The following is a 573,700-nucleotide window of genomic DNA, read 5'->3' on the forward strand; positions in this document are numbered from 1 at the left end:
TCTATAGATTCAGTGCAATTCCTATCAAGATTTCAGTGACATATTTCACAGAACCAGAACAAATATTCCAAAAATTTGTATGGAACCACAAAAGGCTCCACATAGCAACAATGATCCTGAAAAAGAACAAAGTTGGAGGACTCACACTACCTAATATCAAACTATACTGCAAGGCCATCGTTATTAAAACAGCTTGGTACTGTCATAAAAAGAGACACATAGATCAGTGGAACAGAATAAGAGAGCCCAGAAATAAACCCACACCTTTATAGTCAATTAATATTCAACAGAAGAAGCAAGAACATACAATGGACTAAAGATAGTTTATTCAATAAATGGTGTTAGGAAAATTGGACAGATACATGCAGAAAAACGAAACTATACAACCTTCTTACAACACACACAAGAATATATTCAAAATGTATCAAAGACTTAAATGTTAGACCCGAAACCATAAAAATCCTAGAAGAAAGCAGGCAGCAAAATCTGAGACGTTGCTCATAGAAATTGTTTTCTGATATGTCTTCCCAGGCAAGGGAAACAAAAGAAAAAATAAACAAATGGGACTACAAAAAACTCAAAGGGTTTTGCACAGCAAAGGAAATCATCAGCAACAACAACAAAAATACAATTTACAGAATGGGACGACATATTTGCCAATACACCTGATAAGGGATTAATATCCAAAATTTATAAAATGGTTGACTTAATTTTTAATGTAATTTCCATAACCGTTTGCCTTTTCTCCAAGTTTGATTCTTCTGGGCATTTCATTCATATTTGTAAGCTCATGTAGAATATGTTACAGAAAAAAATTATGACAGTATTTGTCTCTTTGGACAGTTCTGAGAAATTACTGTTTGAAGGAAAACAAAGGTAGCCTAGCAGCTTTTAATGATGATAGTGTATGCTGTGCCTTTTGAATAGTAAGAAGTTTTCTCTAATATGAAGGATCAAATGGGATTTTGCCTCTGAACCAAATCTTAGGTCCTAAACAAAAGTCCCATTAATCTACATCAAATGCCTTAGACTATACTCCCTTTTTGTTGAGTATGTGTGCGTGTCTTGCAGGAAGGAGTATGGAGGGGAAGCAAACTAGTAATCTAGTAATGTTTTCAGTTGTTCAGTAATTTAGCAACAAGAACATATTAACAACTGTATTTCTTGGGAATGGCTGTCTTCTACATCACAGCATATTTAAGAGGGAACTTCTCAACCTCATTTGTGGCCTTGAACTATATTTGTCTTGCCTTATGAATTTCCCTGAGTCATATCTTTTATTTATTCATCTAGCAAATATTTATTGAGCACCTACTCCCTGACAGAGGGGTCCCCAGTCATTTCATACAGTAAGAGGGTCTCAGTAATAGGCAGTTTTACTGTTTCTCATTCAATTTCTGCTTTTGGTTCTCTTGCGGGGAGGAACATCTTAGGAAAAATGTGGTCTTAATTTATGGAGAAGGGTTTGGAGTCTAGTAGTTCTTCTGGATTCTTCAACAATTCTCTTATTTTCTTTTTTTATAAGGTCATTTGGGGTTACTCTGTTCCCTCTGTTTATGGCTACATGACCTGGTCCAGGCCTCATCACTGTATCTTGAGACCATGGCAACATCCTCCTAGCTTGGTTTCCTGCCTTCAGTTTTTGCTCTGCTTCCATATTACTGAAAATAGTTAGACTGCCCTCTTCATAATCCTTCAACTATCACAGCCATGCTTAAAAATCTACTATAGCACTTCCGGGGACCTGGCCTTGGCTATCCTGAGTAATATGATAATACTTTACTAGGACTGTGAATGCCTAAGGCTTATGGAGTCCTTACTGTTGCTAGACACTACTGTACATGCTTTATATACATTGCTTTTTAGTTTTCCAGATGTCCTTATGAAGGGTCGGTACAGTGATCAACCCCATTTTTCCACATGAGGAAATAGAGGCACAGAGAGGTTAAGGAACTTGCCCAAGGAAAACCAGCTTGTAAGTGAAGCCGTTCTGGTCTTAGCATCTCTGTTCTTTACCACTTCCCCATGCTGACTCCAAACCCCTTTCCTAGCACGTTCTCTTCCCTTCACTTTGGCCAGCCTACTCTTTGTCTCCCTTCCACTTATTAACAGGCTCAGATCAAGTCTTACCTCCTCCAACAAACCTTCTTCAGTTTGTACATATCTTTTTCTTGTTTGAACTCTTTCTATGCTGAGCAGTATGGCAACTCAGTTTAAGACTGGGTGTGTCCTGATTGTTTCATGTGTTAATTAAAACTCTCTCCAACTGGTCAGAAGCACTTTGAGGGCTGATTCAAAGGCCTAGACCTCCGTTACTACAGTGCAGCACCAAGCCCACAAGTAGTACTTAATGTTACCTATTCGTGATCTTGGGGAAACTGAGGCACTTTTCTTCTCTTAAAGTACGCTTCTTCCCTCCCTTCTTCTTATCCTTTCTTATATTTATGGAAGTCCAGTTTTAATAGAGCAAGTAGTATAATAATTTCACCTGGAATTAACTTATTTTAACAGATTAATCCCACAGATAAGCCTTGGTTTAAAGCCTATTAAATTAGGTGGTAAGCAAGAATTACCTAACTCGTTTATGTACCTGCCCTCTCTACAGTATATACTGTAGCACAGAGCAGAGATTTTAATAAACCTTATCAGTGAGTAGTAAATCACTAAACTGGGCCTGTACTGGTATTTCAGTTTTTCAGAGTAATGGTTTGCTTATTTAACAAATATATCTGCTCTTTTCCCATGGGATGGTTAGAAAATTTGTTGAGGGAAAAGCAATAAAATGTGCTTACATTTCCTCTTTGGTTTTCTAGGCTAATCGTTGGTGAACTTTATTTAACACTCTTGGTATACTAAGAGTCTCTATGGAGCAGAGCAGCTTTCACTTAACTTGGCAAATCATTACAAGAGAAAACAGAAGGGTCAGCATGAGCATGCTCTCCTAATTAGTTGGTAATTGATGTACAATAGACTGGTGGGACTTTACAATATAAATTTTAGGAATGCTGTCTAATATATCTTTACATCTTTATGAGGTGGTTCAGAGCTGTGTATTCTTAATAACATTTTATCAGGAGTGCCCAAGTGGTGGGGAACAAGAATGAGGCTTCATGGCCAGAAATCCAGGGAACTGAGTGGTACAGAAAGGAATACGATATATTTTAATCTCTCAGGGTATAAATACAATTCCATTTAATGCAGGGATGAAGTGAAATGAGTAATGCTGGTGATTCCATACTTTGTGGCCAACATTCCTGAATGCTGACTAAGGTTGGAAGAGTGTTGGTGTGAAAGTTATATTCTTTGTGGGATAAACAACTTCTATGCAATGGGATATTGCATGATTCATGGGGATCTTCTTTAATCTGGATTTGATGTGACCTATTTATTGGCTGGGACAAAGTAACTCACTTTGGAATGGAGTCACAAAAATAGTCTTTATATGACCTCCTCCTACTTTTAAATTTGATCTCCTAAAATTTTATCAACCAGTTATAAAATCGTCAGTCTTACTGTAACTTGCTTTCTCTGTAACCATTGCTGTTTTATGCTGTCATTTACCCCATGTGGCCTCTTCCTCATTGTTTGTCCAGTTTTATGTCCTCCTCCAGCTTTTCTCCCCATCTCCACCAGATTAATCTTGGGTGAACTTGGTTTCCATTAGGGGTACATCACTATCTATAGCACACTGTCCCAGATGCATGTGACCAGGCCCGTTGAATCAGCCTTATCTGGCTTAGTTGGTTTGAGGTGGAGCCTATGAATTTGCATTTTTTTGTAAAACTTTCCTGGTAACACTAATGTGCAGCCAGGTTTGGAGCCATCGCTGAATTCAGGCTGATTAAACCAGCCCTCTAAGCTCTGTTTCCTCCCCTCTGATTTCCCTTTCCCCTCTTATAGGCAGTCCTGACTTTTCTTCATTTTCCTCCATCTATACCATGCCTCCTCCTTTCTGTTCCCCTGTCTACATCCTACCATCTCTTTCTCATTCATGTGCTCATTCTTCATGTTTTAATTTATTGCCTTCCAAAGTGTGTTACTTAGGATGCTGGTCTTGAGAGAATCCATAAGAGAACAAAAGCATCCTATACAAATATATTTTGCACACTATTTGCTCCTCTGGGAGGTTTATTATATGTATTTGCAGTGTTTTAAAAGGCATGCAGTGATTTTGGACAGAAAATATGTGGTACTCAAAATGCCATCCACCCAGATCTTTATTTAAGCAGTAAACACATTTAAAAAAAACATTGTGCAGTCACTAAAAAGCGGTATTTAAAAATGAAAACCAGTGCACAAGTAGTTGGCACATCTGGTAGTCAGAAAGTTGTACGGTTTGTTTTCAGGGAATGACAAGCCAGGGAACATTCATACTTGGCCAGTTGGAAACTTTTTCTATCTGTGGTGACACGTAGTTTTTAAAAAAATTGACTTCAGACTCAAAGTAGATAGAACATTGCAAATGGGTAGAGAATTAAATAAAATTATTTACTATCTTGTTTTATGCAGGGAATTGTGAAGAACTGTTTTATTTTGAGAAGGTGAATGGACAATAATAATAACAAGCACAACAGTAGCTTCTAATACATTGAGTACCTACTATGTGCTAGACAATGTGCAGATGAGAAGACACAGACATGGAGATAGGCACACAAATGGTTAGGTAATGTGCCCAAGTAACACAACTAGCAGGGTGCAGGGTGGATCCCAGGCAGGCTGGCAAGACCATACTTCAAATACTGCATGATTCTGAGTAGCCTGGAGGTACTCATTCTGTCTAGAATTATGAAAAAATTAGATGGTTGCATTGAGCACAGTGGCCCTAGGTCAAACTGTTGTTTGCCTCGACCTTTGAGACAAATGATGCCAATTTCCAGAACATTCTCACAACTGTGTCACAAACATTACCTATTTCCAAGAAATTTGCCATTTAGCCTAAGGCTTTCAGGATGCCATATATGACACTTGCCAGAAGCTGTCACTCCTCGATGGTTAGCTAGAGTTCAAGTTGACCAGTGTATTTGGGAATGGGAGGTAATGTAGTAAAAATGAAGGAGACGCTGGGAAGTTAGCAGTACTGTGGAAATGTGTCAAAGGATTGACTTAGTTGGAATTTGTTTTTGAAAAATGGTGTCGCCTTTTAAAAAAGAAAACCAGGAGGGATTTGGTGGAAATAACTTGTCAGTATTTAATATTCATGTATATAACTATCTTTATTTTCATACATTCAATTCTATTTAACTTCATTGACAGACTTCAATTGTTTGTGTTCTGTTTAGACCCTGGGCTAGGTGCTGAGGAGGTAGAGATTCCTTAAACAAGGTCTTTACCTTTAAAGAGCAGTAAAGTATAAAAGGGGGCAGGGTGACAGGCTGTAAACATTTCAGTTCCCAGGTTTTGTGGCAGATGTGTTATGAGAGACTGCAGGGAAATGAAAAGAAGAATTGGCCTACCTTCCCAGCTGTCAGTGGGAGTGGAGGGAGTCAGACAGGATGTGACCTCTGACTTGAGATCTTGAACATGTTGAGGTGCACACTAGGTAGACAACTTAGGGTAAGGGCTTTCTAGGCAGAGAAGATCATGAAAAAGACAAGGGTTAGACATTTCTCAGCTATCGTATTGGTACTTCTCTATTGCAAGGTGTGCATATTTTCACAGCAGAATATCTCTGAAATCCCAACAGCATGCAGTAATTTAACTGACAGCACAGTGCATGTTCTTACTGATACATAAAATAATGGTATGTCTTATAATATATGGCACCTTAGATTTGATGAAAGAATGTATTAATATGTTTTGCCACCAAGTAGTATTTCTTGGGTGTGGTGTTCTAGAAGCTAATATGTCTTTGTTTTAAAGGTAGATATTAATATCTTTTTACTGAGGTGGAAGCAGGCATGAAATTAGTGAGCTGCTTAGATAAATATATGACATTAAATTTGACAGACTGCTGACATCTGATGTTGCTTTATTTTTAATCCTCACCCAAGGATATGTCCATTGATCTTAGAGAGAGGGGAAGGGAGTGGGGGTGGGGAGAGAGAGAAAGAGAGAGAGGGAGAGAGAGAAAGAGAGGGAGAAATCGATGTGAGAGAGAAACATCTATCAGTTGCCTCCCATATGCTCCCCAACCAGGGATGGAACACTCAGTTTAGGTATGTGCCCTGATTGGGGGTCACACGTTTTGGTGTATGGGACAACATTCCAACCAATTGAGCCACCCAGCCAGAGCTGATGTTGCTTTTAGTAGCTGTGGCTGGTAGGGATGGGACCTGGGGAGAGAGTTCAAGGGTCTTTTATACCAGACTAGGCTATGAACCATTACATTGCCTTTTTTCCGCCGAGGAAAAAGATTTTAAAAGCAAATGGCATATAGTTTGTTGGAATTTGTAAAGATACTAAGTTTATGGTTATTGCATAAAAATGTATCCACCACTCTTGATAATGACATGAAACCCTGGTGGTATGGTGCTAGAGTTATGAAAACTGACTGTCTATAACTGATCTTTCAAGGCACAAGAAGAAGCATCAGATATAAGCTGCAGTACAAGAGGTAGAGGGGAGATTCTGGCTTGTGTATCTTTAAAAAAATTAGACGAATTTTCTCTCAGAGCTGATGATCTTGTAAAGCATCCACAGAACAAATGAAGCATCCAGTACCTAAACTTAAGCAACCAGGTGCCATGAAAATATACCCTGGTGGAATCTGTTTCTGCTCTGTCCATAAATCCTTGTGTGACCTTGGACAAGTCAGTTACCGCTTGGATTTTAGTTTTTCAGAGGGCTGGACTATATAGCAGGTTTGCTGCCAGCTAATGCTGTGGCTCTCCTGGAATTTCATTGATGAGAGCATAGCGATTGCTCTAAGGTCTTGTTTATTCTTCAGTTTTGTGGGTTCTTGGGAGAGAATATTACAGAAGATGACAGTTGTTCGTTTGGGCTATTGATTTAATTTCCGAGAACACAAACTAGGAAATTATACTTCCTAGAACCAAAAAAAGTTACAGGGATGCTTTCCCACCTACTTTGATCCCAAATATATCAATGAGAAAGATGGGAACTTTAGTGAGAAAAATTGAGAGCCTAATATGTTACAAACTGAGATCATACTTATTTTTGTTCATTTGAAATGGGAACGGAGTGACCAGGTAGTTCGCAAAAAAAAGTTTGAAAGAGTACATCCATGTAAAAAGAATATCTAGAATGATCCAACCATTATTATTTCTTTGTAAGTGAGTCATGAAGGTGTTTTCCTTTCTCCCCTTTGCTTTTTACTTTTACCTAACACACAGATTATTGTGTGTTCCTTTTTCTTTCCCTTTTGGTTATGTACCAAATTTTACTACATTTGAAGATTGTTACTAGTGAAATGAAAGATCTATGTCTAATTAGAAATGAGTGTTTCACAAAAAATAAAAGAAATTAAAAAAAAAAGAAATGAGTGTTTTGTTTATGACTCTCTCATCTTGATTTAAAAAAAAATTGGGTATGTGACAGTGTATTGAGATGAAGAGGAGAAATCAAGAATAGAGAGACACAGCCAGATAATATCCTTTTAAAGAGGCTTTTTGGAAGGCCAGAATTGGAATAAAGTAAAACAGTTAAACAAGTTTGTCTGTTTTTTTTCCCCCCAGCGGCATCAACTCTCCTTGCTGGGTGATTCAAGATATTAGCTACTCTAGAAAAAACTTAGTTTGCTATAAGTAATCTCATCTACTTACCTTTAGGTAAGGAGATGATAAAGTATGATTCTTAATATAACTGGGCACTTCTACAGAAAAGGAGCAAAATATGAGCACATTTTATATAAGTGGTCACTATAGAGGAGTTTCTATTGTAGCATTATTGCTTTTTCATTGCAATCGGAGGAAGCTTTTTGGTGTCACCAATGCCAGAAAAGAAAAGAAAAAAAAGATCCAAGGACTGTCTTTAAAGATGGGTCCTGATAAAACATGTACACATGTGTGTATTTATTGATTTCTGATGTAAGGGACATGAAAGCTAACTTGATTCATTTGTTTTTAGGGGCTCTTGGCTTTGGGCCTCAGTGCAAGTCCATTGGAAAAGGCAGCTGCAACAATCTAGTGGTCACCAGCAGCCCCATGATGGTTCAGCGACTGGGACCCATTTCACCTCCAGCAAGCCAGGTCTCTACAGCATGCAACCAGATCAGTCCTAGCTTTCAGAGGGCAATGAATGCAGCCAACCTGAATATACCTCCTTCAGATACCAGGTCTCAAGTTACTTTTTTTCCCCCTTCTTATGGTATAATCACACCCCATGAGTGTTTTCCCTTCCCTTTCTGAATGAACACACACACACACACACACACACACACACACACACACACACACTCGCTTAAGCTACTCTTTTAATTGGAGCTCTTTTAGGGGAATGTGTATAAAAATTATGTGCCATAATATCATCTTAATTGGGAAGATTGGTTTAAGCAATTTAATACCTGTTGTCTTGTGGTGTAAGTGAAATTAATGCCCAGCATGGGATTTTGGGGCTTCACTGAAGTCCACTATGTAAATTTATCAATTCCTGGTGAAGCAGGTCATGTGTCATGGCCTAGAAAGTTGAGATGTTCCATGTGCATCTGTCTTACGTGTTCATCTTTCAGTGTATACTTGCGGTGTCTCCAGGCTGCCTTACAACTGTTTTGTCTGTCCATCTACTCCCTTATCCACCCATCCACCCAAGTACCTATTAAGTACCTTATGTGTGCATAATACAATAAAGTTTAGGGAGATAGTAGAGAAAAAATGAAGATTGAAATAATGACTTTCAAGACTTTATGATGTGTCTGGGAAGATGTACTTCCATGTATGCATTACGTAACATTTCAACACAGTGTCTGATTAGGTGCCAGAATAAGTAGATATAATAAATGATGTTTATCTCTCCATGGGAGAGAATTGAATAGGGAACGGGAAACCACCCCCTCAGACAAATATATCTCTTAAGGTTGATATTAGAGGGGGCATAAAAACAAAATACTGTGCAATGTATAAGCTCCATTTCTATGTTTGAAATGAATTATTTCATCTTCTAGAAGTTGCCTTCTTAAAGGAACTCAATCCAAAGATATTGTCTCTTAGTCCTAGCTCTCTTTAGCTGTGATTTTGCAAAGGAATTTGACTCTTCAGACCTCTGCTTACTTCTCTTGGCAGTGGCAGGGGCAGGGGCAGGGTGGGGTCGGGGTGGGGCTGGAAATCTACTGTGATTCCTTTTAGGTCTGGGACCCTGTTTCTCCATCTTCCTTCTTTTTCTTCTGTTCCTTCCCCAACCCCGCTTCTTGTATCTCTGCTCTATCCTCCTAGCTGCTATTTGAGACACTGAAATCATAGCTCCTGGATCATTGTTCACACCAACTTTTTTATGGTATGGAAACTGGTTTTTCACCTGAGATTTTTTTGTGATGGGAAGCTGCTGCTGTCATTTCCCCATTGATGGTTATGCCTTGAGGGACTCCTCAGACTTGCTGAGTGTTGCATGTAAAATTAACTGTACTGGAGGTGTAGGTGTCATTGGGGAGCCTTTGGCTTCCTGTCAGTGGCAAGTCCAGCCCATGCCTTGAAGGCAGAGAGTCATAATTAATGGAGAAACTGATGGTAGGTAGGCAGTGCACAAGCTGCTACAGCCATGCACCTTAATGCAGTCTCTTTCATGGTTTGACCAGGGAAGGGTTATTATCTCAGTGTTTTCTGGCATATTTGATTCTTTATCATAATTTTATATCCTTAAAATTACATCTTAAAGATGCATTGAATATGTTTTTGGCTAGGTATTCTGTGAGTCATCCTATTCAAATCATTTTGTTTCAGGATAGGCAAAGAAACAGGAGTTGGAAAGTGTCTTGGTGAAGTATGAAACTTAGTTTTAGCAATTTGGAAAGGTCACATTTATTTGTGACTTTTGGTTTGTGTGTTTTATCAGAGGAGAGAAAGGATAGGAGGCATTTGCTTTCTAGAAATAAAGATGGAGAGAGAATCAGCTTTATGTTTTATCCATAGTGGGTGGGAGGTTAGTGTTGGGGAGAAGGGGCGTGAACTGTGCAATCTGAATGGTGGCCACCCTATGGAAAGCTGTGAATTTTATTGCCCCCCCCCCAATTATCTGTGTAATTCTTACTCATTGTAGAAGATGTGGAAAATATGAAAAAGCACAAGGCAGTAAATGATAGTAATCCTGAATCTGACTACCCACAGGCAACCATGGGTGAAATTTTGATATGCATCCTTCCAGTCATATGCATATACATATGTCATAAGCAGAGGTTTTCCTTTGGACCAAATTGATCTAATAATCTACATAGTGTTATAATTACTTTGTTCAGTTAATATAAACACTTTCTTTTGTAATGAAAATCTTCAGCATCATACAATGGCTTCTTCCTACCCAAGATTCCATTTTATTTAAAAGTATGTAAATAAAACCATAATTTTTATCAGTCTTTTATTACTGGGCATTTAGTTTTATTTTATTTTAACATTATAAGTAATACTTTATTGAATCCTATAAATACTTTTTGCATATTTCTGGTTATTAGAATAAATTCTTAGAAGTAAAATTTGCTGGAAATTACAGTTTTGAGGCTTTGCTATGCATTATTAAAACTGCTAAACTGCACTGCAGAAATGACCCATTTATAAACTCGCCAACAGTCTGAGAGTTCCTATTTTCTTATCAAATACTAGGAATTTACTATTTTTATTACTTTTGCCAATGTGATGTGAAAAACGGTATTTTAAAAAATTGTATCTCTTAATTATTGATAACATTGAGTAGTTTTTATAGATTAACTGACTGTTATTTCTTTTATTGACCTTATTTGATTTTTTTTTTTTCTGGAGTGCTTATCTTGGAAAAAGTACTCTTTAGCTTTGTTGGGTTATGTTTAACCCAATGATGAGAATCATGCTCTAATGCTGTATATTTGCCTTTATTACTTGCCCAACCATTTCTGACTAGCTCCACTTAATGAGAAATATAAACTATACCTTATCTTCCTAAAGATCCAGAAGCCATTCCATTATTGATTTAGACATTGCAAAACCTTTGTAATACAGACATTGTTGTATGTATTTTCCCTAAAGTGACAAGATAGGTGCTGATATAACCTCATACAGTCACTCACATACAAATCTGCCAAAAGTTGGGCAGTAGAAAAGGCTGGATGCTACTTGCATGAATTTTGTATATGTTTAGTTTTTCTAGTGCTTTCACATCTATTGTGATTCTACATTTTATGATTGAGTATTTATAAACTGCCTGCAAGTATTACCCCTGTTTTATAGATGATGGACCCAAGACACCAAGTGTAAGGGCTTTGCCCAGTGTTGCTTAGCTTGTCAGTTACAAAGTTCAACCATCAATCTAATAATGTCATTCCAGATCCAAAAAGGCACCGCATTGTTCCCTTTTAAACCAGAAATTATTGAGGTGATTTCTAGGAATGATATTTCCTAGGGCTTCCTTTTGGGTTGGACTGTGTCCACAAAAGTTCAGAAGAGGCCAAAGGGGCTGAGAATGGAGTCTGGGATCTCTGTAAGTTCTGGTTTTATAAGGCTATCCTGTTTTTAGATGCAGTGTTAATTCTTCAGGGGATTTGTCCAGAAACATAGACAAGAACTTCCATGTAGAGTAGAGTGTGTGTGTATACACACACACACACACACACACACACACAAATATATGTGTGTGTGTGTATATATAATTCTTCTCTCTCTCTCTTTCTCTCTCACACACACATACACACCAGTTTGAGGAATTACATATGATACACAAATTAGTATTTCTTTTGAGGTTGGCTGTGAACCAAGCAATTCACCTTGGCCCTCACTCCTTTTATGTCCTTAGGAGAGTTACTGAACTCATGCCTGACTAGTCACTCTAACGTGTTTCACTGGTAGTTTCTGAGTTTTTCATATTGGTTTTATTTTGTTTGAGCTATATCGCTTTCCTTTCACATATAGTTCCAAATTAACTAGTCACCAGAAATAATACCCTAAGGGTCAGACGAACATATGGGAATGGAGATGGCTCTCAATAAGGTGATAGAACCACAGCCTGTTGTCACTTTCTTTCTCATAGGCCTGGTGTGCATAGCAGCAGCGGTTACAGGAGAGAGTCCTTTGGAAGCTTTCATAGTTATTCAACATATTGTTGCAGAAAGAGAACATAAAAAAGTGGATTCTGTGACTTTAAGCCTGTTGTGCCAGGTCTTTTAATCAAGCAGAGCCTTATGGACCACATGTGGGATATGATGTGAGGGAAAACACAGAAGATGCACGTGATATAGCTAGGTGACTCCCTGTCCAATGCTGCTTCATTTGTGCTTCTGTAAGAAATTTGGTCCTTAAGTAGAAGTTATTTTAAAAATCCAGGTTTTTTACCTCACAGGCTGTATCAAGTGAAATAAAAAGTGTATAGGGAAAATGCTTTGTAAGCTATAAGAGATGGTTAGCTATTATTATATTGATTATTCACTCTCTTAGTCAACAATTTTTTGAAAACTTACTATGTATCTAACACTCTGGTGGGTACTGGGGGAGATAAAAATGATCCCTTCTGTGGACAGGCTTTGAATTTTGTTGAAGAAAATTTTATTGAGGAAATTAGCTTTGTTTAAGGTGAAGTACAGGCAATATGTAACGTCTTTGGAAAGAGGACTCTTACTGAGAGCTGGGGGAGGTTTTGTGGATTAGAAGTTAGAAAGATAAAAGATCTGGGTAATTGCACAGGAAGGATGAGGGCCACTAGGCAAAGGCCATGTGTTGGAAGTTTTGTTCTTATTACATGTTTGAGACAGAAAAGAGAGTTCTCTATGTATGTTATTGCCTTACTGAATAGAATATAGACTTTGCCTTCTGAAAAATATATGACAACTGTCTTAGAAAACTAATGTTTGAGAAGTTAACATGCCTGCATGCGGTTATGCTCAGATTTAAACAAATAAACATATCTCAATATAGGCTGCCCTCAAACCTTAAGTAACATAATTACATATACAAAGTACTTACGGGTAGATAAAATACTTTCTGCCTGCTACTCACTGTTTAAAAATCTGAAATACTCCAGAGTTACAGTGACCAGGCAAATGCACCATTTGAGAACGTTCTAAAAGACTTTCTGAACCTCAGGGTGTAAAGCAAAGTCAGTTGTCTTTGCCTCATATACAACACAACTACTGATTTGGCTTGGGTCAGAAAGTAATTCCTGGATCTTCGTGGGGAAGAGACCAAAAGGTTCTTGACATTCAATCACCAGGAACCTTCATCTGAGCTCTGCAGGGAGAGCTGCATGCTGCGGGTGTGCTGGGAAAATAATTGAAGTGTCCATAGGGAATTAAAAAACAGATGGTTCAGAAACCACTTTGGGGCTCGCAAAAGGACTTCAGCTTGAATATAACGATTTAGACCAAGTAAAAAATCTGTGTCAAGGGCAACTGGATGTAAATTCCTGCTGTGTTTGTCATTGGTAAACATTACTTCACCTGATGGAAACATCATATCCGTAATGGTATTATCTATCACCTTATACTGTGCATTTTGGAGCTGACATATTTTCTGGCTAATATCTCATGCTTGTAGGAAACAGTGCTCCTGGCTTCCATTTTGTAAAAAGGGCCAAGAACAGATGGGATGAGAATTCTCTTTTCCCTCAGTTCCTTTGCAACAGGTTGCTGTTTAGCAGCTGGAAGTAGTATATGGGTTCATTCTGGGAAGACAGACATATATTTTGTTTTGATTAATTTTTTGTCAGAATAAAAATTTCTGCAAAAAGCCAATGCAGGTACATATAAATAAACCAGATTTTTCTGATAGACCCCATGTCTGGGTTGAGAAATACAGTAAATTATGTCTAGCCTTTGTGACAAAATTTTCTATCCAAGGGACAAAGCTTTTCTCTTCAGTGATTTGTAAGGCAACAATGTTATAGTAAAGCAAAATGAATTTTAAAGTGGCCAGAGTGCCTTATAAGCCATTTTGATATGAAGGTAAATATTGTGACACGAGGCATGTTTTGAAAAAGGGTAAGAAGAACAGGAGAGGAATTACTGCAAAGTGAAAAATTTATTATTAGGTATCCTGGATGACCTTTTGACTTGGAGGATTTACTTTTTTTTCAAACCAAGCATGGGTTTATGTTTTACCTCACCACATTGATTTTACTCAAAGACTGGGACTCTGTTTAGACTTATATTCCCTGCAGTGCCTATTTGTAGTGTGTTGCACACAGTGGGTACTTAATAAATACTTGCTATTTGTTTTGTCATGCCAGGCTTCAATGATTATTCTCAGGTCTCTAATTTTTCCCCTACATTAAAAAAAGTTTAAAAATAAAGCAAGGACTGTTTATTATCATTAAAGTATTAAGATTATTTATAACAATAGATCTTTTGTTTTATTAGTCCAGTGAGCATTAGCCTTTACTGTTCTTGGTAAAATGCTATTTACCTGGAACTAAAAGCCTTGGTGTTATCTTAGCCAAAGAATGTGTGTTTAACCGACAATGTAATTAGGGGAAATACTTAAGGGATTGTCAATGCAATGTTCTTTTAGCTCTTAAGCAATCTATATCCTGCTAAAATGTTTGCCTTTTTTTTTTTCCTCCCTCCTTTCTGGCTGCTGTTCCAGGTCCCTTATTTCACGTGAGTCTTTGGGATCCACAACTTTGAGTCCGACAGAAAGTCAGTCGGCTTTGAACGTGAAACAAGAGTGGTCTCACCGCTACAGGGCTCTCCCTTCACTCTCCTCCAACCACAGCTCTCAGAATGGCATTGATCTAGGGGACCTCCTTAGCCTTACTCCTGGGGCAGCCATGTCCAGCAGTAGTGTCTCTAACTCATTGCCATCCTACCTTTTTGGTATGGAAAATAGCCACTCTCCTTACTCTAGTCCCCGACACTCTTCAGCCAGGTCTCACTCAGCGCGCTCCAAGAAGAGAGCCCTCTCCTTGTCTCCGTTGTCGGATGGCATTGGGATAGACTTCAATACCATTATTCGCACCTCTCCGACGTCCTTGGTCGCCTACATCAATGGGTCCAGGGCTTCCCCGGCCAACATGTCCCCGCAGCCAGAGGTCTATGGGCATTTCCTGGGAGTGCGCGGTAGCTGCATCCCCCAGCCATGTTCGGTGCCAAGCGGCCAGAAGGGCGTACGGGTGGCCAGCGGTGGCCTGGCGCTCCCGGCCTATGGGGAGGACAGCTCGCTAGAGTATGAGCGCATGCAGCAGCTGGAGCACGGCGGCCTCCAGCCCGGCGTGGTCAACAACATGGTGGTGCAGCACGGCCTGCCAGGCTCCGACGGCCAGGGCCAGCCGGCCAGCCTGCTGAAGACGGAGCGCCTGGATGATTTCCCCAGCGCGGCTCTGGATCTAGCCCCCGCACCTCCTCTGCTGCCTCTGCCACCACCGCCCCAAGGCCCCCCACCCCCCTACCATGCCCATCCGCACCTGCACCACCAAGAGCTGGTCCCCCACGCCCAGACGCTGGCCCTGTCCCAGACCACCCTGGAGGAGGATGGGGAGATGGACGATGTTGGGGGCAAGCACTGCTGTCGCTGGATCGACTGCAGCGCCTTGTATGACCAGCAGGAGGAACTTGTGCGGCACATCGAAAAGGTTCACATAGACCAGCGCAAAGGGGAAGACTTCACTTGCTTCTGGGCAGGGTGCCCTCGAAGGTACAAGCCATTCAACGCCCGCTATAAACTGCTGATCCACATGAGAGTCCACTCCGGAGAGAAGCCCAACAAGTGTACGGTGAGTTTTCCAAGGCCCACGGGAGTTCATTGAAAGTGCATGTGTTTTTCCAAAGTTGGCCCACAAGTCCAGGGGACATTTTCTCCTTTTACGGAATTTTGATGACATGTGGGGGCCTAGGTATCCATGAGATTTGACTGGTCTTCAGTCAGAGGAGGGGGCAAGTTTCTTTAATCATTAGCTGCTGGATATCCCTTCACTTCTTGATTCTCTTCTGCAAATGTAAATGATCCACTGTGTCAGGGGAGATCGATCTGCCATGGTGTCCAAAATCTTGGAGAACAGATGCTTGCCAGGCATCAGCTTAAAGTTGCTGAAATATAGAGGAACACACACTGCACCACCAGCAAGCTTTATGTCTTTTCCAAAGCAAATATGCAGTGATTTTTCTTTCTCTCTAATAACCAGGCTGGTATTGGGGTTGGGGACGGGGTGGTTTGGATATTTGGAAAGGGACTCACACTTAGCCACTTGGCTAGTAAAAATGTGTTGTATGTACCCTCTTGCTTGCCTGCACACTGCACACTCGAGGGTTGTGAGACTAGTTAATGACTTATAGCCAGCATAAAATGCCCAGAGGATAACACAGGGGCAGAATCTCCAGGATCTCACTGAATTTTGAGGAGACAGAGTTTTGTGGAAAGGTATAGGAGAAAGAACCAAGAGAGGAGTGACCCTTCAGTGTTGAAGGAAGTGGGCATGGTGTCTCTTTTTCCTCTGCCTCCCCCCCTTTCACAACATCGGTCCTGGAACTATCTCTCTTTCTTGGCAAAATTGACTATTTTTAATTATATGACTCTTAAATTATTTCACAATCTTTTCACACCTAACAGAAACCCTCAGTGTTTATAAGCAGGACATGACCCTTGGGATCACAGGGCAGCTTTGCACAATCTCACACAGCTCACTTAACTCTTGGGGGAAAAAAAAGAGCATGCGTTTTATAATATACTAGTTTAGATGGACAGGATTATTTCCTTTAGAGTTAAAATCTGAGAATTGTAGGTACTCCCTGGGTGTTGAATATGCTACAAGTCACTAAGTGTGCGAATGTATAAATCATTTTGAAAAGGAACTTACTTAGACTGGGGCCCCCCCGGACAGAATTTCTTCTTTCTAGAGGATGTCTTGATGATAAAGATCTGGAACATGTTTATGTTTGGTTATAGATTGGCCAAGTTGTCTGATTCATGTAAAAGCAAACCAAATCAATGATAGCTGTAATGCAAGTATTAAAGCACTTTTCACCATCCATTCGGTATTTTTGAAACAGTTTTAAGAGTTTCTGGCTGAATGAAATTGCATTTCTTGTCCTTACATTATGCCCCATGTTGTGATTTTTCTGAAGGAAAACCTGAAGATGATACATTGTGAGAATGCCAGGTTATATGAGTGAAAAGAATAATTACATTCCAGGCAGCAAAACCTTTTTCTGTCAGTAGGGTTCTGCATTAAAAATGCCAGAAAGAGACAAGCAATTGAAGGCAATTCCATTTACTCTGTTTGGAACACACAGGCCTATTGCAGGCAGGAAAGACATTTAGTCTCTGAGTGAAAACAGTCCAACCTTTTAGTTATGACTAATCCTGGCTGAAAATAGTTTGGTGGATTTGGCTCTACTGAAAAAAAAAAAAAAAAAGAAACACAAAGGCTTAAATTATACAAAAAAATATTTTTTGCATTGCAAAATTAATTTTATGCAATAGGATTTACCCATTTTCTTACTGTTCTTAGAGTTTGCAAAGGCATATAACAAGTTGACTTTTGCTAAAGTGCATGACTATTAAAAATAGAAATACTTAGTGAAAGAATAAGCTGAGAGGTGAATGTTGGCAGGCCTCTACATAGTTTTTCATTGTATGGTTCAGGATAGGTATGGGAGGTGATTTTTTTCTCCTTTAGTCTGCCCACTCCCCATTTCTAAATGGAATCTTTATGAAAATCAGATTGTTAGATTTAATTCCATATCAAATTTAGAACCATAAAGCATTTACTTACACATGTTATAGTGAAAATGCATTTATACAAAACAGGGTTTCTAAGGAGCTGACTAATGCTGTAGTCCTAGTCTTGGGACTATGTATTTTTAGCAGGAAGACATCCATTTTCATATAACACATGCATATCATGAACATTATATATGAAAACTTACATTGCTACATGTCATTTGCTTAATTTGTAGGGCTATAGCTAACTGGTAATAAATAATTTTACTGTGAAAGCTTTAGGAGTCTTCTCAAGTTGCTATCTATTGATAGAAGACATTGTGTTTAATGTAAATGCACATCTGAAAAAGATGGATTTTTCTGCCTTTTGTAAAGCCAATCTTTATATTCCTAGATTCCAGACTCAAAGAATTGTTAAAACTGAAATGTTTCATCTCCTACTGCTTTTAAATCTGATGGTAGTTGATTTGAAGCTCAAGATACTTGCCAAGTAAAATGACCACATTCCTCTTTTGGAGACATGAAGTGATCTTTGGGTTTTTGTGGCTGTGTCACATGCTGCAAACACTTGGAGCACTTTAAATTGTAAGACGCAGTCCAGTTTTGTTTTACGTATGTTTAACTGCTATTCGTTTTCTATGGACTGTAGTTAAAATTAGTCATCATTTTCATTCACTTAGTTTATTGACCCAAGAAAGATGTGATGACCCAATTGTGTTTGGTGACCATGGCTACAAGCAGCACAATGAGTTTCTGGGAGTTGTGGTAGAAGAAGGGTGTGTGAAGGGGCTACTTAACGACAGCCTGCTTACAGTAAGAAGCTACCACTGGTGTTCTCCCTTGACGCCAAATTCCATTTCATGCATGGGAGAATGCATCCAACTGTAACTTCTCAGCCTTACCCTGCACTCTGGGATTCAGATCACTTAAGATTTTGGGTGGCAGAACTGGGGTAAAATTGTTAATGTATTATTTGGTTAACTTACTGGAAGAAGAGAATTGTTTCTTTTCTCTTTCCCACTCAAACAACTTCATCCTTCTGTAGATCTCATTTTTATTGCTTCTGTGGAAAGCCAAACCAGGTGCTCTCTTTCCAGGTCTTGCTTTGATTACAGAGATATTCCTAAACAATGGCAAAGGCCTTGAGAAGTAAAGTCCTCATCAGGCAGACAGGCAGACCTCAAATCGGTAACTAAGATACGGCAATATTATAGTAAAAATATCTGAGTCCATTCACTGCTGTCTACTAACTAAAGTTTTTTCTAGGCCCAAAATCATTCTATTTATACCTTTCTGAATTCAGACAACCCCCCACATTGATGAGTCTTGGAATTAAGAAAACTTTTGAGCATTTCTGTATATAATTGTGTGGAATTCTGTTACGTTTTTCTGAGATGATAAAGTTTCAAATTTCCAAGTCATAACAAGTCTTGGAGTCTCTGAAATTTTTCCCTCAGCCCCTGTTTCATGTTCCCAAAAGTGTAACCCCAAACTATAGATGTATACTAACCATCCCTAACTATATCCATAGTAATGGTTCCAACAGAGCATATGCTGATGAATGTTTTTACTGGAGGTCTTTTTGCTGTTAAGGTGAAGAGTTTGCAATGCCCGGGTAGCATTTACAGGAAGGTGTGTTCTGAATGAGCTGAAGCTTGTTCAGTCTGCCAGTACGTCTCATGAGAAAGACTATCTGATCGGAGCAGAGTAAGCAGAGGGACAGGATCCTGTTGCCAGGATCAGGAACACTGATGGCTTCCTTCGTATGCAACAGAAAGCAGTTGTGCTGGGAGGTTTGAGAGTGTTAATAAGGGAATTAGAGGGAATGTGGGTCGCCACTTAAATTTTGCTTATTTTTCCTGGATGAATTTTATCCAATAGCAAAAAGGAATTTTGCAAAACTTTTACCCACCCACAGATTTTCACGAAAATGTCACTGACCAAAGACAGCTTTGAATTTTGTATGAATTGACTCATTTCTCCACAGGCATTTTGCCTGGCAAAATCCCGAGTATTTGCTTTGGCTTGAATACTGGGCAGTTTGCTTTTTAAGTAACATTGGATTATGAGTACAAGAAAATAAATACAGTGCTAGGGCCATGTCCCCATTCCTCTTTAATGGCCTGATTTATGGGTTCATGTGCTAGCATTAGCCATGAAAGACATTTCTTGAGGAAAAGTAAATTCAGTATAAACTGTAGAAGAAGATTTTTTCCACATCCTTGATTTTGTTATTTTGATAAGACTTGACATTGATGTGTTGACCACAATAATATGACCCAAAGAGACGTTAGGGAAATATCATCTAAGCATAAATATTAGTTACCACTCCACAACCTTCATTTTGGTACAGTTAATAAATTCTCATATATTCCAGTATTGATGAGGGTATGGAGAATGGGAAATGCTTTAATACTGGTGGTAAGAGTACATTGGTGTAACCACTTTGGGAAAAAAAATTGGGAATATCTAGTAAAGATGAAGATGAGTATATCCAACAAAACCATGTCCAAGTGGCTACGCTACCTAGAGAAGCTCTTGCATATGGTAGCAGGGAGACACACAAAAAGTTACTTATTGCACCTCTTGCTTTTAAAAAATGAAATAACCTAAGTGTCTATAGGCAAGGTAAATCAATCAACTGTGGTTTATTTCTAATGAAGTAATATAAGGGAGTTTAAAATGAATGGACTAGATATAAATCCCTACATATATAGATAATGTGGGTAAATCTCAAAAAACAATGTTGATGTAAAATTAAATGCAAAAGAATGTACACACTCTAATACAATTTATGTACCTTTAAACACACACTAAGCAGTATTATATAGTTGTTGTACATACATAATTGCTTGCTTAAACAATAAAATTGTGTGGTCAGGATAATCAGTAACTTTAGGATATTGGATATTCCTAGAGCAGTGATTTTCAACCAGGGTGCTGTAAGAATTTTAATTTTATATTATTTTGTTTTATTTTTTACTTCTTTATTGACTTTATTGGGGTGACATTGGTTAATAAAATTATATAAATTTCAGGTGTATAATTCTATACTACATGTAAATGATGATGGGAGAATTTTTATAACATGCAATACCTGACTAGTCAAGGGCACTGACCTATTTCCATTTGATTGTCAGATAAAAAAATGACAACAGCCAACACAATAGCCGTCCAGTGTAAATGAATCAAAATTACAAGGGGGAGACTCAAAAATCCAAGAATTTATTTATAAAAAATTGAGTATTTATTCTTACATGTTTAAACTTGTCACCTTCAAAGTACTCTCCATCTGTTGCAATACACCTACTGAGATGTTTTTTTCCACTGCTCAAAACAATTTTTGAAGTAGTTGATTTTGATGCCTTTGAGTGCTTCTGCCATTTTTTGTTTCACCTCTTCTACCTGGGCAAAATGTTTCCCTTTGAGGACTTTTTTCCATCAGGGGGAACAAAAAGGAAGTAGCCTGGGGCAAAATTGGGTGAATAGGGAGGGTGGGGCATGAGGGTCATGCCAATTTTAGTCAAAAACTGGTGAACAATTGTGGACAGGTGTACTTATAAATCACCCATCATGAAATGGGCAAACATATTGCAAAAGTCTTCAGAAAAATTCACTGAAGCCAAACACAGCCTCTCGCAACAACGCCAGGTGGTACACTGATACAAATGGGTTCCTAGAACACTCACCTAGTGGGGGAAGCCTTTACTACAAGGGGCCTGCCCTCCAGAAGATAATTCCAGTTTTTTTGGGGTCTCTCCCTCTTATACCTATTTTTTGTCAGATTGCAAAAAAAAAAAAAAAAAAAAAAGTAAAGTATTTTTTAGTGTACCATAGAATTTTAGTAATTAGTTTATGTGTGCCATGAAATGAAAAAAGGTTGAAAATCATTGTTCTAGAGAGCAGAGAAATAGGAAGAAGTGGGATATGGGAATTTTGCTTTATCTATTTGTTCCCCCAAAGTGGGAGAACTGAAACAAATACAGCAAACTATTATTTTTGTTTTAGCTTGCAGGTAGTAACATAGGTGTCACAGGTAATTTATAATATTTTCTGTGCTTTGCAGCTAGTGTTGAAATATTTCATCACTATAAGCATATATTTTTGTTTTAACATATGAGAAAAATCAATGAGCCTAACACTCTAACTCCCTTCCACATATACCATTTTTTCAGTAGAGGGGAACAAAGCCTAGAGAAATTAAGTGAATTTTCTTTTTCTTTAATATTTGATATATTTTTATTGAACTTATTGGGATGACAGTGACTAATAAAATTATATAGGTTTCAGCTATACAATTCCACAGTACATCATCTGTAATTGTATTGTGTGTTTACCACCACAAATTAACTCTCCTTCCACCAGCATTTATCCCCTCTTTACCCTGTTCCACTTCGCCCCACATCCCTTCCCTCTGGCAGTCACCATCTCTTTGTGTCTAGGTGTCTTTTTTTTCCTTTGCTTAATCCCTTCATCCTTCTCACCAAGCCTCCAACCCTCTCCCCTCTGACAGCTGTCAGTCTGTTCTCTATATCTATGACTTTGTTTCTATTTTGTTTGTTAGTTTATTTTATTCACATTGAATACTGCTTGCCTGCCTGCAAAGTGTCCTCTGAGAAATCAGCTGATAGTCCTATAGGCACCCCCCTGTAGGCAATTCTCCACCTCTCTCTTGCTGCCCTCAGGACTCTGTCTTTATCTTTCACCTTTGGCATCTCAATCACTATGCATCCTGGCGCGGTCCCCTCTGGGTCCAGCTCGCCTGGGACCCTCCATGCTTCCCAGACCTGTATATCCATCTCCTTTGCAAAATTTGGGAAGTTTTCCTCATTTTTTTCAATTCTTGCTTCCTTATTCTGCACTGTTTGACTTTTTCTCTTCCTTATGTTCCAAATCATTGACTTGAACCCTGGTTTCCTTCCCTTCGCCATTGACTTTGTGTGTATTTTCCTTCATTTCATTTAGCATAGCCTTCACTTCTTCTCTTATGCATTTGCTATACTGAGGCATATCTGTCAAGCCTGTGAGCATCTTTATCACCAGTGTTTTGAATTCTGCATCTGTTAGGTTGGCTCTCTCCTTGTCGCTTAATTCTCCCACTGGAACCTTGATCCATTCCCTCTTTTGGGCCATACGTCTCTGTCCTTTATTTTTAAGTATATTTTATTGACTATATTATTACAATAGTTCCAATTTTTTCCCCTTTGATCCCCTCCGCCAAGCACCCTTCCCCCAACAATGCCCCCCCCAAGCCCATGCCCATGGGTCATACATACAAGCTCTCTTGCCTCACCCTTTCATATATTATTCTTCTTCTTTTTAAAAATAATTAATTAATTAATTACTTTAACTATAAAAAAGAACAATCCCTCCCTCTCAGACTTAAGACCCTTTATAGTCCTATAAAGGACAACGGGCGAAGGTCTCGAGCTCTTCTAGCTGCTTCAAGCTGGACATGGTCGTCGTCCTACGTACCCTTGGGTCCAGAAATCCCTAATAAGAGTGGAGGTGTGGAGGGTAGGGTGGCCTTTCCACATGGGGAAGGATCGTGCAGACTCCAGGTCGGTTGGCTGTCCCCAGACAACGGCATGCTTGATTTAACAGGCTGGCATCCTTGTTGTATTCTGGAAGCAACAGATTTGGCAACAGGGTTAAAAGAGATCATTCAATCCATAACCACTGGATGACAAAAGACAGGTATTAATTTTTCAATGTCCCGCATTAGGGAAAAGAAGGGCTTCTTTGGAGGAAGGTGTGCCAGGCACATCTCACCTGTCCAAAACCCTTTTGCCCATTATTCTTAGTTTGGGCTGAGGGAAATATTTTAGGTTTCCCCACTCTCAGACCTCTGGGCTCTTTCTGTCCAAGCCATTAGGACAGAAAAGAGAAACCAGTTTTAAAGTGAAGCCTACAGACCACCCCATACTTCACCAACCCAGCCACTTAGTTCAGCCAAACCATTGAGTCTCAGGAGGCAGTGCTGCAGAGAGGATTAAGTGAGGCCTATATGTACAGACAATCACTCAGGTAATGAGATCGTAGGCTTATGCCCTTTGAAAACAGGAAACACATGTTAATTTATGTAACATAACCAACATACAAGTCTCTAAATCTGTAGGACTGTCTTATGGGAAAGACATCCAGTTGCAAGGCATTTGACATTCTTCTTGCCTGTAAACTAAACATCTTTGATAATACCACAGGCATAGTTTAACTTTCAAATGAAAACAAATTTTAAATGAAAAGAAACTTTAAAGATGGTTAGCTGCACTACTTTATAGTCTACCACTGAGCATTGTGATTTTCCTTGAATGACGATTTTTCTCCCTAAGATTACCCTCCTTGTCATTAAAGGGACTGCATTAAGTCCATTTTTAATTGATCCTGTTCATTTGCATAAACACAACAAGAGCAGCAAATGATCACTTATGATCTTTAGTTCTGCTTTGCTGGAACTTATGCAAGGAACATTTAGGGTGACCTTCAATCTGCCTTTCAGTGCACAGAAGCTGAGCCACATACCTGCCATTCAGCCTTGCCTGTAAACACCTGTCTTTTCCAAGTCCTTCTGATTTTCCAATGTGCCTTAAGGTCCTTTCTAGCCATCTTTCAGGAAAACAACCTTCATTCCTTCCCTGGGAAGATTGCCATGGACTGCACATCCAACCAAGGTACCAGGCCTTTTATCTTGTGGGCTTTTATTATCCTTGAAAGTCAATCCAAGTTCCTCAGGGCTTTTTGGTAACAACTAGAGCCCAAGCATGTCTCCTTTAGGCATGACATTCCAGTCAAAGTCTTTGTCAAAAAAAACCAAACAAACCTCTATTAACAACTGGTCTTATTAGTTTTATGCAAAGAAACTTATGTCATTACTTACTTGTTTAGAATGCCAAACTCTGGAGTGATTGGATAGGGAGAAAAATATACAGTGTGAACGAAAATTCTTGTCCTTCTAATATTCACTGAACTTGCATTTCTATTCTTTATATTTTTATTTTTTCCCCTACTAAATTTTTTTTTTGTTTTTCTGTTACAGTTGTCCCACTTTTTTTCCCCTCTTGCTTCCCTGCACCCTGCCCCCCCTTCTCCCACTTTCAGTCCCCACCCAGTTGTCCATGTCCATGGGTCACTTATACATGTTCTTTGACTAGACTCCTCCCCTTCTTAACCCCTTCTCTCCCTCCCATCTCCCCCTTTGTTACTGTTAGTTTGTTCCTTGTTTACATAGCTCTGGTTCAATTTTGCTCATTTGTTTGTATTGTTCATTAGTTTCCTGTAATAGGTGATAGAATAAGGTATTTTTCTTTCGTTGTCTGGCTTATTTCTCTAAGCATAATTCTCTCTAGTTTCATCCCTGTTGTTGCAAATGGTAGGAGTTCCTTCTTTCAGTACTTATTCATTGTCATTTTCCCCCTTCGTACTCGTGTTCCTCTCTGTCTCTGTTTCTTCATCTTCTTAAAGCAGACCGTTCAGCATCTCTTGCAATGCTGGTTTGGTGGAGATGTATTCTTTTAGCCTTCTTTTGTCTTGTAAACCCCTTATTTCACCTTCCATTTTGAATGAGGGTCTTGCTGTGTACAGTATTCTTGATTGTAGGCCTTTGTTTTTCATTGCTTGGAATATTTTTTGCCATTCCCTTCTGGCTTGTAGTGTTTCTGCTGAGAAATCTGTTGATAGCCTTATTGGAGCTCCCTTGTATGTTATTAGTTGTTCCTCTCTTGCTTTTAGGATTCTCTCTTTGTCTTTGAATGTTGCCATTTTAATTATGATGTCTTGAAGTAGGCCTGTTAGGGTTCATCTTCATTGGGACCCTTTGTGCTTCCAGGACTTGCGTGACTCTTTCTCTCCTCATGTTAGGGAAGTTTTCTGTCATTAGTTTTTCAAAGAGGTTTTCTATCCCTTGCTCTTCTTCTTCTCCTTCTGGAATTCCTATGATACAGATATTATTACGTTTCATGTTATCCTGCAGCTGTCTTAGGGCCTCTTCAGTCTTGTTCAGTCTTTTTTCATTTTGTTGCACTGTCTGGGAGTTTTCGTCTACATTGTCCCCCAGCTCGCTGATCTGATCTTCTGCTTCCTCTAGCCTGCTTTTAATTCCTTCTATTGTGTTCTTCAATTCAGAGATTGTATTCTTCATTTCCTCCTGGCTCTTATTGATAGCTTCTATATCCTTTTTCATGCTCGTGTAATTCTCTTTGAGTTCCTTGTAGTTTTTCTGGAGTTCCTTGTAGTTCCCCTGGAGTTCTTTGCAGTTTCTGCTGAGCTCATTGAGCTTCTCCATAATCCATGTTTTGAATTCCATATCTGATAGTTTGCTCCCCTCTATTTCATTTAGCATTCTTTCTGGGGATTCTACCTTTACTTTCAATGGGGGGTTGTTTCTCTGTCTCCCCATTTTTGTGACTCCTATTGTTTGTTGGCGCTTCTTAGAATGATCTGCACTTCCTGGATCTGCCCCTGGTGACGTCAGATCCTGTACCAGTCTGGGCCTAGGCAGCCTGTTGGAGACTTCCAGGGATCTACTGCCTTTGTCTGGCTTCTTTAGTTGTTAATCTGTTCAATCTGTGATTAGCCATCAGGCTTAAGGACTGTGGGTGTGGCAGCTTAATTCCTGTAGGCAGGGCTTTTGCTTCCCCTCAGGCCCATGCCACTTGGTGTGGGGGGGAATGGTCTGCCTGCAGCACTGGGGATGAGTCAGCACTGGGACCTGGTCGGCTGCCTCCCCAGTTCTCCCCTCAAAGCCACCGCACCAAACTCTCCCCAAGCGTCTCTCGTCCTCTCTGCCTTCCCTCCGCTTGAGCCCAGGGTAAGTGGGGGCCAAAATATTTTTGTATGTGATCCACTTAAGAGCTCTTTTCCTCCCACTGTTTCTCTCTGGCTAGCAAGAAACCCTGTGGCTTTTTGCTTTTCACAGCTGGATACTATTTTACTTTCCACTCTGTTGCTGTAGGCTGGGAAGCTCAGCTGGGGGTTTAGACCCTGCCCTTCTCAGGGGGAACCCCCGGCTGCTGAGCTGTTTCTCAGTCCCTTCAGCTGCACCCGTGTGAGCCCAGCCAGCCCTTCCGCGTCTCCGCACTCCCTACCGGTCACGTGATGTAGTGCCCTTTTCTGTCTCTCTGTGGTTATGAGACTTCTCTCCACTAAGTGTTCGGTTGGTTATTCCAGATGATTTCTCCAAAATTAAGTTGTAAATCCAGACTAGTTCTGGGAGGAGGTTAGTGTAGCTTCCACTTACTCTTCCGCCATCTTGTTTCTCTTTCTCTTCTCTTGTCTCTTCATCTTGACAGGCTCCTGTGTTTGTTTGCCTGCGCGTCCCAGGTGGAGCTGTTGCTCCTGTTATGTTGTAAGGGGCGGAGCCTTAGGGATTCGTCAGTACAGGCGACCTATTTCACCACACTGTGGCACTGTATGTGGGGGAGGGGTCCGAGGGAACAGTACTGCCTGCCCAGCACTTGCCTTTTTTCCAGGCACCTCTCCAACTTCTGCACCGGACTGGCGCCCCTCTAGGTGCTGCCCTGTCCAGCATTCCCAGAATGGGTGGGTCTGCAGACGTTCTAGCACCGTGGGGGCCCTTTAAACAAGCAGACTCTCCTTAGACCTGCAGTTTCTCTACCCCGACCTCCACTGGTCTGCACAGTCAGAAGCAATGAGGCTTGATTTTCTCCGGTGCTGGGACCATGAGTTGCTAGGTCCGGTGAAGAGCTGGAACACTCCCCAGGTGTCCCTCCTGACTTTCTAAATTGTGTGACTGCGCTTTCTGCGGGCCTGCCACTGCTGCCGCTGCTGCCACCACCACACCTTGTCCTCTCCGCCCTGGCTCCGCCCCTCCTACATGTCTGGATGAGTGTTTCTTCTTTATATCTTTGTTTGCTGGACTTCCATGCAGTTTGATTTTCTGGAACTTCTGGTTGTTTCTAGTTTTGAGGTAGTTGTATTCCTTCTTAGTTGGAGGGGGGGGACGCAGCGTGTCTGTCTACGCCTCCATCTTGGCAGGAGGTCTGTCGTTTCATTTTGTTGATGTTTCCTATGTCATGCAAAAACTTTTTAGTTTGATGTAGTTTCATTTGTTTATTTTTTCTTTTGTTTCTCTTGACTGAGGAGATGTATTAGAAAAAAACTGCTACGAGGGAGATCCGAGATTTTATTCGCTATGTTTTCTTCTAGGAATTTTATGGTTTTGAGTCTCCATGTAATTCTTAAATACATTTTGAGTTTATTCTTTTGTCTGGTGTAAGAAGGTGGTCTAGTTTCATTTTTTTGCATGCATCTGTCCAATTTTCCTACCACCATATATTGAATAGACTATTTTTACCCTATTGTGTGTTTTTGCCCCCTTTAGGTTTCTCTGTATACAGTATTACATCATCTACAAATAATAACAGTTTTACTTCTTCCATTCCCATCTGAATGCCTTTTTAACATTTTTTTTTTTGGAGGGGGGGGTCTGGCTGCTGTGTCTAGTACTTTCAGTCCTAGGACTATGTTGAATAAGAGTGGTAGAATTAGACATCCTATCTTGTTCCCAAACTGAATGGAAACACTTGTAGTTTTTGCTCCTTGAGTGTGATGTTGGTTGTGGGCTTGTCATGTATGACCTTCATTTTGTTGAGGTATGTTCCCTCTTTTCCCATTTTGCTGAGAGCTTTTATCATAAACAGTTCCTGGATTTTATCAAATGCTTTTTCTGTATCTGTTGCTATGATCATGTACCAACGTTGCATCCCTGTAATAAATCCCACTTGATTATGATATATGATCTTTCTAATGCATTGCTGGATCCATTTTGCTAATATTTTGTTGAGGATTTTAGTATTCATCTTCATCAAGGATATTGGACTATAAAAATTCTTTTCTTTGTAGTGTCTTTATCTGGTTTTAGAATTAGGATAATACTGGCCATGTAAAATGAGCTTGGGAGTCTTCCCTCCTCTTGAATTTTTTTTGGAAAAATTTGAGAAGGAGGAGTATTAATTAGTTCTTCTTTGAAGATCTCGTAAAATATACCTTTGAAATTATTTGGTCCAGGATTTTTGTTTGTTGGGAGTTTTTGATTACTGCTTTAATTTCACTAATTGTAACCTGTCTATTCAGATTTTCTGGTTCTTCCTGATTCAGTTTTGGAATATATTATGTTTCTAGGAATTTATCCATTTTGCCCAGATTGTCCAATTTGTTGACATATAGTTCATAATATTTTCTTACAATATTTTGTATTTCTTTGGTGTCAGTAGTTACTTCTTATATCTCATTTCTGATTTTATTTATGTCTTCTCTCTTTCTTTCTTGAAGAGTCTGGTTAAAGATTTGTCAATCTTGTTTAACTTTTCAGAGTACCAGCTCTTGGTCTCATTGATCTTTTGTATGTTTTTAGATTTTATTTTACTTATTTCTGCTTCCTTCTACCTACTTTGGGCTTTGTTTTTTATTCTTTTCCAGGTTCCTTTAAGTGTAAAGTTTGATTGTTTATTTGAGATTTTCATGTTTCTTGAGGTAGGTCTGGGTCTGTGATGCTATGAATTTCCCTATTATGATTGCCTTTTCTGTGTCTCACAGATATTGGGTTGTTGTATTTTCATTTTAATTTGTTTGATGGTGTCTTTTGATTTTTTTCCTTGATCTCATTGTTAACCTAGTCATTGTTTAGTAACATATATAGCCTCCATGTCTTTGTATGTTACTTCAGGTTTTTTATTTCCTTGTGATTTCTAGTTTCATAGCATTAAGGTCAGAGAAATTGCTTATTATGATTTCAGTCTTCTTAAATGTATTGAGACTTGCTTTGTGTCCTAACATGTAGTCTACCCTAGGAAATGTTCCATGTGCACTTGAGAAGAATGCATATTTTTCTGCTTTGGGATGAAATGCTCTGAAGATATCAATTAAATTCATCTGATCTAGTGTGTCATTTAAGGCTGTTATTACCTTGTTGATTTTCTGTATGGAACATCTATCCATTGATGTCAATGGGGTGTTAAAATATCCTACTATGACTGCATTATGTCAATCTCTCCCTTTATGCCCATCAAGATTTGTCTTATATATTTAGGTCTTCCTATGTTTGTGTGTAAATGTTTACAAGGGTTATATTCTCCTGTTGCATTGCTTGATTTATCATGTAGTATTCTTCTTAGTCTCTTACTATGACCTTTGTTTTAAAGTCTATTTTGTCAGATACAAGTATTGCTACACCAGCTTTTTAAAAATTTCCATTTGCATGAAATATCTTTTTCTATCCCTTTACTTTTTAGTCTGTGTTTATCTTTTGTTCTGCAGTGGGTCTCTCTCTTGTAGAGAGCATATATATGGGTCTTGTTTTCTTATCCATGTGTTTTGTTGGCAGCATCGAAGCCATTTACATTTGTAGTGATTATTGATAGGTATGTATTTATTGCCATTTTATTTTTTTAATTATGTTCCTCTGTTATCCTCTTCTCTTCCCCCTCCCTGCATCCCTTCTCCTTCCCTTGTCCTTTCTCCTCCCCTTTCTCCTTCTCTTCCTACTCACAGGTCATTTCACATGTCTTGTAATACTGGTTTGGTGATAACAGAGTTTTTTTTAGCTTCTCTTGTCTGGGAAGCTCTTTATTTTTCCTTTAATTTTAAATGATAGCCTTACTGGATAAATGAGTCTTGGTTATAGGTCCTTGCTTTTCACTATTTTGAATATGTCATGCCACTCCCTTCTGACCTGAAATATTTCTGTTGAGAAATCAGCTGACACTCTTATAGGAACTTCCTTGTAGATAACTGTCTTTCTCTTGAGGCTTTTAAGTTCTTTTTTTGTCTTCAACCCTTGCCATTTTAATTATGATATGACTTCACCTTGTTTGGGACTCTGTGTTTTCTGGACTTGTTCATTTTTTTCCCCTCATCAGGTTAGGAAGTTTTTGGTCATTATTTCTTTAGATAGGTTCTCAATCCCTTACTCTCTCTCCTCTCCTACTGGTACCCCATATGATATGGATATTGTTACACTTCATGCTTTCCCAGAGGTCCCTTAAACTATCTTCATTCTTTTTCATTCATTTTTTTTTTTTCTGCTCTGACTGGATGTTTTTTTCTATCTTGTCTTGCAAATCTCTGTTTCAGTCCTCTGCTTCATTCAACCTAGCCTTTATTCCTTCTAGAGTATTCTTCAATTCAGATGTTGTGTTCTTCATTTCTGACTGGTTCCTTTCTTATGGTTTCTCTGTGCTTTATCATGCTGTTGTAGCTGAGTATCCTTATAATCATTTTCTTAAATTCCATATCTGATAAATCGCTTGCTTTCATTTCATTTAGTTCTTCTTCTGGACATTTCTTCTGTTCTTTCATTTGGAGCCTGTTTCTTTTTCTCCCCATTTTGGCTTCTTTTTCGTGTTTGTTTCTATATATTAGATATATCTGCTATGACTACCAGTCTTTGTGGGGTGGCCTTATGTAGTAGTGTCCTGTGGGACCCAGCGGCATGCAGTCTCCTTGATCACCTGAGTCGGGTGCTCTAGGAACATTCTTTTTGTTTGTTAGTTGAGTCTTGATTGCTATTGGCCCATTTGTGGGATCAACCCTCAGGATGGTTGACTATGTGGCTCAACCTTAATCTCAGTATGCGAGCTACTATGCAGGTGCTGACCACATGAAGTGATTTTCTACTTAGCAGGGTCTGGTGCCTGCTGAGATCTCCCTGTGAATGTGCTGTTCGTGAAGCTTATTGGATCCTTCGTTGATGTTGACTGAAGCTGGCCACTGGGTGCATTGGTTCTGGGCCTCTTGGGAGGGACCCTGGTGCAGACCAGTGTCATATGCTATCTGTTCCTGGCTCTCAGCAACCTGTTTAGAACTATAAATGATCTGCAATTTGTGGCTGCTTCTGCTGGGCATGAGTGCACATAGGAAGGACCAAGCTGTGCACCAAGGCTGGCTTTTCCAACATAAGATTAGAGGGCAGTTCAGCAAAATTCCTAAGGCACCCTGAGATTTGCCTCTTTCTGCCTCCTTCTGCTGGCTGCCTGTTAGTCTCAGACAGTGAAAGAGCCTCTGGCAAAATCACGAGGATAGGGATAGGGATTTCCAGTCAGGCTTTAGGGAAGGTGGTGGGTGTGGTCCCTGACCCAAGGTCACATGACTCAGCCTGTGCTGGATTTTGCTTTCACTTTGGCAGGATGGAGCCAGTAGGAGTTGGGTGGGTCAGGCCTTTGGTGCCTGGAGGTTGTGTCTTCTGGGAGCTGGGAAGTTTGTTCTGTCATATCTTTAATGAGGGGGAAGTGCCAGTCTGGTTCATGGGGAAGTGGGAGGACTGGCACCCATTCCAAAGCCAGACAACTTAGTCACTGATACCCTCTGAGCCTGCCCAGATCTCTACACCCTGGCTAAGGCAGCTAACTTTTCAGCAGGACCCAAGCTCTGCAGAGAGGGGAAAGAGGAAGTCTAGATGGTAGGGCTGTTGCTTTCCCCATGCTGATGCCACGTTGGGAATGCTTCACTCAAGAAAGATGGCATCTATTGTATAAGCAAATGGCTCAGCACAGGGATCTTGGTAGCTGTTCCACAACTTCTTCCCTAGAGCCACAAATCCCAGACTGTCCTCCTATGGCACTAGCCTGTTCCTCCCTGCCTCTGCCAGAGACCATGGTGGGTGGCTATAGACAAAAATTTCTGTGTTGGTCCTTTAAGAGGGTGCTTGTGTCTGCTGCAGACTTTGTCTCTCTGGTAGAGAGAAATTCTGCTGCTTTTCACAGCTGGATGTTATGCGGGCACTGCTTCCTGGCTCTGGTCTGGTCTGGGGAGCTCAGCTTGGGGATTAGGCCCCATATTTCTCAGATGGAGATATCCCTCTGTGACCTCAGCCACCACGTGTGAGAGTCGAGCCGCAGCCCTTTTTGTGTCTCCATCTTTCCTGTCAGCTTGATGTACCTTCTTCTGTAAATCCTTGGTTTTAAGACTCCTTTTCATCTAGTCTTCAGTTGGTTATTCAAGATGATTTTTCTTTAATTTATTTGTAATTCCAGTTTGGTCCTAGGAGAAAGTGAGTGTAGCTTCTACCCACACTGCTACTATCTTGAAATCCCGAAGTGAATTTTCTAAGACTGGAAAGGTGTTTGGCTGTTGCCTGCTTAGTGCCTCCAGGACAGCGGTCCTTGAATAACATTGGAATCCTAAGAACGTTTTATAAAGTGTGTACTCGTGGGTCCCACCTCCAGCATTTATAATGTAATTGGTCTGGAGTGCCACTTGCCAGGTGATTCTTATGGGCAGCCAAGGGTGAGAACCAGTGCTCTGAAAGCTTCCAAATGTGCTGACATTGAACTCTAGATAAATTAAGGCCTACCATATCATTTCAGTTAAGGTGTAGGGAGGCAGTATTTAGGAGAAAGTACATCTTCATTATCATTTATGACCTTACAATGATTAGGGTAATTTCATGTTCACTTGGAATAAAATTCAGGGATAAGAGGAAGGAAGATGACAGAGTGACTGTGGTAGAGGCAGAAGGTTTTTCAACTGAGTGTCCGTTTCATATTCAGAGTACACTTTCTTTGCAATTAATATCAGTTAAAAGTTGGGATGAGACTGTGCTGAGCAACACATCATCATACCTGCTTGCCTCCCTGAGTTAAAAGTGGAGCTGACTCATCTGTCACATTGTTCCCATTTTTAAAGGTAAGACAGAGTGTTCTCCCTTCCAAATACAATGCATCCATTCTGCTCTTAATATAAAATGATGTTCAAAATATTTTTGCTACTATGGATATTTCTGAAGAATTAGTTTTACCGGAATATTTAGTTCTCTTTTTTTTTTTATCAAATCTTCCAGATGTGATTAAATAAATAAATTTATCATTAATATCCTCTTTGTCTCTTGAGGCTGAAACACCACCAGTGAAACATCTGGTAAAGATCAGAGAGTTTAGCTTCCAAATCATATCCCTAAGGCACCAGTCTGTCAAATATTTAATGTAAACGCAATAATTTAAAAAAATACAACTGAATTGCAAGATATTTTTCCCAACAATTTTACATAAGAGATACCAACATATTTATTTGTGTATATGCATGTTCAGCATACTATAGACATATGAATGTCACCATAAATTACAAACCTTTTACAGGTAAAGCAAAACCACAGATATTCTCATCAAAAGGGGCATTAACAATAGTCTGTAAGGCATCTGTCAAATAGGATTTCACATCCCAAAACACAGTTTAGAAACCTTCCATTTGGTAGTAGTTTAATTTTATTTTTCTTTAGAAGACATTTAATCCACATTACCTGGGGAACTGGCCTGTCATGAACTTTGTCCTGAAAAATAAACTCGTAGCAGATTTTAAGGCAAATCGTGGTTTATGTTTCTTTGCCTTGTGATTCTAGGATTAATGAAAAACAATAGATAATGAAAGAAACCCTAAGAGGTTAAATATTTGAGACTTTATCCTCATTAAGCAAAATCGTTAACTACATGATGGTTAATGTTCCTTTAGTTTGTATTTGTGTTGTGGTTGTTTTCTAATTTCCATGCCCTGAAATAATGTTTTTAAAATTAGAAAGAATATGTAAATCTTTTCATAAATGACCTGATTAAGGGAATATATTCCAAACCTTTTGAGATTTATTCCTATATAGATTTTAAAATATATTTTTCTTAGTTCATTCAGAGTGCACCAGTGTGGAAAATTAGTTTGGCAATTTGTTAGAAACACCTTTTGTGACCTTTGGAATATTGCTTGATTACCCGTATTTTGAGTGGTTGTGCTGACATCTTTTAGTTCAGAGAGAATTTGAGTGTGCAGAGTGAAACACCAAACACATTTATTTTCCCCCCAAAAAGGTAGTCTGAGTCTCTTTAATCTTGCAGAAGTGTTTTCTTCAAGCTCTGGGTAGAATAATGTGGAAAAGAGATGTTAATCTTTTTCCAGGCATATATATTAGTTTCTACTTTAATTACTGACTCGGGGCTTCTATACTACCATGAAGACAATGGATGTTGCCACCCTGGGCAGTGGATGTGTGACTTGCAAATCCATACACTGTGCATGGGCAGACAGGTTTGATTTTTTTATCTATTTGAACTCTGGGCAACCTTTATCCAGAGGGGAAATAGATTGATTTAATAGATGTCATCACTTATGCAAGAGGTTGGTGTAGATAGGAATTTGGTGAGAAAGTGGAATGAAACCTGTGTGTTCTTATTTTGCAGTATTTATTTTTATTTTCTTGGGTCATATATACTGTACTTGAGTAGGAAGAATGACTAATCCTTTTGAGGGAGAATTTTGAGGAACTAAACAAAAATTTGAAAGTTGTTGAGAAATTAGAAAATGAGATGACATGGTTCTAGGCAGGCAGAGGCAATCTGCTCCAAACTTAGGGTGACCATATAATTTTTTATTCAAATAAGGACCCTTGAGAGTAAAAGGGGCTTATTTCACTGAATATCAGTGTGAGCCAGGAGTGTCATAGGAAAACCAGAATGTATAGTTGTCCTACACAAGTAGTATTTGAACTGATGTGCACCCAATCAATGCATGTTCATTCATTCATTTGATCAATGAGTACATGACACATTCCATGCCCTGTCCTAGAAGGGCAGACCTAAATAAATGGGGCATTCCTTTGAGGGACTGGAAATCTTCTAGGGATGACAGCTGTGTAAATAGTTATTTACACAGTAGTGAAACAAGGGCTGTAATATGGGATCTGTACAAATTATTTTAATGGGAAAACAGGAGAAGAAAGTTTGAGCTATGTTTGTAGAGTCTGGGCAGGATTCTTAGAGGAGGCGACTGCATCTTGAAACAATAGAGTAATTCTTACAGAAAAAGGGAATGAAGCCATTCAAATGGAGGCACTACACTATGGGCTAGCATAAGGGGTGTGAAAGAGCACAGGGAAACAAAAGAACATCCAAGTAGTCTGATGATCCCAGACTAGGCAAAAGTGGGCAGTGAGGCTGAAAATTTACTTTAGACGAATCACAGAGGACCTTTACTATCAAATAGGAATAAATGTTTTTTAAATTAGAAAGAATCACACACTAGTTACTACAAATGCAAATCCAATTAACACACAAATTTCAAGAGGTAGCATCACTGGGTGTGCTTTAGTGCATGTGAAATGGCACCTCGATTTCCCCCAAACCATGTCTATTGTCTCTTAAAGTTTATAGTTTAATTCTTCATTAAAATGTATCTCTTGGCAGCTGTCATATAACACAGATTTTTTTGTGTGTGCCAAGTGGTCAGCCAGGAAAACACGTAAATGGAAGCAAGAATTAGAACATATTCCTTGGTGGGCTTTAAAGATTAAAAGCCTGGGGAAGACTAGAGCCCAAAGCTGTTTGATCAATTATGTCAAATGATTAAAATGTGGGTGGAGGCTACATACATTATCCTGTATGAGTAGCCTTCCATTAGTTTAATATTTTTTTAATAATCTGTAAAGAGAGTGAAGTATTGTTAAACAAAGGTTTGGACTGGCACTTACTATGCTGAGCCTGTCAGCCCCTTTTCAAGGCCCCTTCCCCCACTTTCCACTGCTAAGATTTACTTAGGAATTTTTTCTTCTCAGACTGAATTAATAGAGAATAGAGTTAAATGTTTGAGATGGATAGAGAAGTGCAAATTGAGTCCATTCTCATCAGTGGCGCCCATTTCCGGTGATTCAATCTGTCTAGGCTAGAGAAGGCACAGTGAGAGACTTTTTTTGTTGTTGCTTGAGCATTCTGCTCTAGAAGCACTTGCCTCATCTGGGCTTTGAGCCTCCCAAGGTCAGGCCATTTGCCTGTGTGACCAAAGACCACAGCCTGGAGTCAACCTCAGTGGACTTAGGTGCTCAGAGTGTTCCAGATAGGACATTTGATTGGTATTGCTCTTAAAATTTACAGTGAAACATTTCAGGCTTGTCTCTCTAGAATGATTTCTTTCCTGTATTTTAGAATGGTTATTTGAAAGTGCTTCATTTTTTAAATTGGCATATGGATATTGGGTCTGGTAAGCCCATCCTTTGGTGATAAATGTTGCTGCTACTTAACCCTCTTCTGTCACTCTCCTCATTCCCAGTCACAATTTCTAGTGTGAAAAGATCACATAAATGGTGCTTTGTTAGCCAAGAGATGGGGGACCCCACCTTAGACAACAGTCTGAAGTAGAAATTCATCTTACATTGCATTTGTAGTAACTCCTACTATCCCTCAGAATTACCATGCTGCCTCAGGGACCCTTGCTTCATTCCTTATTTTTCTCTCCATCTATTCAAGTCTTGCTTTTGGGAAAGAGCTTCAGCAGAGAAAAATTCATACATATAAAACGGTGAATGATGGAGAAAAGATTCAGTGCTCATGCCCTCCCAGGAGTAGCTACGTTTTTACTAGGAAGGAAGTATTAAACTTCTCCCTTAGAATGAAAATTCCTTCAGGGGAATGGGAGGGAAAGAAAATAACTTACAAATTCTGAGCTACTGGATTACTTTAATCCTTGCTATAGCCCTCAGAGCAAAGTAATTTGTGGAATTTGAGATTCATACAGTTCTTTCTGCTGCATAATTAAAAATCATTATTTACTTTTGAGTCCTCCCACAGTTCTGGCGCAGTGATTAGGTTAACTTTTAGTAGACCCCAAATATATATCCATATCTTTCTGTCCATTTATGTACCTATCTCATCTTTTTATCTACCTACTTACTTACCGACCTACCTACCTACCTACATGTATATGGCTATATATGTATATATCTGTCAATCACTAACTCTAAGTGTACACACATACTTGGAGTTAGTGATGGAGATACAACGAGGTTTATTATTCTGTTGTTTCTGTTTCTGTGACTATTTGAAATTTTCTAATAATAGTAAAAAGTTAAAAGTACATAAAACAAATTTTAACTTATATGAAAGAAAAAGACAGTTTGTTCCCTCCAGCACATCTGAAAATGATACCCAGACATTTCTTAAGGTAACCTGTGTTCTGCTGATCTGAAAGAAAATTATTTTTTTTTCCATTGCTCTTGCAGATCTCTAAAATCACTCTGCTTAAGAATGAGATGAGAGATACTCTTAGGCAATAACATAATATCTGAAAAGACAAATGATAACTAGGAAGCATTTTTGCAAATATTAAGGTAATCCAACTTCTTATTCACGTTCTGTCTTTCTTCTTGTAATCATATAGTAACTCAGGATCCTTCAATCTAAATGTCTCCACAACCTGAGTCTAGGGAAAAAAAACAGAAGTTGAGGATTGTACCGAAGTTTTTAGGAGCTGGTCTAAAAGCTGCACACTTCACTTCTTCTGGCATCCCAGCCTCCAGAACTCAGTCACATGACCCCAGCTAATTGCAAGGGAACATGGGAAACGTGGTCTTTTTGTGTGTGTAGGAGGACTTAAGCACACTATTGTTTCTGTCCCAAGGATCTAGAAGTGCCCTTCCTACTTCACCCCTGACTTACCCTGATTCTCTGCAACCCCTTGAAAAGAAGAAGAAACGCGTGGTGACCCTGTCTCATCAAAGTGGTTTTGTTACTTTTTTCTTATCAGTCTTGGCTCCTATGACTTGCATTTCAATTTACTAAATCTTTCCCAGCCCAACCATTTTTTAAAATTTACTCTCCAAGGATTCCATTGACATACAGTCACCACTGCTGGGAAAACTCTTGTTATCTCAAGTGAATTACTCAGTTTCTTCTCACCTTGTCCGAATTACATGACCTTGGTGCATAATTCCCCACTGCTCATCATCCTTCTAAGTCATGAGGATGTGTGATGTCACCGTATCCCGGAGGCACTGACTCTTGAGGGAGATCTGCTTATTTTCAAGGGCAGGGTCATAATGAATCACTGAGAGATCCACCACTGTGTGCAGAAATTTGGTGTGAAGGGCTATTTTACTCAGACCCTGAAAAACAATATTCCCCATCTGTTCATAGAGTAGCTTATTTGATATACACAGTGCAGTCATAAATGTTCTTCTATTCTCTGAATGCTTGCTTTTGGTCATGAACTGGCACACACTCAAGGAAAAAATGACAATGTGCCTCTATGGACACTTTTGGTCCATTTCCATAAATATATTCAAACAAAATGAAATTGCCTAGCTCTTTATAATATGTCCTTTGGTGTGTTTAAGCTTGCAAAATTACCCCCAAGGATGACAAATTGTAAACATCATGCAATACCACAGTCCTGGTTCAAGGCCTGTTTCAGTGTTCTGCCGACACTCACCCTTCCTAGAAATGTTTAAAGTGTTTTAGGAAAATGAAGCTAGGCAAACAAGCTTATCGGGAGCGACAATGAAAAAAAAATAATTGATTCTAATTATGAAGCGTCACATATATAGAAACAAAGCTGCTTTTGTGTAGTGGAAAATCTACCTGTTCTCTGAAACACATAGAGTGCTTTCCAGTGGCTTTAGGTAATCAGGCTGACAAACTTTCAGGGCCTTGACCTTTTGGCCCATCTCAAGTGATTCAGCTGCACTTGTCGAAACTTGTTGAAGGTGTTGGTGGGAGGTATACTGGGATACAAGCTGTTATAAAGGTGTAACAATGAGACAGGATCCTTTTTTTCCCCCCTGAAAGTCCCAAACTGCATCAGAAATCCAGGTGGCTAGTGTTCAAGTTCTTGAGGCAAGGATTGAGTTTATGGTAATTATCTCTAGTTGTCTCTGTAGCAGATATTTCTCTCAACTTCCCAGCACATTGACCCACCTTTGGTGAGGGCTCCAGCTACTCAGGCTATCTGGGTCAGCCTGCTCCTGCTCCATTGTGTACCTGGGAAAGGCTGGCTTTCTTTTGTTCTCCTGGTTTTGTGCTATGTTTGTGGACTGGGGCTTTCATGATGGAACTAGTAAAGAAGGAGCAGTATAATCTGAACAAATAATGGAGAAATCACTAATTGCTTACTTTATTGAGGTAGTAAATCAAAATGAACAACCGTGTTACTGTCATTTTTCTTGAATTCAGAACTTTAGAAAAAATGAATTTTACTAGACCACAGGGTCAAGAACATAGATTTTAGTAGATCAATGGGTAATTTAGTTCAAAATTAAGAGTACATATTGACCATTTGGAGTGTCATAAAAGCATTTTTAGTTGCTTGATTGTAATAAGCCAGCAATCTTTGAAGGAAATGTGCAATCAGTGAGTAATGAGTTTGGCAAAAAATATAAATAAATAGAAACCCATTCTGTTCTGACTGAATGATGCTGCTGAGTGTCTTGACAGGCTCCTGTTGCACTTGTGAAATAGCTATGCCTGGGAGTGAAATTTTGAAGTTGGATTCTCAGCCAAAATTAGAATAGGCTTGATTGAGGGTGTCTGCAGTGAGGGACAATTTAAAATTCTTAAGTACAGAATTCATGCATTTCAAAAAAAAATTATACTGACCATCTCTAATTCACTTAATTTTGTTTCTCCACTCATTTTTACTGAGATATTATGTAAAATTCAAAACAATAATGTAAAATTATCTTAACATTGAAAGAAATTATAAGGTTATTTGTATAACTGTCTCACTTAAAGATCTTTTAGATATTTAAATATTTGGTTTATATTTACTTTTTGCTGTTGTTGTTGTTGTTGCAAAAAGCTTTATTGTTTGCATTTGGTCCACTGCATGGGAGAAGGCTCCAGGGTGGTCAAAGGGATGTCTATAGTTGTTTCAGGGAGAAGCTCAGGCAAAAGGCAAATGCCAGGGAAATACAGAGGGGCCCCTCAAAGGCCTCTGGGCTCCAAAGGCTTCCTTCCTAGTCATGCTTGAAGGTGAGCCTTTCGAAGAGACACTCACCCATCCCAGCCTGGGGGCCGGCCAGCTGGTGGATGTTAGTCAGGTGGTCGCCCATCTTGATGATCTTCACCTCCTCATCCAGGAAATGGTTCTCCAGGAAGTCACAGAGGTAAGGGTCTGTGTGGGCAGAACCCAGGGCATGAAGATCCAAAAGGGCCTGGTTCAGGTTCTTCTCCAAGGCCAAGGTGGCTTCCATGGTGTCCTGGGTTTTACCCCACTCATCTTGGGGAGGCTTCACCATGTCCTGGAAGAGAATGTGGCTACCACGCTGGTTTTGCAGCTTTAAGAGACGTTCGGTGCCCTTGTGCTTCTCGGCCAAGTCTCGGAAAAAGTGGCTCACACCCTGCAGAGCCACATCATCCCGGTCGAAAAAGAAGCCCAGAGAGAGGTAGGTGTAGGAGGCCCGCAGCTGCAGGTTGGCCAGGCAGTTTACGGCGGCTTCCACCTTGGTGGAATAATTCTGATGAACTTGGGAGCTCATGGTCGTTCTGCAATGAAGATTTAAGGCCAAAGAAATGGTGTTGGCTGGTCTCGGGGGCTGAGGATTGCTGAGGTGGTTCCAAAGGTGGTGACTATGAAAGATGTTGGAGGATACTTGGAAAGAAAGCGTGACCCTAGGTCTGTTCAGTCCAAACCCTGTTGAAGCAAGAGACAGATCCCAGGACCACAGAGGGTACTGTGCTATATTTACATTTTAATGCCAAGTCGTTCATCTGATTATAGATGTGCATGCTCTGTGTGGTCTCTAAAAGTGACCCTCCAGTGCAAAACAGAAAGAAAGATCTCTGGTGACTATCTCTACTTCGCTAATACAACTAATTATTGGACAACTGTTTCATGGCAATCTCTTTTTCAGGCCATGGGGATTTAGCAGTGAATAGATCAGGCTCAGTACTTTCTGTCCTTTTGGAGCTTACACTCTAGAAGGGAGATAGTAAATAGCGTGGGTACCTTTGGGATAGGGAGAAAATTTCAGGCAGAGAGAACAGCAAGCGCAGTGGTCTTGAGGCAGAAGTGTAGGCCTGGCATGTGTTAGAAATATTGAGAAGGCCAGGGTGGCTGGAGTACAGTGAAAGAGGAGGAGAGAGAAGAGAAAGTCAGGAAAAAAATGGGGGCTTGACATTTTTTAGAACCTTGTCAGAAAAGGATGGTTTTGAGAAGATGAGTAATAGCATCTGATTTATGTTTTAATACAATCAGTGAATGCTCCTTGGAGAGTATATTGAAGCAGAACATGGACTAGAAGCAGGAGGCCCAAACCTCCATGAATGGGATTATTGCAGTAGCCTCTCTGGTCTTCCTGCTTTTGTCCAGCAGTGGAAGTTGGGATAAACAGGTGGATTATAGCTATATAAACATAGATAGACCTGACAGGATTTCCCAGTGGATTGGATATGGAGTGTGAGAGGCAAGTGTCAGGGGTGATCCCAGGGTTTGGCTTGCATATCTGGAAGGATTCCCATAGCCTTTGACTGAGATGGAGGTAATTGTGGAAGGTTTGGGGAGGAAGCACACAGTTTTGTTTTAGATTTGTTAAGTTTCAGGAGCCTGTGATTGAGTCCCAAATGGTGAGTCTGGAGATCAGAAAAGTCTAAACTGATATGTAATAATTTTGGGGATCACCTGTGTATAGATGATGGTGTTTATGTTTATGAGATTGGCTGGCCTGATTTAAAGTGAAATGAGAAGTAGAGTCATGAAAAGACATGTGTCTTTGCTCTTGGATTCCATGAGGGTGGGTGAAAGAAGAGTGAGTAGTAAGAAGAGCAAGCTGCTCTTCACCCAGTACCTTGTATCTCCTTTGCCCTGCTTAGGGTGTTGTCCTGACCCCACCTCCAATTCATTTATGTAGAATTTCAAGGGACCATTGAAGATTTTAAAAAATAGGTTTGAAACGGTTGTTCCAAGTTGGCCTGCCATTGGCATACCTGTATTTTTGTCTCCAGACCAGAAGATAAGCAGACAGAAAACAAGGAAGACAGGCTCCAAGTTAATAAAGATGTTTCTATCATCATGGTTTTATGCTCTTGACATTGAGGGGATGTTAATGGTATGATATATATGCCTTAGTTCATATAGAACTTAATATTGTAAAAAGAAAAATAACATTGTCAGTTCTACCATTGGGGTGACATTGAGGTATCAAGGGATCCAGGAACAGACTGGATGAATTCTTGGTCATTGTGTGTTAAAAGGATTCAGAAAGCAGTGGGTAGTCCACCCCCACCCTGTTTTTAACATCGAGATGCTGAGGTTCTGTCTTTTAATAAATTAATTTATCAGTGAGTTTGATGGTATCATATGTACTGGAATTTATCTTCTCAATTGCTTGGCTGACTTCTCTTTAGAGACCCTACTCCAAAAATGTCTCTGTAGTGTTGATAAGGAGCAATGTGAAATGGCTGCTCATTGGAGGCTCTTAGGGTTGTCCTCAGATTGGTGTTCTGAATGTGTAAGGTGAGGGAAACGCTCGGGGGCTCTGTTCTTGGTCACTGAAGCTCAGTGAGTCTGTGGGAATAATTTTAATTTTAAGATCACACAATTACAATTATATTTCTTTTTTACTGAAAAAAGTGCTTAATGAAAAACCTTTTTTGTTTCATGCATTGGGTTTGTTTACTGTGGATCGTGATAGCTAGAGAACAGAACCTTACATTTTAGCTTTTGGAAAATTTTATGATGTTCATGTTTGTGGTAATAAAACTTCTTTGGCTCCAGAGAACCTATTTTATTTTATTGAAGTGTTATGGCATAGCTACATCCAGAGAAAGGATAGGGATTTTTTCCTCTTTATATTTATTTTTTCCTTCTGTTATTTCCCACCTCCTCCCATCTTTCTAGCACCTGCTCATTCCGTTTTTTTTTTTTTTTCTTTCTATGAAAAGCTATTGAGGGTGACTGCAAAGAGAAAATGGAGGTTTTAACAGTAATATTTAATATATAAGTCCATATCTTATGTGTTTATATCTACTTGGGGGGTTTGTCTCATATTTTCTAGCAAGGTGAACTGTTTTACTACTTAGGGCAAGGTTTCACAACCTCACACTACTGACATTTTGGACCAGATTATTTTTTGTTGATAAGGGGTTCACCTGGGCATTGTAGGATGTTTAGCTGCATTGGAGGCCTCTATCCAGTAGATGCCAGTAGCACCGCTTCTACCCCCTGTAGTGACAAAACTGTTTCCAGGCATTGCTATATTATCTCCTGGGGGGGCAACATTGCCCCTGGTTGAGAGCCATTGCATCAGGGGACCCTGAATTTATCAGCCTTATTCATGTAGATACAGGGCAGTTATTTTGAGATTACAGCCAGTGCCTGAAATACGAATACTTCGCTTAAAACAAAAACAAAAAAACTTCACTTAGCATTGGCAACTTAGGAGACCTCTCCTTCTTCCCTGGCCTCACCAAGGACCCTGGCCATGACCTCTGCAACTTCTGATGACTAGTTGATGAACAAATAATCCTTATATGTCTAAGAATACAGTAGGAAAGGATGTAAGTTGTTCAAAGTATCCAGGTGTCACTGAGATTTTCTTTTCTTATGGAAATACTGATATAAATGGAGGATTTGTTTCCTGTCTTATAAAGAATGGTTGTATCTAGAATTTATCCTTATCTGATGAGGGAGCATCTAGAGTAGAAATCATGTGTATTCTAAGCCAGAATGCTAGCCTGAGATGACAATAATTGCTACCAATATTCAACTTCTTATCAATTATTTATAGTGAAACTATAGTGCTGAAAATACACAGAAATATAGAAGTCCAAAATTTCAGATTCATAGTGTTTGTCCTTGGGATGCTCTGCTTCTTGATTCTGGAAGTGAAGCCCATTTCACTCTTCCATTTAGAGTAAGTCATCAAAAGGGTGCACTTTTAGTGCTCAAGATGGCACTAAACACAATGACACATTAACAGGAAAGGGAGTTCCCTTTCCATCATAACCTTGAGATCTGCAGCTGTGTCAAGCCAACAGTACTTCAGTTTTACCACATATGTGTACTGTTTTTCAGTGCTCCTGAGATTACTCTTTTTTTTTAAATGAGCTGATTATAATAGAAGCAGTTTTAAAAACACAGACTTGTGGGTCTTCATCAGGAAAACCATAGGTACAATTATCAGTAGTTACAGGTATTATCCTAGAAGAATAATTTCCAAACTATAAGACACTAATTGTTTAGCTAACCTGTTCCACCCAGGGAACTTTCTGAGCCAAGATTGGGTTTGGCGATATTTTATATAGAAATATTAGTGGCATTGATAATAGCATTGACAAATGAAAGTGGCCTTTATGTTTTATACAGAATAATGAGAAGTCTACTATGTTCAGAACAGAAGACAGTCAAGTAGGAATAACTGTCTTTGGACACTTCCTTTAGGACCCCAAGAGTAAAAGAGTTTTCGTAGTTTGAGATAGACTGTAGGGAAGTTGAACTCTACCCAAGATAATAACATCTTCCATTTGTTAAGTAAAGTTTACAAAGCACTGACTCATGTATAATCTCATTGGAGTTTCACAGTAATCTTTTGAGGTAGAAAAATTGCTTACAGTTTTTATTTCCAGTTTAAAATGAGGGAACTGCTCACATGCCTTTATCTAAGGTTATATAGCTATAAATACTGGTTTGTAAACCAGGACCCAAGTCTGTTGGACTCCTGGAAAGAACATTTTTTCCATTCCATGACAGCTCTTCATGAGTCATGTTTACTCCATTCCACACTCTGCTGTTTTCCAAGGCCCTCAATCCTAATTCCTTCCTGCACAACTCTTTTCATTTGCAGGTCCCATGTACAACTAGAGGGTCCCTGCAGGACCATTATGCACATAGACCATGTAGAATTTCATCCAATGGGCAGTTTCTACCTGGGTTAGTTAAAATTATACAGCGATAGAGTTGGTGACTAAAATGACTCTCTGTGCCTGGGAACTTTACAAGAATCAGTTTATCCCCCTCCACCTCAATATTATACCACTTAAAACATTATATAACTCAATAATATTACTTGTAAAAAATGGCCTCTCAAGTTCTGCTAAATTGAAAGAAAAATGCACCACTGGTTTTATTTCTTTGATTAAAGAATGACCCTGGTATCTGACACCAAATCATTTCATCTTGTTTAAGATGATATAATTTTGTCCTTTTGTATTTGGTTATTCTGGAAAAAGCACATTTTTGCTTAATACAAAACTACATATCTCTGAACCATGTTATCAAGGAGCAATAGAAATGAGCTTGTTTTTTTACCATTTGTTTTTCCTAATTAGGTGTCTTTTATCCTACTTGGTTTTATATGCTTCCTCTTTAAAAAAACCTACTAATACACTCATTCCTATTTTCCAAAAGTTATTTGTCCTTTTGTCATAACTGATAGATTTTGTGGGACCAGAATGCAAGTAAGAAGACAAAAGTTTAGTGATGAGTATAGTATGTGGTTTAACAGCTTAGACATGGCATGGTGTGAGACCAGTTAAGATAGAAGGAAAATGACCTGCTAGTGTAAACCTTGTACCTTTGCACTCCTTCACTTGTTCTGCTTTCTGTTGTTAAGAACTTTGATTTCTATTACCAATATGTAACAGAAAGAAAACTAAGGAAGAATAAGAATACCACAACGTTTTCTTTTTATAACATTTTACACTTTTTCAAAACAATCTTCTATGGTATGGGTTATTTTATTGTTGCAAAATCTAATATGGAAGGGAGAATGGACAATCTTACTATTTTTATTTTACAGGCTAGGAAACTGAGGCTCAGAGATTTTTCTGTGAGAGAATTGCCAAGTTAATCAATTCTATTACAGATTTTTAAATATTATGCTGTGAATGTTATTATTGCCAGGAATAATTTTAGGAATTTGAAGGTAAAAACACATTTTAAGCAATATAAATATTTTGTGGAAGGAGGTGATATATAAATAAAGTGCAAACAACCTTTAAAAATATATAACTGTAAACATATTTCTGTTCATACTTGATATGTAACTTACCATGTTCTACAAAACAGAAACCAGTAGAAATTTACTTGGCAGGGGCTTAGAGAGCCAGGCATTAGCTTGGAGCAGGACTTTATTGTGGGTTGAATTGTGTGTCCCCCAAAATAATATGTTGATGTCATCACCCTCAGTACTCAAAATGTGACCTTATTTAGAATAGAGTCTTCATAGAGGTAATAAAGTTAAAATGAGGTCATTAGGGTGAGCCCTAATCCAATATGACTGGTGTCCTCACAAAAACGGAAAAGTTGGACACAAAGATGGCCATAAACAAAAGAAGATGGGAAGAGACAGAGACACAGAGACTAGAGTGATGCTTCTATGAGCCAAAGATTGCCAGTGAACCACCGGAAAGCCAGGGGAGAGTATGGATCCTTACTCACAGCCCTCAGAAGAAACCAACCCTTCTGACACCTTGATTTTGGACTTCTAGCCTCCAGAACTATGAGACAAGAAATTCATTTATAGTCTGTGGTAACTTGTTACAGCAGCCCTATGAAACTAATACAGACTTCCCTTTGTACCAGCCTTCAACAGGCTGCTGCAGGTGTGCCACTGTCACTGCCTCTATTCCTTCTTGCTGAGTTGTAAGCCATGCAGCCAGATACTGAATTTTATCTTGAAAGCAGTAAGGAGTCACCTGAATATATTAAGAAGGGGAAGAAATGCTCAAACCTGTGCTTTAAGTGCTCGCTTTGGCTGCACTGTGGAGAATGGGTTTGGGAAGTATGGTAGGGGCAAGACCACATTTTATATCAGTCCATTTGAGAGATGATGAGGGCACAACCTAAGGTGAGGAAGCACGAAATCAATCATTCTCCTTAAGTTTCCAAGATGTTAATCAGTACAGACTTGTGCACAAACTCTTTCTTAGCCTGTGGGCCAGTGCAGGATGGACTGGATGTCTCTTGGTGACACGTTCTGGGCTGCCATGCATCAGAACTCCAAATATACTTGCAGTGCATGTTATCTGAAGTCCACCTCATCGTAATTTTGGAATTACCACACTCTGGTCTTGATACAGGCATCCCATACTTTGAGGTTTGAGACCTAGCCTGGAGTGATAAATGATTAAGTTTCTGGGGAAACTAAATTATGAGTCTCTCCAGAGAAGTGTCTGTTCAGGTCCTTTGCCCATTTTTTGATTGGATTGTTTGTCCCCCTTGTGTTGAGTTATATGAGTTCTTTATATATTTTGGAAATCAAACCCTTGTCCGAGGTATCATTGGCATATATTATCCCATACAGTTGGTTCACTTTTCATTTTGCTGATGTTTTCTTTAGCTGTGCAGAAGCTTTTTAATTTGATGTAGTCCCATTCGTCTATTCTTTCCTGTATTTCCCTTGTCCTAGAGGATGTATTGGTGAAAATATTGCTACGTGGGAGATCTGAAATTTTCCTCCCTATGTTTCCCTTTAGGACTTTAATAGTGTCACGGCTTATATTTAAGTCTTCTATCCATCTTCAGTTTATTCTGGTGTATGGTGTAAGTTGGTGGTCTAGTTTCATTATTTTGCATATCCCTGTCCAGATCTCCCAACACCATTTATCAAAGAGGCTATTTTTACTCAATTTTATATTCCTTCCCCCATTGTCAAATATTAATTGACCATGGAGACATGGGTTTATTTCTGGGCTTTCATTCTATTCCATTGATCTATGTGTCTGTTTTTAATGCCAGTACCAGACTGTTTTGATTAGAGCAGCCTTGTAATATAGTTTGATAACAGGTATTGTGATCCCTCCTACTTTGTTCTTCTTCCTCAAAATTGCTGAGGCTATTTGGGGTCATTTATGGCTCCATATAAATTTTTGAAATATTTGTTCCATATCTGTGAAATGAAGGCCCATAGAAATGAAAGGATGCTCAACATCACTAGCCATTGGAGAGATGCAAATTAAAACCACAATGAGAAACCACTTCACACTGGTCATAGTGGCCATCGTTAACAAATCAACAAGTAGTAAGTGTTGGCGAGGATGCAGAGAAAAGGAAACCCTCATGCATTGTTGGTGGGAATGCAGACTGGTGCAGCCACTCTGGCAAACAGTATGGACTCTCCTCAAAAAACTAAAAATGGAACTGCCTTTTCATCCATTGGTCCCTGCTGGGATTATACCCTAAGAATCCTGAAACACCAATTCAAAAGAACCTATGTACCTCATTGTTCATAGCAGCACTATTTACAATAGCCAAGTGTTGGAAACAGCCTAAGTGCCCATCAGTAAAGTAGTGGATCAAAAAACTGTGGTACATTTACACAATGGAGTACTATGCAGCAGAGAGAATGCAGGAATTCCTTCACTTCGCAACAACATGGATGAAACCGGAGAGTATTATGCTATTATGCTAAGTGGAATAAGCCAGGCCATGAAAGACAAATATATGATCTCACCTAATACAGGAACCTAATGAACAAAATAAAGGAACGAGCAAAATAGAACAAGAGGCATGGAAATAAGGAACAAACTGACAGCAACCAGAGGGGAGTAGGAAGGCAAATAATGGGGAAAAAGGGGGAAGGGCCTAATCAAGGAACAAGTATAAAGGACCCATGGACATGAATAACTGGATGGGGTTTGACTCTGGGATTGGGAGAGTGGGCAGGGCAGGGGACAGCAATGGGGGAAAATTGGGACAACTGTAATTGAACAACAATAAATTAAAATAAATGAGCAACAATTAATTATGAGTCTTTATATTTGAATCAAGATTCCTGGAATTTTACGTCTCAATTCTGATCATGGTTTTTTCTATTAAGAGAAAGCAAAAAGGTGAAGAATTATGATGGTATAGCAAGTGATAAAACAATATTTCAATAAATTAGAATTTAGATTGTTTAAAGCTGTCTCCATAGTTTTAAGGCACAGTTGTACTATGTACAGTGGGAAGAAAGAAATGCTGCCGAGGCCTTAGTTCACTTCCAATTAATCTCTCAGGGTAATTTGTTTACTGGATTCTGCTGCCAAACCTATGAGTTGCTTTCTTCAGGGTTGAGGGTTAGTTGATGAAGTGATTTATTATGTTTCAGTTACATAGCATATCGATCTTGCTCATGGAAAATGTTAACTGTGTCCCTTCTCTATCATTCATCTTCCACTTCCCTCATTCATTATTTCCATTCCCCATCAGTAATTCTTGTATCACAGAGGAACACCTCATTAGGAATATTCCAAGGTTAGTGAATGACATGGCTCTGTGTGTTGCTACAGGATTTTTAAAAGGCATTCATTATGCAGCACTGCAAGAGGGAATTAACATTTAAGTAAGAAAGTGTTACAAAGTCTTGAAAGTGGATCCTTTCTTAGCTTCTTGAGGAATCACACTCTGGGATACAGAAGTTTGTTTTTATTGAATATTTTCATACTTCTTAATACACCAGCTCTTCCTTCTTTAATCATCTAGTGTCCTGCTCTGTAGAACGATCTGTGGGCTCCTCAGTGTGACACTGACACTGTTTTTAAAAAGTTATGAACTATTTCTGACATACATAAAACAATAAGAATAATATAACAAATACTCAAGTAGGCCAATGATTCAGAATAGAGCTTAGAAATGACCCACAAATAAATGGAAACTTATATTTCAGAATTCTGTGGGTTTTTTCCTTAGCTGAGTTGTGGGCCTTCCTGCTACTTTGGGGAATGGGCAAACCTGGTACCATTGGGTTCTTGGAACATGATCCCAATAAGTTCTCTGAATTGATTAGAATCAGGTTATAACAAGGAGATATTTTTGACATTGAGCAGTGTGGCTCAGTTGGTAGGAGTGTTGTCCTGTAAACTGAAAGGTCACGGGTTAGATTTCCACTGGACACATACCTAGGTTGGGGGTTCAGTCCCTGGTTTGGGTGTGTATGGGAGGCAACCCATCAGTGTTTCTTTCTCACATCGATGTTTCTCTTCCTCCCTCTCTCTTTCAAATCAGTAAGCATTGTCCTCAGGTGAGGATAAAAAATAAAAATTAAAAATATATAAAAAATTAAAAAATATTATTCTGGCAAAATATTTTGGTCAGTGTGTGTCTCTGACATCTTGCATTGAATAACCTAACTCACGATGTCTCCAGTCAAAAATTCCCAAAAAGGAAGGAAGATAGTAGAGGTGGTCATAGGAGATGCCGCCTTCCTCAATCTGTCTTCTCACTGAAGGGTACACACATGTGACCTCTAAGATAAAGTGACAAAAAACATCAAGCGAGCACACCTTCTGTCTGCAGGTGATCCCTGAAGCCCAGGGTTTCATTTAGGCCCATGTTTGTCTCTATTCTTTCTTACAGTGTAGATGACCTGTTATTGTTCTAGATCTTCATTAAAGCAGAAGATCACACATACATTTTTACTCTCAATCCTCGAAGAATCTTTTCCTTTTGTTTCTTAATTTACAGTAGAGGTAACCTTAATTCCAAGTGGTTTTGGATAGCAGGGAATTTTTTTTTTTAGAGAGAGAATATTTTCTTAGACTTGTAACATCATAAACTGGAAGCCCAGTTACATGATCAAGTTTAGGTATATGTATTGCATACAATTTACAATTTTTTACAAATAGAAAATCAGTAATACCGTACACTGAATCTATGCTGATTCAAGTTGAGGAATCTTAAGCATAAACAAGTTTGACAAAGTCCTTTAGAGGTAATTTCTTTGGGGTTTACTGCAACACCTTTTGTTATTTCGTTTGTCATGTAAATTCCAGTAAGTCTCTCTGAAATCTAAAGGAGGATGCCTCTGCCCCAGCAGGTTGGAGATGTACTGCTCTCTCTGCCTGTAGGTCCATCTTGCAAACAGAACCCTCCCCAAGGAGTGAGGAGTGACTTCATTTTAGCTTATTCCACCCTTGCCATTAGTTTAGAGGCTGTTTTACCCCCACCTCGTCTCTCCCTCTCCCCCGCTCCAGCCTTGTTTAGAAAACTAGATCACACCTCAAATTAACTCCGAAACTCAGGGAGGTAGTCTTCCGTACAAATAACCTCAGTAAAGATATTTTACTGCAGTTTTTAATTTAGTCCTTTAGCCATTACTTAGATTTAAGTAAGTACTCTGCCTCCTCACCTTCTAATCCCACCTTGTGAAAATTATAAATGGTAACCAAATTGAAGAAAGGGTCATTGAGAACTTCGAGTTCTGGAGTTATTCACAGGATGAATGCATTACTTCTGTTTTTGGTACAAGTTAACAATACAAATGACCTTGCAGTTGAAACTATTCCTCACTAGGTATAGGAATGATTCAGTCTATGTATAACACAACTGATAGGAAAAAAAAGAAACTAATATTCATATGTACCTTAGTCTAAATGGAGTCCATTAACCGCAAATTGTCTGGTTATTTTAGCACTATTGTAGAAACATAGATTTTAAGTCACTTTTGGTGATTCAGGAAAGTTTTTAAGAATTATCTGTTTAATCCTTTGGTGAACAAACTTATCTTTGTTCTTTTTCTTTCAAAATATATGTCTAATTTTGCTTTGCATCTGGGTGTATTCCTGTTATGACAGAATTCGTAGCGGGGATTTTTTTTTTTTTTTTTTCTTGTTCTGTTTACTGGGTATAGAGAAAATAGAGCAAAAAGCAAAGAACCTAGATTTGGGGGTAAATCCAGCTGGATTTGATTCCTTGCAGTGTCACTTCCTGACTCTGGAATCCAGGAAACTACTTAACTCCCGTAAGCCTTAGTTTCTTAGCCTGCAAAGAAGGAAGATAATAATACTTATAAAGTTGTTGGCAGGGTGAAGAGACATAATGAAGAACAACAATGCCAAGTAATCAGTAGGCACTCACTTCTTAAGTGTTAGTTCCTTTTTCTCCTAGTGTGAACAGATTGAGGTTCAGCTCAGTTTAGCTGAAGTGTAGATGGATTCCTTCAAAGTGAAGCAAACTTATAGCTAACTCATGTTTGCCATTCATTCCCTCTGAGAGAAATCAGTGAAGTGAAATGTTATATTCAAGAGGACAGAATTGCTGACAAAGGAGAGAGCAGAACCTATAGATCCCTTTTCTCAAACCCAGACCTTTTCCCTTACAGCATAGCTTGATCCTTGGTTCAGTAAGCCTTACCCTCAAATTATATAAAATTTAGCAGCCGCCTAAACAAATCTCCTATTCTAGCCAGCAAAGAGATACGAGCTAATATGATCTCTATCTACTTGGGCATCCTATTTTTATAACGATGTGTTAAGACAAAGTTATACTATGTATAATTTGTATGCCCATGGTTATCATGAAACTAATATCTCTCCTGAAATTAAGAGGTGTTCAGAATTTGGATGCCTTTTTGGTGAAGTATGAGATGGCACCCAGTTATGAAGTTTATGACCAGGGAGTGGCTTGTCTAAAAAGTGTGTGCACTTAAAATTGAATAGATGTTCCAGATTTCACCTCCAGAGGCAATTTTACTGATTTGCATTAGCTATGAGAGTGCCAGTTTCTCCCACACTTCACCAACACAGTATATCAGCAAACTTTATTATATGCTAATCTTGCAGGTAAAAAATGTTTGTCTTTTTAAGAATTCAGTAACCCGTTTTGACTTTCTCCCTTTTTCCTCAGCCCCTCCATCCTTCCTGTCATGGTCTCTCTCCATCTCTTTCCATTTATTATCTGATGTTTTTGGTTGAGATTTTATATGACTTCAAGTCCTTTATTGGAAATCATCAACTGAAAAGAAGATCTAGAAGGACCCAAATTTAAGACATTTGCAGGAAACTTAATTCAAAGAGGATGAGAAAAGCAGTGAATCATTCCCCCAAATTGATTAATTGTAAAATATTGATTCAACATATGGTTGACCTAAAATTCCTAGGTTTTTGGAGTGGAAATTTAGGTGAGGCCTTAAGGGTATTGAAGAATTGATGATGAGGCCTTCTGGTCAACTTATTCTATTGTGACCAATGAATATATCTTTGACCTCAAATGACCTCAAATTCAACTGGAAGGTGTTTAGTGACACCGAGTCCAGCACATCCACTACAATCTAGAAAACTTGTAGATGTCCAAATTAACTTTACTGCGGGGTTAGGAAATGAGCTAAAAATGCCTTCTGTAAGCTTCCTCAAGACTAATATCCAGGCTCTTGATTATTTACACTTCCTCACAGTATCACGGGAGGACAAGCTCATAATAAGCATTTGCTCATGTCAGTTTGTAATGTGCTAAAAAACTGAGTGACTTTGGATTCAGAGTCAAAATGCTGGGGGCTTTTTTTTTCCTTTGGTGCATGTAGGCCACTCTGGTGTTCCAACTTTGACTGGAAAGCTCCTACCAGGTCTGCAAAGGGAACACTGAAGTTGGTCCTTCTCTGCCTTCCACATGCCTTTGTTCTCCCTTCCTGAGCACTTTGCAAGAGCTGTTCATACTCATTGAAAACATTAGGATCAAGGTGATTGACTTTTTGGTATATTTTCAGTAGGAACATGTATTCATTGTTTGAACTTTTTTTTTTTAAGGCAGCATAGTATAAGGATAAAGAACATGACTCTGAGCCAAATGGCCTGAGTTTAAATTGTGTCTCTGTCACTTAACATGTTACTTACACATTCTGTTGCTAAGTTTTCTCATCTGTAAATGAGAGTAGTTAAAATATGCATGCATACATACATATGTGGGTGAGCATGTATGTGTAGCTTAATGAAATGCCTGATTTATAAGTGATCTGTATGCTTATTATTAAGTACCATTTTTTAAAACTTCAGACACTAAGGATAAGTGGAAAAATCCTTACTATGCATAACTCTTGCAAACATTTTACTCATTAACTTTACTCACAATAACTCTGTGATATTATCATACTCTGCTTATGTGTGGAAACTAAGACACAGAGAGCTTAAATAAGGAACTTACCTAAGCTGGCATTTGAAGTCAGACTGCAGTTGTAACCACTGCTGTGCATGAAACATACAATCTAGTGATGCTAGCATGGGGGCAGTAGTAATAGTGGGAGTTCCAGCAATAGCAGTAACAGGAGTAATACCAGCCAAGTGGTCACATCGTGTGCCAGGTGCCATGCCCACCACTTCACGTGCCTTACGATGGAGGTGCTATTGGAATACCTGCAAATGAAGAACCTGAGGAGCACAGCTGCTGTGGTGGCTGCCATGTGACCAGGCCGTAAACTGAGCCCTAACTTGCTTCCAGTGTCATTAGCCTTAATCCCACCCTGAGTGCCTCCAGTGGGACTCCATGCCTGGACCAGGTGGCCTGGTGTATCAGGTAGGACAGCAGTGTGGTTCATGACTTGGAAGCTTGCCTTTTTCCTTCCACCCCTAGCCCTCTCTCATCTGATTCTGCTTGGGAAGCCTTTTTTTTTTTTTTTTAAGTCCCAAAGAAGGTTCAAATACAAATTCTCCTGTGACATACCACAGGAGCTGTAATCAAGTCTTTGTTTTTGTTTTCAAACGTGAGTCAGTATTCAGACCCTCAATACGAATGAATTCAGGGGATTTTCTTAAACTCAAATCAAATACCGAATAAGAAAAAACCATTTTTTTGGATATTTTGGGAGTTATAGCTAAGAAGCTAACACTAAAAGGTCTATTGTTTTCTAGAAGATGATGAGGTTTCTGGTCTTTGTAGAAGGCAAGAGATAGTGCAAGTCATCTATACCGCAGCTATGCCTAATACGTATTTCTGGGATAAGCACTTTGCTGCAGATGGGATAGGAATGGGAAACACACACCACTGAAGTCCCTCAGAGCCCAGACAAGACCGCTGTAACTGACGCAGGACAGAAGGGACTAAACAAGGAGCAGTTCTTGGATGTAGCACCCTTATGCCAAGGACATGGTACAGAGAAAGATGGCACCACTTTGTCTGAATAAAAACAAGTAGTACTCCTCTTTTTGACCACATGCAAGTGTGGATTTCCCCCTCTTTACTATGCCATTAATGAAGACACCTGAAAGTTTTAAATTTTTTATGTGTTTAATATTTTTATTTTATATTGCATTATATTAATGTTCTTCCTCAATTCCCCAGTAATTTTGAAATAGTAATCTATTTTCCTCTTCTTTTTGTTCATATGTTGCTTGAATTTTAAAAGCCATATATGTACAGTTTTATATTATCTTTAATATTACATAAATATATTCCTACAAATGTATATGTATGTGTATATACATACATTTGTTTTTCTTAAACGTTTTGGGAAGGGAAAAATAATTATTCACTATTCAAGATTAGGCTTCTCAGACATTTTCACTTTTGAGATAAATGATTAAACTAAGTTATTTCATAGGTGATATTTGTCCCCTTTATATAATAGAGTGATAGAGCCCCATAGAACCTGAGCTTAAAGGGCCACACCGCAGTTGTGACAGACATGAGTACTAGCTCAGATCAGAATACTTGGGACTAGTCCATTAAAAAAAAAAAAAAGAAAGTAAAGCAAACATTTACATCTTATTTAAAGGAAGTTCTCTGGAGAGCCTTTCTACCAGCTTTGTTTTAACATGAACACTTGGATATAGATGTTTCTGTCAAAATTAAGTCATTGGCAACTCCATCTGAAGAGCTGTCTATTCCATTTTCTTTCTTAGGGATGAAGGCAGGCCTTGTAGGGTGAGGCTCTTTGGATTGGCAGGCCGCCATGTAGGATTTGGCTGTGAAGTACTGGAGCTCTTTGCCCATGGTTTTAAAACATAGGACTTTATAAATATTAGGAAATTTTATCATTTTTCTTGGTATCATAGTAGAAGTCACTGCACTTTACAAGGAACAGGACACTAGATTGTAAAATTTTTGAGGGAACGGACAAAGTGTCATTTATCTCCTTCCTCCCTGGCATCAGAAACACACCTTGTATATAGTTGGTGCTCAATAAATATTCATTGAAATGGATTCAATATAAAGTGGTAACTAGTTTTAAAAAATAAAAAGATAATTGTGAACTTTTACTTAAATTCTCCTTTCAAATTTGACTTAAGGGGCAGACACCAGATCACTTTAGGACACACTTAGAATAGGGAAAATAGGGTGGATTGTACTTCTCTTCTGTTGACCTTTATTTGTCTTTCATTTCAGTGGGTACAAATCAAGTGAAAACCTCATTTTTTCTTACCTTCATCTCCCCTTTAATTAATTAATTGATTAACTAAATAATTATGTATTAAGCATATGTTTTATACAAAGAATTGTGTTAGGCTATGGGAATGCAGTGATAAGTAAAATCTAGTACTTGATCCTGAAAGGAGGCAGATCAATAAATTAAATTAATTCTTGCAAGTGCCCTAATAAGAGGATTTACCTACATGGTACCAACTTCTCTTCTTCTATCTTCTTTATTCTTTCTCTCTTTGAGAAATAGAATTCTTGTAGGAGGTATGGGGGTAGAAGGCAAATTCAGATCTACCATGTTGTCATCAATCATTGCCTAGCTAGTTAGCTGTCTTTCATTGTGGCATGCAATGAGAGTTTATTAGTGAGTACAATGTGGAGTTTTAAGTTCAAGCAATCTTAAGTTCATTGGGACAATTACATGGCTGTAATTAACTGTAATGCAAAATGAACAATAGTAAATGGGATAAGCAGGGATGGATAAATCTCTTGACACAAAGCAGAAGGGACTGGATGTGTTTAGGATCCAGAGAGAACAATTCTTTGTGTGTAGAGGGGAAGGGAAGAAGGAAGAAGGGAAGAAGAAATATTTCCAAATAAGCATATTTACACATTAGATGCTCAATGAGTATTTATCTCACATATATGAATCTTATGTTTTTGTACTTTTTCCTTGAATATCCTATTGTTTTCTAACTTTTAATGTGGCTGTCAATACAACTGTATTTTTAGCTCTGTGAGGAGAGAGTCCACATCCTGTATTTTTTCTTCTTCATAGCAGGGGGTTTTCAAACTGTTTCTCAGGCACTAAAGGGTATTTTTACCAGAGGAGATAGGGTTTAGATCTGTTTGGAAATTGCTGATTGTTTTCCTGTTTTGTTTATAAGGATATCATTTCAGAATCCATTTTCCTTTTCCTCTTTCATCTGGAAACTTTTTTTTCATATTCAGTCAGTAGTGTTTCTATACAGTTTTGGCTATGCATATATTCAAGGCTCTCCTTCAAAATAAAATACATGTTTTGTCAGCATAAGTAGAAAAGGAATAATATATGTTTACCCATGACCTAAATAAGTGATGAAAAAAATAATTCATACATTTTTACAGCTATTCTACCTCTGGACTCAGTCTGACCATAGTAAACCTAATATTTATTGCTATTACCTATTAGCAATATTTTAGGTTTTCTCTTCCGTGTCTCCACTAAACCTGGGTTATTGGCTACAAGCAAATACAATTATTTCTTTTTTTCTTTGAAACTTTGCCATCTCTTTAGAGTCAGAGCAGATCAATTAAACAATTACAAGTTAAGTGCCAAGTGTACACAGAACACTATATTAGGAGCATATAGCAGCCACGGAGGTGAGGAGAGGAGAGTCCCTGGCTTCCAGGGGCTCCTGATCCAGCATGTCTGTAAATCAGCTTGACTGTCAAGAACGCTGCAACTGAATGATAGCACAGTTTCAGGAGTTAGGGGAAAAAAGAAAAATCTACAGAGGTATCCAAGTTCATGAATTTCTTGGGTTAGTGACATTGTTCCATGATGCCTACAAGCCCCACCATACACAGTGCTAGGCAGATACTAGTGCATTCTCAGACTATTTAAAAAATATTACAGGCAAGTGGTAAAACTGAAGTACTCTACAAAAGGGTATACAATGGAAAGCAGGTCTATTTCTTAACGTATTCTGTCATCTTCCTTCTTTAGAGAACCCACTTTTCACCATTTCCTGCGTCTGATTGTTAAAGATTTGCTTCTGGAAGATCCTTTAAAAATTTTTTTTTGAATTCAACTCAGTGTAATAAACAATCTGCAGATGTGCTAGGTGCTGTGTTAGGTACTGGGAATAATAATATTAGGATTCTGATCTCTTAAGAGTTTCCAGTATCGTATACATTGTGATATAACTTGGCATGTATCATGTTCAATGATAGAGATATGGGATAAGTGTTCGGATAACTCAGAGGAGGGAATGAATGACTCATTACCTTAGGGTGGGGTTGGCAGTTTCATAGAAGTCATGATCCTTCAACTGGGACTTGGGGATGAGGATTCACTAGGCTGAGATAGAGGCAAGTAAGTCCTTGGCCAAAAGAACCATGTGTTCAAAGAAATAGAAGACTGAAAATGCATGTTGACTCCATTCGTAAGTTTAGACTGTAGGATATGTGCAGTGGCAGGTATATCCGGAGGTTGAGGCCAGATTTTCAGGGACATTGAATTTCTATTCTTTTGAAGTTTGGATATCTTGCCCTGTAAGGGTGAAGGGAAGTGGTTGAAGGACTCTTAAGTATGGTAGTGATATGAGGCATATATCTCTTTAGAAGGATATTTTTGTGGTCCTCTGAAGGATGGACCACAAAAATATCACAGAAGATAAAGTGTAAGGGTGGGGACCAGTTATAATTATAACTCTGGCTATTGCCTGGACAGGATGAAGAGAGAGCTGAGAGATATTACAGAGGGAGAAATGGCAGGCTCTGATGACAGGAAGGTGTCAGGCATGCCCCTATATCAGGCTTTGTGCATCTGCTAAGGGGCGTTCGTGGATGAGTTACCCATAGTCTTTGTCTTTCTCAGGATGCAGAGTAAGAAATGGGAACACTGAGAAAGCATCAACATTTAAACAGTGGGTGAATAACAGGTTACCAGTAATGGAAGGAACGCGAGTGATTATAAAGGCTGAATGAGAAACAACAGTCTGGAGTAGTACAATGGTGGGAATTTGAGGGGGGAGAAAGTGTTCCTTAGTATCTGACCACTGCTACTGAGAGGTGAGGTAGAGTGAAGATTGAGAGTTTTCACAGTTAGAACTTGTCAGTATTGACTTCTGAGGGAGAATATAACTTACTTTCTAAGTAAAGAGAAGTCATAGTATAGAGGGCCTTGAAGGGACAAGAGATGAGCTGACTGACTCCATTGGCTAGGAAGGGGGCATCGTGGAAAGAACCAGAGCTGGGGTACCATCCCTCCTCCTCATGTCATCTGCTCAGTGAATTTGCCCTGGGAAACCGGTAAGTGGGAGGCCAAATGCGGGAGCTGGAGGAGAGAAAGTTGGTTGTCCAGAGTGTGAAAGATGTTGGTCAAGGCAGGGAGTGTGCAGGTTCAGCAGAGCCACCCTGGGGTGTTCGCTCCTGGCGGTGAGCCTGGGACGCACCTGTCTTGTTTCTGCTGAGTATCTGATATTAGGTATAAACCCAAATGAGATCCTTTTCTCTGGGCTTCTAAAATATATTTCCCCAAAAGTTTCATATCATTTTGCTTGTAAAATTTGATAGTCATTTTTCATCACAGATGGGACCAACCCTGTCTGCACCTTTCTGACCTGCATTCGTGAATGAAAAAAGCTTCTTTGAAAAGAGCACATTGCCAGATATTATAGAACGTTCTGTGCGTAGATTGAGATGTACAGATTAATGGCCACAGTCCTGATGTGGTGTTCTGGAAATGGTGTCAATCTGGATGAGGGGGAAGCCAGGGAGATTGTTAGGTCAGCAGAACCCGGAGCTGGAAGCACAGCTTTGGTGTATGGCATGCTTCTGTTGTTTGTAACTTTCTGTAATGTGTGATAACAAAGAGCAGTGTGTGGTAACAAAGAACACTCTGTTACCACGAGTTATTTTAACCACCAGCCTTCAGTTGCTCAGCCTTTTTTCCCCTTCTTCCTCACAGCTCTGTTTCTGGCTTCATGTCTTTGTCACCCACTTCCACCTCCTCCCCAGCTGCTCCTCTTCAACTCCTTGTGTGAAGTCCTTCCCTGTGGCTGTTTCTCCTCCATCACAGAGGGCTTTGGCTTTATGGCATTATCAATTTGCCATTATTTCCCCCTCACTTGCACATGCATCTCTGCCAAGGTTCTTCAAATTTCGAGAACCCCCAAATAAAGAATATTCCAGGGCCTCTCTCAGTTTAAGGGAAATCTGGAAATTGGGGGTATGTCTGTATGTGTAAGAGAGAGGCAGGGGTGGGGGAAGGATATTATACATTTCTGGTGTCAAATCAATTCACTGTCTAAGTTGGAAGATAAATAAGAAGTTTTGAGGGTTTTATCATTGTTTTTCCTCTTTCCAGAGGGCTTTTTGCTGTCTTTTTAGTGATACTACTAAGCCAAAAGTCACAAAATAAGCTGTATTAAACTGGACCTGGAAAAGTCACTGTGTTTTGTTCTTAAAAACCTGGCCTCAAACTCTGAATGGTAACTGAGCCCTGAATGACTCAATCTGATCTTGTAGACAGAGGTGGGGAATCAGAATGGACCATGATATAAATGGCAATGAACCCAGAAAGGTCAAACAGGCAGTTTCTTTCTCTAGAGGCGGTTTTAACATGTATTGCCTTTTAGTCTGGCATGAAGTAGCAAGTGCTATCAGAAATTGTTGATTAAGCAAATGGTCCATAAGGCAAGGTATATGGTAAGCTTTACTGATTGTCTTGCATAAATATCAAAGTAGAGAGTAATTTTTATAGCTTCCCCTGCACTTTGTTTGGCTTTCTGTATAGAACACATCCGAAATATTTTCCTCAAACCTTATTATGTACATCTTCAGTGGTATAAATTATATCAAGAAGGAATATAAAAGATAATACAAAGATTTCAATTTAAAAATCCCTGAGGATTGGCCATGTGACCTTTTGAAAGTCAATTAATGTCTCCATTTCTCAGTTTCTTTACCTGTAGAATGGGGAAGTTGACCTTAACTTGAATGTCTTATTCATTTCAAATATGCATTAATAATAGGACAAATTCAGGGTTGGAAACTGGATTTCAATCCCATGTGTGTCTGGTAGCAGTTACCAAGGGAAGCATGATAAGGATTATTTACCACTGCCAGGCTCAGTTGGAAAGAGTAGGGCATTGATTAGTGATGTCTGCCGTGACTACAGTAATGAGGGTTGGTGGCATATGCTTTGTGTTTTTGCCATTCCTGCTCTAACCCCACTTGAGGGACCACAGAGCAATTGTGTTTTCATTCTACACACACACACACACACACACACACACGCACCAGTTGAACCAGATCATTGATGAAACCACAGATAAAGGTTCTGTCCCTTTTCCAAATGACGTGGCTTAAATTTTGTTCCCTAATTCTTATATCTTAAAACCAAGGAGAAGGGAGAAAAGGGTGTATTGATGACTCATTTTAAACACATCACCACCTCAAACTCTTCTAAACACTTGGTCACTTCAAGAGAATAAGGTAATAAATTATAGTCAGTTACCACCTATTATAGCATATCATTAAGTCTTAAAACTTGACCCTTTTATGATCACAGACATAGGAACAAAATTGTGTAGAGAAATATATATGTGGAATTAAATAACCACCATCTTAAGTCTGTTTCAAAAGTGAATGCTGATTTTTTAATAATTACTCTAGGATGTTTGACAAAAGTATGTTTTAAAAATATCCAAGTGAAGAGTGGAGAGCTACAAAACTGTTTTTAGACTGCTAGGTGGAGATAGGTGATATTAATCAGATCTCAGGCTTCATGTTGACCTATGGCCTCTCGGGGCACTGATCAAAGTTTCGAAAATCCTTCTGATGCAGAGTTATTCATCAGAGTTCTCAGCACATAATTATGGACTGTCAGAAGATTTCAGTTTTGTGTAATAAATGAGTAGCGTACCCGCAGCTTGCTGAGGTGTGTTAGCTTAATAACCTCCTAAGATAGGTGGTTTTTATTCCTCAAGACCTGAGCAAACTCACTTATATTTTGCCTACCCCATCTCAGATGAAGTTGAAAAGTTTAGGACTTAGATTTCCTTAAAGTTTATTTCCAAGAAGAAGAAACATAGCTTCTCATTTTATCCTCTTTTTTCTTGGTTCTATCTTCTTTTGAATTGGAAGCATGACAGATTTTGTTTATATGCCTGAATCTTGGTAAGGATGTATGAGTTTTTCCCTTACCACATTATGGTTATATACAGTAAGATGTTAGTAAATTGGTGCTGATAAGCATTGCCACGTTTAAATTGCTGCCTGCATGATACCTTTACTAGGTGATGCAATTATTTACCTTGGTTTTGACAAGATGTCAACTGTGATACGCACATAGCACAAGACACTGTATTAGAAATCTTTCTAGAGGAAACTACATATGTGTCTGGAGCTCCTGTTCTGATGTAATCTTTTGTCTTTAGAAGTTTATTTGTATTTATATTATTAGCTGATTATGCACACAAATTGGCATTTAAGAAGCGTGAATCATTCTATTTAGAGATCATAATTATAAATGAATTTCTAGGAATATTTTGCCTTCATTTTCAAGTTCGAGAGTATAAAGAAATGGAGGGCAGTTTATCATAAATTGTTTATGGATAATGGTGGTAGAGATGCTTGTTTATAATAGCTTAAAAGGGAAATAGTGTTGGCTAATTTTCTGTAGAATTGTATTGCACACCTACTGTGTGCGGTTTCACTGTTGAGAATACAGAAATACATCAGGTACAGAACCTGCTAATGAGGAGTTAATAGTCTAGGTGAGGAAGTAATTTTAGTCATTTTAGGGTAGTTGCTATCATGGATCCCCAAATCTTAATAGCTTATTTTATTTATTTCCAATCAAAGTTTATTTCTAACTAGTTGGAGGCTTCCCAGGTGTTCATCCAGGGACCCACGCTCTATCTACTTTGGCTCTATTATTCTGGAGATCTAGAGTGTTCCCTCCATTTAGTCAGCTATGGAGGAAAGGAAAGGGGATACATGGGAGGTCTGAAAATGGGTAAGTTCCTTTTGTTCACATCCCATTGGCTAGAACTAAAGTACATGCCCAAATGTAGGCTCGAGGAAAGCTGGAAAATGTAGTCTGATTTACTAAAACAGCTAATAGCTTCTGTCATCCTATGGGCAGCAGAGGAGGAAGGGTTGAATGTGGTGAGTATAGGATGTGGAAGCCTGGGAGAGAGGAACTAGATGTTTACACGTATTTTTAAAAGAAATCAAGTGAATCATTTTTGTACCAGTTGTGCCTGGCTGTCATGTTCCAACATAACATGGTAATCATCAGCAACATCTTAGACTTCAGCGCATTGAATATGGAGTTCATTGTGTAACCCAAGAACAGCTAAGGGATCCATGATGTCCAGTCATTATCGGAGTGTACTGTAACATTGTGACCAAGAGCCAGCTAGGCAAGTCTGGAAAATGCTCTGTAGAGTGGAAACCCTGACAATGAAAATCCAGTTTCCCTGTGTAGCTATGAGTGCAAAAGGAGTGCGATGGCAAACACAGCCACCTCAAATGCTGTGTTCTTAAGAAGTGATAGGGTGAAGGGCATATGATGTCACATAAACAAGATCCAACAGAAGGCCTGCTTTTAGATATTGCTACTGACCAGCCTTGCGCTAGCTAGTTGCCTCCTCACTTTACCTTTGTGAGCCTTGATATCTGTAATGCATCTGTAATGTCCTTAACTACACTTCTCCCATTGGCAACTGTGTGAGATTTTGGCTTTCAGCCAACTGTAGAATATGTCCTAGTCAAGACCAGGCTTAGAATCAGAGATCAAGATTAATAATATTTTAGTGTAAGATTTGAAGTAATATTCCAAAAAGATCCATGGTGGTCAAAATATCAAAATTTTACATAGAATCAGTATTATAGTTCTTCTTTTTTTTTTTCTCAGCTCCAGTATGGCTAAGCATAACATTGTTCATTATCTTGTCTTTATTTAAAATTTTGATATTTTGTTCATAGCGGATTTTTTTATATTGTTGATTGCTGAAAATTTTGCATCAAAATGCCTCAGTTTAGCTTTCTCTGAACCCTGATTTACTTGGTTTGGCATCCCTGCTGCCTAGTACATCACCTGAATATGGTAGATGCTCAAGAAATGCTTATGAATGCAAGAATGGTAGAAAGTAAAGGGGTAAACTAACAGGTGAGGCATCTTGGAATTGGAAGCAAAGATGGCTTTAGAATTGTGGTGCACTCTCCAACTGAATCATGAGGCCAGATTTCATAGTGGCCCAGTACACTCAGTGTCCTTAGGTCTTCCAAGCAGGCAGAATCCTGCATGGATACTTTTACAAAACAACATTTTTCAAATGGATTCTTGTTTGTAATCTTAAATGGTTGTGCCTATTTTCCCTTTTTTTGAAGGAGAGTATCATAGTGTCCTCTCTTTTATCAACAAGTATCTGTCAAATACCTACCTATTTTTCTTTTCTTTCTGTTTTTTAAAGGCATTTTTTATCATTGAATTTCTCTTGTATGATGGGTACTTTTACTGATTACAGTAACCTTTTTAAAAAAAATATTTTATTTATTGAGAGAGAGGTGAAAGGAGGGAGAAAGAGAGGGAGAGAAATATCGATGTCTGAGAGAAACATTGATCGGTTGCCTCTCTCACACACCCCCATGTAGGGACCTGGCCTGCAACCCAGGCATGTGCCCTGACTGGAAATTGAACCAGCAACATTTTTGTCTTCAGGTTGGCACTCAATCCACTGAGCCATACCAGCTAGGGGATAGTAATCTTTTGAGGTAGTGTTTTGTTTGTTTGTTTTTATTTATCTTTCAAAGGTGGAGGTGGAGGCTGATCTGGTTTTGAGTGGTAAAGCTAGGATTTCAATCCAGGTCTTCTGCCTCCATAGCCTGTGCTCTTCTCAGCACTGAGGACATACTTGGGGGTAAAAGCATTTCCCTGGCTGTTCCCCAAAGGCAGGGGAATAGGCTGAGGACTTTGAAAATGTCCTGACCTCTTCTGATTGGAGAAACTTTCTTGGAAAGAATGAAAAAATCCCATCAGTGGAACAATTTGTTCCAGGTTTGCAGAAGCTTCCAAACTGTGCAGCTTCCCTTTTTAACTTTCTTCACTATGGTTTGTAGGTAAGGCAGAAGTGTAGGAAGGCAGCATAGCTTTCAGAGCAAGTACAGGTCAGGCATCCAGGCAGTCTTTTTCCTAGTCTGGCTTTCACCAGGATTTTAAGCAAGTCAAACTCTGGGCTTCAATCTTTTCTTCTGTGAAGAGGGAGTAATTTCAGTATCTATCACTTTGTTGATAATTGTTGAAAAATATAAAGAAAATAGTATTTGCAAATTATAAATATCATTTATGCATAATTTAGGTGTTTAGAATTTGTTCTAAAAGCAGTATGACCCTATTTTGGGAGATCAAAGGCGGTGGGCAGAGACATTAGCTAAAACCAAACTAGGATGGAATGTGGTGCCAGGAAACCACTTTTAATATGAACTGTCTTGTTTGCATTAAACTTTTACATTTGAAGAATTTGAGTATTACAAAGACTTGGTTCAATTTAACAATATCCTAAAGAAGGGAGGATAGATTTTCAGTCTGAATTCTATTTTTTTTTTTTTTTTAACTAAAGAAAGCTTAATCATTTTATGGGGTGGGGGTAGGAATGGAGGCATTTCAAAGCACAGATTTTTTTGTGTGCAGGACTATTAATGCCCTCTCTTAGCGCTAACGTAGCTAAACACACTTCTCAGTACCCTCAATGAAAGTGCAGCCTGGAGGCAAGAACTTTCTTGCCAAACTGGAAACTAGAGCAGATTTTTAAAAGTTATTGTAGAAACCTCCAGAACAAAGGGGATAAATGGAAAATGCTGGCTTGTTCTTAACCATAGGAATGGCAGCACCACAATAATAATGGTTTCTATACTGCATTCCCCCAGCCTGGCTGAAAAGGATCTCCTGGTTTCCTTTTGTGGTCATAAGATGGGGCTGTTGATGGGACAGCTAGGTGTGTGTCAGGCACTTGTGGCAGGGATCTTTGGTTCTGCTTGAGCTATTGTTGAGGTTGTATAGATCTCCAGAGAGCCCTGGGGTCATACAAGGAGAATTACAGTTATAGAATCATAAGATTTGGAATGGAACTCAAATTGTCCACATCAATGGTTGCCAGACTGGGCTCTACTGAATCCAAGAGTTTCATAGAAGATGGGGCTGGGAAGGTGGGAGCAGGGATCTGTAGAAGCTGCTGGTTGGAGAGGGGTCATCCAGGTAGGGCCAGCGTGCTCCATATCCCCACGTTAGCCAGAGCCCCTCTGCTTTTATGTGCTTTACAATTTGAGTTTGGCATGAGATTATATTTGCAAAAAGGATTGCATTGATAAGAGTAATTCTAAGATGAATGATTTGGTGTAACTGTGTCTCAGTCCAGGAATTTCCTTTATAGTATCCTAGACCTGAGGTAATTCCTTCTCAGTTTACCCAGCTCCAGTAATGGGGAACTGTATTTTCAGGGCCCATTGAAGAGACCAGAATAATACAGTCATTTTAACAGAGATAATTCAATGTAAAGAATTATCATTCTTAATAATTCCAAAATAGTTATTGGAAAAACAAAAAGGTGAAAAGGGGATGAAGCACGTTCAGGAAACATTTGTCACCCCTTGAGAACCGAGGGAAGAGGTTGGAATTATTAAAACTTATAAGCTCAGAGAAGGGTCCTGTGGAGCTGGGAACCAAATCTCCAAGGAGAAAACTGTGCCAATGAGGAGAGATCTGGGAGTGTTTGGGAAACCACAAACTGGGATCAGTTGCTGCTGCCAAGATGAAGGACTTTTCTGGGGTGATGTTGACAAGAGAAAAGCATGGAAGGAGCCAGCCCTTATCCTTCTTCCAGCTTTCCTTGAGCACTCCCTATTGGTAGAGGTTAACAGGGAACCCTCTGGAACTGCCTGGCAAAGGAGAAATGTGGTTGCAGATTCCCAGCTCTACCATCGCAAAGCACAACACAGAAGGGTGGTTTTGAAGCTGAAGCGGAATAAGAGTAATAACCAACATAGTAAACCACCCTTTCCCAAGGTATCCTGGCATAGTGTTGAATCAGCTTTGAGTGAGAAACAAAACAGCAGACAAGAAAACTAAAACTCTTTACCTTTGGCAGGGAATTTATCTTTCCTTCCTAAGTTACCTTTTATTTAGGCCAAAAATACCCACTCCCTTCACCCTGCCTCAAGGACATCATATTGTATGGACATTTTACTTGTCATCCTTTGGACACCATCCACTTTACTGTGTCTCTTAAATATGGTTCTCAATGTGTCATTACCTATTGAAAATCTTAAGAATGTGCATGTTTTTATCTTAGTAATTCTACTTAATATGAATTTTTTACAGTCTGCATAGAAGTGTAGCTATAGGGGTATTAATTTTAGGGTTGCTGATAATTAAGAAAAGCTTAGAAAAATCTAAATATTCAAAAATAGGTGATTGGTTATGTCGTGGAGTATTCAGCAGGTATTATACATGATGATGAAGAAGAAAATTTGACAATATGGAAAGAAAATTACATATTTTTAGCTAAAAAAGGGCAGGTTATAAAATGGTATATGCAGCATCATTACATTTTTGTATTACATACATACATCCTCATTAAAAAGAAAAGTATCGGAAAGATATGTACTAAATGTCCAATATATGATTAGTGATTTTTGAGGTAGAGATATAATGGACAGTTTTAATTTTCTTTTTTTAAATGTATTTGTATGTAAAGTATATTTTACAATTAAAATGTATTTTTGTTTGTCTTAAGGCAAAAATTAATTTGGTGCTCAGAATGGAGTATAACACTATAAATATGTTTTGACTAGTGCATAGTATAATGGAGTTACAATTTCTATTCATCTGAAAAGTATTGTTCTTTTAAGACAGCCCAAGATTGCATTCTTTTTTGCAATTATGTCACCTTTTCTCACATGGGATCTTGGTTCTTATGGGATAGTAGATGGAACCTACTAATTAACCTTTCCCACTCTCTACAGATTTAAAATTATTTTTAATCAACGCTGTTGGGTTTTAATTTATATTCAGTAGAATATACTCATTTTAAGTATAAAGTTCCATGAAATTTGACTAATGTACACACCTGTGAAACCACCACTTTGCTCAGTACATAGAATATTTCCATCACCCCACATAGTACCCTTGTGTCATTTTGTAGCCAGTCCCTCTGCAAGCTCTGGGATGAGGCAGCTGCTTCTTTGCTTTCTGTTATTATAGATTATATTTGCCTTCCTGAGGATTTTACGTAAATGGAGTCATCCACTGAACACAATGGGTTCTTAGCTTTTTTGTGCAGTATCATCTTCTTGAGATTCATCTGTTGCTGCATTTTTGAGCAGTTTATTCCTTTCTGTTGCTGAGTAGCATTTCATGTGTGCGAATATACACTTCTCTAACCATACACCTGTTTATGGGTATTGCTGTTGTTTCCAGTGTGGGATTATTACGAATAAAGTTTCTGTGAACATCCTAAGATGTATTTTTAAAACATATATCTGGAACTATATTAAATATATTTTATTTAGTTTAGTTCCATCATGTCAGCTCATTTCAGCCTCTTAAAAGCTCAGTTCTATCATCCAATGTTTTGTCAACCTTTGCCTGGGTCCCAACTACTTATTTGATGAATATGCCTAATACAGATTCATTATAAAATTGCATTAGTGGAAAGATGGTTGGAACAGAGTCAGGAAATTATATACATCCCCCTGACTATGTAACAGGAACTTCTTAAATAAGGTTTCTATATCTGGATAATCAAGAAGATTGCAGTAGACGATCCTCAGATTGGCTTCAGCTCTAGAATTTTATGGTTCATTGGAAATGCCTGATGACAATATGGCGGCAGAATCTCATTTGCCAAGATCATGGTTGTTTCATAGATGACACATGTGGCTGAGACCAGGTGAGCAAAATGTAACTAGGTCCTATGCTGATGACTTAAACTAATGCCATCTAAGAAGAGATCTTGGTACAGATATCCTCATGGTGATGGTGTTTCCAAATCATTGGAATAGGGAAAACAAATCTCATATGATCTGATAAGGGATCAAGTTATAAAATATAGAGCCATAAGAGATAAATCCAATAGGGTAGAACCTCCATATATGACAAAGGAGGAAATGAGTATTGAGATTAACAACTGAAGAGAGAGAAGAACAGTGATGAAAATATGGCTGGATCTCTCTAGGTTGCTGGATTTGATAACATCTGTCCTCTAGAAAGCATTATCAGGAGGAGTAGATGAGGGTGTTTAAAGGTAAAGGTATATAATGACAAAAAAACTTAAAAAACAAGTGTTCCAAAAAGAGAACTAATTCCAGGGCTTTCTGTGACATAGCCCAGGTGATGAGAACGCCAGTCATGGCTTAGGTGGGGCAATGTTTCAACCTGAAACTAAATCATGGTTTGGGGACCCACATTGAAATGACTCTGCTCCTTTGGAGTCTTGTAGTTCAGGACATTGATCATCCTCAGCCTGGGGAAACTTGACACTAAATTAGGAAGAAGACTCTTAACTCCTTGGGTTGGGGAGGAAGGAGGAACCAGCCATCTGGAAGAGAAATGGAGACATAGAAATGCCACTGACTTTGCCAGTGACTATTTTGGATTCTGTGTTTTAAGCAGGGGTTTGTGTACATACACACATGAGATGTACACAGATCAATCACTGGGCACTTCCTATTTGTTAGATGCTGTTCCATAAACTTTGCATGCTTAAAATTCCCAGTCATTCTGTAATGTAAATGCTCATATTATTCCCATACCAGAGATTAAGAAATTGAGGTAGAGAGAAGTGAAGTCATTGGTAGAGCAAGGGTCTGTCTCCAGGACTTACACTTCGTTTTTTTTTTTTTTTTATTATTATTTTTTATATAATATAATGTCAGGGAGAAATAAAGGTAAGGAAGCAAAGCCAGGAATAGGGATAGGGAGAGAGGGTGTTGGTGAGGTCTATTATTTTATTTTATTTTTTAAATAATATATTTATTTGTTTATTTTATTTTTAGAGTGAGGGGAAAGGAGAAAGAGAGGGAGAGAAACATCACTGTGTGGTTGCCTCTCACTCGCGCCCCCAACTGGGGACCTGAGGTGCAACCGAGTCATGTGCCCTGACTGGGAATCAAACCAGCGACACTTGGCTCGCAGGCCGATGCTCAATCCACTGAGCCACAGCAGCCAGGGCTTCCAGGACTTACACTTTGGACGACTATGTTATGCTTCCATGTATCTGGTCAGGGTTGGGAAAGTGCTCTGTTCCCCAGTAGGGGCCATTCTTTGTTTCTGCTTTATGGCTCTGCATTGTATTTCCTAGTCAGGTTTGTTTATGTTTTCACACCCTGATAATCTGTTTATCAGCTCTTTAAGCCTAGGAGCAGAGATGTAGGTTCCTTTTACAAGGGAGTCCTAAAGTGTGTTAGCCATGCATGTTTTAGAATGACTTCGGTGTTTATTAAAAATACTGGGCTCTGTCCAAGATCTTCTGAATCTAAAATTTGGTAGGTGTGACGTGGTCATCGGAAGATGTAACAAACCCCCAGGTGATTTGGGTGTATGCTGAGGTTTGAGAACTATTGTTTTAAGCATCCTATACTTACATGAGTGTTTGTTACCCATCAATGCTCTTGTGCAAACCCAACTGTGTGATCATTCTTGTACGTCATTACAAATGTATCTGTCTCCACTAACTATAGAAGTCAGGTGGCAGGTTTTAGAGGAACAGGTGTGCAACACAAATGTAGTGGCTGCAAGGTTAGAAAGCTGGTTTCCAATTTGAGATTGGCAGCCGTTTAAAAAGAGAGAGAGAGATACTTAAGGGACCAATATTTTTTTTAAAAAAAGCAATCAACCCAAGTGAAAAAGGATCATAAATACATGCATCATGCTTTATGGCTAAAGCATATGCTTTTATTTAAGAGTTATTTTATTACTAATTTGGGCTTTCAGTTCTATATGGGGCTATATGCGAACTATAAAGTGATGAGTGGGGCTTTTTAAGGCTGCTTATGTGTGTCACAAGGTTTTCTTTTTGAATTTACTTTTATAGAAGAAAGAAACTAAACAATCACAACAGCAGCTCAATAATGTAACAAAAAACACAGTCTTGTTTAGAAAGTCAATTCTCTGTCATGTGCAGAAATCTCTATAATAAGCAGGATGTCATTAAAAAAAGTTTATGCTTGGCTAGACTTCTCAATAAATTGTAAAGAGAAAAAAATGTCATGTTTTACTTACAGTGAATGCATTTCATACATAAGAACTACATCTTGATAGCTCAATAATGGCTATTTAAAATGTCCCTGGAAGTTTTATAGAGAACTGCCTCAACACCAAATTAACTCATTATTGCCCAAATGCTATTAATGGATTGAAGACACTTTTGACTCCATTGTCATGGAAGAATGGAGCTTCCATGAAAGTGTACCCACTCACCACATGGGAACATTGTCTCTTGGTCCTCGTGTGTTTGTCAGCTAAAGACTTCATAGCTTAGCCCTTTTCACAGTAGTCCAAACCTTGCAATGATTTTGAATAGTGCAGAGTGCCCATCCTTGAGGGGTTTCAGTTGCATGTGAGCCCATGCTCAGAAAATGGGCAAGCCTAAATATTATCAAGGTGGACTCTTAAGAAAGAAGACAAGCAGCCTGAAAGCAGTGCAGGAGGAAAGAACCACTGAGAGAGGAAATAAAGGATGAGAGGACTATTTCCATGATTAGAGAAGGCATCCCTGCACAGATGACGTGCAGCAGGTACATATGTATTGAGCTCCATCCTTGATGTTGCACAGAGCTGTTCACTTCGTCGTCTGGCCAAGGTGCTGTTACCAAGGCAAGTGTATGCTACCTATTGCTTTTCCTCTTTGGGTGTGTTTCTTGGTAATGTGTTGTTTATCTCTTGCTTTGTGATGGATGTGTTCTTGTGGCTTTCATGAAACTCTCAGGGTAACTTAAAAAAGATATATTAATAAAGCACCATATGGACCCATGGACATGGACAACAGGGTGGGAATTGACTGTGGGAGTGGTGGGGTGGGCAGGGCCAGGGAGAGCAATGGGGGAAAAATTGGGACAACTGTAATTGAACAACAATAACATTACAAATATTTTAAAAGGGGGGAAAAAAGTACTTTAACATTCTATAACCACCTTAGTAATTTTTCTCCCAAAGAATGAAGATACCAAATTAGAAATAGTGGGTTCCAAGGAGTATGGCAAAGAGAAGACTGAATTTTATCTTTTTCCCTCTGGTTCTAGCAGTTTTAGGAACAAATATGTAGTATTATGATCTCCTAAAATGTAACAGTATTGGCAGCTGTCACTTCAGCTTTTGCATAGTAATCTGTTCTTTAACACTTTGCAGATACCCATGTACTCCTTTTAAAAGTCAAAATGTGAGATCCATGATATGAAAGCAAACACTGGTGGAGACTTCAGGTTATGGATGAACTAGGAACAGCTTATTTCATTCAAACGCTGATTCTAGTTCAGCTCTAGCATGTTCCACTGGCAAAACTATAGTATTAACACGTTGTGTACCAGGGAATTTAAATGCCTTTCAGAAACGAGGAGAATTCTCGCCACCTGTACACAATGTGTTAAGTTTGGCTTAAAGACAGTTAACTGATACTACTTTCAATTTCTGTAGGATCATTTCTGGATTGTTTAAGGGTTTCCTCTGTACCTTGAATAAGAAAAAGAGAAAAACTGCGAGGTTTTGATTAAGGACATCTACTTGTAACTTTATTTCCTTATTCACATTAGTCCAGTGGTTACATAACAGAAATCTGCTGTGAATATTTCCTATGGCATTTTACCTTTGAAATGTATCCCTAGGCATTTGAAGCCCATGCCTCCCAATGATGCATTGTCTCCTTATTTAAATTCAAGGAATGCAATGTGACAGTTCCTAATTCCTGAGTGGGAGCTTTTGGTGTATTAGCAAGCTTTGAAATTGAAAGGCCTTACAGATCTCTTTGCATAATGTTGGTCAAAGGATCATAAGCCAGTTTTAAAGGAAGAAAAAGATCACAGTGGTGAAAGGAAAAAATAATGACAAAGATAGCTGTTCCCTGTGAGTGTACGTGGTCATATCTCTGAGGGACAAAATGCAGATATATAAAGCAAGGGGTTAACCTTGCCACCATGTTGTGAAGCTCTTTTCTCTCTTAGCAGGGCTTCTCTGGCTCACTCACAAAAGAACTCTAAAGAGCGTCCTAATAAATAATTGGAGACTCACTGGCACCAGATTAATCAATTGACTACTTAATTATTTAAATACTTGACTGCTGATTACTTGTTTTGGGGTATAAGAATTTGAAAGGGGGAGCATACTCTTCACCCTGCCTGTGTGACAGAGAGGTATATGGTGTTTACACATATACAGAGTTACACCACCACCTACCACCTCCTTTGGGCTCTTTTTTGATCCCAAAGGGTTTAGAGAGACAGTAGTTGTGTCTGCAGGCATAGTCTTAAATATCTGAGAGATCTCATTTAACAAACAAAATGTCCCAGGAAATAGTTTTTGTCAAATTTCTCTTTATTCTTCCCTGGTGCAAATCTGAACGTAATCCGAAATCATTACCATTAAATCATTATGCGCAAGACAGGAATTTAGCACAAAATGGGTTATGTAGAATTTTGTTATAAGTAAGGGGTTTGCTAACTGAAGACTCTGAAGCACTTTTCTGTAAAACTGTCTCAACTATGAAATCTCAATTTTAACAGAGATAGTGAGGACAGAATTAAGATTCAATATGTAAATTATATGTACAGTACTCCCCCTTATCCATGGGAATATATTCCAAGACCCCCAGTGGATACCTGAAACTGCAGATAGTAATAAATTCTATCTCTATATATTTTCCTGTACATACATATTTATGATAAAGTTTAATTTATAAATTAGGCACCGTAAGAGATTAATAACAGTAATTATAAAACAGAACAGTCATAACAATACAGGATGGGGCAGAAGTAGGTTTACAGTTGTTCATGTGGAAAATAATACAATAATCAATAAATAACAAGAATAAACTCTGTGTTTCCTGTACTCACAACTATAAGCCTACTTTTGCTCTAACCTGTATACTCTAATAAAAGCTATGTGAATGTGGTCTCTTAAAATATCTTACTGTACAGTAAGTGTAGTGGGCACATGATGGACAAAAAGATGCTTTATGTCCCAGACGGGAGGGAGGTAGATAATGCAAGATTTTACCACACTACTCAGAAGACATGCAATTTAAAAATTATGAATTTTTTATTTCTGGAATTTTCTATTTAATATTTTCGGACCACAGTTGACTGAGGATAACTAAAAACGCAGAAAGTGAAACTGCATATAAGGGGGCACTGTTGTATATGCACAATACAACATGTGTATTTTGTGTGTGTGTTTGTGTGTATATACATGTGTATATATAGCATTTTGAGTCAGACAGAATCATTTGGTTCAGAATGCAAACTGGACCAAATGCATTATAGATGAAATGGCTTTGTGCCTTGGTACCACGTTCCTGGGTCTCCTCCTGGATCCAACACTTATGTCATAGACAGCTAGATCATGTCCAGAGCTTCTCTTCCTGTCACCCACAGACTTCCTCTCCCAGGTGGCAATTTTCAGAGTTACACTTCAAGCTGGAGAAGGCAGAGTGTCCTTGGGGTTGTTTTTCTTTTAAAATTCACTATGGTATTTTAGAACAGCTCCCAAATCTTTCATAAAAGAGCTTTGGCAAAATAGCAACACAGCTGTAAAAGGCTCTTGACTAAATTTAATGGCTTAATTTCTCTGTAAGCATGCACTGTAGACCAAAAATCATCCTCTACACACACTCTCATTTCAAGGTACTTTCTGCCTCAATCTGGAGGGAGGTATGCAGTTGAAAACTAACATTTTAAGGTTCTGGGGGAAATAGACTAGTATTTAAAGATAGGTTTAAAAGAAACTAGGTTTTTTAGATCATAAATATCTGTGAAAGGCGCTGTTGACTGTTACAAACTAAAAGATGGAGCCCTTAGTGTGCTTGTAGGCCCATGTACATTTAAATCTATTAGTGATTTTTGTATGTAAATATCTTATCTCTAATCCTGCTCTCTCCTGAGCAAAGCAACTGCAAAGTTTATGAGCCTGGGGTTTGGAATGGTTAAGGAGCCAATCCAAAAGCTTAGCTACCAGCTGGGCAGCCTCTCCAGTGGTTTTAGGCCCAGAGGCTTAAGGGGACCCAAAGGAGTAACCTACAATCTCAAAATCTGGAAGACAAGGTAGCCAATTAATTCCACAATCATAAAGTTTTAGAGTTGGCTGGTATCTTAGAAATCGACTCTGCTCAGCAAGTTCCTACATAGTCAGCAGGGCAGTTTTATTGAGCCTTGTCCAAGGCCCTCAAGGCCTCATAAAAATACGAGTTTTATAGCATTTCTGCTAATCCCAGCATTTATTGAAACTAACTCTATTGTCTGGACATGAAAAAGTCACTTACTTTTCTGGGTCTTATTTGTCCCCGAATGAGACAAGGGGGTTGGATTATAGGTGATTTATAAATCCCTTATTTGTCTGATATTCTTCAATAAACCACCCGATCTGGAGTTATTGGTCAGGTCGGCACAGAGAAGTCGAATAGACATATTAAACACACACACATAAACACAGATACACAAACACACACACATACACAGAGCAACAATCCCCCAAACCTGTAGTCAAGAAGGAAAAAACTCCCTTGATGGCACTCTCTTTCGATGCTTCCACTGTGTGACTAACCTGTCTCCCGTGTTATAATGGAAGCAGTGGTAGGAACAGGTAGACTAACTGACTTTGCAATTAATGACAGATGGAAATGTCTGGAATTCTTGCCCTTCGAGTGCCAGTATTTTCTCTAATATTTGTTCTTTCTGATTATACAGACTATACTTGGTCATTGTAAACAAATTAGAAAATACAGAAAAATATGAAGGAGGGAAAATAGTAAATACACTACTTAAATGCTTAATATTTTTTTGGGGAAACCATATTAGTCTTTTCTCTTTGTGTATGCGTGTGTGGTTTCTTCTGCTTTCCCCATTCTAACTTGGAAGTTGTAAATGCTGTTTTTAATATCTATCAGCAATGGAATCTAAAAAGCAAGCTAAGCATACAAGAACAGAGACAGAATTATGGATTCAGAGAGCATGTAGACGGTTGCCAGATGGGAGGGGGATCTTGGGGAATGAGTGAAGAGGTGAGGGGATTAAAAAGTACAAATTGATAGTTACAGAATAGCCATGGGGATGTAAAGTACAGTAAAGGAAATGGAGCAGCCAAAGAACTTATACTCATGACCCATGGACATGAACAATGGTGTGGGGCTTGCCTGAGGGAGTGGGAGGTGGTGTGTGGAGGGGTGCAAAAGAGGATATATTGAGACAATTGTAATAGCACAATCAATAAAATATAATTTAAAAATAAATCCTGTTTTTAGGTTAAGATTAATTTTATAGTTAAATAGCATACAACTTTTTATCCAGTTATCAAAATCATGAATGAAATACACTGTTGATTTTCCACTTACACAAGATAAGAAATACAGTATCTTTCAACAACTTTCCTGCATTAGAACTTTAGGTTTAGATTATTATGATGGTTTAAAAATTATTACATTTTGCTTTTTAACTCCAAAACAATTTTAAGAATTTGTCTCAATTTTTGTAAGCTTATAAATGACATTTAATTTTAATTAGAACGTTTAGTTTCTGAAATCATACTTAGTTCTCAGCCCTTCATACTCCTATTTCTCTGTTTTTGAGCTCTTGATTTTGAATCCTTTCTCTACCAGTTGGAGGTTTTTTGATCATCTTTTCAGGAAGGATATACACACACAGTGTAATACTTTCTGACTTCATGTACTCAGATTTGGTATTCTCTTTACCCAAGAGTGATGCTTCCAGTGGATATCGAACACTTGTATTTTAATATTTTTCTTTCAGAGCTCAGTGGTTTTATTTTTATTTCTAATTATTACTATTGTAGAGAAGTTTGGACTGAATCTCTTTTATGTTGGTAACCTTTTTGTTTCCCTTGCTTTTGTTTTCTTTGAAATGAAACGTTATTAATTTGTTTTCTTTCCTAGAATCCAGTCTACTATCACCTGTCTTAATTGTGCTTTCAAATTTGCCAGTCTGTTTTTTCACCCTATACCGTCCTCAGAAGTTTCCTTTTCATGACGGTTTGTTCTAGTTTCATACATAAAGTATCTACTTGAATCTTGTTGAAAAGACAAACTGGAAATTCTCAAAAATATTCTCCTGGTTTTTGAAGTAAATCCACTTGATAGGAATGTTTCTACTCTGATCCCTTGTGGCTATTTCCTTCTCTTGACAATATCTTTTTGTAGCATTTTTTTACAGCATCTTTTCCTGTGTTGTATGCTCTTTCTCTTTCACTTCTCTAAAGGAGCTTCTCTGTTTATACGAAAGTAAATGTTAAGACAGCACATCAGGCAAGGTCCAGCCAGGAGACAAACCTCAACAGTAATTTAAAGAGGGACAATTTAACCTAAAGTATTATTAACCAGTCAACCCTGGCTGGTTTGGCTCAGTGGATTGAGCATCGGCCTGCGAGCTAAGTGTCGCTGGTTCGATCTTCCAGTCAGGGCACATCAGAGAAGGAAAACTCTGACTCCAAAAAACCTCCGCTGCCTTGCGGCATACCTCTTCAGGGGAAAGGCTAAGGGAGTAAACCCCGACAGAAAATCCGGAGCCGGAGTCCCTAAGGCGGTTTGACGTTGTAGTCAACACCGGCAACTCCTGCAGCGCACCTGAAGCCAAGCTGTATTGACTCCGTCTTTCCCTTGGACCCTTCAGCTGCGAAGAGAGTGGGGGTCTGCTGCATGGGCAACAGCAGACCCTCCATATCACCCTGCCCAGGCTCTGTAGCTTCAGCTCCACTGGAGAGGACACTCCAGCGTCATCGCAAGATGTCGATTCAACACGGGAGGAGACAGATACCGTGTCACTCCTGAGTCGGACTGCACAACCATTCTCGGCGGTGCAGATAGACTCTTAAGAAGCTACACCATCGTCTCTCGAGACGGACGGCTGCCGGCTGGCTGATTAACCAGTCAAAAGTATTAAGTACTACAATAGATGAAAGAGGATCCTAAGGAATGGCAGGTGTGTGGAGCAATTGCTGCTTCTGTGGCTGAGGGGAACTGTGCAAGGAAGGAACTAAGAATTTAGAGGAGGGATCTTCTCTTGCCCAACCAAGGCTGAGAATTAGGCCTCAGTGGAAAGGGTGTGTATGGTGGGCAAGTCCACTGGGATGCTGGCCAACTAGAGCTGTTCCATGTGAAGCCCCCACTAGAGCACCAGCTAGCTGTTAAACAGGAGGTCATCCATCTTGGTGTCGATGATGTACTGAAGACATTGGAAAGTAAGTTTTGTTTTGTTTCTTCAGTAATGCAGTAGAAGCAAGGAAAAAAACACACCAGAACTAGGAAGAGAGATTCCTTCTTCCACTCTGCCTTGCACTGGCCCTCCAGCTTTTTCTATTGACAAAGTCTAATGCACTAGCTGACAAAGAAGTGTGTACAGGGTCTAGCTCTAGTATCACAAAGCAAAGCAAAGTAGGGTAGATTTTGGAGTCGACGGTTGATAACTGGCACAAATGGGCTCTCTGAGGCTCAGAAGAAAGAAGGCAGGAATTGTTTTGTATTGCCTGGTCAGAAATCTAGCAGCCTGGAACAGCAGAGAGAGGGCTAGAGCCGTAGCACTGGTGGCAAGTAGCTTTAGCTCTGTGCTGCTTAGTTTCCTTTTCAGTCTTGCTTGACAGCCAAGAGGTGGCTGGGACAGTGCACTTGCTCTGCAGGTGGTGCAGACATCAGCATCAAGGACAGGCTGGGAGTGTGCACTCCAGAGAGGTTCCCACTCAGGGAGCCTCCCAGGAGCCTGGATGCTTCTAGAAACCCTGCTGGGGTTTAGATAGCTTCCCAACTGCCCCACAGTAATGGGTGGTAATGAGCTGCTGCTGAAGCCTCTTCCATACTCTGTCAGAGCTTTGCATCTGTGATCAACCTTCCATACAGACAAGTACCATTTGCTCTTTTATTAAATAGAAATGACTTGAGATTTCTGACGTACAATATGAATGTTACCCTTTTTAAATTTTTAAATTAAATTTATTGGGGGTGACATTGGTTAATAAAATTATGTAGGTTTCAAGTACATTTCTGTGTATTGCATTGAGTGCCCACCACCCAAAGCCAAATCATCTTCCATCACCATGTATTTGGCCACCTTTACCCTTTACTGCCCCCCACTTCTTCCCTCTGGTAAACACATACTTTTGTCTGTGTCTTAGGAGTTTCTGTTTTATATCTCACCTATGAGTGAAATCATACGGTTCTTAGCTTTTTCTGACTGACTTATTTGGCTTAGCATAATATTCTCAAGGTCCATCCATATTGTCACAAATGGCAGTATTTCATCTTTTTTTTTATGGCTGAGTGGTATTCCATTGTATGTATGTACCACGACTTCTTCATCCCATTGTCTGTTGAAGGACACTGCTTGTTTTCCTGCCTTGATCACTGTGAATAATGCTGCAGTGAATGTAGGGATTTATTATATATCTTTGCGAATAAATGTTTTAAAATTTAGAGGTTGATAGCCAGAAGACACTACATTTCTTAAAAGATGTAACTTCTATCTATCTATCTATCTCCCTCCCTCTATATCTCCATCTCTCTCTACTCTTTGGGTCATTTTAATGAAATTATGAAAAGAGGCAGAGTTACATATACACCAAAAAGTCTCATATTTTTAAATGTGCCACAAATTTGCTTACCTATATTTGTTTTAACCTTATATTAAATAAGTCTATTCTTCTTAGGCTGTATTTCCATGTCCTATCAAATTGAATTGAGAACAATGTAACGCCATCTCAGGGCTAAAAATATACTGCATGCTCTTAATTTTTTTATGAGTATCATCTATACATACAGTGTTGCTAAACTCTAGCACTTTAAACAGTCCTCTTCACCTGAAATATTCTATGCTTGTCAGTTTAGTTAATTAATATCACATTGATTTGTGGATTTAGAAGCATTTGGGTTTTGCTACTTAATTTTTTCTGGCATGCAGGAACTTTCATAAGGTTAACACAGAGTTCTATTTTAGTAAGCATGTTAACTAATTGGTAGAACATGACATTTGTATTACTTAATATATTAAGGCAGAAGAGTTGGGAATTTGTATATAACGACTAAATTTGGTATTAAATTTTGAAAGCCACAGAAAAGTTCTCACTTCAGCTACTGCATAGTATTGGTATGAAAAGATTCAAAAGAAAATATGAAGGGCTTTATATAGCATGTGAAAATAAAACAAATATTATGGTATTTAAAAAAATAAGTCATTACACTTGTTCTTTGTTAAGTGTCTCTCTGTACTCCTTTTTCTGTCTGGGTTATGTTGCTGGTCCAGCTGGGCTCTGTGGAGGTGTGGTTCTGAGTCGGAGGAAACCTGAGAAGGGACCCAGAGGTGCCTTTGTACCTGGGAAGGGTTGTTTGCAAACTTCCCAGGCTGAAGGTGTTCTGGGAAAAAAGCCCCAAAAAACTAACTTCAGACCTACAGAAGAAAAAATAGCCAACTCTGTACTCTGGACGGGAATGGGATTATACATCACCCTTTTGTAATTTCCAGAATCAAACTTTTTTTCATTTCTAAAAAATTAGGAACAGTGCCAGATTTTATCTTCAGGTATCTCTGCTCTGCTCCCAGTCACATCTGAAAATACTCACAGCTTCCTGGAAGATTAGAACCCTTTTGCACCAAGACACTGGGACCCAGTTAACATGTCTACATGCTCTCCTACTATTTTTTCCTTCTGAATAAGTCTTTAGTTCCACAATTTGAAGTCCATCTCTCTGTGGGAGAAAATGCAAATTACATGATTTTCTGTCTGACATTGCTTAATTTTATTCATCTTCCATGAGTGGAGGGTTTGGAATTGAGTACTGTTAGGAAATGGATGATGTATATGGGGATGCAGATCTTCATAATTTGTATTATAAATCCAGTAGATATATTTTCTGAACTGAAAATTAGTAGTGCAGAAAATATGACAGTCAAGGAAAACCTTAAACTAATGTGTAAATTTTAAGTAAGTAATATGTCTGTGCTTTGCTGTATAAAAGCTTTATATTTTTGATAGTAACATTCTTCATTCACTTCTATTATTTATGAATTTTTGCCTTATTTAAAAAGTTCTTTTTCATCCTAATCTTTTAAAAAATCTCAGGTGTTTTATTCTGATACTTTTATAATTGCCCCACTTTTATCTCTTTACTCTTTGTAGAATTTATTTTTATGTATAGTACAAGGTACAAATCTAGTTTTTTATTTCAATAAATGTCAGTTTTTTGGACATCATTAAATAAAATCTATACTTTTCCTACTGAGATAGTATGCTGCTTTTAGCATAAACTGTAGTCTACTTTTTGCCTTATTCTGTTACTTGGATTTCTCTTCTGTGTCGGTGGTCCATTTGACAATTACTGAGTCTACATTTCAGAGTTTACAAAAAATGTCTTAGAACTTTAAAATATGTTTTGACATCTGGACGCTATGTTTTTCATTATTAGTCTTCTTCAAGTTTCATTTATCTTACAGATATCTTTTTACTTTTAATGATACTCAGAATCAATGATAGGTTTCATTAAAAAATCTTCCGATTTTTTTAGAGTTGTATTCAATTCACAGGCAAATACTGAATCTTACTATTCAGTTTCTGATATTTTCCCTGTTGGTTCCTGTCTTCCTTTATATCCTGCAGGAAAGTTTTATGATTTTCTTCACTTGTGTAGTTCACTTTGACTATCGGTGGGTTTATTTATGGACACTGGATGACCTTATGTCTGACCAACCTATTGAACTCTTATTTGCTTTAATAATTCTTTTTTTAGTACATTTTATTGATTATGTTGTTAGTTGTCCCAATTTCTTTTCCCCTTTCTCCTCTCTGCCCAGTACCCATCCCCTTCTAGCAAACCCCCCCCCCCTTAGTTCATCTCCATGGGTCCTGCATATAAGTTCTTTGGCTCCACTCTTTCCTATATTATTCTTAACTTCCCCCTGTCTATTTTGCACCAACCAATTATGCTTCTTAATTCCTGCACCATTTCCCCATTTCTCCTCCTCCCCCCTAGCTGATAACCCTCCAAATGATCCCCATACCTATGATTCTGTTCCTATTCTGGTTTGCTTAGTTGGATTTTGTTTTTATTTTTTAGATTCAGTTGTTGATAGTTGTGAGTTTGTTGTCATTTTAGTATTCATAGTTTTGATCTTTTTCTTAAATAAGTCCCTTTGACATTTCATATAATAAGGGCTTGGTGATGATGAACTTTTTTAGTTTTACCTTGTCTGGGAAGCACTTTATCTGCCCTTCCATTCTAAATGACAGCTTTGCTAGATAGACTAATCCTGGTTGTAGGTCCTTGCTTTTCATCACATTGAATACTTGCCAGTCCCTTCTTGCCTGCAAAGTTTCTTTTGAGAAACCAGCTGATAGTCTTATAGGCAACCCTTTGTAGGTAACTGTCTTCTTTTCTCTTGCTGCTTTTAAGATTCTCTCTATATCTTTAAGCTTTGGCATTTTAATTATGATATGTCTTGGTGTGGTCCTTTTTGAATCTAGCTTATTTGAAACTCTCTGTGCTTCATGGACTTGTATGTTTATTTCCTTCGCCAAATTTGGTGAGTTTTCCTTCATTATTTTTTCACATAAGTTTTCAATTTCTTGCTCTTCCTCTTCTTCTTCTGGACCCCTATGATTCAGATGTTGGCACGTTTAAAGTTGTCCCAGAGGTTTCTAAGCGTCTTCTCATTTTTTTCAATTCTTGTTTCCTCTTTCTATACTGGTTGACTGATTTTTTCTTCCTTATGTTCCAAATCATTGATTTGAACCCCAGTATCCTTCCCTTCACCATTGGTTTTGTGTGGACTTTCCTTTGTTTCACTTAGCATAGCCTTCACTTCTTCCCTTATGCATTTGCCATACTTAAGGATATCTGTCAAGCCTGTGAGCATCTTTATCACCAGTGTTTTGAACTCTATGTCTGTTAGATTGGCTATTTCCTCGTCGCTTAGTTCTGCCACTGGAACCTTGATCTGTTCCCTCTTTTGGGCCATACTTCTCTGTCTCCTCGTTGTGACAGGCTTCTGTGTTTGTTTGCCTCTGTGTCTTAGGTAGAGCTGTCGCACCTGATACGTTTAAGGGGTGGAGCCTTAGGTATTCATCAGTGCGGTGGGGCCTGTTTTACCAGGTTGTAGTACTGACTGTATGTGGGGGAGGGGTCTGAGAGGGAACAATATCACTTGCTCAGCACTTGCCCCTTTTCCAGGCACTTCTCCCACTTCCGTGTGGGACTGGCACCTCTTTAGCTGTTGCCTTGGCTGTCGTTCCCAGAGTGGGTGGGTCTGCAAACATTCTAGGACTGTGGGGGCCCTTTAAAAAAGTGGACTCTGCTGAGAGATTGGCATTTTTTTTCTCACCCCCACTGGTTTTCACAGCCAGAAGCAATGAGACTTTATTTTCTCTGACACTAGAACTGTGAGTTGTGCAGTCTGGTCTGGTACTGGTAGCACTTCCCAGGTGTCCCTCCCTACTTTTTTTTTTTTAAATTAATTATTTATTTGTTTGTTTACTTATTTATTTATTTTTAGAGAGAGAGGAAAGGAGAAAGAAGGAGAGAAACATCACTGTGTAGTTGCGTCTCACTCGTGCCCCCAACTGAGGACCTGACGTGCAACCTAGTCATGTGCCCTGACTGGGAATCAAACCAGCGACACTTGGTTCACAGGCCGACACTCTATCCACTGAGCCACAGCAGCCAGGGGGTCCCCCCTACTTTTTAAAGGGTGTGGCTATGCTTTCCGCTGACCTGCCGCTGTTGCCTCCACTGCCACACTGCTTCCTCTCTGCCCCTCCTACCTTTCTGGATGAGTATTTCTTCTTTATATTTTTGTTTGTTGGACTTCCGTGCAGCTTGATTTTCTGGATTCTCTTGTTTTGGGATAGTTGTATTCCTCTTAGTTGTGGAAAGAGACACAGCATGTCTATGTAGGCCTCCATCTTGACTGAAAGTCCTGCTTTGATATTTATTTATAGATGATTTTCCTAGATTTTTCTAAGCATTCTTTTGTATTATTTACACCTTATTTGTTTTCTTGTTTAATTGCCTTATTTAGGACCATTGATAATGTGATTGAGTTCTTAGTGGTGAGGAGATAGCAAACGTGTTTGTCTTGCTTCTGAATTTAGTTACTATGTTTCTAATACAACATTTTTATAATTATTTTTTTTAAATCATGAATTGGGGTTGAATTTTACCAAAAGTTTTTTAAACCTCTATTGAGACAATCATCTGGTTGGGTTTCTGATTCTGTTAATGTACTGAATTATGTAAATAGATTTCCTGATGTTTAATCATCATTCATTCCTGGATAAAACAATTTGTGGTGGTAGGATTTGATTTTCAAAAATAATATGTTTTCTTGCACCAACTCTTCACCCTTCCTATCAGTGTAATTTGTTACATACCTCTAAAAGTTTCTTTCACACTGTCTGAGTTATCCATTGTATTACATGTTTTATAGAAGTTAGAACTTAACTAAATGGGGAATAAAAAAGTGTAAGTAAGAAGTAAGAAAGGACAAGTTTCATATATCTTGTTTCTGGGAATGTTGTGAAATGTGCAAATTATATCCCTAGATGGACCTAAGATAGTGTTGGCTCAGAAATAGTTTTTTCCTTTGTGTATTATTCTTGGCAGAAATGGAACTCAGTTTATTAATCATCAGTATTTAATCTGGTGAGATAAGGAACCAAGTGATGTAAATAAGTTTATTTCAAGTGCTTAGTCAACAAAACAGTAATAAGAATTTGTGTCTTGTGAGTGCTTAGATGTCAAATCTTGCTAAAAGAGCATCCTGATCCTATCCTCAAGATATTGAAGCCAGTGATGAATTCAATCTAACTAAGACTAGTAAATCGTAGACCCAGATCTACTATAGATTAGGTGACTCAGTACCCCCTTGCCCCAACAATGACCTTGCAGAGAAAGGGCAAGGTCTTTTCTGTGGATAAATATTGTTAACTCACTCTCTCTATATTTTTTAAATAAAATGTTCAGCACAAATTAAGTGATAAAACATATGAAAAAACAAGTGACTGTGACTGTTGCCCAAGAGAGGAAATAAACAACAGGAGTAGACACAGAGATGCCCTGTTTTGGAATTATCAATTAGGATTTTTAATGATCATGCTAAGTATATATCTAGTGAAAAAAATGGATAGCATTCAGGAACAGATGTGGAATTTCAGCAGAGAGATGAGAGTCTTAAAAAAAAATAGGGACAGGGGAATCTGGAAAGTCAGAGATATCAGTAAAGAAAGACTATTGAATAAGGTTGTGATTTGTGAACCCAGACAGTATCTATTTGCTTTCTGCAATGCTTTTGTGTCCCTTGTTGTGTATGTGTGGTTCATAGTTGTTAATTTTGGAAACAAAAAAACAGAAACAAAGAGGAAAAGCAAAGGCCTACAGTCAGTTCCTAGGCTGGAGAAATCAGTGGCTCAATATGCTAGGCTCATAGCTAAAAAACCTGCATTCACTTCCCTTTCTTTTTCCTTTTCCTTTTCCTTTTTCCAGGGAATTAGGCTTGCGCTCCAGGTTACATTTGTGATTCTGTACAATCCTCACATCAGGTGATATTCTTTGTCTTCTTTTTTCTTAGCTTTACTTGTAGAAATCACTCATTTGAAAGGGAAGAAGCACCAGGAAAAAACTGTCTGAGTTTCAAAGTCCAGTACAGAAATAAACACCTATGGGTATTTTTAGAATATTATATTTTCTTTACCGTTAAACTTTTTTTTTACATGTAAAGGAGATCAAGGTTCATAGCAAGGGGCATGTGCTTTTTGCATAAGCACATTATCAAGGCACCTTTTATGAAGTTTTCTCAGTGAAGACCATTTATTCTTAGAGAATTAACAGTATTGTCATGTTTTTGGTAAAAGTGTCAAAGGGTCTTTGTGGTATCATTGAAAAAGTTGAGTAAACTATTTTTTTTTTCAAGCTGCATTCTTCTGTTCCCTAGGAAGTAAGTTTAACCTTTTCCCCCCCTCTTTTTTTACTTCATTTTCAATTTTCTTTCATTTGAAGAAGAGTGAACTGTTTTATACAAAATGTGACTTCACATTGTGTCTTTCGGTCAAGGACAAATAATGATTTTGAAACATAACCCAAATACCTGCTGAACTTCAGGCTTTTCCGAGAAATAAAAAAAGTGCCTCTCTTTATTGATCTGTGAGTATCCATTAGGGAATTGTTCTTTGTCACCTATTCCTGTGCTTTCCTGTTCAGCTCTTTAGAATAAAGGTGTTATTACATCTTTATTAGATATTTTTCTTGGGGATGGACTCAGCCAGTGAAAAATCGAGTTTGAAATTAGGAAGGACCAGCTCCAAAATGTTTAGGGCCCAGTGAAAAATGAAAAATTTCAAGGGCCCCTGGATAAAAAGTTGCTAAGAATTTTAAGATAGTGACAGAAGAGCATTAAGCCAACTCTGGAGCCTTTCTAAGGTGGGAGCTCTGTGTGACTACATCGCTTGCATGACCAGGAGGTCCTGAAATTAGGAAGATCTCAGTTCCTTAGGTCATCCTCGATCTTTCATAAGGCTGCTCATTCCGATGTTTTAGAATCATGTTCTTGAATGAGGTGCAATTTAGGAGCCTAGTGGTCATGAGGGTCGCATGGCCAGGAGAGGAAGTTGCTAGTGTGCACTGCACAGTTCTTGGGGGCACTGTTCTTAGTCACGATAGATTTAGATGATTGTGGCTTTTTTTTTTCCCCTGGCACATGGCACAAAAGTGTCTTGAGGAATAAGAGTGGCTTTTTCTAATACCCAAACATGCTACTTAGACAAGAGTAACTGCTTCTGCCAGCTCCATTTTCCCTAACCATTGATCTTTTCTCTTTCCCTTATAGATCTAATTTCTTCTTGTGACTGTAAGTGCCCCCTTGATCTCACAGTGTGTGTGTATCTGTGTCTGTCTGTCTTTTTTTTCTTCTTTCTCTCTCTCCTCCTGTTTTCTTCCTTTTATTCTTTTCTGTCTTCTCTTTCCAGTCTTTACTTTGCTCCCAAAGTCTTACTCCATAGATAGTCTCCTGAGAAACTGGCATTCAAATCTCAGGTTGAATTTCGTTCAGTTTGTCTCATCTTCCAGGGGGTATTCCATTTTAAATCTTCAGTTCTAAATGGGAAAAGAGAGACCTGAACAACTTAAAGGAAACCCTGTAAGTAGATGGTACCTATCTCAGCCATCCTTAAAACTAGTAGCTTAAAAAGGAGTCCTGTATTTGAAGCAGCATCCATAGGGAGTTTATACTATGACAGTGAAATAACAATAAAATCCCCAGGAGGATTGTCTGATTCCCTGGCCTTTACAGCTAGTCTGCAAATACAGGTTTGCGAAACTAGAAGGGATCTTAAGGATAAATCAGAAATTCTACTTTGCAGGGCCGCATGCTATTAGAATTGCTATTGTGAACTGCATCGGTAGCCATTCCAGTGCTCTGGGTTGCCCTACTGATTCTGTCTAGCAGGGTCCAAAGAATCAGGGCCGAACCCGGGGCTACTTGGTAAAATAACAACAGGGCTGGACGTAGATGAGGTATGGAACTAAACTGGACATACTGTTAATTGCACACAATCATCCTATTAACCCTTTACCATTCTCATTATCTTCTTGACAAAGGGGGAAGGAGGGTTTCACTGTCCGTTTGTCCATCCTGCAGTATAAATGTCTTTCCTTCCTCAGTGCTGTAATTTCATCTTCATTTTAACCCAATTTTACCTGTAAAAGAAATGTCAGGAAGAGGAGTCCTGTTATGAAAGCCAGACCATTTGTAGGGCTTCTTTATACCCCTTCTCCCAACAACAAAATTCCAAGTTGACTATTGTTTAAAACCTATCCATGCTTGAAACTGAGTGGGCTTGCTGTTGTCGATCCATAGAAAATGAAAGCCTGCGTGCATTCTGCCTCAGATCTCATCATCGAGGCCCGTCAGTGAAAGTGAGAGCACCGCCATTCCTTGTTTCTTGAGCAGGCCTCTAAATATGCCACATTGAGGCAACAAGTTTGCTTAGAAAACCAAATTGAACCTTCGTAGGAAGACCTTGCAAGTTCTTCTAATAAGATTTAACACAACACGTTCTCTATCCTGTAATTACATATTTTAAATTTGCCTGTATCTCAAGATTATATGCCCCTGCGAGGCAGCTATTCTGTCTTAACCATCTCGGAACCCCCATTCGTTGCCTGGCCCTGATTTTGGCATTTGAAGGAGCTCAGTATGGAGCCTGTTGTTGATGCTGAGCGACATACGAAAACAGGATCAGGAACAGGGAGGCAGAGGCACCCTTGATTTAGTTTTACCTGGAACTTGGAGTAATCTGAGGCCAAATTCTGCTTAGTCAGACTTGACACTTGTAGCTACAGTTCTCAGAATAGCCCAGGAAAGAGAAAACAGAGGCTCTTGCCAAGTCTATTGATGTCAGAATGACAATGCCATATGCTAAGAAGCAGAAAGCCTCATTTGCACTGTTCATTCTTGGTCCAGGACATAGACGTAATTGAAGGGAGAAACATGAAGCGTATCTATCATCAACTTTTTTCCCTCTTCCCCACCAGACCAGAAAGAGAGGAAAATCGAATTTTAAAAATCATGGTAGCATCACAATGATTTTTAAAAAGCCCTAGATATCAATGTTAGGCTGACTGTTATTAAATCCCAGTAAAGTTAATTAGTAGCTCCTGTGGGAAAAGCCTTGAGAGCTCATTATCTGGGCTAATATTTTCATTTTTAAAAAATGCATTTTTCTAAGTGCAAGTGTATCAAGGAGCAAGATGTTGAAAACTGCTGGCTTTTCATATGATTTGTTGAAGAACACACATACACATATTACACACAAATTGTTAAAATTCACTCTGGTTTCAAAATGTCCTAGTTTAGCTAGCCATAATGTACTATTTTTTTAAGCCTAGAAACAGTATAGATGGGTAATAGAAGTAACTAAATAAGCCAAGGTCCAGGAACAATGATTATTAGATCTTCTAATCCTGAATTGCCATGGAGGCAGCTTTGTCACTGATGTGACCTGTCACCTGAGCCCACCCAAGTTCCTGATCAGGCCTGGCTGTGTTTTCCTCTTTCTCCCATAGATGGCCATTTCTGCACCTGCAAACCCACAGGCCCCAACTGTTGCATTCACTCCGGAGCACATCCTCATGTGACTGTTACCCACGTGTTTATTGCCAACCCTTAAATTCAGGTGGTTCCTCAAAGCATGGGAAAATGTTTATTTGTTCTGTGCCTTTGGAAGCTTGTTAATGTGGAGCTCCTGTGGTGTGTGGGGACATCTGTTGAGCACGCTGCAGGCACTAGTCTATTCTGAAATCAAGCAGTGACCATGAAAGGGAGGTCTCTGCCCTCATGGAGCGGTGTTCTGCTGGTCAGTGTAGTCAGAGTCCCTGCTCTGACACCAGGGAGCTCTTTGAGTAAGAGATTTACCCTCTCTGAACCATAGGGTCTTCATCTCCTAAAAGAAAGTGAGACCTTTGGGAGGCTTTGAGCTCAACTCAAACATTTTCTCTATTCGTCTTTCTCATTCAAATAGCAAGAATCTCATCACTGTGAAAAAGACCTAAGCATGGCTAGGAACCATGCACTTTGAAGGATCCTGTAGAGTAACTTGACTTTCTGCATTGACCTTAAAGTAAGTACTTGGAGGCTTCTGTTTGATAAACAGAGCAGCACAAAACAATATCAAAGATTGAAGCAAATTACCTTAAGTACCTTTAGTAAGCCTGCTTATCTTTACCTGAGGAATAAGCACAACCAGTTACATGTTGACAGTCTGCCTGTGCCATAAAGAAAGACAGAGGCTTAAATGCACCATTGAAATCTAAGCTATTTATAGTTGGTAGTGGTGTCATTAATCAGGTGGGCTTTGGGGATATATTCCTTCCTTTTCTTTGGGCTTCAGAGCCAGTTGACACCCAGAATTGTTTTTTTCTTTCTGAAGAAAGGAAATGACTGGGTACTGAGTCCAGCTCTTCTCTTGTCTTATAGGAATTCTTTTTTAGCCTTGAGCACTAGTCAGATATTTATCCACTATAACAAAACAGAGACTGTGTGCCTGTTACTGGCTTAGCACTGGGAACACAGTGCTGAACAAGACAAGGAGAAGAAGCCTGCTCTCATGAAGCTTACATTGTAAAAAGGAGAGGTAGGCAATTAAGTAAGTGAATAAATAAATAGTTTTAGAGAATCTGAAAGTGCTGTTGAGAGAATAAAACATGGTGGTAGCCTAGAAGTGCCTGGGCATGGGAGAGGAGCTGTTTCAGTTTGGATGACCAAAGGGATTTGTCTGAGGAAGTGTTCAGTGAGCTGAATCTGGGTAATATGAAGAAGCCAGACATAATTGCTTGTTCCTGCATGGCCTCTCCTATTAATAATAGTTATAAAATTAAACATTAATGTAAAATGGGGTAGCCATAGAGAATCACAGTTTGGTGGTTCTTCAATAAATTAAACATAGAATTACCATATAACTCAGCAGTTATAGCCCTAGGTATATAGTCAAAATAAATGAAAACAGATGTTCAAACAAAAACTTGTGCATGAATGTTCATAGCAGTACTATTTACCATAGCAAAAAGGTGGAGAACCCCCAGATGTCTTATCAGTGGATGAATGAATAAATAAAATGCATTATATTCATACAATGGAATATTAGTCAGTCTTCAAAAGGAATGCAATACTGATAGATACTACAACATGGACGAATCTTGAAAACATTATGCTAAGTGAAAGAAGCCAGACACAAAAGGCCATATATTATATAACCCAACTTATATGACATGTCCTGAATAGGTAAATCCACAGGGACAGAGAGTAGTGGATGACTAGGGGGAAGTAGGGAATGGGGAATGACTGCTAATGGCCGTCATGTTTCCTTTCAGGGTAATGGAAATATTCTGGAACTAGATAGTGGTAATGGTTGCACAACACTATGAATATACTTAATATGAATGAATTATACACTTTGAAATGGTTACAGTGATATGTATATTTTACCACAATTAAAAAAATTAAGCCTGTGTGATATTGACACCAGTCCATATGGAGAGACATTTACATACACTTGGAAAATATCCTGTAAAGTAATTGTAGACTGTCTGGCTTAGCCATTTATTTCAGGGAGGAAAAAGTTTTTTTGGTATTTATTTAGGCCCACACCTACTGAAAGGAGGCTTTCAGGGACTTATCAGAAGAGAATTGAACACAAATACAGGCATGCAAATATGCAGGTATGTATGTCTCTCCAATGTTTAAAGCTCTAAACTGTTTAGAAGTGAACAGGATTTGTTTTATACTCAGGGCCTACCCTGGTGCATTCTAATCTCAAATTGTTTTTAGTATGTGAGGAACATTCTCACCTAAGAGCTTGTTGACTGTCCCTGGGGTCTTACTAAAAAGAGAAGGCTGTGGGAATGAGGAGTGAGTAGAGGTGGTGATAGTTCTTATCAACAATACCAACCCTGGAATTAAAACATGTGGAGAGGGTTTGGACAGATCTTCCAAGACTAAGGTGAAGCTATGTCTGTAGATACATGTAGCACGGGGCGGGGGGGGTGGGGTGGGTGGGGCAAGAACACTGGCTGGGCATTCAGAGGACCTGGTTTTCCTCTTGGCTTTGCCTGCCACTAACCTGCCTTGTGCCCCTAGGATGTCACTTCAATTCATGCATGAATGTATTATCTATAAATATTAGCACCTGAAGTAAATATAAACAGGCCTAGCATCTGAAGTAAATATAAACAGGGGAAAAGAAACAGCTTTGATCAAACTTTAAAATTTTAATCATAGCAGTAGCCCCTTATTTCTTCTTTGAGTTTGATATATCATCCACGTGACATTTCGTAGAATTGGAGAAATTGGTGAAAATTTGGTAAACCAGAAAAAATATTGATGATATCTAAAGAGTTGTCAAACCTCTGGTAAAAGTGATTGCTATGTTCTTCTTTAAAAAATTATTTCTCAAGTAATATTAATTTAGTGTCTCAAGTCATTACAGCCCCATTCTTTCTTTGAGTGACAGGAAGCTGTTAGCTAGACCTTTTTTTTTCCCCTACCAATTCCTCTGATCTACATAGTTGTTAGGAGGTGGAGGTATATTTAGATATACTTTTGAAGAGGTAGATTTTTATATATTTAGGATTAGGCATAAAGCACTCCACTAGACTGGCTTAGAAAACGTCGGGACTCTCACCATTTCTAACAATCCAGCATGACCTGTATTGATTTGTCTACCAAACCACTTGTCAGGGGCAGCTCCCACCCCCACCTCCACCCCATGCACCTTTCCTTTTTCTTCTTCTGCTTTTCCTACCACACTCAATATTAGAAATAAGCAATTCTGTCTCTTGTTTAAATGATGTTTGAATTCCCCCATAAACATGCAAGAGAAGGGAAGCACAGTCTGTTCTGTTTGTTCGAGGCCCATTGTCTGTTTCCGTTTTGACCCAGTTTCTTTTGGGACTGGGAATAGAGGGAAAATTTAGGCATCATAGATTATCAATGTATGCTTTCAGGCAGTTGTCTGTAACATGTGCCTGAATAGTAATTACTTGCCTAGGATCCTATATTCACCAGAGTTATTTGTTCTCAAGCAGAAGGAAAAATAAATCTTTGTAGTTTATTGTGAAACTTTCAGCTTCCCCTAACTACAAGGACCCCAACGGCAGGTTTAGAGTTTCATCTGCAGGTGTGAAGGCTTACTCTCTTTATCCCTTCTTACATGGAGGCCTATCTCTCTAATGGGGGTGGGGTGGGGTGGGTTAGAACTTAGCTGGGCTAATAAAAGTGGTGCCAGTGACTTTCAGTGGACTCTGGTATTTGAAGATTTTTAAAAAGTCACCACTATAAGATTTGAATTCTGTAAAAAAGGTATGGAAACAATAGACTCCCAACTTGCATAGCTTCTTCTATATACAGACATATACTCTGTGATCTTAAGACATTCTTTAGAGGATTCTGATGCAGAAAGTTTATTCCTATGTGTGCATACACATGTAAATTGGGAGATATGTTTGTAAGAGAATGAGCGGAAGAATCAGAATATTAATGGCTCCACACACAGCATGCCTGCCAGCCTCCCTGGGTTGTGGGCGTTGGTGATAGTCACAGTCTCTAATAGCAGGCTTGACATGCACACTCACCAGCTGGAATGGATGCCAACTACCTAGCTGAAGGAGGGTCCTGGACAGCCCATTTTGTGCCAGGCTTTTATTCTTTAGCAATCATACTGTGGGAGAGAGGGTAGGAGGAATCCTGCAGGAGGAGTTCAGGTGGCCCAGCTAGTAGGAGCGGGAACTTAGGTATCAGGGCTGTGATTATGTACTAATCATTATGGATGCCTTTGACTATTTCAACAACCAGTACATGAGCTGCAGCTCTGAAAATATCTCATTTCCTACACTTCTAAAGTAGTGCCTATTAATATGTAGATGGTGGTTGTTATTGTCAGATGTTTACTGGCTAGTATGCTTGTGTGATTATTTGCTCATACATCCTCAGTGTTCATCTGAATTGCTACCTGGTTAGAACCCAGTCATTTGTCCTCAATAATTTCTATGCCTAAGGTACTCAGTACAGTTAGAGGTCTGCTGACTACATCAGGAACCTAAAACTATTCTGAGTCCTGGCCTGCTCTGAACTTATCTTCCCACTTGTTGGTGACTATGTGAAAGAAGGCAGTGAAGGTACTAGCACTCCAGAGATGTTTTGTTTTGTTTTAGGAGGACTATGTTGCCTATTTTCAGAAAATACTGGAAGTAACAAAAATGTCGTTGTTAGGATGTTTGTATAGGGGTCCGAAGAGGTGTATAGGCTAAGCATGGTTGCTTGATGGATGGTTGGAAGGACGGCATTTGAGAAAGGTGAAAATTATTGAGGAAGTTTGCAGCTAGGACATCGGATAGCCACTGAGAAGACTTAACTGTTGGTGGAGACACTATCATCTTTCGATTCTGGTCTTACATGGGATTTTCATGTGCTCTAGAAGAGATACTTCTGTCTTCATTAGGTCATTACCTTGAGAGCAATTTAATGCAATTTAAAAATAAGCACACAGTTGAATACCATAATGTAGTTAAGCAAGCTGTTTCTGACTGTGCAAGCTAAATTTTTTTCTATTTATGAGAGTGGCTTATATTAAATTATGCACATACTGAGCCATGGCATGACTATATGATAGCCCCATATAATATCAGCAGTTAGGGTGGACTGTTTAAGTAGATCCACAGGGAAATAAGTTTTCAGCAGCATCTCTACGGTGCATGAACCACCTCACAGCTTGATTTATGCTTTCACATCTTCTACTAAATGTGTTTTCTTCCCTTGATCCTCACGCACAACATTCTGAATTTAAAAATCCTGTTTGTTTTCCATGGTTCAGCTTAAATGCTACATTATGTTTAACTCTAACATGCCTTTATGATAGAGTTCGCTAGAGAGAGTAGGGTTTGGTGCTCGTGTTACCACTCATTGAACCCTTCTTCAGGTTTGGCTGAATTCGGTATGAACAAATAGAACCACAGTAAATGAAAGTATTAGTTTTATTCAGGGTTCCTGATCATAGGTTAGATTGGAGAACACATGGGCCTTTCACCTCACTGCCTGAATCTAGAGTCTTATCCAGGCTTCCACCTAGAGACCACTGGGAAAGGTTGGAACTAGAGAGCATAGACCTTCCTGGGACTTTCAGATGGCAGCTGATTGTGGATCATGTAACCAATTTCTTGGCTAACTGGGTCCAGTGGATGTGTCAAGAGTTTCCTTAGTATTACAGCATTCCCTCACTTATCACAGGTATTACATTCTAGACCCCCCCCACAAAGTAGGAACCTTACATTTATTCTACACTCTTAAACTCACGTAACTTTAACAACATACATATTACAGTACTACAAAATCCTGCGATATAGCGAAAAATCAGCAATAAATAATTAAATATAATATTTTTAAAAATCCCGAAATACAGTGAGGCTGCGATAAGTGAACCGCAATATAGAGAGGGACTACTGTAGTCCTTTTCTTTCCCTATGGAAATGGGAGGAGGACCAGGAGCCTTACATGAAAAAGAGCTCTACTAAGAAAGGTCTTGGAAATCCCTTCTTGGATGGGATTTAGTTTTAGTAATATGAGATGATCAGAACTGGCATATAAGACTTTAAAAGTAATATTTACATATTAAAAATATATTTTTAAAAAATATAGACTTAAGAATTAAAGCAGTTTAAAGGATTTCCCAATACAACTACCCATTTTAAAGTCAACACTCCTCTCTAACTTTCCCATTAGAGATTATTGGGCCTTTGAACACCTGCCAAGTCAGCCTATTATATTATCACAATGAGCTAAAATATCATCTATAGCTTTATCCCTAATTTTTCCCTTGGAGATAACTATATTAAGTATTGTCTCTCTTCCAAAGGATAACCTTTCATTTATTTATTATTTATTTATTTATTTAATTTTTAAAACAATTTCATTCATTTATTTATTTAGTTAGTTTTTATTTATTTATTTTTAGAGAGAGGGGAAAGGAGAAAGAGAGGGAGAGAAACATCACTGTGTGGTTGCCTCTCACGCGCCCCAAACTGGGGACCTGACGTGCAATCAGTCATGTGCCCTGACTGGGAATTGAAGCAGCGACACTTGGCTGGCAGGCCGACACTCAGTCCACTGATCCACAGCAGCCAGGGCTAACCTTTCATTTATTTCAAGAAAAATTGCCATGTCCTCCCACCCACACTTGGCAAGTGAACATATCCAGTTCATTCACTCATTTATCATACAATAAAATTTAGAGTTCCTGAATTAGCCTCTAAATATATTTTAGTAAATGTATATTCCTAAAGAAAAATGCATCACTGGAACAGAAAGGGGATATTCCAGTGTAGAAAAGGTTCATTACCTTTCTAATCACAGAAATTATAAGCACATTAAATGCAACTAATTTTATTAGCCCTTTTTTATTTTTTAATATTCTATTTATTTGAGAGAGAGGGGAAAGAGAGAGAGAGAAAAATCGATGTGAGAGAGAAACACTGATATGGTTGCCTCTTGAATGCAACCCAGTTGGTGACTGAACCCACAACCCAGGCATGTGCCCTGACAGAGACCTTTCGTTTTGTGGGTTATGCCCCACTAACCACCCCACACTCATTCAGGGTACCTTATTAGCTTTATTGTTGACTTTGTTCCATCTCTGAAACATGTTTCACTTCCTGTTGATGAAATAATAGTATTTTCCTATGCTGCTGTGTAGGTGTCCCCTAGCCTTTACTTAGGTAGTTGTGTTTTTGGACCAAGTAAATGTTACATCTTATAGAACTAACCCATCTCTCATGCCTGCCAAACCTCTCTGGGTTCATACTATGTCACTCAATATATTTGTTACCTTTTTCAGCACTGACCTCTAAATATTTTATGGGGATGCCCTTACTGTTTCTGTCTTCACCCAAATTTATATGAAAATGTTGAGCTGGACAGGCCAATGGTAGAGTTCTGGTAGAAACCTCTCGAGATAGAGGTCAACTTTGAGAATGGTTTAGTTTTAATTGTTACATACCCTGCCCCCATAACTTACAAGACTATCATAAGAGACCTTGTAAAGTGCATTGTTGGAGTCTGCATTTTGGTGTAATCAAAAGGAAAAATGAGCTTGGGCAGATATGGCCAATTCTGAGTAACATTTTGCTGCCTTCTAGTGATTGCAGGTTTTTTTCCCCTGGCTTCTCATGAACAATTCCTTTAATAAACTAGTTTTGATTTTTCTCAAGATCTTCCAAGGTGACCTCTATACAATTTTTAAAATTGACCTTCGTTTCCAATTTGAAACATGAGTGACATTTGCCAGTCCCCCAGCTTTTGGCACATCTTCCATTTTCCACTATTACTCAAAGATTTCTGACAGAGCTGGAGCATTAGCGGTCCCTATTGCAAGGACTCATAATATCTAGGCTGTGATCTGGGGGCTATGTTTAATTTCACCTTAAGCCCGTTGTCTGATTTTTTTCCAGGCTTTGTCTGTTGGGACTAGAACTTCTTTTTTTTCCAACTTGTTACACTGCATGTACAAAATAAAAAATGTTTTTTTATAGCAAAAAAAAGTCCAGAATACTTCATCTTCATTAAACTTTCTAGTTAGTTAAATACACAAGGCCCAGTGTGTGTGTTGGGTTCTTTCATTTGCAAGTGGGCTTCTTCAAGTAATAAAAGCTTATTTTAAGGATACAGGTAGCAACAATAGCAAAAATGGCCCCTTGGAATTGGAAAATTGAATCGAGAAATGTCAGGCAGTTGGAACTGGCATATCTATGACAATGCTAGGGATTGTCTGTCTGGCCTTTGCTGTAGCACCAGTAATTCAATGTAATCCAAAGCCAAGAACAGGCTCAACTCCTTTTTCTTCCCCTCTCTCCCCTCCCCTCCCTTCCCCACTCCTTTCCTTGTTTTATTTTTTCTCCTGTCCCTAGAATTGACCTCAGGCTTCGTTTATTTTTTTTTCTTTCACCTTCTTTCTTTACCTTGTCTTTTATTCCTGCACTACCAAACAATTTAGTAACTCATTTCTCGACCTCAGAATTTACAGTTACCCATATTTTTGATGCCAGTCAAAACTTTGCCTCCACGTGGCATTTTGTGATTTACTTCTTACCCATTCTTTTGTTGAGAGGGAACTTTAAGATGGTGTCTTGAATAATTTAAGAATGGATCTTCCCAAATACATTGAGAAATTAAATAATCTGTGTTGTTTGTCCTGAATAGTCCTCAGGTTTTGTTTTTTCTTTCAAACAGAGATGAGACATTTACTAATGTCTCTAATCAATTTGACAGTACTGTTAGCAATCACTGTGTCACTCATGCCCACAGTCTCTTATTGAGGAAACTGCTCACCTTCTAGACCATCATCTCCTGCTCCATTGGACCCTGGCTCAAACCTGACTGACTGGGGGACCAACGTGCATCTGACCCAAAGATAGCCAGTTTATGGACTGGCCAGCAAAACACTCTTTTCACCCAGGGGTGAAATGGGCCAGTTGGATTCTTGCTCTCTTAAGGATCTGAACCAAAGTATGGGACTAAGGCCAGGTAAACATGAGCAGAAGATAAAAACCCAGAGAGAGACCATGAGAGACCAGAGAGAGACTAGGTGCTGTTTTCCTAAGGGGAAGGGGCAAAGATTATTGAATGCTCCCCACAGTCTGTGGGCATATCTATATAATTATATACATAAATGCTTCATGCCTGTTTCCTAGAACTTGGTTCTCCATCTAAGGGATGGAGAGTGGGAGGTTTTGCAGGAGGAGTTAGAGTCCCACACTGTTTCAAAGACTATTTTGTTGTAGGAGCACCATTCTCTTGTTGAGTAGATCTTTTCTTCACCTTCCTTCTGCTGGGCATCTCCAGGTCTTCCAACTTCTCAGGGATCTATTTGAAGGGTGTGTGATAGTTTCCTCTTCTGTTCTGGCTCCTCTTGGTGATGTTTGTTGACTTTGCCTCTTGGCCCTTACCTGTGTTCTTTAAAGTATCTAGTGTGCTGCTTCCCAATGTTGGTGACATCAGCTGGCTAGGTTGTGCTACTCCTGCAGTGGCTGTAACTGTGAGCCCTGTCAGAGAATTCCAGAGTTAAAGTGGTGAAGATAAACTTTATTGAATAACTGTTGCAATAGAGGAAAGGGACTCCGGTATAGAGCAGGGCTCAATTTACAAGGGCAGGTGGTAATTCATAGCCAAGGAGCAGGTCAAGGGGGTTGGTGGATGGGAAATTACTAAGAAGAGACATCAAGGGTGGTGAAGTTGTTGCTAAAATGACTTAGTAGTATTCTTGTTACAACTGGACTAGAGAAGCCAAAGGCGGGACCCAAAGATGAGGCCTAGTTGAAAAGAGGGCTCAGGCAGCCTGTGTAAATTTGGTGAGTTTGTGTCAGCCCCCAACGCACCAAATTCATACTGTTTCTGGAATCACAGATGAATTGAGACCTCATCTTGTTCTTGCTATAAATGAGATTCTCTTCTCCATTTTGTGTTCCTTGGTTATACTCATATTTCCCCAAAGTGCTACTGTGCCAGCTCCAAAAGCTCAAACACGGTAAGAAAACATGCTTCTCCATTTCTTCAGGCTTCATTCACAAGTCCACGACTGCTGGAACTTGTGGGGTGAGAAGGTTTACCTGTGAGCAATCTGAGTAATAGAGAAAATAGTATACTCAAAACCACACCTTCCTAGCCCTCCAATAACCGAGGCATTGTTTGGGACCACACTTGTGGGCCTGGCCATTTCTTCCCTTAGGATCTTATGTGCCAGCCCCTCCCCAGCCCCACTTGCAGACAAACCCGGTGCAGCCGTCAGCCTGTCAGGAGCCTCAGGCCAGTCACACCAACTGCTACCTGGGAGTCTAGTCAAGGCTCAAGCCAGAGCTGCTCCCCACTCTCTCTCCACCATCCTTAACACTTGGGAAAAAAAGAAAATACATCAAAAACTCAAGGCACCTAACCTGACTCCGCCTTGAAACTTAAAAAAAAAAAAGTGCATTTTCTTCTAAATATTCTGTAGTTTATACTTAAAAAAAACTTAATTCTGACAGAACCACTTCAGGCTTCTTTCCAAAAAGCGAATTTTCACTGAAAGTGATTGGAGAGAAAGGCACAAATGGGTGTTAAAAAAAAAATTAAAATGTAAGAGTTAAACTGGGACGTTGAGGGGCGCTGTGGGGAGAGAAGGGGGCTGGAGGATTACAAGTGCGAGGAGAACCACAGCTCAGTGCATTGTGGCTCCAAAAGTTGGGGAGAAAAGCCATTTTTGGTTCTCAGTAAAATAATAGCCATTTCTTTTGATATTTCCAAAATTGCCACTCTCTGGGTTTGTACTGCTTTTTCACTGCACCTTTTTTCTTTTCAAGAAAAGTGCTAATGATTTGGCACATAGCTGTATTCTTATAAATATGTGCACTTTCAAGTCTTAAGCTCAACATAATTTCTTTTAGAAAAGCATTTTTCAGGAGCACGGTATTAATCCAGGAAAGGAAAGCTCTTGCTGCTTTTATTGTCACTAAATCACACATTGTTTTTCGCAGAATACTGCCATTTGTTTGTATTTCCCTGCAGTTTTTGTTTTGAGGAGTTTTGTTCTGTTCTAGTGGCAGCTGAAGTGATTTTGAGTGTTTGCAGCATGCTGTTAATTAACCAAGTGTTTTCAACCTGGAACTTTAAACACCTGGGCTGGTGTAAATTGTTCTGAATCAGAGTGGAAATCTCTGGAATGGTGGATGTTGAAGATTTGGGGTAAAAGAGACAATAGATGGTGAGAGGCTTTATGTTCTGTTCATTTTTTTTTTAGGCAAAATAAAAACGGATGAGTAAGTTTCAGGCTCTTTAGCAGAGTCTGTTCTCAGCAGCAGGCACGCTCACGTACTCATTGGCTAACCAGCAGCGGCTCCCAGCATCTGCCTGAATGCAGATAGCGTGGGTTTAGCCTCTGTTTGACCCTGTTCCCATTTCACTCCTCTATTCTGCCTGTGCTTGGGCCTGATCATTTAAAAAATTTGGATAGCTGCAAGTGAAGAGTCAAGATTGGTTATGGGAAGTACTCAGGTGTGAGGTGAGGTTTGGTGCCCAAATTCTTCCACTTATCCTTTCCTCCCTCTGGGGTGTTCTGACCAAAAAAGCATGTATGCTAAGAACCATATTCAAATAAAAGATGAAGCACCGTTTTATTAATGATTGAGCAGGCGCCTGATGATCTCACACAGACACCCGTACAAGAAGGGGGCTCTGGTAAGGCTGGAATGCATCAAAAGAGCTATGGAGTAGACCCAAGGTAATTCCACACAGGCTAAGGTGTAAGAGCTAAAATGGATTGAGGAGAATAGTTCATTTGTCCATCGCAGGGTCTCTAAAAAGCAGCACTAACGACATGTTGAGTTAGGTAATTCTTAGTTATGGGGACTGTCTTGTGTGTTGTAGGATTTGGCTGTCTCTTCTTACTAGATTTCAGTAGCAAACTTCCCCCACCTTTGTTTTAACAATCAAAAACGTGTGTAGGCATTGTCAAACACCCCCTGGGGTCAGGGTGGTGGCAAAATTGTCCCCCATTGAAAACTAGTGGCCTATGGGAAGCAGATCCCAACTGGTCTGGGTTTCCCATTGTTTGTTATGTTATGAAGCACATGCTTAATGAATCGTAGACTTACAAGGAGGGTCTAGAATAAGATTTTAAAAATTAAGTGCAGAATATGATTGAAGCTCTTTCAAACATTGGTTTCCAAATGTTACATGTTAGATGTAGCTGGTAAGCTTTAAAAAATCCTGATGCCCTAGCCACACCCCAGTGTTAACTAAATCAGAATCTCTGGGAGAACTAGGTTATCAGGTTTTGTTTTTTGTTGTTGTTTTTGTTTTTAAAGCTTCCCAGGGTTTCTCATGTGCCGCCAAGTTTGAGAACCGGTGCTTTAAAGTACAGTCACTAGTAAGACTTGGCCAGATTGTCTGACTTGCAGATATCCTATGTAATAAACACCTCCTTGCTGTTATTTATTCCACACAAGTGACTGCCAGTAGTTCTCAAACTTCAGAATGCGTAGAATCACATGCATCTAGAGGGCTAAATGTTGAGGAAGATATGTTTCCGATTTGTTAGATCTGAGGTTGGGCCCTATGTTTTACATCTCTAGGAAGCTCCCAAGTGATGCTGATGCTGCTTGACCAGGAACCACCTCCGAGGACCACTGCTGATGGCCATCACTTCAGCCCTCTTATCTGAGGAGCAGTAGCCCAGCTGTCCCAAAGTGAACAGCATCATCCCATGATAGACATACATAGGACTAGCTACCAAACATCCCTATTCCCTCACCTCATTGAAATAAACATCAGGGGCTAACTTATAAATCTAACAGCCATGTTCAAACAATGAATTAATTTTTGACAGAAAACCTTTGGAGTTAGGAGACTATATTCAATGTAGCAGTGGTTGTTTTTTCTTTGTTTTGTTTGTTTTGTTTTTTCTTTTCTTAACCTGTGAGATGCAGGTCTCCATTATTTAAAACATGATTGCTTAGCTCTGGCTGGTGTGACTCAATGGATTGAGTGCCGGCCTGTGAACCAAAGGGTCACTGGTTCAATTCCAGTCAGGGCACATGCATGGGTTGCTGGCCGGGTCCCCAGTTGAGGGCACGCGTGAATCAGCCACACATCGATGTTTCTTTCCCTTTCTTTCTCCCTCCCTTTCCCTCTCTCTAAATAAATAAGTAATCTTTTTTAAAAATTAAAAAGTTATGACAGCCCTAAAATTCTAAGATCCTGACTCAATAGTAAGTAACATTTGTAAATACATATTAAAAAAAAAGATTGCTTTGGAAGTTTCAAAGTCTCTGAAGACCAAGTATGGCTAACATGTCCCTGTTTATATCTCTTGTTAAAATGACTATCCATCCAGAAATGAAGGTGTTAATTGGTATGTATTTGGTCAGTTAAGTACCAGGGCTATGCAGGGGGCTTTTCTGTAGGATGACCAGAGGATGTCATTGAATTAAATTAGAGGCCTCATTTGTTGCCCACTGCTTGTGTGACATCCTTTGATGCAGGGCTGCCCGCTCTTTTCTTGCCTCTTGACACTCAGATTTTCCCACTTTGAGATGGACTGGCCCAGTGTCTGGTATTTGCTCACTGGTTTTGCAGAGTCAACTTCCCGCAGACATTTCTACAACCTTAGCAGAAGCTGTTTGGACAGGTTCAGGAAGAAAACACACATGTCTTAGTAAGTATAGTGGGAGTGAGCACTGGAGTGGGAAGCCAGAACTGGACTCCAATTCAGACTTTTACACTAACTAGTAGAGTGACCTTGGACAAGTTACTCTACTTATCCTGCCTTCATCATTCTGGTCTGGAAACTGAGGAAGTTTAACCAAGAAGTCTGTCTGTTAGCCCCACTCCAGTGCTTCTATCCTGTGACTTTGTGTAATTGCATATTCTGTAAGCTAAAGACCTGTGGGAGAAGAGCTGCTTCAGTTATGCACGTGCTTCCTCTCCATAGTCAGTGACTCAGGGTACTGAGTTTGGGTGAGGAAAAGACAGGTGTTTGGACACTAATAGAGAATGTCTGGTGGCTTCTCTGTTTTGCACCTCAGTAGCTAAATAATACTGTATTGGGCAGATAAGAAATTATTTTTCAATCAAACCATCAAATTCTAGACCTCACAACCAATTTTAACATAAGCGAAAATACCTTACTGAATGAGTATGTTGGACCCTCTCTAAAGGATAAATAGGTGTTCTATTAAAGTCTGTATTAAGCACGTAGAGCACCCCAGGTGTGAAAGGGTCCTTTAAGATGTTCCTTCGTAGGTTCCAGCACTGGGAAGATAAGTCCCTATTAGCTCTGTCTATAAAACCCAGTGGAGGTTGGGGCAGTGGAAAAAACTGCCAGATTTTTACCACTCAAGGGGCCTGCACAGACTTAGAACATATGCAAACCCACCCATTCTGGGTTTCACTACCAGGACAGTAGCTAGAACGGCACGAGTCGCATATGGGAAATGGGTGAAATCACTGGAAATGGGGCGAATAATGGACTAACCTCCAGAAGCCAGTCAGTGACATTGTTCCCTCTATGAACCCTCCCCACCACATACAGAGCCACAAAGGCGTAAAGTAGGTTTCCCTGCCCTGGCAATTACCTGAGGTTCTGCCCCACACAATTTATAGGTGCCTTTTCTACATAGGCCCCACTACTAAGACAGGGAGTAAAAGCAGCTCTACCTAATACACAGAAATGCACACAGGGAGGCTGTCAAATTGAGGAGATAAAGAAATACAGCTCAAATGAAAGAACAGAACAAAACCCTGGGGGAAAAAAAACAGATGAAAAGGAGGTAGCCAACCTATCAGGTGCAGAGTTCAAAACACTGGTGATAAGGATGCTCAGGGAACTCATAGAGTATGGCAAAAAAAAAAAAAAAGGTTTGCACAAAGTGAAATAAAAAAATATATACATGGAACCAACAGTGAAGGGAAGGAAGCTGGGATTCAAATAATTTTTTTTGGAACAAAAGGAAGAAATAAACATTCAATCAGAACAAAAAGAAGACACAAGAATTCATAAAAGTTTAGAATAGGCTTAGGAATCTCTAAGACATCCCCCAAAAAGCCAACATCCAAATCATAGGGATGCCAGAAGGAGAAGAGGAAAAGAAAGAAATTGAAAACTTATTTGAGAAAATAATGAAAGAAAACTTCCCTAATTTGGCAGAGGAAATAGACGTACAAGTCCAGGAAGCACAGAGAGTGCCAAACCAGTTGGACCCAAAGAGGACCACACCAAGACACACCATAATTAAAATGCCAAAGGTTAAAGAAAAAGAGAGAATCTTTAAAGCAGTAAGAGAAAAGAAGAGAGTTAACTACAAAGGAGTTCCCATAAGACTATCAGCTGATTTCTCAAAAGAAACTTCGTGGCCAAGAAGGGACTGGCAAGAAGTACTCAAAGTGATGAAAAGCAAAGACCTACAACCTAGATTACTCTATCCAGCAAAGCTATCATTTGGAATGGAAGGGCAGATAAAGTGCTTCCCAAACAAGGTAAAGCAAAAGGAGTTCATCATCACCAAGCCCTTATTATATGAAATGTTAAAGGGACTTATTTAAGAAAAAGATCAAAATTATGAATATTAAAAAGACAACAGCCGAATCTGGAAAAAAACAAAAAACTAAGCAAACAACTATAGCAGGAACTATAACAGAATCCTAGGTATGGAGATCATTTGGAGAATTATCAGCTCCGAGGGGGAAGGGGGAGAAATGGGAAAATGGTGCAGGGATCAAAAATCATAACTGGGACAGGTAGTGGATTTCCGGCCAAGATGGAGGCCTAGACTCACACGCTCCATCTCCCTCCACAACTAAGAAGGAATACAGCTACCACAAAACCAGAAATAACCAGAAGTTCCAGAAAATAAAGCTACATGGAAGTCCAGCATATGAAGTTATAAAGAAGTGGTGCTTGTCCAGATGGGTATGAGGGGCGAAGCTGGGGCGGAGAGATCAAGCTGTGCTGGTGGCGGCAGCTGCAGCGACAGCTGCGGGACAGCAGTAAGCACAGACACCCATATTTATGGGGAGGTGAGAAACACCTGGGGAGCACCCCAGCTTCAGACCAAACCTGTCAGCTCTGGATTCTAGCCAGGGAAGGCAGACCCTCCATTGCCTTGGACTGTGAGGGCTGGAGGGGGTAGGGATGGAGGAGGAGGATCCAAGTCTCTCAGGGGAGAGTGAATAGCAGGAATACATCTTGGACCCCACCCCCACAGAAAATGCCACAGTGTGGTGAGAAGGGTCACCCGGTAGTGGTGAGTGCACGGGGCTCCACCCCCTGTAGCATAGGAGGTGTGACAGCCCCACCCAGGAAGCAAAGGTAAACATGAACTGTAAGGATGGCACAGATCATGATAGAGATCCCAGTGATGCAGCTGACCAGCCAGCAAATATCTAATCTAATGGATCAGCAGATAGGAAATCTTTCTGAGGCACAGTTTAGAGTTTTGGTTATATGAATGCTTACAGACCTAACAGCAGATCTTAAGACAGGGAGGGAATGAAGGCTAGTCCTGATGAAATGAATGAAAATGCATACGAAAGTAGTGGTGAGGGAAAGAAAACCAGGGATCAAATCAACAAATAGAAACATAGGGAAGGAAAAAATAGTCAACCAGTGCAGAAAGAGGAAATGAAAAGTGAGGAAAATGAGGAGAGGCTTAGAAACCTGTGGGACAGCTATAAGTGGGCCAACATCCGAATCATAGGGCTGCCAGAAGGTGAAGAAGAAGAACTAGAAATTGAAAAATTATGTGAAAAAACAATGAAGCATAACTTCCCTAACTTGGGGAAGGAGATGGACTTACAGGTCCAGGAAACACAGAGTTCCAAAAAAAAAAAACTGGACCCAGGGAGAACCACACCAAGACACATTATAATCGAAATGTCAAAAATTAAGGATAAAGAGAGAATCTTAAAAGCAGCAAGAGAGAATAAGAGAATTATGTACAAGGGGTCCTGATAAGACTACCAGCCGATTTTTGCAAAGAAACTCTGCAGGCAAGAAGGGACTGGCAAGAAATATTCGAAGTAATGAAAAGCAAAAACCTACAACCACGATTACTCTATCCAGCAAAGCTGTCATTCAGAATAGAAGGGCAGAGAAAGTGCTTCCAGGAGAAAGTAAAACTGAAGGAGTTTGATCAGATCCAAACCACTGTTATATGAAATATTAAAGGGAGTTGTTTAGGAGAAAGAGGATCAAAACTGTATCACAACAACCAACAACAGAAGCTAAGGAATCGAAACAAAGGCAAACTAAGTAGGCAACGAGAGTGGGAAAAGAATTATAGTATGGGGAACATTTTGAGGGGAGGTCAGCAGGGAGGGGGAGGAAGGGAAAGGGAGGGAGATGGTACAGGAATTAAGAAGCATAGTAGGAGGGAGTGGAGTAGACAGGAAGATGTTGAGAAAAACTATATGCACAACCAGTGGGCATGGGGTGGGGGCAAGTGGAGGGAGGGCGTCACTGGGTGGAGGGGAACAAAGGGAAAAGAAATTGGGACAACTGTGACAGCATAATCAATAAAGCATATTTAAAAAAAAGAATCATAATTGGTAGGAACAAAATAGACGGGGGTGTTAAGAATAGCATAGAAGATGGAGAAGCCAAAGAACTTACATGCATGATTGTGGACATGAACTAAATGGGGGGATTTCTGGAGGGAGGGTGGGTGCCAGGCAGAGGGAGGCAAAGGGGAAAAAATTGTGACAACCATAATAACATAATCAACAAAATATACCTAAAAGAGATGTTCCTTTTTAAAAATTCCCGAAAAGTCAGGATGAGGGCAAAGTCTAGTGACCAAGCTTGTTATATCAGTTTTCTCTGACCACCCCCCATCTTTGTAAGAGATCGATGACTCCTAATGTTGTGGCAGGCTCAACAGATTTACCCTAAACTCACAGTGAGAGAACGCATGGGGTTGTCAGGGACTTGGGCAGCTGTGTAAATTAGACTGCCTCATAAATCAGTGGAGGAGGAGAGCAGGTGATCAGAGCTGTGAGGGAGTCCACAGTGTCATCTTCCTGATGTCTCTGGAGACAGGATACCTGTAAGCATAGTGTTTAATGCATATAATGATTGGGTCCATGCCTTTAAGATATCGGGATTAAGAAAGCTGTACAAATGTCAACTTTGAAGAAGAAGAAAGAACAAATGAGAATTACAGAATTGGATACATATGGGCAAACTATGTCACAAGGCAAAGAGGTGGTCATCTCTATAACATACTATCACTGTGGTTTTATAGAATGGATTTTTGAGCCCACTCCTAGAATAAAAATATTAAAGGGACATGCCCAGGAAATTCCTTTTCCTTTTAATCAGGATAAAGTGCCCCATTGAGACCTCAGAAAGCATATTGGATTTCACCTTTAATCTCCCAGATGTCAGTCTCTTTACAAGTGGTCATTCTCTGAAAGGTACAAGTCAGGAGTGGTTTGGCATTGAGTTCCAGAATGGCCTTTATCATCTTAATGACAATTTTTCCAATTTAGTTAACAGTTTATTCAGTTGTAAAACGACAGTGATTCATGTAATTACAGGTTTCTCTCTGTGTCAACAGAGAGGATATTTGGAGCTTGGTAAAGAGTTGGACAACTTTTCTGCCGCACTTCAAAAGAAGTAATCAATCATGGGATGTTATTTTTAGAATGTCAGAACTGGAATATGGCCGACTACTAATCATCCTCAAATAAAATTCTTGATTAATTACAAAATAAATTATCCAAGAGTGACAAAATTTACTTGGATCTCATTGAAGTTTTTATTAGGTTACCTCCTCTATGCCAGGTGAACAGAAAAAGGGAAAAGATGTTCTCCTTCATTAATGCTCCACTTGAAGCAAACGCACAAAGACAAAAAGCTACAGAGCTCACAAAGACAGATGGGAGATCTTGTAAAAGTTTCATGCAGAGAGTGATTTTTTTGCCCTTCCTGGATTTTGTGTCTTCCCTGAATGTGGGTGGCTGAAAGGTGTGTATAAAATATTCCTGAACACTAAAGTGAAATTTTTTTCACAGCTGTCATAATAATAGTTCATTAAATAAAAACTATTTAAAAAAACTGCTTTAACACTTCATGAGCATAAATGAATCACAGCAACTCTTGAAGAGATATACTACAAGTTAATTAAGCTACCATAAGGGCAGGATAAAAATCTGAAATTTGAAATTCAGAAAAATTCCAGCTATGAGTCCTTTGTCAAGGTTGTCACCTGTTTTCTGCTCCAGAGAAGTTTATTGTTTATCACTTACTGCTTGGGTCATAGGTTAAGATAATGCCTAGCCCTATGGAAGTTCTGCCAGGATCCACTGTTATTCTCATTCTTTGTGTGTGTGTGTGTGTGTGTGTCTGTCTGTCTCTCTGCAACACTCAACATAGTACCTAGCTTATGGGATATTTGCAATTGATATATTTATTAAACATGTGTATAATATTTATTAAATACCAGGTACTTCTTCAGATAAAAAGTCAATTCATTTAATCCTCATGTAATCCTATCAGATAGACACTCTTATCCAATTTTACAAATGAGAAAACTGAGGCTTAGAGAGGTTAGTTACTTGTCCAATATCACAAAACTAAGAAATGACAGAACTGGGATTTAAATCCTAGGCCATGTGGTTTTGGAGTCTGTGACCTATACACCTGTGCTATGTTGCTTCTCTCAATAAGTATTTGTTGAAGTAAAAATAACAGACTTGTCTATGAAGAGTTTATAAAGTAAATTTACATTTCAATTCATTTGGTTCTCAAGGCAGCCAATAAGGAAGACATAGCTTACTCCTATTTTAGCATGGAAAAAACTGATTCTCGAACAGGTGAATGATTTTCCCAAAGTCACCCGTCTAATAAGTTATGGGGACTAGTGGTTGGAGCCTGGGGCCCCCTAGCTTCAGCTCTGGCCTTTTTCCTGCCTTAGCTGTATTGTGTTAACTCTGCTATGAATAAGAATCCACTGCAGTCTGCCCCTTTTATTTACAGCCCCCTCTACTGTTTTTTATTTCTCTTCAAGTCAGGTACATCAGGAGTTAGGATGGTTCATTGCCTCAAGGTGGGTTCCTCCAAATATCAGCTTTTCTGCAGTTCCTTCTGGTATACTACCCACAGTTTTTCTCCCATTCCATTTCCACAAGCAACCTACAATCATATATTATAGTGGGTATGGATTTGGGAAGTCAAAGTTAAGTAAAAAATTTTCAGGTAATGCTCAGTTTACTGGGTACCTGTTTACTATTTGGGCCTAATACTTAAGGTTGCATGTCTTTAGCCCCTTCCTGTTTTCCATCATAGCACCTTGGAGTCTCAGGAAACAAACTGCTTTCTTGTTTCAGTCCTATACCCTCTCCTTTTGGCTATTGACAGAAACTGTAATGAATTTGGGCTGAGTTCTCTACTTCTTTCCCAATAGGAGTCTTACATTTGATCCAAGTTGTCAAACATTTCTCCAAAACCTAATCTTTATTTATACATTTATTTATTTATATTCCATGTTGTTTCACAGAAGTTGAGGTAAATTAAAGGAAACATAAAATAGTAAAATACAAGTAGAAAGTAAAAAATAAAGATCTGAGAAGATAGAAATTAGAATTGGGCAAGGCCTGAGGATAGAGATTTGATTTCTTGTTCTTAGCCAGAAAAAACAAACAAAAAACAAAATGTGAAATGCAGTCAGTTTTGGAATTCTTATTGATGATGAGGAAAAAAGGCTGTACCTCTGAAGGAACCTCACTTGAAATTCCTTTCTGATGGTAATTCCCTGTGAAAAACATTGTAGGCACTGTGGTTATAAAGATGACCTTGAATCTTTCAATTTAGCAGGCAAGTCAGGTAAACTAAAACCTAGGGAATAAAATAAATGCAGCTCAGGGACAAATCAGTGTGGCAGTATCTAGGAAAGAAAGACTGATTTTGACAGGGATCTGGGAAGGTGACAAGAGATTCTACGTGATTGAGCCTTGAAGGAAGCATTTCATTTTGATTGGAGAACAATAAAGAGAAGGGTATTCCAGCCCTATGGAATGGAATGAGCCATGGTCAAAGTTACAGGCTTGCCTCTGGGGATGGAACAGGGGGACAGTCCTTCGGATCAGGTATGTGAAAACTGATGTGGAAGGCAAGGCAGGACAGGAGGCATGAGAGACTATGCCTTTTAGGAAGTAGGATGATTTCTGAGGAGGGGCCATGTCCTGACCTTGCTTGGGGAAGCCCTTCTGGCACCGAGGTGAAGTATGCGTGTGTCACAGAAGCGAGGGGCTGAGTGAGGGGCCAGTTAGGGTTCTGTCGCAATAACAAAGAGAAGTAACCAGGCTCCAACTAGGCCAGTGGCAGTGGAAATGAAAAGTAGAAAATGGAGAATCTGTGGAAGCTAAAGTTTAAAAAAAAATGGCCAGATATAGGGGTTTCAGTAGGAGACAGGTAGAAAGTGAAACAAGGAGGGAGTTGGAAGGTAGGTTTGGGATATGCTGAGTTTATCCAACATGCAGGGATCTGATTAGACCCTCTGGAGTCTTTTCTGGTTTCACTACAGTGTAACACACTGGTCAAGAACTTCTACTTTAGTTGACTAGACTTGGTTTTGGATCATGGCTCACTAGCTGTGTGTTTTGCCATAAGCAATCCAAGCCTTCATTTTTCTATCTGTAAAATGGGGATAACATCTACCTACATCCAGAGCCTCAATATTCTGGCTTACCTAGCAATAATTGTACTCACAGCAGTGTGTGCCATCTCACTGCTGCCAGAAAATCTGAAATATTGAAGATGCTCCCCTCTCCCCCAACATTTGTGCTTTAGCCCTACTCCCCACTCAGCAAAGAGGAGGGGCACTGTTAACATATCGGGTGACATTCAGTTTCTGAAGACAAGATCCCACACTCTGGGGCACGAGGAACTGCACTGCTAAACTCTTAGACCAAGAAGTGTTCCGGTTGAAGTTAAAGTGCCTCTAAAGGCAGAAAGAGAGACACTTTTGAAAAAGTAAGTGCCAGCAATTCTAGTGTCGCTTGGCTTCCCCAACTATTTCTTGAAGAATTGTAAATGTGACAGTCTGCAAAAGTGACAAGTGGGAGAAATTGTGATGTGGCCTTTTGTGAATCCCTAAGGGCAGCTAACACTAGGAAAAGGTCTCCAAAGGGTCAGTGAATTGTTATCACATTCCTAATTACAAGGTGTGTGGGCTGAGCTTATTGGGGAATTCTCTCTAATTATCATATCTCTGCTCTGAATATGCTCACAGGTTTCTTATAATTCACAGAAGAGTGGAAAATATATTGGGAGCTCATCTTTAATTGGAAATATAATAATTAGATTGTGGAATCTTCCTCTTAATTATAGAGCCAGATTTCTCTCAGTATTTAATTCATTTTTAGATGATTGTATGCCCTGACAGAATTAACAAAGTTTCTGGAGATCTGTTACAATTTTTTTAAAAACTCTGTGTCTTAATCTGAACCCAGAAATGTAGGGACTACCCATGTTCCAGTTTTCTTGAATCCTTTCCTGTGTTGTTGGAGAATTGAGTCCTTATATTTGTCATGCAGATAAATGGAATGTTATTTTATCTGAAATAACTGGTATTCACTTTTGAAGTTGCTTAAGTAGTATGTTCAAGAATTTGATAGTTGCCAGACACAGCATCATCCTTTGATTTAGACAAAAGGGGCCCCTGTGCTAGTCCCTGTACTTGAACTTGAAGGTGCATAGGAGTTGCCTAGAGATTTTGATTGAATAGGTCCAGGGTAGGGTCTGGGATTCTCCATTTCTATTAAGCTCCTGGGTACTTTCCACACTCCTGTCAATAGAGTACACTTGGAGGGGCACAGGTCTGGATGGTTCCACTCTTGGCCCATCTCCATCTTCTCCCTTTCCTGTGGGACAAAAAGTCCATAGGTTCAAGGGGAATGTGCCTACCCACAGCCTTCACCCCCTTTTTCTAGACCTAATTGTAGGTACTTGGGGGTCCTAGAATTCCCTGCCCAAATGGCCTAGTGTCTTCTCTTAAGGTCTTCTTCCCAGGTCCATTCACCCAATATGGGTACAAGGATGGTTAAGGGAGAGCTGTCGTGGTTACCTGTTCAAGGCTCCCTGTGGTATATTGATAGAACTGTGGTGGAAAGAGGGGGGCAGGTCAGGTCTGGGTAGCTCTCCTGGCACTGTTTCATTCTAGCACAGAGCCATGAGGAGTTCAAGAATTCACCCTGGATTACAGCCTCCGGTTCACTGAGGAACTCAAAAGGAGAATGTGATTGTCAGCAGGGACTGGTGGCAATTGCCTGTCTTGAATTGAGGGGAGGGCAGCTGAGCAGAACCTCACAGCATATAATATATGGGCTTCCCTTTGTACTCTTGCCTTGTCCTTTAAATGTTAGGGTAGATCTAACTGGAAAATGCCTTACAACCTCAACAGAGTGAGATCATTTATCCTGTCTTCACTTGATATTTTGCATAATTTATTTTTCTTGATACACTTTAGAAATACTCAAATTTGTTAGACTGCTATATGGCATATAGTTCTACACCTTTATTTTGTTTTATGGGGCATTCTGCCATCTTTAAATATGTTTATCAACTGAAAAATATTTTTAAACATAAGATTTTTAAAAATTATAAAAGAATATAAAATTTAAAAAAGTACCCTGTGAGGAAGAAGATAAGATGAAATGCTTTTTTACATTTTATAATTTTGGTAGTTTCAGTAGAAGTTCATTCTTGGTGATTAGATTACTGAGGACCAAAGTTCCCAGCTGGATGCAGACTTTAGTGCTGACGCCAAGTGAAAGGAGTGAAGGGTCTTCTGCTGAACTCTGCACCTCTTCCTCTGCTTTAAGTATTCATCTGCACTTTCGAAACCTCCTTCTGTATGCAAGGAATATCTGTGTCCTAGGATCCTCATGCCCAGCATAGAAGGCCGTCTTAGCAGGACTCAGGGCACTTAAGATCTGAGACTTAGGATGGAGATGTCCCTAGGTATTCCAGCTCCTCATTGCTCCTGTGGTGCCTCTGTCTGACCTCTTGGACACCCCACCCTTTCTGCCAAGGTAGAGAGGATCTGCTGGGTTCTTTGGATTTTGCTGAGCTTAACCTACTATCTGTCTAAATTTTATGTGTCTGCCAGGCCTTTCCTGGCTAGCCAGAGTATAGGCTTTCTGCCACCTGTATATTGGCATGAAAATGAGGATTTAAAAGAATGATTTTAAACCTTTATTGTATCACCAAAGAGGAAGGGACTGGAATCATTGAAGCAATTTCTAACTTATCTCTCAGTAAATTGCTTGGTTGTTTTCTCATCACCTTTATACCGCTAGGGTCATTTCTTGCTTTCGCATTTATGAGCAGTTTCTATTTTTATTTCATTTTTCCCTTTTTCTTCTTTCTTTCAATCTTTTTTTTTTAACTTACAAATTGAAGTTACATAATGTAAAATCAACTGTTCAGTGGCATGCAGTACATTTGCCTATTCTGAACATTTCATATAAATGGAATAATATAATTGGTGATTTTTGTATCTGGCTTCTTTTACTTAACATGTCTTTGATGTTTATCCAAATTTAGCATGTATCTGTACTTCATTCATTTTTATGGCTGAATAATACTCCATTGTATATATATACTACATTTTGTTTATTCGTCCATCTGTGGATATTTGGGTTGTTTCCCCCTTTTGGTTTTGTGACTCACGCTGCTATGAAGACATGTGTACATGCTTTCGGTTTTTTCTTGTGTGTGTATACTTAGGAGTGGAATTGCTGGGTCATATAGTCATTCTGTATTTAACTTTTTGAGGGATATTTTCCACAACAGCTGCACTATTTTAGAATACATGAGTGTTCCAGCTTTCCCACATCCTTGCCGACACTTGTAATTTTCCATTTCGATTATAGCTATCCTGGTGGGTGTTGAAATAGAATCTCATTGTGGTTTTGATTTGCGTTTCCCTAATGACAAATGATGTTGAACATCTTTATGAGCAGTTTCTTGATGAGTCAGTGCATGATGGATCCTATGATGTCAGTGACTAAGGTACGTGTTGTAATGGAATAGTTGAATGAAACAGCTCAGCATTTCTTTTCTTATCCTAGTTTTCTGTATGCACTGTGAACTTCTTCTGAGTGTCAGCTATGTGAACTCTCACTGTTAGGCCATCAAGAATGGTAGGGAGCAACCATTTTAGTCCAGTGGGAAGAAAAAAAAATCTATTGGTTATTTCTAATTTCAAATCCTGAGAGGCAAATAACGTTATAGTTGACTAGATGAAAATTTTCCAAAGATCCAACAGGTTTACAGTTAGTTTTTAAGGTACTGAGGGAGGGTACCAGTGAGGTTTAAGTTTTAGGTTTATTTTTGGAAAATTAACTGATTTTTATTTTAAGATTGAGTGGTGGTAATTACTTTCAGAATCAAATAATCTTTCTTCTTTCTATAAAATATGCTTCCTTCTTCATTGTGTTATAGTGATAGGTCTTCTCACTCTAGTACTCCACTAGGAAGCAGATAAAATTAGTCTTAATACCAGAATGTGTAAGATTTTCTCATTTTTGTTCTACAATATTTAGGTAAAAGAGTAAGAGAAAAGAGAGTCCAGCCTAGTCTTAGCAACATGTTACCTTTATTACCTTCTTTGCTGTGAATGTACATATTTACTTTTTCCTATGCCATATATTTTATTTTAATGATATTTTATTGATTATTCCAGTTGTCCCAATTTTTCCCCCTTAGCCCCCTCCACTCAGCACCCCCCATTCCTTCAGGCCATCTCCCCATCATTGTTCATGTCCATAGGTCTTGTGTATAAGTTCTTTGGCTGGTCCATTTCCTACACTGTACTTTACATCCCCATGGCTGTTCTGTAACTGCCTATTTGTGCTTCTTAATCCCCTCACCTCTTCACCCATTCCCCAATACCCCCTTCCCATCTTGCAACCATCAAAATCCTTTACATATCCATCTCTGTCTCTGTTCTTCTTGTTTGTTTAGTTTGTTTTTTTAGATTCAATTGTTGATAGATATGTATTTATTGCCATTTTATTGTTCATAGTTTTGATCTTCCTTTTGACTCGCTCATTAGCTGTAAATCCACATAAAATAGTGTGCATTTCCATTTTCCATTTGTATGTGTCAACATTATTAAAATGTTACTTGATTCAAAAGCAGGCAAAAGTAATCTTTGGTGTTAGGATTCAGGAAAGAGGTTTTTGTTGGGGGAGAAATGGCTGAAATTAGGCATGAGGGGGCTCCTGGAGGGTTGTTATATTCCTTCCTGATGTGGGTTACATGGGTATGACACTATTTAAATTCAGGGAACTGTACCCTTATGATTTATACTCTTTCTGTATTTATGTTTTACTTTTGTACATATTTTACTGAAGAATAAGAAGAAAGAAAAGCCCTGCTTCTTCTTCAGTACCCTATATGTTCTTGATTTTAATACAAAGGCTGCATGATTTGAGTAAATGGAAAAATCTTTAGTCCTGATACAGGAAGAAGGAAGGAAAGGAACTGATTTTTTATTGAATATTTCCCATACAGTCAAGCTTTATGTTACAGAATGCATTATCTCATTTGAGTTTCACAGCAATCCTGTGAAATGTTACCCCTACCTTGCAGACAGAGAAACTGAAGCCCAGGAAATTTTTAAAATGTAAGGAGGCTCATATTGCTCTATATAATGAAGTCAGGAACTGGCCGGGAAGCTGTCTAGTTTCAAAGTTCTCTACAGTACATGGAGTCTTTTTTACCTAGTCAATGTTTGATTACTATTTATTCAATGGAAGAAAAGTGCTTCACTGCTGCTCTAGTGGATCTGGTTTGTGCTGGTTTGAAGAAGCATATAAGTTTGCAGATGGAACCCTGGAAACAGAACTGACAGGACTCCCACCCTCTGGGTTCCTCCTTCCTCTCAGCACTGAGCTGGCCTTCCGTTGGACGAGGCTGAGGAATCTTAAGAGCTACTGACAGATTGACGGCCTGTTAGCTGGAGATTGCCTCTCCTGCGAGCATTGTGCCAGGGCTGTTCTCATTTAGAGCCTGGTGTCTGAATGCTTCGTCCTCCTGAAAACTGGCAGGAATAATGGACTGTTGGGGAGGCTGGATTGAACAGGATCCTAGTGAGCTGTCAAATGTAATTGTTGAAATGGTTTCAATATGAACTTATCAGACTGTTTAGGAACAGAGAACAAGCACAGTACATGCTATTTATGGCATTCACACTCTTGCAGCTAGAAACAAAATATAGCATGTCCCTGGCTCAGATTTAAATTAGAATATTCCAGCATGTACAGATTAACTTAACAATAGATTTGAAAGACAAGTAAGAACACCAAATTCCAATTCTCGAATATAGGAGTGGGGTGGTAGGGTGGGAGAGAAAGAGAGAGAAGGAGAGGGAGAGGGAGGGAGAAAGAGAGGGAGAGAGCAAGAGGTATAGATTGATAGATATTGGATATATATTTATATAATATTTATTCATATTATAATTTTACAGTGCAATTTGAAAATGTTACAGTTGTCAAATGAACCAAATGAACTGGGTTTTCTTTACAACTGTGGGAATGAGAAAAGCATTCTAGTGTTATCTATTCGATTGTGAACTATTTTGGAAAAACTGCTGTAGACAACTACTGAATTAAACCATTTTCTTGGTGCTTAAAGACCTGTTTGTATAGATCTTTGAGAGCTTCTGAAATCATTTTAGCAACTCTGAAAGGACTAAGGGTTGTTCAATTAAATGGATGTATCCTTTAGCCAGGTGACTAAAATTTTACCCTATGACACTATTTACTGCCCTACAGTGGAACCAATGACAGTGTGGCGACAGAGCGTGTGTTTATATGTGAAGGGCTGGCTTGCTTTTGTTGCTGAGAGAAAGATGGAGCAGGGTTGAGATCTGAAGGAGCCTCACCGGGACCCCTGCTCCTCCCCTGCAGGCCCCAGGGGCTGTGACACACTAAGGTGTGTCCTCAGCACTTGAGAACCCATGGAATTTGGAGTCAGACCCAACTTTGAATCCCATCCCCTCTTTTACCAACAGTGTGATTTTTAATCTTCCTCTGTTTTTTCTCTCCTATCATCTGTAAGAGAGTGACAAGACCTGTCTCAAAGGAATATTGTGAGAATTAAATTAGATAATATTTACAGTGCCTTATCAATAAATGTTAATTCTGTTGCTCATCTCCCCCCACTCAGTAATTTGAATGGATGAGATAATATTGGTGAAAGTGTGTTTAACTCATATTTAAAAATGTAGTTTAGTAAGTAACCTTAAAGAAAATATGTATTAAAATAATTCTAATTGGGGGGGCTATTAGGTTTGAAAGTATATTAGTTATTACAAAATGATTTTGATTTTATTGTATTATATTACTTGAGCCACATTGCATAGACAGAATTTTTCCTATTTGTGTGTTATTTATATAAAATACATATGTATACTATATATAAGATATATAGTACATATAGTATATAATACTTTTGGGGGGGTCACTTTAAATGTTTTTTGGAAAATATAAGGTATTGAAAAAAACTTGAAGTACATAGATTTTTATACTTATTTTGAACTTTCATGCTTAAATGCATATTAATAAAACTGACTACAATCATTCTTCATGTTAACAGAAAAGCATTATTATTCAGGTACAAAATGATTAATTATGTATTTGCTGTCTAAAAATTAATGGACCTGTGTTTATGGGGCTTGATAATTGAGACTGTTCTGTAGCAAATCTATTGACTTATTGTTTCTCAGTAAATACTAAATGAGTAAGCCATCTCTTTCCAACTAAAATAGAAATATCCTAGCTCCAGGGATGTTGAGGGCCTCTTGGTAAAAAGTACTAGTGCCTTTATAATCTTGAGGTTGGAAGGAAACCTTTATAGGCTGTCCCAGGCAATTGGGCTGTTATAACAATATGCCAGAGACAGGGTAGCTCATAAGCAAAAGAGATTCATTTTTCACTGTTCTGGAGGCTAAGAAGACCAAGGTCAAGGTTTGGTATCTTGTGAGAGCCTAATTCTTGCTTTGTTAATAGCGATCTTCTTCTTGTATCTTCACAAGGGCAGAAGGGACAAGGGTGCTCTCTGGGGTCATCCATGAAAGGGCTCCACCCACATGACCTAATCACTTCCCAAGGGCCTACCTTCAAATACTAGCATACTGGGGATTAGGTTTCAAATAATAACCTGTTTTCAAAAATTATTTTTACCATTTTATTCTTTTAAAAATTTTTTAAATGTTTTGTTGTTTATGCTGTTAGAGTCGTCCCAGTTTTCCCCTTTCTCCCCTTTCCACCCAGCCTATTCCTCACTTCCATATAGTGAATCCCCACACCATTGTCCATGTCCGTGGGCCCTTCGTATTTGTTCTTTGACTAATCCCTTCACATTCTTTCAGTCAGTCCCCACCTTCCTCCTCCCCTTTCATAGCTATCAGTCTGTTCCATGATTCTATGCCTCTGGTTCTATTTTGCTTATTAATCTCTTTTCTCTATTGATTATTCTAAAATAGAGCTTTCATTTACAATACTCCCCATGAACAAGAATTATAATTCATATACTCTCAGTATATTTCTCACCTATGAATTCTTAGGGATCTTTATTTCCTTTTGGGCTGATGATAAGACCTCCCATGAACTACCCAATCTTCTTAAAATGTTTAGTAATTATGTGATATTCATGATTAATTTTATGTTTTAATCTAAAACATGGGCCAAAATATTGTAGAGATGCTAATATCTAATAACTAGAGACTCCATTGGCCATCCGTTGATTAATCAGTTAATCTCTTTTAGCAGATGTTTGTTGAGTGTTCTCTATTGCTCATCACTCTCCTTAAGTGCTAGGAACCCAGTGCTCACAGGGCAGGTATGGCCACTGCCCTACGGAACTGACCAGATAGTACAGAAGATGGACAAAGAATCACAGGACTAAATTTGTGATAAGCAAGACAGAGCAGTCTAATCAGAAAAGTTGAGGAAGGCTGTCTGGCAGTTGAGCTGAAATATGAAGGAAGAATAAAGTAATCTTGCCTGTAAACTCAAAAGTTCCAGCCTCCATTTTTGCCCATTTGAGTCTGTACAGTTTCAGCAGCAGTTACAAGCAGGCCTCACCACGTGCACTCCCTGTGTGGTGGGAGGCAGCCTACCTGTCATTGAGTTCCCCACCAACTAATCTTTGTGAAAAATGCGAGAAATGGAGAAACAGAGTTTCCTGGGCTTCATTTAGTTCTACCCTAATCAGATTTAGACTGTGGCCACATGAAGCCATCCCATCTGTGTCTGCTAGCTTTGTGGTTCTAAAAACAAATGGGGCTGATTCCAGAATTAGTTTGCTCCTACAAGGATGGGGGGAAAAGGAAAGAAAAAGAAGGAAAGAAAGAAAGAAAATGAAAATTAATTAATTCTATCTATACAGTCATTAGTGTGACCTTCAGTTTTATTCTTGATGTGATGACAACCACATTTGCAGCTTGTACAGCCATTATACTAATTAGAATGGAAATAGCACTTTTGATAAACCTCCTCATTCAGAAAGTTTCTTTAATGTCATTTTACAATCTCAGTCTGAACACCTACAAACAGGCTGGGAATTGCATGGATTTGACTGGATAAGAGAGAGGGGCGTCTTTCTGGCTCTCACTATCATCACTTGGGGAAAAACTTTCACTGAATAAGCCATGCTATGAAACCATGCTTCTCAAACCATGTGTGGAGGAGGACTAGTGCTTTTTCTTTTTACATTTTAAGCCATTTTAAATGAAGCATGGATCTTCTATCCATGACTACATTTACCACATGTGTTTGACAACACTGGACCTGGTCTGTACCCCATTCCACGAGAACTGAATCTACAGATGACAGCAATGCCAACTCACTAGATGGCCTTCTAAACAGTATAAATTTCTGTACCTGTCTCTTTGAGGGTTAAGTAACAGATACTTTGTGATTCAGCACTAGTAGTCCTAAAGTTAAAGGCTTCTATCTCCTTGAGATAGGCAGGAGGTAGGAGCACATCCAGAGCTGAGAATACTTTCTGACCTCTAAACTCTTTTGAGCTAAACTCTGTGTCATCATCTCCTTTCTCCTTATCCCTTGTATTGTATAAAACCTAAAGTTTAAGCTCAGGATCCTACATGGCTTTTCAGAGGCAGTACTACCTGTATGGTCCACATAGTCCAGCATGTCTTTTAATTTAAAGAGGATTTGGGAGGAGCTCTGAGACTTGCAGGTGATACTTCACCCCGAGTCCTAGTTTTCCGGGTCTTTCTGTGTTTAGGAAGAAATGCAAACATGTCCTTGGTGACACCATTTTAAAGTATGATGGCCAACTTAGCAGATTCATTCTAGATTTTGCTTCTAGAATCTCTTTGGAAAGCAATGGAAAATAGCAGAATGGAGTTAGGTTTAGATACAGTGTTCTGGAGAGTTGCAATGTCCAATTCTGTGTTTAGAACTGCACTGAACATAAGCTATGTGAGAACTTGTTCTTGACCACCAGGAATTTAGAATCTGAAATAATGTGGACAGCTTAAACTACATATACTGAGTAAGGGTGGGGCACTGATGGAAGAGGGTGGTGGAAGGAGACTTAGGGTGGTGAACACACAATACAACATACAGATGGTATATCATACAATGGTACATCTGAAACCTGTATAATTTTACTAATCAATGTTGCCTGATAAATTCAATAAAAAATGTTTTAGTACATTTAAAAAATATTTGGTAACTGGAGTTCAATATATATATATTGTTTCCTTTATAACTCGATATAATTTATCTCCAAGTTCATTGAGGTATGCATAATATATCTTTTTAAAGAGAGAATTAAAGGTGTTTTGCAGCTATATTGCTCCAAACAAGATACAGGGAGCATTTTTATCACCCTCAAAGGTTTCCTTGTGTATCTTTGTGCTCCATTCTTCTCTCAGCCTGTGATTTCATGCAACCACTGATCTGGATTTTGTCACTGTAGAGTAGTTTACATTTTCTAGAATCTTAGATAAACGGTATCTTGCATTATGTACTCTTTAGTGTCTGGCTTCTTTCACTACCCTAATTATCTTAAGATTCATCCGTGCTGTGTGTATCAGTAGTTCATTCCTTTACAATGCTCAGTCGTATTTCATTCTATGAGCACAGCACATTTTGTTTATCCACTTCCCTGTTGGATTGTTACCAGTTATTAACTATTGGGAATAAAACAACCATGAACATTTGTGTGTAGTTCTCAGCATGGACATAGTTTAACTTTTTCAGAAATTAGCACAGGGCATTTTTGCTAAATTCAGCCACCAAGCAATGCATGCACATTTATATGTTGGAAAGTTTAATTTTTCTACATAAATGGTAGAATCCTGTTGTGGGGGAGTGTAAGGATTTTTGTCAAAATGCGTGCTGTGGGACGTGGGTCAGTTGCTCAGCCTCTCTAAGGCCTCCATTTACGCATCTTTGAAATGGGGGTGACATTTTAGAAGGGTGCTGCAAGAATTAAACAAGAAATGTCATCTAATGGTCTTAGCACAAGGCCTGGGCATGGCAAGTCTGCAGACGTTAAGTTGTCGTCATCTTTGTTGTTTTTAAGAAGGTGTCTTAAGTAAATCCTCTGAGTAGTGCCGAAACTACATTGGAGACAAAACAACAACAGCAAAAAAAAAAAAAAAAAAAAAAAAAAAGAAGAGCAATCAAACTGCTGTTCAACATGTTTTGTTTGTGTTTGTATATGTTCTGGCTGAGCACTACACCAAAATCACTGCCGTGTGTAGCTGTGTTGCTCCAGATAAACTGAAAAGATTCAAGAGATGCTTTGTGAATGACCCAAGTGAAGCCCAGCTGTTAGTGCTTAGTTCAGGAGAAAGTACAGACAGCTTGGCAACTGCTTCCGCAGCTCGTTTCTGATAGAGAACCAGAGCTGTCTACAGCTGGGTAGACCCTCGGGTGTATTTTTAGGAACGTGGAGATAGCCTCTTGATGGCAAATGCAATGCTAAATTATATTAATTAAAAATGTGTTTCTAACTGTGTTAAATTGTTAACAGGAAATAGGACTAGGGCAGGGTGGATGGTTGCATTTGCAAAGCACACACACTCACACACACACACACACACAAAAGATTACCCAGGCTTGAAGTTGCCTTGAATTAGGCAGATTTGAAGCTACAGATGGCTATAGCCGCTGTAGTCTGTGAAGTTCTGATGCAGGATAAAATCTTGTCTCCACCTGTTTGACCAGAAGAGGTTTTACAACGAACAGAGAGAAATTTTTTATCCAGCTGCATCAAAACCACACATAAAATGTTATAAATCATTTAAAAAGTGAATATGAATTAGTAATTTGGGTTTGTTCTTTGATACTCCGCATTATCTAATTTGAACCAGGCTTCAAACTTGATCTTTATTCCTAACATATTATACTGGAGGATATATATTCTAGTATAACAAAGTATGGTGTGTATATACTATATATAATCCAGTAAAATGCTTAGGTGACAAGTTCAGAGACTTGCATGTCCTTTCAACGACTTGCTCAAGAATTGCAGGTGCTCAGTTCCTGTTATTCTTGAATAAGCTCTGCATCCGACATGCCTTTTACAATCTCTAAAATACACTACTCTCTGAGCTCACAGGACTCTCTGAACTGTTCTATTTTCGGTGCTGCCAGCAGGTGGAAGTTGATTTGTGGTGAGTGTTACTGCAGCTGTGATCAGAAGATGTGTGACTGGTATCATTTGCTTATATCAGGGTGACAGCAAGAGAGAATTTAAAATAAGCCCACCTTGTGCGCTGCTGCTAATTATTTGTTTTGTTCAGTGCTCAGCACTAATTCTCGTAATATCAGACATTTATAATCTGGCACCACGCAAATGACTGGGGAGATGTCTAAAAAGCATCTCATAGACGGAAGCGCAAGCTTATTGGAAAAGTTACTAGGTTTCAAATTAAAACCAAGGTGAGAGGCCTGGTAGCAGAATTCATGTTGCTAAATAAGTATTTGGTGTGTGACTCTTCCTAAAGGTCTTAGGCTGCACATAAAACCAACCTGATTGGTTTCAAGGGTGAAAAACACAGTCCCAAAGACTTAAAAAAAACATTAGATTTCTCTAATACTAAACAAAATGGTTGTTGAAAGTTCCCTCAAATCAACCAGGTGTGTGAGTGTGATATATGTATAAATAGACAATGGCATTGAGAGAGGCCTTGATAATGCAAATCCTTGCAAGGGAGAGCACACAACCCTCTTTTATGCTGGGCTTAGAAACAAGCAAACAGATTTCGCCCATCTGTTACCCTTCCTCTGTCACCCCACCCTGGCCGCAAAAGCCCCCAGTGGAACACCTCTGACACACAGGTCATTCCTGACGTAGCATCTTTGCACTGGCTGCTCCCTATACCAGGAACTTCCTTTTTCCATTATCTACTGACTCTCACCTCCTCGAGGCTTTGCTCAAATATGACCCTCTCCCGGAGATCTACTCTTACCACCTTTTTCAAAATGGCAGCCTCCACCTTTCCCTGATCCCCACTCTGCTGATTCTCCTCACCCTGATCTAATTTTTCATTTCTTCCATAGCACTTACCAACTTCCAGCATGCTGTGGAATATACTTATTTATTACTTTTGTGTTATGTCTCCTGCTTATTGTTAGCCTTTCCTCTCCAGGCCCCTCCCTGAGCACAGAGATCCTTCCTGTATTGTTCACTGATCGATCCAAGTGGCACATAACAGGCACTCCGTAAATACTTGTTAAGTGAATGCATTTATGGTGTGAGCACTGATAAAAATATATACTGGTAGTAAGGTTGCAAGCACAGAGGCTGTCTGATGTAATCCAAGGCATTCCCATGCAGGGTCATTCCTACCTCTGTCTCTAGATGAGTGATATTAGGCAAGCAACTGAACTTTGTGGACCATCATTACTTCCTCCTATTCCCTGACGATGCTTGTGAGGGACAAAGAAGTCACAACTATGAAAACACTGTTTAAACATCCTATATAAACTTTGATCCCTTGTTGCTGACTTTAATGTTTCAAAGAGCCAAGGTTATGTTTTCACCTAATTCTGAATCTCCATACTTCATAATGCATTAGATGACTTGAACTAGCATTTATCAATTGCTAGCTAAAGGACACTGCTAGGTGTTTCACTCAGGTCACCTCGGTTGGTTCTCCTGACCACAACGTGACGTAACTGCTATTACCTCACTCTCATAAGAATGTGAGACCCAGAGGGCTACACACAGCATGTAGGGCAGCTGGAAATTGACCTTCAGCCTGTGTCATTCAAAGATTCTTCATGCTGGTTCCTCTTTATTTTCTAGTCATGGAAAATTGGTCTCATTAGCTTGCCACCATTTACATTCTGTCCCTCTATCACAGCCGTTCCCAAGGGGCATGTATCAGCATCGCTGGGGGAAGTCTTTTCCAAGTGTGTATTCCTGTATCCCATGGGATTGACTCATTGCCGTAACTCTTACCAAGGGGACTATCAGAACCCAAAATTTAGGTTAAAGATAATTTGAGAGCTATTGCACTTAGATTTGAAAACTTTTCTTTAAATCTCCTATGTCAAATTTTCCGTTCTCTAAGCCTCCAAATCCCAGTCAAGAGCCCAGTTACAGCTCAGCTAAGAACTTGTGAGGCCCTCTATGTTGTAGTCTGTTTTACAGGTTTAATTTAATTCAAAGATGATAAACTATAACTTGGAAAGAACATCCATGTTCCTTTAATTCACGATTAACGACCAGTATAAGGTATTCATCTTATTTCCTTCCTTAGCTACTTTTCTTTTGGTTGTGGGTTCACCCTGGGCTGCCAGAACCAACCCTTGTGTATCCCAGGAGGGAGGGTGAAGAAGCACAACCTAGAATTTACCTCTAACCCAAATCCTAATTTTCCCATTTTATATTCAACACCTCTCCTATCAAGTTATGACAGAGGCCACTAGCAAGTGGCCAAGTTTATTTCAGTTTCGTCGGTTTCTCCCTCCCTTCCTCCTTCCTTCTTTGCCTTCCTACCCACCTGGCAAGTATACACTCAAAAATTGTGATTGCTTCATAGGAAGAGTTTTGCTTCTCTTTTAATCCACATGTTCAAAAATCATGTGTTCATGAAGATACAGACAGCACTGGGATTGAAACTGTCTTTTAATACTAGAAGTGGATTCCCTGGGGGTGTGTCTGGGCCTGGGAACAGGGCCTGTCCTCTTAGTTGGTGGAGGAGTAACTGTGTTAAAAAAGATGCTACTTTCAGTCAGTTTGGTCAGAACATCTCACAGTCTCACTGCTCATGTTCCAATTGCATATTGAACCAATTGGCCTTCACAGTCACACAGTTTCTGCAGAATTTTTTTCATCAGTCTTAGAACTATTGATGAAAGGACACCACTTCAGGATCGTGTATTTTGAGGAAAGAATATTCCTTCTGCACCTGCGCAGACTTCTTCACTGACTCACTCTGAGAGTTTTGTCTTTGCTTATGACACTTCCCCTACTGGGGATCCCCATAAACTTCAGATCTGTGTATGTAAGTCCTAGCCACCTGCCAAAGCCTTTTTCTGATCGTCGCTACTCTGGGAATACTTTGAGGACCACCTCTGCCCAAGGAAATTTCTCCCTTCTCCAAATGCTTGTCTGTGCTCTGTTTCTATGCCCCAGATTAACATTTATATATTGCCTTGTATTATGTGTGTGTATAAGTGTGTGTGTGTGTGTTTGTGTGTATGTCTACAAATAGATTGCCAACTTCTTGAAGGTAGGGACAGTGTATTTCCTATCAATCTCAAGGCATCTAGCACCCAAATTACATCATCTATGTCCTGCTATTTCCTGCTGCAGAGTGAAGATTGGTCAAGGAGTAGTTAAACAACTCTTTGAACTGGCTCTAGTTACTTCCCTAAAACTAAACCAGCATCTTTCTTCATCGTTCCAGGCAAACATCTAGCTGCTATACAGAGACAAGCTGAAGGCCAGCCCCTAATAAGAACTGGTCTTTCAAACATCTGCATGGTGGTACGGTGGGAAGAAACTGGAATGACTTAGTTGTTTCTGAAAGAGGGAAGGTTTTTAGAGAAGAATAAAGGCCAAGCTGCCTTTTTCAGAAGCACTCAGGACCAGATGACAGGCACATGAGGGCCAACTGAGTGGTTGTTCCTCAGCATTGAAAGCATCTGCAGTGTGATTGTTCAGCCTGTGGATCAAGTGTCAGAAAATCTCCTGGGCTTCATTGCCCAAGAGCAAGACTTCAGCAGTTCCTTTTGCTACTTAAGTGTTTGTGTTCACTTTAGTTATCATCTGATCATATGCCATCTGGTAATGGGATTGTAGTGGCTTTGCACAACAATGCAGTCCTCAGAGGGCTGAGAAAACATGACAGAAATGGTGAGTGGCAGAGTCCTTAGATGTCTCATTTAATGCTGGGTGATTGAGTGCATCCATGTGGAGGAGTTTTTTCAAGTCAGCATCAGAGCAGAGCAATTGCAGGAAAACATCAGAGCCTTCCTCGAATGAGATGGGTTGGGTGGGCAAAGGCAGTTATTGCAAACAAGATCAGAAATCTCAAGGCAGAGGAGTTGCATTGTTCTCCAGTGTTGGGGAACCGAACTGGCACTTCACATAGAAGCTTCTAAAGTGCCCCCTTGGCATTTCTGGCCTAATGTATTGTGCTGAGCTCATTCGGTCCCTTTGTTCTGTTTAAGAATATATAATTCTTCTTTATTTAGTGTGAAGTGGAAATGAGAAAATAAAAGGGTCACAGAACTCAAGGTCCCACTGTGGAAAGAAAACAAGACAGTTTGGCCAGGAGCTCTTTTTCAGAAGCAGTGGAAATTGTAGAAGCTTCTGATTCTTCCTGACTTCATGGTTGAATCCATATAAACTAGCTTCAGATGTGTGAGGCTCTTTATGGGATGACAGTGCTGTGTGGCCACTGACTTTCTGAGTGAGGGGTTGTTGGTGTCAGCCAGTTATTCACTTCACTCAATTCACTTTGAGTGTAATGAGTGCCAAGTGGAAAATATGGCATATCTTTGAATTAGCATTTGGTGTCTTAACCATAGAAGAAATGTTATGTGTAGGAAGGTTGTAATCCAACCATGCATTTAATAGCCTAATGCAAAACAATCTTTGAATTTGATAGGCGTGCGTAATTAGGACAGAAGTTATCAACTGCACAGTTTTTACCAAATTCCTACTTATCGGGGCCAGTTTGGTTATGCCAGTCTTTGTTATTGTTGTTGAACTTCGTAAATAGGAAAGTGTAACTTCGTTTTAGGGGTGGGGAGGTTGAAGAGATAATTTTTAGCTCTACAAAGATGAAATTTTTGGATAGAATATCATAGCATTTCTAGGGTAGACATGTATAGTTCAGTGCATACTGCAAATGAGAGTTTCCTTTGTGTTTTTTAGACTATAAGTATTTCGTGGTTAACATCTTGTTAACATAGCTTAATGGGACAATTACATTATCTTGCTTTTGTATGAGTTTTCAGAAAGGCAGTATGATGGAAAAAAGATTGACTAGAAGGTCATTATCTTTACCTGGAATATTTGCCTCCAATTCTACCTTTTACCCCCTCCAAAAACCTCTTTAATCACATGCCTACAAACACACACTTACATGGCATCATAGACCAACTCTAATTTATCCTTTAGGTTTCCCCTCAGTTATCACTTCAAGGGAACCTTTGCCTAATTTCCAGGTTAGGTCCGAATCCCCACCATGGGCTCTCCTCATTGGACACTGTGTTTCTCTCTGTAGTTTTACCCCACTTGTAATTAAATAATTGATTTTATAATTAATTGTTTATTATTTGTTGTCTCCATTAGAATGAAAGTTCCATGAGGAAGAGGTCTATATTTGTGTTCTCTAGTACATAGTGACCACTTCTAAGTGGGAAAGCATTTGGGGAGTTTTTGTGGAAGGAATGAAGAACAAGTGAGTGAATGATTGAATTGTCCCAGCACTGCCAGGATTCAGCCCTGTGACATTGGGTCAGTCATCCAAGTCTCTCCCAGTCTCAGTGTGTATATCTGTCCTTTGTAGACCCTGGACCAGAATTTCTGTATTAGTTTTCAGTGTGTCCTAAGAAACTATCACAGACTGGATGGCTTTAAAAAACAAAATTACTCTCTCACCGTTTTGTAGGCTAGATGTCTGAAATCAAGGCATTATTAGGGTCATGCTCACTCTGATGGTTCTAGGGAAAAATGCTTTCTTGTTTTTTCCTAACTTTTAATGGTTCCTGGCAGTTCTTGGCATTCCTTGGTTTGTACCTACATCACTTCAATTTCTGCCTCCTTTTTCACATGCCCTTCTTCCCTTTCTGTCTGTGTTTTTCCTCTTCTTATAAGGACACCAGTCATATTGGATTTAGGGCCCACTGTACTCCAGTATGACCTCCTCTTAAGTAATTACAGCCATAAAGATACTATTTCTAAATAAGGTCACGTTCTGAAGTTCCTGGTGGACTTGAATTTTGGGGAGACACTATTCAATCTAGTCCAGTTCCTTAATCCTCCTCTTAGTTTTCTGATTCTGTGACCTAGCTTCCACAATTTCATTCTTCCATATTTATAGCTTGACTCTTCTCATGCCAGTCTTAGAAACATTGCTGGTTCAGTTAAGGTCACATGCAGGTGTTCATGTTGCCACTGGCAGGGCATATAGCAAAGTCTACTCACTAGGAGAAAATGTCAAAACTGAATGGAGGTCTTCTTGATTCTTGCAACCCATGTCAATTTGCTCCTCAGATATGTCTTTCATGGCCCTTGGTGTTTTCAGTACCGCAGTGAGCACATGTGGTACATTTGCATGAAGAAGCAAAAGGTATGTTCTATGGGATTTTGGCTCCCATCATTCCTTTACTGGGCATCCTGTGCTGAGTAAACCTGACCAACTATAAGCTGAGGCCCTGGCCTCTCCAAATTCCTGACAGTGCCTACCTGGACTTCTGTTCATTTGCCATGCCTTGCCCCGTTATACCTGAGTCTTCTAGGTTTGCATTACCTACCTGGACTGCCTGTGACTGTATTAATTCTTGGGGTAGTTCTGGTCTCAGGATCTCTTATCCTAATTCAAGACTTTTCATTTGCCATCATGAGATCAAGCACTAATAAGAAAAATGAAGGAAAAGGTAATCTAATACTTTATACCCACAAAAAACAAGCTATGAATAGTATAGCTCTTGAGCCTACCTCAAGATAGGGAAGCCAAGTGAACAGTTATTGACGACCTGCTATGTGCCAGGCCCTGTATACAGATTATATGTTTTAGTCATATAGAAACAATGAATCTCTAAGGACAGAAAATGGATTAGATCATGAAAAAATGTACTTTGAATTATAATGTAATTGTTACTGCTTCCTTGGGTGTTGGAAATAAAAGTCACAATTATCATCAAAAGAGAAAACATACAAGGAAGAAATAAAGTCTGCTTTGGAATTGGTTTTTAAATTTGTGGGCTATCTTAAAGACTGTCACTTGGAGTCTATACTGACTTATCCTATAAGAAGTGTGTGCAGTTGTGTTCAGATAGTGGGGGATGTGGGACATCATGAACCACCAAAGGACCCACAATAGTTTACAGGCATCATCACATTTGCTCCAAACTTTCACAGAGAACTGAAGATTCCCAAAGGACAGTCACATTTCTGCTCTGTTGCTATGTGAGAAATCAGGAAGAGGGAGAGGTGAAGTTCCAACATGTGAGCAAGTATTGGAAGAAGACAAGTTCAAGAGAAATGGAGGCTGGAGTCCACCAGGTCCCCACATTTCCTGACAGCTCATAAGAGCTATACTATCATGCATCACTTAACGATGGGGATATATTCTGAGAAATGCATCCTTGTGATTTTGTCATTTTGCAAACAGTAAAGAGCATATTTACACAAACCTAGATGGCATAGGTACTACACACCTAGACTATATGGTATCTCACCATTGTATATGTGGTCTGTTGTTGACCAAAACATCATTATGTGGTGCGTGACTGTAGTGGTAGTAGTAGTAAGGAAGAATATTTTACACAATAGTTTAAAAAACATGAATCTCAATGTCCTCAGAAATTGTATATCTAAATAGAAGCATTAAGAAAGGTTTGTATGTTTAATTTCTTTAGAGAATTATTGGAGGGTAGTTAGCAGTGGTCATTAACCTCTTTTATTTTCTGCCCATGACACAGGAGAGAGAATAAATACAATCACTACTAAAAAGTATTTAGTTTGTCTAGAATTTTAGCTCTTGGCATTGGTCTCCATGATGTGCACTGGCTACTTTTGTCTACATTTCTCTTAATAATTATTAGTAATTCATTAAATTTTTTTTATTCATGAAGCAGTTCTCAATAGTCCTACCTGCCAGGCATTGTGATGACTGCTGCAGAAAGATCAGAGCTGGGGAAACACTTAGAAGGTTTACAGCCTAATGAATAGGTATGAGCAGGTGATAGGGACAGTGGTTTGGCGCCTGTACTTATGAAATTGCTTTGAATGACACATATAAAGGTTAGAAGAGGTTTTGTTGTACATTATTTTTTTTTTTTTTTTTTTTTTTGCATTTTCCCCATGATGTTTGTTTTACAGACAGGCTTTCTACAAGTGGAAGAAAAAAAAATTCAGTGCCTCTAGTAGTTCCTTCTTTCCTGTCACCCTTCCGACTTCTGCTGCCAAAAGTTATCATTTTTAATGAGAATTCTCAACCATAATAATCTGACTTTTGAAAGCAGAGCTGGAAAGAGAGACCAATATCTTGGCATGTGTGTCAAAACAAAAATAAAATGTTAAGAGCAGATATGCCCAGCTTCCTTCCTGTTAGTACTTAGAGTTTTATGAAAGTCATAGCAAACAAAAATGAAGTATGGGCACAAAGTATCTGGCCCATCCAAACCAAACTCAGCAGATGACAGCAATTTATCTAAAATTATTAGAAAATAATGATTATATGGCAACTCCCTCCTACTTGGTAAAGTTGGCTGGACCAGAGAGAGCAGGCCATGAGTAATTGAACAGGTTATTGACCAGGTAGATGGTCTTTAGCCTCCTTCTCTGCTTGGGCAGCTTCATGATCTAGACCCTTTGTGAGTGGGTTGCCTCTCATACCTGTGAATCAGGGAGAGCATTGCTCCCTGAGGCCTTGCTCTGGGATAAAGACACTCATAGGCCACCGGATGTCACATGCTTCTCACAGAGACATGTTACAATATTTTCCTTGTATATGGGCCTTGCTTCTGTTTTTATCTGCTGTTTGATCTGAACTCCTTGATGACAGAAACCTGCTCCTTACTCAGGCCCTTTCCTCCCCAGGGCCAGGCAGAGTGCATCTTAAAAACCATGTTCTCTAGAATGATCAATCAATAGTTTCTTGCTCTCTTTTCTGGCTCTGGGAACACATTTCACAAACTTCTGTTTCAGCACTTTGTATGCATGGAACTGGTATATATTTCAGGACCCCTCTCTTACCATGGGATTTGAAAACATGGTTTTTCAAAGCCTGAGGATTCTACATGTGTGGGGAAGAAATGTGAGCAGGTGGTAAACCATCTGGGCACCCCCTATACACATTTACCTAGCTGAGTAGCTCCACTTTTACCTGTTTCATATCTGGGGATTTCCTCTGGAAAAAAGTTCTATTTTAAATACATACATACATACCAATGCATCACTACTCCCAGGAATATTTTCCTGATGGTAAGAAAATAGTTTCTTGATTAAGCTAGTGGGTTAACAAGTCAGAGTTTGGTCTGAAAAATAGGACCCACTGTAGGAATTTTAAGCATAAAGGGATTTCATGCAGGAAATTTTTTCCTATAGAACTTTTGGACAGGTTGGTAGAGGAAGGGTCAAGGAGAACTGGTTTGGCTTTCCAAAGATTAGGAGGCTACAGAAATCGAAACAAATGGTTTCAGACGTCTATGACACCAAGGCAGGTAATTTGCAGGAGAAAGTCTAGAAGCTGAGGCAAATTTCATGTCTGTTCTTGCACATGGCTCTGTTTGCCATTCCTAGAGAAGAATAATGGCTTTCCTCTCCTGCTTTCCAGATTGCTCACAGATGCCCTCAGTGGTAGACTTTAGGCTGGAGCCCTGCAGGTAGGATCCTTGAGAAATGGGGTATTCCCTGGGCTTCTTTAAGGTCAGGAATGCTTATTGTGGGCCAGACAACATCCTGAGGGTTTTCCATGTATGAAATAAGTTAAAATTTGAAATTGTGTTATAAGGTGGATTGTTATTATCCTCTCATTTTACAACTGAGGACATTGAAGAACAAAAATTGGCCAAAATTACCTGTCTAGAAGGGGCAAAGCTGGGATCAAGACCCCAGGCAGTCTGGGATCCGAGTCTGTGCTCTTGACCTCAATAGCAGTGGTTCTCAGTTGGGAGCTATGCTAAGGGACAGGGTTCAAGTTTGGAGGTATTTTTGATTGCTACAATTTGGGGGGAAGTTGCTACCGGAATCTAGTGGGGAGAGACCAGGGATGCTGCTGAACATTATGCAATGCACAGGACAGCCCTCTACAACAAAGAATTCCTTATCCAAAATATCAGCAGTGTTGTACACGCTACTGAGAAGGTTGGCAGATGAAAACTTGGGTGCAGAAGAGATTTCTCACATTCTTTGGTGTCTACCACTTGGCAGCCTCCTTTGTATCCCATGCCCTGGGCCAAGGCAGCCAGACCCCTTTCCTATACCATTCCCCCAGCTCTCCCAGGGACAAGGGACAGGGGACTGCCTATCCATTTGCAGTGAATTCAGGTGGACCTGGCTGAAGTCAGAGGGTAGGAGGCTCCACTTGAACCTGAGACTGCCAGATTCCTTAGTATTCTGCCCACACCTTTAGCGGTACCTGAAATGTTTTTCAGATGTAACACTTTGTCTCTTCCTTTGCTTCCTTGCTCTGACCAGAAATGCCATTCTTCTTCCAAATACAACACAGACCTTGGGGAGTGTTAAAACAAACTATGACTCTAGCTATAGCCCCAGCAAACCACCCGGCATCAGTGTATTGCCAACCCCCTGCCCACAAATGCCCTGCCCAAAGTTAGTTCCACTTTTGCGCCATGCTGGAAAGCTCCATCAACAACTGCAAAACCCAGGGCCTGGGCCATGGGCTGCACCTTGCTGGCCAGCAAGGACACCACCCATCTTCTTGAGCGGCAGCTGGCACCTGTCACACGTGTCCTAGTGGTGTCTCTATTGGAACTGAGGAGTGATTTGTGCCAGCTGGCTTGTCAGCTGTCACAATAAGCAATGAGCATGAGCCACCTTGCATCTGCGGCACAGCTGAGGGGCTGTCTTTGCACATGGGCTGTGTGAGGGAGGTGGGCAGCTTTCTCATGCTCCATATGAGCAATTTCCATTCTGTTGTTTTCTCTGACACATGGTGTTCTGGAACAGCTCTGGAAGGAGAGAGGGGGAGAAAGACTCAGTGTTTTAACTTAGATTCTATGATATTCTATATATTCATCCTTTTGGGAATAACAAAGACATATCATGTATATCACAGAATGCTAACCTAACCCATCAAGAACTCTGATGCTACAACGGAAAGAACACTTTGAATTATGACTTTACTGGGTCAAGTGCATGACCATGATTGAATCACCTCACTTCTCATCACCATTTCCTCACCTATAAAATGTAGAGGTGGGAATATTTTCACCTCTAAAGTTTCTTCCAACTCCAAGTTTCACTGACTTTAGAGTTCAGTTCATAGACCAAGGTTAGAAGCTTCTGGATCCCCAGCCTATTGCTCTTCTGACTGTGTCACATAATCCATGTAAGCAAACGTGGAACACATACTCTAAGAATTGCCCACAGTCTAGATGGAGAGATGAACATGAAGTCCCCTGAGAGTCACCGCAGGCCGTGGAAATCAGTCCTTTGCCATGTTAAAAAAAGATGTCAAGTTAAGGATAAAGGAGTGCCTGAAGGTAGAGTAACCCACACAGAATCCTGCAGACCCCAACTCTTTTATCCAGGGAAGTTTAGTTGTAGGGAGCTGGGTTTTGAACATACAATGGGAGTATTTTTAACAGACAGCTTCTATCTGCCTCTTCACCAAGGAATAGAATGAGGTCAGGGAAAGTCACTCACCACAGCATTCAGAATCAGTGTTCATGCTGGAGGCTGATGGTAACTTCTGAGCCAAGCTGAAATTCTAGACTTGTACTCATGAAGCAGTTCAGGACAACCAAACAAATAACGTTGCAGGGCCTTCTGTGAACCAAGCACCACACTTTGTGATGGACTTCAGGAAATGATCTTTAGGAATCTTGTAGCATACCTTTTTGATCTGTGTAGAAACTAGGCCAAGCCCTCTCTCAGCCACTCTTGGTACTGTTATAGTCAACAAACTTTGCAGAGACTAGGAAGGTTTGTTAGAATTACGTTTAGATAGAGAAAATCTAAGAAACTAGAATTAAGGGTTTTCTTTGGGCAGTGGGAACTTAAGTGCAGAGGAAGCGGGATATGCAGCCCGGGTGTGCAAGAGAGAAGCGCACCTGATAGAAGACTGCACTTTGGTCCGATAGACTAGGCCACCATATAGGGCTGAGTGACATCCCTGGGGAAACTGGAGATAGGCAGTAGCCTTAGAATGTCTGTGAATGACTCATCAACAAATCAACTAACAACAAATGCTGGTGAGGATGTGGAGAAACAGGAACCCTACTGCACTGTTGGTGGGAATGCAGACTGGTGCAGCCACTATGGAAAGCAGTATGGAGTTTCCTCAAATAAAATTAAAAATGGAACTGCCTTATGACCCAGTGATTCCACTTCTGGATCTATATCTGAAGAAACCCAAGCCACTAATTTGAAAAAAATATATACACCCCTATGTTTATTGCAGCACTATTCACAATAGCCAAGATATGGAAACAACCCAGGTACCCATTAATAGATGACTGTATAAAAAAAGTGGTGGTACATATAAACAGTGGATTATTACTTGGCCATAAAAAGAACAAACTCTTAACCATTTTTAATTGCATGCATGAATGGACCTGGAATGTATAATGCTAAGAGAAATAAGTCAGATGGAGAAAGATAAATACCATATGATTTCACTTATATGTGGAATCTAAATAGCAAAATAAACAAAGAAAATAAAAAATAGACTCATAAATACAGAGAACAGACAGATGGTTGCCAGAGGGGAGGTTAAGAACTGCAAACAGGTAGTTCTTAACTACAAAGTAATCCCAGAGATTAAAAGTGCAGCATAGGGAATATAATCAATGATATTGTAATAACTGTGTATGATGCCAGGTGGGTACTTGAAATATTGGGGGGACCACTTTGTAAAGTATATGACTGTCTAATCTCTGTGCTGTACACCTGAAACTAATACAAAGTAATATTGAATGAAAACTTTAATTGAAAAATAAAATAAAAGAATATCTGTGATTACTACCCAAGTATTGATCCCTACAAACCATGAGTACATACACACTTTTTCAATTATATTCTTGGATATACTTTTTCTAAAGCTTAGATGTATGTTATTTTTCTTTCATGTCTTTCTTATATATGTATGTGTGTGCGTGTATGCATGTAAGGATTTATATATATCATCAACTTTTTTATAGAATCTTAAACTATCACTAGTCATTTTATTAATTTTTTTAAGGATAAATTGTGGATGAATTCCCATTGAAATTCGTTAGCACCATATTGCTTCTTTAACTGACATCTTAGCCTGGATGGATACATCTCTTAGCTGTGGCAGAGAACAGAGGACGACATCCAAGGGGCAGAGTGCAGCTGGCATCAGGGTGAGGGAGGCATTCTTGAATGAGGAAGAGAGAAGGGGACGCAGAGAACTTTGGTTTTTACCTCTTGTTAGCCTTTGGGGTCGAGGGCATCAGACCAGCTAAAGCTGAGATCTTAGCTGTTTTGCTGTCCAATCAGAAGGAAGACAGCTAAGGCTACTGCTACTGCTCACCCTAATCTTGGATGCTTCCTCTTTCAGGGCCCCTGGGGCAGGGCAGTACCCACCAGGCTCAAGCAGGACTGAATCAAGCAGGGCTGAACCCCAGCATTTGTGGATATGGTTGGTGTCTGGATGTGCACTTGGTTCCCTGAGCTTTTCTCCCAGTAGTCTTTCCCCCTACGTAGATGAGTCAAATTCCTGGTCTCGAGGCTTTTTACCCATAAACAGAATCTGCAAGTAAGGCCCAGGAATTCCTTGAGCTACCAATGTATCATCATTTCATTTTGACCAAGAACAGAGTACCTTAATTACATTGGGACTTGGCTATAACCTTGCCTCTTCCTCAGGCAGCTCTGATCCATGAAGACTTTATGAAACATCTTGTCACCCCGCATTATTTCTCTGGGTTAAGTAGCACCATTAGGGATTTTTGATAGACCTTCTGTCTGTTCCGTCATTCCTACCTTTAACCTTTACCATTACTGAAATCTAATCACAAACTCTTACCCCAAATCTTGGGCTTTAACAGGAAAAACATGGGTTTTATAACTAGCCAGCCTAGGTTTTAAATCTAAGCTCTATCGCTTTCCTGCTAAATAAATGTGTGCCAGCCATTTAAGCGCTTTAAGCCTCAGTGTTTTCATGTACAGCTAGAGATGATGATTCTGAATCCATAGGATTGGTCTGAGTATTTGAGGCATATAAAGTGCCGGGCATTTGGTAGTCAAGTTACAGGCCTTAGTTCCCATCCTTTTCCACCCACCCCACACCCACAGTTCATTCTAGGTCATCTGGTGTTCCTCATCTCAGTAATATGCTCCAGGCATGACTTGAATTAAATGACACATTTTTAATAATCTGGCCTACAGCTAAGTTATATTCTCATCGACTGGTTTTTGCCCTTTGCTCTATTTTCAAAATTTCCATATGGATGTTTAATGTGATTTAGAAATACTCCGGTTTTCTTCAATAATATGACTAACTTTAGTTAAAACCAATGCTCAAAATAATCCATAAAAGGCATCTTCCTGCTGTTTACCTGTCAGGAAGTGTGTCAAAAGAGAATATACTTCAAAGGGCCTAACACTGTAGATTCAGACAGAAGAACATGCATTCTCCCAAATTATTTTGGCAGCTTTCGTGGAAAGTCTGTTGAAAGCAGTGAAGAGAGGAGGGTGGCTCACATGTTTTCTTCCCATAATAGCTGCAAATCGAGAAGTGAAGCAGCAGGTAGGAAGGACCTGTGTGGGTCTGTAAAGATGTTATGTCCATGTGCAAACACACATGACTTTAATCTTTGTATTGTCTCACATTTCCGCTTATCCTAAAGCACTTCAGACCACAGTAGTACTATACTAATTCAACAAATGGCTAACAGATGACTAAAGAGAATAAAAACCCACAGAGCCTCAAATAAAAGCTTTGCCTGACATAGGTATATTCTTTCTCTTCTGGAAAAGCAGCTCATACAGCTCTATTTCAGTGTCTTTGGTGCAGTAGTATTTTCTTTTATATGGCTGTACCATTGTGAATCCAGCCATTCTATTCTTGGAAGATGTTTAGGTTATTTTCTGAGTTTTTTGCTATTACAGTATTTGACTGAGAAATCATAATAACAACTAACATTTATGCAATACTCAATACTTGCTGGCCCAAGTCCTTTACCTCTGTAATTAATTTATCCTTTCAACAAGTCTATGAGATAGAAACTATTCTTAGCCCTACTTCATTGATGAACAAACTGAGGACTAGCAATCCAAGGGGCCCAAGATTACACATAGAAAATGGCAGAATCAAGAGTTGAACTCAATGCAGTTTAGCTCCTGAGACCATGCTCTTACTACACTAACTACACTACTCAGTCTCCTGTTAGTATTTTGTGTGTATGAGTATGTGTGTTTTTGTAGATGTATGCGATAGATCGATAGATATGTAGATAAGATAGATAGATAAATAGATAGATAGATAGATAGAGATACAGATATAAATATGTATGGTAGGACACAGGACATAGCAGTAGCTTAGCAGTGGACTCATTGGGATTGTTATATAAAAAATAAATGAAATTTTGATAAGTATTGCCAAATTATCTGTCCCACTCTTACCCCCCCCAAGTGGAATGCACCAGTTTATTCTTTTATAAGACATATTTGCAGTGCTAGGTGCCATAGAGAATACCAAATACAGGAATGACACAAAAATGTGTGAAGGTAGGAGCTGAAGTTTGAATATTTCTGATGACTGCTCAGACTAGACCAGAGATTTCACCACCGGGGGCATTGTGATTCAGGGGTTAAATCATTGTCTGTAAATTGAAGAGCTGTGAATTTTAATTCTACTTTTGACTTTGTTGTGATTCTTTGCAAAGGTTTCTCTGTTTTATTCATTCAGTTGCATTTTAAATTTATGTCATCACAGATAGAATACATTGTAGAGCTTGGACTCAAATCTAAGTGTATTTAAAAATCCATATTCTGAGTTTGTGTATTGGTATTTCACAGGTTGTTGCAAGGATTAAGTGGGTTAACATATAAGAATCACACAGTATCTGCTCTGTAAATGTTGGTTGCCATCTCTTTCAGTGTTCTCGAAAGCATTTAGCTAATCAACAGTGCCCATCTTTCCAATATTCCCCCTAATCCCAGAGACCTTCACAATGGACAGCTGTTTCTGGATATGCTGAAGGCATGCTCCATGACACTGAACTTCCCTAAACTGTATTTTCTAGTAGCCCAACATTCTCAGTCTCTTTTAAACTATTCCAAGTTGCATTCACACAATAGTATCTGGCTGGATCATCTTTTAATCCTTTATCTTTTGGATGACTTTGTTACTAGTAGTTAACTCATTCTTCAACCTTGTCTCCAAAGACACTTTGGTATCTGTGCAGAAATTTGGATAATTCATATATTAAAGTCCTCCCACTGTCCCATCACTTCCATCCAGTCTAGTATTTTTTTTACTTGAAATAGCCTTGCTCTGTTGACCTATCAGATGTCAACAAGTCTTTTTCTTGTTTACCACCCTTGGTCTGGTCTTCAATCAATCAAATAATAAAAAGGTTTTTTTTGCTCATTTTTTTTATCCATTCCCTCATTCCTCCAAAAGAACTAATAATTCCCTTTTAAACCTGTAACATATATTTACTTGTTCATGTCTATTACTTAATAAACTCTTAAGTTTCAGAAGGACAAGAACTGTGATTTCTCCTTGTTTCTATTTTCAGCACTGTGCCTGCCATTGAGTAGGTCGTCCACATAGGTTGTTGACCTTAGCCTCTATTTTGGTGCATTGATGTGCAATAGTAATGGTCGTTATAGGGTGTTCTAACGAAGAATCCCATTTTAGACTTACCAAATAATTTTAACAAATCTTAAATCTTTTAAAATAATATGTGATATGAGCACTAAAAAGAATTTTAGAAGGTTGTTAGAACAGTTTTATTCCCAGAATAAGCTTCTAAATCTTGGATGATGATTTTCTCTAGACAGCTTACTGTGACCCAGATTATTGCTCAGGGGATTTTATGTTATATGTAGTCTCCAGCACACTGGAGCACTTGATTTGGAACTGGCAATGGAGCCTCCTGTAGTAACACTTTGAGTTAATTTGGTATTTGGGTTTGCAGAATGGTGATGAAGAGACTCAGAGACACTTATCACATTGATGTTAGAAGACCTGATTGGGAGCTCAGAAGTTTCAACTTGATTGTCATTGCAAATTCTTCAGTGTGTATTTATAGCATGTGATTGTATAAGATTGAAGGGCAATGGAGGTAGAATATTCTTCACATTTTCTTTTGTAGTTTGATAGCAGTGACTAAATTTTGGGTTTGCATTGCTTCTTTACTTCTCTCCCTCTTCTATCTCCCTCTTCTCTCTCCTTCCACTTCCTCCCTTCCTTTCTCCTTTTCTTTTTAAACATATCAATGCATAAAAGTATGTGCTAAGGTAGATTCTATTATACTTTCTGAAGCCTCAGTGGTTTAATTGCTTTTGGTACAATGGAGATTACCACACAAAGGTAATACGAAATCTGTCTGGGAAAGGTTTAAGCCATTGTTAATATAATAAGAACGGTTAGCGTGACATAAGTGTAACCTGGCAGCCGAGGAGAGTGGACTGGAATGCACATGTGTGAACAATGATGACTTCACTGTACTAGTCAGTGGGGGCAGTAGACACTGTTGAGTGAGCATGTTTAGTATGTGGCCATAGCATTCAAAATGACTGAGTGAGTAGAGCAATGAACCTGCATCATATTTTGCTTTAAGCTTGGACATTCCTCCATGGAAGCTATTCAGATGATTCAGAAGTCTCCAACTATGGGCAACCGGTGACTGGCAGCTTCATCACAACAATGCACTGGCTCATGTATCACATCTCATGCAGTTTTTTTGTGAAACATCAAATCACCCAGGCGACTCAACCCCCCTACAGCCCATATTTGGTGCTGTACAACTTCTGGCTTTTCTTAAAACTAAAGTCACCTATGAAAGGGAAGAGATTTCAGACCATCAATGAGATATAGGAAAATATGACAGGGCAGCTGATGGTGAGGGGGAGAACTGTATGAGGTCCCAAGCTGCCTACTTTTATGGGGACTGAGGCATCATTGTTTCTTTTATCTCGTACCTTCTTCAATAAATGTGTCTATTTTTCAAGCACATGGCTGGATTCTTTCTGGACAGACGTCATGTATATTAGTTAGGAGTGCTTTCATGTGCAAGTAACACCAAATCATACCACAGTCGCTTAAACAAAGGAGCTATTTTTCTCACAAAACCAGACATTTCCAGAGGAAGGCGAAGTACTAGCTTTGGTTCCATGACACAGCAATATCAGAGCCCATGTCTTTGTGGTTCTCTTGGCTTTTTGCTCTGAATAGCATGATCACCACTGAAGCTCTAACCACCACATTCATATTGAAGGGAGGAAGAAAAGAAATGCTCACACTGGTTATGTCTTCCCTTTTTATCAAGAAAGCAAAAATTTCCCTCAAACTTTCTCTGTCTCCCAGCAGACATCTATACAGGCCTCATTTTCCAGAACTGGGTCAGACGGCCATCCCTCATTGCAAGAAGGGCTGGGAAGAGTATTTGATTTTCTAACCAGTGTAGTATGAGGCCACAAAGGAGAATGAGTTAAAATGAGTGTGGGATTACGGGTCAACAGTGTCTGCCACAGCTAACAAAAAATTATCAATCTAACACAGATCATACCAGAGTACAAAGGGATAACTGGTGAGGCATTAAGATAGTTTCAGAGATGAGAAAATTGAATATTATTCAGGGCCCAGCACAACATTGGGGCAAGATACTGCATGCGGGAGTAAAGTCTAATCAATAAGTGCATTAGTTTTCTATTGCTGCTGTTACATTTACCACAGACTTAGTGGCTTCAAACAATACAAATGTATTATCTTACATTCCTGGAGATTAGAAGTCCAAAATGAGCCTTCTTGGAATTATTGAGTGAAAATCAGCAGGGCTGCTTTCTTCTGGAGGCCCTGAAGGCAAATCTGTTTCCTTGCCTTTTTCAGCTGGTAGAGGCCACCTGCATTGCTTGGCTTGTGATGCCGTCTTTGTATTATTCTAGCCCCTTGCTTTTATTGCCCTACCTCCTGCCCCTGGATTCTCCTGCCTTCCTCTTACAAGGACTCTTATGACTGCGTTCGGCCTGTGCAGAGAATCCAGGATAGTCTTTCCATCTCAAGACTTTTAATGTAATCAATCTGCCAACTCCCTTTTACCATGTAATATAAAGTATCACACATGCTGGGACTAGGACACGGACATTGCTATTAGGATTATTATTCAGCCTTCCACAGAGGGCCTGGAAAGAATCAGCCAAGAAAGATGTCTATGGGAGAATAATAATATGTTTATCCACCAAAGAATAAAGGCCACCGTGGGGAGAATGATGTTCCATTCAAATGGCATGGCTGCATTACATAGATGATCCTTACTTTTCTGTGTTTGGTTTGTTGAAAGCTAGTATCCGAGAAACTCATCATTTTAAATTCCTTTGCATGGAATATTCATAAGTGGCTGGTCTGAAGTCTGACTGCTTATTTGGATGCCGGAAGCTATTTAAAAATATAAAAACTTAAAAGAATGCCTGATTTGAACTTTCTTGGGAATTTTTTTTTTCTTTTTAAAGAAAATGAAAAGCTAGCATACATGTTTATAGACAGAGCATCACATGGGAGAGACCAAAAAGGAACACTTACATTAATATATTTTAGTTCTACACACAACTTGTATTATTGCTTATTATTGTGTTATATAATAAATCCCAGCTTTAATCAGTCAGCTGAATTTACCGTTTTCTGGAAATTTATAAGAATTATAATAACATCTCTATTAAGATACACATTTGGTGTTTTCTTTCTTGGATAAACTTTAGTTTTTGGCAGATAGATATCATTTACAGCCTTAAAAAGTTGTGAATAAAAGCACGATTCATTGCCAAAAGGCTTTTTGGTTTGTTTGTTTTAAATAGTAGAAGAATAGTTATTTTTTGTTTCTTAAGTCTGTGCATTTACTGCATGATCCATTCATTGCTTCATCAGACGTAATTGGATAATGTGCAATGTGCTGCCACTGCAACCAGCATGAAGAATACAGACATGAAGGGTTTAATTAAAGAGCCTGTATGAAGGACTCATGGACATGGACAGCGGGGAGGGATATGATTGCGGGAGAGGGGGTGGGCTGGGTGGGGGAGAGAAATTGGGGGAAAAGGGGACAACTGTAATTGAAAAACCAAAATAAAAAAAAAAAAAAAAAGAATACAGACATGAGTATAGCTAAATTGCAAGCTCTTTGAGGGTAGCAACAAGGGCTACTCCTGATAACTTCAGTCTCTAGCATGGTCATGACATAACATTAAAACATAGGAAATGTTGGTTGGATTGAATTGGAAATGTAGCCCCTGTCTCAGGCAAGCGAGGAGGGACATATAAATAGATAAGTTGAAATACACCTTTGTGAAAGCACAGAAGAAAATATCCATGAAAATTTACAGGGAAGGCTCCACTAAGAAGCTGGCACTTGCTAGCATTTGAAAGTATAGGAATTGGCTAAGTTGAGAATGGAGGAGCACATGCCAGGCATAGGGAGCTGCAGGAGCACAGCTCAAGTATGTGCTTGGGGATCTGATAACACTAGAATGCAGGTGAGTTGAGGGTATGGGGTAAAGAGGGAAGATGGTGGGAGATGAGGCTGCAAAGGTAGTTGGAGGCCTAATAGGGAAGAGCCTGTAGTTTTCCTTGGTAGGAAGTTGGATTTTATCCTGTAGGGTACAGGAAGCCACTAGAGGTTTTCAGGTAAAGGACTAAGTAAGCCCTCTTTCTTTCTTATTAAACTTTTTGAAATTGTGAAATGTATTTTATGTACCAGAGAGTGGATATAACATATGTGTATATTTTAAATGAAAATGATAAAATAACACTGATGAATCAGACACCCAATTTAAGAGACATTATTATCAGTCTCTTAGACTCTCCTTGTGTCTCTTACACCCTCTCTCCCCATCAGGGGAAAATACCACTTTTAATATTATAATAATATTCTTGTTTTTCTTTGAGGTTTCACCACGTGTCTATACCTCTAAAAGTACATTGTTTGGTTTCACCTGCTTTTGAAGTATATATAATAGAATCATACTGAAGGCATTTTTGTTATGATTTTCTTTATTGCTCCTCATTGTTTTCCAGATTTATCCATGTTGATCTGTGTATTTACAGATGATCTGTGTATTTACAGATCATTTATTTTTATAGCTATGTAATAGTTACTAAGTAATTATACCAAATTTAATTATCCATTTTATAATCATGGATATTTGGGTTATTTCAGGTTTATTATTATTATGAATAGTGCTATTTTAATTATTCTTATACTTGTTTACTGGAGGCATGTGCTTGAAAGTTTCCGTAGGAGAGAAATCATAGGGTCATGTTGTGTGTGCATGTTCAATTTTTTAATTGACTTTTTAATCTTTGCCCCTTGGTTGGATATAAAATATTCTCTAACTAGAATTTTAATTTCCATTTTTCTACATGCTGATAAAGCCAGGGACTGATTATCTTTTCATATGTACATTTGCTGTTTGTATTTCTCTTTCTGTGAACTACAAGTCTTTCTATTTTAAAGAGGCTTGTCTTTCATTTTTTCTTAATATTTGTGGGAATCCTCCATTTATTCTGGATTCTATCCTTTGGTGGTACCTTCTTTTAGTTTATGACCTGGAATTTTATTCACTTTAGCATATTTGATGAGCATTCTTAATTTTAACTTTTTTTTTCTTTATGGTTTGTGTTTTTTATATTTTATCTAAGGTACCTTTCCTACTTATGATCTTCAGAATATTATCCCTTTCTTTTTTCTTGAATGTGTTAACCGGCCATCTTTAACTTTCAAGTTCCTGATTTGAAAAATTTTTTAATGGTATGGTTTAAAATCTTCTTTTTTCTTTTCCTCTGGATAATTAGTTGTTCTACCGGCCTTTAAAAATAATCTATACTTTCCCCACAGATCAGCAATGGCACCTCTGTCATAGATCAGATTTCCATATATGAATCTGTTTATGGGATCTCTACTCTTTTCATTCGGTCTGTTTTTCTATCTCCATGATGAAATATTAAATTACATAATGACTGTCTTGTTATTTGATAGAGGAAGTCCTCCAGCCTAGTTCTTTAAGCCTGTCTTGGCCTTTCTTGGCTCTTTGTTTTTCAATATATACTTTAGAATAAGCTCATCAAAGTCCCTGAAAAATCTTATTGAGATTTGATTAAAATCTTACTGAATGTGTAGCTCAGTTATAGGATTATTGCCATGCTTACAGCAGTGAGTCTTCCTATCCATATATGTGCGTTGTATCTTTATTTCAATAAAGTTTTATACATTTTTATCTAAAAATCTCACATAGCTCTTGTTAGTCCCTCCCCATGGAATGTTATATATTTTTGTTGTTACTTTCATAAATTATAACTTTAAAAAGTTTACATTTTAAATTCTTGGTTGCTGGTGCACAGGAGTGCAGCCTTTCTAGAAAAGCAGTCTTATCAGAGAGTCTAGAAGAACAAGCATTCTCTCTTACTGCTAGTAAGGATGCAAAGTGATTCAAACCTCCATGATGGGCAATTTCATGATATCTAGGTACAGTTTATTTACCCTTTGACCGAACAATCCCAGTTCTAAAAATGTACCTTTATGAAACACCGCTACAAATATAAAGCAACAGAAATGTAGTTATTTATTGTAGTATTCTTTGTAATGGCAAGAAAGCAGAAACATGAATGTTCAATTATAGAGACTAATTCAATGACCATGAAGCTAAAAATCCAGAGGGATATTTCTATAATATGGTGTGATATCCATGATGATTATTAAGTGAAAAATAGGGGGAAAATGTATAAAAGAGCGTGCATCATATGCCACCTTTTCTTTTTTAAGAACAGAAATAAGTTTATGCTGTGTCTTCTCTGCTGCTTAACTCAAACATTAAAGTTCTATTTTTATTCATTATATCTTTTATTTTTAGAAATAGTTTTTATTTTTCAAAACTTCTGGTCAAGTTTTAAAATTTCTTGTTTCTTTGTCATACATTAATATTTCTCATTATTTCTTAAAACGCTCAAATCATACTTATAGACCTGATATTTCCATACTTGTTTAGCTGATAATCTTCTCAGGTCTTGTTCTACAGTGTGTAATTTTTTCTGGCTATTTCTGTTGTCATTCAGTGGCAAATTTTTACTATGAGCTTACGTTCTTTAGAATGTTATCTTTTGGAATTCTTTGAGGCCTATGTTGAAAACGCATTCTTGGCAGGGAGTGTTTACCCTTGCTGCTTCCAAAAGTTTAGAAATTCTTAACTCTATATCACTTTAAGCTAAAATATTATCCTTGGGATGTTTTGGACCATACAAGTAGCATGAATTCAGGATCCAAATTCAAGTTTTATAGTTAGGATTTCTTAAGGCAGCTTCCCTGCCCCTTTACCAAGAGGCAAGATATCTTTGCCTGTTGTCTCACTCCATAGGTCAGGTTTATTTACATATTTTTTCCTCAGTTCATTTGCTGGCTGTGTTGTCATGAATGGGTCTCTCTCTGAATGCAAATTCAAATCTGGATTCCTGATTTGTCTCATCCTCACCCGTAGAAGCCAAGATCTAGGGTGCCTGCATTAGGAGAATAGCCCCATTTCGTTTTTACTCTTGATTCCTGGGTGTTTTTTAATTTGTTTGTGTGTTTCTGGTTTCTAAAATGTTGATTTACTCTATTGATAAGTGTTATGATTAAAAAAGATATCCTTTAAAAAACTTAACATTTTTAGATGGGCTGCATCAAAAGTGACATTTTTGAACATCAGATTTGCTGTATGGCTGAGGAAGAAAATAGGGAATCAGTTTTGATTTTTAGGACGATAACATAGATGGAAGTGTTGAGCATAGGTAGACATCAGGGAGCGGCTAGAGGCAAATGGACAGTTTTTGGTCCTGATCATTTATTCACACAATAATAAACAAATCCTGTGTAAATACCTAGATCTCATTATACAGGCAAAACATGTAAAACAACTCAAAATGAAGATATGTAATACTCATTAGTTATGGAAATAGTTGTTCACCCCTTGTGGTATTTTAAACTAGGTTTGTGAGTCAGAGTATATTTTCAGTCTGACCTTAAGGAAAAGATGTACTTGCCAAATCTTTGAGTGAGAAAAATGAATCCCAAATCGAGGTGTAGGTGTCAAAATTGCAGTCTCTCCTGCCAGCATTACTTATTTGCCAAACATTTTTCAACACAGAGGGCACCTGAGCACATGCCAAGCCATGGATTGTGCTGTGAAATGGCAGTTGAAGCAGCTTTTTTTTTCTCAATGGTATAGGGTGAAAAAAAAAGAGAGGGAGAGAGAGATAATGAGAAACAACTTGCCACATTCGTTTAACTGTTCCAGCAGGTGCTTCTCTAGAATATATTTCTCAAAGTATGGTCCAGACCATGTACCTCGTCAGAAATGCAAATTCTCAGGTCTGACCTAAGACCTTTTCAATCATAAACTCAGGGGGTTTGTGGGAGGAGTGTCCTGAAATCTATCTGAGAAGCCTTCTGGATGATTCTGTTGCGTGTTAGAGTTTGAAAACTGCTGTTCCTGAGAAGGCTGGGTTGAAACAGTTCAGAAGAGATAAGTCAGGATTTCTATCATCAAAATACTTTTAAAATGTGGCAAAGTAAGTTATTTATAACAGAAAAAAATGGAAGCAATCTAAATGTCTAGTAATAGGAGACTAGTGAAATAAATTATGGGGTAGCCATTTGATGAAGTTATGCAGTCATCAGAGTTATTTAAGAATATTTAATAGTGAGGAAAGGGCTTATAAATAGAGTGTTTAAATGCATGTTTGTATACACTCAAACATACATGCTTTGATGGCATATATAGAAATGCAGCAGGATCCCAGGGAACTTCATACTTGTGCTTGGAAAAACATGAAAATAATGTTCATTCTTCATGGAAAGTGAGATTATGGGATATATTTACATATGCCTGTAATATACATATACTAATTTCATAAAATACTCATAACAAGAAAATAAACTTTTTAAAAAATTGTAGGTAGAATTGCACTGAATTGCAGTTTTCAGAAGAATAAAGTCTACACCTGCCTTAGTGCCTTTCTGCAGAACATTTGGAGGGAAAGCAGTGTGAAGATCCTGGTGTGGCAGATGGTATAAAGCCTCGGCAGAGGAGGTGCATTGTCTGTGGGTTTCACTCTGGGGATATTTTCAGGCCAGTTCATGACACTGTTGACTGGCCATAAATCTTGTAAGTTTGAGAGCTGGAGTGAGAACACAGGAAATGCAAAATCCTTCTTCCCCATGATCCTGTAGCCCCCCAAATCCTCAACATCTGGCTCACGTGTGGAGCCAGGAAAGATGCGATTTACACTGGCAGCCAGCCTTGCAGCCAGCCTTGCAGCCAGCCTTAACCGGTTGGCTCCGTGTCACACAGGGAAAACACGCTGCAAGGATTTGCTGAGGATCTGATTCCCAAGTGGCAACTCTTCATACACATCAAACTAAACTAAAGACAATTTTGTTTGGCACTTCCTAGGGAATAAAAGTGTCTGACCTTATCAGAATTGGTTAAGGTAGAGATTACTGGATATCACATTGTCTGGTCTTTTATTTTTTATCAGCTGAATTAAACCTGGAGTAATATTTAGAGACTGGGGGATACATTTACAAAGACAAATCAATCCACAGTTAACTTTTTCTTACTTTTATTATGACAATTTGTAAAAAATGTCGAAGAATAGAAAAAATAGTTACCATGAATATGCCCATCACCAAACTTTTAATACTGTTTACTCCTTAATAATAAAAAATATCCATTCTTATCGAATCCGCATTAATACTCTTACCAACACTATCTCATAAATGAGTATCTCTCTCGTCACTTTGAGAGGGGTTTGCCTCAGGGCCTGTATACATTCATCGTTTACCCGGAAGGGAAGAGAGCAATGCAGTTTCCTTGAACACTTTTCAGCAGAACCTTTAACAAGGAAAAGTATTTCTTTGTAGCCCCTTTTCTTAACAAAACAACTGGAATCAAAATACACAGATGACTAGTTTTCACTAACCCTTTTTCTTTTGTTCGCACTTCTATGTTTTGACTAGCTGGCAACAAAACTGGCTTTTCCCCCACCCCCAAATTACTTTTGGAAAACATGGTTTTTCCACTGAGTATTAGTCTAGGCACCATATAAGATTAAAGTGAATGCCACTCTTCTTGTCCCCATTCTAACATCATTAGTTGTGGCTGTGACATGAACAGACAAAACTGCCCTAAAGCAAGGTTTTCAATGGGGAGTCCTTTTCTCTCATTGACTTTACACTATCAAATCTGACTTCAGGTCCTCTGAAAGTAATTGGCCATAGAATACAATAAAATGTTACTTAAAAATTAACCCCTTAAAGTAATGACAAACTATCTAAAATAACATATTGTCAACTTCCAAGTTGAGCCACAATTAAAACAAAAAAATACATATATAATGAAATTAAAACAAAAATAAAAGTATCAATAATTCCATTTATCAACATGTGAAATACGGCAGATAAAGATATGGTAAGTGTAGTCAACAGACTCCAGGATATGTATAAATTTCCTAAGTGTTCCCAGCATATTAAACTTTCAAATGAAATTATAACTTCAGCTGTTACATCAAGGTTTTTAAATTACCTGATTCACTTTGTTTTACTTCTGCCATTCCTTGCAGTTATGAGCAGAGGTAAATCTAACCTTCCTGCAGATTTGAGCCCAGTGACATCTGCTGAAACTCTTGCATCTTCATTAAAGAGGCTTGCAGGAAGGTGAAAGTAAAAAGGAATGGAGGCATGATGTCAGAATGGCTACTGATGTACCAACTGGTACACTGATCTCCAAGGCATCTCAATAAAATGCCTTCCAATGTTAAAAGCTGATACAACTTCCTTTTGCAAGATGTCTGACATGGCACTCCTTCTCCATACAAGTGGTTCCAAGAGCTGTGTGCTTCTGCTGATATGCCGGGAGCTACTTCTGCTTGAGAACTAGTTGGGGTAAAGATACTTTGAAACTCTTCTGGAGTTCCATGTCCTAATCTTCTATATCAATAAACATCAGTCTGGGTCTCTTTGAATAAACTTTCAAATTTCGATATTCCACACTTCAAAGAATCCCTTCTATTTGTTAGGTCTGTTTTTCAGATTTTTGAGCATGCTTACTGTCCAGGATGAACCTCTATTTTTTCTTTTAACATATGGGGAGTAAATTCATTTCTGTCCTTTAATTTGTATAAAATTTAACATTTTTTAAATATTGAAACATGTCAATAGTGTGGGTATTTGAAAATTAATTTTGACTTTTTGGCTGGACACTTTCAGATTAGTTACATCCTTGGTTGTCTGGGAATAAACTATCCCTTTGCTCTTCTGTGTAGTAGAAAGCAATGGTTATTTTAGATAGAGCCTTTTAAGAAGCTCAGGCTTAGGCATTCGTCAGGGTGGCAGGAAATTCATACTGAACCTACAGAACCAAAATATTATAAATTTCTGTTTGGCAGAATCTTCTCTTTTGCCACACTGTCTTGGGTGTGAATTTGTTTCTCATTGACTGATCAACTCCACTGAGTGCTTCTCATGAATCAGGGACTCTGCCAAGTGCCGATCAACCTTTGGTGAATACAACAGTTGTGTCATTGCCATCTGGAATTTAAGCCTTGTTGGTATCACTTATTGCTAATTGACCGATAGAATGTTTATTAATATCTGTCTTCATCCTGAAGGATTTTAGTACCTTGTGGATGTAACATTCCCTCCCTCTTGCTCTTAGAGAGTGGTGGCTTTTCCATAATTAACTGAATGATCAAAAACTACACACAAAGGTAGTCTCCTTAAGGCCCTTTCAATGCTATACACCTGGCTTTGGTTGACACAAGACATGTTTGAAAATTGACTTCATAGTAGAATTATTACATGGTTTCATGATTCACATTGTGACAGTATTCAGGTTTTTTAGATTGAAATATTTATTGAGATAAATGTAGATTCACATGCATTTGTAAGAAATAATATAGAAATGTACTCGTGTGTGTATGAAGTTTTTTATACAGATATAACAGCTGGGAAGGTTCTTGTATTCACTACCACAGTGAAGATATTTCCAACACCAGAAGGATGTCTCCAGTTTCCTCTTCATAACCATACCCACTTGCCTCCCATGCCCTGCATTTCTGCCTCTTCTGGTAACCATTAATCTGTCCTCTATTTCTAAATTTTTTTCTGTTGAAAATTTTACATAAGTGGAATCATACAGTATGTAACTTCTTTGGAGTGGCTTTTCAACACAGCATAATTTACTGGAAATTCATACAAGTTGTTGAATGTATCAATATTTCTTTTTATTTCTGACTAATATTGCGTGCTATGTTTTTTATGCCACAGTATTTCAAATTTTGTTTAACCCTTTACCTGAGGAAGGACACCTGTGCTGATCCAGTTTTGGGCTATTACAAATAAAACTGCAATGAACATTTGTGCATCGGTTTTTGTATGGACATAGTTTTTATTGTTTGGATAGATATCCAATACTACATTTACTGGGCCATATGATAATTTTATGTTTAGTTTTATAAGAAACTACCAACTATTTTCCATAGTGGCAGTACCATTTTACATTTCCACCAGCAATGTACAATTGATCAACTTTTTCCACATACTTGCCAGCATTTGGTATTGTCAGTATTTTTAAGTTTTCACCTTTCTTAATAAGTGTGTAGTGATATTTTATTATGGTTTTAATTGGCATATCCCTGATGGCTAATGATGTGGGAATCTTTCCATGTGCTTTGCCACCTTTATATTCTCTTTTACGAAATGTCTGTACACATCTTTTACACTTTCTAATTGGTTTGTTTTATTATGCTTACGTTTTGAGAGTTTTTCCAAAATATATAATCTATATACAAGTCTTTTGTTGGCTGTGTGCTTTGCATATATCGTCTGCCAGTCTGGAGCTTATCTTTTTATCCTCTTCTGATGGTCTTTTACAGAACAAAAGTTTTTCATTTTGATGAGGACAAATTTATTAAGTTTTTTAAAACAGATTATGCTTTTGTCAAATCTAGGAAATCTTTGCCTAATTTAGATACCAAAGATTTTTTCCTATTCCTAAAAAAGTTTTATATGTTACACTTAAGTCTATGATCCATCTTGAGTTAATTTTGTATAAGTTATGAGGTTTATGTTGAGATCCTCTTTTTGTCTGTGGATGCTCATTTCTCTGTGGTGTTCCAACACCGTTTATTGGAAAGGCTGTCCTTCCTTAACTGAATTGCTTTTGTACTTTTTGTCAAATATCAGTTGAACATATTTCTGTAGGCCAATTTCTGGGTTCTCTCGTCCATATCATTGATAGATATATTTTTCTTTCCCTTCATCAGTATCACACAGTCTTGATTACTATAGCTGTACAATAAACCTTAATGTCAGATAGAGTGATTCTTTCAACTTTATAATTCTTTGTTATGACCGTTTTAGCTTTTATAGGGCTTGTGTCTGTCCTATAAATTTTGAGTGAATTATGGAAACCTCACTTTTATTTAAGTCCCTTTACCTTCCCCACATTTAAATATTGTTTTGATTGTCAGATGGTGTTAGAATTTTTGTTTCAGCTATCAAATGTGATTTATAAAACTCATGAAGAAATGATAATTTGTTATATGTAGCAATATTTCTACTTTTTCTGTTGCATCTTCTTCTTTCCTGATGCCCCATTATTCCTTCTTTTATTAATCTCTTTCTGTTTGAAGAACTTTCTTTAGGTCTGCTATCATCAAAATCTTTGTTTTTCTTGATCTGAGAATGTTTTCAGTTCAGCTTGAAACTACTTTGTTCTGGCCTGTTATGGTTGGTTACACATGAAAAATCCACTGTTATTGGAATTCTTCCCATGTAAGTAGTATATCCTTTCTCCCTGCCTCCTTTCAAGATCTTTAGTTTTCAAAATTTTAACTGTATCTGCCATGTCTTAGTGCAGCTTCTTCTGGGTTCATCCTCTTTAAATTCATGAAGTTTCTTAAATTTGTGGATTTGTATCTTTTGCCAAATTAGTGGAGTTTTTAGCCATTATTTTTTCATAAACTATTTCAACCCCATTTTCTTATTTCTTTCCTTCTGAAACTCTGATGATAGGAACCTATAATTTTCATTTGATTCTTTTTCAGAGCTTCTGTTTCTTTTCTGAAATTTTCTATTTCTTCTTTTTTTTTTTCAAAAAAAATTGTTGTTGGCCGTGGAAGCATTTTTATGACAGATGCTTTACAATCCCTTTCAGATAATTCCAACATCTAATTTGTCATATTCATTTTGGTATTGGCATTAGTTGTCTTTTTTTTCTTCCAACTTGTGATGTGTATACACACACACACACACACACACACACATATATGTATGTATTTTATGTATTTTTAGTTCTTGGGTGATGGGGATTTTTGAGTATATCCTGTATGTTTGGTCTATTATGTTTTGAAAACCTGGGTTCTATTTAAGTCTTTTATTTTAACAGACAGTCAGTCCCCTGTTTAGGTTTAGCCATGCCTACTTTAGTGGGCTGTGGTTCCAATGGCAGTGTTAATCTCCAGAGCTGTTCTGGTTGGCTCAGTTTATCTTGTGCCCCTGGGCTTCCACTGGTCCTTGCTGGTACAGAAGGGCTTCACCACTGGATGTCTTTCAGTGGGGAGGTGGGTTTTGCCTATCAGTGTCCCAAGGTTGGAAAGGCGTATGTCAGTCTCATGGACACAAAGAATTCCCAGATTGGGGCACTTGTTTTATCTGGATCCCTCTTGCTGGTTCTACTTGCCTGCCCTGTGTATCCAGTTGAAAGTTGTATGATCATTTTCTTAAAAGATTTCTATTTTTTGTCCTTGTAGTGCTTGTATCACAATTCTTTATGCATTTTGGGGCCTCATTTCATCCTTCCGTATTGGGGCAAAAGTTCCATTGAAGTCAGTGTTATATTGGAATGAGTAAACGGCATTAGGCCTGTAGGACTTTACCCAGATAATAATCTTCTTACTCAGTTCCCTGTGCTTTTGATTGTCTGTGTGTTATTGAATCTCGTCCTGTTTACTACCCCCACCACCTTCCATCTCTTCTGTTCTCCCCTCTCAGGCCACAGTGTGGCTGGAGTGAGGAATAGAGCCTATCCACTTGGATGGCCTCATGTAAGCAAGTAACAAACTGACCAGTTATCACATTATTGAACATTGGCTTTGATCTCAAGACTTACTTGTTATTTCATTGGGAGACCAGTGTGGTGCCTCAAAATACAGATCATTCTGAGGAGTAGCTTATGTTAATTGGGAACTCAATGGTACATATGGCACTGGGGAAGATCAGATGGTGGGATTAGTAGTGATATATTCCTAATTATACATAGTTTCCAGTAAATCTGCTTGAGAGATCAGAATGAGGGGGGTGCAATTATGTGAATAGTTATTATTACACAAGGAAGTTTCAGTCTGTATTCAAGTTTGATTCATAGTAATTATCAAAGCCCCCAAGCAAAGTATCTGAAGCAGCATCCACAGGCTCCATTTCCCAGTCTTCATGAACTCCTCAGATGCTGAACTAGCACATTTAGCTCTGCTGTGCTCATATGAAGTATTAGCAAAGACAGAGAGTCTCTTGTCAGGTAAAGCATAAGCCTTCAACATAGAAATGCAAAACACTGCTGCTCACTGGACCCAGTGGTTCCAAGGTATTGAAAATATGTTTAGCTGTTTTAAGTTTTTATAAATTATTCTATAAGTAGAGAAGACTTTATTTTCCCTCACGGGAATCATTCTTGACAGTCATCTCTTAATTGTTTTAAATTAACATGACTGATTTATTTCTCTTTTATTCCTCTACAAATGAGTTTGTAATTGATGTGTGTAGAAAAAATTATGCAGTTTATAGTTTAATAACATTATAAAGTTTTAATTTAAATTGGGAATGGCAGAAACTAGAAGGAAACACTAAGGCGTAATTTTTATATAACTAGACTGTTGCATCATTCTCATTCAGCTTTGTACATAATACCTCTAATATAGATGATCCCTGCTTCTGTGGAGTGTTGCATATCAGTAAACTCTGTGATTTTCAGAGTAATTTTAGTAATTTCTTACAGGAAATTAAATCTTGCCTTTTTTGCTAATTTTTTTTATTACTTGAAAAATCTCTTACCATTACTAGGTGACACGTTTTATTAAAAAAATAAGTGAACCTAGCCCTGGCCGAGTGGCTCAGTTGGTTGGAATGTCGTCCTGTACTCCAAAGGGTTGTGGGTTCGATTCCGGGTCAGGGCATGTACCGGGGTTGTAGGTTCAGTCCCCAGTCAGGGTGTGTACAGGAGGCAACTGATCAATGTTTCTTTCTTTCTCTTTTCCTCTCTCTCTCTCTCTAAAATTAATAAACATATCCTTGGGTGAGGATTTTTTTTTTTTTTTAAGTAAATGTGGTAGTAGCTGGTGTATAGCCACACAATCTGCGGTAGAAGATGATAGTCTAGGGAAAAACACACATCTGTCTTCTGGCTCCAAATATCCATGGGCCAGGAATTGGTGCCTTGTTATTAATGATCCCTAAAATTGTGAACTTTCCTTTCTGACAGAAGAATTATGTCTAATTTTGACTGAAATGGTGAAGGAGAGTTTTTGTGAATTAAGTTCTATGTGTAGGGAATGTACCAAGGGCAAAAAGAATGATGTTTACTGGCTGAGTCTCAGTCATGGCCCTACCCTTTAATTTTTGACTCTTAATTTTTTCTAATTCAGAAAAATTTGGATTTCGTATTATTCCTGTGGGTAATTAGGAACCAATGACCCTATGGTGACTTGGGCCTTGATTGTCCTACCTTCTTTCTGTCTAGCTGCCTACAGGCTCCTATAGATGACAGGGAGAATAAAGGAAGTTAAGATGCAAACCAATTTCCTTTCTGTTTCTGAGTAAAGTCTTGGTGAAGAAAAGAGTTTGAAATTATCCATGGCTAAATATGTCACTGGATACATATTATCTTTGCTAGGCATTGCCCTTCTGACTGACCAGAAACTGAAAGAACCTTATATATTTATTAGTTTGTGCTTATTTAGATATTAAATTTATGGAACATCTTTTCTTGCATTCATAAAGGGCCCCACTTTATCAACAAGAGAAAAAAAACTTTGTTTTCCTTCATGGGTCACTTGTTAAAAAGAAATGCAGTCAGACTTATAAACATTGTAATATGTAGCAAAACATTTGATCTTTACAAGTCGGAATGACTGGAGCTGTAACAAGCTGTGTGGTACCAGTTAAGTACGACTTTCCTAGCTTAGGGGTCTAGGGGAGAGCTGGACTCTCCCTGCCCAAGGCTCCCTGGATAGGAGATGTGTTTAATATGAAGGAGGAAAAAAAGAGACAAAAGGAGGTAGTAGAGTCAGATATCTGATTTCTTTTTAATTTATGCAGCTGTGTAGGAAAAGAAAAAATGAAGTAAAGGTACGCCATGCTGGTAGAGGAAGGGCAAATCATGGGAAAGAGTACATTTTAGAATGTCATTGTTCTTTTCTGTTCTCTGCATTAGCAAGTAAAAACAATAGCACTACATGGAAAAAACAAAGGAATTAAAATGTGCCATTCTGTAAAGACATAATAAAATCAAACAGGCTGATCCAGGACTTCTTTTATAAGTTTAAGCAATTACTTGGCAGGTGGATAAGATGAAAGCTGTTCTATGATTCCCTCTGTCGCCCTGTGGCAGATATGCAGAGCTCAGAGCCTACCAGAGCTCTCCAGAAACTTTTGAGATATCTATCAGGGTTTTGAATGTTCTTTTGTGAAATAAATGTGCCAGCAAGTAGCTAGACATACACCTAGGAAGGTTACAGTCTTCTGCATATGCCTGGTCAGGTGATATGATAGAAGACATTTCATGACAAGTATTAGCTATATGTGATGCTTGTATAGCCCCAGAGAGGCAGAAACCATACCACAGTCCCAAGTAATTCTGAATTTTTGGGTTGGACCTAGGTTTGTCGTAAACCATGGGTGGCATGTTCTTATATGGAGTCCCTTGTTTGAAACTTTTAAAAAGCATGAATATGCTCACATAAGCATGAATGTGCCCGCATCCATCCCTCTGTCCATGCGCCAGTTCACTCAACCAGCCATCCCTGGGCTTTGAATTCTTTATTTGTTCAGAGAGTTAGGGAAATGCACCAACTTTATTAAATCATCGAGGAACTGCAGACTGTCTTGAATAGTGTTGTGCCACCTCTGTTGCAGTGCTGTGTTAATGACCCCCCCCCCAAAAGTGTTCCACATAATGTTAGAATTAACTGTCAATAAGAAACACTTTCAAAACACCAGGTAAGGTTAGTTTCTACATAATTCCTGGTTTCCAGAGTAATCAACATTCTGGGAAACTGACAACATGATAAGCCATCTGACTCCAAACCAGCCCTAAAATGGACAGATAACTCTTCATGTATCTTGGGGAGCAGAGCTGCACCCAGGCAAACATGACAAAAGTCACCTGGCATCATTCTGCTTCGTCTCAGCCATTTGAAGGTGAGCCTGGGCAAAAGAGCAAGTCTTAGGGAGTTTGACTTGTTAAATCTTTGCCCCTCCTTTTCATTTCATTTTACCTCTGGAATTCAATTCTATGCTTGCTTCTCCTTCCTCCTTCTAGTTAACTAACCAGTGCCATTCTTTTCGTTTGCCCCTTTCCCGTTCCCTAACAAGTGACTCTGACACCAGCTTTTAGGCTCCTTGACTGACGGATGTTCACTAAGCATTGATTTCCATGTGTCCCCTCCTACTACTATTTTAATCTTTTCCTTTCAAGTGTGGATGAAAATTAAGGCCTGAAGGACACTGGGAAGAGGCTTCTTTCCAGAATAATTCCACAGTAATTTCATACTCCCTGTTGAAGATCCCAAAGGTTGATTTGACTTACTACTCTATAGGTTTAACCTGTGTCCCCCATTCCACCTCTGCAACTAGGCTACTTCTCACCCTCCCCCAACCCATACACTCTCCAAATGCCTGCTCAGCCCCCGCTTGAGGTCTTCTCCTCATTAGAGGTGAACTTTCTCCTTTATTCCCTCCCGTAACCAATTCAAGGCCTCCTCAGTCCTAACTTCCTTGTGACCCTTCTGATCTCATATCATCTCCGTTCTCTCAACTTCCACTGCTTTAATCTTAACCTCGCCAAATCCTTACCATTTAATCATTCTTTCCATGTTTTATATGATCTGACTTTGTCTCCCCAACAACATTGTAAGCTGTTTGAAGATAGGAAAGAGGTTTTCTTTTTTAAGGTCACTCAAGTGGTGGCACAGCTGTGCCTGGTAGCAGACCCTCCCTGGATACTAACTGATTGCAACGCAAACTCCAGGCTGCGAGACCCAGTTAATGCCTCCAAAGAGCCTGTATTGATGAGGATGAGTAACCGTAATGTTAATTTGGCCCCATCTCCCTAATCTCTCTGGAGACTAGAGAGAAATAAGGAAAGTTGGTTTTAAGAAGTAATGAAGAGAGAAATTCTTGGACCCCACTTGAAATTCAAAAGGTTTAGGATCAGTAACACGATTATATCTCACTCATCAGAATCAATTTTGATCCCTTTAAAGCATGAACATTTCTAATGTAAAATAGCCTTCAGCTGGGCAACCTTTAATAAGATACACCTGGAACAGTAATTTTCCTATCTTTTATATCTCCATTTCTTGAAGTATTCCTTTTTTCTGCATCATTTAAGTACTTTCTTTGTGTGGCCATATCTACTCATTGTAATTTTTCATATTCATCTTTCCTACCAAATTGTAAATTCCCTGAGAGTAATGAGCATGCTTTTCTATTGTACATTTTTCCTAACACTGCTGCTGCTCTTTCTGTGAAGGCAGAAATATTCAGAGTAGGGAGGCTTTGGGTGACACTAACTTTGCCAATTTTTTATTCAATATGCCAGCAAGTTAAGTGTTCAAATTGCATTTCTCAACCTAGGGACCAGCAATAGGTGCCTAGAGCTAATTATATTGTATCCATGGGGCAAGATAGAGAGAGGATGAGGGCAGAGGTAGTGGAAGGGGTTTGGATAAAGGAAAACAAGGGTATATTGCATAATTTTTCATCCTGTCGATAGTTATTGAATGCCTACTCTGTGTCAGGACCTCTGCTAGTAACTGGGAATACTACAAATATAACCAATATACACAAGATCTCTGCCCCTGTGGATCATGCTGCCCCATGAGAAAGATTAATAATTTAGAATTAGTTACTTAAAATGTGTTGAGTCCCAAAATAAAAGTAACAGTGCTTTGAGGGTATTTACTGAGGAGAGGGGCTTCTACCCAGGAGTTTCACTGAGAGATTCAAGATTAAGCTGGCCTGAAATTAATCTGAAATGCTCTCAGTAAGAAACACCATTTTCACGTCAGGAAGAATTTTCCAACACCAAGAACCAATGGTATATTTATAGCCTCCTTTACGTCAACTTGTCAAGCAGCATCTTTAACACAGCCTGCTCCCTAGAAGCATCTCACGCTTGTTGCAGGCTGTGGTGGCACTGAAGCCAGACATTCTGTTGTCTCCATTTCAGCATAGCAGGGGATTCTGGGAGTTAGTCTGCCAGTAGCATGCTGTTAGCACAAGTGTCCCAAGTGAGCCAAAAGACAATAGCAGTTCTGATTCCCTGGAGTCACCTTTACTGGATGGAACATTCTCCTCCATACAGCATCAGCCTGGGGGAATGCAATAGCCCAGACCTTTGGACTCCCAGTAACTCCACCCCGTGGAGCTTGCACCCTGCTGAGGAGTCAGCTACTTGGGTCAGGGTACAGAGGTCTGGGCTGACTCAGGAGGTGTCACTGACTGAGTGGTATGGCTTTGGGGCACAGGCTATTCCCCCGACTTTTCCACAAACCTGACTAGCACCTTCTCACAGGAGCTTCCCTAGCCCCTCTCTCCAGGCTCCTGGCAGTCCCACACTCCTGATTCCTAGTGGCTCCACCCTGCTGTGGGGTGGGCAGAATTTGGACAGACTGAGTTGGGTGGCTCTGGGGCAGGAACCACTCATCCCACCTTCCCCCAAGCCTGACCAGCACCTCCCTACAATGGGATATTCACTAGCCACACCATCCCGACTCCTGGTGGCCTAGACCTGTCGAGATCGTGCTCTTGGCAGAATCTGGGACAGACTAAGTTATGAGGCTCTATGACAAGAGCCATTTTTCCTTGTATGCCTGACTAGTGCAGAGCCCTCCTTTCACATGGCCAAATCTTGATCTGTTTGGGCCTGATAAATCCTGCTGGCCTTACTCTGACGACTCCCTGAGACCTCCCTCCCACCACAAAGGTGTGTGAGCACCCAGCAGGTGGCAGCTAGACTTGGTGTACCCTGGGACGTTTGCTGAGTGTCCTCAGACCCAGCAATAGCACCAAGTTTGAACCTGTATCCGTCTAGTAAACACCACTCACACCTACCTGGTGACTCACTGAGAACCTTCCTCATGTAACTTCAGTACTGCTAGAGGCTGTTTCAGTGACTGAGCCTATAGGCAGCTAGAAGGCTGAGGCAGGCAGAAGTGGGTTTGGGGGTACCTTAGGAACTTAGCTGACATGCCCCCAGCCTAATGGTGGTAGAAGTGAGCATTGGTGCAAGGTCTGGTCCTTTGTACACATACCCACGCCCAACAGAGGCATCATAACCTATGGATCACTTTATAGCTCAAAACAGGTTGCCCAGGGCCAGTCACAGGCTGTGTCTGACATTGTTCTACAAGAGAATCCCTTCCAAGATGCCCCAGGGGTAAGTTTCAGACAACATCAGAGCAGGATCCAGTAAGCTTCACAAACGGCATATCCAAAGGGAGATCTCAGCAGGCACCAGAACCTGCTGAGGTGACTTCCACTTCATGTGGTCACCACCTGTATATCAGCTCATTCATTGTGGTCAGTATTGATCCTCACAATCAGCCAGCCTGAAGGTTGACCTGTGCATGAATGGGCCAATAACAATCAAGACTCAATTACAACAGGAAGGCCCACATAACCCACACAAGGGACATTCCTGGAGCACTCAGCTCAGGTGATCTAGAATACTGAGCCACTGGGTCCCCCACGATGCCTACAACATAAGGCCACCCTACCAAGACTAGGAATCATAGCAGATCTAGCTAACACATAGAAACAAACAAAAAGAGGCAGCAAAAATGGAGAGATAAAGAAATATGCCCCAAATGAAATAACAGGAGAAATCTCCACAAAAAGAGCTAAATGAAATGGAAGCAAACCATTTATTATATATAGAGTTCAAAGCAATGGTTTTAAGGATATTCAAGGAACTTAGTGAGAACTATAACAGCATGAAAAAGAACATAGAAGCTGTAAAAAAAAGACCCAGTCAGAAGTGAAGAATGCAACATCTGAAATGAAGAACACACTAGAAGGAATAAACAGTAGGTTCGATGAAGCAGAGGGTCAAATCAGTGATTTGGAAGATAAGGTAGCAGAAAACACAGAATCAGAGAAGCTAAAAGGAAAAAGAATTTTTTAAAAAATGAGGAGAGACTGTTGGGACAACATGAAGCATAACAATATCCACATCATAGGGTAGCCAGAAGGATGAGCAAAAGAGCAAGTGATCAAGAACCTATTTGAAGAAATAATGACTGAAAACTTCCCTAACCTGATGAAGGAGAAAGACACACTAAGTCCAGAAAGCACAGAGAGTCCCCAACAAGGTGAACCCAAAGAGGACCACACCAAGCCACATCATAATTAAAATGGCAAAGGTTAAAGACAAAGAGGAAATCTTAAAAGCAGCAAGAGAAAGACAGTTAGTTACCTATAAAAGCGCTCCCATAAGACTGTCAGCTCATCTCTCAAGAGAAATATTTCAGGTCAGAAGGGATTAGTAGGAGATACTTAAAGTGATAAAAAGCAAGGACCTGCAACCAAGACTATTCTATCCAGCAAGGCTATCTTTTAAAATTGAAGGAGAAATAAAGAACTTGACATGCAAGAAAAAGTTACAGGAGTTTGTTACCACTAAACCAGTAATAAAAGAAATGTAAATGGTCTTCTTTAAGAAGAAGAAGAGGAGAGCCCAGAGGAACATAGTTAAAAGAATTAAATGGTAAGACATCGTCGTCGGCAGCCGTCCGTCTCGAGAGACGATGGTGTAGCTTCTTAAGAGTCTATCTGCATCGCCGAGAATGGCTGTGCAGTCCAACTCGGGAGTGACACGGTATCTGTCTCCTCCCGTGTTGAATCGACATCTTGTGATGACGCTGGAGTGTCCTCTCCAGTGAAGCTGAAGCTACAGAGCCTGGGAAGGGTGATATGGAGGGTCTGCTGTTGCCCATGCAGCAGACCCCCCCTCTCTTCGCAGCTGAAGGGTCCAAGGGAAAGACGGAGTCAATACAGCTTGGCTTCAGGTGCGCCGCAGGAGTTGCCGGTGTTGACTACAACGTCGAACCGCCTTAGGGACTCCGGCTCCGGATTTTCTGTCGGGGTTTACTCCCTTAGCCTTTCCCCTGAAGAGGTATGCCGCAAGGCAGCGGAGGTTTTTTGGAGTCAGAGTTTTCCTTCTCTGATGTGCCCTGACTGGAAGATCGAACCAGCGACACTTAGCTCGCAGGCCGACGCTCAATCCACTGAGCCAAACCAGCCAGGGGAAATGGTAAGACATTTATATCTATTAATAATCACTTTAAATGTAAATGGCTTAAATGCTCCAATCAAAAACATAGGATAGCTGAACAGATAAGAAAAGAAGGCCCATATATACACATACTGTCTACAAGAGACCCACGTCAGAACAAGAGATACACACAGACTAAAAGTAAAATGATGGAAAAAGATACGTCATGCAAATGGAAAGGGAAAAAAAGCTGGGGTAGCAATATTTATATCTGATGAGACTTTAAAACAAAGGCTATAGTAAGAGACTAAGAAGGACACTACATAATGATAAGGGAAGCAATTCAACAAGAGTGTATAATCCTTGCAAACATTTATGCACCCAACATAGGAGCACCTAAATATACAAAGCAAATCTTGATAGACATAAAGGGAGATATTGAAAGTAATACACTCATTGTAGGGGTATTTAACATCCCAAAGACATCAATGCATAGATCTTCTAGACAAAAAATATCAACAAGGAAATAGCTGCCTTAAATGACACACTGGATCAGATGGATGTAATATCTTTAGAACATTCACCCCAAAGCAGCAAAATATACATTCTTTTCAAGTGCACATGGAACATTTTCTAGGCTAGACCATATGTTAGGACACAAAATCTCAATAAATTTAATAAGACCAAAATTATATCACGCATCTTCTCTGACCATAATTCTATGAAACTAGAACTCAATCAAAAGAAAAAAAATTAAAAACATATACAGACATGGAGGCTAAATAACATGTTACTGAACAATGGGTCAACAATGAGATCAAGAAAGAAATCAAAAGATAGCTACAAACAAATGAAAATGAGAAAACAATAACCCAAAATCAATGGGACATGGTGAAAGCATCCCTAAGAGGGAAATCATAGAATTGCAGGCCAGACTCAAGAAACAATAAAATCTCAAATAAACAATCAAACTTTACACTTAAAGGAGCTTGAAAAAGAACAGAGCCCAAAATGAGTACAAGAAAAGAAATAGTAAAGATCAGAGAAGAAATAAACAAAATAGAATTTTAAAAAATACAAACAAAACAGTACAAAGGATCAGTGAAAACAGAGCTGGTTTTCTGAAAATATAAACAAGATTGACAAACCTCTAACCAGACTAATTAAAAAGAGAGGACCCAAATAAGTAAAACCAGCAGTGAATGAGGGGAAGTAATAACTGACAACAAAGAAATAAAAAGAATTTTAAGAAAAGATTATGAACAATAATATGCCAACAAATTGGACAATGTGGAAAAAATGGATAAATTTCCTGAAACATACAATCTTGCAAAACTGAATCAGGAAGAATAAGCTAATCTGAATAGACATGTTACAACTGGTGAAATTAAGGCAGTAATCAAATAACTCCCAACATACAAAAGTCTTTAACTGGGTGTCTTCACAGGTGAATTTTACCCAACATTCATTGAAGAATCAACACCTCTCTTCCTCGAACTATTCCAAAAAATTCAAGAAGAGGGACAATTTCCAAGTTCATTTTATGAGGCCAGCTTTATCCCAATTCCAAAACCAGATAAAGACACTACAAAGAAAGAAAATTATAGGCCAATATCCCTGATGAATATAGATGCTAAAATCCTCAACAAAATGTTAGCAAACCACATTCAGCAATACACTAAAAAGATCATACAGAATGATCAAGTGGGATTTATTCCGGGACTGCAAGATTGGTACAGTATCCTCAAATCAATGTGCTACACCACATAAATAGAATGAAATAGAAGAATCACATGATCATATCAATAGATGCAGAAAAATCACTTGATAAAATAATTCTCCATTTATGATAAAACATCTCAGCAAAATGGGAGTAGAGGGAACATATCTCAATGTTATAAAGGCCATATATGATATACTCACCCACAGCCAACATCATACTCAATGGGCAAAAATTAAAAGTGTTTCCCTTAAGATCAGAAACAAGACAGGGATGTCCACACTCACCATTTTTATTCAACATAGTACTGGAAGTCCTAGCCACAGCAGTCAGACAAGAAGAAGAAATAAAGGGAATCAAAATTAGGAAGCAAGAAGTAATACTGTCATTATTTGCAGATGACATGCATAATATTCTATATAGAGAAGCCTATAAATATTCCACCAAAACAACTAATAGAACTGAGAAATGAATTTAGTAAAGTAGCAGGATACAAAATGAATATGCAGAAATCAGTTGCATTTTATACACTAATAGTGAACTGTCAGAAAGGAAAGCTACGAATACAATCCCCTTTACAATTGCATAAAAAATAAAATACATAGATACAGATTTAACCAATGATGTAAAAGACCTATACTTAGAAAATTATAAGACACTGAAGAAAGAAATTGAGGAAGATACAAATAAGTGGAAGCATATACTATTTTCATGGATAGGAAGATTTAACATCATTAAAATAGCCATACTATCAAAGCAATTTATAAATTCAATGCAATTCTTATTAAGACACCAATCATATATTTCACAGAAATAGAACGAATATTCCAAAAACTTATGTGGAGCCTCAAAAGACTCAGAATAGCCACAGCAGTCTTCAGAAAGAAGAACAACCTATCAGAATGGCCATCATCAATAAATCAACAAACAATAAGTGTTGGTGAGAATGTGGAAAAAAGGGAACCTTTGTACACTGTTGGTGGGAATGCAGATTGGTGCAGCCACTGTGGAAAGCAGTATGGAGAGTCCTAAATAAATTAAAAATGGAACATCCTTATGATACTGTAATTCCATTTTAGGAATATAGCGGAAGAGACCTGAAACACTGATTCTAAAGAATATATGCATCCCTATGTTCATTGCAGCATTATTTACAATAGCCAAAATGTGGAAGCAGCTCAAGTGCCCCTCTGTAGATGAGTGGATAAAAAAGCTGTGGTACAGTTACACAATAGAACACTACTCGGCCATAAAAAAGAATGAAATCTGTTCTTTTGCAATAGTATAGATGGGCATGAAAAGTATTATGCTAAGTGAAATAACCAAGTCAGAGGTTCACTTATATGTGGGATCTAATTAAAAAAAATAAACTAACAAACAAAATAGAAATAGACTCACAGATACAGAGAAAAGGCTGACAGCTGCAGAGGCAAGTTGGGGGCCAGGGTGAAAAAGGAGAAGGGTTTAAGCAAAAAACAAGTAAACAGAAAAAACCCTCATAGACACAGACAATAGTATGGTGATTACCAGAGAGAAAAAGAGCATGGCAGAGGTAGAAAAGGGTAATGGAAGGAGACTTGACTTGGTGTGGTAAACACACAATACAGTGTACCGTTATACACCTGAAACCTGTATCATTTTGTTAACCAGTGTCACCCCAATATATTCAATAAAAACTTAAAAGTAACAATTTTCCCAAGTGAGCCAAAAGAAAATAGCAGTTCTGAATCTCTGCAGTCCTGAGGTATTTCTCTGGCCAGACATTGGAACTGGATGTTAGTTACTGATTGAAAGGCTTAATTCTATGATCTCATTTGTATTTCTTGAATGGTGATAATGACATGTAATTTTTTAGACTTAATACACCTCCTAAGGTAGATTGTTAGAATTTTTGTTGAATAGTGCATCAGGTCTAACCCACAAGAGCACAGTGATGTTTAATGTCATTGGGATGCTACATGTTACACAAATGTGTGCATGAAAAAGAGTTAAGATGTATTATGCTGCAGAAGAATGACATTATTCACAAATGAAACCTCGAACAAAATATTAAAATGAAGAGAAGATGAACAAAAAGCAAGCCTTGGTTATGCAGCTAACTGTACTTAGAGTCCAGCCAAACAACCATTGACTAGCTTGAATTAGCTCCCAGAAGCAATCACAGCTATTTGATTGTGTGCACAATTCCATATAGAAAAGCTCAGGGTAAGAAATAATATCATGCTCTTTATGAAGAATCACAGTAACCCATAGCCCATTGGCTAGCCTGATCCCAGTTTTCTCTGTGCAGATAAAGGAACTATATTCATGCAGCATTGCTTTAGCCACTTCAGATTTGTTGTTCAGAGGAAGGCGGCTTCTTTGGGCTTCCCTCTATGGGTATCTGAAACCTGGATCCAGCATAATTGCTTTTCAGTGGGCTAGCATTCTAAATCATGATCCATGTGAGTTCTGGAATTGAGGGACTAACTCTTTCAACTGAGTTGGAACAGTTTTGCTAAGGAGGTGACATTTGATCTGTATCTTTGAGGATATGCATGCAGGTTAGGCCCAGAGCATAGAGGTGGCACAAGCGTTTTCTTTGCAGAGGGAGCATATGCGCTGAAGCAGAACAGTGCAGCATTTGTAGGAAAAACTTAATAGATCAGGGTGTCTACAGATGAGATCATGGCAGGGAGGGATGGGCAAGGGGGATGTGACATTTTGTGTGCTTGCCTCAAGGCTTTCTCCTGAAAGCAGTGGAGATTGTAAAGCAGGCTTTTAAAGTAGACAGATGATAGAATTACATTTGTTTTTTAGAGATACCTGGTGGCAAACAAGAAACTAAAGAGAGGATATATGATGAAGCCAATGTGGCAGGCGCCAAGAACGCAAGTCCTTATGTGGCAGTGGGGAGTGGAGGTGGGAATCAAGTGAAGAGGTGCCTGGGAGAGGTGTCGGTCAGAAGCACCATCCTCAGAGGAAACAAGACTCAGGGAGCTAGAGCATGCCCATTGCAGGAGATGTAATCAGCTATCACTTGCATGCCCTTTTAGACCTTGGGTCATGTAATCTAGGGATTTTTCTCTTGAGCTCCAGAGCTGATGATGAGAGGATTTATTTAAGGTTTATTATGCCATTAGCACTGTAAGCTTCCTATCAGTGCTATCTAATTGAATCTTTATTGCAGAGCATCGTGTAATGTAATGTAATTATTAATATTATCTCCATTTTGCAGATTAGGAAATTAAGGCCTAAGAAGACAGGTAATTTGCTCAGGGCTTCAAGCTTGTGTGTCAGACCCTAGAGTCCACCTTGTTTACCATTATACCCACTGCCCAATAGGAATATTTCTTCGTTTTCCCAAATAGAATCTCCTGTCTCCTGGTTGCATCTATCCCTTCTCCTTTATTCCTCTACCTTATTAATGACAATACCCTTTTCTTAGTTACTGAAACTAGAAAATGTGAAAGTCCCTGACTCTCCTCCCTGTCCCTCATGTGCATCATGCTGGTCACCACTCCTGAACTCCTTCGTCTTCTACATACTCCACTGTGAGCTGTTTTTTCACTGTGAACCAGCCCTGCCTCTCACACCTCCTGTTCCTTGTGAGTGCTTTGCAAATTCTATGAATTACTGTCTCTCTTACCTTCTCTATTGAATTATAAACTCCTTAAAGGTAAGGACTGTGTTTCATGCATTTTTGTATGCCTTTATGGACTCTAATAGTCACTCTCTTAACAACAGTAGAAGTATAAAATTATTTATTGATTGGTTTAGTCAAGAGAGCTTTTAACTAATAATGACACACTGTGTGTTACTATTCATTTATTTTTGTGTTAACCCAAATTGGGAGTGTAGTTGGGGAGGTGAATGCTGCAGAATAGCTGGCAGATTTTATATGAGTTCTAACTAGAGAACAGCAGATGAAATCAATGGGTTGGACAGAGTCAAGGATTGGTTTCCAGACCTTCTCTAAAAGGGCAGGTTTCTGCAGGAAGGTCTTGGAAAAAAACATTTGGATTTCATACATGAATCATGTCTTAGGCAGTTTCAAGGCCTAGTGTGAAGTATGACATGCTACTAACCTCCAAAGCCAACCAGCCACCTCCCCCACAGACAAGAATGCAAAGGACCAATTTCGGGGCACATAAGCTGGATTACCAGACATTCCTTAGAAGAGGATCTGTTCTTTTTTCCCCCTCTTACATGTTTCTCTTCATTTTGCCTAAATAGCAGATGAAGTCAGTGTGACATAGTCTGGGATTTTAGTTAAGAGGGGAAGTGAATTTTATATTAAATTACTTTAAAATTTGCAGGCATTATTTTTGTAATGAAATAGATTCATTTTATTTACCAGTGAATTTTAATTTTCTCAGCTTTTCTCTCCTATATTTAGTGATCATTCGAAATCTCTCATCACGTGATCTTTATTTTTGCCTTCCCTGTCATTTTTGAAAACTACTTTAGTGTTTGTTGGTACATCTAATGTTCTGTTAAGCTGTGGCCAGGGTATGAGCCTACCATGAAGATTTTTTATGCTATAAAAGCTAATTAATTTGGATTCTCTTGCTTTAGATTAGTCATAATTTAAGTGACTGAGACTAGCATTGAATAAAATATTTGGCCTTTTATGTATAAAATTGTTCTTTTCCCACTGATTTTCAGAATGTTAAAGCTGAAAGAAATGTAAGAATTTGTCACAGATGGCTGACTTGACAGATGAGGAAACCAAGGTACAGAAGGTAAAAGAATACTTGAGAGTAGCAAAACCTGGTCTTCTGTCCTTAAATTCTCACCATACTATGTGCAAAAGAGACAACGTTAAAAAAATTCTGAATTGTTCTCACTCTGAACCCTGTAGTGATGAAAGCAAGGCTTTCTTATCTATCATCTTCTTACTCCCTACCTCATGTCACACTATTCTAACAGTGAAGTTATCCTTATATCTGTACAAACCAGCAGGGCCTGAATCAGTCCAGAAATAGTTTCTGTAATCTTCACTGTACTAGAAATGCATCCTCGTGCACTACTTTTCTTCATAGCCAACCCTGAAGTGGCCACTTGCAGTAGGATGGAAAGAGGAGAAATGTGGGTGGTCCCCTCTCTTTACAGCTGATGGTGCAGCCTATATTCAGAGCTGGGTACCTCCTTCTGTCAATAAGCTCTTAGTTGAGCCACCAACCAACCCATTAGGGTGGCCCCCAGGTTGACCTTGGGAAGTTGCAAGTTCTTGAAATGTTGGGCTAGCTCAAGAAATTGGCTATGAACAGCTGTTGCCCTGGAGGCTATTTTCAGTGTATGCCCTGTCCCAGAAGTACTAGTAAGGTCAAAAGGGGCCTTATATTTACCTTCAGAAGCTCTGAACCAAAACTATGCGTTCTCTGCAAGTATGAATGCTTTTGTGACTCTGATGAAGGCCATGGACCAGTCCTGTCCCCCCAGCCTCAAATACGGAGAGCATGTGCACACACACGTTCACACAGCTTTGCCATGCTGTTTCAGGTGATCTGTGGGTCCATGGATTTCCCATGTAAGATTCAGCCTCCCTAACCTAGGAAGTTCAAACTTATAATGTACCACCTAAATTTGTATAACACTATATGGTAAATGACACTTTCAAAATACATTAAGTAGCATGTGATCCTGAGTAAAATCATGTGTTAGGTAATTTCCCCACTTAATAGATGTAAAATAACAGAAAATAATATCAATAACATTATTTTTTATTTATTGCTACCATTTATTGTTTGTTGGCTGCCAGGAGCTATTCTAAGCACTTTACCTGTATTAACTTCCTTTTATAATGGCCTTTTGAAGTAGAAATTATGATTAACTCTATTCAAAGGTGGGCAAACTAAGGTAGGATTGGGGGGGCTCACAGGGTCAATGGGGGGCTTGAGGACCATGCATGGGTTTGAGTGGAGTCCAAAGCATCTTTAATAGGTTGTGAATGAGTCTTCATTTTGGTCGACACATTCTCCCTATGACGAACAGTCTCTAACCAATTTAACATTTGAATCACTTAAGCAAGTGCAGTGCCTAGGGAAGACTGTCCAATATTGGCCCAGCTTTTAATAAGTAGCATGCCCAACCCCTGGCAGAACTGGTTTCTGTGGTTTCTATAAAGAGTGGCCAGCTCCAGGATTTATCTTTGTACTCTTACAATACTTCTTGAAGAACTAATTTTCCCAAACAAGTTGAGGGAGGAGGGTGGTGAATTAGAAAGGGAGACTAAATACTGGGCAGCTAAAAATGATAAATGGACTGATAATATGTTAATATCTTTTTCCAATCATGACATTTTGTGACTCAAGGATTTTGTGCCATCCCTTGGTTGAGTGATCGAATAAATTAATGGTGATTAACCATCGCCATTAGCCCATGCCAAATGTTCAGTGCCAGCAGCTGAAACTGATGCTGGGTCCACACCCTGGGAGAGCCCACCACATGCTCTGGGAAAGCAGACAGGAAGCAAAGCCTGTTTTCCCTTTAAAAAAAAAAAAAAAGGTGGTTGAGCTAACCACCATATTAATGTAAGCTGTTTCCATGGGAAAAGAATTTTATGTGTGAGGTGGTGGGCCATAGTAAAAACTTTATTTTATTTTTAATTAGATGCTGGTTTCCCAGATGCCTTTGGGCCATGCTAATATATAAAGAGTAAATTCGGAACTTGTTGGGTTTTTACAGGGAGTTTTTGTGTAAAAGCAATTCTTTGCTCTGTCTAGGTTTTCCTAGTGCTTGATCACTTTAGCTATGGCCAATACAAAATTCAGCTGAGTTTTTTCACTTGGGACACACCTCCACATCTATTCATGTTTTCAGGCCAGATCTTATATTTTTACAGGGAAGGGCATGGATATAGACTGCCCCGCACACATACACACTCCCATACACTTTTTACCTTTCAGGGTTAACAGTAAACACCATTCTGAATAGCCACCTCAGTTAGGTGGTCAGGCTGCAGCAGTTAGGGTGTCATTGAGTATGTGGGACTAGAAGTAGTGTGACAGGGTAGAAAGACCAAGGCTCTAAAGCCAGACACATCTGGTATCCAGTCAAAAACTCTTTATTTTTAAAAAATTCTCCTTTTTCTGTGTTTTATTTTGGTATTTTCTATTACTGTGACTTCAGCCTCACTAATCTTTGTTTCTGCAATGTTAGATCTGCTATTAATTCCTTGCAGTATAATATTCTTACCAGATATTACCATTTTCATCTCCAGAAGTTTGATTTTTTTATGTCTTTCATGTCTCTCAACTACTTTTAATATAAGGAATACATTTACAACTATTTTAATGACTTTGCCTGCTAACTCTAACAGCTGTGTCAGTCCATCAAAACCAGATTGATCTTTCTCCACATTAAAGATCACATTTTCCTGCTTCTTTGCATGCCTGGAACCTTTGATTAGATGTAAGACAAAAAAGTGAATTGTTTCTTGTTGGTTGCTTGATATTTCTTTTTCATTTTTTAAGTATATTTTCCTGATTATGCTGTTATAGTTGTCCAAATTTTTCCCCCTTTACCCTGCTCTGCCTGGTCTCCTCCTTCCCTCTAGCGGTCTCCCCCACCTTAGTTCATCTCCATGAGTCATATGTGTAAGTTCCTTGGCTTCTCCCTTTCCTATACTATTCTTAACATCCCCCTGTCTATTTTGTCCCTACCAATTATGCTTCTTGATCCCTGCACCATTTCCCCCTTCCTTCCCCTTCCCCCTCCCAACTGATAACCCTCCAAATGATCCCCATACCTATGATTCTGTTCCTGTTCTGGTTGTTTGTTTAGATAGTTTTTGTTTTTGTTTTTAAGATTCTGTTATTGATAGTTATGAGTTTGTTGTCTTTTTACTATCATAGTTTTGATCTTCTCTTTTTTAAATAAGTCCCTTTAACATTTTATATAATAAGGGCTTGGTGATGATGAACTCCTTTAGCTTTACCTTGTCTGGGAAGCACTTTATCTGCCCTTCCATTCTAAGTGATAGCTTTGCTGGATAGAGTAGTCGGTTGTAGGGCCTTCCTTTTCATCACTTTGAATACTTCTTGCCAGTCCCTCGTTGCGTTCAAAATGCCTTTTGAGAAATCAGACGATAGTCTTATGGGAAGTCCTTTGTAGGTAACTCTCTTCTTTCTCTTGCTGCTTTTAAGATTCTCCCTTTATCTTTAAACGTTGGCATTTTAATTATGATGTGTCTTGGTGTGTCTTCTTTGGGTTCAACTTGCCTGGGACTCTCTGTGCTTCCTGGATTTGTATGTCTATTTACTTTGCCAGATTAAGGAAGTTGTCTTTCATTATTTTTTCAAATAAGTTTTCAATTTCTTTCTTTTCCTCTTTTCCTTCTGTCATCGCTATGATTCAGATGTTAGTACATTTAAAGTTGTCCCAGAGGTTCCTAAACTTCTCAGTTTTTTTGAAATCTTGTATTTTTTTCTTTTTGTTCTGGTTAATGTTTATTTCTTCCTTCTGTCCTAAAACATTGGTTTGAATACTGGCTTCCTTACCTTCACTGTTGGTTCCATGTATATTTTTCTTTATTTCACTTTTTTTGCCATACTCTGAGTTCTCTGAGCATCCTTATCACCAGTGTTTTGAATTCTGCATCTGATAGGTTGGCTATCTCCATTTCATTTAGTTCTTTTTCTGAGGTTTTGTTCTGTTCTTTCATTTGGGCCATATTTCTTTGCCTCCTCAATTTGGCAGCCTCTGTGTGTTTGTATTAGGTAGAGCTTCCTTTTACCCCTTTCTTAGTAGTGAGGTACCAGTAAACTGTGTAGGGCGGATCCTTAGGTAATTGTCAGGGTGGAGCTACTCGCCTCACCACTTTGTGACTCTGTTGTGGGTGGCTTAGAGAAGGGACAATGTCACTGCCTGTCTTCTGGCAATTTGCCTGGCTGTTGCTCCATTTCTAGTCACTTTGCCCACTTCCTGTATATGATTGGCACCCTTCCAGTTACTGTCCTGGGGTTTGCATATGTTCTAAAACCATGTGGGCCCTTTTAAGTGGCAAAAATCCAGCAGTTTCTTCCACTGCCTCAAACCCCACTGGTTTTAACAGCCAGAGGTAATGGGGGTTTATCTTTCTCGTGCTGGTACCCTGGGCTGTGCTGTCTGGCCTGGGGCTGGGATCATTCACTCCCAGGGTATCCCTCCTCATTTTTATCCACCACATGTGAATGTGGGACCCTCTGGTCTGCTGCCACCACTGCTTGTCAGAGCCCCACTGCCTCTCCACCCCCTCTCTGCGACTCTGCCCCTCCTACCTATCTGGATGAATGTGGCTTCTTTGAAACCTTGGTTGTTGGACTTCCATACAGCTTGATTTTCTGATGGTTATTATTGTTTTTTGTTTTTAAGATCTGCTTGTAATTCTTTCTATGGTTGTGTTGTGGAGATGGTCCCTCCATCTTAACCAAAAGTGTTTGCTTGATATTTTTGCATCCTTGTAAATATTCTTGAGCTTTACTCTGGGATGTAGTCAAGTTACTTAACAGTTTGATCCTTTCAGGTCTTGTGTTTATGATTTGTTGGGCAGCTCTGGAGCAGTGCTAAGTCTAGGATTAATTATTCCCCCATACTGATACTATGTGTGACTGCCCTGAGTACGCTACCCAACATCCTGTGACCTAGGGGTTTTCCACCTGGCTGGTAGGAGTAACAGGGACCCTATGTGAGTGCCAGCACTGTTCACTCTAATCCTTTGGTGTTTCTTTACACTCAGGTTGTTTACTCACATGCATGTACTTTGCTTATCGATTCTTTGTTGAATACTTGATGAGGCCCTTTGCAAATCTCTTTCTATGTTCTTCCTCTTTCCTGAGATGTATGTTTCTCTTCTCCTATGAACTCTAGCTGCCTTGGTGTCTCCGTTTTATTTCCTCAATTTAAGGTGTCGACTACATTCTGCCTGCATCCTTCTTATCTGTGGTGCTGCCTGGAAGTTTTCTCCAGGCAGTAAGTGGGGGCAATCAAGGCTTCATCTCATTTGTTATTTCTCTGAGGGATCCCTATCTTTCATTGTCTGATGTTCAGTGTCTTAAAAAGTGTTGTGTAATGTATTTTGCTGTGGTGTGTGTGTGTGTGTGTGTGTGTGTGTGTGTGTTTCAGGTCAGAGAGTAAATCTGGTTCCTGTCCATCCTGACCAGAAGCAGAAGTATATTAATGGGAAATGAGGCATTTGTTGAGGGTAGCACCACTCAGGATTTTGTAGTCTCCTTTCATATTTGGTACTGATTTCACTTGAAAATAAAATTTCCAGAGTATATTATTTTCATGTCAGTTAGTGCCCCTTCCTTCCTTCCTTCCTTCCTTCCTTCCTTCCTTCCTTCCTTCCTTCCTTCCTTCCTTCCTTCCTTCCGTTCTCTCTCTTTTAATGCTTAATGGTTAGCATGCTCTGGGTTGCTCATTTATTCATTTTTTCATCAATACTTACTAAGCATCTAGTATATCCCATATACTCTGCAAGGCACTGGTGATATAAAGAGTGATGTGATAGGTATTCAGTAAATATGCATTATTTGAATGGATGAATGAATGAATAAATAAAAATTGTCTTCAAATTTAATAATTATATTGATAATTTTAGGACCCTATTTAGGCCAATATGGCTTTGAAAATACTTTACCATCTAATTTGCAAAGCAGTTTAATTAGAACTATGTATTGTATTATTGGTATGCTCCAGGTACTATGTTTGACATTGGGGCTATGGCAGTGAGTGAGACATTGTACCTATCCTCTGAGCTTATGGTCTACAACTGTGCGAAGTACTGGCTGTGTCAGAACAGCTGTAAGGGTATTTTACCCAGACTCATTAGGTCAGGGAGGGCTTCCAGGAGGAGGTGATGGCTAATCTGCAGCCTGAACACATGATACCTGTGGTTAAGAGGCAGATTTTGAATGAATCCATTTCTCCCAAGGCCTAAACTACAGCCTTGGAAGCTAGAGTCAGACTTTCATGTCCAGTATCTACTTCTGTTCTGATTGCTTTCATATAAAATTGGTGAGCTATAAATGTGAAATCACCTTCCAATTATGTACAGTGCAATATTCCAGACATACCTGGTTGAAATGAAAACACCTGAAGTTCTGTTCCCTTTAATACAGAATCCATTAAAAATGTATCCCAGCAGAAGGCTAAGGACAGAGGGCTAAGGTCTTAACAAATGTGTGTTTAATTGAATTAAGAACATAAACTTGAAGAGGTGGCAAGGAGAGACATTAGGGAATCTGTGGCCTTCCTCCTCTCAGTTCTGGGCTGCTGCCCGCGTTCATCTTTCTTCAGCTTGTCCAGCTCTGCAACAAAGAAGTGCTTCAGTTCAGCAGAGCAGCATCTTGCACGCATGCTGAGCAGGAGGGCTGTCGAGAGAGACCGTGTAGTAAATACAGAGCACTCATTGAAATGCCAAGTGTCACTACTTTGGCATTTAATTATCTGACTAGCTGGCAGCTGGAAGTAGGGAAGCAAGCAGAAAAAAAGAAGAAAATCAGCAAAGAGCAGAAGGCAGAACTGGACAGTGATCAGATGTAGACAGCCGGGCCAGGAGCATTACTTTCTAGGCACATCCTAAAAAAAAAAAGAACATTCACTTTGTATTGACTTAAAATTACCTACAGTTTTTAAGAAGAAAGCACAATTAAAATGCCTTCTGATATTTGGGGGGGAAATGATCACTTTGACTGTATAGGGCACAATCAATGAACTCTTAAAATGAAGGTAATTTTAGGTTATGTTCAATGTGGGTTCTCAAAGATATGTAAACATGCAGTGAGGTGATATGGGAAATTTGAACGAAACAATGCTGGTGCTGTAGAAGCTCTGTCAAATTTGAATTAAAATGACTTGGTAGCCTTTTGGTTGCGTGGAGTAGAGAGATGTGGGCTCTCAAGGTAGCAGACAAAGATTTTAATCTGAGCTCTGCCACTTGCAGCATGAACTCAGGCGTCTCTGCCTATCACCACTTAAGTCCTATCAGAAGCTTCCGTTATTTGGGATATTATGCTGGCCTAAAAGTTACTTTATTTAGTGCTTAGCACAAAGCCTTTTACAGTAAGAGATGTATTTGAAAAGTCTTTTATTTTTAAAGAAGCAGATCCCTTTTATTAAAATATTACAGAGGGTCTTCGTGTCTGAAAGTAACAGGAAGAAGCTAGCTGCTCAAATGAGTGAGATGGGCCTCTCCCAGCTCTAGACACCTTCAAGTCTTTCTTCACATGCCACTTTTTTGGGGAGACCACTGATCCACCCAACAGAGGCTGCAAGCCCTCCCCACCCCAACCCCATCCTCTGGCATCCCAATCCCCTTGTACTCTATTCCTGTTTTTCTCCACAGTAGGTACCACTATCTGCAACTCTGTATGTTGTCCTTTTTGACTGTTGGTGTGGCTCTCCCCCACTGGAATATATGGCACACGAGGGCGGGGACTTTGTCATTCTTCCATCTATCCCTAACACAGAGGTATTCCTAGTACCTGGAACAAAGTATGCTCTCAATAATTACCTTTTTCAATGAATGGTGCATAAGTAATAATGAGTGTTGATACATATGGTTCCTGCTTCGATAGTCTAGTCTTGCAAAAAGACAGGAAATGAGGAAACTGTTGAATATTGTGGTAAGTATTGTGCTGGGGGAAGTATGGAGTGTTGTGGAAACACAAAGGAAGGCCTCTAACCCAGACATGGGAGGTCCAGGGAGGCTTCCCTGAATAGGAAACCTGAACGGTTAATAAACTAAGGTACATAGAAGATATGTCACTGTCCCAAAGTCTAAACACTGAAAAGTGTATTCAGAGCAATGAAATGGCACTGATACAAAATCCTTGATCTTTATTCTAAACCTACGATATTTTGATACTGCAGAAATCAGCATTAGTCATAGCAATGCTTGGGGGAGGTCAGTACAATGGTGGCTACATCATCAAGAATTGACCAGAACAGAATGACTTCTAGGGATTAGGTCCAGGGAATGTTCACATTATTATGAAGAGTGATAAACAGCATTGGAGAGGAAGAGGATAAAATTATGGACCTGTGTAATGCTGTGAAAGTGATAGCAGCAGGTTTGGGGTTTTGTCAGGATCTGATCTTGGAGACAGTGCTTATAAAACAAACATTGCATGCTCAGGCATTATAACAGTGGCTATCTTATGTGCAAAACTATTTTTAAATACAGATAATTTGATCTAGGAGTTCTAAGAATTTATTTTAAGCTAAGTTATTTTAACATAATCATTTTTGTGTATACAGTACATGCTCATGTATAGGGAGTACATGTACTCTATATTAGTTTTAATATGTATATATTTATGTATACATATATCATTGCAAAATAACTGGAGAATATCTAAATGTCCAAAGGAGGGTTTGAGTAAATAATGTAGATAATTCATACAGTGGAATATTATGCAGTGGTTAAAAACCCTAATTTTGAGATATATGGTCACATGCCACTTAATGATGGGGATATGTTCTGAGAAACGCTTTCTTAGGTGACTTTGTTGTTGCATGAACATTACCGAATGTACTTCCACAAACCTAAGTGGTGTAGCTACTACATGAGTAAGCTATATGGTGTAATCTATTGCTCCTACGCTACAAACCTGCATAGCAGATTACAGTATTCCCTCACTTATCGCAGGTACTATGTTCTAGACCCCTCTGCGAAGTACGAACCTTACATTTATTTTAGTTTTTACATATATTTTAAGGCTTTATAAACCCTTCCCACACACTTATAAACCGTTCCCAGTCCCTTGCTAACCTTTCCCACTCCCTTATTAACCTTTTCCACACTTTTATAAACACTACTGATGTTCTTAAACATAGTCTACACTCTTAAACCTATGTAACTTTAACGACATACGTATACAGTACCGCAAAATCCTGTGATATAGCGAAAAATCCGCGATAAATAATTGTAGTATTTTTAAAAATCCCATGAGACAGTGAGGCCGCGATAAGTGAACCACAATATAGAGAGGGACAACTGCACTGTAAAAAACTACACAAGATTAAGTAAAGCACAAGAGAAAATGATGCAATCAAGAGACCAGTAAACATGAGATGTATGAGGCTGCTACCGCCATAACGTGACATACTATTTTCCAGCAAATTATTATTAATAAATAGACAGAATACACTCTCAAATAATGATAAATAGTATAGTAAATACATAAACAGTAACATAATTAATTGTTCATCATTATCAAGTATTATGTACTATATATAACTCTGTGTGCTCTACTTTTAAACAACTAGCAGCACAATAGGCCTGCTTACACCAACCAGCATCACCACAAATGCGTAAATAATGTGTCAGATGGCTTCATTATAATCTTTTGGGACTATTATAGTATATGTGGTCTGTTCATGAAAACATTGTTATGGGGCACATAACTACTTAATTGACACGTGAAGATAATGACCAATAAATTATTAAGCAGAAGTCTTACAGTATGTTAGCTTGATTTTATTTTGTAAAGAAATGTGTGTATGTATATGTTATGCAACATATTTTATAATGTTTTTATGCAGTCAATACATTTTTATTCATATAATAAGAATCAGTGGGCAAAAATGCAATGATAAATAGATATGCCCCCACCCCTTTAAGAAACAGCTAGGCCTTTGGCACCAGTTTTTCCCTGAGTTTTCCCAGATGCATGTGAACTTCTCCAGAGGGTTTCCACCGTCCTCCCAGGTCAAGTCCTCCCTCCACTCTCCTGTGAGCTTTTTATAAGAAAGCCAGTTTGTCAGTACTCAGTCCAGACTGCCATTTGTCTCTCAGGTTTAGACCAGTGGAGGGTGTACCCAGCAGTGTCAACTGCCCTTTGGCTGTCATGAAATATTACTGTTTTACACTCACAAATAGAAGTTAGCAGCATTTCATTGCTGTGTGGTGTGAAATTAGACCTCCTAACCAGCTGGATGCAACAGCCCAGCGTAGAAATGGTGATGACTGTTAACATTCGTGGTTCAATTCAATTAGGAATATGTTTTCCTCCTCTTTGGTGAAAGGGGTAGTCAAGATGAAATGCCTCACAAACTTCTGAAATATGTACTTGTATAAAAGAACTATTAAAGTAGGGTAACATCTCTATGATCTTTGAACTAAGCCGTCATTCTGCCATTATTGATGTAGCTGCTTTAAGCCGTCTAATTAAAATCGGAGTGACAGATTTGTTATTGAAAATCTGAAACCCAGCTCACATCCCGTACAGCACATCTGAGCAGGGTATATATCTGCTGTTTTGATGGGGTCTCAAAATTGCTAAGCTGTGCCGAGTGCCAAAAGGAATTCAATAAATCTTTTATTTTTTCACTGAGCAGCTCTCATTAGTCTTTTTAATAATAGCACTAGTGGATATCAACTTCAGTTCTTCAAAATAAATTAAGGGTGTCCATTAAGGTTGTAATTATAGCATCAGATATGAGTTTATTCTGCTACAAAGAGATGGCAAGGCAGATAGAGCCAAGTGCTCGCCTCTCGGCCCTTGCTTTTCAGACATTGCTTTGTGCATAAAATGTAGGTCTATTATCTGGGTTGTGGAGGGGTGGCCTATCAAGGTCTTTGGTCATCTGAACTGACAATATTTCAACCCCCTTGGAGTTCTGAGCATACGGTATCAAATGGTGTGAATTCTGCAGATACTAACTGAAAGCGGGTCACCAACGAGCAGCCCGCATTCAGAGCCTGCTACACTAACCACATAAACCTTGGAGTAGGAGAACATGACAGAAGGCTGTGTTATCTGAAAATTTAGCTAATTTTTAAAAAAAAACTAGCTGGAGCCATCTGTCACAGTTATTCAGATTCAAGGGCTAAATTGAACGGAAAGCATTGGTAGGCGATTAAACAACTTCTTTCAAAATATTTTCATACCTTTCTTTACCTCTTGTCAGAACCCCCCCCGCCCCACCAAAGATGTCATCCAAGTGTTTTTTTTTTTTTTTTTTTTTAAGTTTCTGCCTTTCTTGCCATGGGGAGACCTTTTTATTTTGTTGGTACTAAAGAATGGAGTGGGATGCAACAGATGAGGGATAGTGTGTGAAGTTTGATCTGGACTTCTGGATCTCACAGACTTATAAGCAGTTCTCAGTCCTGATTGAGATGCCTGGATATTCTAAATTAATCCACAAAGATTTCTGCAGAGGTTGGCAAAGAGTATCATTTAAATAGCCTTCTGCCACCCCATGCCCAGGAAGTGGGGAAGGAATTACCATGCAGAAAAAATGAGCAAGGGGGCAGAAGACTGCAGTTCATAGCAAGAATCTCCCATCGCTTTTGTGTCATTTGCTATTTTTCCACTTTCCTTCTCCAATTTAGAAGAAAAGTTTCTGTTATTTCCTGTGTTGTGAACAGTAACACAGATTTTGGAAGCTCTGTTCTCTTGGGCAAATACAGAAATGTGAAGTTTGAGAAGATATATATGTTAAAAATACATATGGAAGGTAACCTCCATCCCTTTCCATCTTCTCATTATTAAAAGAAAAAAAAATGTACGTGCTGAGTGAAGGCAACTGGATGTCATTTCCCTTTAAATAGTACAAAACATATGGGGGCAGGATTGCATGTGTCACAAATTGTCAAAATATTTTTTTAAGAAACCCAAATCTTCTAAGGATGGTTCCAAATGTGCCTGATTTCCCTGAGCAGTGAGCAGCACAACCTTTACATTAGCAACTCTATTTATAAATACACATACGGCCCGCCAGGGCCTGATTGGCTACTGAGCTGATGAGCCAGAGACAGAATCATGATGTCTCACCTACACAGGGTGTAGTTGTGTGTGTGTGTGTGTGTGTGTTTTAAGTTACTAATTTACCTTAGCAATTTTCACTTAGAGTCACCTGATTTATCTGCACTTATTGACAGGTGTGATTTATTAATGCAGGCTGTAGAAGCAGAGTGGTGGTTTTTGTGGGATTGTCACAGGATGATAGTACTTTTCCTGAGAATCTGTGAGACTTGTCAAGATGGACAACAACCAGAAACATAAAAGAAAGACAGATGTCTTCAGTGGGAAGAGTGCAGCTCAAACCTTAAATGTTACTGGTTTCTCTTCGATTTTAGGCACTTGGAGAAATTTTTTAAAATAAGCACCTATAGAGTGCTTTAAGTTTCTCAAAAAAAGAGATGCCATGCAAATACAAAAACAAAACAGAAGGCCCCACCCAGAGATCAGCTGTGTCTAGAGAGGACCAGAAGTCCAGTGGATTCCAGAATGTCAAGCTCCTGCAAGAGACCCCCCACCTCCCACAAGGTTACCTGACACTGCCGTAAGGGCTCTTACCATAGGGTTCTAAAAGTGTTAGTAATGTTTCTCAGTCTTTTAAACGGAGTGCCCTCTTTTGAAAAACTTAAACACAATCCCAGCCCAGCCTGCCTTTTCTGTGCCTCTAGGCGTATTTGTTTTGCATTTCCCTCCTCTGACGTCTCCCTTACCTGTTGAGAATCTTCTTGGCTGCGGGGTTAGAACCAGCTTATCTCCACCAGCCAAGAAGATTTATTTCATAGAGCTGAACTCACCAAGGTTTGTGTTACTGAAATGAAAGGTATTTTTCTGTGTTCAGAATATGAGTTTTTAATATTGAATGCCCTTTTTCAGACTATACTGCAACCCCAGGAAATTCTAATCTTTTCTCACCCTAGCTGAGAATCACTGATTTAGGAGGCTTCTCTCCCCTCTCCTGCTTCTTTCTCATCCTGCATATGCATTATTAAATTTTCTAAGCCCATCACCTTTTCTTCTTTTTTGTATTAACATTTCTGGCTGCTTTTTTTATTCCTGAATATTCACCTTTCTCTAGCTGGTGACATTAAAAGTCATATTCCCCTACACTAAGACAATGAAATTGCCTGAGCAAACCGCATACTTTTGCAACTGAGTTCATTTCTTTTTCAACTTCACAGGCACAGCGAAATGTGTAAATAGGGACCTTAATTTTCCCTCAGCTGCAATCTATAGTCTTTAACACTTCTAAGGTGGAAAAAACATATGAATGCTATTCTTTTAAATTCCTAATAGTTTCACTGTAAATTCCCCCTATACTCTGCCCTCTGTAATAGTGAGCGATTGCTTTCTCTGAAGGCACAAATGGAGCTGATTGACTTAGAAAATAAGAGAGACCCCATTTGTTTGTCTGTAGGGAGTTTTCTATCCCCACTCAGTGCCTTAACTGCATTAAAATCACCAAGAAACAAAATATTCAAGTTAGATTCTTTATGGAGAAAGACTCTACTTTATAGAAGTAACTACTTCTTTATATGTGTGGAAAATGTAATCCAGAAGCTTTTGTTGAATAGAAACTGTTAGCTGTGCATTTGAAGGAGGTTCCAGTTTCAGAAATTAATTAGTAAAGAAGAAAAATGGTGAAATTAACTGTGGTCCTTTCATATTCATTTGTCTGTCTAGTGCATTAGAAACCATTCATTAATTTATTCAAACCCACTTCCTGACCTGCCACTGTATGTAATTCATAAAACTTCATGTTGAGAAAGAAAAAAAAAGGTGCAAATCCAGAACTCTTCACTCTGTTTTCATGTATGGTGGGGAAGGTCTTGAAGAGCTTTACACATCTCACTTGCAAAATAAAGTAGAATTGAGTGAGAATTTGGACCATATGTCTACTTATTTTTTGCACTTACAGGAATCACAAGGGATCTGAGCTTATAAAATGTTGATTTTTATAAGAAGTTTCTTTTCTGTTAAGAAGTTTCACCTAGGCTTGATATGAATTACAGTAGAAAAAGTAGTTAAATTTAAAAGCAAAGTAAACATGTAAAAGCTTACAAAAATAAAATACCGAAACGTTTATGTTTTCCCCTTCTTAATTATGCACTTGGAAATGGTGTATATTTTTCAAGCTGTTCTTCCATGACTCTCATTTTATTTTTAACTACTATGTGGAGGTTGCCTTCTTGTTTTGATACTCTTAATTTTATGTTATCAAAGATACTTATTTCTTGGATTTAATCTAGTTCTCATTTAAAAATTTTCCAACAATTTTGCGTGAAAATTATTCCCATAGTAAAGTATTATAGTAAGGCGTATAGGCTAGGGTTAGCATCATCCATAAGAACAGGTAGATATTTGTTTCTTGGTGTAATAAATAACTTGGCCTTGCCAAATGGGAGGCCTCCTTTGCCTTTGGCTTTGGCTTCTGGGAGGTAATCTATATCATACCTGAAAGGTGTCTTTTGTAGAATGAGAGGCAGCCACACTGGATCTGAGGGTGGGTGGGCATGCCAGAAAGATGTACCATGAGATTTAAAATAGGAACTTTGGATTTATGATATCAGTCAGCCTGGTGGCTGAGATCAATCACCAAACAATTAATCAATCAATTATGCCTACTAACTGGAGCCACCACCACCACCACCACCAAAAAAACCAGAACACAAAAAAACAAACAAACAAACAAAAAACTTTGAACACCAAAGCTCGGATGATCTTCTCTGGATGATGATACTTTATGTAGATTGTCTCATATCAATGTAGGGAGGGTAATGCATTCTGAAGGTAACAGAAATTTTCCCATTTGGAACCTTCTCAGGCTCTTTCCTTTGTGTCTTCTCCCTTGGATGATTTAAAAAATAATAATTTTCTATTTTTAAATTACAGTTGACATACAATGTTATTATTAGTTTCAGGTGTACAACATCGTCGTCGTCGGCAGCCGTCCGTCTCGAGAGACGATGGTGTAGCTTCTTAAGAGTCTATCTGCACCGCCGAGAATGGCTGTGCAGTCTGACTCGGGAGTGACACGGTATCTGTCTCCTCCCGTGTTGAATCGACATCTTGCGATGACGCTGGAGTGTCCTCTCCAGTGTACAGCATAGTGATTAGATATTTATATAACTTACTAAGTGATCGCCCTGATTGAGTCTAGAACCCATATGACACAATATAGAGTTATTACAATAGTATTGATTATATTTCACATGCTGTACTTTACATTTCTGTGACTGTTTATCTAATTGGCAATTTGCATATCTCAATCCCTTCACTTTTCCCACCCATTTTACGAACACCCATCCCATTTGGCAACCATTAAAATGTTCTCTGTGTCTGTCTATGAGTTTGTTTCTGTTCTATTTGTTTTGTTTTTTAGATTCCACATGTAAGAGAAATCATATGGTATTTGTCTTTTTCTATCTGATTTATTTCACTTAACATAATACCTCTAAGTCCATTTATGCCGTGGCAAATGGTAAGATTTCATTTTTATGGCTGAGTAATTAATATTCTGTTTTATATATGTACCATCTTTTCTTTATCTATTTGTCTATTGATAGACACTTAAGTTACTTCCCTATCTTGGCAATTGTAAATAATGCTTCAATGAGCATAGGGATGCATATGTCTTTTCAAATTAGTGTTTTGTGTTTCTTTGGATAAATACTTAGAAATAGAATTGCTGGATTCTTCTTTGTCTCTTGGTATAGCCTTTGTTTTAAAATCTATTCTGTCTGATATAAGTATTGCTATGTCAGCTTTTTAAATTTTATTTTAATTTTCATGAAATAACTTTTTTCATCTCTTTATTTTTAGTCTATGTGTCTTTTAATCTGAGTGGGTCCTTTGTAGGCAGCGTGTATGGATCTTGTTATCTTATTCACTCAGCTATCCTATGTCTTTTGATTGGAACTTTTAATCCATTTATGTTTAAAGTAATTATTGAAAGCTATGTAGTTATTGCCATTTTATTATTCATATTTTTGTCTTTTTTTCTTCTTCATTTTATTTTATTTTATTTTTCCCCCCTTCTTCTTCATTTTAAAGAAAACCCTTTAACATTTCTTGTAATACTGGTTTGGTGGTGATGAACTTCTTTAGCTTTTTCTTGTCTGGCAAGCTCTTTCTCTGTCATTTGATTCTAAATGATAGCCTTGCTGCACAGAGTAATCTTTGTTGTAAGTCATTGCTTTTCATCATTTCGAATAAGTTGTGCCAATTCCTTCTAACATGAAATATTTGTTGAGAAATCAGCAGACAATCTAACAAGAGCTCTCTTGCAGATAACTAACTGCTTTTTGTCTTGCTGCTTTTTAGATTCCCTCTCTGTCTTTAACTTTTGGCATTTTAATTATGCTGTGTTTTGTTGTGGTCCTCTTTGGCTTCTTCTTGTTTGGGACTCTCTGTGCTTCCTTGACTTAAATGTCTATTTCTTTTGCCAGATTAGGGAAGTTTCCCATCATTATTTCTTCAAATAGGTTTTCAATCTTTTGTTCTCTCCCTGCTTCTTCTGGTACCCCTATGATGCAAATGTTGGTACAATTGATGTTGTCCCAGAGGTTCCTTAAACTGTCCTCATTTGGGGGATTCTTTTTTTCTTTTTTCTTTTCTGATTGGGTGTTTTCTGCTACCTTATATTCCAAATTGCTGATTTGATCCTCTGCTTCATCTAATCTACTGTTGATACCCTCTAATGTATTATTCATTTTAGTTATTATATTCTTCATTTTGATTGGCTCTTTTTTATGTTTTATGTCTCATTTTTAATGTTTTCTATCTCTTTGTTCATTGAGCATCCTTATAACCAATGTTTTGACCTCTACATCTGGTAGAAAGTTTGTCTACATTTTGTTTAGTTATTTTTCTGGAGTTTTGTCCTCTTCTTTCATTTGGGGCATGTTTCTTTGCCTCCCTGTGTTTGTTTCTATGTCATAGGAATACTCTGGTCTTGGTAGAGTTCCTTTATGTAGTAGGTATCTCTGATCACCTGAACCAAATGCTTCAGTATGTTCTTCATGTGGGTTGTGTGTGCCCTTCTGTTGTATTTGAGCGTTGATTGCTGTTGGCACATTAGTGGGAGGGACTGACCCTCAGGTTGATTGGCTGTGAGGACTGGCCATGACTATAGTGGAGGAGCTGTTGTGCAGGGACTGACCCCCAAGGAGCAGGATCCACTTTATTAGAGCTCTGGTGCCTGGCAAGTCCACACTTTGTTTTTCTGGAGGTAGTTGGGTGGTGCTCTGGTGTGATTTGAAGCTGGTCAATGGGTATACTGGTTTTGGGTCCTCTTGAGTGGGGACCAAGGTTATCAGCTGCCTTTTCTCTGCCTGTGGTCACCTGGTATGAGCTCCAAAGTGATTGCAGATGGTGGCCTCTTATACTGGGCTTGTAGATTCCTGGGGGAGGCTAAACTGCAAACCTAGGCTACTGCCCCCAGTGGCAGGCATAGGACCACTTAGCAAGAGGTATGGGGCCCATTGAGGCCAAGTACTGCTTGTTTGGGGTTTGTGAACCTTTTAGAGATTTTAGGAAACTGCAGTGTGAGCCAAGACAGGCCATTTGTATGGAAAAGCCACTGGAAATGATTTGTGTGGAGGGTCTCAGGAAATCAGCAGGGCAGGGTGAACAGAGTTAGCTGATTAATGGAGACTCATATGCCACTACCTTTGCCTATAAAGGGAGGACTCAGCAAAGGAGCAACAGGTTCTGCCAGCACTTTTGTCTGGCAGAAAGTTACTCCTCCAGCCCTTGCCCCAAAGCCAGACAATTCAGTTCTTCTCTGTATGTCCCTGCCGCTTTGTGTGCTGCTGCTCCAGCACTAGAGGTCAGAGTGAGTGAGTCTGTCAGCAAGTAAGTCTTTGAGTGGACCCTTTAAGAAGAACACCTGGGACTTGAGCAGCTCCCCATCTCATTCAGCCACAATTCCCTCTGGCTTTCACAGCCATAAATTATGGAGACGTCTCCTCCTGATACTGGAACCCAAGACTGGGGGTGCCTGGTGTGAGACTGGGACACCTCACTCCTCAGGGGGTACCTCTACAACTGAGATATCCCTTCTAATTTTTAACAGCCATAGGTGGGTGTGGCACCAGCCTGTTCCACATCTTCCCTACTTCCACCAGTCTCCATATAGCTTCCCTACTTCCACTAGTCTCCATATAGCTTCTTTCTAGCCTTCATTATGGGAGTTCTGTTTAGCTAGACCTCAGGCAATTCTCAACGATGGTAGTTTTGTAGTTTAGTTGTAATTTTTGATGTGGTCATGGGAGGAGAGCTCAGCATTTATCTACATGACTGAAGTCTTCCCTTGGATGGTTTTCATCTGCATCCTTTCTCTGTATGATTCATAACCATGAGTATAATAGCTTTCAGTGAGTTCTGTTGTCCCATCCAGCTAAATATCAAACCTGAAGGTAATTTTGATGAACACCTAAACTTGCAGGTGGTGTCAGAAGTGAGGGTGGTCTTGTGGAGGATTGTGATTTCAAGCTACAATTTGATTAACCCTTGCTGTTAGTGTAAGAAGCAGGAATTCTCTAGAAAATCACAGCTCATTGAAGCATGCAGTTTAAGAATTATTACAATACAAAAATCAAAACCTACTTTTGTGTAAGTAAGGTCGCTCTTAAATAATTTTTTGAAATAAGGTAGAAATAAATAAACATATATATACTTAACCATACTAGTAAAGTCATGATATAAGCTAAACCTGCAAGTAGGAAGAATATTCTAATAATGACATAACCCAAAGTACTAAGGGCTCCTTTCTCACTACATTTCATGTTATTCAACAAGGAATGGCACTTAGAAATAGCTCATCTGATAAGTGACCCCATGAGAATTTGTCAGAAATCAGACAGGAAATCTTTCTGAAACTCAGGCAACAAGGTAGAAAGAAAGAGACTTAAAAGATATAAAAACAAAATGCAATGTTCAGACCTTTTTAGAAACTGACTCAAGAAATCTCTATTTAAAATATAATTTTGCGACCACTGAGAACATTTAATTTTAATTTTGAAAATTTAATTTAAATAATTTGAGTACTTTAGAAAATCTAAGGGTAATTTTGCTAAATCTGATAATAGCATTTTGGTTATGTAGCAAAAAACCTACATATTGTTAAGATGTACATTAGACTTATGTAGGAGTGAAATGGCATGCTGTATGGGACTTACTTTAAAATATACCAGAAATAATAGGAAAGGGAATAGATGAAGTATATGTGGGAAATCTTAATAATTGTTGAATCTTGATGAAGGGAATTAGGAGTTCACATAATATTCTTTGTACTTTCATATATATTTATAAATTTTTCATAATAAATTGTTTTCAAGTATTAAAAAAAAGAAACCAGAAATAAGATGGAAATTTATTGGCCCCAAATACTGAGGAAGAAGCTCATGCTTTCTTAGAGAGCCCCTTTTTTGAGAGCTCATTACTTGTAACATAGGGCCCTTGTAGCATGAAGAAGCGAATGAGCCCTCCAAAATTGAACTGTTCACCCACTTCTCTCAGAGTGTCCAGAAATAACCAATAACTAGAAATTAGAATGAGAAAAATTTAAAGTTATAGTAGATGGAGTAATAAAGAATTGGAATGGTTTGTCATATGCATAAATTTTATCCTAAAACAGGTAACAGTCTCAAGCCCTCAGAGCCATATTGGAATTATTTATTTATTTATTTATGTTTTTTTATTCTTGTTTATTCTCTTAGAGCTGTCCCAATTTCCCCCCTTTGCCCTCCACCATTCAGCGCACCCCTCACTCCCACAGTCCATCTCCACATTATTGTCCATGCCCATGCGTCATTCATACATGTTCTTTGACTCGTCTCTTCCCCTTCTTTCCACCATTCTCCCCACTTTCCTCTGGCAGGTGTTGTCTGTTCCCTGTTTACATGTCTTTGTTTCTGTTTTGCCTGTTAGTGTGTTTTGTTCATTAGATTCCTCTAATAGGTGATATCATACGGTATTTGTTTTTCACCTACCGGCTTATTTCACTTAGGATAATAGTCTCTAGTTCCATTCATGGTGTGGCAAAGGGTAGGAATTTTTTCTTTCTTTCTGCTGCGTAGTATTCCATCATGTAAATGCACCACAGTTTTTTAATCCATTCATCTACTCATGGGCACTTAGGCTGTTTCCAACACTTAGCTATTATAAATAGCACTATGAACATAGGGGTTCATAAGTTCTTTTGAATTTGTATTTAGGGATTCCTGGGGTATGTTCCCAGTAGTGAAATCACTGGGTCAAAAGGCAGTTCCATTTTTAATTTTTTGAAGAAATTCCATACTGTTTTCCACAGTGGCTGCACCAGTCTGCATTCCCATCAACAGTGCACTAGGGTTCCCTTTCTCCACATCCTCACCAGTACTTGTTGTTTGTTGATTTATTAAGGGTAACCATTCTGACAAGTATAAGGTAATACCTCATTGTGGTTTTAATTTGCATTTATCTGATGGCTAGTGATGTTGAGATATGTCTGTGGGCCATTGTATGTCCTCCATGAAGAAGTGTCTATTCAGGTCCTTTACCCATGTTTTAATTGGCTTGTCTGTCTTCCTGTGTTGAGTCGTATGAGTTATTTATATATTTTAGAGCTTAAACCCTTGTCCTATGTATCATTGACAAATATGTTCTTCCATACAGTCAGTTCTCTTTTCATTTTGATGATGGTTTCTTTATATGTACAGAAGATTTTAATTTGATGTAGTCCCATTTGTTTCTTTTTCCTTTATTTCCCTTGCCCTAGAAGATATATCAGCAAACATATTGTTACATGGGATATCTGAAATTCTACTGCCTGTTTTTTCTGCCAGGACTTTTATGGTATCATGACTTATAGTTAAGTCTTTTATCCATCTTGAGTTTATTCTGGTGTATGGTGTATGTTGGTAGTCTAGTTTCTTTTTCTTTTTTTTTGCATATGCCAGTCCGGTTCTCCCAAAATCATTTATTGAAGAGGCTATTTTTACTCCATTGTATGCTCCTTCCCCTTTGTCAAATATTAATTACAGTAACCATAGAAACATGGGTTTATTTCTAGGCTCTCTATTCTGTTCCGTTTTCTATGTGTCTGTTCCTATGCCAGTACCAGACTGTTTGTATTACAGGGGCCGTGTAGTATAGTTTAATATCGGGTATTGTGATCCCTCCAATTTTATTCTTCTTTCTCAATATTGCTGTGGCTATTTGGGACCTTTTTTGGTTGTATATAAATTTTTGAAGTATTTGTTCTAGATCTGTGAAATATGCCATTGGTAATTTAATAGGAATTGCATTGAATCTATAGATTGCTTTGGGTAGTATGGTAATTTTAATGATGTTAATTCTTCCAATTCATGAACAGGGCATATGCTTCAATTTATTTGTATCTTCCTTAATTTCTTTCTTTAGTGTTCTATAGCTTTCCAAGTACAGGTCCTTTACCTCCTTGGTTGAATTTATTCCTAGGTACTTTATTTTTGTTATTGTTGCCATAGTAACTGGGATTTTTTTCTTAGTTTCTTTTTCTGATAATTCATTATTGTTGTACAAAAATTTCATCTATTTCTGAATATTGACATTGTATCCCACTACTTTGGTGAAATAACTTAAGGGCGAGTAGTTTTTTGGTGGAGCCTATAGGGTTTTCTATGTACATTCTCATGTCATCTGTAAATAATGACAGTTTTACTTCCTCCTTTCCAATTTGGATGCCTTTTATTTCTTTTTCTTGTCTGATCACTGTGGCTAGAACCTCCCGTACTATTTTGAATAAAAGTGGTGAAAGTGGACATACTTGTCTTGTTCCTGATCTTAAGGGAAACACTTTTAGTTTTTGCCTATGTAGTATGATGTTGGCAGTAGGTTTTTCATATATAACCTTTATTATGTTGAGGTATGCTCCCTCTATTCCCACTTTGCTGAGTGTTTTTATCATAAATGGGTGCTGGATTTTATCAAATGCCTTTTGTGCATCTGTTGATACAATCATTTGATTTTTGTCTTTAATTTTTTTTTATGTGTATCACATTTACTGATTTGTGACTATTGAACCATTATTGCATCCCTGGAAGAAATTCCACTTAATCATGGTGTATGCTCTTTTTAATGTATTGTGGATCCGCTTTGCTAGCATTTTTTTGAGGACTTTAACATCTATGTTTATCAGAGATATTGGCCTATAGTTTTCTTTCTTTGTTGTGTCTTTACCTGGTTTTGGGATTAGGATAATACTGGCCTAGTAAAAAGAGTTTAGGGGTCTTCCCTTTTCTTGAATTTTTTGGAATAGTTTGAGAGGGATAGGCATCAGTTCTTCTTTGAATGTTTCGTAAAATTCGACAGTGAAGCCATTCAGTTCAAAGCTTTTGTGTATCAGTAGTTTTTTGATTACTGCTTCAATTTTGCTAATTGTTACCTGTCTATTGAGGTTTTCTGCTTCTTCCTGATTTAGTTTTGGATGTTTCGTGAAATGTATCTATTTCTCCCTATTATACATTTTTTTGGCATATAGATGTTCGAAGTAATTTCTTACAATCCTTTGTATTTTTGTCATATCGGTTGTTACTTTTCCTCTTCCATCTGATTTTATTTATTTGGGTCTTTTTTTCTTGATGAGTCTGGTTAACGGATTTCAATTTTGTTTCTCTATTCAAAGAATAAGCTCCTGGATTCATTGATCCTTTGAATTGTTTTTTCGTCTCCATTTCATTTGATTCTGCTCTTATCTTGATTATTTCCTTCCTTCCTTCTTGCTCTGGGCTCTGCTTGTTGTTGTACCTCTAGTTCTTTTAGATATAGGGGTAGGTTGCTCATTTGAGATTTTTCTGTCTTCTCTAGGTAGGCCTGTATTGCTATGAACTTCCATCTCAGGACTGCATTTTCTGTGTCCCATAGGTTTTTGGGTTGTTGTGTGTTCATTTGTTTCCAGATACTTTTGAGTCTTCCTTGATCTCACTGTTAACACATTCATTATTTAATAACATGTTATTCAGCTTCCATCTATTTGAATGTTGGGGCTTCCTTTTCTTGAGGTGATTTCTAGTTTCAAGCCCTTATGATCCAAAAACATGCTTCATATGATTTCAATTTTGTTGAATTTATTAAGACTTGTTTTGTGTCCTACCATGTGGTCTATCTTTGAGAATGATCCATGTGCATTTGAGAAGAATATTTGTTTTGTTTCTTTCGGGTGAAATGTTCTATAAATATCAATTAAGTACATTTGATCTAGAGTGTCATTTATTTATGCAATATTTTTGTTTATTTTTCATTTTGAAAATATATCCATTATTGACAGTGGGGTGTTAAAATTCCTACAGTGACTGTTGCTGTCTTTTTCTTTCTTACAGTCCTCCAATATTTATATATTTAGGTGCACCTGTATTAGGTGCATATATGTTGACAAGAGCTACATCCTCCTGTTGGACTACTCCCTTATTAAGTATTATATAGCGACCTTCTTTGTCCCTTGTTATGGGCTTTGTTTTGAAATCTATTTTGCCTGATATAAGTATTACTACCCCAACTTCTTTTTTTTTTTTTTTCATGTTCATTTGCATGGATTTTTTTCCATCTCTTCACTTTTCAGTCCGTATATATATTTTTTGAGGTAGGTCTATTGTAGACAGCATGTATGTGGGTCATGTTTTCCCATCCATTCAGCTACCCTATGTCTTTTGATTGGAGCATTTCATCCATTTGCATTTTAGGTTATTATTGATAGGTTTTTATTTATTGCCATTTTTTTCTTTGTACCTGTGTTCTTCTCTGCCTCCCTCTTTTTCTTCTTCTTCTTAAAGCAGTCCCTTTAGCATCTCTTGCAGTGCTGGCTTGGTGGAGATGTACTCTTCTAGCCTTCTTTTGTCCTGGAAGCTCTTTATTTCACCTTCCATTTTAAATGAGAGCCTTGCTGAATAGAATAGTCTTGGTTACAAATCCTTGCTTTTCATTACTTGGGATATTTCATGCCAGTGCCTTCTAGCTTGTAGTGTTTCTGTTGAGAAATCAGATGATATTATCAGAGCTCCTTTGTATGTTACTAGCTATGTCTCCCTTGCTGCCTTAAGATTATTTGTCTTTACAAATAATCTTGGAGTGGGCCTCTTTGGATTCATCTTGTTTGTGACCCTCTGTGCTTCCTGGACTTGGGTGACTTTTTCCCTCACCAAATTAGGGAAGTTTTCTCTCATTTTTTAAGCAGATTTTCTGTCCCTTGCTCTTTTTCTTCTCCTTCTGGTATCCCTTTGATACAAATATTGTTATGTTTCACATTGTCTCAAAGCTCCCTTAAACTATCCTCATCCTTTTTCAGTCTTTTTAAAATTTTATTGCTCTGATTGGATGTTTTTTCCTACCTTGTCTTCTAACTCACTGATTTGATCCTCTGTTTCATCTATTCTGCTTTAATTCCTACTAGTATGTTCATTTCAGATATTGCATTCTTCATTTCCAAATGGTTGTTATTCAAGAATTCTATGTGTTTTTTTCATGGTGATGTAGGTCCCACTAAGTTCCTTGTGGTTCTCACTAAGTTTCTTGAGCATCCTTTTAACCATTACTTTGAACTCTATGATAAATTGCTTTCCTCAATTTCACTTAGCTCTTTTCTGAAGATTCCTCCTTTTCTTTCATCTCAGGGTTGTTTCTTTGACTCCCCATTTTAGTTGTCTCTTATGTGTGTTTATGTATTAGATTGATTTGCTTTGACTCTCTGTCTTGTGGAGTTGCCTTGTGTGTTAAGAGACCTGTAGGACTCAGTGGTGCAGACTCCTTGATTTCCTGATCTGGATGTTCTAAGAATGTTCCCTATGCATTACGTGGACTGTCCTGTTTTATTTGGGACCTGCTTTTTCATTGGTCTGTTCATTTGTGGGGACTTTCCCCCACCAGGCTAAGTGGCTCAACCTCTACCATGCCCACCTCTGCCTTGAACAGGTTTTTAGGTGTGGTTTGGATCTCTAGTCAGGACATTTACAGGAGGCCACCTATTGACACTTCTTTCTCACACCAACACCTCTCCCCCTCTCTCCCAAATCAATAGAATATATGCTGTGTGCATCATCTTCTTTCAAGTCTCATATCATCCTGATGGGGCCGATGAAGGAAGGGAAGAGTCTAGTAGCAAAACTATCACTGGACTTTGGGGGACTCTTACGCTGCTCCCTCCAGTGACTCTCAGGCTCGGGCTTGTGTGGCTGCACTCCCTCCATAGTCTCTGCATCCAGCTCCACCCCAGCCACCACTCATGGCTCCTGCTGATCTGCCGCCTTCTCAGTCAGATTTTGTCCCATTTGTGGTTCCAGTGGTGCCCGGGGCCAGGGAGGTGACAGCCCCCTTCCTGGCAAGTACCGTAGCCCCCAGACCCTGACTTCTGGCAGTAGTGGGGTGTGTGGTTCTACCCAGGGCAGAAGGCACAGGTACTAGTCCAGACGCCAAGGTGCAGCTGCTCCAGTGGCTTCTTTCTGAGGAGGATATTATAATTTCCACAAAATGTCTCCCACTCCAAATCTGTGCAGCCAGATATGCCGAGCTAGGTGGGAGCAGTGGCAGTGGCTCCGCCAGGAGAGCCCAGGATGCCCTCCCCGAAGCGGCCTCGCAGGAGGGCAGGCATTCACACACACACCCTGACACTCATCCATGTACACGCTCACTCATACCTGCTCACTCACACCCACTCTCACTCACACTCAGTGGAATTTTTGAGTTAATTGCTCTGTGGTTTAGCTGCAAGACCGGTCCAGAGCTGGGAGCAAGGAGACAGACCTTACAGCTACTCTGAAGCCATCCTGGAATATTTTTCTAAAGGAGTTATATTCAGTTTCATCTTTCCCAAATCAGGCACTACTCATCAAAACCAAATATTTTTTTGTAAATAATGAAAAAGTTCAATATTTGATAAAAAGAATGTTCCTCTCTATGGCATTGTAATCTAAATATGAAAACTAGTAGGGATATGAAATACTAATGCGCTACAGTGCATATGTGAAAGATAAGTGTCCTAACACACCTTTCTGAAAAAAGTCTGTACTTGAATTACAGATGGTAGGAGAATGCCTGTTTCATAAGTAATTTCTTGTTGGCAAACAGGTGCCCCTGAAAACAGCAACATCCTCACTGCTGCAGTACAGTACTGCCTCCAGTGGCCACTGCTGACCGGAAGGGTGAGATATGAGCTAGCTTCTCTCTTTCCAAGTTGCAGAAAGCAGCAAAATAGCCCAGCATTCTAAAATACAGTAGGATTTGATTGCTGGAGTTAAATTGATATTTAAATACAAAACAATCTTTTTCAAAGAACTTTTATTACAGGTTTAGGTGTAAATACATCAACTAGAGTAGTTGCAGGCTCCCAACAAACAACCTCATGCCTATCATGCATTCTACTGTGTGTGCTGCAAATTAATTTATCATGTTCAGACCCAGCTTTGCATCCTGGTGATCCTGGTGCCAGTAGAGACCAAGTAGTTCAGTTGCATCAGTGTCTTAATTGTGTAATAGATCTTTTTTCATTTCCCTTTCTCTCTGCTGCTTACAAACCTGTTATTAGTTTCCCCAAATGGCTTATTTAGAATTTTGTCATTTCTGAAAAATGCTATTTTTAGGCATAAATGACGACTACAGAGACATAAGATAATAACTCCTCTCCTCTCCTCTCTTCCCCTCCCCTTACCCCCTTTTTCCTTTTCTTTTCATACTTTTTAATTTATCTCAAAAGACCAAGCTCATATAGCAGAGCAAATATAGCCAACTTTAAATCTCTGAACCTACTTTGAACACATTACCTGACTTGGGGAATACTCATCTTCTCATCCCTCTCTCTTTAATTGCCAGCTTCACACTAGGGTGTTAACTGGTAAGTGCTCTCAGAAGTTTAGAAGTTTTGTGTGTTTTTCAATGATCAAAGCAATCTCTGTTTCTGCTCCATAATCTTTCATTACCATGTTCTAGGATAGGGTTTTTCCTGTGCATTGGAGGGTGTTTATCAGTATCCCTGAGCTCTACGGCTAGATGCTACACACACACACACAGTTGTGACAAGTTAAAAATGTCTCCAGACATTGACAGATGTTCCTGGGGAGGCAAAGTCAAAAGTCACCCCTGGTTGAGGATCACTGCTTTAGGAAGTAACAGTGGTGGTCTCTTATTTCAAAATTTTTTAACAAGGTGGCTATGGCAAACTTTCAAAGTATGACTTCTCCATCTCCAAATAATGTATTTGTTTTCCCAAATTGACTAGAAAAGAGGAACATTTGCATATTGGTTCTGTGTTCCCTAAATTACCAGAATTTTCTATCAAAGGAGAATCAAAACTATTTATTTTCTTATAATATAAGGACTGTAAGATCAAATTACTTTTGCATTTTTCACCACTAGAATATTTTAGTTATGACCATATTAGTCCCAAATCTTTACCAGCATCAGTGAAAGAGCCAGGGTCTTATTTACTCTTCACTTTAGGAAGAAAGCAGAGCTTAAGCAGAAGGATGTGTGCCAGATATTTGGTATTTGATAGTTATATATGTATACCAGCTCTGAAAACCACCCTTAATAATTGTTTTCAAATTACCTATTGCCACCTTTTTGCACTTACGCACAGACGAAAGCTAAAACTAAATTATTGACTTCTTGGTTAAGAATGAGGGCATGTGAATGCAGTGCGTCTTACTCATTGGGAATACAAAATGACTGTACAATTCTAAATAAAATATTTTATCATAGGTAGCATTTATCCACCAAGTTACAAAACATACCCCAAATCAGGAAATAACAGAATCAATTTTAAGCCCCCCACCGTGCTTCCTTTCCTGAAAGTATACTCTGAAAAAACCTCTTTTTGAATTTGACTCAGTTTCTGGACAGAGGTGCTCATTGCCTGAGTTTCCAGTAATCAGGAGTGACTCTGAAAGCAACCATTTGAGCTCTTAACAAAGCGGACATGGAGCTGAAAAATGAAGGACCCAACTTCCTTTGGTTAATTCACACACAGCAAGCTGAGTCCTTCACAGTTGTTCTGTTTGGTTGGGAAGAAAAAATCTCAAGAAGAATCAAAGTACTATTCTGGGCTTTCAGAAGCTTCAGCACAGCTAAACAGCACCATTAGGTATAAGCAACAATCACAGAATGGTCCATAGCTCTTGAGATCACTGCTTTCACAGAATCATTTCTGATTACCTTATATCAGTTCTGATCAAGTCAATAAAGACCAGTGCATCTGGTTACGTGAAAGGCCTAATAAAGAGGATCATCTATTTTGAGTGGAAACATTGGGCATTAATAAATCCTTTCCTTGGACCTTTTCTTCTTTGGAGATATTTTCTGTCAGGTACAGAGAATGCACAGGGCTGGCTTACTTTTGAACTTCTGCATTTCTAACCTGAATGTGGATTCAAAGCAACCTTTTTTTTCAAAGAAAGAATAACATTGAAAATGAGATTGATATTCCAGCCTTCACTTTGTGCTGACAAATTAATTGTTTTACCTTCTTTGAACAGTGAGGTTCTGTTCAGTTTGCCAGGTCACATGCATTTCATTACGGTACACCTTGGTAACAAAAGAAAGCTTAGGGGTAAAAATGAACCCAGAGATGAGTCAAGGGTTTGGCTTGAGTTCTGTGACTCAAACGTGGACAAGTCATTGGTCTTGACAGTCTGTCTTGTGACACAATGGAAAAGACCTGTGGCAAGCTGTGTAGATGGAGCCTAACACATTTTCCAAGGATGTTTTTGTCTCTAGACTCTGTGGAGTCATATTTAAATTTGCTCCTCACTCATATTTAAATTTTACCCAGACAGCCCAGTCTAAATTTCAATGGATGGCATAATTGCCTAAATATGCCAAATGTATTTCCTATTTCAGTCATTCTTCCCTGGAATCAAAGATTGAATTTCTTTTAGGAATAATGACGAAATGTTCTATTTCTTGATCTGTGTGCTGGTTACATGAATGTGTTCAATTTGCAATCATTAATTGAGCTGTATGCATATCATGTGTTTGGTTTCCTGGATGTAATGCTTAAATTAAAAGATTGATTTTTAAAAAAGAATAATGATGAACTCAACAAGGATGACAAAACTTTATAAAAGGGGAAAAATCTTACCCATGGAAAAAAGTCGAAGAACCACAGCAGCTTAATGAACTTCCAGATACCGTTTGTGTAGTTTAATCAAACGGTTTTGCAAACGTACCCCCATTAAGCATTTTTATAGGAGGCTTATCCCAAATATCTTTTTTATATATGCATATAGTCACAATTTCACTTTGTGATGCTGAAAATGCTCTTTTTTCTTTAAAGTGTTTTTTTGTTGTTTTCCTGATAAGTTTTCTGTCCTATTTAATTAGACAGCAATGGGTTCTGAGGCCAGTGCTGTTAGACTCTTATTAATCATTTCCTCTGCACCTCAGTGAGACCGAGCGTTTGCCATTGACTCCACTATCTGTTTCATTTGGAATAACTTTGAGAGACAATAAAAGGTGAGGTTTCGTCCTCAATATCCTTCTACTCCTGCTGCATGATAAAATCATATTGTCAAGGGCTTCATCCCCTTACAGCAGCACTGTAAATTTGAAGTCCAGTTTTTAAACGGCTTAAGTTATAACCCAGAGGAATCCACAGTCCACATATTTTAGCCTGTGCATTTGGTGAAACCATATGAATTTAGACTTACGGTAGAGAGGGAGGGATAAAGAAGCTAATCTGAGTTCATGAAAAAAGTAATTATACTTTTAAAGTTATGGGAGTTTTCTTTTCAAACAGCAAAGCAATATTTTCCCACAACAGCGTACAAAGAATTTTTCTCACCTCCTACCCCCAATTAACCTTTCTTTAAAAATAAGTTTTTAACAGTTTGGTACATGTCTGTACATTCTTGATGGTTATAGAAACATACAAACATAGGCACATGGGTATTTTTCTTATGAAAGTGGGATCATTACTATACATATTTCTTAGCACATTGCTTTTCTCTTTTAGCAGCATATTAGGACATTTCTCTCAGTTCGTTTGTGTAGCCCAAATACATTATTCTTAGTAGCTGTATAACAGCCTATACTATTGAGGTAGTCTAACTGAAGATTTAGACTGTGTTTGTTTTTCCTGCAATAAATACACTAGTACATTAATTCTTACATACTAATATTGGTGTTTTAGTAGGATAGAAAACTTTTAAAGAAAAGAGAATTTTAAAAATCATTATCATGTGCATATGGTAAGTGAAAATGAGCTGGTCAGGTGATGGCACACAGAGATCCTTACTGGGCCTCTTCACTGAATGCTCAAGAACTGCACATACTGTATCAATCACATACCTGACTGAGGAGTCCTCAAAATGTCAATTACTTGCAGAAAATAGATTACAGTTTCCCTGGAACTGTTGTGGGAACAAAGATTAACTGGAAATGGGCACCAGGAATTTCATTGGGATTATGAGAATGTTCTGATTAGATTAGGGTGAGAGTTGCACAATGCAGTAATTTTACTAAAAGTCATTGAATTATACTTTGAGTTTTATGGTATGTAAATTATACCTCAATAAAGTTGTTAAGAGGTACGTACATTTTTAAAGCAGTTCATGTGACATATTTTTTTATATCATCAATTAGCATTAACTGAGAAAAAGCTTTGCTTCAATAAAGTCAGTTTCAGCCCACCAACATCTGTTTGATTTATTATAGTCAGAATTCTTGGAATTTGCTCAATAAATATTTTCTGCATTTAATGGAATAAACTTTTTTGCTCATGCTGATTACAATAGCCATTTTTCAGGATGGCACTGAAGAAAGGATCTTATTTAGACACTGATGATGAATTTTATCAACCCTGTTTAGTCATTTATTCAGCAGTTCTATACTAAGTGCAGAGTGTGTCGGGCACTCCTCTAGTCATTTGGGGAATATCTGTGTTTAAGAAGGTCAAAGATCCCTGCCCTCTTGGAGCTCATACTCTAGCTTAAAGTCTAAGAAAGGAGAGAAGACCACTATTCATATTTTAAAGCAGGATTTTCCAAACCTGGGTTTCTTGTTAAAAATTCAGATTCTCGTTCAGTAGGTAATTTATATCAGGGAGTCAGATAATGCTGATGCTACTGATCTGAAGATCACACTTTGAAGAGCAAGGTTTTAATATACAATGACATGTATGTACACAGTCACGATGATTACATGGTTGTGGTGTATTTCATACACTGTGTTCTTCTCCCCAGATCCCTCCATTTACTGGAATCTAAATAAACAGCACAGATGGGAGTAGGAGGGTTGGTGACCAATAGTTCTTGGTAATCACCTGGTATATACCTCTTCAGCATGTCTTTGCTGGATGAGAGATGTGCTGTCCACTGCAAAGAATAAGAGCAAGGCTGGTCTTGGGAGTAGCATCTTCTGTCCACTCTTTCCATATGGTGCTGGCCTTCCCATCCACATGTTTGGTCCAGAAGTTAGGTAGCTTGAATTTTTCTCCAGAGTTTTTATAACTCTTCTGTAGACTCTTGATCATTAAAACATAAGACATGACTCAAAGTTACTAACGAGTGGGCTATAGTGATTGAATTAGGAAAGAAAACTAATATTTTTGAGCACATACTGTGTATGTTTAAATGTCCTGAGATACTTAAACCTTAGGAGGGATTTATTATTATTTTCATTTTTTAAGCATGAAAACTGTAGCGCTTAGAGTATTTTGCTGAAAATTTCCCCCAGTTTGTCCAAGCTTACAGAATGGGTAGTTAATAGAACTAAGATTAGAATAGAATTATTTGTGTCTGATCTGTAAGAGGCAATAATACCCTGAGCCCCATACCCTGCTGGAGAGTTCTTAGTAAAAGAAAATTTCTTGTCTGTTAATATCTCCCTCAATTTTTACAATTTTTGAAGTTGAAGCACCATAATTTTATTTAAAAATATTACTTCATCATCATGCCCCACTAGTACCCAGAAACTCTGAAAATACATGAGCCTTGACATTGTCTATTATAAATCACTTCACCTGATAACCTTTTGTGAAGACAAAATATTAAAGGATTTCTGTTCCTGTGTCTTGTTCTTTTCAAATATTCCAACATGACAGGCAAGTATGTTCTAGACACAGGCGACTTTAGCAATATAGAAACATCATCTGTTGGAGAATAATTGATCCTTGTTATATGCCTGATAATATTTTTGGCTAGTCATCTTCAGAACATCAGATTTAATTAAACATAGTTGCTAATTAAAGAAAAGATGTGTGATTGAATTCCTGGGAAATTAGAAAAAGAAAATTTCAAATAATAAGTAGAACTCTTTGTATGCTACCCCCGTTTTGGTACTGTCTTGACCTTTTGTCAAATGCAGTGCAAAGAAAATGTAATTAATGCAAGTGTGTTTTCTACGCCGAGTAATAGATTTTTTCATTGAAACATAACCTTTATATGATGCTTCTGTTATTACTGGCTGTCAGTTGAAAATTAAATGAGCTTCCTCTGAGCTTCAGATTTATCTTTCTGTCTACAAAAGGCTATGTGAGAGTCTGAGGAGATACATAGTTTTACTGATGATTCGGTAAATTAGTCCCATCAATCTTCCGTAAACATGATACACCCTCTCCTTGAAGCTAATGGCTGGGGCCAGCAGTGACTTTGCAGCCCAATGCTCCCAGTATTCTCTGCTTGGAATCACCTCCAGCTTCCAGGAACTTCCAGCAGTTAGTGTACCACTGCAGTTGTTTACTTAAAACATGAATGGCAGCCTGAAGCAGATTGGAAGAAAGTGCCCAATTTACCAGTGGGATATTGTGTTTTGTTCATTGCAGCTTCATGGCAGTCAGATTCAGAAATAAAACTCACGACTGACTTAAGGACTCCTGAAGGCCTTTTCTCGCACTGTCTCTGAGGTGCTTGTCAATGCAGACATTGACCTTGGTTGTCTCCCCAAGGGACCGACCCCACCTAATCAAAGCCCCACAACAGCATTATCAGTCTGGGTTGGTACAGATACCACCCTTCGCTTTATCTGCACTTCTGAAGCAGAGCCACAAGGCAGAGGTTGATCTTAAATGGCCTTCTGCTCTAGGGGTATGAAACCTAGGATCAAGGAGGAAGCCTCCTTCATTCAGCAGTATTCCTCATATTTGATGTCTGTGTTAAAGGATAGTCCCAAGGAGCACAGAGCTGACTTTTCACTCTGACTGAGTGACCAAGGAGTGGGAGATGGGATCCCACTTAGCCAAGCACCAAAAAGTCTCCAGTTTCCTATGGTAAGTCAGACTTCACAGGGGTACGAAGTTTGACCTCACATCTTCAGAGAACAAGCACATCTCCAGCAGGGCCAGAAGTACTGCAGGAGCAGTCTTTGCCTCGCTATTCCATCACTTTCACTGCCAGTTTTGTTCAGAGATCGAAAAGTGCAGGGGATGTGTGAACATGTCAAATTAATGAAGAACAAAGTTAAACATTACCTGCAAAATGGTTCAAATTCAGAAATGAGCGAAGGTTTGGGAAGAGCCTTATTTATTTATTTATTTATTTATTTATTTATTTTAGTGAGGTCCATTCATCCTCCATAGATGCAAAAATAAGGCTTTCAAAGAACATGAATATTTGAGGCACTTGGCAACATGCAGACTCTGACGGCCTCTCCTTATTTATACCGTGTAATTATACTTGCCTGTATATATGTGTGTCCTTTTCATTACTGAGTCTGACATGGTCTTTTGTGAAATTCCAGTTATTGATTAGCACTGACAACTCTGAAATGTGGCTTTTTATACATCAATAAATCTTTCTTTTTTCCCTTCTTAAATCACAGCAGATCTTGTTGGACATTTGGGGAGAAAACAACTTAAAATTCACATCCAGATCTTGGCTGCCAATTCAGGACTTTGTTACTCTGAGATTTGCCAAGTTTCTAGCTTACTCCTTGCTAAAAGTGTGGCTTGGGGGTGGGGGATTCCTGTAGCTTGAGTAAAAACTGAGTGACATCATTACAACTCAGCTGAATCTGTGGCTCCCATGAAATCCTGGTCTTCACATCTCCGGCACCCCCATCCCTTTTTTGCTTTTCCCCCTCCTCACTGTGCCTCAGCCCATCCTACAGTCAGTTCTTAAACTAAAAGCAAACAGAAACTGCTTAAAGGCATGACATCAGTGACCAACTATGAGCCTATCAGATTTGTTTGAATAAATGTAAGTAAACAACCAAAGATTTGGCTTTTTTTTCAAGAGATTTAATCCTTTTGCCAGTTGTATACTTACGGTGTTAATTTTCATTAGGGAACTGGTGTCTCTTTTAAAAGGAGAAAATTAATATTTCTGTGGAAGAAACTAATGAGGCATGAGCACAAGCATCAGCTATTTCCAGCTTTCCTTTATTATTTACAGAAGTTATTGTGTCTAATCTATCATGCAAGTAGGAAAGTCGAGTAGCAGCCCATTATGTTAAACTCAGTTATATTAGGGTTGAATCTCTTTAAGAAGAAAAGAACAAAAGTTCTTCGATAATGCTATTTTCATACTACAGGTTTACGTCAAAATACATTGGGGCCATAATTTATTTGAGGAGGTTTCATTAGTTCACACATTAAATAGTTCTCTTAAGCATGAAAGAGTTAATACAACTTTTCATGTTGTCTGCTTTGCAGTCACTAAACATCTCCTCATTCTTTTGAAAGTAATTGACTGTTCTTACCTTTGTCTGATAGTGAAGAGATTTGCATGTAGAGCCACTAAACCTGCCAACTCTAGCAATGGTTAGTAAATATTCTCAATATGGGTGAGTCCACAAAGTGCTGTTTCAGAATGGAATGCTATTTCCTCACAGCAAGTTTCCTTCTTCCTATTTAGTGTTGGCAACCTTAATTTTGGAATAATTTTGCATTTACAATCAAGAAATTTTCAAAGAATGTTATTCTGACTGGCTTATTAGGGACCTTTGATTTATGGCATGTTTAATTCCATCTGACTTCCATTGGGTTGCATGGAAAGAACATGAAATATATTTGGATTTTGTCAAAGCCCAAGAATAGCATATTTTTGTCACATATCAGATTCAAGCCTATATTCCAAGCAGGTATCCATTTTACTTGCATATATATATATATTAATGCCAGTGTGATTAATACATGGATTTTGAGACCTGTGTCACTTCTGGGATACTATTTCCACATTTTTTAGGATCAGAGGCCATTACAAACCATACAGCAAGAGCAGGATGGGTTCTGGTGAACCATTTACTTTCTTGTAATGCAAGAGCCTATTGAGGGTGATCCTTGTGCTGCTGTCAGAGCAATGAGGGTCAGCAGTTGTGGTGACAAATTAGTTTTGACAAGCTTAATGACCCCAAAGAAGGAAGTCTGCGGCTGTGATAGCAACTGGGGAATAATTGGTGAGCTCAGCCAAATGGGGAATGTGTTAAAATTCCACAGTTCTCTATGTCAGGCCAGTTATACCATTCAGAAAATGGGTGGAAGGGTGCCATCCACTTCTTTAGCCTTACAAAGCATCAGCGGGCTATATTTCCATCAATAGGATTTGGTTTGGCAGGACATCAGGACACTAAAAGAAACAACTAGGTCTTTCAAACTATGTTCATATGAAAAACTTGGGCAAAGAGCAAAACGAGAGTTTTTGTAAGGCACCAGTGGATAATGCTGATCTCACTATTGGCAGGTTCTGCTGGTTTACCATGGGCTAGCTCTCCCTCATCTGCCCAGGGCAGGGAGGCCCTGTGAACAAGCATAGTTCATTAGAATATATGGGAAGTAAGAGATTATCAATTATCAGTCTATCCAAACACAAGCTTTCCATTACATGCATTATGTTATTCAACAAAAAATTTACTGTGAACCTAAATTGTGTCAGGTCCATTCTGAGTGTCAGGGAATAAGATGAACAAAACAAGAAAAGACCACTGCCTCCATGGAGGCAGTTAATAGAGAAATAAGAAGTAAACCAGATGATTCCAGATGGTGTTAAGTGCTATACAGAGGAAAACACACAGGGTATGTGGCAGATGTATTAGTTTGCTAGGGCTGCCATAACAAAGAACCACAAACTCGGTGGCTTCGATAACAGAAATCTGTTGTCGCACAGTTCCGGGGGCTACAAGTCTGAAATCAAGGCATCAGCAGGGTTGATTACTTCTGAAGACTGGGACTGCTTCTGAGATCTGTTCCAGGCCTCTCGCCTTGGCTTGTTGATGGCTGTCTTCATATTCACATGGCGGTCTCTTTGTCTCTTCCCATTGTCTTCTTTCTGAGTGAGTGTCTGGGTCCAAATCCCCCCTTTCTCTAAGGACCCCAGTCATATGCTACAAGCTGCCTCCCCCAGTGACCTCACATTAATTTGATTCGGTCTGTGAAGACCCTATCTTCAAATAAGGTCATATTCTGGGGTACTGGGGGTTAGGACTCAAATGTGAATTTTGAGGGGAACCCAATTCAACCCATAAAAGCAGTTAAGCCACTTAAGAGAAAGTGCTCCGAGAACGCATCATGGAGGGAGTGATAATGTGGCTGAGACCTGAGAAGATGTCAGCCCTGAGAAGAGGCAGCGGCGAGCACTTGGGCTGAAGCAACAGCACATAGAGACTCCGAGGTGGGAAGGGCTTTATGCGTTTTAGGAAGAGTAGCTGGAGTGCTTGTGAGGACAAAGGAGGGCGTTAGGGTAGAGCTGTGGCAGGTAGCAGATCACGTGGGACTTGCTGGCCAACTGCAAAGAGGAATTGGGATCCTACTCTGAATATAGTAGGAAGCCAGCAGAGCATTTTAGTCAGAGGAGTTATATGTTCTGCTTTTCATTTTTAAGCTTATATTTATAGAGTGTCAATTGAAAACAGAGCAATGTGTCCAGTGCAGATTGGAGCTCAAGGCTTTTCTGCAGTCTTCACCACAGCCAAGCCTGACCTCTTACCCTGCATTCAACCACCAAGGACTTTTTGCTGCTCTCCTGCAGCCTGCTCCCACCACATGTTCCCTCTCTTCTCGCCTCTAGGACTTTGCCAGTGATATTTCTTCCATCTGGATTTCCCCAAGGGCCTACTCTGCACATTGAACTTCTGTTCGTACTTTGACACCCATCTCAAAGGTTACTTGCTATATGGTATCATCCCAGATGCACACAGTCCTTCTCTGTCTTTGCTTGCGTCCTTTATTATATGCCCACCTATCTGAATACTAGATGAGCTCCCTGAGGGCAAAGACCCAGTGCTATTTATCTTTGCATGCTGGGAGCCTACCACAGCATCCAGCCTTGAATCAGAGCCCAAAAGCCATTAATGAAATGAATGACTAAATGATGTATAAGACAGGCACTGCGCTTAAAAAGAGAAGCCATTAGGAACTCTTGGTCTACCAAGGTAGAGTGTAAAGAATGAGGGGTTTTATAAGCACATCAACATCAGTCTGACTCCGGTTCCCAGCAAGAGTTTCTTCTGGGTATTGTTGTTTCTCTTCTTGTAGTCTCCATTCCTTCACCAGTAAACTGAGCCTAATGATTCATACCTTTAAAACAATAGAACTAATTTAGGAAACTTTTGTGTATACAACTCACCCAAGGCCTGGCACAAATTAGATGCTTAATGAAATGGTGCTCTCTTCCTCTTCTACACATTTTCAAAAGCCTTACGGTTATTATATGTGGGGAAAAGCACATGAAGATTCAATGAAACTGAATTGGACAGTTCTTCAGTTAAGGGCTTGGTAGTTGTATATGGCAGACCTTTCCCTCCAAAATATGTTTTGAGGGAATTGAGAGAGGGCAGGATAATGTTGGCAACATTCTGGTGGAAAAATCAGTGATTTGGAGGAGTGGAGGAATCACAGTGTTTCATTACCAAACAGCTTTTCACAAAGAACTTTAAGAGTGTAGATTTACTACCACGGAATTCCAGCACTGAAGGTCTGATTCATTAACCATGATAATCCCTTTGTTTGGGGCCTTATTTTTCATTCCCAAGAGGCTGCCTGATTTGCAACATGGACATTTCAGGCAGAACATTTTGCCCAGTCTTGCGACATCTACGGTGTGAGTCTTTGTTGGACCTGAGTAGATGATGTAAATGCTTAATTTTTAAGACAAAAGAGCAAACATTAAGAGCTCTGTCCTTTATGTGTTGGAGCCAGACTGGGAATGAGAACTAAAAGAAACCTCACCAAAAAGTCTGTCAGTACTAAAATTTCTTTGTCTTTTTTTCAGAGCAGTGATGTATGTATGTGCCTAATAGCAAGATTTTAAAATGTGGCTTCTATTTAAAATCAGGGTTATCTCATGTTGCCTCTGGTGTGAAGATCTAATTTTCTACGTCAGTGCTGCCCTGGTTGTAAATGCTGAGGGCTGCTCAGTACATTTCTTAGCTGACGTGTTTGCGGTATGCGAATTCCGTCTCCTGGTTCATCTTGAACTCTCTGTGTTTTGGATCTTTTTTTCTCACGCACACACAGATCTCAATGCCTTCTCCTCACTGCCACCTCAGTAGCAACTTTAACAATCTTCTTTTTCAAATGTGCTAATTATAAAGGTGAAAGCAGACATTAATTGGCTAGGCAGCCGAACTGGAGAAGTGTTATTCAATCCAAATACATTGATCACTGCATAACCAGGAACAGGTTTGATGTGCAGGCAGTGTAAAACCCTCTCCCACAAGAACTCCAAACCACCGCTTGATGATGATTTTATCCTGCTTTTCCAATTGCAACCCCTAGGCCATACCTTCAAAGAAAGACAGATACATAGATACGGAGCCACTTTGAGATTTTCTTCCCTTTCCACTGCACTGTGGGAGGCAGGTGGCTTAGAGGCCTAGTGAAGATTTTTTAGGTTTTAGCTCCAACTGCTTGTACCATGCTGTGAGATCCAGGGCAAGTTCTCAAGGACAGAGTTCTTAGACATTTGCCAGGAAAGATGTGAGGGCTTAATCAGCTTGTGACTGCAGGTGCAGATTGTTCTTGTCACTGATGTGCCTGAGCATTGAGGCAGAAACCTGCGCTTTGGGTTGGGGGGCTCTCATTGTCAGTGAAGCTGCAGAAGAAAATGTGAAAAGATTTAACATGCAAAATTCTTAAAGCATGGTCAGCCCTCTCACGTACAAGGCTGTTTCTGTAGTGAAATTACTGCTTGGGGGTTATTCAGAGTTGGCTCCAAGAAGAAGCCACTTTGGTAATGAAAGCAGAAAAATATATAACTGGTCCATGAGATCAAAAGAAAAAAAACTCCATGTAATGTATCTTGGTGCACCCTAAAGCTAGAGGTTAGATCCAGTGTGTTGCGTTACTTAAGAGTGGGCTGAGATTCAGAACGATGTCTCCAAGCCCTTTGGCTTTCTGGGAAGAGCCTTTATTTGATGGGCCAAAAATATTCCACTTGAGGATTGGGTCTCCACAGAATTAGACAAAGGGCATCAAAGCCTGTTCCATGGTGATCTGAAGGCTTCTGTCCAGGACATTTCTGTTGATTTGGATACCAACTATAGTCTCAAACCCAGGGCGCTTGGTTGTAACATTGTAATAGTCAGCCTGGATTTTTTTGGCAGGCTTTTGTTTAGTTTATTTTTCTCTAAACTTGAGACTTAAGAAATTACAATTTGAGAGTATTGCTGTGTCTCAAAACTTAAAATAAAATTTGAAAGACTATTAAAGATGATTTTTTTCCTTTCAAATGCCACATTGAGGGATAGGATTTAATTTTTATAAATGGCCATTGGGTAGCTTTACCACAATAGTATTTTGTTTTTGTTTTTGTTTTTTAATGACAGTGTAAGTAGGTGGTTTGACAAAAGTTGAAGAAGACTTTCTTCCTCTCCCTGCTCCTCTTCTCCTTCTCTTTCTCTTCCTCTTCCTCCTCCTTCTTCTTATTGTTCTTCACTAAATCCGCAGAATGTAGTAAAAAAAAACTCAGAGAGAACATATTGGTATGGCCCTAGCCACTGGCTTGTGCATTTATACTACTCATTCATGTTCCCACCTCTTTCCCATACTGCCATTAAAGGGAAACTTCCCTGCTGATTATACTGACACCTTACTTTCCCTAGACTTTTCTGCTTTCTGCTATCTTAGACAACTAAACTCAATGTGGGGATTTCTGAAGAACCCAATACATTACTCATTCACCAGGTGAACAGTCTATCTTTAAATATAATTTATCAATTGCTTTTCCCTGTGGCGTGTGAGTCTGTAAATACTGGGAGAGAAAATTAATCTGACATTTTGATATTTTTCATGCTTAACCATTCACAACCCTATTTGGTACGACTCTATTCTGAGACCCTGGAAGCATCTTGGATATTTCCTGTTCTTTAATCTATTGCGAACCATAACCACTGCATATAACTCTTCTTTTATTGATATGATGCTTTAAATTTTGTAAAATATTATCTATATATGTATATAATCTTTGAATTTTACAATAGCCTATTGAAGCAGGCCATTCTTAGTGGCAGAAATTCCTTCCTAGATATCATGACACCTTTGTCCCTGAGTCTTCCATGGAATTCAAGTGTGGGGGGACAGAAGGATTGTTAAGAAACCTTGGTTCAACTGTCTTTTTTTAAAAAAAGAAAAGAACAGACAAGAAAAAGCACATGACCTTTCCATTTATATCCTAAAAGACACAGGCAGAGCACCATGTCTAAGACTGAAGACGAAAAGACCTGACTTTCACCGGCTGTCTTGCCTCCATAATCCCCTGAGAGGCCGTATTTTTGAGACATCTCTCTGGTTTACAGCTTTGCTTCCTGGGTCATCCTCACTTTGACACAGCTGTTAGCTACAGTCATTTATACTTTCTCTCCCCAGTCTGTCCCCTTGTCCCCTCCACGTTATGAATTCTCTTGAGTTTGCAGAACTTCTGCTCACCAGGTGGGTCCTTTTGAGCTTTCACGTCTTTCTCTTACTTATTTATTTTTACCCACAGGCTTATTCCATGTGCACCATTGTCTGAATTGTCATGAATTTTGGATTTAATTCCAGAATGTCAAAGGAATGTTTTCAGTTGAACAAACCAAATGAAGTAAAAAGCTTCATCCCGTCTTACTTTATTCTCATTACCCATCCCAGTGGGGAGGATGAGTGAAGAATGCATCCTCTAGATCCTGAAAGAATTTTTAATATTCATTCTTTCTCCATAAGATACAGAGCTTAATCCTTTCTTTAGACATTTTCTTTTTTCTAAGTAAACAGGGCCTAATTGGAAAAAGCTGAGAGAGCTAAGCAGCAAAGAATAGAAAACATTTACTGAGTTTAGAAGTGCATATTGAATACTGCAGGAAATTTGCATATGGATTACTTGGTGAAAAAATAGAAACATTCTCAGCCCATTAGTTACTGTGATGGACTCCCACTGACTAAAATCCAAGTACTTTTGCCTTGTTTTCTCCAACTGTTCTTTTCTGTAATCATTTCTCTTTAACTACAGGGCAGCTATTCTGTTACTGCACTTTGTACTAAGCGGGGGGGCAGGAGGGGATAAGGAACATAGCTGTGCCTAGAATATGAGCAGGGCACCTCTGATTTAATTCCTGGAACATTGTACCATTATTTCTGAGCTTAGGCGGAGGAGTGCCTCTTTATCAGAAGGAGCTTTTAAGCCACATTTTTAGCCCTACTGTTGCATTAAGTGACAGCGCTTAGTTACAACCTTTAGGTTCCTCCTTGGTGCCTCAGTTTCTCCAAATGCAAAGTGGAGGGAATGTTTAGCAGTACTAATGGAGATGGGAGGGGAAAAAGCAATGAATATTTATGAAAGTAAATCAAGTCTCTGGAATATAGGATGCCACAGAACTTTATAGCATAATTAAGGTAGGGAGAACAGATTAGTGTTAAATGTATGTGTGAAGCACATTTTACATTTCATTCCAACAAAGCCTGAATTTAATTTACTCAAAAGTGAAGAGGAGAAAAAAGGGAAAAAAGTGGTATTGTGAATTAGGATTCTAAATCTGGATTTTGATATGTTGATTGGTGTACTATAGACATAAAACCACATGTTGACTTTTTCAGCAAATGCATGCCTGTGTTTGCATGTGATGAGGGTAGAAGAGGGATATACATGATAAGCAGATCTTATTAGCATTTATTGGCAATACCTTTCCAGGATAGCTACATCAAGTACTAGCAAAAGGATTGTTATCAGAAAAGATATTTAAGACTCTTTACCTTTAATTCATAGAAAAATCATTAAACATGGATCAGCTCTTTGCATTGTGGTGTGAGGCAAGACCAGGTTTACAAAGAGACATTCAGATATTGCCTACAGGAAACATCTACAGTATTGTGTCATTTGTTTAAGGAAACAACCTAAACACTGTCACTTTACAAAGGAATCATCAAATATTAATAGATGTGAAAGTTGGTGTAAAAGATCAAAATATCAATATCTATCAGCCTGTTTCAGGCTTCCCACAGTGGCTCAGAAACTGCTGGAAAGAAAGATCTGTGCAACATCGATCACAGAAAAGGAATGAAATCCTAGTGAAGAGGACTCTGTGTTTTGGAAACATCTGAGTGCTGCACATGCACTAATTTGTCCAAAGAACTAAAAAAAGGACAAATACTTATATTCTCTAAAGATTTTATTGTAAAAAGGATATCCTATAGAAAAGTCCAAGGTTATTTTTTTCCAGCCAAATTCTCTTGATGTAAGTAAACCTTTCATTGGGATGATTTAAGGAAGGATATGGCTAAATTTCCTGCCAACATGCAGAGTTTACCAGAAAGATATATGTAGTGCACACCTCAAGTTCCAGAAAAAAAAACAAATGGTGATCCTTCACCCCCACCAGACATCTATGTGAGTATCTAAACCAGGAACCACGTAGGTAGTAATTACAATATGATTTTTTAAATGCAAAATACGTAAGGTTTATGTGGAAAAAAAGCTGTGTTTGGGAATCTGATTTGACCCCTAGAACCTTACATTGTAAAGTATGGCCTGGGGACCATCAACATCTCTATAGAGAGTTTTTAAAGAAATACAGATCCTCAGGTCTCACTCTAGACCTGCTGAATCAGAGTTGGCCTTATTATGAATTTCTCGGGAGATTTGTGTGCACATCAAAATCTGAGAAGAACTGTCCTAGGGATACCACTTGGTATATGATTATTTCAGGTCGCCATACAAATGACCCTTAATAAACTTAGGGTAATTGATTTTTTGTCAATGAATAAATAGTGATGGAGAGTAACTGATATTTGGATGATATGATGTAATGTTACCCATCAGCCCCACAACTTGTCATTTTTATTCATTGAGCACCTGGCAGGTTCCAGGCACCGTACTAGGTTCTGGAAACAGAGGGACAGACAAGACAGATGCAGAGCTCAGGAGGTGACCCTGATGCAGATGATTGCTGCAAACTTAATTCAATGGTAGATAAGTAAAGCATTGTGCAGGAAAAATACAGTGTGTGATGTACAACTGAGTGAGCCAGGTCAGGTCCAGAAGATCAGAGAGTGCCGTCACACCCCCACCCCACCCCCACCCCCTGGGGCGGTGCTGCGCTTTGGAGGCTTCTGGTTCCAGCGTGTGCATCCTGTACAGGCAGAAGAGCAGCAAGGTAAATTACCATTTCCCAGTAGTAAGGTTGCTGAGTAAAGACGGAAACCGGTGCCATCCGGCTAACTCTCTCCCTTAAGTAAATATTTTTACTGGCATATGATTTTATTTTCTTGAGATGCCAAAAGCTTACATGGTTTGTTCAAATTAGAAAAATAATAAACACCACAAGTCCAGAGAGCATGCAAACAAGAGCTCTAAATAGGGCAGTAGTTCCAGACCTGCCTTGTTGACTGTCGTTCTCCAAATTCTCTTGGTCTGGGTGGGACTGTGGCTGGCAGTTTCCGGTTTCCCCCTCGCCCGCCCTGAGGTTGCTGTCAAGTGACCAGCAGCGCCCGTCTATCTCCCTGCGGTGGTCAGCCACACTTCAGCTGACCTCTACTCATCCAGAAGGGCCAAGGGTGTTTTCTTCATGCTTCTCTCCTCTTTTTCCTGTTGAGGTTGCTTGTCCATCTCAGTCATTTTAACTTTGAATTTGATTTGCATATCTGAACTGTTAATGATACCAAATACTTGCAGTGCTTCTGTGTTCCAAAAAGAAGTGTGCAACTGAACCCTTTCATCAAAGTCAGTGTCAGTTTGCGCCAAAATTTGGAGCTATGGAGACAGGTCCTCCCCCCCACCCCCCACTTATAAATATATTTTTTAAAGGACAGCTGCCAGCAACTGTGTTTTCCAGGTCCAAAACACTCATGTTTCTGGTCATATTTTTCTGTAGTCCAGCATACATTCTTTAACTAAATACTACCCTTCAAGGATCAAAAGGGGTACTCCCTGCTTTCATTTTGTTCTTGGCTCTAGCTCATGGATGCCTTTTTTTTTTTTTTTTAAACTTAATTTATGAAAAGCTTTCTTTCAGAAGAAAAAGAAGTGACTCTGTGGATCATAAAGTGATCATTAATATTTACCAATACAGTCTACTCTTAAGTTGCTTTACCACCACATCTTTTCAGTATTATTTACTAAGCAGCTAAAATAATTGAGCTTTGAATTTTTAGATTACCACTACGCAAGACCTATTGTCACTTATTGCTGGGTATAATTGCACCATATGTATTTAGTGAAGCTATTTATTCATCTCCCTGGTGGATTACTTTGTCACATGAGTTGAGATATTTCTGTGTGTGCAATTGGAATCTAGAAAACATTTGCATTTCATATAGCACTTAGAAATTATAGAGGGCTTCACAAGTATTATTTTTCTCGAGACCTGAGGGTCTGTTCTTTAAGTTCTGCTCATCTTTAATTGTTCTCCATTGTTTGTTAGAGCAAACACTGTTCATATGAGGATACAGTTATTCCCGGTGGATTTTAAGCCCTAGAAACACAGTTTTAAAAAGAGAAAGAAAGGGAGAGAGGGAAGGAAAGAAAGCACTTTAAAATAAATAACTTGCATTGTAATATATAATAACTCACTTTTCAATTATTTAACAAAGCTGCATTGGGACCTTACAGTGCACACTAGTGTATCATGAAAAAGACCAGCCTGGTTCTTGTCCTAAAGGAGCTCACGTTCCTTGAGGATGTTATAAGAACATATATATGGGAGGGGGACTAACCAAAGCTTGGGGACAGAGAATGCTTTCTTGCAAAAGAGATACTTCAGCCAAGCTCTAAGAGGTGAGTAGGATTTAACCAGGCAAGTAGGAGGAAAACATTTTCCCAGACAAAGGAAATGGCACGTGAAAATGCCCCTAGGTAAGAAATGAATGGCACCTTGGAGGAACTGAAAGGCAGTGTGGCTTAAGCTAAGGGAGGGAGCAAGAGGGAACAGTGGTGATGTGAGGATGAGTTTGAAGAGTAGGCAGGAGCCAGATCAAGCAGAATTTTATAAGCCAGGGCTAGGCGATGGTCTTTATTCAAAACCAATGGGAAACCTTTGAAGAATTTAACACAGGGGAGGGACATGATCATATTGCTAGTTTTCAAAAGAGAACTCTGGCAGCAGTGTGGAGACCAAATGGTGGGGGCAGGTGTAGGTGGAAGAGTCCAGTTAGGAGATTATTGAAGTAGACTAGATAAGGGGTGGTGGCTTAGACTAGGGGAGGTTAAATGTTGATGAAGAGAAGTAAGCATTTTGAGAGATACTTAGGGAGATTTACACATTAGAAATGGATGTACGGGAAGGGGAGATATCAAAGATTACTTCCAGACTCTGGGCCTCCACTGTTAGCTGAATAGAGAGCAAGGAGTGAAGACTCTGTTTTTTGGGGAAAGGTCATTGTTAAGGGTTGGACTCTTTTTACTTGGAGGTACCTGTGAGAACCATCAGTATAGAGATATTGTATAAGCAGTAGGCTCTGGAGCTTAGAACAAAGGTGTAGGCAAGTTTAACAAATGATAGTCATTTGCCTTCTGATGTGATGAAGGTTGGATTCCTATATCCAACAAAGGAAAATAGTAAAATGAACTGTTTCTTTTTTCTTGGAGGAATTTTGCTTCAAATGGAATTAGAAGGGCTATAACAAATATTTAGGCAAACATTCAATCAATTACCCGTTTTTCTAAAAGAATACATTTATTGAACACCTAATATATATTAGGCACCTATTAGATTATGGGAAATTCTAAGACATCTTTCTTTCCTCCATAAGTAAAGTTACTTTGAAGAAAGGCTTAGCTAAGTACACATGTAAGAAGGACCAAGTTTTGTCACCATTGCTAAAAGGATAGTGAATTCAGGAATCCCTTTACTTAATGAAATGAGTAAGATATTTCATTAGCTGAATATGCAGCCTGAGGCCCTTCTAGAATACTCAGGTTGATTGTTTCATGCCAGGTCTCACTTTACGTTTGGTTCTAAGCATCCCAAGCATCTGAGTGGCTTACAGATGCATACCACATTTTTTTTTTTTATTTGAGAATTACAGTTAGTAAAAAGGAAGATTATGCCAAAAACACAAGACTCAGAAGAGCCATTATTAATGACTTCACTCTACGCTCAGACTTTGGTGAGAATGACTTAAATACTTTAGGATAGTTGACCCTGTTGGTTACAGTGAATTTAAACTAATATTTTTCACTTTATAAAGAAACAAGAAAAAGTGCATTTGGATTCCCTCCAAGACACGTTCCTTTCTTTATCTGCTTGAACTCTTGAGAAATAGTATTCCCTTGAAGTTGCATGAAGGAAATACTTGGTTAAATAATTGAGCCAGAAGGCCATGATTCTAGTTACAGCTCTGCCACTTACCAGCTCTGTGACTTTGGCAAGTTGCGTCACTTCTCTAAGACTCAATGCCCTTCATTTGTCTAAATGGGAATAATAATACTAGATAATTTGAATGCATAAGAGATGATAATAGTGGCTAACTTACTGATAATTTACTGTGTGCTAAGTACTTTCCAGTCAGGATTGTGGGCTCTGTAAGATGGCCAAAGAGATAAATAAAAGAAGAAACATACCTTAGAATAAAACACATTTTACTCATTTTTTAATTTCTTTGGAGAATAAGAAACAATAGTAGTTTGAATCCAAAGAAAAAGTCAGCTATTCTAAATAGTAGGCCAACATTCTTATCAAATTAAAACATCTGAGGTGATCCATATCCACTCCACACTTGACACTTGTAGGTATAATTTTATTTAGACCTATTATTCTTGTGATAAGTGGAGTCAAGTTGCAGAGAGAGGGGTGGAAGTTGCGTTAAATAGTATAGTCAAGGGGATTGAGATTACAATTCTTTGCCAAGATATTTTCCTAATAATTATAGGGGTCAAACTCAGTGCATGCAAAAAGTGATTGAATAACCTGTTAGTCTCAAAACCTAAAAGGCAATTGGAAAGGGTCAATGGATTTAATGACAATTTCTTGCCCTTGGGAGGAAGAGGCAAGATGTGAGAGAAACTCTCACAACCAGGAAGAAGAAGGGCTCAGAGGTAGGATGGGGAGTTTAAAATCAGAACAAGGAAGAAGAGCAGTGGAAGAAATGGAAGGTTTTCCGAGCACCTGCTATGTGCCTGTCGGGCATGTGATGGGAAAGCCTTGCGGAAAAGCTCAGCTGTGAAAGAAAGAAAACTGGAAGTAACGCCTTTTGGAAGCAAGTGAATGAGTGGTTCTGATGAACTGGCGAAGGTTGTCACAAAAGACTGTCAACACTAGGACTATGGAGCTGCCGGGAGGCAGCACTCTGAGCTCACACATTTGTTATGGCCACCAGAGCTAATGCAAGGTTTGAGTTCCATTATTTTCATATCTGCTTCTTTTTTTAAGCAGCCAGTCACAGATGACTTGTAGCAAGTACAGAATTTATATTTAAGCAATGCATAATGAAAATTGATGGATTTTTGTTGAGAAAAGCACAGTGTCAGGAAAATATCCCTGCCACTCTCTTTCCTCCTGTCACAGTGGTGGAAATTTTACATTTGAAAGTGAAAGGGCTTAAGATATAATTTTTTAATCCCATCTTTCCTGCCCACTTGCATCTCTTCCAAAGCTTGTCAGGGCCAAATCTGGAATAGTCAGAGCCATTAAAAATTTGGCATCTTGCACTCTGTTTTTTGGAATAAACTCAGTGTGGGCCAATTTATGGTAAATTATTCTCTTCGTGTGTGAATTTCCTTTTCTCTCTTGGCAAATTCATGTTTGCCTCTACACCCCTGCACACAGATCTTAAACACATACATTTATTACAGAATCTGTGTGGGATATGTGTGCAAGTGTTAAAGTATGTGCCCATGGCTGTACCCATAAGTGCATATGCACATATTTGTACCTATGTGTCTATATGATAGTAAATTGACTTAAACAGCTTGTCTTGGAGGTTTGTGTTGCTGTACGTATGTTAGCATACATTCTGTTGCAACCCACAACAGTTTTTGAGTCAGGAGGTGACAGAATTCAGCAATCATTTTGGGAAACACCATAGTAAATAAATATATTGCTTAGTTCTGTTAAACCAAACATGCCAATTCTTAATAAAACTGAAGGCAAGTGGTGGCATTTTTCATCTTTGCAGTCAAAGACAGTTATAGGGAAGCCAGTCCAATGCCAATAGGAAAGGCAGAGCCAAGGCCTTGCTACAGCCCCCTGTACTCTCATCACAGAATGCTCTGGAGCTAGGCAGGATTATAATTTGGGATCATATAGAATTGCAGTGTTTGCCTCCCAATCAGAGAAGCTGGATAAAGGGTGTGCAAAGGCATGGCATCATGGGAAGTTTCTTAACCTGATCTTTGGGGATTTTTGACTCAGGGCAATTAAGGGCAAGATCCCAAAGATTTTTTTTTCTTTGCATGAGACGCTCTGATGAGAGGCTCTTTCCTGGCATATTTGAGAGCATATTAGCTCAGCTTTTAAAGGGCAATTTAAAAGTTTCTTTTCCTTTATGTATGAAGAAGGCACACATTTATGTGCCTTGAATTATTGCTCATAACATGTTCCCAGTGGGTCTGTGTATGTTTAGCTCAAGTTTGGAAAAGGGTGTGGTATGAAAACAGTTCACTCACTTCACCAGTATTGCTACAAATTTCTCAGAACATCAATAAAGAAGTTAATGCATCTCATCCACACACACAAAATCTTACCATATGTTGTTACTAGCATTGTTTTCTCACATAATTAGATTTAAAATAATTAAATATATTTTTACAGTAGTTCTATAGAACATTAAATTCCGGCAAAACCCGTAAGTGCATTTTACAGCTTTTGCGATGTTGACCATTTGATGTCATCATGAACAGTAACTGGCCCTACCTAATTAAAAGACCTTAATGAGCTTACTACACAACGAAGTCTAGGAAATCAATATGCTTCTTTACAAAGAGTTCATTCTGTCTATTTTGTTTAGCATTTATTTAGCAAATATCTGTGGTCACTTGAATATATGCCAAGCACTGTACTTAGTGCTGGCAATAAAAAGATTAGTAAGACTCAGTCCCTTGTCCTCATAAAGCTCCCAGCCTAATGGCAGGGACAAACAATCCAATCAGTGTAACTCCATGCTTCAATGAATCAGTGGGCAAGGTGCAGTGGGTGAGCGTAGAACACTCCATTGTGCCTCGCGGAGAGTATAAAGGAAGGCATCGCTGAGGAGACGATGCCAAACTAAAGAAAGGGCCAGCAGGATGTCACCAGGCACAGAGACTATCACATGCAGACGCACAAGGGGAGAAAAGGCATGCTGCTTAGTTAAGGAGCTGCAGTTGGACTGGCCTAGAGCCCAGGAGGGAGAGGTGGGAGGACAGAGAGGAGGGGCCCGGCTTGACCACATGCATGCCACACCCTTCTTTGCCCTGTAGTCTGTCTCTGTTTCTCTACTCCTCCTTTCCTTTTGCTCACTTAGTTCCTTCTTACTTTATCTGTTCCCACCTGTCTGCTGAAATTTGAAAAAACCTTTTAGAGAAACCAAGTTTTAGAGAATGTTTGTCATTTTTTTTAATGCCAAAAAGAATGCCTAAAATTCAAAGGATAATATCTCCATTTTTCTCTCAGTTTCCTCACCTTTAGTATATAGAAAATAATTGGGGGGTTTTGGAGCAGGCTGGATCAGATTCCAGATTTATTCAGGGTATATGTCTATCTCCTGGAATGTTCTTTGAATGCAGGAAATGTAGCTTTTCGCCTGATATTTCTTTTGTGTATCCACAGAGCCTCATACAGTGATAAATATGCAAGAACCTCAATACCTGGCATATAGACTTATACTTAAAGAGTTTGAAAAAATATTTTCATCAATACAGCATAGCAAAACACCTGAAAGTAGCTTAATATGTATGTGTATATATACTTCCCAGAAGTGTTGTGCTTGTGTAGATCTATGTATATGGAAATTTATCTGGCTATGCAGTGGTCAGAAACCACTTTTAGATATATTTATGCAGGACCAATAACATAGCCTTAAATATATTTGCTCTACTGGCGTATAATCCAAGTACATTTAGAGAGGTCTGACTGTGAACTTCTGAAATATTCACACTCTAGTGGATATATATTTGGAGTTGCAGGAAATCAATGCTAATAAATAGCAACAGCAAAACATCAGACAGCTAACTTATTTTGTTTAAACAATCCCAGACAACCAGTTTTTATTCATTATTTATCCACTCAATGCCTGAAATTGTAGTTTTCTTGCATTGTATTGACACAACATGAACAATATATGGTACTCTGTATTTGTTGAATAACCAGAGAGGGCTGTATGATCTGTCTTAAATACCAATGTTACACTGTGAAGTATTATTTTTCCAGTTGTGACTATAATGCCCATGATGAGGTTCCATTTGTCTCCAGCTCCTTTCAATTGTTATAAACCAGACACTTCATAATTTCCATAAAAATTTAATATGGTTCAAATGTTGGCACAGAAATAACATATTTCTCTCTACATTGTCATGTGGCTTCTCAAAAGCATTTTTTCTATTTTCATTTTTTTAAGTTCACCCTCACTTATTTTGTCACCTCATTCAGAGTACCCTTTTAAGGAACAACTGCTACCCACAACCCAAGATGTTAAAAAGCAACAAATTGCTTTAAACCAATAAGAAACACATACATACTGCCCATATAGGTAATGTTTGTTTTATGCCGATTTCTTAATCAAAAACAAGAAGCACAGCAAGCCAGGCAGTTGTATTTATGAGCCAGTTAATAGATTTGTTTTGTACACCAAAATAACAAGCAAAACATAGTAACTGGGATCTCTTTATTTTGGTGTAGGAAAACACTACAGGAACGGTTTTATATTAATTCTACAAAACTTTTAATAGTTCCAGAAACTCTGGATAAATGAGTACTGTAGACCACTTCAGAAGGCCAGATGAGTGGCAAGCTCTGCAGTGGTTGACTCACTGAGGTCCAAGTGTCATAGTCCCCGCCCCCCCAGCTGCCGCAACCAAACTGCTGGGCAGGGAGATTTTGAAGGCTGGTGTTGGAAATGCAACTGCAATTCTACTTAGATACTTGGAACCTTTTGATAATCATTTGGGGTGCACTGATTCTGCTAACATTAAGAAAACTCTCAACTTAATCGGTGGGTAATCCTGTCATGGCTTTAAGTCATTTTCCAATGAGGCCATTATTCCTCGGGGTAGAACATTTACATATAAAATCAGATGTTATCTTTTAGCAACCAAAAGGAAACCTAGAAACTCTACTTCTTTGGGTATGTTGTTTTGTTATGGACCTGAGGGAGGGGGAGAATCAAACTGAAAACATGGGTCAAATTACCAAGTGAGAGGACCAAGACTTCTCTGTCCTAGTTGCAGAACTGGTATTGTGAATGAGACAGGGAGAGGAAGGTATTTCTTATTACTCAGTGTAATGAATCCATGAACTAGATTTTTTTTTTTAAAGCTTTAAAACATTTGAAATATTTTCTGTCTCTCCCGTTATATCACACTTTCTGCAGACTGATGTGGGAAATACTAAGATTTGCTGGAGTATCCAGTACTAATACAGGAACACTGGGAACAGAAACCACAGGGTGACGCAAGGCAAAGCATATGCCCTAATGCAAAGGAGACTAAAGAAGTGAAATTGATGACCCCAGTGTGCTTCTGCAGTCTTTCTGTTTTGATTCTTTGTCTCTTTTTTCTTTTTCCAATTTTCTTCTGCTTCCCCGCCCCCAGGTAGCACTTTCTGTTATCTTCCCAATCTCAATTTTAAAATTAGATTTTACTCTTCCACACTATTTAAGGGTAAAGCTGCCACCGTTTGGTTCATCAAAAGCAAGGCCTTTCTTTATTCTTCTTGCTTTAGTTCTTTTATTTATTTTATCTCTTCCTTAAAAAGCAGTCTTATCAAAGTGTATATTTTCAACCTGAGAATGAATAGTTGAATGATTCCTAGAACCTTGCTTCTCAGAGTGTAATCTTCAAACATTCAACATTTAGAGGAGTATCACCTGGAAGAATGTTAGAAATGCAGGCTCTCGGGCCTCACCCCACATCTACTAAATCAGGAACTGCATTTTTTTTTTTTTAATTTTTATTGAACTTATTAGTTGTGGCATTGGTTAATAAGATTATATAGGTTTCAAGTGTGCAATGCTACAATACATGATCTGTATATGTGAGAAACTGCATTTTAACAAGGTGCCCAGGTTACTCAGGAGGACATAAATCCAGAAGGCACTGTCCCAGAAGCACACTTTTGAATCTTAGCTGAATACACAAGTCAGACTCCTCATTTTTTCTCAGGTGTGTGAGGTGGCCCTTGGCCCTTGGCTGTCGCTTTGGCCCTCTCCGAGTCACAGAAGCAATCTTTTATTTACACCTTTTGCAAGTATGTCCATGATTCAAGTGGACTTGGATTCTTGGGCTTATTGTGGAAGTCAGCTCGGCTACATGCATGGCATTAGAAACATTTGGTGACCTTTCCACCAGCATCATTCACCGCTGTTGTCTTTGAGCTGTAAATGGAAGATGTAAACTAGCGTATAATTCATCACCCATTTGCTGACGCTGCCTAGAATATCATAGCATCAGCCATCACTAATGGGATTAATTGGTCTTGACTGATGAATTGTAAAAGCGTATACTTCCAAAGGTTGTAAACATTGAGCCTTAATTGAAATCAAATGTATATTTTTAAAAAGCATGTCCAGCATCATAGACTCCTTTCTGTTCAGGTTTTGTTGACTTTAGTGATGGTATAGAAACCTGATCAGGAAAGGTTTGCTGTTACTACTACTTCGAATATGAATTTATGCTTGTCAGCCCTCTAAGTAGCTGATTAAGGGAGGGAGTAATATTCTTCTTGATTATTGGTTACACATATGGAATAAATCCTATTTTAATGGTGCCTAATGAGCCTTTCATTTTCAGAACCTTACACAAAAGCTTCTAATAGAAAGGGAAAGTAATATTTCAAAGGTCATGTTAATGCCACGTAATGTCAACAATCTGTAATCAAGCCAATATATATAGATGGTGATTACAGTTCAGTTGTGCTCCTTTAAACATGAAATAATCTCCTAAATTAGCAAAGTGATGCAGGCTAGGGTTCTTTGGTTTGAGGCAACTTATAGTTTTTAATTAAAGTTGGTTACTTGAAAACAGCCACGGAGTTAAAGAGAGATTTCTGACTGAGGCTTCATGCAATGCAGTATTTTCAAAGCCCGTGAGATTTCAAGTTCTGTCACTTACAGATTCATGTTTTATTCTTGTATGTGTCTGTAAAGCCACTGAAATGGGCAAATGGAAACTGATGTCTCCCCTCCAGTGTTTTTTCTCAACAGGAGGATGTAATGGACACTACAAATGTGGGGTTTTTGTTGGTCAGGAGGCCACTGAGGGAGCCTTTGGTCAATCTGTCTGGCAGCAGGTTAAGTAGTGGGGAGCTTTAAGGATCTCCAGTATGAGATTGGCATGCTGAGATTTTGTCCCGTTGGCTGTGCAGATGAAGATAACCTTGCCTTACCCTAGACTGCGGATGTTCCTTCCCAGTCTAGGGCTGCTGCTAGTCCACAGGACTCTGTCCCAATTAGAAATGGGTAAATCCCAAGAGAGACTTTGCTGCTGTTAGGAGATTTTCTTAAGATCGACAATGATTACAATAAATGGCATTCCTTAACACACTGGCATACTGTAACATCAGAATCTTCTAGAGGGCTTGTTAACACTCAGATATTGGGTCCCTAGCCCCAGGGTTTTTGTTCTGTAAGTCTGGGGTAGGCCAGAGAATTTGTATTTCTGACAAGTTCCCAGAGCATGTTGGTGATGCCAATCCAGGTACCACATCTTCAGGTGACAATTTGAACCTAAAGTCTCAGGACCGACCTTACATTTTAGGAACCTTAATGGAAAAAACATCTGTTACTCCTCCAGTAGTCCTTGCTTCCCTAGGTTTAATGTTCATTAAAGATTTGGAACACATGAAAAAAAAAACAAAAAAACATTAAGTGAAAGAGGTATCCAAATACCCAAATACCCAAAGCATTCAGTTCTGGTATTCTGTAACAATCTTTTGTAGTTCTACCGAAATGTTAGTTTATTTTTAATGCATTTGCATTTAATTCACCTTGTAATTCTAGGAGTATAATTGCCTGAGGCAGAGGAAATTCCTGTGATGAATTAGAGGGTTATTCCCATAATGAATGATAATTATTCATTACAAAATTGTTTGCTTTCAAGTTTCATCCAGACACCATTAGAGAGATGAACAGCACCTCCTTCCTCTTGCAGAATCATTAGTGTGGCAAGTTCAGTCAGGTGCACTGCCCTGTATACACCTGGATGTTAGGTCTCCTCATCAAGCCTCTTGTTAATTCTTCAGCTTGATTTTACTGGTCTTGAGTTCATGGTTTTTTCAAGTGAATTTCTTAAATAAGAGTGAATAGTGTATATTGAGCGCCTAAGTACATAATATTGCCTTTCTTTTGCCTTTGTTCATACAACCCCTTCACTCTTAATCTTCTCCCTTGAAAATACTATTTTACTAGTACAAGTAATACAAGTTATGTTGTATTCTGGCCTTTCTTGTTACAGAGGAAACATCTGAAATAAGCTGGATTTTTGTGATTCATAGATAATCTTTTTGTGTTTTCCTCCATCTTTGCTATTTAAAAATGGTCAGGTTATTCTCAGACGTAGTTTACTTTTCAGTGATTTGCTTGAAATGTGGCAAGCCCCCTTGGTTTTTGACCATTGCTTCTGTTAGCAGTAATAATAGAAATTAGTTAACTTTTAATTTGACATTTAATTGGACAGTTACTTGGACATTTAACTAGAGAGACGTTATTTTTTACCATTTTGTGTCTGATCCAGTGGACAGTTTGAATCAGTTCTAGGACATGTCTGAGATCCATCCCTGTAATCACTGTATGGGGTCTTGTTTGTCCAATACTCACAGAAACCTCATTAATCTATTCTCAAGTGGTCCTCCACTCCTGTGTTGGGGCTGAAACAATGCAGCCTTCTCTCTTACCAAGACCTGGGGACTGTAGAAGGGAATGCATGCTGGGGCCTACCCAGGTCTGGGTATTCACCCTGGAACTGGCCCCAGAATGGTGTCCACCCTACAAAAGGGCCTTGCTATGAAATAGGCTACAGGCTTGATGTGTTTAAAACCATGGGCTCATTTTAGACCTAAGTGTGGTCCACCAAGTGGTTCCAAGTAAAATAACCTGAGCTCCAGCAGTTTGCTCTAAGTTGTCATTCAGAGAGAGACTTAAAAACAGAAATTTGGTCAGCAGAGGCCTATTAGCTATGAATTGGGGGTTAACTTTGAGTCCCTTTATTCTGGAATGCGGGACCCATTTGAAAAGCTATGGAAATAAGCCACTTAATTCCTCTTTCCCTCTAGCATTATATCTTTCACTCCGATGAAAAAGTAGTTGGCTTTGTCAGCAATCATCTTCTGTTCAGGCTAAATTTATTTTTATGGGAAACAGAAATCAGGAAAACACCAAAATTATTTTAAGCAAAATATCAAAATTGAAATAAACCAACATATGTCTGTGAAACATGTATAACTCTCAATCAAAAATAAGTGCAACTTTCACTTAAAATCCCTCAAAATACTTCAGCACGCAAAATCTGGACAACTTAAATAAATGGGAGTATGGCCTGTTTGACTATTCTTTCTCATTAGTTCATTCTTTACTTGAAGATGAAAATTAGAATAAGTAAAATCTGGCCAGCTCTGGCTCTTCCCTCCGTGAACAATGCACTCCTTCATCTATTGTAATAAGCAAGCGAAACAAGGAGTTTTATGAAAAATCTTGAAGTAGGGGTAGGTTGTACCTCCTAAGTTTGAAAGGAAACCGTCTTGTATTTACCTTCTTCACTTAGATTCTGTCCTTTCCACACCCCTCCTCACACACACATTCCTCTCTAAGAAGTGAGGTTTCTTAATTGCTTTAAACATACTATGCTTTGTTCTAGTTAGTTTTTCCATATTCATAAGTTTCTTTCTCAGTGAGAATGCAAGTGGCATTAAAGCTGTCAAACTGACAAATATTCTGGGGCTTAGCACCGATGAGAAAGCGAAGGATAAATAGCCATCTCACCTTTAAGCTTCATTTATAGGCTTTCTCTAACACATTTTCTTCATTAGATTGGCATTTCAAGGATTGGAATCACTTTGACCAGCTGATATTTTGCCCACAGAAGGCATTTTGTAAAAATTACCACCAATAAATATTACTGATAAATCAATTAAGTATTTATTGAAATTGTCAGTCTTTCATTTTCAATTCTTCTCTTCTTGAACTAGGTAATCAAATTTCTTTTAGAAAATATAAATAAGTAACACCACCACTTTGTTTGAAAAATGATTTAGCATTAAATGAATTGTCTTTCGGTACCTCTTTGAAAGAATCTTCAAACACTTGATCTCATTAGACTTGGCATCACCCTTAGTAAATTCAGCCTTTCGTGAGCTGGAAAATCCCTTAAAATATGGTTAAGCAAGTTTATGATTGTAATAATTCAGTGATACATACCTTTTTCTTCTTGAACTCTTGGATTGTCAATTCACTTTTTTTCTCATGCATCACTCTGATTTTTTCTTGTTAGTTCATTAGTTGTAAAAAGTTCCTTCCTGGTTCCTTCAATTTAGACCAATTTTGAAATGGAAAAGTGTGTTAATTTTTTAATAAATCTTTAAGACATGCATTACTTTATTTTTATTAACTGAGCCAGATGGCTCACAGTGAATTTTCTCTGACATAAGTAATCACAGGAATCAGTTTGGGACCCAAATCCAGTACAGAAAGTGGCATGTATATTCAATGAAAAAATGCAATTCACATAAATATATTGTCGATATATTTAGAAGTAATATTTTTTACTGTTTGGATTTTATTTTATTTTAGACTAAGTACAAACTAGGATTTTTTTTCCTATCCCTCAAACGCAAACATTCAAGGTCCTTTTCAGTAACCCAAAGTTGTTTTGTTTTGTTTTTTGCAGTTTGAAGGTTGCAAGAAGGCATTTTCAAGGCTCGAAAATCTCAAGATCCACTTGCGGAGTCACACTGGCGAGAAGCCGTATTTGTGCCAGCATCCGGGCTGTCAGAAGGCGTTCAGTAACTCCAGTGACCGCGCCAAACACCAGAGGACGCATCTGGACACTGTAAGAAGGGCAGCAGCTTTCCAGCTTTCAGCTTGAAGCGCTGTGTGAGGAAGTGCCCTTTGGATAGTGGGATGGTGAAGGTGTTTGCTTTATGGTCTGCAGGTTATAGGGGCAATGCCAAGGCAGCCACGGGAGGAACCTGGGGAAGGGCCAGAGGGGCCCTGTTTGGCGCCTTCCTTATTTTTCTGTAGTCGTGAGTATCCTACATTATTACAGCTGCCTGGGACAAAGGGGTTCTTTGGTAACAACTGTGTACAAGGCAGAGGCAGTTTATGGTCTGTCCTATAGCAAATTTTGGTAGAGAATGACCAGTACAGGTTGGGCATTAAAATAAGTATTCAAATATCAAAATATACTGAGATACACAATATACAGGGTGGGGCAAAAGTAGGTTTACAGTTGTGAGTAGGCAAAACAGTTTATTTTTTAATTATTATTTATTAATTATTGTATTATTTTCCATACAGACAACCATAAACTTACTTTTGTTTTGTTTTGTTTTTTCCTTATTCTGGTTCTTTTCTTCTTGACATAAAAATGTGGAGGCTAGCGTGGTTTTTGAAAGTAAATCTGGCCTTTTGCTTTAGAAACCACGTGGTATTTTCACCCTTAAGTAATCTAAAAAGAATCAGCAACTCCTTCCCCAGGGTTCAGTTTTATCAGGATTTCTATGTGTTAACAGCCACATATCCATTGACATAAATCCTATGGAACAATTGATTTTCATTATTTTAAACCTTAACTCTCTTAAAGCTGTAACATTTTGCTCATTTGCAGACGTGTTTTTCTATGACTCTCTCTTTTATTTCCTCAATTATGTTGATTGTTCTCCTTTGCATTTCTCAGGTTTCGATGCCATTTTCCTTATATGAGGCCAGGTAGACTATATGTAATTTCACTTCACTTAAAGCTATCAGGATAAATGTATTATACACATCACAGATCTCTTATCCCGCATTCTTGCAAATAATGTATTCATGACAGTACTTTTTCAGTGTTAACATTCTGATGTCTATTATTAAACTACATCAGAATTTGAATTTTGAAAAGATACTGTTATTTCTACACACCTTCTCATGCATATTTAATATTCTTCTGATGTTACAGTTGACATATTTATTAAATTTTATATTAATCTCTATTAGTCATATTGATATAAGCCATTTTAACTATATGTCATGTAACCTTTCTAAACAGAATTATATTCTGATATACAGAAATGTGATGGTTTGCCTAGTAAATATCTGAAGTATAATTAGAGTAATATGGCTGTAAGATAGACTCTTCCTGCTCCAGCCGAATTGAATTCAGTGATTTTAGGACTAACAGAATAGAATATTAAATTAATAAATTTGGTGAATAGCAGTATTTTTTAAAGGTAGAAATAGGAAAAAAAGAATAAATTATGTTAAATGCCCTATTTGATATGTCTAAAATGGTCTTGGTAGAATCCAATAAATTTTTCAATTTTTCATTGAACTTTATCATGGAAGAATGAACATTCATGAAACAAGATTGTCTTGAGAAATTACTTCTACTCTAGCTAGTTATCTGTAGTTTGAAAGAACTATTGTGAAGCTACGTGTTATGGTTCTACAGTATCCTTCTTTATTTGGAGCTAATTTTAGCTAACCAACTAAGAGCATTTTCTAAAATCATTGTGGAATTTAGAAAATATCCCTTTTTAAAAGTTTTGAGGAAAGGTACCTAAGATAATGATTTTATGATTCAATTCAATGCAGTAGCTGTTAAAACTCAGCTATTTTTATTTGTAAAAATCACTTCTCTAGTAAATCTTTTAAAATCATCATTTTTAAGATGCAAACTACCTACTGTTTAAATTTGTATTGTGTTTAACAATTTGGTAAGCTATTTTAAAATCATATAGAGATCAAACATTTGTTTTAAAGAGCAAACTGCAGTTGCTTAAATAATTTTTTATTTAAATTTAGGTGTTCATTTTCTTTCAGTAAGTACTCCTTATGCTAATGTCATCAGAATTTTGGATAAAATATCTTCCTTCAGCTAAGTGGATTCTTTACTTAAAGGAAAATGGTTTTCCCATCAAAATTACTGAGTTCATAATTCTAACCGTGAATAGTTTTATTAATGCATCTTACTATCGAAACAGGGGAAATAACTTTACACTACAAAAATAAAAAAGGGTTTAGTCTCAGCCTTAAGCTCCACACGTCATATCCCTCAGGGGCGCGGGGGGACTCGGAGTAGCCAAAACTTGTTTCCTCATCAAGCTCAGCCAAGGACTTTTCACAAAACCCAGGCTTAGTGCGAGGATTCCTCTACAACTAACAACATTAATGTCTCTCTTCTGACTTTTCATCTGTCATTTGTTTGAAACTACTATCTCCTACTTACTTTCTACTAATTTTCCCTTTTAATTCTCTCCCTCTCTCTTTCTGAATCAGGTGTCTTCTGAAACATTCCCAGTCTTTTCTGGACTTTTCTACAGCTTCTTTATACCTGAACTCTTAAAGAATATGTGTTTCCTAGTTTCTGACAATACCAAAGATTGTTTTCAGGGGAACATAACTGTAAGTATGACTGAAGATGCTTACTAATAATTTCCATGTTAAAAAAATGCCACAAGAGGTTCCTGGTAAGAGTGCACTCTATAGTAATCTCTAAAAAAACCATCAAAGATAGGCCATTTCTTTGTTTCTTGAAAGATTACTCTTCCTTTTGCCCTGATGCAAACTTACTGAACTTTCTAATTAAAATGTTTGGGTATTACCCAACATTTCACAACAGTTTGTAACAGCTCATGCTCTGAAGTCAGTAGTCTTTGAGTAAACCTTGCCCACTTACTTCTATGATTTAACCATAGTTGTTTCTTTCTTTCTTATTTAGAAACCGTATGCATGTCAAATTCCAGGATGCACCAAGCGCTATACAGACCCAAGTTCCTTACGAAAGCATGTGAAGGCACATTCTTCCAAAGATCAACAAGCAAGGAAAAAGGTAATTTTTAAAAAGAAGTTACCCAGAAAAAGCATTTAAATTCTTTCAGTACTGGGAGGTTCTGTAGGGCATTGGAAATTCTTATACTTCTCAAGGTGTGATGTATTTTAGACTCTTTGCAGAGAGAAGACTTCCATGAAGTAGAGACATACTCTTTTTATTGCACTCTATTCCTCTTCCCAGATAATTGTTTTTTATGGGACCCTCCACCAGCAAAAATATTGACTCCTTGAAGTCTCAAATGATGGTTAGCATTTTTTAACAATAAAGTATTTTTTAATTGAGGTATGTACATTGTTTCTTCAGACATAATGCTACTGCACACTTAATAAACTACAGTATAGTATAAACATAACTTTTATATGCATTACAAAACCAAAATACTCTTGTGACTCATTTTATGTGATACTTGCTTTTAGTGCAGTGCTCTGGAACCAAACCTGAAATGTCTGTGAGGTGTGTCTGTAATAGCAAGGCTATGGTTTGCATAGCTGATATTAGCCAGAAATGAATTTCTGGGGAGGGCTTGTATAATGGGAATCAGAAAATTAAGTGTAAGTCAGCTAAACTGCAAAATAACAAAGGCTTTTATGGAAATTAAGTCCAAATAATGAGAAAATTCAATGGGGTAAAACAGCACAACAGAAATTCCATTGGGTAAAACAACACAATAGAAATCCTTTCTGGAGATAAATGCTTTTTCATAAAATATCAATCGGCTAAAATTTTAGTTCTGATGAAGAAGGTAGGTGAATCTCTAGGATGAGTAAGAATAGAAGCATTCCTCCCTTTCCGCTCAGAAAAAAAAATCTTATTAGGTACTGTGTATGAAAATCTGAGAAAGGAATTGAACTTAAAATTACTTTGACATCAATGAGGGATTAATGCATCTTTCAAAGTTTATAGAAATCATACTATCTAAAATTTGAAAGAAATGTTAATGATCAACCAGCCAACCTACCTAGCTTGATCTCCTCACCTTGTAAGATCTCGGGCAAGTGGCTGGCCATGCTGTGCTCCAACACCTCAGAGATGAGGAATTTACCACCTTACAAGGCATTTCCTAATGATTGAGTTTGTAAACTTGTGGACGAGCATGTATCTTCTGACCATAGCAGAAAGTGTATTGACTTGACCTTGGCTTTTTGAGTATTTTATTTATGTTCAGATGGGTACCTGTTTTAAGGGGCCTTCATAACAAATTTAAGGGAAGTTTAGACCCCTTATTTCAAGTGATTGAACCCCATGGCCATGGTTTGCAAGCCACTCTGACTTCTAGCTAACCAGAATCTTGTATTCTTTCATGGTTTATTGGGATTTAACACTTCTATGTTGGGAAATGCTCTGTAATCTTTTTGTTATGTGAGATTTTTCTTCCTTGAGAGCTGTTAGCACAAACTGGTTAAGGGCTTATATATGGAAATAATTTGACGTCTTCCCTGTGATTTAGAAAAATGCCCAGTTAGAAGGATGTGATAGGTATTCTTCATTGTATGCAGACGCACTCTTGTAAGTCAATTGTTAAAATCATTTATTTTTTCCTCTATAAATATAGGTAAGTCTCTTTAATTTGAATCCCAGTAAATTGATAGCAATGATCATTATCAACAGATAATATATTCAACAATAATAGATGATATTTGACATGGATTGGATATGTTCTTTTATTTTAAAAAAGCAAAGGAACTGCTAAGTGAATTATAATATAAATAAAGTTGTAAGGAGATGTTTAATTTGGTATTCTTAAAATAACACACCATTGTTGCAGACTGTTAACATTCAGCAGAACTACTGTCTAATGGTTTTTGTCATTACCTGTGTATATCTTATAAACTTGAAATGATAAATTGTGTTTGTTAAAAGAAAACAAAAAACTCTTGCTAAGAGTTTTTCCCCTTAATGTGACCATTCTTCAGGTCATATTTAGGTTTTTGGAAAATCTGTCCTAAGAGTGGAGAGCACCTTTATAGATAGTAACAGTTGTCATGGACATGACAGGACATAAGTCCCATGTCTAGACAAATAAGCTACAACATGATATTGACAATAGGGATGGAAACATATGTATATTTTCAGGACTTGTTAATGGTTCCTACTGTTCAAACATAGTGTGTTTCAGCCTCTATATAAAGGAAGAGTACTTTGATTGTGTGCAATTTTCTCAAAGCACTAATTTAAAAAATAAATCAGACTTTGAGATTTAAAAATATATAAATTTATAGCTGATTTTCAGGCAACCTTCAACAGGCAGTTTAGATAACAAGGAGCAGTATTATAACCTAATGTCAAGTATTTCAGTATTCTCCCAATTTCATCTTATGTAAAATAAGGTTTTGTCTCTCTAATGATTGAGTTTTTGATGCTCATTCCGTCTTCTGCAAATGCTTAAATTGGATTTGGCTGACTTTCATTGCCTGGTCGTTAATGACAAGTTTACTGTGTGTACTTTCTGAATTTTAACCTGTCTTTTGAATATGAAGATTTTAAAAATCATTTATAGATCTATGATGGATTAATTTATGGAAATTAAAATGATGACAGTTGTTCCATCCAATAAAAAGAGGAAATGTCACTCCCAGGAGAACAGTTCTAATAAACCTGAAATCAAGTCAGTCCACATTTTCAAACCTTGTGCTGGTGTATCGGTGTGTAATATTTACCCTGGTACAATGTCATTACTGGACCTTGGAGAGATTCTAATTGCTAACTCACATCGGGGCTTGGTATCTGAAAAATTTCCTGGCAGCAATAATAAAAAAAAAAAAAAGTAAGAAACAATAAACCTTTTAAGGCAGAATTAAGATTATTTACGACTTTAATTAAAAATTGAAAACTGGCATCATTTCAAAACAGCCTTTACAAAAATGTGAATTCATCAAACATAACCATAAAAATTCCAAGGTGATAAAGGCACAGTGGAGTAATGGTCTCAGCCCTAGGGAATTGTTTTGTTGAAAAGAATAAAACCTTTTTCTGTCACACCCTGTTAGTCATGGACTCATTTAATATACCCTGCCTGCCTGCCTCTAATCCTTTCTTAACCCCTCATCCCCCTCAGACACTAAATGACATTATTTTGGTCTTAACATTGCCAGCTTTATGAAGCCCTACTCTGAAATCAGGGCCAGTGAGTGACAAGCCACCTTCTGCTGTTAGACAAATGTTTATCAGGAGGGGCAGAGGTCTCAGAAGCGATGCCCTGGCCAGGGGGCACATGGCTCTTTCCCACACCTATTGGGTCCTACTGAAAACCAAGAACCTGAAATTTCAGCTAAATATCACTTAAGCTGTAAAAAAAAAAAGAAGAAAGAAAAAAAAAAACTTTCTACAAAGGAACTAGGATAATTTGGCTCATTGCTGCATGCAAAGAGTAACTTTTCTCTTTGTCTAATACATGCATACACACCCACACATCTTATCAGGTGATGTACAGACTTTTCCCAAGGAATGTCCTTTGCAGATCTTGAGTTCATTAAATAGAGGGCTACACAGATAAATGAGTAGCAAAAATATTGAAGCTACCAGCTCTGATCTGCAGTGAGCATATAATCTAGCCTGCAGAGCAAAAGGCAGAATCTGTCCTTCAGTTCTGTCTGATAATGAGTGGTGAAATAAGAGAAAATTAAGACAATAAGCCACTTGATATTTTCTTCAGGGCTGTGAGCTTTATCAGAATTTTTTTGTTTCACCTTGGAAGTTCCATAAGCAGGAGGATTTCCTTCAACTCTGGTCTGTTATCAAAATGGACTTTTTAAAAGTGAATATGGAGAATGCTGGGCCGGAAGTCAGAGATGGCCTGAGCCTTTCATCCATTTCACTCTTCTTCAAGGATTCCATACTTTGGGTTTGATTTGTTAAATGCTTGTTAAACATTCACCTTTGATTCGGTGGTTGATGACTTTAGTTCTGGGGACCTCAAGATAAGCTGTCATAAACCAAGCACAGTTTTTGAAATGTGTATGAATGCAAAATGTATTTATACTTTCTACTTAGAGAATAGCTCTATATAGCTTTCTGGCTAAAATAGAGCAGCTTATTTAATGCAACTCTGTTCACATAGAACTGGCAATTCATTGGAATCTGTTCAAAGCCATATACACTCAAAACTGTAAACAGTTTTATTAAGTGTCACATAAGTTCACTTTGCTTTGTGCAGTTGTTGGAATCTTAAAAAATAATGTAAAAATATATAGTTCTCCCTAAATGGAACCATGTATTAAAAGATCCAGTGAGGCTTGCTTTTCTATCAGTTTTCTTCTGTCATCATCCACATGGTCAATGGCATGCACAAATGTTGCATAATCCCCTTCCTTCCTTCTCTGCTCAGGGGTAGACTAAAATCATTCCACTCTTAAGGGAATGTCAGTAATAGGCATGTATCGTGAACATACCATGTCAAGATGAGCTAGCTTCCCCCCTCTCACATTTAAGAAATCATATTAGAATTCAAGTAAGAGTTATGCTATTACAGGAATGATATTAGAACAGCATTAATATGTTTGTTTTTTGTTAAGTGTGTCACTTGCTAACTTCTGTACTTGTTAACAATTGTTGGTTACAAATTAATTGTACCACACCTCAAAATGATCGTAAAACATACTACCTTCCAAAATGTCCTGATGCCTCAATTAAGGGTAACTGATTTCAAGAAATGTTCAGGATATACTTTTTTAAAGCAAATATTTTTTGGTTCGAAACAGTGATGCTAACAAATAATTAAATTTAAATGAAAATAAAAAGAAGTCAAATTAACCCTAGGCCTAGAGTACTGAATTGAAGTTTAAACCAGTTGTCTGCAGCCTTCCATTTTAAGCAGATCCAGTAAAAAACCAGCTATGCTTTCAAGAGCATTTTGATGCTACATGGTGACTGGAGTTGTTTACAAAGAATTGAAAACTCACATTTGGATGTGGGAAAGGGGTGGGGTCGGGACAGTTGTCCATGACAGTAAGTAGTGAGAAAAAGCTTCTGTTCCTTTCTGCAGAGATCAGAGAAGCTGGCTTCAGCCTTGCAAATAAAAATAAATAAATAAATCCTATCATCTCTGGGCCTAGTAGCCCTGTGTCTGTTTCAGCTCTTAAAGGAACGTTTCCCAAAATGTTTTCTTTGGAACACATTCCAGGGTTTTATTTTATATTACTTTTAAAACGTTTTTGTTGTCCTACAAATTTAAGAAATGCCAAGTTAAGTAATATTTTTTTTCCCTATGCTGTACTTTATTTTTTTTAAATGTTTTTTATTGATTATATTGTTACAACAGTTCCAGTTTTCTCCCCCTTGCTCCCCTCCACCCAGCACCCCCCTCCCCCAGCAATCTCCCCCAAGTTAAGTAATATTTAATTGTTCCCTTCTTGCAAGAGTGCTCAGAGCCTTGGATATACCCATATTCCAGAGGAAAGATAACATTAAGCTTTGCTCAAAATTACTTGGTGGCCAACAAAACAGTCTTCTTTTTTCTCTAGAGCATCTCATGAAACTACTTTTCTAACATTATTTGAGAAATACAGTCTCAACTAATCTTATTTATTCCATTCAACAAATATATATTAAGCACACACTGTGTGTCAGACACTGCATTGGACTCATAGATGTAAGTGTGTATACAACAGACACGTTCTCTGTCTTCATAGAGCCACATTGTCTTGGTGAAGTCCAACAACAATAAAAAGATAAACAAAAATAAGTAACATACATGCAAGCAAGGAAACATCGAGGGAATTGATACGGTGATTGCAGAGCGGGAGCTATTTGAGGTGAGGTGGTCAGGAATACATTGAAATGACCACTTAAGAAACGAAAAACATGTGTTAGCTGAAAAATTATTGAAAGCACTGCTTAAGTCCAAACACTATACCTTCCTGTTTGAGCTTCTTTTAAAAGAACCTGGAACTACTAAGAGTACAGCGATAGATGTCAGGATCACCTTAGCTTATTATAATGCACTTTTTTGCAGCCTGTCCTCAATGATGATGGTGTTAGAAGTCCAGATGCTAAGGAGTGAAATGCGTAACTTACATCTTCCACCTAAGAAAACAGCTCAGATGGTTAGCATTTGGGGTTCACAAATGAGGCCCTGAACCAGCTCTGATGAGAAACAAGTCAGACCTGAACTTTCCCTTCTAAAGATTTCACTCCAACAAGAGACACATGGAGACACTTGCTTTCCGCACAGTAGGAAAATGCTGTGATAAATTTGTATGGAAAATGTTTTGGAATATGGTTTCGGAGAGTTTCTTTACAAATGATAGATAGTCTTAAGTCTTGGGTTTGAAAGCAAAGAGGGATATCTATGGGTTTTTATATTGTTCTTGATTATATTCTAATACTTTGTATTGCATGGTAAAGTAGTTCTGTTTCTATTCCCCCCAAAATTCTTGTTTGGGACAAAAATAGGGGTGTTGGGCACAGCTCTGGCCAACTGTGTGAGGAATGGGGACCCAATGACAGGTGCTTTAATGAGCACTTCAGGCTGTACAGTGCCTAGCACAGATACCTTATGGAAATAGTTCGTAGATAATTGCTTTTTTGATTGATTGACTGTCAGAAGCCTTCTAAGCTTCTTATTGCCTTTTTCTTACTAGATTTTGTGGATTCTTGATGAAAATGATTTGGGAATAAAAGCATTTAGCTTAGACTCTCTTCAGCCTAAATGTATTGTCCTAAAGTATCACGATATAGCTCACCATTGACTTTCTCAGGTGTTTGCTCTTCATTGCCACTTCTAAAATGCTGTTTCCCCTGTGCAGTTACTGCCAGTTCTGCTAGTTCTCTCATGTCATCCCTTTTCAGCTTCAGTTGTGTTTTGTCTTTGATATCCATGGGCAATATTTTCCCATTTGTTAGTATCTTGGCTCTCTGAGCTGTGAAGATTTATTTTCAGGGTGATTTCACATACAGACTTGGATAATCCTAATGTAAAAACTTATGGTGGCTGTGTTTTAGAGGGTTGTTTGAATTGGATGTCAGGAGGTATGGGCTGCTTTTAAGCTGTGCCATGACTTGCTTCGTGACTTAACTTAAGTTACATTCTCTGGTTTTTCCATTTCCCCATCTTACAGCTAGCATGAAAGACAGACATGGGGCCTCGGAGGTTAAAAGGTAGCTATTTCAGTAGAAAGCATTGTTATATCACGTACTTGCAATCCAGGGCAGTGTATTGTGACTGACAACAGAACAACAGTGTCGTTGGAAATATTTTCTTTCCCAGGAACCAAATATTTTTGTAGGTGGAGTCATGTTTCAGTGATTACTATAGTCACTCTTCCTGGGTTATATGGTCGGTCGATATTATCGCAAAAAAAAAAAAATTAAAAAAAAATGCAAACAAGGGAAAGCTGAGACCTAAACCATAGGGAATTAAAATCAAACTTGAGCCAGTGATATTTGGTTCTATTCAGGGATCATTAACTTGGGTTCCATGGACCATAAGGGGGTATCCCAGGATGGATGGATGGATGGGTTTTAGGAAGCTCGTGAAATCCAAGAAATTATGTGCAAAATGTGTTTTTCTAGAGAAAGGCTCCATAGGTTTCACTGACTGTCCAAAATTAACACTCTGGTGACCACTCCTCCCTACAAAAAACAAAAATTAAAACTAAAACAAAAATAACCTCAAAAGGCCACAAGGAAACTCTGGGAAATGGTGACTATGATTGTTACCTTAATTGTAGTGATGGTATCACAGGTGTTTGCATATGTCCAAACTCATCAAATTGTATACGCTAAATATATAGTCTTTTTGTGTATCAAGTATATCTCAATAGAGCTGTTTAAAAACAAATGTGAAGACCACATGAGCCAAAAGCAATTCAGAGTGCCTAGTGACTGTTGTACCTTAGTTATAATACTCAGAAAGACTTTGCGTAACTAAGCAGAATCTATGCTTCTCATCCGCTGGAGAACTTACTCCCACTTCTCCAGCATTTATTCTGAGTCTGATATTTTGTTAAGCCCTTCGTTGTACAAAAATGGTAACACACTCTTTTCCCTTGAGGCAATCAGAAATATTAAAACTGGATTTTGACAAGGGGTGGGCTGATTGTACAGATGGTGAGTTGAAGTTTGAGTGGAGATCGACTAGAAGAGATTGCACTGGTTAGGACACTATGCACTTTCTTAAGGATTAATGGAGGTCTGAACAAGGTTAGTGGCAGTTGGGATGAATATGAGTGGACAGAGAGTAGTGATGGATTGAATACCAGGAGTGAAGGGAAAGGAAGATTCAGGATGACATCAGAGTTCCTAGCTTGCAGGATTGGCTGAGCAGTCCACAGGTGGAATTCCTTCCTCAGGGAAATGTCAAGTCTGCTCTTAAGGCCTTTCAACTGATTAGATTAAAAATAAACTGATTGTAGATGTTAATCACATCTAAAAAAATATCTTCACAGCAATGCCTAGATTAGTGTTTTATTGCACAACAGGGGACTGACTAGAGGCTAGCCAAGTGGACACATAAAACTGACCATCCATTATTTAAAATTTAACTAAGGTTACTTTATATAATGGTGGCACTAGCCAAATGAAAATGGGGCATGTTAAACCTCAAAGTATAATTTACATTAGTACAAATTGATTATTCACTAGGAAAACAGAAGGAAATTAATATTGGCTCCACCTAGTCCTGCTCCTTTTCATTATACCAAAGACAGTTCAAAGTAAAGTTGTTCATGCCAATTGACTTTTCCATATATATGTTTTCCTTTTTATTGAGTTTATTGAGGTGACATTGGTTAACAAAATTACACAGGTTTCAAGTGCATAATTTCACAACATATCATCTGTTTACTATATTAATATGTTCACTGTCCCTAGTTAGGTCTCCTTCCATCATCATTTTTCCCCTATATCCTCCTCCACCTCTCTTAATCCCCCCTTCTCCCATGTCCATGAGTTTTTTCTCTAATTTTCCTTTTTTTCTCAATCCCTCCACCTCCCCCGTCTATCCCCGCCGCTGCCCCAAGCCCCAATCAGCTGTCAGCCTGCTCTCTATCTGAGTCTATCTCTGTTTTGCTTGTTAGTTCATTTGTTCATTAGACTCCACATATGAGTGAAATCATATGGTACTTGTCTTTCTCTGACTGGCTTATTTCACTTAGCGTAATGCCCTCCAAGTCTATCTGTGCTGTCAAAAAGGGTAATATTTTCTTCTTCTTTTTTTTTTATAGCTGAATAGTATTCCACTGTGCAAAATGTACCCATGCCAATTATTTTAATGATACTGTGCTAAGAGAGTAAAAGAAGTTTATGCTTTAAGTAAATAAGTGGATGCTTTTAAACATATATTTTGCATTATATATCAGAGAATCTATAGAATTTTACAAGTTCATCATAATGTTAATTTTTAAATCAGTCATTTTTGTTATAGCTTTATATCATATATTTGTTAATACAGTGTTTATATCATATTAAATGAAATAATGACAGTAAAACACTTAGCATGATACCTGACATATTACACATGCCCAATAAAGGTTAGCTACTACTGCTAGAATTAAATAATGTCGTTTAAGTGTTTCTAAGAGAGAAGACAAGTGGTTGTTGCAATTTCAGTAAGTTGGTTTCTCTACTCTAGATTCTTTCATTAATTTATTTTACTCTCAGAAAGATTTTAGATTTTTAAAAACAGTTAATGGCAACTGAGATCATGGCATAATTATGAATTATTTATACATTCACTTTGTTTTCTAAAATAAAAAAACACATTCGTATTCATGTTTATGTGTTTTAAAATCTGAACCAGACAAACTGACCACCCTGATGCCTGTATTCATGCAGAGAATCCATGTTTTTGTATTGGAAATCCCTGCCTTGTCAGTACTCCCATAGATATTGATTTGTGAATGAGAAATGGATGGGTATAGATTTCATGCTGAAGAGTTTTACGTTTGTGCTCATTTGAGTCCTTAGTTGTTTCCTGATTTTGCCTTTTCTAAGTTGACAGAAGACCTCTCATTATTTCTTTATTATAATTATTTACTATTTTATTTCCTCTAGTATGAGTTACCTGCTCATTTCCTCTGCATATGGACTTCTGAGTCATGGACCTGGATTCAAATTCCTACATCACAAGTTTTTAATGATATAACCTTGGATGAGTTACTTAACATCTCTGGACATCAGGCTCTCGTTTGTGAAATCTGGATAGTATCAGCAATCCCATAGGTTTGCTGTAGCTTCTGGTGAGCAAACACTTGCACAGTGCGTGTTGCAATCCTGCACTAGACAGAGTTCAGTCCTGGGAGAGGAGGTAGCTGTGTTCACAAGGGTGGGAGTTACTGGAAGGTGTTACAATACAAAAGAAAATGGCTTGCCAGGCTCCATTTCTGCTAAGGAAACTGGCTTTAATTAGTGATTTTAAAATGTGACAGTGAGAAAATAAGAATTTTCTAAAGGGAGAAGAGATTTTCCTGCCCCAGGTGCTTTAGTTGGATGATTGCTTGATAAGTTAGGAGAACTTGACCAATAGATCTTTCAGCTTTTGCAAGACTCTACTGACTTGTTCATCAAGTGGAATCCAATCTCTGTGATTCAGATGTTTAAATAGTGATTGTGGTAATAGAGATAAAGAAAGGGTCATATTTTGCCTATATTTAATGCTTTAACACTTCAGAGCCATTTTGTATACATTATGTTATTTTATTCTTCTGGCCTTTCGTCAGGATGGATTTTTTAATGACTACTTCTACTCTCTTTAGTTTATTTCTGAGCAATGAGAAAGTTTGTAAGTGGAAAGGGAGCAAAGTATGATGCCAATAGGTGGTATGCTATTTTCCAGCCAGCCTGAAAGACCTAACAGAATGTGTGCCAGAATTAGTTAATACTGCCTAATGAATAGTCGTCCGTTAAGTTTTGACACACTGTTTGCAATCTTAACATTCCACAAAACATTTTGGCAAAAGATTATTCATTCTTCCATTTAACTATCCAGAGCCCTCTTTATAAACTCTAGCAAAATGTCATGTGACACCTTAAATGCTCAGTGTTTCCTCAGTTTGTTAAGTGTGGGCTACTCTTGAGTTAACTGTTAGAGAACTATAGATAATTGCTGCCTCATCTCAATAGGACTGTTCTTTTAACTGGAATAGAAAGATGTTTTTTCCAAGTCACTTGCTACACTGCCACTACACGGGGCCAGCTGTGGGCACAGCTGGAGTCCATCAGAATTATAAGAATCCTTGATTGTAATCTCATCTTCCCTGCAGATCAGTATGAGGAATCACATTTAGGAGGTCCCAAAAGATATTCATAAAGCCTCTTCATAAATCCTTAAGCTTTCCGACTTTTAAGACAAAACCTATTTCTCTCTCTCCCTCTTTCTCTCTCCCCTCCTCCCCCCTCCCTTCCTGTTATTTAGCAAGACTAATTTGTGAAAACAGGCACATAGATGCTACTTCTGTCTTCCAAGTTTGCTTCTTCTTTGGCATTAATGACTTTGCTGATGTATGTAGAAATTCTGCATTAATATTTCTAGTTCGCTACAATTTTTCTTATTATCCAGCTTCCAGATTTTCTAGCATATGGATTACATTCCTTACTATTCTCTCTATGTCCTTCATGCCATAGTATGAAGTTTCAACTGGGGCCAAATGAGAGCTGCACCATCATTTATTGGCTATTGTGGCAAGCATTGAGTTGAAAAGGTTGACAAAGCAAATGAGACAAAAGTACCTTATATTATCATGCTAAGATGTTTAAACACAGATCATGATCAGATGTATGATCCATAAAGTCAATTAGGGTTGTAACACGGGGGATGAATTGGGAATTTGGGATGAAAAGAGGTAAGACAGGTGGCAAACTTCTGTTTTTCAACATTCTTTAGATACAGTGGTACATCCAATTATGACTACATCCAGCTGGACTATCATCAGTTTCAGGTTTCTCAGTCTTGTCCAAAATGCTATCATGAGAGACTTTGCTAAATATCTTGATGAATTATAGGCTCATTACATGTGCATCTTTTACCTAATGATATTTAAAAAGGAAATGAGGATTCTCTGGTTGTTCTCAATAACTCCATCCTAACTCCTCTTGACTTCCTTCATTCTGAACTGCTCACCAACGTATGATTCTTTCTAGCATCTTTCCAAGCATGAAGTTGTAAGTCTTCTTGCAATCAGTTGCATTTCTACACTTGTTCTTTTTTTTGCCTTGTTGAAATTTGAGGTATGTATTTGTCTTTCTCCATTTTCTGGAGTATTCTCAAAGAATACTTTTATAATCATATTTACATGTGTTTCTTGGTAGCAGAATTTGAGTAGCCTCAGAACCTTGCAATTTTTTTTTCTCCAATGCTAGGCATTACTCCTTCTCCCTCCCTACTTCCAGTGATTATTTTTCTAATGTTTCCCATTTGGCACTGTTACCTGTGGGAACTAGAGAAGCCAGGTAGTAGCAGAGTTGTGATATACTTCATCACAGTTGCTTAACACTGGTGCATATCTTCCCATATATTTTTCTGTCGCGTGTTAACATATTATGGGGCTCCTCTGTTTTGATTCTTTTTACTCTGTAGTATATAGTAAAAATCACTGCCATGAAGAGTTTTCCTCACTCAGTATTTGCAAGGTCATCACTGGGCTCTGAAAAAAACAAGATTCAAAAGGGAAAACAGGTCAAGAGGTGGCAGAACACAACAGATAAGAAGCCGTGTTTCACAGTAGTGCTTTGGGCCAGCCTCGCTCACAAGCTGCAGCTGTAGGGATTTGGGTAATGTTTACCCACTGTGGACTTTGAATACAAATTGTATTTTGAGATGACAGTGCAAAGGGCATCCTTGACATTTCTTCATTTGCAGATACAGAAATCAGTTTTATTCTTGTGTATTCAAAATAGCAATCAAAGATGATCCATTTCCTTGTCCCTTTTTTAAAAAAAACATCTTATTCTTTTGTGTGATAATATATGTCCAGAACAAGTTCTCCAATTTTTAGGTCATAGAAACTCAGACACGTTAGGGTGCACTATATCGGGGAATAAATGAGCAGAGTTACCTAATACTTCATAACATTTCCCCCACCTCCCATTTCTACCCCAATTACAGGCCGCCTCCTCTCCATCCCAGGTAGAAAGCTTAAAATTGATCAGAGACTTCACCACAGCAAAGCACTCACAAACTCAGTACCGCCTATATCTCGTCAACCGTTAGTGATAGCAAGAAGGGGCAAATTGGCATTTAAAACATCTAGTGATAGCATAATGGGTGCAATTACCCATTTAATTCTCTTTTCTTATGAAATAAGAGTATAAAGGAAATGGGAAGAAAACAATAATAACCACTAAACACCTGTGTAACGAGCACGGTTTACTGGGCATTTTCATGCCTGTTTACCTCTTTCATCTTCGCAGATATTCTGCAATGTTAGTATTACCATATATTATAATCCCATATTAAAGATGGAAAGCTGAGGGTTCAGAGAAGCAACATGACTTTACAAAAGCATGCTCAGTCAATAGTAGAACTGTACTCCAGCTAGGATTTTTCTGACTCTACATCCAGTTCTCCTTTGACTCTACTATTCATGCTATGCGCTGAATGATTTTCTAACATCAGATACTTGTAATTTGTTAACATGTTCTTGGTATGGGATCATTTCTGTAGTGGCCTCCTATTAGAAGATGGTGACAGGGTCCCCCATGCTTTGGAGTATCTTCCTTAAAATTCTAAGGCCAGGAGTACCATCCAAGTGGGGACCCCTAAAACCATAATGGCACCCACAATGGTGCCAGCCCCCATTTCTCTTCCTTGAAGTAGTCTCACTCTCCACTCAATACGTGGGGTCAACTAGGTGTTCTAACAAGCTCTGGGACTCATGCCTATGGGGTCATCCTAGGGCCCTGTAGGCAGACCCTAATTCCGAGAGGGTGGTCCAGTGAGCAGATCACTCCTGCTTGCAGATGTCTTTAGCTGAAACACTAGAGCTTGGACCTCTGGTGTGAGGCTGACAAATTGATTTGGGTGACTTAAATTAGTTATATAGACAGGAACCCTGCAGAAAATAAATTTTAAAACTTTTGCACAGTGCTCTGCATATCTTAGGGATGATCCTGAAGGTGGCAGGAACTGCAAAGGTGCAAACTAATAAGTTAGCTTACCGCAGTTTCACAGACACTGGCAGAAGACATGAACCTCTGGGGTTGGAGGCAAAAAGAATTTATTACTCACAGCAATAGCTGTAGCTAGAGTGTGATCATTTTCTTGTGCCATCTTCTTAAGTGCCAGTTCCCACAAGGTGACACAGAGAAGGCCACAGGGCACTTGAATACTCAGTGTATTTTGTTATAAGAGGGAAACTCTGAGCTTAGGCAACCCAAGTCTTTCATAATGGACATAAGCATACCTCCCTGTGCTCAGGAGGAAGACACTATCCAGTCACTTTTCTGAAGCTGTTTGTTATAGAAACATTCTTAAAAAGATAGTCCAGAAAGTCAGTCAGTACCTCTGCTCCCAAGACATGGAGAAACTTGAGAGACCCTTGGAGAATTGTCTCTCAACAGGAGGTTCTTATTGCTCCCTCTTGACTGCAAATGTGCAAGGAGAGCCAAACAGTAACCCCAGCCGGCCCTGGAATGGCCCTGAATGATCATCCTGAAATAAAAGTGGTTTCTGAAAGAAAAGACTGAAGCCAGGAAAGAAAGAACATGGATGTTTGAAAAACATGATTGTATATCTTGTGGGTCTGTATATAATTCTGACCAGGCCATCCATGTTTGTTTCAGATTGTACAGTCCTGTCCATGGACTGTACCAGTTATCTCATGATTTGATTTGGGAGTTGCTCTCCTATACCTAAAATTATCTATTCCACTAGCTTGTTACAGTGCTTAGAACTGCTACCATTACAATCGTTCTCCAGTTATGGGATTGTCTGCAGAAGAACCCTGTATGATTTTGTTCTGTTATATGGCAAAGACAATGCAACAGTCCCTTCACCCCCATTAATATATCAGTATAAGATCTGTGTCTCTTCTCTGTGGATATTAAGCAGGGAAGGTTGTTTTAATGAAAGAATGGGATTGGAAGAAGTGAAAAGTGATGAATAGACTTGGACCCGGGGAAGGTACTTTCAATAGAGTCTCTGGGGGATAAATGAATAGTTTGAAACCCCTGGATGACAAGACAGAGAACAACCCAGCATCAGGGAGCAATGAAAAAAAAATGGATGAGGTGGTATTTTAGAAGTCACTGCACAATTTACCCTGGAGCCTATCCTGCTATTGGACTTTAAGAACAGATCTTAAAATATAGCTTTACTATTCCATTTCCTTAGTTTTCCTTGGCTTTTTAAAGGAATGTAGGCAGTATATTTTTAAATGAATGTCAGGGGAGTGATTTTAAAAGAACCACTCAAACACAGTTGTGTTTGCTCACTTGTCAATGTCACTCTTCCTTTTTGATGCCCAGCTGTGCATCAGTGATGTGCACTGGACATGCACACGTCCCGAGCCCTGATGGTACATGCAGTTCATGGCTGTTGTCTCTTTGGCCACAGTCCTATGCAGATGCTGCTGTCACAGAACACCAATGACTTCAACACAAAGCAGGGATATTTACATTGATATGGTTAACTCTGTTGTGGTGAAAGCCTCAAGTTTTCATTTCCTGGCCAGTGTTTGCAATGGGGAATTGCAACACTGCATTTACGTGCATTTTTGCCTCTAAAATGTTCTGTGGTGTTGCAACATTTGAGAAATTCCCAAGGACCCTTAATCTTCTTGCAAACATTGGTTTGTAAGCTAATGACCAACTCACTACAGTATCTCAGAGTAATCTTCTTGTGGCACTGCTACATAATTCTCATTTTACATGGTATATCTTTAGATTGTCCCTGTACTATCTTGTAGTTTAAATTTTATCCTTGAGGATACCATTTAAGGGATGAAGAAAAAAATGGTGTTTTGTTTTTTTAAGAATTCTAGCTTTTTTCAAGAGCAATTGATGAATTTAAAGCTACTTTGCCTATTGTTTTTCATGAAATCTATTTAAAATATTTTATTAATGCAAAAAGCCTTGCATTCAGGGCTAAGGACCAGTGAACAGTAGCCATGGCAACCAAGAAGCCATTTGGGAGGAAGAAAAAATGCAGTAAAGAGTAAGTGTTTTAATCCTTAACTTTAATCCCTTTACTTCCGGTTCTCAAAATAAAATATAAATCAGGCACCATGGAGCGCTGCAATTTTTATCTGAAAGGGTTGTTGGCAAAAGAGGATTAGTAATGGACAGACGTGTTTAAGGAATTTAACCACACAATTTGTTGTAAAACTTTTGAGACCACGAGTGACCAGTTCCTTTGAGTGGCGTCAATGAGAAGCAACAAAACATACTTTGAAACTGATTAGAGAGTTGGCACAGGGGGACACCACTCTTTGCTGTTATTGTTACATCATTTCAGCCTGTGGTAATGACATGAGAAACCAAGGAATTCGCTTGGTCCCCTAGTGGGGAGGTAGGAGACTAGGGGGTGAGGGGTTGTCTCACTGGTAGAATAGAGATATTCTTTTGATCTTCAAAATACTAGGGAAAAATTAAGTTGCCCGTGTTTCACATACTACTTCTTCTTGATGTTTGGTTACTAAGGGAGTTTTACAAAGATGTGTGCTTTCCATTGTCACCAGATCTTGGGTTTCTGCTAAAAAGCACACACTTTAGTTTCTGTGGACAGTAAAACAGAATTCTCAAAAGGATAGATTTTTATTTCATAGTGTCTCTTTGTTTCTAAGATTTTCTTTTACATGAAGTACTGCTGACTTGTTAATTTCTGATTAAAAATAAAATATCTAATTTTCTTTCTTTAAAGTCATGCCAAAAATATTCCCCTCTCCCCCCTTCTCGTGGCTTGAAATGTTGGTTCTTTGACCATACACATCTGTTTTCTCTAGTTCTACTTTGGAAAATTACTGGGGATGAAAGGAAGACATGTCCTTTTATGCCACTTTTTTTTTTTTCTCCTCGGCATATATATGAGTATTTCTTTGGTGAATTTATTTCTAGTGCACAGGACTCTGCAGAGATCTGAAGTAGCTACAACTAGTACTGGTTTCCTATAGTGTCAGGATGTGAAATTACTTACTGTAACAGCATCTTCCCAAAGGGGTGCTAATAATGATGACAGACAAGCAGCATGAGGCCCCTGGAGCATTTGAGAGTGAAGTTAGACGCTGCCGAATGCTGAGTTGGGAGTTCCTTGTAGACCTTGAGAACAGAAGCCTACATGGCAGGGCATCTGGGCAAGAGAAACAGCACCATGTTCCCCAGCATAGAGGACAATGTGCAACATTGACAACACCTGTTTCTGCTTCTGCATCTTGACCTGGTCTCCTTTCTCATTCTGTCAGAACCAGCAAGACCAGTGTAGCCTAGGGTGGAGCTTCTGAGATGCAGTTCTGGCAGTGGGAGTGGCCCCTGGCAGCCCTCATCATCCTTCTGTATTTCTCTTGGACTTTTTGGCTTTCTAGTCTAAATTTCTGGGGTGGGATTAATATATATATATATATATATATATATATATATATATATATATATATATATATATATATTCTTTTTTTTTTGAGATAGGACTTTTGTTCATTGTAGGGGGCACATGACAATGAAAAAGACAAACTTAAGTCAGTGTTCAGAGGAGGAATAGTAGATACTAACTGTGAAAGTGACTTTGGCAGAGGCTGTATAGACTACTGGAATCCATAGACTAGAGAAGTCCAGTTCCTCTCTTGGGCTTCACCCTAAAGAGCTTCTCTGAACCAGGCCTTCTTTCCAATGACCAAAGAGAGGAGCTCCTCTTCCCCAAAGCATCAGAAGGTCTTGTGATTCATGCATCACTCTAGATGTACTGTTCTCGGATGAGAAAGGGGAAATTGCCTTCAGTAAAATGCTTCTGCATGTTGACAAAAATAACCCCACAGGCAAGCTCTTATGTTGCTGGCATAACCTCAGGGCTTAGAAAAAGACTCTGGAGCAATGTTAAAGGTTGTATTTGGAGTAGTGACCAGGTACACCAGGGCCACAGATGATTATTTATTCAACCAGGAGTAAGAAGATGGAAGTTCTCATCTTGGCTGTGTAGTTTGTCAAAAAGAGAGCGTGAGTGTGTCATTTTGGGCCCACTCAGCTTGATATTTCTGTGTTCTGCTTATCAAATATATACTAGACATTGAATCTTTAAAAGCATGGTAGAAAGTTGGATTTGTTCCCAGCCCTTCCAGATGAATGAGAGATATGAAGTATAAATGTAATGAATTAGCATTTCCTATTGGAAGGATTGCTCATTTGCACATTTCAAGAGGCAATATATAAATGTGAATAGTATTATCTAGTAAAATTTGGCATCAGTGGGGACTGAGTATTATAAGGAAATAAACTTCCCAACTGTCTTCTTTTTTTAACTTCTGTTAAGGTTTCACTTGGCTAATCCCAGTTTTATTCTTAGTTGATAATTTTGGCATGCTTAAACTACCTCACTCTTTTTTTCCCCATCATATTGCATGAAGACATGATTTTATCTGCCTTTAGGGTCTACCCTAGAGAATAAGCATGGATTAATGAATTCTTAGCAGCTATTGAGTCATTTGTTATTCATTCATTTATTTGTTCACACATTTCCCAAAACATTTATAGAGCACCTTCGATGGGAAAATAATTGCTGTTATAGCTTGCATGATCAAACAGACATGGTTTCCATTTATAAGGAGGCTTTTTGTCTTCTGTGATACACACATTCACACATAATTTATAAATAAGTATTATACAATGCAGAAACCACACATAGCATCAGAGTGATACAAAGAAATTGCTGTTGGAATGTTTAAAAAGGAAGAAATGGCTTTGGAATGGAAAGACCTGGGAAAACTTCAGTAAAGAGGTGACACTGAGTTAGACCCTGGAGAAGACGGAGAATATGTTGCAGATATGCAGAGGCCAGGGGAAAGGGACTCCAGATGAGGGAGGCTTGTGGCCAGAAGTACAGCATGAAACATGAATGAGAAGAAACAAGGATTGTAGGGGAGAGGGTCTTGCCTCTGTGTGACATAGACATGGGACATGAAGTTAGACAGCTAGGTGAGAGCCAGCCTGTTAAAGCCCATGAGTTTGGGCTGTAGGCGATGCTTGGTAGAGAGTCACTAAAAGGCCTTGAATGGGCAGAGTGACATTGTCAGAAATGTACCCGAGGAAAATTAAACTGACTCTTGAGTATAGGATGGATGGGGGAGCAGAAAGCAAGTGCACTTCATTGAAATGGCAGCCTTCAACCTTCAGAAGTAGGCATTTAAAAAATTGTCCAAACACTCATGCACACTAAAATCAGCCTTAAATCTTTTTCAGACAATTCATTTTAATTAAATGAAAGGAATGAAAAAATAATTTCTGCAGTTAGTCTCTCCCCACAGTTGCTAAACTATAGTATAGGCATGGACTGTTGTCAGAAATGAATTCAAAGGCAGACAATAAGGAGCTGGTAAGATGGACGGGGGAAGTAATTACTAGATAGCTGGATGCTTTAATTAAACCTTGAGAATACTTGAATAGAAACGAAAATGCTGCACTTTACTTGATAGGATGGAATGTGTGTAGTCATATTAGAGCTGATGTCAGGAGGAGTTTATGAAGTTATGATAGATGAAAACCCCTCTTCTTGCTTTGAGTCTTCACAACCCCTTCACCAGGCCCCAAAGGATGAAGGAGGATGTTTCTCATGGCTGTGTGAAAATCCATATTAATACTTCTCTACTTATCTAAAAGAAATCATCCTTTAATATTGAGGTGTTCCTCCAGATGAAATTTGAAACTACCTTTGAATATGTCCATTTATGTATCATTTTCCACTCAGGAAAAAAGCAATACGATCTTGGTGTCAGTTTTAAAATAATATTGACTCAGGAGGAAAATGGTGTTTTCACAAATGTAACAATACAAAAAAATCCATGCTGAATGCCTCTCTGATTTCAACATCCTTTTTGAATCTCAGCTCCCCAGTTCTGTACAGATTTTGGTAAGTAGGACATCTAGATGAAGTATTAACATCCCTAAATTGTTCTGGAAATGCTTTGTTGGTGGTTTTGATTTCTGATATATTTTGGACTTTTCCAGAAGTCCAAAGCTAGCTACAGTCTTTTGAAATAGAATAATTTTAAGGTGATATTTATCTTTCAAAGCTCTGCTAATGACTAGAACACTGTTTAGCCCCAGACTCTGTTTATGAGGCTAAGCAAGAGCCCAGAGGGTTCTAACTGATATTACTCCTAGCAATCACAACAGCTTCTACTTCTAGAGTGGAAGGAAGGGAAGGAAGGGAGGGAGGGAGAGAGGGTGGATGGCAGAGGGGGAGGGAGGGAAGGAGAAAAGATATAAGAAGAAAAAAACCAAGAACTATGTACTATACTAGCTACTTTCCTTAGGTCACTTAGTGTAATCCACAGTGTTGGTGTTATCACCTCCATTTTACAAGGGATGGCACTGAAGCCTTCCTAGGGTAAATATCTTCCAAACGCCACATATTAGTAGGTGGCAGAGCTGAAATTTGAACTTGTATCTACTTGACTACAAAGTCCCTATTTTTTCCTTTGTCATGTTGCTACATTATGACATATAAAAGTAAGAGGTTGATAAAAAGGGAGAAAAATACCCAAAAACTGGATGGGATAAAAAAGAAAATAGAAATACATGTTAGTGTTACAATTCTTCCATACTGGATATTAATGAAAAAAGTAGTAAAAGAAATAGTTAACATGAATTGAATATTGGTAGATCATATATTGGTGAAATATTTTATTATATCATGTTATCCTTACAACTATCTTATAAATTTGGTGGCATTATCCACTTTGTACAGAGAAAACAAAGCTAAAGAGATGCTTAACAATGTGTTCATGGTTGTCTAACGTTTCATAAAGACATGAAAGTGCAAATTCAGGTATTTTAGGTCCAGAGCCCACACACTTATCTTTTCTTTCATGATCCATATTGTGGATAAGGTATTATGTAAGAGGTTGTTAATAGCTTAGTGTCAATAGGGCATGGGCTATTTTTAGAGATAACTCACTCTTTGGCAGAGATTTAACATCATCTTCGGTGTCAGAATATTTTTACTAAGTTTGCAAATGGCATCAAAGTGGAGAATGTGGTGGCCAACTGAGTAATTGAGTCAAATGAAATGCAGCCAAGAGATTCTGTATCACCAAATGGCAATGGAGCTTTAAAAAGTTTTCTTCCAAATATAAAGAAGCATCAAAAGGAAAGAGCATCACATATAAAAATATACTTAGGGATTTTACTTAATGGCAAGTTTTATTTGAGCCACACTCTAAGCCCTACAAGGACAGGGAACTCAGTCATCTTGTGTGCCACTTTATCTCCTAGGCCTAACAGAGTTTTGGGTGCAGGTGAGGGCCCAGTGAATATGGACTGACTAAATGAATGAATGAATGAATGAATATAACATGGATTTTAGAAAGCTATTGACTCTTTTAGGCTGCATCAACAGAGGTGGAAAGTTTAGAACAAGAGATATGTTTGTTCTGTTATGCTCTGTCCTGGTCAGACAGCTGATTCACTACATTAGTATTGAGATGTCATTTGCACATTGACCATTGAAGTCCAGGGTTGAGAGTAATTGGGGTGATGAATGAAATAATAGGCTATGTGGGAGAGAAGGGGCTGACACTTTAGTGACTTCCGTGTGCCAGCTGCTTTCTGAATCCTACCTCATTTAGTTCTCAAAGTGACCAAGATCACTCAATGGCATTATCCTCATTTTACAGAAAGGAAACCAGATTCAGGCAAGTGCATATACCCCCCAGGATTACACAGTAATTGAACCACAGTGTGTCAAACTAAAAGGCTCAAGCTCCTTCCACTTAAGTATCCTCTTGGATATAAAAAAAACTAAAGATGTTCAACCTGTAGAGAAAAAACTGCTAAGGGAAGGCTGACAAAGAAACTAAATTACAGACCTTTTCATGACTGACATTCCATAATACTACAGCATTTTGAGGCTTCTCAAATATTAAAAGAGCTAACAGTATAGTAAAGTGAAATTATTTTGTGTGGTCTGGGAGAAGAGGGGAGGAATAACCCCAGAGAGTGGAAATTATGGGGCAGCAGATTACAATTCAAGTTGAAGCAGACTTTCTAATGATTAGACCTATTCAGCAATGGAGAGAACTGAGTTGTAAGGGAGTGAATTCCCTGTCATCGAAGGGATTTAGACAAAGGTTGGGCTGCCACCATGTTATGTGGTAGTGTTGTGCAGTTCAATACCATACATTTAAATTTAAATGAATTAAAATTAGCTAAAATTAAAATTAAAAAATCTAGAAAATTAGATAAAATCTGGTTCCTCAGTTGCACTACCCACATTTCAAGTGCTCATTAATCACATGTGACAAGTGGCTACCAGTTAGTACAGCACAGCACTGTTCCATCATGATGAAGGTTCCGTTGGATAACACTGCCTTCGAGTTGGTACATGAAATTATTGGACTCTGTTTTCTTTTTACTTTGAAGTTCTGTTCCTTTGACCATTTCCCATATATCACCTTTTTTGATAAATAAGCACTAGTTTTGTAGAATCTACACTAGCACTGATTTTTTGTGCCTCTTGTTGAGATATACCCCAATATATGTACCAATTCAATTATTTTGGTATGTTCAGTAATCAGCTATGGGTAAAATTTTGGCCTAAGGAGTCACTGCTGACCAGATAGGTAGTTCCTATATAGAAGTTCAGGGTGCCTGACTGGACAGGACCTCATATTCCCAAGGAGGTTTCTTCTAGTGCTGTTTTTCACTCTCGTATCTTTTCCTCTTGGCACATTGGTCATTCACAAAGGAAATGAATTTGATAGCAGATCGTTGGAGATTAATTGCCTATGATATGCCAATGCTACTTCATAAATGTCAGTGCTAAATAATCTCCTAAAGGGAGAATTTTTAGATTCAACTAGAAATTAATTGTAATTAATGTAATAGGTTAATTCATTGTAATTATTTTTAAGCCTTTTGGCAATGAGTTAATTCCCTGGGATCCATATTGCTCCAAGTGTCATAGAGAATGCTTGATGAGAATGTTCTGGTACTAAACCTTAACCCTCTGGAAAAAAAAAAAAATGCCTGCTTGTCTTTCCTTCTGGCTGAGTTTCTCCAGAAGTATGTTTTGGTGGCATTTGATTTCTGGAGAACAAAGGAATCTGTACAAGGTGATGCATAAACATGTACAGCCAGATAGACTGTGCTCATTGGAGAAGGGGAAACAAAAGGCCTTTGATTGTGCTTCGTTTTCTTTGGAAGTGTGTCTCACTGCAGACTAACAGAGTGCCTTTGCTCTTGGAATAAAATGTAATAGAACTGAAAATTGAAGAATCTGGGCCCTTTTCCCTTTCCTAATTATTTCCACTTGACTCACTTAATCTTGGACGATTATTCAGTCATATCTGAAATGAGAAAATGATGGGAGTAGAATTTCCGTCTCTTGTTTCAAGAGCTTATAAACATTAACAGAATAGTCTTGAACAAATAAATAAATAAATAAATAAATAAATAAAAATTGCAATTGACGTTGCCTTGTTTTTATAAGGAAAAATCCATGCATTGTTAGGGAAGCAGCTCAAATTTCCAAATGAAGGAAACTTGTCAAGCCTTGATGGGTGATTTCATTATTAACATTGAAAAACTATCATTTGGAACAAGTATTTCATAATGGGAAATTGGACAGAAGCTAAGGAGCCAATTTGTTTATATGCACCTGGATAGAAATTAAGCCCTAAAATGGATCATTTGATGATCAGGATTGTTAACACTCAAAGTCTCACAGACTGGTTTCTGAGACTCAGAGCTGTCTCATTTCTTCCCAGTATGTCCATGAGCCTTACTGCAGATTTATGAATAGAAATCCTAATAGTTGCTGAGACCTAGATCGGGACTCATTATGCAAAAAAAAGTTCCTGACAACCGGAACTATATAAAATTGAAGCTAACTGCCAAGATGAAGAAGTTGCCCATTACTATCAGGAATCAAGCAAAGTCTGAGATCCACTTACTGGGAACACTCTTGGAAAGTGGTGCACAAGTTAAATGTTTGGCCCCAGTGATGTATGAAGCCCCTTTGAATGCTGATTATTCTTGTAAATTATGGTTTGTTTTTAATTTAGACCCCAGTTGTGCTTTTGGTATTATCCATAATATCTCAAAACATCCCATTTTCATTAAGCATCTAGTTACCATACCCCTGGTATGCAGCTGAAGAGAAGGGAGGAGTGTGCATCTGAGCATCCTGTGAGGGCCGCTGAAGGGTTCTCCGTGTTCCTGAACCAAATCGAACAAGTTTGGAGATGTTGACTAAGTTGGGTGCTCCTGGAAGCAGACTGTGAACTAACGATTCAGGTGTGCATGAGTTATTAAAGAAGTGCTCCCAGGAGAATCCAATCAAGGAATGAGGGAAACGGAAGAAGCTGGGCAGGGGTGATCCCGCTGGGAGTGCTGGAGCATAACTTAAAGCTCAGTTTACTGCAATTCAAGGCAAAGGAACACTGGTAGTCATTCATGTGTGTGTGTGTGTTGGGGAGGGCGGTGCTAGCTGTTGGCTGTGAAGTACACAGAGCTGGGGGTAGGCATCACAAAGCTGGGTGTGCACAGATCAAAGGGACGAGAGAGGCTCTGGGAAGAGCATCGGCAGTCTCTCTACCATAGTTACTATCATCTGTATCTTTAAATTTTTTCTGTTAGGAGGGTAGTTCAGACACAACCTCACTGTATTTTTTAGACACATCCCACACCATGAGCAATTGTAACCTCTTTTAGATAAAGAATTGCATCTCATTCTTACAAATCCATCCGGCACTGAACAATTTACCCAGATGCTGGTCTCACCCTGCCAGGTGCTGTGGGGTTTTAAAACTTTAAAAGGGAGTTGATCAGCCAGGTTCTTGTGGACTGTACAGCATAGTTGTGCAGACTAAGCTCCTAACAGGAAATGAAACCCGATGCACATGTCCAGTTGCAGAACTGTTGAAAACAGACTTGGCAGTTCTCTCTGTACCCAGCATGGACTGGCCTGGTCAGAAGGGGCTTCATTCTGGAGGTGAGCAGTAAACTCTCTGAGTCTTGCACTGGGAGGAGCGAAGCCATACAAGGCAGGAGAGATGAACAGCATAATAAATGTGATGTTTGCAAGCAATGAGACAGTGCTCTTGAAAGGAGCAGGGGCTTTTGTTAAGGCCTGGAGGAAATGTCTGTCTACGGCATATGGTGGAATCACATCATGGAGGCTTGTCTTAGTCTTTTGGGACTGGTGTGCCAAAGAATAGGAGAGGATGTTTGTTTCTTGTGTATGGCATAATAAACTACTTTAAGAGAGTCTTTCTAAAATCCCAGGATGGATTGATGAGGGAAGAGAGCCTGGAGAAGTAAAGCCAATGGGTTGCTATTAGTGGTCCAGCCCCATCTTTGACCCTGACCCCGCCCTCTGTGGTCCAGCTGCCTATAGATTCACTCTACCTGGATGTCCTGGGAACATCTGAAACTTAACATTTATCAAACCAACCTGCTGATTTACCTCTGACCTGCACCACTCTTCTCCTTTGCTATTCCTCTAGCAAAAATGGTGGGGGACAACCTCAATTCCCCTTTCTTAGATTCCACACCTCATTCAGCTCTACCTTCAAAACACAATCTGATTGCCTCTCACCACCTCTGACTTCAAGCCATCAGCATCTGTCCTCTGGGTTATTGACATAACCCCTACCTGGGCTTTCTTGACCTCCTACCATAGTTTTCCAGTACTGCCCTTTTACAATATAAGACAAACCAGTTGCTTTCCTGCTCACACCCTCCCCCTCCCATTGGCTTGCTGTTACAACGAAGTCTTCCTGTGTTGGAGGCTGGACCTGACCTGACCTCTGGCTATTGCTCTGATCCCGAGTTCCATACTCTTCCCTTTGCTCCTTTGCTCGCCCCTCTCCAGGTGACTGTTCTTAGAACCCACCAGCTTGTTCCTGCCTGAGATTTCTTGTCTGTGTTCCATCTGCATCCAGTGCTCTGGCTGCATGTCTGATTCTCTCACTTCATTCAGGCCTCAGCCCCTAATGTCCTCTCCTCACAGAGGCCTTTCCTGACCGCACGTCTGAAAGCGTGGGGGAGCATGGAGAAGCGTGTCCTCCCACACAGTCTGGTTCAGCTTCCCAGAGACAGGAGTGGGAAGAGGGAGGAGATCCAAGGGAGAAGCGGGGACTCAGAGAATCAGGAGAGAGATAAAATGACATCTCCTCTCATGGGGAAGAATGCTGCAGTCAGGGACACCCCTGGGTCAAGATCTTATTTCAGGTGTTCTGAGGCCACTGTGTATGCATGTGCTAAGGATGTAGATCTTAAGGAACAACATGTGCCATGCTTTATCTTTCTTAACTGTCAACATTCACATTATTGGCCCAGGACCAAAACAGCTGACAAACCTCCAGGGGAGGGGACAGTGAAAACCACACAGCAGTGGTCCATTCTGTTTCTCCGTCTCTACTCCAACAGAGACCCCTTTCCATAAAGGGCATGGTGTCAAAGGCTACACAGTGGTGATGAGATGCACTTGAAACTTTTCCAGAGAACTGGGGGCCCTTTGCTCTTTTTTCAACTAGACCAACATCAACTGATAGGCGTATGGCTAAAATATAAAAATGTCCTAAGAGGAAAGGGGAAGTGTGCAGTATGGTGGGGGAAAGGAGAATGTTGGGATGGGATATTTATTGAGTCAATATAATATAACTTCAAGGAACCTGACTTTGGGTTCCAACACACCCGAATCCAAGCCTGACCTTTACTAGCTGCATCATCTAGCTTTTTCGTCTTTAAAATGGAAATCACAACAGTATGTATCTCCTAGGGTTGCTGTGAGACAGTATTGAGCACACTACTTGGATTTTATATATATTTATTGAATATTAGAATGCAGTCTTTAAGAGTGTGTCACGGTAACTGAGTACACCCAGTCCCTTTCTGTGGGATTCATGTGCATGATGTGCTTTCCTTCCTGACCTGAAATATTCATCATAAGCTTGTGCCTTTCAAAGTGCATCCTGTATCAGTCAGACTTTTTCAGAGAACCTTTGGCTCTTGAGACCTTTTCCTGATTAGATGAAGCCCACCCAGATTATAGAAGATAATCTTTTTTATTTAAAGTTGACTGACCGTAGATGTTAACTCCATCTATATAGAATTCCTTCACAGCAACCCTAGTGTATGATTGAATAATTGGGCACTATAGCCCAGCCAAGTTGATATAGGACTAACCTTCAATGTGTCCATAACTCACAGCTCATGTGGGCTGTCAAGGAAGAGGAGGCAAATTGCCTATATGGTTGTGGATAAAAATAGGGGTTGAGATGAGTCTCCCAGGAAGCAAATGGAGAACCTTACAAGAGTTCCTTACTGCACCAAGACTAAAAGCCAAAGTGCTAATTGAAGGCTGCAGAGTCCTGCACGGTCTCCCACCCCACCTTTCGACCTCATTTCCTATGTCTGTTTCTAGATCACACCCCACTTCAGCCACACTGAACTCCTGCAGTTCCCTCCTTCTGAACTCTCTTCCCCTTGATATGCACTTAGTTAATTTCCTCAGCTCCTTCAAGTCTTTGCTCAAATATCTTTCCTCAGCAAGACCTCAATTCTCCCCAACATTCCCAATCCCACCCATCATTCTCTCTCTCTTCTCTTTTTTTTTTTCCACAGTACTTACCAATTTCTATACAGTTTACTTAGTCAATTTGTGACCGTTTACTCCCTCCTCTTGAACTTAAACTTTTGACCGCTGATATATTTAAAGCTCCTGGAACAATGTCAGGCATGTGCCAGATGCCTGCCTGTGGCCCAAGAAGGATTTGTTCAGTGGGTGGATGAGAAGGATAAGGAAGGACAGTGCTACTCTGAAACTAACGGAGTTCGATTACGGCAGCTGAGTAGCGTAACTCTGGGGGCATCATTCACATAGATTACAATGCGAATAGAGGCCCGAGGTGTTCTCCAACATAGCATCCCTTTAAACCAGATCATCGCTGGGCTCAAATTTCCCTTCTTTCCATAAAGAGCAGTCAAGGTTCCATAAAAATCAAGTCTCTCTCCTAAGAGCAGGTATTAAATGATTGAATTTTTTATCCCTCTGGAAGAAAATATTTATTTAAATTGATTGTAAGACACGATCTTATGTAACCATTTAATACTACAGGTAACCCCCGTATAACATGGTTGTTAGGTTCCTAACAAATGCCATGTTATGTGAATCCGTGTTATATGAAACAAAGAACTAGTACAAAAAGGGGGGTTAGGTTCCGTAACTTAAAAAAAACATACTATTAAATTTTTATAATTAAGAGAAATATCTTTATTAAAGCAATTTTCATCAAAAATATTACATGTTCATATGAATTAAGTAATATTTTCTTCGTCATCACTACTGAGCTCCATTAACCGAAAGCATTTTCTTTTTGACACAATATCCTCATCCTCTGAACTTTCTTCAGCATTATCTTGATTTCTATGCTCTACTTTTTGCAAAAAATCTGTTATTTCAGATTGCTTACTTTTGGCTGAGAGATCTTTATAAATTTCGTTATACAGTGCTAAGCACTTTTGAAGTTCTCTCTTAAACTATGTGCTCCTTTCAATGCAAAGATCTTCATTTAAGAAATATGACTCTAACTGTTTGGACAAGTCTAGGCCTTTCTTTATGCTTTTTAGAGTAAACTGATACGACATATGCGCTCTAATGAAAAATTTTAAATATAGCTATCTTTTGCCCTTAAAACCTTTTATCGCATCCAGTATTGTATGGGGATTTCCCTAATTTCATGTTATACAGGAGTTTTCCCCAATTCTCTAACCATGTTAGAGCGAAACCGTGTTATAGAAGTGCCATGTTATAGGAGGGATACCTGTATTATGAGGTCTGAAGAGAGACATAATAAGAAATTGTTACATGAGGTCCATGTATTAAAGATAATTCGGTTTTTATAATTTCCTATTTTCATAATTTGTTTTCTCTCCTCATAACCAAAAAAATTCTAGCTCTCCTCATCACGATTCTTAGAGACTGGTGGTTCCGAAAGTGGGGTCTCAGACTAATAGCATCATCATGACCTGAGAGCTTGCCAGACCCACAGAATCAACAGTTCTGGTTGGGGCCTGCAGGTGGTTCTGATGCATGCCCAGGTTTGAGAACCACAGTTAGAGACTATCTCCTATTGAAATATTTTCCTGTCTTTTTTATATTCCTAGCAGCTATGACGTTTTTGAAATACACATTAATGTAATTTCTTTTATATAAATCGTTGAGTTTCTTACTCCAAATATAAAAACATATTTTATTGAAAGATCTCTCTCAGAAGATTCTGCTATGTGCCTCCTGCCTCACCCATTAGATAATTCCTGAAATGTTTAAGAGCCTGAAATGATCTGGAAGGCCCTTTCCTGGTCATCTAATATGGGTGGGAAGGAAAGAGGGTCAGTAAATTTACATTCATTACTGCATTTCTATGCAGATGGCCCTTCCTTGGAAATTTTGCATAAGGCCCTCAAGGCTTGTTTAGTTTAACAAGTGGTTTCTAGAACCATGACTAATCGCAGAGAAAACCAAATTAACTCTCACCACAAAGTCGTATAGAATCAGACACTTCGAAAACATGAATGCTTGTTGAAGCTGAGGAAGAATTGCCTGCCTTTGACTGCAGGAGTGACCATAGCCACAAAATTCCTTGGAAAGACCTCATCGGTGCTGATAACTGCAACACCCAGGAGCAGTGGGTAATAGAAAGCAGAGAGGCATTCGTGTCTATGCTTAGAAGAACATGTGGGCCCCAGATCACATTTTATCAAAGGAAAATAAATTAAAAGTGATCACCAGAACTCATTCTTCGCCTTGATTTTTTTCCAGTTTCTCTTAGTGGCATGTGTTAGGTTAGTACCTAAATAACAAACATACTTTCTAAAGGCCCTGTGAGGGTTAGGCATTAACTCAGACAGTCTTGATCAGAGATTCCAATGTGGCAAAGCTGAGGAAATTATAATATAATTATGTCTCATTCACTCCATGTGTTAAATGCTCCTTCCCTAATCTTAGGGTCACTGTGTCATTTTCATATTCTTGGACTAAGACTTGAACATATGTTTGTCTCTTTATGAAGCTTTTTGAAACCCAAGAAATACTGCCCTCTAAATAGTAACTTACTGATGTCTTGTATGTGTGCGTATGTTTTCCTTTCTGATCAGAGTATGGGTCAGAGTCACTGTTGGTGGTGTGCTGGTAGTGTTTAACCACCAGCTCTCCATATAAATAAGTCCCGGTTGGTAATATTTGCCAGTTTCCATGGTGCATATATTCTTATTATAATCAATTTCAAGCTATCAACCTGAGATCATGGCATGAAAAGTTTGGAAAAGATACACACGATTGACACTCTTGGATTAGTGCATACCAGCTCCAACAAGTCATTGGAATGTAGAAAATTTGGAAAGTGGAGGAAAAGATTTTTTTAAAAAACAGGTAATAAATTCATGATAGTGCCTCAAGGAACAAAAATCAGTGTTAATATTGGATTACATTTTCTTACAGTATTTTGTCTGTGTGTTTTTATGTAATTGTTATTTTGTACATATAATTTTGTATTTTGCTTTTATCTTCATGAGCACTGTTTTATGGTTATATAATATCCCATCAAATTGATATAAGATCATTTCTTAGTCCTAATTGTGGACATTTAAGTAACATTTCTTAATTTTTGATATTGCTGTAAATAACGCTTTATTTTACTGGAACATTGGGTATAATCTTCCTTTAACTTCTTGCTATTTCCTTAAGTCAAATTTTATGATCAAATGGTTGAATTTATGGATCTAGAAAATATTGCCAGATACCATCTACACAGTTTGTACCAGTGTACACTTCTACCATGCCCTGGCTGGTTTAGCTCAGTGGATTGAGCGTCGGCCTGCGAGCTAAGTGTCGCTGGTTCGATCTTCCAGTCAGGGTACATCAGAGAAGGAAAACTCTGACTCCAAAAAACCTCCGCTGCCTTGCGGCATACCTCTTCAGGGGAAAGGCTAAGGGAGTAAACCCCGACAGAAAATCCGGAGCCGGAGTCCCTAAGGCGGTTTGACGTTGTAGTCAACACCGGCAACTCCTGCGGCGCACCTGAACCCAAGCTGTATCGACTCCGTCTTTCCCTTGGACCCTTCAGCTGCGAAGAGAGGGGGGGTCTGCTGCATGGGCAACAGCAGACCCTCCATATTACCCTGCCCAGGCTCTGTAGCTTCAGCGTCATCGCAAGATGTCGATTCAACACGGGAGGAGACAGATACCATGTCACTCCCGAGTCGGACTGCACAGCCATTCTTGGCGGTGCAGATAGACTCTGAAGAAGCTACACCATCGTCTCTCGAGACGGACGGCTGCCGACGACGACGACGACGACGACGACGACGACGACGACACTTCTACCAGCAGTGTTTAAGAGTGACTCTATCTTAACTACCATTACTTTTTAAAAGGTTTTAACAATTTAATAAGTTAAAAAACTTTAACATTGCATTTCATTGTAAGTGTGCTGAATATTTTTATGTTTATTGTCATTCTTTTTCACCATTTTAAAATTTTATATTCATGCCAATTGCTGCATGATGAGGCATTCCCCACCCAGGAGATTCTGTTATCTGCCTCCCGCTTCAACCATTAGATAGTTCCTGGACCAGAGATTATTTAAGAGTTTTACATGACCTGGGAGGCCCTTTCTTGGTTGTCTGTTCTGGGACGGATGGATGGAGGGAGGTGGGGAGGGAGACTAAATTTATTCCCTCTCCCACTTACATCTCTGGTTTCACCTTCTATTTCTCTTTGGGCCCCAGGCTGACACCAGTCCAGCCTTACTGTTCCTCAGATAATCCAGGCTCACTGCAAGGCAGACAGGTTCCCCCCAAATGTCTATAGGTCTCAGTACCTCGCTGCTTTCGAAGCTTTTTACAAGTGCCATGTCCAAGAGCTTTTCCCTGATTCAGATTCTCTCTAAAAATTGCCACCCCTCATCCCTACTCCCTCACTCCCTTCTCTGTACTGCTTTTCCCTTCGAGAGCTCAAGTTCCCTAAATATTTCTAGTGTCTGGAGGAATGTCTGACAATAAATATTTGTTGGAGGAATAAGTATACTCCAGCCCTACATCTAAAGGTTTAGTTTTGTCTTGATAAAGACAATATCAATTTATATAATCCCTTTAAACACTGGAGATGGTAACTATTTGCAATACCTGCAACAAATATATTAAGGTATTTTTTTATATAAGCAGAAAATATTTTTATGTAACTAAATCTTATATAGTGATTTTTTTTTCTATTGGAATTACACTTACAAAATTCTTTTTCATAAAGAGATCAGATAACTTTTCACCTAGACTTTATTCTAAGATTTTTATCACTTGATTTTTTTGTAACTCTTTAATAAATAAAGAATTAATTTTGCTATTGTAATTGAATTACAATCTAATTTTTTTTTGTCATGTAATCTACTGTTGGGGTTCTGTTTCTGTTAATGACATTAGTTTTAATTGTGTTCCATACTATTTTAAAATTTAACTTATATATTTTCCTATTATGTAAAATCTATAGGCACCAAATCTCAATGGGCATTTCTTAGTTACTTCCAAGATATTGTCATGGTAGTATCTCTGTATTTTCAAAGCACTTTCCAGTCTGGACTAAATATACTTGAATTTGTTTTGTTATCACTACAAGTTCTGATAAGACACAGAGCAAACAAAAGGAAATAGAATAGGAAGTTGGGTTCTCAGAAGTCAAAATATCAGGACTAATGTCAAATCCGCCTCTAGCCACATTTTTTTTTTCCTGAAGTACTTGCCAGGTGTTGCTAGGATTGGAAAATGGACCCTTTTGTTGATTCTGGTAAACCCAGTGCTTAACCCATGGTTGTTGCTTGATAAATATTTGTGGATTGAATTGCATTGAACCTCAGGGCATGATGCCATTCCAAGAAAGTATTCCAAGGAACAGCTTTCCTTTTCCATCTGTCTTCTGTTTTCTCCTCTTAGTTGCGGTCCAGCGCAGAGCTGCATCCTGACCTGCTCACGGATTGCCTCACTGTGCAACCTCTGCAGCCGGCCACTTCCCCACGAGATGCTGCTGCAGATGGGGCAGTGGAATGCTCCCCGGGGCCTGGGCCTGACCTCTATCCAGGTAATGACAGCAAAGGCAGACCCAACCACATCAACTGATTTTCTCTAGGCCCTTCACACTGGTTAAATGGAATGCTCACATGAGTAAAATTTTCCTAAGATCATCTGTATTTCACTTTATCAATGGACTGCCAATTATCCCCCTCCCCACCTTCCCATACAAATTCTGAGCTGGCTTTGGCAGCAGACTGGTTTTTTTACAAAGTAAAGTAACACATTAGCTTTTTTAGTTCTGAATTTCTGCCAAAAGTTCAGTGCACCCATCCTCCCCAAGTATCTTAAACTTACTGATTCAGACTCAAAGGACATGCTTCCCCTTTAAGCAGGTAACAGGCTCCATGTGGATTTCTTAATGGAATAGTCATTGCCTTCTTTGCATTTTAAAAGGAAGCCCCAGGTTTCTACGAAAAATATCACACCAGTAAACCAACTTGTAAGAATGTCCATTATTGCTCGTCAACCATTGGGGGGGTGGGGGTGGGGTGGAATGGCGCTCCCAGACCAACTTCCCTCTGCCTGGGTTTGAATAACAGATAATTTTGCATTTGGAAAATTTCATGTGTTGTGAAAAATAAGAAAGGATTAATATGTAATAAGGAAGTTATTTTTTCATTTACTTTCTTAGCCTGGGTTTTTGTGCATTTTCCACTCTCATGATGGTGATGTACTTCTGCAAACAGAAGTGGTTAGCATCCTCGCACATGGAAAGCTCTTACTGTCATGCTATGAATATGAAAGCAAAAGTCCCATCAGCTCCACGTTTCAGACAATGGGAATTTTCTATTTTCTGTGGATTGCAAATGCTACCCCCACCCCCATCTGATTCCAGAGCCAGGTTTTGGCAGAAGACTTTTTTTTTTTTTCTTTTTAAACATACTAATAAGCCATAAAGAATTAAGAATTTACTGATACATAACAGTGGAATGGGAAAAAGACATGCTTGCATAACTTTCTAAACTCAACAGTTCTCAGTTGATCCAAATGCAGGGGAAGGAGCACTGAGTAAATACAGTATTTCAAGGTCAGTCATGAAGACATACTTCACATTGTCCCAGTGTTGGTGGCCCTTTACCAATTGCTTTGGCTCCGTACTCTTGGAGACAACACAGCCTCTGCTTTTTGAGACAGTAGGACATGAGATTAAAACTTATTTGAAGGGCTGACTAAACCTTACAGAGGTTTTGGGCCCATATATACACATGAAATATGCCAATGTACAATGTTTTCAGCACACAAATGTTTTGTATTAGACATACATGAAAAAGGGTGACTAGCTTTTGTTTGAACATAGGTCTGTTTGATTACCCAAATATTTAATATATGAACATTTATTTTAGCACATTAAATTAACAATCAATTTAAACATCCAATATAGCACTCCCTACTTCTTCAGTTCATAAATCCATGATTTTACTATAGACCTGGAACACAACAGTGAAAAAGTCAAAGCTAACCAGAATCAATTGCAAAATAGGCCAACATCTAATATATTTTCTAGTGATGGGCTAGTATTGTTCATTTAAGTCTCTTGGAAAAGCGTTTAGGAAGCAATGATATCTCTCAAAACATTAGGACCTTTGCTGCATGTAGCACATGTGTGTATGGCTCGTTTTCAAAGCTTAGGAGTCACATTTGTCTTGGTGTGTATTTTTTATATCTGGCAGTGTTCTTAGAGTTTTTAAGAGGTTTAGTTTGAAATGACTTTGTCATTCCAAACAATTTCTCTTTTTGTTCATGATACATTTTTAAATTTTTTATATTTATTTTTTAATTACAGTTTACTTTCAGTATTTTGTATTGGTTTCAGGTATACAGCATAGTGATTAGACAATCATATACTTTACAAAGTGTTCCCCCACTATTTCCAGTACCCAACTGGCAGCATCCATAGTTATCTCAATATTATTACTTCCCGAGACTATTTTGTAGCTGTCAATTTGTACTTCTTACTCCTGTCACCTCTTTCTCCTAGTCCCCCTCCTCCTTTCTCTGGCAATCATTGGTTTGTTCTCTCTGTTTATAAGACTGTTCTACATTTTCTACATTAGATCTTCAAAAAGACTTTGAGTTCTTAGCTTTGAGCCTCCAGCCAATGCCCACAAGCTGCCATCGTGGGCAAGGAGCCTGTGTTGCCAGTGTCAACAGAGCATCTTTAGATTTATTTGAATTTTCTGCAACTATGAGAACATTTAAAACAGACGGTAGCCATCTTCCTTAACTTTTTTCATGGAATTTTACTCCTCGAATTAGCTACTACCTGTGAAAGTTTATCTTCCCTACTTCTTTCTTTATTCTCGCTTCCCTCAGGTGGTTCTATTCTACTTTCTTTGTTCTTGCCTTAAAAACAAACAAACAAAAAAAAAAAAAAAACACATTTATTTATTTATTTAAATTTATTATTTTTTGCTGAGTAGACAAATAACAAACCCAGAGTAGACAAATAACAAACCCAGAACAGAACAAGGCAGGGGGAAAAAAAACTAAAGAACAAAAATTTTAAGCCTTCCTTCTTCCTTTTAAAGTTCTAAAAAATGACTTGCCAGGAGCGCATGTTCACACCAGTTTTAAACCTGTGCTAAAGATCTAGGGAAAGAAGCCAAACAGTGAAAAATGCCAAAGGAAAAGGAAACTGTTTATCAATTAGTTAAATGTAAAATCTGAAGCGTTAAGGCAATTTGACAAAGATTAAGACTTGGCTAAATGGCAAAAGTGCTTGGAGTCATTCCCTTTACATTCTGTTACACAAAATTGAGAAAATATTTGTTTAATGATTGTCAAGCACTTAGACTTTTAAGTGCTCATAAATTGATTTATAATAAAAATATTTTGATGGAGACTTGTTCAGTACATATGGGCATAGGATCAGAAATAGTTTAGCAAGGAGCACCATGATTTTTTAGAAGCTATGATTGAGGACTCATGTTTTGAAGAAGCTATGGTTTTGAAATGGAAATTTTTAGTGGGTAGTAGACAATGACTTAATAGTCTGGGAGAGGGTTAGTTAGTAGCACATTGAGATGACCAGGGAAGACGGCAGTTCTGACACATATGATTCTTGCAAGTCTCCTAACATGTTGGCTTCCCCTATTAAAACAAACATTTCAGTTGCTAAGATAGAATTGATTGGAAAGGATTGCCTGAAAATACTTCTATTTCTGTGGAAGAAAATAATGCCCCAGATTAAAGCAGCCAATATCACTTGGAACCACACTGAAGATGATTTTTTAAGTGAGGTGTTTACTAATCTATTGGAAATCATGGGGCTCCCCAGGCCTGCGCCTCAGCTAACCTGAGAGCAATTTTGTGATCTTACAGGAAGGTCGAACAGTGATGAGCAGTTCTCAACAATGGCTCACTTATATTTTCTGACCTTTTATTAAGAAGTTTTGAACCCGAGATAGTTACTACCATCGCCAGCCTGTAAATTTAGGTGATTTATCTGATAATCTGAGGGGGAAGTATTTCATAGCCAGTAGATCGAGGTGTGCATGCCACTTTTAAGTCTTAATGTCTGTGTAGATCTTTTCATCGGCTTCCTGGATAAATTAGTGAAGCAGATAAGCCTACAGTTAGAGATTCTGCAGTATCATGGACAGCCTGAACCAGTGCCTGGTTCTGGCAGAGAGTCCACTCACTAGCAAAGAATGCTCTGTGGAAGAAGATCTGTCCCATGAGTGATCACAAAAATGATGGTTCCCTCTAAATTGAAACTGTACTACACGTTTGCTAAAATATGACTTTTGCATATGGTCTCAATAATGAAGACATCATAGAGGCCAGTGTGGTTGAGATGCTTGAGTCTCACGGAAGGCACCCATCAAGTGAGGATCTAGTGCAGCTAGAACAAGGAAATATGCAAGAATGAGGGAATTTTATTGATATCACTTCTATTGGGTTATAAAGTATTTATCATGACTTAGAGCTGCTGAATTATCCCAATTTTGAATGTAACCTTAGATTGTTCAGGGAAAAAAGTGTTATTTTAAGATATTATAAGGAAAATAAAGATTTTTTTTTTTTTTTTTAGAGCGGGAATTTTTGAAGATGTATATTGTCATTCCCTTTCCCTCACCTTCATTGCTAGGAATGTGAAGGGTTCTCTTATAATAGCATCACTTTTGTAATAAATAGCACTATATTAAATTTATACAGGATTTAACATACTTTGTAAAATAGTTAATGTTTCATTTTAATCTAATGTATATATATTTTCTACATTCTTCAGCATATTTGCTATCTTGGGACAACTAGCAGATTTGTAGGGGTTAGAAATAATTTTATATACAAGTGCCTCCTATAATCCGCTCTCAAAAAGCAGTTTTTAATTTAGGGTCTTTATTAGAATGTTCTAAATTGGCACACAAATTTCTCAATAGGTTAAACTTTATAGGAGAATTGTGAAGATCAGTAACATAATCTATAAAAATGTCCTTTAAAGGTCATTATAAAAAATGCAGTAGTTATTACTTGCATTGCCTTCAAAATCTCTGCTTTGCTTGAAATTTATCAGAGGTGAAAAAGGAGCAGAACAACTTGAAATTAGTGGTGGACAGAAGGAGGTAGAGAATGTGGTTACAGAAGGGAAACATTTGTTAATATCTTTGTCATCTTCTGCCGTTACCTTGAACTGCTGTCAAAATCCTGTATTGTTCAGGTAACATCTCTTGCATCTGTGATTTATATACCAAGTTGGATTGCAGAACTAGTGAGAGCAAAACAAGCTTCATTTTTCTCTTTTGTAGAAACTGATAGTTTAACCTATAGATTTCATCCTCCCTCACCCTGAGTCAATCCTTGAGTGTGCATTAACTCACCTGGAAAACTCGTGAAAATACAGATTGCTTGTCCTCACTCCCAGAGTTTCTAGTTCAGTATATTCAGGTGAGTCCCAAGAATTTGAATTTCTGTGCCAGGTTTTTCTGACAAGTTCTCAGGTGTCACTGGATGCTGTTGGTCAAGGGACCACACTTTGAAACCCATTGCTTTGGATCATAAAATGTGGAAATGTGATTTCTAGCAAAACATGATCTTGGACTTGTAGGAGTTACAGTAAGAATTACCCCTAATTAAACAGATTGGAGGGAGGATCCTTTCACAATGGATATGTATGTCAGATCACCACGATGTGTACCTTAAATATCTTATAATTTTATACATCTATTATACTTCAATAAAAGTCAGATTTTTAAAAATAATTTAAAAATTGGAGCAAAATGTTTATCTGAAAACAAAGTGATGGAAATCTGTCCACAAAACAATTTAATGATGTGGCTGATGTGCAGTATATTTATAATGATAAGTAGAATAATACCTCTTTGGTACTTATAAATAAATAATTACAAAGATGATAAAACTAAATCAAATAGTGAGGAAGAACAAAAGAGTGTCCCTGTAGTATATATTTGTTTCTCGCTACAGAAAACCTATAGATGGATATTAAGTTTGTCTTGCCACCAGTGTTATAATGGCACTGCCCATATTTTGATTAAGAGTGAGATCTTACAACCACCCAACTGAAGAAAATTAAAATTCCTATTCCCAGCCAGCACAGGGCACATTTGTATGTATGCTGCTAATGTTAATGGCTCTTTATGTTTGCAAGCTGCTTAATTTGGTGCTTCAATTTTCCATTTCCACATATTCTTTTGTATTCATGTTAGTTTTCACGCAAGATTAAGCTGAATCATTCAGTTTTACAATATGTACAAGTTTTTTCTGTAAAAATATTTTTGTGGGTGAGTAAAAACAATTTCATGACTCCCGAGGAGGAGAGGAAAGAGTGAACCTGGGCGATTGTAGCTTTATTCCCATTGGGAAAAGTTATGGTTGTCTTTATACCAGTATTTTTCCTTCCCCTCATTTTATGTTATTTTTCCTGCACTAAAATGAGGTGTGAGAAGGAAAGATGTGTACCCCAAGCGGATCTTAGGAAAAGGATTAGTGGTAAGACAAAACTCAGGATAGAATTTCTCAAATGAGGAACTAAAACCTTTTGTGATTAATAAGTTATGGGGCAAACTTCTGGACCCAAAGTTCAGACTTTTTTGTCCCAATTGAATTACCTTCCAATAAAAGAGAGAAATACGTACTGCAGTTTTGTCTCCTTCATGTGAAGAAGAAAGAAACAAGAAAGTGGGCATTTTCAGGGTGTTTATAGTCACAGTGAAAAGTTTATTTTTTATACTTGTAGGAGCATTGAAAATAAATGTTAAGAATAGTGTAAAACTCTTAAGTGAAGGACATTACTGAATTAGCTTGGATATTACCTGTTACGTTTTACTATTAACAGTAATAAGAAATCATACTGCAGGCACTGAACAAAGAGGATATTGTGACTCATTCTAGGAGACCAATAGCACTGTTTATGAACACTGGCTTCAATAGCGTCTTCTTCAATATTGTCAGAGAATGATCTGCCCCATTCCATTCAAGTGCCCTGGCCATGACTGGAGCCATTAACACTGCTTTGACAGCAGTCATTGATTCATCAGACATTACAGCTACCTCCTTGGTGTCTTAACCTAGTTTTCCAACCTAAGTTTCAAGGCTGCACTAGCCTTGGTGTCATGGTCTCATGACACCATTTCTAGTTGCTACCTGGGCTCTGTTTCTGGACTCCAGTCCTGTTCTCTCAGTGAATGTAGCTGCTCAAGTCTAGCTTTTGCTTTGACTATTCACAGGCTCCGACTTCAGCACTGAGACTCACCCTAAATGTCTGCTGACACCTAACCATTCCCTAAGAAATCAAGTTTATAATCTCCACCGGAACTTTTCCCTGGGGATTTAGTAAAAGTCCTGTTTCTACCTCCTAGGAGAGGCAGCAGAAAGGGGACTATTCACTATTGAAAAGAAAGGGGGATAAATTCTTATCAGCAGGCATAGGAAAATGCACCGTATGCTTATCACGTTTTCTGAGAAGTGGATGCACTTCATGAAAAATGCAGTGCAGCAGCTGCCCCCAGAAGATGTGATTGGTAAAGGAATGGTCTAGGGTCCATGGTTCTGAGGTGTACTAAGGTACTATATAAAAAGGTAAGGATGGGGAGTATCGTGTGTCTCTTTTCTTAAGTCATGTTATTGGCCGTGTTTTATAAAGTCCCTCTGACTATCTGCAGAGCCATCCTCTGTTCAGATGGAACACTTACAAGTGGATATGTTACTCCTTCCTTTAACTCAAATTTATTTACCTCTTACTAAGATTTGTTGCTGGATTAAATGACACACAGAGTGCTTAGGACAGTGCTTAGGACAGTGCTTAGCACATAGTAAGTATTCAGCATCTATTAGCTGTTATTATTGTTGCTTTTATTCAAGCACTAGAAAAATTCATATAGTTCTGTAAAGAAGATAGGGAACAGGTGCCACAAATTACAGTAGTCCCCCCTAATCCGAAGTTTTTCTTTCTGTCATTTTTAGTTACCTATAGTCAGTGGTAGTCCCTGGCTGGTTTGGCTCAGTGGATTGAGCGTCGGCCTGCGAGCTAAGTGTCGCTGGTTCGATCTTCCAGTCAGGGCACATCAGAGAAGGAAAACTCTGACTCCAAAAAACCTCCGCTGCCTTGCGGCATACCTCTTCAGGGGAAAGGCTAAGGGAGTAAACCCCGACAGAAAATCCGGAGCCGGAGTCCCTAAGGCGGTTTGACGTTGTAGTCAACACCGGCAACTCCTGCGGCGCACCTGAAGCCAAGCTGTATTGACTCCGTCTTTCCCTTGGATCCTTCAGCTGCGAAGAGAGGGGGGGGTCTGCTGCATGGGCAACAGCAGACCCTCCATATCACCCTGCCCAGGCTCTGTAGCTTCAGCTTCACTGGAGAGGACACTCCAGCGTCATCGCAAGATGTCGATTCAACACGGGAGGAGACAGATACCGTGTCACTCCCAAGTCGGACTGCACAGCCATTCTCGGCGGTGCAGATAGACTCTTAAGAAGCTACACCATCGTCTCTCGAGACGGACGGCGGCCGACTCGAGTCAGTGGTGGTCTGAAAACATTAAATGAAAATTTCAGAAACAAGCAAGTCATAATTTTTTAATTGCACGCCATTCTGAGTAGCATGATGAAACCTCGAACCATTTTGCTCTGTCCCAAGAGGACCTGAGTCACACTGTATACAGTCCCCGACCATTAGTCACTTAGTAGCCATCTCGGTTATCAGATCTACTGTCACAGTATCACAGTGCTTGTGTTCAAGTCACCCTTACTTTACATAATAATAGCCCCAAAGCATAAGAGTATGATGCTGTCAATTCAGATATGCCAAAGAGAAGCCTTAAAGTACTTCCTTTAAGTGATAGTTGAGAGAGAGACCACATTCATGTAACTTTTATTACAGTATATTGTTATAGTTTTTCTATTTTATTATTAGTTATTATTGTTACTGTCTTATGTATATAATGTATAAATTAAACTATCATAGGTATATATGCATAGGATAAAGTATAGTATACATAGGGTTTGATACTCTCTGTTGTTTCAGGCATCCACTGGGGATTCTGGAACATATCTTCTGTGGATAAGGGTGTTGGCTACTGTACCATATCCACTACTCTCTCTCTTTTTTTTAATTTGTCGAGGGGAGCGGTGGAATGGAAGCATGAAGAAATTGGGAGTTTAATCAATATCATTTAGTGAATAAAATAAAACTAAAATATAGCTCTTCACATTTAATATTTCAGTAATTTACCCAGTAGTTCATATAGTCTTTTTTTAAATTAAAAAAGTCTACTGTGATTCTCTAAGGAAAAATAAACTGAAATAAAAAAATTAAAAAAACCATCACTCAGGTGGCAATGCCTCCAAAATCACAAAGTATATGTGATCCTTTGATGGGTATTAGAGTTTCCATTTTAAAAATTGCATGGTTTTTTTTGGTTTCATTTTATAGAGACAACATGCAATCATTAGCTCCAGTCCTGGCTCTTCACTCACTAGAGGTTTAGTTTGGGGAAGTTACTTTTCCTCCTCTATAAAATGGTGGTAAGAATATTGATTCCCTAGGACTGTTGTGAGGATTAAGTGACATCACATAAAAGAATTCTATATGCTCGCTGCAGCTGGAAGATGCTCAATCAATGTTCTTTTCCTTTTTTACTTCCTCTCTTCTTAAAAGCTTAGAGAATTACTCATGAACCAAGTCAATGCCTGTGACAGGGACTAGAGTCCTTCTGTCCATTCCTTTTAGTACTGGGTGCTAGTGCTTTGCATTCATAAGTAGCTGTCCTGAGATACACCGTTCCTTCTGTGAAGAATTCAAGTCAGGCTGAGGACTCAGAAATCCCATATTCAAGACCTATTTTCTGATCTACAATTTAGACAATTTTTCCATTGCCATGAATTGTTGAAGTACACTTAGGCTGGTCATACAGAGTACCAATATGCCAGGTTGACAAAGTGAACTTAATCAATAGTAATGAATCTGTGAGGGTGAAGTAGATGAAGGAAAGAAGAACTAGGATTAATGGCCTTGACCAATATGGTTGTATGGTCATTGGCTTGGCCTTGCTGAGGCCTTGGTGTCCCTCCTGATGTCATTAAATCAACTCTTCCAGGTCGTGTCATTTATTCTCAGTGTGTACTCCAATGGTGTCAAGAAAACTGTTCTTTTAGGAAAAAATTATTGTTATACTATTACAGTTGTCCCAATTTTTCCCCCTTTGCCCATGTCCAAGGGTCATTCATACATGGTCTTTGACTAGACCCTTCCTCTTCTTTCCTCCCTTATTCCCTTCCCCTCCCCTCTGGTCGCTGTCAGTCTGTTCCCTGTTTCCATGCCTCTGGTTCTGTTTTGCTCCTTAGTTTATTTTGTTCATTATATTCCTCTTACGATCTCACCTCTAAGAAAACTATTCTTGGCTATTTGCTTACCTCGAATTTAGTTGCCAAATTTTAGAAAAAGTTCCTTAGTCTTTGCATGATGGTTCTAAATAGTTAATACATAACAGACAGTTTATTACCCCTCAAGTTAAATCTGGCCAGCCTGTCCCCTATTTTTGCATGGCCTCAGAGGATGGTTTTAAGATTTTTTAATGTAAAATGTAAGAAAGACTATTAGCCTTCAGATGAGCACAGTTGGTCAAAGAATTGAGGGCATTGCCTCTTGCCTGCAAAGCCTAAAATATTTATTATTTGACCCTTCACAGAAAAGATTTCCTGACCACTGCTTTATACTTATATTTGGGACATTCATCAGTGACTGACTGAAATCAAGGAAACTTATGGCTTCCATGTATTTGATCAACTTTTGTTTTAAAAGTCTGTTAATACTTGCAGGTTTTTGTTTATCCCCCTAATATTTCAGATATAGCAAATAGGTTAGTAGTCTGCTGGCCCATAGGGTTTTTAGAGATTTTTATATAATGCCTAATATTTTAAACAGGTAAAGTTGGAAGGATCCAGACCACTTGTACTCCAGACCTAGCACCCCTAGTCCTCCCTGGGGCATTCTAGGGAACCCCAAATGTTGTGGCTCTCCAATGGAACTATGTATTATAGGTAAAAATCATCACATTGCAAGGAGACATCCGCAGAAATAGTCTGGGCCATGGTGGAAAGGGTATGAGCCTTAACTAATGTGGTTTCCTCTTAGGAAGAAGCTGCCAGAAGACTGACATGACTCGGTTTGGGTTATAATGAACTCAAGGCTGGTGAACATAGCAGAGGGAGTGGTCCTTATTTTATTCCACCCAGGTCTATTTTTCCTACAAAGAGGAGAATCTCAAACTTTGAATATCACTGGTTATGTTTTCTAAAATTTAGACTTCTTGTTTACATATAAGTTAATCCCCAGAAGAAAAATATAAAGTTGAAATATCAAACTTGAGGAACACATCTGGTCACATTCCAATAGGGAAGATGCTTACTTCCTCACAATACACTTTCTACCATCAACAAGGATGTTTGAAATTTATATAACTGAAGGCCAAAACCTCCATTCCAAGGTAGAGACAAGTCTTCAAATACAAACGCCTTGAGAAAGGGTATGTAGGGGCATAAACTCATGATCACATGTGAATAACTTATCAGAGTTTATCTTGAGAGTAAAGTAGGAGGTAATACTGAGCAACTAAGGGAAAATGGAAAGAGCATTCACTTCATGAGCCAAGTGTGAAAAAGAGAAAAGGGAATTCTCTGGAGACAAAACAAAACCAGCTTCATCATCTATACAACTTTGCCCAGGCATCATGATAATTGCAGACTTTGAGTTCCCCAAAAAGGCTATTGCTACTCCATTTTACAGAACTAGGAAAGGGAGAGGTTACCTGAGCAGAGTTAAGTGCTGGTATATCAGCCCTGGAGTTGGCTGGAAGAACATTGCATTAAAAATTGGATTTGCTGTCTGTGCTAAAATCTGTATCTAAGAGGCCCTCACTGGGAAGTGTTTTCAGAAGTCACATGGAAGTGGCGTGGGTGGGGTTACCTCTGTAGTATCTGAAGGGGAGGAAACATCATTTTCAGTTAACATGGAACAGGTAGGAGATAGCTAAAGAACAAACAATGCAGAGTTAAGAAAACTGAATACTTTTTTTCTGAAACTTTGGTGTTTGGTACCAAGTTGGACTTTATTTCTAAAGAAGCAGATAAGGATCATCCTATAAGAGCTTCCAGGAATGGTTGGCCCTGCCTGCTCCATCTTCTTCATGTTCTCCTCCTCTTCCCCAAATGGAAGATAACCTCACATGCAGACGCAATACTGATTTTCTCCCAGGGTAGTCTGAGTTGTTTGCCCGTTCAAATTGTTTCATTGATTTTCTATGTTATTAACTCTCTGTGAGTAAGAACGTAGGTTGGGAGGCAAAGGGAAGAAAGATGAGGTGTAAGATTTGAGGTTAGATTGGCATGCATTGTCTGGAAAAAGACCCAAGAGGGCTGGTCCCAGAGAAGTTCAGAGAGCTGCCAGATAATGCCATTCGACTTGTAACAAAATGTCTTTGTTCTGAAACGCAGAGGTTTTAGGAGCTTTTCCTACCATGGGGTTAATTATATCTGGTGTTACAGAATGTTTGATGGTAACCTTTGACATTTACATGGATATCATCAGCCATTATCTTCTAGTTGTATTGCTGTGTATTCCAGAAAGGTATATAAGCATGTATCCCCTCTCAAACACTAATAACTTCTTTACTGGCTATAAATACAGCTGCATGATGTGGAAATGTAATTGGGCAGCCTACATAGGAGTTTGAAGCTCATGTGGGAATATCTATTTGTAAGAAAACCTGAATATTCATGTAACTGTGCAGACATCAATAAATTCTCATTTTACCTTATTTATTTCTGTTCCCCAGTGAACAGCAGTGCTCTTAAGCTCAAAGTTAATAGGCATGTTCTTCAGAGATGTACTCTCTCTTACCTTAATAGAACATCTCCCTAACACATTTGTTTATCAGTTGCTAGGTAGCTCTCCCATCAGGTGACACCAGTATGTTTTCTTTGTCTCAGTGCAGTGGTGACAGTTACCATTGTTTGCCATCAGTTAGCTTGGGGTAGCATGTCAAAGATGTACGGGTGGTGTCATTTCAGTCTGACAGCCACCCGATCAAGTTGAGAAGGGATTGTTTCATTACCCTCTTATCAGGGCTGCTGGATAATGATACTCTACACTGCGAAGTAGGAGGGGAAAAAAAGACAGGCAGAAAGAATAGATTTTTTAGCGATTGACAGTATTAAAATTATTCATGCCTCAAGGAGACGGGCAAGATTAGAGCAGTGACTGTGCAAACCCTTAAGAAGCGACATTTTCCTCATACAGGTGGAATGTGGAATGATGCCCTTCCTGATGGAGAGAGGGGGGAAGGGGGTAGTGCCCAGACTTCAGGAGGAAAGAAAGGGAAACCAGCCCCTTGTACTCATAGGCAGCAAGGCAAGGATTAGCTGCGGCATCTCTCCATTCTCCAATTAACCTCAATATCAAATGCAGCCTTCCAAGTGACTCTGACGAGGCCTTATCCTTGTTAGAAAACTCTCTGGTTTATGAATTCAGGTCGTGGGAGCATTTTCCACTGAAAGGCAGTGCGATTAAATTGCTCCGGGGTGAAATGCAAAGAACTGCAGGAGGTATTGGGGCCTAAATTTCCACCCTTGGGGAGCAAAACTCCAGTCGCCCCCAATATTTGCCATTTTTTTCAGAATGAATGAAGGAGGCAAGTCTTTTTTGCATTCTGAACATTAGCCATGGCTGGATCTTTATGCTCTTGAAGAAACAAACAAAAAGAAGTGCTCAAAATGTAAAACTACTCAAGATAAACTAAGCTTCAAGAGGGACAATTGTGTTGACATTTTAGTAACAGCCCATTTTCACTCCTTAACAAAGTGCAGTCATGCATGAAAATGACTTGTTATCTTTTAAACTGAAACGCATTATGGATTGTAACTCAAGGTGTGTATTACTCATGCAAAATAAAGTACATTTTAACCCTATGAGGATTCTTTCTCAGGCCCTGAACACTTTATAGCAACTTGCATTAGAAAATTAAACAAAAAAATGCTTATTATTAGAGAGTATGATGTATATACTCTTCTGCATTTTAAAATGACCTTGGTTCACAGTTTATATTTATATGCAGCTTCAGGTAAGAGGCCATACACCAGCAATTTTCAACCTTTTTCATTTCATAGCACACCAACTAATTACTAAAATTCTGTGGCACACCAAAAAATATTTTTTTGGCCAATATGACAAAAAAACAGGTATAATTTTGATTGATTTACAAAAAAATATTAATAGTAATTACCTGTCCCTTTTGCTCCAGACTGACTTTTTAAAACATCGTATGCCTATTCTGTAAATACAGATTTCTGCTACCAAGAATTAGCCAATCAGACCCAATCTTATTACGTGACATGACCAAGAAGATCCAACTCTATTATATGACCTCTATATGTATGGTTCAAGACAGGACATTCATACTGTTGTGTTGGCAGTTGTCATTTTTTAAATTTGACAGTCTAAGGGAAAAGAGGTCAGTGCCTCTAACTAAATAGTCGGGTATTGTATGTTTTAAAAATTCATATGGCACACGTGTTGAAAACTGCTGCTATGCACTATTGAAGATTAACCATTCTGGAGTATCTGTGTCTTTCTTTTTCCTATCCTATTAATAATAGTAATCATTACAATAACATAAACAGCCAAAGAATAGCAACAGCAGTTTATTCAGCATTTAACCATGGCCCAGGCATTGTGCTACGTATTTTGTATATAGTATATAATCCTCCTCACCATCCCGTGGGGTATTACTCTTACTTAAGATGAATAAACTGAGCTTATGTTAAGTGACTTGTCCAAGACACATTGCTAGTAATTGGTAAAAGATTCAAACCCAAGTCCATTTGACTGCCAGTGGGTGCACTTCGTTCTCTTAATAACCGGCCTGATACACGATAGATATCTCTCTCTGTAGTGCCCAATTTCTGGTGAGGCCAAAGGAGCCAAAGTTTTCATTGCAGCTGAACTGTTTCCTGAATCCTTCCGAGGTTCAAATTTCTCCTGGGAGCATGGGGGTAAGAGACAGAGAGACAAGATTGAACTCACCATTTGAATGGGACCTCTAGTTCTTTTTAATGTATCTGTGAAAGTCAGCTGAGCCTGGTTTCATTGACTAGCTTATTCTTTTGTTCTGTGACCCTGGAAATACTGCCTAAGAAGTGAAGGGTGAGCCCATACCTCTTCCCGTGTACCAGCACCGAGTGTTAAATGTCATTTCTCAAGGTCCCAACATTAGAGCAGTACCATGGCTGTTAAGTAATTATAAATGACTCCAAATGTGTATTTACTCCAACACTTCAGTGGCAGCAGATCTGCACGGCAAATCTCTTCTTCATGCATTATTGATAGAAGCGGCAGCCTTTCAGCCAACGACATCATGCTCACTTGTGGTAACAAGTACACATATCTTATCACTCATGAATTATCCCTCTTTACCTGCCTTCTTTCCATCAGTGGATCAATATGCCTCTGACAAGCATCTGAAATCTTTATTTGGGAAAAAACATATTTCCTACCAGTCATTTGTTTTCCAAAGCAAATAATTCCATTGCCTGAATGAATTTTCAGCACTGGAAAATTTCTCTTATCCGTGCTGAGGTCAGTTCAGTGCTCTCAGGATAGGTAGAAAAAGAAATGGGGATATACTTTTTGCATCCTAATCAGCATTTTGGTGGTGAAAGCTATCCGTGTGCTTGGTGGGGAAAGAGTGCCTAGTTACTCCAAGCAGCGTTTGCAAATGGAGTGTTGATGTGTTCTGATACAATATCAACATTGTTGTGCCTTTTCTTGAATCCGACTTGCATTTCAGAGGCATCATGGTGTGGTAATTAGGGACATATAATCTGGAATCAGGCTTCCTGGGTTTGAATTCTAGCCCCACTACTTACAAGCTTCATGACTTAGGTAACCTAGTCAGGAACCCAATTAGGCCTCAAGTTCCTTGTCAGTAAATGGGGGAAAGATTTGCAAAATACTCAGTAAATGTTAACTATTGATTCTAGGGTATAGGGCAGCAAGAAAGTGAAATGCAACTCAGACGTGGTCCAGCACTTTCTGTTCAAAGTGCAGTCCCTGGGGCAGCAGCCTCAACGTTGTTAGTAACTTGGGGAGTTTGATGGAAGTTCAGAATCTCAACACACCCTGTCTCTAAGTCCTAGTGAATCAGAAGCAGTGTTTTATCCTGGTGATTTGTTTGTAGTACTATAGCTACCCATACAGTTTTTAGTAGCAATGTGCCCTCCATTTGACTGTTTTTTTTTAACATACCTCAGCCTGCCAAGGGAGGTCTTCCCTACCTCTAAAATGACGAAATCATAGTTACCAGGCAATGTCTATGGTAGCCTTCCCTGGTTCTGGAGATGGGCCTGAGATAAGAAGGCTTCATTTTGAGAAGCAACTAACACTCCTTTCCTCCCTCCATTCACACAGTAAATGCGTAAGAGCTGAAGCATCCCCAGGGGCACCCTATCCTTATTAGTCAGAAACTGAGATTAATTGTTTTCATTTCGATAGATTCAGCGAGCTGCCTATTAACTCAAATTAACCTGAGCTAGTTAAAGGCGCCAGCCTAAAATACCCTGGTCCCCATAACCAGTGAGATGGTATCTGGGTACCACATAGATCAGTAAACACTGCTTTGTCAGTGCTATAAAGCCCCGCTGAGTCACCTCTACCTTCCTCTACAGGAGACGGGGTGGGAGACAGCAGAAAGCCAAGTCCCAAAGCCGCAGGGAAGGTATCTCCTGGTCCTCTGCTAAAGGCAGGGCTCCTGAATTCATTTCAACACCAGGCTTTTATTTCCTTGGGGAGTCCACCATCTCTTAATCACAAAAGCAGTAAGAATTTTCCAATATGTTCTCCGCCGTGCCTAATCAGTTGTTCCAGCTGCCAGTCATCGGCCCCGTCTGGAGGTTCACCTCAAAGCCCTCTTCCAGCCTTCAAAGAAGCAGTGACCTCTGAGGTGACACCAGACAATGAAGGCCATCCCTGTGGGCAGCCTGTGTGTGCCAGTTGATTTGATCACAAGAGTTTTGTTAATATTGCCCTGGATTCTGGAGGAATCAGTTTTCTTTCTTACACTTTGATCAGTAAGGACTCAGATGCCACATTGGTTGAATTAGGAAAATCATTTTGAGTGTGTATGGAAGGAAATTTTTCCTTTTGTGAGTGACGTTAGAATTATACTCTAACATGGATATTTTCTTCCTGGGGATAAAATATTACTTAATATATCCAGAGCATTTATCTGGAAGCATGTGTTGTGGTGGGCAGGTCTATGTAAAATTGGCAGGTGTTAAGACTTTAGACACTGAGAAATTAGCACCTGCCTGGTACAGAGTAGGGGCTGGAAAATTGTGTTTGAATGAATGGATGAATGAATGAATGAAATAATATTCTTAGACTGTATTAAGTAAGTTAGAATCCTGGATGTATGACTGCGGTATACTTGGAAATTTTTAGAGGTCAGTGTTAGTAGGAGAGGCATTTCCTATGCCATAGTGAAAATTTCTGAGCAATGTGGATCTTTGGTAGAGGCCAACAGCAATCCTACTGAAGCTACAGCTCTCTGACTCCAGAATTTTGTCCATTTTATTGGAAAAGTATATGAAATGGGGGTTGGATATATGTTAGAAAGACATGCTTTGTCTCCTGTTACTTCCTCTAAATTTCAGGTCATTATATTGGTCACAGGCAACATCCATGACCAGCAGGCTTGCGCTGGACTCTGCACACACACTACTTTATATAGACTCTGAATTATAAGCTTCTACTAAGGTATCTCACAAGAGGAATTTGTCTTACACTTCTCATCCCACTGTTAGAAAATAGAAGCAAATCAAGGGCCTCATTTTGCTGAGGGATAATTTCTTATGCCCTATGTAAGAAACTGTCCAGTATACTTTCCAAATACAGACTTTAAATTGTACCCTAAAGCCTTCGCTTTCACGTTCTCATGGGCCCTGGTTCAAAGGACCACTGGATGTGCCAATACTACTCACTGGCAGTAGCAATGAATGGAAGAGCTGTAGTTGCATGTTTGACTGTTGGTCAGTCAACACTTGACTTCAGCACAGCTGGAGGGCATGTTTCTAAGACATTGGCCCTGTACCAGACACATCTTATGTCCTCCCTTACATGCTCTCCATCATCTAGTCCACCTATTCTTTTGCTATGGCAACCATCTGTATAAGGATTATTTGGTAGTTTCTCCTCTCAACTGCACCATGTATCTCTGGCTTTCTGCCCTCAAACTTCTCCGATGCCCTGGTATTGAGCATATCTGAGAATGTTTAGCCACTTTGACTCATGTGTCTACCTCGAAGTGTGAGGGAAGTGACTAGTGGGGAAGAGGAGCCAGGGAGTAACTGTTCCTTTCTGTCCTTTTCCTACTCACTGAACCCCAAGGGGGACTGTATTGGCTGACACTTAGATTGTGTACATTTTTGCTTGCTCAACAAACCTACATGAATGATGCTGTTGAAGATACTGGACACCAATGGTATCTTGTTCCCTAGCCTGTCCCAAGACATGGCTCAATGTTTATCACACCATAGGTACTTCATACATATCTGTGGAATAATTGAATGTTAAGAGGGCAATGAAAAGAACACAAGTAACTCTGCACAAAGAGCAAAACTATTAAAATAAGTAGACAAAGTTCAAGAACATTATAGGCAAAAGCACAGTAGTATGAATTTTCATGATATAGTTGAGATGTGGTCAGTCGTCTGGTTTGGCCGGAGCTTGGGCGCACATTGTGGGGTCACCAATAAGATAGTGTGTTAAAGCACTTTGAACACTGTCTGATGCTCTACACTAGTACGTCATGTATTTTAGTAGAGTTGATGTATAACAGTCTCTTTTCCTCACCAAACTGCAACCTCCTCGAGGACAGGGACCCACGTATATATAGTAGAGTGGCTAGCGTGTACCACTTAATAAATACTGAGTTAAAAATTAATGTTTGATGGATGGACGGATGGATGGACAGTTAATGGATAGATGGGCACTTGGTTCTGGCTATTAAATGGAATGAAGAAGCCCTTCACCAGGCCTAGCTCTCAGTGTGCAGCAAGCTGCAAAAAAGTTACCAAATTTCTCAGCCTATTTTATAGCAGCTAATGCAAAATGTAGCTAATATAGCTAATGTAGACCTCTGGGAAGCAACACATTTTTCTGTGGAAGCACGGAGTAGAGCGTAAAGTGCACACCAAGTTGCCCTGTTGCCCATGGGGTTATAAACAGCAGGAGCAGTGCATCCCTAGTGAGGAACACACACATACAAAAATACCTCCAGGGGATGATAAATGAGGGGTGTATTCAGCAACTACAAGAAAACAAATAGGAGTGCTCACGATACTACACTAAAGCAGGGGAAAAAATTAGCTGTGTTTCCACAGTGTCTCTGTGACCCCTTATGATTCCATTAGTTTTTGGAATCGTATATAAAACACTGAGCTCCATGCTGACAAACACCAGGCCTAAAACTATTGCCACAGTGAATCCAAACAGCCTTCTCTCTTGGGCAAAATTATTATTTGGAATACAAGCAGAATTGTGGTTGCCTGAGCGAACTGAGCATAAATGAGGTTGTGATTCATAAGGTGACTCTAGCGAGTTTGCAAATGTGCAACTTTTCTGGAGGCTGACATACAACAGACACTCTGCATTGCTGTTCTGAGCTGGTAAGCATTTTCTTGTCACACCACCTCTTAAAGACATGGAGGGCTGTGGAGGATGCAGGCTTCTGAGGACAAGAGTTAACCTGACACAATGCTGACTTACCAGAAATAAAGCCTTCAAATCAGATCACACCCCTGTCAGTAGCTTTTTAAGCGGGAAGATGGTAATTCTGCCTCTTCACATCTTCCTTTAGGTACTTGAACTCTTATTCCATTGGATTAAGCTTTTGGGGGCTGGGTCATCTGGGGTATGAATTCTATCCAGGGGAGGTTGCAGAAAAGTGGTACTGGTCTAAAAATACAGCTCCCTGAACTTTTAAACCCTCAAATCTCTTTGATTATGTGGCTTCTTTTTCTTAATCTTTAGCCTGATTCTTTTTATTTTTTAAAAAAAATCCATTTGTTCTTTGATATCAGTAGAGTAAGTTCAGAGAGAGCAGGGATGGGCATAAAGCTCAGAAAGCTTTGTGTAGAGAAGGAAGTTAAAGAGAGTCAGCATAATGATGCTGGTATGATTGCACTATAATGAGATGTCTGCTGAGTAGGTCCCAGATACTGAGAGAGCCTCTCTGATAGTGATAGACTATGAAAGCGACGAGCCCCAGTTTCTTCTGTAGCATGGTACCAATTAGCCAATCTAAGTGGGCACATATTTAACTTTGAGGTCACATACAGTTCTCAAAGGCTAGGCTTCCCCTATGAGTGAGGCTTTAACTCAGTCTCTGTGTCATAATAGGCAACAGCAGGGGAATATCCCAGAGGTGCATTTGAGACCCCCCTTTTCATATTTTGTGGTGGTAGGAGAAGACTCATTCTCGTTGAAGACCAAGTACATCCATCCATCACACCATTGGGGAGATGCCTGGGGTCAGTTAAATGCTAAAGTTAAAAGGGTGTAGGATCCTGCGCTGATGCTAGGATCAGGGGACGCTCCTTTCTCATTACATTGATGTAATAGTGACAGAGAGAAACCCCAGCCTGACCCGCAGCAGCTCGCAGCAGTGATGAGAAGAGGAAGAAGGCCTGTGTTGTACCCTTCTAGGTCAGCAGAGCAAATCTTCTGTTACCTGAATCCCATCCCTCCTGACTGAAAAGTGCTAATGCAGAGACCTTCACCCAGATGCAAACATACAAGATTGACTAATTATATATACAGTGTCCAGACAGGAAACGGGTAGGGCAAGGCTGCACTTAGGGGAAACCACGGACGTCAGCCTGGAACCAGCAGAATGTGAGCAGCCATCAAGGCACGTGAAAACAAAAGCTGTGTACATCCAATAAGGGGAGAACTGTTCCCTTAAAACCACCAAAAGAAAAACAAACAAGCCCCTAAAATATGCTTGCTGTTAGCCTTTGGTATTTAAAAAATGCGGGCTTCACTTGGGGCACAGTCTGATGCTTGTTCTCCCTTGATTTCAGCTTCCATTTTCTCCAGCAATCATTCAAGTCGAAGCGGAACAGCAGCTGGGGCCATGCCACCCCCACATCCTGTCAGTCACCCTTCTCCAGGACATAATGTGCAGGGGAGCCCCCATAACCCCTCCTCCCAGTTACCTCCACTCACAGCTGTGGACACGGGAGCTGAGAGGTAAGGCCATCTGTCTCTCTTCTAATAGGTGTCGCAGCCAAACCTCCTTCCACATGGAGAAGTGCTTTGACAGTTGCTGAATTTTATTAATAATCCATTGGTGGGTTGAGTTACCCAAAGGTGACATATTAAAAGTACATACACAAAGCACGTGGATCAAATATCTCATCTGTTTTATTTTCCATGGGAAAAAAATGAAAAGATAGGGTTTGATGCTGGGAAAACGTCAGAATGTCTTGTCTGTCTCACTTTTCCTTAGCTGTTTCAGGGACTCAATTTTAAGGTAACTTCCCCACAGGTTGAAATGCTTTCCAAATTGTACAATAAGATGGTGCCTTTCAGCACATAGACGAGCAGTGTTAGATTGAGAGTATAGCATAAAAGGACACAGGATTTTATAAGAGTGATGAGAAAGGGGCTGTTCATGGAGTACTGCTAATGATACCATCCTCATAAAGAGTTTCTGGGTGAAAATTTTAAAATCTTGACACTTAAGTTCCTGTCCTTGGACTGGCTAACCCTCCAGTGTTGTGGACAACATGCCACTCGTTTTGTTCTCCTGTCCGCTTGTCACTGGCTTGATTTGAGCTACCGAGGGGATACAGTCAGACCTTCACAGGGAAATATGTTCTTGTGGGGAATCCCTGTGCAATCCTGGTGCGCTAAGCATTGGGTAGGCAGAATACTGGGTTGCATTGACAGCAGGAATAAAAGCTTTGAGTCTTGGATTTCACCAGCAATTTGTGGTTTTATCATTTTTGGTGTGGTCTACAACTTTTTTTACAAACTGTTTTAAGTCCAAAAAACCATCTTTTAAAAAAATTAGGCCTACGCCTTTCTTTAGAGTAATACATCTGTTCATTTAATAAGAATCTGCTCTGTGCTGGGACATTGTTCTGGGTGCTGGGGATGTAAAGACTATTAGAATATGGTCCTGCCCTTACAGGACCAAGTGGTGAGGACACACATGTAAACAAAGTATAGTAATGCTATGTGAATAAATGATATAATAAAGATGCCCCTTGAGCCCAAGGAAGTTGTCCTTAACTCTGTCTCAGGGAGGGAGGGAAAGAAAGACAATAATCTAGACATTGAAGGAAGACTAAGGCTTTTCCAGATAGAAAAATGGGGAAAAGCAGCAACAGGAACGTAGGCAAGAGATAAGGAGGGGTATGTACACACATGGAGGGAGGTTCCAGTAGCTCCGGTGACATTATCCAGTGTGTACATTGCTGATGAAGTTACACGAGAACCGTTACAAGCTCTTTATTATGAGAGAAATCCATCAGATTATTGTTACAGAGAAATAATTCAGGTGACGAGATGGGAGTAATAGAGGCTGGAAGCAGGGACAGGAGGGAGGGAAAACAAGAAGGAGGTTATTGCAGGAGTCCTTGTGAGAAATATGAGGACTTGAACTGAGGCAAAGCGTTAAGGGTGGAGAGCTTTTACTTAAGAGTCAGAATTGCTAATTATTCTTGCCTATATTGAGTAAACAGAAGAGGCCAAAATTCATCCCCGAGTTTCACCCATAGAAACCAAGATGGAAAATTGTGCCATTAACAGAAACTGAAAATATAAGAAAGCATGGTAGAATGGAGGGGAAGAGGGCATTGGGTAGAGGGAAGAGTAATAATAAAAGGACTTTAGGTTTGAGTTTTTAGGTGGTTGTAAAGGATCTGTGTGGATGTGTCTGATGGGCAATTAGAAATATGGACCAGAAGATGTTAGAGTTATTTTAACAATTATATTATACTTATTTTACAGTTAAAGTGTATGCAACTTATTAGCATCCTTGCTCAGGATCCATCAGCAAAGCAGTGTGAATGATAACCATCTATTAAGTTCACAGACAGGCAACCTTTCCAGTTGTCAGATGTACTCCTATAAATTGAGATGAATTTATTCATTTTAGCACTTTACCTAATTTCCAGTTGGGTTTGAATGACATTAGCCATGGACTTTCCATCATCTCATTGTATTTGGCCTGGCAGAGAATCATGCTCTACAAGGTAGTGTTGACCTTAAACAAATAGATAGCCAGCTACATCTGCAGCAGAATGGGTTTATTCCGGAACAAGAATTACAACTCACCACATTCAATCTAATGGCAAACTATGTGCAAGTCCAGAGAAACCAAAGGAGATGAATACTCCTATGGACTTGGTAGGGGCTGCCATAAAGGAAGAGTCTAATGGAGGAAACTGACAATTCCAAGTCTAGTGACATTTTATTGGCTTAGTTATGGTAGCTTACCATTGGCTGAGCAAGAAGGGATCTTTCCTTCCTCTGGCTGACGTAGTAAAGTAATATCACTTCCTGTCAAAGAGGCAAGGTAGTCTCTTCCAGTTAGGGTCAGTAGCATGCAAAGTGACATGAATGGGAGTTCTCTCTTCCAGTCTTCTGACTCCATTTTAAATGAAGTTTCTCTAAATTTTCACAGTGGTGAAGTTAAGAAACTGTCCATTGAGATCTCTTTTTTATCTCATCTTATGAGTAGTCACAACTCTTTACAAGAATATAAGAGAAAAGCAATCCACGTGTCTTCCTTTTGCACACAGCCATTGTAAGAATAATCATAGAAAAAGATTTTAGCCATCAGTGGAGGCAAGAACAACAGCAACAACCGAAAATCCTGATATCTGAATTCCCGCTTCCAGTTACTAATTGTTAATGTTCCTGAGGCTCCTGCTTGGGTTGTTTTTTTTTTTTTTTAACATTTTATTTTGTAATTTATTTTTTTCAAGTCTATTTTGAAAGTTTATAACATATTAAAAAACTAGAAGAATAGTACAATGAACCCCCATACATCCTACAGCCACATTCACCCATTGTTAATATGTTGCCATCTCTCTCTCTGCCTATCTTACTTTTGTCTTTGCCTCTCTAACTTGGGAGATCCTTTATTTGTTTGTTTGTTTGCCTGTTGTTTCTGAACTATCTGAGAGATTGTTGCAAGTATCACTGAGCTTTAACCCCAGTTACTTCAGGAAAGATTCCCTAAGAAGAGTATTGCCCTACATATTCATAATATAATGATCATGGTCATGCAATTTAACATTTATATAGTATTATCATCTAATACATAATCAATATTCAAATTTCCCCATTTGTGGGGATAATGTTTTTTTATAGCTGAAGTTTTTTTGTTTTTTATTTTTTATTATTCCTTTTTACAATTCAGGATCTTTCAAGGATCACAATTCTCATTTCTTTTTGGTCTTCTTGAATCTAATGAAGTTCTCCAGCTTTTAAAAATCATCATCATCATTTTTATTGTCTTTCTTGACACTGACAATTTTTTAAGAACTTGGGACATTAGTTTTGCAGCATGTTTTGCAGTTTGGATTTGTATGATTGTTTCTTACTAAACAGATTCATTGTAAGCATTTTGGGCAGTGATACCACATAGGTGATGTGGTGTTTCTTAGCTCTTCTGATCCTCAGTTTGCACCTCCTAGAGAATTAGAAGTAAATGAACCAAAACAGGTAAGGCGCTTAGCATATTATGTGGCATGAAGCAGACACTGAGTAGCTGTTGCTGCATACATAAAGACAGCCTTGACTTGGCTGAGAGATTCAGGTTTAGAAATTAGAGGATGTTAAATGATTACAGTAGTTGATAATGTAGCTAATCATGGAAGGGAAAATGGAGAGGAAGGGGAGGGTGGTGGTACTTTATATGGCTGGGTGAAGGAAGTGGACGTTTCATTTCTGTGGCCTTGCCCTGCTGCTCTGCTGTTCCCACAGGATGTGTGCCCCATCCCTGAGCCAGTGCAACTGGAATGGGCAAGCGTGTGGAAGGTTATCTCTTCCAATCAGGTCTGGGGAGGAGAATGACATGAAACAGCCCGGGATTATTCACTGTGTTTGCATTAGTGTCCAGCATAAAAACACTAAGAGGAAATGTGCTTGCCTTCCGCTTTTGGTTTATATATTTTTGCCTCTGTTTTCTTGGGAAATCCCCCAGTAAAAACTCCAGCAGTTTTCTTAACGGAAATAGGTTTATCACACTTTGCGATTTTTAGTGGGAAACTGGAATTTTTTCCTGCTTTGTGGGCATTGATTCATAATTTACTTAGCTTTAACTTGTGAAGAAAATGAGCTGAGTCACTGTCAGATGTCAGGAAAGGTCCACCACATCTATCCAGTTAGCATCAGATTCTTTGAGTCTTAAACCATTATAAAATAAAATAAAATAAAAGCAAGCTCTGTCAATTTGATGAGGTTCCATTTTTATTTTGAAAAATTATCTGAATGACACATCATTTCAGTGATTTAAGCAGTATCAACCACATCACCTAATGTTGATTTAAACTTATTATGGGAAGTGGTGTTTTAATATGCCATACTGAACAAGCCAAGTGGTACTTTATAGCAGTGGCTTCCTGGAAGAAGAACCCAGTGTCTTAGGAAATGTTAATTCATTGGATTTCATAGTATGCCATTTAGACCAGGAAAACAAAAAACAAAAATATTGATGGGAGTCCCTTTCTGAGATGGAGAAATTTTGCTATCCCAGTAATAAGTCAGCTGGATTTGCATCATTCATTTTATTTGCGTGTCAGCTGCTTCTCTCCATTCTGAAGAAGGCTACTGTAGTACAAGTGGCAGAGCTTCAGAGACTGGTGAATTGACCACAGTGGAGTGAGCACCACCTCTGAGCCAGAGAAGACTGAAAGCAAGGAAAGGATATGGTCTCCTCAGGGAGTATACAATTGAGTACAGGAGTCAGCAGCAGAGAATGTTAGGGACAGTTGTTTTTGAGAAAGTAGTCAAAACACCTTAACCAAATAAGGAATGCTAATTTCTTGAGCCTATATCAAGTCTTGGGAAGCCTTACTGTTTTTCATTCATATCAGATGTGACGTTGCTAGAATTCTAGGTACTTTGATATATGTGTGCTCTTTCTGTGCCTTTTAATAATGAGGGCTGGTCTTCAGAGATGTCATTTTCTAATTCAGCATTGAAAACATAGTCTAGCTTTCCTGGATGTCAAAGATAGCAATTGTTTCTTTCTTTTTTTTTTTTTTTAATTTATTGGAGTGACATAGGGTATTAAGATTATATAGGTTTCAGGCATACAGTTCTACAGCACATCATCTGTATATTGTATTGTGTGTTTGCCATCCCAAGTCAAGCCTCCTTCCATCAATGTTTATCCCCCTTTCCCTTTTTCTACCTCCCCCACCCCTCTTTCCTCTGGTAATCACCGTACTGTTCTCTATGTCCATGAGTCTTTCTTTCTCTCTCTCTTTCTCTCTCCTCTCTCTCCTCTCTCTCTTCTTTTCTTTTCTTTTCATTTTTTTTCTGCTTCCAGCCCCTAACCCCCTTCCCTCTGACAGCTGTCAGGTTCTTCTGCTCTAGGCAAAGCAGCCTACTCACTGACTTTGTTTCTGCATGTTAATTCAGGATCTTTCTCTACCTAAAGATTTCCCTTTGTCATATTCTTGACTAAATATTACTCATCCTTTGGAGCTTCCATTACTTCTTAACCCAGAAGCTTCTTGCCTCTTACAGGTCACAGAGACAAGTCACCCAGTTAACTCCCTTGATTCATTTTGTTTAATTTGTTTACTATTTCCTACATGTCACCATGCTAACTGGATTATTAGTTCTTTGAGGGCAGGAACCTTAAGTTTCCTTGCGACCTCCAAAGTGCCTTGCCCTGCACTGTTCAGTGGTAGGTGCTGAGGAGGGTTTGACAAGGGAAAAGGATCAATGAGGGGATTGCCTAGGAAACAGGAGGCTACTTGCCAATTACCAGAAAAGATTGTTCCCCTGGAATCATTGGTCTAGATCGTGGTGATTCTAGTTCTCAAACTCCCTACTGTCTTGTGTAACCTGAACATATTAACAAAATTAACAAAATAAATAGTTGCCCTAATACATACAGTCATGCACACATACTCTTTTCCTGTGGTCTTCAGTACTAGACACCTGATACCATTCTCTCTCATTTGCATGTGTAGCATCTGAACAGCTCAAAACTAGGCCTGCTGCTTTGCTAACCTTCCCTCCTCCCCCTGGACTTTCTGAGAAAACAGGGACATTGGTATCTTTACACACTCAGCTTGTTCATAGCCTTACACACGCACATAAACACACACAGTCCCCATCTTCCTCTCTCTTCCTAACCCCTGGTACATGTGAAATAATGGCTAAAAAAGTCATAAGCATAATATAAAATGTTAAAGCTTATGAAAATTATCTCAGCAGTGGGTTCATTCATTTGAGTCATTCATTCATCTGGTATTTGTGTCCCAGGCAATAAACTGGACACTGAGGATATAGTTGTCAATAAGACTGTAAAGTGTCCAGTATAATGAGAGACAACTAGATCAATAGGCAACTATAATTTAAGATGTTATGAAGGGGTGGAGAAACACAGAAAGTTCACCCATCCCAAAATTAGGGAGGGAGGAATACAGGAAAAATGTCTCCTTGAAAGCTGAAGGTCTGTAGGACCTGGCCAGGCAACATGGGTGTGTACAAAAGGTCATAGGAGAGAGAGGGCAGGGGTGGAGCTTCAGATACAAATGTGGGAGGAGCCTCATTAACTGCATTAAGGAGTTTGGGCTTTCTTTTGAGGACAAGGATTTGTGTATTTGGCCAATAAGGGTACCCTGGTCACTGGCCTATATTCCAAATGCCTCCCTGTCATGTTCTCCACCTAGCAAGAATTCAGAATGTAATCTGTGCCCCATAGAAGGAGAAATGACAAAGAATGGACATGGTTCTAGTCCTCAAGCAGACAAGGCTATTCTTTGTATATCTTAGAATGTTGCGGCAACACAGTGGGCTTTGTGTTATTTCTCTTGTTAATATAATTTGAAAAGACAGTTTTGTCCTTTGCAATTCAAAGCTTGTATTTTATAGTCATAACATATCAGGGTTTTGAAGAGTCAATGATTGTAAAAAAAAAAAGAGAGAGAGAAGAAGAAGAAGCTTATATATTAGAGACAAAGTGATGAACATCTGAATGTTAGAACTCTACTATCAATAACTTGTCTTATATCCAAGAAGACTTGGATATTGTTAAGAGGTTTCCACACTGCTATGTGTCATAACTTAGTTGCAATTTACCTAGTGCGCACTTCTCTGAAAGCCTTCCTAACACGTATGACAGAAACTTTCCCAGATGTGTAGAAAGATACTAAACTTACAGGATGACTGGTTTGTCAGTTTTAAAAATAAAGCTCGCCAATCTTGATTGTTGAGATAATTGAGAAAAGCCATAGTCGAAAAACAAATATAAGCCTCCACTAGCCATTTTTATCAGCCCACATGTTGGCGTCTACATCATCCTCTCTGATTCTGTAGATATACTGGTCACCTAATGCCAGGTGATCATGAGCATCATTCTCTCTCTTTGGCTGCAGCACTGTCTTTTCAGAAAACAAACATTATCCTCACTTGGCATCCCACAAGGGATCAATTTCATACATATTCAAGATTAAGAGCGGTGGGGTCCAAAATCTATCTTCTCAAAATGGATCACATGCATTCAGGCACACACACGTTCTACTTGAGAAGCATTGAATGTAATGAACGTTCTTCCTGATGTCAATACTGTGAGCAATGAAGAAGCAGAGAATTCCAGTATCCTAGCCTTGAAAATAGAGATTAGAACTTTGGGTCTTAGATTGGACATACTTACTATTCTTCTATTTTGTTTTCTTTTTAATTTGTCAAAATGTCCTGGTACTTCTTCATGTTTATTCCAGGGCAGAATAGTCCACCAGTCTGTAAACTTCTTAAATATTGGTCAATGACCACAGCCATGCTTCATTCTCTGTGGCAAATGTCAGCTGAGTTATTTGCCTTTGGAATAAACTTTCTCCTCATAGAGGTATTCACCTTATTAATAGCTTCGTAAACGTGCCACTGCGCTGACTTACTCCTGGTAGTCACATATATGGGGGAATTCATGATAATGTTACTTTTTTCTTATCTACCTAGTGATCGTAAATGGCTCCATTGGGAGGAAAAAACCTAAATTAAAAACCTAAACAGCTTAGGAGTCAACTTTGATTCCTCGTTTTTCCCAAATACTCTCATATCTGATTAATCTATATGTCCTCGTAGCTCAAATACATTTAAGTTGAATCAGCTCTACTTTTCCAACCTTGGTTCACCACCATCCCCTTCCGTCTCAACCACGGCAGCCCCCGAACTGTTTTCCTACATCTGTCTATCTTGCCTCCCCATAGCCTTCCACTCTTAACCTCATTGGAGCACACAGGCCTTTGCTCCACCACAAGACTTGCCCTTTAAAATGTAAATCAAATCACTGAGGAACTCCTATTCATCTCTCTTCCCCCTCAGCAATACTTGGAATATAGTCCAGGTCCTTTTTGAAGTCTACATAGCCATCTATGGTCTGGTCTTCATCAGATTCATTTACCACTGCTCCTCTTGCTTAATATGCTCCAGCCACACTGTCCTTACTGTTTCTGGAAAACAACTCATCCAGCCTCAGGACCTTTGTAGTTGCTGTTCCTGAAACCTGTGGGAATCACTTTCACCAAAACTTTACATCACTTGCGTCTTCATTTCTGGTGTCTGCTCAGATGTTACCTCTTCAGAAAGGCCTTTCTTGACCACTCCATCTAAAACTGCCCCCAACTTCACTCTGTTCCTTCACTCTGTTCTATTTTTCTTCATAGATTTAACACTCTGTGCCATGCTGAGACTGTGTCATGCTTACAACTATCCTGTTGACAATCCTTTCCCCTTTGCGCTTAGAAGGGTCACCTAAGAAATTGTGTGGAATGAATGAGTGTCAGTGGAAGGCAGGACTATGACTATGATTTCTCTGTTATTTCTGGGAAAGGTAATAATAACCCTGAGCGGATGATTGTTGTTTTTCCATCCCCACATTCTCCTCTGGGTCACTTCATGGAAAAGCAAGAGACGCTGATGTATGCATTCGTGTGGCACTCTACCAAACAAACAGCTTAACTCATGGTTCAAATATTCGTTCACATCAAACTGTTTTCTGTGTATTTTTAGTTGCAAAGTACACTGGTTCTTTATGTTAGATTAATTACAACCACACATCATGAAGCAACCATTAGAATGTCTGTAAAAGATACTATATTTTTTAAATGCTAAGAAATTTGTTTCACCTCTGAATGCCAAATCAGCCATCTTTATTTTGTTCCCACATTCCAAACAAATCTACGTCGTGTGAAGCCCAAGATGATGTTTTTTTAGTCCCCTTGGATTTTCAGTCAGGAAAGTGAGTCATGACAGTAACAAGGGAGGCTTGAGGTAAAATAGAATTTCTTTTCTTGCAACCTCTACTTTAGAGCATTAGCATGCAGCAACGTAGAGTTCAAACTAAGCCATTACATTATTCAAATGTGTCACTGTGTTCTTTTCATACGCTTTCTCTGAAACAGCAAGTCATACGGAGCCAGAATTCCCCAAGTGAAAGCCCACAAGTCATTCTAGCCTGAGTCAAGACATCCACATATTACAAAGTGCCTTGTCTCTAATGTAGAAAAGGCTGTTCAAAGGAAAGCCTCTGCTTAATGTTATAACAGTGTGATCTGGAAGTCAATTTTGTCTTTTCCCCTCTCAAATGGGGACAGTTGAGGGAATTGGCTGCTAATAGACTGTATATCTTTTTGCAACCAAAGACTGTGTGTTTATTAATGAGGGGGAAGACTATTGAGGTGAGAAGAAACTGAAAGACAAAGTTCTTTGGATTAGTCTTTTTTGCTTAATTTTCTGAGAAATTATTTTCGGTTGTTTTTCTGTGTAATTGCAAGGAGAAAAACTTTTCTCTGTTTTAATCATCTTTCCAGAGTAAATGATTGGAGTCATTCTGTTGAGTAAGATGTTCTCTTCTTAGAAACAGAAGTGGTTGTCTTTGGGAAATATAATATCCAACTGAACATTTGCACCAATTGGACAAGGTACCATCTACCTGGACACAAGAACTGGCACCGAGTTGGGAGCCAAGTCTATGGAACCAAGGGAGTAGTTCAACAGAGTAGTTCTTCAACAGCAACAACCAACATTTATTAAATACTCATCTTTGCATAATACTGGATGAGGTCCTGGAGATACAAATGGGAGTAAACTTCTGAGGATTTGATGCTCTTTCTGTCAATAAGAGGCAAGAGCCCTTCTCTAATTGTGAATTTTTAAACATATGTTGTTTCCTTGAATTGATTTCTCTAGACAAATAACAGCACATGATTTCTGAGCAAACCACCACCTACTAGTTTCTTTTCAAATTTATGGATTATATTGACTTTTGAGGTCTTATTTGGCAGTGGCTTTCGAAGGTACCTGGCCATGCTTGGCAAGAGTACTACTGCACTTGGAAGTTATTGAGTTGGCCAAAAAGTTTATTATGTTTTTTTCATACGATGGCTGTAGTAGTGCTTAGTTGTCTTGAAGTGTATTTGAAACAATTTTGTTAGGTTGTATTGCGGCAGTTATATCACCGTACATTTAAAAAACATCAAAATTGGTGACTTTTTGTGTAGCCATTTTAATACTGAAGATGAAAGAAGTTACGCAATATTTGCAGCAAATTATGCTTTATCATTTCAAGAAAGGTAAAAACACAACTGAAACACAAAAAGATTTGTATAGATTATGGGGAAGGTGCTGTGACTGATCAAATGTGTCAAAAGTGGTTTGCAAAGTTTCTTGGTATTACTGATATTTTAGCCAAATAATTCTTTGCTGTGGCCCTGCTTTTGCACTGGAAGATATTTAGCAGCACCCTTGGCCTCTTCCCACTAGAAGTCAATAGTGAGGGATAGCCAACATACTCAAAATAGCCAAACTGATAAAGTTATTAGTAAAAATGAAAAATGTGTTTTTTATTTTATGGAAAAAAACTAAAAGGACTTTTTGGCCAACCCAACAGTTCTAAAAGTTCTTTGGATATTGTCAAGAAACTGGTCTATGCAGTTTGAGATTACGAGAAAGGCATGGAAGAGGCCATTTTTCTCCCTTTCTCACATTTAGACAAAAATAACACTTGTTTTCCCCTTTTCTCATCTGGCATTCTCATTACACTCTCTTCTGAATGATTTTTTTTTTTAACTAGTGCATTCTACCACAAAGCTGATGGAACTTCATGCCTAACAACGTGTTAAACAAGACTCTTCCCTTTGCCACCGTGCAGGCTGAGTTCATCCCCTTGCTTTGACCTACAAAGAACTGCCAAAGGGATGATATCATTGCAGTTTTTTTTTTTTTTTTTTTTTTTTCATAGCATTATTTTTGACATCAAATGTCTAAGACCACTCTGGATAAATTTTCTTCTGTCTGGCGCTTTTTTGAAAAGAGGATTTGGCAGAATCAGACTTTCTTCCCTTTTTCCTTATCACATAAATTCTAAAATAGACAAACAACTGAGTCACAGCCAATTTTGCAGGCAAGATATTCCAAAAATATCCAGCCCTTGGTTAAGTGTGTCCTGCATAGTTCAATTTTCTTACATATCCTGGATATCCTCTCCTCTTCCCTTTTTGATTTCTAGGGTGGGGGTGGGGGAATATTATAAATACACTTCTCTACCTTTGGCATTGTTACTTTGTTTCTTGACTTACAACTGACTCCCTGTACCCAAGTGGAGAAACATTTTTCCAGAACATTATCCTTTCTATTTCACACGAACGTTCGTTATAGTATATTTGTGAGTCTTCTTTAAAGAGGCTTGGCAATCATTTAGCCTACAGCTAGCTTTGCAGCCCTCAATTTGTTGTGCTCCGTGGAGGTTCTGGCAATTATTTTGGAGTCTCAGTCTCGTCCAGTGTGATAAATTATTTGAAGTTAATATTGACCCAGCCTCTTGTATGGAGAAAGAAATACTAAGCCTTTCCAGGGGACGGATTCCACTCTGAATAGTTTGGAGAAGTCCTCAGATGGACATATACAGCTCTTGGCTTGCTTTGGTCCTGCCCAGATGGACAATGTTGCAATTACCCACACTTCCCAGCGGCGTTTCTTCATTTCTGAAAGCTGGTCTTGATTGTCTCAGAAGCAGAATTCAATTTGCAGTTCCCCCAGTAACGTGCTGTGATTCATTCGGGGACAAATCTGGATTGAACTGAGGCCAAGTGTCTCTTTTGTGAGACAGAAGGGAAGTATAAGTAGATACTATAGTCACCCAGATGAATCAGCCAGGAATTCATGAAGTGATTCATAAATCGTTATAAAGACCACTAAAGTCTACTAAAACAGAGTGCTGTCTGGCTATACAAAGTGGGGTATTATCATTGGGGGGGGGTTAGATGTTAAGTCAGATGTGAAATCCTTAAAATTGTGCTTTTCTTTTTAGGTTTTGAAAAGGATTCCTTTTTCCCCCTCTGCAGTTGGCCAACTGCTAAAGCCATTTTTCATTGATTAGTTTTTTGCAGATGAATTTTAAAACCACCGAAGAAGATACTCCACAATTCTTTGGGGGAATAAAAAATACCTCCCCAAGTCTACCATAGACAACTTTGTATCCATTATTTCTACTCCCTGGCAGCAAATCAATAATATTTTTTCACACGAATACAATGAAACAAGCTGTTCTGGTTCATTCTCTCTTCTTTGGGAGGTCTGTAACCCCCATGGAAGGGGAGTGGCAGGGGGAACTATCCAAAGCACTTATCACCCAACATTTAATCTAGTGGATCATGTAAACACCCTTTTTTCCCCCCAAAGTGTTAACCCTCAAAGCAGTGCTAAAGCACACAGTCCCACAGTGCTTGCCAGAACTGCTTACTTAATAATGCACAAATAAAGAAAGACATATTTATGACATGTGCTTGACTTGTAACACAGTTTTTTAGTAAATTTTGTTTGAAGAGATACAATCATTTGTTGACATAGAAAATACTTTGGAGTTATAGACAGAGGAAAGAGTGCTACCTGAAAAGAGTTACCCAGTTGGAAAGCTAAAGGTATAAGCCCAACTTGGGCATGAAGAACCCCAGTTCAGAACTGAGCAAGTTCACCAAAGCAAACTGAAAAAACTGTCTCCATTGTCAGGTTTCTTAAAGGCAGTAGGTTATTGATACATTCCCATCAGCTAGTGCTAAGGATCAAAATTTCAAATGCCCACAGGAGTTCTCTTCCATCCTTCCTCACCCCACCTGTCTGCCTTTCTTCAGATCTCCGCTAGAGAGCATCTTACTGTATTGGAATAACGTGGTATCTGGAGAACTAGTGTGGGGCTGAGCAAATCATTTTATGTCTCTGGGCCTACTTTATCCTATTTAAATGGGTGGTGCTATAATGCCCTTCAGCTAGAACATTATATGATTGTATGAATTTGTGAACTCAGGATACTCCTTTGGAAAACCCAGTACCAAGAAATGAGACTCTTACATAAGACCATGATTAACTGTTCCTAGAACCAGAAAATTAGCTGGATGAATAAATGCCTCACTTTCTTTGAGCCTTAGTTTCCATATCTGAATAGTTAAGGGAGAAAAGAGTCCTAAGATTTTTTATTTTAATAATTCCTTACTCAAATACGGTGCTGTAACCATAATCATGTATAGCTCTCAAGCACAGGATACATGTTAATATCAGAAATACCTTAAGTTTATATTCTATTTAGAGCAGCCATGCCATAACCATGTATTGATCATCTATAGGTGCCAGACACTCATTGTCTAAAGTATTTTGATAACTCTGACTTCCCAATTTAAATTTGTTCATAATCCACCTCCATCCCTCATCTTCCATTCTTTATTTTTCTTCATAGTACTGATTTCCTCTAGCTCAATACATAGTTTGCTAACAAAGTTGTTCATTGCCTGCTTCCCCTCACTAAAATATAAGTTTCACAAAGACAGGGGTATGTGTCATGTATATATTGCTTTATTTCTAGTGCTTAAAACAGTGTCACACACTTGAGCAGAGCTCAATAAATATCTCTTGAATGAACAAATAAAAACATTGTCTCAAATTTTACAGTCCCCAGTAAGAGTCAAGATTATCTTTATTTTATACTTGAAATTGAGACTGCGAGAAGTCAGGTAATTTACTCAAGATTACCCAGCTAGAAAGGGATATAGCCACAGTTCAAGCCTGGGACTTCTAGTACATCTGTCTTTGATGACATCCATCTGCTTCTCCTACCATTTGCAGTTTTTCTGCATATGATCCTCCCCAGTTCTGTGTCTCGATTGGGACCTATTGTTCTGTGCAACATAATCTAAAAAGTGCTACATTTGCAGGAAAGATGACCTTTGTGTTTCTGGCCCACCTCACTACAAGGTTTGGAAGTTAGTATGAACAAAGAGGGGAGCAGGCTTCCGTCACCAAGTGAATACCCCCAAATATCAGACATTGTTAAAGGTGTATATAGATAGATAAATATTTGCAGAAACATTTTTCTTTTTTTTTTCTTTCAGAAAATCTTTTATGAGCCCTTTCAAACCTGTTTCATTTGTTTGTTTGTGTGTGTGTGTTTTTTTGTTTTGTTTTGTTTTGTTTTGTTTTTGTCAAACGAATGAACCATGGTTTGTGCTAAGGTTATATAAACTCCATTAAGTGAGTGGAAATGGTTGACTTGCTTCTGTGATTTGCTTTTGTGTTATCTGGTAAGCAGTGATTTTTAAAAAAAATTTTAGTCTGTTGTGTGCATATTTACACAAACAGTCTTCTGTTGTTTAATAGAAGTAGAAAAGGCCAGAGAAGAGACTGGTAAGCTGTATTGAATGAAACTTGTGAAGTGTCAACTGCACATCAGCAGCTGGGGGACAGAGGTGGACACAGAAAAATTTCAGACGGTCTCTCTTCTGGCTCTTGGACATTGCTGTAATTCAGAATAAATTAGAGTGATGTCATCTTGTCCTGATGTAATGGGGGAATGAGATACTTCATAGGAGAAAAATTATAAATCCCTGCAATTTATGTTCAGCATCAAAATTGTTGGTTTATTTTCACATTAAATTTTTGAAATTTACCTTCTTTGAATTCAAAAAAAAAGTCTCTGTTATGGGCAAAATATTCTGACTGTATTTATTTTGTGTGTGTGTGTGTTTGTGTGTTAAAAAACAAGGTTGGAAAATAAAAATAGTCGAGGGCACTAAGAAAATGGGATTCATTTTACCTTCAATAACAATAGGAACATTTTACGTTTTGCTCAGTAAGCTTCTATTTAAGTGGCATGTTTTTTGTTTGCTTGCTTCTGGAATAAATGGCCTCAAACTACTCAAGTTTCTTGAGTCCTTTTGGCTTTTGCAATAATGTTTCTGGCATCTCTCTTGCTGTGAGTTGTCAGTGATTGCTTTTGGATGCTCCCAGGGCCCTGACTCTTAACATTAGGTCTCCCGTTTACCTTTTTTACTCCTCTCCTACTCCTGCACCCCTGATTTTGATTTGTTATTTATACTTTACTATGAGCTGGTTAACAAATAACGAAGTTTATAAAAATTAAATTAATTAATAGAAGGATTGTTAAAGATTTTTCAATAAAATACTATGTAGTGTTTTTAGGCAGAAACTGATTCTATGTGCTGTACTTGAAAATCAATCACATTTATACACTCATTTCTTATGCTGGACTTTATAGTGCTGAATTCTCATTTATTTCCTTGTTCCTAGAAATTACCTGGATCATCGAGATCCCATCTTATCACTTTTTATCTTTCCTCTATACATGTAAAAGTTAAAATTTTATACCAATTCTTTGTTTTTTCAAATCAAAGACTACCTTAGGTATACATTTATTTACTTAGAATAACTTATACAGGAGTTTACAAAAGTAGGTTTACAGTTATAATACAAACAAATTATACAGTAATTAATAAAATAATACAAGAATAAATTGTGTTTCCTGTACTCACAAATGTAAAGCTACTTTTGCCTACCCTTGTATTTAAATTTTTATTAATAATTTGTATGGAATGACATACTATATTTTAAATTATTTAAAATTATACTATGGAATATTACTTATTTGAATAACATGGAGAAAAATCTAGTCTGAATTAGCAAAAAGCAAAATATAGAGTCAGTTGAAGGCTCAATGAGTATTTCATTTTCCTCGAGTCTCTGAGATAAATAATGCCAAAACCTTGATGATTATACTACCACTTTTTTTTCCCTGTCAGTATTATTACACTAATTAATATGTGGTAGCTAAGAGAGCATGGCCAGGGTTTCGAACTTGTATGAATGAATAAGAGTGGTTTATAATTAGCATATGATTACATACTTTCTGGATTAGATACTCAGAAACATAGATATATAATTTATATGTAGATATATGATCTGTATATGGATTTAGAGTATTGTGTAGCATTTACATTCTCAATAACTCATAAAATGCTCAACTGAATTCTATTCTTTTATTGGTTGAATAGTCCCCCCTTTTTATGGATAGTAGTCATAATTTACCCTATAGCCATATCACCTAAAATTATAACAATATAAAACTTTGTATTGCTGACAATCTTCGCCTCCTTTCCCTTCCCCATCCACTTTTCTATTCTTTGTTAATCAAAGTCTTGTTTATGAGTCAGACTTATGGTGCTGTGGGAGCGGGAAGCTGTGAAAAAAAATTGTTCTCTATCAAGCCCATGATATCAGGGTCATACTTCTAAACACTGCAACTTGACCCATCCACACATTCCTCTGCATTAGTTCTCAAAAGAAATGAAATGTGGCCAAAGCACCAGAAGAAAAGACTTGAAAACCACCTAAAGCATATTGTATCTTTTAGTCCCAAATGAAGAAATATAACGAGGAAGCCAGTCAAAGGATTTTACCACTTTGTCCAAAAATCAGAATTGAGATGCCAACAATGACTATTTAGGGGTAACATAGATTGCCTTCCTTTTTAAATCCTCCCCCATGCTCTCCCTCCCAGTGGATCTGCCGCCCACAAGAATCCAATATGGGGTGGCAGTGTGGACTCCTTCTAGCCCTAAAGTCTGTGATCCCATAAGTCCCCATCCCTGTCCCACAACCTCATAGTAGCTTGCAAGGCACATTAAGGACATGTTCCCCAAGAAAATAACCTCTGCATGAGGAATCCTGGCTTTTGAGTTTTTACTAGGTGATCTATGGACAGTGCCAGAATTTTTCCCTGTGTTTTCTCTGAAGGCCATTCAGCACATCTTTTTAGGCTAATTCCAAATAAGATGATGTGCTTGGAAAATACATATTTCCCAGCACAGGGCAGAGCAAAGATACAAATTGTTGTTTAAGCAGGCATCCTAACCCAGCTAATTTGTTTAAGTGCCCTGTGACTTCTCTTCTTCAGAGGTTAACTAGTCCAGATCCTCCTGTCTTGGTTTCATCACCTTCTCACATAGCCCCTTAATACCTGGACAAGGGGAATGCAAAAAGAACATGGATTTCATCCCATGCTTTCCTACAGCTATATTACAAAAGTAGAAGCTCTGCTTTATTAGATATTCTGGTTCAGAACATTGAAGATTACTTTATCAACTTGACTGGTTCATCCTCCTTTTTATCATCTGTGGCCTTACACAAAAGCCCAGCAAAGTGAAGTGATTTGTTCCTATGAAATAAGTGGTGTGCACAGATGGCAACTTTACACATTAGTGTAAAGCAAAGCCTGTCTTTCTATACAAAGTAAGAAACAGTCAATTGAAAATTTTTAACTTCTTGGGCCTTTTGGGGGGAAACTAAGCAATTCATTGCTAATACAGTTTTCCCAAATATTATTTTGCTGCTTCATTTTACTTCATTGACAGACTCCTTGCTTCTTTCTGTACTAGACTCGTGCCAGCCCCCTACTGAACTGGGAAGTCAAGTACCATTTTGATAGTCAATGGACATTACTAAACTTGAACATTGTTCTCACAAGTACACCTTCCCTTCAATGTTGGACAATAGAGACTGTTATTTTACACCTAATGAATTAGATTCTGCCAATTCTGCCTTACAATTAGAAAATTAGTGGTCAGTTAAACATTTTCTGTCTCAGGTTAATTGATGATGTTACCTTATTTAAACACCTGTATTTCCCACCTCAGAAACTACCAATAGACTTATAGTGATTGGCATACGTGACTGCAAAGGATGTCCCACATGGTGATTCTCTTATACCCTGCGCAGCGTTCTTTGCCAAACACAGAACTCATGCCGGTCTCTTGGGTTCTGGATTTCAATCCACTCTTGACCTCTGAGGTTTAAATTAATTTATTCTTGGCAAATGGAAATGTATCGTTAAAGGGAATAGGATTAGAAAAGCTTATAATAAAGACTTGTAACACTTCTTGGACCTCAGATATGTCTTATAGAACAAAATTTTTATGAGCTAAAGTGTAAATGAATCAGAAACATATGGATCAGATATCCCTTAAAATGCAAAAGGATTTAAAAATTAGCAGAAAAGCAGTCTGACAAAAGATGTTTTTTGAATTTCACCAAACCTAGAGTATTTGAAATGCATTTTAAAAAGCTTGACAAACCCAAGCAGTGACTAGATTTTCCCTTTGTTGATCTCTTTCATTCTCTCAATATCTCAATTGAGACATGAGTGGTTAAAAATGGGAGACAAAAGTCTTAAGATATTTTAAAAAGGCTTTTTGTCATGCTGTTATATAGCCAGAATGGGAAATTAGAATTTGGCTTCGAAGAGTGTCTTTGCTCCTGTAATTTTAAGTCCCTCATGTTTCCTTTTATAATTGTTTTCTCAGGTTTGCACCTTCTGCTCCATCTCCTCACCACATCAGTCCCCGGAGAGTTTCAGCTCCTTCTTCAATAATGCAGAGAACACAGCCTCCCCACACCCAGCAGCCCTCAGGATCACACATGAAGTCTTATCAGCCAGAAACAAACTCTTTTCAACCAAATGGAATCCATGTCCATGGTAAGTGAGGAACTGCCAGTCCCTTGAGTTTTAAAAAGTGATGTTGTGCTGTTGCTTTTTAATCAGTTGTCTTAGTTACCAGTTGTGGATTTCGAATGTTTTCTTATACACCAAGTTTTGGCTTTTATGACTTTCCTCTTAAATTTCACGCTTAATCAGCATGAAGTCTTATAGTATTTCCCTGGCTTTAGCCCTAAGATGGTAGGTATGTCTTATGGCAGCACAAAGAGGTCAGCTCAAGGTGAGGATCCACTTATTGACCCTGGGCTTTAACACCTCATGGATAGGCCTTAACAACCATATCTAGCTTTCTAAACAAAGAATAAAGTCATGTAAAACGGAACAACAGGAGTCCTTTTGCCCATGCACAGGTCTTTGCCCCTATTCCCATATGTCTAGATGGTCTCCATCCTGCAGGGCCCAGATGAAATGACCTGCTCTCTGAATCCTTTCTGGATCTCCTAGCAGGACTTAATCTCTCCTGGTTCTAAACCCTGATTACATATCACCTGTATCACTGATAGTACTTACACTCTCTCTACCTTGTAATTTATTTCTGTCAGTTAAAGTCATCTTCACTATTAATGTAGAAACTGCTTTCGGAGGTCAGATTTTTCTGGCTCATTGTCATTTCTCTTAGAAAACTTAGCACATTTCTTCACATGTTATGAACACACATAGATACTTGATAGGTGCATGAAGGAAGAAGAGGGTGGAAGAAAAGCAATAAAAATTATGATGGTTTTCAAAATGTGCCCATCTTATGTTTAACTCAGAACATACATGGAGAACTAAGTCTGGTCTAATGTATTTCCTTTATTTAAACCCATTTTGCTGACTCAGACAGATACCTTAGTGAACATCCATAGAAACTGAATTGCCAAAAATCATATAGACTCAAACTATACATAGCTTTTACTTCTTGGGGGCATTCAGACCTTTTTATGTAAGCAGAAGAGATACTATCCATTTAGACTATTTTAGCTTCTTCCAAAAAATATGATTCTTCTCCATCTGCCTCTTGCTGATTCCTGAATTTGCTTCATATGAAATTAATGGGTGGTTGTCCCTAAGCAAACCTAAATCAGTATTCAAATTGAGTGTGATTAAGTGTGAATGATTTCCCAAGATAGCAGAATCAAGCAACACTATGGAGGTAGGCTTGGGCAAGAACACCAATGAAAAGGCCTGGACAGCTGAAGAGGAGGCAATGTGGAGAGAGCAGCAGGCTATAGGAAGGGAGTGGCCTTGCAAAGCCTAGGATCCATGCCTCTGGTTCAATATTCCATCCATCCTCTCTTCCCAAGTATAGTAATGCAGATCCACTGTTCACCAGTAAATCTTGGGCTTCCACCATTCTTTGGGCCGGTGGTAATTTTTACTTTCCTCTGTTGGCAAATTTCTTCTGAAGCTTTGGTTATGTATTCAAACCAAGAAATATTTCTTGAGTGCCTACTATGTGCAAAGCAATGTGTGTGTAAGAAAGACAAACAGAGCACTCTCCCTTTTGAGGGGGACCTTCCACCCAAGACAGATACCTTGTCTAATATGGGAGAGATTCAGGTCCCCTGTGCTGTGAAGCCACCCAAGCCTGCAGGCAGGAGGTGGGCTGCATGAGTGTGGGCTTTGTGGAATACAGAACAGGCCTTTTATCTTCACTTTAACATCACTGAAATCTGAACATATCTCAGTGGCATAATCTAATAGGCAACACTTTTTCTTTCCTGTGCTATATAGAATAATGGAGCCTTTCACAATCAGTGGTGTCATGTTTCCAGTGAAATGCAATATAACACACTTGGGGTACAGCTGTGAAACATATTTTTAAAATTCAAAATTTAACCTATTTAAAAATTTCAAAAGTCAATAAAAAATTGGAAGGAAATTCTCCAAAACATTAACAGTTGTTTTCATTACAGTGACTTATCACTGTAATGAAATAATGGGTGGTTTTTCTTCTCCTTCTTCTCAAGAAATTTTAAAAGGGATTTTGGGATTACACCAATTTGAATGCAAATACCAGTCTACTCAACTATGTGACTCCAGACAAATTATTGAGCCTCAGTCCACATTCATTATATGAGGAGAGTCTTGTCTACCTTCTCTTATCAGTTGTTATGAGGACTTGACAAGAAAAGCACTTGGTACAGAGTAAGAGCTTAATTAATGTAATGTTCTTCCTTCTAATCTCTTCTTTTCTTTGTTGGACTCTTTGAGGATAGGGATATTTGTAGCCCTGGGGCAAGCATAATACTTGGTGCAAAGCAGGCATTTAGTAAATATTTACTGAATAAGTGATTGACTTAAATGAATAAGGAAACAAGGGGGCACAGAAAATGGGGGGATATACCTTTTATTCTGTCACACAGCTTGGCACAAAAGACTTCTCCTACATTTCTCTTTTTTAGTTGTTGACTTGAATTTTCTTAACTGTAACGTTTTCATTGTTAAAAATTCCCATGGCCAATGAGAAACTACTTAAACCCTAAAACTAAATACAACAAACCTTTCTAGAAGAGATCGGAATATAGTTACGCAAATTGGGAAACCATGATGTCCTCCCAGAAGATGGGCAAGTGGCTGAGTTTGCAAGGGGCATGTCCGTGCATTAGCTGCTGGGCCATTGCTAGGAATTAAGGGGTAGGGGTTCAGATGCAGCCTTACTTCCTCCTTCAAGTATTTTTCTGAAATTTTTTTCCCTGGAACTTTCTAGGCACAAGCATTTCCCATCTAGTACTCTTTAGGATAAAGACCAAATTGATCAAATATTTTTCAAATAGGTGAATCAGTACTGGGAATGAGAGGAGCAGAGAGACGTCTAAATAAATTGCATATATTGGCCATGTCTTTCAGCTTTGATTGGACGAGCTGGATGGCATTACACAGCATCTTAGTAACAAGGAACTTCATCTCCTAACAAAACTAGATTTTTAAAGCCCCCCAAAGTGTCAGGGTTGCTAACATGACAGCTATAGTGACTGTTTGTTCTCTCTTTCACGAAGTTCACGACTTTAATGAGCATCATCACCCCCATCCTCTCTGTACTCCCTGCAGTAGTAGAGGTCATAGAAAAATGTCATCGTTGTATTTTTAGAGATGGGAACTGATACATAGGAAAATATAAAATGTCTAGGCTTTGCTGCCTTGGCAAAATACACAAGCATCTTTAATAAGAAGTCCGCATTTCCAAATCACATTCTTAATCTGTGTTTTTAAGTCAAAGAAACAAAATATGTAAGAATTTATTATATCTTTCCATGAGGACATATGCCTGTATGTAGATGCTGTTGCATTACATAGAGCCTGGAAACTCAGAGGGACTTTGTTCTTACAGATAAAAGAGAAAATGAGATCTATTTAATTTTCTTTACATTAGACTAATTGTTACAGTGCTTAGATGTCATGTGTTCAATGTATATTTTTATTCATAGGTGTTTTGTAAAGGGCACACTTTAAAGAGATTAATAGCACTGCTGTTTCAAGTTCCCTCACCTAGTGAATGACCCAGGACTGGAACACATTTTTGTTGATTCTGCATCCACTTTATCCATTCATATTGCTTTCATTAGTAAGGTGGATAAGGTGTCGTTTCTTTTAGTGTTTGAATGTTGATAGCATCTACGGGTCTCTGTTTGGATGGTATCTCCAAGGCAACTTCTTGCTGCATTTTAGTCTTTTATTTTAGATGTAAACATAAGAACAACTCTTTCCAATCATGTAAGCTTGTTCTTCGGCCTTTTCTTTCTCTTTAGGACTGTTCTCTTGCCCAGGCAAGCTTCAGAATTTTGCCTGGATTAGTTGCCTGAGAGTTGATATTCGTACATATTGTTATGGTGCTAATGGATAATTTCTTTTTAAATGCCCTATTCACTCCAGGCTGTGAGAATGCCATGGGAATCCCTAGAACAGCATTTTCACAACCTTCTTTTTCTGGTCTCATCAAGGAGAGGACAAGTTCAATTCAGCAAGTGTGTATTGGTAATCCACTATGTGCCAGGCAAACATGAATATCATTTAATCAGTGCTCTGTGATACATGCAATAACAGAAGGTATCAAAGGCACTGGTTTATTCGAGGATGACATCAGAGAAGGACTCCTAGAGGTGACTCTTGAATAGGGTTCTGAAGCTAAATAGTTCATTGGGTGGGCCAGGTGGGGAGAGGCATTCCAGGCAGGGGGAAGCAAACTGTGCAAGCAAGAACACAAATGACAGCATTGTGTGTGCCTAGAGACCAGAACCAGGGGCAGTTTTTGTGTGGCTGGAATGCATAGATTAAGCTGTAGAGCAGAGGGAGAGGAAGCTAGGGACCCAAGCAGACCAGCTCATGGAGCAATCTGAGGCCATGTTAGGTGTAATGCTGCTGAGTGAAGAAGCCAGCCTGCTATTTTAGGAAAGTTAGCAAGGGCATTGTATAAGGAGTAGAACGGGAGAGGTAGAAACCTTATACCCTAACTGATGGGTTTTATTGGACTGCATGTATAGTACACCCATACAACAGTTCAGCTCACTCAGATGGAACTGGTAAATAAAAGGGTGGTGTCATAATAATATAGAATTGTATTTGTTCACACAGTCTTTCCTAGGCAAGATAAGCTGCAATGGCTAGAGAAGAAAATGGAAAAGCCCTCAGCCTAGCTCCTGCACAGGCAGGAGCCTTTTCAGCTCTCTTTTAATAAAATTTGAAGAGCATGACCCGAGAGCCTCCCTCCCCAGAGAGCTGCACACCTGGCCTTGCAGGGCCCTCTGCCAATGGCAGATCACAATTCTTCCTATGTGCTGGTCTCTCACCTGTTGTCTCAGTTACTGCAAGCCAACATTTCCAGTTGACATTTTTGTGCATGTTTAATAACCACCAAGGAGCTTCTAGCCACATGGAATTGGCTGCCCAAGTTCCCTCTTGATTATTTTGACACTGCTGTCATTAGAAGATTTCACAGATTTTGAGTGGTCGGACCCAATCCTAGTTTTCCAAAAGAGCCTGTTATTTTTAATATGCATTTGTACAGAGCATAAGACATTTCAGGATTTATTTACCATGTTAGAGCAGCAAGGCTAGTGTGTGGCTTTCCTCTTCTCACATAACAAAACTTCTAACAATAGGCAGTGCAGGGAGGAGGAGTAGCCCCACAGAGCCAACAGTATGCCGGCCTCTGCCCAGCTCTCTGCTCTGCCATCTTTAACAGTGGCTTCCATTTTCCCATTCATAGTAGGGTTGCTGATATTCCACATGTCTTGTCCCAGTTTCAGGCAGAGGGGAGGGAGAAGAGTGAGGGACAGGTGTACCCTCAAATGCAAGGGAATATGGGAAGACAGATATTTTAGTGCATTGCCATGATTAACAAAATTAAGGTTCTGTTAATAACGTTTATTGGCTAGGCACCCTGCAAGGTCTGCTAAATGTGTAAAATGGAACAATCTAACACCTTCATTCACACTGGTTGCCTCTTGGAAACCAGTGGTAGAGCCTAGAGGCTTCTTTCTGAGGGTTCTGCTCCATTTTATGCCCCTCAACCCTATTCTTTTAGGTTTTTATACTTTCCAGGGCTTGCTCTTATTTTCACCCCTATGGACTTGCCAGCTGCCAACACAAAGCTTTCCATCACCCATGGTCCAGTCACTAGATTTCATTAGGAAAAACACCATGAAGCTGCCTACCCAGCCTGGGCCATTTGATATCCAGGCGGCAGCAGTGGGAAGTGGGGGCTTTCTCTATTGGTCCTGGCTCCTGTGGTTCATAAGCTGTCTTTGTCATGATTTAAAGCGTGTCCTGCCTGCAGGCCCCATAGAAGCAGGCCAATGAGCTCCCAGACAATGGTGGCATTTTCCCACCTCAGTATGGAGTGGTAAGTTTGTCAGCCAAGTTAAAATTGACTGCATCTGGAAACAAAAGGTTTCGGCCTCTAAGAACAAAACATGTTGTAAGTGGTTTGTCCTACCAAATAGCCAAACCATCTTCAAGCTGAAGAAGTCTCAGAATGCTGATACTTAAATAGGAAGGGGGTGGCAGGTACAAGTTTAACGTCTTCCTCTGTTGTTGGCTGTTTGCTTATACTGATTGTGCAATGGTACTTTCCAGAAAGAGTTCTATGGGTCATAGCCACAACTGATCTCATTTCTGGGAGTTTATAGTGTTAAATGTTGAAAAGGTTATTTTTTAAAGGCAAATTGTAGAAACAATAAACATACTCTTCCCTCACAGGAAATGTAATCACATCTACATATGTGAGGTTGTGAAATAATAAAAGTAGTAAGTCTATAATTTGTATTGCTTACAACTTATGCATGTGTCATAACTTCCCCTTGAAATTCAGGAAGACAAATGAGATTGATTGTAAATCAACAGTGTAATAGTCTTCACTGAGAAAGTTGTGACATATTCATAAGAGCAATGAGCCAGTGAGTATGCCTCATGTTATTCTGATGTTATCGGCTGATTTTATCATCAGCAGTCATAATTAGGAATAATTTTTGGTATCAGCCATGATGTTATTAATACTTATATAGCATTAGGGATTGGTGATTAAACCCAGAGAAATTAATTACTCTTATACACTTAATTACTATTGATACAAAATTACCCTGAGAACAGTTTTGCATAACTAGTACTTGATAAATTTAACAAAAGTTAAATTTAGGTGTATATGCGGGTTGCGGTCAGTATTTCAACAAGTTAGGTCTTGTGGGAAGAGTATATGATGGTCTTCATAATCAGAAAACCTGTTTCAGTGATTGATTATGGAATTGACTGAACTACAAATAATCTACATATGTAGTTAAGTATCTGCACACACAAGTACACACATACAGAGATTAAAGCCATATACCAATAAGGATATTAAGATGATTGACTCAACTAACTATAACTAAATTTTAAGTTTCTTCAGGACAGGGACTGGCTCATCCCATAATGCTTTGCACATAGTAAGTGCTTAATAAATGAATGACTGGTAAGAAGGGGACGAGAAAGAGAGAGATTGTGGTTTATGGCTTCTTAGACTGACTGGAGGGTCCAGCCCTTGGCAAAGTTGTAATTTAGAGTCAAATTTTCAAGGCCCCTCTTTTCTGGGCACTTCCTCCTATTTCCATGCCCTTCTCTTTAGATACCCAGTTTTTACAAACTACCTGAGACTTCTCTCTACAGGATATAGGATGATCTAATGATTCTGTGGCACCCCTTCTCATGAGTATCTGCATTTTAAAGGAGGGTACCTGAAATACACCTCGTATTGAATGTCCAGTAGTGAAAGTTGGAGCAGTGGCAGCTCTGTGGAAGAGAGATTTTGAAGCATTTTCTTGTTTCCAAAAGCACTTAAGTTTTCAAAATTTTCACAGCTACTAGCTGACATACCCCCAAATTGGTCATATTATCTCAGAAGAGGAAATTGTGACTTGCCCAAGGTGATACAGGAATAGTAACAGTGAGCTGTAGAAAAAAGTAAAGGAAAAGACTTGGGAGTCAGGCAGATATGCCGAGAATCCCGTGAGGAAGTGATGCAGTGTCCTGAATCTGTGTTTCCTGAATCCAAAGGAGGCCTAGTGGTACTCCTCTTTCTGAGTTGGTGTAAGAATGAGGAAGAATGCCTGACCCACAGAAGACACTCAGTTCACTAGAGCTATCGTCACTGATGTTATTTCTCTACTGTGTACCAGGTACTGTATGTTCTGCATACATCCACTTATGTTGTTTAATCTTTATAATACCATCAATACAAGTATTTTTAAACCACAGCCTCCCAGGTAAGACTGAAAGATTATACACCTTGCCCGCAGTCGCATACCTAGCAAGTATCAGAGCTGGTTTTGTAAGAAGTCTGACTCCAAAGCCTATACTCATTCTTCTTCATGACTGTGCCTGTAGATACAGTACTGTGGAAGTTTATAGTTACTTGGAGATTATCTTTGAGGTTAAGTGTGTAACCATTAAAGATGGAGTTTCTTACAGGGCTAAACTTTGCTGGCAATACAAATAATGTGATTCGTGATTTCCCACCAACCGCTTGATCTTGTGTCTTGGCACAGAGATTGCTGAAAAGTCTTGTCAGACAGTGTGATGAATCCTTACCATGGAATTTCTCATTAATCCTCACAACACTATGAAGAAGCATTATTTACTCGCATTTTACAGAGGAATCTGAATCACTGAAACATTAAGAAACTTGCCCACAATTTCTTCATCTTGAAGTAGTGGAGCTAGAATCTATACCCAGGATGACCTGACAACAGTCTACACTCTTAACCAGTGGTTATGCTGCTACTGTGGCTTTAGGGAAGGGAGTGCCCACTCTCTGATCACCCTCAGTGGGATTACCCCACGGGTGTGTGTGTGTGATGTTTTTATACAAACACTCACACACACACACACATATATATATATGTCTTTGCATACTTTCTTGAGGGCGTATTTCTAAGAGAGATGTTAATCAATAGGTACGCATATTTTAAAGTTGGATAGATCCTCGCATATATTCCTTCCCAAAGGCAATACCAGCTCATATTCTCACCAACAGTGCATTAGAGTTCCCATTTATCTATACTAGACATTGGCAATCATTTTAATTCCTGACAGTTTGTACAGCTAAGTTGTTTTGATTTTTCCTTTGGTTAATAATGTGATTCAGCATCTTCTCATATTTTTATTGTGCACTGAAGGTAACTTACTTATAACAGGGATTAAGTAATAGGAACTACTACTTGGATATTTATATTATCTATTAAGCAGTTTGCCTGTTCTTTCATTCTGCCATTCAAGTTGTGTCATGTGCAACATGATATTCTGTTTTCTTAATTGGAAGTCAAAAACTTATTGAAGAGAAGGAAAATATCCTGAAAATTTCTACACATTGACTATTGTGACTTCTCTGTCAGTTAACTTAAAAACACCTATCGGAAAGTATTTATGAACATTATTACAGATTTAGTGCTTTTGTCATTCTTTTAGGGAAGTAATGGCATTTCTTCCAGAAGCAAATGTTCTGTCAGGTTTATCCTCTAATGAATGTAGCTCTTAAAATCAAGTTAACTATTTTCTTATATCTTCATTTTAGGGACTGCTCAATTGTACTTTTCAAAGGTAAACATATTAATGGCAACCTGTGTCTTGTAATTCTTATATTTTTAGTTGGAATTTTCCTCATTAATATGGTAAGCAATTGATGGTTTAGAAGAAAAAAATGTGAATAGCTGTGGGTGGAGTTTCCTTAAAACAAAGGGGAAAAAAAACCCACACATTAGGAACATCATCTGGGTTACTGGTAAGAAGGCCACTGTGTTAACAAAACAAAACAGCAATAAAACACTAGATCTGACTTGACCTGTGCCCATTCAAATCATCTGGACTCAGACTATGTTACTAAACAATCCCAGTTCTCTTAGAATTTCTAGCTGGTTTACTTACAATTATTAGTGCTCTTTCTGATTTCAGGAGTCTAACCACATTGTTCTGACTAAACTTTCCATTTCATTCTTTTGCAAGGTCTTTGAGAACTAGACTTTATAAGATATAAAAACATTCAGGCATTTTTCTAGATCATGTAAGTGTAACAACCAGCCTCTCCACTCCTTCATTTCTCTACCAAATGCAATCTCATATCACATCCCAAAGTAAAACCTTTACTTCAAGTTCTTAAATTTCCTTATCATTATGGCAGAATGATTTAGGGGCTCTGAATTAGCCAGGTATTTACCCAATGTCTTTTGCATCATGGATCTAGGCTAATGCAGTGTTTTTTATCAGTACCTTTGAGATCAGTCGTCGTCGTCGTCGTCGTCGGCAGCCGTCCGTCTCGAGAGACGATGGTGTAGCTTCTCAAGAGTCTATCTGCACTGCCGAGAATGGCTGTGCAGTCCGACTCGGGAGTGACATGGTATCTGTCTCCTCCCGTGTTGAATCGACATCATGCGATGACGCTGAAGCTACAGAGCCTGGGCAGGGTAATATGGAGGGTCTGCTGTTGCCCATGCAGCAGACCCCCCCTCTCTTCGCAGCTGAAGGGTCCAAGGGAAAGACGGAGTCGTTACAGCTTGGGTTCAGGTGCGCCGCAGGAGTTGCCGGTGTTGACTACAACGTCAAACCGCCTTAGGGACTCCGGCTCCGGATTTTCTGTCGGGGTTTACTCCCTTAGGCTTTCCCCTGAAGAGGTATGCCGCAAGGCAGCGGAGGTTTTTTGGGGTCAGAGTTTTCCTTCTCTGATGTGCCCTGACTGGAAGATCGAACCAGCGACACTTAGCTCGCAGGTCGACGCTCAATCCACTGAGCTAAACCAGCCAGTGCCCTGAGATCAGTACCTACTTTTATATTATGATATGTGTTTTTTAAATTACTCTTAGATAAAAAAGTTATCAGTTCTTGGTAACTATAAAAAAATTTGTAGTAAAATATTTGTTGGATAAATACCTGAATCCTTATTATGACTTCATGAAGAAAGTAGGAAATATATTTCTTCCCCTATTTAGGGATGGAACTCAGAGTAGTTTAAGTTCCCTGACATTGTGATGGTTTCCTAAAAGAACACAAGGTGTTCTGTGGACAAGATGAGTTGTTTCATACCCCTACTCACACTTTTTTCTCTTCAGATTCAGTGGCTTCTCTGGCACCAGCAGAAAAGGGCAGCTTGAAGCAACACAACCCTCCAGGTCAACTGGACAGGCCCAGTCATGTTCTCATCATCTTTGTTTCTTCCTCCATTAAAAAAGAAGTCAGTGAGCTCTGGCCAGGTGGCTTAGTTGATTGGAGTGTCATCCCATACACCAAAAGGTTGTATGGTTAGGGCACATGTGTAGGTTGTGCATTCAATCCCCAGTCAGGACACCTATAGGAGGCAACCGATCAATGTTTCTCTCTTACATTGATGTCTGTCTCTGTGTGTGTGTCTTTCTCTGTCTCCCTTTGTCTCTCAATCTCTCTCTCCCACTCCCTCTCTCTAAAATCAATAAACATATCCTCCGGTAAGGATTTAAAAAAATCAGTGACAGATAGGCAAGTCACTTTATTTTTCTGAAACTGATGGACTATTGCGTATAAGGTTCATAGATCAGAATCTTTGAGCCCAGCTGTGGTCCTCTCACCATCATTATTTTCACCAAAGCCTCTAGCTGTGGGTGTCATTCATTCATTTATTCATTCTCAAATATTCAGCTCCTGTTATGTGCCAGGTCCTGTTTGGATGCTAACTTTACAACAGTAGAGAAAACAGACAAAAGCCTGAGCTTGTATCTAAGGGATGATTCTTGGTAAGCAAAATCTTTAAACTCAACAATGAGAATATTCCTCTTGGTCTACATGTAGGCAGGGAATCATTTGATCTAGTGATTTCCTGTAGCACATTTTGAGGTGTATATTGCACCTCATTCCACTTTGGTGTGGAATGAGATCAAACAAGAAAGGAAGGACCCCGTAGTCTACACACACCTACCAGAGCATGGCCCGTAGGTGGCAGTGGGAGGAAGTCTGTCTAACTAGAGGGATGGAGCAGAGACAGAAGGTCATAAACTGGGTTGTCCGGATTAGTAATCAGTATCCACAAGGCCTAACAAGATAAAAGGTTAAGTTTCCTGGAAGTCACGGAAGGAGATGAGAGGGACCCTGGGATGCAGTGATATTTTTCAGGTTTCACCAGTGCAGTGTACACATTGTTATCTCAGACCCTCTTGTATGGATTTCTGTACTCTTACTTCAAGCCCAATTTTATCTCAATGTAACATTCTCCATAGTAGATTTTAGGGAGGCGTAACAGTTATGTATCAGGGACTTAGAGATGAGGCAGAGGTTCAGTGGGAGAAGTAATCAAACTATTGGGTCCAACTCTTCGAGAGATCAGAATGCTGGAAAAATTGTATAATCATAGACTTGGATTCAGAGAAGCAAGAAGTCACCTAGTTAGTGGAATGGATGTAACGCGGGGGTTAGGTTACAGCTGGATAACAGAAGTCTAGGCCACAAGATCAGTATGGCATCAAAATAAGGCCATTACTTTTGAGTCACTCAAATGAGACCCATGATTTCACCTTGACTAAGACTTATGTATGAGAGAAAGATCTTCTGAGAGTGTAATTCAAGGTCACTTTATTATAGTCATCAAAGCTTTATTGCCAAGAGCCCCGTGGTTGGCAGAAAGGGCTGGGCACCAGCCAAGGGGAAAGGGATGCCCATCAGAAGAGCTCTCCCCTGCTCCATGTCAAATGAAGTCAAAGCTGTTCTGTTTTTTCCTATTAGGATTTTATTTAGAAAACTTTCAGATGATTGAAATCATCTAAAGATGTTCTTAGAGCCTCTCACAGGATTTTATTTCGAAAACTTTCAGATGATTGAAAATTATCTAAAGATGTTCTTAGAGCCTTTCAATCTTTCCTATGAGAAATAGCTGTTAAACATGTACATTTCCAGACCCTTTACCCAGAGATTCTGACTCACTGAGTCTGCCATAGAGCTAGGTGGAACATCCACTATAAAAATCACTGGCCTAGAGCCTGTGTGTAGGACTCCAGGCTCCCTCACCATGGTTGAAACTGTTGACCCATGACTGAAAAAGTAAATACTTTTCAGCTTCTTTCTCCCTTTAGGTCCCCAGGGACGTCCTGTAAATGCAGTACAACCTAAAAGCTATAGAGAACCAGATGGCTCTCACAGACCTCAGGGGAAGCCACAGCACTTCTTTTTAACATCCTTTTAAATCTCTGTCTTAAATCCTCTTCTCTGCCAAACCTTTCTCACAGAGAAGTTTGCTTGGAAGGACAAGGGCAGATAGAATTAAATCTCCATTCTTTGCCATGCTTCCCTTCTTCTGCTTTAGGCCCAAGCAGCCTTGAGTCAAAGGATTGCTTGTGAGCTTTTGTTTTTATTTTATTTTTGCTTTTGAGCTTTATAGAGCAGAGCTCAACACAATCATGGAAAGGTTTTACCTTTGTACTCAGAGAAGGTTGGGTGATAAGTAACACCAGGCCTATAATGAGACAGTGGGAGCTATAATTTTCAGTAAGTTTTACTGTTTGTAAATGATTTTCACACTTATTATTTTATTTGTTATTTGCAGCAACAGAGTAGCTCCTGCTCACAGAGAAATTCCCAACCCATTCTTAGCAACCTTGACTGGTGAGCAAAGTGCTCACTTCACACAGCTGTTGACACAGAATGTCCGAATCCTCCCCTTTCCATTCCAGACATTACATCTGTCTCAGATTTATGAGTTGTGGGGAGTAGTGGGCAGGTGATGGTGTTTGGGTCACAGCTCATAAGCTACTGGGCACTAAGTCCCCTTCCATTTATTTCCTATGCTCCTTCTTCTTCCTACTGTGAGGATTATATCATTATCTCCTTCTTACAAATAAGGATTCATAGTCTCAGAGAAGCTCTGGTTTCCCCAGGGCCACACAGCCAGTAAGGGGCAAAGCTGGCTTTCAAATCCATCTCAAACTCCTCGGGGCTTCTGGTTTTGAGAGACTATTTTATGTAATTTCCAAATGTGCATTATCACTGTCAGGATTCACTGAACCGTTTTACTATAACTGTATATACCCACACATGGCAATTACCAAGACACATTGCAATTAGTTTACTTTGGCAGCTTATCATTTTGAGAATTTGGAAGCCATAGGCCACCACGCATTAGGGTTTTCAGTGGGTTGGGGATATTTAAATGAAAATCAAGTACATCTTTTAACCAAGAGAATTTTACACATGCCTTTCTTCTCACTTTGCTTGTTCCCTTTCTCTTATGCTCCATTTCAGCACCACACTCTACCTACTCCCCTCTCCTTACTTGAACCTTTGCCAACATCAGCAGCAGCCCCTCTCCCTCTTTCCTCACCCCACCCCCTGGAAATGCATATACAGTGCTGAGAATGTGGCTCACAGTGATAAGTGCTGTTGGCAGCTTGCTGCAGACCAGGCGAAACGCTGTGAGGGGCACAAGAGGAGGAGAGCACCCAGAGTGTTTGGAGTGCATCTCACTGTGGCCTGCAAGCTGGCAGCGGAAGCTGCAGGTGAAAATGGCCCCGTCTTGGAGCCAAGTGGACTTTTCTAAGTCGGAGCCCTCAGGCTGCAGCCCATCTGACTGAGGCAAGGGCATCAGGCACTGGCTCCAGGGGTTGGTGTTTGAACCATTGTTATGGGGTGCCTTCAGTACGAATGTGCCCAAGTGGAATGTTAAGCATTATTATTTCCATTATTTTCCTTTTTCTCAGTACAGTAGTTGCTTAAATGTCAGTTGTAAATAGCTCAAGTGCTTTGCAAGCTGGTTCAATTCTCAGCCTGAAGAAAATCTGTCTTCTTAACACAGTCTGTGAGCTGTTCCTACAGTTTCCCCATTTATAGACTCTATTAAAATGAAGAGTCAGTTTCTCCACCCGCTGAGTAGAGTTCTAGCTCGATAAGAACTGGGTGATATTGATGGCCAAGACCAGGAGCCAAGATAAAAGAATGACTATCAAATTTTGGCAATTTCATTTTTAAGAGTAGTATCATTTTATGCTTAAGGATGGTAGGTTATGAGGGAAAAATTGCTTAAGAATAGCTTGTGCACTCTACAGAATCTACAAATACTTTCAAGCTTTTCGTGGTAAAAATAATTGCTGCAATTTACTGAGGGCCTACTGCATGCCAGGGAATGTACTAGATGCTTTTATAAACATTCTAATCTATAGTGTTTTCATACCCTATAAAGTAGGTATTTTAAAAGAAAATGTGGTTCAAGAAGGAAAATAATTTATTCAGCAACACACAGTTGGTTAATGGATCGATCACCCAGGATTCAAACCCAGATCCAAGTTGTTCATGCAATGGATTGAAATAAAATAGTAATGAAATCAGAAAATTGGCCAAAACAAATTTCCAAAGTGTTTGTTCTATTCTTGAGGGATTTTAGAATATTTTAGTGATTAGGTGATTTCATCAATTTTATTAATTAATTTAATATTTTTTCCCAAATGAAAATGTTTGTACTTTATGAAGCATTGCTGTGGCCTGGATAACACTGCCTGTGATCTGGCAATGAGGGACCTCAACAAAAATGGCAAGGCGTTGTTTACCTTGGCACGGTCAATGATCCTAAGCCATAGTAGTCTCTGTGAACTGTATTCGGAAACTTGGTAGCTGTGAGGATTTGGGTAAATTATTTTAACTTCTCAGTTTATTTGTCTATAAATTGGAAACAATACTAATTAACTGAAAAGTTTTTGTAAGGATGATTTTATATGTAAAACACAATTCCTTCTCAGAGCAAATAAGTATTAGTATTTTTTTCCTTCTGACAGTTCTTTGAATGGTTGATATAACACTAACCAAAATGTCCTACAAAAATGCCAAAGCAAGGGGACTGCAAATGAGAAAGCTCTGGACTTAGTGGGAGATTACATGAGGCTGTTTTAGTTCTGCTGTCCATTCGTTTTAAGAGAAAGGCTAGATCCATGAATCATTTCAAATATCTGAATGTTTGGAAGTATTCAAATAGTTGTATAAATTTTCCACTTTTTTCTTATTTGCGTGATATCATATAAACAAAATATTGGTTATAACAGCAAGAGATTCAAAAGTTCATCTGCTTCCATCTCTTCGTCTATAAAACAAGAACATTTCTTTTAGTTACCTTCATACAAGACAGGAATGTCAGATGGCTACCTACGAAGAAATCTTGAGTGTTCTAATACTATGGTACTGGTACCACGGGAGTAAGAAGTGTGTGATTCCGTGGGCCTTTCCCTGGGTAAAATTTTAATGCATAAAATCAGGATAAAAATAACCCCAGAAACCCTGTTGTTAGGGCTTTTAGGAGCTTTCCCAATACATTTACCTTTGTTTTCCTCCTCCATCTCATTGGCTTGTGTCATGGATTACAGAAGGTATTCAAAGGGGGTAGCTCAAGGGCCCCCAGAGAGTCGAGGGGAATCCACAAAGAGCCAGAGAGTGCTGGAAAAGAACAAGTTAGTGAGCCAAGGGAAGTAGGGTGATGTGTCTTCTCATGTGTCCCTGTCCCTGAAGCTCTCTGATTAGAGCCTTGAAGTTCATCACTTGGGCTTATCCATGACCCTGCACATGCAGCATTCATATGGCTGAGGAGCAAAACTCTACACTTCCTAAAGTAACCCACAAAATTATAGTCTCGGCTGACAAATAGAGTTGCAAAGTTCCTAAATACACATCCTTCCTTCCATTTGGCTAGCAAACAACTGTACCACCAAGAAGCTGAGGCACTGCCAGCTCTGCCTCTGCCACTGATATCTGCTGCCCAGGCACAAAGTGATCAGCACCACTCAGCCAGGACTGGGGCTCAGCAGAACTGTGGGACGGCCTCCTTATCGTGCCTGCTCTCACAAGGCGAGGCCCCGCAGAAGGAACCACAGACAGTACTCCTCTTAAAATGTTTTCAGAGCACCCAAACTTCTTTCTTATTAGTTGTTTCTTTCTCTTCCTACCCCAAATGTATTCTGGAGAAAATAGTTACATCTCTATATATCCCTTAAAGAAAATTTGCTTTTAATTTTCATATATAGTATGAAATTATGGTACTTCATTTTTCATTTATATGCTTATCTTTCTTTTTCACTAAAACATAAACTCCGAGAAAGCATGGAGCATGTTTCATTCATCCCTGTGTCTCCAGCACTCAAGTAAGTGCTTAGTAAACTGTTGTTGGGTTAACGAAGGCATCAGAGTTGGAATGCTTATGTTATTAGAAGAATAGGGAAGAAAAAGTGAAGAGTAACATTTAGGGAGTGCTGCCTCTGTGCCAGGCTCATGCTCAGTACTTTCAATGGATCATCTCTTTTAATCCTCTTTAATCTTTGCAGTTACTTCATGAAGCAGATACTGTGAATACCCCCATTTTACAAAAATAGAACAGCAAAATTAAGCACACATCTTAGTGTTTTTTCTGAAAGGTCAAAGGAACAGGGGACTCCTGAGAGATTTGGGCTGTGGCTGAAAATTACAGTGCTTGGCCGGGCTCCCTGAAATGATCACACAGGAGTTGAAGGGTTTTCCCATCTGAAGATACCAAGGGGTCTTGGGAAGGGAATGTTCTGAGCATTATTTCCAAGGACCCTCACAAAGGATCTTGCCAGGCCTGATCAGGCTGTAGTCTGGTTGAGGTCATAGTTCGGGGCAGCCTTCCTGTTGGTCCACATGTAGGCTGTCTGCACACATGGGCAATCTGCATCTATACATGGCCATATTATGGTCTGGGCCGTGCCTACCCCAGGGAAGAATCAGCCTCAATTCTGAATGTTGTCCATCCAGCTCTTTTCCTGGTGCCCAGGTTTGGTGGTGGTTCCCAGTCTCACCATAAAAGAAAACAAGGATTTTGTTTTGCAAAGCCATCTACTACATAAACAAAGCCACTGAGTACACAGCTCCTGACTCAGCACCTTGAAAAGGTACATCCATGTGAGTAAAGAGTTGGGTAGAGCCCCTGTGTTGAATGTTACTCCACCATCATAGCTCATCTGGTGATCATATCAGTGGGCATGGTGACCTAGTCTCACAGTCTGCAAGAAGGTGAGTGACTTGTTTCCTTTTGCTTCTCCTACTTCCAGAAGCGAAAGTGGTTTCTGCAGGAGAGCTGGAATGGCCTGGGAGTTATAAGCTTAAAAGTGCTCGTCAGCCCTCTTCAGGGTTGTAAGTTGGGTGACAGTTACCTACTTACTGATTTTTTTTTTTTTAAATTCTCACCCAAGGACATGCTTCTTGATTTTTAGAGAGAGGGGAAGGGAGGGAGATAAACATCTATGTGAGAAACACTGATCAGTTGCCTCTCACACACACCCCGACTGGGGAATCAAACCCACAACGTTTCTATCTAACAGACAACACTCTAACCAAGTGAGCCACACTGGCCAGGGCTTATAGATACATCTTTTACTACAGTTCCTTCCACAAAGACTAGGTTGGTAAATTTGTAAGTAAAAGATATATGCTTCCTCTCTTGAAGGCCAGGTGTCTAAGAATCATTATCTGGCTTTTGTTTGAATTCCTGGTGGGTCATGTGTTTTTCCTTCCGGAATTTAATCAGAAACATTCCGGAAACAAAGTCTGCTAAACCTGGGAATGCAGATTGCTCTAGATCTGTGCTGTCCAGTACAGTAGCCAGGAATCATATGTGGCTATTTCAATTTGAATTAATGAAAATTAAATTAAATTTGAAAGTCAAATCCCCAATCACACTAGCCACATCTCCAGTGCTCAGTAACCACATGCAGCTACTGTATTGGACAGTGAGATATAAATCATTTCCATCATCACAGGAAGTTCTACTGGATGATACCACCTAGAGAATACCCTTCTCTTATCATAGTTAGTCACAGAAATCTTTTCTCCTCTAACTTCCTCCACTCCCCTTTCACCTTGTGAAGGAAATCCACATCCAGATTCATGGGGCTGCTTTATCATCGTTAGCAGAAGGAATGACCATGGACTCCTGATGTAACCTATCATCATAGAAACATTAGGGACACTATGTGACAAAGTAAAGATGAGAAGATTTTAAGAATGAATTTTAATATGTGAAGCTCATAGACAATGTTAGGGGGGAAAACCGGATACAAAACATTATCTATAACATTCCAGTTTTGTGTGTATATATCTGGCTATATCTAATTGTAGAAATAAAAATAATTTTCCTTTATTTGTTTATACTATTCTCCACTTTATAATTGGTATATTTAATTAAAAATATTTTTATAGTCATAAAAACAAGTCAGTTTTTACTTCCCAAAATTTACAAGAAGAGGAATGATCCCCCTTGACTTTTAGGAGCTGCAGCTTGGGTAGAATCAGTTTATCTGCAAATTCCTCCCCACTCCCACTCCACCCTTGGAGGTAAAATAACTTCTCTCCTCCATCTTTGGAGGTAAAATAACTTCTAAAATGGGGCAGGAGTAGGACAACTAACATTTATTGCCAACATAAATTCATGTGTGCATTCTTATGCTGTTATAAATGTATGTGTTCTCACTCCAACTGCAATATCAATCTTCAAGGACAGGGTATTATCTTCTGTTGCTTTGGTCTCTGCAATAGTACCTTGATCAGCACTTGAAAACTACCACTGACTGACTGACTGACAGATTGGCTGACCTTGCCATTGCTCTTATGTTTTATGCTCATGAGATGTGTTAACATCTTGCCTCATTTTGCTTTGGGTCCGAGAGGTAGTGTTTCTTCCAAATTCACTGTTTGAAATCCAACAGCTGGAATACAGGAGCCATTCATCAAAAAAAAAAAAAAAAAAAAAAATGAGTTAGGCTTTTTCTCAGTTTGTGTGTGTGGCAAGACCCTAATAGAATTTTTATTTTAAATTTTAATTAGTTTTATGGAACTAGCAGTGGGAAGAGAATATGTTCAAGCTCTTTGATTTGAGTAACCACAGTCATCCACACCAGTGTACTTGGCATCTCTAGTAGCTGGCTTCTTAAAGGGAGGGATTTAATAAAGAGGATTTTCTTTCCCTGAGTTGGCTGTGAGAGTGATAAAACATGCTTGCGGGGCCATTCTGGTTTCGACTATTTCTTGTGTCAGCCAAGACACCCACAGGCAGGAATTAGAGTCCACTCTGCCCTCTCACTCAAATCCAGATGGACAGGAGAAACTGGGAAATGGAGCCCAGAATGTTGAACTTCATACTTAACTTCATTGGGTGTATTTCACTGCATCTCACACCTTTTATACTCTTACACATCACAATGCTCAGATGTAGATTGGCACCATATGATATTTCTGCTCTCTCTTAGAAGCATGAAAGAAGATAGGAAAGAAAGAATGAATTGGTTTTCATAAAAGGCAGGTGAAAGTCTCTTATCATTGTACCTGACACACCTGAATCATTAATATCCCTCTTTAGGGAGATGCGGGGTTTAGTGAAAGATATCTTCTCTTCTTGGAAGAGTAGCATTACACTGAGGCATGCTATCAGGGAATTTATGGGAGACAAATTTAAGCATAGCAAGCATAGGGATACATAGCAAATATTGTCTATTTTGCTTAGTGAGAAGACAATGCATTCTAATAAACCATTCATAATGGTTCATGGTAACATTTTTCTCTGGTGGGTATGCCACGATTATGTATGGTTGGCCACCAGGTACCCAAAGTCATGATCAGTTCAAAAAACCTCCTAAACCACAAAGGTGCACATCCCAGGTTCTGGAAACCACTCAAACTTGTTGCTGTTTTGAGCTCGCACTTGTGTGAGTGAAGAAATCAGGATGTGTGTTAATTACTGCAGGGTCTGGGAACCAGCATTAGCAAGAGGTATATATAGCTCAGGTCCCTGAGGGCCAAGAATGTTACAGAGGATTCCACCTGGAAGCTTTACATGAGCCACAGGCCTACTGCTGTGTTCATTCTTATGCTTGGTTGTTGCTGAAGGACTTATTGTCTTTGTGAAAACTTTATTTCTCTTCATAAATGTGTTTTATTTGGGGGAACTGTTATAATGAAATAATTTTATTTTTTATTTTCCTTATTTAACAAATATATATTATATACATTACATTATTAAAATATATATTAATAAACAATTATATTACTGTGTTATGTTATATAACATGTAAATATTCATTTAATTTTCACAATAATTCAGTGAGGTCTATGTTTAACACCATTTTACAAATTGGAAAACTAAAGCACTGAGAGGCTAAGTAATTTAACAAGACTACACACACAATCACTAAGTAATTGAGCTAGGATTTGAACCCAGGAAATCTGGCTCCTGAATATTTGCTCTTCACCACTATTAAAATTCATAAAAATACAAAGAAAAAAAGAAGACAACTATAGATATGTTGCCTTGCAATCTATTCTGTACATAGATTTCCACATAACTGAACTGAGTTTAGTCTCCATATTCAGGTTTGTATCTTGGCTTTTTTCCAACTGAACCTTATAATAGTCTTTCCACACTGTAAAAATTCCTTATAATTATTGTTTTAATGGTTACTTAATATTCTCATCATGTACCTGTACCACTATTTGCTTAACCATTCTCTTATGGTTACCATTTTGACGCTTCAATTTTCTACTCGACAGCTAGCACTATGATGACCATCTGTGTAGAATTTCTTCTGTTCTCTGGACTATACTTTTAGGATACATTCCCAGAAATAAAATTTTTGTATCCAATAGTATGAACACTTTCAGGGTTCTAGATACAGGTTGTCAAATTGTTTTCCAAAAGTCTGTGCAACATTTTGCAGAATGACTTCTTTGCCACTCTGACTCCAGCACTGAGAGTGAATTTTAGAAATCTCTGTCAATGTGATAGGTAGAATATAGTATTTTATCATCGCTTTGATTTTTATTTCTTTGATGGCTAGAGGACTGACAGTTTGTCCATATTGGTTGATCAACTGAGTAATAGAGTGGTCTGTTCAGGTCCTTTGCCCATCTGTCTATTGAGATCATATAGAAGCCTTTGAGTATCAAAAAGAGAAGAGCCAATAATTTTCACCTTTTTCTTCTCCTGCCTTGACATGGAATTTCCTTAGGTGTTCTCCTAGTCTATACTGCCAACATTCATTTAATATTCCCCCCAAACTTTATGTGGATTTTGTTTCTGATTCTATATAAATATACAACTGTGTGTTTATGAAAGATATTATTACCATATTTTCCGCACTATAAGACGCATCTGACCAAAAGACGCACCTAGGTTTAGAGGAGGAAAACAAGAAAAAAAAATTCTGAACCAAATGGTGTACTAAAATATTTAATAAAATATAACAGAATAATATTTTAACCATGTAAAGTGAACAGCAGTCAACAGCAGTATTAAGAACCATCATCACTGTCATTAACAAATGAAGAGAGACTTTAAAGTTCAGGTACTCTTCTAGTTTTCTGGAAACCACAAGAACTCATTATCCCTAGTATCAGAACTTATGAAGCTCAGTTGCTCACAATCACTGATATCACTTTCTTCATTATCTTCATACTGACCAGACGCCCTTAGATTCAGCGGTAAAATGGGACATTTAAACTTCCCTAGGGGTTTTACGTGGGTCCACCACTTCCTCTAACAGATTTCGCCACCGCTGACAGGTCAGGTAATACGCATCACAGTCTATAACGCAATATTTACTCCGTAAGATACACAGACATTTTCCCCCCACTTCTGGGGGGGGGGCGGAAAGTGCGTCTTACGGGGCGAAAAATATGGTACTTATTTTCTACTATGAGTAAGCCCTGGGTATAAACCTGAATCTATCACTCTATCTTGCATCATAAGCTCCAAGAGGGCCAGCCTGTGTCTTTATGGGAAGTTTAACTCATATTCTTTGGTAATGTGTCTAACAACCATAGGGCAGGCCTCCCAGCCAAGGTTAACATGAGCAGTTACATCTTAGAGTACCAATCAGAAATGAGAAGAGTTGTGAGTTGGTAAGCTGGATATGTCAGTGCACCTTAGTTGTATTTAAAGAGCCATAAAAAATCCAAATAGCATCTCCCTATCTGTTGATAGGAGCTCAGTTTTCTTTAACCAAATGTAAAGCTTTCCAGTCCTAAGAAGAGGCCATTCTAGTAGAGGAAGGCACTCAGGACTAGGGCCCAAAATTCATGGATTAGTTCTTTGTTCTCTATCATTTAATATTTGTGCCAGGGACCCTGGAGCACTTCCTCTACTAATCCCCCATTTTTTCCTACCAAAAGCAAAGTAGTGATAGCAATAATAACTGGCATTCATAAAGCACTTTAAAATGTTATATATGGATTTCCTTATCTAATGACTTGCTTAATCTTCACAGTAGCCCAATGACATAGACAGTGACGTTCACATTTTACATTTAAAGAAACACAGTGAAATGGAGTTCCCAGCAGAGCTGCCACTCTCCCTTTAACAAAGTATCAATGAAGATTTCAGTATTGTATTTTTTAAAGTATACTATACGCCAAAGTCCATCGGCCTAAATTTGTCATGAGGCAGAGAGGAAAAAGGAAAATGGAGGTGTTGAACATTGTTTACAAACAAAACAACACACACACACACACACCAAGGATTCCAAGAAAAACTTCATTAAGTGAGAAAAAAATTGAAAGAGAAATGAAACATGATTAGCAAAATGTTAATGATCATTTTAAAATATTAAGAATTTTTTCCACATATTTCTTTATTTTACTATTTGTTTACTTTCAGTTTTGCCATTTATTGTGTAGGTCAACAATACTGATAATTGAGTAAATGGCAGTAATCCAACAATAGGATACTATGTACTTATTCAAAGTAATGAAGGAGATACAAATGTGTATGAATTTATCTGTTAGAAAGACTGGTGAATTTCTTGAGATTTTTATTAAATGTGAAATACCAAATATGGGATAAACGAAGTTAAGGAAGATGCACTCAAAATCTGCTGGGAGAGTCAGGGTAGCAATAGCCTCTGAAAGTCTGGCCTTCAGCCTCCAGGACTCTTTGGAGAGCCTAGGGGAAGTAAGATGCCCTTCAGCTTCAGCCGCTAGAGCAGGAATAAAAATTTCATAAGCCAATAAACTTTGAAAGCCCCTGAAGGTGGAAGCACTTCTGCCCAAAGGTGCATTCCAAAAGCTTACTTAGAAGGTTTTATGAGTGAGATTAAGCGTTAAAGGCATTTTGTCATATGAAGCTGGGCTGAGGGAGGGTCTGGCTGAGTTGGAATGATCATTGGTAGTTGTGCCTTGCAGTAGCTCAATGCCATGCTTGCATTTCAGGATTTTATGGGCAGCTGCAGACATTCTGCCCCCCACATTACCCTGACTCCCAGAGAACCATGCCGCCCAGCAGCTCCTGCAGTGTGGTGCCTTCCTTCGAGGACTACCTGGTCCCCACGTCCATGGGCCAGGGTGGCTTCGATGTTTTCCACAGAGCCTTCTCAACTCACTCGGGCATTACAGGTATGGTGGTGTTTGTGACTTAGAAACTTGCACAGACTGGCAGGAGGAACCAGTTGGGTTTCCTGTGACAGGCTGAGCTAAACATGACCCAGCACATGAATGCATCAAATCCAGTTGAATCTACCCTTTAAACACCTGTCCTCTTCAGACCTTCTCTCCAGCCCCACCTCTCCAGCCCCACTTCCATGACCATAGTCGTGGTGCCATCATGGGTCATCATCTGTCTTCCAACAAGTCTCCCTAAGTCAGCTCCTTATCTTTACCATTCCGCCTTCCATATTCCCATAACAAATGCTTTACAAAAATGAAGGATGAAATAAGCAGTTTTCCAGCTCAGATACCTTAGTTGCCAGTTGTCCAGAGAATAAAGTCCGTTCTTCTCAACATGGCATTCAAAGCCCCCATGGCTTAGGCCAGGACAGACTTTCCAGACCTCCCTCACACACATGCTCTTCACCTGAGCTTTACCGTCACACTTGGCCCTATATGCTCTTTCTCTCTGTCTTCGCTCCTTATTTCCTTCTTCTGGAATGTTCTTTTTTGTTTTTTAATTTCTCCATCTGTAAAAGTCCCATCCTTCTTTATGACTCAACTTTAATATCGCCTCTTTTTGAGATCACCCTCACCCTTCCTTAGAACACATCATTTTTTCTTATACTCAACCCATATTTTGTGCCATGACTTATTTTGGCTATCTGTCTGCACATCAGCCTTCTCTTCCACTAAAGTGCCTGAGGATAGGCACCTTAAGGGGCCTGCTGCAGAGCCTCGTTCATCACAGTTGCCTCACGGCACACCTGGTGGGTATGGCGAGGAAGTTGACGTGTGTGTTTGTTCTCTTCCAGTGTATGATTTACCTTCGAGTTCCTCAAGCCTCTTTGGAGAGTCCATTCGCAGTGGGCCTGAAGACACCACGTTCTTGCAGATCAGCGCTGTGGACCGCTGTCCTAGCCAGCTCTCCTCTGTCTATACTGAAGGCTAAAATTCCCCTGGCCTCCACTACCACTGGCATCCAGAGCCTTTTTGTTACTTGCCACCCTTTTTGTTCACACCCTCATAGACTGCTTGGAAAGGATGTCAACTGAATCAGCGGAACGTGTGAAGTCACAGATGTGTCTTTGGAAGGCAGGACTGAATGGTCATAGCGGGGCTTTGCAGCAAAGTTTGCCTTTGCTCCTTTTTCTCTCTGGTTTCGGTGGTCACAGCAGGACTGTCTTTTCAAAAGGAATCGAGACTCTCCCTCTACTGGGCACCTGTTACTTCCTGGCTGTCAGCCCTCGGAGGACACTGATCAAGTGATTGATGTGCTTGTGAAAATGTAGTTTGGGAATCACCCTTGCTGAAAACCCTAAATAGAGAAGGACAACACGAATTGCCAGAAGCACAGTGAACTGCCTCGCCCTGTGGCCATCCTCACTGCTGGCCGATGCCAAGGCAGACACAAGGGAAACCCAGGTCCTCAGCACAGAATGGGCTCCGCTCTTGGAGAAGCCCTGGGTTTCCAGCACCAGCCTGGCATTTCAGTGAGCTGGCTGCCTCCCTCTCTCCTCTTAGATATCCCCATGCTAACCAATTGCTTTTCAGTGTTTCTCCAAAAGCAAAATAAGAAGGTTCTGTCAAGTACAGTCTTTTCAAAGTCACTACAATGTGTTTTATATTTCAAAAACCTATCTTAGTTCTTTCATTTTTGAAGACTTGTTATTTACATTTACTTTAAAAGGAAAAAAAAATATTTAGAAGTTTGTTCTTTGGATGCAAAAATTATTTTAATCACCCCAGTTACATGCAATTTTTTTTTTTTTCCCACAGCTGTGTAGCTTTGCCTGGCCAAACCTTGCAGCACCTGTGAGCACTCCTGGAATGTTAGTTTTGCATTAGCAAAGGCTACCTGAGGGAAATGGGGTGGACACACCCTCTTCTCAGTGCTGTAGCAGGAATCCTAGAGGGTTAACTGCTCGGCAACTCCACCTCAAAGACCCTGTTCAAAGCACCAGGTCACATTCCCCATTGCTTCTGCTCTGGTGCTCTGCCCAGAAACGTGCTAGGAGATGTGAGCACAGGGACACACTGAGTTGTGTCCCTTGGTTTCTTGGAAAACCAAACTAGAGATGCCCTATGTTCCATTATTTTGCACAGCCTCTGCTTGCCTCCCTTGGGATATCCACCGTGTCTGTCTGTCTGTCTTCCCCCTGTACTTTTCTCCATCTTTTTGCATTGTTCTCACCCCCCTCCTGACTGTGATTCAGACATGCTCAGCACCCACCACTGTCTGACCATCAGCTGTTAGCAAGGTCTGATGTAAGGTGGGTAGAGGAAACAGTTCTAGAAAGATGGGCGAAAGAAGGCAACCTTTTTTTCTGAAAATCTGGTTTGAGGGCCTGGGATTTTCACAGAGCATTTGGCCATTTGAGAAGCACTTTCTGTGGCACCTTTACAAAGCTTTCAAAAGATCCTGAGTCCTAAGGACTAGGCTGTAAAAATTAGCCTGACCCCAAAGACACTCAGTAATTATGACATTCCAGTACTATCACATTTCACACTTCCTTTTTCTCTCTTTAAAAATATTTTCTGCACAAAAATGAAACGATGCTGTTTCTCAAACAAATAATTACAATCTTCAGTAAGACAATTAAACAGCTTAGTGTCAGACTTGGGCTCTAGTGGTACTTGTATCCTGACAGATGGGTCCTTCTAGTCTGGCTGCACAGTCAGTAGTATTCTGTCTGATTCTGGACTTCATTCAAACATGTGGTGTAGAATAAGGTGAATAAAGAACCAAGTGTGGGTCCGTTTTTATGTGCACTCGGTTGATCTAGCTTTTCTTTGAGTTCTGATCTGAGAAAAGCCATCATGCAGACATCCAAGTCTGTGAAAGAAACAAGTTATTCACTTTACAAAATCTGCTCGATTTTATGAAAGGACGTACATTAGGCTCTTTTCCAAGTGAGCTCTCAGGCTGCATGTAAAGTACCACCCTCCTTGGAGACTATGGGTGTATCACTTGGCCTAAGCAAAGACACATGCATATAACACTAACATCTCTCTTGTGTCCTTTGTCACATTGTGGAAAGAAACAAAAGCATTTTAGAGAGACAGTCTATCCATTCTCAAATACTGAAGCCTTTATGAGGAACTCAAAATACATTTGTGTGATGAGAAGGAAAAGGTGAAAAGGCAAGGTTTTTATTACAGCTGATGTTGTCACCCCTGCCTTATGACCTTACATAATTTTAAATGGAAAGGGGCAAGGAAGACTAAGCCAGAAGGTGGAGGAGATGCTCCTGTGCCAGTCACTGGTCTTCCCATGGCTTCACTGTGGCTGGAAGGAGCCAGGAATCTGTGGCACCTGCAGGGCCAGCCCCTCATGAGAGCACTTCTGTTAGCAGGGGGAGCATGCCGGGAGCAGGGCCCAGTGCTGCTCAAAAGACTGAGATCCCCTTAGGTCCACTCAGTGCTTCCTGATGGCTGCAGGCTTGAGCTTAAGGCCAGGCCAGGACACCCAGGTTCCTTCTAGACTATTTATGCTGCCCTTCAATTCCAGAATCTCACCTCTCCTTCAAATTTGTTTCTTGCTTGTTTTCGCATTGCACAGGATTTATATATGCTTTCATTATGATGTTTGTAGCAGTAAAGATGGACTGTTCAAAAATTCATTCCCTTCCCTTTCCTGGCCTTTTTAGTCTTTATGTGTAACCATTTTCATAAACATCCAAACAGAGATTGTCATCCCCCTTTTTTTTAGTAAAAACTGGTGCCTATAAAAATACATGCAATCCAAAGCTAATTATTCTATTACATTAAAAAAAAATCAGTATGCCTAGAGACATTTCATTTACTGCATTGCATTAATTCCCTGAAGGGACTGCATCAAAGTGTCAGTTGTAATTTAGCCTCTGATCAGCTGTTAAATATTATTTAAATATTTACTAGTCCTGTGAGGTCCTTTACCTGTGTCTTCTCCAAATTACCTAGATGATTCTAAAATGGATAGTAGGTCCTCAGTGGATCACAGCATAGTTTCCACTGATAAAACCGAGTCTTGGTATTCTGTTGCTTTTATATGAGCCGCTGTCAAGCACATTAGTGTACTAGAACAGAGGTAAATGCTCATCTGCCCTATCCAAGAACCTTGACTTTCTGTTGCCTTGAAGTATTGGGAATAGTGATTGTAAATGTCCAACTTAATTATATGGCATTTAATTTGACTGTTTTGACCATGTCATTGTATAGCGGCACTTTGTTGGTCGTGTGGAATTTCTGCGGTTACCTTTTTTTTTTTTTTTTTTTGCAACGGATAAAGCAAAAAGAAAAAAAAATCATTGGAGAAATGGCGAGTATAAAAAAGAAGAGATTTATTTTGTATAGACAGCAGAGCATCCTGTGTAATGTTGCTGACATAAAGCACTTTGGGGGGAAAAAGTGGAAATCTGTTTTTCATAAATCACATAGACTCTTGTACATAGTTATATACACTCACGTAGAGAAATGAACTGCATATATCATACTGGATATGGGGCCAATTTTACTCTAAGGGCACATCTGGTGCTTATTGTCATAAATCTTTTAAAGAATTAGGTACACTTTTTTTCTATTAATATGTATAGTTTTGTGATTTGTCACAGTTATGTTTCATATAATCATAAGTTATTTTGTCTTGTTTTGTGAAGCCCTTTTTTATGTCAGAAGTAAAATGAAGGGATTGTGCACTTGGTACAGAATAAAACTGGAAATAGAGGATATGCCCACACACCTGAAGTCCTCCCTCAGCATGTCATTTTAAAACACAATGAAAACAATTTTTTGTTTGTTTGTTTGTTTGTTTGTTTGTTTGTTTTTTACCATAAGCCTCCTTCATATTGGGATGGTAATTATAATTAAAAGCAGATGGGGTGGGGGAGGGAGTGTCCAAGGCCAGCTTTAAAATGCGGCATTGCTTTGGGCCAGAGCTGCTGCCTGGATTTAATTATAGATATGAGGACGAAATGGCAGTAAAAATGAATGTGTCCCTGAATCCTTTACATGTTGGGAGTGTCCATAAATAAAACATGAAGCTTTATTTCATCAGATTTAATTAAAGCTTTTATACATGTTTTATTGGTTATTCTATTAATCCGCTTCACGAACTGGATAAATGTGTGCTAGGGTTTGGGGTTTATTTGTGCTTTTTCCGTTTGGTGCTACATAATGCCTCAGAGATGCCTCTAGTGCTTGGTCTTCTAGGTGACAGGATTTCAGCATGCTGGCCATTGGTGGAGTGGGGGTTTTCTGTCCAGTTTTTCTAAAACCCTGTAGAGAAAGACACAAACATTAGCTTGCCGTTAACTGACACCCTGACATTTGAAGTCCTCTGATTTCTTGAAGGAGAAACGGGAAATAACCGTTTCCCTGATTCCTTGTCCTGTCCCCTCTCCAGGCTTTGGAAGGCCATCTGACTCACTGGCTGTACCTTTCTTCCTCAGCTCCCATCGGTGGGGTGCAAGGGAGAGGAGAAGGTGGTCAGGACATTCTCACACCTGGCTGGCCAGTTAGCCACGCACAAAAAATCACATTTCAAGGATCATTCTGAGAATGTTCTGTTTTCTTACTACATGTTCAAGACCTGAGAATTACATTAAGGGAAGATACAAAGCTGAAGAGATTATGGCTCCCATGCACTTTATCTGGCTCTTCGGGGTGCTGGAATGCAGGTGTGGTTCAGGGTTTGGAGATGGGAATAGTGCTGACTGAGAAGACACAAAGAGCTCTTCTTAAAATGAGGCAGCTGGCGGGAGTTTAGTCCAACCTTTTTGGAGAATTGTTTGGTATTAACTGGTAGAGTTGAAGACACACAGATCCTACATTTCAACAATTCCACTCTTTTCCAGAGACTTTTGCATAAATCAATGATTGTCCAAATACAAGATGTTCATAGCAATGCTATTCACAATAGCCAAAAAGTGGAAATAATTGAACTGTCCATCAATAGTAAAATGAATAAATGAACTGTGCTAAAGCAATATTGTGGAATACCATGCAGCAAAGACAGTGACAACTACAGCAACATGCAATAACTCAGGGTCGAGTCTCACAAACTATGTTGAAAGAAAAAAGCAACACAAAAGCAAATACAGTGTAATTCTTTTAATACACAGTTCAAAAACAAGCAAAATTCAATTACAGTAAGTAGTCCTCCTTAGCCTAGTTTTCACTTTCTGCAGTTTCAGTTGCTGGTGATCAACTGTGATTCAAAAACATTAAATGGAAAATTCCAGCCCTGATCGGGTAGCTCAGTTGGTTAGAATATCGTCCTGATACGATACACAAAGGTTGCAGTTTCATCTCCTGTCAGGGCACATATAAGAAGCAACCAATATGCATAAATAAGCAGAACAACAAATTGATGTCTCTGTCTCCCTCCCTCTCCCACTTCTATCCAAAATCAATAAATTTAAAAAAAAGAAAATTTCAGAAGTAGACAATGAGCTTCCAGCCATGGGGGTGTGGAGGAGGGGAGGTTTAACTTCTAAATTGCAAACTATACTGAGTAGCATGATGAAATCTCGCGATGTCTTGCTCTGATGTGTCCTGACGGGAATTATCCCTTTGAGCAGCGTCCCCAAGCTGCATACGCTCATGCCCCACATGCTTACGCTTACGCTCACGCCGCTTACGCTCACGTACACTTGTTACTCACGGGGTAGGTACCATCTTAATTATCAGATTAACTCTAGCTTTTGCAATGCTTGTGTTCAGGTAACTTTTATTTTAATTAATAATGGCTCTGAAACCCAAGGGTTGTGATGCTGGAAATTCAGAAGAGCCAACGAGAAGTTGCAAAGTGCTTGTTACGTGTCATCAGAAAGTTGGTAGTAGCCTAACGCCCCATCATGACGCCTTCATCTTCAACTCACTTGTACCATCTGAAATCATCACGAGAAGGTGAGCACAGTACAATGCGTTATTTTGAGAGAGCACATTCACAGAACTTTTAATGCAGCATTTTATAATTCTTCTGGGTTTTTTTTTAGTCATTGTTAATATCTTATTGTGCCTAACTTATAAATGAAACTTTATCATAGGTATGCATGTGTAGGAAAAAACATAGTATATGTAGGATTCAGTAGTCTCCATGGTTTGGTGTATCCACTGGGGATCTTGGGACATATTGCCTGTGGATAAAGAGAGACTGCTGTATGGAGTTTAGGTGGTACAGCGTAAAGGACAGGAAGGAAGATATCACAAAGGTCCGGATACTGATTGACTCTGTTCAGAAAGAAAAAATATATGGAAGGCTCTGAGTTGATGACCGGCAATGTTTTTATTTCTTGACCTACATGTTAGGTTATACAGGTGTTTGCTTTATAATTATTTAACTGTGCATATATGCTTTATGGTTTTTAGTTCAAATACCAGTGAAGATCAAGTCTTACAGCCCCTACTCCAGGGACCTACAAGCTTTTTCTGCAAAGGGCCAGACAGGACAGATTTTAAGCTTTGAAGGTCACATGGTGTGTCTCAACTACTCGATTCTGCCATTGTAGCTCAAAAGGAGCCATACACAGCATAAGCCCATGGGTGTAGCTGTGTTCCAATCAACCTTTACTGATGGACACAAATTTGAATTTCCTATAATTTTCAGATGTCATGAAATATTTCTTATTTTGATATTCTATAATATTTTACAATTTAAAAAAATCCTTAATCCAAAGGCTGTGCAGAAACAAACAAAAAAGGCAGAAGGCAGGATTTATCCCATGGGCTGACTGTGCTAACTAGTCAACTGAAGGAACACTCCCTGGTCCTTCCCATAAACATCCACCCAAAGAAAACTGCAGTTAGAAGCCCCTCTGATGATTCTTCGGCTACACTGGGCCCTGTTCCTAGAGGAAATTCATGAGTTCTAGTGATTAAGCTTTTCTTTGTTTAGATTTTGGGTTTTGCTTCCCGGGATACAGATGAATGCTTAGAGCCTAAAGTGCCATTTGACTGTATCTCTGGATTTGAGGTTTTTAATAAAAGTCACTGGGCTTGGGGAAATCTGTGAGAATTGGAAAATGAGTACCCATTCTTTCCAAGCTAACCAAATATTTGCTGGATCTTGGCAGCCATAGCCAGCCTTTTCCTCTGAAATGCTGAGAAGTTATAATAATGGGAGATTTCACTTTTCTCAGGCCATAGCTCTTGTGAAAAGCTGGAGCTTCCTCTCAAAACCTGCGGTTTTCTCAGGGAGAGGAGAGTCAGGGTTTTATGTTCAAAGACTCCACTGAGAGATAGTTGGAGCAGAGTAAAGGGACTCTGACAGAACTAATGGCTTGCACCCCTTCCGCCTAGCCACAGAGCTGCTCAACACCCCAGCATCTTCTATGGCCCCCAGATTTCCATAATGCCTCATTCCCTAATTGCCAAAGTTGGGGGTTTATCAGCCCTGATGGTGCTGCCTCTCAGCGACATGGAGAATGAGGCTGAACAGGAGCATAACTTTATGTCTCTCTGTGTCTCTCTAGCATGTGATAAAATTGATAGTTTCAAAATATGGTTATTCATGAGTGCTGAGTAATTCAGCAGGTCTCCCTGATGGTTCATGTGCTTAGGTTTGCGCATTGTGTATGGCTCTGATCATAAAGTTGCTGGGAGGGAACACAGTAGCTTCAGTGAAATAAACTGAACTTCATAAAGAGAAGTTTAACCAAGAGAAAACTTAGAGAATATTCAGTGCAACTTCATCATTTTACAGAGGAGGAAAATGGCATCATTTCATTCATTCATTTGTTCACTCATTCAACATGTATTGTGTAAAATAAAATGGATGTACAAGTGGTTCTTCCCTCACAGAGGGAATAACAGAGGAATTCCAAATATCATCTGCCCAAGAATATTGCCTGAGGTGCTTGTTAAAAATGCACATTCTAGAGCTATTGAATGCACACCTCAGAGCAACTAAGTTGAAATTTTTAGGGTTAAGACAGAGGTATCTGCATTGTTAATAAGCTCTTCAGGTGGTCATTTATACAAACTAAATTTGATACCCACCCACCCTTGAAATAGTAGAGGAGGCCAACCATTTAATAGTGCAACACAGTTGTAATAAGTGCTAAGCAGAAGAGGGGCTTCCACTCCCTGCCTGGGGAGATGAGGTAGAATCAGAGTTTCCTGAGGGAAGGGGTGGATGTCTGAGCTAGTCCAGATAGTTAATCTTTAAGAAGCAAAAAAAACAGAGGAAGGATGGGTCAGGCATGTGCAGAGCCACAAGGAGAACAGAAATAAGTTGCCAAAGTCACCCAACAGACTTGATGGAGAGTTAAAAGTGGTCCTGCCTCTGGGCTCTGAGTGATTCTTCTCTCTCCCTGGGCCCCAGCCCTTCCTTTGTAGGCCTGAGAGCTAAGGGCATTGTTTCCCAATCTAGCAGGAGGTGGTATATGATCAGTTACTCTGCAAAACATGGTTTCACTGTCAAATTAGTTCAGAGAATAGTGGGTCAAAGTTACATAGATTCTTTACTTCAGGACCTGTCAAATCCTTTGCTATGTTTACTACATTGTATTGTGGAAGAGAGTTTGGCAGGTTCTCGAAAAAATAAAAATATAATTACCATATGATCCAGCAAATCTACTCATAGGTGTATACTCAGAAGAATTGAAAACAAGGACTAAAAACAGATGTCCACTAATGTTCCTAGCAGCTTTATACACAATAGCCAAACTGTAGAGAACAACCCAAATATTTATCAACTAATGAGTGAATAAACAAAGTTTGATCTATACATACATTGGAATAGTATTCAGCCTTAGGAAGGAACCTCTGACACATGCTGCAACATGGATGGTCCTTTAAAACATTACTCTAAGTGAAATAAGCCAGACACAAAAGGATAAATACTGTATGATTCCACTTATATGAGTCACCTGGAATAGGCCAATTCATGGAGTCAGAAAGTAGAATAGAGGTTACTAAGGACCGGTAAGCAGGGAATAGGGAGTTATTGTTTAATGGGTATGCAGTTCCTCTTTGGGACACTAAAAATGTTCTATGGGTGAATAGTGGGAATGTACTTAATTGATGTCACTAAACTATACACTTAAAATGGTTAAAATAATAAATTTTATGTGATATATATTTTACGACAAAAAATAAGGATAGAGTAAACAGAGCACCAAATAGGGTGCCTGACACTAGAAGACAATTTAAAAAGAAAAAAATCATCTTGTCAGGCACGTGTTCCTTAGGCTGTTCTTTGGGAATGCCTGCTCTGGGGACAGGTGAGAGGAGAGCCCTGAGGGGATCCGTATTTACCCCCGACAGGTGGAAGGGTTGGCTAGAAGTGGAGCCTGGCTTGCTGAGAAAACTGAATAGGAAGAGGAGCCGAAGGGAGATGGCAAGGTGGTTTGGAGCAGCTGCAGAAGGTGGCACCATGCCTGGCATCAATGCTCAGTCATTGAGGAAGGGAGAGGAAAGGATGTCAATGTGGTGGAAGGAGGAGGCAGTGAACTAGAGGGAAATATAAGAAGCATTAGTGTAGGCCTAGCCAATCCCAGTGGAAGCAAATGCAGAGATTCGGATTTCATTCATTTGTTCAACAGTTGTTCACTGAACTCCATACCCAACACTGTGTGCCACTTACTCTTCTAGGTACTAGGGACAATGCAGAAAAGAGAGTACACTATCATCCCTGTCCTTGTGGCATTCTATTCTAGCAGACCGGCATTTCAAATGGTTTAGTTTGGTTGTCTACAAAGTTTAGGGCACTGGGAGGACATTGAGAGTTGAGTTCTCCTAGAAAAACAGATGTGGAGACAGTAAGAGTATAAAGGGTGATTGCAGAGTGACACCTGGGATAGGAAAAGGCCAAAAGTGGGATTGGGCAGGGGCTGCCATCAGGCCATGATGCCAGCAGGATGGAGGCTCTGCCTGTGCTCTGGAACAAAGGCGGCTGTTACCCAGTAAAAGAGTTCCATGTTGGGTGGAAATATCATATCATCCCCTTGCTGGAGCCTGCACTAAGAAGGACGTGCCTGGGCTATCGCTGCCTTGGTCATTCATTAGCTGAACTTCTTCCAGGGAGCTGGAAAAAGTTCATGCTTCAGAGGGCCCTGAAGAAGTTAACGCTATCAGCTGCCAGCTAAGCACACAGAATGTAGCTGGGGATCTAAGCAGAATCCCTCGATCTGCCTGCTGCTAGGGCATTGGGGAAAAGCATAGGCCCCTGATCATTACGTTTGCCAGCATACAGTAAAGAGTGTGCTGGGCGTGTGCACTCACACATACGTCTGAAAAGAACCTATTGTTTGTTCTCTCATCCGAGGGGGACATGGAGGAAAATCACGGGCTTTAGTGTCAGGTAAACCTTGTTCTCTGCCACTTATGCACTTTGTGACATCAGAAGTAGGTTCCTAAACAATGCTGCTCTGAGCCCATTTCTCCTTCCAGCAGGAGGATTAGTACATAGATTATCTGGCACAGTCTACACGTGTGTAAAGTACTTGTTAAGGAGTAGCTGACATCTTTTACAAATTACTGATCCTACCCTGGCTGGTGTGACTCAGTGGATTGAGCATGGGCCTACAAACCAAAAGGTCATCAGTTCAAGTCCCAGTTGGGGCACATGCCTGTGTTGCAGGCCCGATCCCCAGTTGGGGACGCGGTGAGAGGCAACCACACATTGATGTTTCTCTCCCTCTCTTTCTCCCTCCTTTCCCCTCTCTCTAAAAATAAATAAATATAATATTTTTTTTAATTACTGATCCTGCACCTAGAGTGGAATGACCATTTGTGAGGAGATCACAGCAAGGGTCATGGTTCTGATATCTGCCCATGAAGCAGGAAGAAAATGAGCTAGCCTGGAGTGTAAGCAAGTCGTGAAATCCTCCAGATGACATTGCCTGCAAACGTATGTCTTTATTTTAAGTTCAGAGCAACCTATAGTGCACATATATGCCTCTTTGGCATCCTCCTAGGCCCATCAGAAAAGATAAAATCACCTTTAGAGGAAAACAAGAGGACCCCCTATTCTGGGCGCCATGCTGCAAAGGCTGCACTCTGACCACCCTCCAGCCATGCACCACCCGCAGAGGCAGGAGCTCATGTGACCAAAGGGATGTTTTCACCGCAAACCCATTCTCCTTCCACTTCTAGACTCACTCCAAGTGTCTGTAACTTCAGTTCCCTGGCCAAAGGCTCCCATGCTGCTTCCAGGACTAACACAGGCTTCATTACCCTATCCTTCCAGGAGTGAATCAGGTCTCCAGTGTGTACATCCCCAGGTCTGAGGAGTGGCCAGGGTATGGCTGTGTGGGGTTGTGATAGAACTAGACATGGAGACTGAGCTCTTCTTGTGTGAATATGAAGCCTCCACATGGCTAAAGATGGAACCAGGGGTCTGAAGAGAAGGGGGTTGGATCATGGGCAGAGGCTGGATACTGGCTTTCCTGGTGTCACCATGCTCTGACCAAGAAATCCAAGGAGTCTCTGATCATCCTAAATCAACTGTGGCCTCCCAGGTTGCTATGAAAGTATATTTGTTAAGAAAAAAAGAGAGAATATGCTTTATGTAGCAGTTTTTTAAGCTTCCTTTGGAATTTTTAAATATTTACATCTCTGGGTTTGTGAGCTTCCATTAGTAATTTTGCCCAGGCCCTGTAGGGGGCAGGCCAGGGAGGATTCTTGGAGCCTGGAGTCAGAAGACCCCCAAAGTACCAGGAGAGAAGGAGTGCAGTGGAGATTCTAAAGGCCATGAAAACTCTTTCAGGCGTGTCACAACATCAGGACTCAACAGATACCTTCACATTGCCAGATAGCAAATGGTGTACAATGCAAACATTTGTTGGTAGTCTGATACTTTTAAAAACAAAATAATGTATTGTTATTTCTAATCCAAGAGCTTCCTGATTTGGCTGTGCTCTTCAGTCTACAGTGAACATCTGTAGACCATGTCCCTGGGTACAGTACACAGAACATCTGTACAGCTCAGGTCTTTGTGTTGCCTGTGTGTATAGCGTGACCTGTTTACTGCAGAGTTGCCTTATGGAATGCCCCTTACATCTGCATGGCATATTCAGCTAACAGTCTCCCCAGGGTACTGTGGGGCACATCTGTGTAGCTGAACTGCACAGCTGGGTCTCCTGTCATCAACTCCAAATCATCTTTTCTCTTCTCCCTGGCATGTACCCTGTGCTCACTTATGCTTAGACTTTCAAAAGACCATTATCCTGTCCCCAGATAGCATTTATGCCTGAGGCCAAGGGCCCGTGATGGAAGAGACCCATTTGTGATCCAGGTTGCTATGGCTGCCGGAGAACTCCAGAGCTCCATCTCTGACCACTGTCCAATTCAGCTACCCTCCTTGATACTGCGGAGGAACCAAAGATATAGTCAGTGGCTTACCCAACATAACAGCTAAGAGGGGAGATAACCAGAACAAGAGGCCTGGGCACTTCGGTTTCCTCTGTGACCACATCTTTTCCTCTCTCCCCATACCTTCTAGGACCTTAGCCCTTATCAAAGCTCACTTGGCTGTGCTGAGCTACTATTGGGCAGACTTGCTCATAGCCCATGTTGGAGGCAAAGCTACCAAGGGAAATCCTAGGCTCTTGCTTTGTTTTCCTGTTTGCAGTATATCTCAGACTGCCTGGCTGGGCTCTGACCATCTTACCTGAGGTCAGTGCTACCCCAGCCACACAAAAGTGCACTGTGATGCAGGCAGCACAATGAGGTTTGAGGAGTTCTGGTCTGAGAGTTTTGAGACCAGTTCTGAGTCACCTCTACTTGGGTGACTATTATCTTGAGCTCCAGAGTAAGAAGGCATCATAATCCATTCCATCTTCACCACTTATTCAAAGTACTTGACCACTCTGAACCTCAGTTTCTTCATCTACTCATTTAGGGTCATACCAGAAAGATAGCATTCTTGGGGATTCACATGTCTGTCACATGGCTGGCCCTCAATAAATGTCAGTTTCCCTTCTCCGCCTGTAAAATCAAGTCACTGAAGCAGATGGTCTGTTCAGCTCTGACATGCTTTTGTGCTGTCATTTGGCTTCCTATCCCAGCATTTTCCTCCAGGATCCATAAATGATATCCCTCTTGGGTCATTTCCCTCCTCAGCCCAGCTGTGTTCATTGGAAATTTGCTATGAAACTATTGTCCCTCACCGTCACAGCTATGAAGAGCTTCGCAGCTTGAGTCAGCCCACTTGGATCCAGGAAGATACCTGTGACAAGATCACCTTCTTTGCTGTCTGAGAGAACTTCCAGGAAAGTGCTGAAGCCAGTGGGACCTGGCATCCTGAAGCACGGGAACACAGGGACCATGTGGCAGGGACCATGCGGGCAAGGGAGCCTTCACTCAGAGGCACCTTTCCCTCTTGGCCTCGCTACGCCTGGACTGCAACCTCAGGACTTGTTCAGAGGACAGAATACTGGGGTTAAAGTCAACCTGTCAGAGGGTGAAAGGACAGTGCTGCATAGCTAGACAGAAAGCAGCAACTCTTGTTTGCAAGTAACAAAAGCCAACATGAGCATGCTCAAGTAGTGAAGGGAAAGGTGTTGAAAAGACACAGGATCCAAACGTAAGGAGATATCAGGAATGAAAATGAAATGCTAACCCAGCTCTCATTCTCCCTTATCTTTCATTGCTGCTCAATTTGGCCTGGTTGTTCCATGCTTCTATCTCTGTACACCTGCCGCCTCTGCAGCTCTGATCCATGTAACTCACTGGCAAATAAGGCCCCTCCCACATTCCAAGGCTCATGTTTTACCTGCTCAGAAAAAGTAGCCAGTCTCTCTCTGCACATAAATAGATGGATAGAGGTGTAGACATAGATGTAGATATAGATGTAGACGTAGATGTAGATGTAGGTAATGAGTTATAGCCTATCAATCTAGATTTCAAATCCACAAAGAAGAGCTTCTGAGGTACCCATCTTGCCTCAGGTACCCACCCTGGGTCTGATCAATTGCTCCTGTCACTTGGTATATTATTTAACTGGGACCCCCAAATGAAGGAGATAGGAGGGTAAGAGGGATAGAGGGGAATCTCTATGGTCCTGGCATATGCTCTAAAAGGTGTCCATGGCAGCCTAACAAGTGGGGCCACTCTGAAAGCCAGAATCATGGCTCTTAATGTCAAGAAGAGGCCAATAGTTCCAGGATCACCATCTACCAATAGTAAAGGGAGAATGAACCAGAGCCAAAATGATGCTTATCCAAACCTGACTTGACTGACTTCTGTCAGGCAGACCTGCCTCTCCTAATAGTTCCTCAGATTTAGTTCTCCCCCTCACCCCTAGAAAGATACGGGGCTGGTTTAAGAAAAAAGAGTAGGGAGAGAGATTTTAAGAAAGAGAGGGAAGGTAATTTTGCATGGATTGATTGTGTGTGTACACCTTTTCTATCTAAATACAATGCAGAACTGAAGTTTTATTGGCCTTAAGGATAAAGTGTTAGGGCTGCTGGTGTTTCTGTTCTGCTCACAGTTGATTTCCCTCTGTGGGGTTAGAGGTGCTTTGGCAATTCCATTCCACTGATGGGGTAACACTCAGAAGAGAATAAAACCAACAACCAATAATAAGTGAGTGAGAGCTAACCAGGCTTCCCTTCTCACTGCAATTTATATAAAGTAATTTAAGTTTTTTTGTTTTGTTTTTTATTCTTCCAAGACAAATCGTATACCCCTTTGACAAATGTTCTCCTCTCCATCCATTGGCTTCCAATTGCTGTTTAAAAGTTGGTAACAAGTTGTGTGTGTGTGTGTGTGTGTGTGTGTGTGTGTGTGTTAGGGGCGAGTCAGGGGAGAAGTTTTAATGGGGAAAACATTTTCTATTGATTTACTTCTCAAAATGTGTGTGGTGCACATATGTGATGGAGGAGGAAATACAAGTAAATACAATCTGGAGTACTTTTTGGAACTATTATGCTCTACACAAATGAAGGCACACACAAGGAGTTCCATCAAGCATTCAAGGTACTTGAAGGCTGAGGTCAAGAGTTAGAACCCCAGCGGGGTGTTTGAAAATGTGGTTGTTAAACTTTAATGTGCATTTGAATTATGTGAGGATCTTGATAAAACACACATTCTGATTCAGTATGTCTGGGGAAGGGCCTGAGATTCAGCATTTCTAACAGGTTCCCAGGTGACGCTGCTGCTGCTGGTCTGGGACCACACTTTGAGAACCACACTTTGCAGAGACAAAGGCTGGCACCTAAACCAAGTGGCTTCACCAAACAGACCAACCTACATAGTTGAGAAGATACTGACCACACCCACACACAGCCTACTCCCTTGCACAGCCTGGTTAAGGTCATCACTTCTTAGTAAGGGGCAAGTGGAGGCTTCAATACACTCCCTTTATATTTCTTGCCACCTGTCTATTTTATTATTTCACACATTACCTAGAAGTGCAAAATTTTCTGAAATTTTGGTTAAAACTCTTAGCAATAGGTTACAAACCTCTACATTTTTTAAAGTATATTTTATTGATTATGTTGGTACAATATTCCCAATTTTTTTTCTTTGCTCCCTTCTGCCCAATACCCCCCTTCCCTCTACAAATCCCACCCCCCTTAGTTCATGTCCATGGGTTGTGCATATAAGTTCTTTGGCTTCACCCTTTCCTATACTTTTCTTAACTTCTCCCTATCTATTTTGTACCAACTGATTATGCCTCTTAGTCCCTGCACCATATCCTTATTCCTCCCCCTCCCCACTCCCAGCTGATAACCCTCCAAATGATCCTCATACCTATGATTCTGTTCCTATTCTCGTTTGCTTAGTTGGAATTTGTTTTTATTTTTTAGATTCGGTTGTTGATAGTTGTGAGTTTGTTGTCATTTTAGTGTCATAGTTTTGATCTTCTTTTTCTTAAGTAAGTCCCTTCAACATTTCATATAATAATGACTTGGCGATGATGAACTCCTTTAGCTTTACCTTTTCTGGGAAGCACTTCATCTGCCCTTCCATTCCAAATGATAGCCTTGCTGGATAGAGTAATCCTGGTTGCAGGTTGCCTTTCATCACATTGAATACTTCTTGCCAGTCCCTTCCTCCCTGCAAAGTGTCCTCTGAGAAATCACCTGATAGTCCTATAGGCATCCCCGTGTAGGCAACTCTCTGCCTCTCTCTTGATGCACCCAGGACTCTCTCTTTAACTTTCACCTTTGGCATCTCAATCATGATGCATCCTGGTGTGGTCCCCTCTGGGTCCAGCTTGCCTGGGACCCTCTGTGCTTCCCGGACCTGTATGTCCATCTCCTTCGCAAAATTTGGGAAGTTTTCCTCATTTTTTCAATTCTTGCTTCCTCATTCTGCACTGGTCGACTGATTTTTTCTTCCTTATGTTCCAAATTATCTATTTGAACCCCAATTTCCTTCCCTTCACCATTGGTTTTGTGTGGATTTTCCTTCGTTTCACTTAGCATAGCCTTCACTTCTTCTCTTATGCATTTGCCGTACTCAAGCATATCTGTCAAGCCTGTGAGCATATTTAACACCAGTGTTTTGAATTCTGATCTGTTAGGTTGTCTACCTCCTAATCTGTTAGGTTGGCTATCTCCTCGTTGCTTAGTTCTCCCACTGGAACCTTGATCCGTTCCCCCTTTTGGGCCATACTTCTCTGTCTCCTTATTCTGACAGGCTCCTGTGTTTTTTTGCCTCTGCATCCCAGGTAGAGCTGTTGCTCCTGTTACATTGTAAGAGACAGAGCCTTAGGGATTCATCAGTACAGGGCGACCTGTTTCACTGTGTTGTGACACTGTATGTGGGGGAGGGGTCTGAGAGGGAACAATGCCTCCTGCCCAGCACTCATCCCTTTTCCAGGCACCTCTTCCACTTACACACCATACTGACGCCCCTCTAGCTGCTGCCCTGGCCATCATTCCCAGAGTGGGTGGGTCTGTGGACGTTCTAAGACCATAGGTGCCCTTTAAATAAGTGGGCTCTGCTGAGAGACCAGCAGTTTTTGCCTCCACCCCAACCCCTACTGGTCTGCACAGTCAGAAGCAATGGAGCTTGATTTTCCCCAGTGCTGGGACCGTGAGCTTCGAGGTCTGGTGAGGAGCTGGAAACGCTCCCCAGGTGTCCCTTCTAACTTTATAAAATGTGTGACTTCTGACTGCGCTTTCCACCGGCCTGCTGCTGCCGCCGCCACCACACCACATCCTCTCCAACCTGGCTCCACCTCTCCTACCTGTCTGGATGAGTATTTCTTCTTTATATCTTTGTTTGCTGGACTTCCATGCAGTTTTATTTTCTGGAACTTATGGTTGTTTCTAGTTTTGAGGTAGTTGTATTCCTTCTTAGTTGTGGAGGGAGATGCCTCCATCTTGGCCAGAAGTCAAACCTACATTTTTGCTTGCATACACAATAGACTTTGTTTAGCAATTTGCTATAGGTATTAATGTGAATAGGTAGACACTCCTCCCTCAGAAGGGAAGATAAGTTCTATTTAGGGAGAACTTAGCCAGTTTATGACATATTGCAGAGTTTATTTCTTCATCTTCCAATAGCCATGATCACTCTGTTCCCATTCCATGTGATCTGGTTTACCCCTCTCTGTGTTGTTTTCTTTATGCAAAGGTCTGCCCTATACACACTGGGAAGCATGAACCCAAAGCAAAGAGCTGAAAAGCTGCAGGAGACCCATTCCAATGTAGACCTCTTCTCTGAAGCTTGCCCCAACACATTTGCCTTCCCAGCTCTGGCTACCATTTCTGAAGGACAAATTGTTCTGTGTTGCCACAGGCCTTGGGCATGCCCTCTAGGAGGATACATCAACATTTATTATAGCAATTTACTGACGGCTCCACTATCTTGTAAGCTCCTCAGAAAGAGAGCTTTTATGACTCATCACTGTATTTTCTGAGCATAGCAGAGTGTTTGATATGGAATAGGTACTCAGTTAGACTTCGTTGAATTGAATTGAATTGAATTGAATTGAATTGAATTGAATTGAATTGAATTGCAAGTCAATGAAAAATTATTTCCAAACTTTTGAGAAAGTGGGAATTATGGCTTCTGGAGTAAGAATGGGGCAGAGACAGTTCTAGAATACAGAGCTGTAAGAGGAGATCACTTATACAGGGGTCTGGTGGGTACAATGTGAGTGGGTATCAGAAGAAAAAGGTAAGCAGGAGATAGGCACTCAGAGCCTATGACCCCATCCCACCTCTGCCACACATACTGAATAGTTTAGAATATATCCTATTAAATCTGAAGAAGCATAAAACTATTTTAAGCCCATAACATCATCCTGTTTGGGTCATAGACAGAACTTTGGCAGCAAAATAAAGGCTAGATTAGAGTAGATTGAGACAAGAGACAGGAATTTAATGGTCCTTGGAGGGTTTAATGAACCTAGGGCAGGTGTGCAAATGTGCCTGCATTTCTGGTACCAACTGAGGGTTGCCGAAAGATGTTCAGTAATTTTTTCCAGAATTTTGAAAACACATTGGATTATATGTGAAAAATAACAAAAATGGACCTCTCCTCCAAAGATAGAGATTTATTTTGTATTAGAATTCATACATTTATTTAAGATTCTGGGGATGGCCATTTTGGCAAACTGAATTTCCCATCAGCCTGATTGATTTCACTTCCTGCCTTTCATGAAATATATGTATAGAAAGCATGAGACTCCCCACTGGGTTCTGCCTTCATGTGCATCTGCTGTCCAATTACAGCTTTTGAAGGAGGTGTTAATTAGTTGGCAGAAGCACCTGCACAGGGAGTACTGGGTTGGCTGAGGGGGTGGTTAGGTCTCTGGCACTTCCTTCTTCACAGAGGCAGGAAAAAAGAAGTAAGGAAACTCACATAGCTGTTCAAAATGGCAACCTCTAAGCCAAGGCAGATACTTCTTTTCTCTAAAAAGAGAGTCTATTTTAGGCTTTGTGTGATTGATATCAAATTAATAACAAATGTTCATAAGAATTTACTTTTAAGTTTTTCATAGACTACTCCCTTTTAAAGATCTTTTAGAGAAACATGGGTGGGTTTTTTGCTATTGAGTAGGGTAGAATTAACATTGAAGAAGGAATAAATGAATTCCCACCAGAGGAAAAGCAGAGAACATGTCTCCCAACAGAGAGGGCAGTAATCCAGAGCCAGGAGAGTCTCAGAGGTGTAGGCTGGAGAAGGGAAGTCACAAATCCAGGTGGAACAGAAAGCACGCTTCACTCATGGGCAATAAGAACAAGTTGGCTGAGCTGAAGCAGCTTGTTCCAGGACACCATTTGTTAGGGGTGCCAGGGTGCGATGGAGGGGAGCAGAGGATAGGCTAAATAAAGATTAGCTCATGCTTTCTTTAATTTTTAAAGAAAGTCATCAAAACTCTATAACTCAACATGAACAAACAGTAGATGAAACAAAATGAAGACAGAGTAACAGGATGTCACCTAGTAAAACATTTTCATTCCAGAGGCAGCACAACTGAGGTGAAGAGAAGGAAGTAATTTTCCCAAGGATATTAATGATGGAGTTATAGTTTGAACCTTGGGTGCCTGACTTTCTTTCTGTTACTCTTTCCAATACATTGTGCTGTTTTTCCAAAGGTCTCAAGAGCACAGTTGGGGCAAGGCCTCCAAATCTGGCCCATCACAGCAACTCTTAACAGCACTGAGATGTATGGTATGATTGCAGAAATAACAGGGTCAAAGAAAAAAGATATGACAAGCAAAAAGACAGCCACACAAGGTGTGGGATACCTAGTTATTTATGCTTCTGGTAATCACCAAGCAGAAATAAATCAAAAGATTGGTGAAATATAAACTTGCAGTTAGCTAATATTTCATGCACCAGTGTGGCAGAAGACTGTGAAAAATTCAGAGTTGCTCAGATTACACATATAAGGAGACCTCTTACTTCCCACTTTGAAAAATGCCCCAGAAACTTCATAAAGTACAACTTGCACTGAAGCAGGGCAAACGGGGAAAAGCGGCATCAATTTAGCTTGTAGCACCCTCAGCAAGCAAAGCACTCTAGGCTGCCAAGGTACAAGGTACCTGAACAAAGAGTGGAGATCCTTTACATCCCAGAGCAGGATGGCTACACCTGCCTCTCTGAGAAGCTGAACCGTCTAAATGAGACAAAAACCAACAGAGTGGAGGAAATTCAGTGAGGAAGACAAATGAGGGCTGGACCTCTCTGGAAGGTCAGAGAGCTCCAAGGTCTGCTGCTTCCTTCAGCACATTCTAATTAGCCCACCAGAAGTCAAAACACAATGCTTTCTGGACATACACCCCAGGGAAAGAGGAATTCTTGAGATATGTAATTAGGAGCAACTAGCAAGGGCAAGAGGAGAGTGGGGATAGAATGTGGTCCCAGCTTGATTGGGTAATAACTTCCCTGGAGAATTGTGGGAGGTGGCTGCTGAGAGGGCTGTCTCAACTGACTTTGCCATGGGTTCTGTGCTCAAAAGCGTGAGGACAGAGATTGAAAAATTAAAAGGGATTTTCTTACTTAAATTTACCAAATAGTTTCTCTGTCAACAGTTTTAAAGCTCTGGTTTCCAGGCCAGTCTGACACATAGGAGATTTTTGATAGTGTTAACTGATAAAGAAATAAAATGAAATGGTGAAGGAAATTCACACATTTTCTGACCGTCTTCATCCCCTATACAGTATGACTTGTAAGGGTATTGGCAGAAATAAGTAAAACAGGCTACCTTTAGTTACAAATAAGACCCTTCTAGTTGTCTTGTCCTAGCCTCAAAGAACCTGTAAAATCCAGCAAAGGGAAACCAGGGTGGTTACTTCCATTGCTTGAGGACTCATTAGGTATACTTAAAAGAAATGGAGCTGGGGTTTCCTCCATAGCCTATGGAAACAAGATCTATATTGAAGAAAGTTGGTTCAGATTCAAGATTTACTACTTACTAGCTGTGTAATCTTAACAAAGCTATTTGATCTTTTCGAGTCTTGGTTTACATATCTGTAAAACGGACCTGACTTATACAGCTTGTTGTAGGAATTAATAAGAGCATACCTTCAGTAGGCTATAGTGAACAGCCTGTAGCAGCAAGCTCATACATTCATTTACCCAAACGTGTGTTTTGGAATCAGTTAATCTTGGAAGACTCATCAGAAAACTTTATTGCTCAAAAGTAGGCAGTCTAAACCTGGGAGATTTATTGGGATTTTTTTATGGCTAAGGTGGGTGTTTGGCAATGCTGAGTGTTAGAGATTTTCAAGTTGAAATTATTATGGCTAGGCAGTTTGTGTCAAACTTTAAGGCCGTGTATCCATTTTCTGGAGTATTCCTAATTTAGTTATTTATTCTCTCATTTTTTTCTTAATTATAGCGAAGTATACATAATATAAAAGTTATCGTTTTAAACATTTTAAAGTGTGTAGTTCTGTGGCATCAGGTACATGCATGTTGTGGTGCAGCCATCACCACTACCTACCCATCTCCAGAACTCTTTCAAAATCTTCCAAAACTGACCTGCTGTGACTGTTAAACAATAGCTCCCATTCTCCCCCACCCCTCCGCCCCTGGCAATCACCATTCTACTCTCTGTTTCTATGAATTTTACTACTCTAGAAATTTGATATAATAGCAGTTATAATATTTCTCCTTTTGGACTTGTTTATTTCACTTAACACATCTTCAAGTTTCATCCATATTGTAGCATGTGTCAAAATTTCACCATTTTCCGGCTAAATAATATTCCATTGTATGTCTAGACCACACTTGGTTTACTCATTTACCTGTGGATGGACACCTGGGTTGCTTTCACCTTTTGGCTATTGTAAATAGTGCTGCTTTGAAGCTGGGTGTACACAGTTTATTTTGTAAGTAAAAGATTTGACCATGTTCATAGGTGCATACTTGATCTAACTCTTATAATAACTGGGTTTGTTTTCCCTTCAAGCAGATCACCTTCCTGGATTCTTAAATCACACACACACACACACACACACACACACACACACACTCTCTCTCTCTCTCTCTCTCTCTCTCTCTCTCTCTCTCTCTCTCTCTCTCTCTCTGTTAGTTTTAACCCCAGTTCATTCAGCTGTTGAAACATATGAATTTACAATTAATTAAAAAACACTGAATAGCTGTAGTCCAGGTACTTGTCAGAAAGTATAATTTGATATTTAATCTGTTTCAGTACCTTTCAAAAGATAAGTTGAGAAGCACATCTTGTTAAATAAGAGCTATTTGAAGTTTAGTCTATCCCTAAATTAAGCCAGACTCCATTCCAATAAGTGGATGTATTGCTGTAGTGTCCACAAAAATGATTTCTCTGAATTATGCTTTTGTAAAAGGGCTATTCTTAGCTTTAGATTTTCTTGTCTGTGGTTTTATGAAACTGTATTGTATTGGGTTGGCCAAAAAGTTTGTTTGGTTTCTTCCCATAAGATGGCTCTAGAGCACTTAGTTGTCTTTATCTTCATTTGAAACTATTTTGTTAGATTGTGTTGTGACAACTGTCATACCAGTGTGCATTAAAAAAAAACATCAAAATTGAAATATTTTTGTGTAGCCATTTTAATATTGAAGATGGAAGAAAATAAGCAAAATTTTCAGCATATTATGCTTTATTATTTCAAGAAAGGTAAAAATGCATCTGAAACACAAAAAAAAGATTTGTGTGATGTATGGAGAAGGTTCTGTACCTGATCAAACATGTCAAAAGTAGTTTGCAAAGTTTCTTGCTTGAGATTTCTTGCTGGATGATGCTCCGTGCTCGGGTAGACCAGTTGAAAATAGTGATTAAATCAAGACATTAATTAAGAACAATCAGTGTTATACCACACAGGAGGTAGCTGACATACTCCAAATATCCAAATCAATAAAGTTATTGATGAAAATGAAAAATGTGTCTTATTTTACAGAGAAAAGCATACAGACTTTTTGGCCAATAATCATTGTGTCGAACCATATAAGATGTTATTCACTTTTTCATATTGTACCCTCTTTAGGAGGGCCCATGGAAAATGTTGTTCTTCGATGTCAATATCAGCTATGCCTTTCTAGAGCTACTGGGTTTTTTGTTTGTTTCTTATGTGCACAGAATTGTGTGACAAATTGTGTTCCTGTTTTTTATTTGGCTAATAGGGAGTTTAGATTCAATTTGCTACCCACCTATAACAAAAGACATGGAAATATGTAACATGAATTTTGTGTATTAAACTCATGTCTGGCTTTGGCCTATGTATCTTACAGCAATTTTCTCTTTGCTTTGATTTTCTCACTTTTTCCTTGTTGACTTTGTGTGTTTGTGTAAATCAGAGTGAGAGACAGATGTTTTTCTTTATTTTTATTTTTTTAAATCCTTACCCAAGGATGTGTCTATAATTTTAGAGAGAGAGGAAGAAAAAGAAAGAGAGAGAGAAACACTGATGTGAGAGGGAAACATTGATCAGCTGCCTCTTATATACACCCCGACCAGGAATCTGACCTGCAACCCAGGCATTTGCCCTGACCAGGAACTGAACCCATTACTTTCTGGTGTTCAAAACAATACTCCGAACAACTGAGCCACCTGGCCAGGGCAAGGGAAGGGTACTTTATTTATTTTTTTATTTTGGTTTTTCAATTACAGTTGTCCCCTTTTCCCCTAATTTCTCTCCCCCACCCAACCCACCCCCTCTCCCGCAATCATATCCCTCCCCGTTGTCCATGACCATGAGTCTTTTATACAGGCGCTTTAATTAAACCCTTCCCTTACTTATCCCCCTTCTCTCCCTCTCCCCTCCCCCCTATTGACTGCTATTCTGCTCTTTGTTCTATTTAGTTCCTTTGTTTGTGCTGTTCTTTAGTTTCCTGTATTAGGTGATATCATATGGTATTTTTCTTTCTTTGCCTGGCTTATTTCACTAAGCATAATTCTCTCTAGTTCCATCCATGTTGTTGCAAATGGCAGGAGTTCCTTCTTTCTTTCTGCTACATAGTATTCCATTGTGTAAATGTACCACAGTTTTTTGATCCACTCATCTACAGATGGGCACTTAGGTTGTTTCCAGCACTTAGCTATTGCAAACAGTGCTGCAATGAACATAGGAGTGCATAAGTTCTTTTGAATTGGTGTTTCAAGATTCTTCGGGTATAATCCTAGTAGTGGAGTCGCTGGTTCAAAAGGCAGTTCCATTTTTAATCTTTTGAGGTAATTCCATACTGTTCTCCATAGTGGCTGCACCAGTCTGCATTCCCACCAACAGTGCAGTAGGGTTCCCATTTCTCCACATCGTCGCCAGCATTTGTTGCTTGTTGATTTGTTGATGATGGCCATTCTGACTGGTGTAAAATGGTATCTCATTGTGGTTTTTATTTGCATCTCCCTGATGGCTAATGATGTTGAGCATTTTTTCATGTGTCTATGGACCTTCTGTATGTCCTCTTCGGAGAAGTGTTTGTTCAGGTCCCTTGCCCATTTTTTAATTGGGTTGTTTGTTTTCTTGATGTTGAGTCGTATCAGCTCTTTATATATTTTGGAAATCAGTCCCCTGTCTGTGATGTCATTGGTAAATATGTTTTCCCATATGGTTAGTTTCCTTTTCATCTTGCTGATATTTTCTTTTGCTGAGCAGAAACTCTTCAGTTTGATGTAATCCCATTTATTTATTTTTTCCTTTATTTCTCTTGCTTTAGGAGATGTATCCGTGAAGAGATTGTTACGTGAGATATCTGATATTTTCTTGCCTATGTTTTCCTCTAGGACTTTTATGGTGTCACGGCTTACATTTAAGTCTTTGATCCATCTTGAGTTTATTCTCGTGTGTGGTGTAAGTTGGTGGTCTAGTTTCATTTTTTTGCAGGTCCCTATCCAGTTCTCCCAGCACCATTTGTTAAAGAGGCTCTTCTCACTCCATTTTATGTTCCTTCCTCCTTTATCAAAGATTAGTTGACCATAGAGACCTGGGTTTATTTCTGGACTCTCTATTCTGTTCCACTGATCTATATGTCTGTTCTTATGCCAGTACCATACTGTTTTGACTACAGTGGCTTTGTAGTATTGTTTGATATCTGGTGTTGTGATTCCTCCTGCTGTGTTCTTCTGTCTCAAGATTGCTTTTGCTATTTGGGGTCTTTTTTGGTTCCATATGAATTTATGGAGTATTTGTTCTAGGTCTGTGAAATATGTCATTGGTATTTTAATAGGGATTGCATTGAATCTGTAAATTGCTTTGGGTAGTATGGCCATTTTGATGATGTTGATTCTTTCCATCCAAGAACATGGTATTTGCTCCCATTTCTTTCTTTCTTCCTTAGTTTCTTTCTTCAATGTTATGTAATTTTCAGAGTACAGGTCTTTTATCTCTTTGGTTAAGTTTACTCCTAGGTACTTTATTTTTCTTGTTGCTATAGTAAATGGTATTTTCTTTTTTGTCTCTGTCTCTGCTATTTTATTGTTGGTGTACAGAAATGCCTTAGATTTCTGTATATTTATTTTGTACCCTGCTATTTTGCCAAATTCACTTATTGTATTGAGTAGTCTTTTAGTGGAGTTTATAGGATTTTCTAGGTATACTATCATGTCATCTGCATATAATGAAAGTTTTACTTTCTCTTTCCCAATTTGGATGCCTTTTATTTCTTTTTCTTGTCTGATTGCTGTGGCTAGGACTTCCAACACTATGTTGAAAAGGAGTGGAGAGAGTGGACAGCCTTGTCTAGTTCCTGAGTTCAGGGGGAATGCTTTCAGTTTTTGTCCATTGAGTATGATGTTGGCCTCAGGCTTCTCATATATAGCCTTAATTATGTTAAGATATGCTCCCTTTATTCCCATTTTGTTGAGTGTTTTCATCATAAATGGGTGTTGTACTTTATCAAATGCTTTTTCTGCATCTATTGAAATGATCATGTGATTTTTGTCTTTCATTCAGTTTAGGTGATGTATTATATTTATTGATTTGCGAATATTAAACCATCCTTGCATCCCTGGAATGAAGCCCACTTGATCGTGATGTATGATCTTTTTGATGTATTGCTGGATCCTGTTTGCCAATATTTTAATGAGGATTTTAGCATCGATGTTCATCAGTGATATTGGCCTGTAGTTTTCTTTCTTTGTTGTGTCTTGACCTGGTTTGGGGATTAGGATAATACTGGCTTCATAGAAAGAGTTTGGGATTTTCCCCTCTTCTTGGATTTTTTGGAACAGTTTGAGGAGGATAGGAGTTAGTTCTTTCCTGAATGTTTTGTAGAATTCGCCTGTGAAGCCATCCAGTCCAGGGCTTTTGTGTGCCGGGAGATTTTGGATTACTGTTTCAATTTCCTTTTTTGTTATTGGTTTGTTGAGACTTTCCACTTCTTCTTGATTCAGTTTTGGAAGGTTGTATGTTTCTAGAAATTTGTCCATTTCTTCTAGATTGTCAAATTTCTTGTCATACAGTTGTCTGAAGTAATTTCTAACTATCATTTTTATTTCTGAGGTATCAGTCGTGATTTCTCCTCTTTCATTTCTGATTTTGTTTATTTGTGTCTTCTCTCTTTTTTTCTTGATTAGACTGGCTAGAGGCTTGTCGATTTTGTTGATTTTTTCAAAGAACCAGCTCCTAGTTTTGTTGATCTTTTGGATTGTTTGTTTAGTCTCTATGTCATTTAGTTCTGCTCTGATCTTGATGATTTCATTCCTTCTTCTTGCCCTAGGCTTTGTTTGTTGTTGTTGTTCTAGTTCTTGTAGCATTGTGGTTAGGTTTTTTATTTGAGATTCTTCTAGCCTTTTCAGATATGCCTGTATTGCTATAAACTTCCCTCTCAGGACTGCTTTTGCTGTGTCCCACAGGTTTTGGGTTGTTGTGTGCTCATTATCATTAGTTTCTAGAAATTTCTTGATTTCTTCTTTGATGTCATTGTTAACCCATTCATTATTTAATAGCATGTTATTCAATCTCCATGAGTTTGGGTGTCTTTGATTTTTTTCTCTGAGGTTGATTTCTAGTTTCAGGGCATTGTGATCTGAAAAGATGCTTGATATGATTTCAATTTTCTTGAATTTGTTGAAGCTTGTTTTGTGACCTATCATGTGGTCTATCTTTGAAAATGTCCCATGTGCACTTGAAAAGAATGTATATTTTGCTTCTTTGGGGGTGAAAAGTTCTATATATATCAGTTAGATCCATGTGGTTTAGTGTGTTGTTCAATGCCTGTATATCCTTGGTGTTTCTTTGCTTTGATGATCTGTCTATTGTTGATAATGGAGTGTTGAAGTCCCCTACTATGAGTGTGTTGTTGTTGATATCCTTTTTGTGGTCTTCTAGCATTTGCTTTATGTATTTGGGTGCTCCTATGTTGGGTGCATATATGTTTATCAAAGTCACATCTTCTTGATGGATTGTTCCTTTAAGTATTATGAAATGTCCTTCTTTGTCTCTTTTTATTGTCCTTGCTTTGAAATCCATTTTGTCTGATATGAGAACTGCTACCCCGGCTTTTTTTCCCGTCCGTTTGCTTGGAATATTTTTTTATATCCCTTTACTTTCAGTCTGTGTAAATCTTTTGTTTTGAGGTGTGTTTCTTGTAGACAGCAAATATGTGGGTCCTGTTTTCTTATCCATTCCGTTACCCTATGTCTTTTAATTGGAGCATTTAATCCGTTTACATTTAAGGTTATTATTGACGTGTATTTATTCATTTCCCTTTGTACCTCTGTTCCTCTCCTCTCTTGTTTTTTTCTTCTTTTTTCTTAGGATACTCCCTTTAGCATCTCTTGCAATGCTGGTTTGGTGGAGATGTATTCTTTCAGTCTTCCTTTGTCTGAGAAACTCCTTATTTCACCTTCTATTTTGAATGAGAGCCTTGCTGGGTAGAGTATTCTTGGTTGTAGGCCTTTGTTTTTCATTGCTTGAAATATTTTTGACCATTCCCTTCTGGCTTGTAATGTTTCTGTTGAGAAATCAGTTGATAGCCTTATCGGAGCTCCCTTGTATGTTATTTGCTGCTTTTCTATTGCTGCTTTTAGGATTCTCTCTTTGTCTTGGAATGTTGCCATTTTAACTATGATGTGCCTTGGAGTGGGTTTTTTGGGATTCCTCTTGATTGGAGCTCTCAGTGCTTCTTGGACTTGCATAGCTTTTTCTCTCATCAGGTTCGGAAAATTTTCTGTCACTATTTCTCCTATCAGATTTTCAATTCCATCTTCCTTTTCTTCTCCCTCTCGTATTCCGATGATCCTTAAATTATTTTTTCTATTGCTATCCTGTAATTCCCTTACATCTTGTTCATATTTTTTCAATCGTTTTTCATTTTGCTGTATTGTCTGGGAGTTTTTCTCTACATTATCTTCTAACTCACTAATCCAATCCTCTGCTTCGTTTAGTCTGCTTTTGACTGATTCTACTGTGTTTTTCAGTTCAGAGATTGTATTCTTAAGTTCTTCCTGGTTCTTGTTAACAGTTTCTATGTCTTTTTTTATGCTGGTGTAGTTCTCTGCAAGTTCCCTGTAATTTTCTTGGAGCTGCTGGTAACTTCCTTGAAGGTTGTCATAGTTGATTTTAAGGATGTCAAGTATATTGAGCTTCTTTACCACCATTGTTTTGAATTCCATGTCTGACATTTGGGCTATGTCTATTTCATCTATCTCTCTTTCTGAGGATTCCTCTTTTCTTTTCATTGAGCGGTTATTTTTGCGTCTTACCATGTTGGATTCTTTTTGTTTTTATTTATTTATTTATTTATTTGGTTTTTTTTGGGGGGGAGGGTAGTCTGCTTTGACTTCCCTCCTTTGTGGTGTAATATTCTTTATCGAAGGTCTGGGAGTTTCAGTGGTGCAGTCTCTTTGATATCCTGAGCCTGATGGTCTTGAGTTACCCTTTATGTCGTTTGTTTATGCTGTTCGGTTATATTTCAGATGTTCTTTGATAGGATCTTCCTTCTGGCTAGTTGGTTGAGAGTCACTCTATCCGCTTTGTCTTGAGTTCTTTTGTGGATATGCTGTTAAAGACATAAACACACAGCCCAGGCAGGAGACCCACACCCTCAAAAAGTATCCCCCACTCTATCCTGCTATCGTTAGCCAACTAGCCTGTATTAATATAAATGTAAAGAGATTTGAGCTTTTATACTATAAGAAGAATAGATAAGAGTTGTTTTGGGGGAGCAAAAATATAATTTTTGATAGAGGGGGTGATAGATTAATAATAGTTGAGACTGTGCAAGCCAGTTAGTAATATTTACATTGTATGTTAATAAAAATAGAAGAAAAGGATAGAAAAATACATAATATAGTAAGAAAGTGGGATTGTATTGTATTTGGGTTTATATAGTAATTTATTATATTATTTAGAGTGATAGGGGGGTTAAGCTAGACACACAAACGAATAAACAACGATTAAAGAGAAAGGGTGAGAAGGAGAGGTTATATGCAACACGTTAGAGATAAAGTTTGTTATTATTGGAAGAGGAGAAGGAAAAACACCCCCCCCAAAAATCCCCAAGAAAATAGAAGAAAGAAAAGAAAAAAGAGAGAAAGAGAAGAAAATAAAAAATTTACCACAAACCCCCCCAAAAAAAACCCCAAAAGGGAAGAAAGAAAGGAACAAAGAAAGATAGAAAAGAAAGAATAAAGAAGAAAGAAAGAAAGAAAAGAGAGAGAAAAAATAGGAAAAAAAATATATATATACCCCCCCAAAACCCCACCAAAAAACCCCAGGAAAAGAATAAAGAAAGAAGGAAATAAAAGAAATAATTAAGAAGAAAGAAAGAACAAGGGAGAAAAAAATTGGAATAAAAAATAAAAAAAAGCGATGTTTTTACTCCGTTTTAGCCTTGGTGTTTTGCCTTCTTTTTCTGGGTCCGCAGCTGGTCTAGTGTGGCAGGTCAGAGGTTCTTGTTTTTTGCAGGACTGGTGTGCGCCCCCAGTTGCCGCTATGGTGCGGGCCCGCGGTTGCCGGCACGGCGCGCTCCCTTGCTGCCAGCTGGAGCCAGTTGAGGTGCCCTTGCGCGCGAGCCCCTGCGTGCTCGGGCGGCCCAAGAGTTTGCCCCGCGGTTGGAGCCCACTGCTGCCGGCCCGCGGTGGTTCCCCGTTCGCGCCGAGGTGTCCCTGTGCGCGTCCCTGCCCGCGCGGGCGGCCCGAGAGCTTTCCCCGGGATTGGCGCCCACTGACCCCGGGCTGAGGTGCTTTCGCGCTCGCGAGCCGCCCTGTGCTCTCAGTCCGGCTGAGCCAAGCTCCGGGAGTTGGTCTCTCGCCTCTTAGGGCAGGGCCGGGGACACTTGTGCTCAGTGGAAGTGAGCGTCCGTGGGTCACCGCCTCCCGCTGTTCCCGTGCTGCAGCCGCCCGCCTTCCCTCACCCGTCTAGGCGGGCATGAACAGAGCCTGCGCTAGTGGTCTGCTTTCCGGCCTGGGGCCCTACGCCCACGGGAGCTGTCTAGGGGTGTCTGTGCACGGTTCTCTGCCTGTTCAGTGGGCCCTCCCTGTGCCCGTAGGGGCACTGATCTTATGTCCATTGGGGAGTGTCCGAGGGATGCCTGGACTCACGGCCCTGCGCACCTGGGCCAGCGAGTGAGAGCACTTCCCTCAGTGCGCCCCCGCGACCCAAGGGGAGGGTTGGGGAGTGGATGAGCGCGCCTCTGCGCCTGGGCTCCTCCAGAACGGCCTACCACCCCCAAACTTTCCTCCCCTCTCCACCGTCCACTAGAGAAAAATATAAAGGAGAATCATGTTCTCACTTGCCTGGCAGCACGCTGTCTCCTGTCCTTCAGCGCCAATGCCACTTGGTCGAATCCCGTCTCTGCCAGCGGGCAGAGGTCCGCTCTCCACCTGACTCCTCTCCGGGGGAAGGGTACTTTTAAAAATGAGAATGAATCATTCAAAACTTTTGGTTGCAAGTAATTGAAAGCAATTCTAATTCGCTTCACCATAAATGTATTAGAAAAGAATTAATTGGAAGGCTATTAGCACACGCAATTATTGGGAAGGGTGGAGCTCAAAAGCAGGCAGTGTCCCTGAGACACTGGGTGATGGGCACCACAGACAGCCTGTGCCCAGGAGGAATGGGTAAGACCCTGCTGGAGTAAGGGAGGGGAGAGAAGGGAAGGGAAGGGGAAGAGCAAGAGGAAGGGAAGGATAAAAGACGGGCGGGGAAGCAAAACAAGAGAACTAGTCCAAAAGAGAGCAAGAGTTCTGTGGAAGCTTCAAAGAAGAGAGCACTTTCACCTCCACTGCAGCTTCCATGAGAAGCCCAGCTATACTGCAGTCCTCTTATCTGTGTGGGCTCATGTCTTAGCAGACATCAAGCCCTTGGTCCTTTTCCATGGTCACACACATATTTCGTGATTTGAAGGTCAGGCTTCACTAAAGATTGCACATGTGAAATAGATGAGAGCATCTTCACTTTAGACTCCAGTCCCCACTGTGGAAAACCACCTCAAACATCTGCATCTGACAATTCCTACTACTTTTTATGACCCTTATACAGCACTTGCTTGGGTAAACTCTGCTTCCAACTTTGTAAAATGAAAACCCTATAGTTAATAGAAGCATACTCCTTAGCATGCAGTTTGCTGACCATCTATTGGTGCCTGACCATACACCCCTCCACACACACACACACATCTAGAGCCTTATGAAATATTCTTCAACTCTATAAAGAGCTGTCCTTTAGAAGAGTTCAAGTAAATACAAATTTCTCCATCCTATTACACGTTGAAAGTTTCACCTCATTAAGTGGGCTGGAAATTTCACTTGGCACTAGGTCAGTTGAAGGAAATTCATCTGGAGCCAAAATGTCTAAAAAGTTTTAGATATACCCAGGGTCTGACTCAAATATAGTTCCAGGAGTGCTCTGTTAGCATACCTAAAGCTTTTGACCCTGGCCCCTTTATTTTCTCCACAATCCAAAGAAAGCATATTATCACAATGGGACGTTCTGTGTGACACCAGAGGAAAAGGAAATAAGTCAGAATTTGTCTGTCTTGTTCATGAGTGGGAGTTTCCTGACCTGAGGGACTGGAAGATTCATTCCCTTTTGGAGGTGAACACTGAATATTCTGTTTGCAGAGCGTGGATGACTGCATTAAATCCACACAGGTTGACGTTACCACTTCCACTTCCATTCTCACAAGTAACCTTCAAATTAAACTTGATTTTCCATGCAGATTTTCATTATAGGGAAAGATATACTGACATGTCGACCCCTTCCCAGTTCTACATCTTGCTGTAAATGAACATATTGGTCTAGGGGCAATAAACCCTTCTGTAAATTTGTGAGTTTAGTCTGTGTGGGATGCTCCCCTGGACCCACTTTGGTGTGGTGTGATTGCACTGAAGTGATCACATTTCCAGGTCTGTAATGCTGAGCATCTCACCAAGATGCTCAGGGCCCATTCATCCACCTGCTCCCACACTGTGAGGTCCTGTAGAAGTAGCTGGCAGGATTCTTGAATAATAACAGTACTTACCATGTATCAAGCACTTACTGTATGACAAAGAGAGAATTAAAGAGTTTAACCCTCACAACATTCCTAGGAGGTAGGTACTATAATCATCACCATTTAACAGATGTGAAAACTGAGGCACAAACAAGTTAAAATGCTTGTCCATGTGGTAAGAGTCAGAATTCAATCCCAGGCCTCTGGCTCCTGAGCTTGCCCTCTCAAGTGTTATTCTATAGTTCTCCAGGGATTTATAACATTTATGTCTTTGCTTTACAACTTGTATTTTGGAGAGACTACAAATAAACATCTGGAAATTATTCATCTGAAGTCATTGGATGGAAGCTATGTCTAGTGGCTTAGCATTGCTTTGATTTGCAAAACAAAGCAAAAACAAAACAAGGAAGGAAAAAACCCTAACACATGTGGTATATGCCAGGTTGTTCTGCAAACTGTCCCAAAGTCATGTCTTCAGCGTGGGAAGTGATTAAGGAGACTTAGCCAGAAATCCACCTGGATGTTGAAGGATCATTCCAGGGCAAACACTCCTCCTTAATTGGCTGAAGTCATCTTTCTAGACTTCTGCTTCAGCACTCGGAGTTCCTCACCAGTTATTCATGATACTTGCATTAACAGACACCACACATGTCATGGGGACTGCAGAGGTGAGCTGCTAACATCAAGACTTGAACAAAAGGAAAGAGAGCAACATGCTGGACTTTTCAGCCAGGGTGTTCTTCCTCAGTTGTCCTCCTCTGTTCATATGTGCCAGGCATTCTAACTGGCTCATGAGCAATGTTGTTTGCTTTGACTTTCTCCATTCAGACACATCAACAGGATTTATAGCACACCCTGGAGTCCAGTTGTTTGTGCCCCTTCTTTCTTTGATCTTCTATAGCTAAAGCCTGGGCATCTTCTGTGAGTTTAGAGTTAGAGCATGGTGGATTCCCACCAACACAACTCCCACAACTGAAGCCCAGACCATACGCAAATTGTGGGAAGCCTGGGTCGGGATGTACCCTCCAACACTGAAGTCATTTCTCTGAAGGGAGCTTGACAAAACCAAAACCATTCAATTAGAGACTCTCCTCTGGAGTCACCCAGGGTCATCTTTTTGTCTAACACTGCCTGAGACATCACCACATCCCAGTACCCGCTCTTCCCCACTAAGCCTTTCTTTCAGTATTTGTACATTTAATCGTACCCTTTGTGGTATTGAAATACTTGATTCCTATAACTAGAAATCTTTTTCATCATAATAAATTGTGCTAAAACTATTTCCTACTAACAAGAAAGAAAGCATTCCACGATGTAACTTGCAGCTTCCTGTCCAAGCAGCAGCACCTGAGACTAAAGCCTCACACTGCCTAGAGTTTGGCCCCAATTTCGGCTTCGTAGGCCTTTCATCCCAATCTCTCATGAGGGTCCAACCTCTTTGACATGTTGCACTGGTCTTGATCCCTCTGCCTGACCATACCTCAGCCTGCTGGATCCTCTCCTAATCTGTGACCAAGCACTTGTTCCTGACTCTCCTGCTGCCTGGAATTCTCTCATTATTCTGTGACCTCCCTCATCTTCAGCTGCTGCTGACCAGCCTCTCAGGGAATGTGGAGCTCCCTGCCTTTTTCCTCTCCCATTGACTATACTTTTTGAGTGACTCCTTAACTTTCACTTCAGTCTCTCAGTGCTAGAGGCAAAAAATCTCCTTTAAGTAACAGGGACAAGTCCTATCCCCTCCTCTAAACAGCTGGGACCCTTACCTTTATGGCTGGTCTAACAACTAATAGGTTTGGCTCAAAAAATGTATTCACGGAATGTTTTGTTGCCTACAAAATAGTACAAACTTACTGTAAAAATTGCAAAAATATATGACGGAATTCTTATTCACATTTCCATGAGACAACCACTGTTAATAGCATATATATATATATATAATTTGAGTTTCTTGAAACTATAGTGTAGTACATATTGTTTTAGAACCTTTTTCCCACTTAATAATACATCCTGAACATATTTTTCTTTTGGCACATGTAAATCTACCCCATTTTTAAAAATGTTACATGGTGTTCCATTGTATAAATGTACCACAATTTACTAACAAATATCTAATGACAGACATCTGGTTTGTTTTCAATTAATTTGCTATAACAATGCACAGTGAAAATCCTTGGACATTAATCACAACTTGTGTGGGTATTTCTATAGAGCTTAGATGGACATGGCAAGACACTTCTGAGCCTCATTTTCTTTTCTAAAAAGTGAGGATAACTCTAGAAGTTTGTGAGAATTAGATGAGATAAATTAACATTGTGGTACACATGTGTCACTTGAGCTGCTTGGTATCTAAAACTCTACCTAAGTTGAGAATTCTTCACTTTATGAATCTTGGTTGATGATCAAGACTTCTTTCCATTAGAATTAGCCCAAATGTCAGACACTCAGCTTCCCAGACTCATTTGCAGCCAGGCAAAATCACATGAACTAGGCTCCACCAATCAGATACACTCACAGTACCCTTTGACTTGGGAGTTACTGACGAAACAGCCAAGGTCAGGGGGTGCTCTCACTCACTCTCTTGTACTAGCCCTGGCAGTCATGATAAAACCAAGATCAAGTTCTCACCAAAAATCAGCAAACTGTAGGTTGAGTGCATGGTGACTTACAGCAGCAGGGACTTCATTAGAATAGCTCTTGAGCATGGTTTTGGACATTGCTTTTGGCAACTTAACATCAAACTTCATTCTTCAAACATCCCGACAACTCTGAATTACTCCAAGTCCTGTTAAATTAGGCAGGAACATTTTGCATTACTCATAATTAGTAACAGTGTCTACAACAAATACATAGCTGTAAAATACCATATGCAGATAAGTGACATAACAGATCTTCATTCTTCCTTGCTAACAGTGTGGACATTTGACCCAATTTTCAGGTAAGGTGATATAAAGTTATATTCTTTGGACTTCAGGGAAAGAGTTTCATTCCTTTCCAATAAGAGAGAGGTATGGGGAAGAAGAATTTTTTGATCACTGCCCCCAGTTTTCTCCTTGGGATGCTGTCATGTGAGAATGAGTTGCCTGAAGATCCAGTGGCTATTTTTTGAGTGGAGGAGATATGTTGCCCACACACTGGGGATGAATTACAAAGCTCAAGAATGTAACGAATCTTGGTTCTTGATGACATCATTGAGTCTCCAAAACGAACTGGAGTTGCCTACTTCCAGATGATCAGCTAGATGAAAAATAATCATGATTTAAGGCATTAAAAATCAGGTATTCTGTTACTTGCAATTGAACACTCCCTGATTAGTTCAAGACATTTGAGTATCTTTATAACAGCTTTGAGAGGCTAGACTGAGGATGTTGATGTTTTAGGAACTCAACTATCTGACCCTCTTTTCAGTTGTAAGACTATCCCAAACGATTGATGACATCTAGATGTTTTTAATCAACAGAAAACTTATGGGAAGTTCAGTCTGCTAGTGTTAGAAGCCTGGTCTCATTGAAGTGATCTTCGGGAGACTAATAAATCATCCCAAACTGGCATAGATCAAAGTAACCTTATAAACAAACCCTGGAGCTCTAGCCTTAAAGGACAGCCTGGTACTCAGAATGTCTGGTAGTCAAGGTCTCTTAACAAACCCGAGGCTGACTTTCAGATTTTATGCTCACATCATATGTCTGTCATCTCTATTCTAGACTCTGTTGATCTCAGGGAATATAAAAGATGTAACGATTGTTCCACTTGACATTATTCTGCATTCTTTTACATTCATTGCCTCATTTTAACCTCTAGAAAGCTTGATAAGAGTCACTAATTTGCTTTATCTCTCTATCAATTGTCCTTTGTGAACATCTATATAAACAGAATCAGACCACATGTAGTCTTTTGGTTCTGGTTTCTTTCACTTCTCATAATATTGTTGAGGGTCATATATGTTATAGCCTGTTCTTTTTTATAACAGTATCTCAGTGTATGAATATATCACATCTCATTTATCTATTAAAAATTTGATGGACATCTGGGTTGTTTCCAGCTTGAGGCTATAATGAATAATGTTGCATAAACATTTGCATACATGCTACTATGTGGAAATTATGTTTACATTTACATTAGGTCTATTTCTAGGAGCAGTATTGCTGGGTCATATGGTACGTTTATGTTTAACATTTTAAGAAGCTGACAAACTATATTCCAGTGTGTACTATTTTACATTCCTGATAGCAATGATTAAGGGTTCCATTTTTCTACACCCTTGCAAACAGTATTGTCAGTGTTTTTACTTATTAATTTGTGTTTCCCTAATTACTAATGATATTGAATATCTTTGCAAGGCTTATTAGCCTCTTATGTATCTTCTTTGGTGAAATGTCTATTCAAATTTTTTGCTATTTTTTTATCCTCACCTGAGGACAAATTTTTCATTGCTTTTTAGAGAGAGAGAGAGAGAGAGAGAGAGAGAGAGAGAGAGAGAGGCATCAATTGGTTGCCTTGCTGTACACACCCTGACTGGGGTTTGAACCCTCAACCTGGGTATGTGCCCTGACCAGGAATTGAACCCGTGTAGAGTACAATGTTCCAATCAACTGAACCATACCAATCAGGGCTGTCTTTAAAAAAAAATCAGATTGTTTATTTTCTTACTAGGGACTTATAAGAGTTCTTTATATATTCTAGAAACAAATTTTATATCAGATAGATGTATTGCAAATACTTTGGTGTAGTTTTGACTTTCCTTTTAATTTACTTATTGGTGTTCTTTACAAAATGGCATTGTACTGGCAGAAAAAGACACACAGACCAATGGAACAGAATTGAGAGCTCAGAAATAAAACCATGTGTATATGGGCAAATACTTTTTGACAAAAGAGCCAAAACACACAGTGGAGAAAAAGAAAGCCTCTTCAATAAATGGTGCTGGGAAAATTAAAAAACTGCATGCAATATAATGAAACTAGATTACAGTTTGTTTCCAGGTACAAAAATTAATTGAAAATGGATCAAAGACCTAAATATAATATCTGAAACAATAAAGTACACAGCAGAAAATGTAGGTATTAAACATATGGACCTTGGTCATAGAGAACATTTTATGAATTTGACCCTGAAGTAAGGGAAGTAAAGGGAAAAATAAATGAATGAGACTATATTAAACTAAAAAGCTTCACTACAGCAAAAGAAACCAACAATAAAACAAAAAGGCAACCAATCAAATGGAAGATAATATTTGCAAACAACAGCTCTGACAAGGGATTAATGTCCAAAATATATAAAGAACTCGTACCACTCAACACCAGACAAACAAACAGTCCAATTAAAAACTGGGCAGAGGACCTGAACAGACACATCTCCCAAGAAGACATACAAGTTGCCAACAGATATACAAAAAGATGCTTAACTTCATTAGATATTAGAGAAATGCAAATCAAAACTACAATGAGGTACCACCTCACACCTATCTGAATGGCTTTTGTCAGCAAGACAAGTAATAAGAAGTAAATGTTGGAGAGGTGGTGGAGAAAAAGGAACTCTCATTCTCTGTTGGTGGGATTGTAAACTAGAACAACCACTATGGCAAACATTAAGCTACTATAGAAAATATTAAGAATTGAGTTACCATGTGACCTAAGAATCCCTCTTCTCGGTATCTACCCAAAACTCAAAAACTTTTATTCACAAAGATATATGCACCCCTATGTTCATTGCAGTATTATTCACAGTAGCTAAGAAATGGAGACAACCAAAGTGTCCTTTGATGATGATTGGATAAATATGATGTGGTACATATGTACTAACCCTGGCTGGTTTGGCTCAGTGGATTGAGCGTCGGCCTGCGAGCTAAGTGTCGCTGGTTCGATCTTCCAGTCAGGGCACATCAGAGAAGGAAAACTCTGATTCCAAAAAACCTCCGCTGCCTTGCGGCATACCTCTTCAGGGGAAAGGCTAAGGGAGTAAACCCCGACAGAAAATCCGGAGCCGGAGTCCCTAAGGCGGTTTGACGTTGTAGTCAACACCGGCAACTCCTGCGGCGCACCTGAAGCCAAGCTGTATCGACTCCCTCTTTCCCTTGGACCCTTCAGCTGCGAAGAGAGGGGGGGTCTGCTGCATGGGCAACAGCAGACCCTCCATATCACCCTGCCCAGGCTCTGTAGCTTCAGCTTCACTGGAGAGGACACTCCAGCGTCATCGCAAGATGTCGATTCAACACGGGAGGAGACAGATACCGTGTCACTCCCGAGTCGGACTGCACAACCATTCTTGGCGGTGCAGATAGACTCTTAAGAAGCTACACCATCGTCTCTCGAGATGGACGGCTGCCGACGACATATGTACTATGCAATACTACTCTGCCATAAGAAAAGATGAAATACTGCCATTTGTGACAACATGGATGGACCTAGAAAATATTATGCTAAGTGAAATAAGTTGATCAAAAAAAGTTAAGAACCATATAATTTCACTCATATGTGGGATATAAAACTGAAACTCATAGACACAGACAACAGTATGGTGGTTACCAGAGAGAAAGAGGTGGTGGGATAGTAAAGAGTAAAAAGGACCAAATATATGGTGATGGAAGATGATTTGACTGTAGGTGGTGGGCACATAATGCAATAAATATATAGATCATATATCATAGAAATGTACACTTGAAACCTATATGATCTTATTAACCAATATTACTCCAATACATTTAATTAAGATAAAATGTTTGAAAAATACAAATGTTTTTAGGCTTGAAGTGCAAAATATCAATTTCTCATGTTATGGATTTTATTTAGTGTCATATCTAAGAACGCTTAACCCAAGGTCATGACAGCTTTCTCCTATGTTTTCTTCTAGGATTATTATAATTTTAGCTCTTACATTTAAGTATATAATCCATTTTGAGTTGGTTTTTAGTATGTTGTGAGGTTTCGCATATGGATACCTACTTGTTCAAACATCATTTGTTGAAGAGAATATCCTTTTTGCATTGAATTGTCTTGACTTCTTTGCTGAATGATTGCTAGAATTTTTAAAAGTTCCCTGTTATAGACAAAGTTGAGATCCAAGCTGCCTAAAGGTCACTAGGTTTCTTTTGCCTTTCCATTCTACCTTTAGACAAAGCTCTGATATGTTCTAAAATCCCAAACACTTTCCTAGCCTGATGAGAGTCTTTGTGATTATCCCCTGGAATTTTTGCAAGAGCTGTCACAATCTACCTGGACAGAAACCTCCAGAGGCAACAGATTATACAAAAGTGATTTTCTTTTGAGAGAGAAAGAGAAACATCAATTTGTTGTTCAACCTATTTTTGTGCAAATTCCTGTAAGTACCCTGACCAGGGATTGAACCCACATCCTTGGCACATCAGGACAACACTCCAATCAACTGACCAGGGCTATACAAAAATGATCTTAAACCTAGAAATACCCACAGCCTACTCTTATAAAGCTGTTCTATTATACCCTGCATGAGTCATACCTAGATCTACTTTTCCCATTAGAATGTGAGCTGTTCAAAGGCAAGGACTGAGTTTTAATAATAAAAACATTAACAGCTACTATTTTAAGCACTGTTCCAGTGCTATGTTCAGCACTTTATAAATATTATCTCATATAATCATTACTTTCCAAGACTTTTGAACTATGTTTCACGGAGGTTAAGTAATTTGCCTGGGGTCACACAACCAGTAAATGACAAAGCCAGGATCCATACCCTGGAGAGTCTATCAAACCACAAGAAATAACCCAATAAGTATTACAGTAGTCCCTCTCTATATTGCGGTTCACTTATCACAGCCTCACTGTATTGTGGGATTTTTAAAAAATATTATATTATCTATCACGGATTTTTCACTATATTGTGGGATTTTGTGGTACTGTATACTGTATATGTATGTTGTTAAAGTTACCTAGGTTTAAGAGTGTAGAATATGTTTAAAAACATAAGTAGTGTTTATAAAAGTGTGGAAAAGGTTAATAAAGGAGTGGGAAAGTTTAATAAGGGACTAGGAATGGTTTGTCAGTGTGTGAGAAGGGTTTATAAAGCCTTAAAATATATATAGATACTAAAATAAATGTAAAATTCCTACTTTGCGGATTTTCACCTATCTCAGGGGGGTCTAGAACGTAATACCCATGATAAGTGAGGGAATACTGTACTAGGTAGCCCATTCCCTTGCAGGAAATGGCTCTGAACTCTTCAACCTTTTGCAGATAGACCATTAACACAACTCCAGCATGAAAAATGTATGTTGTCAAATAGGCGAGCAGGAGAGGCTGGCAGAGAGAGACCTTGGGCTTTGGTGGGTTAGATCTCTCCAAGAGGTGGCACTCATATACTTTGTTTTTATTTTCTACTGTCATTACAATTTGGAATTTTTACCCCACTGTGGGGAGTGGTGGTTCATTTCATGTTTTACATGGCTGGTTTACTGTGCTTCTGACAGTTTCTTCCCTACTCTTGACAATTGTCAGTATTGATCTTTCCTCTGGAATGACAGGCTATTACACTGAGACTTTGGGGAAACTTAGGTTCCCTCTCACCAGCTGTCCACAAACGCATGACACTTTGTCTGTGTTTCTCTGTCACTACTGTAATAGCCTCTTCATTTTGAAAGATGATGTCTATGCAGTTCCTTACACTCCTGCTTAGACCATATCCCATTCCCCCAGGTGAGATCATACATTTGCTTAACTCAACAATAGGTCCCACCTGCCGCCCTCAGTCAGCTTCTGCCTAGGAATTTTGTTTCTGGAGCCGGGGCTGCTTATAGCAAGCAGGCAGCATAGAAAGGGTCAGTAACACCCACACCTGCTCTTTCTGGCATGGGAGCTGCAGCCCTTTCTAGCTGATGCCCTCCAGACTGCACCTTGCCCATCTGGCCCAGCAGCCCAACCTAGTACAGTCCTATGTTGGCTCTACACAGGGCTTCTGTACCTCTTCTCAGGAAATTGGAAGAGTCTTTAGGTCAGCTTTCAAAGGAAAATGCTAAAGCTATAGCAGCTGACTCAGTTCAGTGACTTCCAATCAGTCATCTCTCCTGTGCCTGGCTACCTATGAGTTCCGCCAGACTGCTCTACCTATTCATGTAAGTAAAGGAGAGCATTTCAGCCTAGCATTTTTGTTTTCTGATAGAAACCATGAGGCCCCCTCTCACCGTGAGTCACAGTTCTAGTAAGGAAATAGCCTGTCTTAAAAGTCAGCCCTCATCAATTTAATTAAAAACCAATTGAATGGATTTTATGTATGTAACATGTAGGGGCACTCACAGACCTGTGGTAGTCAGTTGTATTTTTCTGAAACAGATTTGTTCCAACAACTTGCTTGTGAATTTACAAGTCACTTAGAATTACTCCAGGCTAATAAGTTGGCAACACACTGGGCACATGATAACTATGGTTGGATCTGGCACTCTAGTCTGTACCTATTGAAAGCCAGGGCAAAGCTCAGCCTTCCCCTTGATACTCAGAGTTCTATGGGGAGGACTGGAAGAAGCATTATTTGGGTGGTCAAGAGTTGTGTTCTGGCCCTAGCCCTGCCACCCCTGAGATGTGTTACTTTGGCCAAATAGCTTTAATTCAATAAGCTTTAGTTCCTGTATTTGAAATTAAGACTAGACCTGTATTTCCCTATTGTTGTTCTATGCAATGCAAACCTACAAATAAAATTGGGTCAATAGTCTGTTAAACCGGGGAGACTTCTTTACGAATCCATATTGTCCACCTGGAAATCTCCTATGCCCTCTTAAAAGCCCTCCTCTAAATGCTGACTCCTTATGAAGCTCAGTTTGATCCATCCTCCCCAAGAGAATTCATCCCTTTCTCTTTTCTGCTACACTACTTTTCAAATTTTTCAACTATAGTACCCATCTTATAGTACCCAGTTTGCCGATATATCTATCCAGTAACAACCTGAACTCTGAAAAGTCAGAATTTTGTACCAGTTATCTTTGTATGTGCATGGCCAAACACAGGTTTGACCCATAGTAAGTGCAACATAAGTGTCGATATGAATAACTAACAATTCTTGTTTTTGGTTGACTGTGGATGTGTTTACATTTAGCTGTGCTCCTATAACCGCTTTTGTTGGTCATCCATATACTTTCCTTCCTTCTCTTCCTTGGGAAACAGCTTCTCCCCAGTTCCAATTATGCAGTCCTGGTGGGGCTGCCAGTCATAATACTCGGCCCTTTGCCTACAGGTATGGCCATGGTGTGACTCGGCCTGGCTGACCATTTTACTACCCCCTCCATTTCCCACTCTAAGGTAAGGGGGTGGGGCATGTGACCCAAGTTACGCCCATCATGGTTCTTCTCCAGGATTTATTTCATTGTTGTTCATGGGTTCTTTATCAAAATTTGTTTTCATGGCAATTAATAATTTCAACCACATAAAAACCACCTTCACGTGGAGCTACAAATTGATGGGCAGTGACCCAAGTTTCTGTGTCCAGCAATAGCACTGGTGCATGAACATTCAAAATAAGAACCATGATACTCCTGTTTTCACATCCACATGTTATGTGCACAGATAAATGTGACATTGACCTTTTTTGTGTTAAAGATCTTGTCAGGAACTAACTTGTCTGTCACATTCTACTTGATCCCTCTGTGGTGTTCATAGTTTTTGACCATTGCCTTCTCCTCCAAACTCCATCTCACTCTGGTTTCTGTGGCAGAGCTCTTTGCTGGGTCCTCTTCCATCTCCTTTTGTGGACTTCTTTTTCTATGGGGTTTGTCCTCAAGTGTAGAGGGAGAGAGTGTCTTGCCTTTGGGGTCATAGACATTGGAGGACATGAATCAGCAGCTGCTGGTGGCCACTTCCATCACCTGTGGAAATGTGTTTCTGTAGGAGACAGTGAAGTCAGGCAGAGGCACAGGGCAAAGAGGCAGAGAGATGGTGAGAGAGCATCCAAGTGAGAGGGTCGTGACAGTAGTAAATCCTACAAGTCCAGCAATTTCCCTCCCTCTGATTCTGTTAACCTCCAGGGTCTTTCTAACATACCCCTTAATAGTTAGTGGTTTATTCCTATTAATTGCAACCCAACTCAACTAAAGTACAACTCCAACCCATCTTGTAGCTTGTATTATTCTAGGAACATGATTACAATAATGGCTTAGCATAATGAAATAAAGACAAAGTCCAGAGTCTCAAACAAGGAGGCAAGATTCCAGAACTCAGAAATGTATTTTCCAGACCACAACTCAGAAAACTAGCTCATTTTGCAATGATTCTTTGTTCTTGGATAGATTTTTAAAAATCAATCTACTCCTTGCCTCTAGCATAGCCCTCTGAGAAACCTGAAGTCCTTCAGAAAGATTCATACATTTGGATGCTGATTCAGCCAAAAAAAATTTTTCCCCCAGTTAATTTAAATCTGAGGCCCTACCAATGACTGACAGTGTTCCAGATTGGAAGCACTGTAACTGAAGGCAGCAACTTGCCTGCTGTTCTTTTCTGCTTTGTTCCAGTTTAATTGCTTTTTTGTACATGTGCCTATTACATGAAGAACCAAATGAAAACTCTATAGGACTGAAAATAGCACTTAAAATAGCATTAAGTCCCCTCAGAGTCTCCTATTGGACTCTGTAGTTAGGCAGGTGTTTTTCTGCAGAAAAGAAGATTAAAAAAAAAAAAGTTATCATGGATCTGGGGAAAATGATGACTACAATTTTACCTTGCCTATTCCACCCCCTCTGGCAAATTTTCTCATTATAATGAGAGCTTTCCATCATGAAGCCCAACTGTAAAACTTTACCTTTGATGATGGCAAAGGAGATAAAAGTTGTGTGAAAACTCCCAAGGTAAAAGTTATTTTCTTAGTTGAATGCAGTTGGGTTTGTGTAACCATAGTACCATGGTATCTTTATAGTGGCACAAACTTTCCTCAGTCTTCAAGAGATAATGGCGATTATGGTTAATATACTACTGTGGGTTGGTCCACTCCTTGCCCTTCTTTATTCTGGAAAGCATTCATGTGCTGATCCCCACAAGCTGTTCCATGAGCTTTATGACAGCAGGCTTCCTAAAGAGTTTGGCCAATAAAAGGGACTCATTCTTGTTCATATTGTCACCACGATAAGGGTTCATTTGAGAAAGGAGCAAATCAAGAGGGGGCAGAGGACAGGTACAGAGAAAAACTCATTTGAACTTTTGGATCAAGCCATGCCTAAAAGTTTTGGTTTTTCATTTATATGAGCCAATAAATGGCCTCTATTTTTCGCTTTTGTTTTCACTTGCAACTGTAAGAATCCAAACTGATGCTGATCATTTCACTTTTGGGTTCTTTCTCTTTTAAAAAAAGATCTTTCAAAAACTGTAAGGAACATAAACTACATCCACCTTCACCTACATGCAGAGACTTCTCAATTCCCAGGTTGTCCTCCTGCTGCTATTTGGCCTCACATCTGTGCCAACTTTGCTAACTCCTCCTGGGTTCAGTTCTAAAACAACTGCTTGCTTGATTTTCTTCAAGGAGCAATTAAAGTAGGAACCAGAGAACAGGGGTTCTCCAAGTGTGTGATCCTAGAGCCAGCAGCATCAGCACTACCTGAGGATGCCTCAGAAATGCAAAATGTTCAGCCCCACCCCTACCCTCTAGAATCAAGAAACTCTTGGGGTGGGGCCCAGAAATTTGTATCTAGCCTGCTCTTCAGGGGATTCAGAGGCAAGCTGAAGCTCAAGGCTGCCCTCAATCATTATAGACTATGTAACAGACATAATTCACAATTATTATTAGGAAATTTGAAAAGGCTATAGCAAGACCAGGATGGTATCTTATCAGAAATGTTTTATAACACAAAGGTTACAAACTTCAAGTTGTACAGTAAGTCAAATATGACATTTTACAATTGTGGAGACCAAAACTGGGTTAGGACTTATGAAGCCTTGTATTTTCCTGCACACCAATACAAGTAAGCTGGAAGAAAAAAAGCAGAGGCGGGAGAAGAGATTTGGATTTTTTCCCCTCATTGGAAGAAAACATTTGTAAAGCAGCTATTTCATAAAAATATAAGTTTCCCAGACAGTCATATTTTGACATCACCTTTGGTGGTTTCAGTCTAGTAATTTTGACAGTTTGGGGAGTAATCATCTGATTCCTATTCAAAACAAATTTAGTTTCTGTTGTAGCAGCAGCTTACCCAACAGCATCCAAACTTATCCTGCTGCCTGTGAATTGCAAGAAACTAGGAAGAAACCCTTCATCTCTTTTGATCACTGAGAGTGCCTGGTGGCCTTACTCACTTAGTGCATCCCTGCAGTGGAAGGTATGGTTCATTTCTGAACATTCAACAGAGCCCATGTATTTTAGCAAAACACACCTCCCCTAGCATGCATTCATCTGTCTAATCCTTAACATTCAGAGGGAGCTTGATGTTGAATGAAGAATGGAACTCCCTTGGCCCAAGCAGTCCTGCCTTCTCCCAATCCAGCCCTCTTTCTGGATAGGGTTGCTGTGGCGGTGGCTCTTCTCTCCATACTCAGGGACAGTCCTAGGTATTAGCCAGTGAAAACACAGTGTTAACCTGTAGCCTAGACAAACAGCTAACCTGGTCCCAGAGCCAAACCACAATGGCAGGTGGTGGCAGCAGGACCAGGTGCTGGGCAGCGATTCCAGGAGAGTCAGCAGCACGGCCCGCTTCTGAGATTCTTTCCTGCAAATCAGGCTCACCTCTGAGGTCTGAAAACCCCAGGGGAAGTAGAGTTTCTACAGGGCCCTCCTGAAGCCGCACTTGTCAGCGCTTCCTCCTTCTGAAATATATCTGTGAGTGACTAAACGTTTCATCCTGTTAGGTGTGCTCTGTCCTGTCCATCTCTCCCTCTGTTGCCAGATCATTAGTTACTATTCAATAATGCTGCCTTTGTTAAATGCCTGGTGAATGAGGTAAGGCTCTAGGACGAAAGCCAATCTCTCTCTCTCTCTCTCTCTCTCTCTCTCTCTCTCTCTCTCTCTCTCTCTCTCTCTCTCTCTCTCTCTCCACACATACACACACACACACAATGTTTTCTCAGCCCTGACTTTTATTATTTATTTTTAAAAACCTAAACCAACAAAACTGAGCAAGAAAATCTTGTTCTCTTTTGTTGTAGCATTACATTGTATCAGCATGACTACAGTAAAATCACACTGCCTTCTAACATTATTGTCCTTCAAGACTTCAGCTGGCTTTCCATTCCCACTTCAGGTGTGGCAGCAAGAGCCAAGAACATAGCCCACAGGTCAGGCCTGAGTTCAAGTGCTGGCTCTACCACTTACTTGAATAATCTGCTATTTCTAGCATTTGATACATATTTATTGAGCACCTACTAAATGCTGACACTGATCTGACCACTTGGAATTTGTCAGCGAAACAGTATTTGCCCTCATGGAGCTTACGTTCTAGCAAGAAAAGATAAACAAAAAACATAGTGAATGATAAAATCCGTACTCTTTTGGAAAGTGGTAATTGCTATAAGAAAAAAACATTGATCAGGTCAAGGTGACAGACTGATGTGTGATGGGGGATCATGTTGCAAAATTCAGTAGGGTAATTAGCACAACCTTCAAGAGCAAAGGTCTGATGATAAAGACTTGGATGATGCGGATACCTGGAGAAAGAGGATTCCAGACATAGGTCACAGCTAGAGCAAAGGTCCTGAGGCAGGAGTACACCTGGTGAGTTTGAGAAAGAGGAAGAAAGGCAGTGGTTAGAGTGAAGCAAGTAAATAGAGAGAAAAGAAAGGAGATCAGGAGGTAATGAAAGGGCAGGATTAGCTTGGTCACTAGAAACAAATATGAGGACCTTGGCTTTACTTTAGTGCCACGAGGAATCATGGAAGGATTGTAGGCAGAGGCTTTAGGTGATTTGACCTGGGTTCTAAATGAATCACCCATGCTGATATATTGGTCTTCAGGGGGCAGAATCCAGAAGAGAGAGGAGGATGGGCTGGGCCAGGCCAACAGCATGAAGGGAGAAAAGTAGTTGCATTCAGATACATTCTGAAGGTGGGGGGCTAACAAAGATTTCTTGATGAACTGGATGTAGATGTGAAAGAGGATGACTCCAAAGATTTTGGCCTGAGCAGTTGGGAGAATGCAACTGCCATCGATTGAGGTGCAACTGTTCTGTGAGGATTAAATGGAACACACATACTGCAGAGCTTGGCACATGGTAGGCATTCACTAGATGTCCCTTTGCTCTAACAGCCTCTGTGTCACTCTGCTCCTCCCTCCTCGCATCACCTCCCAATGGGCCAACATACTTCTTTTAGCTTTAGTCTCCTCATCTTAACTTGGGGTTAGGAGAGGCAGGAATGTGCTGAGGATTGCATGAGAGGAAGGAAGCATTTTACAAGGGTATGGAGCAGAGTACATGGTCAACAAATCTCAGCTTTCATTAAACAGAAACACTCAGCAAGTTGTGGTGTGCTTCACTGTGAGTGATTTAGGCTGGCTTTCCCACTTCCTGTTTCTGCAGCTTCACTGAAGGCCTAGTCAATCTTCTCCAACACTGGCCTGGTCACGTCACTCAGCTGCTCATATGATCAAGGCCAGTCTCTGAAGCAGGGTTTACTGGCCCATCACAGTCCACTCCAGCCCCACCAGCAGTCTCTCCCCAACAATTTATGCTCAATTCATAGTAGGCCGCATGTTTTTCTCCCCACTCTCCATTTGCATATTCAGGCTGTAGAATGTGGTCCTGGTCCCTCTCTCCTCTAGAACAACCCCTTCCCTCCTCCTCTCCTACCTCTCAGTGATGTCCTACTCTGCCTGTAGAACACAGACCAAATGCCACCACCTTTGCAGGACTTTCTTCACCTCCACCAGAGTTATTTTTTCTGCTGTGTGCTACTACTGTGGAGTGTACATGTATATCTGGTGTACTTCTCACATATCACTGAGCAGGATGATATTAAAATATTTAACAGTTGGTATAGCCTGGACATCGACCTATCAGATTTGACACCAGCCGTTGCCAGCCTGTGGGTGACAGATGAATGTCAGTCTTTCCATACAGTGTCTTGCAGGGAGGGTCTCTTCTCTTGATTCTAAATTCCCACAGGCTGGATACCACCACTTATTCATCTACATACCCCCAAGGAGTGCCTGACATCAGCCAGCCTCTCTAGATATTTTCTGAATAAACACTTATATAAAAAAGAGAAGCAAAGGCCCTGGCTTCCTTTGAAATTGTCTCAGTAATTTTACTCCTGGTGCTGCCTAGATCAAAGAACCCCTTCTCCCAGCTTGCCTTCTGGATCTAGGAAGGCCAGGTCCCTGGTTTCTTTCTTTCTTCTTTCCCAATATTCTATTTCAATCAAAGACACTCATGTTGGAGCTAAAGGTGTCTACCCCAAAGCAAGTTTTCACAAGTGGCGAAGCCAAAACCCACAACATCCTCCTCTGCCATCCGTTCCAGAGAGTACATTTGGCCTTGGATGCCCAGTGGGGCACATGTATGGGGCAGATGGAGGTTGTTTGAATTTATTGCTTCCAGCTCAGCTCAGCTTTGTCTACTTCCGTTGCCCACTTTTCCTCACTTGTACACTCAACTTTTCTAGCCCGAACTTGAAAGTGTATTTTAAAAATTTATTCCTTTCTCGTCAGGAAAAGCAAGCTCCAAATAGGCCAAAGTAAATTGGCTGGGCATTTGAATAATGATTATTTTTCCTAAGTGGCCGCTCCTGCAAAGCCAGCATCTATAATTTTAGCCAAGAAATAATAGCAGGACAGTGAGAAAAACTAGATTAAAGAGGGTTGGACAATTTATATAGAATTCCCCAAAGTTCATGCTGGATGAGTCCCTAGAGATCAGCTGCCTCGAGGTTTCTCAGACCGTGTTCTGAGGCACCCTGGGAATTGCCAGCAGCCCCATCTGGGAAGGGGAAGGACAAGCACAGGACCCTACCACTTCTCCAGCCGGCTTCGCTGAAGTTCTGAGTGTTTTTTGACAACAGTTAAACAGAAAGTTTTGTAATTAAAAATGCTTACAAATTACTGTTCTGAGCCCAATCCACACATCTTACAAGAGAGGAAATCAAGGATGAAAGAGGTGAGACACTCAGCAGGGACTCCCAGAGTAAACGGATGAAGGCAGAACCCAATTTCAGGTCTTCTGCTTTACATACTTTCCCTCAGTACCTGGCTGCCTCCAGTATCACACAGGTTGTCACGTGCCCAGTATTCTTCTTCCCCTGGTTTCTTTGGGCTGGGACTCCGCCTCCCCTGCTGCAGGTGGCTGAGGAGTGGGGTACTTCCAGAGCCTCTGGTCCCCAAGGAAAGAGTGACATCCAGGGCTGGGTGCACATGCCAAGCAGGGCCTCCCAGTCCTTTCTTAAGAACGGTAGCAGCACAGAGAGCAAGAGAAAATGTCTGCCCTGAGACTGAAGGCATTAAAATTCCATGTAACTTGGAGTTGTTGGAGGCCCTGTTGCAGTCAAGGGCAAGTGACTGTGAGCATGAAACCAGTACAAAGGAAAGCAAGTCAGCGATGGAGAGTGATGCCCTAAAGCAGCGGATTCCTGAAGACACTGTTTGAACTCATGGACCATCCATATCTAAAGCCTGTGCAAACTCTGAGTCTATATATATATAGTGGGTTTCTACTTCTTGTTGCAACAAAAATGTCCTAACACATGTCCTAAAGTAATGTTTACTTGTAGAGCACTTTGTAGTATGCCAACCTCTTTTCATTACCCCAGGTCACAGGGGTGAATGGTGCCATGCTCCCTCAGCCCATAATGGCATCACCTCCCTCCTGGCCACAAGGATTCATAAAACCCAGGATGTCACAACATACCAGAGAGACTTACTTGCTCAACAGATATCCTTTAAGAAGCCTCTTAAGTGAAATTCCAACTTCTAACACCTTGATATGAACCTGCAGTCTAGCTGGCAGGAAGGTACAGAACAGGTTTTCCTGGAGGCAGACAACTTGGTGTTGTGTTTGATGTCTTGCCATCACAATAAAGGGAAGAATACACATGTATCAGTCAAGTTCTAATCAGGAAAGCAGGAAGGTCTAATCAGGAAGCCACTCCAAGGGTTGACCTCAAAGTGGGTTTATTCAAGGAACTGGTGGCATAGGTGGTGGAAGAACTGAGAAGCCAAATGTAATGGCAAGGAAAACCAGAGATGAGCAACCACAGGAAGCAACGGTCATCCCTAGGGCTAGAAGGACAGAAAGAGGAGGTGGTAATATAGGAGCCCAGCAGCCAAGGTTATCTGGTAGAAGCTGAAGACATAGTGGGTCTGTCTGGTGGCAATTAGAGACAAGGAGGAGACTCAGCTACCACTGGAAACCATAGAGATGGCAGATAGAAGGCAAGTAAAGGAAGCAGGGAAACCCTGGCTTCATTATTTTTCCCATTTTTGATCTAGCAAGAACCAAAATATGTTCACAATGATGCATCATTTTTTAAAATACTCACCCAAGAACATGTTTCCATTGATTTTAGAAGAAGGGGGAGAGAGAGAGAGAAACATTGAAGTGAGAGAGAAACATAAATTTGTTGACTCCAGTATGTGCAGGGGGTCAAATCCACAACCTAGGCATGTGCCCTGACTGGGAATCAAACCGGCAACCTTTCAGTGCACTGAACGATGCTCCAACCAACTGAGCCCATGCAGCCAGGGCTGCAACAATTATCATAGGTAGGAATACACAGATGGGGCTATTATGAAGGCCCTAGGTCTATTTATTGCTCTTCATGGGATTGAAATAGAAATGGTGTTTCAGCCAAGCCAGAGAAGTACCAGGTCCTTCTGATTCAGAGACTTCATCAGCTTTGCTAATTTTTGTTTGGGAAAATTAAGTTCTCTGTCTTTCTATCACTTTCCACACCTGAGTGGACACTTACTACTGAGTCACATAAGCCATATTCTGGAAATAGACAGTGGTTGTTAGGAGCAGCCACATCTCCCAAAGCAACTGATCTAGGCGTTGTTCTTCTCCTGTGGTATGGGTGGGCACGGTCCTGGGTGATTTCCATCAAGCCTGTTGAAGGGACAAATATTTGTCAGTAAACTCACCCATTCCATGAAACTTCACAGTGCTGAGCCTGCCAATGTGTAATTAAGAGAGAGACAAGCCATCCTTGGGAACCAACCCCATTGACAAGTTCTAAGAAAGGGAATAGAACTTCCTGAAACTCCTTGGCCATCTTCTCTGCCTTATTTTATTTCTCCATGGAAGGTGCCAGGCCAAGAAAGCCAGAAGGTCATTGAGCAGAATTGCTCATTTACTGGTCCTTTATTTGGTCCCTCCCTAATTTGTTACCATTTCCTTCTTAACAGCATTGCCCTAGTAGGGAAAGACTGCCTAATCTTTGTTGATACTGGGAGGATCTGCAGTTCATCAAGTGGAAAATTGGAATTTAATGGGAAATGAGTCTTAGGGAGAAATTGAGACATCTTTTTGCGTTTTGCATGTTATAAAGTGTTGCGTGACTTTTAACTATTATAGTGCTATTCACTCGCCAAACATTTGTTGAGTAATCTGTTAGTGTCCTCTTAGTTTACTCAGAAAACAAAATTGAAGAGGGCAAAACCATGACAAGCCTTCTGTAGGGATGAACAATCCCTTTAGTATTTGTTCTTTTCAAAAGACCACTTACGTCTATGTAGTTTTTAAAAGTGTCCAAATATTAGGTGAAGATGTATTACCAATTCAAGCCCACAAGAAAATGATGTTACAAAACGGAAAGGGTGCAGACTCCGAAGACAGAATTAGACTGGATTCCTGACTCTACCATCTTACAGCAGCTTGGATATGGTGAATCACATCCTTTTTGAATCTCAATTTTCTCATCAAAAGAATGGGCATCACAATACCCATCATGTAAGAGAATAATTAAAGAAATATCTAACACATTAACATTCTGTTGAGAACATAATAAATTCTCATGAAATTGTGAGTGTAATTGTAATTTGTGCAATATCCTTCAGTATGTCTCTAAGCTAAACTGAGCTCACATTATTTACCTTTAGTCCAATCCCACAGTTTTCTCTCTTTAGTTCTGAATTAGACTAACCAGGCACATATGTCCTGTCCTCACTGATATGGCCCCTAGCTCTAGACATATTGTGGGATCTTTCTACCCTTCTCCTACACTCAAATAACCTATGCCATTGTGCTGTTCTTGGTTTGTGTAAATGACCTAGTATAGTGCCAGGCACAGAGTAAGCTCTCAGCAAAAACTTGCTGAATGTATGAACGAGTGATCTAGCTGACCTGATAAATGAAACCATAGACTACATGCAATTTTGCCACCAATCCTAAGTACCTTATGTATATTTTAGGAGGGCACTTCTAAAGCAATTGAAAATAACCCAAAAGAAGATTGATAATTGTAAGCATTCTCACATTAGAATGTGGGGACAAGGAATAAGGTAAGTCCTTTTGGGAAAGGTTTCTTGGGGTGCTCCTTAAATCATATCCTGGACTTACATCTTGACACTCTCTTGTTCTTTGCATTTATTATAGGAAGTATAATACATGGATGGTTGGATGGTTTTTGGATAATTACAAGGACTGGCTTATAAGCTTTTAAAAACATCACATACTGATTGTTTCTAATGCCAGAGTATCTCACATCTAACATATGCCTACAGTAGGACACATGCCACTACAAACTATGTGGGGTGTAGTGATGATGGCAGGACACCAGGCCAAAGTCTGGACTGTAGCTTGTATCCACGTAACACTGGTGCTCGTGTGACTGAATCTTTTTATTTGGCCTCATCCACACCATGCTGTAACCAAGAGAGCTATCCAACCACAGACTGAAGATGATTAATCCGTTCCCATGTTTGTCCCAAGAATCCCTTTTAGAGGAAAATAAACTAAGTTATTTAGTGTTTTCTGATTATCCTGAATTGGGAAATACTCTTTCTTGCATAAAGGTTATAACTTATCTATCATTTTAGTATGTATTTTACCCCCACCAAAAACAAAGTTTGCTGGTTGTTTGCGTGCACTCCCTTGTGTGTTCTCTGCCTCAATCTACCATGCTCTGTGCTTGGATGGGGCTGACTCTCCATATGGGATCACCCTGGTGTCCTCGGCTCTAGCTCTGGGTTGGGCTTAGCCAAGCGAAAGTGCCTATAGGAGCTGAAGACAGAAGGAGAGAGAGGTCAAGGTCTTTCTTCCTCTGCAGCCTTGCTACTTTGTGCTTTGTCCTGGTAGTAACTCTGTCTCTGAGTCTACACTTCCTCTGCGGAAGCCTGTCTTTATAGCTCTAGTTCACACCAGGCTCTAGGAGCACTGTTTTCTCCACTTGCACCTTCAGGACCAAATAGGAAATGTTGCTAGCTGCTAAATGCCCCAACAATCGCTGTTGGTTTCCTTAATCCTTTCCATATCTGTATAAAGACTCCATTAATTAGTTTTGTTCAAAATCCAAGCTGAAGATACTTTCTGTTTCTCATTGGGATCCTAATTGCAACCTTAATGTATCATGCTCAGAGTGGTTTATACAAGAACACCAAACTTATAGAGGAGCCAAACTGACCTCAATACTTGAAACCCTATACCTTCCTCATGTTATCTCATGGAGAATTGAAAATGTGTTGGAATAATAATGCCCTCTTGTGTCCTTAGCTGTTTCTTAGATATCTGAAAGTAATTGAACCTCACAGTATATACCCAAACTTATGACAGTTATAAAAAATCAATCCATTCATTCAACATTTAACACATGTATTTAGTGCCTACTTTGGGCAAGAATTTGGAATTCAAGACAAGTAAGACATGGTTCTTATCTTTGAGGAAATTTTCCATTCTAAGATATAGACCTGAATAAATGAGGATGAATCCTTGAACTGAGTCTTGAGGAATAAATAAGTTAGATATTCACCAAAGAGACAGGAATCAGAAAAAGAATTACATGGACAGGGAACAATTCTACAATGGTTGAAAGAAGATGGAGAAGTAATCCAATCGCTCAAGGAACTTCAAAATTTTCATTGTGCCTAAACTGCAAATGAAAGGGGGAGAGAAAGGAGACAAAACTTGGTTAACAAGAGTTAAGAAGGGGAAGGGGACATAGAAGGCCTCTGTTCCATGCTTTGGAGTTTAGACAAATTTCGGGTAGTATATCCAGTGCGGGCTTTTAAGCCGAGCACTGGCATGATTAGATTAATAGCATTTTAGAGACAGTGATTTGATGTCACAATGAAAGATAGATTAGAGGGAGCCCTGTCTAAAGACTTGAAGATCAACCTATAAGAATATTTTATTTTATCTAGACTTGATAAGGCTGGAGAAAGCTGGTAGCTAAATGGGTAGAAAAAGAGAAAAAATCCAAGATGGGAAAATGTATCAGTCAGGGTCTAATCAGGAGACAGAAGCCACACAGTAATTTGAATGGAAAAAGTTTAATACAAGGGGCCAGGGAGATACCAGCTGCCAAAGGGGAGGGAGCCAAGGCTGACGCCAAAGCTTGAGGGAGGCCCCGGTCCTTCAGCACCTGTGTCTAGCAGAGCCAGGATGAAACAATGGGAAATCATTCCCTGTCACAAGGATAATCAAGAGTTTGGACCAGACCTTTGAACACACACCGAGATAGTGAGGATGCAAAGCAGAGACTATGGCGTTGAAAGGGATTCATAAGGAACTTAGTGATTTGGCCTGTGACCCTCCAGCACAATGTTCTGCAGGTCCAGTTGGGGATGATATGTTTCATTGGCAAGTCACAATTATAGGACCTAATCACAGCCCATATCAAGGTGGCATATTCTTTTTGACAATTTATTTTCCTACACACTACCCCTTCAACAACCTAAGGCTGCATTTACAATAAGAATTTATCATCCAAATATTAACAGTAATGGCAGAATTTGTCTTGATTTTCTAAGATCACAGTAGTGTCTGCTCTATTTCTAAAGTTTATTTATACATTTGTTCACTGCCATGTAATCCAAACCCAGATGACCCCCTAGTGCCATGGATTGCACAGATCTATAAAGCAGACAGAGATAAGCACAACAGAATATCTCAGGAATGGACTCAGAAGTATGCCATCTGATGTTACCTTAAAGTCATTATGACCTACATTATAGCTGGAATAAACTTTAAATTACTGTTCCTTTCTTTTTTAATTTTTATTCATTAATTTATTTTTTTAATCTATTAGTTGTCCCAATTTTTTCCCGTTTGCCCTCTTCTGTCTAGCTCACTCCCCTCTCCCACAGTCCATCCCCACCCCGCTGTCCATGTCCATGGGTCATTCATATGTGTTCTTTGGTTAATCCCTTCCCCTTCTTTCCACAATGCCCCCTCTCCACTTTCCTCTGGCAGCTGTCAGTCTGTTCCCTATTTCCAATTCCCTGGTTCTGTTTTGCTCCTTAGTATATTTTGTTCATTAGATTCCTCTTGTAAGTGAGATCATATGGTATCTCTTTCACTGACTGGATTATTGCACTTAGCATAAGAATCTCCAGTTCCATCCATGATGTCACAAAGAGTAGGAATTCCTTCCTATTTCTTTCTGCTGCATAGTATTCCATTGTGTAAATGTACCACAGTTTTTTAATCCATTCATCTACAGATGGGCACTTAAGCTGTTTCCAACACTTAGCTATTGTAAATACTGCTGCTATGAACATGGGAGTGCATAGGTTCTTTTGAATTGGTGTTTTAGGATTCTTAGGATATAATGCCAGCAGTGGAATCACTGGGTCAAAAGGCAGTATGACTTAATTTTTTGAGGAAATTCCATACTGTTTTCCATAGTGGCTGCACCAGGCTGCATTCCCATCAAAAGCACACTAGGGTTCCCTTTTCTCCACATCCTCAGCAGCACTAGTTTGTTGATTTATTAATGATAGGCATTCTGATAGGTGTGAGGTAGTATCTCATTGTGATTTTAATTGTATCTCTCTGATGGCTGCAATGTTGAGCATCCTTTCATATGTCTATGGGCTCTCTGTATGCCCTCCTTGGAGAAGTATCTGTTCAGATCTTTTGCTCATTTTTTAATTGGGTTGTCTTCCCAGTGTTGAGTCATGTGAGTTCTTTATATATTTTAGAGATTGGAGCCTTGTCCAATGTATCATTGGTAAGTATGTCCCCCCATATAGTCAGTTCTTTGTTTGTTTTCATAGTAGCTTCCTTAGCTATGCAGAAGCTTTTAAATTTGATGTAGTCCCATTTGTTTATTTTTTTCCCTTTATTTCCCTTGCTCTAGGAGGTGTATCAGCAAAAATATTGCTATGTGGGATAGATGACATTTTACTGCCTATGTTTTCTTTTAGAACTTTTTTGGTATCATGACTTATATTTAAGTCTTTTATCCATTTTGAGTTTCTTCTCATGTATGGTGTAAGTTGGTGGTCTAGTTTCTTTTTTTTTTTTTTTTTGCATGTATCAGTTCAGTTCTCCAAACAGCACTTATTGAAGAGGCTATTTTACCCCATTGTATGCTCGTGCGCCCTTCATTGAATATTAATTGACCACAGAGACATGGGTTTTTTTCTAAGTTCTCTATTCTGTTCCATTGATCTATGTGTCTGTTCTGATGCCAGTACCAGACTGTTCTGATTACAGCAGCCTTGTAGTATAGTTTGATATCAGGTATTGTGATCCCCCAACTTTGTTCTTCTTTCTCAAGATTGTTATGGCTATTTGGGGTCTTTTTGGTATTTGTTCTAGATCTGCAAAGTACGCCACTGGGTATTTTAATAGGGATTGCATTGAATCTATAGATTGTTTTGGGTAGTATGAACATTTTAGTGATAATTCTTCCAATCCATGAACAAGGTATGTGTTTCCATTTATTTGTATCTTCATCAATTTCTTTCTTTAGTGTTCTACACTTTTTGAGTATAGGTATTTTACCTTCTTGGATAATTTAATTCTTAGGTACTTTATTTGTTGTTGTTGTTGTTGCTTTAATAAATGGGATCTTTTTCTTAGTTTCTCCTTCTGACAGTTTATTGTTAGTGTATAAAAATGCCATTGATTTCTGAATATTGACTTTGTATCCCACTACTTTGCCAAATCCTTTGTATTTCTTTGGTATCAGTTGTTAGGTATAGTAGTTTTTGGTGAAGTCTATGGGTTTTCTATCATGTCATCTGCAAATAACAGTTTTACCTCCTTGTTTCTAATTTGGATGCCTTTTATATCTTCTTCTTGTCTGATTGCTGTGGCTAGGAACTTTAGTACTATGTTGAATAAGAGTGGTGAAAGCGGACCTCTTGTCTTGTTCCTGATCTTAAGGGAAATGTTTTTAGATTTTGCCCATTGAGTATGATGTTCAGAGTAGGTTTTTCATATATGTCCTTTATTATGTTGAGGTAAGTGCCCTCTATTCCCACTTTGCTGAGTGTTTTTATCATAAATGGGTGCTGGATTTTATCAAATGCTTTTTCTGCATCTATTGATATGATCATGTGATTTTTGTCTTTCATTTTATGTGATGTGTATCACATTTATTGATTTATGAATATTTTACCATCCATGCATCCCTGAAATAAATCCCAACTGATCGTGGTGTATGATCTTTTTAAAGTATTGTTGGATCTGGTTTACTAGTATTTTGTTGAGGATTTTCACATCTATGTTCATTAGAGATATTGGCCTTTAATTTTCTTTCCTTGTGGTGTCTTTACCTGGTTTGGGGATTATAATAATCCTGGCCTTGTAAAAACAGTTTGGGAGTCTTCCCTTTTCTTGAATTTTTTGGAGTAGTTTGAGGTTAGGGTTAATTCTTTTCTGAGTGTTTGGTAAAATTCACCTGTGAAGCTGTTGGGTCCAGGGCTGTTGTGTGTCAGTAGTTTTTTGATTACTGCTTCAATTTTTTTTTAAATTTTATTTATTTTTTGAACATTCTTTTTATTATTGATTATGCTGTTACAGTTGTCCCAATTTCCTTCCCCCCTGCTCCCCCCTCCCTCCAGTTGTCTCCCCCCTTAGTCCATGCCCATTGGTCCTGCATATAGTTCTTTTCAATATCTTTCTGTCCACTTCACTCCCTCCTACTGTGCTTCCCAATTACTGTACCATCTCCCTCCCTCTCCTCTCTTCCCCTCCCCGCTGACCTCCCTACAATATGCTCCCCTTACTTATAATTCTTTTTCCCTTCTCATTGCCTACTTCATTTGCCCTTGCCTCAGTTCCCTAGCTTTGCTGTTGGTTGTTGTAATACAGTTTTCATTTTAATGTTCATTGTCCTGATCCTCCTTCTTCTAAACAAGTCCCTTTGACATCTCATATAACAGTGGTTTGGACCTAACAAACTCCTTCAGTCTTACTTTGTCCTGGAAACACTTTCTCTGCCCTTCTATCCTGAATGAGAGCTTCGCTGGATAGAGTAATCATGGTTGTAGGTTTTTGATTTTCATTACTTCGAATATTTCTTGCCAGTCCCTTCTTGCCTGTAAAGTCTCCTTTGAGAAATCCGCTGATAGTCTAATTGGGACCCCTTTGTACATGATTCTTCTCTTCTCTCTTGCTGCTTTTAAGATTCTCTCTTTATCTTTAATTTTTGACATTTTGATGATAATGTGTCTTGGTGTGGTCCTCCCTGGGTCCAGCCTATCCAGAACTCTCTGTGCTTCTTGGACCTGTAAGTTCACCTCCTTCCCCAAGTTAGGGAAGTTCTGCTTTATTATTTTTTCACATAATTTTTCAATTTCTAATTCTTCTTCTTCACCCTCTGGCAATCCGATAACCCGAACGTTCGTTCTCTTATAGCTGTCCCAGAGGTTTCTGAGCCTCTCATCATATTCCTCACTCTTTGTTTCCTCTTTCTGCACTGGTTGACTGTTCTCTCCCTAAGTTCCGATTTGTTGATTTGATCCCTGGCTTTCCCTTCCTCACTACTTGTCTTGTATGTATTTTTGTTCATTTTAGCAGGGCTAGCCTTCATTCCTTCCTGGTCTTGATTCAGCCCCACTGTGAGGTCTGTAAGCTGTCTTATGACTATGGCTCTAAACTGAGCTTTCGAAAGATTCGCTATTTGTTCCTCAGTCAAGGCTTTTATTTGTTTTTTTTTTTTTTCATTAGCTGTGTGATTGGCATTTCAATCATTAATTCTGCCATTCTGACCATTTTGTTTATCTTTCCCTCTTGGGCAGGGCGCTGTCACACCTCCTACGCTGTATTGGGCGAGCCCCGTGTGCTCGTCACAGCTTGGCGACTATTCTCACCACCCTGTGGTGCTTTGCATGGGGGCAGGGGTTCCAAGATGGATTCCCGCTGTTACTCTCCGCTGGCAAACAGGGCTGCCTCCCAATGGGGTCCGTCCTCTCCGGCGTTGTAATCAAGAGCCGAGAGATTTGGTCTGCAGCCAGGGCCGGCCCCCTGGCGCCTCTCTCCTACCCCCAAACACAGGCATCTGCTCACCAGGTCCTGCCGTTTGCCGCTGCACAGTTCAATCTCTCTCAGCCGCGGGTTTGCACTTCCTACCTGTCCAGGCGAGCAACACTTGTTTATGACTTCATATGTTGGACTTCCATGTAGCTTTATTTTCCAGAACTTCTTATTATTTTTAGTTTTGCATTAGCTGTAATCCTTCTTAGTTGTAGAGGGAGACAAAGCATGTCAGTCTATGTCTCCATCTTGGACGGAAGTCCTGATTACTGCTTCAATTTTGCTAGTTGTTATCAGTCTATTCAGGTTTTCTGCTTCTTCCTAATTCAGTTTTGGAAAATGGTATATTTCTATAAATTTATCCATTTTTCCCAGGTTGTCAAATTTTTAGCATATAATTGTTAATAGTAATTTCTTACAATCCTTTGTATTTCTGTGGTATCAGTTGCTACTTCTCCTTCTTCACTTCTGATTTTATTTATTTGTGTCCTCTTTTATTTATTCATTTTTGATGTGTGGTTAATAGTTTGTCAATTTTGTTTATTAAAAGAACCAGCTCCTGGATTCATTGATTCTTTGAATTATTTCTTTTTTTTAGTCTCTATGTCATTTAATTCTGCTCTGATGTTGATTATTTCCTTTCTTCTACTTGCTCTGGGCTTTTTTTGTTGTTGTTCCTCTAGTTCTTTTAGATGTAGAATTAAGTTGTTTATTTGAGTGTTCTATCTTCTTTAGGTAGACCTCTATTGCTATGAATTTCCCTCTCAGGACTTTGTTGTATCCCATAGGTTTTGGGTTGTTTTGTATTTATTTTTATTTCTTTCCAGATACTTTTAAATTTCTTCCTTGATCTCATTGTTAACCCATTAATTATTTAATAACATGTTATCCAGCCTCCATGTATTTGAATGTTGATGAGTTTTTTTTTTCTTGAGGTTGGTTTCTAGTTTTAAGCCATTGTGATTAGAGAAGATGCTTGATATGATTTTAATTTCCTTGAATTTGTTAATGTTTCTGTTATGTCCTACCATGTTGTCTATCTTTGAGAATGATCCATGTGCACTTGAAAAAAATGTCTATTTTGCTTCTTTGGGGTGAAATGTTATGTAAATATCAATTAAGTCCATTTGATTTAGAGTGTCATTCAATTCTACAATATTTTTGATTTTTTTGTTTGAAAGATCTATTCATTGTTGACAGCAGGGTGTTAAAATCCCCTACAATGACTGTATTAGTGTCTATCTCTTTCTTAAGGTCCTCCAGTATTTTCTTTATATATTTAGGTGCACCTATATTGGGTGCATATATGTTTATAGGAGTTATATCCTCTTATTGGACTACTCCCTTAAGCATTATGTGGAGACCTTCTTTGTCCCTTGTTATGGCCTTTGTTTTGAAGTCTATTTAGTCTAATATAAGTATTGCTACACTAGCTTTTTTTAAATGCCCTTTAGCAGGCAATATTTTCTTCCATCACTTCACTTTAGCCTGTGTAGATCTTTGTTCTGCAGTAGATCTCTTGTAGATAGCATTTATGTGGTTTGTATTTTCTTATCCATTCAGTTACCCTATATCTTTTGATTGGAGCATTTAATCCATTTACATTTAAAGTTATTACTGATAGGTACTTATTCATTGCCATTTTTTCCCTTTGTATACGTATTCACTGTCATTTTTTCCCTTTTTACCTGTGTCATCCTGTCCCCGTCCCCGCCCCCCCGCCCCCCCCACCGTCCCCCACCCCCACCCCGCCGCATTCTTCTTCTTCTTAAAGCAGTCCCTTTATCATCTTTTGCAGGCTGCTTGTTGGAGATATACTCTTTTAGCCTTCTTTTGTCTGTGAAGCTCTTTATTTCACCTTACATTTTAAATGAGAGCCTTGCTGGATACAATAATCTTGGTTGCAGGTCCTTACCTTTCACTACTTGGAATATTTCTTGCCATTCCCTTCTGGCTTATAGTGTTTTTGTCGAGAAATCAGCTGATAGCCTTATCAGAGCTCCCTTGTATGTTACTAGCTATTTCTCCCTTGCCGTCTTTAAGATTCTCTCTTTGTCTTTAAATTTTGCAATTTTGATTGTAATAAAATCTTGAGTGGGCCTCTTTGGGTTCATCTTGATTGGACTATCTGTCCTTTTTCCCTCACCAACTTAGGGAAGTTTTCTCTCATTATTTTTTCAAACAGTATTTCTGTCCCTTGCTCCTTTTCTTCTCCTTCTGCTGTCCCTTTGATGTGAATATTGTTATGTTTCATGTTGTCCCAAAGCTCCCTTAAACTATCCTCATCCTTTTTCAGTCTTTTTAAAATTTTTATTGCTCTGATTGGGTGTTTTTTTCTACCTGTCTTCCAACTCACTGATTCTATACTCAGTTTCATCTGCCCTGCTTTTAATTCCTACTAGGGTGTTCTTCGTTTCTGATATTGCATTCTTCATTTCCAAATGGTTGAATTCTATGTGCGTTTTCATGGTGATGTAGGTCCCACTAAGTTCCTTGTACTTCTCACTAAGTTTCTTTTTTAAATTTATTTATTTATTTATTCATTTTTAGAGAGAGGGGAAAGGAGAAGGAGAGGGAGAGAAACATCATTGTGTGGTTGCCTCTCACTTGTGCCCCCAGCTGGGGACCTGACGTGCAACCTAGTAATGTGCCCTGACTGGGAACCGAACCAGCGACACTTGGCTCGTAGGCCGACGCTCAATCCACTGAGCCACAGCAGCCAGGGCCTTCACTAAGTTTCTTGACCATCCTTTTAACCATTACTTTAAACTCTATGATAAATTGCTTTCCTCAATTTTACTTAGCTCTTTTCTCAACAATCCCTCAGGGTTGTTTCTTTGACTCCCCATTTTAGTTGTCTCTTATGTGTATTTTTATGTATTAGATTGATTTGCTTTGACTCTCTGTCTTGTGGTGTGTTAGGAGACCTGTGGGACCCAGTGATTTCCTGATCTGGGTGCTCTAGAAATGACCTCTGTGTGGATTGTGTGGACTCTCCTGTTGTATTTGTCCTGATTATTATTAATCTATTTGTTGGTGAGAATTCTTCTCTGTCTAGCTGGTTAAGAGACTCAACCCCCACCACATGTTTTATGCTGTTGTAGTAGTGCTGGAGGCACAAAGAAAACAACTAAAAAATAATACCAGAACAGGCAACTCTCCCTGACCACCACAGCAATATTAACAAGAGAGCCAAAGATACTAAAAGAAGAAAGAGAAATGCAATAATAGAGAAAGGGGAAAAGGAAAAAGAATGTGAGAAGACCAAAGGAAAGAAAAGTAATGATGAGAGAAGATAGGAAAAGAGAACTACTATTTATAATGTATTGAAAGGAAAACAGAAAAATGGAACACAGAAGAGTTAACAAAAATAATAAAAGGAGAGAAGAAGGGAACAGTGGAATGATCAAAGATGAGTAGAACAGGAGATATGAAAGAAAAGTAGAGCATCAAAAATAAAAGAAAAAGAAAATGATAAAAATAAATAAATTAAAAGGCTAGGAAAAAGAAAAAAATAGCTAAGATAATGAAAAAAGAACCAAGTGGATTTGTCTCAGAACATTTTAGATCTTGCTTCCTGGTTTCTCCCTGTGGATACCTCTCTGATGTCTGAGTCTGGTGTAAGCCAATGTTAGGAGCTGCATTTTTGAAGCTACAAGTGATCCACAGTTTGTGAATGATTCCTCCAGGCTTAGCTGCTCCCACTGCAGGCCAAACTGCACTGCAAAGCTGGCTTTTATCCTTACTGGGTCCAGGGGTGTGTCAGTAAATGCCCCAAGTCACCACAGGGTTTGCCTCTTCCAGTCTCTGCCTGCTGGCCTGCTGTCAGTCTTAGCCTACTCACAGACCCAACTATTTCTGAGAGGGCTTCTGGCTGAAATAGGGGTCTGTGATTCCTGGATCTCCCCTGGCAGGTACCTTTCAGACTTCAGGGAAGATGGTGGGTGTGTTTTCCCTCCCTGATCCACTAGTCTGAGTCTATCCAAGATTATTTCCCTGTATTCAGTAGGATGGGGCCCCTAGTAAGCTTCCAGAGTCCAGATTTTGGGTCTTCTGCGTGATGGAGGGTGTTTCTGTGTCTGTCTCCTGAGAGGGAAGCACCAATCTGTTTCCCAGGATAATGTATGGATTGGCTGCGCCCTACTGCCAGTCTCTGACAACCCCTAAGTCTGTTTATATTGTTGGGTTAAAATGCAAGATGGGAGAAAGGAAAGACAAAAAGACAAACAGAACCTCAAGACAAAGCAAGACTCAAAACAGATTTTAAAAATGTTGCTGAGTGGCATGAACAGGATTTCAGAGGTTGTGGTGAGGGGATTTCCAGAGGTTAGGGAGAATGGTATCCCTCAGGGTAAGTTAGTTGATTTTCCCTGGGAGGTGCTAGCTCTTTTCAAGAAAGGTGGCTGCTATGGAGTTTAGGTGTATCCAGGCCCCCAAATCCCACAACCACTCTCCCAAGACTCTCCAGTGCTTCCCTCTCCAGACTCTCCTCCCGTGACTCCAGTCTGCGCCACCTTCCCTTCGCTGGGGCCTAACATGGGTAGCCACAAACACAAAACCTGTGCTTTGCCCTTTTAAGGAAAAAAGATGGTGGGTTTGTCTCTAGCAGTTTTCAACAGTTTTCGTCTCTCCCAGAACAGAGAGCCTCCACAGTGCAGACTCGTTGCTCTCCGGATCTGAATGCTCTAGGAATGTCCCTTGTGTGGGTTAGGTGGACTCCCCTGTTGTATTTGGGGTCCAGCAGCAAAACTATAACATGGGACGGTGGCAGGGCACTCACGCCACTCCCTCCAGTGAGTCTTAGCCTAGGGATCCCACCATTGCTGCAGTATCTGCAGCCATTGCCACCCTGGCCACCTCACTCCGCTCCGGCTTGCAGGCTCCGTGGCGAGTCCACAGCCTCCTCTGTCAGATTGTTTGCTTGTGGGTTCCCAGTTCCAGTGGTGCATGGGGCCAGAGAGGTGATAGCCTCCTCTCTGGCAAGTACCACAATCCCCAGACCCTGGCTCCCAGCAGTGGTGGGGTGAGTGGCCTTGCCTGGGACAGAGGGCACAGAGACCTAACTCCAGGCACCAAGGCACAACTTCTCCTGTGGCTTCTTCCTGATGGGGACATCGTCAAATCCACAAAAGTCCTCTCCAAATCTGTAGCAGCCAGAAGCACTGGGCTGGGTGGTGGCAGCGGCGGTGGCTCCACCAGGAGAGCCTGAGCCACCTACCCCCTTGTGCCCTCACTGGTGGACAGGCACTCCCAAACTCTCTCACATGCCTGCAGCACACTCGTCATTGTACACACTTGCTCACACACACTCTCGCTCACACTCAGCTGGATTGTAGTTGATAACTGCAAGATCGGCTCAGGGCTGGGAGCAAGCAGACGGAGCTTCCAACTACTCTGCAGCCATCTTGGACTGTCATACTGCTCCTTTCTTTGATTTCTTCTCTGCCTGCTCCCCATCAGACCTCATCTTTTTTCATTTTACTCCCTCCATTCATTCACATGCTCACATGAGATGACTTAAGTTCTTCCAGCTTTGGACAATAACTGCTTTTAGAAATTGTAAAGTAGTTACAAGAGAACAGTTGCCCAAGATTCAGAATTTAAAAGAAAATGGAGTGCGTATATTATGTGGCCAATGTCTTTACTCTAACTTGGTTATGAGAATAAATCATTTCTCACTGCTCTAACATGCTGAAGAAATCATTTGAGGGGAAGGGAGATAGATGCTCAGTTGTCACATCAAAGGAAGCGGTATTGTTCTAGCAGCATAATTTCATCCATTCCTTCTTTGTAAGTATATTTCACTGATTATGCTGTTATAATTGTCGAATTTTCCCCTTTTGCCCCTCTATGCCCAGTACTCCTTTCCCTCCAGCAGTCCTCCCACTTAGTTCATGTCCATGGGTACTGCATGTAAGTTCTTCGGCTTCACCCTTTCCTATACTATCTTAACATCCCCCTGTCAATTTTGTTCCTACCAATTATGCTTCTTGATGCCTGTACCTTTTCCCCCTCCCTCCTTCCCCCTCCCAGCTGATACCCCTCCAAATGATCTCCATATCTATGATTTTCTTCCTGTTCTGATTGTTCGCTTAATTTGTTTTGTTTTGTTTTTGTGTTTTAGATTTAGTTGTTGATAGTTGTAAGTTTGTTGTCATTTCAATGTTCATAGTTTTGATCTTCCTTTTTAAAAATAAGTCCGTTTAACATTTCAGGTAATAAAGGCTCAGTGATGATGAACTTCTTCAGCTTTACCTTGTCTGGGAAGCACTTTATCAGCCCTTCAATTCTAAATAATAGCTTTGCTGGATAGAGTAATCTTGGTTGTAGGTCCTTGCTTTTCATCATTTGAATACTTCTTGCCAGTTCCTTCTTGCCTGCACAATTACTTTTGAGAAGTCAGCTGATAGTTTTATGGGAACTCCTTTATAAGTAATTCTGGCTTTCCTCTTGCTGCTTTTAAGATTCTCTCTTTATCTTTAACCTTTGGCATTTTGATTATGATGTGTCTTGGTGTGTTTCTCTTTGGGTCCAACTTGTTTGAGACTCTCTGTGCTTCCTGGACTTATATGTCTATTTCCTTTGCCAAATCAGGGAAGTTGTCGTTCACTATTTTTTCAAATAAGCTTTCAATTTATTGTTCTTCCTCTTCTCCTTCTGGCACCCCTATGATTTGGATGTTGGTATTTTTAAAGTTGTCTCATAGATTCCTAATCCTCTCCTCATTTCAATTCTTGTTTCTTCTTTCTGTTCTGGGTGAATGTTTATTTCTTCCTTTTGTTCCAAATTGTTGATTTGAATCCTGGCTTACTTCCCATCATTGTTGGTTCCCTATATACTTTTCTTTATTTCACTTTGTATAACCTTCATTTCTTCCTCTACTTTGTGGCTGTACTCAGTCATTTCTCTGAGCGTCCTGATCACCAGTGTTTTGAACCCTGCATCTGATAAATTGGCTATCTATCTCTGTTTTGTTTAGTTCTTTTTCTGGGGTTTTGTTCTCTTCTTTCATTTGGACCATATTTCTTTGCCTCCTCAATTTGGCAGCCTCCCTGTGTTTATTTTTATGTATTGTAGAACTGCTTTGACTTCATGTCTTGGTAGTATTGCCTAATGTAGTAGGTGTCCTGTAGGGTTCAGTGGCACAGCCTTCCTATCACCCAAGCCGGGTGTTTGAGGTGTGCCCTTCATGTGGGCTGAATACACCCTCCTCTTGTAGTTGAGCTTTGGTTGCTATTGGCAGATCAATGGGAAGGCTTTACCCAGGCCAGTCGGTTGTAAGGACTGGCTGTGACCACTGACCACCATCCTCTGCTCTCTGTGGAAGATCAGCTGTGCAGGGGCAGGACGGTGGTGCTCCAATGTGGTCTGTAACTGTCCACTGGATAGACTAGCCCTGGGGTTTCCTGGGTGATGCTGGCCAAGGTCAGTCCCCACCTGTGCTTTTCCTAGGGCACCCTTCCTGAGCTATAAAGCAATCTGAGATGGCTGCTACTTGTGCTGGGCTTGGAGAGTCCCAGGCAAAGCCAAACTGTGGACCTAAGCTGTCTGCTGGTAGTGCTGTGCCTAGCGTTCACTGAGGCCAGCTTTTGCTTATTTAGCAGGGTTTAGGAAAATGTAAAGCATGAGCCAAGAGCAGCCATTCATATGGAAAAGTAGCTTGGGTGGGCTAGTAAGTTGGGTGGGGCAGAGTCTCTGGGGATCTCCAAGGTGGGTCAAACAGTATTAGCCAGGTTGAAGAAGTCTCAGATTTTGAACCAGCTTGCCAGCTCTGTGGGGGGAAGGTTTAGAAAAGAAGCAATGGCTTCTGCTTGCCTTGATGCCAGACACTTCAGTTTTTCCATGTATATCACTGGTGCCTTTCAAGCTGCTGCCCTGGTGCTGGAGCTCAGAGGGAGTGAGTCTGTGTAGGTGTCTGTGTGGGGGCTCTTTCAGATGAACTACTTGGGACTCCAGAAGTTTCTTCCACTGACTCAACCCCCACTGGTTTTTGCAGCCAGAAGTGTGGGGACTTATCTTCCTGGCACTGGAACTCTAGGCTAGGGGCCTGGTGTGGGGCCGGAACTCCTTGCTCCTGAGATATCCCTCCTGAATTTCTGTCCACCACACATAGGTGAGAAATCAGCCCATACTGTTTCTGTGCCTCTTCTACCTGTCTCAATGGATGTGGTTTCTTTAAGTCTGTAGTTGTTAGACTTCCATTCAACTCAATTTCTGATGGTCCTAGCTGATGGTTGTTCTATATTTTAGTTATAACTTTGATGTGGTTGTTCAAAGAGGTGAGCCATGTCTGCCTACTCTGCCATCTTCACTGGACTCCCCATTCATCCATTCTTATTTAAGCTTTGCACTGTTACAGGTCTGAGATTACATGATACACTTTATGCTCATAACTGATGTGGCTGGAGAGTTGGTATAGGATTTATAGCATCAGTAGAACAAGAAATGTGATGTATTTTATACATGTCAATAAAGGAATGACCTATTCTTGTTCAATAGAGAATGAAAATTGGAAATCAAACACCCTTTACATTCCAAAATAGGATCTCGAACAGTTTGTAATTGTCATTTAAATTGTTAGGAGGCGTAGAGCTATTAGTTAATCTATCCTCCAATACACTGTCTAATAATGCACTGAATAAATGATGCAAGTTGTCAATAGATGAGTGATCAATTAATAGCTCTGCTATTAATCTACTTTTCTTCAATAAAGTTGCATAAACCAATGAAAAAGTTTAACATAAAAAATTATTACCTATAGCCCTGGCTGCTGTGGATTGAGTGTTGGCCTGTGAGCCAAGTGTCGCTGGTTCAATTCCCAGTCAGGGCACATGACTAGGTTGCACGTCAGGTCCCCAGTTGGGGGCACAAGTGAGAGGCAACCACACAATGATGTTTCTCTCCCTCTCTTTCTCCTTTTCCCTCTCTCTAAAAATAAATAAACAAAACAAACAAATAAATTATTTTTAAAAATTATTACCTATAAAGAGATTGGGTGATGAGGAACTGGCTAATAAGAAGTAAGAACTCTAAAGAATATAGGAATAGCATATATAAGGAACAGCTACATACCTTAGGGCTAAGATGAAATATCCAAGGAAGAGAAAAATAGCAGATCTAATTAACAAATCAAAATTATAACTTAAACAATTAACAAAATAGATAAACCACTAGCTAACTTGATTAAGAAAAGAAAGAATAAGAACAAACATACAAATTAAAATGGTGAGGGGAGTATATAACCACTGAAGCAGAAAAAATTAAAAACAATTATAAAAAAAACTACAAGTCTCTTTGCAAGTAAATTAGAAAACCTAGATGAAATAGATGTTTCCTAAGGGGAATTAAGATTACCAAATTTTAGGCCATTAGATTTAAAAGTTTAAACAGACTAATTTATACAGAAAAGGTAGAGGATTAATAAGAAACTAGCCCACACCAAAAAGTTACCATGCCCAGGTGAGTTCAGAAGTGATTTCTACCAAATCTTTCAAGACCAGTTTATTCCAATGTTCTATAAGTTATTCTACAACCTTGAAAAGAAAGAAACAATGTCTAACTCCTTTTATAAAGCAAGTATAACACTACAGATAAACTAGATAAAGATTATACAAAGAAAGAAAACTATAGCCCAATATTACTAATGAATATTAATGCCAAAATTCTAAGCCAAAAATTTCTTAATCCAGTTAGGATTAAAGAAAATTTATTGACTGTGAGGCTGAGCTGCCTCCAATGCCCCGGTTTGGTTGGAAACTTCTCTGTCCAGCAGAGGTTTCATGACCACAGTGGAACAAATTTATCCAGGACACCGTATTTTGTCTGGGGGGAAAAAAAAGGTCGCTGTTACCTCTAGTGGAGAAAGTGCAAGACCTCTGTTCTTCATGCCTTTTATTGAGAAAGATATGCATGGGAGATACAAGGTCAAAATTTATGAATCATCAATAAGCTTTCGAACACTTGGGTTACAGCTGACAGTTACTGATTACAGATATCAATATAGAGGGCAGAGTGACCAGTCTGTGTTAGGGTCTATTAAACATCTTGATGCCACACTGGCATTAGATACAAGGTTTCATACATTCTTTGCTACAGTTTGCTTATAGTTAACTAAGAGATAAGAAAAGCAGAGCAAGCTCTAAAGCATAATACGTATTCTTTAAACCCAATTCCCATGGGAACCCTCTGAGTGGCCTTTGGTCCTGTCTGCTGCACAGCATTTCAGTTTTTTGTTGAGACTTAGAGGCTTCCTTGGGGTGGAGGTCGGGGGGTTGCAGCCTGGCTCATGGTTTGGGCTACAATTCCTGAAACCACAAGGAATGGTCCCCCACAGCATGGAGTCTTTATAGAGGTATGGGAAAATTAAGACAACCAACAAAAACAATGTTAACAAACATAATCCAATGCTACATTAAATATAATATGACCAAGTAAGATATATTCCAAGAATGCACAATTTCTGTAGGTGCTGGGAAAGCCTTTGACCAAATTCATAACTCATTCTTGATAAAAAACACCCAAGGAACTAGTAATTTATGGGTACCTTCTCATCACCATAAAAAAATCTATACCTTAGTCCTAAAGCTGGTATTCTCTTTAATGGGGAAAAACTAGAGGTATTTTCATGAAGATTAGGAACAAAACAAAAATTAAACATTGTACTAAATGTGTTAGCCAATGTAATTAGATAAGAGATGTCAATTACAGGCATAAGAGTGGGAAAAAGAGGAAGTAAAATTACATTTAGTTGAAGATGATATGATAGTCCTCTTTGAAAAACCTAGAGTATCAATGATAAAACCAACTCAAACAATAAGAGAATTCAATAAACTATCAGGATATAATATTAACATACAGAATCAATAGCTTTCATAGGTAACACAACAAACAGAAGACATAATGGTAAGGAATATCCCATTTATAAGAGCAGCAAAGAAGATTAAATGCTTAGAAATATTTTAACCAGAATTGGGAAAAATGTGTATGAGGACAAGTTTGAAGCATTCCTGAAAGACATAAAAGCATACTGTGCAGCTGGAAATCCATTCCCTGTTCTTGGCTGGGATGACAACATTTAAAAAGTTTTAATTTTCCTTAAGTCAACTTTAAATTCAATGCAACTTTAGTAAAAAAAATACAAAGAGATTATTTTATAATCAAGTTGACTAAAGTTCTTGTAGAAACATAAACATGCAAGAATTACTAGGAAGCACTGAAAAAGAATACCTAGCAGGGAGGACTAGTACTACCAGACATTAAAACATAATATAAGGACTTCCGGCCAAGATGGAGGCTTAGACGGACACGCTAGGTCTCCCTCTACAACTAGAGAGGAATACAACTACTTCAAAACAAAGGATAACTAGAAATTCCAGAAAATAAAACTACACGGAAGCCCAACATATGAAGTTATAAACCAGCGGTGCCATTTGGGCAGGTAAGAGTTAAAGAGGGCAGTGCTGTTTGCGGTGGCACCTGGACAGCGGCGGGCGGCGAGGAATCCCGGTCGGTCAAGCCCCTGGCAGTGCGCGACCCCGGCGCTGGGGAAAGCGGCTGCCGCATCGCCTTGAACAGTGAGGCCCAGGGGGGCGGGAGGACGGATCCCGGTCTCCTAGCTGAATAACTGTGTGAATCCATCTTGGACCCCCGCCCCCAAAGAAAGCGCCACAGGGCTGCGAAATAGGTCGCGGACAGGCGCCAGTCGCTGATTTATGACGCGTACACAGGCACTGCCCCTTACAGCCGGCCCAAGAAAACAAAACGCATCTGTCAAAATGAGGCAGACAACTATAGAAATCCCGGTGACACAACTCACCAGGCAGCAGATAGAGAACCTGACAGATGAACAGATAAGAAACCTGTCAGAGGCTCAGTTCTGGGCCATTGTTATCAGGTGGCTTACAGAATTCACAAAAGAGCAGGAAAAAGATAAGAAAGAAGCGAAAAACTTTCATAACGAAAGGAACAAAACCGCATACGAGAAAGATGGTGAGAAAAAATAATCCAGAGTTCATTTCAACAAACTGGAATATGGAGAAGGAACAAGCAGTCAACCAATGCAGCGAGAGGAAATGGGAAGCAACAATGAGAGGATCAGAAACCTCTGGGACAGCTATAAAAGGCCCAACATAAGAATCATTGGTTTGCCAGAGAATGAGGAAGATGAACTAGAACTTGAAAAATTGAGTGAAAATATAATAAAGGAGAACTTCCCAGACTTGGGGAAGGGAATAGACCTGCAGGTCCAGGAAGCAAGGAGAGTTCCCAAGAGACTGGACCCAGGGAGAACCACTCCAAGACACATTATAATCAAAATGTCAAAAATTAAAGATAAAGAGAGAATCTTAAAAGCAGCAAGAGAGAAGAAAAGAATTATGTACAAAGGGGTCCCAATTAGACTATCAGCTGACTTCTCAAGGGAAACCCTACAGGCAAGAAGGGACTGGCAAGAAATATTCAAAGTAATGAAAATCCAAAACCTACAACCACGAATACTTTATCCAGCGAAATTGTCATTCAGAATAGAAGGACAGAGAAAGTGTTTCCAGGACAAAATAAAACTGAAAGAGTTCATTAGATCCAAACCACTGTTATATGAGATGTTAAAGGGACTGGTTTAAAAAAACAGAAGCTAGGGAGATGAAACAAAGGCAAACTAAATAGGCAACGAGAGTGGAAAAGGAACTGTGGGTACGGGAAGCATATTGGGGGGAGGTCAACAGGGAGGGGGAATGGGGAAAGGGAGGGAGATGATATAGGAATTGGGGATCAAGGTAGGAGGGAATGGAATAGACGGAGAGAGGTTGGGAGGAACTGTATGCACAACTAATGGACATAATCTAAAAGGGGGGGACAACTGGAGGGAGGGGGGCCACCGGGTGGAGGGGAGCAGAGGGAAGGGAAATTGGCACAAATGTAATATTTTAATCAATAAAACACATTAAATCTGAAAAAAAAAAAACAAAAACATAATATAAAGCTCCTATAATTAAAGTAGTGTGATAGGAGTCATGAGTAAACAAATACTGTAGGCCAATGGAATATAATAAGTAGTTCAGGATTTGACTCAAATACATATGGCATCTCTCTGTGCCACTTTTGAAACTTTCTGTAAACCTAAAGGTTGTTCAAAATATAAAATAAAAACCTACAAACATGATTAGTCATTAAGGAAAGGCAAGTAAAAACCACAATGAGATGTCACTTCATGTCTACTAGGATGGCTATAAAGACAGATAATTACGCATTGGCAAGGATGAACAGCAATTGGAATCCTTGTGCATTATTGATAGAAATAGAAAATGATGCAACTGCTGTAGAAAACAGTTTGTCAGTTCCTCAAAAAGTTACACATAGAATACTATGCTAACAATTCCACTCCTAGATATATATCCAAGAGAATGGAAAACAAATTCTGTCACAAAAATTTGTACCTGAATGTTCACAGCAGCATTATTCATAGTAGCCAAAAAGTGGAAACAACCCACATGTTCATTGACCAAATAAGTGAAAATATGGATAAACAAAAAGTGGTATATCCATAGAATGAAACATTATTCAGTCAAATAAAGGAATGAAGTACTTACACAGGCTATAGCATAGATGAGACTTGAAAAGATGTTAAATCATTGATTTTCAACTAGTGTACTGCAAGAATTTTTAAAACATGCAATACTTGTCTATTTAGTCAGGGGCACTGACCTTTTTACCTTTAGACTGTCAAATTTAAAAAGTGACAATAGCCAATACGACAATAATCATCTGGTGTGAATGAATCAAAATGATAATCTATTTTTGTCAGATCAGTAAAAAATATATTTTGGGTGTGTCACAGAATTTTATTAATTTGTTTATGGATGCCATGAGATTAAAAAGGCTGAAAATTGCTGTGCTAAATGAAAGAAGCCAGACAGAATGACAGTGACATATTGTGTAAATAAGCAAATCTGTAGAGACAAAAAGTAGATTAGTGGTTTACAGGGAATGGGGGAGTCAGGATTACTATCAGTTACAAGATTTCTTTTGGGTATGATGAACATGTTATGAAGTAAGTAATATGCTGAAAAAAAATACAGAAGTGTATACTTTAAAGTAGTAAACTTTTAAATTTTATTTATTTATTTAATTTTAGAGATGGGGAAAAAAGGAAGGAAGAGGGAGAGAAGCATCAATATGAGAGAGAACATTGGTTGCCTTTCATATGCATCCTGACCTGGAACCAAACCTGGAATCCAGGCATGTGCCCTGACTGGGAATCAAACCTGCAACCTTTCAGTTCATAGGATGATGCCCAACCCATTGAGCCACACTGGTCAAGGTTAAAATAGTAAATCTTATGTCAATTTACCTCAATAAAAAAATGGAAAAACCTCCATTCGAATAAGAAACACTGTGCCATCTAGCAAAAAAAAAAAAAATTATTTTAAAGGAAAACTCAGTTTGCACAGAACAGGCAAGGAAGGCTGGATTTTCAGATGAGAGGTGATAAATTCTTCAATGGCACAGTCTACCCTTTTGGCTACTCAGCTTCCATATGCATTCTTCACACATTTAAACTCCCATATACTTTGAAATCAGAAAGTCCTGTATAAATGATTTTATAGAATTTGTTTTCATTCTTATTAACTTTCCCCCTATCTTTTCTCTCTGAAAACAACTCCATTTGAGTTCCAAATTCTTTTGGATTCCCAAGGGTGGCTTTGAGTCATTGCCACCACACAGGAGGAAGGGAATGAGGTTGTATGTGGTTCTTCTATTCTTAGTGAAACTACATTCAAACAGAAGAATGACCAAATGAGATAGATAGTATAGATGAGTGGCTGAGAAATCCCTGAATTTTTTCTATGCTCAACTTTTCCGGCTTTCACTTGTCCTGGGTTCTGACCAAAAGGGAAAGTAGAAATAAGATGACTGTTTATTTCTCTCCCTCTCCCCCCCCTCACTTCTCACCTCTACTGACTAAATTATTTGGCAAGGCCAGACAATAAAGGAGTGGCAGGGAACCCAGAGCATTGGCTTGCAATGGAAATTTCTAGAATGAAGTGGTGTATATTTTTTTTCTGCACTCTAACTGGCTTGAAGATAATTACTTCACAAACATTGGTCCTTTAAATCTTCCTCTGCATGTTTAATGTTGCCATGTCACTGAGATGACCATTTGTACATAGGCCTGAGTAAATTTCTTCTGTCACCAAGTAATGCTTGATTGTCCAAGAACATAATGAGGTCTGTATAACTCCACATGAAGCCCCTTAAAAGATTTGTATTCATCTTAGGGTTTATCAAATAGTGACTGTTTCTTGTGGTGAGGTAACAAAACTGATGGCTCTGGCACCCAGTTCTCTCACCTAAACTCTCCATGATCTGCCATCATGTCTCAGTTCCAGACATTCTAGCCCTTGCAAAATATGGGACAGCAGAGGATCTCCACGCAGCATTGGCTTCAGCTGTGAGGAAAAAAAAAAAAACAAGAAGGATTTAGTCATTTCTCACAATAGCAATTACCTTGAAGTGCTGTATTTTCATATCGGTCAATTTAAGTGATTTAGTTTTCAATGAAGCCTTTCATGGCTAAGGGAATGCAATCTATTTGCATATACTGAAATAAAATTTTCAACTACAATTTTGTGGATAAGAATTGGATGAGTAGAAGGGTATTGATTTATAAGCATTTATCTTCTATTTTAACCAGGACCGTCAATTAACTGAATTTCCCTCTTTGAGGAGAGGGGATGAAATTTTAAAAACTAATATTAAGGATCTTAAAACAATTTCCAGGACATTTCTTGGGATCACTTTGCCTTCTAGATTTTATATCTGTAGAAATTGAACTGACAGTCAAAAAGATAACTCTAAGGAGCTAGAAAAGCCTCAGTTTTCAAAAGAAAGGATCAAGTATGGTCTCTCTACTACTATACTAAATAAGACATAAAAGAGGATTCATCCATTTATTAAAACTTTTTAGTGAATTTTTCAAAATTTTAATTGAGAGACATTTTGGTTATTGTTTAATTAATTATACAATTCAGTTGATTTAGGCTAGGAACTTTCCCCACTCAGATTTCATGAGGATACATCTGTAGAGCTGTATACATACATGCCCTCTGTAAGAATTCCGAGAAATGTTTATTTGACTATAAAGTCTTTGTCTTTAAAATGTGGCATATAACTAAGTTACTTTTATTTTCTCTTTCAGTAAAAACATTCACTTCAAGACAGTGCTCTGTTTCAGTCTGGAAGCATTATTTGGCTCTTGTTTTGTTTAAGAGAATCTTGCCCTGGCATCCCTTAAGAAGCCACTATTTGACTTCCACTAGCCAAAATTCATCGATTAGGAGGCCCCTCTGGGAATTAATGGGGAAGAATGGGGTCATGAGAGAAAGAAAAGATGCAATATCCAATTCCCACCACCAAACCATTGATCCAGGCTTGTCTCACCAGCTTTGTGATTAATCATGCTCCTTCACCTACTCTTTGTTTATATCTGACTGAGGCCCACTGAACAAAAAATAGCTAACGTAGCAAGGAGAAGCAAATTTGGCAGAGCCCTTCAATTAGAAGCTAATGATTAAATTCATTTGGTATTCTTTGTTCCATAATGACATTATTTATAAGGAATTCTTTTGGTGGGAATGTAGCTGCCTTTTACACTTCCAGCAGCATTTCTCATCCATTATCACTAAATAATCTTTAGTTCTTGTAAATCCCTTAGCAAAGGCTTCTTATAAAAGAACTTTAAAAGGAATAAATCCTCTGAGATATTACAGGATTCTCGCTGTGTGCCTCCCACAGACTTGATGAGAATCTCTCAGCTTAAAGCCTGTACATTGCTTTGAGGATCCAATCCATGTGCCTGTAATTTGTAATTCAGGAGCTAAAAAAGAAACAAAGAAAAAAAAGACAGCCATAAATATTTGTGATGGAGCTGACATCTGCATTGCTTTGCAATATTTTTGGTATGGTAAAGGAGGGAAGAGTAAAGCTCTGTTTATTTGCAGCCCTGTTTTTTGTTTTTGTTTTTGTTTTTCTTGGGGGGGGATGGCAGTCTATCTCTTAGGTGTAAGGAATTAGAATTCACCTTGGAGAACATAAATAGGACAAAATTGGAGGACTGGGGTGGAGATGAAAATAAGAAAGAGGTAAATCAAATATTTTTGACACCTACTACCTTTTATTATTAAGAAGCCATTTATATGTTTGTCCATATGAGCCTCTTAAATGTAGCACTTCTTTCCCCCCCAGAGGGCATGTGTGAACACCTGCCATGTTCTGCTTTCTGCAGCTGCCAGCGATTTCAGCCTCCCAAGGTATGGCCTTGCAGCTGCCAGATGAGTGACTTTCATGATTGCAGAGTTCCTATTTTTAATCAGACTTGCAGGAAATTGTGGGCATCTCTTTTATTTACTTGGTTTTTAAATGTTTCCTGCATGAGTTTCTTCTTTCAGCAGAGAAAATAAATTGTAGAAGACGCTATCTGTGTACTTCAAAAACTTTCTCTGTTGGGTGGTAGGCTCCTCTTTGTAACATCTGTAATGGGGGGCCTTGAATATTTAACAAAAGTCCTGAGACTTTCATCACTGTTTTCTACATGTGGGGTTTTTTTTCTTTATTTCATAAGTCACATAAATAGCCCAATTAATGGAATTTTACTGAGTGTGTGTTGAATAGTGAGTATCAAAGAGCTTTCTGCTACAGCACTGGTATGGTTAGAAAAGAACATGGTCACTTCTTCTTCATTTCACCATGCAGAGTAAATTCTCATAATACCAAGTCACCGAATGAAGGGTGAAGGTCAATATTTTTAATGACTGCATTTTATCAAATCTATGAGGCTGCTAAAAAAGAAAAGAAACCTGCCGATTAACACTGACACACCATCAATTGGATGACTGATTCCAGAGATGTTAAATGAAACCAAAGCGTGCATCTTCAAATTGATGAAAAGTAGTCATTAGTCCACAATTCTTTCCTGAGCACTCTGTGCCAGCCCAGTCAAATGCTACAGCTGAAATGTGGGATATGGCCCTGGTGTCAGGGAACTTATGGCCCTTGGGGGTAAATAGGACTATCACACATGGAACTAAAGGACAAATAGCCACCTGAACATAATGGACAGGGCTAAATACCATGAAAGGGAGGGCCAGGGAAAATCTCATGTGAGTGACTTAGAGAAACAATAAAAACTGAGTGTTAAGGATAGTCTCATGGATGGAGGAGAGTGTTCTAGGGAAAGACAGAAGATTTGATGTCTGTGGAAATGATAGATAATGATGTAGATGATAGATAATGATGTAGATGGTCAGACTACATCACCTGAATTCAAATTCCAGCTCAGCCAGTTACTGACTGTATGAGTTTGAGTAACTTGTTTAACCTTTTTCTGCCACAGTTTTCCCATTGGATGAGGAGAATTAAATTTATTCCTGTGGTTAGAATGTTGCTTAACACACAGTAGACAATCAGTGGGAATTAACTCAGAAAAACAGTAATAATGACAAGTAAAGGATTGAGTTGGCTGGAACAAGAAGGGAGAGGTAGAGAACCAGGAGGAGGAAGAAGTTGTGAAATATTGGGGTGGGCCTGAAATTGCACTGGCCTCTACTATACCTTAAATACAGGAACACAGTGAAATGCCAGGGCCTTTGCACAAGCTAGTTCCCTGACCTACAATTCTCTTCCCCTGGCTAGCTGTCTGACTCGCTCCTTTATATTTCTGTTTGGACTTTGCTAAAATGTAATCCAATCAGAGAGATCTTTTCTGACTACCCTACATAAAATGGTACTACCAACCATTCCCTGTTACTTTCTATTTCCCTTACTTTAATTTAAAAAAATAGCTCTTACTACTACCTACTATTTTATATGCATATGTATTTGACTAAGGGTATGTGTGTATTATCATTCTTTGGCAACCAAAATGGAGGTTATAGGAGAACAGGGCTCCAAGGTGTAAGAATAATAGGCAAGAATAATAATGGTTAGAAGACTTGGGGACATCTGCATTGAAGGGGCTCAAAATATGCCACCCCAAAATATATCACTTTGGTATAAGCATTATTTTGAGCTAAAGGCAATTATGAAGCAGCAGATGCATAAAGAGCTTTCTGCCTTCCTCCTATCTGCTGAAAAGCAGGACATAAATTTTTCTTTGTGAAAGTGTTCCCCCTTCTCTCCCCCATACCACGAGGAAAACAACCCTTATCACTAAAGACAGAAAGTCAGCAACAAATGGGTCTGAAAAGCAAACCTTACTAGAATAACCCTTATCTTCTATTAGTTTTCCCCATATATTTATTTATTTTCCCTAAATTTACTGCCCATCAAAACCCAAATTCCCTTTTCTTTGTCCTGTCAGATCTCCAAAATTTATCATCTTTTGTTAAACTTGTATATAAGCTCCCAAGCTTTACTGCTTTTTGGGGTTTTCACTTCTTATCTGTGAGGCCCCTTTGTGCATACAACAGTCATTTCAACTAGTGTGCCACAAGCGTTTTTAAAACATGCCATACCTGACTAGTTAGGGCCACTGCCCTCTTTTCCCGTAGGTTGTTAAATACAAAAATGACAACAACCAGCACAACAATAGCCATCCAGTGTGAACGAATCAAAATTATATCTTTTATTGTTGTTGTTGTTGTTGTTAGATCAGCAACAAATATATTTTTGGTGTGCTGCAGAATTTTAGTAATTAGTTTATGTGTGTCATGAGATCAAAAGGGTTGAAAATCACTGGCATATGGAATAAATATTTTCTCTTGTTAATCTGTCTTTCACCAATTTAATTTATATGCTCCAGCATCTAAACCTAAGAGGGTAGAGGAAAAGTCTTTTTTCCCCTCCCCTACAGTATAAATAATGCCATCAATAGATTCCACTGTCAAGAATATATAGTCTACATTTTAAAACAACAAAAATAAAAAGAAGAAAAACTGTGGAGCCCTTTGAACACAAGAACTATGTCAATTTTTTATAACCTCCATACCTGCTTATTCTACTCTATGAGTGAATAAAGAAGCATTTCCCTGGATAGAGGTACCACCTCAGGAGAATAATACTTTCTCTTGGCCCATTCATTGAAACTCATGGCTCAGAGTGGTTGGGATCACTCACTGGGGTAGGCTGAATAATGGTCCTGCCCGATATCCAGGTCCTAATCTCTGGAACCTGTGAATATTGCCTTATATGGCAAAAGGGCTTTTGCAGATTTGAGTAATTTAAGGATTTTAAAATGAGGAGATCAGTCTGGATTACCTGATGCAGACCCTAAATATAATCACAGTTGTTCTTACATGAGGGAAGTGAAGGGAGATTTAACAAAGAGGCCCCAATATGATAAAGGAAGCACAGCACTGCACTGCTGGCTTTGAAGATGGAGGAGGAGGCTAAGTGCTAAGAAATGCAAAAAATGTAGCTCTAGAGAAAGGAAGAAAGGCAAGGATGTTGATTTTTTACTAGAGGTTCAGGAGTGTGCATGTCCCTTGATTTCAGCCCAGTGAAACTGACTTCAGATTTCTGATGTCCTGAACTAGAGAGAAAAAATGTGTGTTGTTTTAAGCCACCAATTTGGTGGTAATTTGTTACGGTGACCATAGGAAACTGATACACTCACCATGGTGTCTTTGTGCTGCTCTTCATAGACATTATACTCACAGTGCCATCTGTTCAGGGCAATCTCAGTTCAAGGCAACAAATCTAGCAGTCTTAAGAGAGTTCTAATTTTGTTTAGGATGATTGTTTTTTTTTTTTTTTTTTACTCCATTAAAACGTTAAGTCTCTGACTCTAAATTGTGGTTCTCATTGTTTTTTCAGCTTGTCCTTCCTAAGTATAATAAGAGACAACATGGACCAAGCAATAAGAATTCTCTGAGTACCTACTATGTGCCCATATTTGAGGCATAAGGAGCTCTTGATCATTTGGTTTAACCTTTATCATACTGGAAAGGGAATTGGAATGTGGAAGAACTCATATGAAAGGTATATAAAGAAAACTTTGAAAACCAAAATAACCTATGTATAAAAGGCATTTTTATTGCCTAACACTGTGTTGCACTCATGTACAGACTAAATAAATATAGTATTGAAATGATGTAGTCCTTCTTAAGAAGCTTGCAACCTAGAGAAAAAAAATATTTATGTGGAGAAAAATATTTTCTAGATAATAAAGTTATTATAAAACACTGATAATTAAAACAATGTGATCTGGTGTAGGAATATATAGATATGTGGTATGTCATAAAACTCCAAAAATAGAATAAGAATTTATTTTATAATATAAAGGCCACTTCAAATAGTGGAGAAAGAATAATTATTGAATAATAATAAATAATGTTGATAAAATCAGCTAACATTTTTTGGGAAAAAGCTTGATTTCCCACCACACACCTTATGTGTGTGTTACACTCCCTTGAGTCAGCTGTGACTCCTGGTTACCCTATAAAGAGTGATGCCAGTGTTCTGTTCTCAGCAGCCTTTCTAGCTCCTGTAGAATAGTGTCTGTGCCTTCTATTATGGAGTAAATTCATCTCATGTCTGGTTTTGTTCTTTTCCTGCTACCTCTGTTTTCCCCAGCATTATAGTCTTTTCCAAAGAACTCACACACCTTACACCATATACGCTTTACACCACATACAAAGAACCCACACACCTTACACAAAAAGAACACTGGGTTAAAAATGTAAAAACACATGATAAAATAAATTAATAGAAGAAAGTAGGTTAATATTATTTTAAAAAATTTAATCCTTGAGGATATGTTTATTGATTTTGGAGAGCGAAGAAGGAAGGGGGGAATAGAGAGAAATATCGATGTGAGAGAGAAGCATTGATTGGTTGCCTCCTGTATGCACGCTGACAGGGGATTGAACCCGCAACCTAGGTATGTGCCCCGACTGGGGATCAAACTCACCACCTTTTGGTGTACAGGACAGTGTTCTAACCAACTGAGCCACCTGGTCAGGGCTAATCTTAATTTTCTTTTAGAGTACAAAGGTGTTTTTAAAAACAATGCGCAAAGAGAAATGACACAATTGGCTAGAAAACTTGACTACAAAAGTTGTATATCAAAGTTGCATGTCCGAAAAGAGAATATGCAAATTCCAATGATAAAGAATCTGAGAAATAATTAGAGAGTGTGAAAATATTTAGCTACAAGAGGTTTATTGCAATGTATACAATGTGTGTGTGTATAAAAATCTGGAAGGAAAACACTAATATATTAACTACAGTAGGATTACAGTAGTCTCTGTTAATCAAGCTATCTAATCTTTCTATATAGATAGATAAACAGATAGGTAATTATTTAATTTACTTGTTTATTTGTAATTTAACTCCTGGTAACCTGCCACTTCGCTATCTTATTTAATTTTCAAAGTAACAAACACATCTATGATGTGAATTATGGTTAAAAGGTTCAGGACCAAAATAGAGTGGAATAAACCCTGATGGAAAGCAGAAACACTAGAATTCTCTACTCCTTCCTTAGTTTATTGCTAGGATTTCATTGTTATTTTAAAGGCTGAATACTTTGAATGACTGTACATCTGCATATAGATTATCTTTTAATGCTTTCTTTTAGTTTACAATATAAATCTCAAATTTTAGAGTGTTTGATGTAAGTAACCTCTACTTTAAAAACAAACCCTGTATAAAATGCAGCTCCACTGCTTAGAAGAGTTTTTATTTTTAATTTTTATTTAACTTATTTTAATATGGAAAAAAATCGTCGTCGTCGGCAGCCGTCCGTCTCGAGAGACGATGGTGTAGCTTCTTAAGAGTCTATCTGCACCGCCGAGAATGGCTGTGCAGTCCGACTCGGGAGTGACACGGTATCTGTCTCCTCCCGTGTTGAATTGACATCTTACGATGACGCTGGAGTGTCCTCTCCAGTGAAGCTGAAACTACAGAGCCTGGGCAGGGTGATATGGAGGGTCTGCTGTTGCCCATGCAGACCTACTTTGTTTTTATTTCTATTTTTCTTATTGACAGAAGACTAAACCATTTTAAGTTGGGGAGGAGCAGCACTCCTTGGAGGCTGGCCCACAGATATTCCTGGGAGGACTAGGGAGATTAAGCCCTGAAGGAGGAAAGAACCAGTTTTCCTGTTGCTAGTGATTCTGTTTCAAGATTTAATGAAGGTGAAACAATCAGTGTGTTTTCTCCCAACATGAGATGAAAATTGGGGAAGGAGGATTGGGGAAAGAAGGAGCAAGCCAGAAAATCACTTGACGGATTCCGATGATTCTGAGAGTTGATTGTGGGGAAGGTAGCCAAAAAATAAAAAGCTAGAAAGAGGCTAGAGGACATGGAGAAGGGCCACTTAGAGGAACAATATTAAAAACCTGGGACTAGACAACTAGACAACTGCTCAGACAGAGTGAGATCTTCTATTGCCAGAATGTCGGCCCATGGCAATAAATTCTCTAGCAGGTGCATGCAGAAAGTTGGTCCTTCTGGGCCTCACCAGTTTCCTGATCATTGGGGGTTGTGCCCAGCTGTGTCCAAAGACTAGAGTCGGTTCTTGTTACACTACTCGGTATGGACACCTCCTCTTCACAATGTCACAGAATACTTTCAATCCAGAAACTGGGTCTGGGGGTGGAGAGTGGGAGAGAATTGGGTCTCTACATGAATGGTGATGGGACCACCATCTCCTGACATAAGCATTTTCAAATTTGTCTAGAAACAAAATAAGAAAAATACTTAAGCAATGGAATAAAATCACAGAGCAAAATAGCTCGAGATTTAGTTATATATACCTAAATAAAAACGAATTCTTTTTCAAGAACAGAACAAGCCAGATTAAAAAGCAAACAGTATAGAGAGGAAATATTTGCAACAACTGTACTTCCCTTTCCCCCAAATGGCAGTAGTGTCTTTTGTGATCTAGCCTGACCACAGTGATGCTGTATGGGAAGTCATTTTGTTTAGGTTAATTGCTGGAATAATTAAGGATTAATCTGCATTTTATGAATGCATGAATCCAGGGGCTTTGAAAATTAGGAGATACTGACAGTGTTTTGCCCATTTCAGTGGAAGACAGACCAAGAGGCTGATGGAGTTCTGATCTCACCGGGCCCCAAATGAGAATGCAGTAGCTGAGACAGAGCAGAATGGGAAATCAAGGAGAGGAATATTGTAGTTTAATTGATTTGCTATTAATATAAACTAGATTATAGACATCATTTTTTAAAACTGGATTTTATAATGGGATGAGTTCATGTGTTCACATTTGGGACTTCTTCACCTTTTATTTAGACATATTTTGAAATTCCCAGTGAGATATGTTAGACAAGGCAAATAAATATAATGTGAAACAAAAAACAAATACTGTGAAAGAGAAGTTATATCACAATATTATGTGGTCTCTGGATAGTAGGGTTATGCATAATGTTTTATTCTTATATGTCCTTTTTTCTTTTTCTATATTTTTTAAATTCCTCAAGTGCCTATATTTTCGTAATAAAGGCAAATTTAAAACAGTTTAAATGCTAACTAAACCACAGCACTGAAATACATCTGTATTTTTTCCATAATAATAGTTGTTATCATTTAAAGATTGTTATACTATACCTATTTGTACAATGAGGGGTATTATTTATTGGAAAATTGTTGTATCTGTGCTGAGATACAATCTGAAAACATAAGCCTCACAAACTCCCAACCCTGTGCATTCTCCCTCGTCTGTCGCATTCCTTCTAAATAGGGTGATGACCTTGCCTTGGTGTGAATTCTTTCATACTGCCAGATTGCTGACTTTACCCAAGATAGGAGAACAAAATGAGTAGAGGAAATGAAGAAAAAGTGAAATAATTTAAAATGTTTAAAAACTGCAAACAAATCTTAATCTCATTTGAGGGGGATTGAGTCAATGTCTGTTTCCTTTTAATAGAATGTGTGGAAGGAGAAACCTCCAGTCTCCCACTACCCAGAGAGCCACAGACAATCCCTGCACTAGAGCTGTGAGCATATTTCTTTCTGCTTTGCTTCCAGGAAGTGCATTTGCACCAGATACTTCCAGCATTAGAAAGGTTACCCTAAAAGCTGGTCAATGATTTATATGAAAGAATCTGTGGAATTTTGTTGTTCCATGATTTTCTTGTTGAAAGGGAGAACAAAACAAGCAAAAGCTCTAAAAAGCTTTTCAAAATGAATGTTACAGCAGGTTCCAACTTTCAAAACAACTACCACCATAATCATGTGTGTTATAAGGCAGTGTGCTCCTGTGGTTTGTTCTGTGGCAAAGTTGCCAAAACTCACCAGCCTGTGGCTTCATTGTTCTTCGCTAAAAAGAAACAGAAAAAATAAAATGAGTTTTTTTTTTTTGTTTTGTTTTTTTTAATTTCCTTGCTTGTTTTCACAGTTGTTTTTCAGTCAGGGTGTTCATCCAACTTGGCCACAACCTGCCCTTGTTTCTAGAAATGGGGTTAGCATTCTCAAGGGTTTACCATAAAATATAACATAGCACATTTTTGCCTAGGCCTCTCTGGATTGCTACTATGAACAAAGTCTTTCATGTTTTATGCAAAACTTTTGGATAATCTAAGTAATGTTAGGTCTTCTGTCTCACTAAGATGAGATAAGGAGGACATGAACTATTACCACCACCATCTCCATTTAACAGGTAGGAAAAAAGAAGCTCTGAAGATTCTAGGACTTCTACAACATATAATTGGTTTGGGGACATCCTGGAATACAAGTCCCCCTTCCTTTTGACATCTAGTATGCCATCTGGTGTGGGATGGGTCCCATACTATAGCCCAGATCCTTTTTGTTCCTGCTCTGGCCCTTCCAGACATGTGGCATTGGTTGACCCAATAGGTTGCTCTCTCCTGGGACTTTGTATCTTGAATGTGACCCAAAGACAAGGGCACAAGGTATATCTAATATCCTCAATTCTTCTGCTCCCATCCTCACCACCACGGCCCCTTGGTTCTCTTTCGTTTATCTTTAAAAAAAATAATATTTATAGTGAAATCTCATTGTCAGGCAAAGCAGTGCTATATTTTAAGTTTAATGTTAAAGTGAACACATGTATAAGCACCATCTGAGTAAAGAAATAATCCTTTGTCAACACTCAGAAATTCCTGTTATACCCCTTCCTAATTGCAATTCTCTCCTTACCTGGGATAGCTATTAGCCTTTAGTAATTACTCTCTTGCTAACTTTTAATTTTATCACCCCAAGATGAATTTATAAACGGTATAGTTTTATTTTGCCAGTTTTGAATTTTATCTAAATCAAATCAGATAGCAGTGTTCATTTGTAACTAGCTTCTCTCACTCAGCATTTTGTCTGTGAGGTTGGGTGAAACTATAGTTCATTCTGTTTCATTGTTATGTAGCATTCCATTGTGTAACCAAAATACAATATGTTCATCCATTCTACTGCTGAAGGCTGTTTGAGATGTTTAGGCTGTTACAGACAATGCTGATATAAATAGCCTTGTACATTTTAACAGGATGTACTTTTAAAGGGAAAGGTGGGGGTACACAAACAAGCAACACCAAACACCACATGGTAAATGGTATAATAATTGATTTACAGAGAAGGGGAAACTATTAATTAGACCTGAGAATGGGGAGTTGGAGAGAAGGCTTCATATTGGAGATAGCAGTTGAGATGGGATTCACGGTTTGAATAGGAGTTCATCAATTAATATTGGAGATAGGAATTCCCAATAGAGTTAAAAGCCTGAGGAGAAAAATTGTAGAGGCATGAGAGTCAAGAGCCTGTTTGGAAGACTTCAGCTGGTAGGAGATACTTAAAATATCTTTTAAAAAATTAAAAGGTGGCAGAAAATTAGGTTAAAGACAGATTGTAAAGGATGTTTAGGTAATGCCAACACGTTTAGAATTTATTCTTTATCTGACAGTCAGTACGAATTTTGATCAGAGGAGTGAGTAGCATTATATGATACAGTAATAATAAGCTATGACCTATGAGTCAGCTTGGAAAGAGAAGAGAAACAAAGTAGACAAACAACTATGTCTGGGTCCTTACCAGAGGGTTAGGACCAAGCGTACCTTCTCTGTGCTAGCTCCATTTTCAGAAAAGGCTCTCCCATTGGGGCAGCTCTCGATCTTACATCCTCTCTTCTTCAAATCCACAAGAACAGAACATTTCTCTCTCTCCAATAGCTAAACTGCTACTGGTTTACCAGAGCAGTAAGCAGAGGATGGGTGGCAAAAATGAACAGTTGCTGTTTATAACAGGGGGATCATTTCGGAGGTGGTTGAACAGATTAGACAAGAAATTGCTAGAAAAATTTAAATGAAAACAAGGGGATGAATAGGAAATATGATTGAATTTGACCATTGGTATGGTATGTGGGGAGCAGTGAGAGAGTAGAAGGGTAAGATGATTCCAAAGGTGGAGGCTTGAACATTTGGAGGGATGATATCATTTACTGAGATAGGAAACACAGGTGGCGGAACAGGTTTGTAGAGGCCGAAGAAGTTTTGTTCTGGACCTGCTGAGCTTGCAGTCCTGGCAATCTAGCTCTGTGGAAAGGTTGACGAGGCAGATGGAAGAGCTGGTCTGTAGGAGGCACACTACCCTGCCTGCAGCTTTCCCATAAATGTTTATAAATATGAAATAAACAAAGACGAAACCAGTTTCCATGTTAGCATTCCCACACTGATATTTACTGGTAGGGTCCCTGCTGAAGTGAAGCTTGAATATGTCCAACTTAAAAATAATTGCTTACCACTCCTGTGCCCTTCCATATGTTTCTCCTTCCAGTTACTGGTATGTTTTGTTTTTGGTTTTTTTTTTTTAATTAGATTGTGAAAATAAAAAAGCATCATTCAAACACACTGCCATCCTTGCCCTAATATTATTAATTACTGGAGAGGTAGGACTTACAGAAAGCACTTTCAACTGAGTATAGTAACACACAGATTGTCAGGAGTCCTGCACTTGGCCTTGAAGAGAACACATTATCCAACCTCACGGTGGTGTGGTTACTACAGCCCTTGGTCTCATGCTGTCTTATTTAGTCCAGACTACTGAAATAAATTGCCATAGATTGGGTAGCCTATAAACAACAGAAATTTATTTCTTACAGTGCAGAGGCTGAAAGTTCAAGATATGGGTACCAGCATGGTCGGGTTCCGGTGAAAGCCCTCTTCTCATGTGGCAGAGAGAGCTAGCTTTCTGACCTCTTCTTAGGAAGGCACCAAGTCCATTCATGAGGGCTCCAGCCTCCCTCATGACCTAATTACCTCCTGAAGGTCCCACTTCCTAATCCAATCAATTGGGATTAGGATTTCAACATGGATATTGGGGAGACAGAAACGTTCAGTCCATAACACATACTTCAAAGATTTTTGTCTTGTTGTCAGAATATGTGAGATAATAGGCTCCCAGCTTTGGCTCTGGAAATACACTTAGTATAGCTGTGGTTGTACATGTGTAAGAAGGTAGCCTGTGTTTCTTTCCCCTGCCTTCAAGTTACACTGCTAGGGCAGGCTTTACACGCATCTCCAACAACAACAAAAAGTCCCTCGTTTTGATCTGAAAGTAGTAGATGCTGGCAATTCCACAGATTCATGCCCCCCTCTCTCCCATTCCCGTTATTGTATTTTCTGTGTGTTTATCTCTTGCATTGAAGTATCAACCCCTCAAAGCCTGGCTCAACTTTGTTTATGTGGGGCTCCCTCACCTTAGCTTAGTGCTTTACACATAGTCGTTTCCCAAACCAAGCTCATGTGGAATATGCCTGTAAAAACAATTGTTTATCTGGCCAGGTCTCTATGGGATTACCATATTGAACGCTTATCTTACTTCTGCTTGTCCAGTGAAGTGGGGCAGTGGTTTGCCAGACCAATTAGAAATTGAGATGATTTACGGGATAGGGGAAAACAATGTTAAATTTTTTTTTTCCATAGTCATAGAACCAAAGTCTGGGTACAGTTTGTTTTTTCTCAATTGGACTCTGTTTGAACGATTCTCTACTAGAGTTTCTTTTTAAGTTTTTTTTTGAAAAAGAGTTTCTCTTTCACCTCCAAACCTACTCATCCTATCCAGGTGCCCAGAACACCACAACAGGGGAATCTCTGACTCACCCTTGCAAAAGTGAGGCTGTGTAATAGGATACATTCTTCTCTGACTAATTTCTTCTTCTCAACACATGTTGACTCATTAGAAATTGTGAGAAGAAATTTAGCAAAACTCATTGGCTTTTATTGCTTCCTTTGCAAAAAAAAATTTTTTTCATGACAAATTAATTGCACACTTGGTACCATATAATTCCACACCCATTTTAAGAGTACCTACTACGAAAGAAGCACTGGAGAGCATTTCCTTTGAAAGTTAAAAAAATTAAGAAACTAGGGGGAAAAATCTTTTTAGTGAGTTTTTATGGCTGCAAATAAAGTGACTTGGTAAGGTTGAGGGGGGACCTTTGAAGGGAAATACAGGACAGAGCTTAATGTAGGGGAAAGCATGCAAAGGCACCTTGAGCTGGGAGAGCAAGCACAGCAAGGGGTGGTCTTGAACACATATATGAAATAAGGTTGTTTACTCCACAGTGGTCTCTTTCAGATGGTTCCAGGGGGAGGCATTCTTCCTCATCTCAAACACAAGAATTCAGGTCATTTGCGCCCTGTCCTTGTATTTTTGATAAATTGTTGTTTATGTGTTTTGTGGCTAAAATGGGACATATGCCCCTGTGGAGGGCTATAGAAAGTTCTCCCCAAGGGTCCTCTCATCCCTGTAAGGTTTAGCTCAAATTTTGCTGCTTCTGTGAGTCCCTCTCAGGGTCCCCCAGTTGTCTCTCTCTCTTACGTCAAGATATTTATTCCACGGTGTTTCTATCTCTGATGTCTATTGCCATGTAATAGGCCATCTCAAAGGTGGTAATTTAAAGTAAAAACCATTCCATTACTCATTATTCTGTGGGTGAGGAATTTTAGCAAGGCTCAACAGGGATGGCTTATCTCTGCTCTGTGTGGCATTAGCTGGGGTAGAGCCCCTGGAGCTAGAGGATCCCAGAAAGCTTCCTCTTATGCCTGGCACCTCAGCTGACATGGCTGGAATATCTGGTGGATGGTCAATTCTCACTTCCCAGAAGGGCAGTTGAACTTCTTTTCAGAGAAGCTCAGAGCTTCAGCAGAATGAAAAAAATGGAATCTCTCTAGTCTCTTAAGGCCCAAGAATCAAACTGACACAGTGGTACTTCTGCTGCATTCTATAGCCACCACCACGCCCCCCCCAAAAAAAAAACAAAACAAACTAACAAAAAACACAAGGCAGTCTAGATTCAAGGAGAGAGGAGTTGAATTTCACCTCTTTTGGAAGGAGTGCCATGACCAGACAAAAAAGAAGGAATTGATGGTGGGCCACCTTTATAGATAGTTCATTGTAGCTGTGTAATAACCTTAGTCCTAATAATCTCTTATTATTTGTCTGCCTATCCTATAATTCCATGAAGTTCTCAAAGGCAAAGCCAAATTCATGTTCATTGCTATGTCCTTCCCATAGTTGTACTAGTTGGATAAACAAATAGATTTTTGTAGGCTGGTGTCATTGACCTCCGACCAGCAGGGTCCATGGCCTTGTGGATGAAATGAATAAATGCACATGGACTGCAAGAATTCTGTGGAGAAGAGGGGACAGAACTGGCCACTTTCTAGAGGAGAAAGCGCAGCATGCCCCTGCCTTCACAGGCTTTTATTGATTTTTTTAGGTGGATTACATCCAAGAAAGTTATGAATCATTGTGCCAATTATTGCCTTATATGATTATTACTTTTATATAACAGAGGAAAGAATGTTACACATGCATGGATGATAAGGATAACTCGTCTAGCCACATCCTGTTTTTAGAAATTGGCCCAGATTGGACCCTAAGAAACTTCTTCAAGGTTACACACTGAACATCTGTTGTTCTCAGCCCAGGATGATGGGGTCCTTTAGCAGAAAGCAAGCTTTTAAGCTATTGTAGAAACACAGACCTGGTCCCCCACGAGAAAACCAGTGTGTGGAGTGGGTCCTGTGTGCTGCCACGCTCCCAGTGGTTTTCCAAATCTGGAGCTGAGCTACATTTGTCGCCACCAAGCACCCTGGCTTCCCATAGGCTGGGGACAGAAAGTAGGAAAATAGCTTAGAGAAATTGTTGGCTTTGGAATTAGATGATATGACTTTGATTCCCGAAGTTTTCACTTATCTAAATGTACCCCTCATTTTTTATTTCTATTTCCTCAAGAATAAATTGAAGTGATAATTCACAGTCCTTAGAGTGAACAAGTTACTGCCCATGGAAGTAACATGGGCAAAGGTTAGGAAATGTGTCTCATTCTTGACTTTTGGTTTATGTCTTCTTTACTCTCTCAAATATTCAGACACATTTTAACATACTAACATATTTGAGGAAAAAAAATATTTCTCAGTAAGTTGTTAGAAAGAGAATAATATTTTAAACACAGGTCAGGATATAACTGTATTAGAAGAAATGCTGTTAATTGGCACTTTGCAGAGCTGCTGACAAAGGAAACTGGTATCTGCATGAAGCCCCCAGGCACAGATTCACAGGTGGATATCAAATTAAGGGCCCAGTTGTGCCAGAGGCTGTTGTTCCTTGGGATAATCTCTCACACCCATTGCTGACTTTTCTTTCAGAAAACTATGATCTGTCCACAGATTATCCTAGCAAAGCATAGCTAATGGACACACACCAGAAAACAAATGAAGCAAGTAGGGAGATATTAGCCTTGACATCATAAAAAGCAGAGAACCATCTATTCCTAGTTAATTCTAATTCAGTCAATCTCTTATGCAAAACCAAGGACAAATAACAATCCTCACACTTCTTTACTGTAGTAGTCCTCAAGCTTTTCAGTCCCAGCTATTGTTTTGTAAGGCATATATTTTGTGTTGCCCTTTCACTATTCTGAAATTAAATTCATAGATAAAAATAGCATCATTTCAAAAACATTAGAATAATGCTTCATCTATAGTATAAAGGGAAATGATGATAAAAGTAATTTATAATCAAATAACATGTTTCAATAGGTAAGTATTTAGGTACAACTAAGGAGAATCATGAAGTAGCCAAATGATTACACATACTTAAAATTTATAAGTTCAAAATTAAGATAATATTAAACTAATATCTTCCTGTTTAAATTTTTTTCACATTAAAAAAATAAAGCTTATGTAACTCATATGTGTATGTATATAATTGCAGATGTGTGTATATGCATATAGGTGAGTATATACATGTACACATATATAAATCACTGTGAATATTACAGTTACAAAAGCAACCTGAAACACATGTATTGTATTGGTGATGCAATGCCACAAACAGCATCAGTGACAGGAATTTCAAAATGGCAAGCAACACTTGGAAAAGTTCTGAATACTAAATTCTACATTTTCTTAATATACATGGCAATTTCCATCTGCAAAATTCAATGTGTATTGCAACCATATGAAACAACTTGGTGTTTATATATTAATCCAAGTAAGGGTCTGCACTCAGATTATTGTAACAAATGATTCACTTACAAAAATGTCTGGCTTCTCGAAAAATCTGTGACTTTAGAAGATTCACTGGAGGCAGTACAGTGCTCCACTGTACAGGACTACTTGAACATTTCAGAGCATATAGCTACTCTGATCTCCACCAACCAAATAAACTGTACTCCCCAAATCATAGTGCTACAACTGTTGAATTCCACCAGTTTTGCACAGCAACTTTTCAAAATGGCTCTTTCCAATGGTATTGTCTTGTTGAATCATCACAATAAGATGCCATTAATTTTCTTTTCTTTCTTTTTTTATTTTCATTTTTATTTTTTTACCAGTAAGCAAATAGGCTTATCATAGAGGTTAACTAACTAACATATATCATAATTAGTGGTATTGACCCACATCTTCTTGTATTTGGTCTACTATTTGCCCCCATGCTCATATTTTAAACAAAAATAAAGGTTTGTTTCCAACAGTGTGGTAGTGTTTTCAGACTGTATTAAGGGCTGCTGAGTCAACATTGCAGAATTAGGATTTGCTGACTTACAGAGTAGAGATGTAGTTTCGTTATCCAGCTATGACATCTGGCTTTTCCCCGTTTTCTTTCATCTAGTCCTTTCATTTTTGCTTACCTGCTAAAGAGGGTTATTGTTGCTCTGACTTTATAGGGGTGGCTTAAGGCTGTGTGTGTGGGGGGGGGTGATTTGATGACTGCAAGATGATTTGAACTAACTAAATGAATTACATGAGTTGATACAGACTTAGCACTTGGAACAGTGCCTCACACTCAGACAGTCCATAAAGTTAGCTCAGTGAATGTTAGCTGTGACTACTGCAACATCTGGGAGGAAACATGGATTTATGATAATAATAGTAGAGGCTGTGATGACTGGCTTTCTTGCATTTTAATTCAAAGTCTTTGTTTTGATCACCTACTAATTACCCGGCTTTATACTAGGGCATTTTTTTGAGTAGGATGTAATCCTTGCCCTGAAGGATCTTATTCGTCCTGTCGGGAGAGGAGTGGAGGTGAGGAAGAATGAACAACACAAAAGTTGTAGAAAGATATGTCTTCAGAGGCAGAACACATTATGTAATAAGGCATTAGAACTTCCAGCTTCTGGTAATAGTAATGGTCAAAATAAGAAGAAACCGCATTCATCTGGAAATCAACAAAGGTGTGGTGAATGTGAATGATAATAATTTGACAGTAAAATTGGAGGAGAGACGCAGAAGAATTACGAATCATAAGAGGAAAATGCTGAATCCACAAAACAACCAGGTGGCTTTGGGAAACACACTCATAGAGCTAGAACCAGCTACACCTGAGAATCATCTGGGGCACTTTTGAAAATAGATTCCTAAGACCTAGCCCAGCCTTACAGAATAAGAGCCTCCAAGGGTGGGTGTAGAAACATATTGTTTTGTAAACTTCTCAAAGAAATGATGATGATCGGCCTCATGTGGGCCAGTTCAGTGGTTCTCAGAGTGTTGATCTCCTGAGCCAGAAGCTCTGGAACGAGGGCCTAGCAATCTGTACTTAAACCAACACTACGAGTGATTATGAAGCACATTCAAGTAGAGTGCAGAGTAGGAAAATGTACTTGGCTGTTAATTTTTCTTTTCTTTTTTCTTTTTTTCATAGTTTGGAGGAGATAGAGCTCTTCTTGATTTTTTTCTTGGAAGCACAGCATATGGAGGTATGTTCTGAAATAACCAGACTTTTCATTTTCCCCCTGGTTTCATTGAGATATAACTGATATATAGTATTGCATTAGTCTAAGGAGCCATTTTTTGACAGTAAGGGGTTAATGAATGAGTGGGTAGCAAAAAAATGGAGACAGAACATGTTGGCTCCACCTGTTTTTTTGTTGGGTTTTTGTTTGTTTGCCCCAAGAATTTTAGTAGTGAAGGAGGGGGAAAAAATAAGATGGAAATCTGCCTCTTCATTTAAATTATAATAGTGAGGAGGATAGCATCAACAATGCCAGCCACTTCTCATGTATTTTTCTCAAAGTCTTGTAAGAATCTGAGAGGCAGGTTGATACTATCTCTATTCCATCAAGAGGAAAACACTCTGAAAGAGTTTAAATAAACTGCCCAAGGTCACACTGTTAATAAGTAGCTGAGCTGAGATTTGATCCCTGGGTTTTTCACACTACGCCAAGCTGCTTCTCCTCTGATCTTTCTCCCATCAAAGACAGTAGAACTGGCAAGAAATTTAGAGAGGATGCGTGCTAATCTCCTACTTGTCTGCTGATATCTGACCTCAGCAGTGTGAACTGAACGACCCTGAGTCACAGGGTAGGTTGGTGGCACGGTTGGGGTTAGAAGCCAGAGAGCACCAGGCCAAGGCTCTTTCGAATATGCCGCCTCGAGGTTCCTTCTCAAACTGCAGGGACACTTGTTTCATAATGTTTAAATTTATGTAGGAATGTAACTAATCCACATTTTTTGGTATTTGATCAGATGTAGAATATAAATAAGGAAAGCACTTAATTGAAAAACTCAAGAAATGGGAGGGCTGCAGTACATAGCAACAGCGAAGTGCAGAGTTGTGAGTCTTTTAAAGACTATTATGGATATGAACTAGTTTATTACATCTGCTGCTATCTATTCCATATTATATTTAAACAATCCCAGAGCTATGTGGCATTCATGTCTGATTGAGTTGAGGATTTGATAATTACTAATCTTCCCAACGGATAGCTTCATGTGTGAACCAAGCAAAAATTAAATGTTTGTTGATTCCTGCCTGTCTCCAAACAACTCTGTGTTGTTCAGCAAAGCAGTGATCAAAGCACTCTGCTCATCATTTCAGATTTTATCTTTTAAAAAGCAATTATTTAAAATTCACTTTTGTTATAGAAAAATAGCCTGAGTAGAATTTTCTTTCTTAAGAAACACCTGTCATTGAAGAAGCTCAAAGACTGTAGAAGGAAAATACATATTTTAATCATAATTTTGTGTCCTTTTAATTATAATTATCTCAGAGCTCTGGTATAAAAATACAGAACATTTAGCTAAAATAGATGAAGTAGATCGCTAAATGGTGCTACTAAGGGGCTGTAATTTAGTATATTATTATGTCTAATTCTAAAAGTCAGACTATAATCGCCAAAACTTAAAAATGTGATCTCCAGTTGTTGTTTTTGACCTGAAATTTTTAAAGGCTAACGGATTAGAATGCTCAGATCATTGAAACAAATGTACAGATTCCACGTTGAAGTCCTGTGCGGCTAAGACTTTGCTGCAGTGTGAAATCAGCCATGTGCATGACTGTCGATGGCACACTCAGTAGCCTATGTGGTATCAGTTCCCATATACTACATCCTTGCTCTGGTTTCCTCTTCCAACAAAAAAACTCATTTTTTATTCAGGTATGCTTCCACCTTAGTACAGCTATATTGCAGGGGTGGGTCTTGATTGATTTTAGCCAATCATGTTTGTCCTATTCAGTTTGCTAGTAATTAGGGGAGACATGGTCAGGTAACAGAATTCTGGCCTTGGAAACATGGGGGCAATCCTATTGGAAGGACTTCTGGATAAGGTATCTGTACCCTTTGAAAAAGACAAGGAGGAGATGGCTTGTTTTCTGCCCCTGGGTGTTATGGCAGTGAGAGGAGTCAGTCTGAGGAAGACAGAGAAGAATCAGAGAGAGGCAGAACCTGACCCTGATCCTGTTGCACCCAGAGATATCCTGTCCTTGTACTTCTGCTTAGTGGGAAGATGAATTTCTTTATCATCTAAAACAGTAGCTCTTAAACTTCAGCATTCATCAAAATTGTGACCAAATGATGGCTCATTGCCTGATACACATAGGAGCCAATACTGTGGCATCAGCTTTTGAGAAAGAATGCTTTTATTGCAAGGTCAACCAGCAAAGAGATAGGAGAAGAAACTTCAAACCTGTCTGCCCTTCTGCCCCATTGATGACTTTTGGCAAGATTTAAAGGTTAAAAATAGGGAAGTTATACATATTCACTGGGACTACATTATTTGGTATAATGAGGTTTTATTGTGCAGGCATGGGCAGTTCCTATAACTTCATTGATCCATGTGCAAATTTGGGGAAAGTTAACCATAATTTGCTGGGTAATTTAGTCTTCTGACATCAGAAGGTAGTCTTTAGGGCAAAATTTTTCTTTTTGCACAGCCTCCACAGACTGGCTGAGAACTGTGGATTCTTGTGGCTCCCATTTCAGGAAGTAGGGAGATTGTTCAGTTTCCCGTTGGCTATGACCTAAGACCTCCACCAGCCATGCTAGTCCTGTGGGAAACAACTGATGATTTATTACTTAGAGCTGATTGGTGCTAATCTATTAACCTACTGTTACAGAATCACCTATAGGGCCTGTTAAAACATATTGCTGGCTCTACCACCAGGGTTTCTGATTCAGTATAACCAGGGTAGAAATGGAATATTTGCATTTTGACAAGTTGGCAGGTGATGCTGATGTTGCTGGTCCAGGGATCACATTTTGACAATCACTGGTCTAAAAGTCAGTTGAGTCAGCAGTCTCAATTACTTGCTGCTGAAAGCATCCTAATTTATATGCATATGTGCTGAGGAACACATTAAGACGTAAAGGTCTCCTGTCTTCCAAGAAGTTTCAAGCCTGATTTATGTTAAGCTAACCAGAAAGAAATGTCCTTTCCATTAACAACAACAATCCGTAGAAACAAGATGATCAAAATCTTGAAACATAACCTATTTCTAGAGTAAAGAACACAGGCCCTGGAGGCAGACAGTTCATGGCTTAAATTAGAGTTCCACAATGCTGTGTGCATTTGTAAATTAGATTTTCTAAATTTTCTGGTTTAAAGTGGAAATTAAGACTTTATTCTATAGACTTGTTGTGAGGATTGTATGAAATAGCATGCAAAATGCTTCTAACATAGCATCTAATATATGGTAAATCTCATGTGCTCTCTCTCTCTCCATATATATATATATATATATACATATATATATATATATATTAGAAAGTCCTCGTTATCCAAAATTTTGTTATCTAAAATCCTATATTTACAAAGTTGTCTATGGAAACAATACAAAAATATTTATCAATAAACTGTCCAGTTATAATAACACTTATTCAGCTATCCCTCCCAGCTAAAGAGTCATCTGTTTCTATCCATTCATCTTAATATTTGTAAATGAATCTCTGCCAGATTATAAATTATGAACATCTGGTAAAAAACAATCACTTGTAAATTGAGGTTGAAAATCTAGCAATTGTTACAAGATCAGTTGTAAACTGGGCTTAGAAATCTTGCAACTGGTACAAGATTTCATGAAGTTAATCAAAGTGATGTTGAAAAATTCATATCACATTCAAAGTCCCTGACAAATAAGAATCTGGCAGAAGCAGACTAGTGCAAATTTTAAAATAAAACATCTGGAAATTTGATAGTAGGATAGGCTCTTTAAGAGAATGACTTGACCATCAGAGGCCTAAGAGAATCTCTTGCTAAAAGTGATATATATTTTCACATAGAGATTACCTCCATGATCATCTAGCAAAAGACAAAAGACAAAGAATACCCTATTGTTAGATGAAATTATATTTTCAATTAAATGGCATCAAATTAAAGAATCAGCACTTAACCCATTCTTGGAAAAACTAATGAATAATTGATATTATAACCTGAATCTTGTTAAATAAAAGATTAAATATATCTTCAGAAATTTATTATCATTTTTCAAGCTTAAATTGCACTTGAATCTTTCCCTTCATCATTTAATATAACATTTTAGTCTCTACTTTAAGTGGATTCACTTTAAAATATTGAGGGAAACAGAAATCAAGATAATAAGAGTATGTTGTTTTGTACAATGCCTGAACTTCCTTCAGAAGAAACTGCCAGCTGCCTCCCAATATCTATTCTTTTCTTCTCCCATAGTAACAGAAGCCCGAGGTTTAGCTGGACCAGTGCTGTCCAGCAAAACATTTTCTAGCCTTCTTTGATTCTATATCTGGCTGATGAGATGTAGAGAAATGTTTTGAGAATATTCTAGTAAAGCTGACTAAAAGAGGAGAGATATGCATCTTTCTCTCCTTCCTCCTTCCTGTTACCCAAGTGGGCAGGAACTCCAGCAGCCATTTTGGACCATGAGGGGAAAACCACATGCAGCTGAGGATGAGGGAAAAGAAAGCTAGGCATCACCCTTGACATGACCATGGAGTTCTCATTCCAGTATCCAAATGTCTAGTTTTGAATTTTTTTTACATGACAAATAATTATTTTATTTTAGCATTTTCTGGTATGTACAGTATAATTCTATCTATTTTTACCCTCTAATATTTGCTGAAAACCTATCACTGATTCTTGCGTGAAGTGCATTTTTACTCATAGCTTTGGACTATGACAATATGGGGTGTGGATCAGCAATGGGGGAGGGGGCATGGAGGAAAAAGTCCCATGTTCGATATTAAGTAAAATTACAAGAAGCAAAATAATCATATTTAGTTGTTTCATATCTGTTTTAGCTCTGAGTATAAATGTTCTCGGTGGGTTGCTTATATAAATTTTTGTTTTTGTGTTCTCTGATGTTATATTGAGTCTACATACGTTTGGGCAGGAAGGGCCTTTGTGATGATCTAATACGACATCTGTCCATTTCAGGAATCCACTGTCCAACATCCCCTGTAATATGGTCTCCCAGCCTCTGCAGAAACACTCCAGTAAGAAAGTACTAAAGGTATAAGGCAGCCCATTCAGTTAATGGGAAGAGTCCTTGTGCTGATTTTGAACCTGCCTTTTCAAAACTTCTGCCTACTAGGTTGTGGTTCTATAGTGGTGCATTTCCTCTTAATAGTTCTTTTGGTTATTGAAGAAAGTTAATATGTTGCCTTAGCATCTTCTCAGTTTTAGGCTAAATGCCCCAAGTTCTTTCAATTATTTCTCTTTTGAGGTAGTTCCTAGTCCTCTCACCCTCCTGATTGCTCATTGACTCATTCTAATTGGTCAGCAGTCTCCTTTGCAAAAACCCATTTATCATGCTGTGCCTTGCAGGAAACAGAGGTCAACATCTGCTATAATTATACTTTTTATAGTTGATGGTTACAATGAGTGCCCTCTGCAGCCTTCACTCCATGAAACAGAAGCTTGCCATTTTCCTAATCTTTCCGTAAAGTCCCTTAAAAATGTTTAATCTCTATCAAATAGGAGGCATGGAAACACCCTCTCAAACAAAAACAGTCAAATAAACTATAACTTGGGTAGAGAGAGGGCAGTCTTTTGAAATATATTCCAGAGTTTTAAATCCCCAAAACTAAAATGTGGTAAGACATAATGGTTCTTAAAAATAGATCACATTCTCCATAGTGAGATTGAAGAAAATACTTGTTGACTGACATAAGTTTGTGGGTGTGGGGAGAGAGGGGCAAAAAACAGATGCATCTGAGGATAAGAAAATCAACCATCATCAGAGGCACTAATGAAGAAGCAAGTTAAAAATATTGGGCCAAGTCAATAGTTTCTTTTCCTTCTGAAAACACACACACACACACACACACACACACACACACACACACACACACAATCTTTGGCAACTTGCAGTGTTTTCCAATTGTCTAAGTAGAAGAAGCTATGCAGCTCCAGGCTCTCTTATCTTTTTCACAGATATTTGCCTCCTCATAGTCCTGGGATTATATCTTCTCTTGATCACTATTTTACCTTTCAGCCATTCACTTCCCCTTTGACAGTGTAAATGTCATGTTGAAATAACTGTCTCTGCTGTTTAGCTTGAGGATGCTTGAAAAAGTAGTGCTTTAGCAGGAAGTGATGTTGGGTTATGTGATTTCTCATAAAGCAGCATAAAGTCAGTGGACAAGTCCTACTGTTTATGGGGTTTTAAGTTCATCTTTTAAGAAAGAGTTTGTGCCAAGAGAAAATAAAAAACAACTGACCTTGCCTTGCACTTCCCCCTTTGTTTCATGATCCTAAGTCCGTGTTCTGTCAGGAAGTAATAGGTCATAGTTAATAGGTCATAGTCAGTGGTTTCTTAACTTAAAAATCAGGCACTGCACTGTTGTACATTTTGCCCAATGTTTGTTCCAGCCTGGAGTGGAGTAGAGATTTCTAATAAACTATCTTATTTTGTTGACACAAATGTGGCCCCCGTGTGTTCCATAGTATTTTTATTTCATCACTGACAAGCTCACAAGAAAAAGACCAGTAGTCTTGGGGGATGGGAGTCCTGAGTGAAACCTTGTGGCCTGAGTTCTCTATGAGTACTCTATGAGCTAGACTTGCCAACTGTTCCATCTGCCATAATTGACCCCCCTCTTTTTCTCATGGTCTCTATTACCTTTTTCAACAGCATTACTTTATGTATTTTGTATTGTATATCTTCTCCACATTTAATTTGGAAAGAGGCAGACCATTATAGAATAAAGTGAATAGGTTCATTTTTGTCACCAAATGACTTGAAGTAGAACTTGCCTTCACTGAGGCTCAGTTTGCAAACATCTGAGAGAAGAGGACTGAATTAGATTGTGAAGCAATTCCAGCTCCCACATTCTATGATCAGGTGACTTCTGACTCTCATATCACATTTTAAAGTAGAACATAAAAGGAGAACAGCTCAAACACCTCCACTTGAATAACAAGGCTGTGTGCCTGCCTATTTGGGGGCAGGAGGAAGGGTATACGAAGCCACTGCTGGTTCTTAAATAGGCGCCTGCAGCCCTGGGAAGAAATCTATCTTGTGGCTGAAGCATGTCTCACTTTTTATCTTTAAAAATGACGCAGATGGTTTATTCAGAGAGTACAGGTAAGAACAAATCAAAATGGGTCGAATGACTTTATGCTAAAGACATTCAAGAGTGTTGTCACCTAAAAACTGAGACAAACGCTTCTGGCTGCTCAAAATGAAGTATTTGACCCAGACAATTATCAGGATCACCAAGACTTATGGAATCCTTATTCTTCATGCCAGTACCAAAATCTTCATTTAAAAATTCCATTAATTAAAAAACAAAACAAAACAAAACAAAAAACTTCTATTACTTATCTGTTCAATGAGTCTGAAAAAGCCTCATGAAATAATGTTAACCTATTCTTCTGTGGACCTGTTCGGGCCCTATAGGTACCCAGTTACTGATTCAGATCTGACGAGACAGTTGTGACTGACTTGCTTTACAAACATCCAATTCAGTTCATGGATATGGAAAACAATAGTTTGATAAGCCTTCCATTTTCCAACTTTGAAAAATGGAGGGAATGATTATTTAAAAAAAACTAGACACCATGTTTCCTCTTTCTCTTTTTTAATAAGTTGGTTTAGTTAGAAAAGTCCTTTTTTCATGCATCCAACCAACTTCTGTGCTGCAATGTGTTGGTAGAGGTCTATAAGGGGTAATAGTTCAATGCTAAGCCGTGGGGGTGGCCTCTGGAGTGGTGGGGAGAAGAAAGAGCAAGCCACATTTTCTGAGGCACAGTTCTAACGAATTCAGTGGTTCCAGTGCTCAGTGTACACAGGAGTCAACAAGTAGACAAAGAAAATCCAGACCTTTGATGACCCCTGGTGAATAAACTAAGCACTGCATTGAAATGCAGCTGGAGCTTCAAACATGCCTTGCAGGAGAAGCCCTGGACCTCTCTCCTCTCAAGTGAGGCAAAGTTTTTTCCCCCTCCAAGTGCCTGTTTCATTTGCAGAGAGACTTGCATTATAGACTTGAGGCATCTGTATCCCTCTAAAGAAATCTGATTTGGGTGATCTCTGTTGGTAGATTAAAAAATGCACTCTTTTCTATCTGTGCTATGACCCCTTGGCACGAACAGTGTTGTTTACGGAACACTGGGGAATTCATGAAGTAAGGTTTAGAACTTTCTTGCAGATTAGGTGTGTATTTAGTATTGTTTTATGGAAGAGTGGCGAAGAATAAAGCAACTTTCTCATGTAACACAAATTTAAAATCAATTTAAAGGTAAACACTTGTCTGTATCTCCTGAATAGCAGCTAAAATGCTCTTCTATGCAGCAGAGGTCTGCATTTTTGTAAACAGCTGCATATGACCAGCATGTGGTACATGTGAGCCAGAAAGCTGGCTGTATTTTATAGCCTACAGGAGAGGAAAGAAATCTGTTACTGTAAAACATGGGGGTGGGGAAGGGAGTGTACATCCAGGTGTCCAATTACGAAAGTGATCATTTCAAGTGCCTATTTGTAATTACCCAGAAGGGAACCTACTGATAGTATTATCACAAGGTGGAATATTAAGCAGTTTATATGGTTAATACAGGTTAGCCTGTCGGTTGTTTGTGTAGCATGACATTGGCTTTTAAATTTTTGTTGCCTGAACTGGAAGTATTTTTTACATTTCTAAAATTGGTAAACACAGGGTGTCAAACTGCTTAATTTATTCCCTCTTCCTCCCCATTCTTAATCACCACAAACTATGAATGCTTTTATTTCTAAAATATCAACTGAATTAATCTGTTTTAATGAGAAACATGATATATTCCAAATGCTTGTTTCAGCTTTGCAGGTGGCATCTTGTTTACGTCACCGGGGTTATAGGGCTCATGTAGACATGAGCAACACATAAGAAATTTAGGGGGTCATCAGTGCAGCTCTATGAGGTAGTGCTCACCTTCTGGATGAGGAAGTTGGCATTCAGATAATTTAATCAATTGGCCAGCCATCTAACATTTCAAAGGTGGAAAAAAATCTTAGAAGTTGTTTAGTTCAGTTCTTCTGCCGCTGCTCCAATTGCAAATGAGCAAAGTGACACCTAGAATGCGGTGATGCTTTGAAAGCAGCAAAGCTAAGCACGGGGGTCTGTTGCCTCCCAGTCCAGTTTTCCACCCTTTGCATCACCTTGCCTTCCTTATGGCATGTTGAATGTGCCCTGTCTTTGTGGTGGGGACCCCATCACCCTTGGGAGTATCAGATATATTGTTGATGGAAAAGCAAGGGAGGAGAGGAGACATAATGAAACATGGGTAAGAATTTGAGAAGCAACTGAATTTAGAGGTACGTTTATTTAATGACTTTAAAGTTCTTTTTCAAATTAAAAGGTGTGTTTTGATTGTAACCAGAGAATCCATCTATGTTTGTTATTTCATTATATGTTCTAATAAAGAATTACATTATATAGAGAACACTATAATTTGGTTTGTCATATAAAGATTTGTCATAATATTATGATGGATGTGATTGGGCATATAAGTTCTACTGTATGGCTAAAGAACAAATGAATTGCTAAAGTTTTATATACCATAGTCTCAATTGTTAAAAGTATTTTCTGAGATTTTTCACCCAGATGTGATACATTCTGAAATCTTTACATCATGCTCAAAGTTTGCTCACCCTTCATGTTTATGCGTAGTATATATTTTGGTCGAGCAAATGTAGCATTACATTTCTGATACCACAGAAATACAAACAATTGTAAGAAATTACTACAAACAACTGTATGGCAAGAAATTTGGCAACCTAGAAGAAATGGACAAATTTCTAGAAACATATAACCTTTAAAACTGAAGCAAGGAGAAGTAGAAAGTCTCAAAAGACCAATAATAAAGAAGGAAATTGAAAAAGTAATCCAAAATCTCCCTGCACACAAAAGCCCTGGACCGGATGGCTTCACAGGCGAATTTTACAAAACATTTAGGGAAGAACTAACTTCTACCCTCCTCACACTATTCCAAAAAATCCAAGAAGAGGGAAAAATCCCAAACTCTTTCCATGAAGCCAGTATTACCCTAACCCCAAAACCAGGTCAAGACACAGCAAAGAAAGAAAACTACAGGCCAATATCACTGATGAACATAGATGCTAAAATCCTCAACAAAATATTGGCAAACAGGATGCAGCAATACATCAAAATGATCATACACCACGATCAAGTGGGATTCATCCCAGGGATGAAAGAATGTTTTAATACTCGCAAATCAGTAAATATAATACATCACCTAAACAAAATGAAAGACAAAAATCACATGATCATATCCATAGATGCAGAAAAAGCATTTGATAAAGTACAACACCCATTTATGATGAAAACACTCAGCAAAATGAGAATAGAGGGAGCATACCTTAACATAATTAAGGCTATATGTGAGAAACCTGAAGCCAACATCATACTCAGTGGACAAAAACTGAAAACATTCCCCCTGAAATCAGGGACAAGACAAGGCTGTCTACTCTCTCAACTCCTATTCAACATAGTGTTGGAAGTTCTAGCCCTAGCAATCAGACAAGAAAAAGAAATAAAAGGCATCCAAATTGGGAAAGAAGAAGTAAAACTATCCTTATATGCAGATGACATGATAGTATACATAGGAAACTCTATATACTCCACTAAAAATCTACTCAATATAATAAGCGAATTTGGCAAAATAGCAGGATACAAAATAAATATACAGAAATCTAAGGCATTCCTGTACACCAACAATAAAATATCAGAGACAGAAACAAAAAATAAAACACCATTTACTATAGCAACAAGAAAAATAAAGTACCTAGGAGTAAACTTAACCAAAGAGATAAAAGACCTATACTCTGAAAAATACGTAACACTGAAGAAAGAAATTAAGGAAGATACAAATAAATGGAAGCAAATACAAAAAAAAAAAAAAAAAGGCTCCCCCTGCATAATGCCAACAGTCCACATAAAGGTAGCTTTGCATAAAGTGTTGGAAGACATGACTAAAGTGCCTTTAAACTAAAGCTCTGTGCTCTAAGCTACCAAATACTACAACATGAGACCATCCACCCTAGACTTAAGGAATTCTTCCTTTCAGAAGACTGGCTGGGCATGATTTTAGTAATCTGATCCATGTGTTGATAATCCTGAAGGCTCAGGCATCTCATAAAACCCTTGTACAAGCATACCTTGTTTTATTGTGTTTCATTTTATTGCACTTCACATGTTGCAACTTTTACAAATTGAGGACAAGGACTTCCACCAGAACAAGATTATAACTCACTTTACGTGATACTTGCTTTATTGGGGGTGGTCAGAACTGAACCCAGAAAATGTTATAGGCATGCCTATAGATGTCAAGGCCAGTCCTCAATCCCTAGAACCAAGACAAGTTTCTCATTGGAGATGATAGAGCTTATGAGGGAAAGCACTGGGAACCTGAGGGCTTGATTTGCATCCAAACTCTGCTCTCTGTAGCTGTGTAACCTTGGCAGATTATTTAGCCCAATGAGCTCAACATAGGGGCTAAGGAAGATTGCTTCTGTCATATGTGGCTACAATCTGAAATTATCCTGGCCCTGGTTACAGGGTCATGATTTAGAGAGCCACAGCTCGAGACTGTGACCTAGACCTAATTATGGAACCTACTATATGTCGAAGCAAGAACACCTCTGCAGGAGTGACCAAGCATCCCCTGGACTGGGCAAGTCCAGGGCTCACTGGCCACACAGTGTAACACTGGCTAAAGACTGACACCATAGTCTGAAGGACTTTCAAGCCTCTCCTTTGTCTAAATGAATATTTAAGGTGTTCATACATTTTATGTATGGGTGTGGTGGGGGAAAGGGAGAGAGTGTGCATCAAATGATTGAGCTTAGGTTTTCTTCCTAAAAGGGCAGGTTCTGGTGGGGTGAGGAGCAGTCAAACAATTGATTTGAAAAATAATGCTGACCTGAGCAGTTTAACCCAAAGCTTAGGTTTTTTGTATAATTGTACTGCTAAGGAAAATTAATAATTTTACTGAAAGTTCGAACAATTTTGAAAACAAACTCTTCCCACATTAAAACAAAACCTGACACATAGAAAAGTGACATGAGTTACACTGTCCTCAATAGTACAGTCTTCCTTAGAGGCTTTTGCCAGAGTATACTGGGTTTGGGAGCAGGCTGCTTTTTCCTATTCCGTGCATACATATTACACGCCCCTTGCCTCTCTTGGAATGACTGCTTAATTTCAAACAGTTTTTGCTAGTGTATGTGAGTTGTGCATGTGAACACTGTGGAGCCAGGAAAGAGGCTGCAAATTTTGGGTTCAAGTAGATAAAAGGAATCGATTCATGATGTGGTATGAGATTCTAGAACCACATAAATGGAGAGGAAAGATTCTTCAAGTATTCAGCAAATATTTATTCGACATTACCTTAAATGCCCTACAGTGAGGTTTGCTTGTCCTGATATTGAAGGTCTTCCATAATCTGACATCTACCTCTCTATTGTATCTCCCTCCACTGGCTACTTGAGTTCCAGTAATTCAGAATTATTTACCTTTGCTTCAGCATATCATGCTGTTTCATGCCTCTACTCTTGACATGCTGTTCCTTGTTTCTGGCTCGTCTTCCTCCCTTTGTGAGCTCTTACTCATTCTTAAAGACCCAGCTCAAGTGCCCTTTATCTGTCTTTGCCCCAAGAAGGCATTATTAATAGCTGTTTTTCCTGCATATGCCACATTGCATTCTAATTATTTGTAAACAGGTTTTTATAACCATTCAGACTATAAATTCCAAAGGGCAATACTGAATGTTATTGATCATTCATTGCCAGTTTCTGTAACATAATTGGTTTTTAAGCAATTTTTTGAATGAATGAATATGTACATGCATAAATTCTAACACTGTGTCAAAGGGGTGGTAGATTAAGCTACAAGAATGAAGAAATGGTGTTCATCCTCAAGGTCATTATAATTATGGGGAGAAAATAGGCATGTTAATCTTACTAGAGATCCAAAGTGCTATGGAAGCATGTGTGCTTAGCAGTAAATTTTTGTTAAAAAAATAATGAAATAAATATTTATTGAATGAATACTAAAAGAACAAAAGACTGATGATGAGAGAGTTATTTTAACACAGAAAAGGTTTAGTAGAGGAGGTAGTATTTAAGCTGGAGTTTAAAAGGTGAGCAGTGATAAAAGATTGGAAAGGCTAAGAAGCAGCATTGGTAAACATCAGAGCCATGGAAACATGACATGTTAGGGAAACGATTAGTAATCCAATTTGGCTGTAACAGTGAATATGAGAAGGGATGGTAGGAGCCTTTTCTGAAGATCTATATTGGGAGCACTATGAAAGCCTTGGATTTTATGGGGGATGTAATGGGGAAATGTTGAAGGTTTTAGAGCAGGAGAAGGAAGTGATATATTAATACATGTGTTGTATGAGGATTAAATGAGAAATATATGGAAAGTGCTTGGAACAGTGATTGGTAAATAGCAAATACTCAAAGAATGTTAGTTATTATAGCTAGAGATTTCCTGGCAGAAGAAACAAGGTAGGATGAGATTGAAGTAAAGGTAAAAATTAAGCTATAGGAATTGTCTAGAAAAAGATGATACAGTCCTAATTTAGAAAGAGACTGTGGGCATGAAAAGTGATTATATTCAAATAATATTTTAAAGGTAGAATGGAAATAACTTCATCACCAATTGGTGAGTCAAGGGGAGTCAGAAGCTTCTGGCCTTGCAATCTATGAGAAGAATAATGTTATAAAAAAATGAAACCAGAGGATGGGGTCCTGAAAGGAAGGTGAATGGGTGTGTGTGTATTGGATACATTGAACTCGATGGATTCCTGGAACTGAAAAATGTTTACAAACCTGTTAGATATGTGGGTGTGAGGTCTGAAAAAAAGGTGTAAACAGAAGGTGCGAATTTATGGATCATCAGCATAGAGGTGATGTTGACACCATGCAAATGGTTTAAAGTACCCCACCAAAAAAAGTGTAAAGAAGGAAGAATATATGTGACTGCTGATTTTCATTGAGTTTTGACTTTATGCCTAATAATACTTGAGTTTTTTAGAGTATCTTTATCCATCATCAGTCATGCTATTTTGAGAGTCAAAGGCTGTTTAATATGAGAAAAGCAGAACACAGGGCAAGGCAACATAAGTATGTATAAGCTAAAACCATATTATCAATAATAACCTTCTTAGCACAAAAAAAGAGTATGCTAAGGGCATAATAAGTATGCTAAGATTCCACCACAGTGCTCCTTAGTGTGCTACTACCCTGATCATTGACATATTTTAAATTAGGGAAGTGCTTCTTCATTAGAAACAAGCTTTTTCTGTTGTTGTTGTTGTCTCTTGATCCTGATATTGCATGGAAAACTGCCTTTTAACTACGTGCCTCACAGCTTTCACTCCATGAGAATTATTTTAAAGTGGATACTAACTCATAGTACTTCACAATTATATAGCTCTTTGCAGTTCATAAAACTCTCACAAGATTCTTTCAGCCACTTCATAAGGTAGTCACTAGTTATTCCCACTTTACAGATATAAAAACTGAGTTTGAGGTATATTATGACTTTATCATGACATTAAGAGGTAACCTCTGTGTAGCTGAATTTTAAAAACTGAAACATGACCATGTGCTCACAATGATCAGAATCCCCAGCTTATGGCATATGATCATGGCTGATCATGTTTCTCTTTTTTAATTTTTTTATTCTTCATTCCTCATCCTCCTTTTCCAATCTTTTTATTACCACAAAAATAATGTTAAGTTAAAAAAAGTAAGAAGTGGAATGAGATGTGTGGAATAATATGTATGCTCATTTAAAATACATCTATAGAAGAGTCTGTGTATTATTTATAGGTAAGTTTATATGGTACATGGGATGGGGGAACAAAAATTTTAAAACCTTTCTCTCCTAGAAAGCTTCTGGAAACTTTACAAAGCAGAAATTTTAAGGCATAGAGCCCTGTTTGTCAAACTTTAGCATGAATCAGAAACTCCTGAGGGCTTGTGAAAACACAGATCACTGGATTTTACACTAGAGTTTCTTATTAAATAAGTCTAGGGAAGGGCCTGAGTATTTGCATTTCTAACAAGTTCCCAAGTGGTGCAGATGCTGCTGATATGGGATCATACATACTTTGGGAAAGTTATAGAGGAAGGAGAAAGCCCCAGGTGATGGGGATGCAATCAGTGGGGCTTTGTTAACTTACCCCAAATAGACTTTCATCAGCACTCCAGACCCATTTTATATTCCAAGTTCCCCTGTCCCCCTCATCCCTTGTGTGTGTGTGTGTGTGTGTGTGTGTGTGCTCTCTTTATTATCAATCTCTTTCCCTCAACTGATTGCTCCCTCCAGTTCTGCCTGTAGTTTGGTAATGTGGACTAAAAAGAAGAAACTATAGTCAAATAAATCTGTAGTGTCTCAACTCTGCCACATACTGATTAAAATCTGAGCAAGTTATTAAACATCTTAATGCATTAGTATTCTCATATCTAAGGACAAAAAAAAATACTGCTAAGAAGTCTTTGTACTTTATCTAATAATTTTATTGTTGACAGTAATTTTATTGTGCTATTTTGAAACCATTTTATAAATAGGATAAAGCAAATAAGTTATTAGGAATCAAGATGTTCTAAAAGAAAATAGGAATAAAATAAGCAAAAACTCTAAATTGTCAAATAAGAATTGAAAACATCATTACAGTCATACCTTGTTTTATGGTGCTCCACTTTATGTGCATTGCAGATATTACAGGGTTTTTGTTTGTTTTACAAATTGAATATTGTGGCAACCCTTTTCCAAGTCTATCTGTGTCATTTTCCCAACAGTATTTGCTCACTTTATGTCTCTATGTCACAGTTTGGTAATCTCACAATGTTTCCAACTTTTTCATTATTATTATATTTGTCATAGTGATCTGTGATCAGTAATCTTTGTAATTGTTTTGGGGATCCATGAACTATGCCCATACAGATGGCAAATTTAATTGATAAATGTAGGTTCTGACTCCTCTACGAACCAGCCATTTCCCCATCATTCTCCCTCTTCTGAGGCCTCCCTATTCCCTGGGACACAAAATTATTGAAATTAGGCCAATTAATAAACTGTACAATGGCCTCTAGATGTTCATGTGAAAGAGTCACACATCTATCACTTCAATCAAAAGCTAGAAATGATTAAACTTAGTGAGAATGGCATGTCAAAAGACAAGAAAAGTTGAAATCTTGGCCAAGTTGTAAATTTACAGGAAAAGTTCTTGAAGGATATTAAAAGTGCTGCTTCAGTGAACACATGAATAGTAAGAAAGTAAAGCATCCTTATTGCTAATATGGGGAAAGCTTTAGTGGTCTATATAGAAGATCAAACTAGCCACATTTCCTTAAGCCAAAGCCTAATCCAGAGCAAGGTCCTAACACTCTTTAATTATTTGAAGACCAAGAGAGGTGAAAAGCTGTATAAGAAAAGTTTGAACCAGCAGAGGTTGGTTAATGAGGTCTAGGAAAGAATCTAGTTCCATAATATAAAAGTACAAGGTGAAGCATCAAGTGCTAATATAGAAGCTAAAGATTTTCTATGTAGACACAGCAGTTTTACATAGGAAGAAGATGCCATCTAGGACTTTCATAGTTAGAGAGGAGAATTCAATATTAGCTTCAAAGCTTAAAAGGACAGGCTGACTATCTTTCTAGGGGCTAATGCAACTGGTGACTTTAAGTTGAAGCCAATGGTCATTTACCATTCTGAAAATTAAGGGGCTGTTATGAATTATGCTAAATCTACTTTCCCTATGCTCTGTAAATGGAACAACAAAGCCTGGATGACAACACATCTGTTTACAACGTGGTTTACTGAATATTTTAAGCCCACTATTGAGACTTACTGTTCAGAAAAAAGATGACTTTCAAATATTTCTGTTTATTGACAATGCATCTGATCACTCAAAAGCTCTGATGGAGATGTACAACAAAATTAATGTTGTGTCATGCCTGCCACCACAACATCTATTCTGCAGCACATGCAGTCAAGGAGTTATTTTGACTTTCAAGTCTTATTTAAGATATATGTTTAGGCCCTGGCTGCTTTGGCTCAGTGAATTGAGTGTCAGCCTGCGAACCAAGTGTTGCTGATTTGATTCCCAGTCAGGGCACATAACTAGGTTGCATGTCAGGTCCCCAGTTGGGGGCGCATGAGAGGCAACCACACAGTGAAGTTTCTCTCCTTCTCTTTCTCCTGTCCCCTCTCTCTATAAATAAGAAACAAACAAACAAATAAACAAATAAATAAATAAAATTGTAAAAAAAATAAAAGAAATATGTTTTGTAAGGCTATAGCTGCCAAAAATAATGATTCCTCTGATGGACCTGGGAAAAGTAAATTGAAAACCTTCAGGAAAGGATTCATTATTTTAGATGACATTAAGAACATTAGTGATTCATAGGAAGAAATAAAAATATCATCAACAGGAGTTGGGAATCATACAGGGGTTTGATTCTAACCCACATGAATAACTTTTAGGGGTTCAAGACTTCAGTGGAGGAAGAAGCTGCAGATGTGGTAGAAACAGGAAGAGAACTAGAATTAGAAGTGGACCCTGAAGATGTGACTGAACTGCTGCCATCTCATGATAAAACTTTAATGAATAAGGAGATGCTTCTTTTGGATGAGCAAAGAAATTGGTTTCTTGAGATGAAATCAATTCCTGGTGAAGATGTTGTGACAATTGTTGAAATGACAACAAAAGATTTAGAATATTATATAAACTAAGTTGATAAAGCATTGGCAGGGTTTGAGAAGATTGACTTCCATTTTAAAAGAATAGAACTTCTTTTAAAACAGCATCACATGCTCCAGAGAAATTGTTCATGAGAGGAAGAGACAATTAATGTGGCAAACTTTATTGTTGTGTTATTTTAAGAAATGGCCAAGGCCACTCCTGCTTTTAGAAGTCAACACCCTGATCAGTCAGCAGCTGTCAACACAGAGGCAGGACCTTCTACTAGGTTGCTGAAGACTCAGATGATGGTTAGAAATATTTTTAACAAGTGAAGTATTTTAAAATTAAGGTAGGTATATATATTTTTGACATAATGCTATTTCACACTTAGTAGTCACAATATAGTATAAACAACTTTTATATGCACTTGGAACCCAAAACATTCATGAGATTTCCTTTATTATCATATTAGTTTTATTGCAGTGATCTGAAACAGAACAGACTACATCTCCAAGATATGCCTATGTTAATTAATATTGTTTTAAAAATATGTTCCCTAAATATGACCACCAAAAGACCTAAATTAGAAGCAATGACATCCCAGTAGTTGTAATCATCCCTGGTGTCCAGATTTTGGTTTCTAAATACTACTTCCTGCTACAAGGGATTAGATCTCCTTTAAGAAATATGTGATTTTTGGTTGCAACAGTAATTGTACAAAGTGAGTCTGGAAGCTAAAAAGTATTTAAAGATTAATGGAGTAATGCCAAAAGGAGCCATATTTAAGAAACTCCCACAGACCAAATTTGGAACAACTTGAACATCAAAAATAATAATAAGAAAAATTATGGATTACAAATTAGGGAATTATATTTTTAGGTATGTATGATAATGGTCTTGGGATTATGTAGAAAATTTATTTAATTTTTAGAAATGGATGCTGAAATACTTATGGGTGATATGTCATGATGTCTATAACTTTTTAATAGCTCAGCAAAACTTTAGTTAGATAAAACAAATACAACCAATTGTTAAAAACTATGACCATAGGTAGTGAGTATTTAGGTGTTTATTCTTCTAACTTTCTGTATATTTGAGATTTTTATAATGTAAAAATACATTTATATTGTATATGAAACATATTTTAATTTATTTGTATTTTTGTGCAGAGCACCTTTCACAATTTGTAGATTTTAAAAATGTTTGTTCCTTTACTTAGACTAAAAAGACAAGAAAACAAACTCTATCCTTGGCTTAACTTAAACTCCTTTTTTAGAATCAAGTGTTTACATAAAACACACATAAATAAATAAACAAACAAACTTTTCACCCCATACTTCCTTTTACTCCATTCCACTAATTTATTTACTTGGCTTCTCTTTGTTGTATCAACAGACAGAGCATCCAGCTTTTAATTCACTCTGAAAGAGCCAAAGACTTTTTGCACTTACTCAAATCATAAGATCAAAGAGAGAGAGAAAGTGGGAAAGAGAGCATGCAGTGAGAAGATGGATGGATTGGGGAAGAGATATGAGACAGATGAGCCTCTCTCAGAACAAGCAATGTAGCCATAATAATAACACTGTAAAGGCAATTCAAGGAGAATTGTTATAAAGTTAAGAGCTTGACTGCCTATCTTGCTAGAAATGTGACTGGAAATGACTTATACTCATCCTAACCTGCCTAAAATCAGAATTCAGTTTCTTTCCTCCTAATGGAAGTTTACCTTGGCCTCTTTATATACAGCAGGCCAAGGTCATTCAAGTATTAATTTTTGCTTGGATCAGGAAATACATCATCAGTCACTTATTCAACAGATATTCATCAAGCTCCTACTTTGTGCCAGGCTCTTTTCTAACAACTTGGTATATATCAGAGAACAAAACACACCCAAATCCCCACCTTTACGGACAGATAATAAACAACAAATAATCTAAATGGGGAATGGGCTGCAATTTAAAAATAAGATGGTCAGGATGGGCCTCGCTGACCCTGGGCCATTTGAACAAAGACTTGTAGAAGATGAAGGAGTCAAGTGTGTTAATGACTCTCTGGAGAACTTTACAGGCAAAAGGAATAGCAAGTGCAAAGCTCCATGTCAGCACCATACCTGGCAAGTCCCAGGAATGCAGGAGAGGCCAGGGGGACTGAGAAGAGTGAGGAGGAAAATAACAGGATGAAGAGTCAGTGGTAATAATGACCAGTCACGAAGGGTCTTGAATACACTGATGAATTTGGATTATACTCTAAGTAAAATGGGAGGCAAGGAAAGGCTTTTATTTTTAAAGGATGGTTCTGCAAGTTGTGTTGCAAGTAGACTAGATGGGGAGGGGGTTGAAGCAGGGAGAGGAGTTAGCGAGCTGCTATGGTAATCAGGTGAATGGTGATGGTTGCCTGGATCAAGGTAGTGGAGTGTAACAGTAAATGTAATTGGATAAGATGCTTACTGTGTGGAGAAGGAAAAAGGGAACACATTTAATTCCCTAATTTTCAATATCAAATAACAAGATGTTTACTTTTTCATCTAGAGATAGACTTTATCCATCATTTAAACTCTAGCAGTGCATGTTTCTGTAGTTTATGGGACAAGGTAATGGGAAGTCTTTTGAAGGCTGGTGGGGTTGGGGTGTATGTAATGAGTACATAGAACAAGGACTGAAGAGTCCAGAAGGAATTCCAGGGCCCTGCTATATGTATGTCAATACAAATTTTGTCTAAAACTTTTTAGACAGTCTTTCCTTGCTGGGATTCCAGAAAGAATGTGGTTTTGTTGTTTTTTACCAGTACCAGGACCACTCTCGGGGTCGGGTTGGGGGTGCTCCAAGGAGCTTTTTATTGAGAGTTACTTAAAAAGTGCTAGACATACTTCCTGTTGTTAAAAGCAAACACATGGAGTGAATTTGTAATTCTGAAGTCCTTTTCAAGTGATAGAATCAGAGACTTGACATGATTCAAGGAATAGAACTTAGATAATCAAGAGGATGGAGTGAGTGAATCATGTCCAAGCTTCACCCCCACTTCCGCCCCGTATGATCCCTGCAGCCCTGTAGAACTACAGGCAAACAAGTACAAACTGGGGTTACAGGTGAATTTTTTTGTTTGATAGTTTGGTAGTTTTATTGAGGTATAATCAACGTTCAATAAACTGCAATAAAGTGTACAGTAAAGAGCTTTGACATACATATATGCCAGAATCAAGACAATGAACATATTCATTCACCCCATGAATTTCCCAATTCTCCTTTGCTATCTCTTCTTTCCCACTATTACTTGATCTGATTCTGTTATGATAGGTTAATCTGTATTTTCTGCAGATGTCCAGAGCTCTTTTCCCTTGCAGCTCTCTCCTCTCTGCTACTCTATTCTGAAAACTAAACTCAAGCCACTAAGGTCTCCCTGGAGTCTTAGCTCTGTCTTCTGACTGAAAGAGAGAGTCTCCTGGGCTCACCTGGGTTCTCACCCCCTCACTGTGGTCTGGAAATTTTCTTAAGGAAGCCATTTGTTTCCCTTCTCTCAAGAATTACTGTCTTTCGCTGCCTGATTTTAGTGTCTTGCAAACCTTTGTTTTATGTATTTTGTCTTTTTGTTTTAGTATTTTGTCTTTTTGTTTGTTTGGATATTTCAGGTTGAAAATAACTGTCCCTGTTACTCCATTTGGGCCAGGACCAGAAGTCACTGGTCAAGTTTTGAAGCAGAAGAATTCTTTGTTCCTGGCTAAATGGAGATGCTGTGTTATTGTTAACAGAACTGAAATTTTAAAAAATAATTACAGAGCTTGCTTTGTGTTATTTTTACCCTTGCCTGGAAGCTGGTTACAGTAACACCTGTGGTCAGGAGTACCTTATAATTTCTTTATTTGATATTACAAGTTAAAATTAAAGCAGTTAAATTGAGCTATGTCACCTCTTTTAAAATGCAAATTCTCTTGGTAATTAATATCTAATAAGCTGCTCCTAACACCTTAATAGCTACTAGTTATTGGGAGTATACTGCTATATGCCAGGCACTTTGCTAAACATTTAACACCCATTAATTCTTTAATCCTCATATTGATCCACTGAGATACATTTGAGCTTAAACAGATTGGCAGAAGTTGAGAAACTTGCCCCCTGTCCCAGATCTCTTGAGAGGATTAGAATGTAGATTTAGATGACACCAACCTCTTTTGTTCAAAGTATGGTCCGCGGGTCAGGAGCCTCAGCAGACTCTCAGGCTCGACTCCAGACCTACTGAATCCAAACCTGCATTATAACAAGGTCCCCATATGATTTGTATGCACAGGTTTGAGAAGCCCTGTTCCACTTTATGCTCAACCTGTTCTCCCTGTCAACTGGATGAGGGAAGAACTTAAATGAAGCTGAGATTTAAGACAAGGTAAGCAGGATAATCTGAGGGCTTGAAACAGTCTTGGTTCAGGCAAGGGTGGGATAACATAGTGTATGTATTGATCAACAGGAGATGAAAAAACACATCTGACATACTAAGTACTTACTAAGTGCCAGGAACTGTTCTAAAGGGCTTTACAATGTTAAGTGACTTAATCCTTACAACAAATCTATTAGGTTTGTCATTCTTTTGTAGATGAAGAACACAGAGCTCACAGAGCTTAAGTAACTTGCCCAACCAATTTATTAGTGGCAGTATTGTAATGTAACCCCACGCACAGTGGCTCGAGAGTCTAAACTCTGGATCACTCCAACCCACTGAGAAAGCATAGTGATCATGGCTGAAGGTGGGAGAAGAAGGCACAGAGTAGGGAACAAGAAGGAGAGGTAAGAAAGACAAACTCACACTGTTTTGCCAGGGGCAAAGCTGTGCGTAGTAATAGAACCCCAGAGTGTGCTGGGGTCGTTACAATATCTAGCAAGTTTATTTCTTTTGCATATCTGAAATTCAACATGTTATATTTTCAGGTGAGCATAATTGTGCTGAAGATTTCTTGTCTATTAAAAGGAATGATGAAGAAATAAGAGTAATAGTTTTGGATATACAATTTTCTGCTAATTCTGTGGTAATCAGAGGAAAAACAACATACTCACCAAGGCTATTTCTGTGTATGTAAAGCAAAGAGATAAAAATATGAGAGCTGGTGGCCTTCAATAAAAGGATAAAGGGCTGGCTGTTGGTTGATATTTCCCTTTAGGCTTTATAGAAGCTTTAAATTTAAAAAGACTTTGTTGCTTGCTGCCATTGGTGAGATTTTTGCTTTATATGGCATGGCTTAATTGTGCTCATACTTATTTGTTAGGTTTACTGAGATATATTTAGGTATAATCTATAGTCCATTCTCCTAGAAAAAATATACAAAAGCACAAGTCAGCTGGCTTCAGAGGCACAATTCAAGGCCTATGTTTTTTATTATGCATTGCCTCCATTAATTAGCTTTCTAATTATGATTTAGTCTCAATTATTATTTTAAATCTATGCCCAGAGACTGTGTTGAGGTGACATATTACTTTAGAAGTAATAGGGATTTGGTTCTCTGCCTTTAGTTTTGAGAATTACACTATTCAGAATGCAGTTGTTTCTGTACTTTCCTTTCCCACACCAACCCTGATTATTTTTGATATTCTTAGTCACCCTAGAACTCTCCCATCAACCAGAAAATATGGCCATCCAGCTCCATTCCAAGAAATCGCTTACCTAACTTTGCTTTCCATGTTTTATTCTGCTCTATTTCCACCTAGCTTTTACTTGGATTTTGCTCCATTCTTTTTTTCTTTTTTCTATTAAAGCTGAATTTTGCCCACAGACCTTGGAGTCCTAGAGCACTTCATCCCTGACTCACCCAGTTTCAGCTCCTTGCTAGCCAAACCTTGAAATGAGCCTGCTGGACCAGTGTCTTGGTTGGGTGTATTTGAAACCCATAGGTGAGGGACAGACGTATCTATCCCTTGACCCTGCGAAGTCTGGGCAAAATTGCAATGAGAACAGGTTTGACTTCAGATAACATTATCCTCCTCTGGGTTCATCTTCTCTTTGCTCCCTCTCTGTCTCCCTTGTATCTAGAAATTCTGATGCTGATGAGCACTTATATTCCCTTCAGAATAGCTCTGATCTGAGTCCTACTGCCACAGTAACTTAATCTTCACTGGGTGACAGGTATCTGGTCTGTTACATCTGAGCATGAATATTTTTAAAAGCTACTAATGAATTATACTTTACCCCTATAAAGTAATATGTGTGTCTTAATTAGCCATCTGAATGGAATCTTCTAACTCATGTACCATAGGTTCTTTATTGCCTTCCCAGAATAAGGTAGGATATAAGTAAATGCAGCACAAAGCAAAGTAAAAAATAACAACAGCAGTAACACCTCTGGTGTTAGGAAAATCTGATATTGTGACACATGACATGTTATGACTGTCTGCTGGATGTCCTCCATACCGTATCTTTCCTGGGAACAAAGCTGCTACCATTTCAGCCCCCCTTGCAGTTACATGTGGTCATATGACTAAGTTTGGAACAACAGAATATTTGAGAATATGATATGTTCGAATATGGTGTCACTTGCAAATTAAGACTTTGTCTGGACTTTGTCTCCATTCACCACATCCTATGGCTAGAATTTGGATAAGAGAGCAACTTAGCTTTGGCTTCCCAGATACACATACCACCAAAGGAGATAGCAGAGCCCCAGGATGGAAAGAACCTGGGTCCCTGAATGATTTTGTAAAGCAGAAGTGCTCCACTAGCCTATATGGGCTAGACCACTGTATAAAAAGTAAATTCCTATCTTATTTAAGCCATTGCATTTTTTTTTTTTTTGATAGCAGTGTACCATTTACCCTAACTATTACACAAACCTGTGAGAGAAAAATGTCTGAATCCTTCCAGGAGGAACTAAGGTTTGGGGACCCAGGTTCTAGATATTTGACACCTGAAAAGTTCTAAATCTCAGTCTTCCCTAGGAAGATTAATTGATTTATAGAAAGAGCTCTTCCCATCATTACAATTGTGGTTTGCAGAGTTTTAATGTTCATCAGAATCACCTAGATGGCTTTTTAAAACAGATTGCTGGGCAACACTTCCTGGGTCTCTGATTCAGAAAGTCTAGAGAGGGCTCAAGAATTGGCATTTTAAACAAGCTCCCAAGAGAGGCTGATGCTGCTGGCCTGGGGACCATTCTGAGATCCCATAAGCAATAGTCAGCCTCTCCTCTAACAACGTCTTGAAGAAAACTTTAGCCAACATTGGGTTTGATGGTGCACTCACTGGTAAAGGCACTGTTGAGGCCTTGCCCAGTAACCCATGACCTGAGTTCTCCTGTAGCTCTAGTGATGGGTGCTGTCCACACTGACGATTTCCCACCCCACTCCATGAGCCTCTCCGTTCCTCTGCCTGAGGGCTTTGTCTAACACCAGGGTATCCTGCTCTACTGTCCTAAGGAGCAGCCCGGAAGTGCTAGGGATTCGTCACTCCCAGTGGAATTCCTTACCAACGAGAGATACTCTTGGTGGGGAAATACCCCAATTACCCCAGCCCTGAGTGGGACAGTTTTGTGGCAGGTTGTGTGTGTGTGTGTGTGTGTGTGTGTGTGTGTGTGTGTGTGTGTGTGTGTGAGATACCTCAGAGGATCCTCAGAGGATCAAGACTCAATGGCCCATAGCAAACTCAATGCTCCCTTTATTGCTTTTTCTTCCTTCCTTGACTCCCTTTTTCTACTGTCTGGGCAACCATATATCTTGGTACAACTCTAGGTGGGACAGAGTAGTACCAAGATACATGGTGAAACTGGTGTTCACTGGAGTTTGGAGTGTTATTCCTAGAAGGCTGAAGCCACATTTCAGTGGAAACAAATGAGAGGCAGTAAGGGGCAGCCCTTAGAAGAGTGAGCTCTGGAGCCAGCCACACTGCCTGATTCAAACCCCAGATTTGCTACTCACTGGCTGAGATGTTGTGTCTTTATGGCCTAGTTTCTTTATGAAACCAGGGTAATAACAGTTCCCACTGTGTAGAGTTTGAGGGATGATTAAATGAGTTAGTGCATAAAAAGTTTTTAGTACAGTGCTTACACATAGTAAGCTCAACAAATGTTAGCTTTTTATCACATTTCTGGGGCCAGGATTACAGAATAATGGAGGAGGAGGCTTCTAATTCTCTCCCAACCTGATGTACCTTCCCTTAATATCAGGAACAGAATAGCCATCGCTCTGCCACTTGCTAGAGCAGACAGCTGGCAGAGAGCTATGTGTTCTCTAACTGTTTCGTGCTTTCTGAAAAGTGAAATGACTCTCTCTTGTCCTTCTGTTAGCCTGTTTTTCTTGTTGATTTTGGTAAATTACCAGTTGAAAAAAATTTGAAGTGGGGGATGAATACAATAATGGACAGTCTTTATCATTCAGTCATTAGTAGTAGAAGCTTCCTAATATACTTTCTGCTGGTCAACATCCACAGAATGTGGAAGAGGAGAATAGAAATACTATTTTCTTTTAAAAATACTTTTAGTACAAACAACATATCATCTATGGAAAAAAAATTAGAAAGGGAAGAGGTAAAGACCAGCCATAACAATTCTACTTACTTCCATGAGTTTGTGAAAGCCTTATCTGGCTTTCTGTGTGTGTGTGTGTGTGTGTGTGTGTGTGTGTGTGTGTGTATGTGTGTAAGAGAAACTTTGACAGATACATAGATAAAAATGAGATTGCACAATATATGTTGGTTTAACATTTTTACTGAACACAGTATAAACATCATTCTGCTTTTTGAAATAGTCTTCCATAACATTATTAGATTTTCCCTAATTTTATTCTCAGAAGATTACTTATCTTGAAATCAAAAAAGTACCTTACTATCTAAAAAATGTCTCTGAAAAGAGAGAAAACAAGAAATAAAGAAAGACATCTGTAGATAAATATCCATACAAAGCTTAATGAAATTAGCTGAAAACAACTGATAGAGAAATTTTTTCCATGTAATTTTTTGAGTGGAACTGGAAGTGCCAAAACTTTTCCCAAAACTGCTAAAAAAATAGTGTTCAAAGATTATTAAAAATTCTTTCTCTTGACTCCTATCCTCCCATAGGAAGAGTTACCAAAGATGGATTAAGATTGAAATTTTACCAGCATTAGCAAAGACAGTTATGAAGTTAATTAAGTAGAATATGAACTGAATTGTAAACTATGAAATAATTCTGATTTGAATTGTGGGGAGCAGGGACGGGGCAAAAAGCAGAAAATGAGTCAGTAGTTAGTTTGTTCTTTAATTTAAAAGTTAGCAGTGTAAACTACTTACACAGGGCACATTCCTTTGTGGAACTAGACAGAGCAGAGGTTGTTTTTGCTTCTGTCAGATACATGATGTAGTGGACATAAAATTTTACATACCTTTTCTTCAATCTCAGATGACAGGGACACACTGTTCAACCTGCCTCCCCAGAGAGGGGAGCTGCCCACCTTCTTCTTCCACTCACTTTGGAAAATCACGTGGTAGCGTACCCTCAGCTCCGAGCAGCATAATCCAAAATTGATTTCTAACATTTATAATTAATTCCAAAGTTAAAAAATATAATGTGTGCTAACATATTATACAAAGTTTTTAATAGAAAAGAATTAAGGATAAAAATAGATGAAAAGATTTTAAGTCTATCTTTGAGTCATGGTTACCACTAAAGTAATTCAAAAATTATTTAACCATAGTAGTTCTTCGAAGGACTTGGAAAGAATGAGAGACCTCATTCGTGTAAAACCCTTTTCATGACAGTTCAGTTGTCTAGTAAGCAAAACTGCATATCAGGAGAGGTCAGGGTGATTTGGAGGGAATGATATGCACCCCTTCCCGTCCAGGCAAACAGTCTGGCTGTAGAATGCAAAGGGAAATGAAGACAGAGGGATGTGGAATCATGTGGTGGGGAAAGGGGGTAATATTAAGAACTGTGAAACAGAGAATCTGACTTGCAGGTGGAAACAATAGGAGATATGTATCAGTAATGTCTTTACAAATGATGACACAATCCAAGTGATAGGGGAGATGAGAAATCTTGTTTCCACATACTTTGAGTAGGATGTAGTAGAATGTGAGCAGAGAGGATGAAAGAACTCAGCATACCTACTGATAAGTAGAAAATGAGTCTGTAGGCAAAGGAGAAAGGAAAAAAGTACCTTAGTTAGATATAAAAATAAGACTCAATACTTGCTAAGGATCCAAATACATGAAGTAAGCATCAGAAGGGTAAGAGACAGTGTTAAGCATATTTGATTTAAGCCTCAAAGGAGATTTATATTCCTAGAACTGAAAGGAGGAGAAAGAGGAGAGGGTTTAGAATTGTACTAAGCTAGAAGATGGGAAATTAAGAAAAGATGCTTGACTTTCAGTAAGTTAAGGAGCTCAAGTCAAAGTCATTATGATGGTAGAATTTGAACTTGCGACTTAAGTGCTAGACAAAAATACATAGTTTTATCCTGGTAAAAGCACAGAAATAGAGAAAAGCATTGATGAAAATGTCTTTACATTAACCTTATTCTATTAATGAGAAAACTGGCCTGCTTTATTGTTAAGGGTAGATCAGCTGAAGCTCAAACATTAGATATCTGTTCTGGGAGTGTCAGAGTCAAGTTGTGAATTGGGTCAGTTCACACATCTTTTGTCCAAGCAACTGTTGGGTAAAAGAAGGTGAACTGATATTAAACCTGGAAATGGATTTTAGTAAAAACAAATATCTTTGCATTTTATAAGTGCTTGAATCTCTCACTTCTCAAGTTTTGCCTCAAAGCAAGGTAAACCTTAAACAAGGCAAACAAAAGCTTTGCTTAGGCACAATTGCATGAACAATCTTGAAAACAGACACATAAATAGAACATAAAGAATTAACTTAGGCTGATTTTTTCCCTTTCCTCTCATTTGATTTACATATAAACGACAGTATGCCACTCATCCAGTCCTGTTTCTGGCCCATAAAGGCAATTTTCATTTGATATTTCTGTTTGTTTTTTTCTAAAGGAAATGAATTGTTATTGGCTACTGACAAGATGTAAATGGAGGCCACGGTCAATCTATACATCACCAGGAAAATTAGATGGGACCGTAGACTTGACTCCAGCAGTCAACACTACCAAGCTTTTGGTTCTCTTGGTCATTAGGAGATACACTAGGGAACTAGGTATACCACCTTTTAAAAATTATTATCATCTACTTCACTCTTATGCTGAGGGATATGACCATGAGGTCATTGCAGCATGTTATCACCACTAAGATCACAACTAATTTTCATGGGAGGACTATTAGGTAGATGGCATTGATTATTAACTGGGACCAACTATTGAAAAGCTCACTTACCTATCAAATCCACTTAACTATTTTAAATTGACCACTCAATTCAATATAAAACTCATAATGCAGACAATTCACCAAATAATTAAACAAAAATGTTTAAGTTGAGTTGAATCAACAGATGGTTTGGCTGAATTAGCTGAAATAAGTCATATGGGGTAATATAGCCACAGACAAGAGCTCATCTTTACCTCACAGAATTTCCAACTTAGTTGGGCTTAGGCTGGCATTTTTCTCTGCTTTATTAAGGGAGTCTTTCCAGGTAGGGAGAAATGTGAAGAGGGAGAGACTGAGCTCGGATTTGAGTGTAAGGAGGAAATTGACTGAGTCGATATGGAAGGGGATGATGGTTCTAGGTTCCAGGTTAAGGAAGGAGCAGGTCTTAAAGGAACACATTAAATAATGAAGTAGTCATTCTCTCTGCTGTCAGAGTCTACCTTCTCTGCCCAGCTCACCCCCATTACTTGCTTAAAACTCAGCTTACATATTACCTATTTGCAGGATAGTCTTCCCGATCCTTTAGTTACATGTCCTAGCCTCTGCTCTCTTAGCACCTTGGCCTACCCCCACTAGGTCATGTTCGTTTATGACCATTATCTTTCTTCTCTGCCAGCTCTGATAACTTATTTTTCCAGACACTCATTCTATAAACTCAGATTGTGAGTCCAAAGGCTCTAAAGTTGGTGCTAGACACCCGGGTTCCTTAAAGAAGACAGATACCACACATATGTTCATGAAGCTTACAATTCCATTGGGAGAGACAAAATAAACAAACAAACAATAAAATAATTACAAACTGAACTGACTTATTTTAGATAAGGGGGTCAGGTAAAAGCTTCCCAAGGATGTGACAATTAAGCTGAGATCAGAAACTTAAGGCGGAGGGTATGTGTGTGTATATGTGGGTGGATGAGTGGGTGGAGTCTAGATGGAGGAAAGGAGGTGGGTAGGCTTGGCTGGAGGATTCCAGAGTGCAGGAAGGGTAAGTATAAAGGGCCTAAGCTGGGGAAGATTGACCATTGTTTTAATTATTCACTACATAAATATTTGGAAAGTATCAAGTAAAGGATGATTTCTAGGATGTTGGCTTTATAAAATGCTGGGGAATCAGACTGTTTACCAAGATGGGGAAGATGGTTGGTTGCATGCTGTGGTGTGCCAGTCAGATCCCCTGTGGGATGATGGCCCTTATTCCCCCAGCCTCAGGAAATGTTGGCTGCTAAGGGGTTATAGCTGTGTTACTCTCTGGGTCTTGCCCCTTCCTAAGGTAACTTCCCTCCTCAGGCACAGCCCACAGCCAGTGACTGGTAGATGCAGGGATTCAAAGGTCTAGCCCTTTACCTCAGGTTGGGGCATCTCTGTAGGTCCTATCTCTGTAGTTCCTCATGGAATCAGTGGAGGCCAATGTTGCCCTCTGCCCATTCCTGCTTCTCTTGATTCATTCATAGACATTGGTCTTGAGAATACTCCCTGATAAACCTCCTGCATGCAGATATTCCTTTCAAAGTCTGTTTTTGGAAAAACCAACCTAAGGTAACTAGAGAGGATCAGGTTTGAGGTAGGAAATCAAGAGTTCCATTTAACCTTACAATTTTATTTGTTAATTATACCTCAATAAATTGATAAAAATAAATTATACATATATGTGAAATAATAGTCCCATTTTAGAAATACCAGATTTGAGATATCCAAGTTGGTCTTTCAGTATACAATTCAGAACCCAAAGGACAAGGCTATGAAGAAGAGGGTCAGATGAGAATAGAAATGCTTCTGTTGAGTTATATGGAAGGAGGATCTGATATATATCTGAATCCCCAGTACTTAGCATTGATGAAGTGAAATGAAATGGACTGATTTACAGTTTCCAAACCAGAAGGAGAATAACAAAGATAAAAATTAAATAATTACTTCTTTTTTTTCTGCATAAGATGGTTCTTTAAACTATTCAGTTCAAAAGATTGTACACAAGAAGACAAAATTATAACTATGTGAGGTGATGCATGTTAAACAAACTTATTATGGTAAATATAATTATCATGTTGTAACCTTAATCTAATATTTAATACAATGTTATATGTCAATTATGTCTCAATAAGACTATAAAAAGAATTGTGTGAGCCCTCTTCTGGGGAATGGTTATGTGAACAAATTTATGAGGATGTTTTGAGCAGAGGGTGAGCTTAGTCAAGTTATTTAACCCCTTTGAGCTTTAGTCTTCTCTCTGAAATTGGGGGAATAATGTCTATATTATGGAATGCTTGTTAGGAGTAAATGAAATTATTGAGTATTTGTAAAGCACCTATAGTAATTTGCCTGTAACATAGTAAATGCTCAACAAATGTAGCTTCTATTATTGTTATTGTTAATGTTAATGTTATTATTATGGAGTCAGGTTCAAGTTTGGTTTCCAGATAGAGGAGTTAATTTTATTCTTTATGTTTGTTCCAAGGTCAGCCATTTTACAATGCTTGTTAATGAGCACAGTAAAGGCAGAGAAAAAGAATAAGAAAGTAAATAAATTGTACCTGTAGTCCATACTCACTACTCCTATGCCCATGGTAGACATAAGTAATCAGTCATGGTATTCTTTCCTACTAAGCCTGAACACAGTCTCTGAGCCCTTCCCAAATATGTTTTCAGGCAGCTCCCAGCCCAGTGATTCTGAGTGAGCACTTGAGATGAAACCCGGTAAAATAAAGTTGTCTTGAAAATAATAACACTCAGAGGGAAAAGTGAGCTGAAGAATACTATGTTTTTAAAAGATAAAACAATATTTTTAAAGAAAAAATGAGTTGATTAATGCAATGAGCAGTTTGCTCTGACAGGAGATTCAAAGATGATCAAAGTGTCCTTTTTCTCAGGGTATCATTTTGTCATAGTAAAGGAAAATGTTGGGACTAGTTTAGGGAAAAAGACAATTTAGCAAACCATATGCTGAACACAGTGTTTGCAGTAACAGCCACTGAATAATCAGGGAGACGTCATGTCCTGCCTCTAAGTCCTTCACCTTGCTCCTCTAAATGGAAACACAAGTGCCCGAGGATATGTGAAGCATGACAAGCGCTGCAGCGAGTGCTGATGTAAAGCTCAGTAAAGAATTTCCATGCCTGATCATGTAACAGATGGCTCCCGACAAGAATCATTTTAATATTAAACAGACAAGTCAGGCCTATGAAAAATTCTGCCATAAATCTGTAATTGAAAATGTTTTAAAAATCTGTGAAAAAGGTTAAATTTTTACAAAAGATTATACATTTTTACAAGGAACTTCTCATGTATTTCAGAGGTTATGTCAAAAGTAGGGATTTATTTTATTTTTATTTTTTAATGAGGAGATTGAAGAGGAACACTAGGCGAAAGAAGGTGAAGGGATTAGCCCAAGAACATATATGCATAACTCATAGACGCAGACAACGGTGTGGTGATGGCCAGAGGGAAGGGGTGGGGGGTGAGGCCGAGGGAGGTGCTGGGCAAAGATGGAGAAATGGGAACATCTGTAATAGTGGAAACAATAAACAAAGTAAAAAAGCAAAACAAAATAAAATATCAAATGGAATGTCTGTTGACTTAAATAAATTGTCTTAGTTGGAGAGAAAAAGAGATGTTTGTGGGGGTGTGGGGCAGGATGTGTTTTACTTTAAGTGATCTTCTCATTTGCTTTTTTTTGCTGAAGGCCTTCCTCACCTCATACTGACCCAGAGACACTCTGGCTTCAATTTTTCCATCAGTGCCTTGTGGATCCACGGGTCTTCCTATGCACTGTGGGTCACAAGCTAATTTATTTTTGATGCTGCCCTTTCTAGGTCTCTGGATCCTCTGACCTTCTTGCTCTGCCACTACTCCTGTTACTCTGGCAAACGCCATGAGTGTCAAGGGTTGCGAGGAAGCTTTTTTGAGATCCTCAAGTTGTTGCTGCTGAGATTTTAGTTCAATAGCTAGACATTTATTTAGTCCAGCCCTAGTTGTTTTTGTTATTTATTTTCATGGCTATCCCATATACCTCCCACCAATTCTTGATTCAGAGTGAACTCTAACCCCGCCACTTTTTGCCCATCTGCTTTCCTCATGGAGAAAAGGAAGAGGAGAGCTGCTCTACATCTCACCAAGTATGACTCACCTTTCTTACCTTTATGATGCTTCTTGCTTCCAGGTCCTAGGTAGCTGCATTAATCTTTGTAGATTCCAACTTCTCTTTAATCAGAACCCCAGTAGTTGAAGAGATCATTTTAAGTCGCATATGGACAAACTTTTAAAAAATTAAATATTTGGAGGATGTCCAAGATGGTGGAGGGGTAGTGGAAGCTACTGCCAGGACCAATCTGGAATTACAACTTAGTTGTGGAAAAATCATCAGGAATAACTAGCTGGAGAGAAGCCTTATAACTGCGGACGGACAGAAAAGGTCAATACATCACAATATGACTGGTAGGAAGTGCAGAGATGCGAGAGGACTGACTGGGCTCCCACTGGTGGCAGCTGACTGGATGGAAAAACATCTCAGCAGCCAGGGGTTCCCCCTGAGAAGGGTGGGGTCTAAACCCCCAGCTGGGCTTCCCAGCCTATAGCAACAGAGCAGAAAGTAAAATAGTATCCAGCTGTGAAAAGTGAAAAGCTGCAGGGGTTTTTTGCTGGCAGGAGAGAAATGGCTAGAGACAGAGAGTTCTTTAAGGGACCACATATGAAAATACAGTGGCACCCACTTACCGTGAGCTCCAGCAGAGTGAGGGCAGAGTGGATTAGAGATGCTTAAGGAGAGTTAGGGGTGGTGGCTTTGAGGCGAGAACTGAGGGAGCAGCCTATGGGGTCCTAGTACTGACTCATCCCCCATACTGCAGGCAGACCACTCCCTCCAGATGGCATCAGCCTGAGGGGAAGCAATAGCTCCACGTGCAGGAATTAATCTGCCCCGCCCTCTGTGCTTCAGCCTGGCAGCTGATCACCGATTGAATAGATTAACAACTAGAGGAGACAGACAAAGACAGTAGATCTATTGTAGTCTCAAACAGGCTACCTAGGCATGGACTGGGACATGATCTGACATCATGGCGAAGATCTAGGAAGTAAAGAAAGTGCACCTCTACAACAATATACAAGACATGGTGGGAGGAGTGACTCTCAGTCAGCTAGCTGGAGGACCCACCAAAGAGCAACACAACAACCAGAACCCAAGTACAGCGAGACAGCTAAATAATCATCATAAAGGGCATCCGAAGAGCATCAAGTTCAGGAGATCAAGGAGACTGCACCACTGAATCCCACAGGTCTTCTACCACAGAAGATCACAAAGTGAAGACAGGGAGTCAAAGCAGATCAATCCAAGAAGCATAAACAAACAAGAAGAGTCACAAAAACAGGGAGACAAAGAAACAACCCTCCATTGAAAGGAGAGGAGGAATCCCCAGAAAGAGTGCTAAATGAAATAGAGGTAAACTATCAAACATAGAATTCAAAATAATGATTATATGGAAGCTCAATGAGCTCAGCAAACTCAAAGAAAACTACAAAGAACTCCAGGGGAGTCACGAAGAACCCCAGAGAAGCTACAAGGAACTCACTGAGAACTACACCAGCATTAAAAAAGACATAGAAGCAATAAATAAGAGCCAGGAGGAAATGAAGAATACAATTTCTGAACTGAAGAACATGGTAGAAGGAACCAAAAGCAGGCTAGATGAAGCAGAAGATCAGACCAGTGAGCTGGAGAACAACATAGAAAAAAATTCCCAGACAGTGCAACAAAATGAAAAAAGACCAAAACAGAATGAAGAGGTTTTAAGAGAGCTGCAGGACAACACAAACTGTAATAATATTCATATCATAGGGATACCAGAAGGAGAAGAAGAGGAGCAAGGGATAGAAAACCTGTTTGAAAAAAATAATGACAGAAAACTTCCCAAACGTGATGAGTGAAAAAGTCACGCAAATCCAGGAAGCATAGAGGGTCCTGATGAAGATGAACCCAAACAGGCCCACTCCAAGACACATCATAATTAAAACACCAATTCAGAAGAACCTATGCACCCCTATGTTCATAGCAGCGCTATTTATGAGAGTCAAATGCTGTAAACAGCCAAAGTGCCCATCAGTGGATGAGTGGATCAAAAAACTGTAGTATATTTACACAATGGAATACTATACAGCAGAAGGAAAGAAGGAACTCCTACCTTTTGTGACAACATGGATGGAACTGGAGAGTATTGTGCTTAGTGAAATAAGCCAGGTGGCAAAAGACAAATACCATATGATTTTACCTAATACAAGAACCTAATGAAGAAAACAAGCAAACAAGCAAAATAGAACCAGAGGCATGGAAATAAGGAACAGACTGACAGTAACCAGAGGGGAGGGGAGATAGAAGGGGAAGGGTCTAGTCAAGGAACTAGTATAAATGACCCATCGACATGCACAACAGGGTGGATATTGACTGTGCGAGAGGGGGGAGGTGGGCAGGGCAGGAGAGAGCAATGGGAGAAAAATGGGACAACTGTAACAGAACAACAATAAAAAAATGAAAAAAAATTAAATATTTGTATATTCATTTTAACTAATTTTTAGAGAAAAAAATAACCCATCAATGGTTCTTTATTGCAAAAGATAAGGCTTAAGTAAAACAAAGGGCATCCATTTAAAGTTAATTTTGAGATCCAAGACAAAATGAAGGGAGGAGATAAACAAACATCTGAGTCAGACTGAGTGGAATCAAAAGCTACTTGATAGTCCAAATAAAGAGAGATGAAGGCAATCATGTGAACTCCACATGCACAGTAAACAGTAAGTAGTAAAATTTTCTCTCTCTCAATCTCTCTTTTTCTCTTGATCCCTCTCTGTCTCTCTCTTTCTTAGGCCATAGACTCTGTCTTTCCTTATTAGGACATTACAAGACATAACTTTGCCAAATTCCATGCTGTTGAGCTAAGCAATATAATCCCTTGGCCCTTCTCCTGTACCTTATCAATAAAATCACTTAATAGTCTTCCATGTAATACTCAAGTCCTTTCAGAGCCATGGCAACTAAACAGATAAACTGGTATTTTGTTGTTATTGGCTTTCTTTATGTTTATTTTGAGTTACTTACTTTATGTGTAATGAAAGTAGGAAATATCAATGCAGTTTTGGGGGTGGTCAGCCCCAGGTGTCCTTTGTCCTAAATATGAAGTCTTGTTACCATCCATTAATATCATAAGAGACTGTCAAATAAACATGCCTTTCTTGACCGAGATAGCCTTCTCATCATAAATGGTTCTCTTCTAGAGAAGGTTAAAAGTTCCATAGTCCTGAATAGAGGAGAGTAGTTAAGCTAAGTTCTTACATAATAAAGTTCCTCAAATTTTTACTTTAACAAATACATAGTACTTACTACATGCCAAGATGTGTTTTAAGCATTGCACAAATATCAACTCATTTATTTTTTATTTTATTGTTTATTATTTTGAATTATCTTTATTGTATTTTTACCATTACCATTTAGTCCTCTTATGTCTCCCTCTTCGCAGCAATCACCAACATGTTGTCCATGTCTCCTTTTTCCTTTTTGCTTGATCCCTCCACCCCCTAACATCCACCCCCTTAGCTGTCATCCTGCTCTACATCTATGAGTCTGTCTCTTTTTTGCTTATTAGTTCAGTTTGTTCATTAGATTTCATATATGAGTGAAATCATATGGTGTTTGTCTTTCTCTGACTAGCTTATTTCACTTAGCATAATGTTCTCCAGGTCCATCCATAGTGTTGCAAAGGGCAAAATTTTCTTCTTTTTTATGGCCGAGTAGTATTCCATTGTATAAATGTCCCGTAGTTGTTTTATCCACTCATCTACTGATAGACACTGGGTTGCTTCCATATCTTGGCAATTGTAAATAATACTGCAATGAACATAGTGGTGCTTAGGTCCTTTCAAATTAGTGTTTTGGGTTCCTTTGGGTATATTACCACAAGTGGGATCACTTGGTCAAAAGGAAGATCCACTTTTAATTTTTTGAGGTATCTCCATACTGCTTTCCACAGTGGCTATATCAGTCTGCATTCCCACCCACAGTGCCAAAAGGTTCCCCTTACTCTACATCCTCACCAGCACTTGGTGTTTATTGATTTATTGATGATAGCCATTCTGACAGCCTTGAGATGGTATCTCATTGTGGTTTAAATTTGCATTTCTCTGATGATTAGTGAGGAGCATCTTTTTATATATCTACTGGCCAATCTGCATGTCCTCTTTGGAAAAGTGTCTGTTCAGATCCTTTGCCCATTTTTTAATTTGGTTGTTTGTTTTCTGGTGTTGAGTTTTGTAAGTTCTTTATAAATTTTGAATATTAACCCCTTATCAAATGTATCAGCAAATATGTTCTCCCATTCTGTGGGTTGTCTTTTTATTTTGTTGATGATTTTCTTTGTTTTGCAAAAAACTGTTTAGTTTGATGTAGCCCTTTTTGTTTATTATTATTATTTTGTTTCCCTTGCCTGTGGAATTATATCTGATAAAATATTGCTATGAGCTCTGTCTATTGCTGTCTATGTTTTCTTTATGATTTTTACAGTTTCGGGTCTAACATTTAAGTCTTTAATCCATTTTGAATTTATTCTTGTGTGTGATGTAAGAAGGTGGTCTAGTTTCATTTTTCTGCATGTATCTGTACACTTTTCCCCAACACCATTTATTTAGTAAACTCTCTTTATCCCATTGTATATGCTTGCTTTCTGTGTTGAATGTTAATTGACTCTAAAGGTGTGGGTTTATTTCTGGGCTGTCTATTCTGTTCCATTGATCTATGTGTCTGTTTTAATGCCACTACCATGCTGTTTTGATTACTATGGCCTTATAGTATAGTCTGATATTAGGTAGCATGATTCCTCCAACTTTGTTCTTGTTTCTCAGGATTGCTGTTGTTATGCAGGGCCTTTTTGTGGTTCCACATAATTTTTTGAAATATTTGTTCTAGTTCTGTGAAATACATCATTGGAATCTTGATAGGAATTGCATTGAATCTATAGATTGCTTTGGGTATTATGGACATTTTAATGATGTTAATTCTTCCTATCCATGAACACAGTATGTGCTTTCAGTTATTTGTATCTTCTTCAGTTTCTTTCTTCAGAGTCTTATAATTTTCTGAATACAGGTCTTTTGTATCCTGGGTTTTGTTTGTTGTTCTTTATCAACTTCCTTTAAGTGTGAATTTAGGTCGTTTATTTGATCCTTTTCTTGGTTTTTGAGATAGGCCTGTAATGCTATCTTTCCCTCTTTGGGTTGCTTTCCCAGTGTTCCACAGATTTTGGATTGTTGTGTCCCCATTTTTATTTGTTTCAGGTATCTTTTGATTTCTTCCTTGATCTTGTTGTTGGCCCATTTATTGTTCAATGACATGTTATTTACCCTCCATGTCTTTGCATGTTTTTCAGTGTTCTTCTTGTGATTTACTTCTAGTTTCAGAGTATTGTGGTCAGAGAAGATGCTTGATATGATTTCAGTCTTCCTAAATGTATTGAGACTTGTTTTGTGTCCTAGTGTGTGGTCTATCCTAGAAAACATTCCATGTGCACTTGTAAAGTATGTATAGTCTGCTGCTTTGGGGTGAAATAATCTGAAGATATCAATTAAATCCATTTGACCTAGTGTGTTGTTTAAGGACACTGTCTTCTTGTTGATTTTCTGTCTAGAACATCTATCCATTAAAGTCAATGGGGTGTTAAAATCTCCAACTATGACTGTAACTCTGTCAACCTCCCCTTTTATGTCCATCAAGATTTGCTTTACATATTTAGGTACTCCTACGTTGGGTGCGTAAATGTTTACTAGGGTTATATCCTCTTGTTGGATTGTTCCCTTTATCATTATGTAGTGTGCTTTGTCTCTTACTGTAGCCTTAGTTTGAAAGTCTGTTTTGTCAGATATAAGTACTGCTACCTCAGTTTTTTTCATTTGCCTGAAATATCTTTCCAACCCTTTATTTTTAGTCTATGTGTATGTTTCTATCTGAGATTGGTCTCAATATAGAGCATATATATTGGTGTTGTTTTCTTATCCATTCAGCTACCCTATGTTTTTTGACTGGAACATTTAATCATTTACATTTAAGGTGATTATTGATAGATATGTATTTAGTGCCATTTTACTGTTAGACTGTTTTCTTCTGTTTTTTTTTTTTTCTCTTTTATTTCTCTTTTTTTCCTTCTTCTTCTTAAAGCAAGCCCTTCAATAATTGTTGCAGTACTGGTTTGGTGCTAACAAACTCCTTTAGCTTTTTCTAGTCTGGGAAGCTCCTTATTTCTCCTTTGATTTTAAATGATAGCCTTGCTGAGTAAAGTAGCTTTGGTGTAGGTCCTTGCTTTTCATCACCTTTAATATTTTATGCCACTCCCTTCTGGCCTGAAATGTTTCTGTCAAGTGATCAGATGACAGTCTAATAGGTACTCCCTTGTATGTAACTACCTGCTTTTCTCTTGAAGGTTTTAGGATTCTCTCCTTGTCTTTAAGCCTTGTCATTTTAATTATGATGTATTTCAATGTAGGCCTCTTTGGGTCCATCTTGTTTGGGACTCTGAGCTTCCTGGACTTGTGTGTCTTTTTTCCTTCATTAGACTAGAGAATTTTTTTAGTCATTATTTCTTCAAATAGGTTCTTGGGCTCTTGCCCGCTCTCTTCTCCTTTTGGTATTTCCATGATTAAGATCTTGTTTTGCTTCCTGTTGTTGAAAATGTTTCTTAAGTTCTCCTCATTTTTTAAAATTCTTTTTTCTTTTTGCTGCTCTGCCTGGGTGTTTTTTTCTACTTTGTCTTCCAAATCACTGATTCGATCCTTTGCTTCATCTAACCTACTGTTTATTCCTCCCAGCGTATTTATTTCAGATATTGCATTCTTTATTTCTCACTGGTCCTTTTTAATGGTTTCTATGTCTTTTTTTATGGTATTGAGTATCCTTATAATCATTACTCTAAACTCTCTATCTAATATATTGCTTGTCTCCATTTCACCTAGTTATTCTTCTGGTGAATTCTCTTGTTCTTTCATTTGGGGTCTGTTTCTTTGTCTTCCCATTTTGACTGCTGCTTTGGATTTTCTACCTTAGTTGTTAAACTAATCAGTTGTTAGATTGATCAGCTGTTAAATTAATCAACTTGTAATCAGCAGCCTGGCTTAAGATCCACAGGGTGGGGCAGAATTATTCCTGTGGGTGAAGCTATTGCTTCCCCTCAGGCTGATGCCACTTGGAGGGGAGTGCTCTGCCTGAGAAAGACGGCTCCTGCAGTATGGGGAATGACTCAGCACAGGGATCCTGGTTGCTGTTTCTTCAGTTCTTTCCCCAAAGCCACCATCTGCAGACTCTAGAGACTCTAGCATCTCTAGTCCACCCTGCCCCCCTCTGCTGGAGCCCAGGGTAAGTGGCTACAAACAAACTTTTGTGCATTGGCCCTTTAAGAGGCTCTCTGTGTCTCCAGCCATTTCTCCCTGGCAGACAGAAACCCTGCTGCTTTTTGCAGGTTGAGGTTGATGTTATCTGTGTTCCTATCCAGCTCTGGTGCTGTAGGCTAGGGAGACAAACTTGGGTTGTAGACCCCCCACTTCTTAGGGGGAACCCCCAGCTGCTGAAATATCCCTCCAGAACTTCAGCTGCTGCCCCTGGGAGCCCAGCCAGCCCTCTTACACCTCCTACGCACCCCTACCAGTCTCATGCTGAAGTGGTTTCTTTTGTCTGTCCTTGGTTATGAGGCTTCTTTCCAGCTAGTGTTCAGTTGGTTATTCAGGATGCTTTTGCTATAATTTAGCTGTAATTCCAGATTGGTCACTGGAGGAGGTTACTGTAGCTTCCACTTACTCTTCCACCATCTTGGATCTCCTCGTTTATTTTCTAATATCCTTAATAACTCCATGGCTAGGTATATTTTTTATTAATTAATTTATTTTTATTGCATTTTTTCATTACCACTTATCCTCCATATAATCTCTTCTACCTCCACCCACTCCTCTCCCCTCCACATATTTTTTATTCCCATTTTATAGATCGGGAAGCTGGGGCACAGAGAAAATAAGTAATGTACCCACAACCTCAAAACTAGTGAGTGGAAATTTAAATCAGGGTTCACATGTTTTTCATCACTAGCCTAGGGTGAAAGATGTTATTTATAGAGGGCCAGGCCCTCATTTGTAGATCTGTATGAATTCTAAAACCTGATGTGGGAGATTTAAAACAATACCTTTACATCATGAAGTCTTCCAAGAAGAACAGCACAATGCAGTCCTCAAACACAGACACACAGGACCTGCCTCATGGGTGAGCAACCTATGCAGTATCACAAGGTTCTGCACTTTAAAGGATGCCATACTTAGTTTAATGGTCTGTTGCAGGTGTCTGGAAATTCTTAATAATTTTTGAACAAAGAATCTTGCGTTTCCATTTTGCTCCACATCCTCCAAATTGTGTAACCAGTTCTATGCACGTGCATATGTGCACATACACACAAGAAGCCCCTATCCTATTCATTACTTAAGGATAAAACTATGGCTATTTACTAGTGTAGCCCAGATAATTCACCAGATAACTAGGTGAATGGATGGAGGGATAGTACTGAATCATTAAACTATTTGTGTGCAAGGCACAATAGAACATCTTTGCCAGTGAGCACCGAGCCCTGCATTGGGGCAAATCTGCTTGTTTTATACACCTGATGACATCAACAGTATACCTTGCAAAGTATTTAAGGAGTTCAGAACCCACACCTAGACACTGTAGTGAAACTACAGATGACCATAGACAGAATCTTAAAAACATAATGAGAAAAGAGAAAAATTACTTTCAAAAGAAGAACAGACTGAGAACTAACTTCTCTACAACAACAAAAGAAGCCAGTCACATGCCATTTCGGCATGTGAATTATTTTGAACTGAAGGCAATTGAGGCTGTGGGTCCAAGAGAAACTTTTACCACTCCCTTAAAGAATTTAACTTTGGGGCCTTGCCCATAATAAAAGTTATTACTAGAAATAACTTTTTATCACGTGTCTGTATGATTGGGAAAACTTCTAATTACTGAACATTCACTCTTCTGATTGTCTTACAATGACCTTCTCCCTTCTGAAGCCCCAAGGTGCCTTATCTCATCTTTAGATCAGAATGCCATATATACCTCATTTTAACTTTCTGTCCTTGAACCTCTCATGTATGAGGAGTCTCTGACTCTCTCATGTATGTGGGGTTCCCATATGTACATAGGTAATAAAGTTATTTTCTCTTTTTAATCTGTCTCATGTTGATTTAATTATTAGGCTGGCCGGAAAAACCTAGGAGGACAGAGAATACAGAAGTCCCTCTCTATATCACGGTTCACTTATCGTGGCCTCACTGTATCGTGGGATTTTTAAAAATATTATATTTAATTATTTATTCTGGATTTTTTGCTATATCACAGGATTTTGTGGTACTGTATATGTATGTTGTTAAAGTTACATAGGTTTAATAGTGTAGAATACATTTAAGAACATAAGTAGTGTTTATAAAGGTGTGGAAAAGGTTAATAAGGGAGTGGGAAAGGTTAATAAGGGACTGGAAACAGTTATAACTGTGTGGGAAGGGTTTATAAAGCCTTAAAATATATATAAATACAAAAATAAATGTAAGGTTTCTACTTTGCAGATTTTCACCTATTGTGGGGGGTGGGGAGGTGTCTAGAACATAATACCCGCAATAAGTGAGGGAATACTGTATCATATTGATATGGTGGAGAAACATTTGGATTTTTTTTTTTTTAGAAAGGGGAAGAGAGGGAGATAAGAGGGCGAGAAACACTGATGTGATAGAGAACCATCGATTGGCTGTCCCTTGTATGTGCCCTGACCAGGACGAAACCCACAACCTAGGCATGTGCCCTGACCAGGAATCAAACTGCGCAAACTTCTGGTTTACAGGGTGATGCCCAACCTACTAAGCCACACCGGCCTGGGCAAGACACTTTAAAATATCACCAAATCATTATTATATGAAATAGTAAAGGGACTATCAAAAGATCAAAACTATGAGTAATAAAATTACAGTAAATACACATCTATCAACAATTGAATCTAAAAAAATAACAAAAGCAAACAAGAAGAACAGAGACAATATCATAGATACAAAGAGTGTTTTGATGGTTGCCAGATGGGCAGGGGGTGTGGAGGAATGGGTCAAGAGGTGAGGGGATTAAGAAATACAAATAGGTAGTTACAGAAGAGCCATGTGGATGGAAAGTCGTCGGCAGCCGTCCATCTCGAGAGACGATGGTGTAGCTTCTTAAGAGTCTATCTGCACCGCCGAGAATGGCTATGCAGTCCGACTCGGGAGTGACACGGTATCTGTCTCCTCCCGTGTTGAATCGACATCTTGTGACGACGCTGGAGTGTCCTCTCCAGTGGAGCTGAAGCTACAGAGCCTGGGCAGGGTGATATGGAGGGTCTGCTGTTGCCCATGCAGCAGACACCCCCTCTCTTCGCAGCTGAAGGATCCAAGGGAAAGACGGAGTCAATACAGCTTGGCTTCAGGTGCACCACAGGAGTTGCCGGTGTTGACTACAACGTCAAACCGCCTTAGGGACTCCGGCTCCGGATTTTCTGTCGGGGTTTACTCCCTTAGCCTTTCCCCTGAAGAGGTATGCCGCAAGGCAGCGGAGGTTTTTTGGAATCAGAGTTTTCCTTCTCTGATGTGCCCTGACTGGAAGATCGAACCAGCGACACTTAGCTCGCAGGCCGACGCTCAATCCACTGAGCCAAACCAGCCAGGGATGGAAAGTACAGTATAGGAAATGGAGTAGCCAAAGAACATATACGCACAACCCATGGACATGAATAATGGTGTGGTGATTGCCTGAGGGTGTGGGGGTGCTGGGTGGAGGGGGCAAAGGGGGAAAAAGTCAGGACAACTGTAATAGCATAATAAATAAAGTTAATTAAAAATAATATGATACAGCACATGTGATCCAACTCTGCCTTCAGTGACATCCCGGTGTTATCTTGAAGGCAGCCACAGTGAAAGCGTTTATGCCATGGAAATGAGCAAATATTGTACTATAAATCAGGACTTAATTTATTGTTTTATTGATTGTGTAGACTTAAGAATGATGAAGAAAATGTCACCAATGCAAATTATACTCAAAATATGTTGTGATAATAGCCCTTGCATTATAAATAACACCAAAAATTGAGGAAATATTCTTTCAGTATTTGAAAACTTCCAGTATTTGAAAGTTGCTTACATCATTGATGAACAAGTGGAATTCTGACAGCCATCTTTATTGCTTCACTTTCAGTTTGCTCACTAACATAAGGAAAGATATCAATCAGCTTCATGTCTACATTTTGGAATTACACTCATTTGTCAACAGTTTTGTCAAAGAAAGCATTTTGTGAGAATCAAGTGGCTATAAGGAATTTATGATAAAGAATATTACATATTATTTGTAAATTGTGTGCTCTACATCCTTTATATCAGTAGCAAGGACTGTCTGTCTTACCACGGGATAAAATCCTTGGTTGGCCATTTTAGCTGAACCTGGTTATTCTCTCTAGGATGATCTCCCAGGATCCCTATTCCCTAATCCTCTGTTTTTTCCCCTCAGATGTGGCTTGGTAAATCAACCATTCTTGAGACTGCAATGCACTCAAAGCCAACTTATAATTGGTGTAGTCATAGGCTGTTACAGGCAAGTCTTGGAGGAGGAGTGAAAGTACTTTGAAAATACAGTAAACTTAGTATAATTTTGCTCTATTTGCTTCTGGTAAAGTCCAAGTTTAAGCAATAGTAGCCAAAGGTCTTGTCCAGTTGTAGGTTTTAAGCCTGAGGCATCTTCTCCTTTAATTATAGGTCCTCAGAGAAGGAAAACTCTGACTCCAAAAAACCTCCGCTGCCTTGCGGCATACCTCTTCTGGGGAAAGGCTAAGGGAGTAAACCCCGACAGAAAATCCGGAGCCGGAGTCCCTAAGGCGGTTTGACGTTGTAGTCAACACCGGCAACTCCTGCGGCGCACCTGAAGCCAAGCTGTATCGACTCCGTCTTTCCCTTGGACCCTTCAGCTGCGAAGAGAGGGGGGGTCTGCTGCATGGGCAACAGCAGACCCTCCATATCACCCTGCCCAGGCTCTGTAGCTTCAGCTCCACTGGAGAGGACACTCCAGCGTCATCGCAAGATGTCAATTCAACACGGGAGGAGACAGATGCCGTGTCACTCCCGAGTCGGACTGCACAGCCATTCTCGGCGGTGCAGATAGACACTTAAGAAGCTACACCATCGTCTCTCGAGACGGACGGCTGCCGACGACTATACTTTGCTAGCCCAATGGCTGCTGCCTTGAAACTGTTAGAGTTAACAGGTTCAAGGATGAAGGCAATGTCCTTGATCCCATCACTGCCAGAAGCTTTGTGCCTCTTTCCACTGAAACACCACTATTTAGGCTACTCTTTGTCCATTACTATTTACAACTGTTTTAAGGCTGAATAACGGAAGTAGTTGGCTTCACCATAGACCATAGGCAAGGAAAGATTTCCTTGGGAAAATGGTGTTTCCTTCCTGCTCTGCTTACAGCCTGAGTAGTTCTTATCTGATGTCATCTCTTTAGTCAGATTTTACTGAAAATGGTTGAGGTGGCACAGGCCAATATATAAAGTGTTTGCTACCATTTTTCCTAATCCTACAGCCTCAGCCCATTGCCTGAATTCCAAATAAAGCAGTCAACAATTAGATTGAATATCCTTCCATTACATAACAAAGATCACCAGCTTTCCAGTTCAAAAGTATCCCAATGCTTATTGCACAAAGCCCCATTTCTGCCAACAAATCAATTTCATACTTTAGGTTTGTTTAAAGCATCCCACTTTTAAATACCAAATTCTGTTTTCAGTTAGAAGTTATATATTCAGTGCTGAATCATAGAAAATTAAAAACCAGCAGTAAAATAATTTTGTTTTCTCCATAAAATGGGAAGCCTAGATGTAGGAATACAGGGCTGGTAGGACAGCTCCACAACTGTACCAGGTAGACTTCAGCATTTCATCCATCAGCCAGGGGGGAAGGCAGAGAACAAAGGATACATACAGTATTCATCTAGTACCTTTTTAAAGGAGCTTTACTAAAGCCCCTTGTCTAAAATAATAGTAATAATAACGTTATATAATGACTATAACAATATCTGGTAAAATGGATAAAAGTATCACCACAAATGGAAATCTGACCAAGCTACACTCAGACATATTGGGTTCAATTCTTCTATAACTATAATTATCTCTTTACTAAAACTGGAATAATTTGCAAAGAAACTCTCTGGTCAGTTGTCAAGGGCAACACTAACATTAAATTTTGAATGTTGGTATCCACAGTAGGAACTTCATGAGGATTATAAAAATCAAAATTATCTATTGATAATTGGATAAGAGATTTTCCTCAACTTTACAGTCCTGTAGCAACCTCTGCATTTTATAAATTCAAATAAGCTTCCCAGATGGTATGCAGTAGTTTCATTTTCTCTAAAATATCAGTGCAATCACATAAAAGGGAAAAAGGCCCCAGGAGAAGTTCTCTTGCTATTAGCAGTAACATATATAAAACTCTTCTTAGGAAAGGGTTATTAATCACGTAATTGGAAAGGGCCCTAAGAAGTCATTTATGCCATCTTGGGCAGATAAATGAATATTCTAACCTTAAAAATATATCCAAAGAAGATTTAAACTCTTCTTTTGTTGACTTGATTATTATGGGCACTGCCTTGGAGCTATGTTAAAAAGCATTGATGATTCTAGGTTTTCCAAGAGGTATTCACTAAGCATATATGTGATTATAACACTGTAGGAGAAACAAAGAAATGTGAAATATGGTCTTTGGCAGCAAAGAGATTATAATCCACTTTAAGGGGTAAAAACAGAGAGATGAAGGAATTTTCCATGGTGTTAAATAGTTTAAGAGAGATGCCTGGAGGAGGGAGACTCTGTTGAGCTTTGATGGTCATAATTTGGAGAATGAATCCCAGGACAGGGAACATTCCCATATATCCAGTTATTTTTATCAAATTCTCCCCGTTATTCATTCCTGACACTCTTTTCACCTGTGCCTTCATTCTATCCTCTTTGATTTTGCTCCCAGCTTCTCCAGTCCACCACCAGTTTTCAGCAATTTATACCCAATACTGTGAGAGAATGATATTTAAAATATAGATGTAATGGCTTTTTCCAGGGCTGGGATTTGGGTGAGGTAAAGCACCTACATTGGGTGCAAAATTTAAGGGCCACCAGTAATCAAAATAACTAGCATTTTAATTTTAAAAATTTACAAAGTTAAAAAACCAATGCAAAAAAATTCATGATGAACAAAATGTCAAAAATTTAAATAAAAACAGGATCCAACAGTGCCATGCTAAGATATATCAGAGTCTGAGACAAAAGGAAAATGGTGTGCTCCCAGATACATGTTTTTATATATTTTTAAATGGTGACTTTTTAGAACATTAAGAAAACTTTAAAATATTGAAAAGTTGTAAAGTAGGTATATTAAAACTCACATTATTATTTTAAGTTTAAATGTTCTAATTATAGCAAAAATAGATTTATTATAATTTTACTATCCTTGCTTTGATGAATACACTCATCAGTTCAATAATATTTTCAAAATCTATTTCTTGCCTTGATGCCTTTGTTCATATCACTATTTCTTCCTGAAATGTTCTTGCCCAAATATATGCCAGATAAATGATTATACATTTTTCCAAAAATAAGATTTTCATGAACCATGTTTTCCTACCTGCTATCCTCAGGCAGAATATACCACTCTGCCTTTGTGCTTTTCACTGTAACCTATACTTACCTCCATCAAAGCACCAGTAGCATTTCAGGTACTTGTATTTTATTATTTGTCTTCCACCAGAACAGGGAAACCTATGTCAATTGCCTACCTATCCTCTTATTCATTATTGAATTCACAGTGACTGTTAACAACACCAAGGACTCTGTAGGTGTTTAATATTTGTTGAATGACTCAATTAATGAGCAAACAAGAGTGAAAATGTGTTAAGTATATTCAAAGAAGAGTATGTAGAAAAGCTTTGTTGGAAAGTTAGAAGATAAAGTCAAACATTTACATTTAAACAGCAAACATATATAGTCGTCGTCGTCGGCAACCGTCCATCTCGAGAGACGATGGTGTAGCTTCTTAAGAGTCTATCTGCACTCCCAAGAATGGTTGTGCAGTCCGACTCAGGAGTGACACGGTATCTGTCTCCTCCCGTGTTGAATCGACATCTTGCGATGACGCTGGAGTGTCCTCTCCAGTGAAGCTGAAGCTGAAGCTACAGAGCCTGGGCAGGGTGATATGGAGGGTCTGCTGTTGCCCATGCAGCAGACCCCACCTCTCTTCGCAGCTGAAGGGTCCAAGGGAAAGACGGAGTCAATACAGCTTGGCTTCAGGTGCGCCGCAGGAGTTGCCGGTATTGACTACAACGTCAAACCGCCTTAGGGACTCCGGCTCCGGATTTTCTGTCGGGGTTTACTCCCTTAGCCTTTCCCCTGAAGAGGTATGCCACAAGGCAGCGGAGGTTTTTGGAGTCAGAGTTTTCCTTCTCTGATGTGCCCTGACTGGAAGATTGAACCAGCGACACTTAGCTCGCAGGCCGACGCTCAATCCACTGAGCCAAACCAGCCAGGGCTAAAACATATATAGTATATTACCACAAAACACCCAAGTCATTCAATTTAATTGATCAATTGTGTGATTGACTACCATTTCAGCAAGCCTAATCTCTTTGCCCTCTGTAGAAGCAGGGGTAAACTTCAGGCAGGGAGACAAAATAAAGGTCTATTGTAATAGTTTGTGTCTGACATGACAAAGGCCTATAAAAAGGTGGAGGGAGAAGGAAAGGAAAGCAGAGTCCGAATGGGAAAGTTTTAAAGAAGTATTCCATTGCATTTGATAACTAGAAGGTGGGATGTGATGTGAAGTATTTATATCACAATGTACTCCTGAAATTTTACATAGCTAAATCTTCAAACATTGTTCATGGCCAAGGTCTTTGTTTACACCCAGGTCCATTTTATCCATTAAGCACTGAGGTACTACACCTAGGCTCTATGATTTTTTCAAGGGCCTATAAAACTGTTTCTGACATTAACAAAAGAATAAAAATTGTTGACATCAAATCAATGAAACTGCAGTATTAAAATTAGCAAATGTTTACTTAAATCTCTACAAAAGTCTTTGAAACTTCAAAAATATTTTATTGGCTCCACAATATATGAAGAAGATAGCAGCATTGGAATTAACTAGTGTTTAATTAAATGCCTCAGTATTGTGGCACTAGGGCAAGTAGTTGAGGGCAGCTCAACTCAACTCTTCTATATATATTGCATTTAATGTGGAATGTGAGTGCACTTCAATATATGTAATAAAAAGTAGGTAAACTTCAAAAGTAAGAGTTCATAGAGCCTGTGAACAATCAAAACAATCTGGTCTCCATGCTCAATTATAGTTCACAGCATGTAAACCATTATCTCTGCACTTCTCAGGTGAATTCTGAATGGTGGGTCAATGTCTATAGGAAATGGCTGTAATTGCAGTTGTCTTTATTTTTCTTTCTTTCTTTCTTTCTTTCTTTCTTTCTTCCTTCCTTTCTCCATTTTATTTTATTTTATTGTTGTTCAATTATAGTTGTCCCAGTTTTTCCTCCATTGCTCTCCCTTGCCCTGCCCATCCCCCTGCTCACTCCCACAGTCAATCCCCATCCTCTTGTCCAGGTCCATGGATCCTTTATACTTGTTCCTTGACTCAACCTTTCACCTGCGCCTGACCCCTAAATGAGAAGTTGACATGAAATACCATATTTATTAGTTAATCTATTTTTTCAGTTAATATTGTTTTAATTTTTAAAAAGAAATTTAAAAAATATTCAATTAAAACAAGTGCTATTAATAGTATAAAGTCACATAGTCTTCCTCAGTAATTGGCATTATCAAAGTAAGATGATGAGCTGATTTTATCTACATGTACTTATAAAATCCACTCTCTGCTTTTACCCCAATGAGAATGGGGAAGCTGGTTTTGGATGTAATGGATAGCAAGAATGGGGAAGCTGGTTTTGGATGTAATGGATAGCAAGTATACTTAGGTTGAATTTAGTCACTGAATAGCAGAATGGTTGGTGGGATCAGTAACTAAGAACATTGACTGGTTCTTTAAACTCCATCTTTAACTATGTAATGAACTAATTTACAGAGCACAGATCTTGTCCGAGTATAGTTGATTTCTCGCTATTGCAGTGGCGTAGTGTAGTGTTTTGAGCAGTAGCATCTCATTGGTGAAGGCCTGGGTCTTACCTGTAGTACCTTAGCAGGTGTGATTATTACACTGGCAAATGCCAAAAATGACCTGCATTAAATTTTATTGCCATGGACCAATGTCTGCAGTAACTACAGGCATATCTGGCAATGACTACTCAGACACCATTTTCCAGATGAGTAAGCTGTCTTTTTGCAACTTTACCTGGACGGATAGGGAAATGAAAGTTTAATTCATAAGAAAGGGAGAAAGTGGTCTTTGCTGTTTTTCCTTCCTTGAAACATATTCAAGGGGGTTTGACTCTGGAAAGAACATCATTTGGAATCTGAACCGTTTAATACTGATTTTCTCTGCTAAGTCAATTGAACTAAGTTATTCCTAGACATTAAATCACCATATATACTCATTTGCTTGGTCTATTTTGTGCTGCCCCCATGAAAAAAGCTTACATTCCCCCAAAGTCCATACTGATATTTGTTTGACAGAGCCTATATCCCAAACCCCTGAATTCTGCAACACATGTGCTTTTATCCCCCCTCCTACAGACTAAACAATCAGTGTGTGTGAGTTCCCCAGGGTCACAGAGTGCTTGAGTGTTAAAGTTTTCACTATATGTTACATTATGTATCTCTGGTCAAAGGAGTTTTTCCACCTGGGTCTTGATGTACCCTTGGCTATTTCTTAATTCAAATTCTGATAAAGCTTAGTAGAACTGTTAATGTTCACATTCAGCAAAAGCATCTGTTATAGGCAGTTGCTGACTGACTAGTAATATTCATCTTTTCTGCCAGATCTAAATTGAACCTGGGAGAATTTCCACATTTGCTGGTAAACTATTAAAGTTTTCATATTGGAGCATTTTCCAGAGAGAAGAAATAGCTCACATATCTCTTCTTAATGCCTATGAAGAAAATTGCCCCCAAAAGGTAAACTGTGGCTTCTTGTGTGTGGGAAAGAGGATTTCACAGAAAGTGGAATCACTCTTTCTTTGGCTAAGAAGTTAACTCCTTTCCCATTGCCAAATCTTGCAAATATGTACACATGTATACACATATTTTGCCTCCCCTCATTACAATGGGTGAACTGCATCGATCCACATCCAACTTCAACCACTCCACTTGTGCACAGAATCTCATCCTTGTTCCCATGCTTGGGGACTCTGATTCTGCTGCTATTTCTTTACCCTCACATTATCAAAATTCTCCTCTCTCCTATATCTTTCACATTAGCATACATAGCTGCTGTAATAGCTCCCATTAAATAAAAAACTCCCACTCTTTCCATGATTTCATATCTTCTCTAGCCATGTCCCACTTTCCTGCTACCTTCTTTTTTTTTTTTTTTTAATATATTTTATTGATTATGCTGTTACAGTAGTTCCAATTTTTTCCCCTTTACTCCCCTCCACCCAGTATCTCCCTCCCCCAGCACCGCCCCCTCAAGTCCATACCCATGGTTCGTAAAAAATAACTATCCCTCCCTCTCAGATATTAAGACCCTTTGTAATCTTGTAAAGGACAATGGGCGAAGGTCTCAAGCTCCTCTAGCTGCTTCAAGCTGGACATGGTCGTCGTCCTACCTACCCTTGGGTCCAGAAATCCCTAATAAGAGTGGGGGTGTGGAGGGGAGGGTGGCCTTCCCACATGGGGAAGGATCATGCAGACTCCAGGTCAGTTGGCTGTCTCCGGACAACGGCGTGCTTGGTTTAGCAGGCTGGCATCCTTGTTGTGTTCTGGGGGCAACAGATTTGGCAAAAAGGGTTAAAAAGCATCATTCAATCCATAACTACTAGGTGGCAAAAGGCAGGGATTAATTTTTCAATGTTCCACATTAGGAGAAAAAAAAAAAAAAAGGGCTTCTTTGGAGGAAGGTGTGCTAGGCACATCTCTCCTGTCCAAAACCCTTTTGCCCATTTTATTTAGTTTGGGCTGAGGGAAATAGTTTATGTTTCCCCCCTCTCAGACCTCTGGGCCCTTTCTGTCCAAGCCATTAGGATAGAAAAGAGAATTCAGTTTTAAAGTGAAGCCCACAGACCACCCCATTCTTCACCAACTCAGCCATTTAGTTCAGCCAAACTGTTGAGTCTCCGGAGGCAGCGCTGCAGAGAGGATTAAGTGAGGCTTATGCTACCTTCTTTATTGGGAAATTTCTCAAAAGGGTTGCCTGTGCTTCCTGTTTTCATTTCTTCACCTTTTATCTCTCCTCAGCCCACACCAACCATATTGCCCTCAGAACCACTCTGCCAAAACCAGTCTTATGGAGCTCACTAATGGTAGGGTGACCATATGCTCTTATTTGCCCAAGACAGTCCCAGTTTACCCTAATGTTTTAGCAGAATTATTAATAACTCCCATTTCACTTTTCTAAAAAATCATAGTTTGGACTATAAATTACATGGGCTACAAATCATACCAATGACCTCCATCTTGCACATTTTACTTGTTTCTTCTCTGTGTTCTTTTTCTCAACATCCTGGCTGGGCTTTTCGTTGACCTCTAAATGATGATACACTGCCAGGGTTTCAAAGCACCTCTTATCTCTCCTCTCTTCTGTACCTATATTCTCTCCATAAGCAATCTCATCCAGTCCCATGGCTTTGAATACTATCTATCTTCAGATGGCTCGCAGATTTATACCTCCATCTCTGACATCTTCCCTGAACTCAAAACTCACCTTACTGCCTTAATGGTAGTTTGTCTAATAGGCATCTTAAATTTAACATGTCCAATGCAGAACTTTCAATTCCATCCTTTACCTATTCCTCCCTTAGGACTCCCACTCTCAGTAAATCTTACCACCGTTATCTCAGGTGCTGGAGTAAAAAAATATGCTTCATCCTCTTTTCTTCACAACTCATATCCAATCTTCAGCAAGTTTGATTATTTAAAAACCTATCATCAGCCTTACCTCTATCTCTCCTACCATACCCATCATCCAAGTCACCCGCTGTTCTCACCATGACTACCAATGGCCTTCCTGCTTCTATTCTTGCTCCTTCATAGAGCAGCCAGAGTTATATTTTCCATCTGCATATCAGTTTATGTTACTTGTCTGATCACACCCTCCACTGACTTTCTATAAAGCAATAAAAAAAAAATCTGGACTTTGGTCCATTACTTCGAAACCTCTGGTTTCTCCATTTCTTTGAACTCATTGCTTAGCATTCTCTCCCTTGCTTTCTTCGCTCTGTCCACCACAGTGCCCTTTGTGCTGTAAAATACACAAGCCAGATTTCTTCCTGCCTCAGGACCTTTACCTTGAAGTTCCCTCTACCTGGGAACCTCTTCCTTTGTGCCTCCAATGGCTTTGCTCCCTCACTTCATTCATGTCTGAAACTCCTACCCCATCACTGTCCATCTCCTTACACTGCTTCTTTCTAGCTCTTATCATGACTCATAATTGTACTGTCTTTGTGTATATTTACTTTCTATCCCCTCCAATATATATCCAGAAAGTAACACAAGAATCTTGTCTTTATTGTTTATCCCTAAGTCCATAGTGTCTAGTATCGCCACATAGTAGATGCTTAATAAATATTTGCTGAATGAATGAATCAGTTTTCAAGTGAGTGAATTCAGAATTCTGAACACACCTCATCTCATCACGTGACTGTTCACCCTGTATTTGTTGAATATGGTTCACTTATCTGTATTTTTTTAGATCTACTTAGTTGAAGGATACTCCCATAGCCTGTAAACTCCCAAAAGGCAACAGCTGAAGGAGCTAATTCATCAAATCGAGCCTCCAAAGAGCTGCATATCTGTGTGCCTAACTTTCTTTTGTCCCTTTTAGACATGCAGACATATCCATATCAATAAAGACAACTGTGGGTTTCCCAGGTGTGAACAGTCGTGGACTCCCTTCTTTGCTAGTTTCTTACTTAATCTCCGCATATATTGAATTTGGTTTCACATCAAACTCTAAACCTACCTTTGGGGTGAAGGTTGGGGTGAGAGAATGAAAACATATTGAAACTGTCAGAAGACTAGTAGATTAGTCAAAAGTATACAGTAAATTAGTTATTTATGTAACATGTGGAAAAATAAACATTACCATCTTTTACCAGTAGAAGTATCTACTATAAAACTACATCTAAGCAATTAGTGTTTCCTTCTCTTCAATTTTCACTATGTGACTCTGTCTCCCTCAAGGCTAGTGAATTTGAATTCTCCAGTGTGCCTTATTCTCTTAGTGTTCCTTTTTTTTTCCCTGAAAGTTTATTCTTTTCCATTACCATTTAGTCTCCTTTTGCTTCCCTCCCCCCAATAATCACCACACTGTTTATCTATTTCCATGAGTCCTTTTCCCTTTTTGCTCATTCCCTCCACCCCTTAACCTCTCACCTTAGCTGTCATCCTGCTCTCTAAGTGTCTGTCTCTGTTTTGTTGTTAGTTCAGTTTTTTCATTAGATTCCACATATGAGTGAAATCATATGGTGTTTGTCTTTCTCTGACTGGCTCATTTCACTTAGTATAATACTCTCTAGGTCCATCCATTGTCACAAAGGGTAAAACTATTTTTTTATGGCTGAATAGCATTCCACTGAGTATATGTCCCATAGTTGTTTAATCTACTCATCTACTGATGGACACTTGGACTGCTTCCAAATCTTGGTGATTGCAAATAACACATCACTATGTTCTTGTTCTGCGAGACTGAGGCCCAGTAGCAGCCCTTTAGCTGGCATTTCAGCTGGGACAAATGAAGCTCTTCGTTGATTGTGTGGAGTAACCTGGGCACATGCAGAATGTTAAAGTGCTTTATAATATTTTAAATAACAGCCAAGAGCTATCTAAATTACAGTATAAAAAAGGTTTGTAATGACAACATGTTTTAGTATAAGGACATTAATTTGACTGAAGAAGGCATAGATATGGGGGCTCACCATGACCTGAAAGAAAGGTCCTTCAGGATTACCATCTCTTGCCCTGCCTCTACACTCTCTAAGGGAACTTCTCACTATTAATTTGGCTTCTCAGTAATTCTGAAACTGGAAAGTAAGTGTCTCCACTTACTTTGGGTTCTTCCCCAAAGTAAGTTAATAACTGGTCATTTGATCCTAGCCTTTCAAATATTGATACCTGTAAATTTAGTAATTTTGTTTTATTTTCTATGGAAAGAATCAGCTATATAGTAAAAAACTTCATATAAGAATTTTATGAGCATTATTTACAATGGTGAAAATTTTGGAATAACAAATGTTATATGTTCAAGAGTGGTCTGGTAAAATGATGATAAATTCTTACATATGCTATCATTAAAAACATACTTTAATGTCTATATAATATAGAAAATGCTCATGATATGAAAAATAATTAATATAAAACTCTACTTAGTATGATACATTGTATATGTGTGTATGTGATATAAAATACTATAAAGAAAGATAACAAAATATTAATGGTTGTATCAAATGATAATTTAAAAGATGGTCTTTATTTTACTTTATATTCTTTCTCTTCTATCTTACATATTTTTGTAATTTCTAAATTTTGCGACGCCTTTAAAATAAAAAAATTATACATAAATTTACATCTATTTATGTGGTAGTCAGTCAAACATGAATTTTTTCTGAGATATATTGCATTTTTTACACATTTTTAGAAGAATAGATTTAGTTTACGGCAGTCACTAAGCTCTAACTTAGTTATACAGACCATTGAGGATGAGTCCTTAAGAATATGCATTTACAAATGTGATTTAAATAAAGACAAAATCCCACAGTGTAGGAAATTGTAAGAGTTTTCATCTTTAAGTGTGATCACAGCAGTGAAATGATACAATTAAAATTCTTATTCAAAATCGAAATGCCCAGCTACCTCTTACTCATCAGGACCTTGAGGAGTTAATTTCAAAAAAAATGAGTAAGCAACACAAATTATGACATCTCTGTTCTTTCCAGCCTCCCACCTCTGAAAATATCCAGAATTTGCTTTAAAAGCTATGCAAAAATGGCAAACCCTCATACAGATAAAAGATCAAGAGAGGGAATGAAAGATGAAGCAGCAGATGAGATAATAGACAAGATAATTACAGAGCTTTAAAAGCCTTGGATTTATTTTTAAGATGTAAGAGCTCTATTTAGAAAAGCCCGTAGCTAACTTTATGTGAATCTTGAATGAATTGCTCTGAAACATGTGAATAGTAATGAAATGGAGGAAAGGAAAGTTTGTTTCCTGTGCCAGGCCCCATAGCTAAGTAGCCCAGTGACGTTCTGTCCTTTATACACAGAGTTCATGCCACTAACCTTAGGGCTTGGGGAGTTGGAGGACGAACTATTTTTCCCTCTCTGATTTTCTGTCATGGCCAACACAATAAAATTGCTGTCTTTTCAGAAGAATTAGGGAGCTTCTTTCTGCCCCTCTCACTACTCCCTAAGAGAGGAAAAGTAACTTATCTCAGTGATGAGGTAGAGAATAGACTAATACTTTTATGTTGAGCTGAACAGTTATCACACAGGCCTTGCTCTTTTCTTTGGAACCTCCCGTTGGCCACATGTAGCATTCTATCCATTGCTATACTCTGGCCTACAACTGGAAGCCTGTATTTGATCTACCAAGGTTGGATGGGTAACCCATGGTCTAGATGCAAGGCCTACCAAATATTAAAAGATGATCTTTGGTCTCTATATAACTAATTGTCTAATTTTTGCAGTGGTTCCAAATTCAGAGAGGGAATAGGGTTTGACTGCTATTAATTCAGAGAACCCTAAAAAGGTACATTTCCTTGACTGTTCTTAAATTTATAATGACCTGTCCACATTATTTCAGGATGGATCTCTCATATAAGCAACAATATATGGATAAATATTGTCAATATCAGCAAGCACACAAAAGGTTGAGATTTAGGCCACAGAACATATTTTAGTTGGCACATTCGGCAAAATTTACTGATATTTATTATGTGAAAGTGGGGTTCTAGAAAACAAAATCTCAGAATTCTTGGGAAGAATGTATTAGCAAAGACTTTAGGAGTACAGGAAGTATCATGGCTTTTGGACAAGAGAATGATTAGGAATTTATTTTAGAATATCATTTATAATGAAATCTGGTTCAATTTGGAATCCAAATCTATGGGTGGTAATATTATGCTCAAAATGTAATATATCCTTTTCCAGCAAAAGACTGATTTAGAGCCACAGTCCTTGACACTGTGGAGATGTTATTTCATTAAGTATAAGTAACATGACCTGTCTTTAAAACTAAAGTTATGTTAGTCCTGGTCCTTTAAGAAGCAGATGTCAAGATAGAATTAAACAGGCAAAGGTTTTCTTAGGGGAAGAGCCTGTGTGAGAGAAATAGAGAGGGAGCTGGAAAAAGTCCCCAGACCAGGTACAAGTCTGACAGTAAGTGAAGGAGAAAAAAAGAGGTTGAATAGAAGCGTCTCAGCAACCAGGGGGTCAGAGAAGACCTAGAGCTGTCAGATTTCTAGGTCTACCAGCAATGCGCCTGCCTTACTATCCCTTCCCCACTCAGCCATTGACAGATTATAGTGACTGGAAGTGACCTCAGCACTAATAACAAATGAACTGATGGACTTCAGAATGTCCCAGATGGTCAGTTTGCTCTTCATAGCTGGGAGTCTGTATGACCCATGAGCATGGTCATCAGACCCAGGATTTGCCAACCAAGAGGAACAAAACTAGATTATTTACAAAGCTGTGTTCCCACTATAATTTGCTAATATTAGTCCACCAGCAGAATGTTGATTTTACTTACCTAAGGAAGAATTGATTAAAAAATTCATTGTTTTTAGTATTTCTTGGACATAACTGAGAAACATTTAAGGGAAACAATTTGCTAATGAAATGAAACCTCAAGGGGTATTCAGCATTTGGCAAGAATCGTTTATTTGTGCCCCCCCCCCCCCCAAGATAAGGCACTACATACAGCATTCCATACTGTTCTTTCATCAAGGAATGTGCTTACTCTAAATACTAGTTCCTGGTTACCTGCTAAATATCTGAATTCCCAATGTGGAGTGCACGTATGTGGGATGTGTGGTGTAGAGGAGCTGAGGAGAGAGGCGGAGACCCGAGATCTAAAACACATGTCAGTAATCAGTCAATAACTAGCTGGCACATGTGGAGCTAAATTTAAACATATGTTTTTGGTTTAAAAACCTTGTTCTGACTGCCAAAGGAAGAGAGGATCTTAAATTTTTTTCTTTTAACCATCCTGAATTTATAATAGAGTGGTCTTATGAAACAAAACATAATAAAATGCATTTATCGGAAACACATTTATGCTTATACCACAAGAACAGGATCATAATAATTTATCTAAGAGTTTTATGGTGGATTATGCTAGGCATTTATTTTCCAAAGCTTTTGCATATTTCACACAGGCCTGTGTAATGTGATTTTTTACAATGGGTTCTTCAGAAAAATCATGCTTACTATCCTTGGGATCTTTTTTTCATCTGAGTACCCGAGAATGATGCTTCTTTGTTGTAAAGTGAGAATTTGAAATGGCTTGTAGGGTAAAATCTCATCAGATCACTTGACTTTACCATGCAATGGGATGAGGCATAAATTTTCTCTATAACAGATATGCTGGCCTTGCAGTTCTCCCTACATCCTGGATTACCAAGATCATCCAACAGCCAGATATTCAGCTTTCAGAACTTTTCACCCTCATTAAATAGCTTTCTTTGCGATGCGTTCCAGCATTATACACTTGGCTTCAGTTGATAGAAGTTTTCAAAAACGGGCTATGTGAAGCTTGCTATTCATAGTGCAGGGATATTATTGGGGCTATTGTTCATTATATTAAAATATTGCCTCCTCTGGGGGAATTTCTTACTTGTCTCAATTCTTGGAAAGACTTTCTCTGATGCACCTGATAAATGTTTTCCTCACAGACACTTTGAGCCTTGACTGTGATCATGCTTTCCACTTTGCATTGGCCAATAAGAAGTTCAGAGGCAAATTCACAATGGTTTTAACCATTATGCAGACCTTATAGTGCACCTGTCAATGTCCTAAATTTAATCCAGTTCACTCTATTCTTTCTCCTCTTCAGGTATACCTCATTGTATTGCTCTTTGCTTTATTATGCTTCACACTGTTGCCATATATATACTATGAGGTCTATTCAGAAGGTATCCAGCCATCTAATATGAAAAATAGAGATATTTATTGAATAAGATACAAGAAACATTGTACATAGGACAATGATGCCCCAGTCCCCTTCAAAGTAGGCACCTTGGGACCTCACATAGTTCTCCCAATCACCGTCATCTGCCTCCTCATATTTTCATGATTCTAACTGACAGTCTGAAATCTCTTCCCTTTCAAAGGTGATTTTAGTTTTGGGAAAAACCAGAAGTCGCAGGGTGCCCAATCTCCACCTAGGGTTGGCTGAGTCACCTGGGTGATTTCATGATCTGCCAAAAAAACCTCTGCACAAGACGTGATACATGAATGGGCACATTATCTTGATGAAGCTGCCAATCACCAGTTGCCTATAGCTACAGCCTTCTCAATTCAAATAGTTTCCATGGAGGAATGTTCAAGTTTAATGCCAAATTTGATGCAGATTCAATGCTCTACTTAGTCATTTTGAATGCGACAGCCACACAGCACATGTGCTCACTCAATAGTGTCTACCACCCCTACTGACTAGTACAGTGAAGTCATCATTGTTCACACATGCACATTCCAGTCCACTCCCCTTGACTGCCAGATTACATCAGTGTTGTGCAAGTCATTCTCTTTATATTAATAGTGATTGGACTTTTTCCAGACAGATCTTTGTATGTGTATATATACACACAAATTGAAGCCATGACCCTCCACCAGCAAAAAGATTTTGACTCACTGTATTTCAATACTTTATTATCGTGGTCTGGAATTGAACATGCACTATCTCTGAGGTATGTTTGTACTTACCTTCTTTTTTTAATTGAGGTAAAATTGACATATAACATTGTGTTAATTTCAGCTTACAATATAATTTCAAAGTTACTTTTACTTTCTTCTTTTTGTGTATTGTATTCTTTTGCACTCCACAGCAACTAGCTTTTGGAAAAAGATATGGTGTAATTTTAAAAATATGAAAACTATCTGGAGTTCTTCAGTGAACCTAAAACCAAATCCAGTTCATTCCAGATCTCCAAAAATCTCTTTTTTCTTTTTCTCATGCTCTCGAGGGCTGAAAATTGTATGGTAGCTCATTCCTTAGAAGAAGGCAATTAATGACAACACACACCATCTTGTCAGGGAACACATCTCTGGTTTACTGAAATGAGATCTTTAGCTGGTCCTGACAGTAAATATACTGATGTATTCCATGAGTGCATGCTTGTGAGCATGTGCATGTGCACATGTGGTATGCATGCATATGTGCACATGTGCACACCTGTGCATGCATGTGTGCGTGGGTGTGCGCATAGCAGAAGCAGAGATGACTTATAGATTCACCAGGATATAAACAAAAAATATGGTAATATTGTCACTTGGTTGCCTCTCCTGCATCTCCCTTCATCATTTATTAGTCTTTCAAAACTGAATTACATTGATGAGTTAAATTATCTCTAAAAGCACTTCTCTTGCCCTTGCATTGCTGCTCACTGGGATATCTGAATTCATTCTTTTGTGTGGCACACATTTTTACTTCTGAACTCTAACCTTCTTCATTGCCCTTCCCTGCTTGGCATTTCTTCCCCAGCTTTCTTCTGCGTTTCACAACCTTCAACACTGAGCAAAGTAACATCTGATGCTCTTGTTACACAGCTTTTCTTTCTTTTCTATTTCTTTTTTTTTGTTGTTATTGTTTGTTTGTTTGGAGAAGTCATTACAAATTTACAAAGATAAAAATAACAATATGAATGATGTATTGTGCAAATCTTTTTAAAAGCCTGCAAAAACAGGGGAAAGAAGTCAATTAGAATTGCCATGGTAACTACCAATTTTTATATGCAAGAGTGAAATAAAATAAAATAAGAAAAGTAACAAAATACAAAAAGCATAAACTGATGGAAATACCATGAAATGTTTATGGAATAAACACTCTTGAGTAAAGAGTCATGAAAAAAGATGTTATTAAGGTAAATGAAATATAGTGTAACTCTTCATTACAAATAAGCAAGGTAATAGCAAAATAAACTCTTATTGATGAACTCTTAGTGATGTAATTTTTAGTTAAAAATATTTTTGGAAAACAAGGTTAGACAGATTGGGGAAGTATATTAAAATGTATAAAATGCAATTAAAAATAATATTTTTCTAGGGAAGGATTTCTTCTAAAAAATTTAAAGCCTATATGTTAAATTTGATAGAGGTAAATTAAAGAATTGGGACTTGGTATGTAACAGAAATAACTCATGGAAGTCAGAAAAGAACACAGAATTCTAGAACAGGTGTGATCTGGGTTACTGTCCTTGTGCCCCCTGGAGTTAGGACAGCAACTCCCATGTCCTCGATTAGTGTTCGCAACCCTACCTCCACAAAAATTATCTGGATCATCCAGGTCTGTGTATCTCGATAATACTATATTTGGAGCCTATTCCAAACCTATTAAGTTAAGACATCTGAGGTTGCAACCTAGGCATTAATATTTTTTAAAGCTTCCACACAATTATACATGCAGCCGGCACTGAGAACCAGTCCATCCCTCAGCTTGCTGGCGCCCATTACCCCCACCCCCACCACCACACCACCAGGACATTTAGTATCTCCCTGTGTCCCAGTCAGAATAATGCCCCCTCCCCATAGGTCATCTAATACCTGGAACCTGTGACTTTGTTAGGTTACATAGCAAAGGGGAAAAAAGGTTGCAAATAGAATTAAGGTTACTGATCAGCTGACTTTAAAGTAAGGAAATTATCCACAAGAACCTAATATAATTATGAGTGTCTTTACAAGTAGAAGAGGGGGTCAGGGAAAGAACCAGAGAGATGGCAGTGTGAGGACTCAACATGACACGCTGGAGCAAGGCATCACCAGCCAGGGAACGTGGGCAGCCTCTAGATACTAGAAAAAGCGAGGAAATGGATGCAGCCCCGATGACACCTTAATTTTAGCCCAGTGAGACCCACTTCAGACTCTAAAAGTACAGAACTCTTAAGATAATCTGCGCTGTTTTAAGACACTATGTTTGTGGTAATTGATTATAAGAGCAATAGATAACTAATACATCCCATCTCCATAAATTATTTAAAAAATCCTGGGTCTTACATGGTCCAAAAAAGGTCAGTATGGCTTCTATACTTGAGATGTTTCTCACTCTTCTGCCAAGTTGCTATTCTGAATTTGCTCTTTGCAGCCCCACAGAAGATTCCAGTTTACTCTGAGATGCTGCTGCACTGTCCACGTTCCCATTCAAGCCTCTGTCACTCTTTAAGAGATACAGCTCCTTCAATTTTTATTTCATATTACAAATCCCTACAAGTTTTCTTCCTCAATTGCTTCAATAATACTCAGCTCTGCCACTGATCTCCTTTCCTTTCAGGAATGTATACCTTCAGGCTTTAAATAACTTTTTCTTTGTTAATCTGAAAATGTAAGCTACCTGATTAATCCTCCTTCTGGGGGACAAAAGACTACTCAGCTTCTGTTCCTCTGTAATTGCAGGGTGCACAGGGACAGGGCCTCAGTTCCCCCTTTCCCCCTCAAGACAGGGTGAATTTCCCTGCCCCAACCTCTCATTTTTATTTTTTTAATTTTAATTTTTAATTTTTAGAGAGGGGAAGGGAGGGTGAAAGAGAGGGAGAGAAACATTGATTGATCAGTTGCCTCTCACATTCACCCCAGCTGGAGACTGAACTGCAACCTGGGCACATGTTCTGACTGGGAATCGAACCGTCAACCTTTGGCTTTGCAGGACAATGCCCAACCAACTGAGCCACACCGGTCAGGGCCCAACCTCTTGAAGTGTAGCTAAGTTCAGGATTCCAAGACTCCCTCACCTCCCCTCTTTCTAGATGTGAGTTTTGAAGCTAACTTTCTGGCATGTTTGTTTTCTATATAACAGTAAAAAGCACAGCTAATTAATCTGAAGTAGGGCATCCTGTTATCTGGCATCACCCTCTGTAATCTGAGAATAATGTAGACTCACAATGTGATGTAGCTAAGGCTAAACTTCTTATGGTTTCGATAGGATCCTTTGGACACTAAATCAATGTACACCTAGCAGCTTTTGATGAGTTAGAGAAAGTTGGCATAGGACAATCAAAAGTTAAAGATGACATCGCCATTGAAGACATCCTTCAGAAAATAACCCTGGGGTTCTCACTTTGACATAATGACATCATATGTATGATGGGTATTCTCACCTCTTGCTTAATCACTGGGTTGGGGTCCATTTCCACCTGTCCCACCATCCAAATCCTGTGAGGGGAAAACCTTGATATTAATTGTTAATGGCGATATGAAAAATTAGGCCTCAATTCCCACTCCTCCAGCCAATTTGTTTCTCTCTCAAGTGAAAGCATCAGGTATATTTATAGTTCTGTCCTAACAAAGGGATGATTGCATTTTCAAGTATAATGATGCTATTTTATGGTTGCTCTGACCATGGAATAAAACATAATCGGTATGAAATTCTTGAAATCCCACATGTGAAAATATGTCAATATACTACACGTGGAGCAGTAATTAGTGGGGCAGTGGGAAAGAAAAATGGTGAAGAAGACATGTGCAAAATTATAAGGGAGATTGAGTGTAAGCTAGTAAAAGCATAAAATTTGTTTATTCCTTTCCATTTAGGTTTCAGAGATAGAGATTTTAAAATGGGACTGAGTTATAGTATGTAAATTGTATCTCAGTAGAGCAGTTAATTAAAAAAAGGCACTGGGTACCTGCTTCAGCTTTAGATCCAATGTCTCCTGTAGGTTAAGAGATGTCCTAGAATCTCAGACCAATTTCAGGAAAAAGAGACAGCATAATGGGAATAAATGAGTGTATACAATATATTCTTTACTCCCATTACTTCAGGCAAGTCACTTGCACTACTGTTTAATTTAATTTAAAAAGACAAAGCTTTTTTAACTTCATGCAAAGTGTTTACCAATGCAAGATTCTGCTTTAAATGTGATTATGTTGAAGTCCCTAATGGGATCTATTTAGAACTAAAGGTTACAAAGGAAAGAATTTTATTTTGATTTTTTTCTTCAAAGTAGAAGGGGCTAATATAAGAGCAAATTTTGTAATACAAAGATAAATGAGAATCCTGAGTTGTTTCATTGTGAAGCCAATAGAAAACATGGAACCCTTGTGGGATAAATTATATAAGTAGATTATAAGCTCTGGAGTACTCTAAATTAATAAATGATGTGCTGAGAAAATGTATATACATATACATGTTGGAAAGTTCAACATATGTTCTGTATAATAATTGATAAATATAAGAGTCTAACAACAAACAACAACAAAAAAAATTCAAAGAGAAGTGATACTAGCATGCATTACTAGAGTCAGCAGATTAGAAACATAAGGTTTAATTTTTCTTTTTTGTTGTTGTGATATAAACTTCATGTTACATAAAGGAAATGCATTGCAGTGATTTTTGGTGTTAGCCAGACCTGGATCTTTTCTACTATGAACCAGTTTTCTGAGATTTTTAACCTGGAGCAAGTTACTTTATTTTTCTAAATTTTGGTTTCCTTAAAAGTACAGGACTGAATAAAAAATACCTCAAATGGTTTGGAGGGGAATGTATAGAAAATATACCTTGTACATAGTAAGTGTTCATTAAATGTTAGTCCCCTCCCTTCTCTTTGGTAATCCTGTACGCCTAATAAAAAACTGAAAATTAGTCATTGAGGAAAATAAGAAAAGAAAGAAATAGAGAAAAATAAAAGAAGTTGAACAAGCAAGAAATATGAAAGATGGTGATGGTTTCCTTATTGCATTTACCTATAGTCTCATTAATTAATCAAGATAATCATAAATTGTTTTTTCTCTGTATTCTTCCATCTTAGCTTTTATATGTATACAGTTTGAGACATGAGTCCAAAAATGGGAATGGGACCAAATTAGTGCATTTAAAACCAACAACCAACATGAGGATTATGTTCACTCAAAAATAGCAAAATAATAAAACCCTGAAACAGAAGTTTTGAAGTGTGAAACACAAAATCAATATAATGGTCTCAAACAGCATTTACAAAGACTGAGTAGAGTAGAATGGAACATTTCAGAGTATATGAAACTTTTACATCAGACAGATACACACACACAATGTATATGTGTGTATCAGGTCACAATGTAAAATGTATTCCTTACTGTGAGTTGAGGTTGTTGAGGTTTAAAGAAAGTTTAAAAGCCACTATTCAAAGGAAAAGAAATAGCTACACTCCTTTTCAATAAATTAGATTCTCTCTTGGCCTTGTTCAAAGACATTGTCATTGCTTCTAGGGAAGGTAGACTTCTATTTCTCTATACCCTCGTCCTTGAGTCACGTCCAAACTATTCATATGTTATTTCAGACCATGATGCACATTTATCAATACTTCCATACATTTAATCAAGAGGGAGATATAAGAAACATTTTCAAGTTGAAGTAAGAAAAAAATGTGAAAACAAATTATATTTTTATTTTCTTCTGATTCAATGTACCTCCTCTGAAAGGTAGTACCAAAAAATAGTGAGATGAGGAATACAAAATAGATTCATTGTGCTTTTTTCTAAAGAATATTTTCCTAAGCCATCCAAATGCCATAGATTGATGAAGGTATTTAAGTGTATGGGTAGAAGTAATATATTACAATGGAATTGGCTCTGAAAGAGATTGGCCTTGGGGGAAAAAATGACAAAAAATCAAAAACCCTAACGATGAATTTATACTCTGGGCCCAACTGTACACTGAGTGCTTTAACAGAATTATCTCATTTAATCCTTAAAGAAAGGCAGGTAGTATATATTTCTATTTTACAGCTGAGAAAAATGAGGCTCTGACTTGCTAAAGTCACTAAGCCAAGTACAGCCATAATTCTAACCCAGATCTACTGGCTCACCTACAAGCCTGAGCTGCAACTGCCTCGCCTTTTTCTTGAGGCAACTATTCTTCCAGTCCTGCTTATTGCTTTTCTGCCTCTGCCCCATGGTCACCCATCCTCCACTCTTATTAGTGCTACATGCTTTCTCACCATCAGAACCTATTCTCTGTAGTAAATTATTTATACCACATGCTGTAATAGTAAGGATCCAACCTTAATCTAAAGCTATCCCTACTTGGTAGAATTTCAAACATCATGGAAAAGGTCAGGGAAATTTGGGGGAATAGAGATAGGGAAGAAGAGAGAGAGAGAAGTCTTTATGATGCTCCTGTATCTTTCCAATAATATATTGTTTAAGATTGCCTATCTTTAATAGCTGTTCTTTCAAGATGATGGAAAGTTGCCCAATCTGTAATCTGTTTCAGGCTCAAGCTGACTCTCCATGTGTTTTGCAGTCCACATCTGTTTAAGTCCTGTATACTTTGCTTACATGCTGAGGCTTTTCTTGTTTAAAACAAATTATGGTTAAGTAGGTCACCAAAAATTTTTTGAAAACTATTAATTTGGCAGAGATCTCATTTTCTTCTGCTTTCAATTCCATACTGTATACCCCCAATTAACTCACATACAAAAATTATTGCTATAGGAGGGAGATGCTGGGTGGAGGGGAGTAAAGGGGAGAAAACTGGAACTATTGTAACAATATAATCAATAAAATACATTAAAAAAATTATTGCTATAACATAGACTCAGTGGAAAGAAGTAACCATTGTCTTTATTCTAGCAATGCATGATTTGTGTTGTAAAGTTGACTTCCCATTTTCACATTTTTAGGCCAGAATGCTTAATAAGGCCCGTTCTATCCACAAGTAAAGGGGGCTCTCCTCCGCCTCCCCAGGGGCCAGAGGTGCCCTTTGGTCTTATTGTTCCTGGTTCAGTACATCAGGGAAACATCCTCAAAGGGTAGCCAGGTGGCGATGACATAGACTCATGGGCTGTGACAAGTATTGCTCCTACAGGGCTCACAAGGGTGCTAGTAAAATTCCCACTTGATTAAAGACTGTATTAGTCTGGGTGCAGGTACATAGTATTTCCACTAATCCAAAGCATGATCATGAAGATATTTTCCTATATTATCATCTATTAGTGTTACTGTTTGACCTTTCACATTTAGGTCTATAATACCCTTATAATTGATTTAGCTACACTGTGCTATAGAGAAACAGAAAATTTCATTCTTTTTGCAATTTGAGTATCTAATTGTACCAGTTCCATTTAGTGAAAAGACTATTCTTTCCCTTCTTCCATGCAATGCCTTCTTTGTCATAATTTAAGAGTCCAAATATGTATATATCTGCATCTGTCTCTCTCCCGGCCTAGGTCTATTTGTTTATTCTTATGCCAATGAGGTATCACATAGAGCAAGTGCTCCCATCTTGTTCTCCATCCTCAAGAATATCTTGGCTATTTTTAAGCCTTTTTCATTTCAAATACAGTTGGAATTGGTTTAACCAATTCCACCAGCCAGTCACTTGGGATTATGATTGAGATTATGTTTAATCTACATATCACTTTTGGAAAAATTATAGTTTTTATTGGATTCAGTTTCCATCCACATTCATAGGATATCACATCATTTTTTAGGTTTATTTAGGATGCCTATTAATAAGTTTTTATAGTCCTATCTGCAAAAGTCTTAAGCATTTTTTGTTTTAATGTATTCCTGTGTCCATCGTATTTCAGTTCTACTCAAAATTGAACCTTTAAAATATTTCATTTTATGTTATTGATGTCTTATAGAAAATATTGAATTTCAGCCCACAAACTTGCAAACTCAATTTTTAATTTGAATAATTTATGTTTATTTTCTTTTTATTTTCTGCATATATAACCATATATTCTTTGAGTAATAATAGTCTTCCTCCTTTTCCAGTTCTTGAGTTTTGTTTGTTTCTGTGTTACACTGGCAAGTAACATTAAATAGCATAATGTTGAAAAGATAGAGTATTTGTTATAAATCTTAGTGGAAAAAATTTCAACTTTATACTTTAAGAATGTTTGTTTTAAGGATTTTCTTTTATTCTTTCTATAGACACCTTTATCCAGAATAAGAAAGTTATCTTTTCAATCTTTTCTTATGTTTGTTTTGTGAATAGATGTTGCATTTGATGACATTGTGCCTTATATTCCTGGGAAAAAATAACTTGGTCATAAGCTTGCTCATATTTTATTTAGGATTTTAAATCCATATTCATGAGTGAGACTGACTGGTAGCTTTCTCTTCTTTTACTGTACTTGTCAGGTTTTGGTATCAACATTATACTAATCTCATAAAGAGATTTTGAGACTGATCCCTATTTTTTATTCTATGGAATTTTTATTTTTAGCCTATAATAAATTCTTCCTAAAATGCTTAATAGAACTCAACTCCAAAACCATCTGGATGGGCCTGGAGTTTTATTTGTGGGAAGGATTTTAATTGCTAAGTCAATTTTATATGACTACTCTCAGTTTCTGTTTCTTTTATGGTAAGTTAAATTTGCCTAGGACTTTCTCCATTTCATCTGAGTTTTTGAATTTTTGATAGAAAGTGGCTCATAGCTTCCTCTTTTTATCCTTTTAATGATTGTGGAATCTATAGTGGTATCCCCTTTTTCATTCCTGGTATTGGTCAATGTGCCTTCTCTTTTCTACATCATTCCTTCCAGGGCATTCTCTCTTTTCTCACCTTGTTCAAAGAACTAACTTTCGGTTTTGTTAATTCTAAGTGTTGAATGTTTGTCTCCTTTTTTAAATTAACTTCTGCTCTAATCATTACATTTCCTTTTAATTTCTCTGGGTTTAGTTCACTGTTCTTTAGTAATTTCTTTGTAAGGATGCTTAAATCACTGACTTTATAGCATTTCTTCTTTTCTAATATATTCACTTAAAGATATAAACTTCCTCTTACATACTGCATTAACTGCTTTCCACAAGTTTTTATTTACTCTATTTTCATCAGTGTTTAGTACCAATTATTTGCAATCTCCATTGTGGTTTCTACTTTTTAAACTTATTTATATGACTCTTTATGAATTTTGAAACTTATGTAAAGTTTCTACTTATTATTATTAGCATCTGCTATCATTTAATTGTTTTAGAAAATACATTCTATTGAGAATTTTGTAGTTGTGCCTAACTGAAAGGAATGTGTATTTGAAACTGTGTCTGTTAGGTCACTTTTATTAATCATGTCTTTTAATTCTTGTATATTCCTCCTTTTTTGTTTTATTATTCTGTCATTACTGAGATAGAATAATAATTTATCGCTAAATATTTCTCACTATGATTGTGGGTTTGTGTGTTTTTCTTTCATTTTAGTTTTGTCAATGTTTGATTTATATATTTTTAGGCCATGTTATCAGGCACATTTAAATTTTAAATTATTTCCTCACAATGAGTATCACATTTTATCATTACATAGAAATGCCATTTTTAATAGAGTCTATACTAATGCCTTTTATCTTAAAGTCTACTCTGTTATTGGTATAGCTATAGTTGATTTCTTTTTTTTTTTAAGTATATTTTATTGATTATGTTGTTACACTAGTTCCAATTACTTTCCCCTTTGCTCCCCTCTGCCCAGTACCTGCTTCCCTCCAGCAATCCCACCCCCCTTAGTTCATGTCCACGGGTCATGCATATAAGTTCTTGGGCTTCACCCTTTCCTATATTATTCTTAACTTCCCCCTGTCTATTTTATACAACTGAGTCCCTGCACCATTTCCCAATTTCTCCCCCTTCCCAAACCCACCTGATAACCTTCCAAATGATCCCCATACCTATGATTCTGTTCCTATTCTGGTTTGCTTAGTTGGAATTTGTTTTTATTTTTTAGATTCAGTTGTTGATAGTTGTGAGTTTGTTGTCATTTTAGTGTCATAGTTTTGATCTTTTTTTTCTTAAGTAAGTCCCTTTGACGTTTCATATAATAATGGCTTGGTGATGATGAACTCCTTTAGCTTCACCTTGTCTGGGGAGCACTTCATCTGCCCTTCCATTCCAAATGATAGCTTTGCTGGATAGAGTAATCTTGGTTGTAGGTTACTTTTCATCACATTGAATACTGCCTGCCAGTCCCTTCCTGCCTCCAAAGTGTCCTCTGAGAAATCAGCTGATAGTCCTATAGGCATCCCTGTGTAGGCAACTCTCCACCTTTCTCTTGCTGCCCCCAGGACTCTCTCTTTATCTTTCACCTTTGGCATCTCAGTCATGATTCGTCCTGATGTGTTCCCCTCTGGGTCCAGCTCGCCTGGGACGCTCCATGCTTCCCAGACCTGTATGTCCATATCCTTTGCAAAATTTGGGAAGTTTTCCTCATTTTTTTCAGTTCTTGCTTCCTCATTCTGCACTGGTTGACTGTTTTTTTCTTCCTTATATTCCAAATCATTGATTTGAACCCCGGTTTCCTTCCCTTCACCATTGGTTTTGTGTGGATTTTCCTTCGTTTCACATAGCATAGCCTTCACTTCTCTTATGCGTTTGCCATACTCAAGCATATCTGTCAAGCCTGTGAGCATTTTTATCACCAGTGTTTTGAATTCTGCATCTGTTAGGTTGTCTGTCTCCTTGTCTGTTAGGTTGGCTATCTCCTCGTTGCTTGGTTCTCCCTCTGGAACCTTGATCCATTTCCCCTTTTGTGCCATACTTCTCTGTCTCCTCATTCTGACAGGCTCCTGTGTTTATTTGCCTCTGTATCTTAGGTAGAGTTGTCACTCCTGTTATGTTGTAAGGGGTGGAGCCTTAGGGATTTGTCAGTACAGGGTGACCTGTTTCACCATGTTGTGGTGCTGTATGTGGGGGAGGGGTCCAAGAGAGAACAATGCCGTCTGCCCAGCACTCGCCCCTTTTCCAGGCACCTCTCCCACTTCCACACCAGACTGGTGCCCCTGTAGCTGCTGCCCTGGCCATTGTTCCCAGAGTGGGTGGGTCTGCAGATGTTCTAGGACCATGTGGGCCCTTTAAACAAGTGGACTCTGCTCAGACCCGTAGTTTCTGCCTCCACCCCAACCCCCACTGGTCTGCACAGTCAGAAGCAATGAGGCTTGATTCTCCCTGGTGCTGGGAGCTCGAGCTGCGAGGTCCTGTGAGGAGCTGGGAATGCTCCCCAGGTGTCTCTCCTGACTTTTTAAAATGTGTGACTGCACTTTCTGCCGGCCTGCTGCTGCTGCTGCTGCTGCCACTGCTGCTGCCACCACACCGTGTCCTCTCCACCCTGGCTCTGCCCTTCCTACTTGTCTGGATGAGTATTTCTTTTTTGTATCTTTGTTTGCTGGACTTCCATGCAGTTTGGTTTTCTGGAGCTTCTTGTCGTTTCTAGTTTTGAGGTAGTTGTATTTCTTCTTAGTTGTGGAGGGAGACGCAGTGTGTCTGTCTACGCCTCCATCTTGGCCAGAAGTCTAATTTCTTTTTCTTTTACCTTTTACTCTCAAACTTTCTATATTCTCATATTTAAATGTCTCTATAAACAGTATATCATTGAGTTTCATTTTGTTTTAAATCCAATCTGCACATCTCTCTTTCAAATTGAATATTTAGTCTTTTTATACTGACTGTAATTACTCATATAGTTGAGTTAAATCTATGGTCTTATTTTGTGCTACTTATCCCAAGTATCATTTTCGGGTTTTTTTTTTATTCCAGTGTTTGTCTGTAGTGCCTTCCCAGTGTAATCTTTTTTGAAGTGGTTTAACTACAAATAACTTATTGTCTTATCTTTAATGTCAATTGATCATATCATTATATATTTTTTCTGGCTTCCTTTGTTGCTGTAGGGAAGTTAGTTCTCAGTCTGTTCTTTTGGAAGTAATTTTTCTTTTTTCTCATTGTGTTTTTAAAATTCTGTCTATGGTTGTCTGTAGTTTCACTGCCGAGTCTAGATGTTGGTTTATTATAACTTATTCTATTTAGGGTTCATTGAGGTTCTTGAAATTATGTATTAATGACTATTGCTTTTTAAAAATTTAGAGCTAATATTTCTTCAAATTTTACCTCAGTCCCATTTTCTCATTCTGCCCTTTGTAGGAAAAACTTCTCATTGATATTCCATATGCCTCTTACCCTCTCTTTTGCAGTTCCCTTCCTTTTTGTCTCTTTGTGATACATTGTGGGTATATTTTTATTTTTGTCTCCCAGTTATAGATTATTAATTTAGCTACATATAATTTGCCCTTAAACTCATTTTAATTTTTAATGTGTTACATTACGTTTTAGAGTTTCCACTTCTGATATTTTTAAACTTGGACTTTATTTAATAAGTGTATGAATAGTAAGCATGGGTATTTTATGAACCATATCTGATAATTCTGATAACAAGTTTTGGTCCTTCTTTCTATTGTTTATCTTCCTTCCGTTACCCATTGCATCCTCTTCTCTTATAAGCCTGGTTATTTTTAGTTGCATGTTGGATACTATATTTAACAAATGATTCAGAGGAAATTAAAGGCCTGATACAGTGATGTCTTCCTCCTGAGAATATGTTGATTTACTTCTATAATAGCAGTGGGTGTTATTCCAGGAACACCTTAATATCATGTCACAGTTTGTGTTTACTTGTGTGGTCCTGGGAGCAGTACCCCTGGCACAGGTGGTAGCAGCTGCACCTGAGGCCGAGCCTGGCAGTGTGTCCACCCAGTATGTGTGCTGAATCCATTCGAGCAGAGATACACTAAATATGCTTGAGGGTAGAGGTCCAGTGCTCACAATCTCACAGTCAGGACAGCAGAATTTCCACTGGAAATAGTGGTGCTTAAAAGTCACAAAGCCAGCTGACAGTAGCAGCAATAGTAGCAGGGATAGCAATAGTAGCAGAAAGTGAGTGGTGTGGTAGTTAATACCTCAGGGAGAGTGAGAAATAATGTAAAAGCTAGAGAAAGAAAATGTCTCGTGACTGGATGGAAGGCACTTTGGAGAACATAAGATGAGAGAGTCTGAGGAAGACAGAAGCAGGTTGGCAGCATTTTCCTATTCTCAGAGAAACAGAAATAATTATAGCGATGAAAACAGCAGCTGGAGAGGCAACCCAGAGAGAGGGAAGAAGGCTTGGCAGGAACTTGACATTTTACCTACCTGGGGAAAGCTTTGTGTGTCTTTTCTCTCTCTCTCTCTCTCTCTCTCTCTCTCTCTCTCTCTCTCTCTCTCTCTCTCTCTCTCTCTCTCCCTCTCTCTCTCTCTCTCTCTCTCTCCTCTCTCTCTCTCCCCCCCTCCCTCCCTCCCTCCCTCCCTCCCTTCCTTCCTTCCTTCCTTCCTTCCTTTCCTTTCTTTTCCTCTCCTTTCTTTTCTTTTTTCTTTTCTTTTCTTTTCTTTTCTTTTCTTTTCTTTTCTTTTCTTTTCTTTTCTTTTCTTTTCTTTTCTTTTCTTTCCTTTTCTTGTGGGACTTAAGAAAATAATCAGCCTCTCTGGAGATCCTTTTACTTGAGTGTCTATTTATTGGACTGTCACTCTTTTTAGTATGCAGTATATAGAACAAAATAAAAGTAAGTCCTCATAGACAGCGGTGCCTCATTATTAATATGACTTGAGTAGACATTTAATTTTCACTTTCTGCAATTAAATACTATATCCTATGCAAGGTTTTGATTTACCATTAGGTTGTCTGAAGACCATCTGGAATAATGAGGTCCATGTCCAGTCTGTACCCTTGAGTTGCTCTATGATTTGAAGCAGCTTTCTTATCTGTCAGACAAAGTAGTTGGGCTAGAAGTTGACTTTTATGATCCCCTCATTCTGTGATTTTTTTTCTCTACTTGGGGGAGAGTCTGCAAAAGGCTGATTGGAGCACTGACCTTAAATTATGGTAGATTTCCCTCCATCACCCCTCTATAGAGACAGGTGGACACATACCTACCCATATATTGTGGTGTAGGTCAATGAAGTATGTGTTAATTTCTTAGTGTTTCCCAAGTTTTCACATATCATAGCAGACATAGAAGATGATATTTGTACAGTCACGACAAGGGGTGAGGGGCACATTATCTCAGTGTACCTAGAATGCATTCCCACCCTACCAGTGGGAACTTATCGCACCCATTAGGTTTCCACTTTTGCCTGTACATTAGAATCACCAGGGAAGTTAAAACAACAACAACCACAACAACAATACTCAGCTCCCACCCCAGAGCAAGTGAATCCTAATAGCTGACATCAGACCTATTAACAAGTTCTCAGAATAGTCTAATTGAAATGGTTTGGGAGCCATTGCATGAGCATCATAGAAGCAAAAACTATGTCTTGTGAACCCAGATATAGTGCTTAATATATAGCAAACATTCAGCCCTGGCTGGTGTGGCTCAGTGGATTGAGCACCAGCCTGCAAACCAAAGGTTCACTGGTTCAATTCCCAGTCAGGTCACATGCCTGAGCTGCAGGCTAGGTCCACAGTTGGGGGCATGGTTGGGGGCATGCAAGGGGCAGCCACACATTGATGTTTCTCTCTCTCTTTCTCCCTCCCTTCCCCTCCCTCTAAAAATAAATAAATAAAATATGTATGTCAAGCATTCAATAAATATACACTGAATTGATTAATACATGCCGTAGATATCATAACCATGGACAGTCCTACACCAGGTTAAAAAACTGGTTCAATTTTATCGGTTCTTTCCCTTCAGGAGGATCATTTCCACAGTCATTGCAAAGTACTCCCTTCACTTTCTCTCCTTTCCTTATCATAGAGTTACGCCATGTCCCAATTCTCAAATAGCTACTGCTTAATTCATCACAATGTGTTAACTACCAAGAAATATCTTCACTGCCCAGATCTCATTAAAATCCCCCCATATATATGGAGGCAGTTGGTACAGTGAAAATGCCAGGGGCTCTGGAATCTGAGAGATGGCTTTGAATCATCCCAGTTCCCTCATTTATAAATACTGTGCAAGCTCTTACCCTTAAATTTTTTCATCTATCTGATTATGATAATACCTCCCCCCTGAACACTGTTTTGATGTTAGAAGTTACTAAGAGTTTGCACATAGATAATAACATATGTACATATATACACATATTGGTGTTATTGTTGTGCTTGCTAAACTAAAACTTTATTTGGGTTACCTTTACATCTAGTCAGAAAGACATAGCTGAAGGAGAAAACTTTGGGTTAACTCATAGGTATTTTTTAAACTCCCTCACCAGTAATCAGATTTCTCCTGCTTCCTTTCCTCATGGTATCATCCCAGCATCCTAGACTTCTTTTTCTGTTTTCCTTCCAAACAATGGTTTGATATTTAGAAATCCTACATGAGGAATTCCACTTCACAGGTCGAGCTTGGAGACATAAAGACCAGTCAGTCACTGGGTCAGGGTTTTCTTCTCCACCTCTCTGTAAGGCTGTGTCTTGACCCCACGGCCAGAAAGGAAGTGACGGACTTGTGGGGAGAGTAATTCTTTGCCTTCTTTTCTCCCTGATCATCCTTGAGTTCTACAATCAGAAGCCTGATCCTGATATGAACATCCCGTAAGGTGACAACTACTAGATTGTGGCTACAACACTTTATTAATGGCTTTGCAGGTAAATTTGTTGTACCTGCCTCTATTCCTGCCCATAACCAATCATTTTCTAGGTAATAAAGGACTATTTGACGTGTCATTATTTAAAAGTTTCCGGTCACTACCATACATGAGTACATTGGATTCCCTCACCTCAAAATTTTCCTCTTCCATCAACTCTGACCAGAAGAAGAATAAAACATTTGAAAGAGAAAGATACACATTTATATACATCAATGCATACATATTCTCATATTTGAGTCCTTTGTAGAGATATTACTTTGTTAAGAGAGTATGAGCTAGTTACCATTTATTGAGAATTCACACCTTCTGGTATATTTTTATTATACAGAAGTAATTTCTGAATTTATTTCCCTGTGTTTCATTCTTTGGCTTATGTGGAGGTGATGTTTTAGGGGAGTTATGCAACATCCCAGGCTGGACAGGGCAGTTCTCACAGAATATTGTTGGTTTGTCTATGTGATAAATCTAGTAACTCTGCTCATAGATCCATGCCAAAATTACAGTTTTCAGAAACTTCTGCAAAAGATTTAAACAGTTTTGTGCCTTGCCACCAAAATGTGTGTGCATTTTTCTACACCTCCACACCTGGCAGTGTTTCAGCCCAACATTTGCTACAGTATTTTTGAGTTCATCCTGTTTATTTTCTGCTTTATTTTTTTCTTCTGATGTACATTTTATGTGCAAAGCTGAAGTTACCATCTCTTATATATACTGCTTAGGCCTGCTCCTAAACCCTAGTCTTAAAGTAACGTGTACTTCAGAGTTTAGAATCTTTACTTCCAACCTCAGCTTTTGTAGCTAATGTCCAGAATAGCTACATTATATTTCATATCCAGAGTACAAAATTGCACAGATATACTAAAAGTGCATATTTAATATGAGATATTATATTTCAGAATATTGATGCCAGTCATGCAATAGGACAGGGAATGGAATGCTTCTTGGTGTGCTGTTGATGGGTTGCATTGTAGCAGTGTACAAAAAGTCCAGAATTTAAAATGAGATGATCTAGATTAGTGGTTCTCTCATTTGGGGTTCCTGAGCCAGGAGCACCAGCATTATCAGGGAAACTTTTTAGAAATGCAGTCTTGGGTCCTTTCCCCAGATTACTGAATCAGAGATACTGAGGGTAGGATCCAGCAATCTATGTTTTAACATGTCTCTTCCCACAACACACATACCGTGGTTATGACACTTGCTAAAGTGTGAGCATCAATAGTTTATATTCACATCTCAGCTCATCTGCTCCCTCAGTTTGTGGCCTTAGAAAATGAACTCTCTGTGCATTGATTTCCCACTCTACTTTCTCCATTTTCCTTTTTTTTACTCTGACCACAAAGACAGGAAGCAGGCTGCTGGTGAAACCAATGTGCAGTTGGGCAATGATATTCCAGTCTCTGCTTCCTTCAGACACCCCAGTATTCACAAGCAGTTCCCTTGGCCCTCCTTGGGCTTGGGGTTTATGGTGTGGGATCTCTGGACTGGCCCTTCTCCATAAACCATGAAGAGAGGGGCTGGCACCAAAACTGGGGTGCAGGGTGGGGAGGCTAGGCTTAAAATGTAAAACACTTCAGCATCTTTTGTGCTCAGCAGTGGGTATCTACTATAATTCCAGAACCACAAGATACACTTCCACTTGCCATTCTATTATGCTTGTAAAATGTGTACAATTATACACTATTCTCTATTTCACAGAATTATTGTGAGGGTCAAAGGGGAAAATGATTATGAAGGCACTTTGAAAGCTGTAGAGCACTACACAAATGAGAGTTTTTGTTGCTATCTAATACTCTTGAGAAATGTTTCCATTCTTCTTTCTCCGTTTTTTGTAATTCTAGTCCTAATAGAGAAAATGAGGCCTCTTTACTTCCCCAGAAGTATTTAATTGTCAGCCACATCACTCTCATTTCTGTTGTTTGGAGGTAGTCGGGCCTCTTTTGGTTATGAAGAACAGAAAGTTCTCTCAAAGCCCTGTAAGCCAGAAATAGGATTTGTGGGGACACATAAGGGAATCCCACAGAAACAAAGGAAGGGCTGTAAGGAACCAGAGCCCAGGGGACAGGAACTAGAGTCCACATTGTCGAGGCTTCTTGTCTCTTGCTGCGGCTCTCATCTCTGACAGTCTTGACTTGGCTTTGAGTACCAGCTTGTTCTCCCCATTTCAGGTAGGTCGTCATCACAAGACAGAGAACATGACTACAAGCACCTAGAGTTTAGCAGTTCCAGAGGAAGACAGCATCTTCCTCCCACTGTCCTGCGGTTAATCCCAGGAAAGAACTCTGATTGGGCCAGGTCTGGGGCGTCTGACCACCCTTGAAGAAGAAGTTGGTGGCAGCTCCTGGGGTGCACAGTGTTACCAGAGGAAGGGTCATGGGGAACCTTGTTAGGAAGACCAAGAACCACACTAACTAACTAAGACCTCCATAGCAATCACCTGGCTATTCTGATGTTGGGTCTGAGGGGATCCTTGCGTATGTATTTACACCTTTGCCACTTGCAGTGGCTCGTATGAGTACAAAAAAGAATTTACAATACTCACACATAAGACTAATGTAAATATGTCTTTCTAAGCCCAAAACCCAAGTCGTAAATAAAGCCTTCATTTTTATTCTCAGTTGAATCTAGCAAGTAATTAGCTTATCATTTGTTAATGAACAAAATCTAGATAAGAAATGAAACTCACAATATAGAGATTGTAAGGAGTTAGTGGATGTTCCTGCCCTCAATGATCTCACCATCCTGAGAATTAAGCAACCAGACATTTGTAATATAGTCCATGCTCCTTCGTGGCAATTTTCACCAAGGAAAGACAAATGAATGGCTAAAGTTGTGTGTGGGTATTACATAGCTGTAGAGCTTCTCTCTGAAATGTACACAACAAATAGTCAAATCATGTCTATGCTATTGAAAATACTTAAAGTTTTCACTAGGATTTTATCTTTATTTCTTAGATCAAAAACACCTAGCACTTCTTCCAAACTATCTATAAAAAGAGACTACAGCTTCTTAAAACAACACACTTGTGGGCCAGCAGCATAGTATAAATTTATGGCTGAAAAATGCAGGGTCTGAAAAGTCAAGTACTCCCTAAGAGCCACGGTGGCAGCAACTTATGAATTTATATGTTGTTACAAATTAAAGTAATTACTTAGACTGGCTCAGGGAAGCCAGATATAATCCCTACTGTTAAAACAAGTTATAGGTTGCAATTTTATCTTGAAAGCCCTTGTTAGGCTGGTATATCTTATCAATAATTTTGAAAACTATATTTCCACTGAGAAATTATAAAAGAAAGAACTACCATTCAATTTCTTTATGTTTTGCGTTCTTTCAGAGTCGGCAAACATAAAAAAGTCAGCAGGTGGAGCTCCTATTCCCTCGGCAGGCCTGATAGAAGTCCTTCTCTTGAAAGAACTTTCAATTACAGACTGTCTCTCCAGCAGACCGTCCTAGGCTCCCTACAAACAGTATCAGAATAATAAATGAAAATGCAAGACTGAAACATTACAGTGTACTGTCATAGGTCAGGAAAGAGAAGAGGGAAAGCAGAGCCAGAAACCTTTTATTTTGTTAATTTTTTGCTATCTTCCCCATTCTACATTTCTTTTCCATTAACAAAGATGGTGCCATCCTTCAAGAATGTGACCTGGCAGGACATGCCAGTTCATTTGTTCCTGGGTACACTTTGCACCAGTTCTCCCTCCTGCTTGCGTTTGGTCACCCTTTCACAGTGTGGGCCTGCTTTACCCCTGAGTGCAGCATTGGATCAGACAAGAGAAATGGTGTGCCAACAAGAGAATGAAAAATTATGGAATCATAAAGCACCTTGAACTCCCCTTCTAATTTTTTTTTGTTATGTTGACAAGTAAATTCACAAAACATTTATATATGTCTCTCCACTAGCCCCTAAGTATGATAACTTCTCTAAATTTTTCATAAGGATGTTTGATTGCCATTTTGCAAGCAGTGATTACAATAAAAATTCCCTCTCAATTCACTACATTTGATATGCACACAATTCCTTTCGTGTTAAATCTACTTAATGTCTTGTTGAATTTGGTGTTTCTAAAGGAGGAGGGAGAAACGGGGTGATCAGATACATTTCTTATAAGGACCTGGCACGTAGTATCATATGACAGCAGATGGTATGTGAAAGCCTTTGTGGGAAGTATGGCCCCTGTTAACTAGGTTGTGAATGTGTAAGGTTGTACGTGTCTCCTCGGAGTGTTATTCAGTCACTCTTGACATCTGCAGGAGAATAAACAGCATCTTGTTCACTTTTGTAACGAAAGCTAATGTGAGTGACCTCAGGAAAGTCATGGAGTGGCAAGTATACATGGCCTGTGGCCCTGTGGTCAAATGCACAGACCAGAGCTAAGAACATTCACTCCACAGGGGCTCTGGGCTTGGGCAGGCTATGGACCTTTGGGATTTATCAGACTGCATTAGGAAAGTACAAATAACTGAAGTCTCAGGGGCACAAGTGAGAAAGCAGAAAGAACACAAGGTTCCCAGTTTGGTGTGAAATATCATCTTTGTCTCTCCCACTCACGTCAGGGAGAGAAAGGAGAGGGTGCTGTGTCCATGCAAAGGTGCCCCTCTTTCTGAGGTCTTCCAGCCCTTTGCTCACTCTGAGTATATTTCGTGGCTCTTCTGATTCACACTGAGGAGGAACTAAATTTTGCTCTGCAGTGCACATCCAAGGCAGCATGCTAATGAGAATTATTATTAAGCAATGTAGATTTGGCACCAGTCTCTTACAATCTGCTCAGAAGCAGAAGCAGGGAGGGCAGAGACAGAGAGTCAGAAAAGCAGCTTTGCTGAATGCTCTTCTGAACCAGATTAGTTTTGGTCACTTTCAACACCAAGCACAGCCAAGTGTAACCGTAGGCTTTCACAGGCGTGCCATACTGTTCCCACTGTAATGTATTTGGCCTCTCCTTAAAACATCTTCTAGATTTTACTGTTGTTTTAAAAACACTTCTCTCTTCAAGAACTGAAAAAGCAAGGGTTTCTGTAAATTAAGTAACCAGGGTACCAGAAAGACCAATTTGCTGTGCATTTTGGGGATTTCTTTCATTTTAGTACCCCTTCTGTGAGGCCTATCTCAGTCTCGGAATAGGAATTAGGTCTCAGAACCTTTCCTGGCCTAACTTTTGGAGTATGTTGTGATATCTTGATGGGAGAGAAGGGACCACCAATCAATATCAAGCAGAGGGGCCTGAAATTAGAGCTGTTATGAATGATCCTTCAAGTAGTTAGACCAAATCCCCTCTGTGCATCTGCAGCATGACACAAATAACTTAGGAATGGATCCACAAGAACAAAATAAAAGGTCGTCTTCACATTTGTACTGATTTATTATTAAAGACACTTTATCAGCCAGGCTTCTTTTTTTTTTTTTAACTGAAACATACTTATGTGAGGTGACCTTATGATTAAGAGGCAACAGTCACACACATGTCTGTCCCCCTTGAGTACTAGCTAGACTCATAAATCCACATGGCCAACGACCATGTGGATGTACCTTAGGCACCTCAAATACAGTAAGTTCCAAGTGTATTCACCATTAATGTAGCTGCCACCAAAGGCTTTCCTTTTCCTTTTTCTTGATTCTCTATTAATGAAGTGACTCAGAAGTCAACCTTGGCTTCTCAGTTTCCCTAAATGTCAAGTAATGACCAAATCTTTCTGCACACTTCCTCCTCCTTATCCCCACTGCAACTGCCTTTGCTTAGGTGGTTTTCCTCATTTCTGGTCTAGACCATGGTAATGGTCCCTTGTTTCATAGAAGTAACCATCCTCAACACTGTCATTAAAGTGGTCTTGCAGGGCCATAGTCCTGATAGTGTTACTTCCTTTCTTGAAGCTTGCTTGCTAGTAGAACCCATTACCTCACTAGCATGGTATCAAGCCTCTCTGTGATCTGGTACCAACCTCTCCAGACTAATTTCTAGCCACTCCTCAGTGTGAACTCCACATTCAAGCTACATCGAGATGCTTGCATTCTACAAAGAGGTCACACTCATAAAATCTGGGTTTTCTTGTATCTGGATCTGTGTTCCAGCTGCTTTCTCTGTCCTAGCTACTTCTTCCTCCACCCTCATCTTTCAAAAAATTCACTCAACCTTTATTTCCTATATAAAGCCTTTCTAAGTCCGTATGGCCCCCTTGAAACCCGCTTCCCCTTCTCTCTCTCTCTTTCTCTCTCTCTCTGTCTCTGTCTCTCTCCCTCTCTCTCTTTACACACACACACACGCTTGCATTTGGGTTGCCAACCCAGCACTTCCCCAAGTGGGTCATGAGGCTTGTCTGGCTTCTCTTCTTGTGTTGGAAAGAACTTCAGTGTGTTGTATGAAAAATAACAAGAATAAAGCAAAAATAGGAAGGAGTAACTAATAGGCAGGAAACTCCAAAACTAAGGGCCTGAAGTTGGAAGTAACTTATGGAAGGTGTAGGTAGAAAGATGATATTCTGGACTTCATAATCATACTTTTAAAGATTTGGTCCTGTGCCGGGCTTTCTAGGAGCAAGATACAGGTAAACAGAATGCAATCTGCTGGTTTCATGGTAGTGTTTCTCACAGTAATTATACTGGGCACCTAATGGAAATTCCGATTCCTGAACCTGGCCCCAGACTTTCTGAATTAGAAATATGAATAACAATAATATTAGTAGTTATTAATAATGGGTATATTCCAGAAATCAGCCTTCTAGAAAGCTCCCTAAAGAAACTCCCTGCGCATTCAAGTTTGTCTTTCATTTTCAGATAGAATGCACTTTAAGAATATCTGATATTAGAAAATAAGTCTAAATTATAAAACAGATAATCTAAAGTGTGATTATTTTTTTAAATATTTTGATCACATTTGCATTGTATTCTTTCCATGTGCTCCTAAGTTACCAGTCAATATGAATAGAGTTTAGAGAAATTAGGAAACTTTATAAATTTATAAGTAATACAATTTGTGAATCAGTTGAACAACATTCATTAATTACCCACTGTGTTATGTATTAGATACTGTGCTAGAGGAATTTGCTTATTGGGATTTCTTTGCAGAATGGAGAGGTTATGGCTGACTGGAAAATATGATGTGGCACAGTGATGGTTTCCTACAACTTCCATTCTCCTAATATTTCTTGGTAATAGAACCCTATATTTTTAGCTGAGAACATAGTATTACATTTTCTAGTATCTTGCACCTAGTATAGCTAAATGTCTAATGTAAGTGGAAGAGGTGTGTTCAATTTCTAGAATTTTCTTAAAGGGTGGGGTATTTCCTTCTTCTTCCTTTTGTGTTTTCTTCATATTCTGCAGACAGGCTTAATGGCTACAGACATCTTGAATCTCAAGGTGGCCTTGGAAATAGAGGTCGTGCAGAGCCAAGCAACACAGGAGGAGGGACCTGGGTTGATCTCACTGTAGAGTACACACCAGCCCTTAATCATTTACTTCCAGATGTAAAACTCAGAGAGAAAAGAATTTTGAACTTGTTGAGGTCACTATTTTGGGGTCATTTTCTGTCACTTGTGGTTGAACCAAAGCCTGACTAAGAGAGATAGTGTTTCTTAAATTTGGAGGCAAGATGCTAAAAGCATGAATTTTGTTGCAGAAGAGCCTTTGTTTTTACTGAAATCTGCAATTAAATATGTAGGTCCCTATATCTGTTGGGGACACTTAATCACAAGTGTTAGAAATAGTGGACTGGAAGAAAGGATAATTATGTAAATTGATAGTGGTGCTAAATATTGCTGTAATAGCAATATTAAAACCTATAAAGGCATTGAATTAACACAATGTTATTTATCAAATATATTTTTTAAGAAGAATGGTGGTTTAGACCTTTCCTTTTATTTTTTTCTAACGAATTCAATTAATTGTCTCTGAAGCCATGTGGACCTACATATAGTTGAATTACTTATAATGCCTGTGACTAGAGATTGGAGTACAGTGCTTTCCCCATTCTGTTTCTCATAGTGAGATAAAGGATAATTGGGATGGGTGATCTGAGCCATTCTGGAAAGCAGGATCCCACTAGACCAAATATGTTCTCTTGAGATACACAAAAATTTTTAATTGAAAATTTCAGTAGATCTCAAGAAGTAGGACCACAGGGATGGCTACATAATTTGTACTGTCTAGTCCAAAACAAAAATGTGGAGCCTGTTGTTGAAAAAGCAGAAAAAGAGTATTATTAATGGTATTAGAACTTAAAGCTTTTATTTTCTTTTTGAAGACTCTTCATTTTGGCATGGTGTTTATTTGCTACTTAATCTTGTTCTAAATTAAGATAAATTAAAAATTTTAATTATAAGTATGAATTTACTATTCTTTATAATGTGAAATACCAGTTTTAGATGAAAATATAAGAACATTGAATGCAGAATCATTGAAATTATACGATTTGGATTTCATAGCTCATACTTGCATGTCTTTTGTTCTTGCTAGAATAGAGGAACAACTGCCTGAAACTATTGTTTTCATTTCATCTCTTGATCTGTGCACATTCTACCAACACCTTCTACTTCAAATTATTGAAAAGTAAAGGAAGACTAATGACATCATCTTTAGCATATGTGGTTAGTTAACTCTTTGAGTGCCACGTGTAATTGGAAATTTGGATCAACATGAGAAAAAATTATATCAATATATAACCTGAGGTACAAAAAAAGAGAACAAAACATAAAATATGGATTATTCCATTGTTATTTACATTTATAGCCACCAAAAAAAGAGTCGCTGGGAGTGACGCTGGCACTTTTGGGAAAATTTGTCAGCGTTGCTCAGAGCAACGTTGGCACTAAAAGGGTTAATACAGGGACGTACTATGAGTAGAAAAGAATATGATATTTGGTAGTTCATGCTCCTTAGAATGCCATTGCCTTCTTTCTGCGGTTGAAGCAAGTTCTAGTTCAAATGAAAGCCTGGCTTTCTGTGGCTGTCAGAGCCTCTGCTTACTCAGACATAGATGTAAGAAGCTTACCTTGTAGTTGCTTTGAATCTCACTGAATTCCAACTCATCATGATTCTGGAGGAATTCTTTGTGCATGGGGTTTCCTAAGCCCTAGACATGAGTGGGGTGGCAGAAACCAGCAGCACACGTATCGCCATATTGTGCATATTTTCTCTGCTCATGCTACATTGTCACTTCACTTATCAAACACAAGTTCAGAGAAGAAATTAAGGCTGCATCCATGAGCCAGCCATATAGGGCAAGAAGAAAGACGAGAGGCCATGGGGATTTTCTCTGTCTTAATCATTCTTTTATACAGCCTGTAGGAAAGCCCTTCAAGCTTTAAGAAAATGTACTTCCTGCTTTCTACGGCCCTATGTTATAAACTGTCCCCATCCTTCCCTTTGTTCAAACCTCCATGTGGCACTCTCTTTAAGTTGTTGAATGGCTCTATTTCTCCTTCTGGGGAATTCTGAGAGAAATATGCTCCGTTCTTTGCCAGGACTTATGGAATCTCTTATCTGTTCATTCAAGCAGACGTGTGGGAGTATTAGGAGGTGGACAAACACTCATCCTAAAAGCGAGGATGAAGATGACCATAGATACTCCAGTTTCTGGTTAGTTTCTTCCTCATAGTGAGCTGCAAATACTTTTCCTAGCATGTCATCTGAGAAAGGTTACAGCACAGCAAGCATTCTGTTATTTAAGACAATATTATTTGTAGTCATATTGAGGAAATGAACTCCTATTTATGGCTTTGAGCCTACCCCTGGTAAGGAACAAAATTCAACCTAATAAATGTTAAAATCTAATTGGCTTTATTAAGCAACTCATGAATTGGGCAGAATGCCATCTCCCCAGGGGTTGTACAGAATGGAAGGTTTTACAGAAAGAAGAAGAGGACAAGGGAGCTATTAACAAAAGAGGATTATTTTTAGACCAGGACATCTTTTGAGAGGGGAGGGGAATGACAAGAGTTTTTTTGTTTGTTTGTTTTTTTAATTTTACATGGAGATTGCCTCATTTTTCTATGGGGAATGGAGGGAGCCTAAGTGATGGATAACCTTACTCGTGCTTGACGAGAAAATTCCAAACTGGTTTAAATTATATTTCTAGAAAATGTTGAAACAGCCAGTAGGCCAGGTATTAAGTTTAGGTTTGGTATGTTGGGCTTTAGCACAAATGATGTCATTTCAGGTCTGTGGCTTTCTCTTTAACATTCCCCTTTTGAATAATAGACTCTTCTAGCATTGTGTTCAGAAGCATTAGGCACTTCTTCACCCTGTGTTGCTTTGCTAGAAAAACCATACTAGCTGAAGATAGTTCTTTGTGGTGAAAAGGCAAAGCTTAGGCTTGGTCCTTCCTTCTCAGACTTCCAGGCCTTTCTTCACCTCTGTCCACTAGATCTGGGAAGGCAAAAGCACATTTCCCTTCTGATGGGACACCTAATTGTCAACTAATTTATGCCACCATTACTTAATAATAACTTAATGAACCCCAGTTCTAGAATTTGTATCTCAATAACAGACTTTTCTAAGTAAAAAAGGGGGAGGAGGATGAAAGTAGATGGTTGAAAAGGAAAAGAAGAATTGGTTTCAATACCATTATTTTGTATGTATCAGACAACATGTTACTCTGATAGTTCTTAAGTTTGTGTTATATGGGGAAACAGTTAACCTTATGAAAATGGAAAGAAAATTAAACAGAGGGTGGCATAATTCAAGGTAACAGTGAGGGCTTTGTTAAACTCCTTTCACAAACACGTTACTAATTCACAGTTGTGTTTCCTTGAAACAAATTAGCTTCACAACTATTTTGGTTCAGCTGAATAGGATAAAGAAGATTAAATTTAATAAATGTCCTAGCACCACACAAATAAAAATGTAGTGATAGTGAAGTTGGGAAGGTAGAAAATTGTAGGGCAAACTATAGATTGCTTTCTTCAGATTTTTAAAAATGTTACAGACAGAAACCATATGTAGAATTAAAGCTAGTGGAGTGGGGAAGTTAGGAGGTAGAGGGATTGACCAAGAAGGAAAAAGGACTCATGCACATGGACAACAGTGTGGTGACTGCGGTAGGGAGGGGGACGTTGGGGGCCTAAACAGTAATGGAAAAAAAAAAAACACAATAAAGATTAAATAAAATAATTTTAAAAAAGAAATAAAGAAGGTTAGAATGAGATGTTAGAAAACTCTGAGGTGTTTCAGTCTAGCCCTTAAAGAACACCTTCTAATGACTCTTCATCACCTACAGGGAGAAAAGTCCCTGAAGACCTCCTGGGTCCTGCACACCTCTCCAACCCTGTGTTTCCCCATTCCCTGCATCACAGTTTTATCTCCAATAACATGAGCTGCTTATAATATCCCCTTGCACTAGGCTATGTCTTCACTTTCTGCCTTTGACCACACTGTGTTTTCTGTCTGAATGTGTTCCCTTCCTCCCCAACCTCCCTTTGCCTGACTAATGTCTGACCATCCTTCAATATTCAGCTCAAATATCACCCATCATTTACAAGAAAACCTTTCATTCTTTCATCTCCAGACTTAAGATGACTTAAGGATCCCTTCTAGGTAATTCCCAAATACCCCATTTACATCTCCCTCACTTAACCCATCCAAAAACTCCTTCGTGCTATATGTCAGCTTGTGTCACTTTGTTGTGAACTCCTTGAAAGCCAGGGCCAAGTCTTATATATTTTTTTAATTCCTAACACCATGATAGGCAGTCAGTAAATTTTCATTAAATGAATTAATGAATGATTCATGGCCTCTAATGACCTGAGGAGAACATTGTGGTTTAGAGACCCAAAATGGCTTGCCTAGGACCCTGTAGCTATTTTGACACATATACAGCATTCCTGATTTCAGGTCATTAAACTTTTCTTCACAAACTGCATCTTAGAATTTCCTAAAAATAGTGAAATGGTTGTTAATTTGGTTAAAAATAATGAAAGCCAAAGAAAAAGTACTTAGAAATCATTAAGGCATATGGGTCTATTTTCACTTTAAGAGAATTAAAAAGTATCTTGCTGAACTTAGATGCCACTCTACCTCTTCAAGCATAAAATCATACTTGATGCTCAGATTTATATTTGGTAAATTTAATTCTAAGATTAAAGATATAAACAAGCTCATTAAGGAGTGTCAAAACTTGTCAAACATCAAATAGCTGTTACATAACAACATTTTGAAGTCTAGGTTATTATATACAGATTGCATCTCCATTTTTAAAAATATGATGTTCTAAAAATTAAGGGAAAATTGTCACTTAGGTTTTTCAAAACTTCAAACATTTTGGAAGTGTTCAGAGTCATTTGAGAATTTCAAAACCTGGCTAGAGTTAGAATATATAACAATATTGGTAGTTCCACTCAAAATTATTATTGTCATTTCAGCAAAGGGGAAAACCAGATGGGAAAAGATTTGGATTCTTTTCATTCATAATTGTTTAAAAGCCAAATTTCATTAACATGAAAAACTAATTTTCTGAAATTAAAATAATTCCCTGCTTCATCCAACATTGAACTTATTTTTTTATTACTCCTTGTTAATTACCAACCCAGATTGATTGCTCTCCTACCAGGAGTACCTATATTTCATTCATACATCTACAGCTCCCTTACCTGAAGCCATTTGTTTCAGAAGTAATCCCACTCCCTTGTTAATGATTGGCTCAGAAATGGGGACTGAGACACCACACCAGCCTGCGAGGTCAAGGGGAACTGGTTGGGAGTTTCTGGGAAATGTTTACTTACCTTTAAGTATGAGACATGGGAAGAGGTTATGCATAAGTGAAGCTAGGGTTGCCACTGTAGGAAGGCAAAAAGAGGAGCAGTACAGAGCCAAAAGAATGACCTCTGGGACTGAAAGCTGGCACTGCCGGATTCAGCCAACCCTGGAGTCCGCACTACTATGAACTTCCAGTTCTTTTAGTCAATACATTTCATTATTATTTAAATCACTTGAGTTTCTGTAGCTAGCAGTGGGAAGAAATCTAATTAATATACAACAAAATTAGTGATACCATTTAAATCACTAGTCTATCTGATGTAAAACTCTAAGAAAATGATTTACTTTGAAGAAATTTAGCTTCTCTATATTTTTCTGTTTCTGGGTAACTGTTTGGGGTTTGGAGGGGCATCGATTATTTTAAAACTTAAGATTCTTTATCATGTTACCTCCCACCCAGATAGCTATCTATTTACTTCTGCACTTTAATAGATGCTCTAAAAAATTCTGAGATTTTGCCTCCTGTGTCTTTAGGATCATGATTTCAGTTGCTAATGGTGAGTATATTAAGCCCACACAAAGCAGATTGTGTGGCTCTGATGAGATCCTCAGAGCATTCAATCATCCCGGTACCTCATGAAATTTTGTGTGTTTTCAAAGAATGTCAGTGCACATGGAAGTCCCCTAAAGTTTACCTTAAAATCTTGGGGTTACTCCATTCAAGTGAGTACTTTCTGGGCTGTATTGGTCCTAAACATTCAAAGGAGCCAATATTGGTGAGTTAACAAAGGAATGCACAGTATAAGAAAAATAGAAATCTAGTGATATACTTTTTGTCAGGTGAAGCAGATTACTTCTTTGGTTCAATTATTTTGATTAAAAGATATTTGCATCAGAAATCTGGCATAATGCATCACTTTTGATCAAAGCAATTTTGAAGTATTGGAGAAAATCTAAATGATATTACATTCAGGTTGAGATTTTTATGTAACTACAATAGTAATTATAATAATAATTCAAACTTGTTTATTATATGCTGTGAATCAACTCTTGCTATGTTATCTCATTTTGCCTTCACAACAACCCTGTGAAACAGGTTCTAGTATTTTACTAATTTTACAGATGAGAAAACTGAAGCTTAATGAGATTAAGTAATTTTCCCCCAGATCTCCAGGACCCATTTTCTTAACCTCTATTTTGAATAGTCACTTTTTCTTCTAAATAGTCTATTCTAGATAGCTGATCTGTATTCCAAACAGTCTATGGACTATCCTAAAGGGTAAACAAGGTGACTGAGTTTCCAGAAAGGCTGTGTAGTCTTCAGTAGCCTTAATAGCAGTGGTCAGATCAGAAGTTCTACTTTGTACCAAAAGATTACCTCTCAGGCTTATTGCCAAAAAATAGGTATTGTATTTCAAAAAGGATAATAACAAATAAGAATTTAACCAGGGGATAATGATAAGTATGACAGAAGTCTGGAAAATACCTCATATGGACTGAGCAAGTCATTTAATCAGGTTTATCACCAAGTTTTAAAAATGTTTTATTATAGTAGAATAGTACATGGATATACATTGTAGAAAAAACAGAAAATACAAAGAAAAAAAAGTCACATCCCACCTTTCAAGAAATTGACAATGTTAACACCTTAGTGCATATCTTCTGAAATATGTTTTTATACCCCTTAAGTTTCTTTTAATCTATATAGTGTAGGCCCCTTTTTATGACTATTGAAGACAAAAGGCCAATTGAACTCCAGAATATCCTACCTGTTTGGGTTTGTCTAGATGCACCCCTTTTTAAAGGCTTGATGGATTCAAGGGAAACATCATGGATAGAATATCACAGATGATGCTGTGCACTTCATGCCTGTTGTATCACACCAGAAGACACAGAACTTTTATGATAATTAGCCAAGTATTAATTTGCTAAAATCAGCCATCACTGAAGAGATGGCAGTCTGAACCCTATTTTGTGCAAATTTATTTAACCTCTTGTGATTAGAAAGTATTCTGCATGGAATTACTTTGAACCAGATGAATGTCTGGATTCCCATTCACCATTAATCTAAGGATTTTAACTTTGATAAATCTTGTCTGAATTGATAAGCTAGAGTTTGTGAAATGATGATTTCTTGATTCCATCTTTCCTTCTACATTTATTAACTGGAATTTAAGTAGATTTTTTTCCTCATCAACTGGTCTGGGCCTCAGTTACCTCCTTGTAAGGTTTGAAGTTGCTTGGGTCATATCTACAAATTACTAAGTCATGTAATACAAAAGAATATACGAAGTTATTGGACATGTTTACAATGCCTGAAGAAAAGAGTACATAGCTGTCTATATATTTAAATCTGGTCCTCTGAAAAAGGAAGTACGTATATTATGCTCTGTTATGAATGCAAGTTGAAAAGGCCAATATTAACACAGGGAATAACTTTTTGTAATTGAAAAGATGCCCATTAACAGAAAGGTGTTCCTCACAAAGTAATACAGAAATATTTGTCTCTGGAGATATTCAGAGGCTGGACCTATCATGGTTGTTAGTGTTCAAGTCCACCTTCTTCAACTGAAATGTTAGAATTATAAGAAAACGGAATAGAAAAATCTAATAGAAGCAATGATTAATCTTATACTAACACCCCAGAAACCATGCAAGTAAGTCAACAAAATCCTAATAAAACTTAGCAATATGACCAAATCTCAAGAGTTACAAACTGAGTGGGCATCCTCATCTTTGTATTCTTCATACTGGGAGTGATAAAAATGACTGCTGAGGGAAATGGTGAAATGAGAAAATAAATATAGATATGACTGTGTGGGAACTGAAGGTTTTAGGACCACTCACTGAATTGTGGAACTTAGCTTCTTCCCTCCAACCAAGAGCATTTTACATCTGCCATATAGTGAATTGAATCCTGGAATAGCATATGTAATAATATATTAGAAGAGATTTAACAAAGACTGTACATCACTGCTGTATCTATTACTGCTTTTCCTTGCTTCCCACTTCTTTCTTTCTCTGTACACATCCCTATTCCTTTAAGAAGTTGCAAAACAATAATCAATCCTAAAACTAAAAACAAAAACACTCTTGGATGTGATGAGATAAGCCACATGTTAAGTGCAGTATATCAGAGCAAATAGAATGTCTTTCCTGAAAATTATGCAGTCTTACACCACAACCACAACCACCAACACCCTTAGGAACAACACAGAGCTCTGGATCTGAATAAGTTCAAGTAATGTTAATAATGACAACTTAAACTTAGTCAAAAGTGTCTTTCTCATATAAATTATCAAGCCAGAAAATGTTATGAAATCGCAAAATTATAGGCAATAAAGAATGAAAATGAGTAGACATGGCTCTCTAGTACCTCCTGCTATTTTTCATGGGTGTATACCTGAAGTGGTGATCACTGTGGCCCAGAGTGGAATAAAATCTGCCAGGCTGGAGGACACAGACCCATCAGTTGTTGTCTTTTCTATTACTTGGGCTGGGTAGAAGGAAAATCTGTGCTATGCCAGGGCATATGCTTCCATGTTGTAGCTCCAGTATAGTAGGTCTGGCGTAGCCTACCACACTTACCAAAGAGAGAAAAGCAGACTCTATTTAGAAGAAAACATAAGTCTGTGGGCCAATGAAAAGACTTGTTATAATTACTAGTAGGTTAATTGTAACTTAAAATACATTGGCACAGGTTATACATCCTTTCACTTTTGTACCTCCTCATTTTTTTCTCCACACACCAAAAAGAGCTAGACAAGGTTTGCCTCCCTGGTTATCTTCTCTCTCATCCTCTTTTCAGGAAGCTATATAGTTAGGGAGCTAATGACCCTCTCATTTCCCTCCGATGTGCATTAGTGTTGTAGTTGATTGTCATTTGTTTTCTCTTGTCCTATTGATCTTCATTGTTAGAGATGCATCATGAACCCTGTGAGACTCACTACCAGGGAAGAATTTTAGCATTTTCAAATCATAGCAATAATGGCATCAACTGACAACAAATCTTACCCTAATTTCTGTGTGTGCTTTTAATTCTCTCTCTCTGAATATTTCTATTTCTAATAACAAGATGTCATATCAATGTATACTTTATTAGTTAGTATTACTCCATAATAAATCTGTGTTTATTTGTATAATATATTGTTACCCAACCTTTCTCATCAAAAGCCATGATATCACTGACTTGGAAGTTGGGTCAACTTCACAGGTACAGGGCATGGCCCTCCTCAAGAATGCCCTCACTTTATACACAAGCCATAAGTTGGGAGTCTTCAAGCCATCCTTACTTCTGATAAGCTGGCTCCAAAGTCAGGGGTCCCCACTACACTACTTAGTTTCAATAATTCATAAGAATGACTCACAGGAGAAAGAAATCTAGATAAAAGTGAGAAGGAGGATGAAAGGCAGCAGACTTTAGAAAGTAAGATGCTACTGATTTTATTATGGAAAAAGTAAAAAGTGAGTCCCACAGTCATATCAGCAGAAAAGTTATCCTGATGCACTGATGAAAGTATGGGAAATCTAGTTTTATTTAAACAAGCAATAGAAAAGGATCACAATAGAATCCAGTACAATTTTATTATAAGACAAAACAAGGAAAATAGCTTCTGAGAGGCTGAAATATGAAGTGCAAAGAAAAGGAGAGCAATGTAAAGATAAGGAACTTCAGAAATATGAATTTGGTCCCCTAGAATATTTGGCCAAAGACTAAGCCATGAAAGCACAAGTTGAAATTTTATAAGGCCAAGAAATGTTATTAGTTGAATGAAGATGCCAGAGCTTGCACAGACTAGGAGATGTGGGGGTTCCACCTAGCTAGAATAAAGAGACCTCAAGGAATTCCACGCATTCAACTGATACTCCAAAAAGGCCAAATCTAATAAGTAGGCCATGCTAGCCTTAGTATAGATCTTGCATATTGAGTTTATAAACAATCCCCAATCCAGCTGATCTACAAGAAGTTAACTACCTGCATAATAAAGTTCAACTCTCTTAACAAAAGGAAACAAAATTTTGCAGCATGCAATAAAAATTACTAGACATGTAAAGAAGCAGGAAAGAGTGGCCTACAACAAAGATGGAAGTGAATTAATAATAGAGACTTGGATATGACAGAGATGATTTACTGGGAAACTGATGTGTTAAGACAGATATCTTTAAGGATACAAAGCAAAATATAAACATAATGAAAGGAACTAATAGGAAATCTCAATACAGAAATGAAAATCATTTTAAATAATGGAGATTTTAGAATGAAAAAAAATAAAATATCTGACATTTAAAACCTCACTAGATGGGCTCTAATATAGATTAGATACCAAAGCAGAAAATATCAATAAACTTGAAGAAAGGTTAATAGAAATTATCCAATGTGAAGAACAGTTATGGAGACAACAAATGGAAAATGAATAGAGCCTCAGGGACTTGTAACACTAGCAAATGGTCTAATATGTAAGAAAATACAGCCAGGTGTAGATCCATACTTGAATAGTCAACTGATTTTCTTCAAAAATGCCAAAGCAGTTCAATGGCAAAAAGAATATTCTCTTCCACTAATAGTGCTAAAACAACTGGGTATCTGTATGGAAAAAAATTAACCTTGATACATGCCTCACACTGTATGCAAAACATCAAAGTGGATGATTAACTTAAATATAAATTCTAAAACTAAAACTTTTAAAAAATTTAATCTTTATTGTATCTTTTACATTACCATTTAGCCCCCTTATACCCTGCTACCCCCAGCAATCACCATGCTGTTGTCCATGTCCATGAGTCCTTTTTCCTTTTCGCTCAATCCCTCCATGGCCTAACCTCGCCAGCCCCACTCCCACTCCCAGCTGTCATCTGCTCTCCATCCATGAGTCTGTCTCTGTTTTTCTCATTAGTTCAGTGTGTTCATTAGATTCCACATATGAGTGAAATCATATGGTGTTTGTCTTTCTCTGACTGGCTTATTTCACTTAGCATACAGTTCTCCAGGTCCATCCATATTGTCACAAGGTTAAAGTTTTCTTCTTTTTTATGGCCAAGTAGTATTACATTGTGTAAAAGTCTCCTGGTTGTTTTATCAACTCAACTACTGATAGACACTTGGACTGCTTTCATATCTTGGCTATTGTAAATAACACTTCAATGAACACAGGGGTGCTTATGTTCTTTTGAATTAGTATTGTGGGTTGCTTCAGATATCTGCACAGAAGTGGGATTACTGGGCCATAGGGCAATTCCATTTTTACTTTTTTAAGGAAACTTCATACTGTTTTCCACATTGGCTGCAACAGTCTACATTCCCTCCAGCAGAGCAAAGCATTCTCCTTTCTCTACATCCTCATCAGCACTTGTTTGTTGACTTATTGATGATAATCATTCTGACAGATATGAGATTGTATCTCATCCTGGTTTTAATTTGCATTTTTCTGATGATTAGTGACACTGAGCATCTTTTAAAATGTTGGCCATCTATATATCCTCTTTGAAGAAGTGTCTATTCAGGTCCTTTGCCCATTTTTAAATTGGGTTGTTTGTTTTTTGGTGTAGAGTTTTGTGAGTATTCATAATTATTGGATATTAACCTCTTGTCAGATGTATCAGCAAATATGTTCTCCCAAAAGGGTTGCCTTTTTATGTTCTTGGTGATCCCCTTTGCTGTGCAAAACCTTTTTAGTTTGATGTAGTCCCACTTGTTTATTTATTTATTTTTTGTTTCCCTTGTCTGGGTAGATATATCTGATAAAAAATTGCTACATGCATTGTCCAAGAATTTGCTATGTTTTATTTTAAGATTTTTATGGTTTCAGGTCTAATATTTAATTTTTTAATCTATTTTGAATTTATTCTTGTGTGTGGTATAATAAGGTTGTCTAGTTTTATTTTTCTGCATGTATATGTTCAATTTTCCCAAAACCATTTATTGAATAAACTCTCTTTAGCCCATTGTATGTGCTTGCTTCCTCTGTCAAATGTTAATTAACTATAAAAGTGTGGATTTACTTCTAAGCTTTCTATTCTGTTCTGTTAATCTTTGTGTCTGTTTTTATGCCACTACCATGCTGTTCTGATTACTATGGCCTTATAGGATAATTTGATATTAGGTAGTGTGATTCCTCCAACTCTGTCCTTCTTTCTCAGGATCACTGTTACTATGTAGGGCCTTTTCTGGTTCCATATAAATTTTTGAAATACTTATTCTAGTTCTGTGAAATACATAATTGGAATCTTGATAGGAATTACATTGAATCTATAGATTTCTTTGGGTAGTATGGATGTTTTAATGATGTTAATTCTTCCTATCCATGAACATGGTATGTACTTCTACTTATTTGTATATTCTTCAATTTCTTCAGCATCTTATAATTTTCCAAGTACAGATCTGTTACATCCTTGATTAGATTTATTTCTAGGTATTTTATTCTTTTTGAAGCAATTGTAAATGGGATTTAAAAAAAAATTTCCCTTTCTGTTAGTTCATCATTGGCATATAAAAATGCAACTGATTTCTGGATATTAATTTTGTATCCTGCTACATTGCTGAATTCATTTATTAGTCCTAGTAGTTTCTTGGAGAAATCTTTGGGATTCTGTATGTACAATATTGTGTCAATTGCAAATAAAGACAGGTTTTTTTTTTCTTCCTTTCCAATTTGGATGCCTTTCATTTCTTCTTCTTGTCTAATTGCTTTGGCTAGGACTTCCAGTACTATGTTGAATAAGAAAGGTGAAAGTGAATATCCCTGCTTGTTCCCAATATTAGGGGGAACACTTGTTGTTTTTGCCAATTGAGTATGATGCTGGCAGTGAGTTTGTCATATATGGCCTTTATTATGTTTATGTATGTTTCCCCTATTTCCACTTTGCTGAGAGTTATTATCATAAACGGGTGCTGAATTTTGACTTAAATATAAATTCTAAAACTAAAACTTTTGGGAGAAAATAGGAAACAAACCATTTAAACTTTAGTGTAAGCAAAGATTTTTTAACAAGACAGAAAAGCACCAACAATAAAATAAAATAAAAATGGGTAAGTTGAACATTATCAAAATGAAAAGCTTCTGTTCAGCATAAGTCACTTTTGTTATTAAAGAAATTAAGTAGTAAGCCACACCTTTGACAAAGGATCCATCCAGAATATGTAAAGAATTCCTCTACCAAGAATAAAATTACAACCCAATTTTTAATGGATAAAACATTTAAAAACTTTTTTAGTGAGCCAAAGTCAAGCAGGCACTTCTGAATATAATATATACTAGTGCCGAATAAAGGATTAAAGCAGTCAAAATTATTAAATGATCAGAGATACAATTTAAAATCACAATTAGATACCACCATATATTCACTATAATGGCTAAACTTAAATAAAATGACTTATTCAAATATTGATAGGGATGTGAAATTCCCAGATCTCTCATATTTTGTTGATACAAATATAAAGTAGTATAATCATTTTAAATTTTTTTCTAGCAGTTTCTGATAAAATTAAATAGACATGTACACTATGATACAACAATTCTATTTTTTTATTATTTACTCAAGAGTAATGAAAACATATATATATATATATTGCGAGAATGTTCATAGCAGATTTTTTCATAATTACATATCTATGAATAGAAAAATGGATAAACAAATTGGTAGTGTATTTACTCAATGGAATGCAACTTAGCAATAAAAAGGAATGAACTACTTTTATATGCAACAACATGGATGAACCTCAAAAAATATGCTAAATGAAATAAGTCAGACTCGAATACATATATTATGTTACCATTTATACGAAGTTCTAGGATATATAAAATTAATTTGTGGTGAAAGAATTCAGAGTATTACTACATTTGATGTGGGGGGAGTAAAAGTTAACTAGAGAGTTATATGAAGAAACACTTTGGGGTGATAGAAATATTCTATATCTTGAGTGGCATGGGGGTTATATGTATATATATATATATATATATATATATATATATATATATATATATATGTTTGGCAAAATTCACCAAAACTTATGATTAACAGGTATTCATTTCACTCTGTGAAAAACTACAATGCAGTTAAGAAGGGAAAAATACATACATAAATAGAGGCAAATTCAATCTAGCAAATTATAAAAGAAATAATAATGACCAATCAAGGTTTATTTGGTTTATTTTATATATGCAAAATTTGTTAACCATTCCAATTTATCAATGGATTTCTATGTTAACTGGGAAAGTAAAAGAAGTATATGATCATCTAGATTAGAGATTGTCAAACTTTTTCTTAAAGGGCCAGGTTGTTAATATTTTAACCTTGGAGGACTTATGTATCTCTGCTACAACTAGTCAGCTCTGTCAGTCTAGTGCAGAAGTAGTTATAGATAATACATAATGAGTGGACATTTTTGTTCCAAAAATTTTTATTACAAAAAGAGACAATCAGCCATTGGACCATAGCTTGTTGACCTCTAATCTAGGTATTTGTTTTACATGACTTAAAAATTAAATCTCAAGGCCCTGGCTGCTGTGGCTCAGTGGATTGAGTGTCGGCCTGTGAGTCAAGTGTTGCTGGTTCGATTCCCAGTCAGAGCACATGACTAGGTTGCACGTCAGGTCTCCCGTTGGGGGCACAAGTGAGAGGCAACCACACAGTGATGTTTCTCTCCCTCTCTTTCTCCTTTCCCCCCTCTCTAAAAATAAATAAACAAACTAATTAATAAATTAAGTAAATTAAATCTCAGCAAACTAAGAATAGAAGTAAATTTTTAATCTGATTTTAAAATTGTACAAAAGCTGTAACTAATATGATACTCATGAATATTGAAAACATTTCTTGTGAAATTGGGAACAAGATAAGGATGCCTGCCTGCTATCACCACTTCTACACAATGTTACACTGGAGGGCCTTGTCAAGAAAATTAGGGAGGAAAGAAAAACTCAACAGGATGGAAAGAATAAAAGACATTTATTGTTATTTGCAGATAACATGATTGTGGACCTAGAAAATCCAGAAGAATATAAATGATCAGCAAATTTAAGAAGATTGTTACATTCAAGGTCATATACATAGCTCAATTGTATTTCTGTATTACAGCCATGTTAAGAGAGAACATTAAACAATTTAAAATATATAACAAACAACAGTATCAAAAATATTAAATACTAGGAATAAACCTCATCGAGAAATACAAAACATTGACACTAAAAAAAGACATTTGTAAAGAAAATAAGATCTAAATAAATAGTGATATAAAACATGTTCATGGGTGAGAAGATTCAATTTTGTAAAGTGGTCCATTATCCCCAAATTAACCTATATACACAATTCAGTTCAATAAAAATGCTAGCGGGCAATTATTTTTCCAAACATTTGAAAAACTAATTATAAAGCTAACATGGAGAGAAAAGAGGCATAGAACTAGTTTTTGTTATAAGCATTTTCAAACTACTTGATTTCATAAACTATGTACATGAATTACTTCTATAAATTGAAAATAAAATTTAACTGTCAAAAATAAATTTAAAAATTTTAGAAGGACATGAAGTCCTGTGATTTTAATCTCAAATGATAATAAAATCATGTTTTGGATTTGTATTACTTGAAGGAATAGGAATAAAAAAGCAAATCAGAGTTAAGAAACCCAAGATGCCCCAATTCCATATAAAACTTAATTTAACATTTATGAACTGAAAAAAGAGGAAAGAAAATCCATAAGAAGCAGAAACTACCTGTTAATTCATTGGAAATAGGAATTTTGAGGCAGAAAGAAGTTACATATAGCTTAATATTATACAAATATATTCAAACAGTGTAGTAAATCAGTTGTAATTTATCAATCTTATTTGACCACCTAACATTGTGGTCAAATAAGCTTAAGAAACATCATACTGAATCCTCTTCCAAGGAGGACACTTAGGAGAAATCTGAGTTAAGGACACTGTTAATGAGCAAAGCAAGGCACTTTGCATTTTATAGAACTTACCAAAGATAACAATCTCCTAGAACCCAACGGATAATTCCAATCTCTCTTCTCAGCCAAGTATGATTCTTGAGCCCTACAGCGAACTCAGTAGTTTGGCTACACAACACTTCTGCTTTAAATGTGGAAAAGCAAAATATTTTCTGTCCTGGGACTATTGCAGCTTATGTTTGTGATGTGACTCAGTTTTCACCAATGGCATGAAAGCCAAATCCCACAGGGAAAGTTTTTGCATTCCTGATAAAAAGGGACAGATATTTTTGCCTCCTTTTTTCTATCTTGCTGGAATACAAATCCCCCCTCTACATACTCTCACATACAACTGGGCAAAGCAGGACATGTTCCTGTTCTCTCTGTATAGCTATACTTTTACATTTTTAAATGGGTGTCATTAGGGGATAAAAATAAATGTGTATGTTTAATCTGACATGTTTAACTGGAGCCCTAAATGTTGTCTATGAACTCAAACACTTCACGTAAACAAATTAAAACATGCTTGAGAATGAAAGACACCGAATTCAGGGTCATGCTTATCATGTGAGGAGAGAAGAAGGGAACTTGAATTGGTAAGGGGTTTAAGTGAGCTTAAAAACTAACTATAGCTATGTTTTGTAATTTGAAAATAAAAGAAAGCAAAGCAAAATATTAAAGTTTTATCATTTTTAATGTTTATAATTTACACTATTACAGTTGTCTCCGCTTTTTCTCCCTTTGTCCACTTCCACCCAGCCCCACCCCTCCCCTCCCTTAGTCAATCCCCATACCGTTGTCCATGTCCATGGGTCATGTACAATGTTCTTTGGCTAATCCCTTCACCATCTTTCATTCAGTCTCCATCCCCCTCCCCTCTGGCAGCTGTCAGTTTGTTCCATGTATCCATGCTTCTGTTTCTAAAATATTAAATTTTATGGAGCTGGAGTTGGATACCTGAGTGTTTCTTTCATTATACTATAACTTGAAATATATTAAAATATTTCAAATTAAAAGAGTATCCTCAGAGTGAATTGTTTTAAATGCATACACAGGTACTGAGAATAAAAGCCTTGAAATTCCATGTGTGGCAAGACAGTGAGATATTAGGAAGAAAATAAATAGAATTGAAAGAACAATCCAGATCGGATTACAGCATAGATGTTCCATTTACCTAACTAATAGCTGGAAGGTGATATTGATCACCACAGTGTAATATACTCAGTCACTCAGTCACTCAATCAATCACATACACATATATTCAAGCATGTATACATATTATGCATAAGTATACTTGCGACTAGATTAGGCATAGACTATATATTTCTCTCATTAAATGCTGTGAGTTTAATTTTTAAAACAAATTCTTTTTTTGTTTTTATATGTCTAATATTTTACAATTTTTTCAGGTTTCTTTTTTAGGTATATACTCATGTACTTAACCTAGGTCAACCCTCCATCAACATTCAGAAACTCAGAGAGGTCAGAACAGGTAAGCAGTCTTCTTAAACAGTGTAGTCTTATTGAGGTTGACTTCTTTCTGTGTGATGTTACAGAAGTGTGTGTCGCTGACGTATATTTAAGGCCAAAATTTAAATTTATACACTTTCAAATGTTTGATTAAATCTGGCACAGAACTGCACATTAACAACAACAATGAAAGTGCAAATCACTTTTTCATTTGGAAACTTCCTAAAGCTGCTATACTCAGTTATAGCTAGAACTGTTCTAAAACTAAACCCAATGATGCTCAATTTATGTATGGTACTATAACTAGAATAGCTTTTCTTTTTGATAGCATGAGATCTAAATGATCTGATAGCACAATTGGTTCAATAATTATCCATTCAGCCACAGAAATACTTGTCTAGGAAATTGAATTACCACAATTATCCAGTTTGGGGATTCATGATGAAATATTCAATAGGTTTTTATCTAAATATGTTGACTGTTTTTCTCTGGTAAATGTGCCTGTAAATTATATAATTTGTCTAGATAGTAAACATGATTTAGTGGAAGAGGCGTAATATTTGAAGTCAGAACTAGTTTCCAGCCCTAGCCACGCCATTCACTAGATGTGTGATTTGGGTAAACTATATAACCTCTTTGAGTCTCAATCTCTCCATCTATTAAATTGGAACATATGATTACACCTTAATAATTAGGTTAAGTAACCTATGTAGAATGTAATCAATACCTTAGTTCCTTTCCATTTTCATAAAATTCACCTCTAAGATCACTATCATCAATTAAGACGCTGAAAAGCTATGAACCATTAGTATCCAAAGTAGTAAGGAGCAGTACATCTCTTGTTTTAGTTGTTTTGAGCAATTGACTTATTTTTTCAAATTGCTCAAACAAAACCAATGTATCAGTTATAGCAGGACTCTAAATCTACTCACAAGGCCTCCAGGCAAATTCAGCCGATTAACCATTTTATACTTATGCCTTCCCACTGATAATGAGCCTGACAAAAACAGAATGGAAGTGAATATTAAAAAATAAAGAGTGGTTTAGGGATGGATCAGAAGAGGGTATTTATACTAACGTGATGTTAATCATTTTAAACTTGCCCCCAAATCAAAATGGCCCTATGTATTTGTTTCGACTACTTTACATGTTCTTAGGGAAGTTGTTGGGTTCCAAATCCATATCCACCCAAAACATTGACCCAAAAACATGTTCATTACTGTATTAGATTATTAGGGTCTTTAAGGAAGATACCACTGACTAATGTACTGTCCTGTAACACAAGCTACTAGGAGGTGAAAAAAGACCCTCCCCCACTCAAAAAACAAAACAAAATATGTTATATACTTACTGGTAAGAAGAGAGGAAAGAGAGTAGATTCAGCTATGTCATCATCTGCCTTTGATTCTTCTGTTTGATAAAAATAAATCTTCTCTTGACCAAATGAATACAGTGAGGACCTAAGAGATTTCATGGCCTTCTTGGAGAATCAAAATCAGTTTTTCTTTAAAGGTTAGGTGGGTGCACTTTCCTTGAGGATTTGAATCTAGTCTCCACTGTGACCTTTCTGTGTTACAAAAACTGTGGGGGGGGGTAGTTGTGTAAAGCAGAAGAAAAGTTGAGGTTCACTAAGATTTATTTTAGCTGCGTGATATGGGCAAGTCAATAGATTACCTAACAATACTGGCACCAAGGTACAGGGATAATTTTTTTTTTTTCTTGAAAATGTCCTATACATCGAACAATAAAGATTATGTACCTCCTTTCATTCAGAAACATGTACTATTGCTTTCTATCCTTGGATAAAACGCAGCTGGAAAAAAGTGATTTTTAGAACAGATAACCTAGAATGGTGAGTCTCCAGAACCAATTTGTGCTGCTGACTGGATGACAAACACCTTGGGAGCTTGTTAAAAATACATATTCCCAGACTCTAGTGCATAGATTTTAATTTTATAGGTCTATGAGAGGGCCCAGGAATGTGCACCTAAAAAAATTTTCCAGGTAGACTAAGCAACTATGGTTGGTGCATCCATATTATAATATACAAATATATATGCAAAAAAATAAAAAGGAGTGAGGAACTTGTTTATGGATATGGGCCAATCTTCAGTATATTTTATCAAATGTAAAATGCAAGGCTGTATCATTTGCTACCAGTGGATAGCAAAAAGGGATGAACATACATATATGTATTTAATATCTCTGGAAGGTTACACAAAAAGCTGGTAGTACTGATTTTTGCTTCTAAAGAAGAACCTGGTCATTGGCAGATAGGAGTGGGAGAGAGATTTTTCCAAAGATTTTTATACCTTTTGAAATTTAAGCCAAGTTAAAATGTTATGTATTCAGGAATAACCAAAAAACTTATTTCTATAAGATTCATAAAAAATATGGCTTATTAATAACTCTTCAAGTAACTCTGATGTTCAGCCAGGATTTTAACTAATGGCCAAGAAATATATACTATTCAACATATTCATGTAATAATATATAAATACTGTATATATAACATATTACATATCCATGTCTCTAAGAGATTATGTATTCTCCCTCTGTGAAGACAGAGCACCAGAAAGGTAGATGTAGGGAAGTTGCATTAATGTGACTGATACATTTCTGGAAACTTTACTTATTTTTAATCTGCATAGTTCAAGACTAAAGTTTCAATAGCTCTAACAAAGGACAGTAGATCTGCCTGCCATCTTCTAATGAAAGCAGCAAAAACATAGTTTATAATTTATTCATCTAGAAAACTTTGAATTATATAATTCTCAATTATTTTTATAACTGGAAGAAATATGAATTATTTCAAAATATATAGAGATTTTATTAATGTTTTATGTCATACCACTTCAAATTAGTGAAATTCAAAATCACATTAAATGCAGCCACATTGTTCTTGAACTACATTTGACTAACCTCAAAAAAATCTTCACAGGAAATACATTTTGATGTGATTCACTTAGTTTATTTAGAGTTGATCAAGGAACACCCACATGAAAAACACTCCTGCATTTTCTGTGAAATTGTTAGACATTGTGACTGCTGGGCTACTTGATGCCACTTACATAAATCATAACTTTCTCATTAAAATTTTTATACAAGAATATGTTTTTAAGAACTGTATGCTTCATTTTAGCAGATGAGAATTGCCCCCAAGATCCTGGGAGCTGAATCTGATGTTCAACCATAGTATATGGCAAATATCTTAACAAAATTTGGGATGATTTAGTGTTAAGAAAGGAAAAGCAAGTATCATCTGTTTATAAAATTTATACAGCATACTTTTTAAAAAACAAACAAAACAATCCTGTACTGGATAACAATTTTTACAATTTCTGATTTTAGTTAAAATGTGGCTTCCAATACAAGGTTAAGCAATTGAGTGGATAATAATGAGGCTCCTTTCTTTGAGAGGATCTTAAGGATAAACAGCCAAGGAGAAAAGTCCTACCTTTGAAGTAGCAATTATTGAGTGGGTTTGCTAATGAATGCATGTATTAAATGGCTGGACAGGAATAGTGAAGGACATGCTCTAAGAGCTAAGTGTCATTCTTTTTTTTTTAAATTTTTAAATTTTTTTTTTCAATTACAGTTGTCCCATTTTTCCCCCATTGCTCCCCCCCACCCAGCCCGTCCCTTCTCCCACAATCATATCCCTCCCCGTGGTCCATGTGCATGAGTCACTCATACACGTTCCTTGACTAAACCCTTCCCTTACTTATCCCCCTTCTCTCCCTCCCCCCTCTCCCCCTATTGACTGCTATTCTGCTCTTTGTCCTATTTAGTTCTTTTGTTTGTGTTGCTCTTTAGTTTCCTGTATTAGGTGATATCATATGGTATTTTGCTTTCTTTGCCTGGCTTATATCACTAAGCATCATTCTTTCTAGTTCCATCTATGTTGTCGCAAATGGCAGGAGTTCCTTCTTTCTTTCTGCTACATAGTATTCCATGTGTAAATGTACCACAGTTTTTTGATCCACTCATCTACAGGTGGGCACTTAGGTTGTTTCCAGCACTTAGCTATTGTAAACAGTGCTGCTATGAACATAAGGGTACATAAGTTCTTTTGAATTAGTGTTTTAGGATTTTTCAGGTATAATCCTAGCAGTAGGTTGAACGTAGAGTACCATATGACACAGCAATTCTACTCCTGGGTGTAGTAAAAGTGGGACCAAAGACTTCACAATTATCCTAACTGAATTTTCCCAACTTCATGAAATAATCTACTACAATATCATTCTCATTACTAGGAGGTATTATATGGACATGCCATATGCTTTTTGAACTAGCTGTCTCTGTGAAACAGATTCTAAGAAAAAGATTTGTGTTGTATGCAGCAATTTTATTGGTGAGTACCCTTGGAAGAAACCTTTATATGGGTGAGTAAAGGAAGGAGGGTTGAGTGGAAAGAGGAGTGAAACTACAATGACGTTGCAATAAAGACCCTGGGAAGCTCTGGGAAAGGGTGGTCCTTCTGAGTTGTCCCTCCTTGAAGCAAAGGGGCTGAATCTTTAAAACCACTTATTTCCAAGTAAAAGAATGAGGACTGTGCCCCAGGAGTAGGTATGAACTGGGGCAAAGCAGCTCTTTTCAGCTGAGGGTCAGCTCAGAGATAGAAATTCAGCTGAGATCTGTTAGTTGTCAATGCTATCATCAACTGAGGGAATAAATTCCTCAATCCCAAAGGGGGAATCCAGGAGAAATAAAATAGTATTTGCTAAAGTCTGTCTCCTGTGCCACTTGAATTTACTTAAATATGTAGTATGTTCCCATTGTATCTCTCTTCTATATTTTTTTCTAGGTTTCATTCACTCTTGGCTAATATCTTTGCTCTCCCTTATGAGTCTAAGCCCCATGACTTTCTTAGGCCAAAGCTGTTGCACTTATACAATTATTGTCAAAACTGGGCAAGAAATCCCCCCATGGGTTGCATGGGTACTAAACATATTCTTCCCTGCCCTCATGGTTAAGCAGCAGCCATATTTACCTGATTATCAGTCAAGCACCTCTGTCAGGATGGTGACTCCTTTCTCTCTTACTACTTTCTTCATGCCATGAGAACCCTAAGGTAACAGTAGTTGTTTTTACTTTAAGGTTAATGGGATACTTGCTGTGTATTTTAATGGAACATTTCCCCCTCTGAGAAGCACAACATCTGGATCCACTAGGTCTACTGTTGTAGAGATGGGAAGCACAAATTTTACAAGTTGGTCACTTGGAGGGATGGTAAGCATCTCTCTGTTGGATCTAAGACTTACACTCTACCTATTGGAGACATAGCATCACACAACAGCCATTTAACTTAGGGTGTAACAACATTGTAGAGTATAAGCCCCTATTATTATAGAACCTCATATCGAAGCTGGTGCCTCAGTTATACTTTCAAAAGGCTATTCTGTCACTATGAGACTGGCAGCTGGGTGGTGTAGCATGTGGTCAACCAGTGGATCTCATGGTCATGTGTTCACTGCCATATCTCCTTTGTTGTCAAGTGGTATCTTAGCCCCATGTGAGTAGATCTAAAACTCTGTAAGCCCTTGAACAGTGGTGCTGACAGAGGTCCTACGGACGGCAATGGCAAACCCATCCCTGGACTATGTGTTGATTCCACTAAAGATGAAATGCTGCCCCTTGTAATGTGAAAGGGGTTCAGAGTGGCCAATTTATCATCAGTAGCTGGTTAGTGTCCTGGAGGAGTGAGCCATATCTGTACTTAGCATTTGTCTCTATGCTGGGAGGTGGGATATTTGGAAGTGGAAGTAGCTAGATTGCCTTGGTCAGTGGGAGCTATGTGTTGCATAAACTTCATCCATGCCACCGTTAACATCTCTGTTTATCTAACCATTATACTAGTACTGGGGTGGCTGATCAGAAACTAGCTGATAGTAACTGGCCATGTCATTCTATATTTTTGGTTCTTTAGGGCCTCATCTATAAAGATTGATGAAAAAGAGGAGACTCTTTAGAGGGCATTTACATATAATTCAAAGATCTTCATACTTAGGTTCATTTTCATAGGTTAACCCACATCATCTTCCCCAGATGCCCTTGTTTTGCCAGTTTTCTAATTTTTCTTTTTCCAGGTCCCTGAACAACCAGTGAAAGTATTTTCCTGTGCTCATGAATTTTGGTATATATTGTTACTTTGGTCCACCATCCTTTCTACAAAAGGTAGATGATCAGAGGCAATGCTTGAAGCTCTGCACATTGTGAGGATTTCCCTTCACAACTTTCTTTCAAGAGACACTGTGAGATTATAGTGCAACAGCAGTACATTTTTAGCTTGCATTTCATATCAGAATGACCCATCTGTGAACCATCTATTTTTTCCTCAATGGGGACCCCCTCGTATGCCCATAAAGGTACCAATGCTGTTTAATTGTGCCCCCCTAACTGCTTATGCTTGATTATGGATTTACCACTTTCATCTTTTGTGATGGGTTGCTGCTGAGTCTGTCTGACCCTATGACTTGACAATTTCCAGATAAAGACTCATCTGAGAGCCATCAGCTGTCATACTCAAGTAACTGGAGGAATAAATGCCTCAACTCATTCCTGAAAAAGTAACTTCAATTCTCCGATGCTGAAAATGGTGTTTCTTTTTGTTTGTTTATTTGATTTGATTTGATTTTAAACAACACAACTTTGAAAGTTCTCACTATAAGCAGATAGTTTATAAAAATTAGAAAGATATAAACAAAAAATAGAGAATGAATAAGATAAGAAATAAAACAAGGAGACTTGTGTTCTAGTCCTAGCTTTACTACTATCTTTGAATTTTATACTTAACTAACCATTTCATTTCTCAGAGCCTTAATTGCGTTATCTACATTATGAGACAGTTGATGAGATCAATTTTTCCCACTCTATAGTCAACTGAGAACATAATAAAATTTCAAGAGCTATTTCCATTATTTTATAAAGTCTAATGAAAATAATTTATCTATCCTTAATAAGGTTGCAGAGGGATCAGGTGAGGGACACTGCACTGTCACTTTAGGTGAACAAGAGAGCTATATTAGATAAATACTGCAGAATAAAAGAATCCTAGAACATCATTGTATGCTAAGTATTTCCAGGGTCATGCAGTCCAACTCACAAACAGATGCAGAAATCCCCTCACTATAATGTTAAACCTTTCCTTGAACTCTCCTAATACCATGAGTAGGCCTGTCCAGTTCCAGAGGGTTCTAATCATTCTATTGTCATTTCCTTCTGTCAGTAGTGGCTCTCTTTCTTTCATCACCTCACAATTCTCTCCTCAGTTTATTCCAGTTGAGCTTCATTACCCACCATTCCACTGGAACTGCCAAATCCAATGGTTTCTACTTTGTCCTTATCTTACCTTATTTCTAAACAGCATCTGACACAATTGATCATTCTCTCCTTCTTGAAATGATTTCTTCTTTTGGCCTCCAAGTTAGCATATATCCTGCCTTTTCTCCTAACTCACTCACTGGTTGATCCTTCTCAGTCTTGTATTTTGGTTCTCCTCTTTCTCTACCCAATATCTGAATATACCATTGGCTCAATAATTTGCCACTATTTTATTAAGTGGTATCATTTATTCTCCTGGCTTCAGGTAGTCTAGACTTTAAAATCAATATCTTCTATTTGTCACCTGTCCTCTAAAACTTAGATTCAAATATCTGGTTTCATTCATAACAGCTCTTTTTGGATGGCTAATTTGCATCTAAAACTTAATTTGTCCATAAGAGAACTTTTTGTTTTTATACCCAAACCCATTCCTTTCCCAAACTCTCAAATATTGGAAAACAGCACCACTTCTGCTAGATTTCTCCAGCAAAATCTTAGAATACATCTCTCTCTAATATGTCCCCAAGTCATATCACTTCTAACTCCAAAAGTGACCTCAATTCTGACTTTTAGATTTTATTTCCACTACCACTATCTCCCTCTAAGACTTCTCCATTTTTTTACCAGACTATTGCTATAATCCTTAATTGGTCTCCTTGCTTGTACTCTTCTTAGTTTCTATAATCTGTTCTCCATGTATTAGCAAGAGAAATTTATTTAAAATATAATTAGATTATGTCACTTCTCTGCTTAAAATCCACCAAATGACTGGCTTCTGACTGTAGCTAAAGTCTCAATGTTTTGCCATGTCCTACAGTGCCATAAATGATCCTGACTCTGCATTGCTGAACTTCTGACAAACAGTATCTACCTTGTCTACAACCTTTCACGGGGCTTCTCTCTTACTTTTGGGTCTTTGTACTAGATATTCATTTTCTTATAATTATTTTTTTCTTGTTCCTTAGTTCTGGATCCTTATTGTCATTAATATCTTTGTTGACATGTCAGCTCCTTAGAGAGGATTCCCTGGCCACTCATTCCAAACTAATCATCTAGTATTATCCTATCTTTATGCCCTATATGATTCTTTGCTAACACTTAACAATTCCTGGAATTTTTTTTTCCTTTTCTTAAAAGTATATTTTATTCATTATTTTATTACAGTAGTCCCATTTTTTTCCCTTTGAGCCCCTCTGCCAAGTACCCTCCTTCCCTCCAGCAATCCCACCCCCCTTAGTTCATGTCCGTGGGTCATGCATATAAGTTCTTTGGCTTCACCCTTTCCTATATTATTAATTTCTCCCTGTCTATTTTGTACCAACTGATTATGCTTCTTAGTCCCTGCACCATTTCCCCATTTCTCCCCATTCGCCCTTTCAGCTGATAACCCTCCAAATGATCCCCATACCTATGATTCTGTTTCTATTCTGGTTTGCTTAGTTGGATTTTGTTTTTATTTTTTAGATTCAGTTGTTGAGAGTTGTGAGTTTGTTGTCATTTTAACACTTATAGATTTGATCCTCTTTTTCTTAAATAAGTCCCTTTAACATTTTGTATAATAATGGCTTGGTGATGATGAACTCCTTTAGCTTTACCTTGTCTGGGAAGCACTTCATTTGCCCTTCCATTCTAAATGATAGCTTTGCTGGATTGAGTGGTCTTGGTTGTAGGTCCTTGCTTTTCATCACATTAAATACTTCTTGCCAGTCCCTTCTTGCCTGCAAACTTTCTTTGAAAAATCAGCTGATAGTCTTATAGGCACCCCTTTGTAGGAAACTCTCTGCTTTTCTCTTGCTGCTTTTAAGATTCTCTCTTTATCTTGAAACTTTGGCCTTTTAATGATGACGTGTCTTGGTGTGGTCCTCTTTGGCTCTAGCTTGTTTGGGACTCTGTGCTTCCTGGACTTGTATGTCTATTTCCTTTGCTAAATTTGGGAACTTTTCCTTTATTATTTTTTCACATAAGCTTTCAATTTCTTGCTCTTCCTCTTCTCCTTCTGTACCCCTATGATTTGGATGTTGGCATGTTTAAAGTTGTCCCTGAGTTTCCTAAGCCTCTCCTCATTTTTATCAATTCTTGTTTTCTCATTCTGTACTGGTTGACTGTTTTTCTCTTCCTTATGTTCCAAATCATTGATCTGAATCCCGGTTTCCTTCCCTTCACCACTGGTTTTGCATGGATTTTCCTTCATTTAATTTAGCAGAGCCTTCACTTCTTCCTTTATGTGTTTGCCATACTTAAGCATATCTGTCAAGCCTGTGAGCATCTTTATCACCATGATTTTGAACTCTATGTCTGTTAGGTTGGCTATCTCCTCATCTGTTAGGTTGGCTATCTCCTCGTCGCTTAGTTCTCCCACTGGAACCTTGATCCATTTCTTCTTTTGGGCCTTACTTCTCTGTCTTCTCATTCTGACAGGTTCCTGTGTTTGTTTGCCTCCACATCCCAGGTAGAGTTGTCGCTCCTGTTATGTTGTAAGGGGTGGAGCCTTAGGTATTCGTCAGTACATGTGACCCATTTCACCAGGTTGTGGCACTGTATGTTGGGTAGGGGTCTGAAAGGGAACAATGCCACTTGCTCAGCACTCACCCCTTTTCTGGGCACTTCTCCCATTTCTGTATGGGCCTGGCACCTCTTGAGCTGTTGCTCTGGCCATTGTTCCTAGAGTGGGTGGGTCTGCTGATGTTCTAGGACCAGAGGGGCCCTTTAAACACGCAGACTCTGCTGATACACCAGCCGTTTCTTCCTCCACCCCAACCCCCACTGGTTTGCACAGTCAGAAGCAATGAAGCTTTATTTTCCCTGGCACTGGAACCATGAGCTGCTCTGTCTGGTATAGTGCTGGGAGTGCTCTCCAGGTGTCCATCCCTACTGTTTAAAACGTGTGACTGCACTTTCCACCGGCCTGTTGCTGCTGCCACCACACCGCATCCTCTCTGCCCTGGCTCTGCCCCTCCTTCCTTTCTGGATGAGTATTCTTTATACCTTTGCTTCTTGGACTTCCATGCAACTCAGTTTTCTGGAACTTCTAGTTGTCTCTAGTTTTGAGGTAGTTGTATTCCTTCTTAGTTGTGGAGGGAGAGGCAGAGTGTCTATCTAGGCCTCCGTGTTGGCTGGAAGTCTGTAAGTTTCCTTGTTTGTTTACAGACTTATTGTGTCTCTTCACCAGCATGTAAGTTCTATGAGAGAAGTGATATTATCTACCTTGTTCCTGTTCTTTTATCAGGGCTTAGAAGAGAGCTTGGAACATAGTAAGTGTTCAACAAAAATTTGTTACAGAAATGAAGGAATCAGAAGACTCTGAGTCTCTATCCTAATATACCAGTCAAAATTTCCAGGACAAAATTGAAATCCATTTTTATTTAAATTGGTGTTCTTACCCTTCCTGGGTGGTTAAGTGGTTTGGAGCATTGTCCTGTATACCAAAAGGTTGTAGGTTCCATCCCCAGTCGGGGTGCATGCAGGGAGCAACTGATCAATGTTTCTCATATTGATGTTTCTCTTTCTCTCTCCTTTCCTCTAACAAAATCAATAAACACATCCTCTGGTAAGGATTTTAAAAAATGATAATTTCATATGAAATAAATAAATTTGTGTTCTTGTTTTGATGTCTAACACCTTATTAGATGTTCAACTATAGACACCTGTTAACTCTCAAATAAAAACCTTCTGTTTTTATATTTGTCATTTTTAGGAGACAAAGACTTCGGGCAAAGCACATGGTAGACATGAAATGCCAATTACCAAGAGATATAAAAAAACTACTTCATAATAGAAATGGTTTCATTTGTATATTCATATTTTTCTTATTTTAAATAACCCACAGGTACTATAATTAATTCTAATGCTAATTATGTTTGTGGTAATTTTTATAGGATTGTCTCAATAGGTTTTATTGGTTTGGTTTTTAATGCAAAGCCTAAGAAGTTTGCCCAGGCCTGCTATATTACTTACCTACTTGACAATCCAATTTATAAAAATATTATAGCCATTAGTTTGTGTTTTACCTTGCTGGGTTATGGGACCTCACTAGATATTTTAAGATATCCTAACTTTAGTAAGTATGATTCATTTTTCTGCAGCCAAATTTATACCATGATATGCACCAGCAAACTCAAATTCTCAAACCTGACTGTTATCATTCTTTCCTTTCCTATCACTCCCTTTCTTGATTGAACCATTATCAAAAGTCCAACTATTAGCTTATGTTATTCAACAAAAGGAAAATATCTATTTTGCTTTATGAATAACTAATATGTACCAAGTGTTTAACATGTGCCAGCCAATATTCTCTGTTTTACATAACTTAATTCATTTAATCCTGACAACACGGGTGCCATTATTTTGATCATTACATAGATGAGGAAATGCAGCACAGAGCAGTTACATCACTTGAATAAGGTTAAACAGCTAGTAAGTAGTCATGCTGGGCTGTGAACCCAGGCAGGTGAGCTCTAGAACCAGTGCTTTCAGCCACTGCTCTACCTTTCCATTGATAAGACTGACTTTCTCCTTTTGCTCTTATAACCTATTATTTTTTCAGTCACTTTTACAGAATGATAACTAGTGACTAACATCTTCTCCAGGAAAATATCCAAACTTCTTCAAAAGTTCGTCATTTTACATGATTCCAAGTTTCTTTATCACCCAGTTCCTCTCTGGAAAGACAAGGGTATCCTTCCTCTTAAAGTATCAGAACTGAGTTAGTCCATGTAAGAGATAAGCTGTATAGATATAGAGATGATTAGTTCCTTCTTCCTATTATTATAATTTTGTTAATGTAATATTAACTCACCTTAGCTTATTTGAGAGTCATATCACACTCTTTACTCATATTTCTATCGAATGTATTTTTCACAATATTCAAAGCTCTTTGGAGCTACTATACAGACTTCCCCCAAAAAACCTACCAGGAACCACATGAAAATCAATGAAGCCTTAGTGCAGTTGCCATAACCTGAAAATGGGCTTCCCATAACATCAAGGGACACACACATATTTAAATCCTTTAAAATAGTACAAATGTGAAAATATCTCTTAAAAAACTAAAAACATCTTTAAACATTAATAAATCAAGAAATGTTATTTACTGCAAAGGCCACGTGAATGCCTACTGATAGTATAGGTAAGAAAGATAATGAAAGCTCTCAGTAACTGGAGGCCTTCCACTGCACATGTAAGAGAGGAGAGAGAAATTATTAAGTCCTGGGGATGTAATGAACAGCATGGTGACTATAGTTAACAATACTACACGTTTATTGAAAAGTTGCCTAGAGAACAGATCATAAAAGTCCTCATCACAATAAAAAATGTAGCTATGTGTGGTGATGGTTATTAACTAGACATTGTGGTGGTCATTTCTCAATATATACAAATATGATCTTGGAGCCTTTTAATAAAGAATCAGGTTAATAACCTTGTCTTGCATTAGGAAAATGCTTTACCCTTGGTTTGTGATACAACTGAGCTTGCCCTGGCCACATAAGAAGGAGCTGTTTATGAACTGTTTTTAACTCTTCTTTTTTATTCCATACAACATTAAGTAGATTTTGAAAAACCTACGTGATAGATTTTACACTTTTTCCTAATGTATTGCCTCTTGTCCTAGTCAACTTGTGCAGTAACATTCCTGGGATATACCCATCCTATACTATTTAGGGGCATTATAGCATAGAGATTAACATCATGAATTCTGAAATGTGGATACCTGTGCTTAAATACGTGTTCCCTTGTTTTAACTTTGTGGTCTTGGACTAGTTATTGTTCTAAACCTGACACCTCATCTATAAAGTGGAGGGAATTAATACTTATGATTAAATTAAACATGCCTATACAGCATTTAATCTAGAGCCTAATATTTAATAAGTGCTATAAAAACATTAGCCTTTCATAACAATAACAGCCTATCCAAAAAGAAAAGGAGGCTAGTCTGGTATGAATTAAACTTAATGAGTCCATGCTGGATCTTATGAATACCACATCTCTTTATAAGAATTTACATGCTCTCCTTTTATATTGTTGGAAAACCTATCCATTTTAATAACTCATTCTATAATTTTTCACAGGAATTTATGTGGGGCTCACTGATCTATAATGCAGAATTTACTGTTTTCCCTGATTGGAAAATTGTGCTGTATTTGCATCTCTCCAGTCCTGTGATACTCTCCCTTTTTCCATCATTCCTCAAAAGCAGCAATTGGTGGTTCAGGAGTTTCATCCCCCAGGTCTCTCCAAGCCTGCAGTGAAGTTAATCTCAGCCAGGACACTGGGTGTTCTCTGTCTTCCCACCTATCATTGACATCAGTTCACTCTTAGTTTGTTTTACCCTCTCCAGTCTGAAGCTCATTGTCTTTGCCACAGAAGACAGGCAGAATAGGAACAGAGTGGTTCTGCTTTCTTCTTGTCGTCTGTTATCACCATCTGTGTCAAGCAGAGAGCCTACCCCTTCCTGTTTGTTCCTCTTGTTCATTACTGTAACTTCTAAAATTCCCCTCTTTTTGCCTTAATATTTTATACTAAGTTTAGTTCTGTGAGAAATTATGCCTTAATTTATTCTTAAGGGCCCATACAAGTAGTTTCGATTCACCATTGGTTATCCAATCTTCTTTCTGCTTTTTGTTTGTCTTTTCAAAATACAAGCCCAGCTATTTCCAGTCTAAAATAACATTTAAAGTAGTTCCTCCCAAGAATGTCTTTTAAGGCCCAAATTAAAAGCAAATACAATATGTGACTCTGGAGAAGTTTAAGGTACTACCATTTTTAAATTATCTGCCAGCTATGTTTCAGTTTTAAGTGAATTCATAAAATCAATTGTTAAGGAAATATGAGGTAAGCAGATGATGTGGACTCAGTTTATAGCTATGAAGATGGGACTAAGTGGACAGACTCAGGACATATTGAAAATAGCACCAACAGTACCCACCAATCGATGGCACATAGTTTATGAGAGGGAGAAAAGTCAAGGATTACAAAACTTACAAATTTCTTTCTTAAAGCAGTTAGGTAGATGGCAAATCTGTTTAGTGAGAGATAAAAGACTTCAAAGCAGCAAATTTAAAAAGAGTGTTAATAATTCTGTTTGGCCATGTTTAAGTTTTCAATTAGACATCCAAATTGAAATGCCAAGTAGAATATAGGAGTCTGGAGTTCTAAAGACAAGGTTAGGTTGGAGGTATAAATTTGAGTTGTCTGCTAAAGTTGGCATTTAAAGCCTTGGGACTAGCTGAAATTACCCAGATTAGATCATGAAAGTGAGAAAAGAACCCCCCCAAAAAAGATCCTTGAGTCAACAAAATATTTGGAGATCTAGGAGAAGCAATAAAGGATGTGAGATGAAGCAGTCAAAGAGATGAGAGAAAAGCCAGGGAAGCATGATATCCTGCAAACCAAATGAAGAATGTGTGTCAAGAGAGAGGGAATAGAGTACATGGTGTCAGATGTTAATAGCTCAAGTAAGATGATCTCAGCGAACTGAACATTAGCTTTAGTAAGATGAGGTCATTGGTGAGATGAGGTCCATTTCATTAAAGTCAGAAGAAATACCCAATTAAGATGATTTGAAGAGAAAATGTGAAAAATTAGTCAGTGAGTATAAACAGTGTTCTCTTTTTCTCTTAAGTAGAGCAGAAAAATGGACAGTGTCTGAAACAGGACGTGGAGCCAAAGGAAAGTTTTTGTTTGCTTGCTTTTTTGTTTGTGCTGATGGGTAATCTTTTTTTTTTATGGAAAAAGTATCAGAAAACATTTAATATATGCACATTTTTCTTCTAAGAATCACTTACTAATTTATCAAATATTTGTGAGCATCTTAGTACCAGGCACTGGGAATAAAATAGTAAATAGAAAAGTATCATCCCCTGCTTTCTTTTTTAAATTATATTTTATTGATTATGCTATTACGGTTGTTCTGACTTTTTTCTCCCTTTGCCCCACCTCCACCCAGAAACCCTACTCCCTCGGGCAGTCCTCTCACTATTGTTCATGTCTATGGGTTGTTCATCTAAGTTCTTTAGCTACTCCATTTCCTATACTGTACTTTACATCCCCATGGCTATTCTGTATCTACTTATTTGTACTTCTTAATCCTCTCACCTGTATTTAAAGAAAATTCTTTTATTTAATCCTCACCCAAGGAGGTATGTTTATTGATTTTTAAAAAGAAAGGAAAAGGGCGGGAAAGAGATTGTCTTCTTGTATGTACCCCAACGTGATGGAGCCTGCAACCTGGATATTTGCCCTGACTGGGAATTAGACATTTTGGTCCGTAGGATGATGCTCCAACCAACTGACCCACACTGGACAGGTCTAATTTATATATTAATATAGGAAGAACTGTCTCTCCAATTTCAGATTTTATGTCTTTCAATAAAATATTATCATTTTCTTCATTTAGATCCAATTCCTGTCTACTTAAATTTATGTTGGGTAATTTATCTATTTTACTGAACTTATAAATGGGATATTTCCCATTTCAATTTATAATTGCATATTAGTAGAAAGAAAAGCTATTAATTTTGTATCTGGCTAGCCACATTACCAAATTCTTATTAATGCTAATAGATATTTAGCACAATATTTTGTATTTTCAAAGTATATAACCATACCAATTGAAAATATAGTATTATCTTTTAATTCTTCATATTTAAACTGCTTCTTTAATTTTCTAACCTTGTTTGGTCTCCACAATGTGTTGAAGAATAGAGATAACAGCAAAAATCCCTGACTTGTTACTGATTTTAATAAAGCAATGGCTGTTTTGTATAAAGTAGTTGTTAGGTTTAGGTAGAGATTTTTTTTTTTTAATTTTAAGAATTTTATTTAGGTAGTGCTTTGGACTGAATTATGCCACCCCAAAATTCGTGTGTTCAAGCCCCAACTCCCCATGTGACTATATTGTAGATAGGACCTTTAAGGACCTTATTAAGGTTAAATGAGGTCATAAAGGTGGAGTCCTGAGAGAACTGGAGGCTTTATAAGTGATTATAAGGTCCTACCTTATAAAAAAAGGAAAAGATACAAAGCTTGCTCTTTCTCTGCCAGGTAAGGACATAGTGACAGGTTAGCCACATGCAAGACAGGAAGAGAGACTCATCATGACCCAACTATGCTGTTACCCTGATCTCAAACTTCCATCCTATGGAACTTTGAGAAAAATAAATTTCTGTTGTTTAAGCCACTCAGTTGATTGTATTTTGTTTTGTCAGCCCAAGCTAATGCCAACTGAGAATTTATTGCTATAAATGCAACCATATAAAGCTATAAATTATGATAAACATAGTGATAACATTGTCCTTTATTCAGCACTTCTCAACTGTGGTCATTTTGTCTCTCAGGAGACATTTAGCAATGTCTAGAGACTATTTCATTTGTCACCACTGGGGGAGAGGAGTACATGCTACTGGCATCAAGTAGATAAAGGCTAGGGATGCTGCCAAGTATCCTACAATGAATGCACAGCTTGCTGGGACAAAGCCTGATCTGGTACAAAATGTTGAGAAACTGCCTAGCCAAGTCTCTGAATTCCCCTGTCTCCTAGAAGAAGGAAAAGGAATGAGGGTATCTCAAACTATTGCAAATGCCTCATTCCCTGGGCCAAAGTGATGTGCACAAGCCAGGTTGGGAGAGCATCAATAGCTGGTGGAATAGGACCACTTGCTCTGCCAGCACTTGAAGTAGAGATTGAATTGCCCCATATGCCAGTGGTGCTGAAGGTCTCCACACCTGTTGTTGTCGGCAGGTAACTTTCAGGTAGAACATGGGCTGGACAGGTAGAGAAACTTGTCAGTTTGTGGTAGTGGGTGAATTTGTCCATTCCACTTCTTCCACTGGCTGCCAAGACCCATCACAGAACTTTCATTTATTTCTATTTTACCTACAGTTTTTCATAGGAATGTCTAATGAATTTTGTCAAATTCCTCTATGGCAATCATTGATAGAAACATAGTGTTTTTCTCCTGTAATATTTAGTGTGTTGGGTTATCTTAATGGATACTTTCAGTTCAAAGATAAAAAGTACAAATTTTTTTTGTTACTTTCATCAGACATTTTATTAAGGCTATTCTAATTTTATTCAGAAGATTCTCATGTTTTTCTACAGTCTAGAACTGGTAGATTAAAAATAATTTTATATTCATTGGAGGTTGTAAGGAATTTACCTCTAACCCTCTATGCCTGGGACCTCTTTTAAGTTACCAATCTTAAACCTTTGTAGATTTGTTCTAAAATTATCTTCTTGAGCCAGTTTTGGTTACATCTGTTTTTTAATGGTTTTTTGATTGGTTTTACCTCTTCTGGTTTATATTCTAGTGGTCAGGGTAATCTTTTTGAAACAGAAGCTAAATCATGTCACTGACGTGCTTAAAACTCTACGCAGTCGGGACTCACGGACACGGACAACAATATGGTGACTGCTGGGGAGAGGGGGTATAAGGGGACTAAACGGTGATGGAAAAATATAATAAAGATAAAATATAGAAAAAATATGCCATGTTATGCCAGTATCAAAAATAAAAAATAAAAATAAAAAACGACCTTCTACCAAATAAGTAAAATAAAATAAAATTTAAACTCTTCCCCACACTTACAAGGCCCCTAATGATCTGTCTTGTCCTTTTCAACCTTTTCTTGCAGTACTCTTTCCTTTACTGTTTCATTCAGACACATTGATGACCTGTCCATTCCTCAAATATAGGAATCTCTGTCCTCAAGGTCTCCTTTTCATAGGCTTTTCCCTTTGTTTGGAAACTTCTCTATGCCCTCCACATTTTACATTGGTTTCTATTGTCCTTGCTTCAGAATTCGGTTTTTAAATTTGCCACCTCAGAAGCAATCCCTGACCACCCTAGTTCTTACTGTTAACCAAAAGTAGGCAGCAATTTTTCTGTTTTCTGGCTGTCACAAAGGCTGAGTGTACTTGTCAACAGACACTCAAATATATTTTCCTCTTAAGGGAAAACTCATATATATTGGTTTGGTCACTAATAAAATCACCTACCCCTCCACACCTTACTTTGGAAAAAGATTATAGTTTCAGAGCTCAAAGCTTATAACAGAATTCCAAATTAATTTTCTAAAGATAATTTCTGCAGCTTGGAAAATTAAGTTTTGAATCACTGAAGACAAACACTCATATGCTATTGTATGCAAGTGCTAGGAATATTTTAGAATTGTAGCCATATAGGAATTAATATGTACACAAGAACACTAATGTTAAAAAAGAGGGAAGTGAGAAATTACATTTTTAATCAGGTATCAACTACTTTTTAAAAAATGTAGTCTCTCCAAATGGTTTGCTGAGAAATACTATTTGGCAAGATATTTCTCAATCTGGCTTATGTTGTCTGTTGTAATTTTACTAAGCCCAGTATTTTAACATTTTTGAACATATTCCCAAAGATCTTTAATGATAGATGCATCTTTAAAATAATAAGTCAATAAAGTAAGCATGTGGCAAAAATGGGCCACTAAAGGAATGCTAAAAATTGGATGAAGAAAATTCACAGTATGAACAATGTAGGAAAAAACCCATATGTTGTTACTAACTAGGTGTGACCATTCCTTTGAAAGAACCTACCCTCGGTATCAGATTTTAAAAGATAAATTTTAGGACCCCCAAAATAAGTAAATACAAGATAGGCCATTTTGGGGGTCATATTTATGCACATGTATTAATTAGTGTGGTTAGCATTTGCTAGCATCTACCAATTAAATATTAACATTTTAAGGTTTTTCTGGGTATGAATGGTCAATCTTTGAATCTAGATTCCTTTTATTGTCACTGCAGATTGGGCAATACTTTTGCTTTTAAACTGATGAAATTTGCTTCTCAGTAAACTTCAAAAGAGGAAGAGCCATCCTGTAGCAGATGCTCTCCCACTAACTCAGAATCATTCATGGGAGTTGTCAATTTGTTCTTCCAAAAATATCAAGTAAGATGAGAAGGAAGCAACTGTTTTTGCTATCAAGGCATAGACATTTGGTCAGAGCAATAAAATAGCCTCAAATGCCAAAAAATAATAAAGAGAATGTGGAACAAGTGACTTCCAAAGTTATGGAAATAATTTGACTATGTCTTACTACATGATAAAAATTGACATGATTCCTAAGTACCCACAGATGGAAGTACTACTCTAACAACGTGTTAGATCAGTGTCATGATTATAGGCCTTATTATAATCATGGTGCAGCAGGGAATTTTGTCTGTTTCAAAACAGTTATATATGTATATAAAATGTGTATAGATGTGTGATTAATTTTCTAATGGTAGCGATCAGTTTTCTTCAAGCTGATACAAATTCTTTTACAACAAATGCCACATATTTAAAAGATGGCTGAATAGGGCTTCAGGTGGAAGCCATGAGTATAACCATTTCTGATCTGTTCATAGTTAATGACCTATAGGTAAAGGGATAAAACCACTTTAAACTAATTAACATCTATCAAATAGTCATTTACAATCGTGCTCTGCCACACAAATTAACCCTTATTTTCTTTGGTTAAAATAGGAATTAGTGAAGTTACAGAAGATATGGATAGAAACCCCACAGAATACAGACTTACTTTTTCTTGCTATGCAACTAAGTTTGAAAAATGTTATGGTAAACTGGTTTAGATAGAATTGGAGAAGCTAGGAAGACAAAAAGGAAAAAAATAGTATTTCTGTAGTCTAATGGAGTGTGGTAAAAAGGTAAGGATTTCAGTCCCGCAGACCTAAGTTTGAATCCCACTTCCTTAATTATGAGCTGTGTAACACTGAGCAAGTTTCTTAATTAATCTAAGTTTCCTACTTTGTAAAATTAAAATAATAAAACCTCATAGGGATATGATGAGAGTTAAGAGGAAATAATGAATACAGAACACTAGTGCAGTGTGGGATACATAGTAGATATTCAGTACTGAGAGATAATGTTATTGAGTGCCTTCTACCTGCCAGGTGCTTTTCTTTTATTTGTTGCCTCATTTAAATCTTACAAATTGGATGCCCCAGCTTTGCTGTTAATTGGATTCACATGGAGAGACTAGCTCCACTCCCAAACATTATGAAGTATGACCTGCAGTTTGTGATAATAAAAAGCCCACCAGGTAATTCTAATGTGCAGCAAATTTAGGACCCACTGCCTTACAACAAAGCAGAGCTAAGTAAAGTTGACCCTTGAACGATGTGGGCGTAAGGGGCACTGACCGCCAGCACATTCAAAAGTCTGCACATAATTAAGTCAGCCTTCGGCATAAGCAGATTCCCAACTGCCAGTTGATCCTTGAACAATACAGGTTTGAAGTGCACAGGTCAGCTGAAAAAAAAACTGAATATAAGTGGGGCCAAATAGTTCCAACCCATGTTGTTCAAGAGTCAACTGTACTAGCATATACATTTTAGACAAAAAAATAGAATTTGGAGGCGGATTCACTCAAGAGTACATGGGTAATGATTCATAGTGTGGCTATGGAGAAAATGACAATGTATTATTGTATTTTATAATAATACGAAGTCACCAAAAATTTTAAAACAGAATTACAAAATAGTATGTAGAGTTCAATACTAATTACTTTTTATTTAAAGGTTAATCATATTTATAAAGTGGTTATAAATATGTTTATAAACATTTGTAAAAAATATTTTGGGGGTAAAGTAAGGTTTTTATTTGCTTGTTTGTTTTGGCACTGTGATGATTTTTACTAACATTCAACAAAGACATATTAGCACAAACATTATTTCTTTAAGAATCAGAAAACTGGGGAATAAGTAGGTTTATGAGTTTAAGAACCAACATCTTTAATTTGAGAGGCCTGGAGAACATTCAGATGACATTATCCAAACGGAAGAAGGAAGCATGATTCTGAAGTGGGGTCAGAGTATCTAATCCTTGTCTCGGAAACATCTGTTAGATAGAAAATCACTGTGAACCTTCCATCAATTATAAGGTAATAGTTACAAGAGTTTCTTACAAGTATGACATCAGGATTTGTATCCTTTTCTTTTGATTTTCAGGATTTGTATCCTTTTCTTTTGATTTCCTCCACTAAGATCTTAGTTTAGTCCTGAATAATGTATGACTTGAAAATTTCCATAACCTTTTAATTTGTCTTATTCTAGTCTAACTGTATTTTAATCTATCTGTATATCTCTGCAATACTACTTGCAAAGCTCCAGTAAGTCGTCTTCTTGAAAACACAATGGCCTCCCATGATCTACTGAATGAAAGTCAAATTTCTTAGGCAAGCATTCAAGACTTTTCAAACATGACCCCTTGCCACTGTTTCTTCATCCTATCCTCCTGTCAGACATACTTATTTGATCAAATACACCGTTTATCTTCCACTTCAGATCCTTTACTTATTCCTCTCCCTCTATTCCAAATGTTCCTCTGTATCTACACCTTTTCAAGTTTTTCCCATTCTTGGAAGCTCAGCTCAAGTGCTAGGTCCTCCATGAAAGCCTCTTCTATTATTATTTCCCTTGGAAACGATCTATCACAACTTCATGCAAATCTCGCATTTACATGTAGCACTCACATGACATTTATGCCCCATCTGGAATGGGGCTTTTGGTTTCAATTCATGTCATAATAGATGCTCATTTAATTCTTAAAAACAATACATGAATAGGTAGATACTAGATATTTTTTTAAATTGAGAGAATGTGTGGCCTGATATCATAAAATCAGTAAGTGGCTTAGTCTCGATGCTATTTCATTACTTTTTCAGAAAGGGGTATGGATTCTGAAAAGATCTTTTGCATTTAAAAGTTGTGGTAAAATACATATAACTTTAAATTTAACAGCTTAACCTATTAAAGTATACATTACAGTGGCATTAAATACATTCACATTTTTGTGCACTCATCATCATGATCCATTTCTAGAACTTTTTTTAAAAGATCTTTTTTATCTTGAAATACTGAAATTCTGTACCCATTAAACAATAACTCCCCATTCTCCCCTCTCCTCAATGACTGGCAATCACCATTCTATTTTTATCTCTATGAATCTGACCACTCTAGGTACTTAATATAAGTAGAATCATACAGTATTTGTCTTTTTGTGACTGGTTTATTTCAGTTAGTGTAATGTATTCAAGGTTCATCCATGTTATAGCATGTGTCAGAATTTCCTTCCTTTTTAAGTTTGAATAATATTCCATTGTATGTATATGTCATTCTGTTTACCTATTCATCTAGAAGAGACTTGGGTTGCTCCTACTTTGTGGCTTTTGTGAAAAATGATATTATGAGTGTACAAATATCTGCTTGATTTGTTGTTTCAATTCTTTTAGATATATATCCAGAGGTGGAATGACTAGATCACATGGGAATTCAATTTTTAAGTTTTTGAGGAAGCACCATTTTACATTCTCACCAGCAGGGCACAAGGGTTCCAGTTCCTCCGCATCTTCTTGAACACTTGTTATTTTTTTTAACAGTAGCCATCCTAATGTGTGCAAAGTTGGTCGTTTGTGAGGATTTCAAACAACAGTGACAAAGTTAAACATGCACAGCGATAAAGGAGGTAATTACAAACAACTGAGGTATTAAATAAACTATGTGGCACCAGAAACTCAGCCTCGGGGTCTAAGAAACAGTAGGAGGTGACGGACAGACACAGCGGGCATTTGGAGAGCCTATGGCAATTGTTGCTCAATTCCAGTGGATTAGGGCTCTGGCAGGCCATGTATTAAATGAAATCTGATTTTTAAGCACTGAAGAATGGGTTTGAATTTAGAACCCTCTGCAAGCCTGTATTCTTTAGGCAACCAGGGTAGGATGAAAACATGCCAATATAGGATTTCAAGTGTGAAGAGAAGCCTTCCACTTTTGGGGTGAGAATCACAATGGTAGACAAGAGAGCAGAGATTCTGGGTCCATGATAGAGTGGGTGTGAGACTCAGTGCCTGGAAATGGCTGTTGTGGCAACTAGAGCTGATGGCTAAGAGCTCCACTATCTTGGGCTCCTGCTCAGCAGGGCAGAGAGGGTCAGGTGGGGGGGGGGGGTTGCCTTTTCAAAAACCTTGAAGAGCATGCTTGCTCATGTTCCCACTTCTGTACTTGAGATTCAATTATTACTCAAGGCTGCTATTACCACTCTGCTGCAAATGTCCTTCTGCACAAGTCAGCTCGGGGAGACAGTGCTGAGACAGACTGAAATTCTCCTTAAGATCTAGAAAAACCTGTGTGCCCCTTGGAAACACATCAGAGGAGGTTGGATAATGTGCTCTAGTATTTGCCCTTGAGGATAGACTGTGTCCTATTAGTTACAACTAGTACTGTTATAGGGCAGGGGTGGGTGAACTTTTTCTGTAAAGGGCCAGAAGGTAAATATCTTAGGCTCCATCGGCCACTTGCAGACTCTGTCGCATATTGTTTTGTTTTGCTTTGTTTTGCTTTTTTACAATTCCTTAAAATATAAATAACCTTTCTTAGCTTACAGGTCATATAAAAACAAGCCAACGGGCAGATTTGGCCCAAGACCTATAGTTTGTCCCCTGGTGTTAGAGGAACAACCCAATTACATTGTATATATCTTGCCTTTCCAGCATATTGCTAAGGGCCATGCAAGGAAGAAATAATTCTTAGCATTCATCAGTTGCTAGCATAGTGCATTGCAAATAGATAGACTCAACACATATTGGCAGTATGTTAATTCATGATTAAGACAGTTTTCCAATTTTAAGCAAAGTAGCACTGTTACAAATCAGTTCTTACATTTTAGTCTAACTAAGCCCATAGTGTTAGTAAATCATCAGAAAGAGATAGCAGAACTCAACATTTGTGGCCTGACAGGATAGGGAGATAGGAGAAAGCCTGTCTTTCTGGGTGAAAGGAGATCAGGAGCTATTTCCTTCTTCTCTATGTGAGAGGCCAAAGATGTTCTGTAGAGAATAGGTAAGAGATGATGTTAATGGCACCTACATTCCATGGAAAGAACAAAGATAATAAACATTAAAACCCTCTAATAACATCACAGATTTGAAATCTTATTAATGTCCTAAATTCAGACACAAGCATTGGGCAAAGCTGACATTTAAAATACAGAGTGTTCCCAATGAGCACATTATTATATAGACTCCCTTTGTGAAGCGTCTATTTTAAAGGGAAATTTTATTGTGTTCTTGGGTTTCCAATATAAAATTTAGAACTCCAGTAAGGGTTTGAGGGCAGAATTTTATCTCTGGGTCACTAAAATTATTTCCATTTAATAAATTTTCTTTATTTGGCTTATGCTTATAGTGCCCCATGCCACTCCCTGGCACTATATAATGGAGATAAATTAACATTCTCAGGTCTCTAGGATACCAATGTTATACTGTCCTGATCAGGGTTTACTATGTGCTGGTAGAGTAGATAGCTCTAAATATGATTTGAGGTGGCCCAAAGGAGTGTCTAACCTCAAAATATTTCATTAGTAGCACTCGAGTGATATTACGACTATAAAAGAAATCATTCTTGTGAATTAAAATACAAAATCTACCTGAGTATTCTGTTAAAGTGGAACACCTTGGAAGAAGTAATGACACTAATTAACCCATTACCATAAAGAATCCAAGAGGGACCCATTTTTCAGTCCACTAACCTTCTATGGGTCAGTAGGCAAAGGTCCTCAGAGTACAAGCTTTGACTGTAAGAGTTATGGTGACCCAGGACTTGTAGGGGAAGTAGTCCTGGGTGGGGCTGAAATGAGGACTCTAGAAAGTGAACAGAGATGTGAGTGTAGAAAGATGGAAAAGAAAAATGTGCTGAGAGAAACAAGGGCATACGAAATATACACGTACTTCCGTTATTAGGTTAACCAGACTCAGCTCTGGTTCCATAAGTACCATGAAGCTGTAGTTTAGTCTCCCTGGGTACATAATTTGATAACAAGACTAGAAACTTCAGAAATGGAAACAATAGAGTCTTAAAGGCTTTATGAACCTATAATAAATGTTGCACTATTTAAATGTTATTAGAGATGAAGGGAGAAACTAATGTGTTCGGAGCATATGCTAGGTGCTCACCCATTATTTAGTTACCTCATTTAATCCTTACAACAACCCTGTGAAAGAGGCAGTAATTCCATCATATTACAAATGAAAAATTTAGGGTTGAATAGCCTGGTTGACTTAGACAAAGTGTACAGTTTAGAGCTTATTGATACTTGGCGTCAAGTATTATGCTGAACACTATATGCATCTCTTATTTAAACATTAAAGCAGCCCATGAAGTACACATTAGTAGTTTTAAAAATTTTTTATAGTTAAGTAATCTGATGCTCAGCCTGGTTAATTAATTTGCTCCAGTGAGGATGCTGGCATTCCCGCATGCATGCGCGCGTGCTTATAGCCCTGAGCCCTAAACTGATGGACTACATGGACTACATTGTCCTTAAGATAAGTCCTTATCTCCTGGTCTTCGAGGAGTGCTTTACATCTATGCAAAATATGGTACACAATATAATCCATAGAGTATAATAAAAATGTAACAAACTCCCTCCTGTAGATTACCAACTCCTTTTGTCTCTCCCTATCCCCACACTTTCATGGACCTTCCTTTCCAATGATGGGTGGGTGCGTAAAGATGGGAGACAGAATACCTACTCATGTTGATTAAAATATTTTTTAGACTCATTTAAGTGAATACTTATTTAAATCAAAATTTAAATCCCTATCAGGTGTTTCCTTCCTTCCTTCATATTTTCAAATATGAAGTCTGTGTTCAAGAGGGAAGCAACTATGTCCTTATGGTAGTGAGAAGAGACTTTGGGAGCCCATATAGCTGTCTTGCCTGTTTATGCCTTTCATGTGTTTTGATTGTTTCCATGATGACATTTGTCCCACTTGACTAGGAGATGCCAGATTGGCATCTCCTGTTGAAATCCATGAGGTGTTTGTTCTTCCTGTACTCTGGCTCTGTTTGTATTCAACAGATCTGGTTCCTGTCAGTAGTAGTGTCCAGCAAGTGGGTTCTATCACGGGACACATTGAATGCCACAGCCTCCTAGCCTCAGGGATCTTTAGAGGTGCCATTTTTGCATTCCTTTATGCCTGATGGTAGCTCTCCCCAAAGGTTTCCCATGAGGTCTCCTTCCCCTGCTGGAAACCTCTGAGGAGAGGGAGGAAGGGGGGTGATAAATACTAGTGAGCTGGTTCTTGGATATACTACTTACGTGACCTTCTTAAGACAACAACCTTCAGAAATCCTCGTTAAGCCAATAGTGGCTCCAGTGCAAACTTGGGGATGATCTCCAGATTTACTATGCCGTCTGCCATTTCTCATTGGCAGGGGGAGAAGATGGATGACTTTGGGTCAGAGACTGTGTCTCCCTAAATAGGCATGGAACATAATTACCCATAGGAGTTGAAAACTTAAGTCCATACAAATCCTAAACACAAATGTTTATTAGCAGCTTTATTTATAATTGCCAAAACTTGGAAGTAATCAAGAGGTCCTTCAATAGGTGAGTGGATAAATAAACTGTGGTACATCCATACAATGAAATATTATTCGGTGATTAAAAACACATAGAACATTCTTAAATGCATGTTGGTAAGTAAAAGAACCCAATCTTAAAAGGCTATATATACTGTAAGATTCCAGTCATGTTACATTCTGAAAAAGACAAGAATATGGAAATAGTAAAAATATCAGTGGTTGCCAGGAATTCAAGGAGAAGTAAGGATGAGGATGGAAGGATTTTTAGGGTAGCGAAACTATTTGTATGATTTTATACTATTGGATACAAATCCAAACATTTTGTTAAAACCTATAGAAAATACAACATAAAGAGTGAACCCCAATATAAACTATCGTCGGCAGCCGTCCGTCTCGAGAGACGATGGTGTAGCTTCTTAAGTGTCTATCTGCACCGCCGAGAATGGCTGTGCAGTCCGACTCGGGAGTGACACGGCATCTGTCTCCTCCCGTGTTGAATTGACATCTTGCGATGACGTTGGAGTGTCCTCTCCAGTGGAGCTGAAGCTACAGAGCCTGGGCAGGGTGATATGGAGGGTCTGCTGTTGCCCATGCAGCAGACCCCCCCTCTCTTCGCAGCTGAAGGATCCAAGGGAAAGACGGAGTCGATACAGCTTGGCTTCAGGTGCGCCGCAGGAGTTGCCGGTGTTGACTACAACGTCAAACCGCCTTAGGGACTCCGGCTCCGGATTTTCTGTCGGGGTTTACTCCCTTAGCCTTTCCCCAGAAGAGGTATGCCGCAAGGCAGCAGAGGTTTTTTGGAGTCAGAGTTTTCCTTCTCTGATGTACCCTGACTGGAAGATCGAACCAGCGACACTTAGCTCGCAGGCCGACGCTCAATCCACTGAGCTAAACCAGCCAGGGCAAATATAAACTATAGACTTTAGTTAATTATAATGTAGCAATATTGGATCATCAATTGTAATAAGTTTACCACAATAATTGCAGATGTTAAGTATAGGCTAAACTGTGGGCGGAGGGTAAGGAGGTATAAGCAAACTGTGTTTTTCACTCCATTTTTCTATAAACTTAAAACTACTCCAAATATAGTCTATTAATTAAGAAAAAGAGGCATGAAACAAACCTCCACGGGGATCTCTTAAAGGTTGCTTTTGTTGTCCTGACCAGCCCTTTCCAGCGTTTCAAGCTTGAAGGTGAGCAGAAACTTTGTGTCTGATCATCTATCTTTTCTAGCCTTTCCAGAAACCTAAAGAGATATCTCTTACTTATCTTTCCTGGATTTTAGGAACTTAACCTATGTCACATCCTCCTCCTTTTGGGGGAGATATTTGCCCCTCCTCCTCCTACCAGAAGATAAAGATACAAGGCAGCGATAAAAGGAACCATCCTATCAATAAGGAGGATGCCTAGGGAAGTATATCAGAAATCTTATTTCCAATTACACAATAGAAAAATATTTGTAATATAGGGAAAATAGTATGCCTGTAAAGATAATCATACATTTTGAGGATTTTCTAAAATTATAAAATATAAGATACATATAAAAAGCATACAAATTATATACATAATTTGTATATGTATATATACATACAGTTTGATGAGTAATTGTAAGGCAAGTAACTATGTAACCGCTAACTAGATAAGTAAATAGAATATTTCCACCACTACAAGTGTTTCCATTCTATCTTATATGCCTCTCTCTGATCATAACTCTCTTCCTGTCCCCTAGAAGAAACCACAATTCTGATTTTTCAAAAAACTTCTTTCCTGGTTTTTTGATAATGTTGGAGTTTTAAAGCTGGAAATGACTTATCAGTAGTCTTTTCCCATACATATTTCAGATGAGAACTTTAATGCCAAGAGAAATAATATATTTTCCAAAGTCTTACAAACTAGTGATAAAGGACCAGAAACTGACTCTTGACCTCCAGTGCTTTTCAACCCAAGTCACGAGTGCTTCAAGAACACACAGCAAGGCAGAGGAGAGGTGTGTGTTGGGATACTTGGTAGTGATGATAATAGCTTTACTTCATTGAGTGCTTATTACCATGTGTCTTCCAACAATTCTATCTCACTATGCTGGATATTGTCATCATCTTTATTATTTTCATTATTCCCACTTTGATGGGAAGTTGATGAGAAAATTGAGACTTAAAATATTAAATAAGTTGCCAAAGTCAGCCAATTAGTATGTGGAAAATCTGGGTTCTGATATAGCTCTATCCAACTCCAAAGCTTGGGCTCTTGTGCACTTTCATTTCATTTAAAATACTTAATAATTACTTTATTACTATAAAAGTAATGCATTCTTACATTAAAAAAGAAATCTAAGAGTGGCATCAATCAGAAATACATTTATTTACAATAGCAGTTAAACCCTATGAATAGTAGGGAGAGAGATTTTATCTCACTTACACAGGAGAAGCCACGGAGAGAGGGAGATAGGTAGAATAGGGCCATTCATAGCAGCTCAATGGAATATTAGGGGCCAAGACTTTTTTCATTTTCCCAGTCCCATTATCCTTAAAATGCAGGTCTTAGTCCTCAGGATTGTTACGTCAAGACGGTGAAAGGCACTGTATCTTCAGGCATTGCATCAATATTCCCTGTGAAGTGAGAAAGGAAGGAGGAAGCTGGGACTCCTTTTGGGGAAAGTGATAACTTTCCAAGAAAACCTTAATTTTTGTCTCATTATCCAGAATTGTGTCACATGGCCACCCTTAGCAGCAAGGGAGCCTGGAGAAGTATTTTTAGAAAAGCACATAGCCACTCTGAACAAAGTTAGAATCCTGCAACTGAGGGGGAATGGATTTTGTGTAGACAACTAGTGCCTTCCACAAGCATGATGAAAGGTTATTGGGTAAAACATGAAGGTCTGTCTACACTTTTGGCTATCATCTACCTCCCTTGTAATAACTACAGTTGATTTTGAGTCAAATTTAGAGGACACATTGGACATGGATGGAAAGAAAGAGTGGAATAACTTTTATGATGCAGAAAGATTCATGTGCAAAAATGAAATAGAACTGAGTCTAAGCAAGTAAATTGAGGGACATAAGGTGTGAGCTGGACCTTAAAGGTGAGTTTGACTACTATGCAAAAAGACTAAGAAAGTTATTGTAGATTTTGAACAAAAGAGCGAAGTATTTTTATTACAAAAAATACATATTTTGTTGTCATACTGAGATCCTTAATCTCTTTCCAAGTTGAGTCAATATAGTTGTCAACACTTTGCTGCTTACCACCTCCAAAGCAACATGCCAAAGGATATGAATAGATCACTGAAGCATGATTCACCATTAATTAATAGCACTATTCTCTTTAGTGATTTGTAAAAGACAAAGGAACAATTACTGTTTAACTAGAATTCTGCGCAGGTATGACTGTCTCTTGTTTTCTAAATTGGTTCTGCTACTAGAGTCTTTTAAAAAGCTATATGGATATCATTTAAGCTTTAAAATGGATCAGCTAATTCCACTCAGGTGCACTGTAAAATGTGATAGAAAATATTTCCTTTCCTACCACTCAAATGCCTGAGAGGATGTCAATTTTTAATTTTTTACTTGTTTGAACTGTAAATGTCAGCAGTGGTAAAAAGGGATCTTTTTCAGATGACATGACAAAGAGTTTACATTACTTTTCTTAAATATTTTGAGTTGGTGCTCAGTCCTGTTGGGAGCTTTCAGTACCAAAAGTCCAAAAATCCTTTGGAAAATCAGGAACTTGTTCTTTCTAGTTCTTAAAGAATTTAGGCAATTTTAGGAACCCCCTGTTCTGATATTTAAGAAAGCTGTTTTTCTGTGCTCTGTCTGTACATATTTTCTCCTCCTGTAACAACAGGGTTTTGATGAACTGTATTTTTGGACTCTCCAACGTCTGAAGCTTCTTAATTTGAAGAAGGATTTTTTTCCAAAAGTTTTTCATTTGTTTTTAGTTTTTGTTAAATTTCGTTTGTGCAAGCATCTTCTCTCCTGGCTTTATGTATTATTTATACATTTCACTTATTTTTATCAATTAACTTTCATATTATTTACTGTAAAGGGTTCATTAATTTCTCAAATGTATTTGTCTGCCTTGATTTTATATTGATACATTTTGATAGATGTTGATTATACTGATAGTAGTAAACTCAATTTATATTCCACTAACCTATAATGCATGACAGTTTAACTAAAGGTCTCACAAGATATTAACTATGTACACAAAATCATACATGTTGTTTCAGTGGATATTTTATCTAGAAAAGCGCATTTTGCCACTCTAAAATTAATTTAATAATAGCCATTTATATTTTGAAATATGTGTAAGGGCATATCTGATAAGATCTTAATAAAAATATGTAATCTTCCTTAATAAAAATTAAAGTTAAAGGAAACAAATACTATCTCCCCCAAATATATAAAATTGAAAGATTAGAGTTCCCAGGGTGAGACTTCAATGGGAAATCTCCTTTGAAAGAGAGAGAACTGGACTATATAGTTCTGCTTCTGTGTCTTTCCACTGATATGTGTCACTAATAAATGCTCCTATATAAGCTAATCCCCACTTCACAGTCTGGCCCAACATTGACCTGTGATCTTTCCTTTAACATCAGGAAACAGAGTCAGGACTGAGACATTTGAAATAACATTTTATTAAAGATTGAAGGATCACTAAATGAAAACTAGGTGATCTGACTCAGAAAATATAGCCTTTCCTCTAGGTTTGCAGGCCCATTCCAATTCTGCAGAGGCCTCATTAGGTAAGATAAAAAAGCTTGTTCCTGGAGCAGAGTAAACTCTTAACATTTTGGAGTCTGACACAACAGATGAGTATTTCTTGCTCTCCTGCGGCTCTTTCCATTTTGTATCCTGGCCATCTTGCATACATCTTCCAAGGTCTCAGTGTTTGGCTACATCATGACAAATGAGGAAAAGATCTGGAGAATTGCCCCTGTGTGTCAGAAGCTGGGGCCAGTTATGGGTCATGGAGCAGTTGCTGTGATACAAAGTACCAGAGACAAAGGCAGGGGCTCCAAGCCTGCACCCTACTCTTGAAGGTAAATGAAGCCTATGGTTGGAGGTAGAACCTACTCTACTCACATTGTCATCACATCTTAACATTTAGCTGTGGTCCTAGTGAAATCTGTGGTCTTGACTGAAAAACTTCCAGTGTCTTTCTCTCCATTCTAATTGAAGTTCAGTAGTTAGCACACAAAAAGGTTAAGCCATTCTTTCTTTTTTTGTTTCTGCACTGTAAATTTTTTGTGAGTGTTCATATTTTGTCAAGATATACTGTTCTTCCTTTTTTTTCCATTTTATTGAATTTATTGGAATGACCGTGGTTAACAGAATTATAGTTTCAGGTACAAAAGTCTTCAATACAACATCTGTGCACAGTATTGTGTGTTCACCACCCCAAGTAAACTCTCAGTCCTTCACCATTTAGCCCTTTTTTACTTACATCCACCTCCTTCCACCCACCCTACTCCTCAGCAATCACCACACTATTGTCCGTGTCCATGAGTTTTTTCTTTCTTTTTTTCCTTTTTTGCTCAATCCCTCCCCACCCCCAGCTGCCTCCCACCCTACCCAACATCTGTCTTGAAAGCTTGACTGATGCTGGGCAGGATTAAATTTGAAAGCAAATGAGGTAAAATTCTTCATGCTCCTTCTGACTCAGAGTACAATCACTTTGCTGACGCTTGAGGTGTAGATGAAAGAACAGGCAGGGCCTGGAAGTGTTTATAAGCTGTTCTCCTTGCAGGTTGAACTGTTTCTCACTTCTGTCCTCTGGGTCTAGAAGGCTCCTGTCTTAGCAAGTAGCAAGACCAATGGCTAATTTTTGTGAGCCTATTTGGAAGTGGAGTATGCACACACTTCCCAGTAGTGTGCTTTTCCCCTCCATTTTTCCTTCCTTTGGAACAGCAATTTTCAGCCTTTTTCATTTCATGGCACACATAAACTAATTGCTAGAATTCCATGGCACACCCCCCCCAATCATATTTTTTGCCAATCTGACAAAAAATAGGTGTAATTTTGATTCATTCATACTGGACGATTATTGTTGTATTGGCTATCTATTGTCTTTTTTTTTTCTTCTTCAAATTTTATAATCTAAGGGATTGCTCCTGACTAGTCAAGTATTGCACGTTTCTTAAATGCTTGCCACATACCAGTTGAAAATTTCTGTCTTGGAAACTTGAAAAGGATACTTACTTATTGGTGGGCTGAAATAAGGCCCTAAAACTTACAATTTGTAACAATTCATTGAAAACATCTTTGATCAAGCCATGGCTATTCTGAGTCTAATAGTCAGTCAGGATTAAAGTTAAAGGAGACAGCCATTCTCTTAGATTCCACTGAAACTCCAAAACACAAAAGTTAGAAAAAGGATAAGATGGTAGTTCATGAAGATCAGACCGGAATGCAAAATAAGAATGATTTTGAAAAAACTTATTACTTAAACATACTGTATATAATTATCTTGAAAACTATAATATGATAATTATCAGAAGCAACAAATAGTTAATTACATGAAGTATAAAAAGGGTAAAGAAAAATATTTAATTCATATATAATACTGTGTAGGTGAAAGAATAGTCTGATTCTAGTTGACTGATCCTATATTTGACAAAAGAAATTAATAATACTGTAGAATAATACTACAGGCCACATTTAGTTAACATGAATTTCCTTGGTTCAATACCCAATGGCCTTAATTACTGCTTCCAAGCAACCTGATGGACAGTAACAATTAATGAAACAAACATTTATTGAAATTCTACTTCTGTAGCTTGCTTTTTAGAAGTTTCTCAACCACTGGGAGAGACAGATAAATAAAATACTGTATTAGAGAGGGATGGGGCTATGGTGATGTAAATGCAGATGCATATGGAGAGGCATATCAACTTAGCCAGGGCCAATGATGGTTAATAAGCTCTAACTGTAGAATCAGACTGTCTTGATCTAATTCTGCACTTCATAATTTAATTGTTGTAACCTTGTACAAATTCATTCATCCTTCTAAACATCAGTTTCTTAATCTGTAAAATGAGATTATGTATAAATAAAGCCTTTGACATAGTGTCTATAGGTTGTAAATTATCAATTTATGTTGGCTAGTACTATTTACAGAAGAGATGGTGCTTGAAAGGAGTTTATGGGGTGAGTAGGCATTAGATAATAGAGAAGTGGAAGAAAACGTTTCAGAGAGAAGCAATTACATGGGTTAGGAACAGAGACTTGAACCGATAGCATCCTGGAAAATGGTAAGTGGTTTATACCTTATTCTATTTCAATTTACTTTCATTAAACCTAGCATGTCCACATAGTTGGCATGTAAATAACGTTAAACATTTGCAACAAAAATTTGTAATCCACCTTCCTACTAACACCTCATTCCTTATTTCCCTAGTTTCTGAATTCAGCTCAGCTCCCTTCTTTGGTTTCTGCTTTTGTTCTAACTCAAATTTGGATTGTTTACTGCAAACCTAACTATGTATTTCAGAGGACAAAATTCCTTGTGTTTGCCTACTGGCTCTATAAACTACAATGGCAATGGAGATGTGCCTTGTTTCACCTGTGAAATCCAGCCATCCTTCTGAATACTCCCCAGCCTGGCCTGCCACTGATACTGCACCACCAGATAGGGAGGATGAATGGACAATTTTATAGAGATAGGGCCAAATTATAATGAACTTTGTGTATTCAGCTTAGGAATATGAACATTTTCCTAAAATATATGAACGACTGAAGAAGTTGAAATAGAGGAAAGACCAGGTCAGATTTATATTTTAAGATCACTCTAGTAACAGTTGCTCGATCATTTTATATATATGATTGGAAGTGTTTGCTCAGGTAATCCCAGTAAAATGGGACCTGTTCTATAACTGGCAGTAAGGAAGAAGGAAAACAGTGAGTGTAAAAAAGATAATGGAGATAGACTGTCCTGCACTTGGTGACTCATTGGCTATGGGCGGTAAAAAAATAGGAGTCTAGGATTATAACCAGATTTCTTGCTCAAGCAGCTAACTAGAAGGGTGGTGATGGCCTTGACCAAGAATAGAAATACAGAATAAAAATTAAATTTTAAGGTAAATATTATAAGGTCAAATTTTGAATAATTTGGATTGAAGGTGTATAAGCACATCAGCAGAGAAGTCCAGGCTTCTTGAACATTCAGATTTTTGAATGAACATGTGGAAAGAGATGCACTTAATATTAAGATGAAGATTCTTGTTTTCAAACTAGAATATATCTTCTAGTTAATATATCTTCTATTATAAATGAGTAATTCTTTTGTTCTAGAATCAGTGTTTGGTGATTTTAGATGCATGACTGCATTTTAGAAGGCCTGATTATCATTGGATTTACTGATTGAACCATTCCAAAGGGTTCAGTAATCATATACTTTACCTCTTGTATCTATAGGTACATCTTGTAAGCATTTCATAAAAGTCTGAATTCATAATTAATTCACACTGGCCTACTCATTTATTTGGGGAAAAATAGATTTTCATTCAGTCAACTTAACAACCATCAGTACCAAGGAGGGGAAGCATAGTGAATGTAGGCCCTTGACTGGGTGTGTATTCAGACTTTATGACCTTGGAAAAATTATTTAAGCTCTCTGGACCTCGTTTTCTCAATGTGTTAAAATGGCAATTATAATAGTACTTATCTTCTAGACTGCTGTGAAGATTGAGTAACTTCACAGATCTGTGACTAGCACAAAGAAAACCCTCAATAAATGTTTGCTATCATTATTCAAGATAATACAGCGAAATTCCATTGTAAAGCATCTCATTTCACTATTGCTTAGTTTTAATTTCACTTAAGGTAAAATCATACTCCTTATGAACATAGGTATAAAACATTGCAAACTTATTTACTTTTGTAAAAAATATTTTAACTAATAATGAAGGTATATATTACATTATAAATATACTAATATAACACTAATATGTTATAGTACATATATTACATAATTGCAAATAGTATACATATTGAGAGATACCCTATATTCACTTTTACTAATGGAAAGTAAAATATAGAATTTTAAACATCAATTAAAATTATAAAAATTCAAAAATAAAAGTGCATTTAAATATGGATCTATCTGTTTGTCAGCTCAAACACTATACTAGTTTAGGTTATTCCACCAATAACCAAGTAGCCTATTTTAAATTATAGCTTCATGGTAAAAACCACTGCAGTGTTCACATTTTTTAGAGTAACCAACTTTAAAGTGGACCACTTATTCCTTAAACTAAAAAATTGCTAATCCTTTTATAGATCAAGAAGGTGAAGTGATCTCCACAAAATAACACTGTAATAAAGCTAGTTCTAAAATTCAAAGTAAGTTGGGTAAAATCTTATGATGTTAGATAACCAGGAGAAAGCTCCCTCTTAATACTGAGTGCAACAGATTTTAAATTAAATTAAATTTAGGATGGCCTAACACTAGTATCATATTAGCAAAGAAGGTTAGGTTTGGATGAAGATGATAACCACTCTTTTTCCTTTAAAAGCTCTTATTTGCATACTCCAGAACTAGGAAAAATGCTTAATTATATAGCTTCTAAGTTTATGTTAAAAACCCACTTAGAACTAACAAAATACACACATCCATTAAAGAGAAGAACTGCAGTACAAAAGGAAATTAGACTTAAGAAACTTTCCATATTTTCTGTAAAGAAAAATTTATGAAATCAATAAATCAATTTGTGGGAATTTATAAGATTAAAAGGATCTCATACCATGAAAATTAAGGAGTGACATTTCAATGGAGCAAAAGACTGAGTTTGGACATTTAAAAAATATATAGTTTAAAATTTCTGTTTTCTATTTTAATTTTTATACCCTCCCTAGTTTTTGACACAAACTCACTGTCAGAACATGGCAGCTCGGTCTGCACAACCGGTGGGAGGAATTGTGGCTTCTACTGCAGCTTCTACCGCGGCTGTGCAAGCTCTGCGCGCGCGGTGGCTCATCTCATCCCAAAAGGCTTCTCCCTCCTGCCCAGTTCCTTTGGGGCATTTTTGCTGCCTATACTTCTTGTTCTTTCATTGTCAAAACTGGGCAGTGGCTGGACCATCACCTGGATTTTTGTCGTATGCAAATGAACTGTTTGAAAATTAACCTGGTCCCAGCCTCTCCCACAGGAAATGAAAATGGACTTTGCTTGTTCCCAGAAGAAATGTTGATGGACCTAGCATGACACATTGACTGGGGAAAAGCAGGGAGATATAAATAACCTATAGAATGTATTGATGGGTAAACTTACCCTAACCGAAATGTATTTCAGAAAAGTGTGGAGTTGGCATCTACACACACATAGACAGGAGGAGGTTCCTATGGGCCCTCAAGTTGGACTGTGAGTTTCTTCCTTACCTCCAATCACCTTCTCCCTACTTCTCAATAAACTTGGTATAAAATCTTAGACTGTTTCCTGGGTGATTTTTCAGAGCAAAGACTGCCTGACAATCACTATTGCTAATATATCTGTGAAAGTGATACTTAATTTATTCTTCTGTTTTTCATAATTAGGGAAGTATGGAAAGTGAGGTTAAAGATTTTTTAAAGTACAGAGTTTTCCAGTATTTTTCTCAGTATCTTATAATGACAGATTTCAATTGAGCAAAACAGAAGAAAATCAAACAACAGCATACTAATTCCTTTAGCTAGCATAAAAAGCATTTTAAAAATTAAATTTATATTCATTTTGATCTACCTTAAGCTCAGGTCACCCAATGCTATATATTGTACACTGGGTTTCTGTGGATTAGCTGAAGATTAGGGTTGAAAGTAAGGAGAGCTACTTTTTCTTCTGTTCATAAAAACATTACTGTCCAATAACCAAAGGAAAAAACTCAGAGACTAAGATGGATGGCAAAATACAAAAAATATTAAAGTGAAACCCCACTCATCAATAGTCATTGAAACTGATGAGTACATTTAAGTGAAGGCAGTTTTAATTGTCCCTTGAAAGGATTTTGTAGAGGACCCTCTTTTATTCAGGACCTCAGCCCTCCATGTCTTCTTGCTTGTTAGCTCTTCTTTATGACTGTTTTCTTCTGCCTAATTTAATTTTTTTAAAAAAACATTTATTTTTTTATTTTATAGAAAGAAAAGGAGGGAGAAAGAGAAGATGAGAAACATCAATGTAAGAGAGAAACATCTGGCCAGGAATAGAACCCATGACCTTTTGCTTTGTGGGACGATGCCCAACCAAGCCACATGGTCAGGGCCTAATTCACATTTTTTATTGAAGGTGAATTCAGGTCTTTGACTTGATGGGTTTTAGGTTATAATTTTTTCACCCCATGAGGTTCAAGGCTTTGTCTTCAGTCTCCACGAGACCTTTAAAATTGAAATTCTACTTTACTAAGGAATGGTGGATTTATCTCTTCAACATTGGTTACTTTATTTGATTTGGGATTTTGTTCTTTTAGAGGCCTTTAGGAATTTCCCTTTCTTTCTGACCAGCTTAACAATGCATTTAATAAGCTGCTTCAAAATACTTTATCCAGAATTTTTACGTGTTTACTGAAAAAGGTTTATTTAGCTTACTTAACCCATCATATGATTAGAAATGGAAGTAATTGTTATAAATCCATACAGTCTAAGTAAAGATAGAACTAAAATTTTCTTTATTTACAGCACACATGATTATTTACATAGAAAATCTACTAGAATCAGCAAAGAAGCTACTAGAACTAATAAGTGACTTTAACAAGGTATCAGGATATAAGATCTCTATAAAAATTAACTACATTTCTCTACACTAGCAATTAACAAAACAGTATCATTTACAATAGCAGCAAAAAATTGAAACAGGGATAAATCTGATAAAAGATGTGAAACAGCTGTATAATAAAAACTAGAAAATGTACTTGAGAAATTCAAGACCTAAATAAGAGAGATATATCTGGTCAGTTCTCACCAGATTGAACTATAGATTCAATACAATACCAATCCAAATCCCAGCAAACTTTTTGTAGATATTGACAAGTTGATTCTAAAATTCATATGGAAAAGCAAAGGACCTAGAGTATCCAAAACAACTTGGAAAAAAAACAGAAATGGAGGGTTAATACTACCTGATTTCAAAACTTATTATAAAGTTAAAGTAATTAAGATAATGTGGCATTGGGGTACAGATAGACAAATATACCAATCGAACAGAATAAAGAACTCAAATGGACCCATACATGTATGAACAACTGATTTTTGACCAAGTGAGAAAGGAAATTTGGTGGAGAAGGATAGTTCTTTTAACAAATGGTGCTGAAACAATTGGAAATTTGTATGGAAAATTGTGAAACTCACCTCTTATCTGACATCCTGCATAAAAGTTAATTCAAATGTCCCATAAACTTAAACGAGGTAAAAACAATTTTGTTAATAGAGGAGAAAAAGAAAGTAACCTTAGGTTAGGCAAAGAATTCTTAGATAAAACAAAAAAGTGACAAAGCATAAAATACATATTGATAGATTAAATTTTATCAAAAATAAAATCTTTTGCTCTTTGAGAGATAACTTTAAGGAAGTGAAAAATGTAAGCCATTCACTGGGAGACATACTTGCAAAATATGCATCTGACAAAGGACTTGTATCTAAACTATGTTAAAAACTCTTAAATGCAATAAGAAAACAACTCAAAAAATGGTTAAAATATGAACAGATATTTCACAAAAGAAGATATATGAATGGGAATAAAAATGCTCAACATTAATAGTCATTATGGAAATACAACTTAAAATCTCAGTGAGATATTGCTGTACATCCACTAGAGTAGCTACAATTAAAAAGATATTTTAATACTTGAAAAAGGATTAACAAAATGTGGAGCAACTAGAACTCTCATACTTTTCTGGTGGGAGCCTAAAGTGATAAAGCATTAGGAGAGCATCCCAGTAGTTTTTTTTTACAAAGCTAAACAAACACTTACCATATGACACAGAAATTTCACTTAGTTATGTACTGAAGTGAAATGAAAACATGCAATCACAATAACACATACACAAATACTCATAGCAATATTATTTATAATAAAAAATTTTTGAAATTGTGGAATATCCATACAATGGAGCACCACTCAGCAACAGAAATAAATGAATTACTGATATACACAACAATATGGATGAATCTCAAAAATATCCTGCCAAGCAAAACCACACCAAAACAAAAATAAAACAACAAAAAAATTATTTTATTCTTAAATTTTTGTATTATTTTATTGATGAGAGAGAGAGAGAAGGAGAGGGAGAAGGAGGAGGAGGGGAAAAAGGGGAAAGGGGGGGAGAGGGAGATAAGGAGGGGGGAAGAGGGGAGAGAAAGAGAACATCAATGTGCTGTTCCACTTACTTATACGTTTATTGGTTGCTTGTTGTATGAGTCTGTCTAGTGTCCAATAAGTGTCCAGCCATGTAATATGAAAAAGATATTTATTGAAGATGATACAAGATACAAGAAACATTGTACCTAGGACAATGATGCCTCAGTCCCCTTCAAAGTAGGCACCTTGGGACCTCACACAGGTCTCTGATCTTTGTTGATTGCAGCCTGTACATTCTCAGGTGTTCTGCTTGTTGCAGGCAGGCCTTGCAGAATGTGAATCACTTTCCACAGATTCTTGACCATCTTTGAAGCATTCGTGCCATAAATTTATTTGCACTGCACTCATTGCATCATCCCTGAAAACCTTATGAATCATCCAAATAGCTTCTGTTGAAGGGATGTTCAAGCTTAACACAAAATTTCATGCAGACCCATTGCTCTATCTGCTCAGTCATTTTGAATGCAACAGCCACACAGTACCATACTGACTAAACAGTATCTACCGCCCCAACTGACTAGCACAGTGGAGGCATCATTGTTCACGCATGCACATTTCAGTCCACTCTCCTTGACTGCCAGGTTACATCAGTGTTGTGCAAATCATTTTCGTTATATTAACAATAGTTAGACTTTCTCCACACAGACCTCATATGTACCCTAACCAATGATCAAACCTGCAACCTTGGCACATAGGGATGCTGTTCTAACCAACTGAGCTACCCAGCCAGGGCAAAAAACAAACTTTAAATATTGTATATTTTCATTTTTATGACATTCTAGTAAAAGGAAGAGTAAAATGACAGCAGATCAAGGTTTTCCTGGGGTGAGGGGAGAGAGTGAGGTTGGGGGTGAGAGGATTGATTGCAAAGAGCCACAAAGGAATTTCTGATGGTGACAGAATGTTTAATAACTTGGTTGTGGTGGTGGTCAAGTGACTGTTGAAATTTATCTAATTATACCTTAATATGGTTGAGTTTTACTCTATGTGAATAATACTTCAATAAAGCTATTAAAAAAAAAAAGAAATATACACTTATTTCTACCCCATGGTGGCATAATACTGATTATAAATGCACTTTACAAATACCTGTGTTAGCTGTAAAAAAAATTGTTACAAGGAGTAGAAATTAAAAACCTCAACAGGTATAGGGATAGACTCATTTAAAAATCCCATCCTAATAAAGTATTCTTAAGGATCACTACTTTTGCCTGAAAGCATATAGTGTGAGAGACAGCACAGATCCTTCACCTCCTGTGTTTCTGACTTTAGAACTTCTTACTGAAAGTGAATAAATGGATCCATTATTTATTATTTCTTTAGAAAATTACAGCATGTTAATATCATCTGAGTAGATCCAATGGCCTTTCTGAAGCCTTTTAAGTGGCCAGATGGGAAGGGAATGGAAAAATATCCACTGGTCCAGTTTTTTCATCTTTCCAAACATTAAAGAAAAAAAAAATCAAGATGCCCTTAAAATCCTTTTTCTCCAGTTTCTCTTAGAGGGGTTAACAAAGCCTAGTAAACTCTTAAAGCTCTGCTGCTGCTAAAGGGAGTACAACAGAGACTGCCACCATAAGAATTGACTTCTGACTGAGAGCTGAGTCTTTCTCAACAGAAATCTGACCATTAAGTGCAGAAGTTGTCCAAGGATTGCAACAAAGATTATTCCAGCTGGGGTTCCGAGAAGGACTCTGGCAGAATATGGCCAAGAGGACGCTCCTTTACGGCACAGATCTAAAGCACCTTCCTGCTCTATGGGGCTGATCACAGCCAGATAACTAGGAAGCAAATGCATTTTAGACTTACAGAGCTTCACAAGAGGCTCTGTAAAGTTTTAGAAAATTAATTAGACAACACATTGTGAGTAAACCGTCGTCGTCGGCAGCCGTCCGTCTCGAGAGACGATGGTGTAGCTTCTTAAGAGTCTATCTGCACCACCGAGAATGGCTGTGCAGTCCGACTCGGAGTGACACGGTATCTGTCTCCTCCCGTGTTGAATCGACATCTTGCGATGACGCTGGAGTGTCCTCTCCAGTGAAGCTGAAGCTACAGAGCCTGGGCAGGGTGATATGGAGGGTCTGCTGTTGCCCATGCAGCAGACCCCCCCTCTCTTCGCAGCTGAAGGGTCCAAGGGAAAGACGGAGTCAATACAGCTTGGGTTCAGGTGCGCCGCAGGAGTTGCCGGTGTTGACTACAACGTCAAACCGCCTTAGGGACTCCGGCTCCGGATTTTCTGTCGGGGTTTACTCCCTTAGCCTTTCCCCTGAAGAGGTATGCCGCAAGGCAGCGGAGGTTTTTTGGAGTCAGAGTTTTCCTTCTCTGTGTGAGTAAACCAAACTGACAAATTTTAGGCTAAAATAATCAATGAAAATAGTATTATAGGTATGTAGAAAACTTTACTAAAGTTTTTCATTCCATTTGCTTACCCTCCCTTGATGACTGTAGCTTTATTCCAAATTCAAGTAAGATTCTCTTCTTTAGGCTGCAGCTTGCAAAAATAACTATTTCCTATAAAGGAGATGGCTGAATATAGAACCAGACCCCAGAGGGTGGCAGCTTGACATAGTGGTTAAAAGGGTAGCTCTGGAGTCAGATTCTCTTAGTCTGGTTTAATCCTAAACTCTACAAGGTGTGTTGTGTAGGGGAATTTATTTAGTATCTCTGTGTTCTTATGGAGGATAATAGCACTACATATAGAATGGTTATAGGATTAAGTGAAATAATACATGAAAAAAACTGAACAGTACTTAATATATAGAAAATTATCATATCGATTAGGATTAGTTTCTGCTGTGAGATGGAAAACAAGATGGTCGTTTTTTTCTCATGTAACCATAGATAGTGGAGGGCAGTAGAGTAGCCTCACAATCACTAGGGACGACTTAACCTTCTGTTGTCCCATGTGCTTGTCTTGGTCTAAGTTTGTGGCATTCTTGTTCTAAGCAGCAGGCTGAAGAAGGGGATGAAAGGATGAAGGGGCAAAGGATACAAGCAAGGTAACTCTTTAAGATTTCTTAGAAGTGGTCCCATGAAGACATCTGAATACATCCCATTGACCAGAGCTTAGTCACAAGTCTCCATCTAGTTTCAATGTAGACCAGGAAAGAGTCTGGAAAGTCCATTTTGTGGAGTCATTTTCTTACCGTAGAGAAAGGGGAGAAGGTAACTAGTAATCTCTGTGAGAGTGCTCCATAAATGTTAGCCATTACTGTTATCCAGATGGCTTTCAGGTTAGTCTCCAGACCTGATTATTCTTCCTAGCTCATGTGATTTCTTTTTTGCTTCGCCACTTTAATCTGCCACTGAAAAATTTATAAAATTTATATGCACATTTATAAAACTATGCTCATTTAAAAAGTTTCCTTTCTTCTATCATTTCTAATGTTCTGCTTGGAGTGAGTTTAATGCTATCCTTATATTTATACTATACTCATTATCTTGAGATATTATTTTCTAATTTATTCTTTCATTTTCAAGTGGTCTGTTATTGAACTGATTTGTTTGTGAACTGAACCATGTTCACTTCCACCAAAATCATATGTTGAAGTCCTAACTGCCGGTACCTCAGAATGTGACTGTAATTGGAGATAGGCTCTTTAAAGAGGAAAATTTGCACGCTGGATGGGTAACTTAATTAGTTAGAGCCAAGGTTGTGGGTTTGATCCCCAGTCAGGGCACATGTAAGAATCAACCAATAAATGCATAAATGGGTGGAACAACAAATCTCTCTTTCAAATCAATAAATTTTAAAAAATTAAAAAATATGTAAATTCATTCAAACGAGTTCATTAGTGGTTCCTAATGCAGTACGACTGGTGCCCTTATGAAAGGACAAAATTAGAACATAGACACAGAGGAAAACCATTTTGAAGACACAAGAAGATGGCCATCTACAAGACAAGGAGTGAGGCCTTCAAGAAAACCCGTCCTGCCAACACCTTGACCTTGAACTTCTAGCCTCCAGAATTTTGAGAAAATAAATTTTTTAGCCACCCAGTCTGTGGTACTTTGTTATGGCAGCCCTAGGAAAGTAATACATAGTTTGTGATTTTATTTGAGGAGCACTTTGTGGAGCGTTAAAGTATAAAGGGTCTGTTTACTAAGGTGAGGGTACAAGGGGACCAAAAGGGATGGTGCATTAACCTAGGGAACAGTGGAGGTGTTGCCACCACTAAACCCAAAGGTAAGAGGGGTTTAGTGACTGAATACAGGTATCTTGAAGCAACTCTGCAGGAAGAAAAAAGAACAAATACCCAGACCTCACTTTCCTCCCTCCCTACCTCCAGTCTCCTGCCAGTGCTGCCCACTGATGGAAACCATGGAGAATACAATGATGTGGCGGTCCATGAAGACTAGTCTTCTAGAAAGGAGAGTGAAGAAGACTAGAGAGTGACTGACTCTGAAGAAACAAATAGAAGATATGTAGCACAGAAAGGAACTTGGATATTTAGTTGTTTTTTTAAAAATCCATCTTCCTCTCTTTCTTGTTCCCCTACTGTAGATATCCCACCCCACATGTGCCCATAACTACTACAGCACATATAGCAGGTCCTCAATAAATATCTGGGAATGGAGTATTTTTCATTCTCAGTAATTTTCAAGTACTGTCAATATTTCCTTGCCACTAGTTTTTAGCCTTACTCTTAGTCTCAACTATATTTTGCTTCTATGACTACTACTTCCCTCATGGTTTTTTATTGGTTCATTCTCCACAAATGAAAAAAAAACAAGCAAAGTAAACAGATGCATGAAACCACAATATTTTAAAAAAGACCACAGTAATCATCTCAGTTGATTAGACTTTTGATTACATTTCTCCTTCTCTCACCTTTATATTTTCTTTATAGTTGACATCAGATTAAGATTATAGACATTTAAGTAAGGTTCCTGTCAACTTCCTTTTCAAAAGTGTAAAACTTCCAGCCTACCTCACCTGTTTCTGAAAGGTAAGCATTGTATCCTTTGAAGTCTACAATAAACTTTTAGGATAATTCTTTTCTAAATATGATTGCCAAATATGAGAATGTAGCTTTTTCAAAAGATGCTAGTAAGTTGTAATGTTTTGATTATATAATTAAATTAACAAAAATTTTCTTACAAGAATTACTCTTACTTATATTGGATACTTCCTTAGTTTACTCTTAGCAGTGAGAACATCTACTTAGATAAAGCTCCATTTTAGATTTAATTATTTATGCATCATTCATTTCTGTCATCTTTGTAGCTTGTTCCTCAAAGGGTTTCCTGGGTTGTGTTACATTGTTGCAACATTGAATCAGTAGTGACCCAAAAGAAAATGATACTGTTAGTTTATATAATTTTACTTCTCATCTTTTTGATCTGAGCAAAAATTTAATCTTAAAAATTATTTCTTTTCAAAAATAGGCAAGTTTAACCCTATTAAAAATTTCTTGTCAGGAATTGTTACATCTTTTAAAATTATTCACCTTAACATTTCTTATCTTTCATTAATCTTCACAAAACAACACTTTTGGGTATTCCATACAAGTAAATTCCCTTTTCAAAACAAACAAGAAGGCATCAAAAGGAACAAATTCATGTAAATTGAGTCAGTGATCTTTATTTTTTCTTTATTATGGCTGTGCTAAGTTGGTAAAAAATGTTTAGGAGGGTAAAAAAATTCAGTCATGTTTTAAAAGTTGAATAAGTATTGAAAAACAATTTAACTGTAGGCTTTATAATGTATGGTGATAGGGGGAGGGAGGGTGAGACATATGATATGTTCCAGTGGGAAGATACTTTTTGAAACTTGGAAGATATTATTTCCAGCCTGTACATTACATTAAAGTGAAAAATATATATAGGTAAAGGGAGAGAGAGGGAGAGTCTACTTAAGAATATCTTTGGTAGTTGAAGACTCTGGATTAAATAAAATCACTTTTGATAACTTTTTGATAATAACTGAATAAAATACTTTTCAGTATATATATTAATATTAATTGTCAGTTAAGTTATTGGAATTAATCTCTAAATCAGTTCAAGTTTATCTTGTAAAAACTTGAGGGTCACAAAATTTTTAAGAAATGTTGGTGGAAGTAGCTATTAACTTTATTTATAGTAAGCATTTACTCCAAAAAAAAAAAAAAAAAAAAAAAAAAGCAAACCAAACAAACCTAATTTCACAAAAGTATTACATGAACATATATGGTAAGCATTTTGAACCCATTCACCTAATGTGCCATCTCTGAAAATCCATGAAAATGATAATTTTAGAAATTAGATCATTCAAGTCTTTTAATTCTTGATTTGTAAATATTTCCTTCCACCTCCAAAAGCCTTGAGTCTTAACTGTTACCTAAAGAGTTTACAAGACTCTCAACCTGGTTACAGCACCAAAATCTCTCAAATACTCCTAATGTTACTCAGAAGAGAGTTATATAATCTCCACCATGTTTAAGCTATTGCAATTCCAATAGAAAAATAGAAGTTATCTTTAATCATCTAAGAGTTCATTTTAAGCCCTCAAAAGCAATTCCTTTGGTTTCTAGATTTACTCAGGATTAAAAAGTGGTAGAACTCATTTCTTTCAGCAGTAAAACATTACTTACTGTATGGTCATATGTAACACATATCTGAAAATATGCGAAGGATAACTTATTACCTATTATTTATCCTTTTCTCCATAGTATTGAATGAAAATATTGAGAAAAAAGTTAATTAGGTAAGTAATACAGTAATAAATACTTCTATTAGCAATTTTTGGAGTTTGAGGGCAGGTATTATTGAAATATAATGCATATATAATGTGCATTATATTGTTTTGATCATTGTAAACACACATGTAAATACTACTTTAAGATGTAGAACAGCATTTTCTAATAGAACATCTACAGTAATAGAAATGTATATTTCTACTGTCCACTTGTAAGCCACTAGCCACATATGGCTACTTAAAATGTGGCTAATGTGAATGTAGGACTGAATTTTATATTTCATTTAATTTTAATTAATTTACAATTAGATTTTAATAGCCACATGTTGCCAGTGGTACCAAGTTGGACAATGCAGAATATTTCTATCACCTTAAAGAGTTTCCTCATCTTTCTTTCCAGTAAATTCCACCTACCTCATCACCCCTGCCATCATAGGGAAACACTAAAGACTAGGTTTTCCTGATTTTGAACTTTACATAGATTCATATTGTATGTACTTTTTGTGCCCAGATTCTTTTGCTAAACATGGTGTTTTTGTGATTCATCCATGGTTTTATGTGTATCATTAGTCAGCTCCTTTTAATTGCTCCATAGTATTCCATTGTACGAATATACAGTAGTCCCGCTCTATATTGCGGTTCACTTATCACAGCCTCACTGTATCATGGGATTTTTAAAAATATTATATTTAATTATTTATCGTGGATTTTTCACTATATCGCGGGATTTTGTGGTACTGTATACGTATGTTGTTAAAATTATGTAGGTTTAAGTGTAGAATATGTTTAAGAACATAAGTAGTGTTTATGAAAGTGTGGAAAAGGTTAATAAGGAAGTGGGAAAGGTTAATAAGGGACTGGGAACGATTTATAAGTGCGTGGGAAAGGTTTATAAAGCCTTAAAAATATATATATAAATACAAAAATAAATGTAAGGTTCCTACTTCATGGATTTTCACCTGTCGCGGGGGGTGGGGTCTAAAACGTAATACCCGCAATAAGTGAGGGAATACTGTATCATAATTTGTTTTTCCATTCTCTTACTGCTATTTTCCAATTATTTGTTTTAATACTGCAAACATTATATTTGATATTCTGCACTGAGAAAAAGCTACATGATTTTTCAAAAGCTATTTTGATCTTGAGAAAAGACAGTCAACTTATAATTCTATTATCTTTCTGTGCTGTGGTAAAAATGTAATTCCAGGCTATATATAAGGAAGGACATATTTTAGAACTGCTGAGTAAACAGTTTGTATTACTTAAAGAAAACACATTCAGAAGGACAAATTTACCAGAAAAAAAGTGCAATGCTTTCAAAACCAAAATAAACTTGGAGTGGGGGTGGGTAGAGTTGGGGGTGCTCCAGAGTGGCAAATTATGTATAGTTTTGAATTACTTTGGCATCCATAACTCCCTATTATTACTGGCATTGGGTTTTCCAAAAAGTCCATTTATTTTTTTTTTCTTTAAAACACATTTTCATTTTCACCAATAACTTTATTGATTTGAATATTTTGAGTACATCAGCTACCTCCTGTTATTGGCTTCTGGTGGGCAGAGGCCAGGGGTGCTGCTAACAGTCTTCCAGTGCATTAAGACAGCCCCACAGCACAGAATTATTTGGCCAAAATGTCAAACTTAGCAAACCACTTCTGACACATTCAATCAGTCACAGCACCTTCTCCATACACTGGACAAATCTTATTTTACTTTTTTTTTTTTTACCTTTCTTGAAATAATAAAGCATAATATGCCAAAATGTTGCTTATTTTCTTCCATCTTCAATATTAAAATGGCTACACAAAAATTCACCAATTTTGATAAGTTTTTAAATCCTCGCTGATATGACTGACATGATAGCTATCACAATACAATCTAACAAAATTGCTTCGAATGAAGTGAAAGACACCTAAGCACTACTAGAGCCATCGTATGAAAAAAACTAAGCAAACTTCTGGCCAACACAATTTTGTATCCACAGAAATTTCAGGTCTAGTAAAGGTAATTACTAATTCAGTAGTCTTAATTCCCCAGTGTTCTGCATATCATAAGTAGTCAATACATACTGGTTGAAATAAAATCATTTATTTCACATGAGAACTAAAACTCTAGATGCCTCTCAGTTGAAGAAAACCAATATCATAATGAAGTGGGAACTTTTTAAATAGGTGTGATTTCTGTTTTATAAAAGCATTCACTACAAATTCAATGGCAAGCTGCCAAAGACTAAAACATTAATTTCAAAACTCTCATACATACAAGTTTTCGGAAGTAAGCCCATCACATATCAGTATTTTATCTTTTTGCATGCCGCTTTTCCTTCAACAAGCATTAATGTTAATTTATTAGTTCTTGTAGATATCAACAGGGGTAATAACAATAGATAGTATTGAAAAGGGAATTTACCCTTATGAATGTACTAATTTATAAAGTATATAATCCATAGATAAATAATAAGGGGTTTGTATTTTTAAAGTGGTTCAAATACAAATGTGTTAATTATGCCTCTACAAATCATTCCAAGGTGAGAGCAAAAACAATCTAAGTTCAAAGGACACAACATTTTAAATACATAGATATTGACTTTGAGCATTCTGTAGACAGGAACTATATCTGGCCCATTTTATGTACTGAACAAATAATTACTGTATTGACAGTTTATTGAATTTGTCAAGGGCTGTAAGATAGTATTTGGTTAGGTATCTTTTATTATTAAGCTCAGCGTAATATACTGTAACAGGCAGTAAATGTTAGACACTGCTGGATATTTCGTGACTTCTTAACAGAGTTTATTTCTGAAATATATGCACAATTATATAGCTAAAAATTGACCCCAAATTGACCTCTCAGACTGACTATAGGCAAAGGTATTTCTAGGTTCTTTCCTAACTAGTTATAGCACAAAACAATACATGCAAATAAATCCCAGCATGTTTCCAAATCTATACCTTGAACTGGCTGGTTGGTTGATTCAGTGTGGTGGTAATAATTGAAAAATTCATATTATAGTAACTTTGCTTAGAAGTCCATATAATCAATTATTCTAAAAAAGGGGGAAATATTCTGAATCCTAACTTTTAAGAAATTCATTTTAGTAAATATATCCATTCCTAACTCAAGAATAGGCCAAATCAGGAAGTAGGTTAAAAAAACAAGTCTCTAAGCAGCTTAAAACTAATGTTACCATGTCCTTGCACAAAAGTCACACTTTCTCTAAAGGAGATTTCCTCAAAGTACCTATTTATACTCTTGAGACAGTTTTGCTCAAGCTTCATTATGTGGTTTTCTTGCCTGCGGATTAAAAGCAGTAAATTAAAAGGGTGAAGAGGATAATAGCACTAGGTTCACTGACAGCAGCAAGAAGCAACAGCTGACGGTGAGGAAAGGGACAGCCCAACTCCAACAGACAATAGAACTAAGAAGGCCACGCTCTTCAGGGCTGTGTAGCGTGAGCCAACAGCTCCACACACCAGGACAGGGAGAGCGGACTCCATCCGAAAATGCAATGAAGTGAATATTCACAAATATTCACAATGACCACCAGTTTTCATTCAGCCGGGATGCATACCTTAGTTCCCATGTGTTATGTCGAAATTATTATTCCAAATCTGGTGAGTGTCCCTGCTGTTGGTCAGCACCTTGTCATTTTCCTCAGACTGGAAGGGCCTATTACCCTGGTGGGTCGTGCAACCTCTAAGCTTTAACTTTGTGCTCGCTACTGTTCAGTTACATTGTCATACGTTATTAGAAGAACCTCTGTAACTCATTATACATTACCAAAGGCAACAACATAACTTTCTCCAATGGATTGGTTGGTTCCAAAATAACCTTACCTAATACTCCATGACAGAGCTGCTAAATTAAAACCACTGACTTGTAAGACTGAGGCGCTCTTCTCTAAAATGGTATCATGTACCTAATAGTGCTGTTGTGGAGATTAAGTAAAATAATGTATATAAAACACTAAGCACAACGACTGGAGCAGTATCAGGCCTCAGTAACGGTCCCTGTTATTATTTGAGTACTGTGAATTTATGTCGGCTCCAATCCCTTATTTGGCAGGTGCAAAAAACTAAGCCTCAAGAGTAAAACCGACTTCCTAAGGCTCCTAAGGCTCTGCTTGTAATGTTATTGTCTTGGATAAGCAGCTTAGCGGCATGTGCTGGAGGTCTGAGGTGCTCGCAGAGTCCGGGGGCATGCGCCTGCAGGGCTCCGTCTGCAGAGAACTGGACGGGTATGTTTGAACCGTGAGGTGTCAGAGGCTGCGAGATACCCAGGCTGGTTAGCGACAGCTACTGGAGTGCTAACATCATCCATTCCATACGAAAGCCATTCGTGTCTCTCAATACAGCAGGCTGTCAGCTAACCGGGTTGAGCTTAAATCCCCGCTGGGTCAACTTTAAGGAGGGACGAGCACTTTACTTAAGGGCTAATGCTAAAACTACCCAGGTGCTACCTCAGGCAGGTGTAAGTTACCCACCCCTCAGCGCCTTTCCCGAAGAGGGGCTGCCATGCCTTTTCACACCTTCCGAGGGTGCAGTTCCTTGCTTACTACCACTTCACTCCCCGCCCCGCAGGTAGGGTGTGATAACCTCGCCCCTTCGCTCCGGAGGGCCGGCGGAGCCCCGACTTCCCTCTCCGCGCGCCAAGCCGCGGCGGGACAGCGGGAGTCCGGCGTGCTGCCCACACACCCCCGGGCTCGCATGCTCTAAGATGGCGACGGTGGCCGCTTGCTCACGCCTAGCCGTCCGCGCTCCTCCGGGTCCTGGCCTCAGAAGGCGGGAGCCGGCCAGGGCGCAGAAAGCAGGAGGGTACAGGCAGCGCGGACCCTCCAGTGCAGCGCGGGTCCCGGAGCCTTGAAGCGGCTAACCACGCTATACACCAGGAGGCGGATGCAACTAGGTACACCGCCTGCGCCTCAGAAACGAAGATTTTTTAAAAAGGGGAAAGAAGGGGCGGTAGAGGGGAGTAGCAGCAGCACATCCGGGACCCTCCGCCCGCCCCGCCCCGGAAATGACGTTTAGGAGGGGGCGGGGGAAGCGGCCTCTCATCAAATTGGGTTCTACGCCCGCCTTGTCTGTTCCCCAGAAAGTGTCCGGAATTGCCCTTAACACTTTCATCTCTTTGGTTACCCTTAGCCTCTCGGAGATCGGGGCTTCTTTGCACAAAGCTGGCTGATGGGATTGGCAGGTCTCGTTTCA

The 573,700-nt window shown here is 38.7% G+C and overlaps 1 protein-coding gene and 2 pseudogenes across 1 annotated transcript; 2 read left to right on the forward strand and 1 right to left on the reverse strand.

The window, feature by feature from the left end:
* Positions 1-8,032: 8,032 nt before the first annotated feature.
* GLIS3 (GLIS family zinc finger 3) lies at positions 8,033-327,877 on the forward strand. Its single transcript, XM_090275841.1, has 9 exons — positions 8,033-8,233; positions 14,646-15,771; positions 226,467-226,628; positions 229,497-229,607; positions 262,671-262,815; positions 283,401-283,569; positions 302,217-302,389; positions 326,060-326,242; positions 327,088-327,877. Exons 1-9 carry the CDS (start codon positions 8,103-8,105, stop codon positions 327,222-327,224), a joined length of 2,337 nt encoding a protein of 778 aa, XP_090131967.1. The 5' UTR covers positions 8,033-8,102; the 3' UTR covers positions 327,225-327,877.
* On the reverse strand, positions 40,432-40,953 carry LOC150013074 (ferritin light chain pseudogene; annotated as a pseudogene).
* Positions 327,878-382,080: 54,203 nt separating the features above from the next.
* On the forward strand, positions 382,081-382,518 carry LOC150013075 (ubiquitin-conjugating enzyme E2 D2-like; annotated as a pseudogene).
* Positions 382,519-573,700: the final 191,182 nt, after the last annotated feature.

Source organism: Furipterus horrens, unplaced genomic scaffold, assembly GCF_987537825.1.
Source record: "Furipterus horrens unplaced genomic scaffold, mFurHor1.1.pri manual_scaffold_4, whole genome shotgun sequence".
Classification (NCBI taxonomy): domain Eukaryota; kingdom Metazoa; phylum Chordata; class Mammalia; order Chiroptera; family Furipteridae; genus Furipterus; species Furipterus horrens.

What these genes read in the sequence shown, in the direction of transcription:
- GLIS3 (XM_090275841.1), top strand. Translation starts at nt 8,103, where the DNA reads ATGATGGTTCAGCGACTGGGACCCATTTCACCTCCAGCAAGCCAGGTC. An exon ending in ATCAACAAGCAAGGAAAAAG is followed by an intron (nt 229,608 to 262,670) that starts GTAATTTTTAAA and finishes TTCTCCTCTTAG; the next exon opens with TTGCGGTCCAGCGCAGAGCT. An exon ending in AAATGGAATCCATGTCCATG is followed by an intron (nt 302,390 to 326,059) that starts GTAAGTGAGGAA and finishes CTTGCATTTCAG; the next exon opens with GATTTTATGGGCAGCTGCAG.